This window comes from Suncus etruscus, chromosome 19 (assembly GCF_024139225.1).
Source record: "Suncus etruscus isolate mSunEtr1 chromosome 19, mSunEtr1.pri.cur, whole genome shotgun sequence".
Lineage (NCBI taxonomy): Eukaryota > Metazoa > Chordata > Mammalia > Eulipotyphla > Soricidae > Suncus > Suncus etruscus.
Window position 1 is genome coordinate 25,778,760 of NC_064866.1, and position 568,625 is coordinate 26,347,384.

Consider the following 568,625-nt stretch of genomic DNA (forward strand, 5'->3'; position numbering starts at 1 on the left):
GCTGAAATGGTTTACTTTCCCTCATTTGCTTGGTTAAATGTTAATTAAGTACAATTTTCCTTATTTCTTGGTTTCTGCCAAATCACAACAGCCAATAGAACAATAAAGCAATGCATATTTTCCACTTAATTCTTTTGGAGAGGGGTTGGCCCATACCTAGGAATTACCAGGGATTACTCCTGACTCTGCTCAGGGATTACACCTGGCGGGCTCAGGGGACCAGATGGGATGCCCAGGGTCAAACCTGGGTTGGCCATGTGCAAGGCAAATGCCTTACCCATTGTACTATCCCTTTGGCACTCCACCTAATTTTTATGATATCTCTGAATCAAAATAAATATAACTTTCCACTTGAGTGAAGTAGGGTATGACTCAGAAGATAAGAAAAGGGGCCGGCGGCGTGGCGCTGAGGTAAGGTGTCTGCCTTGCAAGCGCTAGCCAAGGAAAGATCGCGACAGGGGTTCGATCCCCCGGCATCCCATATGGTCCCCCCAAGCCAGGGGCAATTTCTGAGCGCTTAGCCAGAAGTAACCCCTGAGCATCAAATGGGTGTGGCCTGAAAAACAAAAAAATCAAAAAAACAAAAATAAAAGATAAGAAAAACTTTAATATTGCTTGTTGGCTATTCACTGCTATGAAATTCATTCTAGATTTTGAAGAAGATACAATTAATCTATGCATATAGATTATGAAATGACCTCTTCCTTTCATTGAACATAGACATCATATGCAATCTCACAAAAATTCTTAGGTTTTTTGAAATGTGTTATTTTTCAGATTGCTTTGTTATTACTTGGTTATGCTTTTGTTTATCGTATGCTATTTGTCTTTAGATAAGTATATCTGCTATCACCATTGTTGCTTAAAATATTTTAGACAAGTGGTGTTGAGAAAATTGGTCAATATCCTACAGAAAACTGAACTCAGATCTCTTTTAACACTATACAAATCAAATCATTGAAAGACCTTAATGTCAGAACTGAAACCATAAGATACAGAGAGGAAAATGTAGGCAGCATACTCCATGACATTGAAGCTACAGGCATCTTCACGAGTGAAACACCACTGGCAAAGCAAGTGGAAACAAAGATAAACAAAAGGGGCAGGGCGGTGGCGCTAGAAGTAAAGTGCCTGCTTTGCCTGTGTTAGCCTTGGACTGACCATGGTTCGATCCCCCAGTGTCCCATATGGTCCCCCAAGCCAGGAGCAACTTCTGAGCGCATAGCCAGGAGTAACCTGGCGTTACCGGGTGTGGCCCAAAAAACAAACAAAAAACAAAAAACAAAAACAAAAACAAAAACCAACAAACAAAAGGGAGTACATTAAACTCAGAAGCTTCTGCAGTTCAATGAAAATGGTGAGTAGGATACAAAGGCTATCCATAGAATGGGAGAAACTATTTACCCAATCCCATCCTATAAAGGGTTTCATTCAAGATATACAAGGCACTGTTAGAGTTTAGTAAGCAAAATATATCTACCCCCATCCAAAAAATGGGAACAAGAAATGAATAGACATTTCATGAAATATTGAAGTGCAGGTCATGAATGACACTGCTCTACCTACTCCCAGCCCTCAAGAAACCCAGAACATAGTGGGCAAATTGACCCACAAATAATTATAATAAAATATGACAAAATATTATTATATAGCCTGTAGAAGATGGCAGAATAATTTGAAAAAAAGAGATTTCAATTTTCTTTTAGTGGGAAAGAAATCAGGAGAAAAAAGTTTTGAAGAGGACATAAAATTTGATCACCTAAAAATCGAACAGTTGAAAAGCATTGGTTTTCCCTTTCATTTCTTTTGCATCTTTTTCTCCTCGCCCTCCACTTCCTCCTTTCCCTTCTGCACTTTTTTTTTTGGGGGGGGTTACACCCGGCAGCGCTCAGGGGTTACTCCTGGCTTTACACTCAGAAGTCGCTCAGGCTTGGGGGACCATATGGGATGCCGGGATTTGAACCACTAACCTCTGCATGCAAGGCAAATGCCTTACCTTCATGCTGTCTCACTGGCCCCCCTCCTGCACTTCTTAATCTTTCTTTGTATACTACTCTCCTAGAAATAAGACTGAAGCAAGAAGGAATAACAGAATAAAACAAACATATGAAGGAGCAAGTCAAGAAAAGTTTGCACGAACCATTTCATTCTGTAATACAACTTTTCCAATTTTTTTTTTCTACAGCAATAAGAAATCATTCGAGAAATTTCTGATCAGGGTAGTGGCAAAGAAAGGTTGCTTTTACATTGTAATTCTGGTTTGCAGTGTGGAAGATGAAGTGGGTTGAATTTAGAAATAGGTTCTCCAATACATATTTTATATGAAAGAATAAATAGATTAATTTAAATTGTAATTTCATTTCTTTCCCCTTTTCTACTGCCTTAAGCAGTTTGCCTTATCATTCACAGCAGAAATAATATTGAATATATAAGACAATATGGAAAATTAGAAATAATGGTAAATAACATTTATTGAAGACTTATGTGTATTGTGATTTAATCCTGACAGCAAACTACAATGTAATAATTATTATGATCCATTTTATAGAGAAATAAAATAAGACAGAATTCAAAAAATAAAATTTTTCATTCAATCATTCATTTATTCTCTCATTAAATAGTCTTGAATGCCAACAGTGCCTAGAATGCTGCATGGAGAATAATAGAATTATAGTTTTTGCCTACTGAAAATGCAGATTTTATCATGTAGAGTTAATGAATAAATAATTGCGAGTTTAAAACTTTCTTAAGAAGTGAGAACAATGAAGTTCAATAGAGCCCTCTGAGATAGGAATCCCCATCTAATCTGGGAAGGTAAAATTTAAACCTAATGCTAAAGAGTAAGTAAATTATTCAAGAGAAGTGAAAAAAATATGATGGAAGAATTTCAGGCATGTGGATATGATAGCACCAGCGAAGTGGATGAAAGACAATGACCCAAAAGAGCTGAGTCTGATAAAAATGAAAGACAATGTGATGAATTCTAAAAGTGGTAGTTGGGGCCTGATCCATGAACCATTTAGTGATATAGTATTGCATAGATTAGATATTATCACTGAAAGGTTTCATGTGTGATTAAATGTCAAGATTGAAAATGGAAATGGCAGTTTAAAGGACTGACCATCCAGATTGTGTATGGCTGAGAATATGTTGTGCCAATGAGCATTCTAGAAACTTGCAAAGAAATTTGAGAAGAGGAATTAGGGTGAGGAGGATGTGAGATGAGGAGTGTATTTTGGAGAACATTAGTTTGAGGTACTTGTGAGTTATCCAAGGAGAATTGGTTACTGTATAGTTGTATATGTTGAAAGCTATTAGTGATGTCTGTATTTGAGATATAGCTTTGAAAATCTTTGACAATAACATATGGCAAATGAAAGTCTGAAGTTGATTTACTAGGAGGGTCATGTGACCCCAAAGATGCACCTTGGATTGCACAGAAAGCTGCATTATATTTCAGAGTTGTCTGTGTTACAACAAAAAATGTCCTAAAGAGTCATAATTTATTAACAGATCATGATAATGTACTATATTATATAGTATTTCACTATACATAGAACTTATATATCGTACCTGATAGTACTAAGGAGAGAATTTTGAAGTGAAAGAAGTGAATTAAGTTTTAATTTTGCTAACACTAGGAAAAATAAAACAAAGAACACAAAGGGTCAGAGTTAGCCTTGAAGTGACATGAATTTCAGTGAAATATTAAGGGCAGGTATAAGTTGGAAAGATAACTGAAGAAATCTGACCCAGAAGAATATAAGCCAATAATCAGTGTGAGACATGGGCTCAAGAAAGGTATTTTATTGTTTATAGTTTGTTTTTATTTTATTTTTGTTTTCCTGTGAAAGATTTTTAGATAATATTTGAGTGTTCACAAGGCAGAAAAATGTTCTGTACTTGAATGTCGGGTGTGCTCCATCCAACCAAGAAAAAGGGACTGTTTCAAGGTATGTTATCAAAGACATAAAAGAGATCACACAGATCAAAATTTGCTTAGATGGTGTGAACATGTCTGGAAAGTGTATTACTATAATAATTTTGAGAATTCTTTGCAGAGTAATTTTTTTCTTATTATTCAAACAAATCTGCGGTATAGCCATTAATTCTTCCCTGTGAGATTTGTGGTTCTTCTTGTGGTTAATAGATCTAATGTTTATTTAGAGTGGATGTAGTTCAACACTGCACATGCTAAATGTATCCAATGAAGGTACATTTTCAAGTTTGTATCTCCCAAATATGTAACTTATCTCCAAAATATAACAAATTTGTCTTTAAAAATTACACTCACATACAACTCACATATAACATAGGCTTCTATATATTTACATATATACATATATATTCATATATAACGTAATATAACTCACATATAACATAGGCTTTTAGCTTCTTTTAATGGAATTCAATACTTAATATGCTATAGAAATGAAATATAATTTATCATTAAAGAATTAGCAACATCAAAAATGGAATTCCTAAGTTGGACATCATTTGTCTCTTCCTCACTGTGATTCCAGGAAAAGCATCTTTGGCAGAACCAACAATAACAAATGCAAAGCAGAACATTCAAAGCCTTTTGTGGTATAGAAGATGACAACAGTGCAAGCAAATATTTTAGCTCTGTGAATTTCTTCCCCCACAATTATTTCCTACTTCCACCCTTTAACTCCCAAGAGATTATGATGGGAATATTACAAATACAATTCAATTTGATGGTCAATTGCATGGATAGAGCAATACCATATGGAACAACTTGAAGCAATAAATGAGATATGCCTTCCTAAATAAGGATGAACATTAATATATACCTGACTATTTTAAATGTAAGAAAGAATAAAGGGACTATAATCAATAGTATAATATTATTTATATATTTTAAAATATCTAAAACAATATTCAACATAGTTAAAATATACAATTGGGCATTCTGAAACACGATAGTTTGTTTTTATTGAGAACTGAGGGAAAGAATAGGAATGGCAACTGTTGGAAAAGTGGTGATTCGTTGGAGCAAAATGAGGACTGATAAAGAGAATTTTCCATGGATCCCAAATCAGAAACAAAACAAGTTTCTTATTGCAGTTTAATAAACAAGATATACTTTACAATTAAAACCAAATGTTGCATTTGGAAAATAAGATGCAAATAAGTTTATTATTTGTGTAATTTGCAAAAGGCTGAAAACAGTTCAAATAAAAATTCAGAAGGTGGTAGGATTTCTCCTACAGAACCGTTGCAGATGAAGAAAAAACTTTCAGCAGTTTCAGCAGCCATTCCTTCAGGCTACTATTGATTCATCAAACTCTCCCTTCTAGTTCCAAAAAGGCTCCGACTGAAAAAGGGTCAGAAAGGGTAAAAAATAAGATTTGAATGAAGTGACCCTTTGGTGAAAGAACTAAAATGGGGGGAAAGAGTTAAAAAGAAAAAACCTCAGTAGATTTGTAAAACCCTCAAGAGCTAAATTAATTTTGTCAAGTCATTTTGGGGATTACTTTCACATATCATAAAATATTTTTGAGAGACTAAGACCTAGTGCCATTGGCAATTACTAAATACAAAAAATCTATATACTGACAATTTTTATTAAATTAATATTTTGTACTTGTATTGAATGTCAGTTTTGACCCAAATGATGCCATGACTTTGAGTAGAAAAAGAAAGGTTAAAAATGCCCTTCACAGGAAAGTTTTATATTCTGACAGCACAAAGGAATGAAATACTTTCTCTTCTGAAATAGCAGTTGTCTGGAAGGTTCTTTTCTTTCATTGGCACACTGTAAATTGAGTCTTTTCAACAGTAATGCAATTGGGGACTTTAAAGATAATTAAAAAACATAAAATATGTCAGTCTTCTCAAACAGAGTTGGAATATGAGTTTTAATCTCTCTCCTTCAAATGCATTAGTATGTGTCTATGCACTCATAATTTAAAATATATACATTGTTTAAAATATATCAAAAAAGTCTAATAACTGTATACAGAAAAATGCTTGCATTTTATAAATATTTAATAATGGCTATAACTGAAATATGTTACTAATTGTGAGAAAAATATTTCTTTAATTTGTTGATGTAATGTAAGAAAGAAGAGAAAGGCAATTCTCTAATAAAAGAAAGGATTGATGTCTGACTCTGGTATAAATGTAAGGATTTTTTTTTTCATTTGTTCAGAATTTTCCTGGATGTCTTGGTGGTCACAAGTAACATAGGAAAAATGTTTCTATTTCTTACTGTATAGCAGCTAAATTTATTGCAGTAGGTATGGTGGGTTCCACAGACTATTCAGACATCATGTAGCAACATTGGTCTACATGAGGTTTTTCAAGAATCTTAAGAGAATTTCTTGGAGAATTTAAGAACCTTATGGGTCACACCAGAAGGAAGCATCAAAGTAGATATGTTTCAATTCCATTTAAAGAGCAAATTTTCATGCAACTTCATATAAGTACTCTATTATTAAAATACCATTTAAAATTCACTCTAATATTAGCCTTTTCTCAATCCTCAGGTGATCTGCACTTAGACCCTATAGTACTTAGTTTGTTATCTAGAAAAAGTTATTCCCAGTGTAGGTGTGTTGGTCTTCAGATTTATTTAGTTCCTTTAAAAAATTCTTGAAACCTAAAAATGACGATTAATATTTTACTATAACAAACTGGACTAAGACACTACTTTTATTTGAGTTTATTTTTTATTAAAACACCATGGTTACAAGGTTGTTCATACTACTTTCTTTCCCATATAATATTATTAATAATTGAGTTACAGTCATACAATGTACAACAACCTTCCAAGATACTATCAACTACTTAAAATCTAAGTTCTTATTCAGATACAATATTATCCACTATATTATTACAAAATTTGAAGAGCAAGATTACCTAGTTTCTTTATAGTACTTATAGAAATAAATCAAGTTCTAACTAGTCTGGTTATAACTATGTCTTAATCATAGAACATTTATGCATAATTTATTTATTATTTATTTATTTTGTTTTTTAGGGTCACACTCGGCAGCGCTCAGGGGTTACTCCTGGTTCAGAAATCGCTCCTGGCAGGCTCAGGGGACCATATGGGATTCTGGGATTGAACCACCATCCTTCTGCATGCAAGCAAATGCCTTACCTACATGCTATCTCTCCGTCTCCCCCTTTTTAATTTTTTTGTTTTTGTTTTTGTTTTTGTCTTATGCATAATTTTAAAAGTAAAGAAAATCCAGAATCTCACCAAGAAAAGCGTAAGGTAATCAATCCTATACAGTAGATTTAATACATTTGAGACCCATTTACAGCAATTGGTTTAATACATTTGAGGCAGCAATCTTTTAAGTTTCTCATTTTTAATATTTTAAGTAAATTTTGCTGAATAAAATAAGTCATAGGGAAAGAAATAGACACAAAATAGTTTCACACATCTATGGGTTTTAAGAAAAAATAAAAGACATTATTAAAACAATACATAGAAACAATAGAGATGAGGGCTGGGAGGTCCAACCCATTAGTATGAAGCTTACCACAAAGAGTGGTGAGTGCAGTTAGAGAAATAACTACACTGACGAATACCATGACAATGGCAGTGAGTGAGAGAAATATTATGTCTGTCTTGGATACAGGCAAAGGGTGGGGGAGGAGGGAGATGGAGGGCATTGGTGTTGTAAATGTTGCACTGGTAAAGGGGGGGATGTTATTTTTTATATATATAAGTAAAACCCAACTACAAACATGCTTGTAATCATGATGCTTAAATATATTAAAAAAATAAAACTTACAGTAAAATAGAATGTTTACATGAATAAAAATATTTCAATCACAGCTGTCTAGAACACTCTTGGCCCCAGAGTATAGCAAAGAAATTATGCAAAGGAGGAGAAAAACAAATATGAAATGAGGGGGACAGGTGCCAAGAGATCTTAGGTGCAATAATGGTATTAAGAAAGGAAAGAACTAAATATCCAAGCCAGAGTCTAACAATAATGAAATCATGAGACCCAAACTGTAAGAATCAGAAAACAAAATGAGCCTGTTAGGCTGTTAGGCTGGGGGCAAGTGTGGTGGTATGGAATGCACTCTGGAAACATTGTAGTGAAAGATCGACATTGGGAGTGGAATTGGCCCTGAAACATATGTCTAAAACTCAACAGGAAAAACCTTGTAAAGCACAATGGTTTCAATAAAAAATTAAAAAATATATTTGTCACAAAATAGACACATGAACAGGAGTTCCAATTTTTCAGGCCTGCAGAGCAAAGCCAGTTTCACCAAATGAGACATCAGAAGAGAGAATAATACTCTATTCTGTACAACTCCAGGGAAAACATAGTTACTTTTTCTCCGGCACATCTCTTTTCTCAAAGCAGCCTACATGAGTTCCAATTTGAAAGAATAGAACCTCTTAAATACAGGCCAGATTTCTGAATGAGGAGTTGCACTTTAATTCTTATTCTGTTAATAATTGTGTGAGAAATGTCAATTCTGAAAGCCTCAGTTTGCAAATATGTAAACAAGGAAGTTTATATTTAATTATTTCTAAAGGACTTTTTATTTAATTTCCCGATCTTAACTTAATCTTTCTTTCATTTATGTTAAAATGACTTGCAAATATCTGTTTACATTTGAAGTTGATTATGGCTTTGGTGGCAAAGGACAGAACCCTATTTGAAATATATTGTGCAATAATAGAATACTGTTAGATTTCAGGGGTTCAGGACTAGAATAGACTCCTCCGCTTCCAACATATTCTATTCTGTTAACAATGGATGCATTTTCTTAGTCTAGCTTCTTTCTTTTGGTGAATAACATGACTGCCAAGAGCACATAAAATTCTCACTTTACAACTTCTTCTCTTCCTACCTCTATTGTTACTGTTGCTGTTACTACTACTACGACTACGACTACGACTACTACTACTACTATGCCACTTCTACTACTACTTTGAAATTCGCATTCTGAAAAGCATTATTGACTTTTGTCACCTGCTTTCTCAAACAGCAGTGAGTAAAGTTGAGGGGAATGTAATATTATTGAGTCTGAAAGGTTCCAATATCACAACTGAATAAATATTGTCACCAGGGAGAGAAGGTTGCATCATAATAAGTTGGATAATAATAAATATGGGTCTTGCCACTTACTGAGCATATTTGGTGTTAAAAAACTCCTCAACCTCTCTGTCTCCATGTTCTCATTTGTAGATACTAGTTTTCAAAAGAAAAAGTTCTTATGAATATTAAAATGATAATGTGCATATCAATTAACACAATATTCAAATGTCTATTCAGTAAAATGGTAAAAGATGCATTTCATTTATCATCATTGTCATGGAAAAACCTGTTAGAATCAAATCACTGAAAAAAATTGGTGATGGGACTGTTGTACTGGTGAAAGGAAGTGTTCTTTCTTTACATTACTGAAACCCAACTACAATCATATTTGTAATCAAGGTGTTTAAATAAAGATATTAATAAAAAATTATTCATTCCCCAAAAGAAAGAATGAAAGTGTCAAAAAATCCAATAATTGTTGTTTATAAATCTTAATGTTTTTTCTTTTTGGTTTTTGGGTCACACCCAGTGGCATTCAGAAATTGCTACTGGCAGGCACGGGGACTATATTGGATGCTGGGTACCGAACCTGGGTCCATCCTGGGTTGGCTATGTGCAAGGCAAATGCCCTACCAATGTGCTATATCTCCCCACCCCTTCCTTTAAAATTTTATTTTGTAGAAATATTAGGGGAAAAGACATTAGTTGAACAAACTAAATTGAGAGGTAAAAACACTGAGAAGAAAGTTAATGATAATTCAAAAGAAAATACCTGACTATTTTTTTTATATTGTCAGCTGAAGAAATGTTTATTCTTTGTGTTTTTTCCTTTTATAATTTCAATCCTTTAGAGTTTCACATTTCCTCACCATACAATTATATATATATATATTTTTTTTGGGGGGGGAACTCCCAATGCTGGGGGGGGATAAGGAAGAGGTGAAAGAAATCAAATCTAAAGTTCAACTTCACTATATTGTTTAATTATAGGATTCATCTATAATTTATGTGTTAGAAATCGCATAATTTAGTCTATTATAACTTTTAAGAAGGGTCCAGATTCTCTTATATACAATATTCAGTGATGCTGACTCTCTTCTTGTCTTTCTTCCTTCTGAGCTAGCTGAGTGTGTGGATAGAATTGGAAAAAGAGAAAGTGTCTGACTGTACTTTCCATGTTTTGGTTTCTTGCATGGCCATAGTCTCATGATTTTGTTTTACTTTCTCAGTCTTAGTGTTGTCTCTACCTTCTGAAGATACTATGATGTCCACCTGGCCCTTCATCCAGCCTGACCTGGTGGTTCTTTTTTAACCTCTGCTTCTATTTGATGTTTCTCAACTTCTTAACCCCAGACCTTAGAGTCAGATTTCAGGGCAAACCAATTAACTCTCAGATTAGCATTCACATCATCCCAGAAGGCATCTTTTCAAACATTCCGTGATATGCTCCCTCATCTCCTTGAGGTTTTTACCCAAATATTTCTTTTTGTGAAGAACAAATATTTCCATTCTCTGTTCAGCTTCTTGCTCATTACCATCTTATATGTACTTTCAACTGTGTGTATTTCTTTAGTTTCGATGAGAGAATATATAATAAATGTATATTACAATATATTAATATACATAACATGGTTACATAGTGTTCATATATATGACTTTGATGTGCAAAATACCTATGTGCCCCAGGGCTCCTGATCCTCTGTCACTGTCATCATGTTATTCTAGTTTGTTTCATCAAGTACTTCTCCTTTTGTCTCCCAACTGATTTATAATCAATTTTTTAATACAAAAGTCATATTTATCATTGTTTAATCTTGTTAATTCCCTTCTTTTGTTTGAGTGAGATCATCTGTGATGGTAGGGAATTTTTTATAATAATTTTTATTTTGATCAAAGTGGATTACAAATCTTTCGCAGTAAAATTTTAGGTACATAGTGACATTGAATCAGGGGCATTACCACCACCAATGTTGCTTCCTTCCACCCTCGTTCCCAGCATGCATCCTATATCCCCCTTTTTTATCCCCTGGGCTGCTAGTATAAGTGATCCTCTCTGTGTCTAGCTTGTTGTAGATTGGGCATTGATTCTGTTGTCATTAGCTTTGGGTTTGGTTTTTAAGTCTGATCATTTTTTTATTTCTACTTAATGTTCATACGACTGTTTGGTCTTGGTATCCTTCCTTAATTCTCCCTTCAATTTGTGAGGTGTAACAAGATGGTTCAAGTTATGTGGGTCTGTTTGAAGGAAAGAAAAATAAAATGAGGCAAAACTTGTGTATTTGTAATTCTGTACAAGCAATCAATAGCCAGGACAAAAAGTAAATGATCTAATAATATTTGTGAAATAAATTAACAAATGGACACTGAGAAATGTTCCAGATCCCACTCCACTCAATGTAAACATGCTATTTTGTTCTCCTAATTTGGCTCCTCATACATAGTAGTGATACTAAAGGGAAGTAACCCTTAGAAGTTGATCATTTTCCTGAGCATCAACAGTAGGCAATAGAGGAAAGGAAGTTTAGGGCAGCAAAAACCCAAGAATGGAAAGAGTGAGCCAATACTCATAAAGTAGCTCATTTCTTAAACTAATTTTAAGGAGTCTGTGCTATAGTATTTCTCATTAACATCTTAAGCCATAGGATAGAGACCTTAATATTGAAATCAGGTCAATAGTTCTAATTCTTTTGCTTGTCAACATCAACCTACTGAGTCTAATATTTCTCTGGAAACCTCTCTTTAGGAAATGATTGCTGCCAAAACACCTTGGACTCTTTACACATTTGATTTTAAATTAATTTGTATTGTTGCACATTCAAATATATTTTACTGGTGCTAATATTTTTTCTGGTTCCCACAATCCCACTCGACTTTATGTGGGCTTTCCACACATATTTAAAATCTTAGAATCTGGATGGCAAAAGAAACGAAGGAATAAAACCAGTTTACCAGTCATCTTGACTCTAACTTATTTATTTATTTATTTATTTAGGGGTGTCACACGGGATGATCAGGGGTTACTCCTGGCTATGTGCTCAGAAATCACTCCTGGCAGGCTCAGGGTACCATCTGGGATGCTGGGATTCAAACCACCGTCCTTCTGCATGCAAGGCAAATGCCCTATCTCCATGTTATATCTCCGACCCCCTCATTTATTTATTTTGGTTTGGGAGCCATACCCAGCTGTGCTCAAGGATATCCCTGGTGGTGCTGGGGGAACTGTGATGCCAAAGATCAAAACTGGACCAGGATAACTGCAAGTCAAGTGCCCTACCCACAAGCTGTAGCCACCCTAGTGAGTAGTCAAGTAAAGTGCCCTACCACCTACAAGCTCTCAGCCCCAGAGCTTAACTTTTTTAAAATTATTTATTTAAAGAAAATGTATTACATTGTTGACATAACTGATCATAATACATTTGTTCCAGGATGACAGAAAGCAAAGTTATTAAGAAATAGTATGAAAACAGAATTAAAAAAAATGGAAGAAGGGGAGAGAATTCATTAGCAGTTATATTTGTGAAACTTCTTGTATCTGTTATAAAGTCATTAATGCAATAGCTGAAGATTTAGTATGTTCCCATTTTTTTCTCCAGAGATGGGAAATACATTTAAAAAAGTGTGTGTGTGTGTGTGTGTGTGTGTGTGTGTGTGTGTGTGTGTGTGTGCAATTGTCGTTTGCATAGGCACAGCAAAATATGGAAGAAATTGAAAATAAACACTTTTGGCCTAAAAAGCAAGGAGATCTTAACCCCGAAACACCTTGGTATAACTTAACTAACTAACTCAAGGCCCAGGCATACTTGGTTGTCCAACGCCCTAATTGGAACTTAACTTCTTTTTTTTTTTTTTAATTTTTTTTCTCTTTATTTGGATATCTTGATTACATAAATGATTGTGATAAGGTTTCAGTCCTATAAAGATCACCCCTCTTCACCAGTGCAACATTCCCGCCACCAAAGTCCCAAATCTCCCTCCATCCCACCCCACCCCCACCTGTACTCCAGACAGGCTTTCCAGTTCCCTCATTCATTCACTTGATTATGGTAGTTCTCAGTGTAGTTATTTCTATAACTGTGCTCACCACTCTTGTGGTGAGCTTCATGGAGTGAGCTGGTGTTCCAGCTCTCCTCTAATTGTCTCTGAGGATTGTTACAAAAATGACTTTTATTTTTCTTAAGACCCATAGATGAGTGAGACTATTCTGCGTCTCTCTCTCTCCCTCTGACTTATTTCACTGAGCATGATAGATTCCATGTACATCCATGTATAGGAAAATTTCATGACTTCATCTCTCCTGACGGCTGCATAATATTCCATTGTGTATATGTACCACAATTTCTTTAGCCATTCGTCTGTTGAAGGGCATCTTGGTTGTTTCCAGAGCCTGGCTATTGTGAATAGTGCTGCAATAAATATAGGTGTGAGGAAGGGGTTTTTGTATTGTATTCTTGTGCTCCTAGGGTATATCCCTAGGAGTGGAATAGCTGGGTCGAATGGGAGCTCAATTTCCAGTTTTTGAAGAAACCTCCATATCGCTTTCCATAGAGGCTGTACTAGACGGCATTCCCACCAGCAGTGGATAAGAGTTCCTTTCTCTCCACATCCCCGCCAGCACTGATTGTTCTCATTCTTTGTGATGTGCGCCAATCTCTGTGGTGTGAGGTGGTATCTCATCGTTGTTTTGATTTGCATTTCTCTGATGATTAGTGACGAGGAGCATTTTTTCATGTGTCTTTTGGCCATTTGTATTTCTTTTTTATCAAAGTGTCTGTTCATTTCTTCTCCCCATTTTTTGATGGGATTAGATGTTTTTTTTTTTGTAAAGTTCTGTCAGTGCCCTGTATATTTTGGATATTAGCCCCTTATCTGAAGGATGTTGGGTGAATAGTTTCTCCCACTCAGTGGGTGACTCTTGTATCCTGGGCACTATTTCTTTTGAGGTGCAGAAGCTTTTCAGTTTAATGTATTCCCATCTGTTAATCTCTGCTTCCACTTGTTTGGAAAGTGCAGTTTCCTCCTTGAAGATACCTTTAGTCTCAATGTCATGGAGTGTTTTACTGACATGTTGTTCTATATACCTTATGGTATCTGGTCTGATATCAAGGTCTTTAATCCATTTGGATTTTACCTTCGTACATGACGTTAACTGGGGGTCTATGTTCGCTTTTTTGCAAGTCGCTAACCAGTTCTGCCAGCACCACTTGTTGAAGAGATTTTCTCTGCTCCACTTAGGATTTCTTGCTCCTTTGTCAAAAATTAGGTAATTGTATGCCTGGGGGATGTTCTCTGAGAACTCAAGCCTATTCCACTGATCTGAGGGTCTGTCTTTATTCTAATACCATGCTGTTTTAATAACTATTGCTTTGTAGTACAGTTTAAAGTTGGGGAAAGTAATGCCTCCCATTTTCCTTTTCCCTAGGAGTGCTTTAGCTATTCGAGGATGTTTATTGTTCCAGATGAACTTCATAAGTGTTTGATCCACTTCTTTGAAGAATGTCATGGGTATTTTTAAGGGGATCGCATTAAATCTGTATAATGCTTTGGGGAGTATTGCCATTTTAATGATGTTAATCCTGCCAAGCCATGAGCAGGGTAAGTGTTTCCATTTCCGTGTGTCCTCTCTTATTTCTTGGAGCAGGGCTTTATAGTTTTCTTTGTATAGGTCCTTCACGTCTTTGGTCAAGTTGACTCCAAGATATTTGAGTTTGTGTGGCACTATTGTGAATGGGATTGCTTTCCTGACTTCCATCTCCTCCCTATTATTATTGGTGTATAAAAAGGCCATTGATTTCTGTAGGTTGATTTTGTAGCCTGCCACCTTGCTATATGAATCTATTATTTCTAGAAGCTTTTTGGTAGAGTCTTTAGGGTTTTCTAAGTAGAGTATCATATCATCTGCAAACAATGAGAGTTTGACTTCTTCCTTTCCTATCTGAATTCCCTTGATATCTTTTTCTTGCCTGATCGCTATAGCAAGAACTTCCAGTACTATATTGAAGAGGAGTGGTGAGAGAGGACAGCCTTGTCTTGTACCCGAATTTAGAGGAAAGGCTTTTAGTTTTTCTCCATTGAGGATAATATTTGCCATTGGCTTGTGGTAGATGGCTTCAACTAGATTGAGAAAGGTTCCTTCCATTCCCATCTTGCTGAGAGTTTTGATCAAGAATGGGTGTTGGACCTTATCAAATGCTTTCTCTGCATCTATTGATATGATCATGTGATTTTTATTTTTCTTGTTGTTGATGTTGTGTATGATGTTAATAGATTTACGGATGTTAAACCATCCTTGCATTCCTGGGATGAAGCCTACTTGGTCGTAGTGTATGATCTTCTTGATGATGCATTGGATCCTATTTGCCAGGATTTTGTTGAAGATCTTTGCATCAGCATTCATCAGGGATATTGGTCTGTAATTTTCTTTTTTGGCAGCATCTCTGTCTGGTTTTGGTATCAAGGTAATGTTGGCTTCATAAAAGCTGTTTGGGAGAGTTCCCTTTTTTTCAATTTCATGGAAGAGTCTGGCTAGGATTGGTAGTAGCTCCTCTTGAAAGATTTGAAAAAATTCATTAGGAAAACCATCTGGGCCTGGGCTTTTCTTTTTTGGTAGATGTTTGATTACAGTTTCAATTTCCTCAGTAGTGATGGGGGTGTTTAGATATGCTACATCCTCCTTACTTAAATGTGGAAGGTTATAAGTGTTCAAGAATTTTTCCATTTCTTCTAGGTTCTCATGTTTTGTAGCATAAAGTTTCTCAAAGTAGCCTCTGATTATCCTTTGGATCTCTGCAATTTCTGTTGTGATCTCCCCCTTTTCATTTCTAATACGGGTTATCAGATTTCTCTCTCTCTCTTTCTTTGTGAGTTTTGCCAATGGTCTATCAATCTTGTTTATTTTTTTAAAGAACCAGCTTCTGCTTTCGTTGATCTTTCGGATTGCTTTTTGGTTTTCCACTTCATTGAGTTCCGCTTTCAGCTTTATTATTTCCTTCTGTCTCCCTATTTTTGGTTCATTCTGTTGGTCATTTTCTAATTGTTTAAGTTGCGCCATTAAGTTATTCAGGTATGCTCCTTCTTCCTTCCTGATGTGTGCTTGTAGAGCTATAAATTTTCCTCTCAGGACTGCTTTTGCTGTGTCCCATAGATTCTGGCAGTTTGTGTCTTCATTATCATTTGTTTCCAGGAAAGTTTTGATTTCCTTTTTGATTTCATCTCGGACCCACTGGTTGTTCAGTAGCAGGGTGTTTAATTTCCAATTGTTAAAGTTTTTCTTCTGTGTGGCTTTGTAGTTCACATCTAATTTCAGAGCCTTGTGGTCAGCAAAGGTAGCCTGCAAGATTTCTATCCTCTTGATTTTATGGAGGTATGTTTTATGTGTCAGCATGTAGTCTATTCTGGAGAATGACCCATGTACATTGGAAAAGAATGTGTATCCAGGTTTTTTGGGATGGAGTGTCCTGTATATATCTACTAGTCCTCTTTCTTCCATAACACTTTTCAGGGCTAGTATGTTTTTGTTGGGTTTCAGTCTGGTTGACCTATCAAGTGTTGATAGGGCTGTGTTGAAGTCTCCCACAATGATTGTGTTATTATTGATTTCTTCTTTCAGATTTGTCAGTAATTGTATTAGATAATTTGCTGGTCTCTCATTGGGTGCATATATGTTTAATAGTCTGATTTCTTCCTGTTGCACATATCCCTTGATTAGTACATAGTGTCCATCTTTGTCCCTTACCACTTTTCTGAGTATAAAGTTGGTGTCATCTGATATTAATATGGCCACCCCAGCTTTTTTCAGGGTGTTGTTTGCTTGGATAATTTTCTTCCAACCTTTGATTTTGAGTCTATGTTTGTTCTGACTATTCAGATGTGTTTCTTGTAGGCAGCAGAAGGTTGGATTCATCTTTTTGACCCATTTTGCCACTCTGTGTCTTTTAATTGGTGAATTTAGTCCATTGACATTGAGGGAGATGATTGTCATAGGATTTAATGTCATCTTTGTAGATAAGTTTGCTGTGTTTGTTGGTCTCTCTTGTCTTAGAGTAGACCTGTCAGTTTTTCCTTTAAGGCTGGTTTATCTTCTGTGAAGTTTCTGAGCTGTTGTTTATCCGTGAAGCTGTGTATTCTTCCTCCAAACCTGAATGTGAGTCGGGCTGGGTGCAGTATTCTTGGGGAGGCATTCATTTCATTTAATCTTGTCACAATATCCAACCACTGTCTTCTGGCCTTGAGAGTTTCTTGTGACATGTCTGCTGTAAGTCTTAGGGATGCTCCTTTGAATGTAATTTCCCTTTTTGATCTTGCTGCTTTCAGTATTCTATCCCTATCTATGGGATTTGTCATTGTAACGAGGATGTGTCTTGGGGTGTTTTTCTTTGGGTCTCTTTTAGCTGGTATTCTTCGGGCATGCAGTATTTGATTGCATGTAGGCTTTAACTCTGGGAGTATCTCTTTGATGATGTCTTTGACAGTTGATTCTTCTTGGAGATCTCCTTCCTGGGTTTCTGGGACTCCAATGATTCTTATGTTGTTTCTGTTGAGTTTATCAAAGACTTCTATTTTCATCTCTTCGCATGCCTTGAGTACATTTTCCATTGCCTGTTCGTTTGTCTTAATGTTCTTTTCCAATTTCTTCTGTTGTGTTGAGCTTTTCTGCATCTCATCTTCCAGTACTCCGATTCTCTCCTCAGCTGCTGATACCCTGTTGGCGAGGCTATCCATTGTGGTTTTCAGTTGAGCAACCGTATTTTTCAGATCTGTTATTTCAGTTTGGAGTTTTCTGATTTCTGTTTTTGTGTTCTCTTCAGATCGATCTATGCTCTTTTTGAGGTCTACAAACATATTCCATATTTCTACTCTAAACTCCTTATCTGAAAGGTTAATCAGGTGGTTGTAATTTATTAGATCAACCGAGCTTTCGTCTTCATTCTCTATGGATGGTGTTTGCCTGCGAGTTTTCCCCATTGTCACGCTTGTAGTGTGGTTTTTCCTGCGTGTTGTGGTGGGGTTCATTGATTAGGAAGAGTTCGCGGCTGCAAAGGGAAGCGAAGCGGCTGAGCGCTTCTGTTGCCTCTAGTTGCAAGTCCTCAGAGTGAACAAAGGCAGGGCAAGGTAGAGCGATCCCGCAGCCCCAGAATGCAGCTGCTCACCAGCTTCAAAATGCAGTTTTTTAGGGGTGCACTCCCTAGGCCCCTGAGGAAACCTTCGGAAGTTCAGAAGCACAGTTTCAGGCAGACAGAGATAGGAGTTTTCCCCGAAGTCCTCAGAGTAAACAAAGGCAGGGCAGGGCAAAGCGATTCCGCGGCCCCACAATGCAGGCACTCACCAGCTTCAGAATGCAGTGTTTTTGGGGGTGCGCTCCCTAGGCCCCTGAGGAAACCTTCGGAAGTTCAGAAGCACAGTTTCAGGCAGACAGAGATAGGAGTTTTCCCCGAAGTCCTCAGAGTGAACAAAGGCAGGGCAGGGCAAAGCGATTCCGCGGCCCCACAATGCAGGCACTCACCAGCTTCAAAATGCAGTGTTTTTGGGGGTGCGCTCCCTAGGCCCCTGAGGAAACCTTCGGAAGTTCAGAAGCACAGTTTCAGGCAGACAGAGATAGGAGTTTTCCCCGAAGTCCTCAGAGTAAACAAAGGCAGGGCAGGGCAAAGCGATTCCACGGCCCCACAATGCAGGCACTCACCAGCTTCAAAATGCAGTGTTTTTGGGGGTGCGCTCCCTAGGCCCCTGAGGAAACCTTCGGAAGTTCAGAAGCACAGTTTCAGGCAGACAGAGATAGGAGTTTTCCCCGAAGTCCTCAGAGTAAACAAAGGCAGGGCAGGGCAAAGAGATTCCGCGGCCCCACAATGCAGGCACTCACCAGCTTCAGAATGCAGTGTTTTTGGGGGTGCGCTCCCTAGGCCCCTCGGAACTTAACTTCTTAAACTGTAAGTCAGAACCCCATTTGAGCCATTTAAATTTTTCTTTATTTTTTATTATCATTAAATGCTTGTTATTTTAGATGTTTTATCAGTAAGCCTATTTTAGATATACTGTACCATGTAAAATTTGCTCAGTCAATAGATGGAAAATGTTTAAGAAGCCTGATCACTAGCATCCTAGAAAGGCATGGCTTGTGGCAACGTAGTAAAATTCTATAAAAATTTAAACACATAGAACAAACTGTTCTTTAGGCAGTGATAGTGGGTGAAAGAAAAAGGGGTGTGCCATCAATTTAGTCCTTAGTTCTTTGTATAGCTGTGGCCATCTGCAGTTCTGTTGTCCATGTCTAGTGTTTACATTCTTCAACTGTTACATTCTTCACCTTGGTGATCATTCTTTGAGGATATTGAACCCTGCTAAGCAATTGAACGTTTAAAGTAGTATCCTTCTTTCTAATGTGTCCTTGAAGGGACTGCATCTATTCAAGCTATTTATGCCCATTCCAAATTCTCTCACTCCTTCCCAACTCAATATAAGTGATTCCTTCCTAAATGAGTCCTCCCTTTTCCTACTCAGTTTTAGGATGTTGAATTATTAGCAGCTTATTTTTTGCTTCATTTTTTGGTGGTGCTGTTCTTTTTGTTTGAACTTCAGGGAAAAAATGAATTTATCCAGCTCAGTCGAAAATTAAAGAATCATACTTAAACTAAAATTGTGGATTCTTGTTCCATGTAAAGACAAAATACTTATGAATCTAAAGTATATATGCATACTATGAATATGGAAACGTTATTTAAATTTGCAGCTTTAAAAATAGCAAACATTTATTGAACTTTATTTATTATGTGGCAGTTTCTATATGTTGCATCATCAGACTTTCATGTAACTTGTGAATTAATAGATGAATGTTTTAGATTAATGTATTAGACCAGATTTTGTAGTTAGAAAACTAAGATTGAGAGAGAATAAGTAATAAATTTACTATCACTCATTTAAAAAGTAGTGAGGTCTTTAGTCAACTGTTAGTAATAAAACTTTTGTTTTAAAGTGTTATGATAAGAACTGTATTTTGGGGGGCCTGGGAGGGCTTTCCTCCCTTCCTGGGGCAGGATTTTCAGCCAGCACGGGCTGGCTCCTGGCAGACCTCCGTATGTGCCAGGGGCCACTTGGCCCGGCCTCGGGTAGGGGGGCCCGGACCTGGGTCACCCGACCCCCCTCTCCCCCTTTTCTCCGGATCTCCAGGTGGGTTTCTGGGAGGACGTGATGGGGCACCCTGGGTTTTCCCCACTCCCAGGCCAGCTGCGGAGATTGGCCTAGGGTGGGTCTTGAGCTCTGGTCCTTGGGGCCTGGGAGGGCTTTCCTCCCTTCCTGGGGCAGGATTTTCAGCCGGCACGGGCTGGCTCCTGGCAGACCTCCGTATGTGCCAGGGGCCACTTGGCCCGGCCTAGGGTAGGGGGGCCCGGACCTGGGTCACCCGACCCCCCTCTCCCCCTTTCCTCCGGATCTCCAGGTGGGTTTCTGGGAGGACCTGATGGGGCACCCTGGGTTTTCCCCACTCCCAGGCCAGGTGCAGAGATTGGCCTAGGGTGGGTCTTGAGCTCTGGTCCTTGGGGCCTGGGAGGGCTTTCCTCCCTTCCTGGGGCAGGATTTTCAGCCGGCACGGGCTGGCTCCTGGAAGACCTCCGTATGTGCCAGGGGCCACTTGGCCCGGCCTAGGGTAGGGGGGCCCAGACCTGGGTCACCCGACCCCCCTCTCCCCCGGATCTCCAGGTGGGTTTCTGGGAGGACCTGATGGGGCACCCTGGGTTTTCCCCACTCCCAGGCCAGCTGCGGAGATTGGCCTAGGGTGGGGCTTGAGCTCCTGAGATTGGCTTGGGGGGTGGTGTTTGATCTGTGGGGTGGCAGATAGTTGGTCAGTTATACTCAGGCTGTCACTGGCAATTTCATACTAGTCTACATGATGCAAACCGCGCAGGGGCTAGCGCCCGTATTCTCCTCCCAACCATCAGTACCCCCGATTTACCCTTCTTAACTTCAATAATACACAGTTCTAATCTCAGACCAAAGACATACAGTGGATCTAACAATCCCAGAACTATTTAGAAGGACATAAATTGCACACATATATCTTTTGAATATTTTATGTATGTTTTCTTTAACGGCTGTAACTCTTTCTATATTCTTCTACCATGATGTTTCTATCCACTTTTCATCTTGTCTTTTCTTTGTAAGCTGTTCAATAAGGATTGTTGGTGGAACTGTCCCTCAGTTTAATGTCTATGATTGAACTATGTCATGGAAATTGCTGGTCTTGTTCCTATTGCCTCCAGATGCACCAATAACGCTTCATGGCATTGACCCTTCTTTGCATAGACACATTAAAATAGGAAAACACTATACCTACAGATAAGTTCTTATCTAATAAATCTCAGTACAATGTACCTTACACCCTGAACATTGAAATAATGCCCTGGCACAGGCCTCAGAAGAATGGGAATCCTCCATTCACGCTGGAACCAGGCAAGTTTTCTACGAAACATCCAAGGTCTTTTATAGCAACAGCTGGAAGCAGTCCTCTACCAGGAAAGACACTACCAAGGGTCTGACATCGACCTCCTAAAAAGAGACTTCCGTTTACACTGAGAAGAAGAGGAAGCAGTCCTCTACCAGGAAAGACACTACCAAGGGTCTGACATCGACCTCCTAAAAAGAGACTTCCGTTTACACTGAGAAGACTTGACAACAACAATGACCTGCTCTACAGGACATGATTCTCTCTAGTGCCCCTTAAGTGTGAGGTGAAAGGAGAGGATGCTCTGCACCATCCTGACTGCAATATGGGATATGCAGACTCCAGGACCTTTAATACAGAAACATGATACCAACAACAGAGACTATGTGAGGAATGAAGGTGTATTGCCACTACAGACGATGACTTGAATTGGACAAACTAGTTTGCCTGGAGCCTAGAGTCAGTCCTGTGCCGGGAAACTTCAGGGGTAGGGTCTCCTTTTATTTAGACCATAATTTTTCTTTCCATGTCCCTTATATTTTGGTGGGCCTATGCAAACAAATGCCACTCTAACACCATTTTTTACTATTTTCCCTTGACTCCAATCCTTAAGAAAAACAACCCACTAAAACTTTTGAGGTTAACTTAAACTAGTAAGCATGTGCATGGAACTAGATAAATGTACTTTACCCTCAATGTTTAAGGAGTTACATAAGTCTAATCTCTTTGGATTATATTGTGTGCTACTAAGAAATAGTATGTAATACAACTGGGAATTTGAGGGACAAATTAATTGTTTTGTACATGGGTTCAGTTTTGTTTTTCTTAATTTTCTTTGGTTGAAAGATCAAGGCTGGGATATCATCGTTGGGACTACCGAGAATTCTGCTTATGGGTGATTGGGCTTCCACTGTAACTTTACCATGTCCTCTTTCTTTGCATCTTTGTTGTCATAATTAAAATTAAAAAAAAAATTAAAAAAAATAAAAAATAAAAAAATAAAAAAAATAAAAAAAAGAACTGTATTTTTGTGACTACTACAGAAGAATATTATGATATTCTCTATCAAATAAGTAAACTGAAATTCAAGCATCTTTTAATTTACCAAATGGAAAATTTAAAAGAGCATTTTTGCCATTCATAAATATCTTCTTCTGTTTTGGTACATATTACCAGAATATAACTGAGAAACAAATGAATTTCAATGTCTAAGACATATTTTTCACTTTTATAACAATAGCATCTTTTATTAACTCATATTTCATTGTAGATTGCATTCACATTCCACTAATTAGAAAATACAACAAAAATTATCTCTTGAACATTCCCTTCTATTGCCCTTTAGATATTGACTTTGTCTATTAAGCTACAGGGCTCTATACATTTTATATGACAGTGGTTACAATTCCAATTAGCAGTATAAATAAATGCAGTTGAAGCTGACTGGATAGAATGTATTAAAACACATTAAGATTTACAACGCACTCATTATTTGCTAGTTTTGTAATATTATACGTGCTGGGATACAGCTCAGTGGTAGAGTGTGGTAGAGTGTGTTAGCATGTGTGAGGCCCCGAGTTTGATTCCCAGAATCTCTCCTCCCTGCAGACCAAATTCTAACTTCAATATAGTCAGACATAAAATGCCTATTTTGTTTCATTTTCTCTCCTTCTTAATATGGCTCAGCATGAATAAGCTGTGCAATGTAATAGAAAACAATGTTTCTAATGATTTTATTTCAAAATGTGTTTTGAGTTTTTCATGCTGAGAAGTTACCCTTTGGATTTCTAAAGTGCTGAGATGAACTGAATGCTTAGAATTCTCTTGTGTTCATTTCTGAAATTTCTAACATGAAAAAAAAAATCTCCAAGACAGGAATATTGCTTTATGACCCATGTCCTTCCCACACACTGTGTTTAAATGTGGTTTAATCTCTGTAGTCTCTTTAAGTGTCTTATCCTAAAATAGAAATCGTAAGAGAATATGATAAGTAAAAGACACACACACATACACAAAAAGGAATAGATTGTGGCAGCTTCAGGAACCACAAACACTACAGTTTACAGCTAAATTTTCTCCATGTCAAATCACTCAAGCATTGTGACTAAGACTATATACACACTGTTGCTTTCTTTTCAGCAAATCTAGTCTTTCATGCCTCTTTTAGAGCCTTGACTACTTCTGTGAACAACCAAAGCAACTCACTGCTGTGAAAATAACTTCTAGTAAAAACCAACCAACCAAATAAAAAGGCACATATATTTATCCCTTACAATTGAAGTGGAAAGAAAAATACCTGGGGATATATAGATATTATATTCAAAGAAATGTGGTAAGAAGACTTTGAAAATAATGTGGTAAACCATGTAGGAAATGTGTCTCTAGAATTTGAAAGCCCTTCAGGATGGAAGCATTTCTGGCATTCCCAGATGAATAAATACTTGACTGGATCTTTAAGATTCTATTATGCTTTAACAATTTGGTTAATTCAAGAAAAGGGTGAGGGGAAGGAAGTTGAGCATTTTATTTTGTGAACCTAAGTGTGAATGTTTCTGAAACAATTTGCTTCCTGAAGTCCCATATATAGTTGGCAATTCATTACATCATTTTAATCATACTTAGATCATTATTGGTTGAAATGATTAAAAGACATTTATTAAAATGAAAGCCTACATATTTAATACATTTTCTCCTGGTTTAAAGCCCTAGAAACCCAGAAGATAAGGCATCTAAATTTTAAACAGGAAAGTGTTAAATAACAAAAATAAATTGTTTTCATGAATTCTGAGATAAAATTAGGATATTTGTGAAGTGACTGTGAATCTGACGTAACGTTAGCTGGCCTCATTTATGCACCATGATCACAAATAAAATTCTGAAATAAGGCCCATAGGACATTTTAACAGTTTTTTCACCTTCTGGCCATGGTGCTATCACATGATTGGCATAACTTATATTTTGCTTGTGGTTTTTAATGGAATCATGTGAATTGCAAAGTAAAAAAAATATTAACGATTAAGTTTCAGTTGTACAATGTTTCAACAGCAGTATGTTGAACACCACTGTTACACCAATGTCCTCAGTTTCTCTTTTGCCTAGAGCTTGCCTCTGAAACAGACACTTTCCCCTCCATCTTTGCCCTAGTGTTCCCTTCCCTAATTTATCTCTTCCTATACTCCAAAGTCAGTAGCAAACTTCCTAATGCAGAGCAGAAACAAAGAGCAGGAGAACTGCTTTAATAGGAACTTTAATAGGAAGTTAGCTTAATTCTTTACACTAAAAGTAATTTTAGAGGAATATTTATTATATTAGTGATAATTTGATGGAGCGCTTTCTACCGCATGCAGTCATGTTTTTATTGTTTCCAGATAGTATAAAAACTGATGTTAAACGGAACTTTAAAATACTGCCATCAAAAAAAAAATACTGCCATTAACTTTCTCAAGGTTGATGAATTAAAAACAAAAAAAGGGGCTGGAGACATAGCATGGAGGTAGGGCATTTGCCTTGCATGCAGAAGGACAATTGTTCAAATATTAGATCCCATATGGTCCCCCGAGCCTGACAGGAGTAACCTCTGAGAGCTGCTGGGTGTGACACAAAAACAAACAAAAATAAAAAACAGAAAGATATTTATAGTATAGTTCTTGACACATGCTCTATAAAAATTAAATTTTGACTTTTACCTTCTAGGGAACAATCCTTTCTATAATCACCTTTTCTGCTTTTTTAATTTTGTTTTTCTATTTCACAAATTGCCTCACTCAAGAAATCCCAAATATAAAATAAATTGTTCTGGGGGTACTATTTTAACCATTTGTTTGAGATACAGAAACATTTTTCCTAAGATTTGGTAGTTTTAATATAATTAGATCCATGCAAGCTATATAGCATATTTAGCAAATAAAGTAGCATGAGATATATTGTTTTATTAAAAATAAATAAATAAAAAACTTAATCTAACAAGAAAATATCTTTTGTGACCTTAGTGAAACTTGACTTCAATGGAAATTAGTTCAAAGCATTTCTTGACTTCTCCAGTGACTCAAGAATTTGAAACTTATTAGAAAGTAGCCTTTAATTTCTTTGCCACTATTTACATTTATATTTTGTGTTTGTCAGGTCCAATAAAACAAAAAATAGAACCTCCAGAAAATTATAGATATATCTAATTGGGTAAATATATTTACAATTTTGTTATAACTAAATACATACATTGAACTTACATAACCAAAAAGCTCTAACTTAAGAAGTCTATAAAGCTATTCTCTTAATATCTGATGATAGTGTATTCTCTGGTAACTGTGTACTTCTTCTAATAGTAAATATCAAATATACTAGACAATAGAAAAACTCCTTTCTATTCTTGATTTAATGACAAAGGAAAACCAAAGTGTCTAGGCTAAAGGCAACAGTTTTAAAGACCAGTTAAGTAGAATAATTTTTTCTCTTCTTTTATTTAAACACCAAGGTTACAAAATTATTCATGACTGGGTTTCAGTCTTACAATATACACTACCCTTTACCTATGAACATTTCCCACCAACAATGTCCCTGGCTTTCCCTGCTCTCTTGCCCACGGCTGGATCAGGCATTTTAGTCCTGTTTCTGTCTCTCTGTCTCTGTCTCTGTCTCTGTCTCTCTCTCTCTCTGTCTCTCTATCTCTCTGTCTCTCTCTCTGTCTCTCTCTCTGTCTATGTGTCTCTTTCCATGTTTCTCTCTCTATCTCTTCCTTTTAGACACCGTGTTAGCATATTTTTAATGAAGGGATACCATGCCTATTACTTTATCTCTGTTCAGCACCCAATTCTAGTCCAGAATGATCAGTTCCCATTATCATTGTTTTAGTGATCCTTTCTCTACCCTAGCTGCACTGCTCCACTACTTGTGGCTAGCTTCTTACCATGGACTGAACCACCTGGGCTCCAACTCTATTGTCTTTGAATATTATTACCATACTGTCTTTTATTCTTATATACCACAAATGAGTGAGATTATTCTGACTCATTCACTAAGAGTATTATACTCTCCATATCCATCTATATATGAGAAAATTTCATGACTTCAGTTTTTCCCTAACAGATGTGTAATATTCCATTGTGTTTATGTACCTCTGTTTCTTTATCCACTCATCTATTCTCTTGCACTTGTGTTGTTTCCAGATTGTGGCTATTGTAAATAGTGCTGCAATGAACACAGGGATGCAGAGAGCTTTTCTGCATTGTGTTTGTGTAGTCTGTTTTGTGTACTCCTATGGTACATCCCTAGGAGTGGTATTGCTGGATCATATAGAAGCTCAATTTCTAGTTTTGTGAGGAATAGCTACATTGTTTTCCAAAAAGGCTGAACCAGTTAGCATTAACCAACAGCAATAAATAGGAGTTCCTTTGTCCCCATATTCGTGGCAGTAATAGAGTAATAGTTAGTTATTCTTGTTCTTTGTGATGGTATCTCAATGTTGTTTTGATTTGCATCTCCCTCAAGATTAATGACGGGAAGCATTTTTTATGTAAATTTTGGTCATCTAAATTTTTTTTTTGAGGAAATTTTTGTTCATCCTTCTCTCCATTTTTAAGATGGAGGTAGCTTTTTTTTTTTTTTTGCTTAGTTCTTTCAGTGCCTGTGTATCTTAGATATTAACCTCTTATCAGAAAGTTATTGGGTGAATAGTTTCTACCATTTTGTTGGTAGTCTGTGTCTTAGTCAGCATTTTTTTAAGAAGCAGAAAATGTTCAGTTTAATGTAGTCCCATCTGCTTATCTTTTCTTCCATTTGCTTGGTCAGTGGCATTTCATCCTTCAATATGATTTTAGCTTCAGTATTATGGAGTCTTCTGCTTACATTTTTTATATATATAATTTATTGTTTTAGCTCTGATAGTAAGGTTTGATCTCTATGCAAGGCATTAAATAGAGGTATGTGTTCACTTTTTTTGCACATACTAGATCAATTTTCCCAACACCACTTGGTTAAGAGACTTTCCTTGCTCACTTTGTATTTCTTATCCCTTTATCAAAGATTAATTGATTGTGTAGGTGCAAGTCCATCTCAAGTCTGAAATCTAGTTTATTCCACTGATCTAAGGGTCTGCTTTTATTCCAGTACCATGCTTTTTTAAAGATTACTGTCTTAGAGTCATGTTAAAAGTTGAAGAAAGTGATGCCTTCCATTTTCTTTTTTCCAAGGATTGCATTAGCAATCTCTGGACTTTATTGTTTATTGTTTCATATGAATTTCAGAAGTCATTTGATCCACTTCTTTGAATAATGGGTATTCTTGTAGAAATTACATTAAATCTGTACATCTCTGTTTTGAAAAGTATTGCCATTTTAATTATGTAAAATCCTCCTACTATACATGGAATAATTTTTGAAATTGGGGCAGAGCCTAAAGTTATTGATACTATAAATAAAGTTTCTGTTTAGGATGACAGTAAGAAGAATCCCCCCATTCTTGCCTTCTAGTATAGTGGAGCCTCATCTTCTTTGAAAAAATAAGAAACAAGTTCAAATCCATGGATTCCCTGAGCAAAAACCCATGAAATATTTTATTCACTGTCAAATGAATTCCTTTGACAGAAGCAATGTTATTTGGAATATAATTAAGATGGACTAGGTATTATGAAAAACACAGCTGATGAATTTGGCAGAACTTTTAAGGAAAGAAAATCTATATCCAGAGTAAATCCATATCCAGAATAGTGAGAAATTTATGCTACTTTTTACATAGTGGAAAGGTACAATAGAAATAACCTGAAAAATAAAAAGGTGAATGTAAATAGCATGTAGTCAATGTCCCAGGGGGAATGGTTGGACTCATGTTGCACTTGAGCAGTACACCCAAGTACTTGATAGAAGATATCTGTCTTACTTGCAGAGCTTTCTCTTGTTTACTCAAAAATATGAGAATTTCACAGATAACACAATCAAACAGCTCAAGTAGCATTTCCAAAAGAAGCATATGTGGGACTAAGTGATTGTCCACCATTTTCCTCAAATACTTTCTACCACGGATAAATTCCTGGTACCCATATAAGCCCCTGAGCTCTCCAGAAGTGATCCCTGATTGCAGAACCAGGAGTAAGTCTTGGATAACCCTGGGTATGGGACCCCCCCACCAAGAAACAAAATAAGATCAAACAAAACCCCAATTGAAGCATATGTTTTTGTAAAATTGAATGACTTTTTAAGTGACAAATTTACTTTCTTGTAGACCAGATTATAGCAACCTTTCACAGGAGAACTTTTTACGCCTAAAGATATTAAGGCTTGGGGCTGGAGATATAGCATGGAGGTAAGGCGTCTGCCTTTCATGCAGAAGGTCATTGGTTCGAATTCCGGCATCCCATATGGTCCCCCGAGCCTGCCAAGAGCGATTTCTGAGAGTGGAGCCAGGAGTAAACCCTGAGCACTGCCAGGTGTGACCCCAAAACAAAACAAAATAAAGATATTAAGGCTTCATGTACTTATTTTTATGTTTCAAGATTTTTTTTGATCCACACCTGGAAGCACTTTGTGGCATCTCCCAGCTCTTTACTTGGAAACCACTGTGAGTCATCAGACATTGAACGCAGATTTGTGGCACAGAGCCCTCTAGCCAAAAGTCTCAAATATATGTAGACATTTTAAAAAGATACAAAAAATCTAAATTTGTGTTGATTTTAGTCCAGCCTATCTAAATAGTAACTGTCTTCAATTTACTAATCCAGCAAATATAATATTATCAGTATATGGACCAAGCTCATATTTTAGAGAAGTAAAGAATGATTTTGACTCTAAACAAAATTGTGACAGAAGAATTGTATGCCAGTGATAGAGCAATAAAGGTATAGCTTTGAACGTTTGAGTTGTAAGAAAACTATTTTCTGCTAGTCTTTGCTGCTAAGAATATAGAAAAAGGAATATTCACTAGCTCAAAAGTTACATGCTAGATACCTACAGTTGTGTTGATTTACTTCAGAAAATTGAAAAAAATAGATATATTGGATTCGACATTGGATCAAGTTAGTTTGCAATAATCTACTTTCATTCTCCTGAAGCTATCTTTCATTCAGCCAAATAGGCAAATTGAGTAAGTGTTGCCATCCTTGAGTTGTTTAAGTCTCTAATTATGGTATTTCTCTCTATGGTGCCCCAAATACAGTGAAATATTTTACTATTTTCCTATATACAGTTAGTTGCAATGCTTCAGTTTGGCTTTTGATATGCTATTAGTTTTATCTCTTTGGGTTGTGGAAATAATACAATTATGCATCCATATGTTATGTATTTGTATTCCAAGTATGCATTCTAGAATAAGAAAAAAATCAAAGAACTAGTTTTGGATTCACAAAGCCCATTGTGAGAAAGACCTAAAGCACTATCCACTGATTAAATGATTTTTTCTTTTTTGTATTTGATTTTTGGGTCACACCTGGCAGCACTCAGGGTCTACTCCTGGCTCTATTCTCAGAAATTGCTCCTGGCAGGCTCAGAGGACCATATGGAATGCCCGGAGTTGAACCACCATCCTTCTGCATGCAAGGCAGATGTCTTACCTCCATGCTATCTCTCCAGCCCCATGATTACCTGATCTTTATAAAATTCTGAGCTAAGAGGCCACTGTGATGCTCTATGTCAACAGGAATTCATACTAGTTTGGAATCAGTTCATATTAATATCCATAATTTAATTATTTTTCCTTCAAAATTTATGCTCACATTAAAATGACCATAGATACATGTGGTAGTATTCTGAAAAATAATGTTTTTGGTAATGTAGCTGGTCTTTTTTCAAGGGGATTTATCCTTACCTTTTTTAAAATGACCTCTATTGTATAAGAGATCATTTACTTAAGTCCGAAAAAATGACAAGATAACTAAGTTATATTTTGATGAGTAAAGTCATATTTCTATTCACTAGACCTAAAACTTTTTCTACATATGATTAAGTAAGTTGTATATATTTTTAGTTCTTAAAATTAGAGGAAGCTCTTTAATCTCTTTAACTTCATTCTGATAACTAAATAGGTTCCAATAATTATAACAATAATCATGCCACCATTTTGTTTTGAAGTTTAGGTGTTTTAGTGATCTCCTGTAAAACTATCATTACCACTACATTTTAGGATTCAATATTTATGGTAATAGTCCAAATATAATTCCCGAAGAAGAGCTGCTACAAAGTTCTGGAAAAATGCTGGGGTCTAGCGACAAAGAGCTTGTATATAGGTTAAGGCATTTGCCTTGCATGTGTCTGGGGTCACAAAAATGGTTGAAATTCTGTACCTCTGAGTCCCCACCCAAGCATAGAGCCACATGTGTACCTTAGTGCTTCTAAATATTCCCCCACCCACCTCCAAATAATGTTTGGGATCCCCTCAAAACATTTGTTTCCTGATAGCAATGAAAAATGAAATATTCTGAACCATTCTGAGGTGAGGATATATTCTGAACCCTTCTATAGGTCCTAGAGGAGACAGCTTTTAGAGCTCTGATCTCTGTAGATCTCAACAGCATTTCAAGAGAGTAATGACATTTTAGCTTATTTTTTAGAGTTATTTTAGAGCTATTCCTAGCTTTTCAGTTTTAAGCACTAATTCTAAGATCTCTCATCAATTAACTGATAGCATTATTTTAGGCCCTATATTATTTAAACTGTGTGTGTGTGTGTGTGTGTGTGTGTGTGTGTGTGTGTGTGTGTGTGTGCCAGAGTTCAATCCCAGGGTCTCATAAATGCATGGCGAGAGCCATACTGCTGAGCTATATTTCTTTTCCTCCTTTCACTTTGATACTATGCTAGAAGATTTTATCCTATCTTTACCCTCCAGATTTCTGTGGAGACACATGAATAAATACTACAATTCCTTCTAAGGCTATTACAGTCACAGGTACAAACCTTAGCTCTTGGGGTCTAATGACACTTAGACTTGAAAAAAATTTATGTCTTGCAAGTCCAGATAATCAGTGGTATGTTCGGGGAGGGAGGCACACCACAATGTGCTCAGCGTTTACTCCTGGACTGTGCTCAAGGATCAGTCTTGTAAGACACAGAAGACCATATGTGTTACCCAAGGTCAAGCCCTGGTCAGTCTATTTAAGGCAAGCACTTACCCACTTTACTATCTCTCCAGCCCAGCAGAGTTTCTTAAGGGGAAAAGACAGGGGAATTAAATCATCGAGGTTCTTCATAAAAAGAAAGAGGTGAGCCACCCAGGCATGAGTGGAGGAGCTGATTCCACTGACAAAAAGGTTTGATAGATTTTAGATTTGAGCAGCAGATTCTGGCTAGACTTCTCTATATTGAAAGTTTAGTCACCTATGAGATTAGAATAGGCTTTTCTTTCAGAAATCTTGGTCCTTTTGATACGTAATAGAATTTGTTTCAGAATAGAAACAGAAAGTTTCAGACCCTTTATGGAAACTCTCATAGGGAATTGAAAACGAATTCATTACATCTGACCTCTAGTTACTCAGCAAAGGTAGAAGCAACTAATCCACCCAAGAATGCTTGGTCACTCAATCTTGTCTTCTATTCTATTATAGAATAGCATTTTATAGTTTAAAAAGAATAGCATTTTATATAAAAAGCACTATTATAGACATCTACAGGCCATAAATTGAGTCAATTTTTTGCTGCCTCTATTGTATATGCCTGCTATGGATTACCTTCCACCATTCCTTACCCTCACCCATCTTTGCCATGATTTATAGGATAATGTTTGTCTTTAAATGTGGTAACATAAATATTTCCCAAAATTCAAAATCAATATAAATTGATATATAATATAATAATTAGATCAATATAATTCATAAAAATTTTTCCTAATTTTTTATTTCTGGGTCACCATAGCACTTTCAGTTAGACTATCATAAGAAAAATAAAATCTCCAGTCCTCTGTGCTATCTCTCCAGCCTCCATTTTTAATGTTTGATGATGGAACCTTATGTTCACAGGTTATATAGAGTTGGTAAGGAGAGATTATTGATGATAAAATAGAGATAGAATATAAACTAATTCTAGGGACTGGAGTGGTGGCACAGTGGTAGGGCATTCACCTTGCACTTGGCTGACCTAGGACGGACAGCAGTTCAATTCCCTTGGCTTCCCTCAAGCCAGGAGAGATTTCTGAGCACATAACCCCTGAGCATCACTGGGTGTGGCCAAAAACATGAATTAATAAAAATAAATTTTATTAATAATAGCTCATTTGAGAATATGCTAGAACATATTCATGATCCAAGTTTATGAGATTAAATTCTGTCTTTGGATTTGTTGCTCTTCTAAGGTAGTGTAAGTGTCTTAATGAAGCTTGAACCCTTATTACAAAGCTACACACACACACACACACACACACACACACACAGGTTTGCTCCAGGAGTCAGAGAAGCAGATGGAAGAGCTGGGAAGAGTGGGAGCAGTTGCAAGTCCAGCTGTTTCCTCATACCCACATGGTATATCAACAGATCAGTGATGCAGCTGAATGGGAAAATGACTGTCATTTTATTTCTGCACTCCAAATTTCACAAAGAAATTTCTTTTGACTCACTGTAACTGGGAACAGAGGAATTCTGGGAAATGTATTTATGCTAACAAGCCTGACACATTATGAAGCTCTCATAAACCCTGGGGAGAAGTATCCATCAGGAACTTTCTGTATTGAATCTTTCCAGTTGATTGGAAGTAAAATATACAGAACAGATCTGAGTGATGAAGTGCATGCGATGCTAAGGAACACATACCTACAGAAGGGGAAGTAAACTGCACAATGTCTCCTTCGTACCAAAATGTAAATTGACTTGTCTTATAATACTGTATCTGTATTTTTATTTCTTTTACAAACATGTCACCCAAAATGATGTCCTTTATTTAATTCCCATGAATTTCAGTAAATATATCATTTTCCCCTGCAAAGTAGGTATAGGCTGTTATTTCTGTAGTTAAAATTTCTGTTTTTCGTCTTCATCTACTTTTAGCACTTTACTTTTGTTGCTTTGGTTTTTGTTTTGTTTTGTTTTGTTTGTTTTGTTTTAGTGAGGCCAAACCCGGTGGCGCTCAGGGGTTACTCCTGGCTCTGCTCTGCTCTCAGGAATCATTTCTTGCAGGCTCAGAGGACCATATGCGATGCCGAGGATCGAACCCAGGTCTGCCGGGATTCGGACCATCTTCCTTCTGCATGCAAGGCAAACGCTCTACCTCCATGCTATCTCTCTGGCCTCCAACCTGGTTTTTTTTTTATTATTTTGATTTGGTTTTGGGCAGAGAGGTTGGGTCACACTCAGCAGTGCTCAAAGTTTATTCCTGTCTCTGTGCTCAGAAATTGCCTTTGGCAGGCTTAGGGGACCATATGGGATCCCAGGGATCAAACTCAGCTTCATCTCAGGTCAGCTGCATGCAAGGAAAATGCCCTACTGTTATGCTATGGTCCCCTATAACTACTTTTATACAACTTTTTTTCAGTAAACATATAATAGTAACTATCAGAGAGAAGTAAATCAGAACAACAATGAGATATCATCTCACACCACAGTGACTGGCACACATGAGAAAACACAGCTCGTGCTGATGTGAATGAAGGGAGAAAGGGACTCTCATTCACTGCTGGTGGGAATGATTACTTTTGTCAAGAACTGAATGTTGAATGGAGTTAAAGTGATCTGCATGGTGCCCTTTCTTTAATAATAGTGCAAACCACAGTGTCTTAAAGAAAAGAGAGAAAGAGAGAAAAAAAAAGAGAGAGAGGTGAGGGTGGGAGAAAAATTTAGGCTATTTGTGGTGGGGAAATGTGTATGTCTGAAGGATGGTATATATTGTAAGACAAACTCAATCATAAACAACTATTTTGTAATGACTGTGTTTAAATAAAAGAATAATATTGCAAATAAAACCTATTGCTGCTTATTGGTGCATGTAAAAAAAAGAAACAAAGGAAAACACAACTGCATTTTTGTTTTTGTTTGTTTGTTTGTTCTTTTCTGTTTTGAGTTCACACCCAATGACATTCAAAGGTTACTCCTGGCTATGAGCTTAGAAATTAATCTGGGCTTGGGGGACCATATGGGAAACCGGGTATTGAAACCAGGTCCTTCCTGGGTCAGCCACATGCAAGGCAAATGCCCTACTGCTGTGCTATTGTTCCAGCCCCAACAGTATTTTTATAATTTATTTAAACACCTTGATTACATACATGATTGTGTTTGGGTTTCAGTCATGTAAAGAACACCACCCATTACCAGAGCAATGTTCCCATCACCAATGTCCAAATATCCCTCATCCCCACCCGACCCCCGCCTGTACTCTAGACAGGCTTTCCATTTCCCTCATACATTCTCATTATTAGGACAGTTCAAAATGTAGTTATTTCTCTAACTAAACTCATCACTCTTTGTGGTGAGCTTCCCGAGGTGAGCTGTAACTTCCAGCTCTTTTCTCTTTTGTGTCTGAAAAATTATTGCAAGAATGTCTTTCATTTTTCTTAAAACCCATAGATGAGTGAGACCATTCTGCGTTTTTTTTCTCTCTCTCTCTGACTTATTTCACTCAGCATAATAGATTCCATGTGCATCCATGTATAGGAAAATTTCATGACTTCACCTCTCCTGACAGCTGCATAATATTCCATTGTGTATATGTACCATAGTTTCTTTAGCCATTCATCTGTTGAAGGGCATCTTGGTTGTTTCCAGAGTCTTGCTATGGTAAATAGTGTTGCAATGAATATAGGTGTAAGGAAGGGGTTTTTGTATTGTATTTTTGTGTTCCTGGGGTATATTCCTAGGAGTGGGATAGCTGGATTGTATGGGAGCTCAATTTTCAGTTTTTGGAGGAATCTCCATATCACTTTCCATAAAGGTTGAACTAGAAGGCATTCCCACCAGCAGTGGGTAAGAGTTCCTTTCTCTCCACATCCCTGCCAACACTGTTTATTCCCATTCTTTGTGATGTGTGACAATCTCTGGGGTGTGAGGTGTTACCTCATAGTTGTTTTGATTTGTATCTCCCTGATGATTAGTGATGTGGAGCATTTTCTCATGTGTCTTTTGGCATTTGTATTTCTTCTTTGTCAAAGTGTTTGTCCATTTCTTCTCCCCATTTTTTGATGGGATTAGATTTTTTTTTCTTGTAAAGTTCTGTCAGTGCCTTGTATATTTTTGGAGACTAGCCCCTTATCTGATGGGTATTGGGTGAATAGTTTCTCCCACTCAGTGGGTGGCTCTTGTATCCTAGTTGCTATTACCTTTGAGGTGCATAAACTTCTCAGCTTAATATATTTCCATCTGTTAATCTCTGCTTTCACTTGCTTGGAGAGTGCAGTTTCCTCCTTGAATATGCCTGTAGTCTCAATGTCCTGGAGTGTTTTGCCTATGTGTTGTTCTATATATCTTATGGTTTAGGGTCTGATATTGAGGTCTTTAATCCATTTGGATTTTACCTTCATACATGAAGATTTAGAATTTTTTGATCCTTTATCAAAAATTAGGTGATTGTATGTCTGGGGAACACTTTCTGAGTATTCAAGCCTATTCCACTGATCTGAGGGCCTGTCCTTATTCCAATACCATGCTGTTTTGATAACTATTGCTTTGTAGTACAGTTTAAAGTTGGAGAAAGTAATTCCTCCCATATTCTTTTTCCAATGATTGCTTTAGCTATTTTAGGGTGTTTATTGTTCCAAATGAATTTCAAAAGTGCCTGATCCATTTCTTTGAAGAATGTCATGGGTATCTTTAGAGAGATTGCATTAAATCTGTATAATGCCTTGGGGAGTATTGCCATTTTGATGATGATAATCCTGCCAATCCATGAGCAGGGTATGCATTTCCATTTCCCTGTGTCCTCTCTTATCTCTTGGAGCAGAGTTTTATAGTTTTCTTTGTATAGGTCCTTCACATTTTTAGTCAAGTTGATTCCAAGATATTTGAGTTTGTGTGGCACTATTGTGAATGGGGTTGTTTTCTAATGGCCATTTCTTCCTTATTATTATTGGTGTATAGAAAGGCCATTGATTTTTGTGTGTGAATTTTCTTCAACTCCAATTAAAAGAATACTTAACATTTATTAACTAAATTTTGCATGGAAAATTTACTCATTTGTTGATTTTATCCATCAAATTTTAAAAGTGAAGTGTTTTACCAGGACCCAAAGCATGTTTTTCCGGGTCTCAAAGTACCTAGATCTCCATAGCCGTGACTGAAATGATTGCCACCCAACTCCATCCCCCTGAAAAGAAAAGTGAAAAGTTCTATTATGTATCTATTGCTCTAGTATAATAGTGTTTACAAATAGAAACTCCACGTGGTAGAAGGTAGAAAACAAGAAAATAATTTAATAATAAATAAATAAACACTTTAACTGTTAGCACAGTTTTAAAAAAGAATTTGTATTGTTTCGGTCTGACTGGGAATTGCTTAGTGTTTTGATGTTTTGAAGGATTTATTCTATCAAGCCCAGGAAGATCTGAAGATGATAATATATGATTTATGTTTTTAAAATTTATAATAGTTAAACATCAGAACCTCAGTTCAAACCTCAGTTCAAACCCTGACACCACTTGGCCTCACCAATATATTCCTTGAAGTTCCAGAGCTCTTGCTAGATGGCCCTGGTGGTCCCTGGCAAATCTGGGCACCAAAATCTCCCCAAAAGCTACCCTTAGTCTCTAGCCTGATATCACCCAGTCTGGTTGACTAAAAATTAGAGTTAGTGGCCTCCATGTCCTCTGGTCACTTATCTAAGAGGCTCCTAAATCCCATAATGAGTTTTATCATGATGTATTTAAAATATTTATTTAAAATAATAAACACAAGGATGATATGGAGGCTTTGATATTATAGAAAAAGTGATATAGAGGATAAAATTTAAAAATATGATACATTGTCATTTTATGACCAAGATTAAAATATAAAATTTATAAACTTTAATTATCCACTTACTTTAATTCACAAATGTGAAAGGCTTCTGTTTTGATAAAAGTTTAGTTTTATACTAGAACATCCTTTTGTATCAAAAATATTTTTAAGTTTTCAATAAAACATATAGTTAAATCCCTCCTCTTCCTGACCTATTATTGAAAATCATCATAGGCAATAAAAACAGATTTTTAATATTTCTCCCAAATTAAGCACACCCCAGCCAAATATACCCCAAAGTGTGAAACAACAAAGGCAGTAAATGAAAATAAATCAGTGATGCTGCCTGGAATTTTAGCTTAATTTTTTACAGTTGCTCAAATATTAATAACTTGAGATCTGATCTTTTTAAACATGCAGAATTGACTTTAGCCTTTAAAAAATAGCAAGCTAAACAGAGATTTAGAACCACACTATAGGAAGCAATCCCAATTTGGTAGAAGAGGGACCTAGATATTTGCATGGCATTTTAAATTACTTCTGTGTATTTCTTGAGACTATGTCCTAAGTGGAGTTACTTTAAGGAAATACGCTGTCTACGATGGAAGCTGACCTGTGTTAGTGTGGTTGGATACTAAGACATGAATAGAAATTGTTGGCTAAGTAGATTAAAATAGAAGATCTCTTTGTTTTGCTTTGTTTCGGTTTGTTCTGTTTGGGGGCCACACCTGTTGACACTCAGGGGCTACTCCTGGTTTTGCACTCGGAATCTCTCCTGGCAGGCTTGGGGACCATATGGGATGCCAGGAATTGAACCTGGGTTGGTCATGTGCAAGCAAACACCTTACTTGCTGTTGTTATCACTCCAGTTCAATGATAGCAGATTTCTTATAAAAGGCATATATAGAAAAGGCAGGAGCAGTGGTGCAAAGCGGTAGGGCATTTTCTTTGCATGCGTTAATCTAGGATGAACCAGGGTTCAATCCCCTAGCATCCCATATGGTCTCCCAAGCCAGGAGCGATTTCTGAGTGCATAGCCAGGAGTAAGCCCGGAGCATCACCGGGAGTGCCCCCCCCCAAAAAAAAAAAAGAAACATACATAGAGAGAAACCAACATAAATCAACTAAATTCAGGCTTTATTTTGTAGTCATACTTATGGGAGAATTTAATAAACAGTTATTGAATTCTTAATCAGGCTACAATTATATGAAATTCTTTTTACAAAACAAGTGCACAAGAAGTGTGCAAAAAGAGTTGATTATGTCCAATATCATGTCTGAAGGTTTTACCCTAGAAAGCAGGTCAAATGGCAAAATGCTAATGTACAGTCTCTTTCTGAATTTACTAAGAACAAGAGAAAAAAGTAGTGATATAAATATGGCTTAGTGAGAAGGAACTAGACCTTTATATATGTATATATAAATAATTTTTATAAATAATATATAAAATATATATTTACTCATGTATTTATATAATTTATATATTTATACATTTATATAATTTTTAAAATATATAAAACTGTTCATATATATCAGGGGTGGTGAACAAGTTCGACACAAAGAGCCAAAATTTTAAACTGTAAGAGTCAGAGAGCCACACTACGCAGTGACCTGCCAAAACAGACAAACACTCACACAAAAGATCTAATTTTAACAATAATCTATTAAACACATATTGCATTTTGCCACTTTGAGTGAGGGTCAAAATCCTGCAGTGATGTTGAGGGTGTGCTGAGTCCTCCACACTAAGAACTAACGGCCAGATGTGACCCAACCTGTGACACACGGGTCCCCCCAGCTCGCTGGCCCATGCAGTTGTTTCTGAGGGATGGAAGACGGGACTCCATGCTCAGAGATCTCTCCTCAGAGGTCCCTCCTCAGAAGCAGCAGAACAAAATCCAAACTTGGCGAAGAGCTACAGTATACAAAATAACGATAAGAGGCAAAGAGCCGCATTCATTTTGGCTGGGAGCCGCATGTGGTTCCCCTCCCTGATATATATAGTTTTTGGACCATATCTGGTGGCTCAGTGCATAATCTGGGCTCTGTGCTAGAGATCATTAAAGGTGTATTAAAGGAACTAGAAGCAGTTCTGGGCTAGAGCTTTAAACCCTGTGGCATCTTTCCAGCACCCCTAGACCTTATCTTAACTTAATGTCATGTTAGAAATTTTATTTCTCAACCCAATGCAATGTAAATCCAAAAAATTAGTACATTATTACCTATTTTATCTATATAGGATTAGATCTTTATGAAATATTAATTATACATATCAAGAACAAGTTATATATATTCATAATATTAAAAACAAGTTCTATATTCATAAATCTATGAGCAGACATGTTTCTAATGGCCTGGCTGACATCTAGAAAATTAATAACTAGTAGGTTAGGAGTTTGGACAAATGTGAGACCTCTAAGAAGTCATCACAGTGGATTGGTAAAAATTGTATTTGAACCAATTTTATTTATAGGAGAAATGGAGAGCAAATAAAAATGTGTTAAATAATATTTCTCAGAATGGAATTCAAACCCAGGTTAATGGACTGACAACACCTTTGACTTTTTGCATATTTTTAACATAGATAAATTGCATTTACTACCTAGCCAAGGCTAAAGAATTAAAGGAAACAGTAACATGGGTAGAAACAAGACTACTAAACACTGAAGATTCTAACATTGAAATTCAGGATGCCTGATCCTATACATTCTTCCTGTAGTGGCTGCTATTAGAATTAAATGCGAAGATTCTTATAAAATGCTTAAAACTAAAATTGAACCCATGATTTATAAACTTTATAAAATTTAACCCATTACTATAGTTTCTTTATAAAAAAAATTCCTTATTAAATTTAAAGCACTGTTACTATTTTGATCCACCAAATGAGTGATGATATTCCTGGTTGTCAGTCATGCAAGTATAGTTTGCAATTTTTGACCATGGTTTTAAAGAGAATGTGCATAGAGGCAGCAGTCTCTGTGGAGGGATTTTCTTCTGCAGTTTATTTCATAAGATCCCCTTGCTAGTTGCTGGAAGTGTCAGAAAAGGTGAAATTGGGTCTCTGCCTTAATCTAAGTAAATGAAATGTGGAAAGCAGCTGTGCCCTTCCTGATGAGGACCCATCTTTTCAGGATCTACATCTTTACTCATTCCCTGAGAAGAAAGTAGAATCCCCTTGCAGAGTTTTTAATTAATTGTTTAGCTTAAATAGAACATCTCTGACAGAACTAAGGACTGGGCCCTAATCAAGATTGGGATTTGAATAAAATGCCTTTATGGGTTTCAGGCCATATTTTTGAGACTCAAATAGACATCTTTTGACTTTACCATAAAAAAAAGGAATTTGGAATCCCATTATCTATCTATCATCTATCTATCTATCTATCTATCTATCTATCTATCTATCTATCTATCTATCTATCTATCTATATTCGATTCTAGAAAGATCACATATGTTGCTTTCCATAGCCTTTCTGAAACTTCAGGTACCTAGGCCTGGACAGGCCTTCCATACTCGGAACAGAAATGACAGATATGGAAGAGAACCAAGAGTTAGTGTCTTTTCTATCTTTTGCTTTTTTTCACACACTTTAAATGAGCCTGGCTTTTTTAAGCACAAGGTGTTAAAGAGTTTTTAATTAGGTCAAAACTTGGGGCAGGCAGGATAGGGAAAATTGAAAAAGTCTGCCTGTAATTCAAGTTACCCCCAGAAGCCTTTCTGCAGTATTTATGCAGAAATGCGCACAGAGTACACATTTAAAACATATGTGTGTTCTGATTAATTGCAACATTTGTAAGATGTGTAAGGGGCACTGCAGCTCCATTTCCAGGGGAGAGTGGAGTCAGTTGTCCTTGTCGGAAGTTCCCAATGCATATGATACCATCGCTAGCTTCTTGTGCATAAAAACTGTGCGTTGTGCCATGGATGTTTAAGTGGCAATAAAACCTGGATTGCAGGATCAAAACGGTAAATTTTATATCTGCCAAAAAATGGTCCGTAAAGTGAGGCAAGCTAGAGTATATCATAAATAGTCCTGTTAAAGAAATTGCAGTGAAATGGGCCAGGCTACATTTCCAGAGCATCTACCTCCAAAGCTGTTTCCCCTGCACCTCTGTCACTTTACTTTAATATCTATTCCACCAAGTATTTGCCTCTGGAGCTAACTGAAGCATTGAAAAAAAAATGCTCTTTGTCTTTCTCTTAAATGCCTTTAATTCCCAACAGCTTGAAAGAGTACCATCTTATGAATTAAGGCAAAATGCAAATTCTCAATGTGTTTCCCATAAGCACCGACTTGATGATAATAAGATGAAAGGGAAAAGTAGTTTTTTTCTATTGTTCAAAGAGTCATCAAAAAGCAAGGAATGAAAATATTAAATCCCAACCAAAGGCAACATTTCTTGGTGACCCAGAAGGAGGCTTACTGATTATGACTAAGGCAGATATAACCATTAAATATAAAGCTGAATGTGACACTGGAAGGATATTACAGTTGAATGTCAGCCTAGCCCTGTACAATCTCCCTGGAACTGGCATTGCTATTGAAGAGAAAAGAAATAAAGCATTATGATACCAAGGAAGGCAAGGAAATCTTTTCCTTTCTTCTTCTTTTTCATTAGTCTGAGACTCAAATCTTCCCACTTAAAGACTTCTGTGACCAATGTTGACTATCTAGCCAACTCAGGAAGATTAAAATAGAGTTAAGCTAATAATGGGGGGGGGCTTTTCTTCAGCACATTCTTTTATACTCCACACTCCTTCAGCTGTAGCATGTCAATAGCTATGTCTCCTGTTGGGCTCAATTGTATTGTTGAATCTCTTTCTTCTTTCAACACAGCATGGCACCTGGATTGTTTGATTTGTGTTCTGTTGTAAAATTGGAATTTAAAAATAAAATGATAAGAGTATTTAGATTTTTAAATCACAGGTCACTGAAAAATGATGCCGACAAGAAGTGACAAATAGCTCGTGCTTTACTACTTAACCCCAATTATATGCATTTACTAAGTCCTCCCTGTGTAAAAGTGCCCACTGCGCTGAGTCAGATATATTGTGAACAATTAGTGGGGAAGGACATTCGTTATTCAAAAGCTTAGTAAGGTTTATATTCCTACCGTTAGAGTAAAGAAGATAAATTATAAGATTCAAGATCATAAAGGATTTTAGAGAGCATTCATCCCACCATTTTGCAGAGCGAAGAAAGGCAAATTTATTCCAAATGGCAACATTCTATAGCAAAAGAAGGAAGGGTTTGAAGCTATTTAGTACTGGATTCTATTTGTGATTCTAATTTTCAAAACTAAGATGGAGAAGACTTGGTTTTACCCCTGGAAAGGGATAGAGAATGTTTCTTTCGCTTTTGTAAGAACGAAGTTAAATAATGGCATCATGTATCTAGCATCGTGTATCTCAAACAGATACCATATGGTCCTCCCCATGGAACCATGGGGTATTTCAAGGAACCCAGAGGAAAAAAAATAGCATAAATAGAGGCCATGCCATGAGACTAGGGCCATGAGGGGGGGGGGCATAGGAAGGAAGCATGATTAGAAGGGAGATAACATCCACAAAAAACATTTTGAGAAACACTGGTTTAGCACATAAAAATATATACTCAAGACAAGTTCTTGACTCTCTTCTCTTGCCTGGGATCACACTGTGATTCAGGAACTAAACATAAATGATAGCATAGGTTTTGGATTTCAATTGACACAATCTCCCCCATTAGCCAGCTTGAGCTGTGATCCATACAAAGACATTTTGGTCAAAGCACCTCAAGTGAAATTTGTCTTAAATATACCAAGAGATTACAAAGAAAAGTGGGGTCAGGGGGAAAGAGAGGAGCACATTTGTAGCACAGTTGACAATGCAATTTTTATTTCATTCCTGGTGGAGATTTAATTCTAATTCTTCCCCCAACGTTTTTCCAAAAGAAGAAAGTATTTTCCCACTAAAGAGACTGCTATTCAAGGCCAGTAATGTCCCTTAGCACAATAGTAGATAAATACATTGAACACATCCTAAGAAATAGAGGGCAGCCTGAGTGATAGCACAGTGGGTAGTGCTTGCCTTGCAAGTGATCTAAACTGGCTTGATTCCCAGCATCCCATTTGACCCCCAACCCATTTCAGCCTGATTTCTGAGCCCAGAACCAGGAGCAGCCCTTGGGCACAGCTGGATGTGGTTCCTCCTCCGCACAAAAAGGAAAAGAAGCAGAAGTCAAAACTTGTGGCACTTGTGGTTATTATCTCAGAAAAGCCTAATAATACAGAGGGCAAACAGATCTTGAGCACCAATCAGGAAAGCAGCAGTATTTTCAATCAGACTGTAAAATAGCTGTTATTCCTATTTACAGATATGGTCTCAGAAAAGTCAAGAAATAAGCCAGAGAAAATAGGTAGTAAGTGTTAATGCTAGGATTTACAGCTAGGTTAGATCTGACTTCTAAGCTCAAGCTAGTTTCATTCTAATTATAGTGACACAGAATTGCTCACTTTATCACACATTGACTAAGCCTACTAGTTCAGATTATAATATACTTGTCAGAGAATCTAGAATATGGGTCCAGAGAAATAGCACAGCAGTAGGGCATTTGCCTTGTGCACAGCCTACCCAGGACGGCCAGTGGTTCGAATCCCAGAATCCTATATGTTTCCCATGCCTTCCTGGAGCAATTTCTGAGCACAGAGCCAGGAGTAACCCCTGAACACAGCTGCCTCCAGGGGTGGTCCAAAACAAACAAACAAACAAAAAAGAAAAGAAAAGGAGAGAAACTAGAATATGCTCATAATGAAAAACTAAAATGCTTTGTATCCCATAAGGATACTGTTAAAACTGTTAAAAGTAACTTTTAGAAAAGTTAGGTAGAAAAATAATCTTTAAAACTTTAAAATTTGCTAATAATTATAAAAAGCATTTATCTATAGAATCACTGGAATATTATTTGGTGTCATGGTGGTTAGTGATGAGTAGTCTGTGAATTATTCAGGGTCTTAGTTAATATAAAATGATTACCCTGAAATATACAAGAAAAAGACCCCCAAATAATTTTATGTAACATATAAACATGTTAATAAATAATTAGGAAGGACATGTAAGGTGGTTTATTGTATTAGGCAGTCAAGTGCCATTTTTATCTTGTTCTGCTACTCAAAACACCCACCTTCCAAATATTGGTTCAAAATTATTCCAGCACCAAACTTCACACCAACATTTCTAAAGGGAGAAAATAGTAAAGTATGATATTTAAGGATATTTCCTAAAAATCTAACATGCCATTTAATAAAGGTTTAATAATGGTCTCCTCTGAAATTTAATTTGCTAGGAAAGAAAGGATGCTCAGGTAATGGGACAACTACTATATAGGCTCAATCGATTGGTCTTGGTGTAGCCCATAATAGGCCAATTTTAAAATTACTCTGTCAGAAACTACTTCAAAAGGTAAGGATTTTTACAAATTTTATAGGACATACTCATTTGCTACAGAGCAAGACTTGTTCCAGATGTAAGACACTACAAAAGAAACGTGACATAGAGTAAGCAAATGGTCAAAGAGCCTTGGCATCAGCCTACTGAGTCCTTTCTCTGGAACATGATATAATCAACAAGTTGTTAAACTCAATATTAAGTTTCTAATAAATAAGGCTACATTTTTTCAAAAATTCTCTGTCTCTTTCTGTCTCTCTCTGTCTATGTCTCTGTCTCTCTGTCTCTCTCACTCTCTCTTTCCCAGTGCCAGAGTTTAAACTCAGGGTCTCATGCCTATAAAGCATATGATGTTTTGCTGAACCGTAGTTTTATTTTAAAAAGTATTATGTAATTAAAACCATACAAACATGGTTTTCTACAGCAGTGCATGGGAGTATCTGATAGTTCAGTTCGCAGTTAGCAGTTGGGTGTGTCAGTATTGGGGGTCCATGCTTGGAATCAAACTTTGGATCTGGAACATGCAAGAAATGTACCCCACTACTCTGAACTAATTACCTGGGTCTCACATAATTATTTTTGAAGAGGAAAAGGAATAAATTTAAGTTCCTATACCAAATGTTTTATATGATAAGTTATAAGTACAATAATTATTTTTGCATTAAATTAAGATTTATATAGCATGTTACATTCTATAAAATTTTCTGTAACCTTTATTGAATTAAACTTACTTTAAAAATGTGTCAGAGAGGGGCCGGTGAGGTGGCGCTATAGGTAAGGTGTCTGCCTTGCAAGCGCTAGACAAGGAAGGACCGCGGTTCGATCCCCCGGCATCCCATATGGTCCCCCCAAACCAGAGGCAATTTCTGATCGCTTACCCAGGAGTAACCCCTGAGCATCAAACGGGTGTGGCTCAAAAAATGTGTCAGAGAGTGAGGGATATAGAAAGTCTGTCTCAGATATTGGCAGGGGTTGGGAGGGAAGAGATGGGGGCACTGATGATAGGAAGGTTGCATGGTGAAGGGAGGTGTTCTTGTTATGACTGAAACCCAACTACAATTAAGTATGTAATCATGGTCTTTAAATAAAGAAATTATTTAAAAAAATAAAAAAATGTGCCAGAGGAGAGAAAGAGAGGAAATTTGTTTGAGAGAATACCAGCTATTCCAGAGTGGAAATAAGCAAGCAAAGAAATATAAGACATGAAAGAGATATCTGTTTAAAGGTAAACATGGTCTTGAAGAGCAAAACAAAATGTTTTATTTTATAAGTGTAAATTACACTTATCACAAATATGAATTTGAACACTCCAAAATAGACAACGTGATCTATTCTGTTAGTCACCTCAGACACTGATGTTTAAATAGCATTGTTAAATGCAACAAAGGTCAGTTAGCTTACACCTATTAGTAACAGTGTGAATCGTGTTTTGTTCCTATTTTATCCCTATAAATCAGCCCTTTGAATAGCATACAGTAACTTGTCAAGATCACAAAAAAACCTTAAGTAGAAGGATTTGAGAGAACATCAATATACTCTACTCTAAAGACTATTATGTTCCTGTGTAGAGAGATTGTAGGGTTATGCCCCATCCTGGTTATTATATGGATCTTATAATGAGCCCTTGAGCTCTAGCAGAAGTGATCCCAGAGCAAAGAGCCAAGAGTAAGCTATAAACATAACTGGGTGTGCCACAACATCCCTCCAAAAGACTATTCTATAACCCCCCCAAAAACTCCAAAACTAAACATAGTCACTATTGGTTTTTCAGGAGTAGTTTAAGGTCATAAAATCCTTCATCTCTTGGGAAAAAATAAGAATGAGATGTGACATTTGTGACTGTTACCTTTTCCTCCTTCCTTCTCCTGATTCATTTTAATCACTTAGAATAAATACTTTCCTACCGCTACCTTTTTGAATATTGTGGTGACAAATTAATTTAATGAGAAAGCTTTGGCAAAGTGTGAAATTTGTTGCAAGGATTTTTACCACTTTTTCATACACATTATTAATTCATATCCTCTCACCAGAATGTGAGCTCAAAATCATGAGTTAAAATAATAACTGAAAAAATAATTTATTGAATTTAGAACTGTATTGATTAATGTCCCATTGAATGTGATTTCTTTTATTTTTAATTTTAGATCAGTAAATTCCTCAGGTACTTAGGCTGTTCAATCCATATTTTTGAATAACAGAGACTGAGAGGTTTTCATTTATTCAGTTCCCAGAACAGTAGGGTAAATCTTTAATTTCTACTTCATTTTCCAAATTCTAGGAGGACCACACTAGTTTTAAATTGATAAATGGTCAAAGAAATAATTGCGTGTTGATCATATTGTTTAAAGCCAGCCTATGAGGACATTCAGCATAATTATAATAAAGCCCATTGTTTTTATTTCCATCTTAAAATTACAGGATTTACTGTTCATTATCACAAAACTATTGACTATGATTGCACGTTTCTGCAATGCAACCACAGATCACAATTTATGGTTAATTGTTGAAATATGGAAAAATATCCATATGCTATATATTATTTGAAATTGGATCTGTGAGAATAAGACAAGGAGCTATATAAAATAATTATCCTCTATGCCATGATTCACAGAAGTTCTACACTGTTTAATATATGGTGCTGTTTCCCCACTTGAAATCTTGCTCACCAGAATTCTTGATTTCTCCTTTAATATCGCCTTACATACTCAATGTTCATCTGTGCCCTTATGGAAAACTAATCTCATTATAGTTGAGTGTGTCGAGAATTTTGCTGATTGTCACATAAATCTACACATAAAATATAACTAGAAAATGAGAATGAGATAAGTATAAATTATGGTAAATATGTAATGGGAACTACATCAAACCCATTCTAAATTATCACTGAAGAATTTTCTACTACTCCTGTACCAGTAGGTAAGGGGACTTAAATTGTGGTCTTTATTATAATACTGCCTTGCAGCAGCTTGTAACTTCTGATTATTCTAAATTGTTAGGTCCTGAAGTATTCACTCCTGAAAACATATTAAAATAATATGTAGCATTTTATGAGTTCATAGTTAACAAGTTTGGTAACACTAAACTATGGATCAATTATGCCTTCTAATATGACCTTGGATATAATACAGTGACTTCTACACTGAGGTATTCAAACACAGCAGATGTTAAAACAGACAAAATATTCCACTGTCTTTTTCTTTAGAATTCTTATAAATATATGAAACAAAACAGAATAGCATCAACTATTCCCTGGTTTGATTCAGTTTCTTTATATGGAAGCAGCAAAGAGATTCAATTTATAGTTTGTAAACATGTAGTTATGTAACATCCTAATATGGAAAATGATAGGTTTTACTAAAATAAATATTCTTTTTATGTGAATTGCATGCCTTTTCCAAGGTGCTTGAGACAATCAAGTGAAGTCTTAATTTAAACCACACTTTTTAATGAAATATCATTTCTTCTCTACACATTTCTTTGGAAACAAACATTACAATTTGGAAATCCGTGGGGGGAAATGCATATTTAGTCTTATTACAAAATAAAGTTATAATTTTTCTATATACTTAATATTTTTAAAGATATTGCTAATTTATAAGGTTGTTGCATTTTTATTGTTCACTAGAAAACTGTGTTATATGAACACTGATGTATATTTTAAACTTTCTAATTATACATCATTTTAATTTATTTTGAAAACAATATTATAGGTATTTTATGTATTCTTGTAAATGACTTGAAATCTTTTATAAAATATGTGGTAGCACAGATCAAAAAGTGGACAAAGAACTTTAAACAAAACTTCCCAGATGATTGAAATAAAATTTTCATATTAAAAAAATCAGTGATATTACTAAAAGACAATAATGCTAACTATAATCAAAAATGAAAAGACCTATTCTCCATGCTTTATATATAAACATTTATTTATATGTATTTATATATACACTTCTAAATACATATATATTTCCCCAGAGATTTGAATTGCTTTATAAATGTCTGTGTGACACATAAAACAATATAAATATGATAAGTTAACTCTCAGAATTGTATAAACAGGGATTAATGTGATTTTCTAGAAGTTTTTGTTAGACTATAAGATAAAATTCTAAATTCCTAGCCATACCAACTTCTTCTAACATAGCAGATAAGCTAAGAACCTTTGTATCAATTGTTTCCTCTGCCTGAAATATTTTTCTGTGACATATCTGTGGGAATATCTTGTTTCATAAGTCTATTTAAATGTCAATGAAGACTCGACTGACCATTGTATTTTTTTTTTTCGTTTTGGGGTCACACCAGCAGTGCTCATGGGTTACTCCTGGCTCTACACTTAGAAATCACTCCTGGGAGGCTCGGGGGACCACATATATGGGATGCTGGGATTTGACCCACAATCCTTCAGTATTCAAAACAAATGCCCTACCTCAATGCTATCTCTTTGACTCTGACCATTCTATTTTATGTGACAATTTAAACTCAATATGTCACTCTTTGGTCATATACTATTCTACACTTTTGCTTCCTTATTTTTTCTATCAAACAGATAATTTACTTGTTAATCATGTTTAATTTAATCACTTATTAATTTACTTATTAATCATGTTTATATCTTTTTGTTGCTTCTATCCTTTGCTACAGACTACAGTATGAGGGACATGAGTACAATCTCATGTTTTGTTATTGTTTTTAACCATACCCAGTAATGCTCAGAGCTTCTTACTCCTGGTTTGGATTTTTGTGCTCTGGGATCACTTCTGGATGTGCTGAAGGGACCATAAATGGTGTTGGGGAATTGAACTCAGGTCAGCCACAGGTAAAGCAAGCACCTTCACTACTGTACTATCTTTCTGAACCCAATCTGTGTATTTTGTTTACCACTTAATTCCAAGCTCCTGGAGCTAAACTCATATTTAATAATATGTGATGGAATCAAAGAAAGATATGTGCACTTCAATTATTGGAAGAAAAACAAAAATTCAAAAATTTCATTGAACTGTTTTCATTCTCATCTAATTTAGAAACATTGTCTAGATTAAAATTACTTTATAGTGTTTATATTTTAACAAAAATCACTGTCTGGTTTCATAAGTTGATTCCACTAATTGTCTTTACTTTTACAATATTGTGCTTATTTTCATTATAAATATCATTTTCACAAGAATGTATGAGTCTCCCTTGCCTCGACCTTTAATTGCAAAATATTATTTAAATCAGATACATTTCAATTACTTCACTGGAGAATTCAATGAGCATTGATCTTTTAGACCCATCTAATTTTCCAAATGTGTAGCCACAATTTCCTCCCATAATGTCTCAATTTCAGTGACTCAGCTTCTCCATCAACTCCTGAAAAATGGCTTGAATTTACTATCTCAGTTACCTTTGCCCTAGCCAAGTCTCCTACTAAAAATTCCTTTTTATGTATCTATTAAAAGCCTAAATTATCTTTCTTCTTCCTTTTCCTTTAATTCTCCTTGAGTTTTGAAGACCAATTATATTCATTTTAAATAAGTTATTATATCTGTGGCTTATGTAACTTTAATCAGTTTATTGGGGGGGTTTCACACACTCTATTGTTCAGGGTTTCCTCCTGGCTCTGTGCTTTGGGATCATTCCTGGTGTTATTCAAGGGATCCAGAGCATCATGGAGTACTAAGGATTGAACTCAAGTTGACTTCTTGAAGACAAATGTTCTACCCACTCTACTATTTCTCTGGCTCTGTATTTTGCTTTTCACCCTTACACTGTGATATTATTATAAAATCTCAGCAAAAACAAATTCCATTAAACAGAAACTATGCTTCCTCTATATTTCTTTTCCAGAATTTGTGGCATGGTGTTAGAAATAAAAATAGGTAACCAAAACCCAAAATGCTTGCTTTAGAAAGAGAATTCAGTAAATTGGAGTGCAATGTTACATATGCAGGAGATGTGAATTTGGTCCCTGCCACTGCATTATTCCCCAGTCCTTCCTAGAGTGAACTCTAAGCAAGAGATACTTGAAGAGGTACCAAGCATGTCTGATAAAAAATGTTTATTAAGTCAATGATAAATTTAAGAATAATGATAAAGTGTTAGTAGTAAAAGGTTTGTTTTATATCAAATAAATCATTGTACATAATTTAAAACCATTTTAATTGATTAAGTACTACAACTACTCTTTATAGCAATCCTTTAAGATAGCATTATTTCCATTATTGTTGATTTAAAATGTAGGAAGAACAGCTCAGAAGGATTAGGCCAGTTCTCAAAGGCCATGTAATTGATAAGGCATGTATTAATGAAAGAAACTCTGGTCTGAATATTTGCCAATATATTTCAATACATATCTTAATTACTTGAACTTGAATATACAGAAAATGTGTGCATTTATAAGATAACATAAACTTATAGCTATCTTAGCTCACCTTTTTCATCTAAAATGTGTTGGAAGTTCTGATTTTTATGAAAATAAGGTATTAATAACTCACAGTGACATTTTGTGCATATATATACACATATATACATGAGTGTAAGTTATGAAAGCCCAATAATCACAGTCTAATGTCCAAGAAACTTAACAAAAAGTGTTGAAAAGTATTTCACACTACATTGTTATATACTTATAGTAAGTTTCAGAGACCTGTTGTTTACAAGTTGAATAGACTCCTAGGAGAGATTTATGAAAGCTTGGCCTCAGAAAACATAGTTACAAATTAACTATATCTTGTGACAAGTCTTTAATTTATTTCTTTCTTTAAAATATGATTTCTATGTCCATGACCTTCATTCTATCTAATCTTTCAGGGAATCAAACGTATTTCCTATCTAATTCTGATGTAGAGAAATTTATATGTATATATAAATTTTGTAGATCAAAGATCCTGTTCTACAACCTAAATAAAATAAAATAAAATATTTATTGTAGGAGGATATTTATTGTAGAGAGATAACACAGTGGGTAGAGTGTCTTGCATGTGCCTACCTGGGTTTGATTCAGGCAACCAATATGGTCCCTGGAGACTGCAAGGAATAATTTCTGAGCACCGAGTCAGGATTAACCCTTAGGTTACTGCTAGGTGTGTGATCCCCCATAAAAAAGCCATAAAAGTACATTTATTTTTGTCTCAATCTTTAATGAAAAAAATTTTAATTTCAAAGCAAGATACCAACTGAAGAGCCAGATAAAATCTTAGGCTACTGATGCTCAAATTTTAATATGTTTATATAAATTTTACTTATGGGTGGGGTAATTAATGAACTCACTCATCTTTTGAAGTTTAGGCCATATACTTCATCTTCTCAGTTTTTCTAAGTATCCCCAAGGAAACTTTTTCCTTTGGAGTTTACAGACTCCCTATGAGTTTCAATCTCAATACTAAATAATACTAAATTATTAATACAATGTGTATTTACAATTTTGTATACTCTGTGTTTGTAATATGTGGGGGCTGTATACTCCCTAACTTGTCCTAATATTTATAATGTAGTTCTTAGCATAGAGTATGTGTTAAATTAATGTTCCTTTCAAGAAAGGAAGGGAAAGATGAGGAATAAAAACCTTACATGACATGAACATTTTACAAATGTATTATTTTCTGTGAAAGACTTTCAAGTTTGTAGAATGGACAATTGAGCTTTCTTCTGGCTTTTTGAAGTGAGAGAGAATTTGTAATTCCTCTGATTTTAATACTGTTCAAAGATTGAAATACTATTTAAGAGAATTAACCACTTTCTGTGAGATAGGAAAGAAGGCATGCCACACAAAGTAAAGATCATTTAGTGCAAATGCATCCTACTCACTAGAAGCAGACACCAACTTATTCCTTTACTAAATTCAGCAGTCTAAAGAATGAATACCATAAAGTTGATAAAGGTAGTAGTTAAGGTATCATTCCTACTTCTATTATGCCCCTCATCTTGAAAAACCCTCTGATTAAATCAGAAGTAAAAAGTTAAAACAGGCAGAGGAAATAACCAAGTACAGTGTACTTCAAACCACTCACTCTTTATTTTCTCTTTTGCCTCCATTATTTTCTACTCTCCTAATATCTTTAGTCATGAATACTCTCATTGCAATGATTGATTTCCTGAATTTAGCTCTAATACTATTGTATTCAGCCTCACACTTATATGACACAATAAAATATTTCTGCAGAGGCTGATAACCAGTTAGGTTGCAATCTAATGTACTTGGGTCAATGACCCCGCAGAGATCTTTTATTCCTGTACCATTAACAGAGTTGTGTATGTCTTTATCCTGAATTTAGGAGTCTCTAAACTTTATCCTTAAAAATAAGCCCCTTCGATTTTTCTCTAATTCAATATCCAACAAGCATGCTTCGTTTGGTTCAATCTCTTTTCCCAACAAGATTGTCTTCAATACCTAGGCAGTACTTGAGGTGAACACGTGAGGGTGCTGAGTTAGTATCCATGAATATACATTGAATTTGAAAAAAAAAATTAAGATAGAATTGATGGAAATATTTTTTAATTTGGGCAAGTGGTGTAACTGAATCATCTACCATATATTTTCTTTCTCAAATTAAAGAGTACTTAGTTTGATTATGGAGAATAATTGAAAACATGAAAATTACATTTGAGTAAATATACAAAAATACTGATTTTTGAGTCCAAATCATTTTAGTCTACATACAGAATTAATGATGTTAGTTTCTTTTTTCAAGAAATAAGTTAATGATTTTAGAGTAATAAGTTAAACACAGTAAAAATGAAAACAAGTTGAAGTTTATTCAGACCACAACGTTAGCTAAATAACACTATTTTTGGCATGACGTCTCTTTTTTAATCTATAAGGAAGATATACTGTTAAGCAAATATTGATTCTGTGTTCTGAATCTTAGAACAAGCAAATGGTTTTGGAAAAAAAACTCAGGATGTCATGTTTTGACAGATTTATTGGTTGGTCAAAACGATCTTGTGTCATACAGTCTGATTAAGAAGTGATTTCTGTTGACTTTTTATATGTGACAGAAAGTAAACCAGCCTCCAAACTATTCTTCCTTGAATAAGACGAAGGTTTTAAGGCTGGAGAGGGGGAAAAAAAGACAAAATAGTTAACTAAAATAAGTATGTTTATGGTAGTACAATTCACTTACTAAATACTCACATTCATATTTTGATAAAGATTTTAATATTATTTTTGCAAAGAAATTTTTATTATTTCCAAACTATTTTGATAAATGCAATTTAATAGAAAACATATGGGTACTTAAGATCATGTTTCTGTGTCAGTTATAAACTATCAAATATATACTATTATTAGATATAAGTCACAGGTATATTACTAATATGTAAACTGTGGGCATATTCTTAGTTTTATAAGTTCAATAAAGACATGTGTTGAGTGTATGTTTTGTAAACCAGAGGCCAAGTTTCAATCCCTGACAACTCAGATCTCCTGATCACTACAGGAAGCAATCCTCTAGTATTGAGCTAAGGATAACTTCCAATTTCACCAAATGTGAATCCCAAATCAAAACCAACAAAATTCAAAAATACTAAAAATTAAAAACTCGATAAAAATGGAGAATTATACTTCCTTATATTAAAATATTTGTTCTATCAATCCTGAGAAGAACTAAATGAGACCATTGATATACTGAAGTTGTTCCTGCCTTACACTTAGTTTTTTTTTTTTTTTTTTTAATTTAAAGTGTCAAGATATCAGGGTATAATATGCTCACACAGCAGAAAATGCTAATATAAAGTCAAGTGAAAAAGTCCAGACAAGATGCAGAAAACTTGCAAAAGAGGGTTTGAAAATCAACATATTGAAGCATTAAAGAATTCTGTGAGAGACAGAATTTCAAAACCTGCTAAAACTACATTGCTAGTGTTTCTGTAACAAAACAAGTATATTGGGCCAGAGCAATAGCACAGCAGGTAGGGAGCTTGCCTTGCACATGTCAATACAGGTTCAATCCTGCAAACCATATGTATAATCCCTGAGTATTCCAGGAGTGATTCCCTAGGGCAAAGTCAGATGTAACCCCTGAGCACTGCCAGGTGTGGCCTAAAAACCCAAACCAAATCAAACCAAACAACAAACCAACAAACAAGTATATCATGGAGGCAAGAGAGAGCTAAGAGCTTTACAGCTGCTGGGAAGGATCTTCCTATTAGAACACAAACATTAGGAGCCAGAGTGGTGACACAAATAGTATGGCATTTGCCTTGCACGTGGCTGACCTAGGATGGACCGTGGTTGAATCCTTGACATCCCATATGGCCCCCTAAACCAGAAGCGATTTCTGAACGTATAGCCAGAAGTAACCCCTGAGCATTACCGGGTGTGGTCCCAAAACAAAATAAAAAAGAACAGAAACATTAGTTATAAAAGACATCATTGATTCAGTTATTTTGGACATTTTAGTCTCAATTCAATATAGTAGAAGTTAACTCTCACTATCAAAAAGAAAGCTATTGCTGAATCCTTGGAATTCGGAATGGACAAAAATTATCCTTATCATCAATGTACATTTATTTTATACCTAGTCTAAACCAAGTACATTACAGTTTTTATAAGAAGTCATATATATATATTTGGACCAAATTAATTACAAATGTTGCTACTAACTGTTTGACATATTGATATTATATGTATTAAATGGTAAAAATTCTGCCAAAACTCTTTACAGGTTTTTAAATAGCTAACACTCTAGCAAAGAGCATGATAGTTACAGACTCAACAGGATTACAAATAAGAGAAAATGTAAGTTGAAGAAGAATGAGAAATGCATGGAACCAGCCAGAGAGCTATAGTAAGAGAACTGAAAGGTCAAACAGTTTTTCTGAAAGGAAAAATATATAGTTGAAAAGTTAAATAATAGCAGAAAATTAATTATTATAAAAGAAAGTTATATACACACATACTCATAGAGTGGAAGTAAAGAATAGAAAAAGTTAATATGCTTTACACTATTTTCTCTTAATGCGAAGGAGATAAAGTAAGTTTTTAATATTTGAGGTATTTTATGAATGAATGAATGAATGGGCAAAGATTAATTTAGGATCATTGACATAAAAATAGAAATACTACTTCATAGATTCACAATTTGATGGACTATTATCAGACTCATTTAAAACACTTCTTGGAGAAATTATTACTTCCAAATCTTCCAAATGGGGGATTACACAGATTACTATTTCTCTTGGGGTTTAAAGTCATTGTGTTTGGTTGATGATTTCAGAGTCAATGGAAAGATTAGAGCAGATGTTTGAGAGAGAGAGAAAAATCACCTCTGGAAGACTCTTACTTCTAGATTGGGAGTAAGTCTTTAATTCGAAAGAATTAAATTTATCTTTATGATAAATTTGTCTTTCTGATTTACTTGGAACCAAAGTCTACTTTATAGCTTCATACTTCCTACTTCATGAATAATATGGAATGAATAGTATGAAAGAGAGGGAAGGGTTTTTCCTATAAAAGGACAGTTTTCTAACTGGGTAGCCAAAATGACAAATAACATGACATATTCCTCAAAGAAATTACTCATTTTCCTATTTCTCACATTTTACCCCAAATCATATAAAACTAAGAATGGGAACACAGAGAGCTTTTAAAGAATGGAAGATCCTAGTGAGGCTGAGAGCTTGTCTACATTTCATTGGCCAGAGGACAATGAGGAGTGAAAGGACCACTTTGGGTGTAGTTTCTCAGTTTCTTTGGCTCTCCTAAAAGAGTTAAACTCTAAAAATCTGGATTAGATGCTTGGTGATGAGTGGAACCTCCATTTAATCAATATATTGAAGAACCTGGACCAAGAGCCATGGGTGGCCATAAGAAAGCCCTTTAGGAGTTTCACCTCTCTTAAACGACTCCTTTTTGCAATGTCAGTGCATAATTCCCCAGGTAGAGAAGAGGAAGAAAAAAACAGAGCCCTGGTTCCTGGTTACTGTTAAGAGAACAGACCCCATGTCCCAGCTGTCCATTTGATAGTCTTTGCTCTTTTTCTCTTGGTCAAACTCATTTAGACTTCTCTCCTCCCAGACCTTGAAAAGTTATAGCTTGCTCAGATCTTGAAATCTCTCTCTCTCTCTCTCTCTCTCTCTCTCTCTCTCTCTCTCTCTCTCTCTCTCTCTCTCTCTCTCTCTCTCTCTCTCTCACACACACACACACACACACACACACACACTATGCCAGCAGCTATACCTTTGTTTTACTCTATCTCCTCCCATCGAATTCCCTTTTTTCCTTATTTCTTTGACAAAAGCCCTTTTGTCTGGTTTTGAGATGCTTACAGATTTCTGAGATCAGAACGGTGTTTGTTTGGTCTTCAATGAACATCTCTCCCTAAATCAGGATACGTGATGGTGGTCGCCTGGCATTTAGGTGTGCAGCTAAGTGTGATATATCTCAGGTAAGAGTCTGAGTCTCCCACTTGTGGGGGAAAAGAACCTGGAGCTTGGAGCACAGCTTTTTCTTTCTGCAAAGGCCAGGAAGGAAGCTCTGAAATTGAACTTCAACTTTCCCAAGGAGGATGCATTTCTTAATGAAGAGGTTCAAGACTTGGCGCTGGCTGAGCCAAAGAATAGTTAGCTGGACAAAACACAGGATCCACGTACAGAAGAGGGTGTGTGTGTGTGTGTGTGTGTGTGTGTGAGAGAGAGAGAGAGAGAGAGAGAGAGAGAGAGAGAGAGAGAGAGAGAGAGAGTGATAAACTCTGAATGGGGTGGGTGTGTGGTGATGTGGAGGGTACAGTGAGGGAGGAGGGCTGGGACTCAGGCGGCGCCGCAGAAGTGAATAGGAAGGTGAGTAAAGAGTCACTAGCATCCTCGCTTCCTTACTTGCTTGCCTCTAAAAATCAGGACTTGGGCAAAGGGGGTGATTTCAAAGCACCAGCCAGCATCCCGGAGGGAGATCTCCTCTCCTTTCTACCGCAGCCGGACCACCAAGAAGAGCATCTAGAAGCAAGCCAGCAGGATGGAATTAGGACCGCTCGGAGCGCCAGATCTCGAGGTAGTCTAAGGTTTTGCCAACCTTCCACTTGCTAGCAGTTGCAGAAGAGGAGCAGCTTTTAAGTGAAAACGTACGTGCCATCCCATCGGAGGGTTGCTGCGGCTTTTAGGGGGGCTGGAGGCTTTCTCTCCCTCTCGCCTTCTCTCTCCATCAGCCCTCGCAGCGATCGCTCTGATGCTCCCTGGGACGCACCCCTAAGTTTTTGCAGGAGAGCTTGCCCGCCCCGAGCTCGGCATCCCCGGGCAGGGGAGACCTAGGCGGGACCCGCTAGCTCCAGGGCCATGTCAATTTCATCCAGCCCTTGTCAATTAATTTCATCCGGAGCTGTCAGCTGTCAGCGGTGCTGATGACATTTGCGACTTGAGTGGTGGAATGCGGGAAGGAAACCAGAACCAAAGTGGTACCGGTACCGATACCGGCGGATCTTCTTTTTCTTCTTCTTTTTCTTGGCGCCAAGACGAATGGTTGGTCCGGATTTGCAATCCCATCGGACCACGTCTGGCTCCGAAATGCAAATACCCAGAGAGAGCCCTTGTCCAACACCGGTAGGCTAGGATGCCAATCGCCTTCCTTCCTCCGGCTCTGATTTCTCGCAGATCAAGATATCCAAATCGTGCGGCTTGGAGAGCATCAAAATCAAAATAAAACAGAGGAAGAAGAAAAAAAAGAAAGAAAAAAAAAAGAAAAGAAAAAAGAGGGAGAGGAAAAAAAGAAAAAGAAACAGGAGGAGGTGGACCTCAGTCAAGGAAAAGTTTCAGAACCAGAAGTGTCAGCGGCCAATTTGGGGTGTGCAAGACGCAGAGAGGAGCCGCCTGAGAATTCAGAAGAGGCTATTTTATTATTTAATCTCTCTGGATTTTTATTTATTTATTTATTTATTTTGAATAGAGAGGCACCTTTCTTCCCCATCGTCTCCTCTTCTCCGCCCACCCTTTTTCCCTCCTCCTCCTCCACCTCCTCCTCATCTACCTGTCAAAGTCACTGATCTTTCTTTTTGCATTGCCGAGGAGGACGTCAACGGGAAGGAATTCCCCCTGGGCAACGCGCACCGGGCTCCCCAATCTTCTCCGGGACCCGATCGGAGGTAATTAGCCTTGGGGAGTGTCGGGTGGAGTGTCAGGTTGGGTTGGCTGGGGATCGGGGTCCTGAAGGGTCCTTGCTAGCGGTTGGCAAAGAGGCAGGGAGCTCTCTGGACCCCAGGGGGCTGCAGGGGCTGATGCACACCCCCTTGGCCACCCCCACCCCAGACCCTTGCACCCAAGGATTCCTGGTGGGAGCTGCCTCTGGACCTAGCGCGGGTTCCAGGGCTGCTGCCACCGTGCTGGGCCGGGCCACCGCCCCGTGCAGACGGGCCCCGCACAGTTGCGCCCGGCGTAAAGGCAAGGGCACCCCCAGGGCCACCCGGTAAGTGCCACCCTCTCCCCTCCGCCTCCCAGTGGGGTTTGCCTCCTCCCATCCTTCTTCCCTCCGCCCCATCACCCCCCTCCCACCCCAGTGCCAGGAGGGAAAGCTCAGGATGGGCAAGGAACTTTGCAGGAGCGCCCCAGAGGAGGGAGGCAGCGCGCGGAGCCAGATTCGGTGCAGGAGCCAGAGCTGGTGCGCACCCGGGGTGCTTGCTATCTGTCTCCTCCAAGGATGGATAGATGCAATGGATGGATGGAGCCCTGAGAGCTTGCTCGCTCGCTCTTGCACTTGGCCACACACAATGCAACTGGCTAGATGATCTTGTTCTATTTGGAAATGGTCTCAGGAGTTGGGGAGGGGAAACTTGCCCTCTTGCATCTTTGCACACCCCTCTGCAACTGGTAGGCCCCAAGGCATGAGCTTATGAAGTTTCCCCCCCCCCCCCGCATTTAATTCTTTGATGGGTGGGAAATGAAAGAATTAAACTAATCCCGTTGTTGTGCAGCTCGGGAGAGAAGAAAAGATTGGAAGACTTGCTTGGTAGGGAGCCTGTTGGGAATTCTTTTTTTGCAAATCCTTGGCTTAGCATTTCATGCAACTATGCATGGGTAGATAGCTTGATCTAGGGACTAGAATTTCTCTCCTGGATGTATATAGAGATCTCTAGCTATAATATAAATAATATTGAATCTTACTGGGCTCCAAATAACCAATTAAGTGATTCATACATGGAAAAACTTGGATTTTTTTTTTAAATAAAAAGAAACTGCACCCTCTGCTGTACGTTTTGGTAACTACACTGGGGATTTCCCCCACATATACACTCCACCCCATCTCCAGTTACCGCTGAAAATCTATTCAGGAAAATGGCATTTATTGGGCAAAGGAGGAAAAATTTTCTAGCGGGGATTGGAAAGCAACTTTTATTTGGGAAAGTCACAGGTTGCTTTCCAATCTTTTCCTCGAGTAGAGATTTCCACAGAGGAGAGCCTGTTGTTTTCTCACCTCCTACCGCATTCGCTTTCCCCAGCATTTTGGTAAATGGAACCTTTGCTTAAATCTTATGACTGTCAAAGCTTTGGAATGAAAAAAAAAATTCTGAGTGAGATTCAGAATTTCACTAAACATATGGTGTCTCTGACAGCTGATGGATTCTGGAAATAAGACCCGATTTTATGACTTGGAAGCACCAAAACTTTTCTTATCTGAAATAGAATAGGGAAAGTAAGCAGGAATCTCTCCCAACAAAGTGATATATATTTTTTTCAGGTTTATGCTTTATGGTTAAGTTTGCAAAAAAAATTTCTCAGAGAGTCTCTTTGCTTCTAGGTGGGGTAACCAGCACCTTTTAAATTTGTGGAGCCTCAGATCTAAAATGTGTAGAATTATAATAGCGTCTGGTCTCATTAAGTAATTCCAAACTGTGTCCAATTGTCTTAACCTCCTGCTCCTCATCCTCTTTCTCTTTGGAGAAATGGATCTTGGCATGTGGGTCAGCATGCAAGGGGAGAAATGCTTCCAAGTGTTTCACATATAATGTTTTTCTATCTTACATTCACACAATCTATGTATAAATATTTAATATAATTAAAATGATATTTTGTGGATACTAAAAAGGACAACAGTTCACAACTGAAGACAAGCGCATTAATAACCCCTGTATTTGGCTATTAATTTGGTCATGCAAAGATATTGTGATATTTGAAATGGATTGTCTTGAATTTTTTTTTGAAGCAAAACCATTTATTCTATTTTTACCTATTGCTAGGGTTTTTTTTTTTCTTTAAGTTTATTTAGTCAGTTTTCATTGGACCCGTGTATAAAAATGATTCAGATGAACTGTTTTCTGAGAAGGCTAATGTATTTTGCGATTTCTTTTTATGTCTGTGATTAGTGTTTTTATTATAATTCTTTTTTTAAAAAAATCTCAAGCCACGTTAAAAAAATTAAATTCTTATACATTTAAATGAGATGTTTTTCTAAGTGTTTGCTTTTTTTTTAAGATTTGGAGAGAGGGTTGGAGAGTTAACAAAGCACCAAGTTGCCTGGAAAGACATTAAACTTAAATCACTAAAAAATCAGTGATTATCTTATGTGTTTTTGTTAATTATATTATAGGTCAGTAAACAAAGTAGCATAAATTAATAATTTGATCTCTACCCATTCATGGAATTCAGAGTTTTGTTTCAAAACTTTAGGTGGGTGTAGATTCTCTACAGTGTGTGCTGAAAACCTTAAGTCTGAACTTTCTGCAAGCGCGTGAAGATTTGTTGTAATGAAACATGGATTTCTTCTAAGCTTAACTGATTCTGACATAATTTTATATATCATCTCAGCTCCAAATATCTTGTAAAATAGAACTCTAATTCCTCTAATTATTGTTCTGTTGGTGAAAAGAGATCTGTCAGGTCCTGTGTGCAATTTGATTTCTTAAGAATCTCATGATTGGCAGTTATTTATAATACCCAATCAAGTATGAGTAAAATATGCCAATGATGTTGCTGTACAAGTTGAATTACTTATATTTTGAGAGACAGTTAACAAAGGGATTGAAGGAAATGGCTCTCATTAAGTTGACTTGAAAAAGCTTTCTTCCTAACAAATAAATGCATGCAAAGAACATTCAGTCTATGTTAAATATCTCATCTAGTCAATGTTATTATGACAGTGCTGGAAGAAACTAATTTTTATAGATATGAAATTTGTACATATCTATACTTTTCACTTGATGGGTGGAATATGATTATAGTGAGTGTTCTTTTTGTTTCTTCCCATTCAGAAACATGCATATTTATAGAATTATTAATGCTTATGAGCAATGAGTCAATAGCTGCCTATTTCAAGTGCCTCCAGAGAATTGAGTATTTATGGACTAAATAGCTTGCCATACATAACCCCCCCAATGAGATTATCTGATAAAAATAAATACCAAAGCGAACAGAAGTTACTGGATTTGCTGTCAATATTTTCTTCTTAAACTGATGCAACATGTGATTGATTTTAGATTATCATTGTCTGTAATAATTGTCATTACTTTCATGTAATATTTTGGGATAAAAGTCCTCTGGAATTGTTTGTGCAAGATAAATGCGGGTATACGGGTTTCGAACTCTATGGACTCTGGGACAAAGACATAATCCACGTATACAAAGCTACTGTATAGCCCATTCTAGTTTAGATCAATGACTCCTATCAGTTGGAAGCATGACATAATTTTATACATTTATGTTGGCTCCACAATTTCATATACCAATTAAAAATCTATGACGTACTGAGGTTAATATGAATGTACAAGCATGCATATTTAATCAATAGAATTTTCCAGTATTTTAGAACACAGGTAGGGCTGATAGAATTATTTAATTGTAATGAGTTTCAGGGTTCAAAAAGTGATCTTGGGCAGCCTGGAGCCTTTCTGAAGAGGCTTATGTTAGGTGAAAACGAATACTTGAGTCTTAAGTTCACATTACATGACAATTCGTTTGGTTATGGGCCAGAAGGGATTGGTTTAGTACATTAAATCCCTGAGTATGTCACTGCCTGGTCCTCCTGTAATCAGGTTGTCTAGCTATTTGCTGGCATGACCTAGCTTTTAAGAAGCTATCAATGATTTTAACCTGATTGAAAGCATAGCCAGATGGGAACCGGTGCTTTTAGGTAATAGAGGTTAAGGGGTATATAATATTAAATTTTTATATAATTTTTTTTTCTTGGAAAATGTCGTGAGTTACAAATAGAAAAATTAATGATTTTGACAGAGGCTTTCTTGAGGCCCTTGTCTGTAATAGAAGTTTCTAGATTTAATTTCCTTAGTGATTTTAAATTAAGAGGGTTTTCTTTATAGCATGTGTGGCACTTAAAGTCAGGGAGCTCTGTATGGAAAACACATACCAGGTGACACTATACAAATCTAAAAATTAGACTGCATCAAATATTCATATTAAAGACCAGTATTGTGAACCCCCCCCAGCTTCTGATCTGTAATAAGCCGTGGTCAATACCTTTTCTCTGTGTCAATGGGAGCTCATTAAATGTAAATTCTGCAGACTAAGTGAGCCATGCCATATTAGTGCTTGCCAAAGCTTGACATTTTTAATACATTAATAATATGTCTGTAATGTAATGGAAAACTATTAATCACAACTGGTTATGTGCCAGAAATTTAAGCTATAATTGGCTGCTTCTTGTCAAGAATGTCTGTCGCACAGTCATGCCACTGCCTAATATTCAAATATCTTGCACTCCTCTGCATTTTTCCTTGTCAGTTCTTTAAATTCGATCAATGGTGCAATCCACAACTCTGTGTAATGACTATCATTATAATTCTGGTATTCTTTAATGAGAATTTGCAAGATTGAATTTCAGAAAATAGTAACAGGTTTGTGTATATAAATATATATTTATATGCCTATAAATAGTGGGTCTATAATTTTAAGCATATATCTATACATATACTCAACCATGTACCTTGTGATTTTAGTAAGAAGACTTTGGCTAAACATCAAATTTTACTAGGAATAAATAGATGATGGGTAGACCATTTTCTGACTAAATGTGTAAAGATTAATCTTAGGAACCATTAAAATATATATGTAGGATGACATTTTATAGATGACGTAAAATGAACTCTCAATGCTCACTCAGTTCAAACTCAGTGCAGTGTACACATGTCTTCCAGGGTATCTTCTTGATAAAGAAGTTACTATATTTGAAGTTAAGAATTAAAAAGAAAGAATAGTGTTTTCGATGCTAGTATATATTATATGGCTTCCGTTTTATTGCCCAACTCTTTGCAATTCTTATTAATGTGTTCTTGTAGTAATAAGGTAGTAAACAGTTGAAAAATACACCCACTTGTATAATTTTAACACTTTTTAGATGAAATTGTCAAATTGTTGGATGTGGCTGAAAGTATCAATTTAAGGTTTCTAATGAATTTGACAAAAAAAAAAAACACAGAATACTGTTATTACCCAAAAGATATGCATCTCTTTAACTTTTTTCTTTTTAGTTTTAGGATTTCCAAATGTGCTAAACACAGTATAGTCTTTATATTACAAAGAAGACACAGATTCAAATCTGTAATTTATACATATTTAGACAAACTGCTAATTATTGCTTCATAGGACCTCAAATATTCAACACTTTTCCTGATAGAAAATATCACAGATTGCAGCTGTATGATAACATTTTATGAATTGAATATAATGAAAATTGTACTTGCATCCATAAAGCAATTATTATAAATTACTTTGCTATGGAAACACAATTCAACCATCTGTTGGCATTTCATAGTCTCTGTAGCTTAGTTCATTTTAAGATGGTGCATTATTTAAATATAGTGGATTCCTTTTATGAGTTTAAGATAGTGAACTTCCATATTTAATCCCTTTATGTGAATTGATGGTTCAAAAGGAATTTTTAAAAACTGTTGGTTCTTTTATATAGTTTTCAGTTGTTTAAAAGGTAGTTAATTATTGGGACAATGACAATATCTAATCAATGAATTGAGGAAATGCTCAATTTAAAAACCTGGATATCAAGTATTGTTTGTTTGGATTTGAAAAGTGATTTCTAAGTAGAAAAGTTACCAGTAAAAACTCATCAATGGCTGTATCCATAGCCATGTAGGGCTACATTATCAGTTAACAAAAAATACTTTTAAAAAGTAATTTTTATTTTCTCTTAGAATTAGTGCCATATTATTCTGCTTCATGGCCTGTTAACTCGCCCTCAGCTATTTTTATATGTGCATTTTAAATTGTGCGTTTTACTACAGAGCTTTTAGTTTTAAAGCAGCATATAATATTTGCCTCTGGGACAAAGTCTTTTCTTCTGTTACAGAAAGTAACTGCAAATGCAGATGTAATGGCTATAAAAAGATATAAGAAAATAGAAAATTCTTTAGAGAGGAAAATTTGCCCCTTTGGTTCTGCTTTTGAAAAATTTTTTTCAGAGAGCCTACTTATCTTTATTACTAATTGCAACTAAACAAAAGATGCAAAATTCTCCCACTAAAATAAGCAAACCCAAAGGGATAGATAGACTTGTGCCAACAATGCTGGTTATTCTCTCCAACTGATAAAAGCTAAGAATTATACAAGGAATTTAGAGATTTTGGGGGTCTCTTTGCCAAAATACAAAAGGAATTCAAGTAGTTGTCACTTCTTTCTTAGGCATTTTTATAAAAGCACTCATTTCCCTATTGTTCTTCTGGAAGATTTTTTAGCATTGCCATGTCTGAGAAATGTTGAAATCTGACTGCCTGCTCTCAGTTTTGTCAAGAAGAAAATCTAATTTTTGATTCAAAATCTTGTAACTCACCTAGAATACACACATCTGTCTTTGATAGGGAAGAGTTAAACCTTTCACAAAGAAATTCTCCCCAATGTGAATGATTTCTGTGGGTTGCTCATTCTAGCAAAGCAGCTGAGTAAAGGTTATTCATATTACACCAATTTGCTTTATATTACATCAAACCTCCCAAATGTCAACATATCATACATTCTGAAATGCATTGATTCTGGGACAATAACTCTTATTCTTATTTTTTTTCCTAAAAGGGTGTTGGTGCCAGAAGCAAAAGAATGATTCTTGGGAAAGGGATACCAAGCTGTAGACATTCATCCTTTTGCTTCAAAGACTGATACTTCAATGCTTCTAGTCATCCCTTGTGAGCTGTGAAAGTCAAGGATCACCGTGGGTTATCCGATCTACAACAGGAGAGCATCATTTTGCAAAGTCATTACCTACTACTGGACACCTTTTACAAAAGCTTACAAGACTCAAGCCTAATAGATCTGTTCTAGGACAGCAACAGAGCTTCAAGTTGTTAATGTAAAATACAAAAGAATGCTAGGCTTCCACCAAAGTCCTCACTATACCTGAATGCACACAGACTTGGAACCCTTCATTTACAATTTTTGGAATCTTTTCAGAGGTCTTGTACACTTTAAAAATATATAGACAGATCTATCTACATAGAGATATATATGTGTATATAAAACAGATATAGACGTCAATAAGCAAATCCTGCTTTAATTACTACAAGGACTGCCAAGAATTTAGAGATGTATTTGTCAAGATTTCTGTCAATCCATGCCCTTTGGGTTACAGTGTCCTCGGTGATGCAGCCCTATCTTCTGGTGTCAGGACATTATGACTTGTGTAAGACTCTAATTTACACAGAAGAAGGGAAAGTTTGGGATTACATGGCCTGCCAGCCGGAATCCACAGACATGACAAAATACTTGAAAGTGAAACTGGATCCTCCAGATATTACCTGTGGAGACCCTCCTGAGACATTCTGCGCAATGGTGAGACAATTCTTTTAAATAAGCTAAGTGTTTAAAATGGAGTAATTATGACTTATGCACACATATTTTAGTAGATGCCCCAGCTCTTGGTGCTATCTCCAGGGAGAAGTGTCAAACTCGGCTCAGACAATGAGCTGAATCTGCAGGTGGAGCTTCATGCTAACAGGTTAGCTTCTTTTTCAGTGGCGTCTCACATGACCTGGACTCACAATTTCCACAGTATGATTGATGCGCTGGACTTGACCTACTTTCCTGAAAGCCAAAGGTTTTTCTGAGACAGGTGCATTGTATATAAATTACAAAACAACAAATCCAACTGAAGATTACATTTCCAATTGGAGACTGGGACTATGATGATTAGTAATGCTCTATGTCCTAGGGTAGAGATACAATCTGGTGTAAACTATTAAAATACAAAGATTTTTGCACATATGTTTTCTCTGTGTAAACACAAAAATATAGTTTCAAGGCCTATAATTCAGAGTTCGATGGTTAGGTTAGATTTAATGATCCTCATTTTGATTTGGAGATTTTGGGTTAGGGTATTTCTAATGAGAAAAAAAAGGAGAATTTGAATTAAGCTTCATGGAAAGGTTTTCCCAGAGAACTCTTATTAATGTGGAGGGTGGAGGTACTGAAGGGCTCTCAGGGGCCAACCTGTGATCTTTAATCAACCTGTGATCTTTATGCATGTCTGAATGGCTGAATGCTGTGCTGTGCTGAATAGCCAGTAGACCTGGAGGCCATCAGTGCCATATCTGGTAGTGCTTGGGAGCCTGCAGGGCTAAACCTCGAAATTCAAAAATTTGGGGGCTTGGAAAGAAGGGCTAGAAATGCAGGGTTGAGGAGGAAACTTGTTCATGTCAGGCTTGTGCCCAGCCCTTTGAGGTGTCTCTAGATCCCAGAGGACTCTATTTGTTGCTGCAGACAACTCCTTGTTTTTAAGGGTTACTTTTTTCTACTATTGGTATTTTATTTTATTTTAGGGGGAGGTTGGGTCATACATGTAGGTGCTCAGGGGTTACTCCTGACTCTGCACACAGAAATTGCTCCTGGCAGGCTCAGGGGACCATATGGGATGCTGAGAATCAAATCAGGATCCATCCGAGGTTGGGCATGTACAAGACAGAAGCCCTACTGTTGTGCTATTACTTCAGCCCTACTACTGGTATTTAAGAGGCAAATGTTAGAATGGTGAAATTATGGTTTCTGTAATATAGCCATAAATAATATAATGCTACAAAGATGGCACACAAAGTCAAAAATATACCTTTTGATAAGCAAAGTCAGTTATTATAAATATATATATATATATAATATAAATATAAAGGTTTATATTGTCTGGGTGGAAAATTTAATATATAGGTAAAAATAACATTGGAGTGATAGTTTGGATTTTCACTGAGGTCACTGCTGAAACTACACCACTAAAATATAGATAAAAGAATTTTCTAGTTAAAATGTTATGGGTCAACATTTTGAAAAATTCAGACATCATATTCATAGGGTGTGCTAAAGTTTAGGTGGTCTATAGTTGACACAGACACTGTGAACTCATTTCTTTCTCCCTCTTCCCATGGCAGACATAATCGTATGGCAGATTTTAATGGTATTCTTGCCTAACTTTATTATCTTGAACCTGGCCTGGCATTTTCATGATAGTGAAACTATTAATCAAAGGAACATCTGCTCCTAGTCCCCAGAGAGTTAAATTAGCATAGGATCCTCTTAGACCTAGCACTATAGAAAAGGTTTTGTAACAGGAAACAATTTTGAGCAATAAAGAGTGTTTTCACCTAAAAGCTAAGGGCTTGCCATTTTTCAGAAGTGCCTTTGGGGACTGGTTTGAATTATAGTCTAAACCTGATTTTGTAGAGACTGAGAAAAAGAGCTTGGCTATTAGGTGTCACTATGACTAAAGTGCCCTGAAAGACTAAATATTTCAAAGAAAAGACCATCTCCCTGGGAAATAGGTATGTAATTTGCAAAGGAGGTGCATTTTGGAAATCACAGACTTCTAGAAGAAGAGCTTATTCAAACATATCGGTGAGACTGGAGTAACTCTAAAAGAGAAAAGGCATTTGTTCGTTTTTTAGAAGGTCTTCAATAATCTCTTTTTGAGAAAATCAAGCTTAAGATCTCATTGCATATCTGAGGTGAAAGTGCTTCCAGTTGACAGGCTGGGTGTTAACTTCTACTTCTTTTGCATGGGGGTGAGTTGTGGACCAACTCTTCATTTTTATCATCATGATTAGCATTATTATTACTTTCTGTTATTATTTTAGAGGCCACACTATCTATGTAGTAAGTACACAGGGGCCGAAAGAGGGTCAGTGTTCAAACCCAGGATCTTGTGCATGTCCTGGCCACCAACTCTTTATATAATTAATAACACTCTAGCAATGTATACTGGATGAATGTTTGTGGCTGTATATCTCTTCTGGAATTAAGAAAAAATGGAGTTAAAGTAAAATAGCAAACACTCTGTTTTCAGAGACTCATTTCCAGTTGGCTAGGTCTAGTGAGATGTGCAGTGTGTGAGGGAAGGGAAAGTGTCTCTGATCTTGGTTAATGCTTGCTCAGTACCATCCTGTCCATCATGATGGAGGATTGTCTTAGTATCTTCAGGATGCTTTTCTTTCATTATGAGTGGGGAGGAAAAAAAGTCACATTATAGAACTTTTCATGCCTGCCTTCCACAGAGAATAAGGTCTAAGGTCCTGAAACAAGCAATTCCAACCAGACCACTGAGTAAGTGAGGTGAAGGCTACAAAGGAAAAGAAAGGTAATTAAAGTGATGCTCTCCAGCTCTCTCATGTAAAATGCCATGTATACATTATAAGTGTACAAGGAACTCCAGAGGAGTCTTTTTAAAAGCTGCATCTGGGTAGGATGCACACAGTTAGAAACTTCGGTGGATTTAAGCTTGTCATTGAGTAGAATTGTTTTTCAAGGACTTGTGGAAGCCATGAGAGCTACTACCTGACATTGCTTAATTTGGACTACTTTATATAAATATGATTGGCATCACAGAATTAATAATCTCTCCTCTAACTGCATACACACTGGAGCCCATTTTGTATGCATGACACATACCAAGTAAATCATAGTGGCTAACTAATATAGTAACACTTCCTCTTTACACTTTTGGGTTTTCCATAAAACTCCTTAATGTAAGGGTTCCTGACACTTGGCTGTAAAGCTCTCTCAAGTGGCTGTCATATCAGACCTGTTTAGATACTCTATAGCCCAAGGTCTAATGGGAATCCATAAAGTCATTTATATTATGACTTTTACATTCTCCCCTCCTTGACACACGCATCCAACCTGCTTCCTTGGTGTCATTATGGCCTATTACATCAGGGTAGCTGCCACATAAGCACAATCGCTACTTAGCCCTTATATGTAAATGTTTGCTGCAAAATGCTTTCAGTAATCACCGGCTCAGCTAGTGACACCCTTATTAGCTGTGACTGTAGCAATTCTGAGCACCGAGGGGACATTTGGCCAGAGAAATACTCTGTAATTCTCAGAGCCAATTTATTTTGTATAAAGTTGAAGTTCTAGTACAATTGAGCCTATGGAACTGCTCAGTGCATTCACTCTATTATTTGCCAATGACATCATGGAGTGCTGGATTTACTCTAGACTGAAACTTGGGTGGTAAAAAAGGTTGCATAATTTTATTTAACAATCTATCTCATTCTCTTCAGCTAAATAACCTACTTAATAACTAAGAATTCTATATTGCTGTATATAATAATACCAGCATTTATATACTTTAACAGAATTCTGTTACTTCTATTTATTCTAGTGAAATAAATGCACATTCAAACCATGAATTATCTTTAAATTTTAAGTTGTTGGAGAATAAAACACTATGTTGTATTTGTTGTTGTTGTTGTTATTGTTAAAGGGGAAGAATTGGGAGTACAGATGAGGATTGACCACAATTTTTAGGCTGGGATGACATGTTATATATATATATATATATATATATATATATATATATATATATATATATATATATATATATATATATATATATATATATATATATATATATATTCCTCTTTCAGCTACATAAAAGTAGCAGATAATACACTTTTGTCAGAATTTGTTTTAATTTGCATCTAGACCAAATAGGATGATCTGAAATCCATGTGTAAATCTGACATGACAAAGCAAAGCTATGACTTGTTCTTTGTGTTTAGACAAACTTAGCTGTCATATTTCCATAAAACACTCTGGTGACTTAAAAATGGCAAAATTATCTGCAATTATCTCTCCAGTCTGCAACCAATTTCCTGGATAACTTAAACACAAGCTTTGAAAAGCAAACTACAGACATGAGAAGTTGTGTGCGTTTGTACAATTTATGGTACAGAAGTGCTGATGACTGTAGAAATGCGAGCCCTTGAGTGCTGCTATGGATTTCAGAGCCAACCAAAACTAAATTAGGAAACAAAGATTATTAAAAAGTCTTCTGTGCATGTAATTCTGGCATAATAATGTGAAGTGGACATTAGATGTTTTCCTTAGAGGCTTTCGGCATCATTAATGCAGCATGCCTTTAATTACAAGTAGATGCATATTACTAAAAAAAATGGAGAAAGCAATATACTATGAGGTGTAGTTAGCAGTCCCCTCATTACACTTGGTAAAATAATTAAAAGAATGGGTATAATTTTTCAAAATAAAATGTCAAAAAATGATATGTAAATGGTTTTATTTTTTTTTTTTTTTCAGAAACATGCTAATATGCCTACCCTCTTGATAGGCATTTATTCAAGTACCAATACAGGTTTACCCAGGATCATTCCATGTTATTCTATTTCTAGATAGACTCCTATTAAAGAAAAAAGCCTTTGATGTTTGTGATAATATATGAATAAAACATAGTTTGTTATATTAAAATGGGTTTCATTGAATTAGTAGAAAACCTTCAAGTTTGATGTTTTTCAAGGAACCTATAGTATAAAGTAAGTAGTGTTTCATAGTCTCAAGGCTATCAACTTTACAGATTACCATCTGGCAGCTATCAGGTAGCTTTTGAAAAATTAATTTGATAAGCTCAGTTGCATTTTCAATAAGGTATTAATAGCAATTTTCCTAAAACTAGAAATGACATTGACTTACATTATAATTGACTAATTTTAAAATATACTATTCACGTGAAACCTAATTCACTAAATGAAGTTTTAATCACAGTGACATCTTTCATTTGAACTGATTTATCTCTTATTTATGCCTGGCTTGAAAAGTTTAGAACATATAATTCCTTCATTATTAGCACTTTATTGTTGTTACTTCATTATTTAGACTCTTAGAAAAAACATAATTTCTGCTTGCAATCAATTAAGTTTCATGAAGATCAATCTTTCTGATATATCACTCTCTCATTTGTTTCCTTTTGAGGGCCCTACAATAGCTCCTTATTTTGTATTGCATCAAGGCATAGTGTGCAACATTTTTTTAAAATCTGGGTTTATAAGCATTATTTTCCATCAAAATATCATGGCATCTCCTGGGGGTTTAGGACTAGCAATCGGACTGAAAGGGAAATATAAGAATTGGGCTGATACACTAGAGGCATATCTTATATGCTTGATGGGGGAGGCTTAGGGTGGAACTAAAAAACATTATGGCAGTACAAGCAAAATCTAAAGCCATCTTCTACTGTGCATTCCTCCCTTCCCCAGATGGTGTTCTGTGTGACCTTGTTAATGCTTAACCAATATTTCTTCAGACTATTTAATTAATTAATTAATTAATTAATTATTGGTTTAGGAGCCACACCTGGTGATGCTCAAGGGTTACTCTTGTCTATGTGCTCAGAAATCGCTCCTGGCTTGGGGGACCATATGGGAAGCCGGGAGATTGAACCACAGTGGGTCCTAGGCTAGCTCGAGCAAGGCAGATGTCTTACTGCTTATGTCACCACTCTGGCTCCTTCTCCAGACTATTTTATATAGAGCAAATAAAGTAGGATGCACCTGCAAAACCTAGTGGTGGTGGTGAGAATCGAAGGCAAATTACATATGGTCCCAGCTTTCAAAGAAAGTAAGACATCCTAAGCAAAATTAATATAAAATTGTATTTATCCAGAGGGCACGGGGAAGCAAAGAAGTAAGGTAGCGTTCACAGTTCGAACATGAAGTATTGTTATGTTAAATCTTATTTATCCACTTGGAAGTACTACCAGGTAGTCAAAGGCATAAAGTTAAACAGTGTTGAAAAGGACAGGAAAAAAATAAAGCAACCTGGAGCAGAAGGAGTCACAGCATATAAATGACAACCTGGTTCATAGTTCATGGTAGAGTGACTTCTGATATTGGAATACACTGAGGAACAGAAGCATGGCTCATTTACCTGGAACTCCAGTTTTATTTGATTAGAGAAAACATTTAACTGAATACACAAATGCACACTTTCGAAAGTGAAACTTCTATCTCATAGAGAACTCCTTTGAATTACCTCCTTCATTCTTCCTAGAGGTAGCTTTATCTGCTTTCACTCTAGAGCAATATCACTTGCAATGTGTGAGAAATATTCTGGAAATTACATAGTTCTTCCATATTGTTTTGGAGTCCTGAAGGAAAAGTATAAGACTTTTTTTTTTTTTGATGGAGGCCTTCCCATGCTTGATTTCAAAACTATTTATAGGTGTTTGGCATTTTGGTCCTTTCACTTTGAGAACTAGCATTATCATATAAAAAAATACTTTATTTTGTATTTTTCTACCAAGCACAAGTTTTTTCCTTGCTTTATCTTTTCTCATGTTTTCCAGCCATCCTTTAAGATTTAACCCAATTTGGTTTGTCTAGTTACTCCCTACATATTTCAGCCTAAATCATTCTCTTTGTATATATATATGTATATACTCTTGTAATTAAGGTATGTAGAATTTCAGCTGATTTTAAAATCTGAAAACATATGTATATGCATATGGACATATAATATAATGTAATACAATATCTCTAAAAGAATTCTACTGCGTTTACTACTAAACTCTCACAGCATTTTTATGTCTTATTTCTTTTGTGTGTTTACTGTATTCTAACTATAACTGTATTACTGCTCTTTAAATGAGATATGTGAGGGCCGGAGAGATAGCATGGAGATGGGGCATTTGCTTTGCATGCAAAAGAACAGTGGTTCAAATCCCGGCATCCCATATGGTCCCCTGAGCCTGCCAGATGAGATTTCTGAGCATAGAGCCAGGAGAAACCCCTGAGCGCTGCCGGGTGAGACCCCCTCAAAAATGAAATAGATGAGTATTCACCGTATTCTCTGTTGCAGACTACTCACTGTCTTTTAAATTGATTTTTCTGTTTTTTTAGATTTTTACTTTAAGTTAACATGATTTACTATTTTACTATTTTACGTGATTTACTATGATTTACTAATTTTTCTGTGTTATTATATTTGTCATAGACTTAGAAATAAATAATAATTTTAGTTGACCATTTGGTTGATATAGCATTTGAATTTCCAGGATGTTTTGTGTTTTTTGAGAACTTTTATCATAACTCTAGCTGCATAAACTCCTTAGAGCTTTAAATTAAAGCATGTATGAAGGTTATTTTCTATGGCCAATTAAAAATATTCCTTTAAATAGAAAATTTATAAAACATGGAACTCTAACAAAAGAATGAAGTCATTTTGCTATAACTCTTATATATCTCATATCTAGTTTTACAAAATTGGATTTATATAATATAAAGTTTTTAACTTTTTAGTAATATGATACTGTTCTTAAAATTTTCTCATTATATACTAACTTATGTTATATTGAGAGCTATACATGGTTAGTTATATGGGAATAATATATTTTAATTATGTTCTCATCTTGATTAGATATTTTTTCAACTTTTTCAATATTTGGTTAGAACACTGAGTTGAGTATAGCACATAAAGCACATCCTTTTAATTTTCAGTCATCACATTTTGTTTAGAATAATCTTGTTTGTAAATGTGATGTTTTCATAAATTCTTATATGTAAACAATCTATGTTCTTATATGTAAACAATCTATGTTCTTATATGTAAACAATCTTAGATATTCTCTTCTTGGGGGGGCATATCCAGCAGAAGTGCATCCTTCTTACTTCATGTACCAACACTGCAGAATTTGGGGAATGTTGAACTCACTTTTGAGGCTAAAAAGTAGGACTATAAGGGCCGGGCGGTGGCGCTAAAGGTAAGGTGCCTGCCTTGCCTGTGCTAGCCTTGGACGGACCGCAGTTCGATCCCCCGGTGTCCCATATGGTCCCCCAAGCCAGGAGCAACTCCTGAGCGCATAGCCAGGAGTAACCCCTGAGCGTTACTGGGTGTGGCCCAAAAACCAAAAAAAAAAAAAAAAAAAGTAGGACTATAAGTACTCATGAATGGAGTGGGTGCTATCTTTATCAGGCAGGGAGAAAGAGACATTGGTTGAAATTAGGGTGTGAGACATCTAATTAGAGTGTGAAATGAGACAAGAAATTAGGGTGTGAGCTCTTATCTCGGCCCTGTTCTCTTTGCTTTGATCCAAGCACTACTGGAAGTAAAGGAAATAATTCCTTCCACACTCTTTGTAGAATATACAGGAGACCTGAGAGCTACAAACTGAAGATGAGCAAATTACCCTTTTTAAACTATCTACAGGACTTCCAGTCTGTTGTAAAGTGATCCTCTGTGAGAGATACACTTTATATAAGAGCCCAGTAACCAGTTGTTCACATCTACTACTGAAATAAAAACTTCACAAAATTACTTTTATCCTTCCTATGAGCTGTGCTTGACCTCTATTATTATATTACTATACTTTATACTACTATATATTATTATACTTTAAATTTATTTCCTTATTTTGAAAATTAATAGTGAAAAATATCTGGTTGTGATCCATAACATTTAAGTATCATATGTTTTCCATTGTGGGAAACATGCACAAATGGAAATGTATTATGCACATCACATTGCTTAACTTCCTTTAAAAATATAATGCATTTTGAGATATATTATATTGTATTTAACATAGGAATATGTCTTTAATCAATCTTCTATTTATAGACATTTAGAATGTTTGGCTTTTACACTTGGAGATTCTTAAAAGGTGCATATTGTCTTCTAGAAAGATAGTTATATCATAATATAATATACTACACTTGCTAGTTTTTCACAATATGCTATTTTTAGATCATAACTATTACTATATATTATAACACTAAAAGATATTCTAATATAGGATGTTATCAGTTAGATAAGTGCAGTTTAACAAAAAGCAGAACATGGGGCCAGAGAGATAGCATGGAGGCATTTGCCTTGCATGCAAAAGGACAGTAGTTCGATTCCTGGCATTCCATATGAGCCTGAGCTCCTGAGCCTGCCAGGAGCAATTTCTGAGCGTAGAGCCAGAGTGCTGCCGGATGTGACCCAAAAACCAAAAGCAAAACAAAACAAAAGCAGAACAATAAAATAGTTCATATTCTGACTAACTTTCTGCCAAGGTAAAATAATTAATTAGTATTAATATACAAGATATATTTGAATATAAAAATATTTCATTTTAAAAATCATATTTTCTTGCTTAATGAAAAGAGTTTTTAATGTATTTTGGCTACTTGATTTTTCTTATTCATAATTGCATATTTTCAACTTTTTGCACTTTTTATTCCTTTATAACTTTTTATTAAAATCAATAATTATATCCACATATTTTGATGAATTATATTTTTTGGTCTTTAAAATAGATCCATTTTTATTAGTTGATAAAATAAAATTATGAAAGTCCTTTATTCCAGAAGAACATCATATTTCAGAGGCTTTTCCATAACTTTCATTAGACAGAAATTTATATATTCTTGTTTTGCATTTGTTGGCAGGCAAACCATCCTATGAGACTAGGAAAAACTCATTTGACTTCTTCCCATATTTCTTTTCTTTATGAAAACTTTTTTTATTTTGTGGGGGGACATACCCAGTGGCGCTCAGGGGTTACTCCTGGCCATGAAGCTCAGAAACCGCTCCTGGCTTGAGGACCATATGGGACATGAGGGGATTGAACCACAGTCTGTCCTAGCATGTGCAAGGTAGACACCCTACCACTTGCACCTCTTTACGTAAACTTTTATAAGAAGGCCTGTACCCTAAGTAAAGTGTTCCATTTCATTTGAATTAGTCATTTGGAAGCAATTACATATTGAAACATATTCCTTGTATAAAGTGGTTAGTGTGAAATCTGCTTTGATTTTAACTTCACCAGAACGAGGAACAGACTAAGTTTTCATGTGCCTTTTTTAAATTTCAGACTCTCTTTTCTTAGAAAAGAGGAACATGATGAAAGTTGTTTCACACCCATAATGTTGGAAAGAACTTACTGAGATTGGCAGGTTATAAGTTTCTTCTGGTCTTGCTGGGAATAGATTCACATACTATTGGTTTCATGAAAATTAAAGAAAGATGCGAACTTAGAAAAAAATCCAGAATTGGTTTTCACTCTCTGACCTACTTTGAAGCAGGCTCCTAAAATATTAAATGAAGCACTGAACTGGATATTGCTTCAGTAAAATGAAATAGCCCTTTGGTTCCAGAGGTTTGATATTCATTGAGATATCTAACAGTGATATTCTCACTGGGTCATGTGTGCACTGTGACTTTTCACTATCACATGTGACTTTTTGCTTTTTCTCGTTTCCTTTTTTCTTGGCAATGTTTCATATAAAGAGTAAAATAGTCTGAATCGATTCACTGTCTTGAGAAAGAAAAATACGTGTAAGGGCAACACATTTTGCACAAGAGGATGTGCACGTGGCAGAATGAATTGGTAGACATATGATAGTGCATCGTGGGTTGGTTTGGATGCCTGGACCACTCTATGTTATATATATGGTACTATCAGGTTATTTTATATTTGCAATACTGTTCTACCATGTCCAGCACCAGAGTTCCATGATCCATCCACCATTCATTATTTTACACAGGTTTTGATATCAAGGCTTAGAAAGACAAATCTTGTATGTGGTGTTAGGGAGTAGTTTTATCCATGTGGCAGTTGTCTTAACTCAGAATAGTGCTAATAAGCTATTTCTGGGGCCTGGAGAGATAGCACAGCGGTGTTTGCCTTGCAAGCGGCTGATCCAGGACCAAAGGTGGTTGGTTCAAATCCCGGTGTCCCATATGGTCCCCCGTGCCTGCCAGGAGCTATTTCTGAGCAGACAGCCAGGAGTAACCCCTGAGCAACGTCGGGTGTGGCCCAAAAAAACAAAAAAAAAACAACAAAAAAAATAAGCTATTTCTGCAGTCAGTGCCTTAATAATTCTGAGTATATTTTGAAGCACATAGCAGTATAGTTGTCCCTCTTAGCCACAGTTGACTTTGTACAGTTTCAGCTACCTGTCTAAATTTTTCTATGCAGCCTAAAGATTTTATATAATGTTATTTTGAGAGAGAAAGGAGATGAAGGAGAGTCCATGTTCACATACATATTTAAAATGTGTTGCTATAGTTATTTGTATTAACTACTACTATTATTTTCTTATCAATTTATAAATCAACTTAGGCTTTATCATTGGTGTATATATTGTGTTTAGGATTCTTTACTGTCTGGTTTTGGACATCCACTAGGTCCCTGAGATCTTATTCCTCATAGGAAGATACAGAGGAAGTTATACTTGATTTGTGTTTGTCAAAATGAGCTTGTATTATGTTTTTGCAAACAATATTTGTAGCTGTTATTTAACAAGAACTTACCTGGTGCCAAACATTGTAGTAAATGTTTGGATTGTGTGTGTGTGTGTGTGTGTGTGTGTGTGTGTGTGTAATTCTCATTTCTATACTTACACTTATTTAAATAGTGAGGTAATTAGGACATGAGGCTAAGTAGTATCCTAAAAATTGTGGGAACATGATAAAAATTTAAGCATTCTGACTTGGATGCCCCACTCAAATCAAAGTGTGCATTCTCCGCTTATATTCTTTGCAATATGTATACTACAACAATTGTAAAAAATCCACTTAAAATTATATTTATTAGTTGGGTGGTGCACTGTAATGTTGTGATTTCATTATTTAAAAATCATTTTATCTTAACTAACCTCAGAAAACTGCAATCTGTAAACAGTGTACAGAAATACACATATTGTGATGAGTAGAGTCTTCATTCAGACCTAAGAGAAACAATTCACACTTTTTGTTTCCATCCCTGCTTTCTTTTCCATGAAAAACATTGTATAAATGGAAATACGCTGCTAAAGATCATAGAGAGTGGAGTATATATTATATTTATCAACTAAAACTTGAATAATGACAGCAACTGTTGGCTAACTGACAAATTCATATACTTGTGGGTGAGATGTTGAGAAAAGTAGTGTGATGTTTCTGATTTTTTTTGTTGTTACAATATCCATAATTGTTATATAGTTAGCTGCCTCCTACCTGTCTCCACTTGGATGTCTAAAAGGCAGTGAAAATGACATTATTATAGAATTTTTAATTTTTTCTCCCCAAATCATTTGTTTATTATCTTCTCCCATTTGTAAACAGAAGCTTATATTAATGCACTTGCTCAAGACAAGTAAATTCCCTTTAACTCCTTTATATCTCTCATAACATCCATCAGCAAATTTTGTTAGATATGCCTTCAAAATGCCTCCCAAATTTGACTACTTTTTCATTGTCTCTATAACTTATGACTAGAATATTGTATTATTTATTTATGTCTCACTGCTTCCCACTCTTGCCTTATTTGAAATCTATTTTTCCAATACTATAGTATGTAATATGTATATATGTATATATTACAGTATATATACAGTATATATAATGCAGTATATAGTATGCCATATTGTAAATCTATATATGCATAATACTATAACAGGTTACATAAGCAGTATGCTATATAATTAGATCATATGTATGCATACACTCTTAAGAATCCTAGTATAAGGGGCCAGGCGGTGGCGCTGGAGGTAAGGTGCCTGCCTTGCCTGCGCTAGCCTAGGACGGACCGCGGTTCAATCCCCCGGCGTCCCATATGGTCCCCCAAGCCAGGAGCGACTTCTGAGTGCATAGCCAGGAGTAACCCCTGAGCGTCAAATGGGTGTGGCCCAAAAACCAAAAAAAAAAAAAAAAAAAAAAAAGAATCCTAGTATAACAAGTTCTTGTTTGATTCAGTATCTTCCCATTATTTCTGTTCTATTTGTTAAGGTCCAGAGTTGAGAATTACACAATTGTAGTAAAGCTAAACAAAGTTTTATTACATAAGCCATAAGCCCTGTACAGACCAGACTGGTCAGGACTGTCTCCCCAGAGGAGACAACCATGCCAAAGGTCACAAGTCATATTATATATGGAGGGATTATAGAAAGATTCTAGCTTATGATGATCTTTAAAAATAATTAATTCTTGTCTAGGGTACCTTCTTCCTGCTCTCTTGTGTCATTTTTAGATAGGTTACCTGGTATGACCAGGTAGCTTGGGGTCTATATTAATGGAAACAGGCTTATGGTTTACATATAGTTTACAACATGTGGTCCTTACAAAATGGCATCCCTTCTTTATCAGAACACAGAGACCCACACTATTGAGAAATAAATCCACTACAGATAGATTCAGAATTAAATCTGCTGTAGAAAATACCCTATACTGAACTATTGGACTACATCCCATCATCCCATTTTATCCAGAACAAAGACTTTCCCCAGATTCCTCTTTCCTTTCAACCCATCCCTTTTGACATGTAAAATGCCTACCTCTACTTGATAAACTTGAGATAAGACACTTTTGTTCATCACTGGACCCTCCTCCTCCTGATTGTGGATTGAGTTGGTCATAAAGATTGTGGAAGGTCAGTTTGGTGGGCCCTCAAGGCTGGAAGACCTCCATATTCATGCTTTTCTCCCATATGAGTGTCGAGGTTTATTAATTCTTCCAGCTACCCTTCTCAGACCCATTCTCCAGGGGATGGAGAATAGTGAGTGGAGCCTTATATGCATGCATGTAAAAGACAATGCATGTCTCTTTAATAGACACTTTGATCATACTTTTGCTTAGTTTTCTCTACTTGCAACTATATTTTTCAGATCTGCTATATGTGATATTGAAAAAATGTCTTATCTTAAATGTTTTTGTTAAGACATCATGATTTAAATTATTTAATGATAGAGTTTCAGGCATATCATGTTTCAATATCACCACATCATTCCCAACACTAATATCAACCTCCCTCCACATGTGTCCTCAGGTTCCATACAACCTCCAAGCTAGGCCATTTAACATGCACTTTAAGTTGGTTGCTGTAGTTTGAATACTATGTTTCTATAGGTTGTCTCTGTGGCTTAAATATATACCACACCTCTATAGCACTGATGTACAAGGGGTCCCAGAACCTTGCCCTTCTAACCTCCCTGCTTGCAAATTTTTCATATATCTCTTACAACCGGCTTTACTTTTTACTCCTTCAGTTTGAGGTTCTTTGCTTGTTTCTATATTTTATTCATGTCTTTATTAAAGCATTCTTCTCAAAAGACCCTAAATGATAGCCTTTTCTAAAGTTATACCTCTTCTACATCCCTTAACCATCCATCCTCTTAAACCTGCTTCACTTTTCTTTATTCAAGTTATTAATAGAAATCAAAATGTTTAACATCCAAGATAGGACTGATATAGATACATCAGAGAGAACACCTATTATTTTACCTACTGGATACCTTCTGTATCAATTAGTTATAAATGTCTGCTATTGGTGATTTTAAATATTGCTCACTTGTTTATGTCCCTTTTTTCTTCCACAATACAAGCTACAACGCATATAATTTTTATTTTGTGTCTGCCCATACTAAGTCTCGGTATGTTTATATTCATCATAACATTTCTTTATCTAATTCATGCATGATCTTTGGATGGAAAAGCTCATAGGAGGTCATTAAAATTGAAGATATTATAAAGTAATTTAAATTTTTCAGCACCTTAAACATACAATACAATGTAACAAATGCAATTTTTTTTTTTTTTTGGTTTTTGGGTTACACCCGGCGGTGCTCAGGGGTTACTCCTGGCTGTCTGCTCAGAAATAGCTCCTGGCAGGCATGGGGGACCATATGGGACACCGGGATTCGAACCAACCACCTTTGGTCCTGGATCAGCTGCTTGCAAGGCAAACACCGCTGTGCTATCTCTCCGGGCCCAACAAATGCAATTTTAACTTACCTTAGAATGAATTATTTTTTCTTAGGATTTTTAATTAATAAATATTATTGAGTGAATAGAAATAGTCTTTGTCTCCATCTAGTAATTCATTTCTTGAATCTACAATGGTACCAGTGTTGTCAATCTAGTCTGTATTTTTATATCAGTTACACCAATTTTATTTTTTTCCATTTCTTTTTTAAATTAATATCTTTACTTAAACACCTTGATTACAAACATGATTGTGGTTAGGTTTCAGTCATGTAAAGAACATCCCCCTTCAACAGTACAACATTCCCATTTCCAATGTTCCAAATCTCCCTCATCCCCACCCCAGCCTCGCCTGTACTCGAGACAGGCTTTCTACTTTCCTCATTCATTCACATTTTATGATAGTTCTCAATGTAGTTATTTTTCTAGTTGCACTCATCACTCTTTGTGGTGAGCTTCACGTAGTGAGCTGTAACTTTCAGCCCTCCTCTCTTTTGTTTCTGAAAATTATTGCAAGAATGTCTTTCATCTTTTTTAGGACCCATAGATGACTGAAACTATTCTGTGCCTCTCTCCCTCTGACTTATTTCACTCAGCATAATAGATTCCATGTACATCCATACATAGGAAAATTTCATGGTTTCATGTCTCCTGATGGCTGCATAATATTCCATTGTATATATGTACCACAGTTTCTTTAACTATTCATCTGTTGAAGAGCATCTTAGTTGTTTCCAGACTCTGGCTATTGTAAATAGTGCTGCAATGAATATAGGTGTAAGGAAGTCAGTTACACCAATTTTAATGCTCATAAAATTATATTGTTTTGATTTGGGGATTTTAATATTACTTCCTAGAATAACTTGTTTTTTATTCAACATTTTTGGTAAATTGTACATTTGATCTGCCTGTCCTGCTTCAAGCATATTATATGTTATATAGTTGCTGTATATTTCATTTGTAAATACATCTTTTGCTTGTAGATGTTTGGGAATGTAGTTTTGTTTTATTTTAGTTTGTTGCTATTGCAAATCAATCTACAGATGCATAAGTGTACTTATTTCTTATTGCATATGAGAAAGAGTTTTGTTTCATTGTTTCTTTTTCCCCAAAATGGTCATCCAGAAGCCAATCTGCTGGGTTGCAGTATTATGGACATATTCATCAAAACTGGGCATATTGCTTTTCATTAGTATTAGCAAATTATAATAATTCTCATTTTTTGCTTTTGATAGGCTTTTTCTTTTTGCATAGTGATCTATGGTTTGTTTTATCTTGTTTATCTATATGCTTTTTCTCATTATGTGATGATAAAATATTTTAATAATTGTGTTTCTTTCATAGCCTTGGCTGTTCAGGCTCTCCTAGTTAAATTTTATCTTCTCTCGTTGCATCCATAATTAACGCAAGGTCTTTGCTAAAACTCCATTAACCATGGTTCTTAATTTCTCATTTATTTTAATTAGTAAATCACTGGGTAGTTGTATGAACATTACTAAAAGTACTCATAAAACTTCAAGAGGAAGAATCATGAGATTGGAAAAATAAATATTAAACTCAAATAAAAATCCTTTATACAAATAGATTTTGAGAGGGACATGTATCAGAATAAATAGGTATATTCTACTCGTGCAGCTGATCCAAAAATCACAGTATAAAGTTATTTAAAATATTTAACTCTATACATTCTACCCCTCTAAATATTACTAGACTCTACCGATAGCATTATATTGCTTTTAAACTGGAAGTCTCTTTGCTTACTTTGCAAGATGATATATAAATATTGCCTCATCCATCACCTAAATGACTTGTCTCCTAGATGAAAACCCGAGTGTGATGTGGAAGTGTAATAAATTTGGACAGCAAAGGAAGGGTTCCATTTCCAATTAAAACCACAGCCAGGAAGTTTCTATTTAGACTGACAGTCTAGGTAGATCAGTACACATGTTGTACTTCTGCTTGGTTGTTTGTAGTAAATTGGCAGTTGTTTTCCCATAGGAATCACAACAGTAAGGTTTTACTTCCTTCAGAGCCCTCCAAAAAGGGGGTTACTGTGTTTTATAGATAGGCAAATGTGGGATCACCGAGGCTTGGGCACTTGCAATTGACTTTTTGGAATTGGTCCTGTCTAACTTAAAAAAAAATGAATGTCTTCAGTATTTTTTAATATTTGCTCTCAGGCAGGTTTTAACATTTAATTCCAATTCAATTCATTTATTTAATTTTGTCCTGAGTAACAGAAGAGAGTAATGTATTTCTCACAGTGCCTGAGCCTTATAGAAGGACTTAATAAATGTTCATTTTCATGATAAAAACTTAAGTCATTTATTTCTCATTTTCTGCTTTATGGGGATTTCTTAGATTTCGGTGATTTCAAAGGTATTCCCTGCTTCCTGTCTCTGTGCTCAGGGATCACTTGTGGTAGTACTGTGGAACCATATGTGGTGTCAGGGATTGAACCTGGGTCAGCACCACATTGACAAAGGTGCAGTTTGTTGTACTGTCTCTCTGGCCCTAAAAAGATCTTAAGGTTTTCTCTTAGGTTCCCCTTTCTGTGCATTTTTTGGTCTTCTTCCTTCCTTCCTTCCTTCCTTCCTTCCTTCCTTCCTTCCTTCCTTCCTTCCTTCCTTCCTTCCTTCCTTCCTTCCTTCCTTCCTTCCTTCCTTCCTTCCTTCCTTCCTTCCTTCCTCCTTCCTTCCTTCTTTCTTTCCTTCCTTCCTTTCTTTCTTTGCTTCTTTCTCTTTTAAATATTCTTTTATTTTATTTCCACATACTCTGTTTTTTCATGTTTGAAAAACCATGATTAGGATTAGGGTTATGGTTTATGCATTAGGATTAGGCTTAGGTTTAGATTTAGGTTTAGAGTTAGGGATAGATTAGGGTTAGTGTAATGTTATTGTTAGGTTTAAGGTTAGAGTATGCTAAGGTATAAGTTTAAAGTTAGGGTTAGGTTTATGTAAAGTTTAGGGGTAGGGATAGTTTTAGGATATGCTTTTTTAAATCACCATGTTTACAAAATTTTCATGCCAGGATTTTAGTCATAAAAAGTACACTATCCTTCCCCAGTATAATCTCTCATAAATGTCCCCTATTTGCCTCCCCATCCTAATTCCTTGCCTGTCTCTCAGACATACATTCTTCCTCTCTCCCCCACTATCATACTCATGGTTAGTGCTCTCTCTATCTGCACTCACTGCTCTTAGTTGCAAGCTTTATGTTATGAGCTGGTGCTCCTGGTGTTCAGCTCTATTGTCTCTAAATATTATTGCCATACAGTCTTTTTTTATTATATTCCAAGAAGAGTGACACTAGTCTATGTCTATCCTCTCCGTGTGACTCATTTTGTTCAACAGAATAGTCTGCTTATCCATCTATGTATAAGCAAATTTCATAACTTCATTTTTCCTATTATCTGCATAGTATTCCATTGTGTAAATGTATCACAATCTCTTTAGCCACTCATCTATTGTGGAACTTGGGTTTTGCCAGATTCTGGTTATTCTAAACAGTGCTACTATAAACATAAGAGTACAGAGGGCATTTTCTATTATGTTTTTGTGTTTGTAGGGTATATCCCTAGAAATGCTATTGCTGAATCATATGAGTTCAATTTGCAGCTCTTTAAGGATTATCTATATTGTTTTCCAGAAATATTGGGGTAGATAACATTCCAACCAGCAGTAAATGAGGTTTCCTTTCTTCCCACATTCCTGCCAGCATGGGTTGTACTTGTTCTTTGTGATGTGTTCCAGTCTCTGTGGCATGAGATGATTCCTCATTGTTGATTTGATGTGCATATCCCTGATTATTAGTGATGTGGAGTAATTTTTCATGTGTCTTTTGTCCATCTGCATTTCTTTTTAAGAAAATGTCTGTTCATTTCTTCTCTCCATTTTTGATCATGTTAGATATATTTTTCTTGTTAAGTTCTGTTAGTGCCTTGTCTATCTTCAATACTAGTCCCTTATAAGATGGGTCTTGGGTCAATAGTTTCACCCATTTCTTGGCTGGCCTTTGTAAACTAGTCACTATTTCCTCTGAGGTTTAGAAGCTTCTTAATTTAATATAACCCCATTTGTTTATCTCTGTTTTCATTTGTGTGGACAGTACTATTTTATCCTCAAAGATGCCTTTAGTCATAATCTCATAATGTGTTGTGCCTACATTTTCTTTTATATACCTTCTAATTTCAGGTATGATATCAAAGTCTTTAATTCATTTTTAGTAATAATTTATTTAAGCACCATGTTCACACATACGTTTATAATTGTTTCTTTGCCATAAAATGCACATCCCCCCTTCAGCTTTGCAACTTTCCTGTCACCAATGTCCCCCATTTCCCTCCGCTCAAAGCTTTGTTATTTACTTCTGTGCCTGTTTTTGATTCATTTTCTTGTTCTTTTTCCAAAATTTTAAGCTGTCATATTAACTTATTTCTGTAGGTTTCTTCCTTCTTGGTGAATCTTGTAAAGCTATATTTTTTCTCTTAATTCCACTTTTGCCATGTCCCACAAATTCTGATAATTTGTGTCTCATTCTTGTTTGTTTCAAGAAATCTGCTGTTTTTCTCTTTGATTTCATCTCTGACCTAGTCATTGTTCAGTAGTAAGTTATTTAATTTACAATTATTAAAGCTTTTTCTCTGTGTTTGTGATTCACCTCTATTTTCAGTGCATGATGATATGAGAAGGTACTTTTTTTTTTTTTTTTTTTTTTTTTGGTTTTTGGGTCACACCCGGCAGTGCTCAGGGGTTACTCCTGGCTGTCTGCTCAGAAATAGCTCCTGGCAGGCACGGGGACCATATGGGACACCGGGATTCGAACCAACCACCTTTTGGTCCTGGATCGGCTGCTTGCAAGGCAAACGCCGCTGTGCTATCTCTCCGGGCCAAGAAGGTAGTTCTTACAATTTCTATCCTCTTGGTTTTATGGAGGTATGTTTCACGGCCCAGCATGTGGTCTATATTGGAGAATGATCCATGTTCATTGGAGAAGAATGTGTATCCAGTTCTCTGGGAGTGGAAAGCTTTACATATATTAACTAAACCATTTTCTTCCATTTCTGCCTTCAAAGCTAGTATATTCTTGTAGGGCATTAGCCTGACTGGCCTGTAAATATGTGACAGGGCACTGTTGAAATATCCTTCTATTATTATATTGCTGTTGATGTCTTTCTTCAGATCTGTCAGCAATTATTTTAAGTATTTAGTGCATTGACATTGAGAAAGATGATTGTCATGGAGTTTAACGTCAACTTTTTGTAAGATGTTGTGTTTGTTGTGTCTACCTTGCCTTAAAGTAAACCCTTCAGATATTCTTTTCAGGTTGGTTTTGAGTCTGTAAAGTTCCTCAACTTACAGTTGTTTCTCTGTGAAGCTGTGTATATCTACTTCAACTCTGAAAATAAGTCTGGCTAGGTGAAGTTTTCTTGGCAAAACATTCATTTTTTTGACTTTTGTCTCTATATCCCACCACTGCCTTCTGACCGTGAGGATTGCTTTTGACAAATCTGCTATAAACCTTAAGTTTTGCTCCTTTTTACATAATTTCTTTTTTTTTTTTTATCTTGTTGCCTTCGGTATTCCATCCCTATTTGTTGGATTAATTTTATGACTAGGATATATGCTTTGGACAGTTTTTCTTTGGATCTCTTTTAGCCACCACTCTTTGGGCATGTAGTATTTGGTTGCATGCACTCTTTAACTCTTGGAGTTTTTCTGCAAAGATATCCTTGATTGTTGATTTTTCTTGAGTTTTCCTTGCTGGGCCTCTGGGACTCCAATGATTCTTGAGTTGTTTCTATTAAGTTTATCACAGACCTGTATTTTTAATCTGTTCACATTCTTTAAAGATTTTTTCCAACATCTGATTCTTTGTTTTAAGGCTCTTTTCCAGACTCTTCTGTTGTAGAGAGTTGTTATATAGATCATCTTCCAGCTCACTGATTCTATCCTCAGTAGGTTTTACTATGTTGGTGAGGCCTTCCAGTGAGACTTTTATTTTGGCTCCAAGTTTTGTAGTTTTGGTTTGGAGTTTTCTTATTTCTACTTTCATGTTTCTCATTTCTACTTTCCTGTTCTCTTGATTCTTACTTGTGGTTCATTCGGTTTGTTCCATAAATTCTTTGAGTTCTTTGAACATCCTCCAAATTTTCTCTCTAAAGTATTTTTTAGAGAGGCTATATAGATGGCTGGTACTTTTTGGGTCTTCAGATCCATCATCTTCATTCTCTAAGCATGGTGATATTCTGCGATGCTTTCCCATAGTGTCTTTTGCAGTGTGGCATTTTTTTCTACTTGTTGTGCTGGTGTATATTGAATAGAGGATAAGCACAACAATGCTCCTCTGCTTTTGTGTTTCTGGGCAGGAGAAGACTGTGTTCCCTCAGCAGAAAGGAGGGACAACACCTCTTAGTTTTAAATATGTACTTTGGGGGAGGGTGCACTCATCCCTCTATTTCTCAGGGCTTCTGCTAACCTTGGCTAGAGCTGAGCTCCTTGGTGCTGTTGTGTCTTTGGGCAGGAGAAACCTGTTTTCCTTTAGTGGAGGATATGCATGTCCTCTCAGCTTAAATATGTCCTTTGTAGGAAGAGGCACTTACCCCTCTGTTTCTCAGGGATTCTGCCAGCCTTGGCCAAAGCTGGGGCTCCTGCTGCTTTTGTGTCTCTGGGTAGGAGAAGTCTGTGTTCTCTGTTTGGTCTTTTTTGATGTTATATTGACATCTAGAAACTGCTTATGAAGTTCTGATCATAGCCAGATGTTTAAAAATAATTTCCCGCTGCAGTTTTAAAGTAAATAAAATGTTTTTTAAATGACATAGTATTAAAATAATCATTCATGGATGAAATGCCATTTGAACTTACAATGGATCAATTTTTTAAACAACTGCACTTGACATGTCTAACAACATAACTACTTATAAAACAAAAAAGTTTCAATATATGAAATGGAAAATTTGAGCCTTAAGCCAGTTTTTGTTCCTGCCTGCCTCAAGATACACATTACTCCTCCCTACCTCCGAATCATCAGTGGATCTTAGGCATACTCCTGGTTTTTTGAAAAATATTGTTAGATGAATCTTAACATTCATGGCTTGAACTTGTTTCATTGTATCTTTCTGTTCACATGCTATTTGGACATAATCTTTTAGTGAGGACAACCAACACACCCCCAGTAATTAATTAGTTTATAGTCTGGTATACAGTGAAGCCTTAATAAATAAAAGCTGAATGAAAAATCTGACAGGTTGTTTTCTTACAAATCCACCTTCCCTCTTTACTCTTTTTATTATTGTCCCTCAGTAATTCTTTACTTCCACTTTGACTATTCTTCACTTTGTCACTGTCCCTGACCTCAATTAAGACATCAAAATACCCTGCTGCAGTATCTAGCAGAATATTATACATATAGATATTTTTCAGGACTATTTATTTCTTTAAACTAGTTTTTCCTTTAGTTCAGTACTGTGTGTGCATATGGAATTCCTTGCTCTGCAGATCCCTATGCTAGGCATAACAGACACAACAATGACAAGCTGGCCTCAGCCTTCAAGAAGGCTTATAAAGTAAACAAGTAGTTATGAAGAAGAGGGAAATAAATGTTCTGTTATTGCTACATAGAAAGAGCTATGGGAACACAGTGGGATGCAATTCATTGCAAACTCAAAGGGATCAATGATGGCTTCATAAAGAAAATGGCCTTTGAGCTAAGCTTTGAGGGAACAGTAAACTGCTCTGAGATGGAAGAAGAAAGGAAGGACATTCCAGCTTAAGGGAACAAGTGAAGCCTTGTCTGTGCTTCCCTTCTAAAATAATTTCCTTTTGTAGATTATCTCAACAGCAACAATGTAATGACTGTGCCATCCATAAATTAATCTAAATCCTGCTCTCTCAGCTGTTCATATGTTCCCCTATATAATACCATAACATCATTTCTTATACTTGGCATATTCTCCCACTCTCAAATCTGTCAAACATTAAACAATCATGAAGGTGAAATTCTTTTATAAAGGGAAAAGTGCTGTGTATAATAGGTGAGGTGATATACAAAGATAGTATAATTCTTATTACACACATATTTGCAAGCTCAGTGATTGCAAATCATAGGAGCTTAATATTTCTTTGCTTCACTTTATGTTTACTGATGCCCAACCAGTACTTTTGGATAAATTGCCTAGTTAAAATTTATTTTAAGGATTGAAACAATTAACTGTAAGACATCCAATTTGTACAAGAAATTTCACTTACTATACTATGTACTATCCTTTGCCTGTCAACAGTTTTGCTATAGAGTTACTCATGTAATTTAGAATATGGTAATGCATAACAATAGATGAATATATAATTAGTAATACTGATATTAAGTTCTGTGAGTGTAAGTCCTTATTCAAGATGGGATTAGTCAGAAAGATAATGGAGAATTCAGAATTAGTAACTTATCCTGTTCCATTCCATAAATTTTGTTAGATTGAGTCTATGCTAAAATTCTAAACCAAACCTCCCTGTTACTCTTCTTTCCCCAAATACTGAATTAACATTGCATGACATTTCACTGGCACATTGGACAATTGGCTTTGCCATTGTTTTCCAGATAAGAAACGTTTAAAACTGCTTAAATGCCTTCTATTTTATTTGCTCTGCACTCTTCCAGAACAAATCTTCATAACTCAATGAGTCTGCCTACAGCCATCCTTAGGGTGGTGTGAATTTATGCATAGCCATCAAAAAGAACTTTATTCTAAACATATTTGTCTATAAATAGAGTAACATTAGTGTTCCATTTTTCAGTTTATTTGATTATTAAATTATATAATATATTCATTTGGGTGGTTTGGGGACTTATCTGGAAATGCTTAGGGCTTACTCCTAGATCTGTGCTCAGGGATCACTCATAATAGAGTTTGGTGAAACATGCAGTTACAAGGATTGAAATATGAATGGGATTCTAGCAAGGAAACTCTACTTTCCAATATATTATCTCTGACCCCAACATAAATAATTTAAATTTTAAATTTTAAATTTTTTAGTTAACAGTGTCAGATTCCTAAAGTATCAATACCAGATGAATTCCACATGAATGATTAGTATTACTTTTATTTGTACAAAAATAAAGTTGGTTTCATGCATTTTAAGTCATGGCAATTCTATTACATACACAAAAAATCTCAGTCTGACAAATCAGGAGGCTGAATTTAAAAAGATTAAATGTCTTTTCTAAACCAGAATAAATAATATATGATAGATTATGATTTATCATATATTTGTAAAACTATAATAACAAACTCTAATTGACTATACTGTAGTAGGTGCTAAGTGTATAATGCTTTAATTTAGTCTTTAAATAAAAAATTGAATAAATTAAAGAAGATGTAAATTTCTCTTGAGTTTTTTAATTAAACACCTATTTTTCAGGCTCACATTGTGTATGGCATTTTCTTGCACGCAGTTGACCTGGGTTCAATCCCTAGCATTGTATAAGGTTTCCCAAGCCTGCCAGGAATAATTTCTGAGCTCAGAGCCAGGAGTAACTTTTGAGTACTGCCAGGTGTGACTCCAAAACAAAACAAAAACAATACAAAAAGAATTTTTTTCCTTCTTCAATTGCTTTGTTAGTTAAGGACACATCTAAGTAACTAGTCATTCTCGATGGCCTACATCCATTTGTCATAAAAATTATGAAAGGTTTCCAAAGAAATAATTCTAGAATATATTTCTCTGAGCTCCACGAGATCAGGAATATTGAATGATTAACAAATTGATACCAGAAAAAACTTTGAGATTTCTTCTGTAAAAGCAGCTTAGAATATCATAGTATAACTGGTGGAAATTTTACTATGAAGCTAGGAGATTAATCAGGCAGCATAGTCTGAAATGGGCAGGGCTGTTGTTTTTTTATTTGGAAGGGGTATCTTTTGTTCACACCTGGAGGCGCTAAGAATTTACTCCTGGCTCTGCCCTCAGAAATCACTCTTTGCAGTCTGGATGGCCAGAAGCGGCATATGGGATGTCTGGTATCTAACCCAATCAGCTGCATGCAAGGCAAATGCCCTACCTACTGTACTATCACTCCAGCCCAGAGCTGTTCTCTAATGTTGCTTATACTGCTTTTTAATTTTATTTCATGGAAAGCCACAATCATAGAAGGAAATCATTTGTTAAGTTTTCAATATCATTTGGGAGTAATGCCAAGGACTAAACTCAGAAATAAAGTTCATGTCTTGCATGTGTGTGAATCTAGAGATTCAATCTTAGCATTGCAAAAAAAAAAAAAAAAAAGTAAAGAAAATAAAAACAAAGTAACAGGAACTAAATAAAAATTATGGTTAAATCCATCTAGATATAGTCAACATTTTTATATGATTGTATACATTATTTTACACTATATAATATTATATATGCAGTTCGATTTTGAGGTCATATATGACAGTTCTCAGGGTCTATTTATTGGTTCTGCAGGTTTATACTTGATGGTTTTTAGGGAACCCTCTGTGGTGCTGGAGATCAAGCCCAGATTGACTATGTGCATGGAAGATGCCTACTTTCTCTACTATCTTGGGCCCTAACATTGAGAAATATATATATTTAAAGAGAAATTTTGGAACTGGGTTTATGACTCTAAGGGATACTAGAAACATATGAGGACCGGAATTAGAACCCCAACACCAAGTAGCCACTAAATCACTTTTGGGTATGGTACAGCACCACCCAGAAGTGACTCCTATTCAAAAAAAGTGCAATAATTTAAAAGAAAATTAGTCTTTCGTTTTAAATGCCAATATAAATTATTTTGTAAGTTCTAATTTTATATTTATAAGTAGATTATTAATCTTTGAAATAAAATATTCTGTCCAGGAGCAAATTTTCCTGAAATACAATTTTATTCATTTACTCAATTTATTATTTTTTTATTTTTTTTGGTTTTTGGGCCACACCCGGCGGTGCTCAGGGGTTACTCCTGGCTGTCTGCTCAGAAATAGCTCCTGGCAGGCACGGGGGACCATATGGGACACCGGGATTCAAAACAACCACCTTAGGTTCTGGATTGGCTGCTTGCAAGGCAAACACCGCTGTGCTATCTCTCCAGGCTCACTCAATTTATTTTTTACGGTCCCCAAACAATTCTCAGAAGGCCCAGAAACCAGCTGGGTCAGTTTAATGCTCAGGTCTGGTCATGTGATAAAAATTGGGTCAGTATGCAGAAAACCTTTTTATTAAGTCTAGAAAGTCTAAAATCATTTGTTCTCTCAGTCCAAACTCACAATATCTTAAACTTGACAGTTCTCAATATACTGACAGAACTTAAGTTTTCTCTTTACACCTATTTCTCTGCACCCTTGAGGAAAATAGAGTGGAAGTGCTTAGCTATGACACTTAACAAGATAATCACAATAAACCTAGTAGTAAATAGGTTTTAAAATAATCAATTTCTGGCTGGAGTGATAGCACAGTGGGTAGGATTTGCCTTGCACTTGGCTGACCCAGGTTTGATCCTCAGAATTGCATATGGTCCGTCCCCCCGTCCCCCCCCCCCCCGAGCCTGCCAGGAACAATTTTTGAGCACAGAGCCAAATGTAATCCTTGAGTGTCAAAGGGTGTGACCCTACTCCCCCTCCAATAATAGTTTGTTGAATTTAATTCTAGATTAAATTAGCAATTTTTTTGTGGAAATTTTGGGGGTCCTCAAACTTTTTAAACAGGGGGCCAGTTCACTGTCCCTCAGACCATTGGAGGGTCTGACTATAGTAAAAACAAAACTTATGAACGAATTCTTATGCACACTGCATATATCTTATTTTGCAATGAAGAAACAAAACAGATACAAATACAATATGTGGCCCGTGGGCCATAGTTTGAGGACCACTGAATAGTTTTAGTGTCTTCTTCTTGATTCAGTTGCCTATACTCAGGAATGGTTCCATAGTTTTCCTCTTTGCCATGGAGAACTGATTCATAGAAATTTCTCAGCAAATAACATGATAGAAATACCTTGAAGTCACTGTATTTTTGTAAGTTTTTGCCATTCAAAAATTGATCAAATTGACCATTAATTTCAAATTTGCATTATAATTTTAAACACAAAAATCTTCAAGAAAATCTACTAAATATTCAAGTTCTTCTTCCCTATCAAATCTATACTCAAATTTAGTGGTACAGTGAAAAATATAATTATTTTAAGAGGCTGGATATATGATTCAGTGGTACAGCATATGCTTCACTGCTTGAGGCCTGGATTTGATCCCAGCATGCAAACAGCAATAACAAACCAACCATTTCAGTTTAATCTATAGACATTGTTGTGTATATATCATGTGCTATTATTTCACAAAGAATAGCTTAACTTTTTGATAGGACAGTGTGAATTGTCCTTTTGATGAAATCCTGTGGGGAATAAGGTTAGGTCTTTGCTACTTAGAAGCCAATCTCATCTCTTAGCTAAAACTCAAGAAAATATAGATTGAAAAGTACTACTGGTTATTTTGGCTTGCCAATCCTTGGCCAAGTAGTGATATGACAGCTTAACATTTGCTATCTATTCTCTTCCTATTCTCTCGTTTTCGGAGGGTGGGTACACTGGGTGGTCTTCGTGTATTATTTTTGGCTCTGCCCTGGAATCATTTCTAGGACTATATGTAGTATTGGAGATCAACTAGGGTTTTCTGTATTTGAGGCAAGTGCATTAGCAACTAAACTTTATCTCCTAGTTCACTTCTATTTGTTTATAGATTTTTCTTTTATTTTTTGTTTGTTTTTGTTTTGGGGCCACACCCGATGATGCTCAGGGGTTACTCCTGGCTATGCACTCAGAAATTGCTTCTGGCTAGGGGACCATAAGGGAGGCAGGGATCGAACCCAGGTTCCTTTCAGATCAGTAGCATGGAAGGGAAATGCCCTACCCTGTGCTGTGATATTGCTTCAGCCCCATCTTTTTTCTTTTATTCCATTCCTTTCCTTTCCTTTCCTTTCCTTTCCTTTCCTTTCCTTTCCTTTCCTTTCCTTTCCTTTCCTTTCCTTTCCTTTCCTTTCCTTTCCTTTCCTTTCCTTTCCTTTCCTTTCCTTTCCTTTCCTTTCCTTTCCTTTCCTTTCCTTTCCTTTCCTTTCCTTTCCTTTCCTTTCCTTTCCTTTCCTTTCCTTTCCTTTCCTTTCCTTTCCTTTCCTTTCCTTTCCTTTCCTTTCCTTTCCTTTCCTTTCCTTTCCTTTCCTTTCCTTTCCTTTCCTTTCCCTTCCCTTCCCTTCCTTTCCTTTCCCTTCCCTTCCTTTCTTTTTCTTTTTTTTTCGTTTTTCCTTCCTTTTCTTCCTCCCCTTCCCTCCCCTCACCTCCCCCCTCATATCCCTTCTTCCCTTCTCCTCAACCCCCCTCCTATCCCCTCCTCCCCTCCCCTCTTTTTTTCTTTCCTAGTTTAGAGCTTAAGGCTAAGGTGAGAATAGTAATAAATGATGATAGTAAAAGCTTTAATAGAAATAGTTTTTATACTGTTGCCTTTCTGGTAATACATGTATATTTTAAATCAGCTCTTATACACTAATGCGCACTGATGATGCATATCATCAATATGCACTGCCATTCGTCCCAGGTACAGCAATGTGAGTGCATCTATCTGGCTGGGAAGAATCCTAAATAATGGCCAATAAACAGGGTGAGAAGAAGTCTACTCACAATTGTGTGTAGGAGATAGCTATGCTTTTGCAGGACACTTTAGCCTTTAACATTTCATATGTTCACTGTTTTTATTCAGTACCACCCAGCTCTAGTTATTCAACTAGAGTTATTCTAGTGTTATTCAACTCTTGTTTTATTGGATATAGCAGTTAACTGTATAATTATAAGCATGATTGCATGCTCCCAATCTATGTGTTCAAATATATTTATATATGATTCATTCAATCTTTCCTACTAGATTTTTAATTACTTAGATATTTAACTTTTACTGTAAATCCTTTTTAATGTACCATACATTGTAAATATGCAATAAAATATTAAAACTTTTACAAAATAGTATGTTATTGTTATTTAAAAATAGAAATTCAAATGGTAAGATACCTATATTTAAATAAAGGAATGCTTTCTATTTAATTGGCACAGCAGCACCCATGCCTCCCAATGTAGCTTGCTAGATTTCAGTTAGTATCAAGCAGAGAAGCAGAACTAGTAATAGATGTATATTAACTATGTATCATCAGAAATTAGTTTATATAATTATGGAGGCAGATTAGGGAAGTCAAGGTCATTAGGCATGGCATCCAGAAGGGTGGTCTGGAGGGCTCTGCCATAGTCAGATGCTAATGTTCACAGCTAGATTTCTGATTCTTTAGGAAAGCCTTATTCTTTAAAGCTTCTCTGTTGATTGACCTACAATATTTAAGATATTCTTCTTTATTTGGTGTCAGTTGACTATGAACATTAATCAAATCTATAAAAATGTAATTTGGCAATATCTATATTTGATTTTGTCTTTGTATACTTCAGCACCCAGACCCTACACATAGTGTGTATGTATATGGGCATATGGGCATATACATATCTGTATATGTATACAGTTCATATGTGGGTGCCAGGAATCAAATCCCAGGTTCTCAACATGAATGTATGTCCCTGTTATCTTTACAACTGAGGTATGGCCATAATCCTTATATAACCTTATGATCTTTTTTTAATATAATTTTTATTTTGAACATAGTGGCTTACATATTGTTGACAATAATATTTTAGGTACATATTTACATAAAATCAGGGGGATTCCCATCACCGATTTGTCCTCCCTATACCTCCATTTTCGTCCTACCTTCCAAATTCTCCTCCCTCACCCCTGGGGCTGCTAGAAAATGTGGTCCCCTTTGTACCTAGTTTACTACTGAGTAGTCTTGCACCTGTTTGATCTTGGTGCCTCCCTTATTTCCCCCTCTAACTGGGAGGCAGGACTAGATAGTTCAAGTTACGTGGTTTTGTTTGAAGAAGAGAAAAGTAATAAACTGGGGTAAAAATATAATCCGCCAAAAATGGTCGGGATCCTTCTAGAGGCTCTCATCATCGGTTTGAGAGACGAAGGAGAGAAATAAGGTGTAACACCCCAACAGTCTAAAAAGAAGTTTCAAATATCCAGTGAGCACTCCAACAAACACAATGATAAGCACCACAAAAATAGCCATGGTCTTGAGATAAAAAACATAGCAGGGCGTATAAAGAAAGAAAAGTAAAGAAGGAAAAAACATACATGTAAATGGGGACAACAACTTCAATAACCACACCAAAACAAGGAAATCGACAAGAAGTAGATAGGTAAATAAAAATAAAAAAATAATAAAAATGAGTATTTAAAAAATAATATATATAAAAATATAAAAAATGTTTTGTGCTTTTTGCCATTTTTTTCCCTCCTGCAATGGCACAGTAAATATTGGGGTCATTCAAAAAGGAATTCACTTGGCCTAAGAGATATGGGGTTTCTCCACCCTTGGAGTATATTGTCAGGTTCATTTACTCCCCCGGTGGTGCTTTCGTGGTGTTTGGAAGGCTTCTGCTCCTTCCTGGGTGATAAAATCAGACCTCTGTATCTAGAGCTCTCAGTATCTGCACAGGTCCAGGTGTGGGATTTATGATGAAGTCTTTCTTTGTCGTTCTAGAAGTTCTGTTCCCTCAGTGTCATTTTAATCCATCTTCTCTGATTGGTGGTCTTGGTCTTTGCACTGATCCTAGGAGGGAACCTAGGATAGCGTCTTTCATTGTGTTTCCAGAAGCCCCATTCCGTTGCAATTGTCTCAGCCAGACCTTTGAAACGGAATCATGGTTGTTGTGCAGGTCGTAATTCAAACCTTAGACTGGGGCTTTTTTATTGGTCCCAAGATATATACAGTCCAGTCATGGTTCTAGTAGCCAGTCATCTGTAAATCGCGATCTTGGCTTTTGGACCGACCAAAGGGTGACAGGTCTTCTGATTTTGTCTTATCGTTAGCTGGTGAGGTAGGATAACCTGCTCTTAGGTCAAGTTGTTCCCATTTTCCTCGTTGTCAGGATATCATATTAGAGCTGGCACTTGTTGGTGGCCCAGCAGTATTAAGAATGTCCTGGTTGGGATTTGTTTCCCGTAGCTGTTGTGAAGAACTTTGTCGTTTCTATGTCTGGGATCCAGGGTTCAAGGCCGGACGGATGGTGTCTAATCACCTGGGGTCTAAGTTGGGTCCGCATGACATATTTTCAAGGTGGAAGATATCCCTGTACTGTAACCTTATGATCTTTTAGTAAATAATTTCAAAGAATTGTTATGTCTAATAGTTGACATGAAAGTAAGTTAATTTAAATTTTTATTGATAATATAATAAATTGCAATTTTTAATGGTAGATAACATCATTAAGGTTAATAAACATCAAAATAAATATAATTATACTACTAATAAAAACCAGTTGAAAATGAACTAATCGGATGTACATTTGGTATTATTTCTGGTTGTTTTCAAAGTATTTATTGTTGGGGCCGGAGAGATTTTATGAAGACAAAGATGCAAAGAAATTACAAGGTGAATACAGTGGGAAGACAATCATCCATAAACAGAATTCTCAAAAGAAATCCCCTTGCTGACACCTTAATTTTAAATTTTCAGCCAAAAAACATTAAGAAAAATAAAACAAAACACATGCACAATTACTTTGTCCCTCAAGTCCCCAGATTGTAGTACATTAAAACATTTCTTAGCAGTACACAAAGCAATCTAAATACATTTTGTGTATTTCAAATAAATACCATGTTCTATGCCCTTTTAAATATTGAAAAGTATTATAGCTGTTATTGATGTTTACTAATGCTCAGTAAATATTTTTTTTACTTTTTATCATTTTATAAATGTTTAATTATCCACTCTTCACCTAATCTGAGTGCTGGACTTTGATTTCTACTCATCTAATAAACAGCATTTTCTTTTTTGTGGCCTCTAAGAGTTAGGAAGTTTAAGATTTAGGATTAAGGATTTTTCCTTTCTTAGGTTACTTCAGAGACTCAGGATTCCTGTTTTGTTTTGGGTTTGGGGCCACACCCAGCTGAACTCAGGGCTTACTCCTGGCTCTGTGCTCAGAATCATTTTCAGCAGTGCAAAATGTGTAGCAGGATTGTTTAAAATTCCTTAGAATTAACCTCTATTTTCTTCTTCTTCTTCTTCTTCTTCTTCTTCTTCTTCTTCTTCTTCTTCTTCTTCTTCTTCTTCTTCTTCTTCTTCTTCTTCTTCTTCTTCTTCTTCTTCTTCTTCTTCTTCTTCTTCTTCTTCTTCTTCTTCTTCTTCTTCTTCTGCTACTTCTTCCTCCTCCTCCTCTTCTTTCTTCTTCATTTTAATTTTTGGGCCACACCCAGCTACACTCGGGTTACTCCTGGCTCTACTCTCAGAAATTGCTCTTGGCAGGCTCAGGGGACCATATGGAATGCTGGGTCTGTCCTAGATCGGCAGTGTGCAAGGCAAACACCCTACCACTGTGCTATCACTCTACCTCCTAAACTCTATTTCTTACTGTAAAAATCAGCATTATACAAATCCAGGACTTTAAATCATCTTAACTATAATGTCACTGGGAAAGAAAAGTGACACAGTGGTAAAGACCTATTGGAATATTACAACCATTGACTTTATTTTCAAAATATGTCTGGTAACAGAATTTTAACAAAATCAATGTAGCTAAGGGTTTCACCTTAAGTGAAGACATATTTTTATGTTATTTCACTGGGGACTCTCAGAAACTTAAATTCACTAATTTATTATTGGAAAATTATGAGCATTTAAAAAGAAATAGGTTCTTGATAATTATGAAAATAATATCTTTTCTTTCAAATTTGATGTAAAGAATCTAGTAATGTCTTCAATCTGTACACTGTGAATTGCATTCTAGAGAAGTCACCTTATTTAGAAAAGAGCACATTTATTTCCAGATTGTTAGGTGATTGATATAAAGAGCCCTGAAATAAATTAACTATCCACCAGAACATCATAATTTCTCTGTGTAGGAGTTAGAATTACACTTCACTTCCACACTATTAGATGATATTTGTCAAAGAAGCAAGAAGCAGTGCTTCAAACATTCTTTGAGATAGATCCATTCAAGATGCCTTTCCTTTCCCAGTGCACCTTAAAACCTCTTTATATCATGACTGTAGAAATTGTTCTCATTTTTACATTGTTCCTTTTTTCCTTTATGTTTTTTTTTTAATTTATTTCTAGGAGTGGGATAAAGACTTGTCCAGGACAAGTATAGACTCATGATTCTTTTGAAATAAAATTCTGCCTATATTTTTACTCTTTTAGATTTGTATTTCTACTCCTTTAGGAACAAATAAAATAACTTGGTACATTTTTACTTGTGGTGGGCAGAGGAAATAATTGGGTCAAATCTTTGACAAGTAAATATGACCTACGATACTATACTTTGCTTGAAAGGTAAGTGTCATGCTGCGAGTTTTCAATAATGTCCCAGCATAGCCTGTACCTTGGAAGGAAAGATTTAACAAGTTCCTATCTCTTAAGGAAGGTTATATGTATCTGTTGAAAATAGGATGAGATATTTATGAAGCTCTTTTTATGTCACTACAATATATTCAGGAGAAATTGTTCATTATTCTTACCCACATTGTCAGATATATTAGCAAATATTAAACCTGAGAACATTTCCACATGAGTGTTTATTTCATAGTCTTGGTAGACAGTTGAGTTTTAAAATTTTGTTTTACATACAATATAAATAAAATTTTAATTTCTGGTTTTGATTAATTAATCATTATTCTGGTCAGTATTGGAGAAAAACTTGAAGCTTTTTGAGAATCTGTGTGTCATAACAATGACATATATCAACAACATAATAAGTATGTTATGTAGCAGTGTAGTATGTTGGTTATATTTTGTTTATATTTTTATTTTATTTTATTATTTTATTTTATTTTGGTTTTTGGCCACACTCAGTGGCGCTTGGGGTTACTCCTGTTTCTGCACCCAGAAATCACTCCTGGCACACTCTGGAAACCATATGGGATGCTGGGAATTGAACTTGGACTGTCCTGTACCCGGGTTGTCTGCGAGCAAGGCAAATGCCCTATCACTGTGGTATTGCTCAGGCCCAGGCTTTGTTTCTAGTTGATATTATAATAATTTTAATGCAATTACCAAAGCTGAATTAAATTTATCTGGTTTTGAGCTTCTATAAGTAATTAGTGACAACAGTTATTGAGGGTTTTCATCACATTATACCTCTATTTTTCACAATAACTGAGTTTTTATCAATTTTTAAATGGTAATAAGGTCAGAGAAGTTCAGTAATTTGTTCAGGGCCATATTCCTGATGCTTGAGTCTAGTTTCTTTAATTTCCACTATGAATTAAAGATTTATGTGGGACAAATGTCTATTAGTTTATTGTGCAAGAATATGCATAACCTCTTATTTTCTTAGTATTTCTTTTCTCCTTCCTCCATCTTCTTTCTAAAATGTCTTTTGTCATTCTATAGAAGTATTATGTCTAGTTTTATTGATAGGCCCTTGCCTGAATACTCCTCTACACAGAATGAATAATTTTTATGGTTTTCCAAAGGGCTCTCATCATGCCTTTAATAGCATTTATTACTCTGTATTATGATGTCTTGTTGGATTGTGCAACTCAGTTGGTCACAATAATTTCATTCCTTGCTCCACACTAGAACTTTCTGGATATTTTAAGAAATGCTAAATTTAGGGGCCAGCAAGGTGGCGCTAGAGGTAAGGTGTCCGCCTTGCAAGCGCTAGCCAAGGAAGGACCACGGTTCGATCCCCGGCGTCCCATATGGTCCCCCCAAGCCAGGGGCAATTCCTGAGCTCTTAGCCAGGAGTAAACCCTGAGCATCAAATGGGTGTGGCCCGAAAAAACAAACAACAACAAAAAAGAAATGCTAAATTTATCATTTAATTTTGAGAGGAAGCTCATACATTAAAATTCTATCTGTGTATTTTTTTCCTGCCCCCCCTTTTTTCTTTCTTTTTTTTTCATTTTTTTTCCTATCTGTGTATTTTTAATCAAAATTAGCATTGAGAACTACATATTATACTATAAAGTCTTTATAGTCCCATTTCCAAATTTTGTATTTCCAAATTTTGTATTATTTTGTATATAATAACTGTATATTAAATTTTGTATTATCATATTTGGTAAATAATGGTTCGATGGTTGAATGGATGAATACATTTTAAATGCCAATTTAAATTGCTTTTAAAACTATAAACTATATGACTAATGTATGGCTGATTAATGCATGAGTGCTTAAGACTGTAATTAAGTATTTAAAGTTAGGTTATAATGGTTGTGAAACTCAGAAAGTACAAGATGAATTTGAAACTTGTGTTATACTTCTAGGATGCTTTATAAGAAATCAAAGAAAAGCGGTTTATTGGGAGGAATTAACTGTAACAATAGTGCAATCAGAACAAAGTTTCTAATGCAAGTTTTTCTTGGTTTTTGAAGCAGCCCAACCTACTAGTGTGTGCTATCCTGCTCAGATTTTGTGTCAAAAAAGCAAGAGGGATTTTTGAACTCAACAGCTTACAAAGGGCCCTGACACCAGCACACAGCAGGCTATGGCCTTGGGCAACTTAATATGAGAAATTGATTGTTACCCTAGGTAGCCATCAGGATATTACTAGATTTCTTAGAGCCATAAGCACATTAAGTGAAGTTTTGGGGACTGTAATATATCCTTCAGGTCTTGTTTCAGTGGCAATGATTATAGTCTTCCTTTCAAAGCACTGGAATACATGCTGGTATAATTAATCCTTACTAAGGTATTGTTGTTCCCTTTGATTCCAGTTTGTTAATTTTTTCTCTTAAAAGCTAAGCAAATTAGAAGACAGATCTGTCTCCTATGAATAACTATTACATAACTTGAAATAAAAGATATGTCTCTGATAATAGTGGGATGTTGAGGGACAATGAGTAAATTTGCTTGAATGAGATCGATCATAAGAAATTCTCTAGGGCAATGTGTTTCAACTTGGCATACAAATTGAGAACTCATTTGACATATGCATGGTGAGAGCCACAAGTAGTTTTAAGGCCAGCTTTTGTTAAAATTCATAATTTTGTCAGTAATATCTGCGTGGGATCATAAGTAATTTTAGTGTTGACAAGTTCGGAAACTTGCTGGGGGCATTTTGAAATTAAATTCAGCAATTCAGTACAAATCAATAGGTACTTATTGAGGGCCCATTATTTTCATGACTGGGCACTTAGAGAGAAAGAAAATCTAGTAAGACAAGGTTCCTCCCCTTAAGGAACATTCTCTTGTGAGAAAATTGGGTGCTTTTGTTTATAAAATAAAGTTTTGTTGTAAAGAAATTATTGGTATTAATAATAGAGTGGTTACAATGGTGGGGGATTGATATAGGGAAGTTAAGTGGTTGTCCATTCCTTATGAGTAGATATCCTCTTTTCATCTATTTCCTTGATAAGGAGAGTATTGGGGGAAATGTGATATCTATATTATTTCTAAAAGTAAAATAAAAATAACTGCATTTTCATGGATATGTTAATTGTACTTGACTCCAAGCACCTGCATCTGTTATGTTTTGAGAAAGATTTTTAATGAATAAACTCTTACAAATATCTTGGTTGTATTGATGAGGGCACTCAAGGATTGGCTGTGTTGATTTGTTTAATGAAGCACACTTCTTTTTTTTTTTTTTTTTTTTTTTTTTTTGGTTTTTGGGTCACACCCGGCAGTGCTCAGGGGTTATTCCTGGCTCCAGGCTCAGAAATTGCTCCCGGCAGGCACGGGGGACCATATGGGGCGCCGGGATTCGAACCAATGACCTCCTGCATGAAAGGCAAATGCCTGACCTCCATGCTATTTCTCCGGCCCCCGAAGCACACTTCTTAACTTCACCATTAAGTACATTAGCTGACTGAAATGAATTGCTTATACTAGTACAGTAATGCTTTAAGATGCTATGCTGCTTACCTGATTGGAGCATATTGAAAATATTTAGCTTAAATATGATGTTATACTACATTAGGGAATTCACTAATATGGATAAACTGAATTTTCTTTTCTCCAGTAAATATTTGCAAAGGTGTTTAGTTTCTACCCACAGAAAATTGCCAAAAAATACTACCAACTGTTGTTTTTGTTTTTTTTTTTAATTTGCCTTTGCTTTTCATGCCCCGGCTTGGTACCATTTTATCATTCATCTAAACAAATCTCCATGACCTGAAGCAGTTTCCAAAGCTTGGTATTTTTAACTTTTTGTTTGAATCATTCCTGCTTGGAGGTGACTGTTGTGTCTATTTTCACCTGTTAAGCAACTTTCATGGCCTTCATCCACTAAGTACCAGTAGCACCTACTCCCAGTACTAAATAATCTACATAGATTCCTAGAATTTCCCCAGTTGAGAACCATTTTCATCTCTCTTCTAAGAGAAATCAGTTTCATGTTCCAAAATTTCTTGAAGAATGTCACTATTAGGCTCCAAACTTCGTACTCAGGTTTATATTACTTTCACCTTTCTTCCTCCTTTTCTATTCTTAAGTTATTGGGTCACACCTAGTAATGCCTGAATGTTACTTCTGATTCTTCACTCAGGAATCCTGGTGGTGCTTAGGAGACCAGCTGGGATGCTGGAGATTGAATGTGGATGGAATGCATGGAAGGAAAGGGCCTTACCTGCTGTGCTATCTCTCTAACTGCCACCTTTCTTCTTACTTTTTAATTTTATTTTTCAGTAAGTTACCTCATGTACCAGACAACAAGTACTGAAGAACCACAGAAAGTTTCCTCCTTTTCTACTCTCTTTTCTCATACCTAAAAAGTAACTTTAAAAATACTTTCTGGGGGCCCGAGTGGTTGCACTAGAAGTAGGGTGTCTGCCTTGCAATAGCTAGCCTAGATGGACCGCGGTTAGATCCCCTGGTATCCCATATGATCCCCCAAGCCAGGAGCAATTTCTGGGTGCATAACCAGGAGTAACCCCTGAGCGTCACCGGGTGTGGCCCCAAAAAAACAAATAATAATAATAATAATAATAATAATAATAATAATAATAATACTTCTGGATTTTCTTCTCAGACTTTTCTCCATAGCTCTGGATTTAATCACATTTCAGTTGAGTTGCTGTACCAATTGCAGGAGGTATATTATTGTCTCTAGATCTTTAAGGATGAAACTATAGCTTGTACATATAATTTCATCACTTCTTTTCATTTTGAAAAAAAAATCAAGTAGTTGATTACATGGAATCATGTATGCAAACCTTTAAAAGTACTGTATTAGTGACCAATAAACTTTTAAAACTATTATTCCACACCCTGAAAATGGTTGTGTACTGTTGCCCAGGTGACATTGTTCATGCTCAACTTTCTCAGTAAGCCAAGACCATCACTACTTTGCACTCCCCTCTATTTTATGCAAATTTAGTCAGTGCAAAATTATAAAGTTACTCATGTAAGGGTTTCAGGCACACAATGTTTGACTACCAATTCCTTCATCATTGTTCACTTCCCTCCATCAAAACTTCCCACCCACCAGTGTACTTCTTAGAGAGACATTTTTTTTATTCTTTTAGTTTTTGTTGTGTGGTTTACAGTAGTTTTGCTAATATGGTTTTTTACACTTTACCATCTTTAGCATCTCCTTCAACTTCTGGTTGAATTAAATTCTTCTCTGCTCTATAATCATTGTCATCTCTCTGTCCTATCTCCAAGGCCCCTTAAGTGGCATATTTCCTACTGTAACAGTTCTCATGCTCCTTCTTTCCAAAGTCTTTGCCTTTTGTTTCTGAAAGAAACAATAGTATGTTTCTTTATATTCTACATATGAGAAAGATCATTCTGTGTCAGTCTCCGACTTGGTTCACTGGATTATACCATGTAGCAGCACATTGTATAACTTTGTCTTTTCTTATGACTGAGTAATAATCCATGGTGTATTTGTATTAAAGACATCTGCAACCCCATATTCTTTGCAGCACTATCCAAAGTAGTCAAAATCTGAAAACTGCTTTGACCTTTTCTTCCTTTCTTCCACACTGCTTCCTCTGTCAACTTTGCTTTTATTTACATTACCATTTGCAATGTTTACATTTTCAGTCTTTCCTGCAAAGACAGCCATGTGCTTTATTCTTAGGTTGAATCATTAAGATGAAAGCCAATAAACTAAATTTAGATTGTTATGACTATGCAAACATTTTTAGTGCCAGGTCAAGTACAGAGCTATAATTATATTTTCTTCTCTATAGGCTGAATGTCATTGTCCTTGTATAACTTGAAGGAGAATGAAAATTGTCTTCAATTTTCATCAATTGTGAAAAAAACATCATGCCATATTTTACATTAATTCATATCCTGTACCATTCTTGTGAGTTTTCTGTAAGACTAGTTAACATCCATTACCTTTTTTTCTTCTGATGGGAACATTTGAGCTTTATTATTTTTATAGCTTTTGAAAATAGATATATTATCAATTGTAGTAATTTTGAATTTTTAGGGAATATTATTTGTCTATTTTCCTTCATCTTATACTTATCTTCCACCCCCAAACTATGCTTTAATAAATACTCATAATGAATATACTTTTGAAGAGGTATTTCCATGTGAACATTTCTCTCAAGAGGAAAATCAAGGGAGGAGGCAGAACCTAAACTGTTTTACTGTCCCTTTCCATAACCTTTCTATTTGACCTACTCTTCTACCTATGTCTTACTAGTTTAACTGGGTTACTGACAATTACTATGTGGCCTTTGAGCCTATGTGGAATTTTACTCAGTTTGGTTACGTCCCTTCCAGGTGTACAGAATATACAGATCTTTTTATTTTCTGGTCTCAGAAGAACACAGAGGTACAGGATGATTTTGTTTGTGTGGAATCCTATGTTCAATGTTTACATACCCACATGCCCAATCTTCTTCATTGTTTTTCTGGATTTTAACTTCAATTTGGATCCCTAATTAGTTTTTTCTAATCTTTTTTTACTTTGCTAGAATCTAAACTCAGATAACTTACAAATAAGTGTTTGGGAAGATAAACTCTGCATCAATTCTTGTATTGAAAATTTTCTCTAGTTTAGCCTGACTTTGACTGACATGTTGGCATAGGATTCTAAAATAAAAATAATTTTCTTCTAAGTTCTGAAAGTACAGTTGGACCTAGTGCTGCTGGATAGAGATTATTTTTTGTTTCTTGCTGGTTTATTTTTATCCTCTATTTTGTGTCACTGAGATAGTTCATAATAACTTTCCATCCCCAAATTTCAGCACCTTGCAGCACTTGAGTTCACTCTAGTTGGCCCCATGTGTCTTCTAAAAGACAGAGACTAAAAGAATACCAACTATCTGGAAAGACTGACCTTTTCATCAGAGGAAAAATAGATGCTACCAACTGTTGATGGTTAAAGCTCTTGTGTATGGTAGAGCCACTTATATTTTGTGCCATCACATGTCCAATCTGACTTCTAAGAAAAAGGCAGTATCCTTGGAAATTTTGGTTGGTCTCTTCCAATCTATCCCTCTCTCAATGGAACATCAGAGAGGGGTCTGAGCTTAAATCACAATAGAAATATTGAAAAAAAAAGTAACATTATTTTCTAGAAATTCTACCAGGGAGTATATCTAGCACCATATTGGTCTGGGAATTGAACATGGGTTGGCAGCATGCAAATCAAGCTCCTTACCTACTGCACTATCACTCTTGACCTTTTAAAATTTTTTCAGTGATCTGGGGCTATACAGATAGCACAAGAGTAGGGTATTTGCCTTGCACAGGGTGGACCCAGGATGGACCTGGGTTTGATTTCGGCATCCCATATGGTTCCCCCAAGTATACCAGGAGGGATTTCTGAATGCATAGCCAGGAGTAACACTTGAGCAATGCCATGTGTGGCCCAAAAACCAAAATAAGAATTTTTTTCAATAATTTAGTAATTTGTTTTTCTGGCCTCCCAAATGGTGCTGGGGCTACCAAGGATAAAACTACTGTTTCTTGACAGGACATCCATCACCAGAGATTGAAAATGGCACCTTGAACATGTGAAAGTTGCACTCCAGACTTTTGAGTAATTTTCTCTTCTGCCTTTGTAATTCTTTTCCTTCTGTATCTAAGAAAACTTTGCAAATTCTGCCTAATGACATGAGCATGAATCAATATCTATCCCTAGAACAACATAGGCACTGTGTTAAAATGTGTGCTTCTCTTTGAAGAGCCATTATGAAATGAAAAATATATTTACTTTTAAGTAAAGCTGTGCATTTTGCACTCTTGTGCTTTACACTGGTTTCAAAGCTTCAATCAGTTCTTTTCCTTTGTAAGCATGATAATCAAACTGATTTGACTTTCTTGTACTCATTCCCAATGTCAATGTAATTGCCTGATGATATGATGAAGGGCCCTAGAGTAAACAACATTTCAATTTATTTATTTATTTATTTATTTATTTATTTATTTATTTTTAGGTTTTTGGGCCACACCCAGTAACACTCAGGGGTTACTCCTGGCTATGCGCTCAGAAGTCACTCCTGGCTTGGGGGACCATATGGGATGCCGGGGGATTGAACCGCGGTCTGTCCTAGGCTAGCGATGGCAAGGCAGACACCTTACCTCTAGAGCCACCATGCTGGCCCCAATTTTTTAATTTAAATGCAATAGTGATGTGCTTTACAATAAAGCTCAGTAAACATATATAAACATAAATAAGCCTTTAACTAAAGTGAAAATTTCACAAAGCAACATGGTACAAGCAAAGCAATTTTATATTTTAGTTTAAATTTAGAAACTCTTAATCAACTTTCAAAACTTATCATGAATTGATATCGTTTTAGTATATGACAGCATGAATTGAAGTACCAAGAGTGAATAAAAGTATTTTCTAGAGTTTCACATACCTTAGAAACCTATTCTAAAATTATTTTAAAGGTTATTGAAAAGTTCATAGTCTTAGTATGTACATGTAACAATGATTCTTAGAAAATTTTATCTGAAAACATTATTTCATTTAGGTATTTTCTCTCTGAAATTTAAATTTAGAGAAACATCTGACAAAATTAAGTTGCAGAGGTAATTCCATGACTGCCTAGTATAGAAGGGATCTTTTTTTATAATAATAAATGTGTATTACAAAACTTATCTCAGTGTGGTTATTGTCCTATTTAGTGTTTGGTCAGTATTACCCTCTTTTTTGGGGGGGACAACACTTTGCTATCCTCTGGGCTTACTCCTAGCTGTGAGCTTATGGATCATTACTGGCAGGATCAAGGGAATATATATATATATATATATATATATATATATATATATATATATATATATACATACAGGACATTTGCCTTGCCCACAGTTGACACAGCTTCTGTCCCTGGGACAGAAGCTGTGTCAACTGTGGGCAAGGCAAATGTCCTGTTCACTATACTACTTCCATAAGACCCCAGTATTACTTATTTAGTATGCCATGGATTTAAAACATATTTTAAGCAATTTTCATGAAAAGATGTATGCATTGCTGCTTTAATTTGATCCTTTTCTTTCCATTTTAAAAAATAAATGAGAGATAGCATGGAGGTAGGGAGTTTGCCTTGCATGCAGAAGATTATTGGTTCGAATCCAGGCATCCTATATGGTCCCCTGAGCCTGCCAGGAGTGATTTTTGAGCGTAGAGCCATGAGTAATCCCTGAGTGCTGCCTGGTGTGACCTAAACTCTGCACTCAGAAATTGTCCCTAGTAGGCTGGGAGGTCATATAGGATGCCAGAAATTTAACCTGATCCTTCCCAGGTTGGCAGCATGTAAGGCAAACACCCCACCACTGTGCTATCTCTGTGGCCTCAATTTGATCCTTTTCTATACATTTAAGTTCCCTTGAGGCCCACTGGAAAAATATAGCCCAAGGATTCTTGGCAAATTCCTCTCTGGCAGGTGGCTGCTCATGTCTTAAAGCACTAAAGATTTTGGTAGAGAAGCATGGAACATTCTTGTCCCAATTGGTGAAGCATTCTTTTAACAGTGATTAAAATCTAGCACTGGCAGAGAAAGGAATTGAACAATAGCAATAAAGAAACAGGAGGCACATACAGTGATGTTATACAAGGGAAAGAATTCTGTATTCAGAAGTTGGTTCCTTAGCAAACCAGAAACAAAGGCCGTGAATTCTAAGTCAAAAATGCATTTCAGTGAAATAGCCCATGACTGAAAAGTCACAGTGAGTACACCCATGGTTAACATCAATTGATTATGTGTTAAATAAATGAGGGTTTGTTTTCCATTGTTATTTAGGCAATTGAGTACCTTTCAAGCAGTAAGAAAGTTGTCGAAAATGCAGTTTTAAGTGGATTCTGTCACGCTACTGAAAAATAAAATAAAAAACCTTGTGTTGGTTAACTTATATAAAAGAGAAAAGTAAAAACTCCTAGGTAATTTTCACTGGAGGAGAGTGGCTTTTTTTGTTTTTCTAGAACCATTCCAAAAGAGTGTTGTTGAGGACTCCTTTAAGTAATAGTCACACAAATAATCACAGATTACGGTGTCATACAACTCCATTAACTAGGTGAAGGAAAAATAGCAATATTTTCATTTTAATGAGATGTCAGCTCCCTCCCTAGCTGTACCATGCATCTTAATGTCCTTGCTATCTACACTGACTTGGTTCAGGCAATTCCTTTCTCTAATTTCTTGTGACACACCGTGTTTAAATCCACAAAAAATGTGAGGTGAGGCAGAGAGAATTCCTGCAGACTTATTTGCTATATGCAGAACACTCATTTGCATTATTCATTAGATAAGTGCACTGATTTGCATAGCATTCTGGTTGTCTCCTTTAGGTGAAAAAATACTGAAGAACTCTCCACAATCCCCTATTTTTTATATTAATAACAATTATTAGAGGAATTGGGCCTGATTGCTGTCCTAGATTTTGTACCATACCATTTTTAATTTATCTTAAAATAATGAAAAATAAAACACCCTAAATAATCCCTAAGTCCCCAAACTGATTTGCTTTTCCCCCTTTGTGTTAGAATATTTAAGGTTTTAGCATTTGATGGAAGATCTGAATGCTTAAATATATTTTGTTGAAATGCAAGATGAGACATTTATTTATGATCCAAATCTAGCATTTGGAATGGAAAGGAGAGGGGATAGGAAAAGTATCAAGTACAAGTACTGTCCAAGTACAGCATGTAAGTCTCTCATTTTAAAGAAATTTTCTTGCAACATAATTATGCAAAAATTAAAAAATGTGATAGTAGTAAATTCTTTTGTTTTCTTTTTCTTCTTTGGGCTACCCTGGTGGTGCTTAGGAGACCATATACGATGATGGGGGTCAAACCTCAGTCAGCTGCATGTAAGACAGCTTACCCACTGTACTATCTCTCTAGCGTGTAAATGTTTTTCCCTGATTTCCAAATCTAAGTGACAAAATTTTGTTTCACATTTCTTTTCTTTTTGGAAGAAGTAACCAAGTAAGATAACATTTTCCTGCATACTTTAGCTTCATCATTTTTTTTAAAAATCCTTATTTTTTATGTTGAACTATGTATAGTTCTCTATGCTAGGATCTAGGGATTCTATGTTAGGAACAAGAAATTATTAATTAGCCCTTCTTTCCTTGGGCAGTGTTTTCAGTTAGCCATGGTCAAAGTAAACATTAAAGTCCTAAAATTTCTTTAGCACAGGTGCTGTAGAGATTAATTAATGTCCTTTACTTAGATTTGTTGGAGTTTTGAGGTGAGAGTTACACAGGAGACTTATCTGAATGGCATTCCATTGGTGGAAAAGGTATCTGTACTGATAGCGGAGAAGCAGGATACCTATGGACAGCAGCCTGTTGAGACCTGAATTCTGAACAAGGAGGTGCGCCATTTTGTAAAAGCGACATGGCAGGTTTCTTCTTAGGTTCTGAGCATGGAGAGACACCATTTTGTAAAAACCACATGGTGTAAGTCACATGTTAGGGCTTCACAAGCCTATTTCCATAGACTCCGCCCTAAGCTACCTGGCCATCCCAGATAGCCTATCAGGGAAGTACAAGTGAATAGTAGGAAGGCACCCCTAGACAAGAGCCAATCATTTTTAGGATCATCAGAAAACTGGAACCTCCCTATATCTTCCTCATGACCTTGGGCGGGGCTCATCTCCTTTAGGGGATGGACCCTGGCTGGCCAGGTTGGGGATTCTTGTTGGCTGACTGATTAAAGTATTAAACTTTATTCTAGTTGTGTGGTCTTCTTCTACTCTGTCACCCTACACAGCATTCTTTATCTTCACAGGATCAGGGAGTCAGATTTATTCTTCTGCTTGCTGATTTGTGGCTGTGCAGTTGCCTTTTGAATAAATGATGAAATCCTATTGAAGGTTGCTGCACATCTAGTGTCAGGGATCAATCACCCCATGCAGAAATAAAATGGAATTGCGAGGCTATTATGGTGACATGGCAACCAGAAACATGGTGTCTGGCAGGCTGGGATGGTTTGGTTTGTATTGAGGTTTCAAACAAATTGCCAATGTTTTATCAACATAGGTAACAGAAGATTACATTGATTGTTTTGTTCTACTTCTTTTTCATGGTTTCCAAAGCCTTTAATTGACTGGCAGAAGAGGTCATCACAAACATCTATTATCCTTGTTCACAGGGCACCCCCCTCACCCAACTGCTGTTTATTCTTGTCTGTTCCTGTGATTAATGCTGGGATGCAAAACAGCTACTTCTGTTCTTTATGGCTGTGTCTGGCATACTGCAGTGTTTAAGTTATTTGGCATCCACATAAGGAACACCATTTTTGAAATAGCTCTCATTTGCATCAGGCTGAAAGTAGAAACCAGTCCAAGATTTTATTTTTGGCAAGTGACCAGTTAGGTCAACTGCAAATTGTGTCTTTCTTGCAAGAGTGATTGTTTAGAGAGATTTTTCCACTTGGAGCACTCAAACATTTTCAAATAGTACAGTTCCTTTTCTTTTATTTAATTAGGGCCAAATGGTGCCCTTTCAAAATAATGAACATTGATATGAAAAATTGGTGGCAACTTATGCTTGGCTGCTTTAGTTTTGTATGATGATGTTATTTGGAGGACATCAATCTTTTGTTTGTGCTAATGTCATAATGGCTCTGCAAGGCCATGCTTTATAAAATGTCACTAGTGAGCTATTTCTACTGTATATTTCTTAATGTGATTTTTGAATTCTGACTGAGCCAAGGAGAGTACATTTGAATGTCTCATACACCTAGGAGAAATGGCATAGCCAAAGACAACTGTGATTGTCCTCACTCTTTGTATCCTCTTTCCTCACACTTGTTGGTCCCATCAGTAATTTCCTCACTATTTCATTTGTTGAAAAACAAATCCAGCAAGACATCATTGATTCACCCCTCCTTTCTCTGATCCTTTTAAGTTGATTAATGATGTACCATAACAAAACCAGCTCAAAATTCAGTTGTTGATAAAGATCTTGTGAGATGTGAGATATAAATGCAGTCATCTTTGTCCACAACCATTTCCGTTCATCTCACAGTAAAACACACAAAGATGAAATGCCCTCCCTCAAAATTACCGACATGTCTTATTTCAGGTCAGGAATGTGGTCTCTGAGAAAAGGTGCAGACTCTGGATGCAATTCTACTGCATAATTCCTCTTTTCAATGGTCAAATAAATCATCTTGTGTCCTCCTGGCTTATTTAGAGGCTGGAGAAACAATAAAATAATCACAGGGAAGTTTGTATCCTTCTTTTCTTTTTTCGTTTTCTTCTTTCCTTTGTTGTTTCCCTTTTATCCTCCTTTTCTACTCTCTTTCTTGCCTTCTTTTCTTTCCATCCTCCTTCCATCCCTCCTTCCTTCCTTCCTTCCTTCCCTCCTTCCTTCCTTCCTTCCTTCCTTCCTTCCTTCCTTCCTTCTTTCCTTCCTTCCTTCCTTCCTTCCTTCCTTCCTTCCTTCCTTCCTTCCTTCCTTCCTTCCTTCCTTCCTTCCTTCCTTCCTTCCTTCTTTCCTACCTTCCTTCCTCCCTCTCTTCCTTCCTCCCTCTCTTCCTTCTTCCCTCCCTCCCTCCTTCCCTTCCTTCTTTTTGAGGGAGGCCTCTCCTACATATGTACCTCATTCTTTTGAGCCATATTTAGACTAAAATGTGTTGCAGTGGAAGCTCTACTCAGACTCCAGAGCTCCTCCCATCTAATTAGCTTTCCAAAAACCCATTTTGAGATTGCAGTTTCTCGTTCCCCACATTTTCAAACTCTGAAGAAACATGTTACTATCTTAGTTCTAGAAAAGGACAATTTCCTTGTGGACACTCAATAGTCAGAATCTAACAGCAGTTTTGAAATTCTGCTGGGGACATCTTATTGGCCCTTTAATGTGGGTCCAGACCTACTCCCAGCAATTGTTTTTCCAGCTGTTAGATCCACTTTCTCTTGAGTTTAGTTTCACTCTCAGAATGAAAACATGAAAAATGACTACATTTGCTCCTGAGTAATTTCCTCATCCTTCTTCCTTCTTCAAATAGTATGGCTTCAGAGATCTCACCCCATCATTTTGGGGTATCTATTCCCTTCAATCCAAGCTGGTATTGTTCCAATAAAATTTGGGGGCTTCCTGTGGGCCAGTATATACTTTTAATACGTTAGGTAAAAGCCTCCAAATATTCACAATCTATGTCCTTTCCTATACTGAACTTTCTATGAAGCTACTGAGAGACAAATGCCATTGATTCTCTGTCATCAGTTTTTTTATTGCACCATCACTTTGGTTTCTTTCTTCTTTTTCTCATGGCTTTCTTTTGTCTGTGAATATATGTTTGTATCTGTCCTTTATTATTTTGAGGTCACCAGCACATTGAAGTTAGATCTCACGTAATTCTTTATTTCCTCATCTTTTTTTTTTTTTTTTGGATTTTGGACCACAAACAGTGATGCTCAGGGGAATTATTCCTGGCTATATGCTCAGAAATTGCTCCTGACTTGGAGGACCATATTGGACACCAGGGATCCAACTAAGATCTTTCCTAAATCAGCCGCGTGCAAGGTCCTACTTGCTATTGCTCCAGCCCGTACTTCCTCATCTTAACCATTATATCTACAGTGACCCTATTTCTTAATAAGGTCCCAGGCTGGGATTCTAGATAGTGATGAATATTTGTGAGTTACTATTGAATCCAGTACAAGATATTCTTTTGTTCCTGTAACATAGCAGAATTTGCGCTGTGGTTCACAAATGTGGTTCATATGGCTGAAGTAATCATAGTCTCACTCAGATTTAAATGATGCTAAAATCTGTTTCTTAATGAGGGACTTTAAGGATCAGATTTTTATAAAAATATGAAATGGATAGATCTGGAGAGATAGTACTGGGGATGAGTTGTTGTGTATAGATAATCCTGGTTTGATCATCAGTACTGCATATGGCCCCTTAAGTATCACCAGCAGTGAGCACAAAGACCAACGTAAGCCCTGAGCACTACACCAGGTGTTATCATAAAACAGAAACGAAAATAAAAAAGAAAGGAAGAATAAAGGAAAATGTGTAATACAATGTTATTGTGTTTACTGTAAAAGCATGCAAACCATCATTTACCTTATTTAGTTTATGACTACTATTGATTCTGTCTCCTAAATATATCCCAAAGCTTTTCTTTTACATTCTTTGTCACCCATTCATGGGAAGCAATGTAGTTTCTTACTTGCGTTAATTAATTAGACTCATCTTATTTTTCTGGACCTATTTTGCCTTTTCTAAATTCTAAACTTTAAGATCAACATTAAAAATTATAAGATGGGTGGAGCCAGAGCGGTGATGCAGCAGTGGGGCGCTTACCTTGAATGCGGCTGACCTAGGATGGACCTGTTTCGATCCCCGGCATCCTATATGATCTCCCATGCCAGGAGGATTTCTGAGCGCATAGCCAGGAGTAACCCCTCAGCATCACAGGGTGTGGCCCTAAAACAAACAAACAAAAATTATAACTCATGTGTCTCTAAGTTTCTTGGGGCTTTAGTTGTATGTATGTACAATAAAACAGATAACTGCAATTAGAATCAAAGGTCCTGCCTTATCTCTCTTGGGCTTATCTTTTTAAGTATTTCAGTGCAAAGCTGTCCACGACCACTTTAAATTTATTCTAGTCTCCAGCAACCTCAGTCTTCTAACAGTTGCTTTGGGATGGAGGTGATTGCATCTGCATCTCAACGCCTTGTACATGTACTTTCTTCATCTTTGACATCTTTCTTCAGGTCTTTGTTAGGCTTACATTTTGCATACTTTAATTTTTTGTTTGTTTTTGCTTTGGGGGAACCCCACCTGGTAGCACTTAGGAGTTACTCCTGGCTCTGTACTCAGAAATTACTCCTGGCAGGTTTGGAGGACCAAATGGGATGCAGGGATCAAACCATGCAAAGCAAAGACCCTACCTGCTTTGCTATTGTTCGGGCCTGCATACTCTAAACTTTGTATAATATACTACCTCCCTAGATAATAATGTTAAGACAATGTGGCTAAAATTCTCTTAATTTAAAACATTTACAGGACATGATAATACTCATCCAATGAGAGAGAGGTTCTACCATTGTTCTTATTTTATAGATAAGAGGTTTAGAATAGTGTTTCCAAACATGTACCACCATATGCTGTATATCATATACTGCATGCTTTAGAGATTGAAATTCTGTTCAGAACTGTTGGACACCAAAGGCTGCCTCACAAAAAGACTCAGTCCTTCCTTCCATCCTTCCTTCCTTCTTTCCTTCTTTCTACCTTCCTTCCTTCTTTCCTTCCTTCTACCTTCCTTCATTCCCTCCTTCCTTCCTTCATGTGTGTGTTTGTGTGTGTGTTGTGTGTGTGTGAAGATTGTGTTATGTGTGAGGAACATCTATTCAGGTTTACTCTTGGTGCTACCTTCAGAGATCACTCCTGGAGGTGCCTGGGAGACCATATGAGATTCTGTAGATAGAATACAGCTCAGAGGTATGCAAGGCAAGTGCCTTATTCATTTATACTTTCCCTATGGCCCATTCTTATTTTCTCAAACTTAAAAGCTATATTTTTTATTTGCTGATTACATTTCATAATTAAAACACATATATATATATTTTATATGTACTTGCTTATTGTTTCTCTTTTGCACCAACACTGAAGTTTTGGTTGCTCCTCATTGAATCTCAGTTCTTAGCATAGTGCTTGACTTTATAAGCATATCTGAACTCAATCCAATGAGGTCTGAGTAAATGTGGATCCACCAGTGTTGCATGGGAGATGAGAGATAATCTATATTTTATTTATTCCTGCTTCCAATTACAGGATAAGCCTTAAGGTACAGTTTCAGGATCATTTCACATGATTCCTAACCATTAGGCTATAGCATAGCATAGAGAGAATGAATGAATAAATCAGCGATTGAATGGATGTTGCCAAGATTAGAGTATCTCAACCATATGAATTGGTTTACAAAGGAGCAGGCAGTGGTTCTTCTCTCTGTAAATCCTAATGTTTTTTTGTACTAGATGAATTATGAATATTGGTGGAGGTTCAGACTGCTTCTGTTAACAACACTGCAATGGAAAATAAGGAGTTAATGTTGTATCTAAATATCCCTGAAACAATGTCATGAGAAATACTGATACCAGATGCTGTCATTTCTTCATTTGTTTTCACTGCCTCAGGTGGTGCAATGATACATATGATTCGGAAGCAAGGGCAGGGTGACTTTCTTTTATCCTTTATGGGATAGCAGGGCAGAAATTGAAGCAGGGGGGAATAAAAAGGAAAAAAGAAGGAAAATAAAGCCATCAGTCTTTTACACTTTTTGCATGTAAAAATGTTCAGGTACCACAATTTTGACTAAGGAGAGAAATTTCCCTGAGAATATTTATTCTGTTATTATGCTCAGTGATCATACAAGAGAGTGATTTATGATTGGTTTAATTAACTAGCTCTAGGTAACATGGAATGAGGTAAGTATTATATTTTAGATCACTATGCCATATGCATTGTTGACAGTATCTTACTTGATACATCTTAATTTCAAAAATATCAATAAATTTGGGGGAGTTAATTTGTTTGTATGGGGCCATGCTCAGGACTTACTTATAGCTCAGGGATCAGTCCTGCAAGGTCTCAGGGGGCCATATGGTATGCTGGAGCGAAACCAAGTTTCTCTGCATGCAAGGCAAGCACATAACACCTATCAGTTTGATTATTGTGATTAACAGACTCACACTGTTGTTATCTTGTAAACTTTGAATAATATTTGCATTATTTGGTGTAAATATGTAATATTTTGGTGGGATTATATTTCTCACATTGAGTATTAAAGTGATAATATAGCATGCTGATTTTTTACAACACTGCATAGGACAAGGGCTCATACTTCAATCAATAGCTATGACCATTACACCCAGACACAGTACTGAGGTGCGCCTTTTATTTAACATACAAGAACCTATATCCCGGTTTCATAAGCCACAGCTCTTTTATACTCTGTATAAATACTATTTCTTATTATGCAGATTCACTTTGAGATTTTGAATGAATGAATTCTAAGACACTCTCCTTGCTAACTCCAGGGTCCAGAATTTAAGACAGCATGCATAATTAATTTTACTTTAGAATTTTCAGTTAATTTCGAGAGGAATGACTTGCTCTTTATTAATTTCCAGGTGTGATTCTAAGGAAAACAACAACTACTTTTCTTGAAATCACATGAATAATATTGTAGCAAGACTGTCTCAGTTAGAGACAAAAAACATTATATTTGTGTCTCATGGTAATCTATCTGTTGGTTAATGGACCCAGAATCCTCTAGACAGTTCACAAATCCACAGAACAGAGCAGGTTTTTCCATTAGGAATCCTGACTTAGCTGAAAAATGTGAAAATTCAGAGTTCCCCATTGATTACAAATGTGAGGATCAAGAGGAAGTTATTCCATGTAAGGCAGAATTCATTTGAATTTCAAATAGTACTTTCTGGGGTAATCTTATTTTGGTTGGTAGCATATAAATCAATGGAATTTTAAGAGTGTTAATTCCATCTTATTTTAGTACATCCTATCTTATATATGAAAGAGCAGACAGTGATACCCAGTTATATTTGAGAGGTGGAAAAAACTCTTATGAGTGGGCAAATTTAGAAATGCAATTAAACACAAGGACAAAATTGCAAATAACATTTTTTCTAACCAGATAAACAGAGTTCTCTTTAAAGAGAAAAATGCAAGTAAAAATTTCTAGCTCTTAAGATTATGCTTTTATTGTTCAAATATAGTTGACTAATTGTTTTATCTATCTTTGAACATACTGACAGTACACTCGCAATATTTATAGGTTCATAAAATGCTTCAGCATTCCACAGTCTTTAAAAAGTTTTTAGTGGTATATATTTGCCAGTTGTCCAGTATGATATCAATTAATAGAATCCTCTATATCACTCTGGGATGATAAACAGTTCTAGATAGGACACACCTGAAAATGAAAAGTTCTCAATTTCCCAAGACAGTTGCTATAAAAATTCATGATCTCATTGGGTGAGTGTGAGGCCATAGTTAAAAGAAGTAGAAGCTGGAGAGATAGTACAGTGGGTTGAGTGCTTGACTTATATGCAGCTGACCCAGTTTTTTCTTCCAGCACCCATAGGGTCCAGAGAACTGACAGGAGTTATTCCTGAGTGCAGAGTCGAGTAGCCAATGGACATTACTGAGAGTACACCCTACCCCCCAAAATAAGCAAAGTGACTTTCTTGTGTAGGTATTGTACACTGATATTCACAAGAGCCAAAAGGTAGAAACAGCCTTAATGGCCAGAGATAAATGGTTAAACAATTGTGGTATTAGTCAATCTTAGAAGGGGCTAAAATTCTGATACATACTATAATATGGATGAATGAGCCCTTTACATTATGATAATAAAAGAAGCCATCCAAAAAAGGGCAAATGCTGTATGATTCCATTTGTTAAGTATCAAGATGACTTAAATTCATGCGAAGAAAGTAGCAGGATGGCTCACTTCTATTGAAGTGAGAGGGCAGAGAATGGTCAACTCTGTTCTACGGTGTCAAGTTGTTTGAAAGGATGAAAAAGTTTTGAAGTCAGAGGGATAGTATGTACAAAAGTTTAGGCACTTGCCTTGCACGTAGCTGACTAGTTTGATTCTCTACCCTGAACATCACCAGGTATGATCCCTGAGCATTGAGACAGGAGTAAGCACAGCCTGGTGTAGCCCCAATATAAATTAAAAGTGTTGGGGATGGATAGCATTGATAATTACTTAAAAACCTAAATGCATATAATTTCATGAGCTGTATGATTGTGAAGCATTAATTTTTATATTGTGTATACATTCTTATGATTAAAAACAATAAAAATAATAATTTGGGGGGCCATATTCAGCAGCACTCAGAGGTTAATCGTGGCTCTGAACTCAGTAATCATTCCTGGCAGGGTTGTGGGACCATATGGGATGCCGGTTTTCACACTCAGGTCAGCTATGTGCATGACAAGCTCCTTACCTGCTGTGTTACGGCTCCAGCCCTAAAAACAATAATAACTTTATAAAGAAAGAAGTTTGAAGTCTGGAACATCTTTCTGTACTTCTCATTCTTTAGTTGGCTGGTACTCTTTTATGATTGACTCCAACTTTGTGCTCTATTGCAAACATTCTTCCAGGGTGCATGAGTGTACTCAATGTTTTCTAATAGAAAGGCTGATGGACTTTGTGCAAAACCGAAACAAGCTTCAACCAACAAGGTAGTTTACCTGTTCCAGCATGTTCTACCTTCCCTTCCTCCTTTCTCCACACCCAAGTCCTCTTGAGTCTTCTTGGTCTCAGAATCCCAACTGTGAGGATAACTGTCTTGGGATGAGTCTCTCCACTCTTCTTCTCACGTCGCAGGACTGTAGAGACTGAAATTGTGGAATTTCCTTCTCTTTTGCAATATTTGCTTTAAGAAAGGAGGATATACTTTTAAAGTAGTTTTCCCTTTATTTTTAAAATATGTGTATGACGGGGCCGGTGAGGTGGCGCTAGAGGTAAGGTGTCTGCCTTGCAAGCGCTAGCCAAGGAAGGACCGCGGTTCGATCCCCAGAGTCCCATATGGTCCCCCCAAGCCAGGGGCAATTTCTGAGCGCTTAGCCAGGAGTAACCTCTGAGCACCAAACGGGTGTGGCCCGGAAAAAAAAAAACAACAAAAAAAAGAAAATATGGGCCCGGAGAGATAGCACAGCGGTGTTTGCCTTGCAAGCAGCCGATCCAGGACCAAAGGTGGTTGGTTCGAATCCCGGTGTCCCATATGGTCCCCCGTGCCTGCCAGGAGCTATTTCTGAGCAGACAGCCAGGAGTAACCCCTGAGCACTGCCGGGTGTGGCCCAAAAACCAAAAAAAAAAAAAAAAAAAAAGAAAATATGTGTATGCCACTTTTAAAATTTAGAATGAAATTGATATTCCTAGGTGGGAGAAATATAAAGTGGTCTTTTTTCACAATCCATATTCTTAATATGTGAACACTCGACATGCTCAGAAATTCCCAGTGGGACCATAGCATTTTATTTGAACATTCACATTCGTTCAGTCAGCTCTCGTTATACAATATAATCTAATTCTGAATAATGGCAGTCCTGATGCTTTTCTGAAGAATAAGAATGGTTGACTATTTTAAAAAGTAATAGAATTTCGGGGTCGGGGGGATAGCATAGCGATAGGGCATTTGCCTTGCACACAGCTGACCCATGAAGGATGGTGGTTGAATCCTGGCGTACCATATAGTCCCCTGAGCCTACCAGGAGCAATTTATGAGCACAGAGGCAGGAGTAACCCCTGAGCACTGCCAGGTGTGACCCCCACCCAAAAGAAAATAGTAGAATTTCTTTTTTTTAATTTTATATGTTATAAACAAAGTCAGCAGAGACTGGCCAATAAAATGATATAAGACTTTAAAAATTACATAAGACTTATATAAAATTCTATAAGAATTAAGGGGCAGAGCAGTAGTACAGCAGTAGGGCATTTGCCTTGCACATGGCTGATCCAGCATCCAATATGGTCCCCCAAGCCAATCCCTGAGCGTCACCAAGTGTGGCCCAAAAACAAAAATAAAGACATAAAAATTTTACTTAATATATATATTAAGAGAGAGAGAGGGAGAGAGAAAGAGAGAGAGAACGACCTCAACATGTGCTAGTTGTTTAATGATTACATTTCAGGAATTTAAATGTCTTGTGAGGTGTCAAATTGTATTTTCCTTTGGAGAGTAGGATGGTTTTTCTCTTAAATAGTCTGGGGGTTTTCTTTCCTGTGATTTTGTTTACTTCTCTAAAACCCCTTCAAGTATCACTGTTGTTATTTATTCAGTATTATATATATGGTGTGTATATGTAAATATATATTAATCCTATATTATACATTGCTCATTCCTCTTCTCCTTCTGGAAACTTCTCTGGCATGATTTTAAGTTGTAACTAATTGCCACTACTGTTTCTTCAATGCTATCCTTTTTGTTCTCTTTAAGACTAAATTTCCAACTGCCAACTGAAACATTCCTATGTTTTAGAGAAAATGGAAATTCTGGGTACTTTAACTCAGTTTCCTCACTACCTACTTTCCCTGGATTTCTTTTTCTCTAGCCAGAGTCTCTCCTTACTCTTCTATAAAAGCAGGCAGTGATTACTATTATTGAGCATGTACTTTCTATCAGACGTGCTCCTACAAAATACCCTTGGAAACACTTGTATGTAATTATATGTTCAGTTTACAGACAAAGAAACAAGTCTGAGTAAATTGAAGTAACTTAGCTAACAACCTAAGATGAAGACTCTAGCATTCAAACTGCAGGGTGATGTCTTCATACATCCTATAATCTCGTCAAGTCTCTTGGATTTATTTTCTGTTTTTTCCTCTACTACTATCATAGTTCAAGTCATTAGCCTTTTCTCTGGAGTCCTAGAATTCTTAATTAGCAGCTTTTTCAGTTTCTTCTTTTCATTTATATAAGAATGCATCCTTCCTTCCTTCCTTCCTTCCTTCCTTCCTTCCTTCCTTCCTTCCTTCCTTCCTTCCTTCCTTCCTTCCTTCCTTCCTTCTCTTCCTTATCCTAGTTTTGTGAATTATTTCTTCAAAAAACTGAAAATATAAGAAAATTGATTTTGTGTCTCTCCTGCTTAAATTTTTTTTATCTTTTATATTTTATCTGCTTTCCTTGGGCACACCCGAAAGTGTAGCCATATTCTAGCCTCTCTCATCACTTTGTGCTGCTACGTGTAGCCCCACATGCAATACCAGAGGTCAAGCCAGGCTTGGCTACATGCAAGGAAAGCCCTTTAACCCCTGTGCTATCTCTTAACTTATTACAGACTTCACCTTTTCCAACTTTTACTTTACAATCAAATTCAAACTTTCCTTAGTCTTTTATGATCAGGCCCCTGAATTCCTGTCCCAGATTTTGTCTCATAATTTTTTTTTAGACATATTACATCCAGCTATTCTAAGCTGCTTGAGGTTTTAATGGATCATGCATTCTCCAGTTTGTGCCTTTGTGCACATTTCCTCTGCTCTAAGTCTTCTAATTGATTCTTATCAACTTCAGAACTTAGCCTCAATGTCATTTATTGGGGATGGGTTGTTTCTTTATTGGCTCATATACCCCTATGTTCCAGGGTTAGTCTGAATGTCTCCAAGACTGCTTGAGATGATCACCAACTATATTTATGTAGGTACGCCATATGGTTACTATTACAATGGGTCTCTGACTTGAAATCTCTTTCCCCCTCAAGCTTTCATGTATTCGCAGTATTATCCTGACTTTTTTTTTATATTTCCTAACGACATAATATAAGGCGAACACATTAAAGCATACAAATATACATCGTCTCCTCTTCCCAAATTCACTCATTTGATTCCAAGCACCTAATTATTGCCTTCCTTAGGATTGTTTTAAATCTCTTTCCATCTTATTTATCTTTCATTTGTGAGTTGAGATAGCTCCAGTTAGTTTCCATAACTCAAGTCATCATATAACTCAAGAAAAAAAATTAAATTAAAAAAATATTAAAACACCATAAAATACTAAAAAAAAAACTTTGATAGTTGGGTTTTAGTAAAATATATTTTGAAAACCCAAGTGTTCATTTCCAATTACCAATGTCCCCAGTTTCCTTTCTATCCCTCCTTTCTCTATTGTAGACATCTTTCTTCTTTCTCCCTCCTCCTTTTATTTATTTATTTATTTTTTAGGTACTGTTTTTGGCAATACTGTTACTGAAAGAGTATCATGCTTATCATTTTACTTCCTTTCAGAAAATTTAAAATGTTTAAAAATGATAGAACCATACATCAGTAACATTTATCTGTAATGCTTTTCAACATTTTTAGAAGACCTTTTTAAGTCTTCAGAATATTTTTTCATTACCTACTCTGTTCTCTACACAATTTGATTTACATGAGAGTACTATAAAAACACATAGGAATATGTTTTCTATTAATTTTATATTGATACATTATTAATATGAAATAATTGTTTTCTATAATATTTTTTATTAAAAGCTGATTTGGTTGGAACATGGGTTACTTTTATAGGTTGACTTGTTAGAAGATCTGGAAAAAATGTCTCCCAAACTATTAAACAACTGTCTTGCTATTTCACTTTGACATACATAGAGCTTAAAGACTCTGTGGTCCCCCTACATTCAAATTCATTAGGTTTCTCTGTATTCTTAAATTTTAAATTGTTTTCCATGTGTGGTTAAGGAGATAATGAAAGTATTGTGGGAGATGGAAATGCATCTGTTAAGAGTTTGATAGATCTTTAGTAGAAGTCCATAGCTACCATATTTTTCTGTGTTAATGGATTCATTTTTTTTTTTTTTGGTTTTTGGGCCACACCCATTTGACGCTCAGGGGTTACTCCTGGCTATGCGCTCAGAAATCGCCCCTGGCTTGGGGGAACCATATGGGACGCCGGGGGATCGAACCGCGGTCCGTCCTACTCTACACCTTACCTCTAGCGCCACCTTCCCGGCCCCAATGGATTCATTTTTTTAAACATTTTAATTTTTTTATTATAAGAATTTATTCAAGAGAGAAAATTGATTAACATAATGAGGTAAACTAACATAACGTAATATAGTGACATAACATAACATATAATATAATTGATATAATAATAATAATACATGTAAGTCAAAGAAAGTTTCTGATTAAAAACACAATTTTTTTCCATAATGGCTTACATATCTTTCACTGTAGTATTTTAGGTATATATTAACATTGAATCAGGGGAAAACCCATCACCAACTATGTCCTCCCCCATTCCAGTTCCCTTTCTACAACCCATATACCCCACATCACCCCCCGGGCTGCTAGAGTAGATAGACCCCTCTTTGACTGGCTGACCATTAGTGATCACATCTGTTTGGTCCTGGAACCCTCCCTTGTTTCCCCCTCTATTTTAGAGGCAGAGCTAGAAAAATCGAGGTATGTGGTTTTGTTTGAAGGAAAGAAAAGCAATAGATTGGGGTACAAAATAAGAGAAAAAATAAGTCTAAAGTCAAATATGCTGAAAATGGGCAGAGTCCCTCTAAAGGGTTCCAACCTCAGTTTGATAGAAGACTTGAAAAAGGTAATTGAGATACCACAACAATAGAGAAAAAAATATCGAATTAAATAACGGGTGAGCACTACAGCAATAAAGACAGGCACCACACAATAGTGTTAATGAATTCTTTATTCAAGCCTCAGTTTTCTTCTTACAAAATGAAATAAATGAATTTATATGTGGGTGAAGGGATTACATTTGCTTGATAAAATATCTAAATAAATAAATAAAATATCTAGTAAAATTTGGTTTCCATGTCAACAATGGGTATTTTTTGAATGTTAAGTTTTTGCATATGTACTTTTAGTATAAGATTATTCCTTTATCTAAAATATAGATCTTTTTGGTGCTCAGCAGATTATTCTAAGGTCTGCACTCAGAAATCACTCCAGGCAGGCTTGGGGGACCTTAAAGGATGCTAGGGATCGAACCCGAGTCCACTCCGGGTTAACCATGTGCAAGACAAATGCTCTACCACTTTACTATCACTCCAGCCCTGAAATTCAGATTTAATTGAAATTGCTATATATTTACTTGCTAAATCTGGTAAACCTCAAGAACTATTAGTCTACCTCTCTGTTTGATGCCCATACTCTATCATACAAAAAAAATATGATGTAGTTTCTTCTGTATCCCTTAGCCACAGTGGTCAACTATGCTAATCAAAAGATTCTACACACAAATTGCTACTATCAGTGATGCTCTCTACCTTAGGAAATTGTAGTCACCAAGCCTCAACATTGACTAGTCTGATAAAAAAAAATAATAGTAATCTCCTTTGGAATTGTGTTCTAACAGATGAAGTGAGTTTTTAACATTCAATCTACCAAAGGAAGTTCTTTGAATTTCACTTTAATGTGTAAGAATAGGAGAATAATATTTAAAATCTGACTATTTGATCTGGAAAGAATTGTAGTGGGCATCTTGGCTATTCATTTTTAGCAGGTGAAGGAACCATCAGTTCAACAGTTTCATGCACAATCACTTTCAGTTTGAGTCCAGGCTCAAATTCTAGCCCCTGGACAAGGACTCCAGCTGGTTTTCTCCTACAGAATCTCCTTCAGTGGCCCTTTCTAATCCCTGCAATGACTTATTAGAATACACTTGCATGCAGTGACAGGATAGACTCTGTTTCATTTTCTCTGTGTGGCTCCTTGCCCAGGATCATTTAGATATCTGGGCATAATTGATCGTTTGATGCACCATAGCATGTAAACATTGCCAGCAACCTGGCCACTGAATTTTTAATCATGAACTCATCTCTATTAAAATGCACTTCATGCATTAAATTTAGGTACTTAATGTGATTATAGAAAAAAAAGGGATTTATATCTAGACCCCTTTCACAGCACACATTCAGCACAACCATTTTTTAAGGTGCAATGATTGTCTGTTATTGCGAAGGTAGATTCTAGTGTGATTTTTTTTACTGCAGTTTATTTGGTTATTTTGTTTTCAAGACCAAAACAGAAAATTTAAATTATTCTTTATTTAAAATCAGTGCTGAAAATTTAATCTATGAGGCAATGAGAAATTTTAACATTGACTTTAACAGTGATACCAAATAATTACTAATCATTCTTTTATGTATGAAAATGGTATTGGAGTGACATTTAAAGACACACATTGGAAATATGCTCTTGGAATTTCTTCAATATTATATTATGAGAGAAGGAAGAAATGGTATAGAGTAAATAAAAACAGGATTGCATATCATATTATTGTCTGAAGTAGATGTTCTTTCTTTTTTAGAGTATTATTATTTAGATGACATAGATTATAATAAAGTTTATTTATTTATGCCTTTGTCATACAGTTAGTGTATTTCCTTTATCACCAAAGTGCCAGAAATTTCCATCTCTGAATTTAGGTTTTTTCTAGTCAGTCTGCTTTTATATATGCTTGAAATTTATCATAGTGAGATATTGAGACAGACTCTTATCTTGATTTCCCACTTAGATGGCATTGAAATAAAATTATATCATATGGGAATAAAAGATTTTAATGTCTATATGTAGACAAAAATAACATTTGTTTTAAAGTCCAATATGGTTTGCTTTTTTTTCCTCCCTGATCCTTCTGCTCACTTGGGTGAATCAATATATAATAGAAATAATTTAGAACTGAGTTTTAGAAAATTCTAATGCTGCCAGGTCTAAGCTTTTTGTTAGTTATGCGACCTCAAGCAAGATGCTAATCTCTTTGGGCCACAATTTTCTCATTATGTAAAATGAGAACATTGTATTGTAGTCTCCTAGGGCCTTCAGCTCTAAGATTGTTTGACTTGATATTACACACCCCCCTTCCAAATCCACAATGAAGCTGCCTCATGGTATCATAACCGTTATTCTGTCCTTTTAATGTAATAATGAGCTATATTCCGGGAACAACTGATTTTAATTTAGAAGATACCAATTATTGTGTGTGTTGTGGATCTCCTGTATGTGAATTTATATTTGTATGCGCTTCTTAATGTTTTTAATGTTTTTTTCTTGGTATTACTTAATCAAGGAGTTGTAAAAACTGTCTCCTATTTTGAAACATTGAACATTATTCCTGATGTGGCTAAAAATTATACTCTATTCAGAATCAAAATATATACCTCCTTTTTAAGACTCTAAACTTTTTTAAAAAGACAATTGACTTTCTGTGTATAATTTTATGAGTTTTACTATAATCAATTATATGTCCAACTTTTTGTTTGTATGTTTTATGGCCACGCTAGGCTGTGTTCAGGGATTACTCTTAACTTGCATACAGAGATCATTCATGGTGGACTCAGAGGACTATCTGTGGTGCCAGGGATTGAATCTACGTTGTCCAGGTGCAAGACAAGCACTTTACCACTGTATTATCACTCTGACTCCAATATATTTTCATCCATTTGAAGAAATATTTTATTTATCCTCATGCAGTAAGAGTATTGTCTTTGGGAGGGGCATGACAGGCAATATTTACAGTTTATTCCTAGTTCTGCAACTACTTTACTTGCTGTACTATCACTCCAGCTCTGAGTATTGTCCTTCTAACCAATTTTATTGCTTTGCATCATTTATTTTAGTGAGCTAACATTGATTTTCACAATTACTATGTTTTCAAGGTACAGGTGCTTGGGTTTGGAGTTGAAGGACGAGACCACTCAAGTGAAATAAAGTTTAATACTTTAATCCTTCTGTCAAAAAGACCCCACACTGGTCAGCGCAGCTAATTTCTGAAGGAGATGATCCCTGCACAACAAGGTCATGAGGAAGATTATATAGGGAAAGGATATAGGAAGGTTCCAGTTTTCTAATGATCTTTAGAATGATTGGCTACTGTGTAGGAACTCCTTTGCCCTTCCCTGATAGGCTACCAGGTATGGCCAGGTAGCTTGAGTCAGTGTCTATGTAAATAGGCTTGTGAAGACCTGTTGTAGTTTATACCATGTGGTTCTTACAAAATGGCATCTTCCCCTGCTCAGAACCATAGAAGCCTGCCATGTGGCCTTTACAAAATGGCATATCCCTCTTTGTTCAGAACTCAGGTCCCAACACAGGACATATTCATATTCATGCTTTTTTAGAATATGTATTAATAAGCTACAACTACCATCTTACCAAGAGCTCATATCTGCAATTTATTGAACCCCTTTCCTTCATTTCCTCTCCTCTTTCCCACTTTGGCAGTAATTACAGTTTTGTGATCTGAACCTATAGGTTCATTTCATTACATTTTGACTTTCTCCTAATTTTGCTTGTTTATATTTTGCATCTGGATGAGCTCTTGTTGTGTTTGATTTCTCTATTTATGATGTGTTCTGCTTAATTTGACACTTTCTAGTTTCATTGTGGGTAAAAGCAGCATTTCTTTTTCATAATTGAGTAATATTCCATTTGTATACAAACCACATATTCTTTAACTTTTATTAGTCACTCAGTGTTTTATACCAAATGGTAATACGTAGCTTGAGTATTTTAAATCTCCCTCAGTAATATATATGTACACATATCCCTTTTAATTAGTGCTTTGTGTCCATTAGACAGAGACCTAGAAGTGGAATTAGGGGATTATATGAAAGATGATTTTTTTTTAACATTTTGAGAAATTTTTCATCTTTTTATAGGGACACTCTAATGACCAACAAGATTTTCTGAGGATTCCATATCCTCTTCAGCACTTGTTTATGGCAGTTTGGATTTATGCTATTCTCATAAATGCAAGATATTGCCTTATTGTTTTTACTTGCATTTTCCTGCTAAATGATACTGAACATATTTTCCATGTATTTGGAGACCATCTATATGTCTTCTTTAATAAACTCTCTGTTCAGCAATTCTCCTTCACATTTTAATGATCATTTGTTTTCTCCTTGTAGAGTTTCATAAGTTCCTTATTAGTCTTTTGTTAGAAGTATGGTAAGTTAACAGATTTGTTAAGGTCTTTTTAACATAACAATAGTTTTTGTTTTGCAGAATCCTTTTCCTTTGCTGTAATACCATTTATTTTTTTCTTTTACTTCTTTTGCTATTGATTTCAAACTCTTTGACTGCATCCCAGAAGCTATGTCATGGTTGCTTCTGCCTATATTTTCTTTGGTGTATCTTATGAATACTGTTCTGATATCTAACTCTTTAATCTATTTTTAGTTAGTTTTTCCTCATGTTGTGAGACAGTTGTTCAGATTTTTTCTTTTCTGGTTTGTTTTTGGATTATACTTGATGATATTTAAAGCCTGTTTCTGCCTCTGTGCTCATGATTAGTCCCTGAGTAGTCCTTGGGTACCATCTTGGTATCTTGATTCTTTGGGTACCAGGAATTGAGCCACACTTAATCACATTCCTTTATCATATGCTATCTATCTGGCCTACTTTTTTTCTTTTGTATTTGGCTATAATTTTCCCAGCAGCACTTATTAAAGATACTTCATTTTTCAATTACTTTTGGCTCCTGATAAAACTAACTGTCCTTCCTTCCTTCCTTCCTTCCTTCCTTCCTTCCTTCCTTCCTTCCTTCCTTCCTTCCTTCCTTTCTTTCTTTCTTTCTTTCTTTCTTTCTTTCTTTCTTTCTTTCTTTCTTTCTTTCTTTCTTTCTCTTTCTCCCTTTCTTTCTTTCCTTCTTTCTTTCCTTTTTCTTTCTTTTCCTTTCTTTCTTTCACTCTTTCTTTCTCTTTTTCTTTCTTTCTCTTTCTCTTTCTTTCTCTCTTTCCTTTTCTTTCTTTCTTTCTTTCTTTCGTTCTTTCTTTCTTTCTCTCTCTTTCTCTTTCTCTCTCTCTTTCTTTCCTTTTCTCTCTCTTCTTTCTTTCTTTCTTTCTTTCCTTCCTTCCTTCCTTCCTTCCTTCTTTCTTTCTTTCTTTCTTTCTTTCTTTCTTTCTTTCTTGCTTTCTTTCTTGCTTTCTTGCTTCCTTCCTTCCTTCCTTTCTTCTTTCTCTCTTTCTCTTTCTTTCTCTTTCTTTCTTTCTTTCTTTCTTTCTTTCTTTCTTTCTTTCTCTCTCTCCCTTCCTTCCTTTCTTCCTTCCTTCCTTCCTTCCTTCTTCCTTCCTTCCTTCCTTCCTTCCTTCCTTCCTTCCTTCCTTCCTTCCTTCCTTCCTTCCTTCCTTCCTTCCTTCCTTCCTTCCTTCCTTCCTTCCTTCCTTCCTTCCTTCCTTCCTTCCTTCCTTCCTTCCTTCCTTCCTTCCTTCCTTCCTTCCTTCCTTCCTTTCTTTCTTTCGTCACACCCGGTAGCGCTTAGGAGTTTCTCCTGGCTCTACACTCAGATATCTCCCCTGGCAGGCTCGGGAGACCATATGGGATGCTGGGATTCGAACCACTGTCCTTCTGCATGCAAGGCAAACATCCTATCTCCATGCAATCTCTCCCGCCCATAAACTAACTTTTCATGTGTTAATGAATTCTGAGTTTTCAGTTCTACTTATATAAATAGTGTGTAAGTTTTAACTTCATATTTTACTGTTTTAATCATTATAATTTTTAAATATAATTAGAATCAGAACATGATGTTTTTATTTTTCATCTCAGGCTTACCTTATATTGTATCTTTTATGGAACTATCTTTGGTTCTTTGTTATGCATTATGTCTGTTCTGTTTATATCATTTATTTTTCCTCATAAAGGGGGACTTTTGAATATATGAAGCACAACTTTAACTTACTGTAGCTTCTATGTGTAGCTTCTTTATATGTAGCTTCTTTCCAAGAATACTTGTTCATTGCAATTCTTTAATAATTGTAAAATTTTGCTTGTGAAACCATGCATACTCTTTTCTTTTAGTAATACTAAAATATTATCTCAGTGTCACATCAGAATTCATTCATTCAATAAATGTTTAATGAATGTCTTTTAGGTGTGTTAATTTTGAGAAAGAATCTCACAGGAAAGAAGGCTTTTAGAACAAATTACCAGAGGACATAGCTTTCCAATTTTAAACTGATTTATTCATCAGAAAATATTACTAAAAAACACTTACGCATTCATACACATAGTCTTTCTCTTACATAGATACTTCAAAATTACCATAATTAATTCAGAGTCTCAACTCTAGCCTCATAAAGTGAAGTGACAACTTCAGTAGAAGTCGTAATGGAGCATGCATATAAAATCAACTCTCATCATATTCTTAAAATAAATTCTGTCTCCTTATTCAATATATCTGTGATAATCCATTTTATCAATCAATAACCTTCTAGACCAGGATCTGTTCATTAAGTCTCTTGTAAAATGCTGATATTTTTATCCAGAGTCCTTCAGGGTGAGTTTTTGTTTGACTTCTTAGGAATCTCAGGGTCTTCTAATAATCTCTTAGAAATACTTAACATGGGGGCCGGGCGGTGGCGCTCGAGGTAAGGTGCCTGCCTTACCTGCGCTAGCCTAGGAGACGGACCGCGGTTCGATCCCCCGGCGTCCCATATGGTCCCCCAAGCCAGGAGCGACTTCTGAGCGCATAGCCAGGAGTAACCCCTGAGCGTCACCGGGTGTGGCCCAAAAAAAAAAAAAAAAAAGAAATACTTAACATGAAAAATCGCATGATTCAGTTCTTGAGTCAGATATGTATTCCAGTAATCATGTCAAGTTTTTGGACACTTATTTTTGTAACCACTTTTTTATTTTTTGCATTTCTGATTATTTTATTAATAGTTTTTTTTTTTTTTTGGAGGGGAGTTCGGCCACACCCGGTGATGCTCAGGGGTTACTCCTGCCTATGCTTTCAGAAATCACTCCTGGGTTGGGGGAACATGTGGGTCGCCAGGAGGATAGAACCGTGGTCCATCCTAGGCTAGCGTACAAACGGCAGACATCTTGTTACTTGCGCCACGACAATAGGTTCTTTTATTAGCTCCTAATACTCAATAAAACTTTTCTTTTACTCATTTACTCAATAAAATTTACTCAATAAAACTTTTATTTATTTTGGAATCTACTATGTGTATTCTCAATAATTGCAAAAGTGAAAAAGGGCACCATAGATGTGCCTATTTTTCAAAATATCATGTTTTTAAATTATATGGTAGCATATAAGTGAATCTTTGGTTGGGGCCAAAGAGATAGCACAGTAGTAGGGCTTTGGCCTTGCAAGCAGCCAATCTAGGATGGACGGTGTTTGGAGTCCTGACATCCCATAGAGTCCCCTGTGCCTGCCAGGAGTGATTTCTGAGTACGGAGCCAGGAGTAGCCCCTGAACGCTGCCCAGTGTGACCCCCTCCCGGCCAAAAAAGTGAATCATTGGTTCAATCATCTGTGGTTAGCTTTAAAAAGCGTTGCTTTCTTTTATTCATTGTGTCAATGAGGATTTTTTTCCTTTTATTTTTTTCGGGCCACACCCGTTTGATGATCAGGGGTTACTCCTGGCTAAGCACTCAGGAATTGTCCCTGGCTTGGGGGGATCATATGGGACAACGGGGATCGAACCGCAGTCCTTCCTTGGCTAGCGCTTGTAAGGCAGACACCTTTCCTCTAGCGCCACCTCGCTGGCCCCGTCAATGGTCAATGAGGATTTCATGAGAAAGGAAGGAAGGTGTATCCAGGGAAACTTTTGGCTAAAACCTTTGTTTCTTGTCAGCCCACTATTTGAAGATTCCTTTGTTTTAGATTCTATTTTCAATACTGTTTGATGAAGAAAGTTCTCAAGGCTTTTTGAAAGTTAATGAAACTTAAGGCCAATGATTGCCCCTTGTTCAAGTAATGCATTGCTTGATTTTAAAGGAGACTTGATTTCTTATTTCAAAGTTCAGTTGCTTGTCACTATGAATCTTTCCTGTCACCATCTAAAGTGACTTTTTCATTCATTCATTTGATATTTGTTATCAAAAACCCTTGTGTGTAAGAACTGCTTAAATAAAATTTGACAGGGTTTTTCCTAACATTCTAATTCCTTGCTCTGAGATTATATGCTAAAAAAAAAGATTATATGGTACTATATTGCTTATTGTATATTGCACAAATGAATATTGGATCGGACATTTTAAACCAAAATAACTCATTTTTTTCTTAGTGGAAATCTTTCTTGTACATTCTTTATTAGAAGTTGAAGAAAAAATCTAAATATTCATTCTGCTATATTAATATTATCTCAAAATACATATATTAAAATTACCTTTAACATTTTCTCCATTTAGAGCTTTGTCTATTTTCAAATTGCCACAGATGCTAACATTTCAATCTGTAGCAACTGTCACTTTTAGGTATGGAGACTAGAGATCTTTGTTCTTTGAGGTGTGATTCCAAGACTCTGTTAAATTTGTCTCCAGACTATATTCTAGATCAGTAGTTTTTGTTTGTTTGTGTGTTTGTATGGTTGATTGGTTGGTTGATTTGGGGGCTACAATTCTCAATGATCACAATCATTCCTGGGTTTGCCATCAAAATAATGGGCTCTTAGATGGGGTGACGGTGTACAAGGCATATGTTCTACTCAATGTTTTATTGCTCTGGCCTTCAAATCAGTCCTTTGATCTTTGGGACCAGGTCAGTCTACATGTTAAAAAGCATAAATTTTATGCTGTAAATAAAATGTTCCGCTAACTTCAACTTACCTTCAAAATCATTAATTCTACACTTATTCCATCTCAAATCAAGGACCCACCAGATTGCAGTTATAGTAGTCTTTTTGTTTGTTCATTTGGCTTTTGTTCTTTGTTTTCGAACCATACCTGCAGTGCTCAGGTTTACTCCTAGTTTTACACTCAGAATTCATCAGTGGTGGTGCAGGGAAGATCATATTGGGATGCCAGGGATAGAAACCAGGTTGTTCTGTCCCGCAGTTGTAGTATTCATAAATTTAGTTGTAGTTGTATTTCTATTATAGGTTTAGTTATAACTGTAATATTATTATGTTTTCTTCCTGGTATTTGAAAGAGTTCTTCTTTATTTCCCATTTGTCTCAGGATTCCTGTGACAAGCAGACAAGAGACTACTCAGAGCATTTGTTGTTTTTTTTCCTCTTTGCCTTTCTCTACTAATCTTTCCAATTTTTCTGGAATACACAGCAAATGATTAGGTTAAAACAAAGTAGGCTTTGGGGAGAAAGAAAACTGAGACTATAATATAACAACATATCTAGTGTATAAGTACAGAATCTACCTCTTTCCAGTCTTTTGTGTCTGTCTAATGCTGACAGCCTAAAAAATGTGTTAGCATTTGAGCACACATATAGACTTAGTAAAACATCTCTTTAGGCATGGTAGATGCCTGTCTTTTTTATATCCTCAATTCACCCTCCCTATTCATATCCATCTTAATATTCTCTCTATTTTTTAAAGGGTGAGTACACATGTACTTGCTAAATTTCCTTCACATCGATTAGAAAACCAAATATTTCCTTCTTGGTTAAACCTTCAATAGGATTATTAATTAATTATTATTGTTTTATAAGGAATTAATAATTAGTTTACAATTATTTAGAATTTAATAATTCCTCTACCACAATTCCTTAAGTATACTTTTTGTATTTTCATTGTAAGATTTTTCCTTCCTTTATTTTTATTGTATACCTTTCTATGTAATTTTGTTTTAGATCTTTTAAAAAAGTTAATATTTAAAAATTCAATTGAATAGGAGAATTTAACACTTTTTGGTTATAATTCTGAAAAAATCTATTTGTATGCATTTATTTTTAAGGCTCACTTTCCAAATTTACTAACTCTATATACCTTGACCACTATACCTCTATATGTTAGTTTTTCTCATCTGAAAAGTATACAAAATTGGGGCCAGAGAGATACCATGGAGGTAAGGCATTTGCCTTACATGCAGAAGGATGGTAGTTTGAATCCCAGCATCCCATATGGTCCGCTGAGCCTGCCAGGAGCGATTCTAAGCATAGAGCCAGGAGTAACCCCTGAGCACCACTGGGTGTGACCCAAAACCCAAAAATAAATGAATAAATAAATAAATGTGCTTTTTTTTTAAAGAATACAAAATTATTGCACCACATACCCATCAAAATGCCCCAAACTGGAGCCGGAGAGATAGCACAGCGGTAAGCCATTTGCCTTAGACACAGAAGGACAGTGGTTCGAATCCCGGCATCCCATATGGTCTCCCGAGCCTGGCAGGAGCAATTTCTCGAGCATAGAGCCAGGAGTAACCCGTGAGCGCTGCCGGGTGGGACTTCCTCCAAAAGAATGTCCTAAACCATTCACCACTGTTTTTTTTCTAATTAATTTCCCTAATTTCCTTCTCCACTACCATTTTCCATCACTGCATACTGCTCTGTTTTGTAATATCATTTGATACTGCCAATTTTTTATTTCTCTGTATGTGAGAGATGAGTTCATTCATTCATTATTTTTGCGGCCAACTCTGCTGACTTGAGAGCTTTATATTTTATTGCCTTTATTTAACCTCATTTTGTTCCTTATAATATTGTTATTTACATATAATAGAATGTACAATCTTTGTACCTCGCCCTGAATTTTAACATTGGCATATGTTTCTAACTAGCGCCATAATTAGGAATGAGCAATTCTAAGGCTTTAAATAATTTACTCTTCCTGACTTATAATCAAACCCTCTAACCTTTTACGCTGAATAGTCTTTTGTTATAAAAATTTTTCTTTTTAATTTAAGTAGAATTATAGAGTAGTTTCTTAAATTAACTTCTTTTGAGAACTATCTTTATGGTTTTACATATGACATATCTTCATTATAAAATTTGCAATCCAAATTTAAATTAATCAGTGTATTTCTAATATTTCTAATTGATAAGAGTTTCATATGCCACTTCATCTATTTTCATTATTTCTTTTTAAAGTTTATTTAAGTGACCATGAATTGTGATTGGGTTTGAGGAATACATAGTTTCAGTACCAATCCGTTCATCGCTGCTCACTTCCTTCCAATAATGCCTCCTATTTCCCTCCCACCCAGTTGCCTGTATCTCTGAGATCACTTTAAACAGGTTTTTTTACACTATGGTTCACAGTATTGCTGCCAATAAGGTTTTATGCATAATACTTCACTACCTTTCAGCATCCTTTCTTCCTCCTGGTTGAACAGTTCCCTACTCCATTACTGTAGTGTTCCCTTTTCTGTCCACAATGCCCCTCCTTCCATCTCCAGTAGGAAGTGGCAAACTTCCTATCTCTCCGGACCCAAACATATTTATTTGATTATAGTGAATAGTGTTAAGAAAGCTGCTGAGTTAATTTTGGGGTACTATCGCTGACCAGTTTTCCTGTACCATTTGTTGAAGCAGCTTCATATTTATTGCCCCTATATTAAAAAAAAAACTAGATGCTCAGACATCTAAGGATCTTTCTCTAGATTTTAATTTTTTTTTGTTTACCTGAGAGTTTGTGCTTACTCCAGTACTACACTGTTTTAATTACTACAGCTTTTTATTACAGATTAAAGTTGGGGAGAGTGATGCCGCCATTTTTTTCCTCTAGGATTGCTTATCTTATTTAGAATAGTTTGTTATTCCATATTAATTTCTGGAGGATTTGTTCTATCTCTTTAGAAGATATTATGGGTATTTTAATTTCTATGCTACCATTTTCTATAATTTTAATTTCATACTTAAAACAATAATAAGACAGAGGCTCGACTGGGCTCAGAACACTCCGCATGCCAGGATTTCTTGGTGTGTTTGCCTGGTATGTTGGGGGCTCTGGGCAGGACAGCTAGCCATAGGACCCCTGGGCTGACCACTTAGTCCAGGGGAACAAGATTCCCCCCACACCAGGCGGGTCTTCAGGGCCACGCCTGGTTAATCGGGCCCTGGGGGGAGGGGGTGAGAAATTCCTCCCTAGGCATCCAAAAACTACAGAGGCTCGGCTGGGCTCAGAACACTCCACATGCCAGGATTTCGTGGGCCTTTGACTGGTATGATGGGGGCTCTGGGCAGGACAGCTAGCCATAGGACCCCTGGGCTGACCACTTAGTCCAGGCGAGCATGATTCCCCCCACACCAGGCGGGTCTTCAGGGCCACGCCTGGTTAATCGGGCCCTGGGGGGAGGGGGTGAGAAATTCCTCCCTAGGCATCCAAAAACTACAGAGGCTCGGCTGGGCTCAGAACACTCCACATGCCAGGATTTCGTGGGCCTTTGACTGGTATGATGGGGGCTCTGGGCAGGACAGCTAGCCATAGGACCCCTGGGCTGACCACTTAGTCCAGGCGAGCATGATTCCCCCCACACCAGGCGGGTCTTCAGGGCCACGCCTGGTTAATCGGGCCCTGGGGGGAGGGGGTGAGAAATTCCTCCCTAGGCATCCAAAAACTACAGAACCGCGCGGGGGCTCATGCCCCCGCGCGTACTTCATGTACTTCATGTATTCAGAATATTCCTTATTCTTATGTTATGTTTTGCGTATACAGAATGTTCATTTTGTATTCTGCCCTTTCCCACACCCCTACAAAGCTCTTTTTTACTCCTTAACTCTCTAACCCCCTCTCAAACATCACTAACCTACATTACTCTTTTTAACTTCAGTAGTGTACAATCCTAATCACAGTCCAAAGTTGTGCATTGTGTGTGACAACCCCAAACTGTTTCAAGATACATAAAATGGACATGTATTTCTTTAGAATATTATTTTTTTTCTCTGACAGCTATAATTCTTACTAAATGTTGTCTTATACAGTGATGATTCTAACCACTTTTTATCTTCTGTTTTTGAGCTGTTTAACAAGGAATTTTGGTGGAAGAGTCCCCCAGTTTAATGCTTATGATTGAACCATGTCATGGGAATCATTGGGATTGTTCTATGGCCCCCATATGTGCCAATAACACCACGTGGCATTGCTTCTTATTTGCATAGGCACATTAAAATGGGAAAGTACTATACATACAAATAAGATCCTATCTAATAGAGATTGGAACACACAAATCTTGTAGTGCAAAGGGACCTTACACCCTGAACATTGACAGAACGACCTGGCACAGACCTCAGAAGAAAGTACATAATCCATTCTCACCTGAACCAGGGAAGCCATCCACAAAACATCCAGGCTGGTCTATAACATCACCTGGAAGCAATCCTCTACCACGGAAGACCTACACTGCTCAGACTTTGACCTGCTCAAAAGAGACTTCCCTTAACACTGAGAAGACTTAACAACAACAACGACCTGCTTACAGGACAGGGCTCCCTGCGTTGCCCTTTGATTGTAAGGTGAAAGGAGAGGATGCTCCACATCCTGACTTCAATGTAAGATATGCAGACTCCAGGATCTTTAATACAGAAACATGATACCAACAACAAAGACTGTGTGAAAAATAAAAGTGTGTTGGCACTACAGACAATGTATTGGATTGGACTATCTAGCTTGCCTGGAGCCTAGACTTGGTCTTGTGCCAGGAAACTTCAGGGGTCTGGTCTCTTTGTACTTAGGCCAAGGTTATTTCTTTCCATGTCCCTCATATTTTGGTGGGCCTATGCAAACAACAATTGCCACTCTAACACCATTTTTACTGTGCTCCTTTGACTCTAATCCTTAAAAAGAACTCACTTAAAATTTGAGGTTAACTTAAGCTAATATGCATGTATATGGAAATGTAAGAAAATACTATGCCTGTAATGTTTAAGGAGTTACATAAGTTTTATGGCTTTAGATTGCCTTGTGTACTGTTAAGAAATATTATAATGTGTTATAATCTGGGGACTTGAGGGACAAAGTAATTGTACATGGATTCTGTCTTATTTATCTTAATGTTCTTTGGCTGAAATTTCAAAGTTAAGATATCAGCAAGGGGACTTCTGAGAATTATGTTATGGGTGATTGTCCTTCCACTGTAACTTTACCTTGTCCTCTTTCTTTGTACCCTTGTTCTCATAAGAATAAAAATTTAAAAAAATAAAAATAAAAAAAATAAAAAAAAGATTTCACAAATAAAAAAAAGAAAAAAAATAAAACAATAATAAATATATATTTTTGTAGGTATTATATTTAGCAAAACATATTGTTAATTCACTTGATAACTCACATTTTTGCTGTCTTCTGTTCTTCTACTGTTGCTATTTTGTTTCACTGTCATTTTTCATAATAAGATTTTTATTCAGAGTTTGTGAGCACTAATTTCTATTAATCTGTTTCTGAAAAATGTATTTTTACATTTTCTTTGTATTTACTTATCAAGAGTAGTATGCTTAGTGAATAGATTTCCAATTGATAGTTTGTTAATAGCCATTTAAAATTTATTTACTATTGTTGCTACCTGTTGTAGATAATATTTTATTGAAATTTTCCTTATTTGGTTGGTTTTAGGGAAAATCAGTTTTGGTCTCATTTAGATGAAATAAAAGTAGCTTCATTCAACTATTTCAATGATTATATTTTTAAATTTTGTACCTGCCGCTAACCTCGCATAATCTCAGAAGACTTTGTTTAGTTTTGATTATTTTTTCTCATTCTATTTATTTTACTGTTTGGTTTCTTTTTTCAAATAGGTGTAGGAATATCAACTTATCTTTTATGTTCCCTACTAGCTTATTGAATATTTTAAAATATATTTACCTTTGCGCATTGATTTTTTGCGATCTTTCTCAATATAACTTAATTTAGTTCCCTCTTACTGGAATGCTCTCTATAACCAATGTAAAAATTCTAGCTATCTAATTTACTGTGTGGAAGAGCCCTGAGACTGCACTGAAAAAGAGAAAAACCAAGTTGCTTCTTTCTTTTTAGGAGCCATATGTGTCAAGCAGTATCTGTCTCTCTAGGTCACCTTACCCATCCTCTGAAGACCATCAAGTGACCATAATTGTTGCTATATAGAGCAGAAGAATTACTCAGCTAAATCCTTTTCAGGCTCCTGATGAGAAAAGTTATGAAATATAATCTAATTGACTTAAGCCAGAGTGTTAGAATGCTTTGTAATACAGCTATAGATAATGAAAGCATGACCTTTTCTTACTAAGACTTTTTCTGTTTCTTAACCTTTCTAATAGTTTTTATAAACATTTATTCTGGCTGTTGGTTTGGGATTTTTCTATTAATTTTCCTATTAGGGTATTTTCCAGAACTAGGACTTAGGTGATTACCTAAGGAATCTAGGTGACATTGGGAATTAGTAACTAATCTAATGACAATGGGAATACTTCCAATAGTCATGAACTAAAATAAACTTGACCCAGGTCCTGGTTCTCATGCTAGAGTTTTCTCTTGGTTGCAGCTTTATGTAAGTAGCACCTTTTGATCTAGAAGTGAACATTTGTAATTCTTGCTACCGCACAGGAGATGTCTTCACAGTTATATTTGCTCATTTCTAGACATCAAATCTGGGAAACTTTCAGATTCTGTTCTATTGGCTATATTATTACTTTAATTTTGTATCTTTATAGATTTTTATTTTGGATGCTTTACCATTTCTGTTCTTCTCTTGCACTTCTTATATATCACAGTTATATTTATTTTTTATTTTAAAAAGCTAATTTTAGGACAGTTCAGATTTATAACTAATTATTTCTTAGAAAATTTCTCACATATCTATTTTACTTCCACTGTTATTAACATCTTAAATTTAAAAGATGAATCTTTCATAATTAGACAAGTATTATTGATATATAATTATGAAATCAAGTCTGTACACTATTCTGAAATGCTGAATTTTTACCTATGGTCCCATCTATGGTCCACTTATTTCCATGTTACTCTGAGCTCCTCTTGACTTTGAGTAATTTTTCAAGCTTCCTTATTTTTGATGGCTTATTAATAGCTGGAGGAAACTAGTGGGTGGTATTGTAAAAATAACCTTTCTATTGAATGTTTCTTTTTTTATTTTGAAATTGGGGGAAAAACCTCAGAAATAAGTTACCGTCTCTTCATATTATATTATGTTTATTTATAATATGTTGATCAATCTCCATTATCTAAATGAAATATTTGTCCTTTTTCTCTACTAAAAAAATTTTTATTTCATCTTCCATACTATACTTCAGGAAGAAATGATAATGTATAATATACATTTACTAAATGTGAGTCATATATTGTTTGAGGGTGAAGAGTTTGCCTATGTTGTTTCAGATTGGATCATTGGGAACACTGAGATTTTGTTTTACATTTCTTTACTTTCTGCTAATACAAAAGGCTCCCAAGGCTAAACTTGTATGTTTCTTGTCCTAGTCCTAAAAATCAATTATTTCCCCAAGTATCTCAATTTCTTTTGTTGAGGAAGGTGTTAGAAGCCAACATCTGAATTCTCATATGCTTGTGCTACAAAAATTGGGTTCCTTTATTTTCTGCTGGCAGAACAATTACATTTTGTGTACTAATCCATGTGTATCAGACACCTATAAATATTTATATAGTAAATACCATTACTACATATTAAAATATTACTGCATAATGTCACCATTTCTAATCACGTGATTTACTCCAGTCTCCTCTCATTGCTTGTCCTTAACCTCCCATTCCAATATTGAGAAACCTGACTTCACCATCTGCTTTCTTAATTCTGGAATTCTAGCAGACCTGTAAAATGGTTTTAAAGGTTCTGCACTTCTATTGGCTATTTTCCTCATTTCATATATCTCTTTTCATATTATGTGTTTGTATTGGCTTGTCTACTTTTTCTTTTCGAGTCATTAACCTCCTAATTATAGTTATTTTAATTCCTTGTATAATTCCCTGCCATATTTTATCTGATTTTAATGCTTGCTTGCTTTTTATTAGACTGCATTTTTCTCTACCTGTTGGTATGCCTTATTATATATTATCTGCTTAACATCAGATTTGTTGCACCGAGTCATAAGAACCAAAATACATAGTCCTTCAATCTATTTATATTTATTTTATATTTGCTCAATTATTATGTCATGACTGTACTGTGATTTATCCCCTATCCTTCCCCTCTGTCTGATGATGTTGTGATAACTGAGGTTCACATATATGCTTGTCTACAGTGCTAATATATTTTACTGGTGATCACCACTGTTATTAAATTAGTGCCTTGTTAGAGTGATGGTACAATGTCAAGGAATCTCTGTATTCTAGTGGACTAGCCATCTGGGGTCTGTGACCTTCAGAAGCGTTCTTCACATTATATAGCTCTCCCCACCTTTTCTCTGGCTTTATTCCATGGCAACACTGTTCCTCAAAGCCCTCACACCTGTTAGGAAGTTTGTAGGGCTGGAGCAGAAGGAATGCTCTTTCTCCCACTGGGTTAATGTCCCAACAATATTTTCTAGGCTGTAAGTTCTTTAATGGAGAAAAGTTTTGGTCCATTCTGTAAAAATGATTTACCCCTTCATCCTGCATGGATCATCTTTAGGATGGGAACCCTATAATAATTCCTGGAGATAAAGTAATTGAAATGTATAGGTTCCATTAAGATTTAGGTCCCAGAATTGACATATGTTTTACTCATTCAAACTCAGTTTCTTGCAATATATCTAAAATCCATTTATGTATTCCTATCAATATATAGCTTCAAAGATTCCCTGGTATGTTAAACCTAAGCTGCATGATTCTAGAATGTTTCTGCTTCATCAAATTTGGGGCATTGATGGTTTACCATCTCTGATGGATTTAGAAAATGTCATTGGTTTTTAATATATTGAGCTTTTTGTGTTCTAAAGATAATGAAATTCAAGTTTGTATGTCAGAGTTAAAGCTAGTCAGAAGAAGGTTGTGTCTTTTTATTTCAAAGATGTTGTGATACTCTATAATTTTTTACATGCTTTTAACCAGGATGTTGTTTCTCAGAGTATAAAATTATAATACTGCTCTTAACAGAGATTTTGGATTTTTTTTGTACAATTACCTTTGTGTTTATAAAGTAAGATTTTGTTAAGGTCTTTGCCCAGCCAGATGAGCAGTCTTTACAAACTGAAATTAATCTTAAATGTAACACCCGATTGAAGAAATAAAGCATTATGTCCCAATCTCAAAATTTCTTTGATGACTTTTGCTACTGAACCTTCAACTTCACTAGCTGCTCCTGGCCCACATTGTCTTTGTGGTACATAAACTGTGAGCTTCTATTGTCTTTAATATATGACTAGTTTAAGCCTTATGGCTTTTAGATGTTGGTGCATTGTAGTTTTTAGTTGTAGATCATTTTCATTATGCATTGGATAAGTAAATAAAATAGATTTGTGCATTCTACAGTGGATGAAGATTTGGGTAGTTTTCATGACTATTGAAATTTTCGAGTATGTTTTTAAACAAGTCTCTAAAATTCTCTTAGGTTTATACTTAGGAGTCTAATTGATTGATTTAAATTATTTATTGATTTTAATTATTGATATTTTTATTATTCTTATTTCCAGCTTTCCCAGATGCTGACAAGCAATTTTATGAAGGGACTGTGACTATCCCTGTTCCCAATCTAAAAAACACCACCAATAGTGCATGAAAGTTCTGTCTTCTATTTTTGAAATTCTAGAATGGATCATGTTTGCTATTCTGAAACATATGGAGGCATTTCATTGTAATTTTATTTTTTTTCCTTTAGTATATAACAAAGTTGAGCATTTTATGCCTTGTATGAAGTGTCATTTGTAAGGGAAAAATAATCAGGGCCAGAGCAATAGCACAATGGATAGGGCTCTTGCCTTGTATGTAGTCAACCCAGGTTCGATCCACAGCATCCCGTATGGTCCCCCAAGCCTCCCAGGAGTGATACTGAATACAGAGCCGAGAGTAACATGCCTATATGTTTAAATACCTCCATGCTTATATGTTTAAATGTCACATACCCACTTCTTGTCCATCTTGTTGTACCAAAAAGGTGAGGAAATAGAACTAACACCTGAGCATTACCAGGCGTGGCCTAAAAACAAAAATAAATTCTTTTAATCATATTAATTTTCTAAATAAATTGAGAGTTCTTTTATTTATTTTTATATCTTTATTTAAGTACCATGATTACAAACATGTTTGTACTTGGGTTACAGTCATAAAAACAACACCTCCCTTCACCAGTGCAACCTTCCTACCACCAATGCCCCCACACTCCCTACTCCTCCACCTCCTGACTATATTTGAGACAACCATTATATTTCTAAGGGTTCTTTTAAAGGTAAGTCTTATATCCATTATTTCTGTATGTCTCACAGTTTTCTGATATATCTTTCAGATATACATTTATATAAATGCTTGATTAATGGATCTAAGCATGGGATTTCAGCTTTTGCGACTAGGGTTGTATATCTGCTTACCACCTTGAGAAAAATTATTAGAGAATCAAGTGTGTACAGTTTAGGAGCCAGAGTGATAGCACAGCAGGGACATCACAGCAGGGCCTTGCACATTGCCGACCCAGACCCAGGACTAATCTGGGTTCAATCCCTGAGCCTTCCATGAGCAATTTAAACTCAGAGCCAGGGATAATCCCAGGGTGTTGCTGGGTGTGGGACAAAAACCAAAAGGAAAAGTACATCTAGTTTGCATTTCAAACATTTAAAAAAATGATACACATAAGTAAAAATATACAGCATTTATTGGGTAATGCATACGGCTGCATAGGGGAGAGCATATAAGTGAATCAGAGAATTCTTTTACTAAGAAAGATTTTAGATCACATGCTAACCTAGATTAAGGACTGAATTTAGAATAACTTTCCTTTTTTTAATTTTTATTTTGATCATAGTGGTTTACATATCTTTCACATTAGTATTTTAGGTACATATTAACATTGAATCAGGGAAATACCCACCACCAAATTTGTCTTCCCCCTTCCCCATTCCCTTTCTGCAACCTATATCCCCCACCATCACCCCCTGGGATGCTAGAGTAGGTGATCCCCTCTTTGTCTAGCTTACTATTAGTGATCATATATCTGTTTGGTCCTGGTGCCCTCCCTTGTTTCTCCCTCTATTTGAGAGGCTAAGCTAGATAAATCGAGTTATGTGGTTTTGTTTGAGGGAAAGAAAAGCAATAGAATAGGGTAAAGATTAAGCAAATATATATATATATATATATATATATATATATATTAAAATATGCTGAAAATGGGCGGAGTCCTTCTAGTGGCTATCAGCCTCAGTTTGAGAGAGGACTTGAAAAAGGTAATTGAAACACCATAACAATACAAAAATTAAATATCCAGTGTGCCCTACAGCAATAAAGAGAAGCACCACACAATAGTCTTGGTTCTGAATCAAATCATGCTGGAGTGCAAAAAGAAAGAGAAAGATAAGATAAAATAATATAAAATAAAAAAGGAGACATTAACTTCAATATCTACACCAAAATAAGGACGTCAAAAAACAAAATCAATCAATCAATATATATGTGGAAAAATGATTATTTTTGTGCTTTTTTTTTCCTTTTTTTTTCTTTTCCCCCCTGCATAGGCACAGTAACTATTGGGGATATTATAGAGGGAAATTCCTTGGCCTAGGAAATACAGGGTTTCTCCATCCCTGAAGTATACTGTCATGGGATTAGCTATAGACTCCTTGCATGATCATTTACTCTCCCCTCGGTGCTTTTGTGTTGTGTGGAAGACTTCTGTTTCGTCATGGATGGTAAAATCAGTCCTCTGTATCTAGAGATCTTGGTGACTTGTGCAGCTCAAGGAATGGAGCTAATGATGAAGGCTTTCTTTGTGGTTCTAGCAGTTCTGCTTCTTCAGTGTCGTTTTAATTCATCTTCTGTAGTTGGTGTTCTTGGTCATTATGTTGCTCCTAAGATGGAGCCTGGGACACAGTCTTTTGTTATGTTTCTGGAAGACCCGTTCACTTGCGGTTGTCTCAGTCAGACCTCTGGAATTGGAGATCTTGTTTGTTGAACAGATTGTAGACCAAAAGCTAGGTTCGAGCTTTTTGTTGTTGTTGTTGGTAGTGGTGGTGGTGGTCCCGGGATGCGTACTGTCTAGGCCTGGTTGTAACAACCAGTCATCTGTATATAGAATTTTTTTTGCACAGATCAAAGGGTGACATGTCTTCTGATTTTGTCTTATCGTTGGCTGGTGAGGAAGGATAACTTGCTCTTAGATCTAGTTTTCCCATTTCCTCGTTGTCAGGTTATCAATTTAGAACTGGCGTATGTTGGCATCAGAGCAGCATTATGAATGCCCTGGAGGGGACTTGGTTCCTGGAGCTGTTGTGGAGAACTCTGTCATTTCTATGTCTGGGATCCAGGAGTCAAGGCTGGACGGTCGGTGCCTATTTCCCTGGAGTCTAGGTTGGTTCCCCATGACATACATTCAGGGTGGGAGATGTCCCTGTGTTGTAAAAAAGTATAAGTTCTTATCCCTAGTAGATAAGAGCTTGTTTTTACACGTAAAATTTCCCCTATTTTTAATATGCCTTTGCAGGAAGAAGTGGTGCTACATTATATTGCTGGTGGATTTGGGGGTGGAGAGAGAAGAAAACAGATCCATGACAGAAACTAAAAATATATATGCTCAGACATATCTAAAGAAAAAAGAGTTTCCCGGCATCCTACATGGTCCCCCATGCCCACCAGGGGCAACTTCCAAGCAGAGCCAGGAGCACCCTCCGAGCGCCGCCAGCTGTGACCCAAAAGAAGCACAAAACAAATCAAATTAAAAAAAAGTAGAACAAAACAAATAATAAAAAAAATGAACAAGGGGGGAAGAAAAATAAAAAAACAAAGAAAAAGGGAGAAAGTGATACAGGAGATTACAATTGGGGCGAAACAGTATAAGAGGTAGTGTTATATAGGTCTATACTTATGATGATAGTACAGGATTCCCCATTGTCTTTTGAGATTTCCTCGTGAGGTGTGGGCTCCACGCAGGGAGGTCTTGGGTAGAGTTCTTGCAATGGGAGTCCTTTTGGAGCTAATTCGGTATTAAGCAACAGTCCACAATAGGGAGAGTGATTAGGAGGGCCACACTGCATGAGTCAATCAGGGTGTTGGTTGTATTTAGAATAGCTTTTCTTTAATAAAAAGCTTTAATTCTATTCCCCTCCCTTTCTGGTACAACTAGATGGACAGAGTGGATACATGGCATTTAAACATATAGGCATCTTTAAATTTTGGTCTTGAGATATTTTAACCTTGTAATTTCTTTGAAGGGAAAAGATTTTGTACTTACATGTTTTTTTTTTCCAGAAGTCAGATGGAACGTGTTTTGGAGATGAAAATATCCAATTACTTGATTCCTAATTTCTCAGCTATCCTGGCTGGTCACAAGTGTCAGTGTGGATGTTCTGAAAGAAATTTTCTTTCCTGTCTGCCATAGCTTTATTATCCTTTATAATAGCAAAACTGCACCTCCATTGTAAGGAGACACTTTCTCTAGCTGTAACTATGACACCTAGAGATTTCATTTTGCCTCAAATACTTTTCCATTTTCCTCCTTGTCTGTGGAAATTTCTTCCAATATTTTATGCAGTTGACATGCACAGGTTCTTTTTAAATGACTTTTAAAATATGGACAGCCACTTACCAAAGGAAGAATATTATAATCATGGAGGAGATGGCACCCAGCCAGCTTTTTCAAGGACTTAGTGAGAGATTTCACTGTGTACTTCATTTATTTAAAAAAAAAATCCTCATTTTGCTTTTGATCAATTTGGGCTCAAGAAATCAAGGAAGAAAATGAACTCTTCCATGAAGCCGTACATATGTTCAGTATTTCTAGAGTGTGTTTTTTTCTTTTTTAATAATCAAAAGGTACAATGAATTAATTGTCCTATCTCAGGAGTTTCTAGAAACTCAGCTGGTTCCATTGCATCTGGAATGAACAGAATGGTGTAGATGAGGTGCCCCAACTCCTCACATTCTCCTGTGATTGCACAGACCTAAGGCTGAAGTCCACAAGATGCCTAACCGAAGTATTCTCCACAGATCTTAAAGCAGGGCGTCCACAAACTACAGTTTATTCAGCCTACTATTGTCTGTCCTGCTTAGCATAGGCACACATATCCCTTCCTCCTCTCCCTCTTTCTCTTCTTCTCCCTCTCTCTCTCTCTCTCTCTCTCTCTCTTCCCTCTCCTTCTCTTCCCCCCTTCTCTCTCCCTCTCCTACTCCCTCTCCCTCTCTTTTTCTCCCTTCTCTCCCTCTCCTCCCTCTCACTCTCTCTCCCTCTACTTCTCTCTCACTCCCTCTCCCTCTTCTTCTCTCTCCCTCTTCCTCTCTCTTTCTCTGCCCCCCTCTCTCCTCCTCCTCCTCCTCTTCCTCCTCCTCCTCCTCCTCCTCCTGCTCCTCCTCCTTCTTCTCCTCCTTTCAGTCTCCGGAGGGGGGTCCTCAACCTACTGCCCACCAAAAGCAGGCCCATAGTTCCCAATGAAATACTGGTAAATTTGCTGATTTACATTTACTTGTTCTTCATTTTAAATCTTGTATTTGTTCCCATTTTTGTTTTTTACTACAAAATAAGATTTTGAAGCATACATAAGAATTTGTACATAGGTTTTTTTTTTAAAAAGAACTATATCCTACCCCCAATGATCCGAGGAACAGTGAATAGGGTTTGAGACCCCCTCCCTTAAAGCATGAAAGTCACACTGTTAGGTGGAGGTAGGGAGCATGTTCCTTTGCTCTGTTCAGAATTAAACTTTATCAAGAGTGTCCAAAGCAACCCAGCATGGGAATGCTTTATTTTCCATCTTTTGACCCTGTCCCCAAGGAGGTGGTTAAGAAACCTGCAAATGACTGACGGCTTTTATTGTGCCTGGCTTCCAGAGATGAGGGCTGTCTTCCTGCATTAGTCTTTTCTCTCATTCTTCATTCTCTGAAGTGGAGTTTCTTTTGTTGGGGTTTGTCTCCTTTTCTTCTTTTTCTGATGCCTACTCTTAACTTCTTCAGACTCTTTCATGGACTCCAACTCTATGGCTGCCCCTTCTCTTCTTGCTCATAGGCCATAGTATTCATTTGTCAGTAACTACATAAAAAATAAGAGAAAGGGGGAGATAAAAAATAAAAAGAGAGAAAGAGAGATAAAAGATAAAAAAATAATGTTTTTTTTAGTTTGTTTAGGTTAGTTTTTCTGGTTCCACAAATAAAGCTCAAATTTTATATTTTGTATTTGTCAAACTTTTTAACTCACTTTTTTCTTTTTTAAGGCCTTCTGCGTTTCTTTTCTTCCCCTTCTCTGTTCTGCAAAGGAGTCAACCCTATTTGAGATCTGACCTACTGTTCTGTCACATACAGTAATTAACCCATTCACATTTAGGCAAGACCTTTTTTTTTTTACTTTATTTACTTTACTCATTTTTGTCTATGCAATTACATTTTTTCAAGAAACTACTATAATACATTAAGAATCGGAGTCACGGTTGCTATGCCTCTGAGCATAGCCTTGAGGGAGGAAGAAAAAGTAACACATTATGACATAATGATGCCTTAAGATAGCGGCATATAAAAGTGTGAGAGGAACTTCTCAGGCTGGACAGGTTAAAAAAGTCCTTTTGCATTGACACTTGTTTGTCCTCTGCTCAGCATACATTAGTTCATCACCTTCTGGTAACAAATTCTGACATTTGACCTTGGCTGAGCCAATTAATGTGTCCTTTCCTGCTTCCCATGGTAATGGGCCTAGAAATAGACACATGCAGGGCCAACTGCAAATATTTTCTTAGAATTTCCTAAGAATAGTTAGAAGTCTCTTTTTTGGGGACTGGAGCAGTGGCACAAGTGGTAAGGCATTTGCCTTGCACACAGCTAACCTAGGACAGACCACAGTTCAATTCCCCAACATTCCATAGGGTCCCCCAAACCAGGGACAATTTCTGAGCGCATAGCCAGAAGTAACCCCTGAGTATCACTGGGTGTAGCCTTCCCAAAAAAGAAGTCTCTTTTCTGGTCCAGACTCAGTTACTTACAGCCATGCCACCACCATCTTATGAAACCAATCTGAAGAATGAAGAAATGATGTCCTTACCTTGTGATAATGGGCAGGGGAGCAACGTTCTGAAAAACATCTGACAGCTTGGGTCTCTTTAGATCAGAAGCTTGCTTGAACCAATGTCTTCTATTCATGTATCAGTTGTCCTTTTTGATTCTAATTTTAAGTGGGATAGGTCAGGATATTATTTGATTGCAATGAACATAGTTGAGTATTAATTATTTCCTGAAAGAGATGTGGCCAGAATTAAGTATTGAAGGAGGCAAAGAAGAAATTAAAGAAAGGGCAACCCTTTGAACCACGGTAGCAGTGATATAAAGATATGGACAACAAGATTTATATGCTGATGGATGGGGGAGCAGCATTGGGGATTAGATCAAGCAGAAAAGTGGGGACTTTTTTTTTTTTATTCTGGAGCTCGAAGTAATCTAATGGATTTTAGAAAGATGCTTTGATGACTATACCCAATAATTCTGGCACATAGGTGAGGTGGTAATTAGCTTTACTGTAGCTATCAATTCCTACACATCACATTGCAATATTTATGTATAATTTTTATTTAAAAATAAGTAAAGAATGATGACCAAAATTGCCTAATCTTTCATTTGACGTCTTTTGAGATATGGACAGCCTCAAAATGAAGACAAGAAGAAAAGTTAAAAAAATTATTGTGCCACTCTAGTATTATAAGCTGATACCTGAATTTCAAAAGGGAATATTAATTAAAGCACACACAATTAAAAATTAACATAAAATGAAACATAAAAGTTTTAAAAGGCAAGCTAAAGAAAATCCCAGATGGTCTCATTCATATGTGGTACAGGAAGCAACAAAGCATAAGTCTAGATGATCTCATATGAAAATAACCCCTTAAACTCTGACCAAAAAACTGAAGTTACAGGGTGTGGACAATGGAGGAAATGGTCTGAAAGGGCTCTTTCTAAAAGAATAAAAATATATTGTGTTCCTAACATTAATAATTTTGTAAACTTCAATAAAATGTAAGGTATAGAGACTGGAGAGTTAGTACTGGAATGAAGTACACTTGATTTGTACATAGCTAACCCTGTTTATCCCCCCAGTGCTGTATATGATATTCTGAGCACCTCTAAGAGTGATCCCCCAAGTAATGCTGAGCAAACTCACACTCCCCCATAAATTAAAGGTAAATCATAAAACCTACAACAGCAACCAGACTCTGCCATGATTGAGATTACTGAGCAGATAAAAAGTGGGGATGGGCAGTAAAGGAGAGAGAAGTCTAGGACCCTGCTTAAATGAAGAGTCTGGAAGGAGAATACAAGTGGTGTAGGTAATTTGAGGGATGATAGGCATATACCTGGAAACTCGAGCTCTTCTCACGTTGCAGCCAGATGAATCTTAATAAAATACTATTTTCAATATATTTTTCATCAGTGAAAAGGTTATGCAGGAGGAGAGGTTTAGATTGGTTGATCTTTAAGATTTCTTGAAGTGATTTTTTTTTCCTTAAAGAATTGATTTTATGTCACTGCTAAGAAATCTACACAAAAAGTTTAGATTCTAACCTGCTTTCCTGGCTTTTGAACCTTCCATTTTAATTTGCTCTCCCTATGCCTCTCTAATCTTGTTCATTGCTACTTCCCCAATCACTTTCCACCAGGGGAATTCAGTGCCTTTCTTGGTCCTGTAGATGCTGAGTTTGTAACCATTGTTTTTTACTTCTCCATTGGCGTGGATTCCTTTTTCCATACTGTACTGTATACTGGTGTTATTCAATCTTTCTACTTTCTATTGCTATTGAACCACTATCAATCTGCTAACTGGTGTTTGAAGATCACTTCTTTATACTGTGACTCTTATTTGCCTTCTCTGAACATCCACTTGTACTCATCTCCCACTCAAAATATAATCATTTACACACATTCTCTATTATGTATTGTATTGTATTGTTTGTATTTACACACATTCTCTATTATATGTTGACCCTTTTTTGCATGCCTGTGTCTATGTTAATTTGCTTTCCTAAATAGATTTAATATTCTTTCTGTGACTGGTAACTGAAAGTGTATGGTTTTGCTGAAGCATCAATCATATAAACCAGTTATAAGTGGTTTTCACCTGCTGGAAACTTGTTCTATCCTACCTTCTGACAGTCCATCAAAATATCTCTTAAGGATCTGTTCCATTTTCAACTTAACTAAGTCTCAGCTCAGATTAAATCAGTTTCTCTTTATAATGTCACATATTCAAAATATATGTTTTGGCACACTGTGCTTGAATATCTGAACATGCCAATCAGTGTTTCTCAAATGATCTAAACCACCAACTCCAATGATATATATAAGGAATGCAGATTAACTTAATGTCCTTAAGTTAACTTATCCCTTGCAATTACTACTCACCCTTGGAAAGTTTTTATGGACAAAAAATCTCATCATTTTATCCAGGAACTCCTATTAGTACATTGCAGCATGAAGAAATTGTTGAGCTTATTCAGGGAATAAGTCCATCAGCTGACAGAAGGCAGGTGATGGGATCTCTTAGATTAAAAAAGGTAAGGGCAGCAACTCATTAGGAAACACAGAGATGTCTGCTTAATTACTTGAAAAATGTCTAAGCCAGTACATTTTATGACACCTGGAGGGTATAAACATGCCTATAAATTTAATTAATTTTCTTTCTTCTTTCATTGCACCTGTATGGCCTAAAGGAAAAGAAAGTCTAATGAAAGTACAATCAAGCACTTCTGCTGGACTTCCACAATTCATTTGGGCAATATTCAGAAAATGAAATATTAAATTTCTTAGTTTATGGGGCCAAATGTATTTGGGAAAATGCAGTTCAGAAGTGAAATTATTCCCACATCAAATTCTGATCAATGGTTCCCTCAGCTTCATTTTCCAAAAAGAACTTAAATCTCCTTATAGGTATATAAAATATATTTAATATGCACAAAATGTGATGGAAAAAACCAGCATGAGCTGTCATAAAGTTTTCCTGGAGGAAAATGCACTATATAAGAGCATCTCGTTTGAAGAGGTTTGGAGTTGATTAGATCCTTAGACTGAGTTTTCCCATATGATGTTTATTGCAGTAGATAACCCACATATTTTTGTTACAAGTATTTAACATGATATTGCTGATTTAGCAATTACAAATTGATAATAGTGGTATGACTGAATACTCAATGCAGTAACTTACTTACCACATGAATACTCTTTGCCAGAGATTGTATCAACAGTTTACATATCTTATTTCATATTCTCTTAAAACTTAGAAAGAGAAGGTTATCCCTTTCCAAATGATTTTCAGGAAGATTAAGGGATTTACTCACAATCACAGAATTATAAATTATTGAGAGTTGGATTCAAACCTAGGTTCTTCGACTTCAATTTGTGTTCATAAAATATTATATATGAACCTTAACATCTAACAATTTCTCTTTGTTAATTATGGGTCATTAAAAATTTTGAAAAGTCCATAAATGTATCTTGTTCTTTTAAAATTATTTTGATGTCATTAAACTTTGGGCAGTGAATTATTCATTGTAGCTTCTGGACATAGCCTGAACAATCTGCCTTTCCAAGAATTCATAAATGACAATTCTGTTATGTATGATACTTAACTTGAAGTATACTAGTGAGTGTCCAGTTGTTCAAAAGAAAGTAAAAAGGGCTTCCTTGCTTTTGAAGAAAAAAGTAAGAAAGGAAAATTTCATTTTTTTTCCGTAATGAACATCTACTGTGTGCTTATTGTATGCTTAGCAATTTGTACTGCAGTAACTCACCTGAAGCATGTTATATGGGTCCATTCATATTCATATGTGGAGACTATTAGTAGACACTGGGGTCATGATCTCTTGATGGGTTTGATTCTTTTGAAGAATATGGCGAATGCCAAATTTTGTGGCTTGACATATCAAAGTGATATAAAAATTGCTTGCAGTTTAAAATAAGGTGAAATATTCTTATTTTGACTTAAATTCCTTGCTCTATCATGAAATACAATGGTTAGTGCTGTTTCCAGTTTTAGTATCTTGTAAACTCATTGACTGTTATGTTTTGTGGGCTCATAAACTAATTTGAATTGATCTGATTTTGCAAAACCAAGCCCATTACACTTGTTTCAATTTTTTGCATCATAGCTCTAACATCTGGAAGCTATGAAAAGTACAACAGCCTGTCTAAAGAGACTGCCACAAGAAATCATATTACAGGCTCATTATTAAGACTTGGGTAACCCTCAGCTCTCATGTTATATTTATACTTCCTTTTTCCACATCCCAAACAGGAGAACACACTGAGGAATAGAACCTGTTTTCTACAGCTCCACTTTCTAATCTCTCTTGGGGATTGCTTTTCCCCAGATAGATTCTTCCTTAGATACCTACTAATCTCTTCTTGTTCTTTCTCTCCTACTCCTTTCCTGGTTTATCCTCCCAAACCAGTTATTAAGTTGATGATGACTAGTTCCTCAGAGATTCTTCGGATGTAAAATAATGGTTGTATTTAACATGCTTACTCATAATAGTGACCTCAGTGTGATACTATGTCCTTATACTTTTCTATTCATTATTATTTTAAAAAACCAATAAACAAGTAATTTTGCCTTTAAATGTTGAACATTTTAAATATTTATGTGAGCCAGCCTGTGATTTTAATCTGAACCATAGCAAGAAAGGCAAAGATTATATTACTAAATTTTGCATGCATCTTAAATTTTGATTTACATTACCATGTGTATGGCTCATATCCTTTAAAGTATATTATCTAAAAATTGTATTTATTTTTTTTACTTTGAGTTTTTAAGTTGCTAATAATCAAGTTTCAAGGATTTTTTTTTAACTCAAAGCTACTACTAGTGTCGACATTCAACCAACAGTGATTTTTTTATGATACTTAATGTATGATACTGGATTTCTTTCATTTGCATGATATAAAGTTGAAGAAATTGATTTTTTTTTATCAGATTGTAAGCCAAATTCTGGCTCCACCAAGTAGGTGGAGATCTTGGGCAAAATTCTTAACCCAGCTTTTCTCAGTTGTCAGACTATATCAAATTTTATTGTTGTGAGCTACAAATGATTTAAAGGATTTAATATATTAGTGTTTGGCACAAAGTAATTACTTAATACATTTTAATTGCTGTTATAATAATATGATTTTATTATTGTAATAGCCTTTTTATTCACAATCAGGAATTACATTCCTGTTACATAAAAGAGAATAATGTAGAAAATTAGTTAAGCAGCACATATTGTCCTTGATTCTCACTACTAAGAGATAATTTATACTGCCATTTAGATATGTTTAATTTTAATCAGTTTTTGGCTTAATTAAATCTTCTACTTAAAAATGTGACTTTGAGCAAATCACTTAAATTCTATAAACCTTGGTTACCCCTGTCTGTAAGATGGAGATGATTATAGCTCTCATTGTGAAAACTGACTCAGATAATATTTGGATATTTACTAGTTTAGTATTTCCCTTTATTTAAACTGGAACACAAAATTGGCAATAATAACCATTTTGACCTATGAAAAAGCGATTTCATACATATCACTTAATGGGAAAAGCTCAGTATACATTAGCTTTTCTAAATTAAAGCTAGTCAGGACTCTATAATGCAGAGATTATTACTTTAGGAACTCAGCTTACAAAGATGTAATAGCCCCCCAAATCATAGAGCATTCTTTTTAAAAATAATGAAAAAGACTGAGAGATATTACAGAGGTTAAGGCACTTAGCTTTTTGATAGCCAACCCAAGTTCTATCCCCAACACCACAAGTATTCCTTTGAGCAGATCGAGTGATATGTGAGCACAGAGCACCACTATGTGTGGTCTCCAACCCTCCACCACCACCACCAAACCAGCTACTAGAATGCCCAGAATAATATGTAGAGCAAAGTTTGTATAAGGACAGGAGGTACCTGAAAGGTAAATTGTTGTGGAGACTGAACTAAGGACTCAACATAACCTTCAGTGGACACCTGGTATGACCTTGGGCTCATGTATATTTGAACCTGTTTATATTTTTTGTCAGTTTTCTGCTGAGTTAATTCTCCAGTCTCCACTCTGACCATACAGTGCCCTCTTCCTTTGCCACCACTTGCAAATTCTATACTCAAGTTTCACTCTCTAAATTTATTTCAGCTGCTTCAACTTGCTGGTTTATTTTCTTGTCCCCACTTCCAAAATGTTACATAAAGCCTTGAATCTGATCACTTGGTCTACTCTTGCTTATCTTTCATCTCCAGAGTTGAATTACTTCTTGTATGAGGCCTTCTTGTAGAGTGACCTGCCCTGCCACCCACCATTTAACTTGGGAATTTCCAGGAAGTCCCATAGCAGCTTATTCAAACACTTCATTTTTGCTGCTTGGGTCTCTATCATCCTCCAACCACTTCAGAATGAAGTTCTGTTGGCTGCGGAATATATAGTTTATTAATTAAAAGTAGTGATTGAGAAATATGCATTGACCAATTTATAAATTTTGGTTCTTTTGTTGTATATTTAAGTGACATTTTATGATTTACTTGATGCAACATTTTATCTATAGAATGCAAGTATAAATAAAGTCTGATTTCTTTGACTTGTGTGAGATTGTTTTGTTCTTGTATTGGAATCACAACTGGCCATGTACAGGGCTTACTCCTGGCTCTGCACTTTGGAATTATTCCTGGTGTAGTTTGGGAGACCATTTGTGGATGCCATCAATCAAACCCAGGTCAGCTGCATGCAAGGAAGCAGCCTTCCAACTGTATCTTTTAGTCCCAGACTGCTGTTGGAATTGAATGTGACAAAGTATGTAAGGTATTGGTATAAGATTTCGAATGTAGTGAAAGCATAAACCTTCACCAAAACTTGGCTGTTCAAAATCATAATAGTTCTCCTGAAAACATCTCCCACTCCAATGTACACTGCCAGAAACATAGTCCTTTATAATTTGTGAAATTATTAAAACAAGACCTTTGGAATAGAAGATATACAAAAAATTCAGAAAAGAAAGAACCCAAAGAATATTTTATCACTATCAATCAATAGGAAACAGTTACTTACATAATATAGAACATGTGGGAAAGGAAGAGAGATTGAGGCACATCCCATTTAGGGCTTTTGAGTTTGAACAAGAAAGCAGGAATTTTTTTTAAATAGGAACAGAAGTGGGGGTAAGAAGACTAAAATCCAACTACAATCATATTTGTAATCATGGTGTTTAAATAAAGATAATAATTTAAAAAAAGAAAAGTGCATCTATTCATTTAAGGTCATATTGAATTACAGTTTTCAGTTAAAAAAATACCTCAAAATTATGTCCTGAAGCTCATAAAGAAATAAAAAATGTGATATTTGATTGAATTTCATATTAAGAGGATCAATTCATAACCCAGTGTTTTTGTAACTTCTGTGTGTGATTGTTAGAATACCCTGATGGTGTTGGAAAACAGACACACAACAATTTCTGGTCAATAGGTAAATCCACACGGAAGCCAAGGATTATCCAAGTTGAAAAAAAAAGTAGCTTAAATGTTTCCTGACTTTGGGCAAATCATTTATTCTGAGTTGTAGAGTCTGTTATGTGGAATGGAAAAACATATTCACTTTTTATATAAGAGAAAGTAGGAGAAAATGCAAGAAAAGCATTTTGTGACATTGGTGATTTATCTGTGAGTGACTGGTTAGAAATTGTGTGAGTGGTGTGTAACTTTTGAATGTGGAGTAGGTAAACTTAGGAAATATATTTCTGGAAAAAGTTTGGTCATCACGTTATCTTTCTGTTGCTATCACAAGTTTATGTAGAATAAGAAAAAATAGAGGAGCACTTTGAGTTCAATAATTAGAAATCATATGTGACAAAGTTGTTTCTGTGGACAGGACAGTAAGAAATAGAAGTGAAAACTTGTAATTTTTTAAGTAAATACAGCATGAGTCATCATGGCCCTATATATATTTTTGAAATGTTTGTGTTCACATAGGTAAAAGGTAGAAGAATATAGTGTAAAGTAATACTGTGATTGATTTTCAATCTTTTACTTAACTGTATTTGTTGACTTTTTTAATAACCAGCACTTTGGTTTTATAACAAAAATGAAAGAATGAATGTTGTGTCTGAATGATATTAATAGATAAATATTGACATCTTGGAGAGTGATGGCACTCAAAAGGCACTTTATTTTATTGTGGTAATTTTTAATTTTTAAGGAAAAATTGTAGAAAGATCGGGGTAGAGTGAGTTGGAATAAAAACATAGATTTGGACTCAAGAAAGGTATCATCTTGTGAAGTAATTAGTAAGAAAATTGATGAAAATAATGACAGCTTGTGGAATAAAGGTTATTTACATGGCAGTTTTGAAAAGGTTAATTCAGTTAAAGTACTTAATAGGGCACAAAGTTATGGAGCTGATTCTATAATGGATATCATAATGGATCAATAATACCTTCATCCTAATTCCTATAAGCTAAGTGATTTACCCTAACACTGGCCACCATTGTTTTCTTTTAGAAGAAGCACTAGTCTCAAGGGATGCCAAGTAAAAGAGAATGAATGGATCATTGCAAATTACTGCTATCTTAGCATGGAAAAGCTCTTATGTAGTCATTGATAAGAGCTTTAGGCTGACAGCAAATAATTTCATCTGAAGATTTTATGTATCTGGCTCTAAGGTTAAAACCATAGGCTAAAGGCTCATAATTTGTGGTTTCTCTGTCCCTGAAAATGATGGTCATCAAGTACTTTTGCATTTATTCAATATTTTAAAAAAGTATTTATTAAAATAAACGTTTTATATAGACTTCATGTGCCTTGATCACAGCCTTATAAAACAAGTGATATTAGAACCTAATTTCCAGTGTAAGATTCTCAGTTTCCTAAATATTCATACCACCTCAACCTCTCTCTGCCCTTACCCCAGGGAGAAACCACTGGAAGATTCCTGAAGCCTAATACCCTGAGAAGCAACTATTTGGATAGTGCTGCTGGTCTGATTTGTTGATCTCTAAAGATTTTACTAAATGGGATTGATTCTGTTTTCTGCCAGGAATAATGCTGTTTAAGTGTTCCCTACTGGATTACTGTCTGCTTTTCCTTCAAGGTATTGGGTGACATTGAACAGAAACTGTAGAATTGTGGTGTGTTTATTTAATTGTGTAGGAATAACAAGAAATTTAATAGCATGCTAGTTCACATCTTACCCTGAGACAGAATCTATAACACTTAAAAATATGGATGTTTTGTCACGCAGAATGAAGCTTGGCTCTCACCTCTATAAACAATTACCTATACAATTCTAAAGATCAACATTTCATCTGTCTTATAAAAGTTTCTTCTTTTACAAAGTTATAATGTGCCATAATTAAAATAATGTTTATTTCTTAATGAGCCTATTACTTAGCATAGAGGAAAGTTAATCCATGTTAGTATTACTCTTGAGTTATTTGCATAGAAAATTTCTTAACTAATATCTAACATTTTATTTAAACCATATACCCATTGAAATAAGTGAAAAGTATCATTTGGTAAAATACTAGTTTACCATTTAACAAGGACATAGCTTTTAGAAGGAATAGAATTGGATGACAACTTTTCATTTTGGAAACCAGAATCCAAATATTTGAATATATATTTATTTTGGGAACGGAGTTCTTAAAAACAGTTCTGGAATGAATCAATGTGATAGTAAATGATAATTATTTCTATCAGGGCAAAATTAGATGGTAAGCACCTGTTATATAGCCATTAGGGATCAGTAAAGAAAATGGAGAGCAAGTCTTGAAAACATCTTGCCTATATTCAGTGATAGGATCTGTGTGATGGTATGTAAATTGAGTTGCAAACCATTTGGAGGATTATGACACATGACTTTGGAATTAAACATCTGGATTTGAATCCCAGTTCAATCACTTAACTACTTGTGAGCCCCTGAGCAAAATATTTAATCTAGTAAATCATATCTTCCTCATTATATGGGAACTAGTTTAGACACTAAGAACAAATCAACAGAAAATAAGGTGTGAATTTAAGTAATCTATTTATGTTCTTTATAGTTTCCTGGATGTGAAAATATGGCATTGGCTTGTATCCAGGCAGACAAAAATTTTCTCTCCCCAGAAAGTTCTCATGTGTGTTGTGATAAAATTGAGAATGTGTTTTTTAATCCTCTTCTACTACTTCATTGATATTGAAATTTGAATAATCCAGAGATTCTTAAGGCCCTTTCCACTTAATTAACATTCTTATCACTCACATAGCCACCAGAGAACACCATTGACTAAAAAATACACTTATGAGGGCTGTGAAGACCATGCTTCATGGAGCCGTACTTTCTCCTGCCTGTCAAGTAGTTTGATGTAAATCTCTCATTAAGGCTGTGGGAGAGGCACATATCATCAGCATTTTAAAACAAAAAAGGGCAGATTCAAAGAGATTAATTATCTAGTCCAAAGTTAGGACACTTTTGATGGAAAATAGTTCTATTACTCTTAAAGGCAGTTTGTTTAGTCCAGTGTCAAATGTATAATTATGCAAATATAATATAGGTTGACTATATAGAACAATTGTAAAACCTCCATGATGCCCCAGTGAATCGGTAAGCCTTGATTTGACTAAATTGAGCCCAGATGTTGATGTTATATGGGATGAAATGTTTAATTCTCCCTCCGTCCCCTTCAAATAAAATCATTAACAGTCAGGAAGTAAAATATTACATTTGATAAATGCCATGTTCAAGATCCTTTTCACTCTTCTCTCATTGTGTAAGGGAAGAATTTTGTCATTACTGTGACAAAAATTTTATTTCTCAAGAACTAAACGCTGTAGATTCAAATGCCTTTAAGGCAGATCGGAAGCATGACACCCGCCACACACAAGTGGCAGTTTCTCATCTAACTATATTTCTACTAACCTTTCTCTTAGTAGACCCAAAGCCATTTTTCTCCCAATGGCAATAACCAGCACCCAAGAACATTTCTTTGTCTACTACTTGCTCATAATCAGGTGTCTTCCACCCTGCTGGAAAATTCTTCTTGTTATTTTTTTTTCCTAAGGAGATTTGCTCATAATCCTCATGGATAACAGATAGTCTGCTTTTTTCTTCTTTCTATGCTCTAACTTACTGAAGAGATGGCACCAGAGTTCCACAATGGCTCTTCTGAAGCTGCTTCCTTGGTGATCCAAGAACATGAACATATTATACTAAGTGAAATAAGTCAGAGGGAGAGAGATAGACACAGAATAGTCTCACTCATCTATGGGTTTTAAGAAAAATAAAAGACATTTTCGCAATAATTCTCAGAGACAAAAGAGAGGAGGGTTGGAAGGTCTAGCTCAGTACATGAAGCTCACCACAAAAAGTGATGAGTGCAATTAGAGAAATAACTACATTGCGAACTATCCTAACAATGAGGAAAGTAGAAAGCCTGTCTAGAGCACAGGTGGGGATGGGGTGGGGAGGAGGAAGATTTGGGACATTGGTGATGGAAATGTTGCACTGGTGAAGGGAGGTGTTCTTAATATGACTGAAACCCAACTACAATCATGTTTGTAATCAAGGTGTTTAAATAAAAGCATTAATAAAAAACATAAAATAACCCTCAGCTGCTTTGTTCACAGGAGGCAAAAAAAATTAAAAGAACATGTATTAGCATCTTCAAGCTAAATCTTAACCCACCAACTAAAAAATAGCAATGTCTTGCTATCAATGTTCCATGGAATACCTTAAGTCTCTGCCTGGGATTCCTTCGGGTGTTTTGGGTAATAGAGAACACAGTTTTTCATCTGAAAGGGTTATTTGGGGAAGGCACACTCAGTTATACTCAAGGCGTATTCCTGTCTCTGCTCTTAGGGATCACTGCTGTCAGAGTTCAGAGAACTATATGTGGTACTAGGGATTGAATATAGATCTGCTCTGTGCAAGGCAAGCACCTAACCCACTCTACTGTTATCTAGCCCCCTGTCTAGAAAATGACGATTTTGCTTTGTTAATTGTAGAGTATAAGCATAGCAGTTTGGGATCCAAGTTTTGTCATTTGTCAGGTTGCAGTCTGACTCTGGATATTTGCTTTTTGCCTGGGTTTCCTCATCGGTAAAGTGGATTCAACAGTAGCATTCTTTTTCCTCACAGAAGTGCTTTCGTCCAGTGTTAGGGTTCAGTAAAACTTGCCACTGTACTTTTTATAGAATCACTGAACAAAGCTTCCTCTGACTCTCAGATTAGTGTAGAGATTTGAATCTACTTTTTCTATTTGTATGAGTATCCCTTCTCCCCAGAACTCAGCCATGAATGGGAGGAAACTTTGAGTAGTAAGCACTTGGCTTTATTTTAAAAAGGCACACAGCCTTCTAATTGTGTGGCACTAACCTTATATGTGTGTGTCTTTTATTTCTTCCTTAGGTTTCACTCTTTTGTAACTAGCTTCCCAGTCCTTCAAGTAAATGAAACTTGTTGGGACTATTCCAACTGACATTACAAATAGACCAAAATATGTCTGTATTTTTTTTACATTTTTTTTCTTTCTTTCTTTTTTTTTATTTAAACACCTTGATTACATACATGATTGTGTTTGCGTTTCAGTCATAAAAGGAACACCACCCATCACCAGTGCAACATTCCCATCACCCAAGTCCCAAATCACCCTCCTCCCCACCCAACCCCCGCCTGTACCCTAAACAGGCTCTACATTTCCCTCATACATTCTCAATATTAGGACAGTTCAAAATGTAGTTATTTCTCTAACTAAACTCATCACTCTTTGTGGTGAGCTTCCTGAGGTGAGCTGGAACTTCCAGCTCTTTTCTCTTTTGTGTCTGAAAATTATTATTACAAGGGTGTCTTTCTTTTTTCTTAAAACCCATAGATGAGTGAGACCATTCTGCGTTTTTCTCTCTCTCTCTGACTTATTTCACTCAGCATAATAGATTCCATGTACATCCACGTATAGGAAAATTTCATGACTTCATCTCTCCTGACAGCTGCATAATATTCCATTGTGTATATGTACCACAGTTTCTTTAGCCATTCGTCTGTTGAAGGGCATCTTGGTTGTTTCCAGAGTCTTGCTATGGTAAATAGAGCTGCAATGAATATAGGTGTAAGGAAGGGGTTTTTGTATTGTATTTTTGTGTTCCTAGGGTATATTCCTAGGAGTGGTATAGCTGGATCGTATGGGAGCTCGATTTCCAGTTTTTGGAGGAATCTCCATATCGCTTTCCATAAAGGTTGAACTAGACAGCATTCCCACCAGCAGTGGATAAGAGTTCCTTTCTTTCCACATCCCCGCCAACACTGTTGATTCTCATTCTTTGTGATGTGTGCCATTCTCTGTGGTGTGAGGTGGTATCTCATCGTTGTTTTGATTTGCATCTCCCTGATGATTAGATATGTCTGTATTTTTGAATGTGGGCTAAACTTACTTTTGGCTCCAGTTGAAAACCAACCTATCTCTTTCTCCTATCTCTTTTACCTCTTCTCTCTTTCTTTCCCTCCTTCTTGTATATAAATATGGTCATATTTCTCAGCATCATAAATCTTCCATTACAATTTTCTTATAAAGCTGACTTGGGTATACTGAACTTCAATTTATTTCAAAGATCCTTTGACGTTCTGAGGCAATGGTCTCTCTCTCTTTCTCTTTTTCTCTCTGTCTCCCTCTGCCTCTGCCTCTGCCTCTGTCTCTCTCTCTCTCTCTCTCTCTCTCTCTCTCTCTCTCTCTCTCTCTCTCTCTCTCTCTCTTGCCCTCTCTCTTTGGGGCCTAAATTATTCTCCAAGCTTACTCTTAGGTCTGTGCTCAAGGATTAAGCCCTAGAAGAATTCTGGGGACTACCTGGGATACCAGGAATGAAAACTGGTTGGTCATGTAGAAGGTAAACATTCTACCTGCTATGCTATTACTCTGACTCCTAAGGAGATTTATCTCATAATTACTTGTAGCAAAAATCAAGAATAATAAAAATTTCAGTTTTATTAATTTATAATTCCTATCAATTATTTCTATGGCTTTTACATAATTGATTACAAATGTTTTTATTGTATTCAATTAATCTACAATTAAATTATTGTTATGCAACACAAGAATTGAACCTGGATTTTGAGTGAAAGGCATGTCCAATAGGATATTAATTTGGAAACAAATGACTCTTTTCTTTGATTTTTTTGGAGTAGGGTACAAACTCAGAAGTGCTCCTGTTCTGATTCCCAACTCTGTACCTAGTGATCACTTTTTTGGGGGTTTATACCTGATGGCACTCAGGTGTTACTTCTGGCTCTGCACTCAAAAATCGCTCTGGCCAGCTCAGGGGACCATATGGAATGCCGGGAGTCAAATCCGGGTTTGTTCAAGGTTGGCTGTGTACAAGGCAAATGCCCTACCACTGTGCTATCTTTCTGGACCTCTAGAGACCACTATTGATGGTGCTCAAAGCACCATATTTATTGCTGGAAAATTGATCCCACATCATTCACATGAAAGGTGACCAAAGGATGACCAAAGAATGAGCAAAGGATTTTCTCTATGAACTTTATTTAAAAAATAATGACTCATGGGGCTAGTGCTGTGGTACAGGCAGTAGGGCATTTGCCTTGCATACACTGACCTAGGACAGACCTCGGTTCTATCCTGGAGTCCCTATGGTCCCCCAAGCCAGAAGCAATTTCTGAACGCATAGCCAGGAGTAACCCCTGTCACCAGGTGTGGCCCAAACCCTCTCCCCCCAAAAAGATTCTAAAATAAAAGAAGCATTAAATTTTTTACAAATAACTCATGTAAGCACAGAGTTTAGTTTTTGTTTCTTTGGGGGGAGAAACCTAGCAGTGCTCAGAGATCACTCTTACTAGTCTGTGGGGACCATATGTGGTGCTTAGGATTGAACCCTGATCAGCCATGTGCAAGGCAAGTATCATTCCTGCTTTACTATAATTCTGGCCCCAAATACAGATATTAATCTCCTCTCTAGCCTCATTAAAAACTTAAATATTAAAATACCCTATAGTGTTTGCTTTTTGCTGCCAAATATTTTTAATTCTATGAGATTAGACTCTAATATATTTTAATTTATTTTTATTGTGATTTTCAAAGATATTCATAGTTGTGTTTTAGACATACAATGTTACCAGCAGTGTCAACCCCTCCACCCGTGTTCTCAAAATCCATCCAAGGCACCCCAACCCTGCCACACACCTTGCCATTATAATAGGTACCTTTTAAAAATTTTTTATTTAGGCCATTGTTATTTTAAAAAGTATTTATAGTTGGGTTTTAGACATACAATGTTTTAGGACTAATCTCACCACCAGTGTTAACCTCCCTCTACAAATGTTCCCAGAGAGCATTCCATCTCACCAAAATCACCCCAGCCTGCCATCATAACAGGCCCATTTTTAATTTTAGTTATTAAAGCTTGGGTCTTATTATTTTATTATTGCTCACTCTGGCTTGGATATTTAGTTCTGTCCTTTTGATTTGTTTTGAGAATGGGCCACACCTGGCAGCACTCGGGTTATTCCTGGCTATTTTCACTCAGGAATTATACTTGACAGGTTCAGGAGACCATATGGGATTCCAGGGATCAAACCTTGCATGCATGTTGGATGTATGCAAGGCAAACACCCTACCAGCTGTGCTATCACCACCATCGCACACGAGACCTTAGAGTCCCTGTCCTGCCTTTTTTATTTGTATTTGTCATCCTCAATTTAATTTTTTTCTTTTTTACTATACTTTGGGCCCTAGAATGTTCTTGACAACCTCCATTTTAACCATTGCATTTCCTCATGCAGTTATTCTAAATACCACTTAGAATTGATATCATCTTGTATTTATCCTTCTTCTTCTAGATTACTTAATTTAACAAACAATGCATTTCCATTAATGCTACAGTGAATTATTTGATTTAATCATTTCTTAGAGCTATGTAGATGTGGTACATATATTATGAAATACAACTTAGCACTAAGAAATTATTCATTATTATTTTTGTGAGTTTAAAAATCTATTTATATGTTCCCCTTTGATCAGCAAACATCCTATATTGATTGTTCTAAATGCCTTGCATATTAGTAAAGAGCCAGAGACTTGCTCTTGTGAATGCATGCCTGTTATTTCCATGGTAGGTTATCATAATCTCTTGGAAGACAATGTGACACTATTGCTTCAGGTCCTGACCATTATTTTTTAGTTATGATAAATCTGTAAGGCCTGGGTTAACCAAGAATGCTCTTCAACCAATGAGGAGTCTCAGTTGGTTATACCAGTGTATGACTGTATTAAGTGATTGAACGAGGCCCTGGTCTGCCCAGTAGGCCTGAAAGGATTGCTCTTCCTGAAGCATCTCTGTTTTGCTGATCATGGCTCACAATTTTCAAAAAATGTCAATGTTTCATGAGCATGCAATGAAACAGAATCTCACAAAAAGAAAAAAAAGGAATGATTCAAAACAAGCATAGCAATGTACTGGACACATTGGAGGTGGTCATTATTGAACAAAGACTTTGGGCTGATAACCAGGCTAAAGGAAAGAGAGTTAATGTAATAAAAATGAAGATATTTTTAGTTGGTGGCTCCATTTATTGGCTAGATAACAATTCTGTGCATAATTTTTGTGCATGTTCTTGAATTGAGTGTTTGCTTTTTGAGTCATAGCTGTATACACTTGATGTCATTTTCTAATCACATATGACTTGTCCAAAATTAAAAGTCTGCAAGCAATAGAAAAGCTGTAATGAATGAGTCAATTTCTTTGGTGCCCATTCAGATTTTGACCAGTCTACCCAGAGCACCTAATTCATACTCCCAGGATTCATGACGTATTTAGTGCATTTCAAAGGCATTTTTATTTATTTTTAAATAAGCATTTCAGTTTTTTCCTCCCAGTGTTCAAAAAGAAGCTGCTCTGGAAGAAAAAACAATTGTAAAAAAAATGCTTCGAATGGAGACAGTCTACTCTAGGGGAATAGCGAAACTGAACTTGCTGTATTATATCTTCTCTTTCCACTTCTAAAAGTTTACTATGCTGTGACAGGTTATAGAAACTTTTTAGGACTTTTTTTTTACTTAAAAATATTCTTTTTTGAGTCCCAAGTGATTTCTTTGCTTTAGTCATTGTTGAGTATTTCTGCATTTACTGTGAATTCTATTGGAAATGATGATCCTCTGAGAAGAGATTGGGCAGAAAAAAAAAGTGGTAGTTTTTCTCCTAAGAGAAGAAAATATATTTTCCCTCAGAGTTGCTCAACTCTGTAAACCCAAGGGAATATGTTAATGACCCCAAAAAGTGAATTTGTTTCTAAAGAAATACTGTTTTCTGGTCTCTGGGAATTTGATTTATTTGTGAAGGAAAAAATGCACCTCAAATTCTTCACTGAAGCACTATGGAAAACAAAATGTGGAAAGTGAGAATGAAATATAAAATAATGCTCCTAGTAATAATCCTAAAATGTGTAGTTTCTTATGATTATTATTATTTTGCCTGATTATATTACCTGTTTATTGTACCAACTTTATAAGCACTTATAAAATATTTATGAAAACCCATACCTAAGAAATAATGAAATTTTTTCAACAGGACATTTTTACATCTGAATGTCCATCGGCTTCACAATGAGAGAAGATTGCCAGTATTGTGGGAAGAAAATATAACCATGATTCCCTTCCATTCAGACTCTGGTCTGCCTATTGATGAACTGTATTCATAAGACATTCTCCCAGGAAGCCTGTATGTCTTAAAAGATTTGTTCAATATGGAAGGCCAGGGTGGTATCCAGAATAAAAAATGTAGACTGGAGGATGGGTCCAGGGAATTTGGAGATTCGACATTAATGTAGTTTTGGAAGATTGGTAATGAAGTAGAATTCCAATATTTTATCTATGGATGTCTAAAATTCATATTCTATTTTTTGTTTAAAAGTGCAGCTTACAAAGCTATTTTTTGTTGATAGAGACACATAATGTGTGATTTAGACACATAATATTTCAATACCAATCCCACCACCAGTTTTAACTGCCATCACTAATGCTTTCATAGTCTCTCTTCACCCACACTCTCTCTACCTGCCACCTTGATGGGCCCATTACAAAGTTAGGTGGTTGCAGCTTAGATCTCATATTTTCAGTGCTGTTAAGTCTGTGCTGTGGATTTATACCTATAACATTCCCAATTGATGTTTAAAATTATGTTCCTTCACCTTTTATTTCCTTTGAATTTTGAACTTATGTATCTTTAAAATGGAAAACATTATGTATGAATGTAGGGTTTTGTTGTTGTTTTATGTTATATTTTGCTTTGTTTTTGGGGTCACACACAGTGGACCTCAGGGGTTACAACTGGCTCGGCACTCAGAAATTTTTCTATGATTATTATTATTATTGAGCAAAAACTTTTGGCTGATATCCAGGCTAATGGAAAGAGTGTGAATTTCATCAAAAAAGAAGATTTGGGGGGGTGGTGGAGAGATAGCATGGAGGTAGGGTATTTGCCTTGCATGCAGAAGCATGGTTGTTCAAATCCTGGCATTCCATATGGCAGGCTCAGGGGACTCTATGGGATGCTGGGGAATTGAACCTGGCTCAACCACTTGTAAGGTAAATGCCCTACCTGCTGTATTATTATCCAACCCTTGAATGTAGATATTTTTAGTAAAAAACTAAGGCATTTCTAGGTCTGTCAAAGACTTTGAACATATATTAGATTATTTATTACCTCTTATAAATGCCCTGCTTTGGATATTTAACTAACAGCTTGGTGTTAATAGATAACAATATGCCATGTCATGACTACATAGCATTGCCAACAGTTTAGTTTTCCTTTCCTTGTAGTATAGATAGCCGTTCTTTCTAAGATAGATAATTTTTATTTATTATTTATATTTTGTCATCCAAGAGGTGAAAGTGGGATGTTAATATGGCAGAGTGTTGTGTATGTAAATATTTTTGGGGATTATTATGTTACTGACCCTACCCTGATCGGTGATTGTGGCCTACCCTAGGGTGTGATCTGGCATTCTGCCCCCACCCTAGGGTGGTACCTCATTCTGCTTCTACCATTGGGTGGTACCTGATTCTGGGGGATAAAAACAAGGGTCTGTGGAAGGCAAGGGGCTTTTTGCTGGAACTGAGGCTGAGTCTTTGGACTTCAGTCTTGTCCACCGAATAAAGCTAATATTTCCACAAGCCTGACTGTCTGCGAGCTGTTTACCCGCCGTTTCACCTCAGAACCGTCGGCTAGTCAAGGTGGCAGACGCGTACTCCGAGCTGGAAGAGAAAGGCCTCATCCTCCATCCCTAAATCAGTCAACCTCTTCAAGGGCTGACTTGCAACAGCAGAGCACTTGAACTTTGGAATTAGATAATAATGCCAGATTCTGACCATTATTGAATGCACTAAATGTATTAAACAGAAGTCTATTGGAGACTGTTTCCTTCTCTATAAAACAATTTTTTCTAGTATATGCTTAAGAAAAAGAATATATACATAAATTTCATGTAAAATAAAAGAAGATCACAATATCCATGGTGGTCTTGGATAAGGTCTATAAAAGTCCATTCTAAGCCCAAATACTGGGATGAGTAGCCCAAAGTGCTCACTACCATGTACACTTCTTACCTTTGGTTCTAGATATGGTTTATTTTTTAAATTTTTATTGAGACAATTTTGAGTTACAAACTTTTTACAGTTGTTTTCTTTAATAATATCTTTATTTAAACATCATGATTAAAATATGATTGTAGTTGGGCTTCAGTCATAAAAAGAACACACCCCTTCACCAGTGTAGATTTCCCATCACCAATGCCCCAAATTCCTCCCTCCCACACTCCCCCCTCATCTGTATTCAAGACAGGATTTCTACATCCCTCACTCAATGACATTGTTATGATAACTCATATATAACTTAATATAGTTATTTCTCTAGACTGCACTCACCACTTAAAAGAGAAAATTTATTTGGAGCTAAGGAGCTTGAGTATAACTCCTGTCTGTCACTGACTGTTGGCATTTAGCAGTTTTTCTAGTTAAGTGAATTCTGCTGCACATATTTCTGTGTCATTCTAAAAGATTTCACACTTTTTTTCTGGGGCCATTCATTGTACTTAGAGCAAATTCATCTCACAGAGCTAATAATTTTCTCCTTGTAATATTAGTTTCTTAAGCTATAAATTACCAACTTGAGTATGAGTCTGTGAATTTCACCTCTTATTAAATTGTAGCACCTGAGATAGAAGGGCAAAATAATAAACAGATGAACCCTGGTTACTCCTGTTCAGTTCCGGTGAGTGAATTGTGCACATAAATGTGCGCTGGGAGATCAATTCTCAGGTTCTGTTATTTGGTCCTCAGTGGTATCCATACCGTCTTTAACCTTTTGGTTGCTGCTGGGTTAAGGGAGGCATTCTTTTTACCAGAGAGGATAAAATAGAATGAATATAATTTGTCTATAACAGAAGAAGTACATTTAGTCCAAGGATTGACTACTCTTCAAAGCAATCTCAAATGAATTCAGTTTTAAGACTTACCAGGCATCTCCCATACATTTGGCGGCAGTTTCTGCAAGACTTCTTTCTGTAAAGAGAGAAAGAGTAGAAATGTCTCAATTCAGAAATTCTGCGGATATTCTGTGACCATTCAGTAAATCAAATTCTAGGTTGAGTTTCATTTGATCTCTATTGCCATAAGTCAAGACGAATGGAATATATTTGTTCCCTAGCTACTAGAAGATTTCAGAATCATATTTCTAGTATAATAGTTTATTTTTAAGTGAAGAAACTACACACAAAATAAAAAATAACTTAATGCAGAATAGACTGTGGAAAATTTTTAATTAAAATACCCTAAATTTTAAACATAAAAAATAATTTAAAAAATTGTGTGCCTCCTGCTTACAAAGAGATTAAAAATTCTCTTCTTAAGTCATTCTCTTTTGTTTCTTTCCCTGCATATTTTTCACTACTTCTATAGAAACCAGAAAGTCTGGATCTCATGCCTTTCCTGGTCTCTCTCTTTTAATGATTATTCCATTTAGTCCTCTCACCAACTAGTTAGTATCACCCTGTGCCTATAGAGCTAACAGATTAAAGAGAGCAATTCCTTTGAAAATATAATTTCCTTTTAAATATATCATCATTTTCAAGTAGTCTCATAAATTTGTTGCTGAGTTGAGGTCTTAACGGAATACTTATTTCTATTAAATCTGCTTGCTGTTCATTTTTAACATATTCTATTTGTATAGTTAACAGAAGTGATGAGCCAAATTTGATTTGTGTTCTACTCGGAAATGCTTTGGATCTCGTAATCACCATTGATTGCCTACTTAATAGTCAGAATCAATAAAAGTAGTAGATACAAAATTGCCCAATCTCATGTTTTATAATATAATAATCTAGTCAAAATGATGAGTACTAATAACATTCAGCTGTATAGACATTATCTGATAATGACAGTGTGTGTATAGCCCAGACTACAGAGGAGCAAATTAAATTGCAATCTCAAATATTTGATTTACTTTTTTTTTGGCTGAAATAAATAAATAAATTCTGATGTAAACATAATCAGTATATGTATTTTACTATTTTGTGGATATTAGTATAAATTTTGTTAATTTTTTATCACTTCAATTGCTCTTCCTTTCAGAGACCCTATATTTATTTGCATTTGTTTCAAGGTTGTCTTTCATATGACTGATGCATATCTAAAATCCATCAATATGAGATTATGGAAGCGCTAAAGAATATCGACCTGTACCTAGAATAACTGCATTAAATTTCAGATTTATATAAATAGCAAAACCCTCAAGAAAATAGATAAGAAATAGTTGGAAGAAATGTAGTCAAAAACTTAAGTATTCTCTATTTATTATTCTTTACACATTTCAGAAAATAATTTCATTGAACGTAAATATTTCTAAATTGATTGTTGTTTTAATATAAAGTCTGTTAAACTCTGACATCCCAGAGAGGGTAGTTTTTCAATCACGCAATGGTAGTCAACATTAAGCAAGCATCCTTGATTATGGCTTAAAAAATGCAATGTGTACAGTTTTAAAGTCCAACCAAAAAAGGAGAAAAATCAAAGAAAATCAACCTTAACAATTGATAAATTACATCCTTTACTGGAAGAGAAATGTGCTCATGGCATTTTGGAAAACACTCAGCATAACAGTCAAGTTCTTTTGGTGAGCTCTTTGATAATCATGGTTTTCTACAATTTCCTACACCTTGAAGCAAAATCCCCTTCCAGACAGATTTCAAATAAAGTGATTAGGTAGTGTGCATTGGATAGAAACTTCACTTATAGTTTTTGATTGTAGATTAATTGTCTAATTTTCTGGTTTCTGTTCATGATAGCTACTAGAAGCAAGCATTTATGTTCTTTAATTTCCCCCTCCTTGTTTTTGCTATCGTTCTAAATTTTCTACTGGAAAACATATAGTCCTGTTTAATAACAATAGCAAAATGCAAGCTTCCTTTGTTTGAGTTCAAATAACATGATCTAGAAATTCTCATTCAACTTTCATATAAACAGTTTGGAATAGTAATATCTATTTGTACAAGTAAAATAATAATAGTATCAATGCCTTTTTTTGGACCCATTAGAGATGAGGTTATAAGGCAAATTACCAATTTGAAATCTGGAAAGACAGTCTCATGTGGACAGAAAAAGACAAAGATCTGCATTACCAATAAAAGAAGTCAATGGAGCCATTAACTAGCAGGAAAAATTAAATTATAATTTTAATAAATTAGACTAGTATTCATCTGAGAAGTTCTGGGACCTCAAGTTCAGCAGGACCTGAGCTTGAGGACCTCAAATTTGTATAGGTTTTATAAGTTGCTCACACTTTAATAGGTTTTGCCTGTAGAAATTCCACCATCTTTCAAGTCTAAGATTCTAACATAGTTCTGGCAGGGAGTAGTTACTCTGAAATATGTCTAGTATATTCTTTGCTACAAAATGTTAAAGACTATCAATGCTTCCCTTAAGATCTGGGACAGCAAGGGCATTTCTCCTACCTGTACTTTTAAGTTCCATCTAAGATTAAAGGATAGGGTGTACTAGGCCATACAGATCACATATTCAAAGAAATTTGTTAGATACCCTGCCAGTAAGGAAATGAACAAATAACCTATGCCACTAGAGTAGCTCATAGAAGGACTACATAGCCCAAGTAGGAAGCATTCAATAAATTACTGATATATAATTGGAGAATAGGAAAATACATCTTTACCCCATACTTTGCCAGCTCATCAGATAGCATAACTATGTATTTGAGAAACTTCTGCATCTCAAAAGAAATAGGGAGTAGGATACAAAAGCCACCCACAGAATAGGAAAAACTATTCACCCAATACCCATCAGATAAGGAGCTAATATCAAAGATATGCAAGGTCATGACAGAACTTAACAACAAAAAAAAACATCTAGCCACATCAAAAAATGGGGAGAAGAAATGAACAGACACTGATAAAGAAGAAATACAAATGACCAAAAAGCATATGAAAAAAGACTCTATATCACTAATCATCAGGGAGATGCAAATCAAAACAACAATGAGGTAACTGCGGCTGGGAATGCCATCTAGTCCAGTCTTTATTCAAAACAATATGGAGATCCCTCAAAAAACACTGGAAATTGGGCTCCCATATGATCCAGCTATACCAATCCTAGGAACACAAAAACACAATACAAAAATGCCTTCCTTACACATATATTCATTGCAACGCTATTTAGAATAGCCAGAATCTGGAAAGAACCAAGATGCCCTTCAACAGATGAATGCTAAAGAAACTGTGATACATATACACAATGTAATATTATGCAGCCATCAGGAGAGAAGTCATGACATTTTTCTATACATGGATAGACATGGAAACTATTATGTTGAGTGAAAAGTCAAAGGAACAGAGATAAACACAGAATAGTCTCACTCATTTATGGGTTTTAAGAAAAAGAAAAGACATTATGGAAATAATGCCCAGAGACAATAAAGATGAGGACAGGAAGGACCCGATATGAAGCTTACCACAAAGAGTGGTGACTGCAATTAGAGAAATAACTACACTAACAACTATGATGACAATGTTAGTGAGTGAGAGAAGTAGAATGCCTATTTGAATACAGGCAGCGGGTGGGGGAGGATAACTGAGGGGCATTGGTGGTGGGAATGTTGCACTGATGAAGGGAAGGTGTTCTTTTTATGACTGAAACCCAACTACAAACATGTTTGAAATCATGGTTCTTAAATAAAGATATTATTTTTAATAAAAGAAAGCAGAAAGGTATAGACTCAAGTAAATAGAAAGATAAAAATCAACGAATTAAATATTTAGTGTATATTATACATTTTACACATCTATAGGAAACATCAAACACAACCCACCTTCTATCCAGGTTAATATAAATCCTGCCATGTTTTCTAGTACCACATATTGAACTTTCAATCAAAAATTGCAAAGCGGACTGGAGAGATAGCATGGAGGTAGGGTGTTTGCCTTGCATGCAGAAGGACTGTGGTTCTAATCCTGGCATCTCATATGTTCCCCCGAGCCTGATGGAGCGATTTCTGAGCATAGAGCCAGGAGTAACCCCTAAGTGCTGCCAAGTGTGACCCAAAAACAAACGAACAAACAGACAAAAAACAATTACAAAGCTTGGACCTGCGAGATGGCTCAAATTTTTATAAGATACACCTTACATAGCATGGCCCTGAGTTTGTTTCTTTCATAAAGAGTCCATGAGCACCAGCATATGTGGCTTTGGTGACTACCAGCACTGTCTGATCCTAAAAGTGAGCCCTGACTCTGTACCAAACTCCCAGGCCCTTCCCTCTAGTCTGAGTATCTCTGAGAGTGATACCTGAGTCCTTTGGGAACCACTGGAGAAACCCCTATAAAGAAATAGAATGGGTTTGGAGGGCATGCCAAAAAACAATTTTTGTCTACAGTGCCAAAGATATTCATCAGAGCCAGACTAGATGACACAGATATTAAAATTTTCTGATACGGAATCAAAACATAATGATTAACAAGTTAAATACACCAATGGAAAAAGCAGGAAAAATAGAAGGCAAAGGGTTGTCCTATGTAGAGGAATTTGCACAATGTGTCCATTTTCTAATTCTTATAAGCTGTAAGTATGTTATCATAAATAACAAAAGGAATGGGGGGTGGAAATAACAAAAGGAATGAACATTTCATTAGAATAGAAAATTTGAGATTATTAACCCAATTTGGAGTGGTTCCAGTATAATCATATGTGTCCTTAAGAGTGGAAGATGGCAGGGCCAGAGAAGTAGCACATCAATAGAGCATTTGCCTTGCATCCAGTAGACACAGGGCAGACCTGGGTTCAATTCCCAGCATCCCATATGGTTCCCCAATCCTGCCAGAAGCAAGTTCTCAGCACAGAACTAGGAGTAACCCCTGAGAACTGCTGGATGTGACCCAAAAACAAAAACGAGTGGAAGATGTAGGCAAAAGTCAGGGTGATGCAATTAGTATGAGATGCTCTCAGCCACCATTGCTTACTTTAAAATTGAGCAATGAAGATCAGTTTTTAGAAACTGGGAAAGCGCAAGGCAAGAAAATTGCAAGCCTTACTGATTCCTTCAGTGGAAGCTGTGTTGAACAAGTCAGATAATATTACATTTGTGTTGTTTGTAGCCAATGAGTTTGTAATGAAAATATAGCAAAGTAATCCAGATGGATGGGCAGTTTATAAAAAGGATGAAACTCTGAGAAAGAATAAAAGGAAAATCAAAATCAAAACCACTATAATAAAAAAGAAGAATCTTTTGATTATTTCTTTTTGTTGTTGTTGTTTGTTTATTTTGGGTCACACCTGATGATGCTCAGGGGTTACTCCTGGCTATGAACTCAGAAATCGTTCCTGGCTTGGGGGACCATTTGAGATGCCTGAAGATCGGTCCATCCTAGGTCAGTCACATGCACGGCAAATGCCCTACATCTGCGCCACCACTCTAGCCCCTAATTATTTCTTTTGGTTTAAGAAACAATCACTGACTTGAAGATTGGTCTACAGAAATTTCTAAAATTTAAAGTCAAAGAAACAAAGAATGAATGACAAAAATATTTAATAGGTATAAAACATGTATATTTGTAATAGCAGTTGGAAAAGAAAGAGAAAGAGAAGATAAAATAAGTATCTGAGGTATGTGCATATTACAGAAGTAGTTATTTATTAATAATTTATTAATCTGCAAAGACCTAGTAGTTTTAATGCATACATAAACTCATATCCATAGGCATTCATTCATACACAGCTCTTGGATTATAATGATTAAAATACACTACATCAGAAATAGAAAATCTTGAAAGTAGGTGGGTTAGAGGATACTATATCTTTTTCTACAGAAGAAAAATTTAAGAATTAGACTGCTCTTCTGGTTACAAGAAAGAAGACCATGTAGTGAAATATTTAAATTTAAAAATTTCATTAACTGAGGCTGGAGAGATAGCATGGAGGTAAGGCATTTGTCTTTCATGCAGAAGGACGGTGGTTCGAATCCCAGCATTCCATATGGCCCCCTGTGTCTGCCAGGGGCGATTTTTGAGCATAGAGCCAGGAGTAACCCCTGAGCACTGCCCAAAAACCAAAAAAAAAAAAAAATCATTAACTTAGGATTCTTTGTTTATCAAAATTATGCTCCAGAATTAGAGGAAGGATAAATGTTTTTTCACACACTAACTCAGAGAACTCATCATCAACTGATTGACCCTTTAAGTACTATTAAAAATATTTTTTCAGACAAAAGATAATGAGATAGGTCAGGAATTGAAACATGAAGAAACATAAAGAATAGGAAATCATCAGAAAACAAATAATTAAAATATTTTAGTCTTTTTTAAAGTGTTTATTTTATTTTAAATATCTTTATTTAAACACCTTGACATTTTAGTCTTAATCTAAAAGATAGCATTAAAGAAATAATGGTAAATTGTATTTGGATGGTTACATATTCTGTACTATATGAAGCATATAATAAATACAGACAAAAATGTTACAAGGAATGAGGGAGGAATTGGGAAGTCTTCATTAGAAGAAATATGGTACACGTGTTTTATGTAAGGCTAGTTATGTAAAGTGTTATTTAACAATGGCTTTAGATGATTAAAATATCATAAACAAGAGAGCAAATACTGAAAACATTTCAGAATGAAAGTAATTGGTATAATGAAGGAGTGGGAGAAAAAGTACTGTTAATCACATTCATGGTTTGTATCTGTTCTGTCTAGTACTATTCAGGAATAAGTAATTCCAAGCTAAAATTCTGAATGTAATAAAATATAAAATTATTTTTAAAGGACAGGCTAATATCTTTATGTATTTAACCAAGAATTACTAACCCAGTAAAATAAAATACTAACATAGCATCTGGCATGGAGGTTTTTAATAATTTCCTTCATTTTCCCCTGGGTTTTGGGGCTACACCTGGTATTTCTTAGGACTTATTCTTCTATCTGATAATCTGGTCTAAGGACCAGATTAGTGATTGCCAAGGATTGAATTGGAGTCAACATCATGCAAGGCAAGTGTTTTAACCACTGTACTATCTCCCCCTGCGGCTATACATTTCTTTTTTGTTAGTTTTTGATTTTTGCTTTCTTCTTTCTTTCTTTCTTTCTTTCTTTCTTTCTTTCTTTCTTTCTTTCTTTCTTTCTTTCTTTCTTTCTTTCTTCTTTCTTTCTTTCTTCTTTCTTCTTTCTTTCTTTCTCTCTCTCTTCTTTCTCTCTCTCTTCTTTCTTTCTTTCTTTCTTTCTTTCTTTCTTTCTTTCTTTCTTTCTTTCTTTCTTTCTTTCATTCTTTCTTTCTTTCTTTCTTTCTTTCTTTCTTTCTTTCTTTCTTTCTTTCTTTCTTTCTTTCTTTCTTTCTTTCTTTCTTTCTTTCTTTCTTTCTTTCTTTCTTTCTTTCTTTCTTTCTTTCTTTCTTTTTCTTTTCCAGCAATGCTCAGGAGTTATTCCTGGGGGATTTGGGGGACCATAAGGGATAGTAGGGATCAAACCCGGGTCACCCTACTGTTGTACTACTTCAGTCCTTTGGTTCTGATAAACTATTATGGAACAAAATTAAGCAGTGGGTCAATTAAGCAGTGGACGAGACAAAGGCATTCAAATTGATTAAGACTTGGGAAAACCAGAAATGTTAGAAAAATTAGAAAAACAGAAGGACACAGAGGAATACAGAAATACAGAATACAGAAGAAACAGAAAGAAAAACAGAGGAAAGATTAACCTAGACAAGGTTTAAAGAACTAGCCAGGTTTTAATTAGGAAAAAAGCAAATTGCTAAAGTCCTTGCATGTCATTTTGTTTCAAATATGATTTACAAGACTCACTATGTTTCATGCATTTTTTAGTATAAGCAGTAAAGAGATAAGTATATTAGATTCATACATTTAGAAAACTAAAATCAAGCAAAAGAAGATAAATATGTGACTCACATAAGTCATTCATTTGTTCAACACTCATTTGAGCATTTGCTCGATACCAGGCAATGAAATAGCTGCCAGATTGAAGATATGTAGAAATGCTGTGGTTGTAGTGGAGAGAGCAAATATTTATGTGTAGGTTTGTTAGAATTATGCAAGAGTTAGGTTTATGAAGAGTAATTATATATATCAAATAAGAACTAAATTAAGTAGCATGACTGGCAGATATAAAACATTAGCAATTTCTGACTTCTTAACTTTATGAATATTTTTTCTATTTGAAATCAGTCCCAATGTCTGTAGTGTAGGTCTCCTGAGCCAGATGAAACAGTGAGAAATACTCAATTAGAATATAAATGAAAGCGTGAAGCAGGTTCTGGCTTCTCATTTAGAGGTTTTAATTTCCAAGTCAAAAATACTCATGGTATTATTACAAGAAGAAACAGAAGAAGGAGAAGAAAAAAAGACAGAACCTATATCTTGATTGTAGAGGATAACAAAGCCTATTTTCTTTCTTTCTTTCTTTCTTTCTTTCTTTCTTTCTTTCTTTCTTTCTTTCTTTCTTTCTTTCTTTCTTTCTTTCTTTCTTTCTTTCTTTCTTTCTTTCTTTCTTTCTTTCTTTCTTTCTTTCTTTCTTTCTTTCTCTCTCTTTCTTTTTTAATTTAATTTAATTTTATTAATATCTTTATTTAAACACCTTGATTACAATCTAGGTTTCAGTCATGTAAAGAACACCCCCCTTCACCTGTGCAACATTCGCACCGGGAATGTCCGAAATCTCTCTCCTCCTCATCCCACCTCCACCTGTACTCTAGACAGGCTCGCTACTTCCCTCATTCATTCACATTATTATGATAGTTCTCAGTGTAGTTATTTCTCTAACTGCACTCACCATTCTTTGTGGTGAGCAAGAAGCCTATTTTCTAGAGGTACATTAACTCTTGTCCTTAATATGGACTATAGTCTTCTGAAAATCATAGTCATGATCATCAGTCTCCAAGTTCTATAGACCGAAATCCACTTGAAACTGTATCACTTGTTAAGAGTTTCAGAACAGAGACTGAAATAGATGTCTAAACATTGCAGGTATGGTATTCAGTGGAATTAGAGCAAGATTCTATCAGTGACAGATTGGTGAATGAGGTACGATGGCAAATTAGTCTAATACTTCTTTATCAGGAAGATGATTAAAGAAAAAATGTACTTATTTTTTTGGGGGGGCACATTCAGAGATGCTTAGGGGCTACTCCTGGCTGTGTGATTAGGCATCACTTCTGGTGATCTTGAGGGACATTATGGGATGACAGTGATCAAAACCAGGTTGGCCACAGACAAGGAAAGCACTCTATCAGGTCTTTGATAGCTTTGGCCTAGAAGAAAAAAATTGTATCTATTGTGATGGATTTTCAATATAAGCATAATATGAAAGAAAATCAGAGGAAACTAGGGCTAGTTCATATCATATCATATGTGATTCTCAACAGCATATATGGTCAAATATTTTTAAAATTTGAGTTAAAATATAGATGGTCAAATATAGATGGTCAAAAATATAGATGGTCCAATATAGATGGTCAAATATAAATGATCAAAAATATAGATGGTCAAATATTTTTAAATTAAAATCACATGAAACTAAACACTGAGGTCAGCAGTTGTCCAACTTATTCTCATTAGGTTCCTTGTGTTAGTAATCTTAAGGTTGCCATGTTGGATAGCACAAATCGAACATGTCTGTCAACACACAGGAAGGTCTGTGAGTAGGGCGCTCTCAAGTGTGTGAGATGTTTTCATCCCAACTGGGAAACATAGATAATATCTTCCAGAAAAAAATACAAAGCATTAAAAAATTGACAGAAGAATTACAATGCAATAGCTTTATCAAAATATATATAGGGGAAAAATGAAAAGAAATATGTGTTGAGGTTTTTCTCCTCTTTAAGATGAGTAAAACACTCTCCTTTTCTCAGACTAGAAAATGTAAGTCAAATCTCTTTACATGTTCTAAATGACAGAGTTGGGAGTTGAAATTAAGTTGCTTAGCTCCATTTACTGTTTATGTTTGTTTGTATGTCTGTTTATTTGTTTAAGCACAGTGGTTATAACATTGTTCATGATTGAATTACTGTTCTTTTTTAGGGAGGTTTGAAGGGGATCAAACCCAGTGACGCTTAGGGGTTACTCCGGCTAAATGTTCAGAAATCGCTCCTGGCTTGGGGGACCATATGGGACTCCAGGAATCGAACCTGGGTCCGTCCTAGGCTAGCGCCGGCAAGACAGACACCTTAACGCTTCACACCACCGCTCAGGCCCTGAATTGCTTTTCTTTTGACCTTTCTCTAGCAGAACCATGCATGTTACCTACTGAGAAGTTTTCTGCTCACATTAGTGGGAACCTCTGACAGGAGGGAAAGAATACTTGGCCTAGGTGAAAACTAAAATTATATAACAGCATTTTTGTGATTAAAAAATGTATAATTTATGTACTTTTTGATCTTTGCAAAAAGCAGCATGCATCTAATGATTTTCCTTAACAACCAGATATTTTGTTCTTATGAGTGAAATTTGCTTTTTACTCTTGGTAAGAAAATTCTTCTATGTCAATTATATGATGCATTTACTTTAAATAAATTTTTAATGTATAAAAACATAAAAAATAAAGTAAAATAAGATGATTCACAATAAAAAAGAAAATTATTCTACAAATTTTATATACAATATCAATATATTTTCTTTTTATCTTTAATTGAAATACAGTTTATTAAGTGAAAATAAAATAACTTTTAAAATAACTAGCTTATCCTCATAAAATTTATCCTTTCTCAATTACTTAAAAATTATATAAAGTATGATTTCTTCATGCACTTCCATTTTTTGTTTCTTTAGAGAGATGAGATGTTCAAAAATACCCTTTAACTCATTTATTTTTATTGTATTAAAGACTCAATTACATGACATTGTTTTACATGACACATTTTTTCTTAACATGTTCTTAATTTTTTTGCAAGATTTGGGAAATCATTGCAATTTCATCATTAATTCTACCTCCCCTCTACCCCTTTTAAATATCAAATGAAACAACTACTTACTAATTTGTTTAGGAATGGGAAATTGTTAAAGTTTAATAGATTTTAGTCTGAAAAGAACATTTGACTCAAATGCTCAAATATTTTGAAAAGCCTTGGATCATTTGTGATTGACAGTTGAAAGTTGCAGTGATCTGTTGTGTCTAGCCCATGTCATGCTGGAGAATACTAAATCAATAGTAATGCTATCAGAACCAGAAATAAAATGCAAAAGAGTTCCTAGGGCTTCCTGCATAATGACATTTGCTCTTTTGATAAATTACTAATGGGTTCTTGGACATAAGACCTAAAGAGCCAGGCCCGGCTATAAATGGAAAAGGTGAAGCAATGATGAATATTGTGCATGGAAGGAAAAAAAAATCTTGCTTTCAGTCAAAGTTCCACATAAAGAGTATCCATATATAATTGAAACTAACATTGGACAGTATGTCAGTAAAAGGCAAAATAATCATATCAAAGTTACGATTTTGAGTCTTACTAAAAGTTATCTCGAGAGCCCACAATAAACACTGGCCTCTGAACCTCTGCAACTATAGAGACTGAAGAAGCAGGTATTACTTGTTTAGTTCTCCCAGGGCTGCCCAGTGTATTTCCTCAACACAATGGAGTTTTTATTTCCAGGGCATCATTACCATCCAAGTCTTAACAAATCTGATTGATAACTTGGCTCATCTGGAAGCATCATTTGATATTACAAATATATTTTAGAATAAAAATGTTGGAAGCATATATGCAAAGGTAATTACATATGCCTACACTTATACATGTCGAATATGTATGTAGATACCTATGCATATTTGATCGCTAAAGAAAAATACTATGAACAACACCCAAAAGGCAGTGTAAAAGTTGAAGCAATAGGAAAGCTTCCCATCTTACACTTCTGTTGAAGAATCTGATGACAAATGCAGATCTTACGGTGGGCTTTACAAAATGTCAAACAACACCTGGCTAAGATTCATTAAGTAAAAACAAACCAGTCCAAGGATCCTGCATGTGTAATCTAAAATATGAATGTACTTCAAGATTTGAACTCACTCTGATCCTTACCTTGCAACCTGTTTATATCTTACTTGCTACATATTATTGTGTTACACATGAATAAAACTGGGACTTGCTGTAGCAAACAAAAGCCTTTTAACCATGTTATCTACTTACTATTGCAGAGAGATCTCACTGAGTTGCCTAGATGAGAATTTTTGTGATTCAAAATCACCTTTGTTTTGGTGGATTTCAAAATTAAAGGGGAAATATTTTTATGCCCAAGGATTAAATGCAACCAGAGCACAAAATAATGAAAAGCCTCAATTGAGAAGGAATAACACTTGGGAATGAGAGGTTACTTTATGTCAATATGTCATACACAGGGAAAGTGAGCTTTTGATTACTTAGAGGTAAGGTTGACAGAGAATTCTGATTTAAATTTCTAAGGCTTGATCCGAGCATCAAGGGGTTTGCTGAAAATCTTCATAACTTGTGAACTTGACTTTTATTCCTTTGAAAAATTAGACAAAATGTTTTTTGCTCACATTTATATTCTATGTGATATGTTTCTCCTTGTAGCTTGGCAGCTCTTCTAGTGCACGTTTTATACTTGGAACATCAGAGCTGAGTTTGAACATAGCAGTGAAAAGCAGGAAGTTTTGGAAATGGGAAAGTGACCCCCAGAAAGTTGACTCTAAAATGCTTAAGCTTTAAAAATAAAAGAGAGAAATAAAATGATTTAAATGAACACCAAATGGAACTTTTAAAGCAGATTCCTGTGTCTTTACAATGTTGGTCCATATAAGAATTTTAAAAATGAGAACAATGTCTAAGATAAATTCACTAGGAAAAAGTGCCCCCAAGTCCAGCACCTTGACCTTTTTTTGATGTACATAGGTGTAGAATCTATTTGGCAGAAATGATAATAAATCTGTGATTCTGCTTTTGAGTAAAAAAGAGAAAGATAGAACCAAAAACTGAGAATTTTTTCTTATTGTATGCTTTTGTATTTGAATTATTTCAATGTAAGTCTGGATAAGCATAAAGAACCATAGCTTTCTGCATATATAACTATATATATATATATATATATATATATGTGTGTGTGTGTGTGTGTGTGTGTGTATACTTATGCTATAGATTTCACCAAAACTTGTTTAGAGAATTGAACTATTTAGCAATAAAGCTTTAATCTATAGCAGTAGTAAACAGAAGATTTAAAATTTTATTACAATAAATACATTTGAAGGATATACCTTTTATTGCAACTAAGGTGCAGACTAATAACCTCATATATAAGATCATTTGTTATTTTCTTTTTTTTTTTTTTTTTTTTTTGGTTTTTGGGTCACACCCGGCAGTGCTCAGGGGTTATTCCTGGCTCCAGGCTCAGAAATTGCTCCTGGCACGCACGGGGGACTATATGGGACGCCGGGATTCAAACCGATGACCTCCTGCATGAAAGGCAAACACCTTACCTCCATGCTATCTCTCCGGCCCCTATTTTCAAATATGCCTTTACATAGAAAGATAACCCCATATATAAGAGCACTAGTATTATCATTCTTTAGTTTTCCCATTGAAAACAAAAATAAATAAATTGGTTTAAGCTTAAAATTTTAAACTATTTTTTCCTCATGATGCCCATAATTTTGGAAAACCATGATTGTGAAAAATTATAAGTGTTAGCTATTTGGTTTCCTTTCCACAGCCCCATCATTTAAATTTGTTCTGAAATGGGCTCCATGAAGTAGCTTGTATTATTTCCCCACATCTGCTATTCCAAATAAATTAATGCAGGTTTAGAAATAATAGACCCTTTTTTCTTCTATACACCCTGTCGTTCTATGAAATTGTCTTAGAGCTTAAAATTTTCCATTCTAGGGCCCAGAGCGGTGGCACAGCGGTAGGGAAGTTGCCTTGCACTTGGCTGACCTAGGACGGACCATGGATCTATCCCCCTGAGTCCCTTATGGTCTCCCAAGTCAGGAGCGATTTCTGAGCGCATAGCCAGATGTAACCCCTGAGCATCATCGGAGTGTGGCCCAAACACCAAAAAAATTTTTCCCACTCTATGTGTGTTTTTATGCTATCTTATGGAATGAATGACAATTATTGTAATAATTTTTTAAATTGCAATGTTTTTTATGTTTCTTCATTTTTTACTCTCTTCCTCTTTAAGATCTTTCTCCCTTTTTGTTGCTTACCTTTTTTTGTTCATGTGTGTGGCTCTGTGTCTCTCAATGCATTTACAGAGCTTCTGAATAAGGAAAAGGGTGTGGAGGAAGCAACAAGACATTTAGTGTGGCACCTGCCCAGCAGTGCATCTAATGCTGGAGAATACTTGTCACTTTGGAGCCTGCTGGAACTATTGTGTAATTTATATACCCCCAGATTTGAAAGGGAAACTTCATCTGTGTCAGTCTAGTTTACTGATAAGATTTTATCTTTTCTCCTGCTGATACTGATAGAGCCATAGCCAGGTGAGCAGTAAATAAAGAAGATTTATCATGGGCTGGATTCCGTAGCTAACAGTACTTTCTCAGAACTATATCAAAAAAGACCCAGAAGGGTTCATCTTTCACATCCATGGAGTGCTATAATGAATTGTGTGTTGGAGGAGGGGCACGGTGGGAATTGATCTGTCTGATTTGTTTTAGGTTGTGCACAATTTTACACAATCATATTAATCTGAGTCGGTGACAGAACATCTAGGGCTTAATAAATTATCATTGAGCACCTGCATCTCATGCCTCAAGAACCTTGAGCAAACCCAGGACTGTACTTGTGGATTAATTAAGCATGCATCATTTACCACTGCAGTTTACATAAATGTAAGTATTTTTCTCATTCTGGTAAATAGGCATTTCTAGCTTTGGGAGAAAAAACAACAACAGAATATTGCTGCACAAAGAAATTAACCATCAGCTGTTTAAAGAAATAAAAACTCGGTTTTTATCACCGTCTATTAGTTTTTATAAATGAATTAATATTCTAGTTTAATTTGATTTTATATATATGCTTCTCCCATTATGTTGTTTTACCCATACTTATAATTACTATTATTTTCCTGTCCTTGTCCATCCAACTGAGTATGAATGATTTTGAGAGTTTTCAGCTAGAAAAATAATTTTACTACAGCTAAAAGTAGAGGAGATATAGGGTAAGGAGTACATGAGTAAAAAATAATAATCACACTTACATATCAAAGTTTAATAATCTATCACATGGTATCACATGTGCTATTGGATAAATTAGCCATTAACACTAAAATACTATTTTTATCTTGAAAGGATGATCTTTACAGATAATAAAATATAATAATATTTTCCATCTATAAAATAGGAATAAAACTCTTTATCTCATGTCACATTGAGCATAAATAATCCAATTTAGAATTAGACATGTCTTAGGTACTCAACAAATTATATTTTTGGTATAATCTTTCTGAAATGAAATTCTATACTTAATTCAGTATTAAACATAGATTCTGAATTTCAAAATGTGTAGTTTAATAAAATTTTAAAATAGAAAATTATTTAATTATTAATAAGCAGTCTATGTTTAGAAATACTGTTTGTGCAATGTTCAGTTATGTAATTAGGGATTTATGCTAACCTTATACAAGTTCTTATATATTTTTATCATTCTAGAGTCATGTAAGATATATTCAAGTTGCTAATGTCATTCTGTCTATTGTAGAGCTTATTCTTTGTTTTAAGCTAAATCAGGTCTCTTGTCAAATGAAAGCTAAAATACAACTGTTCATAAAAGAATACCTTTACAAATTTATTACTCCCTATGGTACAATAGGGAAACACATTTAGTCTAATCTCAATTCATATAGTAAGTGTAATCTTGAAAGGCTACATTTACTTTTTCTCTCATTTAGCCCTTTTATCATCTACATTCTATGTCTCTGAGTATCATTTTTATGCTAAAATTTTATGCTAAAATTTGTATTGCAATAACTTACAACGCTGAAATTAGACATTTTGCTATCTCAGGACCCCTGTGTAATGAGCTATTTTTAAAAAATCACATTTAATTTTAACAGGGAAACTGGCTACTTTAAGGAGCTCTTCAGTGAATTTTATAAAAATCAAGATCTGTTTTGTAATAGAACTAAATGCATTGATATAGCAACTTGAAATTTTCATAATTTACAACACCTACACAAAAATTGCAAGTTTACTGTACACCTCTTTCCTGATAGCAATGACAGCTATCAGCCAGGCATTCGGTTGTTCCTTGAAAGGCATGTCGTATTTTCTTCCACTTTCCTGTGGCTTTACTGAAGTGTCTGTCACACTGGAAACCCAGGGACTTTGGAAATGAGGCGTCTTTTTGCAGGATATTTTCAGTGAGGTACTTTTCAGGAGACCACTTTGAGATGCTGGTAGAAGAATCAAGCTAAAGGGTAATTCTCCATAAGAATAGCCTTGTACCACTGAGACTTTCTATCTGCACACACCCATCTGGTGGGTAGTTTTCTGAATACTAAGTGGGAATGTCACAGCACTAGTCACACCATAATAACACCCTTAGTTCTACCAGAAACAATCATTACTTAATTAGCTGTTTTTTTTCCCTTTGTCTTTACCTCTTCCTCTTTTCTTAAAATATGAGGTCACATTGCCATGAATGGGAGAGAAACAAACCTAACAGATTATTATGTGTGAGCAAATTTATATAACAAAGCTTTTCTATGCATTATAGTGTTCTGTTATTTGGGCCTAATGACTACAGGTATCTAAAACTCAGTTTCTTCTCCTATAAAATTGGTAAAATAATATCATAATATAATTGTATAATTTTGACGATTAAATGAGGTGATATGCATACTGATTTATAAGTATTGCACTTTTTGTTGTAAGTGTATTAAACAATAATAGTGGAAATATGAACTTCCTCTTTTAATTCTGTATGGTTGTCACAGAATGGTTCCCTAGTGTTATTACTTCATTTGTTAATTTCTCTCAGGATCATACAGTCAGATTTTCTTTCTTGTTTCTTGAAAGTTAAAAGTTGCAATGTCAATCACCTGCCACTTTAAACAAGAGAATTTTAATTGATCCTATTAAATGACCTTCTGCTCTTGAGAAGCCATATTGAGATGATAGTCGGAAATGATCACTGTGGACAAGAAATGGATGATGAAAGGAGATACAAAGATATGCATGATCCCACTTCAGTAACAATGTTGAAATCCACAGCATCTAAAAGTTAAAGAGAAAGTTTGAGAAAGAGACAGAGAGAGAAGAGAGCAGAAAAATGTCTGACACAAAGGCAGGTAGAGGAGTAGAAAGGGAGAGGATGAGAGGGAAACTGGGGACACTGATGGTGGGAAATGTACAATGGTGAAGAGTGTTGTACATTTTATAATTAAACCTATCGAGGTATCTCATGGTGATTCAATTAAATAATTTATTATGTATACAGATAAGCAATTGATATAAATTGAGAGCTTTTCTCTCTCAATGCCTAAGGCAGAGAATGCCCCCCTCCAATGAAAAGAAATGCTTTATTGACTTAGAAGAGCTTGCTCTTCAATGCCCAGTTAACATATTACATTTCTTTCATCCAGCTTTTCAAGCTTTTCAAGCGCAGCCAAAACAAGAAACCACAGCCCATCTCCTTAAAATCCCCCAGGGAAGAAGATTGAGAGTGCTTATAGATGCCCAAGCTTAGTGACCAGACTATCTGATTTTGTATTATTTGTACCAGTTTTTATAAATTTCTACAAACCACAGCATACTCACTCAAAATGGTCCTTGTTCACTGTAGTAGATTTCTGTCATTTTTAAGGTGCCATTATGATAATACTTCTTTTTGCTTAGAGGAAAAAACTTGATATTATTGGAATATGATACCCTTTCTCTGAACACAGAACTAAAAAACTGAAAGAAATAATAAGAAAATAAAAATAAGAAACTTCTGACACTTTTTAATGATGCAATACTAACAATGATGTTATATTAGTTTAAATATAATGTTATGTTAGTATAAAATATAAATAGAATAAAAAGGCAGGAGGGGAGAATAAACCCTCTTTGTATTTGGAGGTGCAGTCATAGAGTTCAGATTGGCCAATCAAATGGTCAACTGTGAGGCTTTGATTCCAGGATAAAAATAATGAGGATTTATTTATGTTTATGTTGTAATGACCAGGATGGCATACTTAATGAAATGGTCAGTATTTTATTATAATCTCCTCTCCAATTGCTGTATGGCAGGGAAAAGTGGCATCTTCAGCTATTACAAATTTGGTGCTCTGACCAACATGGGAGCTAATGAAGAGTTAATTTTACCAAAGAAATAATACTATATTTGCATATTCACTATCCACTTGTCCTCAAGTCTTCTGTGCTTTAAGACATTTTTAAGCATTTTTTATTGCTTGTGGCTATCAAATTGGATTCACTGAATCTATAATGACAATCACAATATAAGTAATTTTACTAACCTGTCAATTATTATTCAACTTTTTATTCTGGTCACATCCCAAGTCCAGGAGGGTGTTATTATTGTAAGTCAGTGCTTTTTCATATCCCAAATGCTGAGTCTCATATTTTTCTTTCATGAAAGACAATGGGGTGGATTGTGCATATATTTGCTTTCCTATGAAACTTTAAGAATTCTCTCAGTTTATTTCATCAGAGTTTTAAATATTATATTGATTCAAATTATAAAGTTAATTTAGGGGAGTGTGTAATTGAACCTTATCTCATAAAGAATTAATGCTTGAATTACTCTGTCAGATAGAAGTTCTCAAAATGTGTTCCTTTGATGATACTACCCTGAAAAAAGTTTTGAGGTCAAATTAATTTGGAGAATACAATACAAAATAGCTCCCTGTTGAAAATTAACTCCGCATATTAGCACATAAAAGGCTTGCATACTACTGAGGAAATGAAATTCTTTGGCAGTGTCTGTCCCAAAGTTTTCCAAATTTGTCTAACTACTTAGACTTTCCAGCAAATAAGCAAAAATAAGAAAATAAGCATCCCCCTAAAATAAGCCATAAGACATATTACGTGAAAATTAATATTTAATGAGATACATTTTTAAGAAATGTGCTCTTAATAGACACTACTATATTGTGCTTCCTTGTATTATTTATTTTCAACAAAAGATGCCTTAATTTGTGAGAAAATTTAATCTGATGGTCCCTGTCCATGGTGATATATCTTGTATGGTTGATAGAAATATATATACTTTGTTATATAGAGCTTCAGAAATTAATTTCCCTTAATTATTATGTGACCTATAATATTCGGTCACATATTCAGTAGTACATATTTATACCTTGAGACCTGGATCCATATGGGTGTTCTTCACAGATATAGTAGCTATCATTTAACAAGGAAGCTTCCATATGGTTCCTCAGATTGCCGGGAGTAATTTCTTTGTGCAGAGCCAGGAGTAATCCCTGAGCACCTGCGGGTGTGGCTTCCAAAAAGGAAGGGAGGAAGGAGGGCAGGGAGGAAAGTAGGAAGAGAAGGAGGGAAGGCAGGAAGGAACTAGAAAATATTTCATCTGTGATGACATTAATTACAGTGTGAGATTAACAAAAATAAAGTTTAAAATGATGGATTATTCTGACAGGGAAAAGGGTACAGAGATCATTACAAGAGCAACACATAGTATGGTAGGTATGTTTGGAGGGAACTGAACCTTGAAATTGTCCTCAGGAAATTATTATAAATTATTCTCATGAAGGAGCTTTGTGAGGGATAATGGAAAGTGATGTTGGAGTGGTAGAGAGTTTGAACCGTAGAAATACTATTTCCACCCAATCATGACCCTTTGCAGAAGTGCAGAATCTAGGTGAGAGAAATCTGCACTAACTGATCATTAGATGTGACCTGTCCCCTGACCCAAATCAAGATCGGTAACAGATGAGGAGGAGACACTTAAACCTAAGCCCCACTGGTTCTAAGCCATGGAGTGGTAAAGGAATTCATTAAAGGTAAGGCTGTTTAGAGCAAGAACAAAACAATTTTATTAAAGAGAAACAATGCACTGTTTCAAGTGGCATAGTGGAGACCTCCAGAGAAAGAATTCTCTCTGGCATGCTTATGGAAATTTTATGGCATATTTTTTGAGATGCTTTAGAGGATTTTGTTTTCTATAGACTAGTTAGACCAGGGGAGAGAGGGAGCAGGAGACCTGTACTCAAGTTAGGGGAGACAGTACATTGTATATGAAATATTCCAAGACATTCAAGTGAAAATGTTAAGATCAACTATTAAATATTCTAAACTCATTATATAAAGATAATAAAACATACATAAAATAATGTAACCCTATGTCAAGAAGGGAACCAATTCTAGATAATTGGGTGGCAAAGTCATAGCACATATATCTTATTGGGCCAAACAAATATGGCAGGGATGGATATTTAGGTCAGTTTGAAGAACTGTGGAGCAGAATGAAGCAATGACAGGCTTCTAGAGCCTTCTAGACACAGATGATTATTTTAGCACAAGGATCTCTCAGCCAGCTAGACCTTTACAAAGGGGGCTTAAGCTAAGCATTTTTTGTTGTTGGAAATAGAAAGGTTTTTTGGAAAGTATAAAGGAAAGGGAAATCCCTAACAGGTTAGGAACTTAGCATAGGACTAAATTCTCTAGACATCTTTTTAGGGGGCTTTTGCAAGATTACTTAATTCCTTGTGCTGAAATCAGAATATCTGTGTGATAGCTACTAGGCTGAACCCAGGGACTTATCTTTATTCTTTTAAAGGTTTAACTCCTTTGACAACTTTTTGTTTCTTGAAAAAAATAGTTGTATTTTAGAAATAATATTTGAAGTTTTAAAGCATGGTATCTTCCTGTTACTCTTTTTTGCTCTTTTCAGATCTTCAATCACGCAAAATAAATTTAAGAAAACAATTTAAGAGAATACAATTATGATGAAGAGATTTCATGCAGAATGCTTTAAATCATCCAGAATCACTGGCTATTTTCTGGATGAATGATTTTTCTAGTTGATAAATTTTCCTAAGTAACAAAAGTTTTCAAATTTAGTTTAATGAAAATCATGCTGAGATACTTTTCATATTTCATATTTAAATGAGAAAAAACCTTAACTTTACATAGAACTTTTCTTTAGTACATAATTATTTGAATTAAATTGTGTCTTCAAATACATTTTTTGAAAATTCATTCTATTTTTCCTATTTCTTTCTTATCCAAACTTTAGCTCTACATTAGAAAGTCAATTTAGCTTTTTAGTTTGTAGACTTTTTATTGAAATAATCATCATCTCACAGCCCTGGACTTACCTCTTTATGAATCAATGTTGACTTCTAGTCCACATTTTACCTAATTTTATTTTACCTAATTTACATCTACTACAAACCAGTTTACAAATTAGTTTAACAAAAGATGGGACTGGAGCGATGACATAGCAGAAGGGCATTTGCCTTGCAAATGCAAGCTGCTGACCTAGGAAGAACCTCGGTTCGATCCCAGTGTCCTATATGGTCCCTCAAGCCAGGAGCAATTTCTGAGCTCAGAACCAGGAGTAACCCCTGAGCATTTCTGGCTGTGGCCCAATATTAAAAAAAAGCTATGAACTCTGCCTTCACTGATTTTGAGACATTCCCTCTCTTTCCATTTATTTCCCTTTTACATTCCCTGGTCATATCCTTAGTTTGTGGATCTGTAAACTCTAACAAGACTAGTATATTAGTAAGTAAGTTAATAACCTTAATTGAATCTTTGTCTAACATATTAACCTACTTTATTTCTACTTAATAATTATTTAATAATTTTAACATACTAATTAATCATTCTTAATAAATTTAATAATTCTTATTATATCCCTCTACTGCTCAGTGTCATAAGAGTCTAGATCTCTTATTCTGTAATTAAGAGCTTTCCTTTTCACTGGTCTTTGCGATTTTTTTCTTTGCTTCTTTGTTCATGAAGATTTCTTTCTGGAATTTTTTTTTTATTTTGTGGTTTTTGGGTCACACCTGGCAGTGTTCAGGGGTTACTCCTAGCTCCATGCTCAGAAATTGCTCCTGGCAGGCACGGGGGACCATATGGGACTCTGGGATACGAACCGATGACTTTCTGCATGAAAAGCAAAAGCCTTACCTCCATACTATCTCTCCGGACCCTCTTTCTTAAAAATTTTTTTTGACCACACACATGCTTTTGCTGTCATCTCTATGCCTATCTGCATCTGGACAGGACAAAGGAAGATGCACACACTGAAATAAGAAGGAACAGTAGAGAAAATAGTGATGGGGAATCAGACTACAGGTAGTTCCTCCTACTACTGAGGGATGATATTTTGACTGTGCTATTTCATTTCTAGACTACAAAAGGAAATAATGACATCAATATCTTGGGATGGTATGAAAATTAAGTAGTTAAGCTTTGCAAATGTTTATAAAAATGCTTGTGATGTAATAAAGTTTTTTAAATTGCCCTTTCTATTGTCATTATTGTTGTTACTATTGGTTTTGTTTTGGGGGCCACACCTGGTGACGCTCAGGGGTTACTCCTGGCTAGGTGCTCAGAAATCACTCCTGGCTTGGGGACCATATGGGAAGCAGGAGATTGAACCACGGACCGTCCTGGGTCAGCCACTTGCAAGGCAAGCACCCTATCACTGCGCCATTACTCTGGCCCCTGAAACTCTGTTTTATATGTAAATTTGTTTTTGCAGGGGATGATATTTGAGCCACTCTTTGCTATGCTCAGGGATCGGACCTTATGGGGTGGCAGGGATCAAATCCATCAACCACATGAAAAGTCTGTTTTACCTGCTATACTATCTATCTGACCCTATATATGGACTCTCTTATTGAGGCTCCATAACGTGCTGTCTTTTTCAACCCAATAACTGATTTGAGTCAGATTAAGTATAAGCTAGGGCAAAATTTTTCTATTTGATGATTCTTTCCTGTTCTAACTCAAAAATATCATATTGAAAGACAATATATTGAAGAATACTTAAATACAGTATTTACTGAACAAACCAATAGACAATAACACCAATATCTAAAAATCAGGAAATGACAGACAAGTAGTCTATAGGAGATTAGACTGAATGGAAAACTATCTAGTTAGGTCAATTCACTATTTTCAGAGCCTTCTGGCATTCTTTATTTGCTTAGTTTTGCTGCTTCTCCATATTTTTCTTGCAAGTGGGTAAATTTGACTTGATAAGGAACTGATTTCTGCCTTGAACATTACTTTGCATCAAAGTTCGCCATCAAACTTTGCATCAAAGTTCGCCAGAATTGTGTGTATGTGTGTGTGTGTGTGTGTGTGTGTGTGTGAGAGAGAGAGAGAGAGAGAGAGAGAGTTACTTAAGTTTGAATTTCAAATTCCAAATTCATTATTACTGACTTAAGCTGGGTGATGATTTGGTTTCTTGGTTTAGTTAGTTGTAGTCAAAGAAGCTTCATCTTGTCCAAATATGAAGCTTCATAAAAGAAAAGAGCTGGAAGTTCCAGCTCACCTCAGGAAGCTCACCACAAAGAGTGATGAGTTTAGTTAGAGAAATAATTACATTTTGAACTGTCCTAATAATGAGAATGTATGAGGGAAATGGAGAGCCTGTCTAGAGTACAGGCGGGGGTCAGGTGGGGAGGAGGGAGATTGGGACATTGGTGATGGGAATGTTGCACTGGCGATGGGTGGTGTTCTTTACATGACTGAAACCCAAACACAATCATGTATGTAATCAAGGTGTTTAAATAAAATATATTTTAAAATAAGAATCCTGTGGAGATGGTGGGTAGAAGTATCAATACTTAGGATGGGAAGAGAGGGTGCTTGATGCACAAAATAGCCATACAAATAGTCACTGCCTTGCAGTAGGTAGATGTATCTCAATTTTCTTCTCAAGTATATTCATTCTCCATTCCGTTTATCACCCCGAATAATAAATAAATAAATAAATAAATAAATAAATAAATAAATAAATAAATAAATAAAGGAATACCAAAACCTGGTTAAATGTTTTATAACTGTCCTCTCGAAACCTTTCAACCTACCTTTGTAATTACATGGATATCTCTCAAAATAAGCCAAAAATATCTGAAAGCAATTAATCTTACATACATTAGAAGCAATACAGAAAAAGCCAGTTAGTTATCAGGGTTTGGTTTAGAGAAAGACTGAATACCTCTCTATGCTATATTCCTAGATTGAATGTTAGTAATGAATAGAATGCAGGGACCCCGTTTACTTTTTGTGTTGGCCATTGTGCAATGAAATTTGGCTTTTATGACACAGTAAAATGTTGTAACAAGAAGACTGTATAACATTTGAATTTAATAAATAATGAATTCAGTGTGTGTGTGTGTGTGTGTGTGTGTGTCTGAAACTGTATTATATTAGCTTCCTTGTACCACATTTTTTCTAGTCTATTACCTTTTGCCAAATATAAATAAACCAACCTGTCTTCCCAATGTGTATGTCATAGATTTCAGGAGAATATGATTAGTGTTTCTCTTGTTTTCACTTTTATTTTCCAGCCTTCGTCCTTTTTGTTCGAGTCTGACATGATGTGTGTTTTTCCTTTCCGCAAACAAAGGAGTACACATCCCACACTGCATAAACATTTGTATCACACTTTCCTCTGGAAATTGGTATTCCTTTAAACTAGTTAACATGTTTGTCCTATCTCTGACACCTTTAAGTATGACAACTACAAAACAAAATAGTGTACATTGAACAAACACATCATTTGATGCCGATTAGATTAATTACTATTCCGGGACAGTGCTTAGATTAATTATTTTGTTTGTGTAGTATGTTCGTTAAGTGGTTGCCTGATTGCTGCTCAGAAGATTGATTACTTGTTACATTTACCTTGTGGTTTCTGTGGGGAAAACATCTTTTAGGATTCATCACTTCTCAAAGCCCAAGGGGTTTGGATGACATGAGTGTGCCCGAGTAAAGCTGTAAAATGGAGAACAGACTGTGGAAAATGTATTCCTTAAATAAACACCTAGAGTGGTGTCTAGAGTAGCCATCAGATCTGTTTAACATCAGGAGAAACAATCGATGATAAAATTGAGTTAATGTGAACTACATGATCTGAAAACCAGACACACCCGTTGTAGTGTAAAATTGAGGGGAATAAGCACTTCCCCGAATTTTCTTGGGATCCAGTAAGCTAAAATAACTACCTAAAACTTTGCTGTCATTTTCTCTTGACTCTCCTACACTTTATTTCCCAATGGCAACCTCTGACAGCAACTGGAGCTGTTGCTTCTGGGTTGGTATATGTTAGCCCTTTCAAAGGGGCCTGAGAGCCCTCTGAACCCCTCCTGAAAATGCCCATATCCTGACTCTGAGTTGCTTGCATGAGGCTAAGTGACGCATAAGAACATGCATTATCTCCTGAGTTCAAGGGTTGACAACCAGCACTAGGAAACGACTTACGATAATAAGATTTTATTGCAACGGGGGAATTATAGCCAAATTAAATCAAAAATTATTTTTGAACAAAACAAATGAGTTAAGGATTAAAAATAAACCAGCATTTTACTAAGTAAAGGGCCAGACTAATCTTTCCATTTGGAAATCAAAAAATGCACTGTTTAAAATTGATTGTATATTACATCTATCAATATGAAATGAATGCTTATATCATATACAGTACTATTAGATAAATAATAATATATTTTATCATATAAAGTATTATTGATATAATTTATTATTGGTTCAAATTACTATATTCTTAAATATTGTAATTTAAAACACTATAATTAATATTTTAGACAAATAATTTTAAGACTCAGAGAAACTTCATGTAACCCTATTAGTGAAACACCTTTTCCAAGAGCAGAAAAACTGATCATTATTTCTATCTTGCTCTTTTCACCACTTAGCTTTTTTAGTCATAGTAACAAGCCACTACAACAATTATACAAAATATTAAGAACTAGGTCACTGAAATGCTTAGGATTTCTAATATTATAGATTATAGCTAAGCAATCATTTTTACTAATATATATCTAGTAGGCCAAGAAAACATTACTCCAAAAGTAAAATAATGAAAACAAATTAAGAAAGGCCTAATATTCTAGTAGTATTAATAGTCTGAGGCTGACCATTTTCAAGCATGAAGTATTTTGGGGTTTTATTTAGCATTTAAAACCAGCTATAATTTAAGATTATCATAACCACATTATTGAGGCAAAGATAATTTTCAGCATACAGATACATTAATTGCTAAGGAAAATATAGCATAGAGTCTATGTATGAGTATATTTATGCAAAGATGGTAAAAGATGAGCAGTTGTATTTGATCTTGGTGGTGTTCTACAGTGGTGCAAAAACTAGAAATAAAAGGAAACGTATTTGCCTGGATGAAAATATGGTTAGAGACTTTTTAATTGAGTTCATTTCATGTGTAATGCTAGACAGAACTTATTTGTTGGCTTTTTGTTTATTTACCCCTTTCCTTTTGGTGTTGCAGTTTAGATAACTAGAGTCTGTACCCTTGGGTGGTGTGGTCAAGCATATATACTTGTGATACTTGCAAATATGCACTTGGGGATTGCATATCTGACTCATTTTTGTTTTGTATACTTATTTGGTTGTAGTATCTGGAGAGTGCCCACAGTTATTAAAGTGCTCAGACTTGACCTATGGGATATACCTGGATCAAACTGTGGCCTCAGATCTGTGGGCCAAGAGCTCTACTCTGTCTCTGAACCCCAGAAATTAATTCTTGAAATACTTTCCTTTGTCATGGAATGTCCTGTTGTTTCTTTTGGGATCCATATCTAAGTTCAAGTTCAGAGGAAAATTTTAGTCATTCTAAATTCTTCAGTCCTGACAAACCACTGTCTTGAGAAGCAAGACTAAGACTTATTATTGCAGTCTAGGAAATAATTTGTAGTCCAGGAAATAATATTGTAGTCTAGGAAATATTGTATTGCCTAGGAAAACAAGTTTTCTATAGCTTGAAAAGTTCAAGCTCAGTGTCTTTAGAAATAGCCTTTAGAAATGGCAAGAAGTTCTCTCTTTTTCACAGCAACTCCAATACCTTCACTATCATTTTTGCAAAATTGTATTAAAATTAGTATCTATTCTTCTAAATCAAGTTACATATACTGTATTATCAAACTCAAACGATAAAGCTAAAAATATGTAATTAGAAACAAAGAATTGCTTGTATCCATTGTCTTAAGTGTAAAAATAGCATATTAATGCATCTGTGAGTTGATGACTATAAATTGATGAAACTGGTATTTGTGTATTGTTTATTAAGCCATTTCCCTGGATTGTAGTCGCCTTCAACTATTTAAAGGTTCTTATTATTATTTGTTGTCTAAATGTGATCATCCTTTTAAAACAAAAAAAATGACATTATTGATCCATTGTTATGTATGACCCACAATTTAGTTTAATTGCCTTTTCCTTTTGTGGGCAATGCTCTTCCACTAGCCTCTCATCAATTTACTTGTGTACTAAAGATATTTCTCAGGCATACTAAGCATGGTTAAGAATACTGAATATATTCTGAAGCTGAGTGCTAGCTGGATTTATTAACTCATTCAGGGAGTAAATATGTTGAATACTTACAAAATTTCATACCCCATGTTTTTATTTTATGTATTAATAGCAGGCATAATCTTGACCATCAAAGAAATCAGATATTTTTTTTGTGAAAGGACCTAAAAAAGAATCAAGGAGAACAGAAGCATGCAACATAGAGAGCATATTAGGGTTCAGATAAAGGGTTATGGTACTTGATGTGGATGTGGCTACCCTGGTTCTCTGACTGGCTCTCCTGTGCAAAGGGCCAGCAATAATTCTGGCCACCACTTTGTAAAACTCAGCCACTCAAGTCCCTCTCACTCCCCACATTCTATCCCTGAAAGGAAAAAAAAAAAAAAAGATTATTTGAAGTGAGTGAAACAGAACACTGAGAGATTACTGGAAAGGTCATAGTAGGTTCCTCAGTAAGGGAAGGTTGAAAGGAGAGAGATGCAGGCAGAAGGGCCTGAACATGGTAAAACACTTAGCAGAGGTTCTGGAAAAATAGTATAGAAGTAAGGCTACTCTTTTGCATGTAGACAATATGGTTTGATCTCTGGCACTGTATCTGTATATAGTCCCCTTTGTGTCACCAAGATACAAAGCCACAAATAGTTCCTGAGCCGAGCCAGTTGTGACTGCTCAGATCCCAATCAAAACATAAAATAAGAGAATGGAAAGATCTTTATAAATTTGTGCACTTGTGCACTATAGAAAATTGAGAGAAAATGAGTATTTAATTAATTTAATTAATATTTAATTAATTCTGCCAATTAATACATAGTTTTATTAAATTAACCAGGCATATTTTATACTTTTTTAACCTGTCAAACCTTTTTTCCTCCATTGTCCAAACTGAGTTAACTTCCATTTCTGACAGATAGATGTCTGAAATACTTTTGCTTACCTGAAAAAGAGGAAATATTTCTTTTGGTCTGAATTTATAACTTATGTCTTCCTCTTTAACTCCCTCTTTAAGGATTCCTCCATGCTAAATTATATAGATATATCTGCATTAAATTATACTCATAAATTTTTTAAATATGGGGGCTGGCGAGGTGGCGCTAGAGGTAAGGTGTCTGCCTTGCAGCGCTAGCCAAGGAAGGACCCTGGTTCAATCCCCTGGCGTCCCATATGGTCCCCTCAAGCCAGGGGCAATTTCTGAGCACTTAGCCAGGAGTAACCCCTGAGCACCAAATGGGTGTGTCCCGAAAAACCAAAATAAATTTTTTAATATGATATGCTACTTATATGATATGATCTTTCTGCCTTTGGAATTATTTTTAAAAAATTAATCAGCTTAGAAGCCAGGTAAGGTCCTGATATTAATTATCTTTATTTACTTGTATTAGTTCTCTGTAAGATTATAGCTGATAACCATTTTTATTTTAAAAAAATATCTTTTCAAGACAAGAAGATATTTTGAAAAGATCTGTTTTGGGATGTGTATCAATCTATAACTACTTTATCATTTAAATTTCAGCAGAAAAAAGCATTGACACTTAAAGACTTCTTTTTCTCAATGCCTTTAGAAATAGAAAACTTATTTGTTTCTGAATTCAATGAAACGATTAAAACTGTCAATATAGTAGTATTGAATATCATAATGAGTACATTGAATTGCTGTGCATTTGGTCATTCAATTTGAACTTGATTATGGATCCACCCCAAAATGTCCATTTAACTCTCCAGCCAGTTTGATCCCTTTGTGGGCCACAGCTGAATTAACTTTTCCATATATTCACATATTTCACCTTAGAGATGCAGAGCTGAGTGGAAAGCACAGGTTTGTGAGAAATGCTCTGTGGAGCAGAGTACAGAATAAAGATGTAGTGGCAGCTAACTGGATTTTCCTCACACTGAAATATAGTTTATTTTTTTCTTGTGACCTCAGCAATGAAAAAGCATGTTACGTTTCCAAATAAATTAATAATCCAGCATTATTTGGATACAGGGTGTAGTGAAATGCATGCTAGACCCTGAATTCCATCATTTGGAACTCAATTTGAACTCAATTCTCTGTAGAATACCCCAGCAGCAGTGCCTGGCATAGTTCTCGAGTGTGTACCCCCATTTATATTCCCAAGCAACACTAAACTAGGGGGTCACGAGGCTGAGCTGAGAGTGGTCCAACACTCATTTGTGAGGAACCTAAAGAGTTTCTCAAAATTTATTAGACTATTATTTAAAACATTGTCAGTGATAAAACCTCCATTCTTATTTTTAATGTTGTGCAAGTGGGATTTAAAAACTATATGAAAGACATTGTCTGACTAATCCCTAACTCTATCATTGCTTTGTCAATTTTGCCCTGGTTAGACAGGATCATCTACGTTTGGGTTTATAGGATGAATTTCATTAAGTTGAATGCTCTTACTGGGATTATTTGCTCTTTTATTTAATGTTTTGCTTAGGGCTACTCTTAATCAGAGTCTTAGTGGCTTTAAGCAGTTTTAGAATGCTGTTATTATTTTTGGTATTTTAATAGCCAAAGGGAGAGAAGAGCTACATGATGTTGCTGGAAAAAATTGTCATTATCTCTACACTAAAATAATGTGCTACAAAATTAAAGCATGTTACTTCTATTCCCTATATGATCACATATACAAAGTTGGAATAAAAATAAGTATTTTTAAAACCCCACAGTAGAATTCTCTGTTTTCTGGATCATGTATATAAAGATATTTTTAAATTACAACTCACACAACAATTTTGGTATGACAAGCAATCTTTCTAATATTTGCTTCTGTATCAAAGCAAAGGTAGAGAGGATGGTGTGTTTGACTTGCATGTGATTGATTGGGATCCCTGAGATCCCATATAGTCACTCCAAGCACTTCCAGTAGTGATTTCTGAACATAAGCCAAGAATAAACCTTGAGGGGCTGGAGAGATAGCACAGCGGTAAGGCTTTTGCCTTGCATGCAGAAGGACGGTGGTTTGAATCCCGGCGTCCCATATGGTCCCCCAAGCCTGCTGGAGTGATTTCTGAGCGTAGAGCCAGGAGTAACCCCTGTGCACTGCTGGGTTTGACCCAAAAACCAAACAATAAAACAAAAAAAGTATAAACCTTGAACATCACAGAGTGTGACCTCAAACAAAATTCTACTTCCTCACAAATTCCTTACTTATTTACTTATTCATTCATTCATTCATTCAGGTTTTTGAGTCACATCCAGTAGTGCTCGGGGCTAACATTTGAATATCCTCTCAGAAATCACTCCGGGCAGGGCATGAGGGATTACATTTGGTTCCAGAGATTGAACCAGAGTCAGTGCATGCAAAGCAACTGCCTTCATTACTGTACTATCTCTCAGCCCTTGCAAACTCCCTAATTAAAATGACGGTTATTATACCCTTAATTTTTAAATGAAAAAATGCAGAGGCACATAATTAAAAAAAAACCTCAATTGAATCCATAAATAATACGGCAGCAAAGTGGTATTGGAATTCAGGTTCCCTGAAGTATCAGCAGTAGGAAAGATTTTAATCTCATAGTCTGACCTTCTTCATACAAGTAGAAAGCATGTACTTTTCTTATTTTTTTTGAAGTTATTTTTTTTATTTTGATCATAGTGTCTTACATATTGTTGACAATAACATTTTAGGTACATATTTACATAAAATCAGGGGGGATTCCCATCACCAAATTGTCCTCCCTACACCTTCGTTTTTGTCCTACCTCCCATTTCCTCTTTCCTCACCCCCAGGGCGGCTAGAATATGTGGTCCCCTCTGTATCCAACCCACTACCTAGTAGTCTTGCACCTGTTTGGTCTTGATGCCTCCTTTATCTCCCCCTCTAACTGTAGGCAGGACTAGCTAGTTCAAGTTGCATGGTTTTGCCGGAAAAAGAGAAGATATATAAACTGGGGTCAGAGTCTAATACTCCAAAAATGGGTGGAATCCTTCTAGAGGCTCTCATCATCGATTTGGGAGATGAAGGAGAAAAAGAAGGTGAAACACTCCACCAGTACCAAAAAAAAAAAAAGTGTCAATTATCCAGTGAGGACTCCAGCTATATCGATAAGCACCACAAAAAATAGATGAAAGGAAAAAAAAAAAAAGAAAGAAACAAAAACAAACAAACCAAAAACACGCCATGATCTTGAAATAAGAAACATGGCATAGCACATAACGAAAAAAGAGAAAAGAAGAGAGAAAAAAAAATAAGTATATTTGGGGACAACGATTTCAATAATCACACCCAAACAGAGAAATCGACCAAAATAGATAGGTAAATAAAAATAATACTAACAATAATAAATGAAGGTAAAATATATATATATAAAATAACCAAGGTTTTGTGCTTTTTGTATTTTTGTTTTTTCCCCTCCTGCCCTGGCACAGTAAATATTGGGGTCATTCAAAAAGGAATTCACTTGGCCTAAGAAATATGGGGTTTCTCCGTCCTTGGAGTATACTGTCATGGGATCAGCCCTAGACTTTGCTCAGGATCATTTATTCTCCCGGTGGTGTTTTTTTTGGTGTGTGGAAGACTACTGCTCTGTCCAGGGTGATCCAATCAGAGCTCTGTGTTTAGAGGTCTCAGTATCTGCACAGATCCTGAGGTGGGACTTATGATGAAGTCAGTCTGTGTGGTTCTAGAGGTTCTGTTACCTCAGTGTCATTTTAATCCATCTTCTGTGGTTGGTGATCTTGATCTTTGCACTGAACCTAAGATGGCACCTAGGATAGCGTCTTTCTTTGTGCTTCCAGAAGCCCCATTCTGTTGCAGTTGTCTCTGTCAGACCTTTGGGACTGGGGATCATGATTATTGTACAAGTCATAGTTCAAACCCTAAACTAGGGCTTTTTTATTGGTCCCAAGATGTATACTGTCTGGTCGTGGTTCTAGTAGCCAGTCATCTGTAAGTCACGATCTTGGCTTTTGGACCTACCAAAGGGTGCCGAGTCTTCTGGTTTTGTCTTGTCGTTAGCTGGTAAGGTATGCTAATCTGCTCTCAGGTCAAGTTGTTCACGTTTTCCTCAATGTCAGGATATCATGTTAGAGCTGCCCTTGTTGTTGACCCCGCAGTATTAAGGCTGTCCCAGATGGAGTTTGTTTCCTGCAGCTGATGTGAAGAGCTGTGCCAATTCTATGTCTGGGATCCAGGGTTCAAGGCTGGATGAATGGTATCTAATCACCTGAGGTCTAAGTTGATTCCACATGACATACTTTCAAGGTAGGAGATATCCCTGTATTGTATACAACTATGAGTTCCCATCTCTAGTAGATAAGAGCTCTTTTTTTTTTATATGTAAGATTTCCCCTTTATTTAGTGTGTCTTTGCAGGGGGAAGTGGTGCCACATTATATTGTAGGTGTAGTTGGGGCTGGACAAAGGGGATAACAGACACAGGTCACATACCCAAAAATGATAAAAAAAAAAGAAATAAATAAAAATGTATGTGCTCGCAAATGTATATGTAGGACCAACATTTAAAAATAAATAAATAAATTTAAGAAAAGAAAAAAAAAAGAAGTAAAATGAGTTAGCGAAGTTTTTAAAGGACCAAAGTGGTGCAAAAGACTACCTTACATTTGGGGGAGAGCAGGTAACGAGGTGGTGTATTACAGGTCCTATGCCTATGTTGGAAGTACAGTTTTTCCCATTGTCTTTTGGGTTTTTCTTGTGATGTATGGGTTCCCAGGCATCTTCTTATCACACCCCCTGACCTTCTTCAGGTTGGTAAAAGTTTGCGGCAAGGAGGTCTTGAAATAGTTCTTGCATTGGGGATACTTTTGGACCTAGGTCCAGTTTCAAGAAACAGTCCACGTTAGGGGGAGTTGGTAGGGAGGGCCTCACAGCATGAGTCCGCAGGGGAGTTGGCTGTCATTTCTTGCCCGGGACGAGGTGTGGGTTTGACTGGGTGTCCCTTCTCTTGGGTGCTGGGTACTGGTTCGTTGGGGTAGGAGGTCGATCTTGTTGCCTAATAGATTAAGGACTGAGGGTGAAGTGTTTTAATAGAGAGGGAGGTCTGGATGGGATTGAGGGGTGGAGGAATAGTTGGATTTCCAGAGGGGGGAAAGGGTAAGGTGTATGGAAGGGGTAGGGAGGGAGAAAAGAGAAAAATACATTAGAAAGAAAGGGAGAAGAGAAAGGATAGAAAGTAAAGAAAAGAATATAAAAGAAAAAAAAGTAAAAAAGAAAGTGGTGAAAAGAGAGGAGAGAATAGCAAGGGAATGCTAGTTTGCTTGAATGTGTTCAGTGAATAGAGCATGTAGTTTGAGTCTGTAAGTCGCTGTTACTGCTTCAGTGGTCTGACTGGTCCCGTGCTTGAAACCCTAAAAGAAGGTAAACCTAGAGATAAAGTGTATGTTAAAGAGTTTTCTCGGGGTCATCTCGTAGTGCAAACTAGGTATGGTATCTCGTGTGATATCCCGAGCTGCTATCTTAGCTTGTCCGCCCTTTGTATCCAAGAACGCCTGTGGACAGAAAAGCTGAGAGGTTATTTTAAATATAGTAAGATAGAGGCATTAATGCATAGTGATATAGGATGTTTCCATTGGTTCAGTGGTTTGCCGTGGTATTCTTTACCTGTGTTCCTGTATACGATCTCTACAGGATTATTATGGGCCATTATTGTAGAAGGTTGATTACGTACCTGTTCTCTCTATGCTGCTGTTCTGGTGTTGCTGTTTACTTTTTGGTATAATGTGTTGTCGAGAGTTTGTGTTGTTCCTTTTTCATGTGTTTTGGGTACTGTTCCCAGGTATATGATGACTATTACAGTGTTTGGAGTTTCTACCCTGTTAGATCCTGTTATTTGATTGTTAAGTATTAGTTGTGATTGAGATGTATGTTCTATGTGCTTCAGAATAGTGCTACCATTCTGTGTTTATCTTTTGTCTTCTGACTTACTTCGTTTAACATAATATGACTTTTCTTATTTTAATGTTGCGATGTTTTTAGAATGTTTGAAGAAATAAGAATTGGGATTGTAGAGAGATTCAGTGAAGACTCCAGAAACTCTTACAAATTAATAAATTCTATATTAGGAATGATCAAGTTTTATTGGTGCCGGAAACATAAAACTCATTTAGGAATTTTTTTAATTGTAGTGTAAGTATATTGTTTTTTAAAAAAAAACAGAAATTCATTAAAATTGTAAGCCTATTTTCTTAAAAATATCATCAATTTATATATTAATCTCATCCTAATCTTCCTTCTTCCTTTTTTCTTATATTCCTCACTTTTAATCCTCCATTTGGGTCTTTGAATAGATTAGTATTAGGAATACTTATATATATATACTTATAAGGAATACTTATATATATTTATAAGGAATACTTATATATAGCATGAGAATACAAAATATTAGATTTGATTTACTTGTTCATATCATTATCACTGTTAGACATGGCATTGGACTTTATGTCTGGCATGTCATTATTGGTCTAATATTACATAATGAACATATAGGAATTAAGTTACTCTCTAGATGCCAAAAATATGTAAATAATACATCTAGGATTTATGGGAAAATGAATAGTGAAATAACCACAAATTTAAAAATGCAAGAAAAAATTTATGGGAATTTGTGTAATAAGTGCTATTTATATATAATGATGAAAATAAAACTACAGTACATGGACTCAAAGAGGTTTTCTTCTGTTTATACACTTGCATTAAAAGTTTTTTTTCCTTTTTTTCTCTTTATTTGAATATCTTGATTACATAAATGATTGTGATTAGGTTTCAGTCATGTAAAGAACACCCCTTCACCAGTGCAACATTCCCACCACCAATGTCCCAAATCTCCCTCCATCCCACCCCTCCCCCACCTGTACTCCAGACAGGCTTTCCAGTTCCCTCATTCATTCACTTGATTATGGTAGTTCTCTGTGTAGTTATTTCTATAGCTGTACTCACCACTCTTTGTGGTGAGCTTCATGGAATGAGCTGGTGTTCCAGCCCTCCTCTCATTGTCTCTGAGGATTGTTACAAAAATGACTTTTATTTTTCTTAAAACCCATAGATGAGTGAGACTATTCTGCATCTCTCTCTCTCCTTCTGACTTATTTCAGTCAGCATGATAGATTAAGATATTTCTATAAAATATCTTCACATGTACTAAGACTTTAGGTACAAATGAAATAAAATATTAATAACTAAGAAAAAAGGAAATATATGGAGGAGAAATGGAAGAAATTTTGCCATAAAAATTTAAGATAGGCATGTCAACAAACAATAGAGTAATTGGCTACAACATAGATTTATTTACTCTTAAAGAAGTGAATAAAGGTAGATTGGTATCTAACCATGGATTTTGAATACTCAGTTGAGTTTTTAAAAAATATGATGATGATGATGGTATTATTGATTAACATTCTGTGGTTTAGAGTACTAATACTTATAGTTTTTCTCTTGCACAAAATTTCAACACCACACCCATCACTGAAGTGCATGCCTTCCTCTTCCAAGAACCTCAATGCTTTTCTTTCTCAACTATCCTCAATTACATTTTGTGTATCAGTTCTCCTATTGTATTGCCTTTGGACCTTTGTGACTACTTGGTGTGTATTTTTTAAATATAATTTTTATTTTGATCATAGTGGCTTACATATTGTTGACAATTATATTTTAGGTACATATTAACATAATAGCAGGGAGATTCCCATCACCGAATTATCCTCCCTACACCTCCATTCCCATCCTACCTCCCATATTCTCCTCCCTCACCCCGGAGCTGCTAGAATACGTGGTCCCCTCTAAGCCTAGCTTACTACGTAGTGGTCCTACACCTGTTTGGTCTTGGTACCTCCCTTGTTTCCTCCTCTAATTGGGAGGCGGGACTAGATAGTACAAGTTATGTGGTTTTGTTTGAAGAAGAGAAAAGTGATAAACTGGGGTAAAAATCAAGTACGCCAAAAGTGGGCGGAGTCCTTCTAGAGGCTCTCATCATCAGTTTGAGAGACGAAGGGGAAAAAGAAGGTGAAACACCCCAACAGTACAAAAAGAAGTGTCAAATAAAATATCCAGTGAGCACTCCAACAATAAAGATAAGCACCGCATAAAAGTCATGGTTTTGAGATAAAAAAAAAAAAACATGGCGGAGCACCTAAAGAAAGAAAAGAAGAAAATAAATAAATACATATAAATGGAGACAACAACTTCAATAACCATACCAAAATGAAGAAATCGACAAAACCTAGATAGATAAAAAAAAAATTGTTTTTTGCTTTTTTTTTCCCCTCCTACACAGGCACAGTAAATATTGGGGTCATTCGAAAAGGAGTTCTCTTGGCCTAAGAGATACAGGGTTTCTCCACCCTTGAAGTATATTGTCATGGGATTAACTATAGACTCCGTTCAGGTTCATTTACTCTCCCCTCGGTGCTTTCCTGGTGTTTGGAAGACTTCTGTTCCGTTCTGGGTGATAAAATCAGATCTCTGTATCTAGAGATCTTGGTATCTCACAGGTCAAGGGGTGAAACTTATGCTGATGCCTTTCTTGTGGTTCTAGAAGTTCTGTTCCCTCGGTGTCATTTTAATCTGTCTTCTGTGGTTGGTAATCTTGGTCTTTGCTGCTGATCCTAGGATGGAGCCTAGGATAGCGTCTTTCATTATGTTTCCAGAAGATCCAATCTGTTGCAATTGTCTCAGACAGACCTTTGGAACTGAAGATCATGGTTGTTGTGCAGGTCGTAGCTCAAACCCTAAACTAGGGCTTTTTTTTTTTTAAATATAATTTTTATTTTAATTATAGTGCTTACATATCGTTCACAGTAATATTCCAGGTACATATTTACATTGAATCAGGGGAATTCCCACCACCGAATTGTCCTCCCACAACCGCTCCCATCCTGCCTCCCATATCCTCCACTCTCCCCACCAGGGGCTGCTAGAATGCGTGGTCCCTTCTGTGTCTAGTTTATTACTTAGTGGTCTTATAACTGTTTGGTCTTGGTGCCTCCATTACTGCCCCCTCCAATTGGGAGGCGGGACTAGAAAGTTCAAGTTATGTGGTTTTGTTTGAGGAAGAGAAAAGTAATATAATAGGGTAAAAATCGACTACGCCGACTATGAGGAGAGTCATTCTAGAGGCTCTCATCCTTGGTTTGAGGGACGAAGGGGAAAAGAAGAAGGTGAAACACCACAACAGTTCAAAAAGAGGAATCAAATAAGATATCCAGTTAGCACTGCAGCAATAGAAATATGCACCACATAGTTGCCATGGTCTTGAGATAGGAAATATGACAAGGCGCAAAGAGGAAGAAGAGAAAAGAAGAAAGAAAAAGTAAATATATAAGTAAAAAAAATGGACAACTACTTCAATATCTATCCCAAAACAAAGAAACCGACAAAAACTAGATAAAAAATAATAAAATAATAAAATAAAAATAAAAAAAGGATTATTTAGTGTTTTTTGTTTCTTCCCCCCTTCACCCGCATAGGCACAGTAAATATTGGGGTCATCCGAAACGGGAATCCCCTTGGCCTGAGAGATACAGGGTTTCTCTACCCTTGGAATATATTGTCATGGGATTATCTATAGACTCCTTTCACGTTCATTTATTCTCCCCTTGGTGTTTTTGTGCCATATGGAAGACTTCTGCTCCAATCTGGATGACTAGGGCTTTTTTATTGGTCACAGGATACATACAGTCTGGTCATGGTTCTATCAGCCAGCCATGGCTGATATCAGCCAGTCTTGGCTTTTGGGCAGATCAAAGGGTGACAAGTCTTCTGATTTTGTCTTAACGTCAGCTGGAGGGGTAGGGTAACCTGCTCTTAGGTCAAGTTGTTCCCATTTTCCTCATTGTCAGGATATCATATTAGAGCTAGCACTTGTTGGTGTCTGAGCAGTAATAAGGATGTCCAGGATGGGATTTGTTTCCTGTAGCTGTCATGAAGAACTGTGTCGTTTCTATGTCTGGGATCCAGGGTTCAAGGTTGGACGGATGGTGTCTAATCTTGGTGTGTATTTTTAAGTCCCATATATGAGAGAGATCATTCTGTATCTGTCACTTTCCTTCTCTCTAACTTCTCTCAGCCTAATATTCTTTAAATTCAACCATTTTGCTGCAAATTGTATGACTTTGGCTTGTTTGTTTGTTTGTTTAACTAAGGAGTTTAGAGTTTATCATATTGTCTAATATATACAGTCTAATAAGTCATTGGAGCAAAGAAGGCATTAACATTGAGACAGCTCTGAATTCAAAGTCAGAAAGATATTTAATGGGTTAAAGTGCTTGCCAGTTTTGAACTCCAGCATCCTATGAAGTCTCTGAGCCCACCAGGAGTGATTAAGGAATTAAGCCTTTAGGACTGCAGGAAAGTAGAAAATAATCATACCACAGATGCACACTGAGAAGAAAAACACACAATATTTCAGTTACTTAAGGTAGTAGCTGGGAGTTGAGAAATAAATACATGAATTATATGATCTTAAAATCATTTATGTTGACATGAGCATATGGTATACACATTTCCAAGAGCATATTTGGCTTCAGTGAAATACAAAAACTAATAATAGTTTAAAAATATATATTCCCCCTACCCTAAAAATCTATGAGGAAACAAAAGGCAAAATAAAGTTTCGGTGTAAGTTCATCTAATGATATTAGATTTGTTGAAACTCTTGCTGTGGTGCACAATCTTATTCATATATATAATTCATACATATAATTTGTAATTAGGACCACTATAGTCATTCAATTGAGAATCAAGTCATTAAAGAATCTGTTGACAATAAAATGAAAATTGTTCTCTAGCATACGTAATGAAAAGTGGATCATTTACTCACATATGAATCATTGTTACAAACAATCTGAGCAAAGAGGAGAAGCGAGCATGGAACCAACATTGATTTTATTACAGTGGGAGGTTAAGAATATTCATCACCTGAAAAAGAAATTTCAGTGTGACTTTATCCTCTGTCTAGAACAATGACTTGACCAGTCTTGAGAATAAGTGGGAATGTGAAGAAACCTAATAATATATTCAGATAAATTTCTTTAAAACTTTTTTTTCACTAACCTTTCAGATAGACAGCTTTACACCTTTGAGACATGTACTAATTTTTGAGGCATATTTTATTCTCTTTCCATTTAGGCTTAAGCTGGTCTTTTGCAAGTGCAAATCATGATAGTGAAAATGAACCGTTTTAAGAATGTAGCAGAAAGGTATTAGCAATTTGGGGATGACTGCTTAGTGGAGTGAGAGAGCTAATGAATACTCTTAAGTTATCTAACTCTTTTCATCTGTGGTAATTAGCCTTAACAAGACAACTTAAAAAAATTCTTTCTAAGCTTGTACAGTCTAACTTCCCACTTAGCATTTCTTGTCTTCTTACAAGCCTTATAACCGGAGGCAATCCCAGATATTCCCTGTGGGAAGAATTTATTTGAGAGTTATGCTTAAGGCACTTGCCTTTATGATTTTTCTGGGGAGGAAAATCTATTTTAACAATCATCTCAATGTTTGAGTCTCCAAGAGTTTCACAATTGTATTTAAATATTGTTTGGTTTAGCAGAAAGAAACAAATTATCTAGAGCAATAAATCATAAGCTAAAAGATATCTTAATTAACTATTACAGAGTTCTCTATTAAATTTTTCTGTTTTATGACTCACACCTGGTGGTGCTCAGTGTTCATTTCTATCTCTCGGCTCAGAGATTATTCCTGGCAATAATCAGGCAATAATATGTAGTGCCAATGCCAAAAATCAAGTAAGAATAGCCACATGCAGAAAAGTGCTTTAACTACTGTGCATCATCTCTTTTAAAAAATTTTTATTGTACTATTTATCTTAGACAAACTTCTTTTTTTTTCTTTTCTTTTTCTTACCTTCAAACATAACCACATAGCTTGAACCATCTTGTTCTGCCTCACAAATTGAGGAGGAAATAATGGAGGGCTCCAACATTGAGTAGAAATAAAAAAATGATCAGACTTAAACACCAAATCCAAAGACAACTACAACAGAATTGATACCCAATATAAAACAAGCTAGACACAGAGGGGACCACTTATACTAGCAGCCTGGAGGGCAAATGAGGGGAGATTTGGGAGGCATGCTGGGAACAGGGGTGGAGGAAAGACAACATTGGTGGTGGAAATGGCCCTGATTCAATGTCACTATGTACCTAAAATACTATACTGTGAATGATTTGTAAACCACTTTGGTCAAACAAAAATTATTAATAAAAAAAAGAAGTTTGTTTTAGGGCTGGACTGGTAGCATAATGGTAAGGTGTTTTCCTTGCATGTGGTTGACCCTGGACAGATGCAGGCTCGATTCCTGGCATCCCCTATGGTTCCCCAGCCTGCCAGGAGCAATTTCTGAGCACAGAGCCAGAAATAACCCTCCTGAGCACTTCCAGGTGTGCCCCCTACACACACACACACACACACACACACACACACGAAAAAAAGTTTGTTTTACATCATAATTTGTTGAAAGATTCCAAGAAATTGTACATACTCAGCTCTCTTGTATTTGATAGATGGTAATAAATCAACCTAGAATCTCACTTTCTTTCTTTCTATGCCACCTCCACAAACACAACCATAACCTCACTCACTTTTATTTTTGAGAATTATTAGCCTCACCCATTATAACCACCGGTTTGCCATTCCAGTTTTTTAATGTGACAGTACTAGAAACTTACTGATCATCTTCTCTTCCACACATTGATTGGAAGTTGACAAGTTGACACAACTTGTCGTTTTTCCCCTGTGAATGTTGAAGAAGCCGTCCCTTGTGGAGGTGGCCTTTTTAGAAAAAGCACCTATCAAGTGCTAGTTAATTAAGCTATTGAGCCACCAAGCAAAATCCTGTGTAATGTTATAACAAGTGCTGCTCACTATTCTTTCCTTATGAAGTTAAGATTGGGCTATTTTTGAATTGCTTCCTTTTAGTTGTCTTCTATTTGTTTCCTATCGTTAGCTCCATTTGTGACAGTGAGGGTTGAGGAGGCAGTGGATTTCAGACTTGACCCCTTGTGAATATTTGATAATGACTGCTTGTTGCATGATTTTTCTCCACTGAACTTTTTGGTGCAGTGAAAATTTTATTTTCCTATCTCCCAAGTTGATGATTTACTTGACTATCTTTACTCAGCTTCCCCCTCCCCTAAATTTGAGTTTGTTAAATCACCATGATTTATACTATTCATAGTTGAATTTTAGACGTACAGAGTTGCTGCATTCATCTCAACACTGGTGTCAACTTTATTCCACCAGTGTTCCCAGATTCCTCCCGGAATTCCAGCTTCCACTCCCAGCCTGACATCTTGACAGACACTTTTTAAAGTTAGGTTGTTAAAATTTGTGTCTCATGATTTCACAGTAGTTGATGCTGCATATTTAACTCTATCAATTTGTAATGCGACTGATGTACCTGAATCCCTTTGGTTCCTAACCCACCTTGGTTCTCATTTGTCTCTTCTCCTCTTCCCCTGTACTCTATTTCCTTTTCTACTCTATAATCTAAGGCCAACATTGATGTAGGTATCCCCCTTTAAACCCCTGCACTTGTTCATCCAGTGATTTTTTTTGTTTTGTTTTGTTTTGTTTTTGAGCCACACCTGGAGTTGCTCAGGAGTTACTCCTGGCTGTCTGCTCAGAAATAGCTTCTGGCAGGCACGGGGGACCATATGGGACACCGGGATTTGAACCAACCACTTTTGGTCCTGGATCGGCTGCTTGCAAGGCAAACGCCGCTGTGCTATCTCTCCGGGGCCCTTATCCAGTGATTTTTAAATACCACGTATAGGTGATTTCCTGTACTTACCCTTATGCTGGATTACATCATTTTATGTATCTTCTAGTTCTTCCCATATTGCAGCAAACTGTATAATTTCATCACCCCGTGAAACTGTGTAGAATTTCATTGTGTGTGTGTGTGTGTGTGTGTGTGTGTGTGTGTGTGTGTGTGTGTGTGTATATATATACATATATATATATATATATATATATATATATCACATCTTCACGGTTCATTCCCCCCCGCATTGGACTCTTACATTGGTTCTAAATCTTAGCTCTTGTATTGAATACTGACATTTATTTATAAAAGGCATGCATAAATCCTTTGATTTATTTTTGTTTGATTGATTTTTGTTTGGGGAACCACACCCATAGATGCTATGGGGTTTCTTCTGGCTCTACACTCAGAAATCACTCCTATTAGGCTCAGAGGACCAGATGGGATGCCAGGGATTGAACCCTGGTTGGCCGAATGCAAGGCAAACGCCCTACTGCTGTAATATTGCTCTGGCCCCAAAGTCCTTTTATTTATTTATTTATTTATTTATTTATTTATTTATTTATTTATTTATTTATTTATTTATTTTTCTTATGTATTTGCAGGAGGCTGTATACAAATACTGAGAGATAGAGAAAGGGAGAGAGAGTGAGAGAGAGAGAGAGAGAGAGAGAGAGAGAGAGAGAGAGAGAGAGAGAGAGAGAGAGAGAGAGAGAGGCACAAGAGCACCCGGAAAAGCAGCTGAACTCCTCCCCCCGAAGTATTTTAAAAGAATATTTTTCTGGCATGGGGATAGTAACCCCAAAGTGGAATTGATAGGTCATATATCCTTACTCATCTTTCTATTCTCCAAAGTTCTGTAGAACAGGAATCAGCAAATGTTTGTAGTATGAATGGACTTACTAAAATGAACGAATGTTGTATGAGGGACTAATGTTTTGTGGTGATGAGATTTTGTTTATTCATTGTTTCAATATTTATTTTCACAACCCTCCCTCAGGAGACTGCTTCTTTTAGGTCTCTGAAGAATTACAGCAGAATCAGAGCTGACAAAAATTTGTAACAAATCTGTGGTAGGGTAAGAAATGAATATGGAAGTCTTCAGACTTTGCACACTGAAACAAATTCACCTTCCATTCCAGGTTCTAGAAATTATAAACTGAAGTTTTTATTATTGAAAGTTCAAAAAACAGCAACACTTTCTTGATTTTATTAATTTGGCAGTAAATAGGAATAATGAGAGACTGGAAGTGGAAGGACTTCCTGAAGGGGAGTTAACTAATAATCAATTATGATTAACACAGACTCTATTATCATATTACTATCAACAAATAATTTTAGACATTGAAAATACTTCATTATAAAAAGTAATGAAAAAGAAAAGAAAATACTTCATTATGAGTTGCAAGCCTAACAGGTATATAAATATCACATAGAGTTTTCTGGAAATGCAGTAAGCTTTTGCTGTTGTTGTTAGGTGATTTGGTTATATTGACCCTTAGTTATTTTGAAATCCTTGTTTAAAACTCATTCTAAGCCAGATAGCAAACTGCTAAATTTTTAGGAAAAATATGAGCCCAAAATGTACTTTAAGACTTTCATTCACATTTATCATTTATTAAAAGTATAAAAAATTATTTATTTATATATATATAATTTTTATCTTTGTACACCAAATGTATAAACATTATTGCTATTGTAACCATGCTAGATAACATACATTAAATTATAAGACTAATAGTCATATGAAGTATATAATAGAATACAATACCGTAATATTAAATATTATATTCCTTATAATAAATAAACCAGAGGCTGAAGTGGTGGTGTAAGTGGTAAGGTATCCTGCCTTGCTTGCGCTAGCTTAGGAGGAACCTAGGTTCCAACCCCTGGCATCCTATATGGTCCCCCAAGCCAGGAGCAATTTCTTAGCACATAGCCAAGAGTAAACCCTGAGTATCACCGGGTATGGCCCAGAAACAACCACAACAACAAAATAATAATAATAATAAATAAGTAGGTACTATGAAAATGTAGAAAAAATAGAAGTACTGTATTGCCTGGCATTCTCGGTGGTACAATATTATTGGATGTTTCCATTTAAAATCATTGTCCAATAATGTTTAATATATTTTAGAATACATGTTGAAATTAATGGATAAAAATAAAACTTCCTATTCTTGTCCCTTGCCCCTCCCAGGCAAGTTTTCTAATTTTTTTTATATCTGTGCTTCCTTATTATTTGGTACAAATTTTTAATTTTCTAATTTATAAATGTATATTTGAAATTACTTTTACTTGTTTCTGGTCCACACAAAGTTGTGCTTAACTCTGATTCTACTCAGGACCATTTAAGTTTTTGCTCAGAGGACTGGCTGTATGTGTTGCTAAAGATCAAACTGGGATAAGCTTTATTGAAGAAAAGTGCCTTATTTTTAAAGTCTCTCTCCATATTCTAAAATGGTTTTTTATTGCTTTCATTTTTTTTCCTTTGCTACAATGTTAAAGTATGCATTTCATGTTTTTTTCTTGTGAATATCCAATAGATGTTAGATGAAATGAGGGATCATTCATATTAAGTTTATAGCACTTATTTTTCCATATAAAATGCAATAGCAAAAAGTATGTTATATGAACAATTTTTTAAGATTTAGACTTGTTTCTCACATTTTTTTTGTCATTTAACACCCTAGTCTCCATTTTTCTTATTCATAATATAAGAAGAATAGTTCAAGCAAGAAATAGAAAGTTGGTGTATGGTCTGCTTTCAAATTTTATTTATTTATATTTACTTCTTTATTTAGCCACTGTGAATTACAAAGTGATTTATGTTTTGGTTTCAAATATACGCTGTTTTAATGTCAGTTTCTTTACAAGTGTTCACTTCCTTTCAACAATGCTCCTCTCCCTGTTTTCCTCCCACCATGTTAGTGTTTCACTTCAATTCGTGGGAGTGGTGTTTAGATCGCCCTACCCTCCCTGATTCTATATTTGAGTAAAGGCTATTGATATACCTTGTCTTCAAGTTTAGGGTCTCATCCATGGATTTCCTTAACTTGAGAGCATATATGAAATTCCATGCATATACAACATCCTATGATGAATCAAGCACAGTGTTGAGACAATGGTAAAGAAATAGGGTATGTGGTAGAGTAGCAGGGTATCTATCTTACATGAATAAAGCTCTGCATTCTAGCCTTGGACACTTGACCACAAAATACAAGCAGAATGTGACCTCAACAGTAATAGCACCTGCATTGTTGCTTCTATTTTGCCAATACATCCTGTATATGCGGTGCTACACTGTTCATGTTAACATATCTGCACTGAATCTGTATTTTTTTTCATTTTTAAAAAAGGAATAATAAACCTACATTCACAGAGCTATAAGAGATTAATGAAATAATTTATATTAAATATCAGATGCAGTGCCTGACATACAGGTGTAACATAATTTTACAGTAGTATGGCATTATATTATTATTGTCAATCCTTTGGTTCTCTATATAGTTTTTTATTATTTATTAAGGTATCATATTACTTTCATGTTATTAAAATTATCAATTGCAAAACTACTCTCCCAGCCCCTACACCAGTATTTCAAGATCCCTCCACCATTATCTCATGGTTCCTTCCCTGTTCTTTTGATTCCTTGATTATTTTACAGAAAACATAATATGAATTGGAAAAAATAAAAGAGGATTTCATAACAGCAATGAGACTTTTATCAGACATGGAAGTAAAAGTCAAATTTACATACTATTAAAGAAATAATAAAGGCTCTGAGGTGACTGACTTAATCCAACATAATCTGGGCTTCACTAAAAGCCTGCTCTTCAAGGGCCGGAATGATGGTGTGGAGCCTGCCTTGCTGGCGCTATCCTAGGATGAATCGCGGTTCAATCCCCCGCGTCCCATATGGTTCCCCCAAGCCAGGAGCGATTTCTGAGCGCATAGCCAAGAGTAACCCTTGAGCGTCACCAGGTGTGGCCAAAAAACAAAAAACAAACAAAAAACAACAAAAACAAAAAACAAATCTACTCTTCATATTATCTCTCATATTCACTCTATTCACTACCAAGTTTTATGAATTTTGAGTTCCAAATATTTCTCTAATCTACCTACACTTCTCCATTCTCAACGTTTCATCTGCATCTATGATCTTTCCAGTCATTTCTGCATGTCCTCCATGTTCTTGCCTAACGGATCTTTACTGTGAGGTTGTTTACTCGAGAAGACTTTCAGGCAACTTTCCTTCTCCACATTGCGTTCACAATATGTGCATATGTACATATATCAATTCCTCTAGTAAGCCCTTTTCTTAACATTGGTTGCCTGCTTAATGTTCTCTGTCTTTGACTACTCTCATGTGAGTATGAAGAACACATGATCATAAATACAAACCAGCACTGTGTCTATTAATATTTGTGAATGTTTGTGTCTTTCCCCAACTTTACACTCTCTTTTCACTTGTTCACCCAAGTGAAATAGTATCAGCATGCTACTTTTAATCTATCTAAATAAGATTGTCCTGAATTTTCCCAAGCACTTATTAATCACCATGTAATAATATATTTTTATTTGTTTGAGGCTACACCTGGCAGTGTTCAGATTTTATTCCTGAGTATGTACTCAAGGATCACTCGAGATAGGATTTGGGGACCATATAAGGTGCCTGACATAGAACCCAGGTTGGATGCATTCAAGGCTAGCTAGTGCTCTTCGTATCACATTCTCTCTCTAGCCTCCCTGCTATATTTGTTTGCTGTTGGCTGACTTTGTACACATAAAGGCAACTCAGTGATAACAGGGCCTCTACTGCCTTCTTTCCTCTTGCTTCCTTTATCTCTAATAACTAGGAACCTATCTTATACAAAATTAGTTGAATGAAATTTCTTTTGATCAAAGGCATGAACTTGACTAGGAAATTGAAATGTGATTTACTCTTCCTAGATCTCTGCAGCACAAATATAGAAGCATGTAGATGACATGTGAGTGTTATAGTCGTTCATGTCATTACAATATTTAGCAGTGTCCTTGAATGGTATCTTTATAGAGATTTAAAAAAATCAACTCTGCCTTAAAATATTATATATCTAATTAAGCATGGAGGCACCAGCAGCTTTACCATTTTGTATTCATGTTTTTAAAATGGCAACTTAAGCTATTTGTTTCCTTTAAGATAGTTGGCTCTGTAATTTCAAAATCTATTCCAAATGACTTTGAAAAAAATTCAAGTATTACACTAAGTATGCCAACATGAAAAAATAGCATCAACTGCCATTTTATGCTTAAACTGGGCTTTTGCAAAGAATATATACAAATTTGAATACAACGAAATCTTAATTATCTTAGCAGAAAAGCAAAAATTAAAAATACTAAATTACTTTTTAAAACGGGAAGCAAACTGTTCGCCAAACTAGACCCCAAAATACTGTATTATTTGCTTAACATTTTGATATCTGACTTATATTGTTTATGTTTTAATTTAAATCATTTTGTCATTTCTGCAAGGTTTTATAAGATACAAACATCTACTAAGTTGTGGTGGCAGACTTCCTTATTTGCTTTTTTGATTTTGAACTTCAGAATTTGTAATCAAATAGGTCACAATTTGAAACTTAGCTCCTTTTTGTTTGTTTTGTTTCATTTTATTTTTGCTTTTGTTTGGTCTTGGGACACACCCAACAGCATTCAGGGGTTACTCCTGGCTCCGCACTAAGAAGTTACTCCTGGCAGGCTCTGGGGGCCATATGGGATTCTCGGATAGAACCAGGGTTGGCTGCTTCAAGGCAAATGCCCTATTCATGTGCTATCGCTCTGGCCCTAAAACTAAGCTCTTTAAATTCTTAGCGAATTTATGGATTTTCTTAACCTCACTCATACAATAGAACTAATAAGTTTGGTAGTATGATTGGAATAAATTAATATGAGTTTATAATTTGCCCTAACTCACAAAGCTACACTCTTCTCTTAGGATTTAGACATCCTAAAGTCTGATTTCAAGTTCTTATTTTAAATTCTTACTCTGAGTTCTTTAAAATTTGTCAGCTGGTCTCTCCTTTCATTTCTTATATGTTTTGTTATCTTTATCAGGACTTTATTGATATCTGTTAATTTCTGGGTCATTAATAAATTAGCAGGACTGGTATTCAAAAAGAGATGAAACCACTACATTTTATAGAAGAAAAACAAATAGATTCATTCATTTATAAAGAAATGGGAAATTATTGACCTTACCCTCACATTGCCATGCAAAAAGCAAACTTTTGAAAAACAATGAAGGTAAAGAATATGCTAAGTAATCTTTAAATATTTATGCTGCTTTAGATTTGTTGTGTACTGTAGAAAATTTTACAGAGCTTTTAAGTACTTCTGACTTTATTGCTTTAAACTGCTTAAGCATTTATTCTTAATGGTTTTACAAGGATAATGCATATTCTCTTAATAGGACGGTACTGAAAATCAAATTAATACATTACATATCCCTTTTAAAGACTGATTTTTCAAGTAACTCAGTGAGTACTATTAAGCCTCAGCACTGCCCCTTGACAACTTTTCCTTAAATACAGATTAAGTTTCGCTTGCTCAACTAAGTATGTTCGGGGTAAATGGTTTCTCCTAAAGATTATGGCTGCCACTGAAGGATTTTAGGTATTCCAAAGAGTCAGTCACAAGCACAGAAATAACCTTTCCAAGGGTGAACTTCTTCATTTTATTGCTCCAAGTACCTATGGGAATTCAATAGGAAGAAAATGCCCTGGAGGACTAATTTGAATACTATTTTCCCAATAGAATTCCTAGTGAAATGGTAATTTATTAGCTAGCCAAGGATGCTGATGCTTAGATCAGCTCAGAAAAGTGCTAAATGCTATAGAGCTAAATCAGAGAATCATTAGTTTATAAAGTAATTTCCTCAGGGGGGTAAAAATAGTGCCTGTGTTTCTGTGTTCTGGAATAAACTTACGAAAGAAACTTTAATAAAGGAAATCATTGACTACAATAAAATAAATTAATAGTCAATTATTTTAGACATTTAAATAATATATCTTGTATTATTAATATATTAAAAACTAAATAATGCTATAACTTATGGCAATAAATTACTGGCTTATTTGTAATGGCAATATTTTGGCATGATGAGGTATTCAATAAGTATTTTCTGGAGAATCTCAAAAGACCAAATATATTTTATTGAAACTTATTTTCATTTGACTTTTAAAAGTTCCCTGGGTAGCTATTTGGTCAGGAGATTTTAACTAGATGAGATGGTTTTAGTTTAAAATTAGGAATTATTGTTTATAGAACAGGGACTAAACTTGACAGAACAAGGTCTTACTTCCTCAAAATTCTCTTTCATTAATGTCATTTTTTTCAATGTATTTAAAAAAAACAGTGCATGCCCCAGATTCTGAAGTCACTAATATATATTCATGAGTAAGGTAGTTATGATCAGAGTGTTATTCTGCACAACTATATACTTTACCACAGTCATATCTCAAAATAGTGGGACTCTTGGGCCAATGAAGTGTTAAGGTCTTTTTATTCACGTTCAAGAGAGTGGGCAACTGTTTTATATATCACATCCTTATATGTGGTAACATTTTATTGTCTACCTTTTAATTATTCAGATAAAATAATTAACACACTGAGGAAGACAGACTAGTAGTTAGGTTGGTCCTCTTTGTGATTCAGAAGAACCATTTTCACCCAGGAAAAATAGCCACACATTTTTTTCTAATCAACGAACCATATGGCAACCCATAAATATGTACCACTCTGTAAAAATTACAAAGGAAAAGCAGTGCAGAACCTCATTACACTTCATGAATGAAGATGGCTGTTCTTAAGTCCAAACTAATACAATCACGTTTGTAACTGCTCTGTTACGAACTTTAGAGAGAAAATGTTGAGGATATTCAAGGAGCTCAAAGAAACAATGGAAATGGACAGCCAATAAGACTCAAGAGGATATGAGAATAGAAATGCTAAAACTTCAACAAGAGATGACAGAAATGAAAAACTTGGTCGGCAAAATGAAAAACTCACTAGAAGACCTCACCAGCAGAGTAAACAGCTGCTGACAGAACTAGTAAGCTCTAAGATGAGTTTCATAACTCCTCCAGACAATAGCAGAAGATGGAACACATTCTTAAATGACCAGAAGATGGAAAAGATGCTAAAAATAAATGAACAAATGACAATAGAATTTAGGGGTAAATTCAACTGAAACAACATAAGAACCATTGGGATACCCAAGAACCAAGAGAAAAAAAATGAAAAAACTGCCATGAATAAGAAACAGTCACATACATCATTGCTAAAATGTTCCAGTTCTGAAGAGTGCATATATTCACATCCTGAAGAGTACCAGTTAAAAGAGAGCTAAGAAACACTCCCCAAAGCACATCCTAGTTTAGTGATTAAAAAAAAAAAAAGGACAACGTTAGTGGTGGGAATTCCCCTAGTCCATTGTCAATATGTACCTAAAATACTACTGTGAAAGATGTGTAATCCACTGTGGTCAAAATAAAAATTATTATAAAAAATGGATAGAAATAGAATACTGAATGATGCAAGATCAAAAAAGAAAATTACACACAAAGGAGCATCCTTAAGGTTAAGAGCAGGTTTACTGCAAGCAATGCTTCAGGTTCACCACAATTGTGGGATATAGTGAGAAACTCAATAAAATGCCTCCTCAAAAATAATTCACCCAACTAGACTTATTTCACATTTAAAGGAACAATACACAGCTTCACAGATAAACAATAGCTCAAGAACTCTACAGACTCAAACCCAACTTAAAAAGGAGAACTGTGGGGCCGATGCGATAGCATAGCAGTAGGGCATTTGCCTTGCACACGGCTGATCCAGGACAGTCCTGGGTTCACTCTGCGGAGTTTCATATGGTCTCCCAAGTCAGGAGCGATTTCTGAGTGCAGAGCCAGGAGTAACCCCTGAACATCACTGGGTATTTGCTTTGCACACGGCTGACCCAATTTTAATTCCTGGCAACCCATACGGTCCCTCAAGACTGCCAGGAGTGATTTCTGAGCACAGAGCCAAGAGTAACCCCTGAATGTCACTGAGTGTGGCCTCCCAAAAAATCTCACTCATGCCAATGAACTAAATGCAGCAATTAGGAGACTAATATCAGACAACAGAGACTTCAGGCTTTAAAAAGTTAAAGGAGACAGAGCAGGTCATTTCTTAATAATCAATGGATATGTACATCAGAAAGTATCATACTTCTAAATGAAGTTGGGGCCTTCTTCATGAATTTCACATCTTTTAGATATTTATTTCACTCCTGTGTTTTTTGTTTTTGTTTGTTTTTGTTTTTGGGGTCACACCCGGCAATGCTCAGGGGTTACTCCTGGCTCTACACTCAGAAATCACTCCTGGCAAACTCAGGGGTACCATATGGGATGCAGGGATTCAAACCACCTTCGTTCTGTATGCAAGGCAAACTCCCCATGCTATCTCTCTGCCCGTATTTGTTGTTTTTGTTTCAACCTTAGGGTTAGTTACTGCCTAAGAGTTACTGTTAGTTTGACTTCCATGTATGAGGCCCAGCATGGTAAAAAAAATATAGTATTATGTATGTTTTTAATAGGCCACTATACATGTACTCTGAGCAGCAAATGTCACTATTAAGCTTTTTACCAAAACTACTTTATATAGACTATATTTATTTATATATTTATGTATTATTTATATATTTATATATTAATTTTTATATATTATAATATATATTAATATATATTTATCTATTTATTATTATTCCTGATTTATTCTATCACATATATAGATGTCACAATAGGTTAATACTATTTTAGGCTTACTGCATGCAATGGTAAAATTTAGTGGGATTGTGTATAATTTTTAAGCATAGGAATGCTTAAACATATTTTGTCCATGTAAATAAAAGAAAGTGCATTATGACATTTCAGACTATAAAAGATTTCATAGGAAGGCCAGAGTGATAGCACAGTGGGTAGTGTTTGCCTGGCACAAAGCCAACTTGGGTTCAATTGTTGGCATCCTATATGATCCACTGTGCAAAATAAAAATATCCATGAATTGTGAGACTGCCAAAGACACTGTGTTTCTAGCCCCTTCGGCAGACAAGTCTGATGAAGCAGGACAGTAGCAGAGAAATAATATCAAGTGAGTAAAAAGATTAAAAGGAGACAGCCTACTTTTTACATCATGGCCGCTCTGTGCCATGTTCTTTCTCTGTGCCCCAAGCCAGAACTCTCTTTTTTTATTCAAGTCAATTTCCAAAACCAGGATAGGGAAAGTCTAGTAATCCAGGTGGGATTTTACATATCAAATGAAGAAGTTACTTGGGAAGAGGAAGTCGGAGGAAACTTTTGTTTATCTAGGTTTTATCTAGATTCACCTTAAATTTCTACCTTTTCTGTTTTAAACAAAACAAAAAAATATGAGAAAAGTTACAAAAGTTTTGTTTGACTTTTCTCTGCTGGAGGCTGGAACTTCAGATCAGTATTTAAAGCATCAAAGTTTAAATTGTATGCATCAATTCTCAAAACAATCAGCCTTTTTCAAATCTTACACATATCACAATTTTTTTATAGATATTTCTAAACATAAACATTAGAACCTCTGCAGATACACAAAATTTGAAAAATTTTTGATCTTTCTATACCAAGCACTATGAGTCTAGAACATTCAAGTTTCTTTTTATAAAATTTTCTAAAGAAAATCACAAGAACATTTCTGCATATATATACAGTTATACAGTTTGAAAATAAGTTTTCTAAAACATTCTTATAATACACAATAAAACATTAGTGATTGGGAAACATTTATTAGGATAGGTGAGAACTTTTTTAAACCTCTAACAGCATTATGCATTTTCCCAGAATTGTGCAGACTAATATTAAGCCACAAAATTTTCTTTTTGCAGTGGGGCTTAGAACATAACAAAAAGATCCATACAGATAAAACACAATGTAATCATCAATATACTGACTGATCAAATAGGGCCAAGAGATTAACCTGAAACAAAGTTAATATTTTTGAAGATAATTCAAGTGCAGGAGGTTCTAAAAAGCAGCTTCTCCTCAAGTGAGCTTTGACTGGGTTCTCATCTCAACTTTCTTATCCTTCTGCATTAAGTTGCTGAGTTAGTCTGGGATGGAAAGTCCTTCAGTCCTGAACTGGAATCTGGGTTAAAGGGACCCACACAGCTACCTGCTGACAATTCCCCTACAATGGAGCTTTCTTTTTGGCTTCTACCCCATCATAAACTGCTTCAGGTTGGGGGAACCAAGGTCCTCGCACAAAGCACCTTTGGTACAAGAAAGGCTGTGGGCCTTGGTCTCTGAGGCTGCTTAGAGTCTTCAGCTCTCTCCCATTCACTGCCTGCTTTTGTCCTGCTGAAGGGGTGTGTGTGCCCCCCAATGAAATAGATTTCATACGGATGATTTAATTGGGAAGTATCACAGAAACCTGCATATTGTAGTAATTATTCTGAATCTTGGAAATAAAAATGAATAAATAAAACTTGAAATGTTTTTAATATACTAATAAGTGCCCAAGGAGGTACTTTTGTACAAACAAAAAATGCTTTTAGAATGTGTATGCATTCTAAAGCCACACCTTATTTGCCATAATAATTTTTCATTACTTGATATAAACTCATTTGTATGCAATCAACTTTGTCACTATTAAAATTATTCTTTTAAATTGTATGTTGTTACAGATAAAGAAAATCTAGTTATATTAGGACATTCTCTTAAAATAAACCATATGTCATGGAAATAAAACAACACTAAATGACCCTCCCTTGTTATTTTAGGACAGACACTGTCACTGAAAAACTTAAAACTTAGACCATAGGAAAATGTCAGGTCTTAGAGGAGATAAGAAGAATGAGTTCTGCACTGTCCAATCCATTCATTCAGATTAGTGTTTCTTTTAGGAAGTGAGCAGAAGAACTGATATTTGGGACATGAATGTAGGTTCATATTATGCAGTTTAGTAAAAAGCTTTTTGGCAGCGTTGTTCATTAACAACTGCAAGAATACTACTAAGCATATATTGAATGCTATTTGTCCATGGTTTCCACGCTGGGAGACAGCAAAGGCCTGCAGGCCCGAGGTTGAGAACAAACTTGGTAAGTGGTGTAGGTCTAGGATCCCCTGGAAATAAATTGCCACTAATCCTTGGGCCTACGACTAAAAAATGCTGCTCAAATTTAAAAGTTAAAAAGTTAAAAGATCTCACTTGTGGGGCCGGGGTGATAGCACAATGATAGGGCATTTGCCTTGCATGCAACCAATGTAGGACAATCCTGGGCTTGATCCCTGGTTTCCCATATGGTCCCTCCAGCCAGGAGTGATTTCTGAGCACAGAGCCAGGAGTAACCCCTGAATGTACACGGGTGTGCACCCCCAAAAGAAAACAAAAGCTCTCACTTGTCTCCAAGAGTTCTTGTTAAAGTATATGTCATTGAAAATAAACAAAATAAAACAACATAATTAATTTTGATTTTGTTCATTTGTTTTGATGGGATAGAGTGTGAATTGGTTGCAGAAAAGATTGACTTGCTTTATTTTGTTCTGTTTTGTTTATATGCCAGAGAGCAAATCTAAGGATTAATAGAAGGGAAAGATGAGCTCTCTATGTTACATCACTGTCCTAATTTTTTGTTTGTTTGTTTTAATACAAAAATCAGAGAATTGGAACAGCAGCTATTTCCTTTCTCTTTCTTTTGCTTCTCATAAAGTACAATACACCATGACTTATGGCTAATATGTGCTGACTGAATATTTGAGAAATTCTGTTACTTTTCTCACATTCTGAATTTGTTTTCAATTTGGAATATGAATTACTAATATTTTAAAAGAATTACTTATTTGTCTTTATGCATGCCATTTCATTTACTGTTCACCCACCCTGATAAAGTAATTTAACATTTTGTACATTACTTTATACAGAAACAATTGAGATAGATTTTTTTTTTAATTTTTGGGCCATGCCTAGTGACGTTCAGAGATTACTCCTGGCTATGCACTCAGAAATCACTCCTGGATTGGGGGACCATATGGGACACCAGGGGATTGAACCACGGTCCATCCTAGGTTAGCATGCAGAAGGCAAAAGACCTACTGCTTGCGTCGCTGCTCCAGCCCCTGAAATATAGGTATTTTTATCTTCATCACTTACCCATGAAGAGACTGATGTTTGAGGAGGTGGTGTTGAGATTTTAGCTCAAGCAGCCTGTCATTAGGACTGTTTCTAAGAATCTGACAAGTGACATTGTAAAACATTAGAGCCAGTGTCCACGGAATTTTTAAAGTCTATCATATTTCAAGAACATAAAAGGTCCCTGTGAATATGCTATTTGCATAAGCTTGGCAGAAGAGGCAGAATGTCAAAGTTGTGTGTGAACCTTACAAGCAATAATAATGCATCAAAATCCTTGTACAGCATTTCCTGTGAGCCACAGAATACAGTGTACTCATTTCTACTTTAACGGAGCACCATATAACTTATCCAATTTACAGATGAAGAAATTGAAGCACACGCAGTTAAGTGACTTTCCCCAGCACTTAAAACTAGAGAAGTATTTAGAAAAGCAACAGAATGTGGGCAGATTCTCCAGATGAAACCCATACCTAGATGTTTAGAAACAGCCAATAAAATGTCATATCAGGGTTTTCTCTGAGTAGGGCACTTGGGACAAGTTTTCTTCCATTACTGACAAATATAGAAGGCATTTTTGAGAACTAAGAAACAAAATTCACACTTGATTCTCTTCAAGAATTGTAACACCATCAAAATAGTTTGGGGGGAATTTATTCATTGTAACTTGATTATATATAAAGTAGTTGACCAAGTCTTTCCTCTGTGAAGCTTCCAGGGCAGCCTCATTACTTTAACCTTCTAGAATAGATGTTCTTGGTGTCCTCTGAAGACCAGCAGGTCCACTTTACATCTTTTTTGTATCTATGTAATTATTTTTATTCTTCGGCCCACTTAGGATGAGCTGAATGACAGAGCAGGATCTCTCTCCTTACCATGAATCCCATAGCAAATACAGAATTTGAAATATAGAATATGCTAATAAAATTATGATAGTATAAGAAGTACTTTATTGACAATGTCAAGACAAATATCAACTAAGTTTGTTTCACTTTCTAGTTACCTCAAATGTCTACATTTTATTATTTCCCTATTGTGTCTCTGTATACATCAACATGCCAAGATAGGGAGCAAAACTATCTTTTGTGTCCCTTGCAACTTCTGATTATTTATTTATTTATTTATTTGTTTGTTTGTTTATTTATTTATTTTGGTTTTGGGGCCACACCCGTTCAGGGGTTACTCCTGATTCTGCACTCAGAAATCGCTCCTGACTCGGGGAACCACATGGAACACTGGGGAAGCAAACCAAAGTTCGTCCTGGGTCAGCTATTTGCAAGGCAAGCGGCCTACTACTGCACTACCTCTCTGACCCCTTCTGATCCCTTATTAAGGAGACTTTGTAAGCTCTTACTGGATACATCCTTCTTGTGTGACCAATAGAAAAGGATACTCAGATATTTGTTTACTAACTTGTTCCCTGAATTGTTTATTAAATTTACTAAATTGCTACTAAATTCTACATAGGAGCCAGTCATTGTCTTATCAAGCCAAGTTTCTCCTCAGTTCAGTAACCACAAGGACTCACCAAAATTCTCTTCACACCCATTATTTTCAGATTTCCAAAACTTTCTTGCCTTCCTTCTTGCTTTTGCTTAAGCTGTGCCCTATGACTGGAATAGTTTTTCTTTCCTTCTCTACATGGTGAATGCTCACTCAAATTAGTTCAGGTCACTGAACCTAAATTCTCTCTTTCCTTTGTATAAGAATCACTTTTATCTGGGAAAATGTCCCCTAAAATTAGATACATTCATGGAGTCTCTTGTTAGAAAGTAAAATTGTATGGGGAAAGGACTAGGTTATATTCATCTCTGCATCCAAAATGCCTATTATACCTAATATCTACAAACTAGTCAATCACTGTTGAATCATGCCCTTTCCAAGACCTTTTAATTTTCCTTCTCTCTCTTGTGGAAGAAGGAGAAAATCAGAATTTCATTCATGCATGAGTAATCACTAATAGTAGTATGCTCAGACCATCCAAGAAGCAGATAAGATCACAAGGTTAGATACACAGGAGATATGCATGCATGAACTTGCTTGAATTGACAAGGGGGAGGTAAGTGGGGAGAGCGTCAGACAATCACACAGGTCCCCTATGGAAGAGAGAAGGAATAAAGGTATTACTCTGGAAAATTTTTATTGTGTTTCAGTTATAACTTTTCAACAAAACAAGTGGAGAATCTTCAAGCCAGTAGTCATGGATTAGAATTTTAGCATCTGGGCCAGAGAGATAGCATGGATGGCAGGCATTTGCCTTACATGCAGAAGGAGAGTGGTTCAAATCCCAGCATCCCATATGGTCACCCGAGCCTGCCAGGAGTGATTTCTGAGCGTAGAGCCAGGAGTAACCCCTGAGTGCTGCTGGGTATAACTCCACACCACCACCAACAAAAAAAAAGAATTTCTGCATCTACCAGGAATTGGTTGCCTTTTTTTCTCTGAGGTTCTGATTGACTTACTGAAAACAGTTCTTGGCAAGTTGAGACTTCCTTGTCATACAAACAGTTAGATATCAGATCTAATAACAGGAACCTTTGGTCAACTTCACTTCCTAAATTAGATATATGAAGAGTCAGATTTCATGGTAAATACCAGGGCTGGAAACCCATAAAGCAACAGGAATAATTTCTATATCATGTCCGTAATGCTACTCCTAAATAAAATTTAAATACAGGAAACATGCTTAAATAAAAGACAACTAGAAAATGAACTAAGAATATTAAATCCATTTTTAATTACTTCAATCTTATGTAAGTTTAAGTTGTTAGTTATTTTTCTGACATTTTAGAGGGAAATAAAATACTTAGCTAAATAAACTTGAAATAGTACAGGGAATTTTTGAACACAATTATATTTTAGAGAAAAATTCAAAAGGTGTTATGGTATTTTTTGCATGTAGTTTCTTCTAATGAGTAAATGTTTGACTAAGGTCACAGATTTCTGGATCTTAGAGGTTAAATTCAAAAGGGACCCTCAAAAACAAACACATTTAACAAATTGTTAATATCACATATCTTGAGAAAGAACAAGCAAACATGCTGTATGGAACAAATCATATCTAATTTATAGAGATTTTAAAAGACAAATCTTTTCTAAATTCGAGAAGGCTTTTAAAATTTGCATTCTTATAAATAAAGCAGTCTTCATAGAAGCAAACCTATGTGTAATAAATAAATAAAACCCAACCATTATTTCATATAACATTTTCATGCCAGAAAAGTGAGGAAAGGTAGTATATATGACTTATTATAACTATATGATATGTCTTCTCCATTCAATATCCCATTCTATGCATATTACCCTGCACTGTATAAAAGTTCACTACTCTTACTACTACAAGGTGTAGTAAGAAATACATTTTCATCTTGCTGAAAATGCTTTTTATCCTCCATTTTTTGAAGGTATCTTGAACTAGGAAAGACTACCATATGCCAGGAAGTCTTTTTGTGGCTGTTTGTTTTTGTGCCTCCTCTAGTGACTATGCTTAGGACTTACTACTGACCCTGTGCTCCGAGGACCATAAATCTACATAGGGATAGAACTCTGGTCAGTTATATATAAGCAAGTGCTCTACATGCTATACTATCACTTTAGTCCCAATATGTCTTCTCTAAATTACTATTTTACCTTTTTTTTTTTAAAAAAAAAAAAAACTATCCACACACACACCCTAAAAGGTAAAATACAGACTCGGAGATTTTTCACTTCCTAATTCCATACAAATAAATTTTACTTTGTAAGGCTTTGGCCTAAGTAATTGCTTTTCCTTCAAACTTTTTTTTATCATATCAAATTTGTCTCAAATCTTAAATGAAAAAGTCTTAAAGAAAATGAGCTATTCTTTTGTACCTTTCATACTTCTATTATACCAACCTTTAATAAATGTATTTATGTTGTTTTCCATTTTATACATTGGTATAAAATGTATCTCATAAGAAAATCAAATATGACCTATTTAAATTCAATCTCAATGCCCAGAGAATACCTTGTTTGTTTATTTGTTTATTTTTGAGTTGGTTGGTTTGTTGATTCCTTGGTTGGTTCTGGGGTCACACCTGGCAGTGTAGTGGACTGTGCTTGTTTCTGACTTTGCTTGACATGCATCATGCCTGACATGATCTTGGAGGTCCATATGGAGTGCCAGGGATCAAAACCTAGTTGGCTACATAAAAGCCCAATAATATGCCTCCTCTACTCCACTATGAAAAGCCCTTTTAATCACTGTTTTTTTATTTTTATGGTAAGCATGCTTCTAAAATTAATATACTATTTTATTTTCTTTTACTAGAAATTCTAGATATCTTCTTACTCCCAATTATAAAATATAAATATCTAATAATAATATAAGACTATCCTCACTAATTTCCCTTTTTTCCATTATATAATGGTTATTTTAGTAACTTGTCTTTTATCATTTTTGTAACTTAAATAAGTTTTTGATTTCTCATTTAATTAACTTTAGTAAGTTAATTTATTTTTGGTAATATTTTGTGATTGTGGAATTTTATTATCCTTAACATTTTTCTAAGATACTTTTTCTGTTTTTGTTCCATTTTTATTCAAATTAATATTACATTTATGTCCTGAAGGTTCTCAAGGTTTATATTTTGTACTGCATGTAACTAAAATTTCATGCTTGATTCTTAAAATAATTGTAAAATTAAAGATTTTTCCTTTAATACATTTTTATAGTTGATCACTAGGGAGAGACACAGTTAAAAAGATATTCATGATTGAGTTTCAGTCATACTCCAGGGGTCCTCAAACTTTTTAAACAGGGTGCCAGTTCACTGTCCCTCAGACCATTGGAGAGTCTGACTATAGTAAAAAAAAAAACTTATGAACGAATTCTTATGCACACTGCATATATCTTACTTTGCAATGAAGAAACAAAACAAATACAAATACAGTATGTGGCCCACGGGCCATAGTTTGAGGACCATATACCAATATACCATATACCAATATACCATATATAACATATATGTATACCATATGTACATATATATAACATATATACCAATATACCATATACCAATATACATCTCTTCACCAGTGCATGTGTCCTTCCAACAATGTCCCATTCTTTGTCTCCCCCACTCATCCTGCCTCTATGGCATTTAAAAAGTTAAAGTTTGATTAAACAAGTTGAAGATGAGGGTTACTATAATTATGTTGACATTGGACATAGATTATCAAAATTACATTTTTCCTCTTCCAGCTGCACACAGAGATGGATATTTCTAACCCAAATTTAAGTATATTTTTTATAATTTACATTCAGTTGGGGCCAGAGAGATAGTGCTGCAGGTAGGGAGTTTGCTTTGCATGATGCTCATATGGGTTAGGTCTCTAGCATCCCATATGGTTGCCTGAGTCTTCCAAGAGTAATATCTGAGCACAGAGCATGGAGTATCCTACTGAGCACTGCCAGGTGTGACCCAAAACCAAAACCAAACAAAAAAAATTTCAGGTGCTTAAAATGGTGCCACATTATTTTATTCTTGCTGTTTTTATATTCTACACATCATATCTTCATGTCAAATTTTACAGTTTTTTTTCTTTGATCTTGAACTGAAATGGAATGTATGGTTATCATACTCTGAGATTTTTCATCTTCTCAATGATGAGATCTATTGCATTGTAATAACCTTTATGTTCTTGAAGTTGGAGTCAAATTAGTATTAATATAATATCATCAGAGAAATATACCATATATAACATATAACATATAAGTATAGCAAGTAGGTGGATTGTCTTGCATGCAGCCAATCCATATACAATTACTGGAAATACATAGATTCTCATGACCCCAGCAATCATGAACCCTGAGCACAGAACTAGGAGTAAGTTCTAAGTATAGTCAAGTGTGACATAAAACTAAATATAACATAATCATTGACCAGTCATTGAAGACATCATCTATAATTCATCAACTTGAGTATTATTCCTCTGTATATAGGCCATCAATCTGCTTACCAAATTTATTTAGAATGCTGGATCTTTGAAGCAGCACCAAAAAGAATTTTTTCATTTTGTTTTCCTGGATTGTTGATGTGTTGTTTGTTTGTTTGTTTGTTTGTTTTCTTGATCCTTCTGATATTTCTAATTTTATTTCATTTTTATAGATTGTCATCTTCCTTAGGAAAATATTTAGACAATTTGCATGAATGAAATATTCATTCTGAACTGATAATTTGGCAAGCAGTAGAATTCTGTTTGAAAATAACATTTCCTTCAATATTTTTTAAAGGATCACTTTAAAATCTAACTCTGTGATTAAATGATTGTGGCATCTGTGGATGTCACTATATAGTCTTTTGATATCTGCAGTTGGCTGATGAAACAGGTTTTGTGCTCATAAATCCATAACCCTTGGGTTTTGTGTGTGTTTCTTTTTAAATCAGGAATCTTTAGGGGGGTCATCTCCATGTCTTTTTCTTTTTGTTTTTATGCCACACCTGGCAGTTCTCAAATCTTATTTCACCAAGATAAGAGCTTATGAATCACTCCTGGTGATGCTCATGGGGACCTGAGCTAACAGTTGGAGTCCTGGGGACAAGCTACATACAAGGCAAGTAATTTACCAATTTTACAATCAACTCTATCCTATCCTTTTTATTTTTTTGTAGATTTCCTAAAGATACCCAGATAACTCAAAATGCAATACATCTATTTTCATTGTCTTATATATTCCAGGAATTAGCTCCATCTGAAAGTAAATTTGATTTTTCTGTTGTTGTGGATACATTTTTGTGTTATTTATGTTTTAATTTCTATGTGTTTTTTATTTTTCTTGAATTGGGGTACTTTGGATTACCTTATTTTTGTGTGTATAATTTCTCTTACATTTGTCTGAGTGCCTATGTATGTATATGGTTTTCCTTTCTCAATTATCTGAGCATTTCCTCAGCAATTGCATCTTCTATTGTTGTGTTGATTTATTACAAACAAAAAAAATTTTGCTACTTATTTATTTATTTATATTGGTGGGGATAGGCCACACTCAATGACACTCAGAGAATACCCCTGGCTATACCTGGCTTGGAGGACTAGATGGGACTCTGCGTATTGAATCCAGGTCTGTCCTGGGTCAGCCTCATGCAAGATAAACACCCTACCCACTGTACTATCTCTCTCAACCTTTATTGCTACCTTTAAAAAAACAAAAACAAAAACAAAAAACAACAACAATTTGTTCGTGGGACCAGAAGGATAGAACAATGGGTAGAAGCATTTACCTTGCAGACAGCTGACCTGAGTTGGATCCTTCACTTCCTAGCTTCCTATATGGTTCCTCCGAAACCTCCAAGAGTGATTTCTGAGTGCAAAGCCAGGAGTATAACCTAAGCACTTCCAGGTATGGTGCCCCCCCACCAAAACAAGAAAAAGAAAAAGAAAATTATAGGATGTAGACTCATCTTTTTTTAAACTTAAAGAAAATTCATCACATAGTTAAATATAATATATTTATTTCCAGAGATGTAAGAGCAAAATCATTTAAAAAGGAATAGAAACTATTCACCCAATACCCATCAGATAAGGGGCTAATCTCCAAAATATACAAGGCACTGACAGAACTTTACAAGAAAAAAACATCTAATCCCATCAAAAAATGGGGAGAAGAAATGAACAGACACTTTGACAAAGAAGAAATACAAATGGCCAAAAGACACATGAAAAAATGCTCCACATCACTAATCATCAGGGAGATGCAAATCAAAACAACGATGAGATACCACCTCACACCACAGAGAATGGCACACATCACAAAGAATGAGAACAAACAGTGTTGGCGGGGATGTGGAGAGAAAGGAACTCTTATCCACTGCTGGTGGGAATGCCGTCTAGTTCAACCTTTATGGAAAGCGATATGGAGATTCCTTCAAAAACTGGAAATCGAGCTCCCATATGATCCAGCTATACCACTCCTAGGAATATACCCTAGGAACACAAAAATACAGTACAAAAACCCCTTCCTTACACCTATATTCATTGCAGCACTATTTACCATAGCAAGACTCTGGAAACAACCAAGATGCCCTTCAACAGATGAATGGCTAAAGAAACTGTGGTACATATACACAATGGAATATTATGCAGCTGTCAGGAGAGATGAAGTCATGAAATTTTCCTATACATGGATGTATACGGAATCTATTATGCTGAGTGAAATAAGTCAGAGAGAGAGAGAAAAACGCAGAATGGTCTCACTCATCTATGGGTTTTAAGAGAAATGAAAGACATTCTTGCAATAATAATTTCCAGACACAAAAGTGAAAAGAGCTGGATGTTCCAGCTCACCATAGGAAGCTCACCACAAAGAGTGATGAGTTTAGTTAGAGAAATAACTACATTTTGAATTTTCCTTATAATGAGAATGTATGAGGGAAATGGAGAGCCTGTTTAGAGTACAGGCGGGGGTTGGGTGGGTAGGAGGGAGACTTGGACATTGGTGATGGGAATGTTGCACTGGTGATGGGTGGTGTTCTTAACATGACTGAAACCCAAAAACAATCATGTATGTAATCAAGGTGTTTAAATAAAAAAATAAAAATTAAAAAAAAAAGGAATAGAAAGAAAAAATAGAAAGGAAGAGAAGACAAAAATTAAAAACTAGAAGTACAGTAACAAGCAAATTTGTGAAAATTATTTTATCTCCACAGTGACAAAGCAAATTTGTGAAAATTATTTTATCTCCTGTGATATCATTAGAAAATACATTTATTTCCATATAACTGAGAAATAAAGTTATTTTTAAAATAGCAGAAATAAAAATTAAAAAGGAAGAAAACTTTTTTGGACCACACCCAGTGATGCTCAGAGGTTACTCCTGGCTCTATGATCAGAAATCATCCTGGCTTGGGGGACCATTTGGGACTCCAGGAATCTAACCGAGGTCTATTCTAGGTTAGTGCATGTAAGGCCAATGTCCTATTGCCTCTGCCACCACTCCAGCCCAAGAAGAAAACTTTAAAAAAGAAAAAAGAAAAAAATAGATTGGCAAGCAAATTTGTGAAAATTATTGTATCTTGAATAAAGTCATTAAGACCATAGCAGAAATAAGCTCTTGATGTTAGCTGTCAATTCTATTATTTCATTTGTTTCTGAATAATAAGGGATCTCAGTTACACATTGGCATCTAAATTAGCATGATTCAATAGGGATGACAGCATCAAACAAATGAAGTTGTCCAGAAATTGAGAGCATTATTACTGATACTGAGGCTTTTGTGGGGTATATTCAGTTGACAGGGCTCTTAGAAGATGAATGCAGGGGGAGGGTCCCCAGGCACTCACTCCAAAAATGTCTGTGATATCAGCCCTAACACCAGCATACCTGAAGTTTGATCAGATTGGTGTTTCCAAAGAGAATCATAAAGGCCTGAATATAGATTCTTCTTAACTCTACACGTAATAATTATCAGTTTTGTATTCTTTTTTTATGAATTGGTTCTTTCCCTAGAGGTCAGTTTTATTTTTGTCTTAGCCTTTCCTCTCTAATGTTTGGTGGTTTTTTGGTTATCTACAATTGTATAAGGAGCAAGGATGAGGAAGTTGGCCTGACTTTGCTTGGCCACAGTATTAATATATCATCCTGTTACACTCAACCATAAATAAGAAATATCATTTGGAGCTCTGTTACTGAGCATGAATTTTCAACTGGCAGACTTCCCTGTAGATTAAGTTAATGATGAGCCAAAGATCATACTGTGGCTTCCAGCCACAAGATCACAATGCCAAAATCTGAAAAGGTTGATTGCTCAGTGCTAACACACAAAGTAAAAAATGAAGAAACTTCTATATAATTTGTTTATTTCAAAAATAATTCTAATATTTAGTTAATGTTTGTTTTCCTTTACTTGTGATAAATATGAGATTGCTAATCACCAAGTAATAGTAGGGAGAAGGACACATTTTTTAAAATATGTTTTTTAATTTATTGATTGATTGATTTTACTTGAGAAGAACATACCAACTTGTGTCCAAGAGGCCACGAGTGGCGCTAGACTCTAATATAGGTCATCCATGGGCATTTCAAGTATGTTGCTCACTGTACTTTCTCTCTGCTACATATATGTTTCACAAGGTGTAGTCCATTTCACATCCTCAGTCTTATCTAACCCTCAAGACCTGACCCTTAAACCTTTCTGGCTTTGAACAATTCTACATAAGTTCTCGTATAGTACATTCTACATGTTGGTATGTTTGTGTTTTACTTTTCAACATTCCTGTTTTTTTCTCTTATAATGTGTTAAAAATATTATAACTTTTCTTTGTCATGAATTTATTTCTCTTTGCACTTCTACAGAATTGAAAGGCATTATTGCTTCAGTCTCCAACAAAATTCAGATAATTAGTATCTGGTCTTCTTATTCTGTGATCTTGTCCCATAAATTTGGTGGGAATTTATATTTAATAGAGAAATATTTATGTAAAAAGAATGATTAGTTTTTAAAGGTAGGTGGAAGAATGCCTTTTTTTCAATCTTTTGTGCACTCAATGGTTATGTTCAAATTTTTCATAATACTTGAGAATTTTTAACCATTCTCAAAACTGCAAACACTTTAGTGTTGGGACCTTCATGTTAATAAGACATGATTGAAGACATCCACCAATTCTTAATTATCTGATTTATCTTAAATTTCTTCAATTTAGTTCATCTGTTAGGTTAAATCAGACATATTATTTGTAAAGTAAATCCAACTAAAATGAGGTTTGTGAATTATTCTACTGCTTCTCCATAAATTATTTTTGAAAGATAATCTACTTCCCCAAATATAAATCAGTGACAGTACTAGACACATAGATAACTGGAATTTTTTTTAGTAAGTAAGAGTAATACATCAGTTACTTTGGACAAAAGCTACTTATGTCATGTGCAGCTAGCATAAGATCAGCATCAGTCTTTGAACCAGGCTTTGCAAAGACTGGTTGGAATTGCTTAGTAATCCTGGCGGGGAATGTGTTGAATAAATGTGTGTTGAGCCTGCTAAATGTTTTCCTTGGAATGAAATTTGAAAACTGTTGTGATCATCCACAGATATTATTATTATTTGTTTATCTCTTAATAAAACAATAAATGGAGCATTTCTGAGTTCTTCCAGTGTAAGTTTTGTTATTTTTCGGTTTGGCAAAGTCCCTGTGATTTATTTAATAGAAAACAATCATTTAGGTTGCCAATGAGACAATAGCCAAAACTGCTGTAGACCTAGCTTTGCTGCCAACCTTGTTTGTCTGTTCTCTCTTCCTGAGATCTCCCATATTGAGACTTCATGCCAGCTGATTTAATTAACAGCATGCAATCTAAAAACTATTGTGTGTATTTTGCTAGTGAGATGGGTAATAAATTAATAAAAATCTGTCTTCCGGTGAGTTTGGGATGGATTTCTCTATATCTAACTTCTGATGAAAGACGAGACATTTCTCCCCTTATTAAAGAGCCTTGTATGTGCACTATAGCATAATTGGGCAGGCAATGTTTAACTTATCCTTCTATAGGCCATTAGTGTCCCTTGGTTCTTTGAACAAAATAGAACAGATAACTTCTTTGAGTAAAAAGTATTTCCCTGACTCATCCCGTTTAGTTTATGTGACTAGATAGACTGTACTCTACACCAGTTTGCTTCAGTCTCTTCTCGCTTCCTCATGTACCACGGCCATTTCTCATCTTGGAATCTACCTGCTCTTCTTTCCTAGGTTGTCAGGTTCATTCAGGATACAATTTGGGCCAGTTCTTCACAGAATTTTCTCCAGCTCTGCCTATAATTTCAACCTTCAGGCTCCACTTTGCTCAGTCCCTGAGATGAGCTATGTCAAGTACAAACAGTTGTATGACTTCACAAATATCTTTTGATTTACCACTTACCCACTTGGAATTTTACAAATACATATGGTACACATTCATTTATATTTCCTTATTACTTTAGAATAAGTGAGTCAGACCAATTGATGTTTTGTCATTTCCCTTGAAGTAGCATTGCTATACTTGGACTACGTCAATAGCTCTGGCTTAAATATCTTGTTACTATGCTCAATTCAATTTGCAGTTTTGCCATCTTAGCTTTTGAATTTTTGTATCAGGGAAGAACCTAAATTGAATCCCTATGGCACTGAAGCTGGAGGCCAAGCACCTTTGCCTGATTATTAAGTTATATTATTAACTTGGCAGCAGACTGCCATAACCCAGTTATTTAGCCACTTGTCCTTTGCTGTGACCATCATATTATTTTAAGCCTTTCATTTTCTTCTGATAGAATCTATTCTTCCTCTAAAACTTGGTTCAAATATTATCTTATTAGGACTATAGCATTGATTATTAGACAAAGTTTATGCTTCCTTCTTTTAAGCTATTTAATTTACTCCTATTTACTTTTACTTAGTAGCTTTTCTGACTGTTTTAGATAGTAGCTGTTGAAGGTGCACAAGTCACCCATACATACCAATATTCACTCATAGTGACTAATAGTGGGTATCATATAAGCAGCATTCAATAAGTATATTATTAATTTTGTCTACTAAATAAGAGGTAATAATATAAATATGATAATCACAACAGATTAGACTTGTAAGAGTTGAGGAGAACCTAGGAAAGGAGGAAAGGCACTTTTGATAAATAGAATTAATATTTTATACTTTGGAGCAACATTCTAGAATATCCTTCTAAATAATTTATAATAAAATACTATTTCACAGATAACTTTCAGAATTCTTTGTTATATGTATGTAAATAATGCTATTTGTATTGACACAGGATAGCACATTTTTATGTGTGAAATAGGCACAATGATTTACTTTATAAATACTTTCAAAATCATTGTAAAGTATACTTAGTTTCTAAGAACATGGAAAACTTTTTTTACTTCAAGTAGACAAAATAGAATAAGAGCTTGTATATATTTTTCTGACTTGTATGCACCTACATATGTTTGGTAAACCACACAAGAAAAAAATGAGGAAAAGAGGAAAAACTACAAATATTTCCAAAATATGAATGACTTTGTGTGGTGGCATAATTTGGGGTATTTTGTTTCCCTGTTGTAATATTTTACCCTTGATCATACTAACCTGTGTTATATTGAAGAGAAAGATTTACTATATGAAATTGTGTTTTGTTAAGAAGTAATAAAATTAAAAAAGTAAAATTATCTATTAGAATGAAGTCCATCTAACTCATTCAGAGGTGTTTTTAGGTTGATTGGTAATGCTGTCTTGGAGTGGAAAATAGGAAATGCTGAACCTCAGAAGATGTGCTTTATTCTGTTTAAAATCCAGTTTTTATTAGGTTTGTTATAGATACACCTCAATGAGCAATTTGTTTCTTGCTGATTGCTATTCACATAAATTAAAATATTTTAACATATTCAAAAATGTAGATCATCCCAAAATATAGTTTTATAATCTCCAGAATGATCTAAAGTTGAGTGCACAGTAATTTCATTTCAATCTAGAGAATTATGTTCTATAGTTTGAGACTATGAGGGAAAAAAATCACCTATACTAAGGAGATCTCCTTCACTCCATTATTATTCAGTCAGCTTTTACACATGCTCTATCATACGTTTTAAATACTACATCTGCTGATGTTTCATCATAGAAAGGCAAACATATAGAGTCCATATAAGGTTTTAGAAATAGGAAATCAATTTTTATTTACAACTGTCCTTTTTGCTTATGTTAACTATATTTCCTTTACTGAGGTCAGTAACCACAGGGTTATTGGGAGCCTAAAAATGTAAGACTGAAGGGCCGAAGAGATAGCATGAAGGTAGGGTGTTTGCCTTGCATGCAAAAGGATGAGGGTTCGAATTGTGGCATCCCATATGGTCTCGAGCTTGCCAGGAGTGGTTTCTGAGCATAGAGCCAGGAGTAACCCCTGAGCGCTGCCGGGTGTGACCCAAAAAATAATATATATATTTAATATATATATATATATATATATTTAAGACTGATTAAAGACAACAAAAGTTTAGTGCTGAATTTTATAGTAAACAAAATAGGGTTTGGTTGTGGTTTTTTTTTTTTTAATTTGTTAAAGTAGTGTTTCTGCATTCAATCATCAATTCTAGATGTGGTGCTTGACATTCAGTGTTAATCCGCCAGCTCTAAAGTTTATTAAAAATGGCAGTAGTCACAAGGATAGAACAGAATTTATTGCAAATAATGAGAATTTTGTGATTTGCCATGAAGTTGTGATAATTTTAGAAATGTGACATTTTATTGAATCCACAAGTTTGGGATCAATATCCCACAAATAATGTTTTCAATGGCATTATATATATATATATTTCAAAGTATTATTTTAAAGATCTAAAGCATGTGTATGTGGTGAAACTTCATTTGTTGACTTGACTTTGTTCTCTTTTCCATCTGCATGCATGGAGTTTCTCATCTCGATTCAAAGGAATTAGCAATAGATATAACAATAAATAATAAATATCAGCTCTTTCTCTGAAACAAGGAAACACATCAAGGAGACTCTGAAGTTAAGAAACTAAAGTCACTTTTTTATTTGTGAAGGTGTTTTTTTTTTTTTTTTCATATTCCCCAAAGCAGGAGTGTAAGGGCCCTGGGACATCTTTATGATTTAACTTCTATATCTAGATTCATATAGAAGTCTCTCATAAGTTCTTGTTCTTTAATTATCCAGGGACTCCAGGGAAATGAAGAATACAGAATGTTGTAAAATGGCTGAAGGTACAAAGGCCGTATCTAATTTGGTGTGGTGATTTGTAAAAACCTAAGAATCTCATTTGTGTTAGTCATAAACCTGTGTTTTGTAGCAAGTCTGAAAAGAAAGTCATTTTACCTCTCCCACCAATGATGGTAAAGTATCTTAATGTATATTTCTACTAAGGAAGTAGTCATCTGATATCAAAAATCTAAACTAAAGCTGACAGTATCATGTCACTAACACCAATAATGAAAGCAGGAAATGATTGCATTTCCCCATTAATTTTTCCTTTTAATTTATATATCTAATTTTCTTCAGATTATGCAGAAAATATATGAATATTTGTTGTAGCTACACATTTTTTAAGAAAGAAGGGTTTTATAATGAATGGATTCGAGTGAGAAATGAATTATAAAATAACTTTCATAAGATGAATGTTTCAAATAAGTACCTTTGTAAATATGCTATATTTTGTGTATTAGTAATAGGTTTCTTTGCAAGGAAGACTTGCGAATAAATATTAATGCCTGGTTATCAATGTGACTCAAGTGGTACTCTTAATCTCTTTTAATCCAATTCCAAAGATTTTGCCAAGAGAAGTATAAATCTTATCATCCAAATTTATGCAAAATATTAATATACTTTACAAGTCAACAATGACAGTCAAATGTCACCAAATACCATAATCTTCACATATATTTATATGTTGTTCAATAATGTTTATACATTCATAAAGAGCTAAAAACTCTGCAAAAACAACTACTTGTAATTGTACTCATCTTTCAGAAGATTTTTCAAGATTTCTTCCACTTGCTTTTATGGAATTATGAAACAAAGGATATTGTTGCACTCATTTATATAATGAGTAAGTCCTACTTACTATAAAGAGTCAGAGTTCTAATAAAAAGTGCATAGTGAGTGTTTGGCTTTTTATGTAATTATTATCTTTAAGGCTTAATAATTTGGTAATATTTTCTGTTCCACATTAAAGGTTAGCGAAGTTTTTAAGAAAAATTTAGCCTAGGGCCTGGAGAGATAACATGGAGGTAGCACATTTGCCTTGCATGCAGAAGGACAGTGGTTCAAATTCTGACATCCCACAGGGCTCCCTGAGCCTGCCAGGAGCGATTTCTGAGCATAGAGCCAGGAGTAAACCCTGAGTGCTGCCAGGTGTGAACGAAAAAAAAAATTTAGCCTAGGGCTGGAGCAATAGCACAGAGAATAAAATGTTTGCCTTGCACGCTACCGAGCCAAGAAGAACCCAGATTCCAACCCTGGCATCCCATATGGTCACCGAGCCTGCCAGGAGTGATTTCGGAGTGCAGAGACAGGGAGTAACCCCTGAGAGCCACTGGGTGTGGCCCAAAACCCTAAAATAAAATAAACATACATATGAACTTTGCCTAAAATATAACCATTTCTTCATGGTTTAATTATGTACAGCATGGAATTACTGTAACTATAAATATACCTGTGGCTATACTCGTGCCTATAGCTATAGTCTATTTTTTGGAGTATTAGTACCTCAAATATTTTCCTCTATTTAGCATCTCTGCATAAATGTAGCTCACCTTATTTAAATCAGGAAGGATGATTATAGAACAAAAGGTTGAAGATACATTATGAGACTGCATAAAAATTATGATGCCAGGGAATTTGACCTTTCTTTCATTTTGTAAGGTAGAAGAAAATAGCTAGAAGCAGAGATTTAGAGTTCACCAGATGCTTTGTTTGAAATCTGTCTTTGCCATTCATTAAAGTCTATAAATCTTATAAAGTCTATAAGTTCTCATAGCTATAAAAATGGGGCAATATTCTTCCATTATGGAATAATGAAGAGTATAAAAAGTTAATATGAGAGGGGCCAGAGCAGTGGCGCAAGCAGTAAGGCATCTGCCTTGTGCGTGCTAACCTAAGATGGACAGCGGTTAAATCCCCTGGCATCCCATATGATCTCCCAAACCAGGAGCGATTTCTAAGTGCATAACCAGGGGTAACTCCTGAGTGTCACCGGGTGTAGTCCAAAAACCAAAAAAATAATAAATAAATAAATAAATAAATAAAAGTTAAAATGCGATAAGCTTTACAAATTACCTGAAACTTATGAAGAGCATCATAAATGGAAGCTATCACTAGGAGAAGTAATGGGGGGAGTCTATGCATGTAATAACATGATTATACCTGTAATTTATTAAGACCATTATGACAATAATTTAAAGTAGAAGGCTGAAAAACATAAAATTTAAATATTGTTATCAGTATTTAAAGGGGTACCATTGTTAACCTAAACTATGGTACAAAAAAATAAACAAATGATATTCCAAAAGTAGGATTCATGGAGTAGCATAATATAACGAGTATGAGAGAAAGGAGAGAGAATAGGTGATTTCAAAGGTTTGAAACTACATGATTCTGAAATAGATGAAGATACTAATCCAAGTAATGAAAAGAAGCAGAGTAAAATGATAAGGTAGACAATGCACTTTAAAGTTTCCATGGGACATTCAGACTACTATGCTAGCCAAAAAGATGGGAAATGATTCTGTACTATAATGTTATAATTGAAATATTAATTTAGGATATGCACACATTTGAGGAAAGTCTGTTGAATTACAAGTTGAAGTAGAAAATATAGCTAAAATTCAAAGAGTGGAATTATAGAAGAAAAAAGAAAAATGCGGTACTAAGAAATATCATGTATAATAGAAGAGGAATAAAGTAGATGATGTAATCTTAAAAGTCAGCAAAATTCAATAAACTGTAGTACATGCAGACAAAGAAATGTTGTCTAACTCTAAAAGGAAATAAACAGTAAGCTGTGAAAACACACAGAGAATATTCAAATACAGATTACTAAATTAAGTAAACCAATTTGGTTTGTGATTATAAATGTTTAATATTTTGGAAAATACAGAACTATGAAGATAATAAAAAGTCTAATGATTACGGAATGAATGATGATGAATAGGCAGAACACAGCATATTTAGGCCTTGAAAAATTCTTTATGATATTATATTAATAACAAAAATTTCCAACACCACGTGTGAACTAAAAGTAAATTACACACACAAACACACACACACACACACACACACACAAACCACCACCATTCTAGTAAGTGAGATGACAATCAAAGAGGCCATATATGTAAGGTGAAGAGGGATAGGGAAAATTGTTCCTCCATCTCATTTTTCTTGTAAACTAAGGCTGGTCCAAAGAATTAAAGTCTTACTTCAAAAAGTATTAATGTATTTATTTTAATGTAGTGTGAGAGTGAAAGAGATTAAAATTCTTAGAAAAGGATAAAATTAAAGAAGTTGAAACAAACTTCTCTGTATTCCTGAAAATGTCAATTGACATTGCAGGAGACTGATGAATAAATAGGAGTTTGTATAGAAAGGGAAAAGTATAAAAAATTATTCTATAATTTTTAGTCAGTAAAATCAGAAAATATGCATATTCTGAGAATCATGTTTGTTTATTCTTAACGTTGAGTTTTGTGTTTAAAAAAACCATGGAAGTAGGACATTTGCCTTGCATGCAGAAGAACAGTGGTTCGAATCCCAGCATCCCATATGGTTTCCTGAGCCTGTCAGGAGCCATTTCTGAGCATAGAGCCAGGAGTAACTCCTGAGCACTGCCGGGTATGACCCCCAAAAAAGCAAACAAAAAATAAAACCCTTATCAGATTACAGTTTCAATTTTTTAATGATTTTAAATGGTTATTTTAGCGTCCTCTCTTCTTTATTTTCTCAGGTAACTTCATAAACAAAGATTGAGGAAATTAGTATAATACAAGTTTAGATATAAGCAACCTCAGTTCAATGAAATATTGTTATCAGTGACCCTGATGATTACTTGACAATCTTTATATTTGTCAAGCTTTTTTCCCCATCTCTTCCTTTCCATAGGACAATCTTCTTAAGTGAGAAAACACAGTCATTAGAGATGGTGATTTATTTCAATTTTCATAGTCTTCATTTTCATCAGATGAAAGAAAATCTTTGTGTCTGTATCTCTACTATTTGTTTCTCCTTTTATATTAAAGGGAGTTACCTCTCATTTGCCTGTGCTAGATTTTCTATATTCCTTCTCAAAAACCTATTCTCACTTCATATCTATGTAACTTTGCATTAACTTCATTGCAGCTTCCAGTAATTGAATGTGGTTCTTATAAAGTTGATATTAATTTCATAGCTTCTTTCTGGGTGCTGTGGGTTTTTTATGATGTGTAGGCCACACTATAGCTTCCTGAAGTTATTGTATTTAATATATAATACCTCTCCTCTTCTAATTTTGCAAGTTTCTTCATTCAGAATGTTTTATCCTGCCCTCCAACTCTCTCTCCCCTTCCAAATTTCACCTTCTCAACTTAAAATATCATTTGTTTAACATAATCTTTTTATAATCTTCGAATAGGATTTCATCCTAGAATAGCTTTTCTTTATTTCCCTACTCCATTAGTTCACTTTGTTAAGAGACTAAATTTCACACAGGAAAAATAATGTATCTTGTTCAATCCTATATAATGAATATTGCATCACATCTGTCCTAAACATTCAGGAAGTGCTTTGTTGAATATTCATTGTAGATTCACATTAATTGAAATATTTCCTAGCACATTTATCTTTTATAAGTTTTTGGTGGTTAAGGACTCCCAAACAGCATTCCAGAGGCCTGGGATATTAGGCCACTCCCAATGTACTGTAACTACAGACATTGTTCAAAGGTCTACAGTGTTAAACCCTACAATGCTTGATGTTGAGGAAGAATGTGGTGAGGGGGATTGAACAAGGGTACAGTGCATGTATGGGTCCCTGATTTCTGTGCTATCTGGCTAGCTAAAATCAATCTGCATATACTTTAGTGTAATTTTAATTGAGTTTTATATTAATTGAATTTTGTACAATAATTTTAAGAGTAAAGCAAGTAATATTTCATACACAATTAAATTTTGCACTCAACACAATTATATTTTCAAATATGTTTTCACCGAAAAAGTGTTGACCTCAACATATGATAGAACCATCCTTAACAGTTCTATATTTATTATTATAAACATTATCACTTGGCCATATGTATTGAATTTTCAGCTTATGTATTTAATTTTTCTAAACACCCATAGTGTATCAACCAGATACATAATGCTTGTGTATACATACTGAGATTCAAATCATTTCCCAATACAAAAAAATTCTTCATGACTTGATAATACTTACAGCTTGAGTGTCTAGATTCAAGACTTTTAGCATTCCAGCTCAGCTTAACGAGCCAAATGGAATGTTGCCAAGAATATGATGCAAAGGTGCCAGAAATGACTGAAGTACTGATCCTAATAAATATGGATACAATTAGCTGTATGATCTTAGATAAGTCATTTGATCTCCTTCAGTATATTTATTTTGCAAAATCATCATAAATTATTTAAAGTAAATGCATTATGAGAGGGTAAATTATCTCAATAATATTTTGTGATATAAACATCATTTTCTAAATATTTGAGGGGTTCTTAAGATGATAAACATTTTTATCCATGAGTGGCACATCTCCTTCACACCAAAAGAATCTCAAATCAAATATAAATGCATTGTGTTTGAGATGATTATGTACCTAACTAACAGAAAAGACCAACTATGATAAAGAATTTAGAGAAAAGAGCATCTTATTAGATGTCATAAATTCTTCCTTGTTAATATAATGAAAATAAATAGAAAGCATTTAATGTGTTTTCATGTAGAGCCTACTCATGAATATTCATTGAATAGGTGAATGAAAAGCTAACTTGATAAAGTAACAAATTTTAATATTTAAAACATTGACATTCCACAGAAATACATAATTGTATTTATTCTGTGTATTTGTGTGTATTTATGTAGTAAACATATGCACATATATTCAGTAGATTTGAATTTTTCTATGTGTATGTTTAGATCTTATGTTATAAAGAGGTTAAGGTGGCTTTTCACATATCAGTCAATAAGTTTAGCAATTACTTATTAACTGCATGAACTAAAGTAGAATTTTAATTTTATGCTCTTTGTATCATGTGTTTCAAATGAATTGATAAAATTGATGTCAGTTATAGAATAAAATTGTATGTGAATATATTTAATTCTACTTAAAATCAATCATAGAAGCCACGTTGATTGGCATTGTTTTATTAAAATTTAAATTCCACTACATCAAAACAGTCATCTAAGAAATATATAAATGAGAAACAGGGTGTTTTGCAATGGATTTGACAGAGATAACAGTTTCAATAGGAATAAATCTTCAAAATAATATGAAAGATGCTTGCAATCTAAAGAATTTTTAAAAGGCAAAGGACATAAAAATGATTTCCTGTTCTTTATTAAATCTTAAAAATTCGGGGCCGGAGAGATAGCACAGCAGTAAGGAATTTGCCTTGCCTGCAGAAGGATGATGGTTCAAATCTCCGCATCCCATATGGTCCCCCGAGCCTGCCAGGAGTGATTTCTGAGCATAGAGCAGGGAGTAACTCCTGAGCACTGCTGGTGTGACCCAAGAACAAACAAACAAAACCTTAAAAATTCAAAATAAGAAAAAATATTTTGTGTTGACAAAGATATAAAGAAACAGTCATTCACGCTCTCTTGGTGGAAGTATAATTGTGATATTTTTGGCAGACAGAAAATATCAGTGTTAATAGTTATTAAGATGTGTGTAATATTGATCCAGCAATTTTACCCTTTATAAATTTGAAGTAAGTAACCAAAATTATAGGCAAAAATAAATGATGTTGTCTTAAATAAAGAAAAACAAAACATGGTTTTATAACTATTTTGGCAATGAATTAAGTGTAAAGAAATTTTTGTAAAGTTTTTTTTCTAAAGAGTAAATTTTTCTTGCACTCTTTTCTTTTTGTTTTAGAAATAGCTGGAAGATAATAGTGGATAAGGTTCTGACCTTCCATATGGTTGATCTAGTTCAATCCCTGGCTCCATATGTGTTCCCCAAATCAGGAGTGATCTCTGAGTGCAGAATAAAGAGTAAGTCCTGAGCACAACCAGGCATGACCCCAAAATAAAACAAACAAAGCAGACAAGGGTCATCAAAAGTTACATAGTATAAATCTTTATACTCTGTGGCATACTTAATTATAAGAATTTCTCCCTGGAAAATAATTAGAAACATACAAAAAAGCGAAGTCATGAAGATATGTAATACAATAATATAGCCACTTTGGGGAGCTGTGGGGATCACACCTGGCAACTCTCAGGGCTTACTCCTGGCTCTGCACTCAGAAATTGCCCCAGCAGGCTCTGGGGAATCACATGAGTTGCCAAAATAGAATGGAGGTCCATCGGGATTGGCCGCATGCAAGGCAAATGCCCCACCGCTGTGCTAACGCTCAGGCCCTCCAGTGGTCCTCAAACTATGGCCCGCGGGCCACATATTGTATTTGTATCTGTTTTGTTTCTTCATTGCAAAATAAGATATATGCAGTGTGCATAAGAATTTGTTCATAAGTTTTGTTTTTACTATAGTCAGACCCTCCAGTGGTCTGAGGGACAGTGAGCTGGCCCCCTGTTTAACAAGTTTGAGGACCCCTGCTACTTCTAATCCATTACTAGATTATGAGCATCTGCCAATAAAAAGCAAAGAATTTTAAGATAGAAGAATATGTGGCTATGTAGGAATAGGAGTTATCAATAATATTTTATAAACTAAAATATATCAAATATGAAGTAAGAAAATAGGCAGTTCTTTGTTTAAATTAAGACACCATATTGTATGACTTATTGTAATATTTTTAAACTGTTTTTCAATTTTTTAAATGGGGAGATGCTTATTCATTTTGAACAGTAATGTTGAGGATTAAATACCTCAGGAATATAAAATAGAATAAGAGCACTTCATTTAAACTATTACCATCATTTTTCTTTTATTTTTCTTCTTTTGTTTGGGGGTCCTACCTCTCAAGTGTTTGAGGCTTCATTTCACTTCACTCCTTGAGGACTCAGGGGACCATATAAAATATTGAGGGTCAAACCTGGATTGGTGGTATGTAATGCAAACACCCTACCTGCTGTACCTGCTTTAGCCCCTAAACTACAAATTTTGAAGGGGCATAATATTCCATAAAAGGTTGTTTCCAAATCTTTAAAATCTAAGTGAAATTAATTTACTAAAACATTAACAGCAGATATCTAGGCATGATGCAAGTATGTGATACTTTTTTATTTATTACCATGGGTCTTTCTAAATGTATTATTTAAAAAGTACGTTGGTTTTGTTTCATCTCTAAAGGTGAAGAACAAATCAAGTATACTGAAAAGGTAAAGTGAAAAAGACAGTCTGTGCCAACAGCCAGGACATGAGCCATCAGGGCAGAGCCACCATTAGCTACCACCATCTGCCACACAGTGAGTTGCCAGGGTCCTGACTGATGAAATAAAGCCCAGTAGCCAGAGTAGTGTTTTCTGCAGTTGTGGTGTGTATCTGAATTGTACTATGGAAGCCTAAAGACAGCCATGATGCCAGAACTCCACCTCCACAGTTTTTAATTTCGTGGGACTGTGTTGGGATCCAAATGCTTGATTTTTTAATAACTTTTCCACCTGTGATTCTAATTCAAACCAAAATTTGAGAACCCTTGGGCTAGAGCATAGTATTAATAAAGCCAAAGTCCCAGACTGACTCCTCAAGGAAATTCCCAATGCTGGTTTATGTCCTTCCAGGCTACATGCCCCTTCATTTCCATATGTCTAACCAGGATTGGATTTAGAGCATGGATGGAAAGGTATCAATAATTTTCTCCTCTATTCCCAATTTACTTTCCTAGGCACTGTTAAACAAGTAATATAAAACATATGTCTCATTTTCAGTGACTTAGCACCTTAGCTTGACAATACATACAATTGGGAACTTGAGTGCTAAATATCCAAAGTTGATGAATATCAAGCAAAGCACTTGATGTGAAAAATTTATGAATTTAATGAAATTCATTTTTTTGCAATTATCTTTATTTAAACACCGTGATTACAAATATGATTATAGTTGTATGATTACAGTCATGTAAAGAACACCCCACTTCACCAGTGCAACATTCCCACCACCAACATCCCAGATCTCCCTCCTATGAAATTCATTTTTAAGAGTGCTGGGTGGTTTTATTTCTGTGCAGTTAAAAAGAATGGAGTTCACAATTGTTTGATGTTCATTGGACTCTTTCAGTATTTCTTTCCTTGTACTTTTGCTGAAATTATTTAGTTTTCCACTTATTTTATAACAGTACTTTAAAACATGGTGTATAATTTATTTGCATTCACCTAAAGTTCAGGGTGTTACTATGTGTAAAATGACCTAACCTGGTGGGCGTAATTTTTCCATTAAAAATGTTATCTTCCTAGAGACACCCATGAAATAAAGACTGTGTGCCACTTACACATCTGATTCTCCTTTGCCCTTTTGTAAAATTCGTGCATGTTTAATTTGATAATATTTTCTAATTAAAATCATCCCATCCAAAGCAATAGTTATCAAAACAGCATGGTATTGGAATAAAGACAGACCCTCTGATCAGTGGAATATGCTTGAGTTCTCAGACAATGTTCCCCAGACATACAATCACCTAATTTTTGATAAAGGAGCAAGAAATCCTAAGTGGAGCAGGGAAAACCTCTTCAACAAGTGGTGCTGGCAGAACTGGTTAGCCATTGCAAAAAAGCAAACATAGACCCCCAGTTAACATCATTTACAAAGGTAAAATCCAAATGGATTAAAAAACTTGATATCAGACCTGATACCATAAGGTATATAGAACAACACGTTGGTAAAACACTGCATGACATTGAGACTAAAGGCATCTTCAAGGAGAAAACTGCACTTTCCAAACAAGTGGAAGCAGAGATCAACAGATGGGAATACATTAAGCTGAGAAGCTTCTGCACCTCAAAAGAAATAGTGCCCAGGATAGAAGAGCCACCCACCGAGTGAGAGACACTATTCACCCAACACCCATCAGATAAGGGGCTAATATCCAAAATATACAGGGCACTGACAGAACTTTACAAGAGAAAAAAATATCTAATCCCATCAAAAAATGGGGAGAAGAAATGAACAGACACTTTGATAAAAAAAGAAATACAAATGGCCAAAAGGCACATAAAAAAATGCTCCTCATCATTGATCATCAGGGAGATGCAAATCAAAACAACTATGAGAAACCACCTCACACCAAAGAGATTGGCATACATCACAAAGAATAAGAACAATCAGTGCTGGCAGGATTGTGGAGAGAAAGGAACTCTTATCCACTGCTGGTGGGAATGCTGTCTAGTCCAACCTCTATGGAAACCGATATAGAGATTCCTCCAAAATCTGGAAATTGAGCTCCCATGTGACCCAGCTATTCCACTCCTAGGGATATACCCCAGGAACACAAGAATACAATACAAAAACCCCTTCCTCACACCTATATTTATTGCAACACTATTCACAATAGCCAGGCTCTGGAAACAACCAAGATGCCCTTCCACAGATGAATGTCTAAAGAAACAATGGTACATATACACAATGGAATATTATGCAGCCGTCAGGAGAGATGAAGTCATGAAATTTTCCTATACATGGATATACATGGAATCTATCATGCTGAGTGAAATAAGTCAGAGGGAGAGAGAGTGATGCAGAATAGTCTCACTCTTCTATGGGTTTTAAGAAAAATAAAAGTCATCTTTGCAACAATCCTCAGAGACAATGAGAGGAGGGCTGGAACTTCCAGCTCACTTCATGAAGCTCACCACAAAGAGTGGTGAGTGCAATTATAGAAATAACTACTCAGAGAACAACCATAATCATGTGAATGAATGAGGGAACTGGAAAACCTGTCTGGAGTACAGGTGGGGGTGGGGTGGGATGGAGAAAAATTTGGGACATTGGTGGTAGGAATGTTGCACTGGTGAAAGGGGGTGATCTTTACATGACTGAAACCTAATCACAATCATATTTGTAATCAAGATGTTTAAATAAAGAAAAAACAAGAAAAAACAAGAATTCAATATGAAAAAAATAAATAAATAAAGGTACGCTGTAGATCAAAAAAAAAAAAATTATCCCATGGGGCTAAAGAGATAGCATGGAGGTAAGGCATTTGCCTTTCATGCAGGAGGACGGTGGTTCATATCCCAGCATCCCATACGCTCTCCTGTGCCTGCCAGGGGCAATTTCTGAGCATAGAGCCAGGAGTAACCCCTGAGCACTGCCGGGTGTGACCATAAATAAATAAATAAATAAATAAATAAATAAATAAATAAATAAATAAATAAATAAATAAATAAAAATAAAATCATCCCATGTACCCTGTTTTGTTCTGTTTTCAATGTCAGAGAGTTATATAATTACAGTAGGGCTGGCTGGTTAGAATAGGAAAGAAGAATTATTTAAGTCTTTCAAAATTGGAGCCCATTGGAGTGAGTTAAGTCACTTTAATTTTCCTCTAGGTCTTATCCAACCCTGTTTATTTTCCAAGGATTCCCTTAAGAGGTGATAGTTTTAAGTTCCATTACCTATACTTTTCATCTCTTCTTTTTTTTCGTTCATTCTCGACATATCCATCTCACTTTACTTCATAGGAAGTAGTTTCCTTTAATGGATTAAATAGTTTAACTTTTGCCATAGATTGAAACTATCAAATAACCTTGCTGATATCATTTGTGTTCCTATGCCAAAGTGAAGATGTGTGTTGCATAAATTGGTTAATGCAGTTTAAATGTGAGGGCACAAATGAGTTTGTGGTAGAATAAAAGAGAGTGAGTACACTTTGATATCTGCCTTGTTTCACTTGCATTCAATTTTCTTTGATTTTCTGGTTTGGAATTATAACTTTTTTTTTAATCTTTAAAAGAAAGATGACAGAAAGTATTTTATAGGCTTATGTCAATTTAAAATAATGTTTATAATGAATGCTATTTATGGAAATAGGTATTTGGTATATCATATTTCTTATTAATGCCTATGAATTATGTCAAAATAAATATGTAAATATTTGGCATAGAACAGAACATGGTAATCAATGTGAGATGACAAAAATCATCACATTAAGTATTATTTCACAAGCATAAAATTACACTTTGTAGGCTTCTGAAGTAGTTGACTAATCAGTGTCTAAAGTAGAGATGGTCTAACATCTTTGTTTTAACATACTTTACTGAATATTTATTCTTGTATCATTTCTTTGTTCTTTAATTTTACTAAAAATTTTTAATCTTTTAAAATAAATTGGGGGTGTGTGGACCACACCTGGTGGCACTCTAGCATTTCTTCAGGCTTTGTGCTTAGAAAATGCTCCTGGGATCAAAACAGGGTCAACCACATGCAATGCAAACAACCTAACCACTCCTACCCACTGTGCTATGTTCTGGCCCTTAACCTTTATTTTGGTATTTGGGTCAACCCAGGAATGCTAGGGATAGGTAGGGACACCATAAGAGAGTGTCTTCCTAGTCTGTGCTTTGTCCTTCTGGTCCTGCTTTAGGCCAACTTCCCTCTTTCCATTCAATCTTCTGTTTTTGCATTTACTCTTCGTTCCTTGTTATTAAGCTCTGCATTAAATTATACGCACACCTTTAAAAATATATATAAATGTGAATTTATTATTTCTTTTGCCTCTGGTCATTGATCAGACTTACAAACCATTCTTTTCCCCCCTACTGAGTAGTTATTATATGCTAGACCACTTGGATGCATGCCATGTACTATATTATTTAATTGTTGGGGGGTCAGTATTCTCTGTGTTTCACACCTACTCTAAGTCTAATATTCCTTCTCCAGCTAGAATTTCTTAAAATTTTTCTTGACAAATTTTTGTTCTTGTTTTGGTTTGGTTTGGTTTTTGGGTCATACCTGGCAACGCTCAGGGGTTACTCCTGGCTCTACGCTCAGAAACCCCTCCTGGCAGGCTCGAAGGACCATATGTGATGCCGGGATTCGAACTACTGTCCTTCAGCGTCTACGGCAAACGCCCTACTGCTTCACTATCTCTCCGGCTCCTTGACAAATCTTTAACTGATGTGTGTCAATATAGAAATCATACTTCTGGTCTTATGTTGTAAACAAAACAACTCACTTCTAGAAAGGATCCTATTTCAACATCTTGTGCAGTTTTAGACAACAAATTTTTAATAATAGCTGCTGCAACGTAAGGGGCATGCATAATAATCAAATTCAATCTGTGGACATTATTTGGAACCTTATGTTTGGAACCTATAAAAGGCATTTTATATCACAAGGGCAGACTTCAATGTCATCATGTAAGTAGAATATCAAGGAATCATTGCTTACTTTGATAGGTTGAACTGTCATGTTCATCCAAAATTGTTCTGAAAATTTACAACCCATGACACAGATTGCTTTCAATTGAAAATCAATAATCTTTTATCTGGTTATCTTGTACAAATTTTTGTTGGGTTGAGAATGTTACTAATGTTTTACATTAAAAAAATAAATGGCTCCAAATAAAAGGTACAGGAGAGATAGATATTTGCCTTGCACAGAGCTTTTTGGTTCAATCTCCATAAGCCCATTTGGTCCTCCAACTCCCACCAGGAGTAATCGCTGCACACATAGCCATGAGTAAGTCCTGAACTAAGCTGGATATGACCCCATCTCCCTTCATTTCCCAAATAAATAAATCTCCTCAGTTTGTGATGCATTCTATACTTAGGAGTAAATGAACTGGTGTATGTGATAAGCTGATAGTCTAGCAAACATATTTAAGTTAAGCAAAAATAAAATGGTGTACTGGTGACAGAAGAAATAAAATAAAAAAATATTGACAATTGTTGATGGGCTGTAATGAATACAGAGTGGTTTCACCATACTATTCTTTGACATCAGTGTATGTTTGAAAATCTCATTTTAACCATTTAACAAATGGCAGGGACCCCACACCAATTATACTGAAGCAAATCCCTAGGAATAAAGTCCTAGAATCTAGAATCTTTAAAATCTCTCAGTGATTATACATGTTCTTACATTGGATGAACAATTGTTAAGACTTTAAATGATCATTTCTGTAATATATACCTACCTCACAATTAGCAAATGGTGCTGTTAAGATATTCATGCAAAACCTTAAGTTCAAGGGTGAAAATATCTACACATCAATCTCAAAAATGAAACAATAATAATAATTCTCAACATAGAGAGAGCATAGTATAGGATTTAGAACTAAATCTGATCTTTTTCATGAAATAGAAGATATGAGTTTAGAAATTACCTGATTTTTATTCCTAATGAAATAAAAGAGGACATTATGTCTATTGAGCAAAAACAGTCCTGGGTAAGAAGTGCATGCTACATAATGAAAATGACAATAACTTAAATAAAAATCTTATTTGAAAATAGGAAAAAGCAGACCTGACATTGTAGATAATTATATCAACCATAACCAGAATACTGAGAAAATGAAATCATGGCTTTAAAAAATGAAACAGACTATAATGGGCATTGAACTCAGTTATAAAGATAAAACCTATAGACTCAACAAATAGGTAAAATTAATCATGAGAGATAAAATGTTTTGGAATTCAAAACATGTCTGGCATAAAAAAATATCTGAAAATAGAAATTATAAAACTTTATCACCACACAGGTAACTTATAGTCCAAGACATTTTATAAATCAGAATACATCACAGCCTATTTCTTGTTATAATCTTTAAATTGTAAATGATGGTCATGATGAATTCCTAAGTTTCAGAGCAAAATCCCTTTTTTATTGTTTTTATTTGCATTTTACTGGCCTGAAAACAATGAAGCAATTCTCTTATATAGTTAGGAACTTAGCCAGAAGGGGACAGAAAGTCATAAAGTCTTCACCTATGAAAACTTCATCAGATATGTTACAGATTACAGAGCATATCACCCAAAAACTCAATTTACCAAAGTTGTTAAAATAAATAGGTAGATATCTTAAAATATAAAAAATATATTGTAGTAATATTTCATGCTTATTAGGTTGCATCAATCCTAAATATCTAACCCATTCGTTACAATATTGTTGTCATTATGTCATATTTTAGTGCAACGGGAGGAGTATTATGAGTTTTTTCTTGCCTGAATACATATACTGACATCTTCTAATATGACAGGAAACTATAAACATACTAACTTGCAAAATGCACAATAGCAACTTGGGGGGAAAAAGACATAGTAAAATATATTAATACCATTGTCTTCGGTTATAGTTATGTGGGAAAACATTTGTCATGCTTTCTATTTAATATGTATCTTGGAAGATAAATTGTACTAAAAATCTAAACATAAGAGGAAGAAAAAAATCAGGATGAAAAAAAAAACAGATAACAAAGTTCTAATTCTTTTGATTGCCCAGAAAATAGATTTGAGAAAAAAATCACTGATATTGGTAACTCAGAATTTTAAAGTAAATCTATAAAGTCAATCTTCAATCTGACCAATTACATTCAGATCTTTATTTTAAATATTTACACAGAAGTGATATGATGCGATTTATATTTATGTCTAGATACCTTTAATAATTATAGGTAATATTTAATAAAGCTCTCATAGGGAAACAATAGGAAAACTTTAAATTTGAAGTAATTTTTTTATCCTCAGTGAAATACATGTCATTTCTATAAACAATATTGTATTGTTCTATGAACCTCACACTTAGCTATTGTTTATTGAACACATGCTGGGCACTGCTTTAAAGACATCCCATATCTTAATCATTCCTGAAAAGAAAGGATTTTCTAAGATAGATACGTGTTACTCCCACTTTACAGATTAGGGAAACAAGGAGATATTAAGTTACGTGCTTACTCTCTCACCACTAACAGCAAATAGCAAAGGTAAGATTCAAATCCAAGCACTCTGATACTAGTGTCCAAATCTATTACTACCATGCCTCTGCCTGTGACTGCCTTTGAGATGAAAAGTGTCCTACTGTTCACTTTATATTTGTGCATATAATAAGAAATTTAGGCTAAAAGGGTGGATAGAAATTGATGAAAATTGATGGAAAATTGGTGGTGGGAATGTTGCACTGGTGATGGGGGCGTGTTCTGTTTATAATTTAAACTCAACTACAAACATGCTTGTAATCATGGTGCTTAAATAAAGATTTATATTTAAAAAATTAAAAGAGTGGATGGAGATTAGAAGCTTGCAATACACTAGCAATAGAATATTGCCTCATCATCCTCTGTGTTCTTTCTGCCTTAGATGAAATCTCGGAATATACAAACCCTACAATCACACACAAATACACATACATTCCAATGATTCCTAAAGGAGAATAATACATTGTTTTGTTTTAGGCCATAGCAGAGCATAGGACTTACTCCCTGCTCTGTATTTAGGGCCCACACCTTGCAGTGCTCAGGGGACCATTTTCAGTGATGGGCATCAAACCTAGGTCAGCAGTATACATAGCAAATGCCACGTTACTATCTGTCTGACCACAAGAGCATTACATTTTAAAGAGGAAGTAAAAATATTTTATTTTATGTAATCACCACAAAACTGTGCTTCAAGACTGTTACCATTTTTTCTCTATGCATCAGTAGAATAAATCAATTACTAGAGAAAAAGGTTACTTGCAGCAAAACAAGATATATCTGACTCGCAAGCTCAAATAGTCTTTTTCAAAAATTTTTAAATGCAGTTACTGATCACCACTAATTGTGGTGTTCATACTTTCTTTTCCAATAGTAGAGGTATACTAGGTATAGTGAAATGGAAAGCAGAATTATCCAGTACCAATAAAAGAGCTTCTAGTATCCTGCTTGACAAGTTGGCAGTAAGTACTAGGAATCAAACTCCCAGCCTCATGCTTACAAAGCAGCTCTAAAAGCTTGCATTAGTCAGTAAATCATCTCCTAACCCTATGTTTTCATTTATATCTATAATTAACTCAGAGAAGGCAAGAATAATTCTTATTAATACAATTCAAGTAACATTTAAGATGATATTGACACTTGGCACCATTTCCAGTGACTCAAATTAATATTATGGGAGGTCAGAAACTATCCTGAATACACATTAAAAATGAAGAATAAAAAAATCCAACTTTTTATCTCATACCTCAGAATGATTCAATTAAAAATAACTTTCAGGGTCATATGTATTAGGGTTGTAATAGGAAACATTTCCATCTTTGTCACATTCTTCTATTTGTCTTTAAAATTAGTTGATATATATTGCATGAGCCAAAAGTAATGAAATATTTTCTGTGATAAATTAATTTTATTAGAATAAAAAAGCAATGTATGCTCTACTGCACTATTACATTGTTTGAATGGGAGTTGGAAAAAACTAGCAGTTCTCAAAGGCTTTATTTGGCTGAAAGGAGTAATGTGAGGTCACCTACTGTGGTGTTCAAGGGTTGAATTGGGGTCAATCATAAGCAAGGCAAATAATAACTTACCCTGTACTATCTCTCTAGCCTAAAAAATATTATGAAAGATGAAATAGCAGAAGTAGAAATAGATGTCCCTAGTGTTTTCTTCATCCCTCTGTTAAGTCTTTACACTGTGTTCTTAATTGTATCCCAGTTTTTTCTAAAGTCTTATCTATGTAATATCAACTAACTCAATGTCATTTGAATACATATGAAAATTATTTAATAGTCAAGAAATAATGGGTATTGTTAGATTGGTAGGTTAAAATTAGATGCAAATTCTTGCCATCTGACTTTAGCATAGAAATATCTTTAATACTAATCTTTAGTACAAAATTCAATCATGACACTTTATAAGGACAACAAAAGATCAAATAGTTTTTCAAGAGCCCTTTGAAAAACCATGTCCTTGTTGGGTTCCCTAAAAATAATCTTCTTTTGCTGTTTGTCACTTTCCATATGGTTTCCAAATAACCCCATAAAAATTCAAAACACCAATTCTAAGCTTTGTCTTACAACCATTTATTATAATGATCTGTCTTCTTTCCTAAAAACACTCCTGTTCCAATGCACATAGAACTAAATAGGACTCAATTTCCAGTTTTTTGAGGAATCTTCATATTGTTTTTCATAAAGGCTAAACAGCATTCCCATTAACAGGAAATGAGAGTTCCTTTCTCCCTACATCCCTGCCAACATCGATTGTTATTGTTGTTCTTTTTAACAATATTTTTGGGGGTGGGGGTCACACCCGGTAGCACTCAGGGGCTATTCCTGACTCTATGCTCAGAAATCACTCCCTGCACAGGGGACCATATGGGATGCCGGGACTCTAACCACCATCCTTCTGCTTGCAAGGCAAACACATTACCTCCATGCTATCTCTCCGGCCCGGCCCTGATTGCTGTTATTTTTGAAGTGTGCCAGTTTCTGTGGCATGAGATGGTACCTCATTGTTGTTTTGATATGCATCTCCCTCATGAATGGTGATGTGGAGCATTTTTTCATGTGCTTATTGACCATTTGTGTTTCTTCTTTGAGAAGATGGTTGTTCCTTTCTTCTCCCCATTTTTGATGAGCTAGATGTTTTTATCTTGTTATGTTCTATCTGTACCTTGTATATATTAGATATTAGCCCCTTATCTAATATATATTGGGTGAATATTTTCTCTCATTTTGATGGCCTTTTGTATCATAATCACTATTTCCTTTGAAGTGCAGAAGCTTCTCCATTTAATAGAGTCCCATTTGTTTATCTCTGGTTCCACTTGTTTGGACAATGGTGTTTCCTCCTTGAAGATGTCTTTAGTTGCAATGTCATGGAGTGAAATATACCATAGGAACATAAAAATGCACTACAAAAATGTCCTCTTCATGCCTATGTTCATTGCAGAACTATTTGTGTAGCCAGAATCTGGAAACATCCCAGATGCTCAAAAGCAGATGAGTGGCTAAAGAAACTGTGGTACATAAATACAGTGGAATACTATGCAGCTGTCAAGAAAATGAAATCATGACATTTTCCTAGACATAGATAGACATGGAAACTATTATGCTGAGTGAAATAAGTCAGAGGGAGAGTGATAGACATAGAATAATCTCACTCATCTGTGGGATTTAAGAAATAAAAAAAAATATTGTAATAATATTCAATGATAATAGAGATAGGGCTGGAAGGACCAGCTCAAGATATGAAGCTTACCACAATGAGTGGTGAGTTCAGTTAGAGAAATAACTACAACTATCATGACAACAGTAGTGAGTGAAGAAATAGAATGCCTGTCTAGAATACAGACAGGGCATTGGGGAGGAAGGAGATGGGGGACATTGGTGATAGGAAGATTGCACTAATGAAAGGGTGTATTCTTTTTATGACTGAAACCCAACTACAAACATGTTTGTAATCACGGTGCTTAAATAAATATATTATTTTAAAAAATGAATAAGACTAGTTTGGTCACAGCATGTGCTTGCCATTTATCCACACAGCCAGTGTAACTGGCTTTAGACAAATTCTCTACTTGTAAGATGATTATTAATCAAACTAAAATGATATTTATGTGATTTCAAAATTTCTTTTCCTTTTGGTTTTGGGGCCACACCCAGTAATTCTCAGGGCTCTGTACTCAATGACCAATACTTCGATACTGAGGATTGAACTGAGGACTGCCATGTGTAAGATAATTTCCCTACACATACTATCTCTCTAGCCTTGGAAAAATGGATTTAAATGGCCTGCTCCATAATTTAAGTCCACACTGATATTTATTATGAGGAGAAACACCTTATTCCTATATCTAATCCTGGCTTTTTACTTATTCAGCATAACCAGGTGGTTTGCTAACTAGCCTGGCACCTGTTCAAGAAAACAATTTTGTAGAATCTAGCTATACAGAGAATATTGCCATTAGGGGTTCAAACAAATAAACTATTATGTGTGGGTCAAAAATAACTGCCATATACCATTATTTAGGTTATTAATAAAAGCCACTTAGATTGCTTTCTTTCTCTTAACCATCTGGATCTGGCAATTTATTTAAATCCTGTTTTCCTCATCTGAAAAATTGGTCAAATAGCTTTTACATTCTTCAGACAGGTTTTGAGAATTAACATGTTTGCATACCAAACACTTAACATAGAAAATTTAAAATATCCTGCCTTGTATAACTTGACAATAAATATTTATTTTATTATTATAGTTATTACTTGAAGCAAATACATTATTTTTAAGAATCTTTGTTTTACTTTGCATTTTAATAAAAAATAAAATATTAATGCTTTATATAATGGTTATAATTAGCCTTTTATTTTATTTTATTTTATTTTAGTATTGCTTCCTATGTTTTACTCTTGTTTTGGTTTGCAGCCACATCCGATTGTTCTAGTACTTACACCTTTCTTTGTGCTCAAGGATTACTCTTGGCAGGCCGAGAAACTATAAGAGGTGCCATAAACTGAACCCAGGAAGCCCATGTGAAAAGAAGCATCCAACCCACTGTATTATCTCTCCAACCCACCAATACGTTATTGTTAATAATAAAATGATCACAAAAATGTAGTTAGCAAACTATCAGAGTTATAAAGTCCTGTTAACAGGGCCAGAATATTAGCACAGTGGTAGGGCATTTGCCTTACACACAGCTGACCCAGGGATAAACATGGGTACTAACCCTGGCATCCCATATGCCCCCCCCCTCAAGACAGGTGCGATTTCTGACCGCACAACAGAGCCTGGAGTAATTGCTGAGCGCTGCTGGATGTGCCCCCCCCCCCCAAAAAAAAGAAAACTAAAACAAACTACTTTATCTTATAAGTCAGCATTCTTGTAACTTTCACCTCCACTATTTTTGTTTATTGCCTATTTTTATGCTGTTAACATATCAGGCAGTCAGGGAGCATTCTCCTTGCTTATGTTTTCTTTTGAAGGCAAAACCACACAAAAAACAGTCATCACTTCTTTAGTTCAATTTGGTATTTCTTACATTTTTATACTTCTTTTGCTACCAGAGAAAAATATTAGTTTGCCATTAGGTGTTAGTTAATTACAACACAACATTTAGTAATATTTGTTTTAATATTTAGTTTTTTCATCATTCAATAAATAGAGTGTATATTGTTCCTCCCCCTTTAGGCTTCTGAGCCATCAAATACAGTACTAAAACAATCCTTATCCTGCAGCAAGATAAAGAGAAAACTAGCAATAAGGACAATGTGATTTTACACTTTAATATCTAATATTAGATCCAAACTCCAATATAAAATAATCTAATATTTAAAATTTAATATCTTTTGGCTTCCCCATTCTGAATTCACTTGAGTAGACCACTGCAATCCATTCAGGACAAGCAGATTTTCTGCTGATATGGTCTTGAACTAATACTGAGAAAGACTGGAAATTGCCTAAAATCAATCCTTATATTGGTTCCTGTTAGAAGAAGTTAACCACAGAAGATTAACAAAATTAGAAGGTGAGAAATAAAGGAGACAGTTATCCAATAATCTTACTCATACAGCATTCAGGCTACTAACTAAAAAGAGTTAGGCAACAAATAAGAGGATTTTTTGCATTAGGAATGTATCTCACGATTCCAAAATTGCAATGCAGTTACTCAAGACCATGCAATGCTTAAGCTTCCTGTCATGAATGTGTTTATATTTTTACTACTACCTTTCCTCTCATTCAGTCATCAATGATCAGTCTTAAAAATGCTTTCTTTAATTCTCTTCTCTATTTAAACTACCTCCTAATTTTTACTGTTTTCTTTTTCACACTTTTCCAATTAGCGTCTTAATTATTGAGTCTTTATTTAGTAAAATAACTGCTTCATCAGCTCTCAGTTATAACCAGCATTTTCAATATCATTGACAATCACTTTCAAGACAAATGAAAAGATTTTTCTTACATCTTATCTTCTACCAGGTGTCTGGTCCTATTGATCAGACACTTTTTTCTTTCTGGTATTTTAAAATGATTTAAATCATTTTTTGTAGAAAATACACTTCCTTTTTATTTTATTTTCTTGGCAGTAAGATTAACTTTTATGGTGCCGGAGAGATAGCATGGAGGTTAGGCATTTGTCTTGTATGCAGAAGGAAGGTAGTTCGAATCCCGGCATCTCATATGATCCCCCGAGCCTGCCAGGAGCAATGTCTGAGCATAGAGACAGGAGTAACCCCTGAGCAGTGCTGGGTGTGTCCCAAAAACCAAAATAAATAAATAAATAAATAAATAAAAAATAAAAAATACTAACTTTTATTCCATTACCTGTACGAACATATACAGTATCTTATATTATTTATTAGCTTAAATATGGATTGTAAGCTACCAGTAAAACTAGTTCTAACAAAAGATTCACAATCATAATTTTAACCAAAGATAAGAGCTCTTTCCTCTTTAGGGGCAATTGATATATTCTCTAAATATACCTCATCTATTTAGCAATATACTAGATCCAATAAATAAAAAGCTTGTAATATTACAAGTTGGACATTTGAAAGACAAAAGTAGCAATGATGGGGCAAGAAGTGATAGTTCTCAGGACTGAGCATTGTCTTGCATGTGAAAGCTCTGAGCTCTAACCCCTGAATTCCAGAAATATAACACTAATGAACCCTAGGAATTGCAGGCCCTGAGTAACATTTCATCAGCATCACACACTTAATATCAACCCTAGACTCATGGGCTAAGTAGAGCCAAGAGTGAAGTCCCAGGCTCCCTGAGAGCTACTTAGGAGACAACTTTCACTTCCCAAATAATACTAAGATGATGATGATAATTGTAGTTGCAGGTATTTTTGAAGTTTAATTATGTCTAAAGCACCTTGCTTGTCACTTCTAACTGTGCCTCATATAGTCAGCAGAAAACACAATCAAAATGTCCCTTTATTATCCATCCTATTATTATACAGACTTAAAAAAATAACTAATGAAGAATTGGAGTCAGGAATCATATCCTAAAGGAGAAGCTGATACTCCTAAGGTAATAATTTTTTTCTAGTTTTTCAGGCTTGAGAGTAATGATTCCATCTTTGTCCAATAGCACACCTCTGGTCTATAACTAACAAGGGATTCTTTTTACAATTTTCCCAATGCTTCTGATATTGTTGCTATTTTCTTTCTACCTTCTGACCCTTAGTTCCACTCACATCCACTCAAGTTCTTTCTATATGAATATCTATGAGGCCTCTTATTCTCTGTGATGATCTGGGGAGTACAATTTATCTTGTTTGTTCCTTGGGTTGCAATTTCCAACTGTAGCCTCTTGTTGAAAAGTGCTGGGAACCACTTAGCTCCTAAAAATATACACAGCTTCTTGCACTGACTCCACAGGATTGTTTTGCCCTCTGAATCCTTATGTTATAAACTAGAATAGTATCTCAGGGGGATATTTGAAGAATCATCCTAAGAGACTAGCTGGACTGATAATAAAGTTATCAGATAATGACTACAGGAAGATAAAGAGGGAGGGGTGAAAACCAAGGGAAACAAACAGATATGTGCAGGCTAAGTTGCAGCCCTTTGGTATTTAGGTAATGGAGGCTGAATGAAGTAAGAAAGATGTAGAAATTAGTAAGTGAGTACATGGAATATGTAGAGTCTAATGAAGATTATAATTTTAAAATGTCTTATAGTACATTATAAATCTAATCTCTGTGGCAGTTTTTTATTTTTTTGTACACAAAAGCAGTCAAGCTAATGTTTTATAGATGGTTCTGTTGAGTAGGTAATTAAAGAGTCCTTCACTTAGCTCAAAGGACTAGAGGTCATGTCTTGAATTGAGTCCGATCCCACAGTACCTCATGACCTTCAAAGCATCCACTGCTATAGCACTACTGGGCTCCAACATCACCACATCACTAGGCCTGAGTACTATCCACCCCTCTGGGTAGATTTGCCAAGAGAGAACTGCCGAATTGCCAACGAGCCCTGCTTGGAATTGACACACAAGTGAAACATTGAAAGAATTCCTATCACATTTTACTAAATCCAATAGTTCTTTCTATCACCACCTTTCTCTCTTTTTCAAGCATAAATCTAGTGTTACCATCAATTCTTTCTTTTTGTTTGTCAATGTTTTGTGGTTAGAAGGGAGTGTAAATTTAGTATTAACTGCTGTTGTTTTGCTTCTTAACCATGCTTAACTTTATACATAAGGCCTGCCAGGACAGATTTGGCCTGACAAAAGTGGGACTTGACCAAGACAACCAGTTCCAGGAACTTCAAGGGCACTACCAGGACAGTTAGATAAACTAGCAACACCTGAAAGCCTTGCTGATGCCAAATCTTATTTAACTGCCCACCAAGGCCATGGGTGCCCAGTTGGCACTGAAGCCCCTGTACTACTTCAGCCAACCAATTTAAACCTGGCTGATGCAACATGTACTAAGAACCTATAGTGTTTTCCCTAGCCTGAAGTCTGAGCTGCAAACCTGCTTAGTCATCACCACTTGCAAGAGATGCAGCCCCAGCATGCTGGTAATAAATTCAACAGCTTTTGCATTATTCCTAGTGGTCTTTGTAGGTTGGATCTCAAGTCCAGAGTTAACACTGTCAAGTTCTTCTTGAATCTTCTACTACCTCTCTATTCACTTTAGTTTAGATCTTGCATAGCTTTATTCCTTCCCTCCCTCAACTCTATTCCTCTCTTTTATTCGACCATGCACTGTTAATCTAGTGATAGTTTACTTTTGCTGTCACAGTCCCTTCCTAGACTTTGGTAGAAGTAGAATTACTAAGCTTTAGACCAGTTCTGGACTCATATGGACCATTTCAGGACAAACAATAAGATCGGACAATCTATAAGTGAATTATAAGTCAGTTTTTATATATTTTAGCAGTATATCTATAAATAAAAAAAAAAGGAGAAATTTTAAGATTGATTTTTTTTTTTTTTTTTTTTACATTTTGGGCCATACCCTTACTACTCAATACCTATACTTAGCTTTGTGCTAGGGTATCACTTTTGACCTCCTGTAATGCTCAGGGAACTAATATAGTGAGTGCTAAGTGATTGGCACAAGGTAACCACATGCAAGACAGGCACTTTCTTTCCTTTACTGTCTCTCAAGCCCTAAATATAGATCATGGTATTTTCTTTGTCTGATGTTAAGGAGCTGATCATGCAGAGTTGAGTTTGATGATGTATAATTTCATGACCAACTTTGGGGGAAATTTTATATTTTGTTAGATAGAACAACTAAGTACTGAAAGCTTGTTACATGTTAAATTATTTGACCATCATTTAGTCTTTATCTACTCTATCCTAGACATTGCACTGGATGCAAAGATGACAAAGATATATCTAGTTTGTGTACTACTAGAATGTCGACCAAATTTTGATTATAATCTATTCTTTATTTGATTGAGGTCACTAGGCTGAACTTGAACTTTTTTCTTCTAGAAAGAAAAGGACAAAAGGGGCTGGAGCAATGACGCAGGCAGTAGGGTGTTTGCCTTGCATGTGCTAACCTGGGATGGACTGTGGTTTGATCCCCTAGCATCCCATATATGGTTACCAGGTGTAACCTTTGATTATCAACAGATGTGACCCAAAAACCAAAAAAATAAATAAATAAAAGGAAAGAAAACAAGGAATTCTGAAGCTATAGATAAAAGTCAACTATTTATAAGATATAAACACCTAAAATCTTTCTATTCTCCCAATAATCTAATCAAGAGCTTCTAATTTTTTTTGTTCCTCCAAAATCAAGTTTATGTTGTATATTTAAATTTTTCTACATCTACAGTATGGTCTTACAAGTAAATGAAAATTATTTTTAATTACAGGTACTCCACCAAGAGAATTTTGTTAGTTTATAGAAATAAAATGCATATTTTCACTTAAATAAAATATTATGTTATAGATTGATAGCATTATAATATATATAATTTACATATTGCTATATAAGTATGTAATAGATATATGAATATTTCAGATATGAATTTGGACATGAAAATATAATTTAGAATATTGACATCAAAGGTGAAAATACTACCCTGAGTGCTAGCAGAGTGGTAAATCATTTGCCTTGCATGCAGACAACACCAAACCCAGTTTGATTCCCACCATTCCAGATGGTCCCCGCGAGATGAGCCTGCCAGGAGAGATTTCTGAGTACAGAGCCATGAGTAACCCTTGAGCACTGCTGGGTGTGCCCAATTCCCTCCCGAAAAAAAAACCCCACAAAGATGAAACTACAGAGACTAGAACATCTTAGAGAAAAAAAATGGAGTGAAATAAATTGAAAAGTAAGTGGAAGGAGTTTTGTTTAATTAAGTCTGCTTGAAGATCTATTGAACTTTATCTTAGACCCTGGTAAGATGAGTTTTTATGAGCCTAGAGAATATACAGAGCCCTGGCTCCTTTTTGAAAAGAGAAATGCAAAACTACAAATGCAAAACTAAGCACACTGCCTGAGAAGCTGCTTGTGTAATTGGGTGGCTTTGAGGTATACGCTTCATTAGCTTCATGGATCCAGGTGGAATTTTTAAGGCGTCTCTAATTAGGAGAAGCATTTAAACTGTAGCACAATAAACAAAGACGATTTTCATCCTTTCCAGCAGAATCTGCTTGCTTTTTGTCCTTATCTACTTTTTTCACTTGGCCATACAGTCCATTTTTCAAGGATTTGTATCACTCAGACACTTCTTCGCATGCATATTGTAAAATTGCAACTATCTTATTCACAGTTCTTTGTTCAATTTTATTTCATTCACCATAATTTTCCAATAGCAAATCAAACTTTCGGTAGCTTCTGCTCCAGTAAACTATAGATGGACGCTGTGGATTGATCAAATAGGTAAGAAGGGCAGAGGAAGAAGCTCTTAAACTCTCAAGTCATCTGAAGAAATACTGCTGTGATTGAGGAAGTGAAAAATGAACATATAGGAGATACCAGGAAATGACTAGGACATAATCACAGCTCATGCTATTCGTCTTTGCTTTCCAATTTCACCAAAATTCCCAGTAACTATGTCAATCATCCACAAGCAATCTGTATTTGGAGTTGGGCCTTGAGGGTACATTTTATCTATATTTTTTGTTTTATGCAGTAATTTATATCACTCAAATAAGTTCCAGGAACCACTTAGGAAACGAAATAGTTATTTCACTTATTTATTTGATTTCCAATCAACAACCAGTGAACATATCCCTTCAGTTTTATACTCTACTTTCAAATCTATCCAATTTATCCAGTACCCCACTCCTTGCCTGTATTTCCTTTCTTGAGATTCATAAATTTTTGTTGCATACATAGATGTGAGTTCTCATAAAATTCTACTGGGGGATGCATACAAATAAGCAATTGAAATTGAGTAATGCATTGCATGATACTTATGGCCCTCAATATGGTGTGTGTGTATATATATATATACACACATATATATATTTCTGGGTTAGTATGGCCGACTCCTGAGCTATGAACTTGAGTGAATAAAAAGTAAAAGACCATCGATAGCCTCGAAATCTTGAGAGCCTTACAACTGTACTAGTAAACGAGAATCACACTCTTGACGGTATTGGAAAATTCATTAATGGTACATGGTACCATTGAATTTGGATTTTAGAAAGATAACTTTAGCAGATATAAAGAGAATAGAGTGTAAGAGAACAATGCTATGTGAAGGGAGATCTTTTAAAAACTTATTGCACTAATTAAAATAAATTATTTTTATATTAAATATATCAATAGCTAAAGAAATCGGTATCAGTGTAAATAAAGCTGATAAGAAGGAATCCAAAGAACATCACAGATTCCTTGCTTTGGAAATGGAAAATTTTGTTGCCAGTTTAAAGTCAAGGAATAAAAGCAAAAAAGCATGAATAATGCTTACTATTAATTATTGAGCACTTATTACATGTCATGAAGTTATGAAGCCTTTAACACGCATTAATAATGCTATATTTAATTAACATTGTGAGGCACATGTATTATATTTAATTTGAAGAAATAAAAATTAAGACTCAAAAAGGCAAGTGAATTGTCTATAATTGCACAATACCTAAATAGTTGAACCAGAATTCAAACCTTGGACGATCTGACACTTGGATTTTAATAATGTATCAGGTACATCAGAATGTGTTAGACGGGTTCCCTGCAATAAGAATGGAAGATACATGTTAAATTATGTTTCTAGGTCCAGACCCTATCTATTGAACTAAAATTTCTGGTGAGTGACTTTGGATTTTTGCCAGATGATTTTTGTGCTTTTTCTTTTCTTTTTCTTCTTCTTTCTTTCTTTGCTGCTTTCTTTTCTTCCTTCCTTCCATCCTTCCTTCCATCCTTTCTTCCTTTCTTTTCTTTCTTTCATTCTTTCCTTCCTTCCTTCCTTCTTTCCTTCCTTCCTTTTTGTTTTTCTTTCTTCTTTCTTTCTTTCTCTTTCTTTCTTTCTCTTTCTTTCTTTTTCTTTCTTTCTTTTTTCTTTCTTTCTTTTTCTTTCTTTTTCTTTTTTCTTTCTTTCTCTTTCTTTTTCTTTTTCTTTCTTTCTTCTTTCTTTTTTCTTTCTTTCTTTCTTTCTTTCTTTCTTTCTTTCTTTCTTTCTTTCTTTTCTTTCTTTCTTTCTTTCATTTTTATTTGAGACCATTTTGAATTACAAGTTCTTCATAGTTGAATTTCAAGCATAGTAACAGTGAATTAGGGCCATTCCCACCACCAGTGTTGACCTTCCTCCTCCAAAGTTCTAAACATGCATTCATACCTCCACCTTTAGCCCCCTTGCCTGTGAGTGTAACATGTCCATTTTAAATTTAGATTGTTATTGTTTGGGTATCTTTATTTTATTATCATTGACTACGGCTTGGGTATTTAGTTCTGAGCTTTATTTTTCCCCTCAACCAATGCACCTGAACACTTTCTATGCCACTGTAACACACAGTTCATATACAGCTTAATTAATAGTGAAAATAAGTTATATTTTTCTTAGTATGTGGATAATTTAAGTTATAGATAATATCATACAGGTTGTCATGGGGGTGGAGTGAAGCAAACACATTCAGTCCAGAATGTGATGCTTGGATGGTTTAAAGCTCTATTTTCAGTCTTGGTGAGACTAGTCTTGCTGCAGTCATTCCAAGTGGCTTTGATGAAGAATCTTATGCTATCAGTGTCTTTGAATGCAATAAAATATTGCTATACTAAGGATTACCAACCCTCAAATCCTTTGATACTCATGTTGAGTGAATTTTGTCAAATACCACCAATTCTTCCTATGCATAAAATTGCAATTTCCCTTTTTTTACTTTCTTTTTTATTGTTTATAATAATAATTTTTATTTTGACCAAAGTGGATTACATATCTTTCAGAGTAATATTTTAGTTACATATTATCATTGAATCAGGGAAATTCCCACCACCAAAGCTGTCCTCCCTCCACCCTCTTTCCCAGCATGCATCCCAGATCCCCCTCCATTACACTTACATTTTTTTGCATTTTACTCCATAAATTAAGTACATTTGTTTTTAATATATAGTTAGGATGAAAAATGGTATGGCTGGTAATAGTACAGCTTGTATTCAGCTGACCTGAGTTTGATCCCTTACATTCCATATGGTTCCCCAAGCCCTACAGGAATAATTCCTGAAAAAAAACAGGTGTGCCCCCCAAAAAAATATGTATGGTTAGTTAAGTGCTCAGGAGTTACATGAGCCCTTTAGGATTTTCCCCCAGAGTGTTGCTGACTCAATTTACCCTCAAATTAACCAATTTATTTTTTTCTCTAGCCTGAGTAGTCAGTTCAAAAAAGGGGTTTTTACTTGTATGGCTCTAAATCTGCTAAGTTGCAAGCATCTTTTTTGTAATATTTCAGTGTTCCCCAAAATATTTTAAACATAGGAGTGCATCATATTCAGCTAAGGAATTTGATTTAAAAAAAGGAGATTAAGAAATAATAATAAGGCACACCAGTAATCTGTCACCATTGAAAATGACCTATTGAGAAGTCATCACTTCTTCATTAAGTAGTGACTTAGCAGTAGTTTGGTCTCACCATATTTTAAGCTGATGTATTTCAGACAATGGACATTAGGCAGACTTATATTTGCATCTCAGGTAAGAGATATAAGGAATCATTATAAGATAACCAGGTCAAAATTTCCTGTATTCAAAAAACTCAAATTACTCAGAACATTCTTACTTTCAATATATATTCTTTTTATTTATTTCTTTCCAGTTGCTTTAACATAAAGTACTAAAAATTCAGGTCAGCATTGTGTTATTAAGTGTTTGTGTTCTGGTCTGTTTTTGATACTATTTAACAGTCAAATACTGTATTAAAGTATTTTGGTGCATATATTGTCGCCTGAGCATATATGTTGCTGGCATGTATGTGTGCATGGCACCCCATCTCCCTGGGTACCTTCAGAATTTAACACTACTGTGTATACTGGGATTCTTTTTGCACTTTGGAGAAGCCCACACTCTCTGTGAAGCATTTATTCTCTCTCTTTCTCTCTTTGTCTCTCTCTTTCTCTCTCTCTCTCTCTTCTAATTTCCAGAAAGATTTGTTTTTCCTTCAAATTTTTAAGTTTTTAAAAGGCAAATTATCTACCAATTATAATCAACTCCACTTTCTTTAGTGTTTCTCTCTACATATTAACTCTCCAGCCTCCAGCCACTTATTTCCATCCATACTTCTCCCTTCTCCTGTAATGCAGAGTAATGATTTAGATAACAGTGTAGGAATCTGTTTTTGTGGCCTGGCTGTCTTTAGTTCCTTCTTAGAATCTTGATTCTGACCTCTGCAGCCTTCACCATTTTGAAAATCTGAACCATAATCCTCTGTGGGGATTTACACAGATGTCTATGATGGCCTGTAATCTGTGCTGTGATTCCTGTATTCGCATTGTAGAAAGGTTAAGCCTCTCGTCTTTATTCTTGAGTATAGAAGTTCACAGGGTGTTAGTATTGCCAGAGAGCAGAGTGAAACAAGCAATGGCTTCAATCAGGTCTTAAGCCTATGTCTCTGCCACAAGGAATTCCTGTGATAAGCAAGAGGTTCCATTAGAAAACAGAACATCAGTTTGTAACTCTAGGATAACAAAAACAAGTCTCTTTTATCTTTGGAGTGAGCATGATTCCAAATTAAATTGTTGGGCTTACGTTCTGACAAATATCTTGATACTTTTTGCTAGCAGGATATCTAAAGTTGAATAATTCCATCATACTCGGACCATCTGGTTCCATGTGTATACAGTACATAGGTATGGTAATTGAAGCACAAATTACAAAATGAGACTGTAATGCCATTTGTAGAGATGCTCTCTTTTATACAAAAGAAATTTGTGAACAACTGAAATTTGTGGACTTTTCTTTTGAGGACTAATAATGGCTTATCTCCATATCTGTCAGCCTGTCAGTATGGGTGTTTCTAAATACTTAATCTTAATGCTTGATATTTAAGCTTTGTAGAAATGATTCTTTGTTCTTGGGTTATGTTGACCAAGAAATTTTAAGTGGGAGGTGGGATATCTCTCTCACCAAAAATATATCTGTGATAAAAGGAGCTAATCACCAACATATGTACAATTTCTTCAATCCATTTAAGCTTTACAATAACAAAATCAAAGTGATATCTATGTCAAAGGCACACTGAGAAAGTTCAGGTGTTCCTTTCCAGAATGCTCTTTCTGCTCCCTTGCACCTCTTTTTCGGAAGTCACCACATACAACAAGCAAAGACAGGCCTGATATAAATGGGTGTGAAGCAATGCTACCTGCTTTTCATCCTCAGTGTGAGGGTAAACCCAAAAGCTTCTCATAACTATGTGTAAATAACAAGACCACTGCACATGGCTCACAGTTCAGTAGTAAATCTTCCATGATAATTTTCTATATTTCCAAATGCCATTTCCAACAATCTGCCAATAGATAAAATTTGGGAGGCTAGGGTTTTAAAAGGTAGAAATGGCAGTATTACATTGATATATTTTATAGAGAAATTTTTTGAACTGTCTTTCAGATCATAGGTGAAAAATGTGTTCTTTTCCAACTGTCACATACCAAAAGGAAGGCACAGTCATCAATAGAAAAACAATCAGTATGTTGCAAATTTTATTTACACCCCCCCCCACGTTCTGAAAGTAAATTAAGAGAGAATAACATTTCCATTTTGACTGTAAAGTGCTAATTAATTACTAACTTCATTTCTCCCAGAGGCAAAATATTATCATTATTTTAATGAAATTAAATTTCACAATCTTCTAATTGTTATAAAAATATTTAGCAGCAATATCTGTTTAATTATTTAGACATCTCTTAATGGTGTAAATATTATCTGTGCATTCATAAATATTTTTCTGCTTTGTCCGCAGACACTCAGTTAGGGAGCTGCTGCTTCTAGGGCTTAAATTAAGATCTATTTAAGGTTGCCTGCTGGCCACAGCATAATTACTTACACTTGCTAAAGCCTGAATTTGTTAGATTTAGCAGCAAGGAGTATTCTTTGCTTTCACAAATAAATTTTATTGTTGATGGTATTAGAGAGCATTAGGGTGGAGCTGAAGTAGTTGAAAATTTAATTATTATGATCCCTTTAACAGCAATTGTTTCCAAATTCATAATTCTCTGTAATCACAGGATTATGAATCACACCCTTGTGAAATATTTACACTAAATATTTTAGCATATAATCCCTTTTCTAACTCTTTCCAGTGGCAAGATTTTTAGCTTCCGCTTCTTCCTTTTTGCTTTCTTGTTCACCTGAAAGCAGTGTTTCTTCCTAAGAATATCAGAATCATATTTTTTCCTCCCAATTTTTTTTATGTTATAGTGTCTAAGTAAGTTATGGTAATGGTCATCAAAACATTAATTTTTCAAAAGAGCCTAAGTTTTCCTTTAGGATAAAAATAAGAAAGAATGATTGGTTTTGGTTTTGATTTTGGTTCCTGTAGATAATTGGTAAGAAAAAATTTTCACCTGGAATCACTTGTTATTATAATAATTTATAATAACAAAGTATACTAATAAATTTACAATAAAATTTTAGTATAATAAATTGTTGTGCTATTATATTATTACTAATTGTAGAGTGAATGAGGGATAAACTGTCTTTCTGGTCAACCTCTCAATATCTCCAGTATAAATTAGGAATAATTTTAAATGCACTCAAATGTCACATGACCCAAGAAAAATACAATCAGTATCTTTCTTTAAACTGCATTGTCCTCTTTAGTTGGTTTGAATTTTGCTCTTTAGCCATTGCTATGATGATGTTTTTAAACATTTATATTTGTTTATTGTAGTACCCCTCCCATACGATGGATGGAAGAAGTTTTGCTGAGAGCCAGGACTATTGTTTACCGCTGTGTTCCCAGTCAACACAAGTGCCTTAAATATAGTAATATAGTAGACAATCAATAAATCATTATGGGATGCATGAAGTTTTCCTCTCATTTATCAGCTGTCTAAAGTACCAGATCAGAGCAAAGTAATGAAATTTTCTTCTTGTCCTGGCATGCATTTTGATGGCTGACAATTTGATGTAAATGTAAGCATTTATCCTGAGCTGCCTGTCCTGCTGAGCCCCACTAGAAGGGTGTCCTTGCAGAACAAAAGCAGAGATTGAGTGTGTTATGTAGTTGCATCTTCAAAAAAAAATAAACTAAATCCTGGAACATTTTGTTTTTAACAAAAGGGCCCCATGAACAAATAAACTGCTAAAACTAGATATTACATGAAACTAGCAAATTTTTTCTAAGTATCTCAGATGTGTGATAAAGCATGTTTGTGCTCTTCAAAACAAGATTTTTTTTTCACTTGTCCCATTGAGAAGATGGAATGGAAAGTATTATTCAACACTCTGTGCAAAGTATCTGAAATATAAATGCTGAAAAAGTGGGGATTATGGTCAATACTTTCATTAAATATAGGCAAGAATGAATGATTTTTAGATGGAGATCTCCAAGCATATTTTCTAAAATAGGTTTGCTAGTATTGACCCATATCCAGAATCAACCTCCCATGTCTCCTACTTTTTTTCTGACATGTTGTTCCTATCTGAAAACCTCTCTACCCTTCTGCTGAAGCTGAAGAAATGCTACCTCTCGATGCATCTTCCTACTAATGTTTGATAGTTTAGTTTGATCTGTCCTACAGAGTAGAATTCCTATGCTTAGAAACTCAGAAGATGCTTTTGTCAAGACGAAGGTGATATCATCCAGGTTAATGTTTGTGCAAATAGGTGATGAAGTGACATCATTTTTTTCAGTCAAGTTCAAATGTTGGTGTGAATTGTGTATTATGACCCTTTTCAGCAAAATAGGCATTTACAGATATTTAGAATTTATAAATTCTGACAGACTCACAATATTTATAACCCTCCATTTTTTAAAGCCTTTGCCAATTTGCAGAGCTTAACATTTGGCGCACTGGTATGCTTAAGATTTTAAATAATAATAGATTTGTTTATTTATTCCACCTGGAACAGAAACTGACTCCCCTCCCTTTGGCTCCTTTGGAAGAAAAGACTATAAATAGTGTCACCGACTCTGGGATCAGGAATAGGGAATTGAAATTCGAGAGAGGTACAGAAACATTTCCATTATCACTGATGCCTTAAGTGTATTTTTAAAACAGTTCTGTTTCTGTAATCATGCCCCTTCTCTCCTTTGCTTCTCCCATTTCAGTTATATTTGAGTCCCCCAAACCTGTTGCCAGCTTTAGGATTTAGTTTCATTAATGGGGGACAAACAGTGAAAGAACTAGCTGACTAGGTAGGAGAAACTTTCCTCTAGGGAAGCCACGACAATTCTCCAGTGTTCCTCTTACATTACACAAGAGTCAGCTGATACTGAGATTCAATGTCTGAAATGTAAATTCATTATGCAGCCAGCAAATATTCGGATGAGCTCTCAACTCATGATAAAGAAGAGGAAAACTAATTGTAATTACAACAATAAGCCTAAATATAATTCCAGGTAGTCTGTTCTCTCATGCATTCATGCTTATATATGCTTAGTACAGGATCAGAAAGAAGTTGGGTTTTTTTGTTTCATTTTGGTTTTGGGCCACACCGGCAGCTCTTAGAGATTACTCCTGGCTCTGCACTCAGAAATCGCTGCTGGCAGGGTCGGGGACCATATGGGATGCAGGGATAGAACCTGGTTCCATCCCAGGCCATCCACATGTAAAGCAAATGCCATACCACTTTGCTATTGCTCGGCCACAGAAAGAAGTATTTTAACTACTTACTCCAAATAATACCATTTGTTTTTCTTTACCAGTTTATTTTTTATTTTTTAAATATATGGATACTTTAAAATGTCAGCTATTGCATAGTTCATCATAATATATTTGTTTCCAGATAAGTAGGGGCAGAATTATTTTTAAAAAAGAAGAAGGGGCTGGAGAGATAGTATGGAGGTAAAGCATTTGCCTTGCATGCAGAAGGTTGGTGATTCGAACCCCGGCATCCCTGCCAGGCACAATTTCTGAGCATAGATCCAGGAGTAACCCCTGAGTGCTGCCGGGTGTGACCCAAAAACAAAAACAAAAAAAAAAAAGAAAAGAAGAAGAAGAAGAAGAAGAAGAAGAAGAAGAAGAAGAAGAAGAAGAAGAAGAAGAAGAAGAAGAAGAAGAAAAGAACAGCAAGCAGAAAATTTGTGAAAATTATTACATCTTGCAGTGAGGTTGTCATTATAAGGAAGTTTACTGAGTTCTTGTTTTTGATTGATTTTTGTTGCTTCTTTTGTTTTTGAACATAAGTGACTTCAAATACAAGTTGGCATCTAAATTAGTGTGTTCCTATAGGGTGACAATATTAAAAGATTTGGAATTGTACAGCCACATATGCAGCTGTGTCACTCAAGACTCCCAAGCACTGTGGCTGATACTATGACTTTCGTAGGGTGTTCTTTTGGGCCTTCAGGATGTAGAAAAAGGCAGGGGGAGGGTGCCCACACTCACTCCAAAAAGTTCCGGCGATGTCAGCCCAATTACCAGCATATCTAAAGTTTGGTCAGATTGGTATCAGCAGAGAGCTATAGTTGAGTGGTAAATCTGGGCCATTGATGAAACAGTGTATGTGGTGAGTGTAGCTCACCATCATTTGTTTTCTTAAAAAATATGGAAATCGGGGCCGGCGAGGTGGCGCTAGAGGTAAGGTGTCTGCCTTGCAAGCGCTAGACAAGGAAGGACCACGGTTCGATCCCCTGGCGTCCCATATGGTCCCCCCAAGCCAGGGGCAATTTCTGAGCACTTAGCCAGGAGTAACCCCTGACCATCAAACGGGTGTGGCCCAGAAAACCAAAAAAGAAAAAAAAAAAGGAAATCAGTGGTTTTACTTAAGCTAAATGATTACAGCTAAGGGCATGTAAGATGTCATAAGGCACAAAAGCTTATTTTCAACTAGTATGAAAAGACTAGGCAGAAAGTAACCTTTGTAAAAATGGAGAATAGCAATGGCTAACATTTGTGAAGAGCTGATTATCGGCTGGTACAAAATAACACATGAGAAGTATTGCTTTTTGCAATACTCTTCTAATTAAGTACTTGTTTTCCTGTGCCAGGTAATGTGGAACATACCCCTGCCCCAAGACTTTCCTGAGGTATTCCTTTTCTGTTAGAGTTAACTGATGACAGATGTTTGGACCATGCCCCAGAGTCTGTAGTGTACCACATTTTAATGATTTGTGGTGAACAAAGTAAATGCTTCAAAAGCAGACTTTATAAAAAGGGGACCCAGTTAAGTATGATCGATTTGAGGCAGAGCAAAAAGAAGGCGAACATGATATGAGGCTATTGTTTCCTAAACTAATTGTTTCCTAAATGAAACTGTAATTATTTATTAATTCTAAACTTGAAAAATGACTTTTTGGAAAAACTATACTCTTGATAAAAGTTCTTAAAGCATGGAGGAATTTTTCTTGTCTTTCTGCAATAGCCTCTTTCTAAGAGAATGAGAGTTATTGAGCTGTTTGTCAATGGCCCTATGTCTTTGTGCTTCTGGTACAAACACAATGTGGTTCTTATACATAAGGGAAAACTAAACTGTTTTAAGAAAGCCTATGTAAGACAAGAAGATTATCATATTGCTTTTTATAAAGCTATTAAGAAGGAAAATCCATTTATAAAGAGTAAAAATTATTACTCCAAACCATTTTGCTTTTTGTTGTTATTGTTTTTTAATTATTTATGTTTTTTCCATTATCTCCTAGGCTCTTATTGAGCAATAGCAGTATGGCAAGACTTGTGTCAAACTTACGTTTTGATGCATATTCTTTTGTTCTTCTTTCATAGGGCAATCCCTACATGTGCAATAATGAGTGTGATGCAAGTACCCCTGAGTTGGCACACCCCCCTGAACTGATGTTTGATTTTGAAGGAAGACATCCCTCCACATTTTGGCAGTCTGCTACTTGGAAGGAGTATCCCAAGCCTCTCCAGGTTAACATCACGCTATCTTGGAGCAAAACCATTGAGCTCACAGACAACATAGTCATTACCTTTGAATCAGGGCGGCCAGACCAAATGATCCTGGAGAAATCTCTGGATTACGGACGAACATGGCAGCCCTATCAATATTATGCCACCGATTGCTTAGATGCTTTTCACATGGATCCCAAATCTGTGAAGGATTTATCACAGCACACGGTTTTAGAAATCATTTGCACCGAAGAGTACTCCACTGGGTACATGACCAATAGCAAAATTATTCACTTTGAAATCAAAGATAGGTTTGCATTTTTTGCCGGACCTTGGCTACGCAATATGGCTTCCCTCTACGGACAGTTGGATACAACCAAGAAACTCAGAGATTTCTTTACAGTCACAGATCTGAGGATAAGGCTTTTGAGACCAGCCGTTGGGGAAATATTTGTAGATGAGCTACACTTGGCACGCTACTTTTATGCAATCTCAGACATAAAGGTGCATGGAAGGTAAGAGGACATCTTTCTGACTTAAATGAGAAGGGGTGTATTTAAAGAAAAGACATGTGTGTTGTTCCTGCCATGATAAAAGTGACATTTGTCCCCCAAAGAGCCATCTAAAAGCAAAAACAGTTTATAAAAGTCAAATGGTGTCTTTGAGTCAGTAAATCTTTTTTATTCCTTAAGACAGTGAAGCCAGTGGCTCTATAAAAGAAAGGGAAGGACCAGCAATATAAATCAGTGATCAGGGGTCCATGCTTCACATGAGCCAGGTTTGAATTTGAACTTCAATACCAAATGTGCTTGCATCTGAACACCACTGATGTGGATCAAGTGATGCCCTAAAATGTCACAGTAGTTATGGTGATCTTTGACACCATAGAGGCAGAGCTTTGAACCAAGACTGGTTGGCCAACTATTTCCAAAAGTGGCCACAGGGCTCATAATTGGAACTTTTTGGGTACCCTCAAAAATAAAGCCCCAGGAAGACAAAGATAAACTGAAGAACAATAAATCTATATTCATCCCATGTTCTATTGCAGGTGATAGTTTTAACGCTGCTCATGAACTCATTGTTAATATTTTTCATATTGCATAAAATAACTCCAGGAATACTTGCTTCTTAAAATTTACTAATTCCTAGTTTAGTAATCGTATTTAGGAAGCACAAAGTATTTTGTAAAGATACAGGTTCTAATTTTCAGATGTTTAAAAAGATGTACTACCTTTTAGTTGGGTTCACCTTCAATATGTAGATCATCATCTATTGAGGGACAAAAGTTTAAATAATAATGGACATAAGTCAACTTTCATTTTGGTAATATGCCAGACACACCACTGAGAAATTTTCCAAACATTCTGAAGTTTAAATGAAAAATTGAATAATGACAAACTTTCATAGAGTTTTTATTAAATGTGGTATTTCAACGCAATAACCACCTTTGGAAGAAGAAGGAGATAATCAGTTGGGAAAAGTAATGGATTGTATAACTATAGATAAAAAATGGGGAAAAGAGACAACAAAGCAGTATCTATTCTAAAATTTGCCTGCATAGTGCTAACCAAAATGTATGAAGACTCAAGTGAAATGAAAGGGATACATAAATCATGTAGACTGAGTTAAGTAATCATAAAATGTTGACCAATATGTTATGATTCTATAAGTTTACTGGTTTCTAGAATTGCCAGGTTGTCAGAAACTCTAAAAATGTCAAAATTATTTGGGATTTCAAAGAATTGACTCAACTTTATCTTTGAAATAATCATGTTAATTTTTTTTTTTACTAGAAAGAAATCACCACAGTTGAGGGAGGGTCTTAATGAACACATATGATTGAGTGGTGCCCTTGAACTCAGTTTGGTGTTTTGGTGATAAAGGTTGCTAATAATTTTTTAGGAGATGAAAAATGGCTGCTAGTGCTCAAGAACTGTGCTTGTCTCTGTGCTCAAAAGTGACCTCTGCTAATGCTTGTAATGCTTGCAGAACCATATTAGTGCCTGGAATTCAAATCAGGGTCAGCAAGATTAAAAAAGGCACCTTAAACTCACTACAATCTTTCTGGCCCAAAGTTGCTCTTCTTTACTGTGGAACATAGTAGGGATTGGTAAATCTTCACCCCTCTGCTTTATTGTAGCAATATTTTTTCTTATAGAAGAGTCATGAATATTTATTATAAGAAGCATTTAAATGTCTTTTTTTTAAGTGTTGGAGACCAAACTCAGATCTCCATGCAGAGCATTTATCACTGTGCTACTTCCTGCCTCTACTGCCACTTTAAAATCTATTAGCCAAAGTTTTGCTGATGTATGATGAAGATATATTTAAAGCAGAATATTTTTGTGAAAAATAGAAGCTGCTACAATAGTAAGTTTGCCATTTGCAATGTAAGGAAGACAGTCTTGTGTGGGTAGAACACAATTAGATGACAATATGGAGCTAATGCCTTAAAAACCCTTATTGTCATAAATATTTTATCAAAAATGATCAGTTAGTTCCAGTATCTTTCTTGGGGGCATATATAAATGTAATTGATATTGATATTTTTAATAATAACATGCTACAAAAAAAGTAACCAATATTTTCTTTTTCTACCAGAAAACCATGTCAAGACTAATATGGTCAGATATGAATTTGAATCCAAATGTGATTTATATGATTGGGAAAAGTCATCTAGAGAAGAAGTTTCTGATAGTTTGAAAAATCCTTTATCTAAACCAAAAGAATTACAATCCAACTTCCCTAAACCTTCATCTTATGCTTGCAAAGAAGATAATCTTCTGAAACATTATAGGGAAATAACTGTTGTTGAGAATTTTAGCTGTGATTGGAAGTTATTTTCATTTCCTCTATTACTTAAAAGGAAGTATAAAACACACTTTTAATAACACTTTCTAAAGTGGCATGTTAAAAGAAAAAAATGTAAAATTTTCTTTAAATGTAGATTCTACATGTAAAAAAATGTAGAATCCCAGGGCTGGAATGACTTACAGAAGTTAAGGCACTTGCCTCGCACATAACTGGCCCAGGTCTCATCCCTAGCACTGTGTCTAGTTTCCTGAACACAGTAGGACGTGATTCTTGAACATGAAGCCAGAAGTAAGCCCTTAAAATCAAAACATACAGAAATTATAGAATCCAATCAGGTTTGTCCCTTATTCCTTGCTGTGCACTTCAATTGCATTTCACAGATTCAGGTGTCAGAAAGTGTCTGTGTTCCTCTTTTCTTCTTTGGGACTGACCTCCATGATCTTTTAAGATTCAACAGTCAAGTACAGTCTAGTGAAAAGGCATCTAGGCAAGGGGAAAAGATCTGGTAGAAGTGATTCCCCCAATCTCCACCCACTCGCCATTCTTTTCATTCAACACAGTCACTACCAACTCTACCCAGAATCTTCAGGGCAAAAGTGATACTGGGTTGTACTTGGCAGGTTCTGGAAGTTCAGGATATATTTAATCTTAGGGAAGAGACTAAAGATGTAAATTTATAAGGTCTGATGATCCAGGCATATCTCCAGCTTTTAAATTATATAAGGAAGATGGAGCCACCACTGGGAGCTGCCGATGTTTTGGTTGACTCAAGTAGGCTTCAGTGAAGAACGTGATCATTGAGATAGCACAGCGGCTTTTGCCTTGCAAGCAGCCGATCCAGGACCAAAGGTGGTTGGTTCGAATCCCGGTGTCCCATATGGTCCCCCATGCCTGCCAGGAGCTATTTCTGAGCATACAGCCAGGAGTAATCCCTGAGCACCGCCGGGTGTGGCCTAAAACAAAACAAAACAAAACAAAAACAAAAAAAAAAGAAAAAAAGAAAATTTCAAGTCTGTTATATTTTTATTTTTTATTTGCTTGTTTACTTATTTATTTTTGTGTTTTGGTCCATACCTCCAGCGGTGCTCAGGGCTTCCTTTTAGTGGTGCTTGGGGAAACTTATTCAATGGCAGGGATTGAACCAAGCTTAAACTTCATACAAAGTAAACAAATTCTTTACCTGTTGCTTATGCAGAAAATCATAGGTAGGAGGATGATACATCAACTGATGGTCTCTAAGAATCTTTCCGGTTTGTTCTCTTGAGAACTAATTTGGCTATGCTCCCTTGAACACATCTCTCTTTATCTGTACAGTCAAATTTTTCTGTTTCTTTTCCTTCAAAAATAAATAAATAAAATAAACTTACACTGGTTCCTTTTTATGAGTGCCATTTAAAAAATTATGCAGAGTACGATTGTAGATCTTTCTATTCTTCAGTCCTCACTGTCCCATGAAATTATTGCAAAATTTAACTTGCCTGAGTATTTCTGTATCTGATGATTATAATGATAATTTTTCTATGCAATTCCAAATCTATTCCCACTAAAACAGAGGATTGCCCTAAGATGATGTGGGATAAGCAGATAAATATTTATAGATTAGTGAATAAAGATTGCAAAAATTTTATTTTGAAATATTAAGCTATTAAAAAAAGTTGGAGAACATTTGCTTGAAGTGTTTGTGAATTAACCTCCTCCGTATGCATTTACACTGACTAGTAAAACATTGTCACTGAAACATGCAGTTTTGATTGTCCTAATACTAATAAATATAGCATTTATGTTTATTTTGGCATGTTACACATCTGATATTGTATGGTTACAAAATCTATAATTCCATCATAAAAATATTTTCTTCTATTGCTCTATTTCCATTGATTCTATTTATTCCTTCTCATTGAGCACTTAGAAAGAAAATGGAGGGTAAAAAAAAAGAAAGAAAACCTGCTGTTGGCAATCTCAGCAACTCCATAGCACTTACATTGTTCAGTAAACCTAATAATCTCTGTGGACTAATTCTGACTTATGGATGTCCTAATTCAGTAAATCAGGGTGATTTTCTCTAGTGAATAATAGACGAGTACAGTGTGCCAGTACCTTAATTAAAGAGTGGCTCTCTCTGTCTTGATCTTATTTTAATTTACAGGGTAATACTACAATAATATTACTAATGGAAGGGCATCAAGTAGCATTAACAGTATTAAATTATGGTACTTGTGTTAATTAACTGCTGAAGCAAGATGATTCTAAAGGCTAAAAAGGTCTTCTAATGCATAAATAAAATCTATCCAGATGAGGGGCGAGAAGAGAAGTGAAGAGTAGGTGCTTATCTAAATATATTTATATAGAAATAGGGGTTAAATTCAAACTATTAAGTATAATGACCACACTGTTTTTGAGTTTCATAATTTAAAGTTATTATTTGTTAAGTGTTTTGTTTCCTTTTTGTTTTTTTATGATTAAATACATTTGAAAAGGTAAACATTCTGTGTTTCATATATATACATTTTATGGACTATAAAATCAACTTTATTATTTCTTTAAGGTAAGCATTCAAAGAAGTAATATTATTTGTTATATTATTTGACTGAACATTGGCTGCATGCTCATTTACTTGTAAGATGGGATATCTGCAACGTATTTATATATATGGGTTCAAACATAAGATAATGGAAAATTCTTTTTTCGAAGCAAAAATAAAAAAGATTTATAAAAATGTTTTTCAGTGGTCTAGAACAGTACTTCTCAATGAGGCACAATATGGCCCAGTTACTCCAAAGGAACCACAAATAAAAATCATGTAAACAAGGGGGCCAGGGCATAAGACTTAAGAGCTAACTGGTAGGATAGGAAGGAAAGTTGAAAGTATGCTAAAGTTTAGGAAAGAGTTGAGAAAAACTTATCTAGATAATGCCAACCAACATCTCCATTACTTACCCAGTCATACAATCGTTCTAAATACAATTGTTATTATTTTTTCCATGGTGTTTATTTCTTTCTCCTTACTGTGCTATTTAGGTTCCTTAGTGGAGGTTGGGCTATTAGATACCATTTGTAAAATTGAATTCGTTTTTTCTATATTCATCATTTAGCTTCAAGGAGGGCATCAGGAACACTGGTATAGAACTGCCTATCAGCTCATTTTTGGGTTCTTGTTGTTGTTGTTTTTCACACCACACTTGTTCTAATTCTGAACCACGGCCTCCATGTTTAATTTCAGGACCTGGATGAACCTGGGACAGATGAACTCTAACTGGGTATAAGGAGCAAAAAGGCTGACTATTGTCTTTTCCTAGGAAGGCTTCAGATATTTCTGTAAACCATCACTCTTGGAATGTCACTACTTAGTGTTTGTTCTAGTTAGGAAAAAGTTAGGAGAAATTTTAGTTTTATGAAGCAGGAAATTCAAATGGTTCATGCAAAATGTTTGCACAAAAAAAGCACCCAGGAGGAAGTTAAAAATATGAAAGCAGTAGGCCACTCTTCATATTTCCTAAGTAATTTGGAAAAATAACACTGGCATGCTCTTCCAGCTATAATAGTCATGTTTGTTATTCTGCAAGTTCTATGAGTCTTTTTCTTGGCCACAATTAGAATAAAAAATATTTACTCTTCACCTCTCCTGAGAGACATTATACACAGGACACTTTGGAAGTATTGGTCCTGGCATTTGTTCATTTTCCCCAACTAGTCCTAATTTTTGAGGCTATGTTTTGCTACTGCCTTAAACAGATTCCGGGTTGATAACACCTTCTTCTTTCTGTTACCAAAAAAAAAAAAATACCTGTTATCCGTCCTGGCATATATACTGTGTTAGACAATAGACATATGTAGGTGCAGAAGTGAACATCAATACTCCCAAGGAGCCAGTATCCAGAAAAGACACTGACTTGAAAACATAAAAGAATAACTTGTGAATGTGGAAAATGCCCCAGTCACAGAGAAGGGAATACTTATTTAATCAGGGAACACTAGTAAAAGTTTTGATAAAGATGTGACATTTGTATCTTGTGTTAAAATATGTGTTTTAAAATACCAAGCAGCCAGGGAAGAACTGATAATCTCACTGACAAATTATGCTTAAAATCATGCATCTGCCAAGGAATTCTTAAGTAGCTGAGAATTGGCAGAATGGACAAATCCTGTGAGATGCCCCATCTTTTCCCTATGGCTTTAAGCATCTACAAAGAGCATAAAATGATCCCTCTATCTGAGCCTCTAAATACCCCATATCATAGGAAATTCAAAAGTATATGGGATGATATATCAATTTAGTGCTCTTAAAACTGAGAATGTTTCTAACACAGTGTTGTTAGAGGTTATTACTGTTTCACTGAGTTTAACAAATATACAAAGAGACAAGAAGAACTATAAACAATGGTTAATTGTTGGAAAAGGCTACTCAAGTTCTGACACCAAAATGCAAAATTCTAAAAAGCTCTGCATATCCAATAAAAACAAATAAAAACAAAAAGGACTAAAGATTTACATACAAATATGTTAGGATTTGGTGACTGATGAGATTTTAGAAAGGGTAAGAAATAGGGAAATACTTTTTTTAAAAGAAAAATGTTAAGTTATATTAAGGATTTAAAATTTCTGCTCTAAGTATTGTAGAGAGTTTGAATTAGAATTATAGGTATGAAAATCATCTCCAATCGTTTAAGTTTAAAGAATGGGTACAGTTAGTATGATGAGTGCTTTCCCCTTTATAGTTATAAATGACTGTGTTATTTATAAACCATGTACAGAGCTCTATAATTTCTAAGGTAATTTCTGAAGGAAATTGAGAAATTGAATCCAGAAAAGAGGAGAATGAGTTAGGGCAATTTTAATAGTTCCCATTGATGTTTAAATAATAATCTTTTATACTCAGGTAGTACACTGAGTCACAAAGTTCTTATGAGGTAACTTATTTTCACTATCTTCTCAAACTTTTGGTTTAACCTCATTATACAGAGAAAAAAAAACAAGGCCTTGAAGTTCCATTACTTATTTTTAAACATCTCACAGATAGTAAAGTGTGATAATAATATCAGGTTGCTAATTACAGGCATTACACTTTCTCTATCTCATGCTCTCATAGTCACTGAAGCGAGCTTCAGTTCCAAAAAATTAAAAAATTAAAAATACAGGAACAGTCACCATTCAGTATCAACAATGAATCAGTAAGTCTGTAAGGCTCTGTCCAGTTTGGAATGTTCTAGCAGTTGCCTTTCCCTTGGCTTTTCATTCAGTATTATACAATACAAGATTGCAATGCATTTATCTCTGTGTACATAAATATTGTAGCCTCTTTTATCAACATTATAATGACAGGGTTAATTTGTCATGTTTGTTCAATCTAGGAGTTTTGCAGCTAAAATAAAATGATAATGATATTTTCTCATTTTATGAGATGAGGAAAAATGGGTACATAACTGTATTTTTTTCAATCACTATTGTATTTCTCCCATATTTATTCATTAATTTTTAACACTGGCAAGACAATTGCTTTATGATTTTTATCAACCATGAAAACAAGTTAGAAATACTCACGATAAACTTGGAAATTATCACCTACTTTATCTTATTTTAAGAAAGCTTATCCTTTAGTAGGAGATAATTTGTTCTTTCTTTTGAATTCCACATTTTTAGTTCATTTTATGGAACTTAGTAAAAAAAATAAACTGTGCTGATTCTGAAATAAAGTAAAATTGAAACCAATCAATAATCAATGATGCTAGTCCCTAAGCCTTTTTCTTCCCCAAGTCAAATGACTACTTGGTCAATCCACTGTCAAAGTTTTTCATTTAATTTGTTCTCATTTAAGTGAAGAGTAAAGTTAAATAAGCATTTAAATGAAAATAATGATTACTATAATTAAAAAATTAGCACAAAGTGTTTCTTTTAACTCAATATATTCACTAAGAGTAAAGATCTGTGTTGGAAACCCACTTGATATGACTACTAAAAGCCATTCTGATTTGGAGGTGTTTTGTTTTGTTTTTAATCCTTAAAGGTTTCTTGAATTGTAAAGAGAGTCTGTTTATAAGCAAACTGATTTTCCTATGAGGTTTTCACAATTATAAGGAGAGAATGTATCTAATAATTCCTCCAATTAAATTATGAACTTCATTAGTGCAGAAAAACAATCCTAGTTCAAGGCTCATCTCTTTATCCTTAATTCTCCAGGGCTATAGATTTTTTTAAACTAGTGGGTCATTAAAAGAAAAATGTCTCTTTTTAAAGAAATTTAAGGATATTTAGTAAGATAATTAAAAAGAAAAGTAATTATTTTCCCCAGTTAATTAAGCACTTCTATAGGAATCTACATTGCCTTTGCCTTTGTCTTCCCAAATAGTACAAAATAAGAACAAGCTGGATTTTCCATTTAATTTTAACTACTTTTTACAAATTTAATAGCTGAAAACTTTGGAAGGTTTAGCTAGTTTTTACACCCTTGGGGTCAGAAGTAGTTCCATATTATAAAGGGGTCATGGATATTGCTTGATGTATATAATGTTAAGAGATTTTGTGAGCCTCTATAAGTGGTTCCATAAAACCATCCTTTGATTCATTTACCAGACAAAGAATGGAGTTTATAGTACTGTGATTATGAGATAGGCAATTTGAGTTCATTATGATCTATATCTATATTTTCATTCTGTAATATACATTTCTAATTAATGCAAATTGACTGTTGCTGGTACTAACTCATGGATGTCATTTCTACTTCCTTTTTATAGATAGGGGAATGTTCTGATCTTTCTCTTGAAATCATTAAATGAATAAAGTTAGCTCTTCTGTGTGATATTTAAATCCCATAAATTCCATTGCTCCATATAGCATAATCCACTTATAAACTTTGAATGACTACTAAATCAATTTTTTCTTGTATTGTGACTTGTCCTATTGCCAGTTGATAGCGTAGTAGGAAGTACTGACAGTATAGAATATACTATACTTTAGAATATTAGAATCTCAAAACCATTAACTGTTTTATATTATAAAGAAGTGTTGACTGGGAGTCAAAATGATTTCTAGGTATCACTTTGTTAATAACTCTGGACTTTGAGCAAATCTCAACCACTGTATTTTTTTATTTAAGTGTGAGTATATGATAATAGAATTATATCACCCAGCATTGTTCTTCAAATAAAGTCCAACACAGTCAACTATATTTATTCTTTTAGGAGAGCTGTCAATATAATAGCCTACAAAAGTCCCTATCTGATCTACAATAGAAAAAAAAAATGGTGTCATTTGAATGTTCTTCTTGTCTTATCCACCCCCCACCTAAATTAACATCTCAAAGAACTGTCATATAAAATGATGACATTCAGCTCTAGTATTATTAGACTGTTCATATGATAAATGGAAATAAATGAAAACATTTCTTTCTGTGTGGTTATGTGTGTCTGTGTGTTTGAACTATTTGCAGTGCTCAGAACAGATTGATTTTTTTTTTCACAGCATGGTCTAATTTTAACTGTATCATTTTTCCTATATTGTTGCTACATTGGTGAAAAAAAAATTAAACTATTTTAAGGAAAGACTAGCCTGGAAAAAAGAAGTACCTTTTTTTTTAACTGTTGATATTATATTTTTTGATTGCTGGGGAACATTATGTATATTTCTTTAAGAATATAGGAAATTAAGTATGGTATTGGAATAGATGAGATATTTTAATTTTATTTTTAAGCTAGAAAGATTTTGATAGAAGAGTCAGCAAAGATATAAAAAATGAAATGCCAAGTGGTACAATCTGGTACATTTTGGAGATAAATAGATAGGCTATAGAATTTATATTCCCTTCCACTGTAACTCCTTCAACTCTAATTAGAGCATAAGCTATAATAATAAAATTAAAAAATAAGATTAACTAATATTTAATATAGTATTTATATTTAATTTAATTTGAGTGATATTCTTGAAACCAAAGACTGATTTTAGCTATTTGAAGTGCTTCTGATAAACCAATTAAAGTCCAGTAGAACTGAACAGAATTCACAACTAAGGACCATCACCTTATCTACAAATTGTGCAGCTGATTGGCTGCTTTTGTTCATTTGGTCCTACTAGGTATCAGAGAAGCAAAACTATAGTCACATATTGGCAGCATCTGTGAGTAATTTTAGATCTTCTAATGCGATTGGATATATGAAACAGATGGAGGAGGTCAGGCTAAGATATTATGGGAGAAGAGGAGTATAAAAAGTTAGTAGTTTGGCATTTGGGGGAAAAGAGCATCATAAATTACTCTATTTGAATTATATAAGCAGTACAGATGCCAACTAGGCAAGAAGTCATAGCATTGGAGTTAATTTTAGGACTAAAAATATTCATGAAAATAGTTTACCCTAACTCCCCCTCTTCAGATGTGAAATAGAAGGATTATATGAATTAGCCAATTAGCTGCATAATCAGAATTTAAATTCAAACGGAACTTGTGTTTTACTTACTGAGCACATTGTCTAAAATGGAATATGGCACATGGTAGATGTACAATAAATATTTAATTAGAAACGAGCAAATGGCTATTGTGTACAATTTGGAGCATCTTATAAAACAACACTCTACAACATTCTAAGAATCTATATACTAACAAAAAACACTTTATGGACTATCTTTGTATATTCCTTACTACAAAGTTTTGCAAAACAAGAATACCTGGGGTTGGAGTGAAGGCCCAATATTGTTGATAATGCCAACTTATTCAGATAACCAAACTGCAAAACAGTTGCCTTTAATCAAATGTCCATGGCTAAAGAAAAATAAGTGCCTTTACCAAATAACATATTAAAATATTTTCATAACTCAGTCACATGTTTATTCTTTTATTAGTTCTCTTATTAGAAGTTTTAAAAGTAGAAACTGATTCTAATTCCATTTTAATTACAAGATATGAGTCAAAATCATAGTATCACCATATGGCATCTCAAAGTTAACTTCAAGTAGTGTTTGTTTTCTGTATTTAACAATCAAGGAGTTAAACAATATATAAATGCCTTATTATATTTTATAAATAAAATATTTAAATAAAAATGGTCAGACTTAGAGTTGGAGAGTACAAGTTGAGGAGACAAGAGAACAGGTCTTTATTAAAATTATTTCTTTTTCATTTTTTTCTTTGGGGCAGGGGGTGGATGGATTAAGCCATACCCTACTCAAGGCTTTCTCCTGGCTTTTTTCGATTTTAATCCTTGGTGATATTCAAGGGACTATATGTATTGAAATGTTGGAGATTTGAACCAGCTACATACAAGGAAAGTATCATAACCTCTGTATTGTCTATCCATCTTTTATTAAACAATTTAGCAAACAGAATTAAAATATTAATGGTGTAAGATGATAATAAAAGGGAGAGCAAATAAAAAGTATATCAGAAAAGTGTTTGCTTGCATGTGTCTGACCATGTTCAATTCCATGTTCAATTCATGTTCAATTTTTGTTAATTTTGGGGGGCCACACCCATTAGTGCTCAGGAGTTACTCCTGGCTCTGGGCTGAGAAATAGCTCCTGGCAGGCTCAGGGAACCATATGGGATGCTGGGATTAAACCCAGGTCAGCTACATACAAGACAAAAATGCCCTACTTACTGTGCTATTTCTCCAGTCCCCCTTAAAATCTTTAAACAATAAATTTCAAAATATAAAAGAAATAAGGAAATATTTGCAAAAATCATGTATCAGCTAAGGGATAATTATCCAGAATATAAAAAGAGATCTTATAACAAAAATAGTTTAAAATGTTATTTAATTTAAATTGAGGAAGATGAGAAATATGGGAGAATTAATTCTCAGAAAAATGAGAATTGCCCAAAGCTGTATATTTAAAATTGGCAAAGAGTATAATCTGTAAGTGCCAAAATGAGTATTTTGGTATGAGTTATGAGTATTTTTTGAAATTTAAAAAAATGAACACAATTATATAAAAGCATAAATCAATTACATTTTAACATTAAAAAGACAGATAATGCTCTCTGTTCATGTTTAACAGAATTCTTAATTTCTTTACTAAGCCTAGTTTTATGCAGAAAGGTATTGAGCCAGCTTTTGTATTCCTAGCTTCTGAGGGGATGTATGTTACTTTGGGGAAAATAGCATGTTGAGAGTTCATAAGGCAACAGACAATAACTTGTGCAGAGAGAATTAAATAAGCTCATGCACTTGAGCAAAAGAGATTCTCCATGTAGATAAAAGATAAAGAGCATGAAAGGAAGTGAAGTTGGAGAACTGGCAGTGTTAGTAACAGATCAGTTTATATTTAATACCATAAGTAAGAAATGGGAAACCACTGGAAATCTCTGTAAAGGTACTATATTGAGGAAGATGGCAATTGTTTTAAAAAGACTTCAATTATTATGCTACAACCTATATAAAATTATTTGATAGAGGGGCCTTACTGACCATTGCAATAAATGCCACAAATAATGACAGCATTAAATATAAAAATGAAGAAATAAATCAGTAAAATGTAGTTTATAGTATAGATAGTAAATTTTCTTAATTAAACCAGGATTGGGAATAAACTGCCCATATGCCATTTGGGTCATATATTTTTAAATGATCATACAATTATAGATACTTTTTACCAATAAGTAAATGGTAATAATTTTCCAGTCCTAGATATACTTATATGTGGGAGCTTCAGGCCTCACATAGAGATACTTAAAATTTATTCCTGCTTCTGTACTCAGGAATTTCTCCTTGTTGTCCTTCAGTGACCATACGTGTACCAGTCATCTTACTGAGGTTGATCACTTGCTCAAGAAAAGTGGCTTAACATCTATTATATCTCTCTGAAGTCAGTCCTGATATTTTTAAAGGAATTATAATACCTAGAAGTTCTCCCCGCTATTTGTAACCAAGTAATCATTTATACTATTAATAGCTTATTAAAACTTCAGAGAGTTTCAGGTCAGCAATTAAATACACCAGTGATATAAATAAATAGTATGGTATTAATATCCAAAGACAATATAGACAAGGGTTAGTAGGACCAGTCCATGGTAGGAAGCTTGTCAAAATAGTGGATGAGTGTAGCTAGGGAAGAGAAAGAGCCACTTTGATAACGATAGTTTGATAGTTGGAAACAATCACTCTGGACAAGAACTGGGTACTGAAAAGGAGATAAATAATATGCATGGAACCCCTTCAGTAACACTATTGTGAACCATAGTACATGAAAAAATGGAAAAGAGAGAGAGAGAGAAATGTCTGCTACAGGAGCAGGGGGAGCAGAGAGATGGATAGAAGGGATGGATAGAAGACTGGAGAGAAACAGAGGACACTGGTGGCAGGAATTGTGCACTGGTGAAGGATGTCACACATTATATGCCTGAAACTCAATCATGAATAACTTTGTAACTATGCATCTCATAGTGATATAATTAAAATTTATTTATTTATAAAAGTGATGAGACATTAAAATAAATAAAATAGAATATTAAAGAGGTATCTTCAGTCTAACGCTCTCCCAACTGAGCTATTTTGGCCACCCTTAAAAGAGGTATCTTAAAAAAAAAGAAAGAAAACATACCAAGACATTAAACATAAAGGATAGGATCTATGGATGGGGAAATCTATTATAAAGACATCATAAAATATTCTTTCCTTTGGAAACTTTTTAAATTTTTGCATGGACATAGATTTTAATTTATTGGGATATGTATCACTTTATGTGCTTTTTGGAATAAGAAAATATAAGGCCAAAATATTGTTTCTACTGTAATCTTTGACACTCATGTGAAGTCTTTTAAAGCATATTGTAGTTATTTTCTGTACTTCTATGAAACTCTACAGATGAGTTGAAAAATCTCATTCAGGATCACAGCAGAAGCCTTTTTTATTGCCCAAAATCATGAGTACAGATCGTATAATTTAAGGGGCAAATCAGTTCAGAGATATATCATCTTCTGGTTCATAGGCATATCACCAGCTCACTAGAACCACTTAAATCTCTGGTTCTCCTGGCTCTGCCATTTTGAGTTTTGGAAATCAGTAGATCAGACTTTGTAAAACTGACCACCATTGTACTCTAGGATGAACCATTCTGAACGAGAGAACATACTGAAAGTGTGCTGCATTACTAACAAAGGAGAACATTTAATGTCACATGTATGAAGATTCCAATATGTATAATATAAATTTAAGTATGATTGAAAAAGAATAGGAGTCTTCTTAGTTTTTTGCAAAGATCAATGGCCATTTGATTTAAAAAGTTAATGTAAATATTAGAATAATTGATATTTGCAATTAAAAAAAGGGATAACCCAGTTTGTTTAAATAGATATCGTGTTAAAAATAAATAGGTACATAGAAAATATTAAACTTTGTGAGGACATGGCAATGGGTGAGAATACAGAGAAGTAAAACATAAATAAAATGGGTATAAGGTAATGAGGATTGTAATCTCAGAATGGCAAAATAGGGAGGTATTCTGACACCCTTTCAAAATTTTTAAAAATTTCCAGTAAAAATCAGATAAATGCTAAATATAAATATGTTTACAGCTTCCTTTTGTGTTGGCTACTTCCTGTCAGTGTGCAAAATGCAAAGATACAAAGATGAAAAACTACAGTTCCTGAACTTTAGTGGTTACTATCTGAATAGGAAAGTGTATACTTCACGGGAAAAGTTATGAAACAAGGCAATGTATAAAGTGCCAGAGATATGCATAATATTGCTATAGGAACAAATAGGGTGAGAAGAAAAGTGCACAGGATGTGGATAGCTGGCCAGAGACTTCATGACACTCTCAAATTCTATACAGTCATATTTACATGTTAGACTAAACCATATAACATTGTTACTGGTAAAATAAAATAGAAAACAGTTGAATATTATCTAATAGTTAAAAAATCCTTCCTTAAGCATCACTACACACTGAAAAACCATTTTCTTCTTCCTACCCTAATATAGGTCTAGCCAGGAAATATTTACAAAGTAGAGTTGCTTCTAAACACATGTGTAAAATGTGGATTAGCAAAAAAGCATGTTGCTATTCAGACTAATGACAGGTTCAATTTTCAATATAAAGTTAATCCAATCTTCATTAAATATAAATGTTATATATGAAAAATTAGAGTTCTGTAGAAGCAAAAGGCTATCTCTCAGAGTTAGATATCTTACATTTGCTTAATATTGAAGAGTTTAAACTAAGAGATTCCCTTGCAATTTGATTATATGTTCCTTACCTTGATATAGATTATGTTATCATATTTTGCTAATATTAAAATCATATGTGATGATACCATATTATTTTACTACCAAAATAAAAATGCCAATGGTAACTATACACTTAAACTGAGTTTTGACAGAAACTAAAGTAAAATTATTAACTTGTACATAAATTTAGCCAACATTAGTTTACAAAGAGAGACAGCAGAGGAGAGTCTGAAGTAAGAAAGAACTGAGGTCAAAAGTCAACTTCTCCATCTACTACTTGAAGGACGTTGGAGAAATTTCATAACATAAATTTTTCAGTGCCACCCTCTAAAATGGAGTAAATACAGTCTTTATGAAGAATTTAAAGACTATCTGTATATATAAAATTCAAGTGCATGTTAAATAATAATTAGTGCTTACCATACATAGGTTCTAAAATAGTATTTACAATTGAATTCCTGATTGAATGAAATGCTGCTATGCTTTTTGTTTTTATAAGTTTCACACACATGCATTGACCTGTTAGAATTAACCATTAATGTTTTTCTTCTGCTAACTTTCCACTTATCTGTATTGCTGAACTGAGTTTATATTTATACTAATAAATAATTCATTCTTTTGGGAAGATATCCTCATTGTGCACTTATGTTATCTATCTTAATTGTTGCCTTTCCCTTTAAAGACTTCAGTAGGTTATATTTATCATTACTATAATTCTAGAGTTCTTGAATTGTAGATGCCAGTGAAAACTAACTATAGGAATTTCATAAAGAACAGAGCAAGTTCAGGTTTCCAAGCTTGACTTCTTGAGTCCTGGAGAAATGAAGTTAGATTATAACCTGTTTCTTCTGGGTTGCAGACATGAATTTCTCCACCTTGATGATGGGTGGCCTGCTTTGATATTTTGCATGCAAAACTCTTAAGAATGAAAACTATAGTTTTAAAGGTTGATTAGTTCATCCTACAGTCCAAATAGTGTCTAGAAACTGAGAGATAAGATATGTCTCAAGATCATCTAAGACAGAATAAAAGCGGCTTGGGAATACTTTTTCACAGAATGCAATAATGAATGCAATTTTTAGTTCTGTTTTTCCTCTGGCTCCAGTGTATCTGTTTTTAAAAAGCAACAAAACCCCTGTGTGTTAGGGAGGTTTAAAGATCACCTGCTTCAAAATCTCACTCAGTCTAAAGCCAAATCTATGAGTTGTGAGGATATTGGAACAAAAGTTTAGCAGGTGAAGGGGAAAAAATGTGCTTGTTCACTGGAACATACAGTTTAGTGAAGAAGATATGGTACAAAAGGAATGGTATATTAATAAGTGGCATTCTTACCTCAATTAAAATGAATAAGATTATTATGTTAAGATGATCTTTATTAGTAGATTTATTCCATATCTATCATATGTCGAGAAATTCTTTACTTTGAAGACAAAGTAAATTTCTTAAAAATAAGCATTTTGGGAGGTTTGGGAGTAGCAAATACAAGTATTTTAATATTTAAAAATAAAATGTGACTAGCCTATCATTGCCAAGGGAAATTCTGTCATACAGCTAGTGATAGTCTCTTGAATTTAAACAAGTATGAACATAACATTAATAGAACCATAATTACAGCACTGCCATAATTATAAGATGCATGTCAGAGTTCAGATTTAAGTGCTTTGCACAAATAAAACAGTAAACTATAAAAAAATGTAAAGCATGGTTAGAAAAGGGCTTTGTACTTTGAGATATGTGTCTTTACACTCAACTAATTAGTCGCTACTGAATGTTTTTGCTTTGTTCAGCGGCATGTGGTACATAAATCATCGCAATATGTTAAATGCAAATGGTTGTTAATAGAGAAACCATCTGCTCCATGCTGGAGAGTTTGTTCAAAAGTATGTAGCAAACCTACTTCGGAAAAAATGTTGAAAAACTCAAATACCAAATTTCTAAAATGAGCTGCCTCTGTTAACCCCAACATTACTAATACTTGCCTGGCCTTTGGAATGCTGCAAATTCTCCACTAAGCCTCTTGTAATACAGGCTGCTGTTTTAATGCAACCCTGTTGGACACTTTTTAAAGCAGAAAACCCTACAGAGACTTCACACTGCTTGGAAACCTGCAGTGTCCCTAAAGTTGTTCTTCGGGATTCAAAACAACCAATAAATAATCAGAACATCCTCTCCGGAACATGCCTACTAACATGAATAAGATAGACTCTCTGTCTCTGTCCCTCCTGAAAGCCATTCCTTTCCCGTTGTTGTAGATCATTGGCAAGTTACAGGCCTGATGATGAATGACTGTGGGTATCATCACCTCCACCTCCTGTAATCCACAATACTGTATTTCTCCAAAAGATCATCAGTGCAAAAGGGAGCCATGATTTCCCTCGCAACACACTTTATTAGATGCTGTCATGCAGCTTTCTAATAATATCTGCCAGACTCGCCAATGACAGTGTAAAGCATTGGGAAATTAGTAACAGAACAGGAAGCAGAGCCTTCAGGTGCCCAATGTCATGCTTCTCTTTCTGTTTTATCAAAAGAAGGCACCTCCGTCCTCCCCCTTTCTAATCAGTTTCTGGTCAAGGCCAAAGTCTCAGTATTTTTAAGAGCCAGCTGCCTTGGTGATCTATTACATTAATAATTCAGTGGAGGTAAGTTCCAAATAGTGCAATAATCATAATTTTGGCCATGAAGAACCAGTTTAGAAATGAACCGTGTGGTTGACAATCTTCAAGCACAAAACTCTACAGAAGCCAGTCGGGAAGTAGGATTGCTGGCTGACTGCTACTTAGATTTTTTAATCCATCCTACTTGGAATATTTGTCCTTTCTTTCCTCCCACCCTCCTCTCTTTGGGCTTTTACAAGATCTGATTTAAGCTTGTGCTTTTGGGGATTCATTTGTGGGAGAAGAGGCTGCAGGAGAGCTCATTAGCCCAGTTGAGGCTCTATCCCCGGATAAATTATAAAATGAAAAGCTGACTTCTGAGGGCCACCCCAAAAGAGCCAGGGCTTTGTGGAGGTTGGCCACCCTGCCGTGCAATGCAAGCTTTTTATTTGTCAAAAAGGGATTTTGTACTAAAAACATTTCCTTTTGTTTGTTCTTGTGAAAAGAGGAGCCTCCTGAAGGCTGCTTGCATTTGATGACTCCATTTCAAAATGAACCCTTGTCTGTTTCCAAAGGGACAGGGGTGGCTGCTACACTTAAAAGTTAACACAAAACCAATTGGAGATGGAGAGACTGGTACAATAAACAGACAAGCATTACCTTAAAGGCAGAGTGTGCTGGCTGTGAATCTGAGAAGCTTGAATATTGAATTGAATTCTAACAATGATCCTCAGCCCTTTTACAAAGCCCTTGTTTTAAATTGGGAGCCGAGGAAAAAATTCTTGGGTTGTCTAATTACATTACTTTATTGAGCTGTAGTACCACTTGGTTCCCAGAACACCACTTTAATTTAATTTAGATTTTGTTACTTCTTCCTCTCCAAAAGGAAAACTTCACCATAGAGACATATTTATTGTTTTTAATGCTTCTGTTTGGAAACATTCACTAATTCATTTTCCCACTTAATTACAGGAAGCAAGAGGATTGAGTCTTTAAATCTACAGATGATATTTGCCCAAAAAAGTGTATGGAAATGAAAATGAAAAAATTATTTGATTCCAAAGAGAAGTGGAATTTTTTCTGAGTTCTGGAGAATTTAGGCTTTGTCTTTTAGTAGAGGTTAGGATACTTGGGGAAATATGAAGAGCCAACAAAAGCCAGCTGCAGGGTCATGTCATTCATCAACCTTGAATCTTTGTATAAGGAACTGCATTTGGGTCAGTGTTGCTTTCCTTTTTGGAAGGATCCTATGGGACTCCCCAATAAACTCTGCTGATATTCAGTGACACAAACACCCACTGGGAGGACATGCAGACACATTCCATCTGTTGTTCTTTTAATTTTTCTCAAATCCACTTGATGAGGTATTTGTCAACACACTTGTCACTGTAATATTTTTGAGGTTGGAATCTCTTCTTGGGTCCAAAGATATCTTAGAGCAGCAAAGCAAAATTTTCATAATCATAAAACTCTCTTAAATTGTCAGTGTCTTCATATCTTACATATCTTACTGCAAACTCCTCTAGGTCATAAAGTTCACACTGGTTAGTTAGTGGAAGGTCAGAATGTATTTATTCTCATAAAAAGGATGACTCATTTAAAATCATATCTTCTTTCCTAAAATGTGACATTCTGCTTTAAAACAACAAGGTCTGAAGCAATCAGGTAGGTTTAGCTTTATATGCAACCAGCATAGGTTTGATCCTTAGCATCACATATAGTTGCTAGAGTATCATCAGGAAAAAAACAGTATGGACAAAGATATATATATATATATATATATATATATATATATATATGATGGCATTAAAATGTTAATTTATGAATAAAACATTTAGCTTTCTTTATACCAAAACTATACATATATATTTACAGATATATATTGTATATACATACACAAATATTACATTTTATTCAATAAAAACAGTGCCACACCACTTAAATAGTGACAGTCTTCGGGTGGATCCAGACTGTCACTTATAATATTTTTGTTTCTATGAAAGATAAGACTCAGCAATTCCAAGAGAAATTAAATTTCACATTTCTCCAAATGTTTAAGTCATCCCATTTATTTGAGAATTAAGTCTAATGTCAAAAGCTATATGATAAATCCAGGTAATATCAAGTACCTTATCCCTCTACCACTTGATGACAGAATGTTATTAAAATAGAAAGAAAAAAATTTAAAGTAGTTTGTTGGTAGAAAATATTTTTATTACATGATGATCCAAAATAACCAACCCTTGCTGCTCTTTGTATCAACACGAAGAATACAAATAGTTTTTTTCAGTCACATAGGTTATGCTGGAAGGCAACCTTTTTTGAGTCAACACACAGGTGTGAACTGTGATGGCAAAAAGTCACAAACATAACAGCCAGAGAAAATGAATTAATTTTGCCTTAAAATGGCATTTTTTATTGATGAATATGTTAGATGAAATTTTATATTATTCTCGATGACAACCCCTCAATCCAAAACCACTGCTCTTGAAAACTCACCTATAGACTGATAACAGTCTTCATTTTAACTGTCTAAATACTACAGCCATTCTAGAACTTTGTAGAATCTTTTCCCCATAACTAATCTCATACCCACCTGAGATTCTTGCCCTACTCTTTAATTTTCTATTAAGAACTTTATGAACTGAACATCTTTTGTTCCTAGATTATGAATCTCATCAGATGAACTATATCTCTAGACTATAAAAATAAGTGCATAGACTTCTAAAAATTACAAATGTTTAATATTTTCTCTGGCATTGTGTAGCTTCTAATAAGTTTTGTTTTCTTGGATTGTTTTGTTTTGCTTTGCTTTGCTTTGGTTTTGGTATTGGTTTTGGTTTAGTAGCCACTACCTGGTGAAGCTCAGGGCTTTATACCTAGCTCCGTATTCAGAGATCATTTCTGCCAGTGCTCAAGGATTATCTACAATACCCAGGGTTATTTTTTGTTTGTTTGTTTTGTTTTGTTTTTGTTATTTTGGGGCCACACCTGGTGACATTCAGGGGTTACTCCTGGATTTGCACTCAGAAATCGCTCCTGGCTTGGGGGACAATATGGACGCCGGGGATTGAACCTAGATCCTTCCCTGGTCAGCAGTTGCAAACGTCCTACCGCTGTGATATGGTTCTGCCCCTTCCCCCTACCTGATCTTTTTGGCTTTGTTTCTTGAGAAGGGTTTTGGTGTGTTTTAGGCACGCACGCACGCACACACACACACACACAACCACACAACCACACACACGTAAAGACACTTCAGAAAGCTTTAGCTTGGAGCTAAGACTGGAATTCTCTGCCTGTACTTCTAGTATCATGCAGATTGACTCAGCCCTTACAATTTTAGTAGATTCCAAGGAGAATGTGTGAAACTAAGAAACACTACTTGGGGAGAAAATTGCTCCCTAGACAATATAGTTGGCTGACAAGGGGCAAAACAAGGCTTAAAGAAATCATTCTGGTACCTTATGGGGTTGCAGGCTGGATGGAGTAAAGACCACTCATTTGCAGACACCCCAGATGCTGGTGAGCATTTGTCTTGAAATTATGTTCCAGGCAGCAGCTCAAAGACAACCTATGGCCCTTCTTTGCATGACAGCTTGACTACGTGTTCTGGGATTGCTGCTCTGGATCCAGAATGAATTTCTCTCAAGGTGCACTCACAAATCTGTTATATATTTAGATTTTTTTTTTTTTGGCGAGTTTAAAAAGAAATCTTCAGAGATGTCAAAACAAGTGAAAAATTTATACCCAAGATAAAATGCTCAGTGCCTGGTTTCAAAAGAAGCTTTGATCAGGCTTAGAGGATGAGAATAGCATTTGGATGTTATTGCAAGACACTCTTTATTTAACACATGACTTCAAAATTGCTTAAATATGTCTTTAATCTTGTCCCCATGGCAGCCAGTGCTCCCTTATCTTGTGTTTGCACTTGTTAAGAACCTGTGCACAGTAGGAAGTTTTAGAACTGCTGTTAATTCTTAGTCCCCATCATCAGTCTCCATCATCTCTTTCTTACACTGGGAAAAAGTTTTCTTTTTCTTTAAGGGCATAATAGCCCTGGAAATAGTGGTAGCTAAAACACGTACAGCATGTAGTAGGAATAAAAGGAAGAAAGCAAAAAAGAACTAGACAGAGTGATTGGAAGAACAGATCTCCAGTGGTGAGCCCTGAATGGTCACAAACAGGCATCGAATTACTTAGCAAATATTTTTGCAGTCAGACAGTCTGGGTTCAAATCCATCTCTACTTCATTTATTGCCTTTGTAACTTGGCCAAATGCCTTGCTTCTCTAAGTTATGTTTCCCCAGCCAGGAGGATAATTACTGACCTAGTGAGGTTCATAGAAGTAGTCTAACGCACCCATCCTTTTCACTTTTTTAGCATGCTATTTTATTATTTCTTTTATATTTAATTATTATACTTTGAGTCACATGCTTACAAATGCTCATCTCCCTTATCTACCTGTTTCACATCCCCTAAGTAATCCCTTTCCCAGAATAGCATTAAATCTCATTTTTGTAATCCAGGATCAAAGGTTTCATTGTTCAGTACTGTCCCTTCCTTGTTTTGTTTCTCTGTATACTACAGATGCATAAGATAATTCGTTATTTGTCCTTGACCTCTGATATTTCACTTAGCATGATCCACTCAAGTCCCAACCAGAAAATTACCATATAAATGTTCCCTGCAGCACATAGAAGAATGAATAGCCAGAATATGGAAACAATCCAATGTCCAACAATAGATAAAAGAATAAGGAAGAGTGCATTCACTCTCTTTATCTCTCTCTATCTGTCTCTGTCTCTGTCTCTCTCTCCGCCCCCCTCCACACACACATATACACAATGGACAGCTATGTAGCTGTAAGACAAAGGATGGCATGATTTAATATATTTTCAAATATCTTTAATTATGTGAAGTTGTAGTTAGTTTGCTGTTTTCAAATTTACCTTGTATTTTTAATTTCATCTTTATTGCTTACATGATTTTAAATGTGTTTGGTTTTTCTAGTTTATGAAATCTCCGTGGATCTGAATTGATTTTTTGTTTGCTTTGTTCATGTTATTGTTTTTGTATTTTTAGCTTTCCCTACCAACATTGATGTGTTTTTACTTGCTTCCTCTGAGCTTTGTGATTTTTTTTTTTTTTTTTTTTGGTTTTTGGGGCCACACCCGGTGGTGCTCAGGGGTTACTCCTGGCTGTGTGCTCAGAAATAGCTCCTGGCAGGCATGGGGGACCATATGGGACAATGGGATTCGAACCAACCACCTTTGGTCCTGGATCGGCTGCTTGCAAGGCAAACACTGCTGTGCTATCTCTCCAGGCCCATTATTTCTTTTTTAAGTTACTAATTTACAAGTTGATAAAACTCAATCTTTAAATAATTTTTAAATAGATTTTTACAAATAATTTTTTTTTCTCGGCTCCTTAGGGGAAATATAGATCTGAACCTATTCAAAAGTATAATTACAACATGTAGTTTGAAGGAGCATGCAAAAGGGGCACTTTTTGTTTGCTTTGGTTTGGGGCTATACCTGTTAGTGTTCAGGACTTCCTTTTGGCTCTCATTCAGAGATCATATGCATTAGGCTCTGAAAACCATATGTGGTGTTAAGAATTGAACCCTGTTGGCCATATGCAAGGCAAGCTCTTTACTTACAATACTATCATTCCCCTAGAGCAGGGGTCTCAAACTCAATTTACCTGGGGACTGCAGGAGGCAAAGTCGGGGTGAGGCAGGGCCGCATAAGGGATTTCGCTTACTGAATATTCGCAATAAAATATCGCATTAGTAAGAAAAAAAATCGCAAAAAATCGCATTAAACATTTGCATACCCCGAACGGAACTGCTCGGGGTATGCAAATGTTTAATGCGATTTTTTCTTACTAATGCGATTTTTATTGCGATTATTTGCGAATAATCGCGAATACTGCGATATTTGAAGGCCGGCCGCGGGCCACAATATGTTGAACAGAGGGCAGCAAACGGCCCACGGGCCGCGAGTTTGAGATCCCTGCCCTAGATAGAATATATCTAAATCCCTAAGTCTTTAAGATATGGTCAGCAACCACAACCAAAGATGTGTAATGGTCTACTACTTCAACCAAAACAAATAGCTGTCTTTGACAATTGTGTTTAGAACTTGTATATGAAATGTGAATATGTGTAAAACTGTGTAAGTGCATAAGTGTGTGTTCAGAATAACTTATCATTTCCTGTAGAACCCAAAACCTTCTCAGGTTCTACCCTTTATGTGTGTATGTGTGTGTGAGTGGTCTTTAATCCACTGGTTTCACAGTCTTATTCAAATATACCAGTCCGTTGTCATGTCCTCTCTCAAAGATCTAAGCCTAGAAATCCAGTGATCAGTGACTTCAATATTCACTTGGTTTTAAAGTTGTAAAGTTTTACTTCAGTAAATTTTGTAGTCTCCTTTGCAGTCTCAAAAGTGCATATCAAGTATTTTTAGAACCTGGGCTTTCAGAGTTTCTTATACTTACAGATTGCCATTGTAGCGGAAACAATATATTAGACTCTTCTCTTCTTTAATGTAAGTTCCCATGAAGCAGACTTCTTGTCTGTCCTGTTCAGCTTTGTCTCCTCAGAACCTACAAGCACTAGCATGCTTTGTGCATCTGGGTGAACCCTAGGCATAAAATAGACATATTTTTAAAGTTCTATGGTAAATTTAAGTAAGCAGCCATGTTTGACAAAAAATGAACCTAGAGCTTATCTAGTGGAGAATATACAACTACCATTTGCTCAGTAATTTAATGCGCTGTTATGAAACCCCTGAAGTAGAATTGAGGAAGTCTTTTCACTGGAAAACATGGTTGAGTCCTATAATCGGTTAAAATGACCAATCTGAAGAAAGTTTTGCCTATCATCTCCCCATCTCTATTTGAATCTTTTGTTCTGAATGAAGCAATACTTGGTAAGTCCCCATTTATGCTCTGGAAATAAATCATATGCCAGTCTCCACTCAAGTCAGAATTAGACTTACAATTGGGTACATGGATTTCTCTCTGAGGTCATAGAGCAGTGGGCTCTTAGGAGAATTATTTAAAGGATGATGGTCTTTTCTGCTGACCAGATCCAGTAAACAGATTGATCTCACTGAGATATATCAATAAAAAAAAAGTTCTCAACTGCTATTTAAATGGACTAGAGGAAATGAGTACACATCTAGTGAGCATAAGAAAGGAAAAAGGCTTTAAAATTTTTCAAGAAATGGCCGGAGAGATAGCATGGAGGTAAGGCATTTGCCTTGCATGCAGAAGGTCGGTGGTTCGAATCCCGGAATCCCATATGGTCCCTGAGCCTTCCAGGAGTGATTTCTGAGCATAGAGCCAGGAGTAACCCCTGACCCCCCCCCCAAAAAAAAAAGAACTCAAAAATATGTGGTCAATTCTGGGCCTTTATAAGTATGAAAGCTTACTTAAGCTTTAATTTGATTTTTTGTAAATTTTAATTTTAACTATTTTTTTCTTTCATAGACATTTAGTAGCTCCTTAAAGACAAAGTACTTTTGCCCTTTAATTGAATTGGATAGAAATAGTTAACTAGTCTGTATCATAGGGTTAAACTTGAAAGAAAAGGGATGGATTTGTTTTAAAAGATGAAAGTAGAATAACTAAGGGAAAATGTATTTTCATAAACTTGTAAACATGTTTTTTTGCTGATATTTAGCAATTTGGTGGGATTTTTTACATTGATAGCTATGACTTATTTATAATAGGAAATCTAGTCCTTAGCTTTTCAATTATATGTAGTTATAATGGTAATTGATATGAAATGAAGGGAAATATTGATTGGAAACATTTAAAATATAGATGAAGTCATTTAGTTAGATAGAATATTGAAGTTGCTCTTTGTTTCATATATCTAAAGAACATTTAGAAACTAACATTAGAGTTTATAGTAATATCCTACTCAACTATGTAAGTCAAATTACTTCTAACTTTCTGACTACTTTTTAATAATAGATCATCGTGTTAAAATACATGATTTGGATTTTAAAATATATTGAATTTAAAATGGATTATTGTTGTAGACTCCATTGTAAAAATTATAAGAAATATTTACTATTCCTAACAAAGCCTATTTTAGATAAAACAATAAGCAATATCTAAAAATAAATATTAAATTTTATTCTTGCTGGGAAAATGTAATTTATACAAAATATTCCTTTTTATTTCAGAATAAAATTTTTATTAAAAAATAGAAAAGGAATACCACTTCCACCAAAGGAGGAATTTCATATTGTTCTAAGTTCTCTTGACTAGATTTTTAAGTGTGCATTCTTATTTAAATTATTTTTAAAGATGCATTAACTATTTTTGATAAAGATAATATTCTGTAATTATACATTAGAAAGTAGGTGGATGCAACAAGGTATTATCTACCTTGTTTTTTATAAAATCTGTAATTCCCTATTTAAAAAATTTGAATTAACCAATATTAAATAACCAATTTCATATAAATTTGGCCACAGATGTGGTTTTCAATTTTCTTAAGTTCCAGACAAAGTGAGAAAACCTGTTTTGAAAGTAGTGAATTCTCAAAAACACCTTAAAATAAATTATCCCCCTCAAAAATGGCAGAGAATTTAACAATATCTATAAGCTTTTGTTGCTTAAAATCACTTTATTTGAACAAAATCTAAGCATATTAAAACTCTTTAAACATTATAAACTTGCCATTGGATCTCCTGCTTTTGTGGGCAGATTTCATGCCCCAGAAGTCAGAGTTTTGCTATGATTAAAGGATTGAGATCTGAGCCTTGACTTGACAGATGAGTTTTTGTTGGATATTTTCCTGTTAGTTCTAGGCTTGACAGCTCCAGTCTAAATTAATCAAATTGATGGCAAACTCCTACAAGGCTGATCATTGCCTTGCAAAGTATTATAAAGCATTATTGAAAAATAGGAAATATCTATGACAAAGTGTTATTCCACTTTGGTAAGAGCCTGAACAAGGCTATGAAAAACACAAGAAAATATACATCCTTCAATTCTGTTGGAGCTAGAGAGATTTGGACACAGAAACTGAGCTAATGGTCACTGCTATGTGTCTTGGTGTTTGTCTCCTAGTAGCTCATGACAATGTAATTACATCCTGCCTGCCCATTTTTTCCCATAACTGAATTTGATAAATATAAACTGTTATTTATTGTTGTGAATTACAGCCTGAAGCAATATGACAGGGACATTGATTGAAAAAAAATATAAATAGCAGATAATAACTGATTGATTGACACATTCTGAACTCTATCAACAGAGCAGTTAGGACATTAGAGGATCAGAGAACTGCCTCTGATCTAATCTGGAAGAAATACTGAGTACAGAATGGACAGATCCAGTGATCCAGAAAAGACTGTGCAACCCTTTTAAATTTACTCATACTTATAAAATGATCATTCCCCTGGGAATTATCCCTCCCACATAGTTTAGAATGGATATCAGAAGTGGGAGTAACAGTTACTAGTTTCTGATTGTCCTTGGCAAGCTTCCACCCTCCTTTTCATAACTGACTCTATGTTCCTGAGTTTGGAATCCTGCTAGTGTGATTAGGAAATCTAGAGATGTTTTTCTTTTGTAGTAACTGCTCAGATCATTAAGTTGCTGAACTGCAAAGTACTGAATGCATGTAGTAAGCTCACTCACTCTCAGTTCTGAAGGGAAGAGCTTAAGAAAGAGATGACAAAAGAGTAGAAGAGAAGTGGAACAAAATAATTATTGGAAATAATATTCTCCTCCCAAACCATCATTAGGTGATAATTTTCTCTTCATGCATAATTTTTGTACACTTGAAAATATTAGGCCTTGTATGGTTCTTGTTGTATTTTACTTGGTCAATACAGTGTTTAGTGATTTAGATGTGAATGCCTTCCTGAATGTCCATTGCTGAAGGACATTCAAGGTTAGTAGATAGTTACTACTTCTACATCATGTTGTCTTTTTTTAGGGTCAGCTTGCCTGCCTAAGCTCTCTTTAATTTTTTATTTTTGATCTCCGGGTATGCACAAGCCAACAAACTGATTTGAAAATGCTGACTCCTTTGGAAAAAACTATATAGAGTGCCTATTATATTCTAGGTACTTAACTTTACATAAGTCAAAATAAATTTTATGGCTGAAGGCAGTGACATATGCCATGAGAAAAACTAGGGTAAGAGAATCAGAATAAGATGTTCATCTTAGAATTTTTCTGGGGAAAGTATACATGAGAACACAAGTTAAGGTTCATGAAAAAGTGCACCTTTTATAAAATCTTGGGGAAGAATCCAAAAGGTTTTCTAGCAAGTGTAAAGTCACTCCTTCTTCCCCTCAAACACAGACACACACACACACACACACACACACACACACACTATGAAATGCACAAAGTGATAAAAATTGAGATAGAGGATTTGACTTAGTTCCAAATTCTTTAGGTATTAAGACTAATAGGGTTTTGACTAAAGAAATTAAATAATTTAACATAGGTTATAATAGATAAATAATTTCTAATTTTTAGTATTTTTATTTATTTAAACATATTGATTACAAATATGATTGTAATTACATTTCAGTCATGTAAAGAACACCCCCCTTCACCAGTGCAACATTCCCACCACCAATGTCCCAAATCTCCCTCCATCCCACCCCACCCCCACCTTTACTCTAGACAGGCTTTCCAGTCCCCTTATTCATTCACATGATTATGGTAGTTCTCAGTGTAGTTATTTCTATAACTGCACTCGCCACTCTTTGTGGTGAGCTTCATGAAGTGAACTGGAAGTTCCAGCCCTCCTCTCATCGTCTCTGAGGATTGTTGCAAAGATGACTTTTATTTTTCTTAAAACCCATAGATGAAGGAGACTATTTTGCATCTCTCTCTCCCTCTGACTTATTTCACTCAGCATAATAGACTCCATGTACATCCATATATAGGAAAATTTTATGACTTCATCTCTCATGACGGCTGCATAATATTCCATTGCATATATGTACCACAGTTTCTTTAGCCATTTGTCTGGCTATGGTGAATAGTGCTGCAATAAACATAGGTGTGAGAAAGGGGTTTTTGTATTGTATTCTTGTGTTCCTAGGGTATATTCATAGGAGTGATATAGCTGGATTGTATGGGAGCTCAATTTCTAGTTTTTGGAGGAATCTCCATATCGCTTTCTTTAGAGGTCAGACTAGACAGCATTCCCACCAGCAGTGGATAAGAGTTCCTTTCTCTCCACATCCCCGCCAGCACTGATGAGGAGCATTTCTTCATGTGCCTTTTGGCCATTTGTATTTCTATTTTATCAAAGTCTCTGTTCATTTCTTCTCCCCATTTTTTGATGGAATTAGATGTTTGTTTTTTTTTTTTTGTCATGTAAAGTTCTGTCAGTGCCCTGTATATTTTGGATATTAGCCCTTTACCTGATGGGTATTGAGTGAACAGTTTCTCCCACACAGTGGGTGGCTCTTGTATCCTGGGCACTATTTCTTTTGAGGTGCAGAAGCTTCTCAGCTTAATGTACTTCCATCTGTTGATCTCTGCTTCCACTTGTTTGGAAAGTGCAGTTTCCTCCTTGAAGATGCCTTTAGTCTCAATGTCATGGAGTCTTTTACCTATGTGCTGTTCTATATACCTTATGGTATCAGGTCTGATATCAAGGTCTTTAATCCATTTGGATTTTACCTTCGTACATGATGTTAACTGGGGGTCTATGTTCGCTTTTTTTTGCGAGTGACTAACCAGTTCTGCCAGCACCCCTTGTTGAAGAGGTTTTCCCTGCTCCACTTGGGATTTCATACTCCTTTGTCAAAAATTAGATGACTGTATGTCTGGGGAACATTGTTTGAGAACTCAAGCCTATTCCACTGATCAGAGGGTCTGTCTTTATTCCAATACCATGTGTTTTGATAACTATTGCTTTGTAGTACAGTTTAAAGTTGGAGAAAGTAATGCCTCCCATACTCCTTTTCCCTAGGAGTGTGTTAGCTATTTGAGGGTGTTTATTGTTCCAGATGAACTTCATAAATGTTTGATCCACTTCTTTGAAAATGTCATGGGTATCTTTAGAGGGATTGCATTAAATCTGTATAATGCTTTGGGGAGTATTGCCATTTTAGAGATGTAAATCCTGCCAATCCATGAGCACGGTATGTGTTTCCATTTCTGCGTGTCCTCTCTTATTTCTTGGAGCAGGGCTTTATAGTTTTCTTTGTATAGGTCTTTCACATCTTTGGTCAAGTTGACTCCAAGATATTTGAGTTTGTGTGGCACTAATGTGAATGGGATTGCCTTCTTGACGTCCATCTCTTCCCTATTATTATTGGTGTATAAAAAGGCCATTGATTTTTGTGTGTTAATTTTGTAGCCTGCCACTTTGCTATATGAGTCTATTGTTCCTAGAAGCTTTTTGGTAGAGTCTTTAGGGTTTTCTAAGTAGAGTATCATGTCATCTGCAAACAATGAGAGCTTGACTTCTTCCTTTCCTATCTGGATTCCCTTGATTTCTTTTTCTTGCCTGATCACTATAGCAAGCACTTCCAGTACTATGTTGAAGAGGAGTGGTGAGAGCAGACAGCCTTGTCTTGTACCAGAATTTAGAGGAAAAGCTTTTAGTTTTTCTCCATTGAGGATAATATTTGCCATTTGCTTGTGGTAGATGGCTTCAACTAGATTGAGAAAAGTTCCTCCATTCCCATCTTTCTGCGAGTTTTGATCAAGAGTGGGTGCTGGACCTTATCAAATGCTTTCTCTGCATCTATTGATATGATCATGTGATTTTTATTTTTCCTGTTATTGATGTTGTGTATGATATAGATAGATTTTCAGATGTTAAACCATACTTGCATTCCTGGGATGAAACCTACTTGGTCATAGTGTATGATCTTCTTGATGATGCATTGGATACTATTTGCCATGATTTTGTTGAAGATCTTTGCATCTGCATTTATCAGGGATATTGGTCTGTAATTTTCTTTTTTGGCAGCATCTCTGTCTGGTTTTGGTATCAAGGGAATGTTGGCTTCATAGAAGCTGTTTGGAAGTGTTCCCGTTTGTTCAATTTCTTGGAAGAGCCTGGCTAGGATTGGTAGTAGCACCTCTTGAAAGGTTTGAAAGAATTCATTAGTAAATCCATCATTGCCTGGGCTTTTCTTTTTAGGCAGATGTTTGATTACAGTTTCAATTTCCTCAGTGGTGATGGGAGTGTTTAGATATGCTATAACTTCCTTACTTAATTGTGGAAGGTTATAAGTGTCCAAGAATTTATCCATTTCTTTTAGGTTCTCATGTTTAGTAGCATAAAGTTTCTCAAAGTAATCTCTGATTACCCTTTGGATCTCTGCAGTATCTGTTGTGATTTCCCCCTTCTTATTTCTAATATGGGTTATTTCTCTTTCTTTGTGAGTTTTTCCAATGGTCTTTCAATCTTGTTTATTTTTTCAAAGAACCAACTTCTGCTTTCGTTGATCTTTTGGATTGTTTTTTGGTTTTCCACTTCATTGAGTTCTGCTTTCTGCTTTGTTATTTCCTTCTGTCTCCCTATTTTTGGTTCCTTTTGTTGGTCATTTTCTAATTTTATGAACTGCGTCATTAAATTATTCAGGTATGCCCCTTCTTCCTTCCTGATGTGTGCTTGCAAAGCTATACATTTTCCTATCAGGACCGCTTTTGCTGTGTCCCATAGATTCTGGCAGTTTTTGTCTTCGTTATCATTTGTTTCCAGGAAAGTTTGGATTTCCTCTTTGATTTCATCTCGGACCCACTGGTTGTTCAGTAGCAGGGTGTGTAATTTCCAATTGTTAAACTTTTTCTTCTGTATGGCTTTGTAGTTCACATATAATTTCAGAGCCTTGTGGTCAGCAAAGGTAGCCTGCAAGATTTCTATCCTCTTGATTTTATGAAGGTATGTTTTATGTGTCAGCATGTAGTCTATTCTGGAGAATGACCCATGTACATTGGAGAAGAATATGTATCCAGGTTTTTTGGTGTGGAGTGTCCTATATATATCTACTAGTCCTCTTTCTTCCTTTTCAGGGTTAGTATTTTTTTGTTGGGTTTCAGTCTGGTTGACCTAACAAGTGTTGACATGGCCGTGTTGAGGTCTCCCACAATTATTATGTTATTACTGATGTCTTCTTTCAGATTTATCAGTAATTGTATTAGATAATTTGCTGGTCTCTCATAGGGTGCATATATGTTTAATAGTTTGATTTCTTCCTGTTGCAGATATCCCTTGATTAGTACATAGTGTACATCTTTGTCCCTTACCACTTTTCTGAGTTGGTGTTATCAGATATTAATATGGCCACCCCAGCTTTTTTAAATGTGTTGTTTGCTTGGATGATTTTCCTCCAGCCTTTGATTTTGAGTCTATGTTTGTTTTGACTATTCAAGTGTGTTTCTTGTAGGCAACAGAAGGTTGGATTCATCTTTTTGCCACTCTGTGTCTTTTAATTGATGAATTTAGTCCATTGACATTGAGGGAGATGATTGTCATAGGATTTAATGTCATATTTTTAGATAAGTTTGCTGTGTTTGTTTGTCTCTCTTGTCTTAAAGTAGACCTTTCAGTTTTTCCTTTAAGGCTGATTTTTCATCTGTGAAGTTTCTGAGCTGTTGTTTATCCATGAAGTTATGTATCCTTCCTTCAAACCTGAATATGAGTCGGGCAGGGTGCAGTATTCTTGATGAGGCATCCATTTCATTCAGTCCTGTAACAATATCCCACCACTGTATTCTGGCTTGAGAGTTTCTTGTGACATGTCTGCTGTAAGTCTTAGGGATGCTCCTTTGAATGTAATTTCCCTTTTTGATCTTGCTGCTTTCATTATTCTATCTCTATCTGTGGGATTTGTCATTGTAACAAGGATGTGTCTTGGGGTGTTTTTCTTTGGGTCTTTTTTAGCTGGTACTCTTTGGGCATGCAGGATTTGATTGCATGTAGTCTTTAACTCTGGGAGTATCTCTTTGAAAATGTCTTTGACAGTTGATTCTTCCTGGAGATCTCCTACCTGGGTCTCTGGGACTCTAATGATTCTTATGTTGTTTCTGTTGAGTTTATCAAAGCTTCTATTTTTATCTGTTCACATTCCTTGAATACTTTTTCTATTGTCTGATCGTTTGTCTTAAGGTTCTTTTCCAATTTCTTCTGCTGTGCTGAGTTTTTTTGCATCTCATCTTCTAGCACACCAATTCTGTCCTCAGCTGCTTTTACCCTGCTGGTGAGGCCATCTACTGAGTTTTTCAGTTCAGCTACCGTGTTTTTCAGATCTGTTATTTCAGTTTGGAGTTTTCTGATTTCTGTCTTTGTGTTTTGTTCAGATCGATCTATGCTTTCTTTGAGTTCTACAAACATCTTTCATATTGCTATTCTAAACTCCTTGTCAGAGAGGTTAATTAGATGGTCGAAGTTTTATAGGTCATCCAAGCTATCGTCTTCATTCTCTGTGCATGTTGATTGCCTGCGAGTTTTCCCCATTTTCGCATGTGTAGTGTGATTTTTTTCTGCGTGTTGTGGTGGGGTTCATTGGGTAAAAAGAGTGCGTCTTCTGGAGCCTCTGGGAGTGCTATTTTTCTGGTCCCTTTTCGGCCCACTCCCAAGAAGTTTTGGAGACAGGACAGTGGAAAAACACACAGGCAACACTCACAGTCAGGAATCACTGGACAGGCATAGATTTTCCGAATAGATTATTTCTAATTCAAAAGCAGTACATGTATATTTTAACTTATTTTGGATTTTTAAAAAATTGTAAAAATTACATAATGCTCTTCAAATTTATGTGTATTCTTAATATAGTTAGTTAATCATTGTTAGAAAACAAATACTGATCACCTACTATGTGGGAAGCTCTATGCTAAACTTTATTGGGGCAAGGATACATGTTTCTGATTTAAAAATATTTGATACTTGATGCTTATAAGCATTTAGTCCAGTCACTGATTATTTTCTGTATGTCTTCAATATAAATTAGTTACATTTTTGACCTCTAAGTCTGCTTTGAAAGGACTTTTATTTCACTCCTTTATTCTCTAACTTACTACCTTACTTGCCATATGGAAATTCATACGTTGATAAAAGGCAAAAGATCTTTGAAATGAGTTTGAGAAAACTACTTTTTTTCATCACTGCCAGCAACTTCTCTTCCTGCTGAAAAGCTGATGTCATTTTTGACACCTAGGAAATGCTTTCTGTCTGGGAAAAAAATAATAAGACAGTTTGTCTTCTGCTGTAATAGCCCAATGAAAGGCAATTGCTTGCTATTTCAATTCTGAGGATCACTTCCTAATTGTTGATTTGTATCAAATTAGCTTCTTGACTTCTCTAGCCCTATTTTGTGAAATCCTAGAGTATGACTGACAGTCTGTGAAACTCTCAGTAAGAAAAGTCTGGTTAAAATATGATAGAGACAAAAACAGGAACAAGGAGGAAGTTGCACAAAGGGTTATTTCACATGCATCCCATATTTAGCCAGGACCTCATACAACCATGAAAGCAGATTGCCTTCATCACCCTAGAAAGCACAATTGCCTCTATGCACTTTTCATTGAGCCCTCTTTCTCACAAATTTTCTCAAGATGGAGTGCAGTCATATTTCCATCCCAGCAACATAATTGCCGTAAGGAGACAGTTCTAACTTATCCAAAGGAATAATGAATACTGGAAATTCTAAAACCATTAGCAGGCAGTTACTATTTGTAACTCTGGAAGTATACCGTTGAGTGTCTCAGATAAGATCCAAGATATATGTGGCTGTTGGGTGCAGAAAATTGTGCCTGAATATATACTGTTCTACTACATTTATAGATAAAAGACTGAAGGTTTCTTAATAAAACCCTATGTTATCCATCACACTTGTGCAACAAGATCTAAGTAGGAAAATGAATGCATCCTGCATTGTCCCAACACAGAGTGAAGCCCTAGCTGACAGATACATCATGTGTTGTAATGGAGACAATGTTGGTATCTGAAACTCAGGTGTGCATGAGACAAGGTGTGGTATCAGTCAGGCCTCAGCATCTGTGACTAAATCATCTATAAAATCTCACAGTTATTATGAAACTTAAACAAAGAATATATGTTACAAAAATAAACACTTTGTAAACTGTAAAACACAAGGATAATGATGCTACTTTTATTTTAAGCAAAAATAGAGTAAGGGCACATGAAGATTTCTTAACAATCTGTTTTTTGTCAATTACTTGACTTCACATTCAGTAGATCATTTGGAGCAAATGACCGATTTTTATCCTAGTACCTGACCTGCTTCACTTCTGTTTCTTGGGTCCCTCTGAGCTTTCTGATATCATGCAGGAGGTTTCTTTGGATAATCCTGAGCTCTCTGTGTATCTTGTCAGAATAGTTTTCAGGTTTCCATCATTTTAAAGTTTCTTTTAAAGAAACATCTCTCAAGCAAGAACTAGAGCTGTCTTTTTCTTTTTTCTTTAATAAATATTAATGTCTGATCATTTAAAATAGTTATTTGAATAAAAGTTGATGAAAGTAAATAACATTCTCATCTGAAGTCTCTCGAGTACAGTTCTTTGCAAATATCAATACTGTAGAAGATCATTCTAATATATTCCTACCAAGGAGTGTAACATTGTTTTCTTTGTAATAGAAAGCTTCATGAATGGATCAATGGACCTAAGAATCATTCGAAAAAAAGATTTTCCTGTAGTCTAAGTCAATCATCATTCAGAATACACAATAAATATGATTTAATCAGCAGCGAACCTGCCCTCAGCATCATCTGCTCCTAATTGCCTCTTCTTTTCTGTTACCCAATAATCCTTCATATTTGACAGAATTTTTTTCAAATATAGTTCTTATGGGAAAACATGTAGCTTCTATACATCCATTTTGATGAGTATTAAATAGCTTTGGAATAATATTTTTTGAATATATGGAATTAAGTATATTAAACTTCTTTCTCCTGATCTTGATATTTCTTTAAATGTGGCTTTGAATGTGGCTGATTATAAAATTTGAAATCATAAAAATGGCTTCCACCCTGGCTTATATTACATTCCTATTACAAATTGATAACTAAAACGATTCTTAGGCTATATATTTTATGACTATGAAAAGAGTTCTTCTGGAAGATATTTTTCAGTATCGTTAAAGTCAACTCTCGGGTCTTTTCTTCATTTTTACTATAACCACATAACTTCAGTCTGAATAGAAATTCTCCACTTTAAAATTAGTGAGCTCTACCAGTATAAATGATAGCCAAAGGGCCACCAATGCATACATGAAATATTAATAGTTTACATGAGTTCTTCTTGGCATTCTAATGTCTCAGAGAAACAACTAGATTTCATTACTATTTCTGAAAACTTAATAATTAAAGAATTCTCTCACTGGGTTTCAAGCTTCTGCAGGTCAGAAGGCCCCTGTCCCTCCAGCTCAGGGGAGCTAAGTGTGACACCATATAAACCCTCTATACCCCAACCTTGCTAACCATAGTTCAACTGAGGTGGGGTGCAGGGACCCCAAAGGCAGGTTTTAAAGCAGAACTGTGTGTAAACTGGCCCCTCCCCTATTTTCCCCACTGCAACTCAGGCCACTGTAGGCCAGAAAACCATAATCCTCCTTCTCAGGAGAGGTCAGTGAGAACTGCATGTACACAGACTGGTCATAGTTCTGCTGCCCCACAAATCTCGCAGACACTTCAGTTTATACCAGATGATCTGAGGCAGATCGAGCCCAACATTCATTCCCCTAGAAAATATACAACCCCCAAAGCAGAAGAATAACCCAACAAACTAGTTTGCAACATTTCTATCACACTTGGGTTAGCTCACTTACTGAAAATAAATAAACCCTAAAACAAATCTACTTCCAACCACCTCTTACACAATTAAGCAGAATACTTCTTTAGTTTATAATATCAAATCTTTATTTAAGCACCCTGATTACAAGCATGATTGTAGTTGGGTTTCAGTCATAAACAGATCCCTTCTTTAAAACCCCCTGAAACTCCAGCACCTAAACTACTCAATGCTAAGAATTATGGGGAAACTAAGGAAGACACCAACACCTGGGGATATGGAGAGAAACCCTGTCAAACTTCCAAGTTCTCTAAAGCACATTAACCCCACAGATGAGTACCTAAAATCAGTACTTAATGTCTTAGCAATGCAATTCAAGGAATCACTAGCCAAATCTTTTTTAAAAAATCCATAGATGAACAATTCAAGCAATGTTGGTTTAATATAAAATATAAAGTCTAAGGTTCTAGTGTTGGGGTGAGACCTTTCTTAGCACAGTGCCTTTACCCCTTCGACAGCAAGTCTGGAGAAGGATAGCAATGGAAAAATAGTTTCACAGGCACTCAGTTAAAGTTTCATAGGAGACAGCCAGCTTCATTTCAAGGCCCTAACCGCCATGTGCATTTTCTCACATGACTTTTATGCTAAACTTTTCGAGCAGTCTCTCTCTGCTGTTTCTCCTCTGGCTATCTGCTTATTATTCTTTCTGCTGCGCTTAAGCCTAAGCCATGTCTTTCTCTCTCATCTCTTTTTCTCTGGACCTCTCTCTGTCTTCTTTTCTGATGTTCTACATGCTTTCTTGCTGAGTTCCAGCCCCCTGACAGCTCCTTTTTAATAATCTTCAAATATTTCCTGGCTCTCTCTCTTTCTCTCTCAATCCCTCTCTCTCCCCAGGCAGACTCTTCTACCTATCATTCCAGGTACGGGCTGATCTGATCATTCAAGTTGCATATACAAGAAATTTGGGGAGGGGATATGCACATTCTCCACCTTTTCTGTATTAGAAAACAAAACAAAAAAATGAGAAGTTACAAATCTTCGCCTGAGGCAGGAACTCCATATCAGAACTCAAAGTCTCAAAGTTTAAATTGTACACATTTCCTCTTTAAATAATCAACCATTTCCATATCTTTTACAAATCACACTTTTTCTAGATTTCTCTGAGCATAAATATTAGAACTTTTCTATGTATGTACACATACAGTTTAAATTCTTAGTACTATCACACCAAACACTATTAATAATATTAATATTTTCTATGTATGTACACATACAGTTTAAATTCTTAGTACTATCACACCAAACACTATTAATAATATTAATATTTTCTATGTATGTACACATACAGTTTAAATTCTTAGTACTATCACACCAAACACTATTAATAAGTCGAGAACATCCACTTTTTTTTCATAAACTTCTCTAAACAAAATCACAAATTTTTTTTAAAATAGGTATTGCCTCCATGGACTGATACAAGCTTCTAATTTAGGCTTTTTGAAGAGACCCATGACTTTATGAGTTCTGCTTACCAGTGATGATTATGAACCATTTGTTCAAATCCTCAAGACTCCATTGGTGGTTGAAACAGCTTCCTGATTCTTATTTTTTTCCAATTCTTTTCCAATGGACTCAAAGAGAGAAAGCTCCATAGAAAAGGATATGAGAAAGAGAAACATGGCTGAAGAGCAGCAGAAAGAATAACAGGCAGATAGCCAGAGAAGAAGCAACAGAGAGAGACAGCTTGAAAAGTTTGACATAGAAGCCATGTGAGAAAATGCACATGGTGGATAGAATTGTGGAATAAAACTGGCTGAGTACTATAAAACTTAAACTGAAGCTTTCTCCTGCATCTCAGAATTCTCCTGGCCATATAAGAGACCCCTATTGTCCAAAAGCATCCATGGAAGAGGAAGGGTCTGAGAGAGTCTCTCATATCTTTTTAGGCAGTGACAGGGAAAGTCAATAAGCAGTTAGTAGCTGAGAAAACATGTCCTATGCAGAGATATGAAGAGATTCTAGGAGGATATGGAGAATGTTGGGGTGGAGGATGGGGGATGGAGAAGAGGGGCTGGCATCTGCAGACACATGGGTGAGGAGGTGAAGAAGTAAAAGAGAGAGGAAGTCCCTAGGAAGAGTCATTCCCACGAGAGAGAGGGGGGGAAGGGGGAGAGAGAGAGAGAGGGGAGAGAGAGAGAGGGGGGAGAGAGAGAGAGATAGAGAGAGAGAGACAGAGAGAGACAGAGAGAGAGACAGAGAGAGACAGAGAGAGAGAGAGAGAGAGAGAGAGAGAGAGAGAGAGAGAGAGAGAGAGAGAGAGAGAGAGAGTTCCTGGTCCTAACTCAGGGCTATAGGACACAAAGAAGCAACAAGGCCAGATTCCAAAAATTTCCTTCCCTTGATTTCTCCACCCAAGCAGACTCCTCCACCTGCCCATTCCAGGTGTGTGCTGTTCTGATCATTCAAGTGGGATAAACAGGAAGTTGGCAGAGGGATATCCACAAACCAACTCAAAAAATAGCACTATCAGAAGATGAGAGAATTCATACAAATGGAACTAAGGGAACTAAAAACATGCTAACAAGCCATAGTAGCAGAATTACACACAGCGAATCACATGAATGAACTTGAAGACAAAATGCAAGCCATCAAAAACAAAGAAGTCAAAAAAGAAATGAGAGACAGAACATTGGAAGAAAATGTAAGGTACTTAATGAACAAAAATAAAAGGAAAGAAAAAGTGCTCGCTTAGGCAGCACATATACTAAAATTGGAACGATACAAAGAAGATTAGCATGGCCCCTGCGCAAGGATGACACGCAAATTCCTGAAATGTTCCATATTTTTGAGTAACCCCTGAGCGTCACCGGGTGTGGCCCCCAAACCAGAAAAAAACTCAAATGAATTTTCTTGAACATTCCTAAAAGCGATGTGACTTGAGAAATCAACCACATGGACATATTCTTTCAGTGCAGGGATTGTTTTGATTTTCTTTCTTCTCTCTGTCTCTCTTTTGCAACAGCCTTGCTCATGTTCCAGGTATAGCTCACAAACCCGTTTTAAGCCGGAAACTTATTTGATTCCATGACAATGTCTCCTGTCTATCCTTTATGACAGGACCTTTTACATGAATGTTTTTTTCTTTTTTTATGTTTACTGTGTTTGTTGTATTAAATAAAGAGGAATGTACATATTAAAAAAAGGGAAGAAAAAGTAATGAAGGAAATATTAGGAAATTTTCCCACTCCTGGAAATAGGCTGTTGTACAATTTCAAGAGGTGAAAAGTACCAAACAAAATAGACCCTAATATATCAACACCAAGACATATAGGAATTCAAATGGCAAAAAAAAAAAAAAATCAGAGAGAGAAGAATTCTTCAAAGAAATAAGGGAGGGAAAAATTCCTCAAGTACAAGATTATGACTATAAGAATCAAAACAGATTTTCCATTTGAAACAATTCAGGCAAGAAGATAGTGGAATGATATATTTAAACTACCAAAAGAAACTGTCAACCTAAAGTTCACTACCCTGAAAACTCTCATTTACATGGGAAAGAGGGTTAAAAACATTTTCAGACAAGAAAGAACTCAATATTTGTGCTAACAAAGCCAACTCTAAATGAACTACTCAGAGATCAGTTACATAAACCAAACACCCAATTGTAACAACAACCCTACACAATATAATAACACAACAACCCTATCAATAATTTCTTTAAATGTCAATGGACTAAATTCTCCCATAAAATGGCACAGAGTAGAGGATATGATCAGGAAACAAATACTGTATATCTGCTGCACCAAGAATCAAACTCCCCCAGGGGGGAGGCCCTAATACTATTCTGGCATCAACGTGCACCAGTGTAGATTCATATAACACACTAATGAGAGGAAATAGCAACAACTTGATCTAAGGGCAGGTTGCCCTATCTCACCAACTAATACTGAGATGAAATCAGAAGACATTCTGTCCTAGGATCTGTGCAAAAACCAAGATCTCTAACTACAGAGGACTCACTACAATTGTTACTGAGCTGAGCATTTCCTGGGACCATAAAAAATTACTTTATCCTAGGCATCATTCTAGAATCTGTGCAAACACCAAGATCTGGTTTTGATCTTTGACAACCATAACCTAGCAGGACTTTTCCTGGGATGATAAAGACTTTGGGGTCTAAATACACAAACCAAAGTTCACAACAATAGAATTACAAGATCCAAACTATAACAAGCTATACACAAAATGGACCTGTTATACTAGTAATCCAAGGGTATGATATGCATGCTGGAAAGTATGTTGAAGGGAGGTCAACATTGTTGGTGGGAATAGCCCTCGTTAACTGTTACTATGTGACTGAAATACAACTGTGAAAGACTTGTAATTCACAGTGGATTCAATGAAAAATTTTACAAAATAAATAAATTCTAAAAAATAATAATTAAAAATGTACCCAGGGATATATTTATTTAATTGCATACAGATACCAATATAATTTTGTACATGCATATTTTACAGTCACTTAACATATGGATGTAATGATGTCTATAAATATAAAAATTCAAATTCAGCCATAATACAGAATAGATAGAACTTTCAATGAAACATAATCATATTTTGCATATTTTTTCAATATACCACTTGGCACAAGATATGATTTGTAATAACTAGTTAACATAATCCCTCAGGATCTCTGAATTCATAAGAATTTAAGATCTGTTTTAAGGTCTAAAAGTATATTAAGTTTGTTTTGCTTGGGGGAGGGCAGATTTTAAGCATATCTCTATTATGCTCAAGCATTATTTTATTTTACATTCTTTTAAAGTTGTATTAAACAGCATGAAATTAACCTTTCTTGTTTCTCCAGCAGCAGTAAATAATTTCCTTCAGTTCATAAATGTACTAGAAACTTAATTTTCCTTTAGTTCATAAAAGTACTTAGATTCCCTACTGTGTCAAAAATGCCTCTCTACTTTGCCTCTCTAGTAAGTTGATGAGAGATAAAGGTTCTGCTATCCATGTCTGTTCCATGTAACAATAGAAGTTAACATAGATAACAGCCCATCTGCATAGTATGTCTAGGGATAAGGAGAGAAAGCAGAGTTAAGTAATATTTTTAATGGTATTATGACCATGTTCATTTAGAAGGTTATTTAATCTCCACAATTTTAAGCCGCCTACACAAAAAATTGTTCCTTTTCAGTGGCACAGTGGGGAGAAAAGAGCAAGAGACCAGCTGGCAGTTGCTGCTATAGACTCTTACTTTCATATATAGATCGGAAGTCGTGGGTCATCACTCATATCCTAGAAGGACATTTTTAGGATGGCTACTGAGCAGATGTAAGGGCATTTTTAATTAAATATAGACCCAAAAATCTGTCTCAAAGTAAATTTTGTTATGACACATTCCCTCAAGAGACCTAGAAATTCATAGCTAAAATTAACTTCTGAACAAAAGGATTCAGAGTCAAGGATAATGTTCCAAAAGACCCAACATGCCAACCAGATAAAGTTATAGATCTTTAGTCCAAAAACTGATTCTATGAATCCATCTCTGGCTCATCTCCTGCTTCTTGGGTGTTTATATGTTTATATTGAAAGGGCTGTAGAATAAAAGGAAAAGGCCAGACTTCAAATTATTGCAGGCTTATAAAATGAGCTATTGGAATAATATATCACTCATATGTTGGAGATTAGTTGAAATGATGTGGACTTATTCACCTATTGGGAATTTTAAATGTTTCTTTTTTTTCTGGGAAATTTAGAGAAAATCTTTTGGAATTCTGAAATCTCTATGTATTTTTTGGAGCCTTGCTCAGGGATTACACCTAGATCTGAACTCAGGATTCACTCCTGGAGGGCTCGGGAACCATATTGGGTACCATAGATTGCATCCAAGTCAGCCACATGCTAAGTAAGCACCCTACCCACTGTACTATTGATCTAGACCTGAAGTCTCTATTTTAAGATAATACATTTTATGCAAAAATGCTGTAGACCTTTAAATTTTTCAATCATTTAGAATCCAATTTTAGTAACACAAAAGCCCAGGTTTCTCTGTCAGCTACTATAACAGCATCTTGATGAAATATTTATATTTTCTAAAATGTATATTGTTTCCTTGAACTATTGAATAAGTACATATTCATTAGTCTTCCTTTACAAAAGGCTGCTAAACAGAACAAAATGTTTTATCTGTTTTCTGTGTGTCTAGCACACTATAGCACTTAATAAATGTTTAATGACATTAAACCATATGATAAATCACTGCTTCTGTACAGATATAATTGGAAAAGGGCCTGCATCCTGAATGGAGGCTTGGCCATTCTAAACATGTGCCTGCCAACAATAAGAAGTGTGACTATTAATAGTGTCCCAAATTCTTTTTTTTGTGAAAAATTCTAAAATATGGAGATAAAAAGTGAAATGTGAAGATATAAGCTCCTTGAAAAAGAATGCTGAATTTTCTATAACTGACACCAGAATGCCTAGACCATATCATATCTAGGTCTTTGTTGATTATCAACTCCACAGCCAAAAGAGCTTTATTTGTAGCTGGAATCGGATATATGCTCAGGAAAATGTTTACCTGATGTTATCTTGATTTCTAAGGTCTCCTATGCAGGCAGATCCCCTTAGCCATGATCAAGTTTTAAATATTCTTGATATTTTTTTATCAAATGACAATTTTGCTTCCTTATAAAACCAGCAAGTTTGTCATGAAATAGAAATCATAGATTGCCACTACACTTCACAACATTTTGAGTTGCCAGATTTTTTTAATTACAAAGTATCTTTATCAATATATTTTCTGATAATATCATTTGTCATATTTTGAAAAAACATTAAGTAAATTTGTCATTGTAAATTGATGTCTTGGGGAGTGTTTTGGGAAAGGGGGCTCACCCTGTGGAGGTAGGATTGGTATTGTAATATTGAATATTTTTTAATTTTTAAATTAATGTAAATTTATTTTTTTAATTTTAATTTTTAATATAATTTTTATTTTGATCATAGTGGCTTACATATTGTTGACAATAATATTTTAGGTACATATTTATATAAAATCAAGGGGATTCCCATCACTGATTTGTCTTCCCTATACCTCCATTCTCCTCCTACTTCCCATATCCTCCTCCTTCACCCCTCGGGCTGCTCTGTACCTATTTTATTTCATTTTAGATTTGGAGTCATAACCAGAAGTGCTCAGGGATCATTTCTGGTGATTATAGGGGACCATATAAGTATCATAAGTTGGCAGTTAGTTCTCATCCTATGTCTTAGGCCCTTTTTAGTCTTACTCATCTTAAACATTTTAATAGATCAGTAATGGTATCTCATTCAATTTCTGTGCCATTTTCCTAATGATTAATGTCATTGTTAAATTTCTTATTTGAAAGTCACATATCTTTTAGTGGAATGTTCATCTTGTTTTTGCTCTGTGTTGTTTTGGGGCCACAGGAACTTATAAAATGCCAGCAATACAACCCGAGTTGGCTTCCTGCAAGGCAATTGCCCTACTCACTTTGCTATTGCTCTGACCTAAAAATTCATCTTTAATTTCTAAATCACACTACTTATTTTCTTATTTGAGTTTGGAGAGGCCTTTATAAAACATATACTTTATATTATTTTACTGAAACCATTTGATTTATAAAGTCCTTTAAAGTTTGGTTTCAGACATACAATGAATCAGAGCCAATCCCACCCCATTGTAGACTTTCCTCCACCATGTTCCCAGAGTGTATCCAACCACCATCCTTTGCCCTCCAGCCTGCCAGCAAAACAGGCCCACTTACAGTTTAGATTGTAAGAGTTTGAGTCTCTTGATTCCATTGTTGTTGACTTTGGCTTGGATATTTAGTATTTTCCTTTTTTATAAAATAGTGAGAATAAAAACTTTTATCTTGTTCTTAAGCTAAAAGGGAAAGCTTTCACTCTTTGACCATTAATTAAATTTTCTTCGATGTTTTTTATCAGTTGTATTATAGAACTATTATAGAATTCCAGAAGTTTTATTATAGCCCTAGTTTGCATAAAGTTGTTAGCAGAGACATTTTCCAAACACTTTTATTCTGCACTAATAATATGATCTTGAAATTTTTAATTTGCAAAGTGGTGATTTACATTAACTTCCGTTAAAGATTTGCAAAATGGTGATTTATGTTAATTGCCTTTAAATATTAATTTTATTTTGTTGTTGTTTTATGGGCCATACCTGGTAGTGCTCGGGGAACCATGTGGAATTGTTGTGGATCAAACCTGGATCAGCCGCTTGCAAGCAATATCCTATCCATTACACTATAGCTTTGGCCCCAATGTTTATATATTCTATGTTTTAGGGTATACCTCACTTGTTATGCTATATTTTTTTTAATTTGAGTTGCTAAGTTCAATATTTTTGCACCTTTGTTCATGGGAGTTAATGTCTTTTTCTTAAGTTTTCATTCTTTGTTTTCATGTGTGTTTGTATTTATCTTTACTTCATTCTTAAATATGTCAGATAATTCACAACTTAATTTCTGGGGCCTAGAATTTCTCTGTCGAAAGATTTCTGATAACCTATTCAGTTTTGTAATGATCTGCTTCTTCTTGAGTAAGCATCAATAATATGCTAAGAATGTGTCTCTTAGTCATCATGTTTATAAATCTAGTCTGTAATTACCTATTAGTTACCTATGGAATCTGAAGGGATGTCATCTTTTGCAGTGTCTTCTATTACCCCAAATCAGTATAACAACAATTATGAATTTAACTGATGTTCAAAATAACAAACTTTGGATTATTGGTTTAGCTGTGTTAGTCTTTTTCTTATTTCATTAAATTATATTTTGATATTAATAAATAATATGTGTACAATGGCTTTAATTTGTTTTTCATTTTATAAATTCTTAATTTTTTTGTTTTCGGGGGTCACACCCGGCAGTGCTCAGGGGTTACTCCTGGCTCTACACTCAGAAATCGTTCCTGGCAGGCTCAGGGGACCATATGGGATGCCAGGATTCAAATTACTGTCCTGCATGCAAGGCAAACTCCCTACTTCCATGCTATCTCTCTGGCCCCAGTTCTTAATTTTGAAGTCAAGATCTCTAATTTGAAAACTTTGCTTTTTTTTTCTAGTAGTTTTAGATTTTTATCTTAAAACATTGTTCCATAAATCTGATTTCTTATATCAGGTCAAAAGTTGTAATTCATTTAGCCTTTTCTTTTCAAATATTTAAAGAAGTATTACTTAACCCATTTTAAATGATGTTTAAAACTATTTTATGTGTCCAAATATGCTCTATCTTGGGGCTAGAGCAGTGAGTGGCACAAGCGGTAAGGAGTCTGCCTTGCCCATGCTAGCCTCTCACGGACCACAGTTCGATCCCCTGGCACCCCATATAGCCCAGGAGCAATTTCTGAATGCATAGCCAGGAATATATATTTTTCTGAGCGCATAGCTCAAGGGACCATCACAGGGTGTGGCACCAAAACAAACAAAAAATGGTCTATCTTGGTGCTGTATACACACTTAAAATTGTTGCTATTTATTTTGTTGTGTGTAGGATGCTAGGGATAGAACCCAGGTCAACATATGCATAGCAAGCATCCTATCTCCTGTACTATCTTTCCAGTCCCCAAAAATGTGTATTTTGATCATTTTTACAAAGTGTTCTAAATATCTATGACCAAGTGGTTGATAGTATTGTTCACATCTATTATAAAATTGCTGAATTTCTCTCTAGTATGTCTATTAATAATTGAGAGGGGAATATTGAAATAGCCACACCTAATTGTGAATTCACTTATTTCTCCAGATAACTTTAACAGATCTGCTTCATATATTATAAAGTGCAATTTCAGGAATATAAATAATTAACATTATAATGTTCCTTTGGTCATTTGAATCCGCTATCACTATTAAATGATACAGATATACCTAGTAATATTCCTTCCTCTGAAATCTATTTGGTCTGCTAATAACATTCTATTCCAGCTTTCAGTATTGATAACTAGCTATTTATTTGTCCTACATTTGTTATAGCAGCATATAATGTGGCATTTTAATCTTTCTTCTAATTGGCTATTTATACTTAGATTAAAAATAATTCTTTATGAGTTTAGTTTTAAGCATAACATCATGCTACAGAATTATCAATGTGTTTGTTTTATTCTGTTTAATTTTATTTCATTTCACAGATCATGGATTTTGTAATTTGATGATTTGTGGCAAGCCCATATCACACAAGCAAGTTGACACTAATTTTCCATCAGCATGTGGTCACTTTGTGTATCTGTGCCACTATTAATTAATGTACATTTTTAACATAGTTCATATACTTAAGGAAATGCCCCCAATTTTTGAGACTCACTTCACTGTGATATTTGTTTTATGATTTAATCTAGAACCTAACCTGCAATATCTTGCTGTGTGTGTAGTTATTATCTATTTATTCATATTTTTTGAGTGTGGATCTCTTTCTCTGCATTTGTTAGGACTGATGGGTTAACAAAGATTTTCTCACCATTCTAACCAATTCCTTGTGAATTAAGAATTTCCTAATTGGGCTAGTAAGTATAAACACTATTGCTAATTCTGTGAGAAAACTAGGTTTCTTCTCCAAAGTGTCTGGGTGTTTTTCTTCCTGATCTGGTATAGCTCCTTCATCCATTTATTTGAATCATTAGTGTTCTGTGTAGCTAAGAATTATGTGTGATTCTCCAATATCAGTACATTTTACTCATCTCCAATACTTCGCCTTGATGTTTGTTAGTTGCCCTAGTCTCTGGAAAACAACAACAACATAGGCTTCATCTCCTCTGATCAGGGACCCATGGGGTTCATCTTGGTTTTTTTGTTTTTTACTATTGCCATGAAACTCTCTCCAATTATTGAGCTGAGGCATATATTGTACACACATAATTTATTTTCTTTATCTTGAAGGTCATTATCTTTCCTTTCTTAATGTATGCTATCTTGAAAACAGATCTTTATGTTAATTATCATTTTGTTTGGTTGTTTCCAGTGGCAGAGTGAGTATAGATGTATGGTCCTCTGTTGTGGATGAGTGTGGAGGTCCTTCTTGAGTCCTTGTTTTGTGTGTGTGTGTGTGTTTGATGTGTTTTTGATATGTTTTGCTTATTGATATGTTCTCCAGTGTTTTCTGACATAATATTGACAAAGCATTCTATAGAGCAGAGTTTGGACTCAAATATTTTTATTTGGTCTGACTTTTTTAACATAATATTTATTTTAATCATAGTGGCTTACAGGTCATTGACGATAATATTTTAGGTACATATTAACATAAAAACAGGGGAGTTCCCATCACTGAATTGTCCTCCCTCCACTTCCACTCCCATATCCTCCTCCCTCACCCCTGGGGCTGCTAGAGTAAGTGGTCCCCTCTGTGCCTAGCTTACTACTTAGAGGTCCTACACCTTTTTGGTTTTGGTACCTCCCTTATTTCTCGCTCTAATTGGGAGGTGGGACTAGATAGCTCAATTTATGTGGTTTTGTTTGAAGAAGAGAAAGGTACTAAACTGGGGGAAAAAATCATATACGCCGAAAATGGGCGGAGTCCTCCTGGAGGCTCTCATCCTAGGTTTGAAAGATAAAGGGGAAAAGGAGGGTGAAACACCACAACAGTACAAAAGGAAGTGTCAAGTAAAATACCCAGTGAGCACTCCAACAATAAAGATAAGCACCACATAAAGACTATGGTCTTGAGATAAAAAACATGGCAGAGCACATAAAGGAAGAAAAGAAAAGAAGAAAAAAAAACAAATATAAATGGAGACAACAACTTCAATAACCACACCAAAACAAAGAAATCGACAAAAACTAGATAAATAACTAAATAAGAAAATTGTTTTGTGCTTTTTTGCCTTTTTTTTTTCTTTTTTCTTCCCTCCTGCACAGGCACAATAAATAATGTGCTCATTTGGCAAGAAATTCCCTAGGCCTAAGAGATACAGGGTCTCTCTGCCCTTGAAGTATATTGTCATGGGATTAACTATAGATTCCTGTCAGGTTCATTTACTCTCCTCTAGGTGCTTTTGTGGTATATGGAAGACTTCTACTCCACCCTGGGTGATAAAATCAGACCTCTGTATCTAGAGATCTCGGTATCTGCACAGGTCAGGGATTGGAACATATGATGTAGTCTTTCTTTGTGGTTCTAGAAGTTCTGTTCCCTCAGTGTCATTTTAACCCTTCTTCTGTGGTTGGTGGTCTTGGTCTTTGCGCTGATCCTAGGGTGGGTCCTGGGATAGAGTCTTTCGTTATGTTTCCAGAAGACCCATTCCGTTGCAAATTGTCTCAGACAGACCTCTGAAACTAGAGGTCATGGTTGTTGTGCAGGTCATATCTCAGTCCCTAGACTAGGCCTTTTTTATTGGTCCCAGGCCAGGATACATACAGTCGGGTCATGGTTCTATCAGCCAGTCATCTGTAAATCGCAATCTTGGCATTTGCACAAACCAAAGGATGATAAGTCTTCTGATTTTGTCTTATCATTAGCTGGTGAGGTAGGATAACATGCTCTTAGGTCAAGTTGTTCCCAGTTTCCTCATTGTCAGGATATCATAATAGAGGTGGCACTTGTTGGTGTCCGAGCAGTATTAAGGATGTCCCGAATGGGATTTGTTTCTTGTGGATGTTGTGAAGAACTGTCATTTCTATGTCTGTGATCCAGAGTTCAAGGCTGGATGGTTGGTGTCTAATCACCTGGGGTCTAAGTTGGGTCCATGTGACATATTTTCAAGGTGGAAGATGCCCCTGTATTGTAAACAAGTATGAGTTCTTATCCCTAGTAGATAAGAGCTTGTTTTTATACTTAAGGATTTCCCCCTTTTTTTTAGTGTGCCTTTGCAGGGAGAAATGGTGCTACATTATATTGCCAATGCACTTGAGGGTAGAAAGAGAAGAAAACAAAAATAGGTCACACACCCAAAAAAGATAAAAATAAAAATAAAAATATATGTGCTCACATATACATATAAAAAGAAAAAAGATTTTTTAAAAAAATGAGGTAAAAAAGTAATTAGAGGACCAAAGTGATGCAAGAGACTACTTTACTTTAGGGGAAAAGCAGGTAAAGAGGTAGTGTAATACAGGTCTTATACTTGTGATGGAAATATAGGTTCCCCCATTGTCTTTTGAGGTTTTCTTGTGGTGTGTGGGTTCCCGGGCGCCTTCTCATCACACAACCTGACCCTCTTGAGAATGGCAAAAGCTTTGCAGCAGGGAGATCTTGGGAGGAGTTCTTGCATTGGGGATACTTTTAGTACTAAATCCGGTTTCAAGTAACAGTCCAAGTTAGGAAGGGCTGGTAAGGAGGACCGTGCAGCATGAGTCAGCAGGGGAGGTCGTTGCCTTTTCTTGCAGGGGACAAGGTGTGGGTTTGACTGGTTGTCCTTTCGCTTGGGTGCTGGGTGTTGGTTCGTTGGGGTAGGAGGTCAGTCTTGATGCCTAATGGATTAAAACTGAGAGTGAAGAGTTTTAATGAGGTGGGAAATCTGGATGGGATTGAGAGGTGAAGAGATAATCAGATTTCCAAAGAGGGGAAAGGAGAAAGTATATGGAAGGGGCAGGAGAGAAGAAAAGAAAAAATTAATTAAAAAGAAAAGGAGAGGGGGGGAAAAAAGGAAGTAGTGAGAATAAGAAACATTTCCCCTCTTGGATCACAAATAGATAACAGATAAGAGAAGGATTTTTAGCTATATTACAAGGAAATAAAATTAAAACTTATTTAAGATATTATAGCAGTTCATAATCAGAGTCTTCTTGGTTCTCATGCTTTTTATATATGAACTGTTGTCCTTTTTCTATAGTTTCCTGACCCAACATTCTTCTTCAGATTTCATTTACCATTAATCATTAGCTCCTTTTAGAAAATAATAATAATTTTGAAAGTAATAATAAGCACTTAGTGAGTGTGCCATGCTAAAAATTTATTCTTCTAGGCTCTGCACTCAGGAATCATTCCTGGAATCGAACCCAGGTCAGTCTTGTGTAAGACTTTACCCAGTGTACTATCTCTCCAGTCCTATGAACAGAACATAATGCCCTGTTATGAAAAATGGTGGCTAAGGAAGGAAGGAATATCTCAATCACCAGGAGTTAGAAACTCCAGCCACCACAAACAAACCTACTCCTGACTCCAGAGAGAGATTTTTTTATTCTTTCCTCCAAAAGTCTTCTCATTTCTTACCTTGAAAAGACTGTGCAGGAACATTTTATTCCTTCATGGGAAAAAGCCCACTCTAGCTAAGAGAATGTGGCTAGACTTTTCTGGCCCATCAGAAAATAATTGCATTATTCAACAGTACATTTCTTCAAGTTTGTTTAATCCTCCATAGCATGATCTCTGAGGCCCAAATCTCAGTGCAGAGTTGTAAATCAAACTCAGTCTGACTCTCTTTTAGCATTTTCTTCAAAAAGAGCAAAAGAGATCAAACTACCACATTCCTCCTTGTGCCATACAATGCCTAATTTTCACTAAGAAAATGCTCCAGCCACAGATGCTCTATTTTCTAGAGGCAAATGATCAATGTGAGCCTGACCGTACTGTGGTTTACCAAGGAATCTCCTCAGAGATCTAAATTTGCAAAGAAGATACCAAATGCCCATCCCTCATCAGAAAGCATGTCAAATTGGATTGATATGGATATCTAATAATCTGAGTTATTTCACATGATCAAGGCTATTTGCATTATCCTGCATCCATAAAAAAAAAATAAATAAAAACAGCCAGGTTTCTTTCTAGAACAAAGGATATTTTCCATACAAATGCTATCTATTGCAGAGATTTTCAACAAAGCCCTATGACAGCCATGCAACTCCAAAATATACAAGGATACATTTTCTAATAACTATGCAGCAGAGTGCAATGCTTGTATTTACAAAAATAAATGAAAAGTGGATCTCCTTCGCATGCTTGTGACTTGAAAATTGAAGTGCAGAGAAAATAAACAGCATTCGTGTGATTGTAACACTTAGTAAGTGGCGACAGATGCTTTCCCAAGTGACATAACACTGGGTCATGGGAAACATGCGTGTCAGCAATGGAAATGCGCCCCCCTCTCAGACTCGTGACTCTTCTGGATGTTTCTGATGAGATGAAAAGCTGAGGGTACAGCTAGGGAAGAAAATGTTATCAGTGCCAAGACAGGTGATTGCCGTGGGAGAAAGAATTCACATGTTAGAAATGATCAGAACGTAAAAGTCAAGGGCTGACAGAATTAAATCATCAAATACAGAAGTCAAGCATTAGACACATAAATTCTGGTACAGAGATAAAAGTAGATATGGAAAGTTTGTGGCACCCAGGCCAGGAGAATAGCTCTGGGAAAGGGGACTCTGGGGGTTAAACTATGCAGGACAGGAAACCAGAGAGCAGAAATTAAGACTGGACTGAGATTAGCACCATGAATTGGATGTTGGAGAAAAACCCAAGTAAGATACACGCAGGTTAACAGATCAGGACAGATGAGAGACAACAAAGCTGGTTTGGTCCAGCTGCGTGCAACAGCCTTAAAGCCCTAGATACCCCTACAGAAGCAACTATGCCTCTGGTTCTGTCTGATGAGTTGTGGGGCGAACCTCCCTGCTTCCCGGCAGGGTCCTGACACCAATCAATGGTGACCGCACATGGTCCCACACGGACACCTCCAACGAACAGAGGGCATTCTGTGGGGCAGACCCACTGTCAGCCTCGTGTCTTACTCTTTGTCATAAAGCTCTTGTGTTTACCAGTGCATTAAATATAACCCTGCAATAGAAAATCCTCGTTTTCATGCTTGAAATATATTATCTAATGGCATATCTATTTGACTTTTTACTACATGCCTTTCATGCCTCTAAGTGAGGTAATTGACCTTTACTTTGCTACCCTATGGATTAAAAGGCTACACCACACTTTGCATTTGATATTTCCAGTCCTGCAGGAGAAGCAATTTCGATTTGCTTTTGCTGTTCAGCGCTGTGTTTCAGGAGGGACCTCAAAATGAAGAGAAACCTTGAGGCCTAAATCTGCATTGTGGTAGTTATTGTGCCTTATCCTGTGGTGTTTATTAAGAAAAAGCACAGGTCTTTTCACTCCTATGAACATCTTCATGAAATTGAAGAGCCATGGACCTATAAGATCTCCAGAACATTCTATATTGAGTTTAGATGATATATCCTCCCTCTCTGCCTTTACTGTTAGGGATTAACAGCAATTTCCATATTTGGTTCAAGTGCCATAAAGTTAAAAATCATGTCTTGACTACACAATTCACACACAAAAAATTAGTGTAAATAGTATTATTGATAAGATCTTAAGCTTTCCAATAGGTATATTCCAAACCTTAATATGATCATTTAGTATCAAAGTTAATAGATACCTCCAAGTCAGAAACTTGAAGCATTGGTTTTTCATGCCCTATATCTTTTCTTCCCACAATCAAAATGGTGATGAGAATGATAAAGTTTATAATGTGTGATGCCAATGACAGCACTTATTTACAAAGCTGGGCATTGATTATAAATGTTTTGATGATACAATTAATTTTTATTTTACAGCCTTATGAATTATATACTATAATTATTCTATTTTACAGATGATGAAACTCAGGAACAGAAAAGTTAAATGATGTCTTAAATGTGGGGGATGAGACTGACAGGTGCATTGGTGGAGAGAAAGTTGCACTGGTGAAAGGGGTTACATTTTTTTAAATATTTTTATTTAAACACCTTGATTACAAATGTGGTTGTAGTTGGGTTTCAGTCATGTAAAGAACACCTCCCTTCACCAGTGCAACATTCCCATCACCAATGTCCCAAATCTCCCTCCTCTTCACCTCACCCTGGCCTGTACTCTAGACAGGCTTCCTACTTCTCTCATTCATTCACATTGTTATGATGGTTCTCAGTGTAGTTATTTCTCTAACTGCACTCACCACTCTTTGTGGTGAGCTTCATGTCATGAGCTGGACCTTCCAGCCCTCCTCTCTTTGTCCATTTTTATGACTGAAACCCAACTACAAACATGTTTGTAATCATGGTGCTTAAGTAAACATATTAATTAAAATAAAAGGTTGAAACGTTTCAAATCTAGGTATTTTTGTTTGTTTGTTTTGGGTGTTTTTGTTTGTTTGTTTGGGGGCCACACCCAATAGCACTCAGGAGTTACTCCTGGCTCTGTGCTCAGAAATTGCTTTTGGCAGGCTTGGGGGACCACATGAAATGCTAGGGATTGAACCTGGGTCCATCTCTAGTAGTCTGATGCAAGGCAAACGCCCTATTGCTGTTCTATTATTTGTATCTAGATCTTTCTAAGTTTGAATAAAATACTATTCACCATAACTTTAAATGTTTATTCATTTTCCCAAAAATATTTTAAGAGAATGTGTATAAATTAAAATGAGATAGACTTTGGAATTATCATTATAATTTAATGCCCCCTGAGTAACAGGAGTATTCTCCATTTTCTACTTGTATTTTCTTGGCAGAAAATTCTGTTTAGCCTAAATAATCTTACCAAGTCAAGTTATAATTTGAGGTTGTTGATCACTTTATGTAATGATGTCTCTAGATTCACTAATCCAGTGTAGCCAAATTAACTTAGTAAAGGATAAATTCATTCTTGGGCTTCTTGTCTACACCTTGGTATTCTTTTGAAATACTTTAGTATTTTATTGAAACCATTGTAATTTATGAAGTTCTTCATAGTTGGGTTTCAGACATAAAATGCATCAAGACCAATCCCACCATCATTGTTAACTCTCTCCACCAAATCTTACATATTTTGTCTAGTCTTTGCCTCCATCATCCACCTCTTAGGGAGCTTTTGTTTTTAAAATTAAGTTACACAGTTTGGGTCATAAGTCAAAGAAAATAAAATGGACTGTTTCATGACTTGAGTTCCTTCTTTCTCTATCTCTTCACTTTCTCCTTTCTCTCTCTCCCCGCTCATCTTAAAAGTCAACTTTTTCAAGATTTGTTAACAAAAGTAGGTCACCAATAACATGTGAGAAAAAAATCTTTTCTAGGTATAATTTTCTCTATTGGATATTATTTTATTTTTCAGAAAAGGGAGAATTAGAAGAAAGCTATTTCCCCCAATTTTCTATACCACCCATGGGAATCTAATTCAATTCCCTCACAAATTTCATACTAAAAGCAAAAGGCTAGAATACTTTTACACAGGTTCTTTTTTATCCCTAACCATAAAGCATTTATTCTGTCTGATTGATTTTGAATGACTTTAATATTACCATTTGAGGAAATAAAACACTTTAAGTGGATAAGTATATATGTATATGTACATATGCCTCAAAAATATCTAAAATCTAATCAGAGAAAAAAATTCTACAGTGTCTGCTTACTCTTATTTTTAGCCCTATCGTCAGAGTCTTCCTGATCTCTGTGGCTTAGCAGAGCATAAGAGAATAGATTTGTTCCTCCCCTGTGCCCCAGATTCTCTTAGAAAAAAAGGAATTATATTTTTGCCTTTTGGGTTATTTTGACTTTTTTGGAGGGCACATCTGATGGTGCTAAGGACTAACTACTGGCTCTGAGTTCGTGATTACTCTTGGTGTTCAGAGGGAGCATATTTGGCTCCAGGATTCAACTCCAGGTCAACACATGCAAGGTAAACTCCCTACCAGCTATGCTGTCACATAATTATATTTTTTAAACCAAGAATTATGTAAGAAACTTTGTGGTATAGTACACATCAAAATGAAGTTTAAAAAATCAGGTAAGAAAAATTCACTTAATATGTTTCTATAAAGAGAAAAAAAATAAAATCTAACATAGTGATGGGTTACAGTAGAGAAGAGTCTGAAAGTAACTTTAATATTTCAAAAATCTTTATCATTAATTTTTAGGTCAGGAAAGTTGACATCCTTTGACAGGAAGGAAGCTGTTCCCTTAACGAGAGCCCATGGGGAGGTCAACATTCTAGAGACTCTTACAGTTGGTGAAGTACCTCATCAAACCTTCAACTTCCCCACCATCTAATAGAGCTTCTACTTTAGTTGTTACAAAGCCTAAAATCCCTCTACCATTTCAGTCTTGACTCCAGGCATGAAAAAAAAAAAGAGAAGAAGCAAAAAAAGTCATATAAATTGTTGTTCTTGGGCTGTCCATTTTAGCACCTTCTTTGACCACTGTACTTGATGACTTTGAGTTTGATGTCGTTGCTCAGAACTGCTGACCTTAGCTAAATCTGGAGGCATAGGAGCACAGGAAAATGAGTGTCTTGATTTTCTCATATATTCTTTTAAAGAAATCAATGATAGTGACATTTAGACAACATCTTCAAAACTTGTCATAGCTGATACCTAATACACAATGTTAGTAATAACTATCATTAAGATTTAATATCTAATGCACATAGGTTATACCTATACTGAATTATAGATAATAATAGTAATCTCACATTATAAATGTGAAAAACATTCAGATGGGAGATGGAGAAAGTTGATGACGTAGGATTTGAACTCATACCCCTGTTTTCCAGAGCCCAAGCTCATAAGATAAGTCCTTTTCTATATGATATAGTTATTTGAATCCTGATCTCTGCTTATCTGTATAAAGAGCTAGAGTATAAAAGGTCAGCATATAAGGGGCCAGAGCAGTGACTCAGGGATAGGGCATTTGCTTTGTATGCAGCAGACCCAGGATGGACTGATGTTTGGATCCCTGGCATCCCATATGATTCCCCCAAGCCAGAAGCTATTTCTGTGGCCCAAAAACCAATATATATATAGGGGGGTGGGGGTGTGTATAGGGGGCTGGAAAGATAGTAGAGAGATAGCACATGGTAAGGTGTTTGCCTTGCATGCAGAAGGATGGTGGTTCGAATCCCCACATCCCATATGATTCCCCCGAGCCTGCCAGAGCAATTTCTGAGCATAGAGCCAGGAGTAGCCCCTGAGCACTGCCAGGTGTAACCCCCCCAAAAAAACCAAATATATATGTATATATATATATTAATCATTTAGCGTCATCATTAAGTGCTAATTGACCTTGGATTCACTTAGTTTTAACTGAAAAATCTTTTTACTTCCCCAACTTTAGACAGATTTTTTTTTTACAGAGAACAGTAGCTTTCCATATTGCAATGATTCTTTTTTTCAGTACCTGTTTATCTAACCAGATTTCTCTTGAGGGTAGCAAGCAGGTCACAAAGCATCATCATTTATCTACTCCAATCTCAGACATTGCAGTAGTTCAAATTTATAAGCTCCTATTTTTATTTTATACCATGATACTCTAGACTCCATTGGCAAGCTTTTGAAATATAAAAGAGCTATTTTAATATTATCTAAAAGAATCAGCAGTTTAGTGAATCATGTAATCTAATACTTCCCTGTGGACAAGTTTAGGGTTTTAAATAAGATTTAGATGGAACTTGTAGAGGAATTTTTATTTCTATTTACATTGACTTGAGAGGGCTGCACATCTTGCTGTTTTTAGGGGATATTTGGCTCTGAATTTCTTTTGGCTGGAAGAAATGTAGTGCTGGGGAATTAACTAAAGTTGTGTTGTAAGTGTCAGCATGATAAGCTTCATCTTTACATGTAGTAAGGATATCTAAGTCACTCCTTAATTGCACAAAGAGCCTTTCTGATCCTGTCACATCAACATTTGGAGCAAACCATTTGTCATCTACTTTAAAAAGACTATAAGGCAACAATATCCATGGAAAACTTATCTGCTTTTATATTTTACTTCCAGAAGAAATTGTGCAGCACTACATTTAAAAACTACAACCAGGTTTAGATAAGAATAATAAAGAATAAGATTCTAAATAAGAATACAGCTAATGGTGTGGTGGCGCAAGTGGTAAGGCGTCTGCCTTGCCCATGCTAGCCTAGAAGGGACAGAGGTTCGATCCCCCAGCGTTCCATATGGTACCCCAGGCTAGGAGCGATTTCTAAGTGCATAGCCAGGAGTAACTCCTGAGTGTCACCGGGTGTGGCCCCAAAACAAGCAAAGCAAAGAATACAGCTATTAGGCGGAAGATATCCATTGTCCAATTTGGTTCTCAACATAGTGTGAAAATATGAGCTCAAAACTCAAAAGTAAAAGTGCATTCTGAATTTGTAGGTTGCTAGAGTGCTACGACCTTTCTTACTTTATACTTCTCTTATAATATAGTATCCAAAACTAAGCTAAGTGTGACTGCTTTCAAAATATTATGTGTGAAGCTTTTAACCTCACGTTGAACTTTGACCACTGCATAGTTTGGCAAAAAAGTCTCTAAAAAGGTTTTTTTTTCTTGCCAGTGATATCCATGTTTATCTTGTCAGTAATTAATGAAATTCAATGATTCTTCAGTTTTATTAGTAAATGAATAAATGATATAATGCCACAAAGATTAAGTGTCCTTTCTTTTTTGATAGCATCAGATCAATCCAAAACCATTTGAAAATCTAGGTTTTTGTTGTAATAGTGCACTTAATTATTTATCTGATGAGAATTACTTATATTTATCAAGTTTATATTGTATGCCAGATGCTATGTTCAGCTATCAGTTTAGGGATTCACAATAGCAGTGCCTCACATATAAACTTTAAATTTTTGTTCAGAGATAGGTTCTCTAAAGATGAAGTAATATTTGGCTCTTGTCCATTTCCACATGACTATGATAGAGGTTGTCTAAGAGCCAAGATTCTCCTCTACTCCATTCTACACCATTTTTAACCAAATTCCATCTGATCAAAGATGAATTCAAAACTTTGTTGATTTCTCCAGAAATAAATCAGAAGTGGAGGAAGAAGTGCAGGCCTCCTATGTAAAAGGGTGTACCACATCACTGTGGTTAATAGAATACTGGTCTTGCCTACCTACAAGAACTATTAGAAAGTGGAGGTTTTGTATAGGTGGCCATGTGATCTGCAAAAAACAAATTGTGTTTTAGTCTCTGTTCACTACACTATAGATTATCCACATCAACACAATGAGTATTTTATAATTCTTTTTTTCATAAGGAATAAAGTGAACTTATGGAAATGTTGCACTGGTGAACGGGAGTGTTCTTTACATGACTGAAACCCAACTACAATCATATTTGTAATCAAGGTGTTTGAATAAAGATATTTTTTTAAAAAATAATATAGACCCCAAAATGATGTAGCTGTGTTTTCAGGTTTATTTAAATTTTTTAAATTATATTTTTTAAAATAAAGTTGTAGCATAATTTTTAGAAACTTGTACTAATAGTGTCATGAAGATACTTACTGGATCACTATACCATGATTGATTTCTTCTGTGTATATATATGTACATATATAAAGATTTATCCATTTATTAAAATAAATATGGTTTAAATTCTAAAAAAAAAGGAACAAGTTGGTGGTTTGTACCAGAATACAGAACTCTAGAGTCCAAATTCTTCTCAGTTGTTTTTTAAAAATCATATCTTTTTATAAAAATGCCACCTTTACCTGCCCTGTTTATGTATAACAGATGCAAATATCTTTAAGTAAAAACATTATATTTTATAACATATTTTGAAAGTATTCAACTACCACTACTATTAATTTTTTTTAAAATCACTTCTAAAGGAGGCCTCTATTAGTTACCCCCCACCACCATTTGCCTCTTTCCTAGAAGTACTCATCTCTTCTGTTTGTATGGATTTGTCTATTCTGTCTATGAAGATGATTTATATGCTGTGGTCTTTTGAGTCTTTCATTGAGCATAATATTTTCAAGGTTGACTCAAGTATGGCATGTATCAATGTTTTACTTTATCCCCCAAAGTTTTACTTTTCTATTGCGATATATTCTGTATTCTGTTTACCCGTTCATCAGTTGATGATTAGTTGGTTGCCTTTTAGGTTTTATAAATAATAGTCCTATAAATATTTATGGGCAAGTTTTTGTGTGAATATTCTTTAATCCTTTGGGATAAATATTTGAAAATGAAATTGTAGATTATTTGGTGATTTTTATGTCTTTTTTTAGAAACTACTATATTTTCTAAAGTGGCTGAACAATTTTATATCTCTTCCCAGCATGTATGAGTCTAGTTTCTCTGTATCATTAACCCATTGATCATTGTCCTTAATTTGGGTTCTGGAGGTGGGAACAACACCCTTCAATGCTCAGGGATCACTCTTGACTCTTCATTTAAAAATTATTTCTGATGGTGCTTGGAAGACCTTGTGAAATACTAGGGACCCAACCCACGTTGGATACATAAAAGACAAGTCTCCTACCTGCTGTACTATCTCTCTAGCCTTCATATTTTTCTTATTACCATATTAATAGATGTAAAATGGTACTTTCTTGTGGTTTTCATCAGCATTTCCTAATAAATGATGGTGTTGAATAGGATTTGTTGTACTTATTGTCCATTTGTGCAACTTATTAGGATTCTTTTAAGAAATATATAATCAGATATTACGACATATATCAATTTAATTGTATGCATTTATTATTTTATACTAAGAGTTATTTACATTTTCTGGCTGTGAAGATCATTTTGACTTTTTAGTATAAACAGCTTTAATGTTGTTAAATTATTTAATTACTACATCAATGTGCTAATCAGTATACTTGATAGTTTTTCAATGAAAATAAAATTCAGATTGCAATATAGATAGTATATTAGTGCTAGTCATGTTTATCTTAAGATTTTACATCAGAATACCAGTAGAAGAGAATTTTTTGCACAGAGATGCCTTTCATAGTGCAAAAACAAAATATTGGATGAGCTCACTCATCTGTGGGATAAAGAGCAAAAGGAAAAGAGAATGGAATAAAATGATAGGTAACCTTTTACCCTGGATTTCAGACTGAATAACAAGAAAGGGGGCGAACAGGATGTAGAAATAATGAGAAGAACTGGAGGTAACATTAAGTTATTGATCAAGCATCTTGTACACACTAATAACTACATTTTTCCAATGAGTATGCTAAGAAGACAGAGTGGAAGGTGGGACAAAACTGTGGAACATATGTGGAGCTATGTATGCTGTTATGGGCAATAAATTTGGAATTGGAGCATTATTTTTTTTATTTTTAATCAATTACTTTATTTAAACACTAAGGCATTGTAAGCCTGAAAATATTATTAACATATTATAAATTTGGTGCATTAATTATTTGTTAAATTATAATTAACCTCATGATTTTAATATTTTTTATTTTATTTATTTTTATTAATAATTTTTATTTTGATCAAAATGGATTACAAATTATTCACAGTAGTATTTTAGGTACATAGTGACATTGAATCAGGGACGTTCCCACCACCAATGTTATCTTCCCTCCACCCCTGTTCCCAGCATGCATCCCATATTGCCCTCCTTTGTCCCCGGCTACTAGTATAAGTGGTCCCTTCTGTGTCTAGCTTGTTGTAGATTGGGTATCGATCCTGATGTAGTTGACTTTGGATTTGGTATTCAAGTCTGATCATTTTTTATTTCTACTCAATGTTCATACGACTATTTAGTCTTGGTGCCCTCCATTATTTCCCCCTCAATAGATGTTTTTTGTTCTTCAAGACTGACATAATAATTCACTTAGCAATGCACCTCTATCCTTCCTATGCATATAAATTATCAGGCATCTGGGCCACAGATACAATAGACACAGATGACTCTGGTCTGATCCCCAGCACTGCATATCATCCCCCAAGCACCTCCAAGGACAATCTCTGAAGCACAGAGCCTGAAGCTAACTTTGAGCACTACTGAGTGTGACCCACTCCCAAATTGTTTTAATATATAGATGTATAAATTAGGGGGAATCTTTTAAAATACCTATTTTTATTCCATAAGTCTGAAAATGGCCTAAGGTTTTAAACAAGTCCTCAAATAATTTTGAGACTGTAATTCCATGGACCACATTTTGAATAGCAAGCATTAAAAACTTAACAGCTGTTTAGAACAGTTTAATTTGTCTATGTGATAAAGCCATGTGCTTTGTTCTTGCTCAAATAGATTCCACCCTGAAAAAGATCATAGCCTTCAGAATCAGCAACCTACTCATCAATTCGTTTCTAGGCTAGTTGTTCTCAGTCACATTTGCCACATCCCTGATGCTTGCACTGTTTCAGAATGAAACAGCATGAGTTGAGTATCTGTAGAAGACCTAGATACACAGTGGGCCTTGGTAAGCGGGACTTTTCTTCTACTTCTCAATGGCAGGGACTATCTTCTTGACTGTTTATTGCACATATATACATATATATACATATATTTCCATCTTTATTGTACAGATAGTTCTGTGCTATTCCCACTGTTTTGTCATGATTATAGGCTTGCCCACTTTATTGTCTGTAAGTAATTTGTGCATATTTCTTACCTCAACAAATAGTATCTCCATAGAGATTAGGACTGCCTTATTTTTGAATCTTAAGGAATTAGTTATCTTAAGAGTAGCTCACAGTGCTATCTATAGAATGTGTTCTCAGTTAAACCTTATGGGATAAATCGTAATTACTTCAGTAGTAACAGTAATAACTATAAAAATAATTGGAACTAACACTCATTAAAACAATTATTAATTAATAATAATCAGATACTATTCAAAGAGTATTTATGGATGATCTTAGTCAACTCTTAGAACCATTCTTCAGAACATGTCTGTACATTGTCCCTGTAGCATGTGAGACCTAAACACACTTAAAAAAGTAATAAGTGCTATAGTAAGAGAAGAATGTTGACTTCTTGCTGCTTGAAGTTGGTTACAGCTTATTCTCATACTATTTGGGAGACTTGGAATATTTAATTTTTATTATTAAAATGTGGCTGGTTACATGATGCCCGAGCACATGTTGCCCTCATTCCCCCCTTAAAATTGTGTGCATTCTTATTTTCATTCTAAGTTGAATACCAAGATTGTCTCCATCTTTGAGAAGCCCATGGTCCTATTAAGCACCTCACACTCTTTCTTATCCTCTTCTTCCTCTTCCTCAGACCTCCAAATCAAATGTTTTTACTTCTCAAAAAAGTGCCATCTTTAATTATAAGTGCAAATTTTATAGAATTGTGGAAGGGTTTATTAAGTTAGTATTTCAGAATATGTGAAATTGCAAAAGGTATGTAACACAAATCCAGGTGCTTGCAAGCATTCAGCAATGTTAGCTCTATTTAAGTCGCTCTTTCACAGCCTCGCAGGAGCAGCAGTCAGGTTTCAAACTCAAACTGTCTGATTCCAGCATCTTAACTTCTCAATTTTAATGTTGCTTTGACTTCATGTAATGTTTGGAGGAAGTGGTGGAAGAAAGGTTAAAGAGTTATCAAGAAAGAAAAAGCGTATTATATAATTGAATCACCTTCTGGAAAAGATTCCCACATAGTTCTGATTGCTAAAAAAATTTCTAAAAATCTTTGTGTATTTTATTTTAGGCAGTACATATTAGCAGAAACTGACCCAGATATTGTATTCCTTGAAACTGACATCTTTTGTAAGATCCTCAAAAAAAAATGGGGGCCAGAATGGTAGCACAGTGGTAGGGTGTTTGCCTTGCCTTGGACGCAGCTGTCCCAGGACAGACATGGGTTTGATCCCCAGCATAGCATATGGCTCCCCATGCCAGGAGTAATTTCTGAGCACAGAGCCAGTAGTAACCCATGAGCACCACTGGTGTGGCCCAAAATACAACAACAACAAAATTGTAAATTTTATTTTTATTTACTTATTTATTTCTTTTGATTTTGGGACTACACCTAGCAGCAACTCAGGGGTTACTCCTGGCTCTGTGTCAGAAATCACTCCTGACAGACTCAGAGGACCATATGGGATGCCAGGTATTGAACCCGGGTAAAACCCAGTTTGGCCACATGCAAGGCAAATGCCCTAACACTGTGTTAACGCTCAATAAATTTGATTTGTGTAAGCTATATGAAAGAAAATGACCAGTTAAAAGTATTGCTAGCATCCTCCTCAAGGTCTTGGAAGTATCCAGATTTTTAAACCTAATTCACTTATAATGAAGCCCCCTTTAGCACAAAAATAATCCAGATCCTACCTGGCCAGGCAATAAGTCTGGCTTCTTTTCTTGTTTCAGCCTGTATCTTTTTCCTGTTTTTCTGCGGAAAGAGCCAGTTTCAAACTTCTTTGTCTGGGTATCTCTATTTGAAACTAGTAACAGACACTATATTCAGACCTCACAGGAAATTCTGCTAGATAATATGCTTCCCAGAATAAATATATTAAATTATATATATAAAAAAAGCACAGGCAGACAGTATAGGTTTTTCATACCTACTGACAGGTGGCATAGATCTAAATGCTGGAGCCTTTTATAAGCAAGATTAAATTGACTCATGACAGCTGGTCACCAAAATACAGGAAATGCAGACCTGGTTGAAAGTAAGAACACTGTCGTTTCATTAAGTTTCTATCACTAAATAGAACTCACTTTTTTAAAAAAAAAATAAAGTGTATTAGCAATATTCTTTTATGATAGATGCAATTTGTTGCTTACACAAGTGTATCTTGGTAGAAGCATGCCAGATTGTGCTATTTTATTTTTTAATTTTTTGCAGTTTGGAGGCCACAGCTGTCTGTGTTCAGGGCTCACTCTAGCTCTAAACACAAGAGTGACTCCACACCATACGGAGTACCTGGGATCAGCAAGTCAATTATTTCTAGCTGTAGTGTCTTAATGTAAATTCTGCATGTCTAATCAGTTGGTGAATAGGTTCAACTCTCCATCACATCAGAGATTTGACTGCTAGTGAATGCTTTTTTTGGGCTTCACTGGTATGTTTCCTCCTCCATCTAATGTGATGCTAGATAGTGAGAATGTATGACCATGGCAATGGATAATAAATCTGACAGAGACAAGTGGATGGCACAGAAATCTGCCCTCCACCCATCACAGGGCCAGAGGTCATCACAGTGAGAATTGAGAGCAATCTCCCTGCATTGTGCAATCCATTTTTATCCATCAGAGGAAAAGTCACTCTGGCAAGGACTCTAAATAAAGGATTTTAGCATCAGATGGGAATGGGGGTGGTGAGAATAAACCAAGCTATAGAAAATGAAAAAGAGCCATTTTCAAAAACAGACCAGTATTGAATGGCTTTGGTATATACTTTCACATGCTTAGCATTCGCACAGCAAGTGTTAGTGGCTAAAGAGGCAACCCAGAAGCAGAACTTGGTACATAGATTACTGTTGGAGCATTTATATATGACCATTGTTCAAGCAACTTTCTAATAAAACTCAGGTATATATCCTTGTATCATACATTAAAACAAAATTGTTCATTTGTAAATGAATTTTCCTCTAAGATCATAGGGGCATTTTTTTTATTTTTTTTATTTTTTTTTGGTTTTTGGGCCACACCCGGTGATGCTCAGGGGTTACTCCTGGCTATGCGCTCAGAAGTCGCTCCTGGCTTGAGGGACCATATGGGACACCGGGGGATCGAACCGCGGTCCATCCAAGGCTAGCGCAGGCAAGGCAGGCACCTTACCTCTAGCACCACCGCCCGGCCCAATAGGGGCATTTTTTAAGGATAATTCTTGTGTTAAGTTTTAGGCATTCAGAAAAAATCCTCTGGAAGATTAAATTTAATTAGATTGACAAGATATCATCAGGTTTTTCGTTTGGGTTTTGCCTTTGTTTTGTTTTGGGGTCAAACCTTGCAATGTTCAAGGGTTACTCCTAGCTCTTCTCTCAGGAATTACTGTTGGCAGTGTTTTGGGGACCTCACGAGATGATTAGGAACAAAGCCAGGTCAGATGTGAGTAAGGCAAAAGCCCTATTCATCATATTATCTCTCCAGCCCCAGTATCACCAGTTTTATTAAATTCCCTTTTCCCAGTGTAAGGTTAGTTTTGAAAATGATCCAATGGAATATGGTTTTAAAGATATAGCATGAAGGGCTTATTTAATATAGTGTAATTACTTTTTTGTTTTTAATCCCATGACATACTAGACAAAGAAAATAGAACAAAATCAGGAAGTTACTACTTTTAGTAAGTTTACTTGCATATCAATCCTTTATTTAATTATCAATTATTTGTTGGATCCTTATTTGCGGTAGGCATTGGTAAGTTTGAGGATGTTCCAATAAACAAAGAAGTGACTGTTGTTTCTAGGATTTTTCCCTTCAGTGGACATCATAGATAATAAGTGGACACAACACTGCCTATATCTATAGCAAAGAGCAAACTTTGTCATGTAATAATTTTGCCTTGTATGAAAGGCTCACCTAAGATAGACATCCTATAGATCAGAGAAGCACTGTTATCAGCAAAAGCCTTCTGAACTAGACTACATTTTTTACTCCTTTTTCAGTCTTTCCTTCCTTCCATTTTCTGTTCCTTTCTTCTGTCCTTCCTTTCTTACTCCCTTCCTTCCTTCCTTCCTTCCTTTCTTCTTTCTTTCTTTCTTTCTTTCTTTCTTTCTTTTTCTTTCTTTCTTTCTTTCCTTCCTTCCTTCTTTCTTTCTTTCTTTCTTTCTTTTTTCTTTCTTTCTTTCTTTCTTTCTTTCTTTCTTTCTTTCTTTCTTTCTTTCTTTCTTTCTTTCTTTCTTTCTTTCTTTCTTTCTTTCTTTCTTTCTTTCTTTCTTTCTTTCTTTCTTTCTTTCTTTCTTTCTTTCTTTCTTTCTTTCTTTCTTTCTTTCTCTTTCTTTCCTTCTCTCACCTTTGTAGTTAAGTTGACTCCAAGGTATTTAAGTTTCATGGCACTATTTTAAATGGGACTGTTTTTAAAGTCTATTTCTTCTCTATCATTATTTATGAAGGCCATTGATTTTTATATATTAATTTTGTATCCTGCCAATTTGCTATATGAATCTATTGTTTCTAGAAGATTTTGATAGAGTCTTAGGGTTTTCTAAATATGGTATCTAAAAAATAATCTAACCCCATTAAGAAATGGGAAGAAGAAATAAACAAGCACTCCCTTAAAAAAGAAATATAGATGGCCAAAAGGTACATGAAAAGATGCTCCACACCACTAATTATCAAGGAAATGCAAATTAAAACAACAATGAGGTACCATCTCATACCACAGAAACTGGTACACATCACAAAGAACAAGAACAATTTATGCTGGAAATAATGTGGGGACAAAAGAACTCTCATTCCCTCCTGGTGGAAATGCTCTCTAGTCCAGCCTTTATAGAAAACTCTATGAAGATTCCTCAAAAAACTGGAAATTGAGCTCTCATATGATCCAGCCATACCACTCCTAGGAAACACTAGAAACACAAAAACAATACAAAAATATACAATAGCCAAAATCTGGAAACAACCCAGATGTTCAACAACAAATGAGTGGTTAAAGAATCTATGGTACATATACACAAGGGAATACTATGCAGCTGTCAGGAAAAATGAAGTCATGAAATGTTCCTATACATGTATGGACCTGGAAACTATTATGCTGAGTGAAATGAGTCAGAGGGAGACAGATGACAGACACAGAATAGTCTCACTCATCTGTGGAATTTAAGAAAAATAAAAGATAGAATAGTAATAATACCCAGAAACAATAGAGAGAAGGTTTGAAAGGACCAGCCCATGATATAAAGCTTACCTCAAAGATTGGAGAGCACAGTTAGAGATATAACTACAGCAACAGTCTATCATGGTAATGGTAATGAGTGAGAGAATGGTAGTGAGTGAGAAAAATAGAATGCCTGTCTCAAATATAGGGAGGAGGTGGGGAGAAGAAAAATGGGGGGCATTTGGTGGTCAGGAGGTTGCAATGGTGATGGGAAAGTGTACTTTTTATGTCTGAAACCCAACTACAAACATATTTGTAATCATGGTGCTTAAATAAATATATTAATCAAAAATTAATAAAAATGAATAATGACCCTTAAATTTTTTTAAAAAAAGGGAAAAATTCGGGCCCGGAGAGATAGCACAGCGGCGTTTGCCTTGCAAGCAGCCGATCCAGGACCAAAGGTGGTTGGTTTGAGTCCTGGTGTCCCATATGGTCCCCCATGCCTGCCAGGAGCTATTTCTGAGCAGACAGCCAGGAGTAACCCTGAGCAACGCTGGCCCAAAAACCAAAAAAAAAAAAAAAAAAGGGAAAAATTCTTTTTGATAAACTGCCTGAAAGGTGATGCCTTTTTTTGGGGGGTGGGGTACACCATTTGTTGCTCAGGGGTTACTCCTGGCTAAGCGCTCAGAAATTGCCCCTGACTTGGGGACACTGTGGGATCGAACCACGGTCCTTCCTTGGCTAGCGCTTGCAAGGCAGACACCTTACCTCTAGGGTCACCTCGCCGGCCCAAGGTGATGTCTTTTATTGAAACAGACAAACTCAGAAGGAAGTTTAGGTGAGAAAAAGTGAAAGAAATAGTTTTTATATCTTGAATTAAATATGTCTGGGAGTTTTTTGATGAGTAAATCAGAAGCCTAGGAGTGTGATATATGGATCTAGGACTTTAGAGCAGTTTGATATGATCTTTACCTAATCAAATTGGAGAGAGAGAGTTCTAGAGATCCCTGTGCATTATATACTCTCTGATTTCTTAAAATGCTTTTGAATGTTTGAACTTTATGTCATTGAATGTTTTTTCCCCTGTGGGAACTAAGATCATATAATTTTACTTTACAAGACCTAGAAAGCAAAGGCAGTTAAGAAAATTTAAAGCATGACCTAGATAAAAGTTCCCAAGAGTCACTTAGGCTGACTCTGCTAGGCCAGAAATCCAAAAGCATCACTTCAACACATGAATAGGATTCTGAAAGTTAGTTTGAGAACCTAACTGGGAGTGACTTTCTGAGGGAACCTGAATATGCTACAACAAATACTTCTGAGAGATGGGTTAAACAAAGCAACAAAAAGTTTCTGCTGGGTTTTTTACCAACAGGCTTAAAAAGCTTAAAAAGCTGAAGCCAGTTGGAAAAATTGAAAAATGAGGGAAATGGAGAAGGTCTTGTAGAAAACTACAAAAGAAATTACTATACTTTTTATTATTACTATTATTATTATTATTATCGCTGTTTTATTTAAGCACTTTGGTTTGCAGAATTGTTCATAGTTAGGTTTCAGTCATAGCATATACACCACTCTTCACCAGTGCACCTCTTCAGCTACCAATGTTCCCCATTTCCCTCACACCCACCCACCCCACCCCTGCCTGTCTCTAGGGCAGGTATTTTGCTAGAAATTAAAATACTTTTAAAGTAGCTGAAAAGATGACCAGATTATTAAGTACCTTCTTACCACCTTCTATCCCCCATATATACATTGTGATAGGATAGATTTACATCTTCAGTAAAGTCTTCTTTTCTGAGGTTTTGAGAGTTTAGAGTTTGACTCCAGCCTCTGCCCTCAGAGACCATTAGTAATTAAACCCTGTTAACCAGTTGCAAGGTAAATGCCATATCTGCTGTGCTGTACCTTCACCCCATATAGAAAAGACAGTTTAGAGCACAAAGAGGTTTAACAAAATAAATAAAACACAGAGAAACAGTTAAGAATTGTAGTCAGGGCCCGGAGAGATAGCACAGCGGTGTTTGCCTTGCAAGCGGCCGATCCAGGACCAAAGGTGGTTGGTTCGAATCCCGGTGTCCCATATGGTCCCCTGTGCCTGCCAGGAGCTATTTCTGAGCAGACAGCCAGGAGTAACCCCTGAGCAATGCCGGGTGTGACCCAAAAACCAAAAAAAAAAGAATTGTAGTCAGAGTGTCTACAACACTCAGGAAGACTTGGGAATTTTGTTGATTCTTAAATGAATAATAACTTTTGGATTGGTGAGGCTGAATTCTTGGGAGTGGGGTACACTCCCAATAGTCAGGGACTATTCATGGATAAATGCTTTAGATTCATTTCAGGCAGTGCTCAAGGAACCCTTCTGAGACAGGGATTGAATCCAGGCTTCTGAAATGTGCTCCATCCCTTTGAACCATCTCTCTTGCTTAAAAAATGAGTCATTACAACAGAATCAATACCCAATCTACCCAAGCTGTACAAGGGGGTGACAGTTGCAATAGCATTACAGGGGATAAAGGAGGGAGAAGTGGGATGCATACTGGGAACAGGGGTGGAAGAAGGACAACAATGGTGGTGGAAATGTCCCTCATTCATTGTTTTTTTGTTTATTTTATTTATTTATTTATTTTTGTGGTTTTTGGGTCACACTCGGCAGTGCTCAGGGGTTACTCCTGGCTCCATGCTCAGAAATAGCTCCTGGCAGGCACAGGGGGACCATATGGGATGCCGGGATTCAAACTGATGATCTTCTGCATGAAAGGCAAACGCCTTACCTCCATGCTATCTCTCCGGCCCCTCCTCATTCATTGTGACTACGTGCCTCAAATATTACTGTGAAAAAAACTGTCATTTACTTCGAGCACAATAAAAATTTTAAAAAATGTCGTTAATTGAAGGAAAATTGTGGAAAATAAAATAAATATTTACTTGTTCTTTCCTCTCCTTTTACTATTATAGAAAACATGTTCTCAATATAAAAATTACTATGTACCTTGGTGAGTGACTACAAATATGAAAGTATTATCAGTTACAAGATATATCACCTAATTTACAATTGCTGCTTGAAGTCTTAATCTTCACACATGAAACCAGCATATTCTTTGAGGTCACATTGCTCATTTCCTCATTTGGAATTTTTAACACTAGATAGGGTGCTAAATCAGTATAAGCTGGCACTTCTATCACTTTGGTTTCAAACATCTTTCAAATATATAAAGATACCCATAAATAAAGGTGCTAATGTTGGGAGGGAAAAAATCATTTAATAATAAAAACACAAGTAACTATGTTTATAGAAAATGGTTTTAACCTCATTTATAATTAAACTTTATACATTTAAATGAGTTTTTCCTCTTATAACTTCAAAAGATCATACACATGTTAATTTTAAAGTTTGTGTGTTTAATAAGTATTGTTTAAATAATAGCCTTTCACTTCATTGTACTATATTCATTGTACAAATCTATACAGAAGGCAGAGTTTCGCTATGGAAAATTGTAAATTAAAGTTGATTTCTATCAATTCTGCTATTTAATTCTGATATATATAATTCTGAAATAGTAGCTATGACTTTTGAGGATTCTAACTTATAGTTAGAAGAGAGCTTAGGAACTCTTCTTGATAGTTTTTTATTTTTCTTTCCTTCCTCATCATTAGTATGAATTAATGTTTCCAACATACTCTGGAAAGAAACTTAGATATTGCTACAGAAATGTTACACAGATGCACATCATTTCTAAGTGAATTTGTTTTATGTTTCCCAATCTAAGTATTTGTATGCCTAAATGTAAACAAATGTAAAAACACTATATTATTTCTTTCTTTATAATATCTTTATTTAAGTACCATGATTACAAATATGTTGTGGTTGGGTTTCAGTTATAAAAAAGAACACCTCCCATCACCAGTGCAACCTTCCCAACACCAATGCCCCCCATTTTCCTCCTTCCACACCCCTGCCTGTATTCAAGTAATGCATTCTATTTCTCTCACTCACTACCATTGTCATGATAGTTGTTAGTGTAGTTATTTCTCTAACTGCACTCAACACTCTTTGAGGTAAACTTCATATTGTGGCCGGTCCTTCCAACTCTAATGTCTCTGGGTATTATTACAATAATGTCTTTTATTTTTCTTAAATCCCACAGATGAGTGAGACTAATCTGTGTCTATCTCTCTCCCTCTAACTCATTTCACTCATTATAAGAGTTTGTATGTTCATCCAGGTATAGGAAAATTTTATGACTTCATTTTCCTGACGGCTGCATAGTATTCCATTATGTACATGTACCACAGATTCTTTAGCCACTCACCTGTTGTTGGTCATCTGGGTTGTTTCCAGATTTTTGCTATTATATTTTTTGTATTGTGTTTTGTGTTATAGTGTATATCCCTAGGAGTAGTAAGGCTGGATCATATGGGAGCTCAATTTTCATTTTTTTGAGGAATCATCATAGAGTTTTCTATGAAGGCTGGACTAGATGGCATTCCCACCAGCAGTGAATGAGAGTTCCTTTCTCCCCACATTACCTCCAGCACTGATTGTTCTTGTTTTTTTTTAATATATACAAGTCTGTGTGGCATGAGATGGTACCTCATTGTTTTGATTTGCATTTACTGATGATTGAAGATGTGGAGCGTTTTCTATGTGCCTTTTGACATTTGTATCTTTTTCCTAAGTGTTCCTTTAGCTATTCGTGGGTTTTGTTTTTTGTTTTTTTGTTTTTGTTTTTGTTTTTTTTTGCTCCAAATGAATTTCATGAGTTTCTGATCCACTGCTTTGAACAATGTCATGGGTATACTTAAAAGAATTGCATTAAATCTGTACAATTTTGGGGGGAGTATTGCCATTTTAATGATATCAATCCTCCCAATCCATGAACAGTGTATGTGTCTCCTGTCTTATTTCTTTATCTTTATAAAAGTTTATCTGTTTCTGTCTCTATTCTCAGAAAAGGCTCAATTTGTTTAAAAATACACAGACACATGACATTTTGGGCTTCCAACTTTGACTATTCTGGTACTTCATCACCTGCCTGGATTCTGAGTTCTCACCTTTGCATAGACACAATTTGTTCTGATCTCTGGTCATAGTCACTCTGTCAGCCTTGCTTTAATTTCTCCAAAGTATACAGCATGTGCTCGCTGTGTTACAATTTATAACCTATGGCCTCAACAAATATCAAGTTGGTCTTTGCAATTTTAAAGAGGCTTTGATTATAAGGATTGGCATTTTTGTGTGTGTGGAAATTTTATTTTCTGTTGTTGCCTCTCATATATCACAACTCTTCACAGGTACTGAAACCAAAGCCTTTACTAATTAACTCAAGGCCCTACCACAAATATCAGAGTCATTTAGCCAATGAATCTTTTTTATTGTTTTATTAAAGCACTGTAATTTAAAAAATTCTGCATTGTTGGGGCCGAAGCGATGGTGCAAGTGGTAGAGCGTTTGCTTTGCAAGCGCTAACCTAGGCTGGACCATGGTTAGATCCACCTTAGTTCCATGTGGTCCCCCAAGTCAGGTGCGATTTCTGAGTGCATAGCCAAGAGTGACCCCTGAGCATCAATGGGTGTGGCCCAAAGAGCCAAAAAAATTTAAAATCTGCATTGTTTAGGTTTAGCCATGCAATGTTCCAGCGCTGATCCCAACACTGGTGTCTATGCCCCTCCACCAATATTCCCAGGTTCTGTCGTTTAGGGCCCACCTTTCACCTGTACTCCACCCTGCAATCTTAACAGGCACCTCTTTAAGTTTGATTGTTAAATTTGAACCTCGTGATTTTAGTGTTGTTGGCTCTCTGGTTTGTATATTTAGCTCTGTTATTCATTAACACCGCCATTTCCTCTAATCCCTTTGACTCCTGCTTCCAGTTACTTTTCAATTTTGAGCAGCGTATTTCTCTTCCTTCTTATTTATTTATTTGGCCACACCTGAAAGTGTGTGCTTGAGATCTAGGTCTGTGCTTGAGGATAACTCCTGTCCCAATTAGGTACTTGGAGGACTATACAGTGCCAGATATCGACTATCATCCTCCTGTATGTAAGGCATTAGCATATCTCTCTAGTTTTTATAAGCCATTTTTTAGAGATGATTTTAATCTGTGTTAGTTAGTCTGAAGAACTTAGTATTCTTGATTAGCTAAGAATTATGTAGGAAAGTTCTTCTGGTCTGAGGAAATGTTTGAAAACCTTTATGTGGACACTGATTTTAATATAATTTTATTTTATTTTTATATAATTTTTATTTTAATCATAGTGGCTTACATATCTTTCACAGTAATATTTTAGGTACATATTAACATTGAATCAGGGGAATTTCCATCACTGAATTGTCCTCCCTCCATCCCCATTCTCATCCTGTCTCCCATATCCCCCACTCTCACCCCCCAGGCTGCTAGAATGAGTGGTTCCCTCTGTGTCTAGCTTACTACTTAGTAATCATACAACTATTTGGCCATGGTACCCTCCATTATTTCCCCCTCTATTTGGGAGGCTGGACACTGATTTTTAAACATAAGGAACAAATATAATGAATTTCTTTCTTAAATAGAACTATTCCAAATGAGTGGATAAACTATGCTACATCTATACAATGAAGTGCTATGCAGCTTCTAGGAAAAATGAAGTCATGAAATTTGTTTCTACATTGATGAAAATGGAGAGTATTAAACCGAGTGAAATGAGTCAGAAGGAAAAGAATAGACATAGAATGACTGCACTAATTTGTAGGATATTAAATGGAATTGTTTCCAGTTTAAAGACAAATAGAAGATAGCATTATTCTTCAAACCCAGAGGAAATTTGTGTAAATTAAATAGTATCAGAGAAAATTCAGTGTTTTGTAGACCTGTTGAAAATCTTGATTTCAGGGCATAATTTTCTTAAGGGAACTTGAAGCCCCCCTGTAAATTATTAACTTGTATTCTCAAATACTTTGAAGAATTGTGAAATTCTTTCCCTAATATGTGTCATCTTAGAAATTGTTACTTCAATAAAATCTTTTTTAAAAAAATTCTTCAGTGTGTAGGGAAAAAATCATGCATCATAACCACTTCCTGTCCCCCCAAATGCACAAATTGAAAAGATACTGAGAGCATTGCCTGCAAATCAAAATGTCATCATGAGCTTACATGGAGCTCCCAAGCAGTGCATATGGGAGAACCACAATCATAGAAGACAAATAAGTAGAAACCAACTTGACTTACAATGAATTATTGTCTCTCCCTCTGCCTAGGTGCAAGTGTAATCTCCATGCCACTTCATGTGTGTATGACAACAGCAAATTGACTTGTGAATGTGAACACAATACTACAGGTCCAGACTGTGGGAGATGCAAGAAGAATTATCAGGGCCGACCTTGGAGTCCAGGCTCATATCTCCCCATCCCCAAAGGCACTGCAAATACCTGTGAGTAACTTTTCTTGGTGACACAATACTTTTCTTGGTGACAGAATATCAGGATAATCTGATAGTTTCTCTTCATTTTCACTTGCAATCTTGCTTTACCCCTGTTACCATTCATCTTATAAATGTACCTTATGCTTTTTTCCCCTGATTTACCACTTGTAAGCATATTTTAGCACTTGGATCATCTGATAACTGGAGTCTTACAACACTCGAATTAAATGTGTTGGGAAATGATAGAAATCACATATGATTTTTTAAATGGATAAAAATGGGGGGGTTGCTTTCTATTTACCCCAAATTAATTTCCTATCAAAATAATGAATTCCTGCTAAAAATGACACCTCAAAAATCCTAACTCTAACTTAATTTTAATAATGTCTATAAATAATCTTAATGTTTACAATGCCTTTTCCCCATCAGATTGGCTTTTTCCAGAAGATTGTCCCTTTTCCAATTTTAGCTAAAGCTCCAATTTTAGCTAAACATTTACAACTGAAAATAACAACTGAAATAATTTTTTTTAAATTTCAGCAGTTGAGAGCAACCTGACATGGTCTGATAAATAGAAGCCTCCTTTACCTAGGTAAAATCATAATTGTACACTTGCTGGTACATTAAGAAAAGGGGATAACCCAACTATGTTCACATGTATGCCCCACTAAGATTCCTGAAATAAGAAAGCACTGATATTCTGTGGAATCAAGTGATTACTTGCAGAAATCAATCGCTAAATTTTATGGATACACTGATTAGTCACTTGCAAAAGTCCAATGCTCTCATTGAAAAGTAGAGAAAGGCTGAGGTTGAAAATATGCTCATCTGAGTGAGAAGTAGCAGAAGCAGCACGATAGTGAGCTGCAGTGGATGAAAACCTGAAAAGTCACTGACTCCTTGCAAGGCTAAGAATGTTATCAGAAACTTCAAAGTGGCAGCTGTGTGAAATCAAAACCTAAAAAATTAATATCACAGGAACCAAGGCCTTATCAAGTTAAATGTAAGTGTAATGGACCAACTAACATGCCATGAAGTATAGGGGCATGAAATTATAATAAAATTTCTATGGAGCAGAAAAATAAATCTTTCAAAAGGTTTAAAAAAATCCTCTTTGTAAAAGAATTTTGTTTCTGTGGTAAAGAAAAAAAAAACCTGACAGACTAGCTTCTAAAATTAATATGTTAGAGCTCTGTTGAGCAAAAAAAAATTTTCAAGGTGATTTTATTAACAAAGACTGGATTTCTTCTATTGCTGGGGTCATAAAATTCTGAAGTTTTGTTTATTTATTTGTTTGGGGGCCATGCCTAGTATCACTCAAAGGTTTCTCAGGCTCTGCACTCAGAAACCACTCCTGGCAGGTTCAGGAGACCATGTGGGATGCCAGATATTGAACACAGGTTGACCGCATGCAAGGCAAACATCCTACCCACTGTCCTTACATTCTGGCTCCCCAGGATTGAGTATTTTTGATTGAAGGCATTGACTTCTGTTCTAACATGATCCTGTTCAGCTACTTAGCGAAATGCTTCAAAATAAGTTATTTCAAGATCATTACACAGTGAGGAACCCTTATAACAGTCTCTTTGTTAAGTGGATTTTTGTTATATTCTTCACTACCTCCAACCTTATTTATCTTACAATCAGTAGAACATTGTTTGGTCAAACGAATATGATCTCTTTCAAACTTCCTTGTAGAGCAGGGGTCTTCAAACTTTTTAAAGTGGGGGCCGGATTATGGTCCCTTAAAGAGCTGGAGGGCCGGACTATATGAGCTACTAATTCCTACTCACACTGCACATATCTTATATAAATAAAATGAAAACCATTTATAAATAAACAGATCACGCACCAGTATTTCAATGGGAACTGTGGACCTGCTTTTGGCTAATGAGATGGTCAATGTCCGGTTCCATATTTGTCACTGCCAGCCGTAACAAGTGATGCAAGTGGGCATCAGTTAATCTTGATCTGGTTGGAGATTTCAGATGTTTCATTCTTGAAAAAGTCTGTTCACAGGCATAAGTGCTACCAAAGATGGTTACCTTTTTGAGTGCATGGTTCCTGATATTTGGATATACACTGAGTGTATATGCTGGCAGGTATCTAGACAACCAAAACAGCGCTCACTGCTGGCAGGCCGGATCAGACTCCTCTGCGGGCCGCATGTGGCCCGCTGGTCATAGTTTGAAGACCCCTTTTGTAGAGTATATTGCCCTTCAAACTGTTGGTATTTACTGACCTTCTCCAGATTCCTGACTTTTCTACACCTTTATTAAAATAGCCCTGTATGGGTCAGAAAGATTTTAAAGGTGTCTACAAAGGTTCAGTTTTGCAATGGAAATCAGCCCTTAAAATAAATCACTCGCACATCACACAGTGCTTTAAATGACTAAGGATGAAATTAAGCAATCTAGTAGTTTATTTTGTACAGAGGTTACTGGACCAATTATTTATCTTTTCACAAGCTATGTGAAAACCTATGCCCTTGAAAAAAGTAAATAAGCATCTCCAACACTCATTTTTCTATCTCTGATGTGAAGATATCATCAATTGTGACCTCAGAATTTTGAGATAATTGAATATAAACTATTTTATGTAAACTATTTGTTTACATAACAATACAGAACCCCTGCCACAGATTAAGTGCTCAAAATGAATTAATTTTTAAAATATTTCACAAGATAAACCTCTCCATTAGTGAATTATTTAAATTTTCATGAGGCAATATATTTTTAAATTATTTTTATTAATACACTGCATTTTACAAAGTTGTTCATACTAGAGTTTCACACATGCAATGTTCCAAAACCAATCTTACCACCAGTCTCATTTTCCATCTATAAAAGTTCCTAGATTTCTTTCCACCTCCTAATCTTCGTCCTGAGCAGGCAAATTTTTAAGTATATTATTGTAATTTGGTCTTTTTTTTTTTCTTTTTTCTTTTTCTTTTTTTTTTTTTTTTTTTTTTTTTTTTTTAGGGGAGGGGAGATCACACCCTGTGATACTCAGGAATTACTCCTGGCTCTGAGCTCAGGCTTAGGGTATCATATAGGATGCCAGGAATCGAACAACTGTTTCTGGGTCAGCTGAGTGCAAGGCAAACACATTACTGCTGTGCTATCTCTCTGCCCCCCTGATCTTCGTTCTTACAGTGTTATTAGTGTTTTGTATAGCTATATGCATATATTTCTCTTTTTTATTAATTTTTTTATTTTTAGTTATGAGAAAAAAGATGCAAAGAAAGAGGACAAGGTAAAGTTACAGTGGAAGGACAATCACCCATAACATAATTCTCAGAAGAAGTCCCCTTGCTGATATCTTAACTTTGAACTTTCAGCCAAAGAACATTAAGATAAATAAAACAGAACTATGCATATATTTCTATACTACCAATGTGCCTAAGGTCCCTAGCTCTTTTATTATCTTCCTTTTGCCTCTTTCTTCCTACCTCAATTCATTCTTTCTTGGCTGTTCTAAAATCCAAAATCTAGGATCCAGAATAATTTAGGTACCCTTCTTAGATACCTTGCATCCCCTTGTCCTATTATTCTATATACCACACATAAGAATTTTATCCAATATTTGTCCTTCTTCTTGGCTTACTCCACTGTACATAATATCCTCCAGTTCTATCCAGGTCACAGCAAATTGCATACTTTCATCATTCCCTGTAGGTTAATAGTATCCCATTGTGTATATAAATACAACACCTTAATTATCTATTCATCTGAAAATATTATTGTTTCTGGTTCTATATTTCACACCTTACACAAAAGTAAATAAATATCGAAGACCTTGATACCAGACCATTAGCAATCACTGAAGATAATATACACAAAGCACTTCAAAAATTGGATCTCAGTGTTGTCTTTAGTGATATTATTACACCAGCAATAAAAATAAAAATAAATACATCAGGTAAAATTTTTCTGCATGGCAAAAAAAAAGCTCAGGGTAAAATTAAAAGACACAGATTGAATGGGAGAAAATAATTTCATTTAAATCAGATAAAGACTTTAATGTCCAAAATATATAAAGTACTCACAAAAATAAACAGCAAAAAATTTTAAATAATCTGATAAATAGTAGAAAGATTAAATTACCAGAAACTTCTCTAAAGAAGACAAATGGATGTTCAGTAGGCATAAGAAAAAGTTTCCAGCACTCAGCTTTCCAGGACAGTTCTTGGTTTAATTCTTTGCATCCCATATGGTCCCCCAAAGCCAGGAGTGATTTCTGAGTGCATAGTCAGGAGTAACCCCTACGCGACACCAAGTGTGGTCCAAAAACCAAAAAAAAAAAAAAAAAGAAAAGAAAAAAAGTGTCCATCCTCACCTATTATCAATGAAATCAAAATCAGGACAACAATGAGATATTAGCTTACACTACTGAAGATCACAAATATCAAACAAATTTAAAACAGATCTGGAGCTTGCCTTGCATACAGCAAACCTTGGATTCATCTAGCATCCCATTTGGTCCTTTGTTCCCACTGATGACCCCTGTGCACAGAGCCAGGTGTATGTCTTCAGCACCACAAAATGTAGCCAAAAAGCAAAAAGAAAAAAATGCAAACAATATATATTGGAGAGTGTGTGATAAAAAAATAATAGTGAATCATTGCTTTTGGCATTGATTTCTGGTACAACTCCTGTGGATAAGAGTGTGGATATTTCTTATAAAAGTAAGATCTTTCATACAACTCAACCATTTTACTTCTTGGTATCTACATTTAAGACAAAAAACATTCATTCAGAAGGACATATGCATATCATTATTCATTGCACACAGTACAATAGATAAGATACAAAATAAAAGTAATTTGTTTGGTCTTTGGAAAGCACATCCTGATGCTCAGGGGTTCCTCCTGGCTCTGAACTCAAAAATTATTCCTGGTATTTCTCAGGACACCATTTGGAATACCAGGGGTTGAATGCAGATTTGCCACATACAAGGCAGATATCCTATTCACTGGGATATTGCTTCAGCCCCTAAAAGTAATTTCTTGACATCAATACTGAGACTTTGCAAAGTCCAACCATTTTTGATTTATATGTTATGTAGAACTATATTGACTTATCTTTTCTTCTCCAGATTCATTATGAACTCCATTTTTCTTAATAAAATTATTATGCTTTAAAATTCATACAACATAAAAATTCCTTGCTTTGCATATAGACTAAAGTCAAAAGTTGGAAGACAATATTTCAAGCAAACAATTCTCTTAAGAGGCTGGGGTGGCCCGGACTAATATCAGATATCATAGACTTCAGGCTTAAAAAAGGTTATAAGAGACATAGAGGGCCATTTTTAATAATTAAAGAATATGTACATCAGCCAGTAGTAGTTGGAGAGTTCAACACTGTTATGTCACCTCTTGTAGATACTCAACAAGATACTCAATATATATACTATATATATATATACTATATATATATATAGAGAGAGAGAGAAAGAGAGTGAGATTTTAATTTCTAAACATCCAAATACTTATTATTCTCCAATGCACATAGGGTATAGTTCAAGATAGGTAGCATGCCGAGCCACAAAGCATACCACCATAAGTCAAGAGGATAGAAATTGAACAACAATCTTCTTAGACCATGACATACTAAAAATAGAAGAGAATTTTAAACAGAAAGGTAAAAATAACTTTAACGCCTGGAAATTAAAGAGCTCACTACTGTAAAACCAATGGGTCAGAGAAGAAATCAAAGAGTATCAAAACAAATGAGAATAAAGACATTAATTATCAGAAGTTGTGGATACAACAAATGTTTCATTAAGAGGAAAATGTATAGCTTTTGCAAGCATTCATCAGGAAGGAAGGACCTACATAAATAACTTAATGGCACAGTTTAGGAAATTGGAAAGTGACCCAAAAAATGAGCCAGAATCAAGAAGGCAGAAGAAAAAGATAAAACTTAGACCAGAAATTAATTAAGTGGGAACCCCCTCAAAAGAAAAAAAAGCCAAAGACATTGAAAAAAAAAAAAGCAAGAGTTAATTCTTTGAACAAATAAACAAGATAGATAAAACGTTAGCAAAATTCACAAGAAATAGAGACATTTCCCTAATAAACTGAACTAGAAGTGAAAGGGAGCATGTCACAACAAATATTACAGAAATTCAAAGGGTAATCAGAGATTGAAAATTTTCATTCCACAACATAAGAAAACCTAGAAAAAATTAATAAATTCTTGGAATCCTATCCCTCTGAACTAATATGATGTGAATAGTCTGAATAGACCTATTATTATTAAAGCAATTAAAATGGTCATCAAAAGGTTTCCCAAAAACAAAAACATAGGTCCAGATGGATTCACTAGTGAATTCTGTTAAGCCTTTAAAGAGAACTACTACCAATTCTTTTCATGCTCTTCTAGGAAATTGAAGAAGCAGAACCATTCCCAGTCAATTTCTATGAAGCTCATTTAATTCTGATATAAAAGGCAGAGAAAAACATCAGAAAAACCTAAGAGAATTACAGGCTGATATCCTGGATACTACAGATGCAAAGATGCTTAACAAAGTACTTGCAAATAGATTCCAACAATTCATAAGAAAGGGCATACAACTCAACAAAAGAGAATTCATTGCAGAGATATAAGGACAGTTTAACAAGCACAAGTCTATAAATCTAATAAAACATATTTACAAAAGAAAAATTAAAAATCATATGGCCATAGCAACAGATGCAGGGAAAAATTTGAAAATATCCAGATCTTATTCATGATAAAAAACTGGCAGCAAATGAATACTGAGGGAACTGTCCTCAATAAAATCAAAGACATCTATCGCAAGACCACAACAAATTATGCTCAATGGCAAAAAACTAAAACCCTTTCCTATTAGATCTGACACAAGACTAGGAGACCCACTCTCACCACTTCCATTCAGTGACTTACTAGACATACTTTCCATAGCAATTAGGCAGTAAAAGTAGTTCTGAAAGGAGATAAGCTGATATCATGATACCCCTTCAATAACATTGCAAATATCAGAGGCTAAAAGGGAATAAAACTAAACAAAAAAGAGAAGAAAAATGTCTGTCACAGAGGCAGTCAGGGAGAGGGAAGGAAATGTGGAAGGAAAACTGGGGACATTTGTGGTAAGAACAGTGCATTGGTGAATGGTTTTGTACACTATAGGACTGAAACCCAATCATGAACAACTTTTTAACTCTAAAAAAATCTGTATTGTGAACAACCTTATAAATCATGGTTTCAAAATAATTTATAAAAATAAAAATATGTTACTTACTTTCTTTGAAAGTCCTTTTTATTTTCAAATATGGCATTTTAAGCAAAATTCTATATGCACTTTTATAATGTGAACTTCACACTGGCTTTTATCTACATATGGTACTATGTAAATACACAGGTGTACAGATGAGTCTAGTTGGTGAAGAATGTCAGTTTAAGTCAGTTATTTAAAAGCAATATAATTAAGACTCTCAATATCCTAGTAAGGTTCATACAAAACTTCAAAAGTAAAAATCAGTGGTCCTTAAAATAAATTTTAATAACTAAAAAAAAGCATTCCACTGGATAACTTTTAGATGTAGCATAATCTCAAGAAAGCTGGATATATTTTGATAATATCTTTATTTAAATACAATGATTAAAAAAATGTTTGTAGTTGGGTTTTAGTTATAAAAAAAATTGAACACCCCCCCCCTTCACCAGTGCAACCTTCCCAACACCAGTACCCTCAACTCCCTCCTCCCCCACCCCCTGCCTATATTTGAGACAGGCATACTACTTCTCTCAATAACTACCATAATCATGATAGTTGTGAGTGTAGTTCTTTCTCTAACTGCACTTAACACTCTTTGTGGTAAGCTTCATATCATGGCAGGTCTTTCCAGCATTCATCTCTATTGTCTCTGGGTATTATTACAATAATGTCTTTTATTTTCCTTAAATCTCTGAGAACTGTGAGACTATTCTTGTCTATCTTTCTCTCACTCTGACTTATTTCACTCAGCATAATAGTTTCCATGTTGATCCATGTATAGGAAAATTTTATAATTTTATATTTCCTGACAGCTGCATAGTATTCCATTGTATATATGTACCAGTTTCTTTAGCCACTCACCTGTTGTTGTGCTTCCAGGTTGTTTCAGATTCTGGTTATTGTAAATAGTGCTTCAATGAAAATAGGCACGCAGTGGACATTTTTGTATCATATAAAAGTCCAATTTTCAATTTTTTAGGAATCTCCATATTGTCCTCCAGAAAAGATGGACTAGACAGCATTCCCACCAGCAGTGAATGAGAGGTCGTTTCTCCCCACATCCCCACCAGCGCTGATTGTTCTTGTTCTTTTAATGTGTGCCAATCTCTGTGGTGTGAGATGGTATCTCATTTTTGTTTTGATTTGCATCTTCCTGATGATTAGTGATGTGGAGCATTATTTCATGTGCCTCTTGACTATTTGTATTTCTTCTTTGATGAAGTATCTGTTCATTCTTCTCCCCATTTTTGATGTGGTTTGATGTTTTTTCTTATTAAGTTCCGTTAGTAACTTGTATATCTTAGATATTAGACACTTATTTGATGGGTATTGGGTGAATTGTTTCTCCCATCCTGTGAATGGCCTTTGTATCCTAGTCATGTTTCCTTTGAGATGAAAAAGCTTCTCAGTTTTCTGTAGTCCCATTTGTTTATTTATATCTGCTTACAATTGTTTGAACAGTGGTGTTTCCTCCTTGAAGATGTCTTTAGTCGCAATGTCATGAAGTGTTTGACTTACATGTTATTCTATATACTTTATGCTTTCTGAGTGATATCAAGGTCTTTAATCCATTTGGATTTGACCTTTGTGCATGGTATTAGAAGGAATGTCTGAGTTTGCTTTTTTGCATGTAGCTGACCAATTTTTCCAACACCACTTGTTGAAGAGGCTTTCCTTGCTCTATTTGCATTTCTTGCCCTTTTATCAAAGATTAATTGATTGTATGTCTGGGGAACATTCAGATGAATACTCATGTCATTTTATTGTTCTGAGGGTCTGTCTTTATTCCAATACCATGCTGTTTTAATGACTATTGCTTTGTAATACAATTTAAAGTTGTGAAAGGTTATGCCTCTTCTTCCTAAATGTTGCTATAAATATTCACGAGTGTTTATTGTTCCAAATTAATTTCAGGAGTGTTTGATCCACTTCTTTGAAGAATGTCATGGGTATCCTTAGAGAAATTTCGTTAAATCTGTACAGTGCTTTAAAGTGTATTGCTATTTTAATAATTGAAAGGAGTTTCCATTTCATTAAGTTCTCTTTTATTACTTGAAGCAGTGCTTTATAGTTTTCTTTGTATAATTCCTTCAACTCTTTGCTTAAGTTGACTCCAAAATATTGACTTTGTGTGACACTAATGTGAATGGGATTGTTTTAATTTATATTTATTCTCAATCATTATTTGTGCATAAGAAGGCTATTGAATTTTGTAGCCTGCCACTTTGCCATATGTATCTATAGTTTCTAGAAACGTTTTGGTAGAATAATTAGGGTTTTTTAAATATCATAGCATGTCATCTGCAAACAGTGAGAACTTGACTTCTCCCATTCATAGCTGGATGCCCTTGATATCCTTTTCTTGCATAATTGCTATGGCAAGTACTTCCAGTACTATGTTGAATAGGAGTGGTAAGAGAAACCAGCCTTGTCTTGTACCAGATTTTAGAGGAAAGACTTTTAGTTTATCTCCATTGAGAATATTTTTTATTGGCTTGTGGTATATGGCCTTGACTATATTAAGAAATATTTCTTCTATTCCCGTCTTGTTGAGAGCTTTTATCATAAATGTGTGTTGGACCTTGTCAAATGCTTTCTCTGCATCTATTGACATGGTTATGTGGGTTTTTTTTTCTTTTGTTGATACAGTGTATTATGTTGATTGGTTTTACATATTGGTCTAACCATGTCCTGGTATTAAACCTACTTGGTCATAATGTATGATATTCTTGATGAGGCATTGGATTCCATTTGCTAGGATTTTGTTGAGAATCTTTGCAATCCGTGTTAATCAGGGATATTAATATGTAGGTTTTCGTTTTCTGTGTGTGTGTGTGTGTGTGTTTTCAGCATCTCTGTCTGGTTTTGGTATCAGTGTGATGATGGCTTCATAAACACTATTTGGAAGTGTTTCTGCTTCTTCTATCTCTTGAAAGATTCTAAAAAGTATTGGTGGTAGTTCCTTTTGAAATGTTTGAAAGAATTCATTAGTGAATTCATCTGGGCCTGGGCTTTTGTTTTGGGCAAGACTTCGTTTTATAATACATTCAACTTCATTTTGAGACTTTTCAAATAACTTGGAAGCAATCAAATGTATACTACACACTTAAAATCATAAGTCAATGTAAATATTTTAGGAAAATAAAAGATGGAGTTGATGTCAATTTACAAACGTTTTATTACATATATTATTAAAATTATATTCCTGTTACATTTAGATTTGGTTGGAAATCACACTTTTTTATTAATATCTTTATTTAAACACCTTGATTACAAATGATTGTACGATTGTACTCAAGACAGGCTTTCTACATCTTTTATTCATTCACATTGTTATGATAGCTGTTAGTGTAGTTATTTCTCTAACTGCACTCACCACTCTTTGTGGTGAGTTTTATGTCATAAGCTGGAAATTCAAGCCCTCATCTCTTTTGTCTCTGAGAATTATTCCAAGAATGTATTTTTTTTCTTAAAACTCATAGATGAGGGAGACTATTCTGTGTTTATCACTCTCCCTCTGACTTATTTCAATCAGCATAATAAATTCCTTGTACATCCATGTATAGAAAAATTTTATGTCGTGAGCTGGACATTCTAGCCCTCCTCTTGTCTCTGAGAATAATTGCAAAAATGTCTTTTATTTTTCTTAAAACCCATAGATGAGTGAGACTATTCTGTGTCTATCTCTCTTCCTCTGGCATATTTTACTCAGCATAATAGATTCCATGTACATCCATGTATAGGAAAATATCATAACTTCATCTCTCCTGACAGCTGCATAATATTCCATTGTGTATATGTACCACAGTTTTCTTTAGTCATTCATCTGTTGAAGGGCATGTTGGTTGTTTCCAGATTTCAGAGTCTGGCTATTGTAAATAGCACTGCAATGAATATAGGTGTGAGAAAGGCATTTTTGTAATATATTTTTGTGTTCCTAGGGTATTCCTAGAAGTGGTATAGCTGGATCATATGGGAGCTCAATTTCCAGTTTTGGGAGGAATCTTCATATTGCTTTTCATAATGGTTGGACTAGACTGCATTCCCACTAGCAGTTAATAAGAGTTCCTTTAAGTGATGGATCTGATTAGATATCCTAGATTATCCTGATTCAACCATAGAAGATTATAAGAGTCCAAGAATTTATTAATTTCTTCCAGGTTCTCATGTTTTGTGGTATAGAGTTTCTCAAAGTAATCTCTGATACCCTGTAACTATCTGTAGTATCTGTAGTATTTCCCCTTTTTCATTTCTAATACAGTTTCTTAAAAATTTTTCTCTCCCTTTATTTGTGAGTTTTGCTAGTGGTTTATCAATCTTGTTTATTTTTTTCAAAGAACCAATTTTCACTTTCATTGATCATTCGGATTGTTTTTTTAGATTTCCATTTCATTGATTTCTGCTCTAAGCTTTGTTATTTCCTTCTGCCTACCTATTTTGGTTCCTTTTGTTGATCATGTTCTAATTTAATAAGCTGTGCCCTTCTTTCTTTCTGATGTATGCTTGCAAAGCTATAAATTTCTTCTTAGTACCACTTTTTCTGTGATTGACAACTTCTGAAAATTTGTGTCTTCATTTGCATTTGTTCCCAGGAATCTTTTGATTTCTTCTCTCTCTGTGTATATATATATATATAAATATATATATATATAAAAATATGTATGTGTGTGTCTGTTGGAAGAAAAATGGAAGAAAGTAGACTTATATATATGTCTATATATTAAGTATATATGTCTACTTTCTTCTATTTTTTCTTTTTGAGCTATTTATATCTATATTATATTTATAATATATATTATTTATTTATTATATTATAAATAACATATACATTTATATACTATTACTTATTATAATTTATTATATAATATATATTGTATCATAATATATATTATATCAAGGGTGACAGGATTGTGTTGAGGTCTCCCACTATTATTGTGTTGCTATTGATGTCTTCTTTCAGATTTTTAAGAATTGTATTAAATACTTCACTGGTCTCTCATTGGATGCATATTTGTTTAGGAGTGATATTTATTCCTGTTATATATATATATATATATATATATATCCCTCAGTTATTAAAAACTATTCATCTTTGTCCCTTATAGCTTTTCTCAGTCTAAACTGTGTGTAATATGATATTAATATGGCCATCCCAGCTTTTTTGTGGGGCAGGCATCACATTCTACAGCGCTCAGGGGTTACTCACAGCTCTGCACTAAGAAATCACTCCTGGCAGGCTCAGAGGACCATATGGGATGCCGGGACTTGAACTACCATCTGTCCTGCCTATTTGCAAACAAACACCCTACCACTGTGCTATCTTTCCAGTACCCACTCCAGCTTTTTTTAAGGAGTTGTTTGCTTGGATGTTTGTCCTCAAGCCTTTGATTTTGAGTCTATGTTTGTTATGACTATTCAGATGTGTTTCTTGTAGGCAGCAGAATGTTGAATTCACCTTTTTCTTCCATTTTGCCACTCTGTATCTCTTAACTGGTTTAGTACATTGAAGTTGAGAGTGATAATTTTCATGGGATTTAGTGTCATCTTTATGTAGGATTTTGGTTTGTCTCTTACTCTGTCTTATCTTTTTTTTTGTTTTTGTTTTTGGGTCACACACAGCTCAGGGTTTACTCCTGGCTGTTTGCTCAGAAATAGCTCCTGGCAGGCACGGGGGAACATATGGGACACTGGGATTTGAACCAACCACCTTAGATCCTGAATCAGCTGCTTGCAAGGCAAATGCCACTGTGCTATCTCTCCGGGCCCTCTGTCTTATCTTAAAGTATATCTTTCAGTTTATCTTTTAAGGCTGGTTTTGAGTCTGTAAAGTTTCAGAGCTGTTGTTTATCTGTGAAGCTATGCATACTTCTATCAAACCTAAACTTGAGTCTGGCTGGGCACAGTATTCTAGGTGAAGCATTCATTTCATTGAGTTTTGTCACTATATCCCACCACTGTCTTTTGACCTTGAGGGTTTCTTGTGACAAGTATGCTATAATTTTTCATGATGCTCCTCTGTACATAATTTTCCTTTATTTTTTCTTGCTGCTTTTAGTATTCTATCCCAATCTGTAGGATTTATCATTGTGATTAGGGTGTGTCTTGGGTGCTTTTTTGGGGGTTCTCTTTTAGCTGGTACTCTTGGATCATATGGGATATGGCTGCTTGAAGTATTTAGCTCTGTAAGTTTCTCTGCAATAATGTCCTTGACTGTTAATTATTCCTGATAATTTTTTTTTCTGGGTCTGTGGGACTCCTGTGATTCTTATGTTGTTTTTGTTGAGTTTATCAACAGTTCTATTTTCATTTGTTTCCATTCTTTAAGAAATGTTTCTGTTGTCTGATTACTTGCTTTAAGGCTCTTTCCAATCTCTTCTATTGTATAGAATTGCTATGCATCTTATCTTCTAGCTCACTAATTTTTCCTCAGTTGCTGTTACTCTGTTGGAGAGGCTTTCCAGTGAGGTTTTCACATCACCCACCAAGTTTTTTTCAGTCCCATTATTTCAATATGGATTTTTCTCATTTCTATTTTCATATCCTCTTGGTTTTCATTTGTGGTTCATTCAGTTCAATCTATGCTTTCTTTGAGTTCTATGAACATTATCCATATTCTCTAAAACCTTTTTTTTCTGAGAGGCTAAATAAGTGGTTGGCATATTTTGGATCACCAGAGCTACCATCTTTATTCTTTATGTATGGTGTTGGCCTGTATTTTTTTCTCATTGTCAGGTTTGTTGTGTGGTGTTTCTGACATATCATACTGGTTTCCATTGGTTAGAATATGTGTGTGGCCATGAAGCCAAGTGACTGCCAAGTGGCCACGCTCCTCTGGCTCAGCCATTCTTGGATCAAGACAGCGTACCTCTGATGACCTGCCCTCATGGGTTGTTTTCTGATATGGTGCCCTCTCTCACTGTACTGGGCGGGATGCTTCACTACAACTTCACAAAGTAGAGCAGAGGCAAAAGTTGAAAGTGTCTCTTGTGTGCCAAAGCACATGTCAGGAATCAGTCCTGGATAAATTTTGAATAAGACAGTCAGTTCTTGCCTGCTTTTAGAATGGGAGCAAAAAGACTTTCATTAAACAGGATATTTTAAGATACCCCATTTAAGATACTCAGCCCATCAGTCAGAGATGCCCTCAATTCAAACTTTGCTAGAAGCTATATGGCTTTGAAGCACTGAATTTTGTGGCAACTCCAAGGCCACTTGTGTAATGGACCATGTAAAACTCGAAAAGAGGAGTGCAAAATCTCGACACTAAAATATAGCCCTGTTTATTGAACACATCACTTTTCACTGTGGCTTTAACTACAACAAACATGGAAGTGGCAACATTTTTATTCTTTGTGCTTTTACTCATGACTGAGGCTGTTTTCTTGGTCTTTTAAAACTTCTTATGTATATCATCAAATATATTCTTTAGTTTTAAACAAAGCCATTTCTTTATCTTAGGACATGTATTTTCTCCCTATTTAACTTCATTCCACATTTTTATAAAATTCTATTCAAGTATCCTTTGAATTGCACTTCTGTCTTTCAAGTATAAAAGTACATATTATTCTAGACATATATGCCAAACTTAACATTGAAAGCTATAGGAACTCTAACTTCATTATACAATGGTACAATATCTGCTAACTTCTGCTTCACAAACTATAAGTTCTGCTACTTTAAAATAACTTCATTGACAAATAAGTTCATAAAATGAGTGTACTAAACTGATTCTCAGATTCTCATGTCTTATTTAAATATTTAAGAAACCCTTAATTAACTTATCATAACCAGTTTCCAAAAATTAATTGCTCATGGAATAAAGTGACTTTAATAAAATACTTTTAGGGATGTAGTGATTGATATATCATGGAGAATAAACCCAGCCAATTCAACTGTATCCACCCCTGCACTTTCCTACACAGACTAATATTCTTCAAAGAAAGACAATTAAATTGGTCCAACATTGACATTATTTGTTTGTTCAGAAATCCAACTTGAGTTGTTACACAATATCTAGGACTTCTATGAGTGATAGAAAGTAATTTGATGACTGTCCTATTATTTTCTCTGGTATTAAATTTACATTGACCAATTTATATTTCCCCAGGTAGATGTAGGTGTGTGTGTGTGACAGAGACTAGCAATTTCCTAAATGTATTATATGTATTAGTTTGCCCAGAACTCAAAACAATTCTATAAGTTGTTACTCCTATTTTCATTTTACAGATGTGGAATCTGATCTGTACTGAGGCATAAGGTTTATGTAGCTAGTATATGTAGTTGATGTAGTTTGTAGCTAGTTATATGGCTGCGTTTTATGGTTTATGTAGCTAGTAAGGGTGATGGCTTGAAGCTCCATGTTCCTTGACTCCAGTGACTACACATAATACTAAAGTGTTTTCAATTTAATGTCCATTTCCTTTGCTCTCACTGGGATTTTGCATCCATTTTGACACCTGGCTAAATAATTTGGTTTTCTTTAAACTAGCTCTTTCCAACTTTTTCTGAGTCTCTGCTTAATGTTTTTTTTTGCTTTCAAAGACACCCTTCAACACTTGCTTTAAATTGCTGTTCCTACTTATGATTATTTCCAGCTACTGGTTATTTATTCAATGCATTCCAATAGATATCTTTAGTTCTTAGCATTCTAATCCATGTGGTTTTAATCCTAATATTATTGGCCTCATAGTTATTAATCAACTCTACCCTGAATCTTTATAGTAAATCAGAACAATATTCCATTCTGTGTGTAAAGATCTCAATGTTAAGATTTTTACTATCTAGTAAGAGACTAAATTCCTTCCAAAAATCATCCAAAAGTTTTCTTAACTTCACTTTTCAATGTTTTTCAATGTTCTTTTATGCTTATAGCAACCTCTCTAGACTCTACCATGCAAAATCAATCATTCTTCTCTTTAAATTTTTGATTGTGTATGTAGACCTAAATGTTCTATCTATAACCAAAATTATAGTAATAGTGGTAGTAATAATAGTTTCTCTTTATTCTGCTTACTTTTTATTATTATTAACTTTTTTAGTATGTCAATCTATTACTTGTTCCATTGCATTAAATTCTCATAACATACCTATGAATTATATACTGTTTTAATCCCATTTTACATAGAGATACAAAGGCATGTAAAATTTAATAAAGCTATACAAATGTCCTATAGAATGCCTATCAAATCACTATTGAAGTCAACATGGCAAAATAATTCAAAATAACATTGCACCACTCAATTCAATATTTTAATATTTCTTCATCAAATCTATGATGATTTTCACCAAATGCAATAAAAAATACCTTTTGACCCATTCAGTTGGGGTCTACCATCAAACTATTTCAAATTACATCAGATTATGTTGCAGGTAGATTTTGACAAATGCTTTCAATTTTCAGAGACTAGTTCTATTTTAAGTTTCTGTTTTTTACTAGAGAATTAGAGATTACAGAGTCAGAGTTCACAATAAATTGAGAAATGGTGTATAGTGGTTCTTTTAGGTCTAAGTTCTGGAAACTACCACTCAGATTAAATATAAATTTGCCTCCTAATTTACTGAAATGACTTCAGAGAGATGCTTTGTTTGAGTTCCCAACCTCTGTAAAATAAACTGAAGTAATGAACTTGACATTACATGGCATTCTAATACAAATTAAATTAACTGATATACATAGACATTTAGAATTGTGACCATCATGAAGTAAATACATAATAAAGTTAGATTCTGTTGTTTTTATAATTTAGTGAAATTATCTAATTCATGGACCTACCCCAGCTTGACCAGAAAATTTTCCCTTTGGGGACAGCAACAATATGAGAAAATAAATGTTAGCTTATTCACAGATAGTATGAAATAACTTCTGGTGTCAAGAATATTCAGGTTCTTATGACCAGTGTATTCTCTGTATTGTAATTAAGTTTCCTTGCAGAGCTAGATAATAATGAGAAGGTTGCTTGTTGAGCATGAGAACAGGAAATTTAAATGACTCCAATGTTAATAACTTCAGGCTGAAATATCCTGACACACTGTCTTACCACAGAACCTTGCCAGCCCCCAAAGATCTAATAGTTTATAGGTAACTGCTCCCTGCTCATGAGACAATGCAAGGCCAATACTGCTACCATCTACTTCAAGCATGTGCCTTCCTAGACCTTCACCTTCCCATTCTTCAGATTTCTTAATATGGTAAGTCAAGTTGCTGTTGAGACTGTTAGGTACATTCAGGTCCCTGAGTTCATCTGGTGCGATGAGATGACTTGTGCTATCACTGCTTGGATCATTTATATGATAATTTACCAGCATAATAGTCTGAAGGCCGGGATGTGAGCCACCGTCCTTCTGCAGGAAGGACAGACGCCTTGCCTCCATGCTATCCCTCCCGGCCCCACTTTATTCCTTTAATTATGTCCTTTATTTAATCCTTTTGTTTTCTTTTTTAAAAACTCTTTTTTCTTTAGATATGTATGAGCATATATATTTTTAGTTTCTGACATGGGTCTGTTTTCTTCTCTCTCCATCCCCAAATCCACCAGCAATATAATGTAGCACCACTTCTTCCTGCAAAGGCATATTAAAAATAGGGGAAATTTTACGTGTAAAATTTCTTATCTACTAGGGATAAGAACATATACTTTTTTATCTACTAGGGATAAGAACATATACTTTTTTACAACACAGGGTCATCTCCCACCCTGAATGTATGTCATGGGGAACCAACCTAGACTCCAGGGAAATAGGCATCGACCGTCCAGCCTTGACTCCTGGATCCCAGACATAGAAATGACAGAGTTCTCCACAACAGCTCCAGGAACCAAGTACCCTCCAGGGCATTCATAATGCTGCTCTGACGCCAACATACGCCAGTTCTAAATTGATAACCTAACAATGAGGAAATGGGAACAACTAGATCTAAGAGCAAGTTATCCTTCCTCACCAGCCAACGATAAGACAAAATCAGAAGTCATGTCATCCTTTTTATCTGTGCAAAAACCAAGATTGCTATATACAGATGACTGGTTGTTACAACCAGGCCTAGACAGTACGCATCCCGGGACCACCACCACCACCAACAACAACAACAACAACAACAACAACAAAAAGCTCTAACCTAGCTTTTGGTCTACAAACTGTTCAACAAACAAGATCTCCAATCCCAGAGGTCTGACTGAGACAACCTCAAGTGAACGGGTCTTCCAGAAACATAACAAAAGACTCTGTCCCAGGCTCCATCCTAGGAGCAACATAATGACAAGAACACCAACTACAGAAGATGAATTAAAACGACACTGAAGAAGCAGAACTGCTAGAACCACAAAGAAAGCTTTCATCATTAGCTCCATTCCTTGAGCTGCACAGTCACCAAGATCTCTAGATACAGAGGACTGATTTTACCATCCATGACAAAGCAGAAGTCTTCCATACATCACAAAAGCACCGAGGGGAGAGTAAATGATCATGCAAAGAGTCTATAGTTAATACCAGGACAGTATATTTCAGGATGGAGAAACCCTGTATCTCCTAGGCCAAGGGAATTCCCTCTATAATATCCCTAATAGTTACTGTGCCTATGCAGGGGGAAAAAGGAAAAAAAGGAAAAAAAAAGCACAAAATAATCATTTTTCCACATATGTATTTATTTATTGATTGTTTTTTTTGACGTCCTTATTTTGGTGTAGATATTGAAGTTGATGTCTCCTTTTTTATTTTATATTATTTTATCTTATCTTTCTCTTTCTTTTTGCACTCCAGCATGATTTGAATTCAGAACCGAGACTATTGTGTGGTGCTTCTCTTTATTGCTGTAGGGCTCACTGGATATTTAACTTGACATTTATTTTTGTATTGTTATGGTGTTTTAATTACCTTTTTCAAGTCCTCTCTCAAACTGAGGCTGATGGCCACTAGAAGCACTCCGCCCATTTTCAGCATATTTTTATTTATTTTATTTTTTTTTGCTTAATCTTTACCCCATTCTATTGCTTTTCTTTCCCTCAAACAAAACCACATAACTCGATTTATCTAGCTTAGCCTCTCAAATAGAAGAAGAAACAGGGAGGGCACCAGGACCAAACAGATGTATGATCACTGATAGTAAGCTAGACAAAGAGGGGACCACTTACTCTAGCAGCCCGGGGGGTGATTGTGGGGGATATGGGTTGCAGAAAGGGAATGGGGAAGGGGGGAGGACAAATTTGGTGGTGGGTATTCCCCTGATTCAATGTTAATATGTACCTAAAATACTAATGTGAAAGATATGTAAGCCACTATGATCAAAATAAAAATTAAAAAAAATAGTCTGAAGGCAATCTTACTTCCTTCACTTTCAATTACCTGAAAGGCATGTCACTACACCTCTCACCAATGGCAATTTGGTTGAGGAACTACGACTAGAAGCACATTGAAATTCTTCAGAATACAAATAAGGCTATAGTCTGTTCCTATACATTGCGTATCTCTTCTTCATCTGACCTTTTAGGAATTCAGGAGCATAAGGACTGTGGATCTGACTATAAAAGGATTCTGTCACCTACATAATGGATTTTTCAAATTGTCTATCCCAATAGTGGTAATACTCCACTCTATTTGAAACATACTGAATCCTTTCCTTCCTGCCTTTCTCTTGATGCAAGACCACCAAAATTTCCATTGATTTTTCAAAGGAGGTTGGCTGTTATGCATTAATCTGCTTCAGGCTGTCGGCGTATTTATTGTTTGAAATTTACATCATGTTGACTTTTCTAACTATTTTTAGTTTAACCATTTATTTGATGGGGGGGGTTAATAATAGGATAAAAAAGGAAAAAAGGTAACACAAACACACAAAACACTCATGATGTAACTTCATTGCTTTCTCCTCTTATTTTCTTTTTTTTATTTATTTTTTTATTTAACCAACTTTATTACATACATGATTGTGTTTGGGTTTCAGTCATGTAAAGAACACCGCCCATCACCAGTGCAACATTCCCATCACCAGTGTCCCAAATCTAACCTCCTTCCCACCCAACCCCCACCTGTACTCTAGACAGGCTTTCTATTTTCTCCTCTTATTTTCAGCAGAATTCCCTTTAAATAACCTTTAGAATAAATATGAAAGAAGGAAAGGCTAATTGAGAAGGGAAGATTCACAAATGCCCACAAGCTGAGAATTTTTTAATACTTAATCAACATTGTGTGTCTCTTATTGAAGTATATTTCTATTCTAGAAGAAACAAAACACTTAAAATTTGATTTTAAGTGAAATGTCTGCCCAGAGGCAGGCTGGGATGGGGATAAAAGGGAAATGGGGAACAAAATTGGGAAATATGCACTAGTGAAAGGAGGTATACATTGTTTGACTGATGCTCAATCATGAACTATTTTGTAACCACAGTGCTTAAATAAAATAATTATAAATAAATAACTAGATAAATTAATAAATTAATAAAATCTGATTTTGTGGATTGCACAACCTTTCCTTATAGTTTAAGGTTATGTGTGTTTAGAAGCCTAAGGGGGGAAAAAGATTATGTGTGTTTCATTTTCTCAGTGCAAGTCTAACAGTGTCACCACAGTAAGGAATTAAGAGTTACATGCCCCAATGTTAATTATAAATTGACATGGTACATCTTTTTCCTTGTCCCCTCTCTTTTGTCTTCTGTATAATAAAAGAGTTGGATATGACTCTCTGATTCCTTTAGTTCTCCATTTTTTAAATACATTTTCTAAATTAGTCTATCTAGTTTCTTCATTTCTGTTTACCTTTGTGATTTTTTGAAATTGTTTCAGAGGTAACAAATTAATGATGCTTAAATTTTAGAATGCCTGAATTTTTTTGCCTGGAAGTCATAAACCACAATGTCTTAATAAAAACAAAAAAAAATTTAAAGTAAATGTATTTATTTTTTAATTTTCAGAATGCCTTCATTAAACTCCTTCAAATTAAATTTTCAATTTTATAGCTATTTTTATATTTGAATGTGAATTTTATTTTTCTTAACAAGAACTCACAGAATTCTATATGCTTCGAACTCCTCAAAATTTTCTTTTGTTCTTGCATTATTTATGGAAGAAAATAAATCTCTAAGTATGTTCTATTTTTAAAAGTGTGAGAAAAATACAAATAAGTTTAACATTTAATATAATTCCCCTGTTGATCTTCACTTTGAATTCTCTGAGCTTTCCCTTTCCTGGAAAGGGAAGCTATAAAGAGCCTCCAAATATTGCATAATTCTTAATATCAGAAAATGGGGAATTTTTCAAAAGAACAAAGACATTCATTAATTCTGAACTCTAAGAATTATATTATGGATTTATTTGTTTTATATCACATAAGATTATACTATGACTAAAGTGCAGTAGGGATATTTTTTCTCAGTACAGTAGATACTAAAAAGAAACAATATGAGTTTGCTCAACTGTACATAGGACAATTATTCTATATCAGGCATTGTTCTGGGAAGATGTCTGAGATACAGAAAGCAATGAGACTGTTGAACATAGAGGCCTTTAGAAAGCTGTGTATGTGGGGCCGGTGAGGTGGCGCTAGAGGTAAGGTGTCTGTCTGACTTGCAAGCCCTAGCCAAGGAAGGACCGCGGTTCGATCCCCCGGCATCCCATATGGTCCCCGCAAGCCAGGGTCATTTTCTGAGTGCTTAGCCAGGAGTAACCCATGAGCATCAAATGGGTGTGGCCCGAAAAACCAAAAGAAAAAAATAAGAAAGTTGTGTATGAAAACAAAAATAGAGTGGCTAATTCATATCCTGGATATGAACAAAGAAAGAAAGAAGTATTTTCTCCTTTTGGCTGTTTAGTTTTTGCTTCTTTGGGGGACACATGTGACTGTGTCCAGAAATTAGTCTTTTGCTTTTTGTTTGTTTGGGTTTTTTGGTTTGTTTTTTGGGTCATACCCAGCAGCGCTCAGGGGTTAATCCTGGCACTGCACTCAGAAATTACCCCCCAACAGTCTCGGGGGACCATATGGGATGCCGGGGTTCGAACCACCATCCATCTGCGTGCAAGGCAAATGCCCTACTTTGTGCTATTTCTCTGACCCCAGAAATTAGTCTTGGCTCAGTGCTCAGAGATCAGTTCTGGCAGTGCTCAGGATGGGGTGCCAGAGATCAAATCCAGGTTGACAAAATGCAAGTGGTCTACCTGCTATACTATTTCTTCTGCACACAGAATTTTTGGGGGGGGACCACACCTAGTTGTTCTCAGGAGTTACTCCTGGCTCTGCACTGAGAAATCATTTTATTCCTGGCAGGGTTAGGGGACCATATGGGATGCCCAGAATTAAACCAGTGTCAGCTGCATGCAAGGTAAACACCATAATTACTTTACTATTGTTCTACCCTCTCGGAAATATTTTCTGAGTTGAATTTTTGTAAGTAAAAATATTCTTCACATAAGAGATGCCATAATATGTGACTAGAAATTCTTGAGTATAATCTAACTTTCATTCCTCTAACCTTATGAACTCTGCCCGTACTGTGCAAACCACTAATATCCATTAATTTATTCCTTACAGACCCCATGGAAACCCATATTTCATGAAATGAATTGTAGCCTTGCAATCTTAGTTCTTAAAAATTTTGGAATATTTTTCACGATTTACTTGTAATCTTTTATGAATGCAACAGTTATAGTAAGAGCATCGGTGTTTATTGATAAACACAATAAGAGAAACATTGAAAATGGGCTTTATATAATTAATTTATTTAAGCACCATGGTTACAAAATTGTTCATAATTGAGTTTAAGTCATATAATGTATATGACCCTTTATCAATGCACCTCTCCTGTTGCCAATTTCACCAGTTTCCCTCCCACTCACCTCCACCTGCCTCTAGACAAAGCATTTTACTTCTCTTTCTCTCTGTTTCTCTGTCTCTATGTCTCTGTCTCTCTGTCTCTGTGTCTCTGTCTCTCTCCTTTTGACACTGTGGTTTGCACTATTGTTAATGAAGAAATACCACTTACATCAGCACCCAGTTGTAACAGAATGATCAATTTCAATTATCATTGTCAGAGTGGTCCCTTTTCTAATAAACCTCCTTTGATCCACTCTTTGTGGCAAGCTTTCTACTGTGAACTGGTCCTCCTGGTCCTCATCTCTATTGTCTCTGGGTATAATACCATACTATTTTTTATTTGAAAAGTAGTTTTTGAAAATATACATTTGAGCATCACTTGCTGTTCAGACCTTTTCAGCTTCAACATACATTATTCCAAGGAGCAGTTTTAAATCTTTTCTAAGCAACTCCCATTTTACAGCAGTGTATTAGAAAATAATTCACCTGGCAACAACTCAAAAATTGTAAACCACTAAATGAAGGAAAAACCTGCATTTTTAGCATCCCAATGTTCAGTAATAGAAAATATCTTTGGGAGGAAAATAGGATTTCATAATGGCCTCACTTGGCAAGGTTTGTATAGATGGAATGAACATTTCTGCCCTGCACCGGTATTCCCAAAGGATTGGAAACGTTTCTGTATCTTTCAAAGTGTTCAGCTGCAAGTACTGCATCAAACTTTCTTCTGGTCTTGCTCTTTGTTGTGTCTGGCCAAATACCCTGAGAACTTTGCCTTGCATTATGCATGGCCTCTAACTCCATGTAAGTTTGAAAACACATGAAAAGTCTCTCCGCCATTCTAACTTCCACTGCCTTTGATGGATTATGAAAAGCAAGCAGTCCCCTGCAATGGAGCAGGATTTTTCAATCATAGAGAAATTTGAAGCTTCTGCAATTGATACTAAAATTATGATGCTGCCATCGTACCTCACCCAACAGGGGATTTGTAGAGGGGGAAATAAAGAAAAGATTCAGTACCAAGACACAGTCATGCTGTGGCAAAGATAGTCTATTGAAGTCTAGGGTCAGGAAAAATTGAGCAGTCTTTTGCAGAAATCACTTCAGCTTGAAATTCTCTCCACGGGACAGAGTTAAAACACAGAAATGGATATTTAGGTTTCCAGTTTGGGTTGATTCATGATCAATAATTAAATTGAAGCACTGTGAACTCTGTTCATATGAAGTTAAGAAACAGATTTTTTAATGGACCTAAAAGAACTTTTGAATGTAGGTAATAATAAAAATAAGATTTCATTCCTTCTAAAATTGAAAAATACAGTAATCTTAACTTTTCCCTTCTCTCCTATATACTAATAAAGAGAAAAATAGTTTTGGGGTTTAATGACTGCAAAGCTAGAAATCTCATCGTAAGATACAATCATGTTAAAATAACCAGAGATATGGCTGTTGTTCAAAGAAAAATACAAAAATAGGTTTTTAATGACTCCTACATTTACCACCTGTTTATAAATTTCAGGGATGTTGGGGCCAATTTGAACAGGTCATTAATAGTTATCAATTATTGACTGTATACCATGTAGCAGATACCTTTATAGATTATTGAATTCAGATATCTCTCTGCAGTATATATTATTAATTCATTTCAGAGAAAGAAGCAGATGGAGAGTGGCTAGAAAACCTGCTTGAAATCATCCAGCCATAGTAGCAAAGCTGGATTCTCGCTCTCACCCATGGCCCCTTCTCAGTCTCACACCTCCCATATTTAATAGAGACAGTAGAAGTCTCTGGCTTCCAATCAACAGTGTTATTTGGTATTTGTTTACTTGATGAATAAACTAGAACCTCAATAGTAATCATTATAAATAGGGAAACAGGACCTCTAACTTGCTAAACAGTGTTTTGAGTGATTTGTATAAATCAGTCTATTTAATCCACATAGAAATTATGAGAATTATGAAATTCAGCCTCTCGTGAGATCAACAACAGAGACTGTGAAAGATATAACTGTATGGGCACTGCAGACAATGACCGGAATTGGACAAACTAGTTTGCCTGGAGTCTAGAAATGGTCTTCTGTCAGGAAACTTCAGGGGTAGGATCTCCTTGTACTTAGGCCAAAGTTTTTCCCTTCCATGACCCCCATACTTTGGTGGGCCCATGCAAACGATAATTGCCACACTAACATTATTTTTACAGTGCTCCTTTGACTCTAAATCTTAAAAAAAAGTTGATGGTCATTATCACTAACAGGTATAAATAAAACAAACCTGAGAACAACAATCCATGTTAATTTATAAGAATTGTGTCCTTGTGGTGTCTTATAAATAATGTACTGTATGCAGTACTGAATAGTTGCATCATGCTGATATATTTAATTTTGTGTGTTTGTTATAACGTTTTCAGAGAACTTATTGTAAAGAACAAGATATACCTTTGATGTACTATACTAAGCATTTAATGTGTTTGAGTTTAGAATGGTAATACTTCCTTCTTAAAAATAAAAAATAAAAAAAATTCAACCTCTATATGCCCCAAGATCACTCAGTAAGTGTAAAAACCAACCTTCAAACCTGGGTAGCCTAGCTTCCATGCTCTTTGACTAGAAGTTTTCTTCTGGATACAAAATACATTCATGCCCCTATTTATTCCAAATATAGTTCCACTATGAAATGGTTCCACCACCTCATATCACTTGTAAATTAAATCTGAAAAATCAATGAAGTCTATGATCAATATGAACAACCTAATGTATTCTTGAATAATTTTGCTCAATTATGTCCTTATTACAGAGTTTAATCCACACAGCTGACAAGTAGAAGAATGAAAACGATGGCTATGTGAAATTAATCAGTGTCAAATGACTTTCAGCATATAGTACATGCATATCACAACAGATTTAAAAGATCTATTGCATAGATGGTTATAGTTTTACAGGGTCCACATGGTACATGTTTGGTCTAGTCTGTGCCTGGAAAACATAATTCTAACTCCGTATCTCTTTTGAACCACACACAAATGCTCGTTAACCTCATAAAATTTTAGTATCATGAAGCTGTCTTGGAGCATTAATTTCACAATCTGATAAGCTCGGGAGTTCTAGAATGAAAGTAAATTGGTTTCAATAGATAAATATATTTTTCTGTGTTGATGTACCGCATTTGTAATATGTTAAAGATGTTATATATTAATGAATTTCTAACAGACTTTTTATTGTTTTCTTTCTTTTCAGGTATTCCCAGTATTTCCAGTATTGGTAGTAAGTAAAAAATATAAACAAAGTCTAGGCTAGCTTTGCTTTTGCTAAGCTCCTCAGATCTATTTTCCCAGTGTCCATTTCTGATGTAAGAGAGTATTTTCTTTCTTAATGGATTTTTTAGTATATGTTTTCTACAGTAAGATGGTGACAACAGAAATAGAATAGATATCTCTATTTACCCCTTCTGTGGAAATGGAGGTGCCACCGATTTCCTGACGACTTTTGATCCTTGAAAGCCACCTCTCCAGGCAGTAATTATTACTTCCATAACTCCAGTTCCTTAGCAAAACTATAAAAAATACATCTGATTTACCTAATTCAGTAAAAACAAAGTAAACATTTTGAACTTTCTACCTAAGATTATGGAATTCTACCAGAGCTTAGAAGAATAGAGAATATGTTCAAGTAATGAGAGAGGCATATTAAGTACAAGATAAATGCCTTGAAAGTGAGTAGGGGAGGGGAGGAAATTTTATTAAACCATCAAGCTCTATTCCCTCTGAAGGCCTGAAAGTTGCAGACATATAATCATTAGTCTCTTAGGAGAAACAAAGTTTTAAGCGAGTGTGCTTATTTTTATCTAAAAATACAATGAACTACATTGACATAAGTACTTATGCTTAACTTTAGTAAAAATAGGTTTGAAGATATATGTATAAGTTAAAAGCAAGAAGAGCTGGAATTTCCCTCTTCATGTAACTAGAGAACACTTCCCATGTTTTCAGCTGTCTTGAAAGCGGCAAGTCAAACGTCCTTCCTCACATGTAAAATAAAGACACCCCAATACCAAAGCAGTATTGCTCAGGAAGGAAATACCCCCATAATTTTACAGAGAAGACTGCTGAATATTTTTTATATTGCACACCTTTTTAGTGGTTAAAATATTTGAACAACTGCTAAGCAAGGGATTATAAGTAAAGTCAACCAGATTTTTCAGTTATATGGAGAATTCTTTTGACTGTGGTCTCACCCTTCACAGTCTCTGTCCTATGTGCTGTGGCATAGCAGTATAAATAGCAGCAGTTGAAACAGTGTGATGCCAACATCTATCTAAAAAAGGCAATACTCCGATCATTTGAATAAAACAACTTTCCCCTTCTTATAAATGCACAGTCATGCTTTCGAATTTATAAATCAACTCTGTCTACTTAAGCTTGTGAATAAACCCAAACATGAATTTGCTAAGCACTAGAAATGTGAAATGTCATGAAAATCAGCTTCTTTGTAAATAGAAGCAGCGTTCACCTCCATTGAAATCCCAGCCTAATGCTATAGCGTCCTTTTTGTGATTTGTTGAAACAGCATCCGTGCTCCAAACTTGCGAATAAAAATCTGCAGCTATAATAAACTAATTTTTATGCTTCAGTATCTTCCTGGGCATTTTCCTAACTACATATATCCCACCATGTGCTCCTTTCAGGCCTTGGCAATCACATTTGCACATGTATTTGGGGGCAAAAGGGAAGCAAATGGCAGCAGCTTGAGACAGACCATTGCTGCTTTGGTAATCTAGCCTGTCAAACGTTTCAGAAATGGATGGATGGAAAGTAGTTCTTTGGCGTTGGTGTGTGTTATTTGTTGGAGTGTCAGTTGTGTGTTGCATGGACTCTCTGTACTGCTCAGTCAACATCTCATTCGGCCGCATTCACCACATTCCCCCATCTCTGAGCATCAGCAGATGTTGACCTTTTACACAACAAATCGGGAAGTTCCAGTTTTGTTTCACTCTGTTTAATTTCGAAATCAGTGGTGATCTGAAAGGATGCTTTGTTGTGCCTTTGGAAAGTCTATTCAACATTAGTAAGAATCTAGAAAATTTTAATTCTATATTGCCTAACCCAAACCCTCTAAAAACGAAGTGATCCTTTGTATCCTGACTTCATTACACCTCTGGCTGTTCTGGAGCTCAGTGGGTAGCTCATCTTCTCCGGCAAACAGGTTGTGGGAGCTTCCAGGGGTCACCGCACTTCACACATAATTAGCTTTTCAGATAACTGACTGTATGATCAAGAGATACTTTAATTTAAAAAAATCATCACACAGATTCTGTCTTCTAAGCTACTTTAATGGCATTCATTCATTCATTCCCTCTCTTGTGGCCTGAAAAAAGTGGTTTTTTAGCACACTGCTGGATTCCTTTCCTTTCCACAGGGCAAGAGCTCATGTACAGACGATTCACTGTCTGCTTTAGAGGGTTCAGCAATGGTCTTTCCAAGGTACTTGCCAGAAAAGAGTTTCTGGAATATTTTTTATTGCTTGGAAATGTTCCAGGGCATTTACCCCTTTATCCAAGGATGAAATCAAATAGCATAATTCTACCAAGTTTATAAAAATAATGTCAGTTAAACAGATGTAGCACTATGAGATTCATGATTCATTAAGGCATTTCTCAAGAAAAAAATGAATGATGTATGCTATCTATGTAATTTATTTATATATGTGACCATAAGCTCACATATATGTTATGTATACAATGACCTAAGGCCTTGGATCCCTAGTAGATTGTAGTATATTTGTCCAACTGCCAAACCCTAAATAAAGTTCAAATGCATGGGCAGAACAGTCACCCTTCCTGATTATCTGCTAAAATTATTTCGGAAACAAATTTCCCCGCTATGGTCTTTTCTCCACACTGTGTTTATCTGAGAGAATTAGGTTTCCCAATATCCCAAAGATTTAAACTTTGTCATTTTTGACTTGCTTGGGACTTGGGCTAAAATAAATTCTAGTGATTTTGTCAGCAATTAGGGAATTTTAAAATAGAACTGCAGAAATTTGATAGCTAAGATAGATCTCTGGTTTTACTTTACCTGAAATGTTAGAAATTCACTCCGATTTCATTATTTGAAGTAAGATGCATCATACACTAATAAATATTCAAAATTTTGTCCAAGAAGACATTTGTTGATGCTATGATCCAACTTAATAGTTGGTTTGGCTCTAGTGTTTTCTTAAATTGATAAACCAATGACATAAATTGTGTAATACATTGTCTGTTAAAGCAAGGGATTTCACTAATTATGTTAAATATTATTTTATAAAGAACATAATTAGAATAAAAATCTATCTAGCATGTAAATAGTTTTGCAAAGGATTACTAATCAACGAAAGCAGATAATATGAATCAGAGGTTAAAGGCAGAACACTCACTGATTTGAAAGGCTATTCCAAAAATGAAAAAAAACATTTAATATTTTTAAAAAAGTAAATAAAGAAATATACTACTTAGAGAAGAAACAAAATAAAAGAGATGACAACCTTTGTGAAACTAACTTAGCATCATTTTAAGAAATACTTTCAAAAGCCGGGCATGATGTATTTAAAGCATAGAATATCGATGAAGGTATTGTGCCCTCTTATCACTTGAAATCATAGTTCACCTATGGGAAATATCCCATTTTTTGTTCTCTCTCATAATAAGCATGATCTTCATCACAGAGTTAAAAATTCATCTCTAATTTTATTTAATTGGCAGGATTATTAAACAAGGAAATGCTGTCTGCAGGGATCCATTAGCCTGTTGAGAAAAAGCAGAAATGTTTTCATACTTGAAAATATTTGATACCAGTTGGAGGCCTTATAAAACTTGTTTTCTGTATAGCACTCAAATATTTTTCTTCAGTACCAATGTATTGTACAAACCTGGATCATGAGGAAAATAAGGTTAATCATTTTCCTACCCAAGGGTTATTAGTAATCGTGTTCTTGCTATCTAGAGAGCTGCACTGTTTGTTTGTTTTTTTCCCTTTGCTTTAATACTTTTAAATCCCCCAAATAAAAGTCTGATTTGAATTGCCCTTTAACTAATTAGATTTTATATAATGAGGTGGGTATGATCAGGCTAGTGTAGCTATATGGCAATTGCATGGTGTACTACATTAATTTTGAATTGTTTGCTGATGTTCTAGAAGGAAAGCTAAGGTCCCAGGTGAAATACCTTGGGGACTTCGTTATATCATGTACCCAGTACCCTCATCACAGATTCATTTCATATCCGTGTAACTAACATTTCACATTCATAAAACCTTTGTGGTTATCCTGAAATTGAATGAACATTAGGATATAGATACTTTTATCATTTGGAAGAATATGTCAAATATTCTAGTACAAGTTGGAGCAATATCCCCTAACTTAAAAAAATCCAATAAAGTTATTAATCTTTATTAACAATTGCCCAACTTAATCAAATTTGCTATATTTTTACATGTAACATTTCTCCAAGTAAAATTCTCAATTCTTATGTGACAAGCCACTTTTTAAGTGTGAGCTAATCTCTATACATTTGTTAGTGATCTCTTCATGAAGGCATCAGAAAATTCCCCACTCTTAATGATTTGTCCAAAAGTCTGAAAGATCTGATAAATCTTCAAATGTATATATACCTAAACTTACTCTGAGTTAATTTCAATTGAAGTCTTGGAGCATGTTTAAAGAACAAGCTAACTAGCTGATGCACTTGCTGGGAAAATAAGTTGAGTTGAGTTTATATTAGAATTGTGAGTCAATGTTCACACATATCTACAGAAGTACTTTTTACAAATGGTTAATATAAAGCTCAGAATAGCTGACTAACTTTCCTAATGTAATACTGCAAGGAAACCTTAACTAAAGACTACACATACACTTAGTAAAAAAAAAAAACTAATTATTTCTTGACTTCTACATCAGTCAGTCTCTGTCCAGTCCACTGTTTGGTTCAGTGGACCTGCTTATTTCTGAATTTCTATGTCCTAAAAGGGGGTAAAATTCTCATTTTCTGATGCCTTCCTATGTTGCCAACAACCTCCACATATGGGTCTGAGGAGAGGGGAAAGAGAACTGTGAGCTTTCCCCACAACTTATATGCCCTTCTGCCACACTACCTGTCCCTGATATGCCAAGGAAAGGGGAAATGTATAGATGTCAGATACATGAAAGAATATGGGACAGTTTGTAAAATTGGTAACATATGCTTATGCATATTCCATGATTGTAAAAATCCAATTAATACAAAATAAGACAGCCTGCTACAGCAAAATAAAATACTGTGTGCCATCTCAAGGACAGACCAACCACTTTCACATCATTAAGCTATATCTTCCCCACCAGTTTAATGATGCTGTATTTCCAAGAGTCAACAACTCACTGTGAAGATGGTAAGATTACCTCCAAGGCCCTAGGGATTTTCTTTTGGAGAGCTTTAGAATTTTCTATAGATTTCTTTCTAGGCATCAATAATGTTACCAGATTCCCTGAGGAAGAACAACAGTAACTATATCAACCCGAAGGGACCTTGTGACATTGACTCCACTTTCTCCTCACACAATTTTAGGAGGATATGAACAATTGCTAACATTCTCTTCATAGTGACTTCCATATACATGGCGTATCCTGTTTCCTATTTATTTTAATTCAGAAAATTAGAGTTTTGGGGACTGCAAAGAGAGTACAGGAGTTAAGGTGTTTGCCAAACTTGGTTTGAATTCCTGGAATCAAATGATTCCCTCAGCACTGCCAGGAGTGATCCCTGAACAAAATCCAGAAATAAGCCAAGAGCCTAACTCAGATGTGGTCCAAGATCTGTGCAAATATGGTGTCTGTAAGCATCAAGAACACCTCTCCAACTTCATTTCACAGATATAAAACTATCTATAAATGAGTCATCAAAGTCATTTAAGTTACTTAATCTAAGATTTAAGTGTTCTATGTAAATCAATAGATAATGACCAGAGCAGGATTCCCACTTAATGACCAGTTTCCAACTAGGACCCCTTTTCTATTCTGCCAGGATATTAGAACTCTCTTCATTTACTTAAATTATTAAAGTATGAAACATTTGAAATAATGGATGGTAGGCTTTTCAGGAATAATGAGAAATTATGGTCACAATTGACTAGATGTAAATTATAAACTATTTCTACAGAATTAGTTTGAAGTTTCTTCTGCTTAATGTTTGCTAGATACTGTGTATGACAGTAGACAACTTAACCCTACCCCACAGTTTTCTTGATATATATGAAATGTTTTCAGCTTTCCACTTCAAGCTTGCTTTTCAGCTTGATTCACTGTAGCATCAGCAATAGTCCATCAAGCTTGGCAATTCTAACATAGTTCTTGACAACTTAAAGTGTAGCATTTTCCTTGAGGCAGAGAGGAGAAATTCCTTCAGAGCCTTCTTTTTATAACTAGAATTTCAGTTTGTCTGATTCATGAAAATGATTGTTGAATGCTGTACTAAATTGCCACAGAACAGTTTACTGAGTTCTGAGTTCTTCCCTTTAAAGAAGTATTTGTCACGTAATATACGGTCCAAAAGGGACTTCACAATTAGCTATTTTTTAAATGTTAAAAATTAGCTGTATGGGGTCAGAGAGACAGCATGGAGGTAGGTTGTTTGCCTTGCATGCAGAAGGACGGTGGTTCAAATCCTGGCATCCCATATAATCCCTGAGCCTGCCAGGAGTGATTTCTGAGCGTAGAGCCAGGAGTAACCCCTGAGTGATGCCAGTGTGACCCAAAAACCAAAAAATAAAAATTTTGCTTTATTCCCAGAGTATTTCAAAATTTCTGTTGCCTTCTGAATAATCATATTAATTGACACAATCTGTAGAACTGATTTAGTTCTAAAGTAAGCTGTCTTAAGTGAGGTTCTTTTACAGAATCTCTTGCTTAGGGATCAGTTAAAATTACAAAAAAAAAATAGGAAATGTATTATTTTCTCAACTTCAACAGAATTTTATACTAATTTGTTTTTATTATAACATGCAACCATAACTGAATAAAAAGAATAATGGTTTGCTGAGCACTGTTCATAATGATAATCAAATGTTAATTTATTGAGCCTTGGCCATAACTAACAGGTCTAGTCATAATTTCCATTTTGCATATGAAGAAGCTTAGATACAGTGACTTTAAAGAAGTTTCCAAATGATAGGATTAGGATTCAAATCTATTTACATGCACTATGTATTAAATGAATTTCCCTAAATTGATATTTTTAGACTTCCTGTAAGTATAATTTAAATATTTAATGATGATAATAAAGTATACTTTAGATATTGTGTGGAATTTTTTTCCCAAAGGAGGCAATTTTAGAAATGTTACAAATGTTAGAAATGTTACAAAATGTTAGAAATGTTCCCAGAACCCCAGAGCAAAGTCTTTGAGTCAGTTATGGAAATCAAAATTAATTCACTCTATTTTTCCAATTATATGGAAAAATGATATTTAAACAAAGATTTCCATGAAACACCACTGCTGAATTCACATTGGAAGTCTATGGCAATCCCTCCTATCACTTTGATAACTTATCAACTCTAGCTTGTGTTATTAACTATAACAATCTAGGTATCCAAAATCAAAGTGTACAGCAACAATTTTCACATAAACTCTGAGTCCTCTGGGTTTTTCAAAGAGCATGTACTTCTCTCTAACTAGCTTTATCCTTCCAAGAATTTTTGGTGGCCCTACTGAGCCAAGAGACAAATAAAACACTGAAGTGATGCAACTTAAAACCTGAAAGAAACTTTAGAGTTCATCATTTTTATCTTACAGGTAAGGAAACTGGGCCCAGAAAAAGTACCATAATGCATATCCTCAATAGAAGAACTATTTAACAAAAAAAATATTATACAAATATTTTGATATATTATAATTTTCTATTCATGATTTCTATTTCTAATAAATGACCAATAGGCTTAAAAATTCCCAACATATTCTTATGTAAAAGGTTTCACTGGTATTGAATAACATAAAAATTGTGTCAATTATACAACTGACTCTACAATGATGTGACCCAAATAAGCTCAATACTTCTAGAAATTAAATATTTTGTTTTTGTTTAGGGACCATACCCAGATATATTCTGGGCTTACTTTTAGCTTAGCTGTCAAAGTACATTCTTAGGGGCTCAAGAGACCAGACATGGTCTCAAGAATCAAACCTGGTTGGTCTTAAGCAAGCCCAACACTTTACCCACAATACTCTCTCTAAAACCCATGGAAATTATATATTTCAAATTATATTTAAAGAATATGCAGTGTAAGTAACAGAGCAGCCAGAGCATATATGATTAGTTAATTTTGAATGGTTTTCTTGCTTGAACTTATTTTTTAATTTAAAAGTTTACTAAAACAAAACTGTAATATGTGTAAGAAAGTTGAATAATATATAATTACTATTTGGAGAGAGAGGAGGATACAATTTACAATATACATTTTTATTCAGGACACTATTTCCCCACACATAAATAAAACATATCAAATTTTGTTTCCCAGAAGGTAAATTAGAATTATGTAATAAATGTTCATGGCTCTAAATTTTAATTGCTCAGCAAGTTTAAGTATTTCATATATAAAAATATTTGGGGAAAATGACAAATGGTTTGGCATACCTCCAGGCATTCGAAGGCTACCATTCTTATCCAAAAAAAAAAAATATCTTTGATACATAAAACAGAAGAAAGTTACATCCTAAGTAGAGATCAAATTTTAACTAAGATATCAGAATTGAGAATTATATATGACCAAATAGTTATCGATTTAAGCATAGAATAATATGCATTAAATTGTATGCATATTGTGAGATTTTAAAATAAAATCTTTGCATCCTGGAAAAATAAGAGAAGAGCTATATAAAATATAAACACAAACAAGTATTTACTATATTGCTATATTTATTAATTTATGAAATGAGTTTAAAAGCTCACTTATAAAAGAATCTAATATAGATTTGTGTCTTAAATTTCTTAGAAAAAGTTTATTAATATAATAAATCTTGATATTTTTATGTCATCGAAATAACTTATTATGTACTTAATATATAATAAACGTACAAATATCACCTATACTTCTGATCTGCATTTGCCTCCACTGCAGGAGGGGATAAAGAGAAGCATTTTAATAATGAATTTTTTGAACTTTCTTCAAAAACCATCCAGATAGTTTATGTTTTTAAATGAATTAATTATATAAACCATATCCATTCTCTCACAATATAAACTTACAGTTTTTAAAAGCAGGTCATCAGAGTTCATTTATTTGTTTTTTCTTAGTATGTACCAATGACAAAATGCTTAAGTGAAAAGCAACATTCAAAAAATAACCTGCACATTTTGTTTTGTTTGGGGGCCACACCTGACCATGCTCAGGGATTACTCCTACCTCTGAGCTCAGAAATCACTCCAACAGGCTTAGGGGACCATATGGGATGCCTGGAATTGAACCTAGGTCAATCCTTGGGTTGGCTGAGTGCAAGACAAATGCCCTACTCACTGTGTTATCACTCCGATCCCTAACTTGAATATTTTGCTACATAGTTACCAAATATGTATTTTAATAATAATAAAATAGGTATTTTACTTAAACATTTTGACAAATGAATCAATACTGAGATTTTATTTTCTTTTGTGAATGTATATATGTGTGTGATATGTATATATACATATATATATATATATATATATACAGAGAGAGAGAGAGAGAGAGCAAAAGCAATCAATTAACCAGATTTTCTTTTCTTTTTTTCTTTATTTTGGGATTGGGGAGACACACCCAGTTGCATTCAGGTCTTACTCTTGGCTCTGTGCTCAAGGATCACTCCTGGCAGGCATTGGTGGACCATCTAAGGTCAATCCCATGTTGACTGTATGCAAGGCAAGCATCCTATCTGCTGTACTATAATGGACTATTGCTCTTGTCCCTTTATCATCTTTGCTAATAACTAATGTTACAGTGAAAGTTTCATGTCTAACAAGAATGTTATTTTCTGTCATCTAATTGCAGAAATGATCTGATAATACTTATTTGATATCAATTATCCAATATTTACTAAGGCCTTCTGCAAGACTTTACCATTCCTCAAAGTTGTTTAATCTAATTAGTAAGAGTAGAAATGGACCTTGACATTTAACTATCAGATTAAAAGTCATGCCTATCCATATGTCAGTGAGAAATCAGGGACACAGACAGTAACATATTATAAGAATTTAGAGGCAAAAACTCTTTCGGTGGACTGGGATAGTCAAAGTGGACCACAGAAAAGATAGAATTTTGAAATAATCTCCATAGTGAGACTTGGTATTAGTAATGCTGTTCAATCAATATACATTATCAAAAAGAAGTTGGAAATGCAATTCCAAAACCTAACTGTTCTGCTTTTCAATGTAGAGTCTAAGGAAAGAGGTACATAATGTTTTAAGTTTAAAATGCTTAAAACTATTTCTGGCCTTGGACCAATATCATTAGAAACATTGTGAAGTTAAAACATCATGAAAACACATTTAAACTTTATCCCTAACTGGAAGCACCTTGAACCGTCCTCATTAAACTAGAACTACCAGTCATCCTTCTCTTTCTTCCTCTGAGAAATTGTATGAATTAAAATAGGAAATAAATCTACTTCTTTGCAGAGATAATGGCTCACACTTAAAACAGACCCCAAAAAGAATCTCTCACAAAAGACTAATGTAACCAGTTCATATCTGTAAATATAAATCGTGGAGACTGGAATCCTTAACTGAGAAATTATTTCATTCATGTTATCTTCTAGTTTCAGGCGCCAGCTTTATATAATCATTGGAATTGCTGAAGTCTCCATTTGGTTATTTGCAAAAAAACAAACGGTTGCAAAAGTAGATATAGATGACTATTGGGAAGGAGCCATGTATTTAATGTCCATTCAATGTTTTGGGACTCATCATTGCTTGCTCTTGTTTGGAATGGGAATCATGTTTGTTTAGTGCATCACAGACAAGTTAAAGAGTAGTTTTGTGGTTTGTGTTTTTGTCCATAACATTTTCTGTTTAGATTAAATGACACTATAGCTGAAAATAACATACCCTGATTTTTCCTGATGCATGTAGATCCTCCAAAGTTTAATAGGATATTGCCGAATATTTCTTCCCTTGAGGTTCCTAACCCAAAACAAGGTAGGAGCATGTAAAATCCCTATTGATATAAAACTCCACATGTTTAGAGGGGGAAAATCCCAAATATTTCTTTTAACAGTAAGGAATTAGCATGGATTTAAATTCTAATATTTCTCCTACTATAAAATCTGTCCCAGAAATATTATAGTGAAAGGTATAGGAAAGAGAGAGATGTTATAGAAGTTATTAGTACTTTATTTAATTTGCACTGAATTTAAGTCAAATCCAAAAGAAAGAGTCCTGTTTCCATTAAAATGCACAGTATGAAATTTACTTCTTTTCACTATTTCCTTTCCTCCTAACCCTCAATTATTTATTGAGGCACCACAACTTACAATATTGTTGATGATAGAATTTTATGCATACAGTGTTCTCTATCTACATCTCTCAAGTAAACTGGTACATCAGCTTTATTGAAAGTTGAAGAAAATGCTGTATAGCAGCAACTAACCCTTAGTTTTCTTTCATTGTTTATCCATACACTTAGAGAAATTTCTCTCTTTCCACCACCCTTCTTTCTACCTCTTTTCTGTCTCCCGTATCCCAAACTCTCTCCTTTTCTCTTTCCCTCCACTCTCCCTTTTCTCCTCTTCTAGACCCTCTCTCCTACCTTTCTTTCCACTTTCCCTTCCATTTCTCATATCTCTCTCTTTCCCATCCCTGTATATTTTCTGTAGTGAGAATTTCTCCTTTTTCACCCTTTGAACATATTTATTTCTAGCAGCACTAGGAACTACCTGTTTTCTCTGTCCTTAAAGCAATAATTATTTTTATCTCTAATGTCACAAATAAAAAGAGAGAGCAGTGCGATCACACAGGAAGAACTGAAACTTTTTTTTAAAAAATTGGGCAGTAAAATTCATGATGCAGTGTAATGTTCAATTCATATTAACAGTTAGCCTATAGATATAGTTAGATGTGTAAAATAAAATTTATTTTATTGTAAAATTGTATTCTTTTATTTTCTTCCTTCTTCAAAAAAAGGCACAACATTGGCTTTCACCTTCTTTGGTTATATACAGGATGTTCCTTTTAAACTCTAATGAGTACAGATGGAGAAGGAAATGAGCAAAAGAAGGAACTAGGAAATAGCTACTAAGCAAAACAAAATATATTAACAATTTGTTGAGAAGTCAAATTGGAAGGGCTGCATTTTCAGTCCTTGATCAGAGTGATGAAATTGAGAATGTCCTAGATACATATATTACAAGCAAATAGAATTATCTTAATCATTTGCTCCAAATGATTTTTTCAAGTTTCTGCATACATATGTGGAAGGAGAAAGGCAGATCAAGCTCACCCTATTAGTATAATGCTAGGCGGATTCTGAGAAGGTTTAGTGACTTTATTCCTTGGCAAATTCAATGAGAACATCTTTAGTAAAAATGTTATTCAATATTTCCCAATGAATTTCATAGCTCAACAAATTATACAAGATAGGATCTAAGACTTAAAACTCCTCCACAGTTGAGCTGAACAAGATTATGCATTGTTCAAAACCTGAAACACTCATTTAATTATTTTTCTGTTTTCTGTGAATGTGAAAGGACTAAGAGTTTTTTAGAAATATCTTTAGTGAATGTCAGTTACACTTTTAAGAAGAGATAATGAGCTCAGAAGAATTTATTTGAGTAATAAATATAGTTGAATAAAGTGATTGCACTCGAAATTTTAAATAAGGGTACATGTTCATGCTGAGACCACTGATAGGCAACCATAATTTACCTTGCCAACATCTGCAAAGAACATCAGGCTTTATCCTGTTTATAAACAACTCTTTATAAATAATCAGAAAAGAAATGCCAACTAAATTTAGAAATTTCTGCCATCAACAAATATCACAAAGCTAATAAATTCTGAGATTACATTTTTTAAAAAGTGTATAGCTACATGGTAACTCTGAGACAGGGGTCTATATGTTGCTGAATGGATGACCATAGGTGTTTTGTTATAGTGTCTAATAAATTCAGTAAAAATAATCTAACTGGTTTATAAGAAGTCGTATTGTTACACAGAATGCTGTGAATTGATGCAATGGTATTGCCAACTAACCCAACAATATGACTCCTCTTTTAAGTCAGGACAATAGGGTTTCCTAAAGTCTGTGTTATTGCTAAAAATAATCATTTCATTACTGGAGTCTTAATTTAAATGGTCAGGAGAAATTTTTTGCCTCTGAAAATAAAGCTTCTCAACTTTATTAGAGAGAATGTTAAATGATTTTCTGTCAAATACAAAGATTTCCTTTGTAATTGAAACAAGCTCTGAGGAACAACAGACACAAATATTCTCTTTTAGGGCTACTTTTCAAGTGGGTTGATAATAAGTTATTACAGTTTGAACGTTTCACTATTGTTTCTAATGTGCTGTTCATTCTTTTAAACCTATCCAGTTGCTCCCAAATTAGCTTTGTCAACAGTTTCTTCTGTTCAAGTTGCAAACCACAAGAGAGGTAGGAATTCTTGGATTCATACAGTGATTTCATGGTGTTATGTGTTGTGAAACATTGCACTGTATGAATCTGGAATATCTGTGAAGTGTACCCATCAGCTTCTTGGTGAGGCATGTTGACTGATACAAATCAATGCATTAAATAATACTGAGAATGTCATTGTAAGAAAATATATGCTTCCCTCAGAAATCTGACTGCTACAAAATTGAAAGTGTTTCTACATTTGTTTTCTGTAAGATGAATGTGTGACTAAGATTTATAACAGTTTAGATTCCTGCTTAGAACATGAATGTTAGTGTATCACATTGAAACTCGTTTACATTGGGAAAAAACAGGGAACCAATTTACAGTGAGTTTCAAGGGTTCTTCTCATGACATCATAAAGTCAATATTTCATGATGTTGTCCATGTATATGATTCTTGCATATGAAACATTTGGAATTTGTACTTCCAAACATGGTTTGGATAACATTTTTCAATTGCAAATGAAACTCTGCATTGGGATAAGAATTGATTTTGGCCTCTAAATACCAGTTATACTAACATTCTCTAAATTAAAGGGTGCAGTACCTCATTTGTGACTCATAAATGGCCAATTACAACTGGCATCTGTCATTCACAGAATGAAGTTTTTCAGGAAAAGTAAAGACAACATAAAGACTGTTTATTTCACTGTTTGTCTTTAAATTGTCCTATGTGACAGATGTTTCTTATTACCCACTTTTAAGTATTAGGTATATGTCCTGTTTCTGTTTCTGGTGTTCCCCGCCCCCAATATTACTTGGCTTATAAATAAATAGATGCAGTGACAAAATCTGGATTCTAACCAGTTAATACTAGCCCTAAGTTGTGCCCCTCTTCCTTACTGAATTTTGTCGCATCATTTTTTTAGAATTTAATTAATGTTAAATTGATCTTTCTGATTAGAAAATTGGATATGCCTTGAAGTTTCCTCATAATGAGATTTTACATATGGAACACTGAAGGTGTCTTTTTGACAGGAATACAAATGGCTTTGTAAGTTGGGTAACTGAGTAGGAGCAGAAAAGTCCAAGGAAATAACAGAGAACAAAATATAAATTATTTTCCTGATCTATGATATATGCAAGTCTACACACAGAGAAAAAAATGAAGGTGAAAGGAAATTATTTTGATTTTCACAAAACCATCCATTATATCAAGTACACTGGATTTATAGTGGGCCACTACACCTAGGTTTTAATACTGGTTGTTCAATTCTGTTGAGGTCATAGTATTAAAAGTGTAAATATATTTCTAGAAGCAGAAAATACCAATTCACCAAGAATCAAGTAAAATCCACATTGTCATCAAATAATGTGTATGAAAGATCCTCCAAACTACATAAGGTTTACAGTGGGTTTGAAAACAGGATAAATAAGGACTGTGAAAATGTTCTAGTCTCTTCATTCCCCTGGATGAGGTCCCTCAGGAGTATGTGACTGTTAAAGTAGTGAAGGGAAAATAACTGTTAGCATTCTAATTTCTTCACCTCTGCATAAAGTCTTTTCTTTTCCAAATCCTTTCGTTTAGAGTGACTGAAATGAATTTTTTACCAGCTGTGACTTATTCAAACAATAAGTTTTCCTCCTCTGGAAATAAACAGAAACAAAAGCAACAAGAACTGCCTGCCACCTTCTGAGGGCTTTTTATAATCTCATATTTTCCTAGTTTGAGATAATCATATAATTAGAGATAACGGGGAAGATTCAGAAAGTAGATAACAAAGGGAAATTAAACTCTTTTTCTCTTCCTGACATTGTTTTTCTTCCATTCTCCATTTCTCCAAACTTTGCTTTTGCTGTAATTTCTACCTGCTGAGGTTTGCCCAGTCAGACCTACTCAAACAGAGTTTATAATACTTAGTAAAGCTTTGTTTCTTATCTGGTCAGAAAACCCACTTTGAACTTTTCTTTGAAAACAACCATTTTTGTTCCAGTTCTTACCTAACCAATTAGTAAGTCCCATTTCACCATAGCTGTTTTATATCATGCAATAATATGCCACATGGAGGAAATATACATATTTAGGAGATTTGTGATTACCATAACTTGGAAATTGCAACTGCATCTAATGAGTAGAGAGATGAGGGAGGTAAGAAATAGTCCTGAATATTCCACAATTTGCAGAAGACAATCATTTGGTCCAAAATGTTAATAATGTCAAAGTGAGATACTTGCACAGGACACCACTGGGCTTTGTTCAAGATTATACCTGCCATTTGCCATAAATATATGTTTCCAGAGTTAACTTTACTACACATAAAAATGTGTTTTAGTGAGCTCTATTAACTTTATCTATCCCAAAGTAATAATTTAAATCTCACTGGGGAAACAAAACATGTATAGAGAGATAATATGGTCTACAATGAGACTTGAGATTGAATATATAGAACAGTAGCATATTTTTCAAAATATGTTTTCTCTGCATTCTCAATTAAAATAATCACTCACTGATTTATGTCTTCTTGTAAGAATCATTTTTCTAAGCTGTTTCATAGAATTTGAAAGGCGGGTGAATAAATTAAAACATAACTTTTAGGTGGCTTATTCGATATCCCAAAGGATGGTTCTTCAGGTTTATTATGGGTTTATTGATTCATTCATTCATTTTTGAGTGCGTAGTATATATCAGATGATGTTTTAACTTCTATGATTCCCTATATAAATAGCCAGACACAGCTTTTATTCATGTGTTATTACAGTAACATTGGAGTAAAATGATTTTTATTTTTTTATTTTTCCTGTCTGAAATGATTTAAATGTACTTTCCAGATATTATAAATCCTATTAAAATTTAAATAGAACTAGAAAATTTCTGACTATTATTATTTCTGATAGTCACAGAATTCTCTTTGGGACAAATACTATAAAGAAATGACAAAAGCAGTCCATTTGGATACCCATAAAAATAACAGCAAGTGCAAAGGCCCAGAAAAAGTGCTGGCATGTTTTTTAGTAACTTGCTTTATATAGAAAATAAGAAAAGAATGGTAGCACTGAGAACCCAGGGAAGCTAGGGATTAGATCCATCTAAAAATGAATTTATTTAAACTCTTTTTATTTTAAAGAGAATTACATCAATTCACACATGCAGTGGCATGTCATGACTCAATTTAAGTTTTGGAAAAGTCACTCTAATTGAGAAGACTATCACAAGGCTTTTAAAGCCAAGAGCAATAATCGAGTTAAGGAATGGCAGTGCCATTATCTGAGGATGTGAGTCTGAATGATAGTCTTGAGGTTTGGAATGTATTTGAATGCATATTGAAGATCTGCTAATGTGTTGGTGTGGGGGATAAAGAACTCCAAGAATTCAGAGTTGAGCAGTTTGAGGGATGCAGTTATCATTAACTAAGTAAGATAGGGTCACCTGGGTCAGAAGCAGATTTGGGAAGGTAATCAAAGAGTTGTTTTGAAAGCGTTGGGGTTGAGCTCCCTATTAAATGGAAAAGATATCATGAAATAATTGTGTATATGGTCTGGGCAAAACACACTCTACCTAACAGGAGGGATTAATTCTCAATGGATAAGAGGTTTTTTTGTTTGTTTGTTTGTTTGTTTTTTTGTTTGTTTTTTTTTTTTTGGTTTTTGGGCCACACCCGGCAGTGCTCAGGGGTTACTCCTGGCTGTCTGCTCAGAAATAGCTCCTGGCAGGCACAGGGGACCATATGGGACACCGGGACTCGAACCAACCACCTTTGGTCCTGGATCGGCTGCTTGCAAGGCAAACGCCGCTGTGCTATCTCTCCGGGCCCCGGATAAGAGTTTTTGGAAAGCTTAATATAGAGATGATTTATAAAATCATGAGACTGTAAAACATTCTGCCTTTGGAGTAAGCCTAAAGAGCAAAGAGGTACAAGGATTAAGCTCTAAGCAAAAGAGAGGGGCAGGAAAAGCAATGGTGGGTGGGAAAAGAAGAGGACCAAGAGATTTGGCCTAGAAGACCCCTCTTCATAAAGGATCAACAGATAGTCCCAGAGATCCCATTGCAGAGAATAGTCACAAAGATACAGTAGGCACCAGGGTGTCAGCATAGCAAAGTGGAGAGAGTTTAGTAGGTAAAAAAAAGTTTAGGGAACTGTGATTGAGGAATGAGGGTATATGAACAAAAGAGATGAAAAGTGTCCTCTGGCAAACAACAGATTTTGGAAGAAGGGAAAGGAGAATATGGTAGATCAGTGAATTTGAAAGTCAACAATACTTGAATTGTCAATATCACTCCTTTAGTGTCTATATAACACAACTTAAACAACACTAATGATGGATTCTGTGTCTATTTGGAAAGATTAGATACTAAAGAGTCACAAGTTAATGGGATATTGAAAAAATAATATAGTAACATAATAATCATATTTGAAATGCTTTATATAGAGAGCCCGCATCCTTTTAAATTACTTTCAAATATTGTCTTCTCATTTTATTTTAATTCATCACAGAAGAGAAGTTTATTAAAGTCTCAGGAATCTTAGAAACTTAAGTATCAAGTTACTATTAGCTGCTTTCTAGAGGCTAATATAATACTTTGCAAATTTTACTATCTTCTTCTGAAATAAATTTGTGGTACAATGGGTTCTATTAAGTATGATTTCCTATTTAATTCTATAATTACTTATATATTCATGTATTTGGGGGGACATGGTGTTTTTTGGGGGGCTACATCTGGTGCCGCTTAGGGGTTAGTCCTGGCTATGTGCTCAGAAATAGCTCCTGGCTTGGGGACCATATGGGAATGTGGGGGAAGGAACTCAGGTTTGTTTTTGCAAGGCAAATGCCCTTCTACTGCGCTATCGCTCCGGCCCCTATATTTATGTATTTATATAATTAAATTATTTCAATATCCAACAAAATTAGTAGAGTGATTTTGATCGAGTTAGCAATAAAAATGGCATAATAGTCATTAGGTTGAGAGAGTAAGTTACAGTATCACATTTGTCATATCAGTATAGAAATTGTTGAACTTCATTATTTGCATATATGTATGTATATGTATGTGTTTTATTCTTGTATAAAACTTCGTTGGATGGAATTCAACTTATCATTCTGACTTTTGGAAAGATTTTATGGAGTCCTTCATAACAAACATTATTAGATTTACCAAGCCTTTCAGTGCTTTTCCAACTTGATAACTTTACATATTCTATTTAACCCAAAATGCTCTTTTCTAATTTAAAAGTAAATCAAACCCTACCTACCCTCACAGAAGTGCTTCAGTGTTTAGAATTGCAATCATTTAGATTTATTTTTCTTTGGTAATATGAATGACTTCTTAAATTGCCTTGCAATAATTTACTGCTTTAAATTTTTGTTTCTTTGTTTTGTTTTCGGAAGGTCAAACCCTGCAGCACTCAGGGGTTACTCCTAGCTCTTCGCTCAGAAATCGCTCCTGGCATGCTTTGGGGACCATATGGGATGCAGGGATTCGAACTACCGTCCTTCTGCATGAAAGGCAAATGCCCTACCTCCATGCATCTCTTCAGCCCCTAATTTACTGCTTTGTTTAACTGGCACATACTATTTCGTTTTCTAGTTATCTGAATATATTCGTCAAGCCTCTTAACAAAAATATTTGGTGGGAGTAGACCTGTTATTGTTCAGGGATTACTCTTGGCTTTTTTGTTTAGGGATCAGCACTCTTTGTGGCGTCAGGGGGAACAATATGGGGTGCCAGAAATTGAATAGGGATTGATTGTATGCAAGGCAAGCTTCTGCTTTTATACTAACTCCAGGCTCAACCCAACACAAAAGACTTTTATAAAATTAAAAAAAATTAGGATGACTCTAAAAATTGCTTTTATAGAACACTCTGGATTAATCAAATTAGATATACTGAGAACTAACTAGACTGGATATAAAATATGATCATCATTAAGGGGTCTCTTATAGAGGAGGGAAAGTTTAATAGCAGGCTGTTAGTGCTCATTGTTCCTGAATTCCAGTGCTGGTATGAAGTTTTTGGAAAATAATTTAGTTTGAAAACTTGGATTTTTTTTTTTTGCCTTTTTTCTTTCTTACTTTTGAATTATACCTGGTGATGCTCAGGGGTTACTCCTGGCTCTGCACTTAGAAATGGCTCCTGGCAGACCAGGAGACCATATAGAATGCCAGGGATCGATCCTGGGTAGTCCTGATTGCCTGCATGCAAGGGAAATACCCTACCAGCTGTATTATCGCTCCAACCTCTGGAAACTTGAATTTCTTTCTTGCAACTACTACTCTGGAATTTCTTGAGAGCAGACAGATTCGCCTAGTTTTAAGCTCTCAATCAAGGAATGTCCTAGAAGACTTTTAGGCTTCTTAGGGAATCAGAAATACAGAAGGTAAATTTTGGGTAGATGTATTATATTAGAGCGTTCCATTTTATTTTCTAAAAATATTTAGTCATGTGATTTTTAATTCTATTATTGTTCTTGTTATTCATTAGATATGCCTTAAATATTCACGCTATGCAGGTATTTTCTTTTTGGTTATTTTGTCTGGGTGTCACACTGGGCAGTGCTCAGGGCTTACACCTGGTTCTGTGTACTGTTAGCTACGGGGATCATATGAGATGCCATACATTGAACATGGGTCAACCTCTTGCAAAGAAAATTCCCCACTCATAGTACTATCATTCTGGCCCCACTGAAACTTTTTTCTTACTCCATTTTCCACATTGGAGTTTTGAAACTTTCTTTTCACAGAGTTCTCTCTTTCTCCCCTGTTTCGTCTACATGAAAACTTTATCCCACACTGCCAGGTTTCATATAATGTAGCTAGCCACTCATAGAAGATGTGATTCACCTTTAGGAAACTCTTCTCTCTCTTTTAAGCATTTTTCCTCAACCTCTACTGTGATTTCTACTCTGCTTCTGTCTAGAAGTACAATGATCTTTGCCTTCTACTTTAGTAACTGGGTCTCTACTAAAAAAAAAAAAAAAAAAAAAAAACCTATCTAGCAAGTAGTAGGTAAGTAGAAGCATATAATAAAGCAAAGAAATAGCTAGTCATCCTCATTCTTTCTTACTAATTTTGATAATGTTTATTCACTTTCACTATGATTGTGCTCTACCTCTAATATTTTATTGTCAGCCAGGAAAGAAACCTGGCATTTCACATAGTAAGTGACACATAGGCAATCATCTCATAAAATATTGAATAGATAAGTGCATGAAGAAACTCACAATGTGACTGTTGGACTTACTAGTAGGATAATAAAAGGAAGATGTTATTAAAGGAATATTTTGAGCAGACAAGATGTATGCTATCATAGTTGAGCTTTTTTTTTATTATAAATGTCAAACTCATACTTATATTTGATAAAAATAAAATAGGTTCCCCATTTAGTTATATCACACTTGTCTTTTCTATCTGATTTGCTCATCACTGCTACTAAGAGAGGTTTGTACTCAACATTATTTAAATGAATAAACTTGCACTTCTTTCTTTGGTCACAATGAAATAGGAACAATAGCTGGTCACCCATCACCTCTCTCCATCTGTTCAGCCTTCTTTGCTCAATTTCCTTGTCTAGTTTTTATCATCATCATCCTTAAATATAAGAGCTACTTCCAATATTTGGAATAGATTAAAGTAAATAAATATGAGCACACGGAAAACTACCTAACCCTTTCTGTGTAGTATACATAGCTTGAAATATCAAAAAGAAGACCATTTTAAGAACTATTTTTAATCTAAACATTTTTCTTACAAATAAAAATGTAAATTTTATAAAAGGATTATAAAAGTCACTTTCTTATTTGGGGGAAATAAAGTCAATGTTTCTATTAAAATTGAAATTTTGTGACCCCTTAACTGATTTATCTTGAAATAAACGACAAAGGAGTCATAAGTGATGGCAGAGATAGGTCCTAGATAATAACATATTTTAGTCTCTCTTTTTATGATTACAAATATGAAGAGAAATGGGAGAAGTGATGCCAGGACAGTCAAATTCTCAGAGTGCAAAAATTAGACTTTTGCATCAATAGAAATTGAGCCTTCCCAAATCTTAAAAGGCGTACACCTGCGAATGCTTCCTTCTGTTCATCTTGGCTGTCAAGAAATAATATTCAGTCATGTTCTGAATGCCCAACCTTTCTCTCCTGCTTGAAACAAATGCTACTTCCATGCCAATCACAACCATCTGTTATTGCCATTTGTCATGTCGAATCACATATATGTCTTGCCATTCTTCCATCTCTTCCCCATTTGTCATTTCGCTCAAGCATGTAGTATGCTATTATTCAGCTACTGTATACACTTGGTATACATTTCTGTTCTTCCTTGCAAGATTGTGAATGCTTCGGCCACTCCAATCGATGCAGTTATATCGATCTGCTCAATACAGTCATTTGCGTGAGCTGTAAACACAACACTAGAGGGCAGCACTGTGAGTTATGCAGGCTGGGCTACTTCAGAAATGCTTCTGCACAGCTGGACGATGAGAATGTATGCATAGGTCAGTTATTTATCATTTCAGCTATTATTATGTGCCTTTTGAGCTATGGGTAGCTACTCAGGGTGGAGAGGCTGGTAATTTTGCACGACTGCTGAGCCATATGGAACCTTTGCAATGGAGAAAACATCCTTGGGGTAAACTTAAAAAATTGATTGTTGATGGTTGAAATCATAGTTGGGGGAATATTTTTTAAATCCTTTTGTTATTATTGATTTCAAAATGATTACCTGAAAAATCATGTTTAGGAAATGGAGAATTTTTATTCTCTCTTTCATCGCCTTTGTTTATGTTTGGGTTTTGTTGGGTGATTTTTTTTTTTTTGGTTTATTTTTGCATGAAGTCTTAAAATCTGGTCATTTAAAGCCTTAAATTGTACATTAGCTTTCAAATGGAAACCGAGATTGAATTATATTTGTGAAAGTACAACACAAATGATGGTATAAATTGGTGTTCTGCAAATATTGATTTATATATTGCAATCTGGACTTGAAGGCCACTAGCAACTTATACTGTGGGACTTTGGCTGTTTTTCCATGTAATAGTAATGAAATTCCATTTGTCAAATTTTATTTTGTAACCCCATAGAGGAAAATTATCTTATCAAAGCTGTTCTAGAAAATTAATTCTACCCTCTTCCAAGGTACTTGAGCCCTGAAAAATGAATTATTTAAGGTCTCTTGGAACCCTGCCCCCATTCTCTATAACCATTGTTCATTCCAACTAGAGAGAATCAAACGGCTTCCCCAACTTATATTCTCTTGCATATTGAATAGTAAAACTCACATTTAATAAATAACTTTATGCTTTAATAAAAAACAATAAATGGAATTTCTATCATTCATTTTTGAGAAATTAATTTACCCCAAATGGTGAAGTATACATACATATACATATATATTACTCAAGTATAAACTCTATAAGAAATGTATTTTTAAGTAACCAAATTTTAAAGTAGACCATTTTACAGAGACTAAATAAAATGAGTGATTAAAAAATGACAGGCAATTTTTTCATCCCAATATATTAAATTCCAATCAGTTCTATGATCGATGTTATAATTGGATTATAAAGATTCTTTTGAGTTGACAAATGCCATGTAAAGTAGCTGTGCAATTTGGTTTAAATTCATTTGGGCCAAGTATGCATAGTCTATTGTTTATATATAGTATGTTCTATTTTTCAAAGTGCTTGCTTATTTATTTGTAAATTATTAGAAAAATTTCTGGACTTAAAGCCTGAAGAGCTGGATTCACGTTTCAGTTTACTTACTAATAGCTGTGTGTTTAGGTAAGTCTTTGAGCCTCCAAGTCAAAACAGGATCATGCGGGATGCACAGAAAACATATGATTTATTCTGAAATAACTTGAAAATCTTTTTTTAAAACTTAATTTTTATTAACGAAAGTATTGGGTAAGTATTCCACTGATAGTTTTCCTTGTTTTTTTTTTTGTTGAGAAAAAATGAGACAAATAATCTAAATTTGATATTTTTAGCAAAGATTTTGCTGATTTCAAATATTGAACACACTCAATAAACAAAGTTAAACATGCTTTGCTATTAGTTATCACATACTGAACATTCATATATAGTATACATAAAATATGAAAGACATCAACAATTCTACTATGAGCTAATGAAGAACAGTACAATCACCTTCATAGTATCTTAGCACATTTGGTTGCAATGGTTTAAAGGATATTAACAATTCTAAAAGACCTGTAATTTCATTTTTTGGTCTGGATTTTGAATGACAGTAGGTCTCATTTGTAAATATATATAAATATCATATAATAAATATGGGAATGGTGGAAAAGATAAAATAAATAATAGCACCAGAATAACACCTTGTATTGTACATGGTACATATATGTTTTATCAATATTAGCATTATTTTTAATATAATTTAAACATCTTAAGATATTTTACTCAATTTTGTGAGTAATTTCATATCCTAATTTCTTTTACTAAGGGTAAAAGTGACTAAGGGAGTGTATTCTAGTCTTATAAAATTTCACCTTTTTTTTAGTCCTAAAGCTATAAATTGTATTCTTCAGGGCCAGAGCAATAGTTTTGGGCTGATGGCACCTGCTTTGCAAGTGACTGACTGAGCTCAATTCCTGGAACTGCCCAGGAGTAAATCCTAAGCACAATCTAGGAAGAGTTCCTGATCACCTCTGGGTCTGACTCAACCCCAACCCCAACCCTACAACAACAGAACAAAAAAAATAATAATAATAAAAATAATCTTTAAATGTCTAAAATCAATTTTGTATTCTTTCTTCAATTTCTATTTATGTCGTAACATCACGTTTAATTATCCACAGAGAAGTAAGCTATCATTTTCAGCTTTTGACTTTAAAATTACTTAAACTCCTGATGAAATAGGGAAAACTCAGCATTTTTTTTTAATTTCAACTTAAAATATATTAAGTTGTTTCTAAAGCAGCAAACTTTATTTTAAAATGACAAATGTAAGGGTATTTCTTTAAACAAACCTATTTCTACTTAGGGTTTTATATAACTCTGACCAAATAAATAGTAATACAAAAGTGCATCTTTTTTACTCATTAAAATTAGCTAGACTAGGGGCCGGAGCAATAGCGCAGAGGTGGGATGTTTGCCTACACTGCTAACCCAGGATGGACCTTGGTTTGATCCCTGGTGTCCCATATGGTTCTCCAAGCCAGGAGCGATTTCTGAGTCCATAGCCAGGTGTAACCCCTGAGTGTCACAGGGTGTAGCCCAAAAAACAAACAAAAAAAAAAAAATTACTTAGGCTAAAGCCCTCTACCTTTGTCCTTTTACTATGGGTAAATTTGCTTTAAAGTATGAACTAAAGACTTGTACATTACTCAGAAGACTGGAAATATTGCTTTGCCTGCAAGAAGACAGGTTCAAATCCTAACATGGTGTGATTCCAAACATTGCCATGTCCAAAAAAAATTTAAAAGCAAAAATTTAAACAAATTAAAAAATAAATAAAAATTTTGAAAATAAATGAAAAATCTGGCTAACTAGTTTATGGTATGGTGTTTTTTGATCCTTGGTCTCTGTACGTACACTTGAAGCAACAATTTCCTACCAGTACCTTGCTTTCCACTTTCCCACTTGAATGACCTAGGATAGAGACACCAAGGTCACACACAGCTACACTTTGGTCTGAGGATCAGTGGAACTCTGTGATTCTATTACAGAGAGTTTTGTTTGGTTTTGTTTCCTAAGGGGCAGCTTAAACCTATTCACTGTTTTCCACAATTCAGGTCTTAGAAGGGTTTGAAGCATGACTGAGAATTACATTTTAAGCAGATACATGATAAGTAAATGAGGGTAAATTTTAAAACCACTTTGTATACACAAGCAATAATGAAAATGAATGGATATTTCTCCAAGTCACTTTCACAGAATTAGGCACTAATTTCAGAAAAATACTGAATTTCATCTAAGTTGTCTCTAAATTAAAAAAAAGAGAAGTACCTTTTTTTTTTCAATGTCTGGCCATCAAGACCATCATCCTGAATCTGGGTGTTATTTATATCATTGCTCATATCTACAGCATATGGTTTTAACAAGATATAAATTCTGTGTTGAAACAGAGATCTTGGACTGCTTGCATCATTTTATATTATGGAAAATATAAAATGCAGGCTGTTTCATATCGCCAATGGATTGCTGCTTTGTGATTACCAGTGAATTTACCCATTTCCACATAATTTCCTAACATAACCATGTCTCCAAAGATGCATGTAATCACCCTGTATGCTGTAGCAATTACATGAAAATGACATCCTTGCATGCTTCTGTTTCATGTAAACTCAAGCATTAAGCAGGAAGCTAGAGCATACATGGTTCATGACCTTCAGTAATCACTGCTAATAATCCCTGATAACTAGTTTGACATCGACATGAAACAGGGCTCACAGTCGCTACATAAGTGTATCTCAAATTAAGAATTTTTGTTTCCCTGGAATCCAGAGATCAGAATAATCAAAGGTTTCTTCTATAGAGCAAAATAAGCACAGTCATTCCTAATACCTCTAAATCAATTGTAAAATAGTTTTTAAACAGATGCAATGTAAAATTAAAAATAAGAACAGAATAACAATTTGTCTCAGCAATAAAGTACTTGCCTTCAATGAGTGAGGATCTATACCGAGTTCCTGATACTCCACCCAAAAATTAATAATAAGGTTCTTAAACTATGTTTCTTTATATAACAACTCTGCTTCTATTTTCTGTTTTGTGTAATAGAACAAAATTCTCTGAGGATATCATTAATAACACACATCTCCTCTTGACAAAAGTTCCATAATCTTTTTTATTTTCAACCTAAATAATTTGCACATAAGTTTATACAGAATACATTCTGGTTGCTTGTTTTCATGTTGCTGGACTAACAATACACAGACAGCTTCATACTAATTTACTTTCAAGGCCTACTTGACTAAAGTAGAATGTGAATTCATTTAGGTCAGATCTAATTTTACTTTCTGGCTTATAAAATATTGGTAACTCATTGCTGGCTTATAGTTTTAGCAGTAAGAAAGGTATTATAGTATTTATATAGGTATATACATGCATGTGTTTATAAATAGTTGTAAAACCACAGCAATTTTTATTTAAATGTTAAACATTCCACATACATATTAAAATGTAAAATACAAATTATAAATAAACTCTAGGCATTGGGTGCAGACCAATTCAGATACTAGAATATTTTAGCGTTGGCTTATTTTTATCTTTATCTATATATGCCACTGTTAGTGTTAGTCATAAAAAGGCTGAACTCAAACATTGACTTAACAGAAATAAATAATACTGCTAAGACAATCATATTCTTTGAAGAAATTATTTTCTGAAGGCATTAAAACCAAATCTATGTCCCCCTAGAACTATTTGTCCTGATATTAAATTTTAAATTTGTTATTAAACTAAAGGTCCTTTTGGTTAGTTAATTGGTTGAGATAATGTATTCTTTAACAAGAAAATATCTATTTATTGGTTTTTAACAAGAAAATATCTATTAGAACCATTTTCTAAAAAAGAAAAAAAGAAGAGGCACAAAGTCATTATCCAAAATATTTTATAGGCGTAATAAGGAAAAAAATGTTGACCTACATATTTCAATAGCTAAAAGGCTACTGTATTTTATCACATGATTAACATGGCTTGATGAATATTTTTTCTTTCTGCACAAGGCGGTATGTCACCATTATGTTAAGCTGTTTTTCAAAAGGTTATAAACCAATTTTTGTATGGATGAAAACAGGATAGAACCATTATGCCATGAATTATTATTTCCCTTCAAAATAATGGAAACTTACACCATTCAATTTGTGGCTCAACCTTTAAACAAAATAAACCTTATGAAGTAAAATATTCTATACCAGAATGTATTAAAAAAGGATTGAGAAAATACCTGCTTACTTTTTATTTCACAAAATTGCATTGTCTTGTTAGCAGTGAAAAACATTTGTCTCAAATTATGCTTTTGTTGAATTTGAGATTTCAAAATTTATTGTTCTTCCAAGATTGCTAATATAATTTGTATAAAGTCTAATATAGATAACAGATATAATATCTAAAATTTTATCAACAAACTATGTATATATTTGTGTTGTCCTAAATTTTAAAGGAGTCTTTGAATGAACAGTGTATTCATATTACATTTTTAAATGTTCAGCAGTTTTCAAATATTGAATGTAACAGATAAGCCCATTTGAATAATTTAAAACATATTTTACACTGATGGCATATTGATTTATTCTTGATATACAAACTTCTCATGGCATTCATTAAACCATTCTGAAAATGCCCTAACAAATGGAATCTTCATTACAATCTGTTAGCAGTAAAGAGCATGATGCTATTATATCCTTGGAAGTTTTCTGTTGATTACCTTTCATATCATAAAATGATATTATAGAAGATTGAGCAAATAAATGAATGAAACTACACTTGCCATTTGCCAAAGTATTTTATTAGTAAACATTTTTCTTTAAGTAAGTGATGCATTTAAGTAAATTGACGCTCCTGTGTTGATAACCTTTCAAAGCTATGCGGATTTGTCTCCAGCCTATGTATTGTCTTGTTTCTACAGAGTGTTATTGTAACCCTTTGGGTTCAGTCCATGATCGTTGTAATGGCTCAGGATTTTGTGAGTGTAAGACTGGAACAACAGGGCCTAAGTGTGATGAGTGTCTGCCGGGAAATTCCTGGCACGACGGCTGTCAACGTAAGTAACTCTGGGAGCTGCCCTCTGCCTGCTGCCGCATGGCTAATTCTGCTTGTGTAGGCTGGTGTGTGCAGCTTCTCAGAGCAGAAAAAAAGCCCCCAAACAGCTGACAAGCTTTAAAAAACTACTTAATACCCTAGCCTGTGTATAGGAGCGGGAACCATCCATCAGCTCTCCAACTGGCTTCTTTGAAGCCCATCTCCATCCCACCGGATGGAGGGAACAACTTAAATTGAAATATTGTAAGCAGATCCGTGTACCTGGCCAAACCATAAATTAAGCAGCACAATAGGGACATCATATGGAAATCCTCCCTGCAAAATTCAGGGTGATCGGTATGTGGTTCATATATTTCTTGAACTGAAAACTACCCTAGAGCTCCAGAGTTCATAAATTAAATGATATCTACATAACTTATTACCATCCTTGCCATCATATTTATTCCTGAATGTTAACAAAAAAAAAAAAAACCAAAGATAATAAATCTAAGGGATATTTAAATGCCAGGGTAAAGTAAATGACAAAAATCAATATTGATTTTAAGCCTCTGAGGTTAGGCACCATGCAGTGAGCTCTAGATAGGTGCCATTTGGTTCAGCCTCATTTCTCTGAGGGTTATCAGACCTTTTTAAAAGCTTGTCAGGGCAGAAGGATGTCAGTGTATTCAGGGAACAAAAATTTAAAAATCTAAGCAGAGGTTTTTCTCTTGTCGTTCATAACCTTTTCTGTTTTTTAATTCTGTGCTAATTTTCCATTCTGTCTATACACAGTCAACTTACTAATATTGAGACACAATGCAAATCCTTTGGAGCTGTGTGATTCAGTAAGAATTCATGCAAAGCACATTTGGAATTTTAAACCTTTTGTTATCCACCTTTAGAAAGAAAGAATTGATCTTTACTTAAAATATCTAGACTAGTATCCTTTGAAGGTATAGGATAAAATCAAACAATGTATCTTACATTTATTCATAATGTTTCTGAAATCAGTCATGCTCTATACTTAGAATATCTCAGCATCAGCCTCATTACAAAATTTTATAGCCATGTGTGTTGACCATGGTGGGAAGATCAGACATAGAGGGGTTTTATTTGTTTATTTTTCTTACGTCTCCTTTGAATAACAAATTGTCAGCAATCTGAGATGGTCTAATGTCAGTTTCTACCAGAGGTATATAGAATACTTTACCTGCAATTTGTAGAATATAGACATATAGAAGCTGTACTTGCATATAACTTCAAGGCAACATTTACTGCCATACTCAGGAACTATGGTGTCAGATTGATATTTGGCTTTGAGTTAGAGTGGGACCTCAGAGCTGAAGATTAGTATATCCAGTCATAGAGAAAAGGATGCCAAACATAAGTCTACCACTTTTTGTTCTACCACTTTTCAGAAAAGAAAAAAAATTCAATCATTAGCACCTTGAGGATCTACCAAGTTTAAATGAATAAACAAAAAGTGTCCCTAATTGCACCTGGGACTATAACCAACCCCTGAATAGCAATACACCACCAAGGGATGGCAGCACACATTTGGGCAAACAGTTTTATAGGGCAGGCTTTCTTTAACAATTATATTCACTGCCCGCCCCCTTTCACCTGAAAAAATTTTAAATATGATTTTTATTATAAATTTTTATTTAAGCACTATAATTACAAGTATGTTTGTAGTTGGGTTTCAGTTATAAACAGAACACCCCCATCACCAGTGCAACATTCCCTTCACCAATGCTCCCTTCCTCCCCCACCCCTACCTGTATTTTTGTTATTTTCGCCTGAAAATTTTTATGTCATCTTAGATATATAAGGATATAAAATAGGGATACACATCAGCATTTGGTAATCTTTTATAAAGTTACTTATTTTAGAATAGTTTTAATGTACATAACCTATATATATTCAAGAAGCTGAAGTATTATTAAAAGAGGAGCCCAAAAAAGACAGTCAAGGAGCCGAAAAGATAGAAAATAGTGTAAGGGTAAAATAAAGCACAGCTTTTCCATGTGGGTGACCCCAATTCAATATCCAGCACTATATGGTTCCCCAAGAATGCTCAGTAGATCTATAGAGTACTCCAAGCGCTGCCTAGGTGGTCTGAGTAATTCTTGGCATCACAAGATTTCTGCATCCTTGGGTCCTTACAATGAACCATGAGCCTGGTTGGGTGAGGATCACTGGGAGGGTCTTAGGCCTTCTAAGCACTGTTTGGGAGATCCCCAATCCCCAAAAGAGAGTGAAATGTCAAATCAGATAACATACCTGCACTTAAGCTCTGAAAAAGGCTGCATACCATAGGTTTTCAAAAAGTACCTAAGGCATCCGTGTTAGTTTTTGTTTCCCATAACCATAAGAGGAGCCAGATTTTAGAGAATGCTAATCAAACTGAAAATCAAGGCTTAGAGAATGTCAGTAGCTAGCAAAGGAGAAGGGACAGAGAAAGAAGACTCAAACTAGCCTTCAATAGTCAAGGTATAGGGTCAAATGGATTTCTATAAATTAGAATTAACATTCAAAAGTCGAGTCTTATAAAATTATCAGTATAGCATAGAATAATAAATTTATTTCTGTAATTAAGAAAAGACAGTGGGGAGAAAAATAAATTAAACTTATTTTAGACAAATGTATGTCCCCAAAAAAGGTTTAATTCTATTTTCTGTATGTATTGGAGTAATATTTTAAAAGATGCTATTTTACTATATATTTACTTGGTGGAAACATGCTCAGATAAATCCTTCATGACTCAACTTTAGCACCTTACATAACTTACATGTGTGGATCTGTGAGATTATAGGTGCAAATGCTTTATTGTCAAGTATGTCTTGAATACCATTATAAATTAACCATTATGCTACAGAAAGGGTAATAAGTTAAAGAAATAGTTACTATAAATGTGGCACTGAGTTTATAATCTGGTAAACAATCAAGCAATCATGATAAAAGGTAATTAGAACTAAGAAACTGCTCACAGCAGCATGTTTTTCAGGAAAGAATGAAAAGGATTCCTAGGGAGATAATGCTTGGTTGACTTCTGAAAGACTAGTAGTAGATTTTTCTGGAAGGAAATTCTTAGACAGAGGTGCATGCATTGTATTGGAGATATATAGAATAACTTATTGGATATATCTTGTTGACTATGATTGTGTGTATACATATTTGTTGGGAAGAAATAAAAGAGCTTAAAAAGCAAAGACTGTGGTATTATGGAATAGAAAACCACACAATTTTACATAGGGGAGTGAAAAGAATCGATAATATTTTAGAAAAATTATTTTGGCTGTTCTCTTAAGAGAAATGGTGAAGAGAATAAGACTGAACTTTCTCTATAAATTCAATACATTTCAAATACCCCCATGAGTAGGCAATAGTTTTAGCTCACTCTGAAATATCCTTTCCTCTTCTAATATCACCCTCACAGGGCTGGAATTCTGTGTTCAAATATAGAAATTCTTATATCAGGTAGTAACTAGCTGCTGCAAGAGATTCTATATACTTTCCCCTGAGCTCTTTCAAATGGCCCCAAAGATTCAGCAAGTAAGTGATCAATATTTTATCGTAGTCTGTCTCCATTTCCTGTTCTAGTAGATGGTGCTTGCTTGTTGATAAATGCTTTTATATCATTCCCATGTCTGCACACACACACACACACACACACACACACACACATACCAAAAAAAATGCCCCTCATGTCAATATCTTTCTTTCCTCCACATCACACACACACACACACACACACACACACACACACACACACTTTCCCTAAGTTAAACAAAAGTAGAAGCCACTTTCCTTACTTTAAGCCTATTTTTTGGTTGACCACATTTTTCCATAAGAATTAAAAATCAATGCCAAGTACAAACATAGTTGTAGAACAAGAGAAATGGCAACTTGGGCAATAATGAGTTGAAAGAAGTGGTAGACACTTCAGAGGGAGGTTTATTGTGATGTGGGAATTCCCAGGTTCCTGGGAATAGGGATAGTGCTAATGCCCCCCACCCCCACCCAAAGAACTGGTCAGAAGGTTTTGTGGAACTGCAGTTCAAAAGAACATGGACTTGGGAACAGGATAAAGGAAGGTTCAGTTATTGACACCCTCACATACCTTCTATAAGTATAAAAAATATTATTAGTATTATACACTGAAATAAGATAGATTTAGATTTAAATCTCAGATTCACATTTTACTATCTGCAAGAATGAGAGAAAATTGCTTGAATAGCTTAGTTTTTCCATCTAAAAATGGGGTAGATCTAGATTCGAATGGATCTGATAATTGTGAAGATTCATGGAGAATACTGAATGTGGACTTCATGTGATATATCCTCAGCACTCAATTATTATCTCTTCCAAACATTTATTGATGTCTTAAAGATCTACAAAATGACTGCACTCAAAATTTATTGGAAAGTGCAAGTACAGAATAAACAACACTCTCCACTATTAAATATAAAACTGTTGACTGAGGCTTTTTAAAAAGTCCTTGATCGGAGACAGGGCATCCAAGAGATTGAAGCAAAGTTGACCCCAAAAAGCAATTGTGTCCCTTCAACTGAGGATGTGAAGAGCTCTAGGTTCAACGGGTGATCTTTCTGCCTGAGGGGACCTGTGGATTACATGCTCCATAAATACCGGCCTCTCTGACATAAAAGGTGAAACATTTGAAAACCATCAGAATAGATGGTCTTTAGATAGAATGGTATATACAATCCAGAAAAGAAAGAAAAAAGAAAAATCGTTTGAGAAGGCCAAACAGAATGAGAAATAACATTGAAGCCATCCAAGGAAGAATGAGAGATAAAGGAGAAAAGGTTTATGGAGGATGTGGAGAAAGGCTGGGCTATACCCAGCTGTACTCAGGGTGAACTGTTTGCTCTGTGCTCCTAGTTGGGCATATGAGGTGCCAACGATCAAACCAAAATTCACCACCTTAACCACTATACTATCTCTCCAGATTGAAAAATATTTTCAATATATTTTAATGTGCCAGCAATGAAATCCCAAGAAAAGGCATGATTCACATCCCAGAGAATATAGCTGAATCCCCTGAAGAAGATATTCCATGTATGCTTCTTGAGGCTACAGAAAAAATAGTACAAAGTTAAGGTTCTTGCTTTGGAAATAACTGACAACACTTGATACTTCTAGACCCCAAGTATTGCTGGTAGAGCCTTGGAGTCACTGTGTGCCACCAAGGTCACTTGGGTTATCAGTGTATTCCAGAAAGCAAGCAATGAGCAGTATCTTCAGGTCCTCTTCTTGAGCCATGGACCTCAATAGTCAAGATTTTCTAGGACATTGCTCCAAAGCCTTCTTAGCATCACTTTGTCACACACACACACACACACACACACACACACACACACACACACACACACACACACACACACACACAGTCTGGGGAAACTAATGAAACCCATTACCATACCTCAAAGTTAGAGATTAGGGGAAGTTTATTTTTTTTTCTTTCTTCAAAAACTAGATGAGAAATAGCCACAGTCAAAACCAGTAAGCTAATGAGTAGGGTTTTTCTCCTTAAAAGTGACATAAGATACACTAAATGACATGTTTTTTAAAAACCCCAATTTTCTACCCATTTACCTAATTTATTTATGAATACTAATGGTAATTTTATGATAATGCATAGTCTGAATGTTTGAATTTGAGTCAAAAGATTTCATGACATTTAAATGATTTTCTTCTGGAATATAAGTGAGCATGCAGAAAATCAAGCACTAGGCACATATAGAGAAGACAGATTCAGTAGACGAACCCAAGACTTAAAATATTGAATATTGCTTTTGAAAAAGATTATTTGGAGTATTGGCAAGAATGGAAAAAATGCATCTATTAGAAGGGTAGTAACTTAATTGACGAATTTTTTATTAAAATTGAGTGGAATATAGCAAACAGACATTATTAAGAATTAAAACCATATGCGTAGCAAATTACATACTTAACAAAAGATAAATAAACAGTGTAGCACAATCCTTCATGGTTTAGATGCAACTTCCCAGAGAATATTCACTAACTTTATTTGTTTTCTATTGCACTGTAGAATTTATTACAAAGTGGGTGGCGAAAAAACACACAAACTTAATGGCTTACAGTTCTATGGTTACAACAAATTCTTACTGGGTTAAAACTGAGTTTTTGGCAAGCATTGCCATCTGGAGGATCTAGGGAAGAATCTATTTCCTTCCCCTTTCTAGTTTCTGCAAACGACCAACATTCCATTGCTCACTGCTGTCTTTTCACCTTCAAAGCTAGGAACTTTCCATCTCTCTCTGCCTTTGTTCCTTTTTTCTCTCACCCTCACCAGAAAAGGAGGAGCTCTTTACTTGTAAGGACCTGTGCACAGATTGACTTATTGATTCAGGAAGACTGGAGAAATATTGAGAGTTAGGTTTCAATTTAGCATTTTGTTTTGTGTTGGGCCATACCCAGCTGTTCAGAGAATCTCCTAGTTCTGCGCTCAGGGATCATTTCTTGGCAGTATGTGGAGGACCACATGGGGTACTGATGCTCAAATTCAGGTCACTTTCATGCAAGGCAATCACACTACTTTCTATAATATATTATTTCTATACTATACTATACTATACTGTACTGTACTGTACTATACTATTCTATACTATACTATACTATACTATACTATACTATACTATACTATACTATACTATACTATACTATACTATACTATATTATACTATTTCTTGGGCCAAAGGTTAGCATTTTTTTTAACAATTCTCTCCTGCTGACTGAATGTAATAGGAACTGTGGATTAAAACACAGTTAAAAACAGAAAGCTAAAGATTAAAACAGAAGCTAAAGGTATTTTGTTTATTTGTTTGTTTGCTTGTTTTTTGAGTATGTTCTCAAGTATAAAGTCAAGTGGGAAAAAATATCAATTCAGGGTTTTCTCAAAATTCCCAGAAATGACTTTCAGACCAACTCCATAGGGCAAAGCACTCAGCTCAATTTCTGTTAAGAACCACTTTGGCCACTCAGCTGTCCTCTGAACTCTAATCTCTCTTTATAAACAGATTTTCCTCCCTCTCACTAGCCCAGCTCTCGATCCTCACTCTGGTTTCTAAGGATAAGACACAAATAAATCCTCTTCCCCCACGTTACAGGCGACTAATTGGTTTCTCTCATACCTTTTCTGCACTCTCGTTTCTCTGCTTGCCCTCTTTTTTTTTTATTCAGTATAATATTAACTTCCACAGGGCTGACAACTTGTGATCATTAAGATGATGCTTTCAATTGCTTCTCTGAGATGAAGATTATACCTCACTGGTCAAATACCTTGAGCCTAACTTGTAATTTTTCAATTGCTCTTGGTTGCAGTCTCCTGCTATTTGCTGTATTACATTAAAACATCCATTTCACATTTCACCAGTTGACCTCACATTTTAAAGCCATTTACAGGCACAATGTCACTTAAAGAAGGGTATTGTTATTGCTTTAGAGTATCTGTAGCTTGAGACATGTGATTTCTCTCATTTGGCTTTTATATTTCCATCCACTAGAAATGAATGGCATCACTGAATCCAGGTTTTTAATTTCCTTGCTAGCAAATTTAACATGAGCTTCATTTCCCTTGCTGCACTCCACATACATAACGTCAATGAAAACTAAATTCTTAGAAGGGCACTTGATGTTAACTGTTGTTCAACTCCTAAGGGTGGGAAGGTTTAATGCTCTTTAAACAGAAACAGTAGGAGCTTCCCAGAGGTGATTTTAAAAGGAAAATATTAGGAAGACAGAAGATAGAAAGTGGCAATTTGTAGGCATTACAAATATGCTAGGTAGTCCTCCTGGGGGGGGGGGGGAAATACTCATTTTGTCAGCCAGAAGAGTGAACCTAGGTTGCTCTCACTTGTGAAATCTCTCCTGATTCAGCAAACTATGCCACACTTCTTAGTCTTACTAAGAAGCCATTGCTTTGCAGACTCAGACCCTAGTTTTCCTCCTTTCTCAACACAACTAATTGATTCTCAACAAAATGGAAAAAATACACCAGCCTCTAATAATATATTAGAGACATGAAGCCATATGGGAGTAGGGGTTCTGGACTTACACTTATGTATGGAAAGAGCTTTAACTCTTCGCAGCACTAATGGTTCCAAATGGGGCAACAGCAAGAAAGGCAGAGGCTGATGCTAAAAATATGTGAGTTTGTTAGGATGCACTTCACAGTGCATACCCTAAATATATACCCTAAATATATCATACCCTAAATATGTTTAAAAAACTAACCAGGACCTATGAATTACCTAAGCCATAGTAACAATCATGTTAGTGAACACACTAACAAACATGTAAGTCTACCTCCATACATTTTGAGGTCAGTTACTACTTAACTGTCATTTATTCTCAGGTCAGAAGGAGGGCTCAACTCTGACATAGATGGGCATTTTTCCATAAGTAATTGTCAATTCATGCTAATTCCCTTTTTAATTGAAAAGCATATTGAGCATGGCAGATCTGCCCAAATTCAACCATTTTGCAACATGGAGTCACCTCACAGCTTAATATAAAATGTTGAACCTATTGGAAAAATATAAGCACCATTTTTATCTATCTATATCTCAGAAGCAGAACAGTAGCTGGGCACCATTTTGATATTAAAATGATGTAGAGGCCACATCAGAATATAGTACATAACGTTCTTTCCTCGTTTTATACAGTACAGAAGTGAGGTTTCACTTTGAATTGTTCTTTAAATACATGTGTGAAAGAAAGAAAGAAAGAAAGAAAGAAAGAAAGAAAGAAAGAAAGAAAGAAAGAAAGAAAGAAAGAAAGAAAGAAAGAAAGAAAGAAAGAAAGAAAGAAAGAAAGAAAGAAAGAAAGAAAGAAAGAAAGAAAGAAAGAGAGAGAGAGAGAGAAGAAAGAAAGAGAAAGAAAGAAAGAAAGAAAGAAAGAAAGAAAGAAAGAAAGAAAGAAAGAAAGAAAAGAAAGAAAGAAAGAAAGAAAGAAAGAAAGAAAGAAAGAAAGAAAGAAAGAAAGAAAGAAAGGAAAGAAAGAAAGAAAGAAAGAAGAGAGAGAAGAAAGAGAAGAAAGAAAGAAAAGAAAGAAAGAAAGAAAGAAAGAAAGAAAGAAAGAAGAGAAGAAAGAAAGAGAGAAAGAGAGAGAAGAAAGAAAGAGAAAGAAAGAAAGAAAGAATAAAGAAAGAAAGAAAGAAAAGGAAAGAAAGAAAGAAAGAAAGAAAGAAAGAAAGAAAGAAAGAAAGAAAGAAAGAAAGAAAGAAAGAAAGAAAGAAAGAAAGAAAGAAAGAAAGAAGAAAGAAAGAAAGAAAGAAAGGAAGAAAGAAAGAAAGAAAGGAGGAAAGGAAGGAAGGAAGGAAAGGGAAGGAAGGAAGGGAAGGAAGGAAAGGAAAGGAAAGGAAGGAAAGGAGGAAGGAAGGAAGGAAGAATGAAGGAAGGAAGGAAGGAAGAGGAAGGAAGGAAGGAAGGAAAGGAAGAAGGAAGGAAGGAAGGAAGGAAAGAAAGAAAGAAATAAAGAAAGAAAGAAAGAAAGAAAGAAAGAAAGAAAGAAAGAAAGAAAGAAAGAAAGAAAGAAAGAAAGAAAGAAAGAAAGAAAGAAAGAAAGAAAGAAAGAAAGAAAGAAAGAAAGAAAGAAAGAGAGAGAGAGAGAGAAAAAGGGAAGGAAGGAAGGAAGGAAGGAAGGAAGGAAGGAAGGAAGGAAGGAAGGAAGGAAGGAAGGAAGGAAGGAAGGAAGGAAGGAAAGAAGGAAGGAAGGAAGGAAGGAAGGAAGGAAGGAAGGAAGGAAGGAAGGAAGGAAGGAAGGAAGGAAGGAAGACTAAAGAGATATACTAAAACTACACATTTAATATCTATGTATGCAAGCCAACCCAGTTGAAACAGGACTACCCTGCTATAACTTGTAGGAGAAAATATTTCACTAAAGATCCAGTCTTAGGGCTGGAGCAGTAGTGCAACTTGTTGAATGCTTGCTTTGCAAACAGCTGACCTAGTTTTAATCCCTAGCACCCCATATGGTCCCCAAGCACCTACAGGAATGATACCCTCAGCACAGAGCAAGTAGTAAGTTCTAAACACAGCTTAATGTGCAAACTCCCCACTGTCAAAAAAAAAAAAATTAGAGAAAGAGGAGCAAGTCTTAATCCACCATCATAGCAGAATTCTAGACTAGAAGATATTTGTGATAACCAATATTTCAGGGTCAAACCTGTAAAGTCAGGGGTCTTTATTCTGAGTGAATAATGCTTTTGCTCTGCCAACTACACCTCATCTGTTCATTTCCTCTGATATCCTAAAAAGGGCTTGGATGCCAAATTCTGTAATGCTGAAGTCTCACAAATTGTCTGATCAGTTTGCATATTTCTAAGGACAAATTAATTCTAAATACATAAAAAAATTACTATTTAGGGGCCAGAAAGATAGCACAGCTGTAGGATGTTTGCTTTGCATGCAGTCAATTCAGGATTGACAATGGTTTAAATCCCTATATCCTATATGGTTTCCTGTGCCTGCCAAAAGCGATTTCTGAGCACAGAGCCAGGAGTAACCCTGTGCACTGCTGGGTGTGACCTCCCCCCAAAAAAATACTATTTAAAATGTTTTTGAAGGGGGCACACCCAGCCGTTCTCAGGACTTTCTCCCAGCTCTGAGCTCAGCAATGACTCCTGGTAGAGCTCAGGTGCCTATATGGGGTGCTAAGTATTGAACCCAGGTCAGCTAAATGCAAGGCAAGCATCCAACCTGTTTCACTATATCTATAGCTATAAGTCTGGCTAGGGATCAAACCAGAGTTGGCCACATGTAAGCAAGTGCCCTATTGACTATACTATATCTCCTGACCAATATGCATTTCTATATGGTGTTTTTCATAGATTATTTTATTCTATAAGAGGTAGAATTATATTTCTCTACTTAACAGGTAGCAAAGCTAAAGTCACATTAGTAGACAGATCCACCAAATCATAAAATACCTGTTAAAACTGCAATAGCAATAGTAGTAAATATTTATTATTAATGACTTTGATATGACATTTTACAGAATTTTTATTTGTACCCTTTTTGTAAATTTCTTTATTTAAATACCATGCTTTACCAAGCTGCTCATAATACAGATATTTCTGGCATTTAATTTAACTCCAACATCAATCTCACCACCAGGGTAACATTCCCTTTCGATATTGTCTCAAGTTTTCCACCCTCCCCCAAGATTGCTCCATGACGAATCTGAGGAAATACTTAATATTGCTTGCTACAACTAAATTATAATGGATTATAAAAATCTTCATTAAAATAAAATTTGTGAAAATTTTATATCTCCAAGAACTGGATGAGGAAAGGGGATAAAGTGACATGCATGACAACCTTTCATTAACTGTAGTGAAAAACACAGTGTCAATAAGAAGAGAGAGGAAAAAAGTGAAGTAAAATGCCATTCCTAGAAGCAAGTGGGACGGAAGAGGGTATCAGGGAGGGTGAAAGTGAAACTGGGAATATTAGTGGAGGGAACTGTGCTCTGGCGAAGTTTGTACATTGTATGACTGTAACTCAAAAATAGTAACACAACTTCATCTGTGGGAAAAAAAGCTGTATTATGAATAACCTTGTAACACCAATGTTTAAATAAAAAACTTAAAGAGGTAACATTCTACAAAAAAAAATTGTCATATCTCACAATCATGTCAAGTCATTGAAGATTTACTCAACTGTTTATCACTAGTTGAGTACTCTGTTACTGGTTTTGTTTGTTGAGCTTAGGTGGCTTCTAGGATAATTTCACTTCTATTTAATGCATTCTACTTAAAAATGTCAGTATTGAAAAGTATGGAAGTGTCATGTATGCAACCAGGTGCTCCAGAATTTCAAAGATCTATAGAACTGGACTGATGAGCTGATATGGCAGTAGCTGTGGGTCATTGAGTGTGGCTGCCAGGACTTCTGGAAATATAGAAGCAAGGGGAGACTACCCATGCTGACTCCAAAAGACCCCATATTTCTCAGTCCCCAAACCAGTATACCTGGCGTCTTTGACAAGTAGCTTTCTCAGTAGAGTCAGTCAAAAAGCTGAAAAGTTGAGTTATTAGCATAGAGTGTATTTGCAGCTGTCAAAGGTTCAGAGGGGCAGAAATTTGCCCTGCCTCCCTTCTGAGTCACTTCAGACCTATCAGCTTTGAAACCCATGTCTCCCTAAATTTTATAAGCTTATCTTGCCTCTCTTTTGAGAGTTAAATAAATATATGGTGCTGACTGATAGGCAGACATAATGGCAGTCGTGGTTGAGGCTCTTCATTTGTAAACTTGGGGAACAGTGAATGTTTTCTGTAATGGTCAGATTTTCTTAGGTCTTCATCTCTATCAACAACCACTGGATCTGTTGTAGCCCAAAACCAGCTATAAGCTTACCTAAGTAAATGAATATCTATGCTTCAATAAAATATTATTTGGGGGTTATAAAATTTGAATTTTATTAAATTTTCACCTCAATAAAAGAGACAAAATCCTATTCTTATTTTGATTTTTGTCTCAGCGGAAAAATGTGTAAGTCATTTATTTATTTTTTTATTGTAAGAATTTACTCAAGAGACAAAATTGATTAACATAATGAGGTAAACTAACATAACATAATATAGTGACATAACATAACATATAATATAATTGATATAGTAATAATACTTGTAAGTCAATGAAAGTTTCTGGTTAAAAACACATTATTTTCCATAATGACTTACATATCTTTCACAGTAGTATTTTAGGTATTTAATTCACAGATTCCAATACACAAAAAGTAAGCTACAAAATTTACTTCAAACTCATAGAGCATCTAAAAAGGAAAATACTGAACCTAAGTAAATAAATGTGGAACTATGAGGCAGGTGATAGCCAAAAGGGCAAGAGTGCATGCTTTACATATAGAAGTCATGGTTAGTCTCCAGTGCCACACGTTCCTAAAGACCCCACTGGCCTTATCCCCAAATACTACTAGTGTGATCCCAAATGAAATAAACAATAAAATGGAATGAATATGAAGTAAGGTTAGAAAAGAATTTATTTTTAAACAAACAAATTTTGTTTGTGTGTTTTCTCTTTTAATAAAGGAGTTGACCTGTTTTCAAGTCCAAATGCATAGAGAAAACTTAGATTTCCAGAAGACTCACAAGTGTTCAAAGATTTATAACCAGCATGATGAACCTAGCATCAACTGAGTAAGATCATTTTCTAATAAAATACCACAAGTGGTGGAAAACAAATAATTTTTTAAACAATTAGTGAGGTAGTTCTGAATAAACTGTGTGTCAGTAATATGAATCTTGCCTTTTCTTAACTGATTTTTTAAAATATGGTTCAATCTATTGAGTCCAAGACATTCAATACAGTATAACTCTACCTACAAGAACAAAATTATGTCATGACCCTTCTATATTGAAATGCAATATATTGTTTTGGACCCATCTCTGTCAAATCAACTCTAAGTTAGCCATAGCATCAAAGTGGAGAGAGGAGACTTGAGATATATAAAGCAATGGATTATATTGCTGTAAATTCCAAGAAGGCTGGAATCATTTAAAAACAAATAGACACATACAAAAATCCAGACTCTGCCCCATACAAATCATCTGCCTTACATTTAACTCAATCCCTGATTCATCCTCGAAGTTAGCAGTTAAGATCATTTGGCCTTCAGTAGCTATTTTAAATACTTAAACAACTACTAAAATTATATTCTGCAAATTCTACAGGATTAGTATTATGTATTGCAACCATCGCTTGCATGCTACAACTCTTTTAGAGACATAAGCATATGTCTCCTAAGCAAAACACTGGAAAAATAATGAAATATTGATGTAATTATTTTTAAGAATTACATTAGGCCTCTTTTTAATTAGTATTATTGACCTTATAGGCTTAGTCCTATATTAATCTGTATTCTTTAGCTTTTAAATCAATAGTATGGACAACTGCATAGTTAACCATGGATTTTAAATGCAAAAAGACAAAGTTTGGGGATGTACAGGAGGTTTTGTTACCAGAATATTTTGGCATTTACTAGTAATGTAATGTCAGAGACAGTGCATTTTAATTAATTTGCTGACCCAGCCTTTTCTATTTCCAGCTTTGGCTAGTATTTATTTTGATGCATTTTAAGATATTTTCTGAAACATCGCACCATTTTTCTGTCATATTAGAATAAAGATTAAGTTGCTGATTTTGCACCAAGGCTGCTAAATTGCATGTAGATAAGACAGAACAAAATGAATTTTGATAATTTTATTAATCAAAGACCTTTCAATTTTTGAAATAACAGATTTACTAATGTTTGCAAACCCATTCATTAAGTGTTATTAAGTCTATTATGTCCAATATGTTCCTTTATGCACAATAATTGAAATCAAGTATATCCATGTCTGTGAGGAGAAAACTGTGCCTTTCATTTTATCTTTACTAAATTCAGCTTACCCAAAATGCTAGAAGAACTTCCTGACAGTCTTGCTAAATCTTTATTTTCTCTCTTGCGAAGTGGCCTAATTTATTTAGTTTTTCCTGCAGTCATTTATTTATGCAATTACTCATTTATTTGTGCATCATTCATTAAGTAATATTAAAGTCCAATTATGCATCAAGAATTGTGCTAGAGTTTGGTGCTAAAAATTAGAGTAATAATAGTAACAATGATGATGATGTGATCCCCATGAGGGCTTTAAAGGTCTAAAGTTGAATTCAAGAGGGAACTCAAATCTGTGAGTGCTTCCTTCTTAGAAAATAAGAATTAAAACTATTTTTGTACTAGAATTTGTGTGAATTACAATATCTGCTCTGATTAAATTTACAATGTTAAAGTTCATATCTGAGATTAAATATGAATTTTGCGTTAGATTACTACTTATTCAAAGTCTTGGATTGTAGAATAAAAATATAAAATATAAAGTCCATGTGTTGGGTGAGGCTGCCCAGGAAGCAGGGTAGTGGTGAAGAAATAATAAATACACAGTAGTCAGAAAAAAATTCACTGGAGTCACCTCGCTTTATTTCTTGTCTTTTCTCTGCCATGTGCCATATTTTTGCCAAGCTCTCCCAGTGCTGTGTATCTCAAGTCTCCTTCTCCCTCCATGAATTCTGTCTCTAGCCTCCAGATAGACTCCTTCCTTTATTATCCAGAACTCCACCCATTAGGGTGGGGAAGTTCATCCTAATCCAGATGGATGTTTACATACTAAAAGAAGTGCTTAGGGAAAAAAAGAAATTAGGGGAAAGTGTTCATTTTACATTGGATTAAATTAAATTTCTTAAATGTATTTGCTAATTCTTTCAATTATTTAGAAATGATGGTGATGTGCACCATTTATGAAGTGTTCTGTATGTGCCAGGAGTTTTGCCAAACCTTGCTTGATTTTTGTGAAACCTATTAGTTATTTTCCTGTTTAAAGAAATGTGGACTGAGACATCTGGATCCTAACAACTGTAATGTGAACCAGTGGTATCAATGTTATTTGGAAATTGCTAGAAATGCAGGCTCGCTCTTGTATCTTACCTAAGACTTCCTGATCTGCACTTTATTAAGATTTCCAGATAAACCATATGCATGTTAAAGTTTGGAGATCCGAGTGAGTTGTGAGTGGATTTTTAACTGTTGATAGGCTGGTCCAAAGACTAAGTTCTTTGATGGGATTTGGTTGGGGATTTTTGTTGTTTTGTCTTGTTTTCCATTTCTGGTGTTTTTAATTTAGGGGTCATCCCTGGCAGCACTCAGGTATTATACTGGATTTTATTACCAGGGATCACTTCTGGTTAACCACTATACAATATCCCTGCTCCACTCAGCTTTTTTGTTTTTATCACTTAGTATTTATGTATAATGATAACTGGTAAGTCAAGAACAAAACATCTGTTTGGAAATATTTTATATAAGAAATAGGAACTCATACAGTATATCTTATCATCAGTTTTTATGAGCATGTGTTCTACAAATCCAAATCATATTAAAATAAGGAGAATCATGAAAACTTAAATAAGTCGACTATTTGTTTTTGTTCATCCCTATAATTTAAAAGTGATTAATATTTAATAGGTTAATAATAAATATTTTAATCTAGTATATTGCACTTTGTTAGGAATATATCAAAAGGAAGTACAAAGTGAGTTCCAGAAGATAAACTTTTATTAGGCACATGAAATAGAACATAAAATTTGATGGCAATTACCATTTAATCTATTCATGTTTGGAAGCCTATTGAAAGAGAAACTCATAACTCTGTTAATTGTTATGAATTATTAATTGCTCATTTGAAAAGCGATGAGCCAAACTGCACTTGTTGAAAAACTTTCTTCCTCCATCGCTTTAACCTTTGTGTCATTGGTTTTATGAGAACAAAAGGGAAAAAATGACAGCAAGATTCCAATCGTCCAAAACTAGAAAGTGACAAGACTGTGAACATCTCAGTGACTATATAAAGGTTAATAGAGATTGAAATGAAATAGCTATCACAGGTCCCAATCCATCATGCATAAGTGGGACTCTTGCGGGGGAATGGGTACAAGCACATCTGTCTTTTACAAAATTTTCTAGGCAATCCCAGGGTACAGTTAGGACTGAGGGACAGACCAGCAGTAATTATATGTTATCAGTGAGATTTAATCTAGACCAGCTATGACTTGAACTCAAGAGACTCTGAACCTCTAGTGAGACCCAAGTGGAACGAACTCCTTTGTGCTGCTCCTGCTAGCATTGATCCTGAAAATCACATAACTACTGGTGAGCCTACAGTAAGCTGTGACATCTTTATAAAGATGGATTCCCTTGATTGTGAGTGATTTCTGATCCAAACAGGCTAAGATCATGAATATGTCTGAATTTAAAGACCCCTGGTGTAAATATCCTCTTCTTTCTCAAAAAATCAATGTTATGAGTTTCTTTTGTTGAGCAAAAAAATAATTTAAAGTGGAAGTTTCTTTTATTAACTAAATCCAGGGATTTATTGTTTAGAGTTGGAGGCATAACGGCTTTATAATTGATTTTTCTGAAGAGAACTGAAAACTTAAGCCACCTTAATTTCCTTTATCTTGACACACATGATTAGCACTACTCTGAAATATATTTGAACAGGTTCCCAATTACCATTCTTTAAAATCAACTTTCTCCTTGTGGACTCCTTGATAAAAATATTTCTAAAACACAGAAAGCAAGTGATTACAATTTTTTTTAATATCTGCTTTATTCCTGCTGATAGGTTTTTTCTCTTCAAAATTTTTATTTAGTTTTATATAAATATATTTTAATAAATGGATTGATAAGTAATAAATTATCAAATAAATGTATAAGGTGTTAATAAATGAACACATTTAATAAAATGCAGTGGCATCCATAAAAATGTTTTAAATATTGGGGTGAAGTAAGAATATAATGAACAATGATAGAAATTTAAAGAAAATTAAGCTAAAAGCTACATTTGCAGCCTAGGCTAATGTGCCTAAATCCTTGTATACAATCAAATATTGAGTGTGTAACAGTGCAGGGATAATTACTTACCTTTATTTATCCTCAATTTGTTCATGGAAAATAAAAATGAGAATTGGACCCACCTCACTAACTGCCTCTGAGAAATAATATAAATGATGATTACCCTAGTTTCTGTCAAAGAGCAAGTAGTGAGATAATAAAACTACAAATGATTGTACCTGCCTCCGAATTTCATTGAAGAATGGAAATTCCATCAACAAATTTAAGAAAGCAATCAAGTTCCAAACAAATAGCATAATAAAATTAAAACCATAATCATGCTCGTAGTTCCTTGCTGGAAAAAAATAACACAAAATAAAACAGGAATAGGATTTATTTTACTCTGTGGCTTTGTGACTCTTTCAAGCCTTTGTGGCTTACTTTTGCCATCTGTGAAAGTGAAACTTTAGTTAAGACTTTGTAAAAAAAAAAAAAAAAATCAGGTCATTTTTATTTTGCAGCTTCCAAGCAGGAAAATAAAACCCTTTCAATCAACTTTGATCCTTTAAATTTATCCTGATCTTAGCAGCACTTATTCAATTTTAGAATCATCCTAAATCCTGGAAATTACTCTGTTGTGCTAAAATGTCTGCCTGCTGGAAGTATGGTGACCCCTAAATAAAACAAAAGCTAGATTGGGTTCTTCAGTTGGACACATACCTATTTCTCAGAAATGACAATTAGAAAGTTACAATCTATTGCATCACTACTAGATCTAATACACATATAAATATTTTTGTTTGTTGCTAATTAATACCGTTTGTGATTTGCTTATTAGAAATGTATTCAGCTCCCTTTTTATTTTTATTATTATCAATTTTGTCTTTTTTAATAGAATTCCTCAAGAAACTTCCCAACAGTTATTTGTCAGCGATAGCAAGTGAAATAGTTATCAGCCAAATTTTTTCAGAAAAAATAATATTTCTCTTCTTTTTAAAAAAATTTTATTTAGTCACTATGAAATTACAAAGTTATTCATGACAGAGTTTTGAGCAAACATTATTTTAACACCTTTCCCTTCACCAGTGTCCATTTCCAGATTTTTCTCCTTATACTTGAAAAGATATTCACATTGAGACTTTGGCTTTAAAAGGAATAAGATTGTTTATTACTACAGAGAAGCAAAATAATGATGATGATGATGATGATAATGATAATAATAATAATGATAATAATAATAATATAAGCAACAGTTTAGTACATGTCACAGTACCATGCAGAAATGAGTCTGACTTCTGTGTCCTAGACACTAAAGAGCAAATAATATGTATTGACTTCTACCACCCTTACACAGTAACTGTGAATGTTCTGCATATGGCAGAAGATAGCTCAAAGGATACATTGAATGCACACGTTTCCAAGTTTGACCCAGAGTAGTGGCTAACTCAGCCCTTCCCCACTAGGACTACCAGAACTCAGAAACTGGGCAAAATCACATCAAAGGGTTTGAGAACTAAAATAGCAGGCTCATTTAGTAGGGCTTATCATCACCATAAAAAAAATCAGGGGCCCAATGAATAGCACAACAGGTAAGGCATTTACCTTGTATGCAGCTGACCTGGGTTCAATTCTCAGCATCCCGTATGGTCCCCTGAGCCTGCCAGGAACAATTTCTGAGCACAGAATTAGAAGTAACCCTGAGCACCACTGGGTGTGGCCCCAAAAATAAATAAATAAATAAATAAATAAATAAATAAATAAATAAATAAATAAATAAATAAATAAGGATCTTCAAATGTAGCTATGAGGAGGAAATACAATCTTTAGACTACAGAGAATTGGAAGGGTATGGCTGTCCCTAACAGCAGGCTTACACAATACACCATGTCAGAGTCAACCAATCATGATTTTTGTCTGAGAAACTGTAATGTACTGTCCCTCTATCAATCATTCTAGCCTATTGTTGTATCTTTTTAAATGAATGTAGTAGTCATAAAAAATACATACCAAGTGAGAAGTCACCAGGGAAAGAAAAAAATGACCAAAAGTACCACCTTGAAAGAATACAGCAGGAGAAAAAATACTGAATTTAGGAATTAATTAATAATCCAACATTTTTCAGGTACTTGATATGAACCCCTAGATCATGTTTATAGAAAATAACACTCTTGTCTTCAAAGAATTTACTTATCTTCATGAGATGGGAATGTAACATATAAAATCTTATAAAAGGATTAAATCAAATTTGTGTTTGTTCTGCCTCCCACCCCAGTAGTACTCAGGACTTACTCCTGGCTCTGTGCTCAAGGTTCATTCTCCGTGGTCTCAGAAAAAACTGTGGGGTGCTGAGGATTGAACACCAGTGAGCCTTGTGCAAGGAAAGTGTCTTATCTGCTGTACTGACAATTTATCTTTGTTTTAATAATTTTTATTGTGACCAAAGTGAATTACAAATCTTTCACCGTAATATTTAAAGTGCATAGTGACAATGAATCAAGGGCATTCCCACCACCAGTATTGTCCTCCCTCAACCCCTGTTCCCAGCATGCATTTTCCTCCTTTGCTCCCCAGAATGCTAGTGTGACTGTAGAGCTTGTTGTAGATTGGGTTTCGATTCTGTTGTCATTGCCATTGGGTTTGGTGTTTAAGTCTGGTCATCCTTTATTTCCACTTAAAGTTCATATGACAGTTTGGTCCTGGAACCATTAAAATTTTTAAGAGTTTCCTATCTAGAATGCTTAGGGCCCTCCTAATGTTTACTTAGAAGAGGAAAAACTATTCTAGATTTACTCTTTAATAGCATGCTTGAGACTCTGGCTCTTTGATCACAGTTAAAATTTAATAACCTGACTGACCTAAAATTTTTCTCTTCTTAAAAAGAGATTATTTTTGAAGAATACATAATTTTCATTTGCATTTTCATATGCATTTTCAAACTTGAAATATAGTTTGAGTAGTGTGTGTCAGTTTAAAGCTTTCCCTTCATTTGTGTTTTTAATAAAGAATTTAGATGTTGTCCCAATTAAAAACCGGTTTTAAAAATTGAAATAAACTTATAAAAAATTTTTCAAAGAATAAAGAGACTATTTTACTTCATCAGTATTTATGGGTTAAATGAAACACATTATAGTAGTTCCTGGGGCAGAGTAAACTATTCAAGCAGTGATACCGATATTGCACTACTGTAAGCCAACAGAGAACCCAGATTAAGAGCAGGGAAAGATTTACAAATGTCATTGAGCTATGAAATCTATAGATAAAAAGGCCAATTATAAATGTTAGATAAAAAAAAAGTCCATTTCTAGAAGTCATCCAGGGAAGGTGTCAACTCTAACAGCAGAGATGCCAGTGTCCTGCAATTCAGCCATGAGGACAGTGAGAAAGATAACGAAAGACTTATTCTCTGCTCAAAGGTATTTGGCATGGTAGTCAGGTCTGCTTCCCTAGAAAGGTGATTGACCTACACAGTGCCTAAGTCCCCCAGTTTTGCTCTAATTTCTTGAATCCTTGTCCAGTCTTCTGAGAGAGAAAATTGAGTTTCCGTTCACTGTGATAATTTTCTTCACAAGAGATTATGTTTCCCAACAGAGGACAGTATTAGCCATTTGTAGAGTGGAAGAGAGACCTCTCCAACATCAAATTTCAAATCAACCAGAATGATTCAGTCTATAGGATCTACTTGTTATTTTAATTGTTATATTTTTTTTGTTTTGAATTGTTAGTTTTTGGGTCAATTTGGTGATGCTCGATGCTTACTCCTGGCGCTGTGCTTATGGAACAATTCTTGCATGGTTCAGGATTCAAACCTTAGTCAACTATCTGCCAGCTAAGCACCCTACCCTCTGTATAGCCATTCTGACCCCAAATCTTTATTTCCTTTTAGTAAAGAAAGCCAGACACTACCTGTTCCTATCTGCAACTATAACATTATAATAGAGAATAATGTTCCTTCAGAGCACAAAATTCTATCTAAAACTTAATTCAGAAACTGGCCTTCAAAAAGTACACTGCAAACATATTTTTCCAAAAAAGAAGACAGAAATTCACGGAGATCCTTTCTTTCTCTCAGCAAGTACATCTTTTCCAGCTACAAAAGTATGCATTACTCACTGGAAAATGTGTTTGAAAACACAACTAGAGATCATGATTTAAAGCCATAGGTGTCTCTTCAGTCCAGTATAACTTCAATTCTTTTCTTCAATGTACTTAAGCTTTTCCTGCTGACTCGGTATTTCTTGTCAAGCTGTTACAACTTAAAAAAAAAAAAAGACCAAAAAGGAAAGATGTATACCATTTAGAGAATATACAAGAGACTTCCAAATAGGTACATCCATGTTATAATCACTCTTTATATTAAATGACATTCAAATATGATCCCATAGTCAGGTTTGAACATTTCAGACATATTTCATTGTTTCTTGACACTAACCTTCTTAGGATGCCCATTTATTCATAGCTACCCTCTTTATGTTGAGGAAACTAAGAGTCAAAGAGTTTCATTTGTTGGAAGTGTAAAACTTGCTAGGTAATTAAACTGTGAATCAGATTATTTTCCCAACAGGTCACATCAACTTACTATAACTGGATTCAAAATATAGCCATAAATGTAAAAGGAGCTTTCAGTGCTTTAGCAAGCTTGGATCACAGCCCAGATATAGGATCAGTTTACTTACAGAAGGACAGAAACAAATCTCAGTACTCAATAATAGGAGTGTTCATGAATAAAAACACCACTTCACAACAGAGAAAAACTTATAGATATCTATTGATAAAAATTATGCTCTCTCTTCAATCTCTCACTCCCTCTCTGTCTCTCTTATCTGCTACAACAGTAAATGTTTATTCACTGTTCTTCATATTTCTTAGACTCAATAACTAACTCATCTCTCTAAACTTAAGTTCAGCAAGTAATATACTCAGCTTCCCAGCTCCTAAGGTCAATGCTTGAGAAGAGGGGGCTCAGGGATACTCCACTTTAACATGGCAGCACCATTAAGACATAGAATTTCTTAAAGACTTTAGATGTCCACAGAAAAAAATGGGCTTTTGTTTCATGTTTCAAATCATACTTTAGGCCTTGCCACAGGACTCAGAGTAACTCAAAAAACATAGAAATATGTTTTCTGACCAATTCATCAAATCTGTCAAAAATCCTAATAAATATGCATCATTAGCAGACCCTATCTCACTTCACAAGTCCATCCCCCCAAAAAACGTTAATGGAATACATCTATAGAGTTATAATATATTTAATTCTTATATCATCGATAACAAAAATTACCATCGAACACAATCATTATCAGCATCACATTGCCTGAATCTTTACTTACTGAATCTTCACATCCTCCATTTAATAAAATGATCCCTCTAGGCATTTTACAAATGAGAAAGCTATAATTTAGTGGTGTAAAATAAATTGTCTACAGTCAAAAAATAAAGTAAAAAAATAATAAGGTTCTTCCTGCTTCGATTTCTTGGTCTCCAACTCACAGCTCAGATATTCACTGTTCAAGTTCTGTGAGAAAAGCTCTATGACAGAAACTTCTGGTGTGTCTGGTAGTGCGTCTTGTAGGAAGACTAAGGCAAGAATGAGGGGTGATGATGAAGATGGGCAATCATCAGATACTTGAGTGATGATTTGAAAAGCAATAAAAAGTCATTGTCTACAAAGCAACAGGCTTATTCTTCACTAGTTCTGTTAGTACTAGTGAAAAAATAATAAGCGTTTGGCTCACTGAAGGCCCCAAATCCTCAGACAGGTAGGCCAACTACAGAGTTGCTTTGCTCTGAAGTTCTGTCATGAAATGGAAAGTAACAGCAGCTGTGGGGCAGCCATTCTTGTGAAGTGAGGTGACAGCACTGAATAGCTAAACCCGAATTAGACATGTTCATGTCTTTATGGTGGTTGCAACCATAAAGATGTCAGACTTTCTGACATCTCAGGCTATTCCGTTGCCCTGGATACAAGCAGGGTAAAAATTTTCTTCATCAAAAGAAAAAAAAAATAATTCTCTTTATCATCAAATAACTACTGCTTATGGCAAATATACTGCCTCAGTTCTTCTGTTCAGTTCTCATCTCTTTGAAAGGGTGTATGGAAAAATAGAGATGGCTCTAACACTGGCTACAAATATAAAGGGGTATTGAATACATGAATAGTTATCATAGACTAATTCTCAATGATGTTTGTATAGATGCAGCTATTTCTAAAACAGATAAGAGTACTCCCCACCCCATAATACATCAATCTCTACCAATTGGAAAAAAAATGAAAAGCAAGAGTCACCTCATGAAAGGAAGATGAACAATTAATGGAAAAGGAGCATAAATGGGACAATTGAAAGCATTCTCAAATCTTTTGCTACTAATAAGAGAAAACGGATTTGTTACCATTATGTAGTAAGACAGTGGTCTGACTGATAGGTGCTTTGATGCCTTCTGGTCTTTTAAGCAGTAGATTCACTTGATTGAAAGCTATTGAGTTCTTTTTTTTTATTAAAATATCTTAGATGTATTTATATATTGCTGCTAACAAACTTTAGAAAAGAGTAGATTTGCACACCAGGGGCAAAGACGAGTTCTCTCTCCTAGAGTGGACTTACAGGTCCATTTTTCATTCAAGAGACCCCATTAGAGCTTCACTCTCTGTCCAGTTATTTAGCTAAGCCTCTCTGAGAGTTTTCACAATAAGCAAGTGAACACAGCAAGTTACATTATAGGTTTGATAATACCCTTTAATTTAGTATATTGCTCTTCAACCAGTGCTTAACTCCGAGATTAAGATACCAACCAGAGAACCCTACAATCATTTAATGGCTCAATTTAGCTTCAGAATGGTTTGCAAGTCCTTGCCTAGATATACATTGCAATACTGTTGCTTATATTCATAAAGTAAGACTTTTATTTCTCAGTTGGATGGCTTTTGTGCTTCATTATGTCATTTAGCTACCAAAAACTCCATCAAGGAGCTAAAACTAAACTAGAATGTTCTAGTTAGGCTCATAGGATTACACATTTAGAATCTATGTTACTTTATTTCAAAAGTTAATATTTGCTCTGCAGAAATTCCGTGTGCATTGTTATCTGTACATTCTAATTCGACTAATGATGAAACACAAAATACTTTGTTCATGTTACATCATGATTTTATTACTGGTTTTACTGTATAAAGAAAAATAAATTTCAAGTCTCAACTTCGTTTTTTATTTTATTGAGATCATTGTGAATTACAAGTCTTTCATAGTTGTATTTTAGGCATATAGTAACAGTGAATTCGAGCCATTCCCACCACCAGTGTTGACCTCCTTCCACCATAGTTCCTAGCATGTATCCCATACCTCCACCCTTAGTCTTCTGGACTACTAGTGTAACTTGTACATTTTGTGCTTATCTTGCTATAGTTTTGGTCTCTTGATTATATTGTCACTGATTTTGGCTTAGGTATTTAGATCTGACACTTTTTTTTAACTCAATGCTCCTGAGACCACTTGACCCCTGGGTCCCATGTCTTTTTTTCCCTCTTCTCATTTATGGAAATATAAAGAAATATGAAGCAGAACAAAATGATTCAAGTTTTAAGGTTCTATGAAAAAGCTGGGCACCTCTATCTAGAAGATATAATAGATTAAAAGAAAGAAACAAATGGGGGGGTAAATGTGGCATTTTGGGATGTTGTTTGTTTTGGGTTTTTTGTTTTTGTTTTGTTTTGTATTGCATAGGCACACTAAACATTGGGGGAGATTAAAAGGAAATTTTCTTGGCCTAAGAGATACAGGGTATAAGACTGACTACAGGCTCTGGGTATGTTGGTTGTCCAACTCCAAGGTCTTTCTTTATGGTCCCAGAAGAAGTTCTGTCCAGTCATAATTGTCAAAGTTAGTTTTCTGTAGTTAGAGAGCTTGGCTTTTGCACAGATCCTAGGATGGAGCATCTTCTGATTTCATCTCAGTAGGTGGTGAGGTAGGGCAGCCTGCCCTTATATCAAGATGCTGTTGTTTTCTCATCATCAGGGTGTCATATGAACTTACCCTGGAGCAAGTTGGTGCCAGAGCAGTATTCGGGCTTCCCCTGGGGGAAATTTGATTACTGGTACTGGTGCAGAAAACTGTGCCAGTTCTCAGGGTACTATCCAGGGTTTGGGGTAGACAGTCAATGTCTAATTGATTGAGGCTTAAATCAAGTTCTCATAACCAATGTTCAAGGTAACTCTCAAATTTGTATGGCTTGCCACAATCCTGTTTGACAGGCCTTAGATGTATCCACATTGAATTGTTCCACTAGTAAATTATTGTTCCACTAGTAATTATTCTTAGAAATAAGATCAATATACAACACCATGTCTGAAAATAAGTATTGTGCAACTTTAGACCATTTTCTTTTTGTTTGTTTGTTTGTTTTTTGAGTCACATCTGGCAGCCACACATCCTGGCAGGCTTGGGGGACCATATGGGATGCCAGGATTAGAACCAATGACCTTCTGCGTAAAAGGCAAACAACCTACCTCCATGCTATCTCTCTGGCCCCTTTAGACCATTTTCTAATATGAGTAATAGAATAATTAGAGTAATGAGTAATAATATGAGTAATATGAGTTTATTTTGGTACCAATTCATCAACAAATATTTCTAAAATTTTAAATACTACAGTTGAATCTTATTTGCACCTTTTACATGTATTTAAGTACAGGAAACTACATTGAAGGTATAATCAGCACATATATCTACAGGAGTTTAAGAACAATGCAACCAAATTTCACTGAGATATCATACCCAACTAACAGATGATTTGGGAAGTGTTTCACATTATATTCAGTTATACCATGCATGTGTCTATCAGATATTCATGTTGTATTCTTTGAAGCAGTAGATATTTTATCAAATATTTTATTTTTATTAGCTTTGTAACAAGAATATTACAACATTTTATAGAAATTACTATCTCAATAATACATAAGCTTTCAGAATAAATTATCTATATTGGAGATAGACTTATGAATTTAGAGTCTGAAATGTGTTTGCCTTCTAAAGGATACGGAAATTGTGAATCTAAAAATTTGTCATAATATCTAAGAAGTAGATTCTTCATTTCTTGGCTTTCTTAGTTTTGTATTAGGAGTAGTACAAGAAACTCTTTCTGGAGACTTACTTTTTCTTACTTTTTTGTATGGCCTCAGACTTGATAGAAATACCAGAAAGAGAGCTCACCTTCAGGATGATCATTTTTATCCAAATATGAGAAAGCTTCAATTTCCTATTGAGAGTTTGGTATAATTTGTTCTAGTAGCTGAACTGCAAATATTCAAATACTACTTACTCTCATCTGAAATTTTTGAAGTGCTATTCACCACATGTCTAATGTCAAAAAAAAAAACCCCACACTGTCCAATAAAAAGCTAGTTCAAAATTCCCTTACTTTCTATTAGTCAGATTAGTGGGGATGATACATTAGTTCCACTGATATACCTCCAGTGGCAATCTTCTAAAATTAGGAATTGCCAATCTCTAGGAAAGCAAAAGAGCTCTCTATCATTTTTAATTTAACTTCAGCTACTCTGAAATCATTAAAGACTATTAAAGAAGATCTCAAGTGATTATATTCAGCCCAGTAGTCTTAAAGTTCAAAAGGTAAAAAAGCACATTTCACTATAAATAAACTGAGAGACAAAATTATTTTCAATGAAGGTTCAATTTCGGTGAAAATAAAGTATGTAATTACATTGGGCATTATTGAGGTCACCGCCTTCATTGGCCATCTGACTTAAAACTAAAAAATGAGTATTATTTGCAACATAGACAGAAATGAGCAAAGTGTCTACCATTTCCTTTCAAAAGACCTGCAAATTCAGTTAATTCACATATTAACAGTCCTCATGAAACAATTTCTGAAAAAAATAGACTGCTGGTCCTTTTGAAGCTGAATAACTCTGGGGGAAAAAAAGAAAAGAAACTTAATTTCTTGCCATTATCTAAATTCTGTTTCCGTTTTTTCATATGATGGGTTTTTTCAAAATACTTTTGCATGCCCAAAACTGGTAGGACAGATCTATCATTCTCATTTTGATACTTTCTATATATATGGAATTCTATTTGCAGATGCAAACTTTATTTTCACATTAAAAATGTTATTCTCTAGTCAGGAATATAATTTACTTTTTGCCTAATTTTACTCTACTTCCTACAAAACCCAAGGGCATTGAATGACTTTAAGAGTTTGGATAAATAAAAAAGCGACTTTAGGGCCAGAGTGATGACGCAAGTTGTAGGGCATTTGCCTCCCACACACTAACCTAGAATGGACCAACGTTCGATCCCTGGCATCCCATGTGGTCTTCGAAGCCAGGGGTGATTTCTGAGCTCATAGCCAGGATTAACTCCTGATTGTCACTGGTTGTGGCCCAAATAAACAAACAAAAAAAGCAATTTTAAAATAATTAATATATTTTTCAATTATATTTATTTTTATTAATATCCTTTATATAAAAAATAACATTAGCTGTGTACATAACACTGGTTCAATATTGTTACCTGGGTGTGTCAAAGAGAAAAAAAGTACAACTTTGCAAAACTTTTAACCATATTTTCCAAGGGGAGAGAAAAGATTACATTAATTTGGTTTAAGTTTGAAACCTAAGTTAGCTCCGTTCCTGTGTCCTTTGTAAAATTTAGGTTTTGTAGTTTTTTGTTTTGCTTTGTTTTGTTTTGTTTTGTTTTGTTTTCCTAACACAAAGGCAACTAGCTTTGGTGATGCTATTCATTCAACCTCTAAATAGAATACATGCTTTCCAAAGATCCCCTTCTCTGCAGTCATTGCTGTTAAGGAGTTCCCTCGTCAGTATACATCCATGTAAATCTAAAAGAAGAGAAAAGATGGGGGGGTAGGAGCAGGACAGGAATAGAAAATAAAAAATTGCCAGGAGGGAAAAAATTACACAACTATTTTCAAATGAGGTTATTTCTATAGAGCCAAGTCTTTCAAAATTATTCAGAGTAAAGATATGATTTCTTACATGCATCCCCATTAGTTTCTCTTGACAAAATCCATTATGCAGTGATGCTAGCAGGAAGCCAATAGGGGAAGAATTTGTCAAAACACCTCTAGAATAGAGGACCTTAACCTAGAACATGGTGCAAAGAACTTGTTCCAGTACACAACATTGGAAGTATTAATACTCACAGGGAAGTATTAACAACAGTGTTTTCAGTGAGCACCAACCCAATACTCTGAACAGAACAATTAAGTGCTGGTGGATTTAACTATGGGACATCTTAAATCTCCTTTTCCTCCCCACTAGCCATATTTGCAAATGACAGTGTACAAGCATGAATATGAGTGGTATTATTTGACACTTCTTTTTGTACTAGTGGAGTGTTTCACCTTCTTTTTCTCCTTCGTCTCTCAAACCGATGATGAGAGCCTCTGGAAGAATTTTGTTTATTTTTGGTGTATTAAACTTTTACCCCAGTTTGTTACTTTTCTCTTCAAACAAAACCACGTAACTTGAACTAGCTAGTCCTGCCTCCCAGTTAGAGAGGGAAATAAGGGAGGCACCAAGACCAAACAGGTGCAAGACTACTAAGTAGTAGGCAAGGTACAGAGGGGACCACATATTCTAGCAGCCCTGGGGGTGAGGGAAGAGGATATGGGAGGTAGGACAAAAATGTAGGTGTAAGGAGGACAAATTGGTGATGAGAATCCCCCCTGATTTTATGTAAATATGTACCTAAAATATTATTGTCAACAATATGTAAGCCACTATGATCAAAATAAAAATTATATTAAAAAAAAGAGTGGTATCAACTGCTCTTTTCTCATTTTTGTTTTTTCTTCTTTTTTTTTTTTTGCATGTCTTTAGGACATTGATAGGAGAAAATAATTTGCTCTGCCAGAGAGAAAAAAAAAATCTTCAAATCCCAGTTCTCAACATGATGAGTGTAAGCTGAGGCCCATGTCAGAGGCACAGACGGCCAGTCCTGATTCACTCTGACACTTCTTTCCTGTCCCAGCACCACACAACTCAGCAATGCCCTGAACAGTGGCCTGCTGGCTGTTCGTTGTGAGCATTCTCTTGGGTCATTAGTATGACAATGCTATGTGCTCAGAAAGAAGTGAGCTGATAATATTTTATCAGGCAAGACATATCTTACGGTTTGGAATAACTTTGGCAATTAAATCTCACAAAGAAATGCAATAGCTCCTATTTGGGATAGTAAATTTTTTCCTCTATGGCCTATGATTTAATATTGACTTCTTACGAATATTTATATCGCTAGTTTCTAAGCTGCACAGCTGGGGGGGAAGGAGTTCTGTTGAAATAATAGCTATAATTATTTCATAGGTCTTTTTCCTTTTTTTCTTGGACAGCCATACATCCTTCAACTTTCCCATTTACACCAAAAAAGAAATTAAGTGATAGCTTCACTGTGGCAACCAATATTGGAAGCAGTTCATCCATCATGAGGAGTGGTCCTTTCTCTGAGGGGGACTTTCTGCTAGGTTGCCAAGTGTGCAATATGCTCCCAGGTACAGTTGCATGGAAGATCAGGGCAATGATACATGTCTGTGATATTTAGTTCTGGAGGGTCTGGAGTGCTTATTGTTGTTCTGTAGTTATCATCAAGTCTTAAAGCCCAGGCAACAGAAGTTTATCCAATCCTGGGACAGAAGCGCAATTAAAATCTATTTAGCTAGGAAACCTTCCACAAAAGCCATTATCTCTGCCCTATTTTTAGGTGCTTAAAGGAAGGGGAGTAGAAAAAATATGTGCCAGAGAAGACTTCCATTTACTTAGTGAATGTATTGAGCAAGAGATCTGTGCCAGGAGCTGTTCTGGGTACTGAAACTATGATGGTGAGAAGTCAAAGCTAGATACTACTCTCAAAAGCTTACGTATGGGCGGGTAGCAGAGGGAAAAACAGGAGCCATGGGAGAACCATGGGATTTGGCCAGTCATCAGCAAAGATCTTTCTGAGACCATTTTGGCTGTCTTAGCTATAAAGTAGCCTCCACTTGTATAGGAAGAGTAACCTCAAGATTGGTGAACCTCCTGACATAGTCAGAAGGCTAGAAGAGCATGTCCATTTCTATAAAGAGAAAGGATTCAATGTGACTGGAGCCCTGGGGACCTTGGACCCAGGGACTAAAAGACAAAAATAGAGGACCTCCTGGAAACTCTAGCCTATCCTAAAGGTCAAAACAAGAGATGTAGTTGTGCAACATTCCCATCACCAATGTCCCGAATCTCCCCCTTCCCACCCCACCCCTGCCTGTACTCTAGACAGGCTTTCTACTTCCCTCATTCATTCACTTTGTTATGATAGTTCTCAATGGGTTGCACTGGTGAAGGAGGGTGTTCTTTTCATGACTGAAACCCAAGTACAATCATATTTGCACACAAGGTGTTTAAATAAAGATATTAATAAAAGAAGAGATGTGGTTGTGGTTCTAAGTAGCAGCAATGTTAAGCAGGTAGTGGCATGATACAGATTTTCTAATAAAACAATGGAAATTTTGGCTGTTGTGTGGACCATAAAGAGGTAAAAAAAAGGGGGGGGAACAAGACTGGAATTAACTAGACTACAGTTTTATCCAGACAAGATAAAGATGTTAATAGCTAGAGGTGGGCTGAGAGTAGCACTGCTAATGAAAATGAATGGATTCAACACGTGTTATAGACTTTGCCTGCCCTTTGCTGAGAAACTCAGCATTAGGCCAATATTTTGAGGCAGTCTGCAACAGAGATGTAGTTTTTCCCGTTTTCTACTTCTCTTGCAGCCTGCATATCTAAGCATTGGTTGGTAGTTGTCTTTGTATGGAAAAGGAGTCAACCAAGGGGGGAATTCTCACAGGTTCTCAGCATGTAAATGTGGAACTTAGCAACTAATTACATGAAAGTGATTAAGTTCACAGATTTAGATGAGATGCCAGGCTCTGCCACCCACTTCCTGGTGACCTCTAAGGTTTATTTACATTCCCCAGCCTTTGGTTTTTAATCTATAGCTGCTAGAATGAGAGAACTCTCCTTACAATACTATTAAGAGGATTAAATCAACTGATAATGTGAAAAGCCCTAGAATAATGCCCTCCTCTGATTAAATGCTTAATAAATAAATGTTAGCTGTCATTACTATTCTGGCTTCACTTTATCCCTTTTCCTCTAAAACTGGAACTTGAATGATAGGCATATCTTTTCTTCCTTATCAAACAGAAATGGGAAGAATTACCTTTTACTTATGAGATTACTCCTAAGGCAAGAGGAACTAACATTTCAGAATCTCTCTTGCTTGTCAAATGTTTCAGAGACCTCTGCAGCCTCTCTATATTGAGAACAGTTATTGTTGATTGGTGAGATTTTTTAATTGCTATTTTGTACCTTCTATTTTCATCTTCAGCAATACCCTACTAAGAAAACATTAATCTATTTTATAAATGTGGAAAGTTGGCAACATAGCTTGCCCTGTGAAGGTTTATGGCCAATGAGCCAATGAGCCAAGATTTGACCCAGATAAGAGTGGGTAAGCAAAGAATAATGCCAGTTTTTTTGTAAAAATAATTGCAGTTTTCTCTTAACTTCACCAGCAAACAAAGTTAACTGTCTCCCTTCCCTTTCTCCAGGCCAACTCAGATTTTCACTTGTGCTTTGACTATTTTCCAATGAAGAATGCTCTGAACTCGATTCCTAGTCTAGTTAGCTAGCATGTATTGATTGTGCATTTTCATGTCATTAGGCTAGTACTTCTCATTAACATGAATTCATTATGTGCTTCTGAGAAAATAAACTAGAGAAAGCTGGAAATCACTGAAAATCCTTTACTTTATCATGTGGTCATTCAATCTTGTTCCATTCTCACATTATCGCTCTTGGCTATATAGTTAAAGATCTATTGATATTAACATTGTGAAATAAATCTATATAATGTAGTATATAGCTCCTTCATTCAAAATCATTTATCTTGAAATTTGGCGTGCTCTTTACTAAGTGCATTTTGATCATAAACTTTTATTTTGTTAGTTTGTATACTGCTAGAAAAATAATATTCAATTTCAATTTATATTAACTTATATTTTGCCTTTTATACTTGTTCCCAGTTTTCAAAGAAATAAACGTAATGAATTTAAATTAGCAAATGAATACTCTGTAAAACTAAAAATTTAGCCCTTTAAGCATTAGATCAAAAGAAAGACTGAGAAGTCTCGTTAGAATACTGTCATATTACCAAAAATGCTTTGTCCCAACATATTACCTTTGTGACTCTTTTCTTCTTTTGCAATCTGTGTATCCTGCTTTCCCTGGTTAAAGTCAGGCTAGCCTTTAGGCTAGACCATTTAAACATTGCAGATAGATTTGACAAGCATAAAGATTTATAACCAGTAACATCATTAACACAAAAGAATTGCTCAATTTAATAGGTCAGAGGCATGCCTGAAACAAATCCTAATATACTGGGGTGATATTCAAATGGTTTGACTGTACAAAAAAAGCTGGTATAAAAAAATAACTGCATTAAAGTGAATCACACGGGCATATATGAAAGAACTATTGTAGCATGTGATAGGTAGACTGAACCCAGAAAAAGTGAAGCATATAGTAATCAAACAGCTTAGCTTACCCAAATAAAGGTCTTTGTGAAAAATGGGTACAAAAATTATAACCCTGAAAACTCAATCCAGGTAAAAATCTTGTAACTTCAAACAGAATACCAAGAAACATTTCTAGTGGCAGAGTAATGTATCTGTTCTAGTTGAGTATATCTTTGCTTTGGCCTGAGGAAAAGTCAGAATAAAAATTTGTAGGGCAAACATTCCCGTTCTGTGGATATTTTGAAAAATCTAGACTATAAATATGACCCAAATCCCCCCCCCACACACACACACACAAGAACAGGACATTTTTTTTCAGAATCTGGATAGGTTTAATTAAATAATCTTTCTCATTATCAATCCAATTTTATTTTTTTCTCTATCTCCAACTTCCTGAATCCCTCTCTTTTTTTGCTTCTTCCCTCCCCACAAGTTGAAATAAAGAAATAAACAGTATTAAAAATGACTAAGTTGTGGTGCTTTTCTGAAACTACTTGGAGTCAATAGTAAAATTCAGATTAATTTTTATTATATTCTCAGGAATGATGGAATTCTTTTTTAATGTTTCATTTATTGAGGTACTTTTATTTATAATGGTATCAATGATGTTTTCTCATGCATACAGTTTGCAACACCGTATCCACCAACACTTTGCAGAATTATTTCATGACTTGGGAATGCAGAAAGGAGTGGCATGGGGAAAACATTAGAGAGGTTCTCTTGTTATGTTCCAGTTAGAGGATTGGATATTTAGGATGCAAAGATCAGAGAGATAGATGCCTGAAGCCATCAAGAACAAAATGCACACAACCCTTTCTAGTATGTTGATGACTTCACACGATATTCAAAGCCCCACATTATTAAACATGGACAAAAAATGTCCAGGATAAATGCTCTACCTCCAAATTATTCATGTTTTGGTTGAAGAGACAAGAAGTGCTCATGAAAAGTGAAAATTATATTTTAAGAAGTCAAATAAAACTTAACATTTAAAACTGAAGAAATAGTGCAAGAATACAAAACCCTTGCTTTGCACACAATTGACTCTGGCTCAATCCCTAGTACTGCATATGATTCCATGAACAAGGCATGGAATAACCCCTGACTGCAGAGCCAGGAGTAATCACTGAGCACCATTGGATGTGGCTTAAAAAAACAACAAGAAACCCATATAACTTAAAGAATATCTTGCATATGATGCAATGCTGTAATTGTTTTTTGGGGGGTTTTTTGGTTTTTTTGTTTTGTTTTGTTTTTTGGGCCACACCCATTTGACGCTCAGGGGTTACTCCTGGCTATGTGCTCAGAAATCGCTCCTGGCTTGGGGAGACCATATGGGATGCCGGGGGATCGAACCGCGGTCCATCCTATGCTAGTGCTTGCAAGGCAGACACCTTACCTCTAGCGCCACCTTCCTGGCCCCTATGCTGTAATTGTTTTATATAAATTTTAATCAAGATAGTAATGCTAGTAGATAGATACCACGTATTAATTTATCTCTATCATATGGTTGGAGCAATAATATAGCAGGTAGGTCATTTGTCTTATACTCTTGATCCAGTTCTATATATGGCATCCCATACGGTCCCAGAGCCTACCAAGAATGATCTATATGCACAGAGTCAGGAGTAAGCTCTGAGCACTGCTGGGTGTGGCCCAAAAGCCAAAATAATTATATCCATTTTATGAAGAAAAAATGAAGTAATGATCTGGGTGAAATCACGTAACTGGTATTAAGTGGAGCTAAGATTTAAATTCAGGCTGTTTGAATTTATATTTATGTTTACACTTGTATTCATATAATTGGCTAGGGAGGTTTGAGTCTAAAACAATCACATAAAATTCATGGTAGACATTATCAATTATCTAAATATTCAAGGGTGGGTGGAGAATTTAAGGAAGAACATAGCAGGAACAGTAACTCTGAGACATTTTGTGGCAGCTCAGGATTAAGAGGTTTTTACAGACTCTGGGATCAGAGAATTCCTGCTCAGGAATTGTATGGACTTGGAAAAGAGGCACAGACCTCCTATAAAATGAAAAATACAACAAAACTGACAACAGTGATGTAAGTTGATTTCCCATTCTGGTAAAGAAAATAATAAAATGATGTTTGTAAAAATGCCTAACCTATTCATTATAATGTGTGTATGTGTCTACATTTAGGACAATTTATAGTTAGCATCTCCCCCTCCAAAAGAAATCGAAGGAATTTTTGTTGAAGACTAAAAGTGGATAACCAGAAGATTCTAATCATATTGTAGACAATTTTGACTACAGAATAATTCAACTGGCAGCAGTAGCCGTTAAATTTTCTGAATGATAATAAGTAAAATGTATTAGTGGAAGAGAGTTAAGAAATTCAATCCTGCTATATAGCATTTTGTGCTGATAGATATAGGGAAGAGTGAATAGCAATAGTTGAGGGAAATATTTTAGAAATAGAGGGGCCAGAGTGGTGGAGCAGGGCATAAGGCACTCGCCTTTCGAACACTAGCCTAGGACCTATCATGGTTCGATCCCTGGGCATCCCTTATGGTCCCCCAAGTCAGGGGTGATTTCTGAGTGCATAGCCAGGAGTAAACTATGAGTATCACTGGGTATGGCCCAAAAAACAAAAACAAAAAAAAGAAAGAAAGAAGAAAGAAAGAAAGAAAGAAAGAAAGAAAGAAAGAAAGAAAGAAAGAAAGAAAGAAAGAAAGAAAGAAAGAAAGAAAGAAAGAAAGAAAGAAAAGAGAAAGAAAGAGAAAGAAAGAAAGAAAAGAAGAAAGAAAGAAAGAAAGAAAGAAAGAAGAAAGAAAGAAAGAAAGAAAGAAGAAAGAAAGAAAAGAAAGAAAGAAAGAAGAAAGAAAGAAAGAAAGAAAGAAAGAAAGAAAGAAAGAAAGAAAGAAAGAAAGAAAGAAAGAAAGAAAGAAAGAGAAAGAAAGAAAGAAAGAAAGAAAGAAAGAAAGAAGAAGAAAGAAAGAAAAGAAAGAAAGAAAGAAGGAAGAAAGAAAGAAGAAGAAGAAAGAAGAAGAAAGAAAAGAAAGAAAGAAAGAAAGAAAGAAAGAAAGAAAGAAAGAAAAGAAGAAAGAAAGAAAGAAAGAAAGAAAAGAAAGAAAGAGAAAGAAAGAAAGAAAGAAGAAAGAAAGAAAGAAAGAAAGAAAGAAAAGAAAGAAAGAAAGAAAGAAAGAAAGAAAGAAAGAAAAGAAAGAAGAAAGAAAGAAGAAAGAAAGAAAGAAAGAAAGAAAGAAAGAAAGAAAGAAAGAAAGAAGAGAAGAAAGAAGAAAGAAAGAAAGAAAGAAAGAAAGAAAGAAAGAAAGAAAGAAAGAAAGAAGAAGAAGAAAGAGAAAGAAAGAAGAAAGAAAGAAAGAAAGAAAGAAAGAAAGAAAGAAAGAAGAAAGAAAGAAGAAAGAAAGAAAGAAAGAAAGAAAGAAAGAAAGAAAGAAAGAAAGAAAGAAAGAAAGAAAGAAAGAAAGAAAGAAAGAAAGAAAGAAAGAAAGAAAGAAAGAAAGAAAAGAAAAGAAAAGAAAAGATGCAATAGGGCTGGAGAGATAATATAGCTTTAGGGAATTTACCTTGCATGCAGCTGACCTGGAATGGACCCAGGTTCTATTCCCAGCATCTCATGTGGTCCCCAAGCCTGCCAGGAGTGATTTCTGAGTGCATAGCCAGGAGTAACCCCTGAATACCGCCACTTGTGACCAGAACAACAACAACAACAACAACACCAAGAGAAAGAAACAATAGATAATGGAATATGTGGTTTTTTAAAATAGATTTGCTCAATTCAAAATATACATATTTATTTGAGACTAATTTGTTTCCAGGCATTGTTTTAGAGAATGTACATACTGCAGAAATCAAAATAGATGAAAGCCTTATCTTCACAGAACTTTTATTTTTAGTAACGCCTTACTTATAGTACATATGTCCAAAAATAAGAATAACTAATATTGAAAAAAAGGTGAGATGAAGACAATGTTCTCTTTCTCCCTTTTCTCTTAGGAGAAATCTTAAAAAACCATTTCTATACCTGCAGTAGATCTATTTCCCTTTTCCTATTTACTTAGTATATGAACTTGTTCTTATTCTTAAATCTTATAAATTTAAGAATTAAGAAAGAGACTCCTTTGGATATTAAAAAAAAGACTTTAAAAAATGTTTTTCTTTTACATTTTATTAGAATTTTAGATGAAGTAAATGTTATATTATTCAGAAATACGTAATTCTACACATGAGCCAGACTAGCATTTCTTGCTTTACTTAAACTTTTTTCAGAGAGTTTGACTGTATTTCTCTTCTTGAAAGAAAAAATGAACAAATAGATCTTCTCAACAGGTAAGCAGTTCTTTTACTCTTATAAAGAATCTTAGAAGTTAGTAACAAGTACCTATCAAACACCAAAGATGCCATATTAATGATGAAAGTAACCTAAAGGACACTAAAGCAGTAAGATGTTAACTTACAGTATCTAATGAGACATGAATGCATAATCTACAAAAAATAAGTACAATTTCTATGGCATTTTTATTCTGTCTTTGTATTTCAGAAGTTTGAAAAGTAGCTGCCAATTACAAAGCTCTTTATAATAATCATTGAGTTGAAAGAACTCTCAGGCTTGCAATAACCTTGGCAAATGACCTCAATTGCAGATCAAGTAGTGGTTAAGGGCCAGAAAGATAGCACAGCAGGTAGGGCGTTTGCCTTGCAAACCCAGGTTGATAAGCACCGCCAGAAATGACACTTGAGCTCAGAATCAGGAGTAACCCCTGAGCTCCAGAGGTGTGACCCAAAAACAAAACAAAGAAAGGAAGAAATAGTGGTTGATAGACCCAGGTTGAAATTATGAAGTGGAAATGTCAGTTTCCAAACGTAGAGCATTTGCCTTGCATAGGATGACCCAGGACAGACCTCAGTTTGATCCGCAGCATCCCATATGGTACTCCAAGCCAGGAGCGATTTCTAAGAACATAGCCAGGAGTAACCCCTGAGCCTGACCAGATGTGGCCCCAAAACAAAAACAAACAAAAAGCAAAGTGAGTGGCAATGACTGATCAATATTAACTGAAAATGGAAAGATATTGCTTAAGACTCTGCTACAATTGTTAACTATTATTTTTAAACCTTACTAATGTATTTTAGAATAGTTAAGTCTTTGATCCCTAGTGCACTAGAAAGTACTTTTTTTTAAATTATCAGTCATTTTTACATGGAAACTCCAAGTTCTTAAATGACTCTTATCATCATTTTGTACATTTTCTCGATTCCATAATGTTGTTTCTTTCACCTTGAATGTATTGACACCAATTCATTGTAGCTTGTCATAGGCATTAGGAGGGTAATGGTTTTGTTTCATCCTGACATTATAAAATCACCTCCCAAGACTTGGTTTGACATTGTCAGGAAATGGCTATGGTGACAGCAAGGCCAAAACAGACAAGAGTGAATCACAGTGATTTCCCAGAAAAAAAAATCATTAAGAAAAGTTACTGCTGTGTGATTTCAGTAGCTGTTTTTCATACTTAAATATCCCTGCTGTTTAGAAATCCTAAGAGGGCTTAGCCCATATTTAGAACACTCCTGCCAAATATATATAAGAAAAATTAATTCTCCAAGGAGACATTTGGCCATACCTTAACAAACAGGAAACTCAAATTATATTTTAGCTTTACAGAGTTCTTAAAGGCATAAAAATTCTGTTTAAGAAAAAACTACATATGTGAATTAATGACATAATTATCTTCTCTCAGCTATAGGCACTTGGGTTTCTTAATGCTGCATATCAAAGGTCTATAATATCTCTCTGCCTCCTACTCAGAATATGGTATGTTTAACTTCAACACATAATGGGCCTGTATAGGTTGTATTTTAGAGTCCCCACATAATTTCAAAGAACATAAAATTCTTTTTACTCACAGATTTCTATGTGACTGTGGTTAGTCCACCACCAAACACCCTGCCCTTACCAATAGCACTGCTACATAAAACAATTCCTTCTAGACAGCAATGACAAGATTAGAAAAGCCAAAACACTTTACCAAATAGAAAACAAATGACAAATCTGATCTCTGAACTGATCTCACCTCTCTTCCCTTGCTTCTTCTTCTTCTTCTTTTTTTTTTTTTTGTGTGTGTGTGTGTGTGTGTGTGTGTGTGTGTGTGTGTGTGTGTGTGTGTGTGTGGTTTTTGGGTCACACCCGACAGTGCTCAGGGGTTATTCCTGGCTCCAGGCTCAGAAATTGCTTCTGGCAGGCACGGGGGACCATATGGGGCGCCGGGATTCGAACCGATGACCTCCTGCATGAAAGGCAAACGCCTTACTTCCATGCTATCTCTCCGGCCCCTCTTCCCTTGCTTCTTCTCCCTCCATTTCTTCCTTAGTCATATACTGTAGAAGAAACCTCCATACAAGTGACCTCTCTCCTTTGTGATTTTTTTTCTTTATGAGATCATGAAGCACCCTAACAAATTACTCCATGTAAACTGAGCTGGAATGTTACATTTCTGCTGATATTTTTCTTTGTTAACTTTCTTATCTATTCCCTACCAGATATCTCAGCACTCCTTCAAAAGGATACCTTAATCTGGCTTCACATTTTTAAAATAGTTTTATCTCCTTCCTGGAAAGTAAATGAGGGGTTATAAAGGAAAAGTTACTTTCACTTCCTGCTTTCCAAACTATATGTGTTATATCTAACTCTATCAACATTTACCTACTATAAATAAGTATGCATCTGCCTTACACAAAGAAGCAGTGAACAAAGTATTTATTATTTATTGTTTTTATTTGGAATATATCTATTCAGCAGCAGGAATGGTGTTTAATCTTTAAGTAATAACAGGAACCGCAAGATCACAGATATTTATAGATGTAGCACTGTGAATCTACAAAAAAAAACTCAAGTTGCATGAAATTGATGCTTGTGAAGTTACTGCGACTATGAGCCCTTATACTTGAAGAGTAAGAGGAAATTTTACTATATATAGTCCATCACTGTAGCTTGACCTTTAGATATAAAGGTGTCTACTCATTCTGCATCAGTTCTACACATGATCAGTTCTTCACATGATAGTTCCAGGCTAAAATCCTTTAGAAGAAGCATTGCTATTCCCATCTACACCTAAAACATCTATACATAATCCTTTGGCAAGGTAAGGAATCTCAGGGTTAAGGGCCTGTTATCATTTAGGGATTAAGCAGGAATTCATTTCCTTTGTCCCTCTTGAGAAGTTTTTGTAGATGCATCATTGGTAATATTTAATAAATAAATATATAAATATTGAAATAATGCAAAATTTGATCACATTATTAAGGTTTTTTAGAAATTACTTTATAATCTCAGTCTAAGATATATTAATTTTCTCAAGTGATAATTATTGTTGTTAATCTTCTTAATAATTTCAAATGGCTGTAATTTATTCTAAGCAATTTGAAGACAATGAGGGCTGGAAAGATAGTATAGTGGTTAATGCCTTGCATGTGGCTGAATTCCAGAGTAATTTCCAACACCACATGGTCTCCAAGCACCTCAGAGACTAACTTCTGAGCACAGAGCCAGGAGTTTTCCTGAGTCTAATCAAATATGATCCCAAATCCCTTGCCCCATCTTGAAGACAATAAAAAGTATAAATATTAAAATTACTAAAATCATTTGCACTTCAGTCAACCACAGAGACACAATCATCGTTTTTTGGTACAAATTGTTCAGTATTTTTTCTGGGGCTTATCTAATAGCATTCTGTATTTATACTTGTGGAGATCATACTGGGTCAATATTTGTACTCTGTTTCTTCCTGACATGCTGTTGTGTACTTTGGAACAATAGTTGTTCTTTGTGTGCTACCACTGAGTATAGTTCCTGCCTCTCAATGAATACCATCCCTCACCTTGGGGAAAGGAATAGAGGTTGTATCTTATTATTAAACAAGACAAGTGCATTTTCTGATACCAGATGAAAACCTATGTGACTTCTCAGCATCGCTTTTATGAGTACCTTGCCTGTGTCTGTGTCTGAAGTTGTTGACCTAAATAGGATTTCAATACATCATTAATGGTCCCTTTGGGAAAGATGCCCAGACTTCAGCTTCTGGGATTCTCAGTGAATTAATTTTTTTTCTCAACAACAGGAAAGCCTTATATTTTCAGTTTACAAAAGCAGAGACATTTTTCAGGTATCTTGGAGGTGCCTCTCACTCATGCCTTCAGGTCACCTATTATCTATTTCAGTCTAGTTACATTACTGCAAACTATGGGCATTAGTTGCTTAGAACAAATGTGGCTTTTAAAATGATGTTTAGAGCAGAGTTTCCTTGGGTTGGACAAAGGCACTGTCACTCTCATAGCCAGTGCTTTGATATTAGATAAATAAGAACATAATAGCTCTTCTCTAATGTCAAAAACTGCTGTATTTGATTGCCCAGACATGACCCACCTCCCAACCCCACCCCAGCTGACAACTTCAAAATTGTTCTCTATAGACCCTTTGGCTCTGCTCCTTGGCCTCATGACACTGAAATAAACTAAACTGGATCCATTTACTCAGATATCCTGTCACTATCAGATATCATGTCACTAGCACCACTGTCTAGGATGGATATAGACACAGACAAGAATATACTTAAGAACAGGAAATTAGGGGCCGGAGAGATAGCACAGTGGTAGGGCATTTGCCTTGCACACAGCAGATTCAGGACAGATGGTGGTTCGATCCCAGCATCCTGTATGGAACCCTGTACCTGCCAGAAGTGATTTCTGAGCACAGAACCAGGAGTAGCCACTGAGCACTGCCTGTGGTGTGACCCAAAAGCCAAAACAAACAAACAAATAAGAACAGGAAATCAAGTATGTTTTTTCTTATTTCCCCTCCCAGGTTCAATCTAAAAGTTATTTGCTTCTTTTCCTATCACAAACTTACCAGTGCAGAGGTGGGGCAGCAGATAAGATTGTCCAGTTTAGGCCCTTCCTTGTGGGTATAGCTCAGTGGTAGAGCATTTGACTGCAGTTCAGGCCCTTCCAGCTAAACTGTACACAAATCTAATGTACAGGTTAGTGAAAAAATATGAGCCACTCTCAGGAAAAGGAGCAATAGCAAAACTTGCAGTGCTTTGTAGAAATCTGTAGAAATGCATAATAAATGTATAATAATAAATGCATAATGAATGTAAAACTGCATATTTGACCCCCCCCATACCCTCTCAAGATTCATACCTGCAAAGGACATATAGAAAGGCGGTCTCTGATGGATGACGTATGCCACTCTCTTGTACTTTAAGTACCTTCAGTTGAGTCAGTAGCAAGGAATTCCTTATTATATTGGAGACAAAAACATCTCATTCTTCCTCCCTGGGCTTCAAGCATTGTTGTGTTTTGGAAGGGGAGGTAGAGCTGGAAAAAGTTTGAACAGAGGATCGGGCATTAACAAAGCCTACATAGGTAGTGTTATATTTTTTTAAAGTATCTTCACATATTTCATCTTGAGGCTCCCAACAACTGTGAGGGTGAATAGGACAAGTGTTATTATCCTTGCCTTAAAAGTGAAAAAAGAGAGGCACAAAGAGGTTAAATGATTTCCCCAAGTTCACTCAGGCTATTAACCACAGAGATCAGGCTTGAATCACAAGTTCCTTACCTAATTCTCTTCATGGTTTCTGTACATGTGTGAAAAAAGGGATTCTGTTCTATGAGGCAAAACCTACCAGCATAAATAGCCTTTGAGTCATTGCCAGGAATTATTGTATTGGAAAATTCAATAGTCATCACATATTGGAATAAAAAGCAGTTGGATTGTTGCCTTTCAAAAGGACATTTTCAGACTCTGGAATTTGGCTCAACAAAAATAATCATGCCCCATATATTAGACCCTGGCCTTAATCACCAGCAAAACAAATGTGCACAGACACATGGTCACACACACAAATACACACACCTACACACAGACCTCATGCATCTTTGAAGTTGGAGTGAACTTTTGAGTAGGAGGGATAGTACACAGTTTAAGGTGCTTGCCATTTGCGTGTAGCTATGGTCACACTGTATTTTAAATTCTAGCACTGTAAATATTCCTCCAAAGCACTACTTGTCCTGACCCCTGAGTATTGTCCTGAAGATTACAAAATAAGTAAATCAAGTTGGAGAAAACTTTAAAAAGATCAACTTTATACCCTTTGTCTCACTTTATAGCTGTCACTAGAATGTAAATTTCACAAAAACAACTGCCTTATTGACGTGACATACAACTATGACCCATATAATCCATGATCTAGAATCTAGGCCTGATTAGATTGTGGATAAATAAAAGAATGGTGATATCTAAATGATTCTGTGACATGCCCACAATCATAGAACTCAGGTGTCATAACTCAGTCACTACTTTTCTACAGCACCCTATTACCAAACATGCCCTGACATAAATGAGAATAACTGGAGTTGGTGAGAGTAATGTGGCTAAGTGTTTCTATTCCCCAAAAGGCTTAAACAACAGTCTATAGCTTCTGTATTAGAGGAACTAAACAATAGGGTTAGATTTATGTCTCACCTCTCCTAACTTTGTAAAACAGTTTTCAATTCTGAATAAATGGGTCATAACCACAGTTCTTCGTAGCCCTGCCACAAACTTTTAAATGCCTAAATCAGAACTAAGAGATGCACCTTTGTTATTAGACTATTTGGTGGAGGTTATTCACTTTTTGACGTTTCTTTGAAAAGATGAACAATTTGGATCATCTTTCCCTTCGCAATTCTGGGCTTGTTTCAGGTGGTGAAGGTAGAGGTCACTTTATTAATACAACCATCAAGAAAAGCTGTCATGGTAACACATTGCATCGATTCCTTGAAGTGCAGGAGACAAAGCCAAAAAGAGAAACTTTCAAGTCTATAAATACAGACCCAGTATTGCTCAAGCATAGCAGCTTGCTGACAGGGTGAACTGAAATGTATGGCTTTGAACAAGACACAAACAGAAAAAAGAAAACTTCCTTTGGTGGTGTAATGGATCATCATGACCACAACGGGAATAAGTGACCCTTCAGGTTGCAGAAGAATAGACCAATAGAACAAGTAGTAACACTAAGTTCTGGTGGCCGGGGCCCTATTTGAGTACTGATGATTTCTAGATAGACCTGCTTTTCCATAACTTTCATGAAAAGAGAAAAGAATCAAGGTCTCACATTTTTTATGATATCATTTGAAAAGAGAAAAATATGAGTGATAATCATGAAATCTACCAAGAAAAAATATTAAAGTTTTGAATCATTTTGCTATGACCCTATGATCGTCATATCCAAGCAACAAGAAAAAAAATAAGTCAAAAGGGAGAGAATAAAATGGGTTCACTCCTCTTCATTTACTGTAAAAATTCTGATTGTTTTTATAAATGTTCGGCAATTGTGGGAGATTATTGTGAGCTATGATTGTGGCCTATTTACTGTAACTGATATCAGAGCTATTAAAACACTTTGGAATGTCAGCCACTCCATCAGGATTCTATACTTCTTTCATCTTCGAGCCACATAATTTTTGATCTAATATTAATATGATAGCCTTATCTCTCAAATACCAATGATTTTCTTGATTAACCCATCTTAAAAAATATAGATGGTACAGTGAATATGGTACCTTGCCGCAGCCAAGCAAGTTGGATCCCCAGCACTTCATTTGGTTTCCTGAAATCCACCAAGAGGGAACCCTGAGTTCTGCTGAGTGTGACCGAAATAGTTTTTAATTGAAAATATTTCTAGGGGCCAGAGTGGTGGCACAAGAGATAAGGCCTTGCCCACGCTAGCCTACAAAGGACCATGGTTCGATCCCCCAGCATCTCATATGGTCTTCCAAGCCAGGAGCGATTTCTAAGCTCATAGCCAGGAGTAACCCCTGAGTGTTAGTGGGTGTGACACTCCCCCCCAAAAAAAAAGAAAAGAAGAAAGTATTTTTAATACTGAAGTATTAGAATGTTACAGATTATGTAGTGTGATATTAGACACAGAATACACAGAATGCATAAATTATTTTATCAATGACAAAATGATCCTATCAAATAAATTCAAGTTATTATAAATATTAGATTTTACTGTATCTAACAATCATGTAGTAAAAAAAAAGAGAATTGTTTCTAGTAGATCATTGTTTGCAGCTAATGTTAGTGTTAGATAGTGAGATTAAAAATTAACCTTTCTGGTTTACTTCCCAGTTTACTGAGACAACATGCTCTTATATTGTCAGTAATAAAAAAGAATATGCTGGGCCATGGTTAAGAATACTTTACAAAATAAGGTCAAGTATTCATATAGTGCACCAAATAAAGAGAATGATAAATGTAAGGCATGTATTGGGTAGCAATCTCAAGACTTTATTTTTGGAGTGTTATGTGGTATTTTTATGTGATATTTGTTGTTGTTGTTTGTGTTTTCAAGGTGATATGGGTACTGGAAACCCAATACATGACCTTATACATGGGTACAATACACTCTACCATAAAATTACATCCCCAGCCCAGATATTTTTCATCTGCAACAAGATAGATCATTAGATAGGAATTTATCTCCACATCAGTTCATTTGCTCATGGATTTCTAAAAGTTTGTATTGAGTGGAATTATGAAATTCATGTTAGAAATTATTAATATTAAGCAATTTTCTTTTATGTATAGAGGAAGAAGTGATACTGAAAAAAAACACATTCTCCATTTCCACCCTAGGCCATTAGTGTTACTATATTTTATGTATGAGCTGATTTGTTTTTGAAGCTCTGCCAGAAATGTGCTAAAATTCTGCCCAGTTAGAGTGAGATATGAAGTAGAGCAGCTCACCAACATAATTACTAAAAATCTACTGAGAATCTACCAAAGCATTGTTTTCAGTGTCTTTGTTTTATTTTGGGAACACAAAGGATAGAGCTCAGAGAATACTCCTGGGTTTGTGCTCAGGAATTACACTTGGCAGTTCTTGGAGATGTCAGGAGATGTCTTGATATAGAATCTGCCATGATAAGGTTTTCTATCTTTTTCATCCATCCATTCATCCTTTCATGAAGGGAAGTGCCCTACCCACTGTTCTATCTCTCTATCCCTTCGATGTCTTTTAGGGAGCATGGACAGTCTCATTATCCAATATCATTCCTACTTTTCTCCTGTGAAAATTGGGAGACCTGGATTCTAGTTCTAGTTCTACATTCTACTCTTGATTAAATTGCTCTAAATCTAATATTTTACTCTAAATTGCTCTTGTCTTACTGCTATAGTTTCTACTCAAGTTATAGCAGAGTAAAAAATATTACAGGACAAGGGGGATTTTGGTTTCTGTTATTAAGTTCATGCAGTACTAAAGAGACTATCTTAGATCTCCATCTTCTGTAGTTACTTCTCCAACAAAATTCACTCATATTTAAACCTCAATTACTTAAAATTTCTATGACTCCATGCAAGAAAACTCACCATCTGTCTCTGATCTAGAATTGCCAAGATATCTTCAATCTCCTTTCCCCAATATAACTGCTCACAGTTGTTGACACCGTGGTCCAGATATCAATTTTCTTCCAATATTAATTGAGTGTAAATGTTGTGAGGGACTATCCTCACTCAGACACTGAATAGTATCTCTGGCCTAAAATATCTCCAGATATTATCAGGTGTTCTTAGTATACAAAATCATCAGTTGTTGTGAACCACAAGTTTAGACTGACAACAAAAAAAAATTCCACTAAAAGTAAATTTTCCGGGGCCAGAGGGATAGCACAACATGTAGAACATTTGCCTTGCTTGTGGCTGACCCAGTTCTATTCCCTGCATCCAGTTGGTCCCTTGTGCATGCCGGGAGTGATTTCTGAGAGCAAAGATAGGTGTAATCCCTGAGGGCTGCCTAGTAAGACCCCAAAACAAACAAACAAAAAAAATTAAAAATTAATTCTTTCATTTATCCAGTCCTTTTTCAGATTATTTCAAAATTTCTTATTGGATTCCATTAAGGCCATACAATGCATATTTTGCATATTTTTCTTATTCAATTCAAAATACCCTTCTTAGAACTCTTCTAGACTGTATGTTTGTTCTTAGTCAACTGCTGAAAAACATTTATGATTGACCAAATCCCTCATTTGATCACTGCATTTTTTTTGACTTCTTAACATCCAATTTGGCCCTTTTTCTCATTGTCCTTTCTGCAGTTTTCATTTATGTAAGTGTAAATAAGCACTTGAGATAGAATCTGCCATGATAAGGTCTTCTATTTTTTTCACCAAGCCTTTGTTATAAAGATCATCATCACTCTGCTCCAAATCTATATCGTTAGATCCTGAATCAGTAGCTGGTTTTCCCAATTAATTTACAAGATCTTTTCAGAAGAGTCATTAGAAGTCCTAAAGTTAGTAGTTCTTCAACAAGTTCATTTTCATCTCCAATCAAAATCTTCCTCATAAATATTATTTCTTAATTATTTTTATTTGGGACTAGAGAGATTTTATATAAATGGTTAAAATGGGAACTTGAAAATATCCCTTAATTTGTATCTTCAAATTTGTCCAATCTCAGGACCAGAGTAATATTACAGCAGGTAGGGTATTTGCCTTGCACCTAACCAATCCACGTTCAGTCCCCAGCACTCTATGGTCCCCCAAGTTCTCCATGAGTAAGCCTTGAGTGTAGAGCCCTGAGCGTACCCCAGGTGTGGCCCAAAAACAAGCAAATAAAAATCTGTTCATTCTCTTTGTTCACTATCTAGCCCACTTTCATTCTATTGAATGGGTAAAATATTGAATGGCTTTTTTTGGACTCAGTCCTTGATTCCATTCTGCCCTGTATGTAGTCTAGCCTTATTCTTATAGACCTTTCAAAATGTCACCCTGCTCAGAGGTCTTTGACAGCTTCCCACTCCTTTTTATGTAAACTATTTTATTATGCGGAAATTTTATATCCAGCCTACAAGTCAACGTCTTTTTTTTTTTTTTTTTTGTACTTTGGTATTTGAGTCACACCCTATAATGCTCAGGCATTACTCCTGACTCTGGGCTCAAGGGTCACTCCCAATGTGCTCAGGGGACTATATGGAGAGCAAACCTGGATCTACCATGTGTGAGGCAAGCACCCTACCTGTGGTATTATCACTCCACCCACACAAACCAACTCTCCACTCTGTACTTTCCTTGTATATAAGCACACCAATCTATTCATCATTCACAAGCATCCTATCACATATGTCTCTTAGGATTCATTCAGAAAACTGAAACCACAGTATGATTTCTTTTCCTTTTATATTTTTGGGGAGCACATACCCAGTAGTGTGTGGGAGCTATTTTGAACACAGTGTTTAGGACTGCTCCCAGTGGGGCTCAGAGAAGTACGAGGGTCTCAGGGTCTGAGGTAAATATGGAGTCTTCAGCATGCAAAGTCATACAGTACATATTTCGATATAGACGCATTGGTCGGCTACCTTTTTTTTTTCAACTGAGCCAAATCTCGCCAAAACCACGATTGAAATTTATTTTGAGAGCCACACGGGGCGTGCACTGACAGAGGCAGGGAGAAGATTCCTGACTCCTGGAGTGGCTGCCCGGCACACAGACGAGCCAAATTCAAAGTGGAAAGAGCCACATGTGGCTCTCGAGCCACAGGTTGCCGACCACTGATGTGGAGAATTAATCTAAAGATTAATATAATCTAATTTTATACAATTTAAAAATAAGAAGAGGATCTGAAATAAGCCAGATACAGTCATTTTAAGCAGGAACCAACTATCACTGTTGGACTAATGAATGAATGAAAGGAGAAAAGATGAGGTTATTAGAAATAATGTCTGAAGTTGTATTTCACACACTTGAGACCTGGAACTCTGAGAATAGACAGTGCCTGGGTGCTGTTATCATCTCAGCTGCTGATCTCCTTGGTAAGGATTCAAACCCCAAGGGAATGAATATTGCCATATTGTCAGGTTGGTTCATGAACTAGACAAGAGTCTAATAAAGCTGATTCTTATCAATTTGAGCATGAGAATCAAATACTGCTTTAGGGATGAAGATCCATTAATAGAACAATATTGTTAGGTCATCAAACAGGGAAAAGAAAACAATTTTCCTTCCTCCACTTTTTTGTTCCCTTTAATGCTCCCTGTTGTTAGGAGCATACTGACAAAACTACAGGGTTTCAGCCTCAATATGAGAAGTAAAAAAGGATTTAACATTGAAGGGCAATTTCTTAATTACCAGTACAAGGCACTTTCAGATCTTCTTGTCTTCCTATACAGTTCCCTCTCCATAAGCTTTCTATTGGTATCTGTCTGCTGCACTCCATGGTTCAAATACAACCTTCTTTCTATTATCTTCTCTAATATTCCTCAAAGCAAGTACTTATATTAGTATCTGAGTTATCTTACCAGTTTGCAAATATTTTCTTTACTGTCTTTTAGAAAAAATTGCATCATAGTTATTTTTGGATATGTTGGTTTGTTTTCTGCCAAAATGTGAGCTAATTTAGACAGGAGTGTTAAGACCATAAAAGTTAGCAAGGTTCCTGGCAAACAAGAGGTTTGGTTAAGTTGCATGGAATTGATAAGAGCATTTTAATGGAGAAACTATTACTACATTTCTTATGAGTAAAATCTTCCTAACCATACTTGAACTTAGAGCAGAGATCAGGCTTTTTATTTCTTGTACAACCTTTGCAGTGTTTAGTATAAGATTTCACAGATTAAAGAACTCAATATTTTTTAATCATCTTTCTTTATCCATTGAAAATTGCGATTTTGGTTCCAAATAACCTCTAGGTCTAACATTTTATTTAATATTTTGTTAACTGATTACAAAGCTAAAATGTAGCTTACTGTGAAAAATCAAGGTTATTAGCCATTCAAAATATCATAGAAAATAAGCTTAAATAGTAAGTAATACAGTTAGCATTATAGACATTTCTAGCACATGATTCCTTTTTTTATTAATTAATTAATAATTTTTATTTTGACCAAAGTGGATTATAAATCATTCACAGTAGCATTTTAGGTACATAGTGACATTGAATCAGGGGCATTCCCAACAACCAATGTTGTCCTCCCTCCACCCCTGTTTCCAGCATGCATCCCATATCGCCCCTCCTTTGCCCCCGGACTGCTAAATTCTTAAAGAGACTTATGTTCATGTAGTCTTTGTTCATGTCTTTCTTATGTTCATGTAGTCAAAGCAGTCTTTGTTCAAGAAATGCACAATCAAAAGATAAACAGAGATGTCACTCAGTGGTAAAGCTCTGGCTTTGCGTGTATGAATTTGATCCCTAAAACCACCAAAAATAAAAGAGGCTTTGGGAGTTACTGATTCAAAAAACATAGTTCAAAGGATTGAAGTCTGAATGCTTTGCAGTGAGGAGAAGCCAAGTGTAGTCCCTGACACTATATTCTCTTTCCCACTCTCCTCAGCAATGCCCTTACTGGTCCCTTTCCTAGCATTGCTGAAGAGACCCCATCCAAAAGTAAGATTAAAATATCCCCTTTAACAACTGGGGATGTGGCTCAGTGAAAGATCAAATATAATCTACCTTAGAGTAAAGAATGTGATGTGATGAAATTAAAATGTGGTAAAACATATTACTTCATTTTTCTATTTTTCTTATATTCAAACATATAGGCCCATCCAATTATTAATATTAATTACATCTAATCCTTGTATATGTATTAAATCTCACAATCATCAACACCAGTACTAGATTATTCAAATTTTGCGAAGGTATTGAATTATAACTTAATCACTAGTTTCAGGGGAATGAGAGCAGAAAGACATCTCTGTTCAACAGCTGATTTACATTCAGGTCTGAGAAGATGAAAAATTGCTTTTTTTTGTAAAGGGGAGTGATATTTAATTAACTATTGATTTCTTCTCAATTATTCAAGGCAAGCAATTATCGATATTGATGGAACCGATATTTCCCTACTCCTAGTGCTCAAATAAAAGGAAATATCCCATTCAGCAACCTGCTGCCTAGAACAAGAAATGCTGAGAATCTTTAATTTTAAATGGAAACAGTTATTGGATCTGTTTATTCCATGTTGCCCCAATTAAACAGATATTTCCTTAAATGTAAGCAAAACAAAATCCCGAAAACTTATATAAATGCTTTCCAAATTAACAACAACACCCCGCAAAAAGCAAAAAGGGACTTTTGTCAGTTTTGAATCTAACCACACAGGAAAACTTTGCTTCACATCCACAGATTGCAGTATTTTTTCCTTTGGCTTCTAAAATACTGTTATTGTATATAACAATCATAAATTTGAAGCCACCCAATGAGAGGTTCTTTAAATAATTGTGAGAACACCTAAACACTACATTGTATGTCAATATTTGGGGCCTAGAGGATTTACTAGGCATTAGTAATAATTTTAGATATTTCCTGACAGCAAGCACTAGTACATTTGAAAATTAAAGCAATCAATATATTATGCAACTGTGTAAGAGACCTCCAAAGAATTGTGGAAAGTGGTGAAAAAAGGCGTTGATATAGAACAGTTTTTTTATTTCTTTAATATCTTTATTTAAGCATCTTGATTACAAACATGATTGTAGTTGGGTTTCAGTCATGGAAAGAACACACCCCTTCACCAGTGCGACATTCCCATTTTGAGCATCTACCACCATCTCCTTTTCGGTTCATGTACATATGATACATGTACATGTGCATATTTGTTTGCAAGAAGCTTCTTTTAAACTTATGAACATTTGAACATGACCAAGAACATGATAACCATTTTCCATTGGCTCATTACATGATGGATGGGGCTGTTTGCAGCTGATAGTAATATTGAGTTAAAGGAGTGAGGGATGTATGGGAGTGTTTGTGTGTGTGTGTATGTGTGTGTGTGTGTGTGTGTGTGTTGTGTGTTGTTGTATAATTCCTATAGTCCTACTGAGGACATTTAGAAATCTTACCATGACATTTTTTAGAAATAAAAAAATGTTATGACATGTAAATAAGCCACCTTTTCTGTCCTCAACCTTCTTTTCATTCCAGCATGATTCTGTATATTAAGTGCTTAAGTAGCATATGTTGTTGGGGATTGTTCTTGGCTTTTACTCCTTGTTGCTTTAATTTCCCTGGGTTCTATTTAGCATTCTGCTAAATCAGTGAAAGCCTTGATTTTCTTAAAGATTAGAAGCCATAAACTAATGAGGATAAACAGAATTCTGAAGAAATGAGAAATTATTAGAGATGAAAGTTACATGACAGGAACCACGGATGGATTTGAGTCTCTAGAATTACTTGTCTCAATTTATTAAAGTCGAGAAGACTAATTGATGGACATGGTGAAATTTTGGTAATCAGAATTTGACTACTGCATTATCACTATTCCCAGATATCAAAGTAACCTTGGACTCTACCTCCCATATTTACAAGGCGATAAAAATCCTGATAGGCTGTCAGGGGCAAATGTGACTGCTCTTCTTCACACTCCTTCCATAGAACAGCTGTTTTGTTTATTTTTTTTTTCTTTCCTTTCAACCGGGCTGCTGTCTGCCTAAAGCATGCTGCTTCCTCAAGGTCCCCCAATCTCACCACCCAAGTACTCCCATACCCCCACCCCACCCTCTCCTGGCTTCCCCTTTTGGTCTCTGTCTTCCTGCATGCAATCGCTGGAATCACCTGCTGGGAGAATATCACTGACCATGCTCCCCTTTCCTGCCACTCTGCATCCCAGAGGTTTTGGTTTTTGCAGCAATCCTACTTTGCATTTTAATTATCATTCTCCTGACTTCAAAGCTCTGCATCCTTGTATCAGGCAATTGTACTTCAAAAAAAAAAATCTGGAGGTCAGCACAGGTTCTGTTCAGGTTGAAGAGACTGCCAAAGCGGAGATATTACATCACTGTGTGTATTCTAATAGCCTGAAATGGACAATGTTAATAATATCCAAGGTCGCATGGAAAAAAAAATCCATATGAAAAAGAACTAATATGATCAAAACCAAAAGGCAAGCAAACTCCATTTGCTTGGAAATTGAAGTCACATGCTTAGTTAGTGGAGGGGAGGCAGCGGCACCAAGATCGATAGGGATATAAATATATATATAATATGTTTTAAGCTGAAAACATGATATATCAGATGAACTTCAATTGATTCTGCTTCTCCTCCCTGCGGCCCCCTCCCCTGCCCCTTCCCTCCCTCATCCCCTCCACTATCCCCCTCCACCATCCTCCTCCTGTATTCACTACCCCATCCCCATCCGCTATACCCCTTCCCAATCCATCTCCCCATCCCCATCCCTATCCCCAATTCATCCCCATCCCTATCTATCTCCCCATCCTTCTCCCTTATTCCCCATCCTCTCCCGTCCCCATCCCCATCCTTCATTCCCATCCCCACCCATCTCCCCATCCTTCTCCCCCATTTCGCCTTCCCCTCTCCATCCCTTCCCCATCTCTTCCTCCTCCCCTTCCTCTCCCTGTCCCCTCCCCACTTCTCCTCCCCCTCCCCCACTCCCACCCCATCCCTATCTCCCCATATTTCTTCCCCATTCCCTTCCCAAATCCCTCCCCATCCCCATCCCCATCCCATTCCCATCCATCTCCCCCTCCCCTCCCCATTTCCCTCCTCTCCCTCAATCCCATCACCATTCCCATCCCCCTTCCTCATGCATCTCCCCATCCTCCTCCCCCATTTCCCTCCCTCTCCCCTCCCCTTTGCCCATCCCCATCACTCATTCTCCTCCCCATTTCCACCCCCATTCTCCTCCCCTCCCATTCCCACCCCCCATTCCCCTCCCTCTCTCATCCCCCATCCCCATCCCCATCCCCATCCCCCCCTGCAGCCAATGTCTGCGACAACGAACTGCTGCACTGCCAGAATGGAGGGACATGCCACAACAACGTGCGCTGCCAGTGCCCGGCCGCCTACACGGGCATCCTGTGCGAGAAGCTGCGCTGCGAGGAGGCCGGCAGCTGTGGCTCCAGTTCCAACTCGGCCCCCGGCTCGCCTGCCCCGGGCTCCCAGGCCCTGTTGTTGCTGTTGCTCTTGCTGCTGGGGACTGCCAGGCCCTGGGTCTTCTAGGCCTCTCCAAATCCAGCCACCCACCCACCGGCCCAGATCTCTGCCCTGGGGTTGAACAGACACCACCAAGCACTTGCTTACCAACGTAGGATACACACATATTCAGACATCCCCCCAAAATAATAATAAACCACAGTGTTAAAGCTAAGAAGGCCGAACTGAACTAAGCCATATCTCTCAGCGCAGCCTTGGACTGCACATCTGAGTCAAGACTGTTCCTTGCTGACTCCAGAGGATTGAAATGGGCAGCTGTTTGGTTGTTGGGGTACATGATCACCTCCAAGTCCCATGGCTGGCCAGCTGCAGACTTGATTGCCAATGGGAAAGGCTGTGCTAGCCCCGCCCCGGATACCCCCAAACAGGAAAGGCCAACTAACCTAAAACAAGACAAAAAATGAAATATTATAAATAAAAAAACAAAAAACAAAACATTTGCTACTCTCACATGGTGCAGCCTTGCACCTCTTGCCCTGTGTGTGCACCAACCAAATAGAAACTTTCTGTGCTGGTAGTGCATATGTGGGCCTAAGAGAAAAATCTAAGACAAGCTACCATATTGGTTTGCTTCAGTCCCTGACCCCTTTCCAATCTGTGCTTTAGTGAACGTTGCTCTGTAACCCCTGTTGGCTGAAAGATTTCTTTGTCTGATGTTAGTAATGCACACGTGTAACAGCCCCCCTCCAAAAGCTCACACCAGTCATACCTCCCCCCACCATCTATTTTAGTAGCACTGAATTGTGGCAGTGCAAGCACATTTCCACTGTCCCAGAGTGGCTAGGAAAAAAAAAAAAAAAAAAGAACGTGTATCTATCCTTTTGTATTCAAATGAAGTTATTTTTCTTGAAATACTGTAATATGTAGATTTTTTGTATTCTTGCCAATTTTGTGTTACCAGACAATCTGTTGATGTATCTAATTCGAATCAGCAAAGACTGACATTTTAGTTTGTCCTATTTCGTTCTGTTTTTTTTTCTGTTTCATGGTGCAGAGGTTTCTCTGTAAGGGCAACGAAAAGTGCTGGCATCAAAGAATATCCGTTTACATATATAATAACAAGTGTAATAAGATCCCACCAAAGGACATATTCTAAGTGTTTTCTTGTTGCTTTAACACTGGAAGATTTAAAGAATAAAAATTCCTGCATAAACGATTTCAGGAATTTGTATTGCAATTTCTTAAGATGAAAGGAGCAGCTATCCGTTTCACACTCACTTTACAGATTTCCTTGTGGACTGAATACATTCAGCTGACGAATTTAGTATCCAGAAGATGGATTGATGTACACTAGCTTGGACAACTTCTGCAAAATATGAGACTATTTCCACTTGGGAAAAAATATAACAGCAAAAAAAAAAATCTAAGTGATTGCCGAGATTATGCCAAAGCCTGTTGGCAGAGCACTAAGAGACTTTTATTTTTAAGTCATGCTATTTTCACAGATTGATGTGATCATGTGACTCCAGGGATGCTAATATATGTATCTTTCCGAATACAGTGTTTACATGGAATATCAGAAGAGGCAACCTGGGGAACCAGAAAAGGAGCAGGGAAAATTGAATGATTTGCAATTTGACTTTGAATATATTCAAACTAAGTATTTAGAGGAAATATCAAAATATACAGCAGCCAGTAGACATAACTGCTGTTTCTGAGAATAAAGTTTGTTTTAAGTACCGCCCGAGGTGTAATAAATTCTTATTTCTGCCTTTTATTAGGCCAATTACTGTGCCAGACAGCAAAGGGGAGGGGGGTGAGGGAGGGAATAGTTTTAAAAGCAGCTAAAACAGTGTGTGTTCCATTCCCAGCACACTGCTATCTTACAGGTTACAAATGTGTTAGGAGCAGAATCTCCTGGAATCAAAAACAATTATCAGCCCAAGCCAGGACCTTAAGGACAATGAAGTCCTACGTGACTTGGTAGAGAAATCACTTACATTGGTGTCAGGTCAGAAATCTACTTCCAGTCTGAATTCTTCACCCTGTCACCATCCCTTCTTGCTGAAATTGGGGGTAAGGGGAAATAACTTCTGATAAATAACCTGAGTAAAAAGTAGATGAAGGAACAGCCTGTCTTATTGGTTTTGTTCCCAGAAAAGCCAATTCAAAGAAGCAATAAAAGGTAAACAGGTAATGCCTGTGCTGCCTGCCACCCCACGTCTAAGTCGATTGAATGTTTGTTATTCAAACCAACAGTCTCTTTTGATGTAAGAAATAAGAAATGATGGAAATAAATTAGAGCTCTGGCTTAACACCAGAGTGGCCAACTAGAAATGGAAGATATTAGAAGCATAAACAGTGAATTATGGCTCAGGATCACCAAAGAATATACATGAGAATGCCAAGAGCATGCAGAGTTTGAGATTATTTATAATGAGATGGATTTCTAATATTAAAATTGGAATTTAAGTTGTCTTATAGTTTATTAGCCCAAACCAAAGGCAGACTGTGTTATTTGTAGAAGCAGTGCACTTTATCGTTTTATTTTTATCCTTTCATAGCTTTGTCCCGGTACTAAGAAATCAGATCTTCACATTTCAATACATGGGATACCAAAAGCTTAATTCTCAAATTTAATGAGACCTGATCTAAATCAACTCATCTGCATTTTATCGTTTATGAGGCTGCGGGAATCTAAATTGATGAGGAATCGTGTACGTAGATAAAGTTTCTGAATTTCCTAAAGTGATGTGATCGCTTTTAATAAAAATTCAATGTAAGGTATATAACAAATGGAAATGAAATGTTCTTTTGAATATGGATTCTCAAGTTCTTTTAAAGAGTCTATTCCTTTGAAGAAAGCTCGGCTCAGTGGATTTTCTTCATCTGCTGCTTTCCATCATTCTTACAAAGTTAGCTATAACTACTATAATATGTTCTAGGAACAGAAATGGAGTGAAAAAGAATGGGGTTCTTAGTTGTTCAGACTTTTATATACTAATTATTAGTCTCAAGTAGTTTTTATGGTAGGTTTATATAGTCTCACAGAGGAAATTCTATCAACCTTACCTCTGAGTAAACATGATTACTTTCATCATAAATTTGAGTCTTTGTTCAAAGATTCTGTCACGTTAAAAAAGTGTTGATATTTATTAGAAAGAAATTAAGATCATTCTGTTACTATATGAAAATTAATTTATTTCTAACCCTGAATATAAATGACAAAAAACTTAGTGCCATAAAAATGGCCTTATGGTCTCATTCTGAAGTCCTCTTGCTTTGCCTCAGTAACCTAGATTCTAAATTACCTCATCCAGGAGTACTCTAACCACTGGTAGAATGTGTGAATGTGTCTATTCTGTGGGGGACCAAACTCCTAAAGGTGAACAACATCATGAGTGTGCATCTCTCTGAATGCAGGGGGTGGCAAATGGTGAATAGGTGTGGGTAGATAGTGCCTGGAGGTTGCAGTTGGATGCTGAAAAATGACTTCAAGCAAGAAGAACTCACTTGCAGTGAAAAATATTGTTAAGGGGCTGGAGAGGTAAGGTGTCTACTTTGCAAGCGCTAGCCAAGGAAGAACCGCAGTTCGATTCCCCCAGCGTCCCATATGGTCCCCCCAAGCCAGGGGCGATTTCTGAGCACTTAGCCAAAAGTAACCTCTGAGCATCAAATGGGTGTGGCCCAAAAAAACAAAAATAAAAAATATAGTTAAGAAATTAGAAATAAAAGTGGTTGGATAGAGTGAATATCCAGTGCAGGTCTTAGAACATTATAGATTCCAAAGCTATAGAGTTTCCACTTATGAAAGCATTGTGTCAAAGTCACAGGATGAGGTATATTTATTTATCACTGTTAGTTTAATATGTAACATTTATATATTTAAACATTTGGCCTATAACATTCATTGGAACATTTTTCCTGGACTTTGAAAGGAGAGGAACACTGTATGAAGTCCCCTTAAATCAAATATTTAAACTCACAAAAATCACTCACCAAAGTAGTAGTAAGATTGGGAGAAGGCCTCAGGTAAATGGTCCGTTGGTTCCTATAGGTAACTTAAGCTCTTCTATTCTCTGATTTGGGGACTTATTAGAATCTAAGGAGTTTAGGATGGACTAGTGGTAACTGTAGAAAAGCCCTAAGATCACATCTTTTGTTTGTTTGTTTGTTTTGTTTTTGTGTCACACCCGGCAGTGCTCAGGGGCTACTCCTGGCTCTACGCTCAGAAATCGCCCCCAGCAGGCTTGGGGGACCATATGGGATGCCAGGATTTGAACCACTATCCTTCTGCATGCAAGGCAAATGCTTTACCGCTGTGCTATCTCTTTGGCCTCCAATATCGCATCTTTCATCTCATTTTCTTTCACTTACTTTTAACATTAATCTAGTACTAATAGGATGCTAAGATACTGTGTTCTGAAAGGCAATATTCTGCACTATTTAAGAGCAATGTGATTACTCTGATTCCCCTGTTATTGAAGACTAAAATAACTGCTTGACAAAATATCTACTCATAGAATTTTGTACAGAATACATGGAAACTTTTAAGTACATGTTCTTTATATTTGTTACATGTTAGACTATGTATGTATGATATAATGTAATTTAAAGCTTCAGTTTCAAGAATCATAGTTAGAAATCCTTACCAAATACTTTTATTTTTAAGCATTTTCCATACAGGGAAGAGTGTTAGTAGCATCAAAGAACAATGTGAATAACCAGGTAAAATTAGAATTTTTTATTCCCTTTCAGAAAATCTAAACAGACAACCCTAATGAGACATAGGAGTGAAAAAATATAGATAAGAAATATACCCTCAGAATTTTGATCCAAATGTTTGATTGTGAACATTCTGGCTTTGTTTCAGAAAAACAGGACGAAATTCTAATTAAGAGGAGATTCTTTTTAAGAAATAGAAAATATTCATCTGGCACAATTATTCAACATTCTGGCCATTTTAATGTAGAAAATTTTAAATATCAGTAGAAATTTTAGATTATCACATAGAAAATTTTTTATTTCGATCTATTTTTTACATTAAACGTAGATTTTCCCCCTTTTACTTACCTACAATTGATGTCAACAAATTTTGTTTGCATTGCACACAAACATACTATGGCACCAGGATAATTAAGATGCCAACATTTTAGGACCCGGAGAGATAGCACAACGGAGTTTGCCTTGCAAGCAGCCAATCCAGGACCAAAGGTGGTTGGTTCGAATCCCGGTGTCCCATATGGTCCCCCGTGCCTGCCAGGAGCTATTTCTGAGCAGACAGCCAGGAGTAACCCCTGAGCACTGCCGGGTGTGGCCCAAAAACCAAAAAAAGAAGAAAAAAAAAGATGCAACATTTTAAATTTTTACCAAAAATATTCAAAACAGAAAGAATTTTTCATCTTTATGACACCTGGTAAGGTGCTATTTGCATCTTTGTTTTGTGTTAGAAGAATCAAGTAGTTAAGCAACAGATACTTTTCTTAAAGAAAGAAAGAAAGAAAGAAAGAAAGAAAGAAAGAAAGAAAGAAAGAAAGAAAGAAAGAAAGAAAGAAAGAAAGAAAGAAAGAAAGAAAGAAAGAAAGAAAGAAAGAAAGAAAGAAAGAAAGAAAGAAAGAAAGAAAGAAAGAAAGAAAGAGAAGAAAGAAAGAAAGAAAGAAAGAAAGAAAGAAAGAAAGAAAGAAAGAAAGAAAGAAAGAAAGAAAAAGAAAGAAAGAAAGAAAGAAAGAAAGAAAGAAAGAAAGAAAGAAAGAAAGAAAGAAAGAAAGAAAGAAAGAAAAATCTATGGACTAGTACAGGGTTTAAGTCACTCACCTTACATGCAGACAACCCAGGTTCAATCCCTCCATACACTGCATAGGATCCTCCAACAACAGCAGGAGTAATCCCTGATCACAAAGCCAAGAGCAAGCCCTGAGCACCACCAGGTATGGCCCAACTCCCTGTGGCACTATCAACCACCAAAGTAGAAAGAGAAAAGAAAACTATCTGCCCCTAATGTATTTTAGGAACTTCCTAAAACAAAGCCTACCAAGAAGTTTTGACTGATTTTAGGGAGTGCTGTGTAGATTTAAATAGTTAAGCATTTAATGAATGCTAGAATTCCCCTCTCTGTCTTTTCCCATTGCCCAAGAGCTCTCTTTAATTGATGGATGAATTAAAATGGAATAGTAACATTTAAAATTATGTGATGTTTTTATTAACCTGAAATGATAGCTGGTAAAATGGGCCATTATTCTGTGAGACCTAATTATGTTAACACTAAAGATGTAGCAAGGCAGGCTGAAGCAAACTGCTGAGAATTGGATGTAAAAATAATACCCATTTTCTTAACCTAGTCCCCCCACCCCCCTTTTTTTTTCAGAGGCGTCACTTTTAACTGTTATTTAATTAGTGAAGTAAGACTATGGGGAAAGAAACCTGACTTGAAAAAAAAAAGATAAAATAATTACTACCCTCCTAAATCTGTCTGAATAGAGTCTGAATTCCTGCCTGCCACTAAATGTCAGGTTATGTTATAGACATTCTGTTCCACTGTGCACATCCTCCTACCATCCTACCCCAATGGTTCCACATTACAGTTTTGCTGGTACAAGGGGGCAGTCATTCGAATCTAATAAAAGAAGGGAAAGGCAGAAAAATCATAACACCTGCAGTCCTGTTAAGAATAGGTGATTCTTTTTGCCCCAGGCAGACTAGAACATAATGTCATTTTTGTTCATTTGTATTGGTTCTCTAAAGGAGGGCTATGTCTATGAGGTAATTTTTTCCCCCTCTGCCAGTGTGAGGACTCAATAAGAACACATTCTCCAAGGAAATAGCATTTTTCTGCTGACCAGTCATGCCCACACCATGAGCCCTAAGTAGTTGTTTTGGTTTTCATGGTGTGGCAAACACCTAAGGCAAAGAGATTAGTATCATCATTTTTAGTCTCTTTAGATCTCTCCCTTTGAGGGGAAAAATTGTGTGTGTGTGTGTGTGTGTGTGTGTGTGTGTGTGTGTGTGTGTATGTTCCAAATAGAAGATGGGTACATTGGTGTCTAATTGAGAAGACCCCAGGTAAAGATTATGTTTATTAAATTAATAGTGTGACAAATGTTGGAGCCGTTTACAACCACCAGCTCATGTTTACATTCTATGTAATTACAATTCATAATTGGGAAGGCAGTCAAATCTGAATGCATACTGATCAATGGCTCTCCTGTTGTCAGGAAGACCCAGCCTGATATAGCATAATGAATGACTTAAACATTAGACTTCAGGCAGAGCTGGAGAGATGTTATAGTGGGTAGAGCGTTTGCTTTGCATGTCACCGACCCAGGTTAGAATCCTGTTTTCCCATATCCTACCAGGAGTAAACTCTGAACACAGAGCCAGGAATGAGTCCTGAAGAACAGCCAGATGTGGTCTAAAAACAGACAAAACTCCATCCGATTTTATTTCCAGTTCAGACCATATCCAAGGGTGATATAGGAGGTTGTGATGTTGAAGGGCTTTAAATTATGTATAATTGTTTGTATATATTAATTGTGTTGGAGAAACCATTATCTGGTCTTTGGTTGATTTTTTAAAAGTGTAATTGTGATGGGTCTCTAATTTAAAATTAAAATTTATCCAAAGTGAAAGTTCTCTTTAAATAACACCTCACTGCCATAAGCAATAACCATAAGAGGGAGTTGATAACACATGTTTTTGGTAATCAGCTTGTTTTTATTTCACACAAACCTTATCTCTCCTGGGCAACTAAAGGTTTCTATATACCCTCTCACAAATATATGCTTTAATATGTTGCTCTGGAAGCCAAACATAAAGTAATATTAACAACGACCAGATCAGAGTTTTAGTTCAAATGCCAATGATAAAACATCTTGACAACGTGTGTATTTCCGATGGCAGCAAATATGACAGACATTTGCTGTGTCCTCTGGGTCCCTGAATCAACCTTTCATTTGAGGTTTGAAGAATAAAGTTCTTGGGAGAATTTTTTTTTTTAAATTTTAAATATTTGCCTACATATTTTGATAATAAAAACCGTGTGCATCATATTTGGTTGCAAATCAGTGGTAACTGCATTCCAGCAATTGAAGACATATCATAGTTCATTTGTAATGAGGATACACATATTTCCATATAAATTTCCACCTTAATGCATGTAACATGTTTGCAACCAAACACTTGTATTACTGACCATGAGCAAAGGCTACATTTAATTCAAAACAGACATTTGGTTGATTTTAAGACTTCTCTATTAGAAAATTATCTCTCCTGAGACTGCATAATACTATGCAGATGTCAGGAGAGATGAAGTCATGAAATTTTCCTATACGTGGATGTACATGGAATCTATTATGCTGAGTAAAATAAGTCAGAGAGAGAGAGAAAGACGCAGAATAGTTTCCCTCATCTATGGGTTTTAAGAAAAATGAAAGAAATTTTTACAATAATTTTCAGAAACAAAAGAGAGGAGGGCTGGAAGGTCCAGCTCACAACACGAAGCTCACCAAAAAGAGTGATGAGTACAGTTAGAGAAATAACTACAATGAGAACTATCATAACAATGTGAATGAGGAAAGTAGAAAGCCTGTCTCAAGTGCAGGTGGGGTTGGGGTGGGGAGAAGGGAGATTTGAATGATGGGAATGTTGCACTGGTGATGGCGGGTGTTCTTTACATGACTGAAACCCAACTACAATCGTATTTGTAATCAAGGTGTTTAAATAAAGATATTAATTTAAAAAAAAGAAAATTATCACATACATTTAAATCCTTCCCATTCATCAATCTTTCATTTGAAATATGTTACCACTCTGAAAAGTATGTCTGAAATAAATCTGAAGTAATTTGGCTTCTGATTCTGTTCTTAGGGCTGTGAGGAGCACAACCTACTCTAAATTTCTTTTTTGTATTCATTTTTCTAGAAAGGGCTCAGACTTTCTGTTGCTCAGACCTGTCATAAATATTTTTCAAATAAAATGTGAAATCCTAGAACACACTGGGATGGAATGACCCCAAGTCATTTTTTATTTTACTGGTTTGTTTCATTGTTATTCTAGGCTACAAGCATGATCAGAAGCAAATGTCTTTCTAATTGTCTTGATTGGTTCCTTGAGTCGTGGGTATGCTTCAGTCTATTGTGGACACTTATTTGCATTTGAAATCCTTCTCTGGACCTACACTATAAAATTGGTAGCCACTAGGTACCTGAGACTATTGAGCACTTGAGTACTCACTGGATTGAGTCAGTACAAAAAAAAAAAAAAAAAAAAGAAAAAGAAAAAAGAGGAGAAATGTGAAATATTCCTTTAATAATTTTCATATTGATTACATGCTGGAATGACAATATTTTAAATATACTGGGTTAAATAAAATATATTATAAGAATTGATTTTATATGCCTGCTTTTCCTTTTCTAATTTAAATACTAAAAATTATTTTTCATTAAAGATAATTGCTTACATTCTATTTCTCATTGGGCAGCATGTCTTTTCAGCACCTCATTTCCCACCTATAAAATGGGACAAGTGATATAAATCAGAAGTAGGTACTAACCATGATATTATTTTGTAAATTTTAAAGTAAAGGAACAAGTAGTTTTGACAATCAATGGTGATTATAATCATTATAACATTTTCAAATTGTACTTTACATTTTCTGATTCTTCTGGAAAAGTTTAGCCAGAACTCTTGCCATAACTTCCTTTACAAGTGCTCTTAGGTAATGAATACAGAGATTTTTAAATGTTGAATGTAATGCATGATCTGTGTACAGAGCTAACATTAGCAATGATGCCAACACGGAGAACACGATCAATGATAAAAATATGGGCCAGAGCGATGGCACAGCGGTAGGGCATTTGCCTTGCACGGAGCTGACCCAGGAGGGACCTTGGTTCAATCTCCCAGCATCCAATATGGTCCCCAGAGCCAGGAACAATTTCTGAGCCTAGAACCAGAAATAATAAATATACACCCCTGAGTGTCACCAGGTGTGGCCCCAAAATAAAAAAAAATGTTAACAAGAGCTAAGCAAAAATAAAATAAAAAGTCTTTGAACCAGGTACTATGGTAATTCTTTTTAGCATTTTTTATTCTAAATAATGCACTGTACTATTAATGCAGCTATTTTTAACACATTGTTAACTCATTTTTCTTTCTATAAGAATTGTTTTGATATATAGAATGCATGTGTACAATGAATAGAAGAGAGCAAAATGTGGCTTACCTACCATCACTCAATGAACAGAGGTAAAATATGAGTGAACAAATATGTGGATATGATTACACAATAGAATTATGGCTTTAAGAATGAAAAATGTGGGGGCCGGCAAGGTGGCGCTAGAGGTAAGGTGTCTGCCTTGCAAGCGCTAGCCAAGGAAGGACCGCGGTTCGATCCCCCTGTGTCCCATATGGTCCCCAGAAGCCAGGGGCAATTTCTGAGGGCTTAGCCAGGAGTAACCCCTGAGCATCAAATGGGTGTGGCCCAAAAAAACAAAAATAAATAAATAAAATAAAAAGAATAAAAAATGTGTTAGTATTTCTAAAGCTAGTTTGCAGTATTGGAGTTCTTATTAATTTAAATTTTATCTGCTTAAAGGATGATTTGTCATGAGATAGCATTCTGTTAAACTCATCTTTCCATTCAATAGTCTTTGAAGGTAAACTGTATGGACTCAGTCCCCATTTTCTTCAAGTGCTCAGTACACCTCTCCACCCCAGGACCTGAAAATTTTTTATACATTATCATTTTCCTGACTTTCACACTGTCTCTTAACACACTGGGAAGGCTTCCACTGATCTCTAGCCTTAGAAAATCCTCACCAACTTAGTACTACTTTTCCGAGAAGTCTTTCTAAATCATTCTACTCTACTCAGGCTTACTGGTTTAATTTTTTCACTTCTTTTTTGTTATGTGGTTTATTCTATAATTTGCTGATTCTCTTCTACTGGCTTTATAGTGCCAATACCAACAGTAGACATGCAGACTCAGAAACATAATCACAACATGTACACTTGCATAGACATACACACACAAAGATCTGCATGCACTAACACTCCTCATGCATGCCTAAATACTTACAATATTTATTAGGCACATATTAAGTGCTGGGGGAAATTCTTAATTAACTTAGGTAACAGTCTAATCTAAATCTGTGAATGTTTCATGTTATATCTAAATGATAATTTAAATAAATTACTATATCAAGTAATATAAATAAAAACTAAAATAAGCTGGATTTCTGGAGAAGAGAAAAGAAAATTAAAGATCTGCAAATTGAAATTCATCTTTAGTACATTAAGAGTGTATTCTTAATTAGAACTTCTACTGTAAGCATCTCAGAAAGCAAATAGGTCTTTATTATGTCATCAGTGTATTTCAATTGACTTTACATAATTTTATATTTTGATATATTTCTGTTTGTCTTAAAATAAAAACATCTGGAGTACAGAGCAAAAGTACAGTGGCCAAACTGGATGATTCCTAGCACCATATATTGACCCCCCCCCCAGCCTAGACCAGAATGATGGAGGGGAGGAAAAAACTCTAAACACAGCTAGGTATGGACCCTAACAAACAAGAAAAGAAGGGAGGGACAGAGGGAGGGAAGGAGAAAGGAAGGGAGAGAGGGAGTAAGAACAAAAGGAAGGGAAGGAGGGAGAAAGGAAAGGAGGGAGTAAGAAAGGGAGGGAGAGAGGAAAGAAGGAAGGAAGGGAGGGAGTAAGAAAGGGAGGGAGAGGAAGGAAGGAAGGAAGGAAGGAAGGAAGGAAGGAAGGAAGGAAGGAAGGAAGGAAGGAAGGAAGGAAGGAAGGAAGAGAGGGAGGGAGAGAGGAAGGAAAGAAGGGAGGGAAGAAGGGAGGGAGGGAAACGGAATGGGAGGGAGGATGGGAGGGAGAGAGGAAGCGAGGGAGAGAGAGGAAGGAGGAGGGAAGAAGAAAGGGAGGGAGGAAGGGAGAGAGGAAGGGAGGAAGGGAGAGAGGAAGGAAGGAAGGAAGGAAGGAAGGAAGGAAGGAAGGAAGGAAGGGAGGGAGGGAGGGAGGGAGGGAGGGAGGGAGGGAGGGAGGGAGGGAGGGAGGGAGGGAGGGAGGGAGGGAGGGAGGGAAAAAAAGATCTGAATTTCTCAGTCTTTGTCATGGTTAGCTCTTAAACACTTCAGTCTCAGACTTGAGCAAGTAACAAATCACCTGGAGGGCCTTAGTCAAACAATTGAAGTCTTGCTGCAGGGACTCTGTATGTTTGGAATGGAGTCCAAAGGTTCTATTTGTAGCTCACTCTTTAATACTCAGATGAGAATGATGCTGCGTGGGGACATCACATTTGTGAACCACTGAATTCTCCTTTGTTGAGAAGCCCCTCCCTGGAGGCCAGTATCTCTCATTAAATGGAGTGCCATGGGACAGGAAGATGACTCAAGCACATGGCTGAAGCACAGTCTTGGTATATGAAGTTCCCACCTTTAATCCTTATCAATGGAAACTTTCTCTTGCTCCCCAGGTAAGGTCTAGTGCCTGAGCCCCATTGGATGAAGCACCATAAAACAAGCTCTGAGAGTTGATCAACTACCTCAGACCTGCACAATAGACTGAATTATTTCTGGTGCTAATGTTTGAAGTCAAAGGACAAGACCACACAATTGGAGTAAAGCTGAATAAAACTTTAATCCATCTACCAACAGCTCCAAACTGACTAGTCAGGGTTGTTTCTTGCAAGAGATGAACCCTGCTCAAGGTCATGATTCAGATTGTATAGGGAAGGAATATAGAGTGGATCTATATTTTTAATAATCTTTAAAATGATTGGCTATCGTACCTTCCTAACCTTGTGTCCTTTCCTGATAGGCTATTTGGTATGGTCAGGTAGCTTGGGGCAATGTTAACGGAAATAAGTTTGAGAAAGCACGTGGTCCTTACAAAATGGCGACTCTTCTTGTTCAGAATCCAGAACCCTACCCTGAGAAGGGCCCTAAATTCCCAGAGCACTAGTGAAGAGAATAATAATCCTACTCTCCAGGCTGTGATGAGAATTAAATGAGAAAAAACTCCTGTGACTGCATCATTTTAGGTTTAGATCTGGATTTATAAATTGAAGACACATATTGAATCTAGCCATAAAATAAGGTAAATAAATAAAATACCTTTTCTTTGTCTAGCTTCTCCTACTCCAGCTATTCCAGATATTCATTAAAAGTCTTGGTCTATAAATTCAAATCATTTTACTGACAAAATGATCAAATAATAGTATTCAACACTTGACAGAGACCACCGAGATTTCTAGAATAAGCAGTTAAACATTTTGGACCAGGTAAATTGTCAACCTTTTTTTTCTGTTTACTTTCTTGATTCAATAAGGCAATCAAAACAATTGAACTGGTTGCATGCATCATTCCTCAACTTGAATATCAAGTTTTTTTCTAAATTGAATTATTCGACCAAAACAAGCTACAGCCAGACTGAAAGAAAAATAGAAGTGAGATTCTCGTTTTTCTTGTCAGTTCATGGTCGCAGCTTCCACAGGAACGCTCAGAGGTCCTCTGAGAGCCCACTTAATTAAAACCCAGTTTCTTCTGACTCCAGCTTGCCCACTGCCTCACTCTGAGGCCTCTCTCTGTGATGTTTCTCTACCCACTTGAAGGGCTCAGGGGGCTGTTAATGCAAGGAATCAATGATCAAAAATTAATTTTAAAGCCTGGGGTAAGAACACATTAACATGAACAGTGCAGCTTGCCTAGCAGAGGGAGTTTGAGTGGCACAGCTGAGATCTTCCAAAGGAGTCGAGAACAAAATTCTGCAGATAGGATGTGTCTTGAGAATAATGATGCATGTCACTAATAACCTAGTGCTGAGTTATAAGCTTAAATTGGAGACTTTGCAGAGGAATACACAGCCTCTGTAATTTTCAGTTTGGTGTAATAATATGGAAATGGCTTTTGGTGCAGGGGATTGGATCGGCCTAAATGAGCTGGAATTGATAGCTGCCTGTAATACTAGGGGCAGGCGAGAGTGATCACGTCTCTGTCCTTGCTGACTTATCTAGGGCTCTCCAGACGTGACAATTTTAAGGAGCGAGCCTTTAAATGTGTTACAGAAATGCACTATAATATCCTGCAGCACCGAGAGAGGTACTTCTAAAACTGCCTCAACAAGAATACTGAATAGGGTGCCTCCTTTACAGAGATGGAAAGGACTTGGGGTCCCCTAAAATATAAAAGGAGATGATAAGTTCAGGGGAAAAAATTGTAATGAGGGTGGGTTTCCAAGAGCACAGAGAAATAGCATTCCCTTTAGCAGACTTCCCACCCTGGTCAATTCTGTTCTCTGGAAGTGATATTATGGAAAGCCTGTACTGTTTCTTTTGTGAACAACATAATAGCCATGAGGATAGGGTAGTTACAGTAAAGCCAGTTACTAGTTAGCACAGTAAAATTCAAATCCTAAGAAGGTCTGTGACATAGAAAATACAGTCCTTGGTTTCCATAATATAAATATACAAATTAATTTTATTTCTTAGTCATCAAAATGAGTAAATCGCCAAGAATACACGCCAAGAATACTCAATGTGCTTTTGTATTTGCTGATATTTCAGCCAGAAATGTGATTAATTTGTACCTCTCTCAAGACCCTTCTAAAGTTCTCCTTTTTTTCAATTTTTTTATTTTTGGACCACACCCAGTGATGCTCAGGGGTTACTCCTGGGTATGAGTTCAGAAATCGCTCCTGACTTGGGGGACCATATCAGACGCCAGTGATCAAGCCAAGGTCCATCCTGGGTCAGTCGCATGCAAGGCAAATGCCCTACCACTGCACAATCACTCTGGTGCCTAAAGTTTTCCTTTTGATGCCCCCTCCTAGTTACTAAGACTGCACAAAATGTATTTCATACATTGAAATAAGCAATGATAGATATCTCAACCTCAGTTCGGAATCACTCAGATAATGGAGAACTGGAATTGGGACTGATAGATTCACTTCCAAGGTAGCATCTTCACTCAAATGTTGGCATATTGCTGCAAGGCGGTTCAAGGTTAAGTTCAGCTGGGAGAGTCAGAATGTGGACATGTCTCGTGGGTACAACAGTCATCAGAGCATCAGACATTACCTTTAGTATCCCATTTGTGATTTTATTCAGGTTTGATTTTAACAAATGTGGCAGGGAGAGAGCACACTGACAGGAAGTGGTGAAGACCATTGGGGCAGGGTACTTCCAGATGCCTGAGGATGAGTAGGGCACCTTCCCACACATCCCCTTCCCTTCACATTTAAAGGGATTTGCTGGAGACATAGGCAGGGGAGGAGGGCTGGGGCAAAGGTCTATGGGCAAAAGGGCCCAGTATAGGGACAAAAGGGGAAAAGTTATAAGGACCATTTATAGAATCTACAACTTTCAGATTTCATAATGATTTTTTAAAAGGAAAACAAAAACCAAAGTACTAAAGCACAAATAGCACCCTGGCCTCACACTCACCTAGCTGTAGTTCAAGGAAGAATTGGGCACCTTCACAAGCCCATGGTTCATTCACTCCTAGCCAAGGGAGCAAGGTGAAGGGCCAGGGCTCCCCAGTAGTTTTTGAGGTGAAAGAAATTAAAAAAAAAAGTCAAATAAATTATGTAGGAACTGAGCCAAGATTTGGCCCAGACTGAATGAGAGGCCTCTGCCAGCTCAAGGGTGCTACCACCATCACTCCCCTGAAAACCAATTATTTTGGCATATCATTGTTGAAAACAGCTGCCTCCTCTGTCATGGCAGACAGCACTGTGATCAAGATCTCCACTCCTAGGGCTTGAGCAGTGGTGCAAGTGGTAGGGCATTTGCCTTGCATATGCTAACCTAGGATGGTCCCCCAGCATCCCATATGATCCCCCAAGTCAGGTGCGAATTCTGAGCTCATAGCCAGGAGTAACCCCTGAGCGTCAGGGTGTGGCCCCAAAACAAAACAAAACAAAACAAAAGATCTCTACTCCACAGTGTGGAACTTCTGCTCAATTTTTTTGCCTCAGTATTTGAGAGAACAAGCCACTTTCTATTTCTGGCCAAGCACCCAACAGTAAGTGGCATTGTATTCCAAGCCAACCCCAGAGCTTTGGGGAAAGGACTGGAAATCTGAGACCTGATCACCCTCTGATCTCTCTCAGATGGGTGGCACTTTCCCCTTGTCCACCCCTGAGCCTTGAATCTCTATCAATGCCTGCTTCTGACCTATGCATTGTGACTATTTAAACCACTGGTTATTCTTACTAGGACTCCTAGTTCCAGGCAAATGTCACATGATATTTGAGATGAGAAGTGCTTCATTAAAATCACTTTGAGCATTTTTTCAAATGCAAGATTCATTTTAAGTTTGAATTTTGTTTTAGTCAGGAAGATTGGGGGGATAGCACCCTAATAATGTGTGTTTTGGGAAAAACTTAAACCTAAAGTCTGAAACCTAAACCAGCCTGAAGGCATTGGAGGTCTTTGACACTTAGGAATCCTCTGGAGCTATTGAAATGCAAAATTTCAGACCAGATACTGGAGACTTCTTAAGAAGATAGTAGACTATCCTTATAGGAGGAGAGAATATTCTAGCACTGCAGCAAAGGCCAGATGAAGAATAACAAAAAAAAAAAAAAAAAAAAAAGTCCATCAACTCCCTTGACAACATCCTAGCAACAGACAGGAAAAGGGGAAGACAGTTTGGGAGAAGCTTTCTTGGAAAATAAAAAATCTATGTTGAACAAAGAAAATATGCTCATGTACAGACTGATAGAAGGGAATATTAGAATAAGTTTATAATGAACTTCTGTTTCACTTCTGTAACCTTGCTTTGCTTTAACATGGGACATAAAGGGTACATTCTGAGAAATACTTCAATGGCCAAAAACTAAGGAATGTGGACTATAAAAGGTGCTTTCTGAGAAATACCAGGATGGTCAGATAGTTTAAGTAAGCCAGCAGTAAACTAAGGAATCTAATTGCACCTGGGGACTAATTATATTTAGGGACCTGAGAACACCCAAATAGAATTCAGGACATCTGCAGGCACCCAAATGAAATGTGGGCCTTAAATTTATCTAGCCAATAAAATCTATCTAGCTGGCACCTGAGTTCTTCCTTCACTAACCAGTTTACCCCTAAGCAATGGTGTAATGTGCAGCCGATCCATTCTAAAATTGTATAAAAGCAAGAATGTAAGATGGGCTAGGGTCACACCTGTGAGAGGCCCCAGCATGATAGTATTTTAAAATAAATTCCTTTATCCTTCTGCATATTGGTTCATCTTCTCCCAGTCTTCGTGGGACTATCTTGAGTCTGAGCAAGAAGGACTTCAAACATGTGCTGTCATCTTATGAACCTAGTGCCTCACACACACATATGTGTTGCTCTCTTCTCTCCTCTTAAGATCTGTACTTTTCTACTTCCCTTCTTTAATGCTGCAATGTGTACTGGCCCCCTCAATTCTGGAGAAGACCATATTTTCTCTTAAACATATATCTTACCATACCCCGACAAACTTGTCATACTTCTCTGTTTATCTCCTAAAATTATTTTCAGAGAGAAAGGAAACAGACCTGAAAGGCCTGAGTGCAGTTTAGGATTGAACTTCCTTTCCTGCAACAAGCAATTCTTCACATCAGCCTGTGTTCATGTTTCTCTGAGAGATAGGATGGTAGAAAGCAATTCCCACACAGCACAAAACAGGTGGACAGCAGAAACAACTGACATTAAATGTGGGATGGACTTTGCTAAAGGCTAAGAAAAGAACATGATAGGTGGAGGGAACATCAAAGGCAATTATCATAGGTAGAACCACAAAAATAGGGAAGAATGGTTATACAAAAAGCAGAGTGGGGAGACCTATATGAGTTGAAAACAACATGGATGTTCCTCAAAATGCTAGAAATTGAGCTACCATATGATCCAGCAAAACCACTTCTAGGTATATACCCCAGTAACACAAAATACATACAAACAGGCCCTCTGCATTCCTGTGTTCATTGCAACACTATTTGCAATAGCCAGAATCTGGAAACAATCCAGGTGCCCAAAAACAGATGACTGGCTAAAGAAACTGTGGTATATATTGAGGCCAGAGCAGTGACGCTAGAGGTAAGGCATCTGCCTTGCAAGCTCTAGCCTAGGACAAATTGTGGTTCAATCCCCAGCATCTCATATGGTTCCCCCAAGCCGGGAGTGATTTCTGAGTGCATAGCCAGGAAAAACCCTTGAGTGTCAAGCAGGAGTGCCCCCCCCCCAAAAAAAAACAGAAAAAAAAAGAAACTGTGGTCTATCTACACAAAGCAATACTATGAAGCTATTAGGAAAAAATAACTCATAAAATTTGCCTATACATAGATGGACATGGAGACTATTATGCTAAGTGAAATGAGCTAGAGGGAAAGGAACATACATAGAATAATCTCACTCATTTGTGGGATATAACAAAAACAAGAAATAGTATGATATTAATACCCAGAGACAATAGAGACAAAGGTTAGGATGCCCAGCCCATGGTAGAAAGTTCACCACAAAGAGTGATGAGTGTAAGCTAGCATAAAGAAGGGTCTACAAGGACAATGATTGATGGAACTGACCGCTCTGGACAAGAACTCAGCCAGTGAGAAACTAACTGGCAAGGCAGCTCTCCATTAGAGATAGTGAAAACCACAGTGTCAAAAAGGAGAGAAGGGGGCAATTTGCCTGCCCCACAGCAAAACAGGTGGGAGGGAAATGAGAGACATAGGTGAAGATGACTGGGAGAGTGCACTGGTAAAAGATGGTGTACATTGCATGGCTGAAATCCAAAAATGAACAATTTTGTAACTATGATGCTTAAATAAAAAATTTAAAAATAAATAAAATCCATGATAAAAAAAGGAAAGTGAAAGAAAGGGAGTTAGATAAATAGAAACTTTTAAACAAATCCATAAATTTTAGTGCAGATATTTGAGGGAGGATTTCTGGTGTTCAGAGAAAGTAAAAAGGAGTGCAGAAGTTTCTATGTTGCAAATTTCACTAAAATTAACAAGTTATATAGTGGTATTTACTCGTGTTTGTAGCATGAAGAGGAACTGAATTAAGCAACTCAATCATAGAGTTGGGAACTGGGTTCTGAAAAAGGACGCCATTATGTAAAGGCCATATGGTATATTCCACATGCTAAGTCTTTGCAAGCCTATATCCATTAACAACATCCCAAGCTACCAGGCAATACCAGGTAGCTTATCAGAGTAGGACAAGGGAGTAGTAGGAAGGTACCCCTAGATAATAGCCAATTTTAAAGATCATCAGAAAGCTGAAGCCTCCCTATATCTCTTCCCTATATAATCTTCCTCATGACCTTGAGCAAGGTTCATTTCCTTCTGGAAATGACCCTGGTTAGCCACTTTGGGGTCATTTTGGCAGATGGATTAAAGTATTAAACTTTATTTCAATTGTATGGTCTTGTCCTTTGAGTCTGGACTCTGGCACATACTGTATTCAAATGTTTTTGAAAATCTCAATCATAACATAATAATACTTATTAGATTAGCTATGTCAGCTGTGGGGTCCTAGATTCTGAACATTTTGTAGAGGCCACATATTGTAAGGTACATGTTAGGTTTCCTCAAGCCTATTTCCATTAACTCTGCCCCAAGCTAATGGCCATAACAGGTAGCCAATTGGGAAAGGACACAAGGGAGCAGTAGGATGGTACCCTAGACAACAGTCAATAATTTCAAAGATCATCACAAAACTAGAACCTCCCTATATCCCTTCCATAAATGCTTTTATGACTTTGGGCAGGACACGTTTCCTGCAAGAGACAACCCTAATGATCAGTGTGGAGCTGTTGGAAACAGATTAAAGTTTTGTTCAGCTTTGTTCCAATTGTGTGATCTCATCCTTGGACTCCAGACCCTAACACAGGTTCTGCTCAGAAAAAAATCTCATTACTTTACAGAATTATGTAGGATTTTTATTTTTTTTCACAAAGAAGAAACTTTGCTAGTGTTAGACATTTTATCCAGATCCAATCATAATTCTAATGTTCATAAAAGACAACTAAAGGCATTCACCAGAGTTGTCAGAAAAAAATTTTGCCAACACTTTCATCTATCCTCACCATTGTGACCTTCCCCAGAATCCTGCCTCTAAAGGTTGATGGTCAGTAGAACCACAATCTGGGTGTTCAACCATTAAATCTAAAATAGCAAATGCATATCTACCTCTTCCTTCAATGCCCACCTGCTCATCCTCAGCCACCGCTTCTCAGTCTTGGCACCCAATTTAACCTAATTTCCTTAAGTGCCAAAACCTTAAATCTCTAGCTATAAGACCTGTCTTCAAGTCACATCCCAAACAGAGCATCATTCCTTTTAGACAATGGTGTCTGCCTTTACTGGTTTCCTTTCTTCCAGATTTATTGCTCTTTCACATCTCTTTTTGGAGAGTCCAGCAGCTCAATTCTGTAAGAACACATACCTCTTCTTCAAACTCACCAATAGGTTTAAACGTAGATTAAAGTCTAAGGGAAGCACAGAGCTCAGTAGGCCCTCCATGAAAAACCCTCAGCAGTGTCTCTGACCTCATTTTCTACCACGCAGTTTCTCATTGACTCCACTTCACACATTCTTTACCTCTCCCAGAAGCATCCTCTTCCTTAAGCCTTTCTCCTTTCTTCTCCCACTGCCTAAAAGACTCTTCTGCATAAACATTCTCCAAAACTCATTCAGAATTTGGCCCAAATATCACCTTCTCAGAGAAGTTCCTCTTCACAATAATCCCTGTCCTATTTTTCTGAGTGATCTTTCTTCCCACCACTTATCAGTACCATTACAGTATTTACTGTCTAGTTCCATTTACTAGAATGCTGTGTTTACATTCCACATGTGTAAGTGAGTAGCTTTCTGGAAGGCATAACAAAAATTCTGGCTTGTAATGATAGTGCAATATGTAGGCACTAACCTTGCATACAATCAACCTGGCATTCAGTTCCCAGTTCTCTGTAAGGTCTGTGTCCTCCTCACATGTCTTGTCAGGAATGATCCTGAGCACAAAGCCAGAAATAAGTCCTGAGCACAGCCAGGGATGACTCAAAAACAAAAATCGACCAAATAAGCCAACAAATAACCCTGTGATGAATGGACAAATGAGTCTGAGGACTACATTGATCAAAGGGTTCTTGCTGCAGAGAACTGGTAAGGTCTAAGTAGCCCTAAGACCCTTAATTAAGGTTCCAAGTGGTTGATAATGATCTTTTTTTTTTAGTTGGCTTATTTGTTTTGGGGGGCACACCTAACAGTGCTCAGGGGTTACTCCTGGCTCTGTGCTCAGAAATTGCTCTTGGTAGGCTCAGGGACCATATGGGAGCCAGGAATCAAACCATTAGCGGTCCTGGGTCAGCCGCATGCAAGACAAATGTACTACCTCTACTATCTCTCCAGCCCCAGTTAATAATAATCTTAAAGGGTTTTAGTTTAAGAATAAAAATGATATGCCCAACCTGCACTAACCCAGGTTTGTTTCTTTACTATAATTTTCTTTCTATTTTTTTTAATAAGATCTGCTTTTTTGTTATTATTTTTTCATTTTCAGGACTCATCTGGGAGGAATACTTGGGAAGTATTTACTGATCATAACTGATATGTATAAATTGGGAGGGGTGTTGGGCCACACCCGGTGATACCCAGGGGTTACTTCTGGCTATGTGCTCAGAAATCGCTCTTGGCTTGGGGGATCATATGAAACACGGGGGGATCAAACTGTGCTCTGTCCTAGGTCAGTGCGTGCAAGGCAAACGCCCTATCGCTTGCACCACCGCTCCAGCCCCATCTATTTTTATGGTCAAGTGAAAGTTCAGAAAATGACTTTGTGATTCTATATGCAAAATTTAACTGATGCTAAATTGTTAACTAGAGTTAACAATTTAACTCTTCATCTGCTTTATTAGCACTCAGTCAGTTTCTAGCACTGTACCCAATCACATTTATTCCCCCCTCTCCTATGTTTTTTTAGAGGTTGGAAAGAGAAAGAAGATGTACCGCAGCACCAATAACTTGGCTCTATCGAAAGGTCCTTCTGTGTTCCTTTACCATGTTCAGCATGGCTTCCTCTCCTGATACCAATCAAAAGGATTTTATAGGTCTTTAGATACTGTCTTTTCCTGGAGGGCAAAAAGGTTAGATATAGTGCTAAAGATTCCTGTATTCATGTGTAGCTTTTTAGAAAATTGTTATCTAAATTTGTGATAAGAGTCCTTAATTTACTTGTGACATTTCTTGTTATGTAATATGAAATCCCAGGTATCCTGGTGGCACGAACATCTGACAGGCCTAAGACACTGTTCTTTCTGCATTCCTTTGTGCCATACTGGCATTCTTAATATAGGCGCTAAATAAGGACAATGTGAGACAGTAAATGCTGCATTGTGTTTGCAAAATTTCTTCCTGCCTAGGTTCTCCAAGCATGGTACATACAAACATTAAGAGAAATTATTGCCCCCACTTTACATAAAGAGGAGGAACATTTGATTTCTTTAGTAATAGCCTCTTACAGCAGTTTCCAAATGTAATTACATTGGTTGGAAATGCCAACTTGTGCAATGAAATTATCAGCACATTACACAAGACATATAAAAAGAAGCAATACTTCATAGACCGTATCAAGTACATGGGGAGGTTTTGTCTAGATCTTGACTCCACTCTGATGGGGATAAAACAAGAGAATAGCCATTAAGAGGAACTTTGACAGGCTTTTAACATTTACCATTTGAACACACTTGAGATAGGAGTTTGCTGGAGTAAGAAGCAGGCTACCCTCCTCCCCTCAGGCATTTATTCTGAGTCTCACAGGATCCACACTCCCTGTGGTAGCAGCAGCCTTCAGTTTTCCCTTTCTTGGATCAGTGCCCTATTGATGCTATTGCCACCAAGTCTTTTTCTTTTATTTTTTTAACAAATATTTTATTTCTATTGTGATTGAAGAAGCATGGCTACAATAATTGTAGCACTTATGTTTTCACCATGCACATTAAGGCACCATCAATCATCACCAAACACCAAAGACCTCCCACCAAAATGCGATATTTTTTACTGAAATATTATTTAATTCATATATTAAAAAAACACTGAGTTAGGCAAGATTTTAAAAGGGTTATATGAACTTTATGTACCTTTTACAGTAAAATGGCAATTAAAATATTTTCATCTCACACCACAGAGACTGGTACACATCGGAAAAAAGAAAGAAAAAGAATAACCAACCAATGCTGGTATGGATGTGTTAGAAAGGGACTTTTATTCATGCTAGTGAGAATGCTGACTGATCCAGCCTTTGTGGGGAAAAAATAGATATTCCTCAAAAACCTAGAAATTGAACTTCCATATGATTCAGTAATAACACTTCATGAATATAACCCAGGAACCTAAAAGGACATTGTAGAAAAGTCCTCTGCTCTCCTTCATTGCAGTACCATTCAAATTAGCCAAAATATAGTGCCTGAGAATAGATGAATGGATAAAGAAACTGTGGCATAACTTCATAATTGATTACTATGCAACTGTTAAGAAAAATAAAAGCATGCAATATGCTTATACATGGCTGGATATGGAGAGTATTCTACTGAGTTAAATGAGTCATAGAGAAAGAATGGGCATAAAATGAATATACTCAGCTGTGGGATATTAGCAATAGAACATATGGTATTGATATTCAGGGACAATAGAGATGAGGGGCAGGAGGGGAGTTCATAGTAGGAAGTTTTGCACAAATAGTGGGCAACTGCAGTTAGGGCAGAGAAGGAACCCCTAAGACAATGGTAGTTAGAAATAACTATGAAGAACAAAAACTGGACACTGAAAGGAGATAAAATAATATGTTTGATGTTTGATTCCTTTTTGGTAACAATATAGCAAGCCAAAGTATCTAAAAGGAAAAAAAAAGGAAGAGAGAGAGAATGTTTGCCACAGAGGCAGGCAGGGTTGAGGGGAAGGGAGAGGGAAACTTGGGACATTGGTGGTGGGAAATGTGAACTGGTAAAAGGAAGGGAAGGGTGTTGAACATTCTATGACTGAAATACAATAATGAACAATGTTTAACTGTGTATCTCACAGTGGTTTAATCAAATAATTTATTTATTAAAAAGAAGGAAAAACTGTATTATCTAATCAAGCATGCATATTTCTTAGTCTTCATTATTTAAAAAAGTAGATTATAAATTAAAATATATAATATTTCTGTAGGTACAAGCTGATATAATCTAAAAGAATGTAGCAATAAAAATGTCTTTTCAACAGATATAAGACCTATTTCAGTGATTAAACACACAATGTTAAAGTTCTTAGAGAATTTTGTCAATGACTATAACCAATTAATTTTTCTCCCCTATAACCAATTGCTTTTTAAAGTTATTAAGAAAATATTTTAATTGCCAGCAGTTGTTTTGTATTGATATTTTCTCTTCCATACTAATTCCTCAATTCATTTCAGAGCTTTTCTTACTTCCACTCAAGACTATTGAAGTTCAAATTTTCCTCATCCTGTGACCAACTTTCTGCTGTTGGAACTGGAGGCCTGTAAAATACACTCTGAGAATTCTAATTCTGCATTAAAACAAATCCTTCCATATGCTTGTTATTATTTGATAAAATTATATTCCTTGCCTTTTCCTTCTTCCCATTAGTAAAATTGGTTTACTTTTCTCCAAACACCTATCACCATGTTTTCATAAAGCAAAGAATAAAGATCTTTTGTGTCTGCACCATTGCAGGTACTAAGAAAGCAAAGGTGAATATTTGTCCTTGAACACTGAAAGGCCACAGAATTGCACAGGGATAGGCATGGGGGAGATAGGCAAGAACCAACAGAAAAAGATATTGGGGATAGACAGACAGGATCCCTGTGTCTGATCAGCAGGGCTTTCTTAGTGCAGTCATGTCTTAAAATCATGTCAGTGGTGGGGCCAGAGTGATAGTGCAGCGGTAGGGCATTTGCCTTGCACATGGTTGACCCAGGTTCGATCCTCTGTGCCCCATATGGTCCCCCAAGCCAGGAGCGATTTCTGAGCCGCATAGCCAGAAGTAACCACTGACTGTTACCGGATGTTACCAACAACAACAACAACAAATCATGCCAGTGTTGAATTTTTAATTTGTTGTTGAATCCCTTTTATGAAATTAACTGATCTAAAAGAAAATAAGAAGCTACAGAGTTAGGTGTAAAAAAAAAACACAAAGAAGGATGTTATAGAAGAATAAATAACTTCAGTATATCAGGCAGTGGTGGCAGGCATTACCCATGCTAAGTGGATTCTCATTCAGTTTCTTTAAAAATTTTGAGACAAACTAGCTACCTGAGTATCTTATAATCAGCCCAGGGAAAAACCCTTAACCCAAAGGGGAAAAAGAAAAAGCTAAGGATCCAAGTCTTGGCATCCAGAAGGAGATTTCACTATCTCTAAACATTTTACATTCCTAAAGAATTGTGTCTTTGGGCAAATGAAAAAAATATTTTAACTTTGGTCTTCTGCTACAAAACTTGAGATAGCAATCCCTGTCCCTTGAAGCACTGTGATTTAAAGATTCAGACTTGACTTTTTATAGTGCTGATACTATTAAATCAGGAGAATAGATGCAAAGAAAACAATCAGAGAAGGTATTCAACACCAAATTAACCTCCCAATTACAGGTAGAATTTACCATTCCAAATAAAAGAAAACATGATTAACAGTGCTTGGGTTTCTGTGTTTTCAAAGTCCTCTCATCTTCTTTCTTCTCCAGATCTCTTTGCCTTTGGTATAATTGCATACAAATAATGCTGATTTCTGGAAAATTCTATCCCTAACCCACTCCTGCCTCTGGAAAAAAAATTGCAACTGTAAGACAGAAATGTGCTTATGTAGGTGCATATGCTCATTCTAATCCTCCTTTGCAATAAAGGCTTAAAAGTGGGGGGAAATGCATTTTCCACTTGTGGCCAAAGACAATTTGGTTGGACCTCATAATCTCAAGGCCAACAGAAAATAAAAAATAGCACAAAAGGCAAATCCCAACATATGTTATAGAACCACAGCAGAAAAGAAGATTTTTCTGAAACAACATGATTACACTGTCATGTGACCCTTGCTGCCATGTGAAGAGCGAGAAATTCTCTAAATTAAATCAGTCAGAATGAAGAACCCTAGAGGATCCTACTGACTGAGACCTCCAGAAGTAGCAGGGCAGAGGGCCAGGATGGGAAATCAAGCAGAACTGAAGTTCCTTTAGATAGCAGGTAAGAACAAATGGATTGGTGCTTCTAAGTTTTCCCAACTCTTCTCTTTGTGACAGAATGGCTTTTTAATCGACCATCCTTCTGTTTTGTTTCTGCTCCTATATGTTTCCTTGCATGCGCCATAATGTGATTACAGCATGCTTCTGTTCTCAGAACCTATGTCCAAAATATAAGCAACTCTCAGCTCTACATGCATTTTAGAAGTCAACAGGGTCATAGTCTCATAATGCATTTTCCTTGAAATAAAACACTTAAGCTAAGCAGACCTGGCAGAGAAAAGTAGAAAGCCATCTCTGGCCTCGTTTGCATCTAGATAAGCTGGAGTCTAGGTACTACTCACACTGTTGAAACACCTTCACTGAACCAGGTCGCTCAAATATTACCAAGGAGCAGAGTAAGAGATATCCTCTCATCCTTCTTACTTCAATGTAAAAATAGATTTACACAGGGCCAGAGCGATAGCACAGTGGTAGGGCATTTGCCTCGCATGAAGCCAATCCAGGACAGATAGTGGTAAGAATCCGGCGTCCCATATGGTCCCCCAAACCAGAAGCAATTTCTGAGTGCACAACCAGGAGTAAACCCTGATCTTCACCGGGTGTAGCCCAAAAACCAAAAATAAAAAATAGATTTACACATCAAACATTCAATAGTGAATTATAAAGAAATTTATTTTAGAATGACTTCCATATTCAGATACATAGCCCAATACGAAATAGTGACTCCACAGTTTCAGAAGCTACACTATAGCAGAAACAGTCTCTGCCAACGAATCTTGTAGAAAGGGAGTCTTCTCCTCCTTTGTGTTTTCTGTGAGTCTTCCCATTTGCCCAATCCCAAAGGAATCAATTGGGGTAAGAGGCTGAACTCAACCAAATGAAGGACCATAAAGTCTCACCACCATCCTCAATACTCCAATCTCACCTCAACCCCTGTCCCTCGGTCACAGAGCAGGAGGGCAATTGTGGAGGGAAAGTCTCCTGGGATAATTGAAAAATAGGCAACATTCATCAACATTCATCAACATTCATCTTGTCCCCAAGATCTGGGTCAACCTGGGAAACCAGAAAGTTCTCTGGGGCCAAATAAAGTGGCTTTTTTTGGCTTGTCTCATAGAGGTTAGTAGTGTCTGTTCTGTCTTAGTTGGAAAATTTTCCCTACCTCCCCTTTTCAAACAAATTGAAAATTTTTTTGGATCTGCCACAGAAATCAAAACATTTTACAGTACAGAAAAGTGAGTTAAAGTTATGACACAGAGGGTCCCTGGTATGACAGAAATGAGCAATCCTAGCATAATGACAATTCTTACAGAAGTGTGGCACTAGTATTTCTAAGCCTCCCCTTTTACCCCAGAATGGGACATAAAAACTCCCAGTTCCCTAACAAGGAAATCCTCTGAACAGTGAACAAGATTAAAGTTGAAGTATCTTGAAGGAACTTTGAACATTGTAGATGATGATCAGCAAACTTTCTGTAAAGTGTCAGATAGCAAACATTATAGGCTTCCTAAATTATATGGTCTTGGAAGTATAGTACCAAATGGGCACACGCAAATAAATGCTTGAGTCCATGTTACAATAGCACTGTACCAAAACAGACCTTTCTCTGCTTTAGAGCATTGATTCTTCCCCCATCTTCTGGTCTTTAACAAGGTGGTATGGTGGGATATATATCTGTTTTATGAAATGACCTTATTGGTTTCTACTAGACTGTGAGTCACATGAAATTAGGAGCCACATCTTATTATCCTGGGCATCCTTACTACTAATAATTTCATGGATGAATGCATATATGAATATCTACAGAATAATGCTGTAATTTACAGGTTTGTTTGCAGTTCTTTTATATTAAACTGCATGCATTGTTCATATATCTAATATATTGAATGGTTAGGAAGTAAGATAGAGAAATAGAAACTCCAAGTTCTAAATTTATTATGAAACAAATGCATTTTCATGCTCTGCTAATGCTGCTTTACTTTAATAAAAGTAGAACAGGTTAGCTCAACTGTTGACAGTAGAAAAGTAAACAAGATTCTAATTAATATCTTTGCTAATGAGATTCCCTGGATGAGTGTTTAACCATAACACATGAATTAGGTGTTTATTCTGACATATGCTCAACTTAGGGCGTTGTGTATTTGTTTTTTGTATTTCGTTTCTTTTATCATATGTGGCCTTGAGAAATTTCAAGAAAAACATGTTTCTGTTTTTGTAGTCTTGCAGAAGTTTGCTTTCTGATTTCAAACCCTCCAACATCAGAGGTATTTGTGGTGTGTCTGCTAGCATTCACATTCTCAAATTCACCTCAAACTGCCAGGGAACACTAGTCTTTGTTCTCCAACTCCTAATACAGACCTGAGGAGTTTAAGGACTACACACTCCCATCTTTAGTGAAGCAGAGAGCTGGAGAAGAGAAAGGAGTTTGACTACCACCTCCATCTCCTGTGAAAATTGAGTGCAAGAAGAAAAAGTAATTCTGTCTTCCATGAAGTCTGATTTTTGTTTTTGCTGAATGCAATGCAGCCAGGAAAGAACTAGAACAGTGCTTCTGGTTTTTTGTCCTTAAATAAAGTGTTAGTTTGAATAATTTGATCATAAAACTTGATAAAAGGAAGTTAGCAGTTTTACTACAGCAGAAACAAACTTTTGGTTATGGTGCAAGTTAGACTTGGGGTACATAGACTAGGTAAAGCTTAGACTAGGGGTGCAATGAATCTAGTAAATGTTTTCAGCCTGAGTGACTGGGAATATCTATGACCAAAAATCAAGTAAGAGATATGACCTTCATTTTTAGGTGGTTAAATTAATACAAATAAATTTTTATTGAGCATTCACCAAGGACTTATCAGAGAAAAATACAAATCTTGAAGCTGCTAGCTTGTTCAGTTCTTTGTGGAGACATCATACAATTTCACAAGTTTTTTAAATGGTACATATTTTATATTTGTATTATAGCCATCCCAGAAACAAAATCTATGTATAAACAAATTAATTATCTTTTCTTTTTGTATCTTCATTTGCCATATCTCACCTTGGCATAGACAGTCAATAAAAGAGGAAAAGAAATCTTTCCTTATATCTAAATACATGTAAATTTTGTTCTTTTATTAAATGCAGTATTTGATTCTTTACAAAACCTTGTTCCAAGTATTTCTGTTTTTGATAAATTAAAAAACAACTTTCTCTCCCCCTGACTTTACCTGCTGAGATCCACATCTTGCCTTCTGTCCCTTTAACCTCTGGCATATGTCTCTTTCTCAGAGTACCAAACAGAGGCCAACAAGACACAGAGAATGACCAGATAAAGGAGAGAAAATCTTTGTTTTTCAGTGTATATTGTTCTCAAAATACAGTGACTTATTTTATTTAAGGAGGTAAGTTCTTGCATGTGAATCTATGTAGGGTTAATACCTCCAATAAAAAAAGTTTAATAGAAACCTTAAATTGCTTAAGAATGAGTACATTTAAAATTCTGTAAAATAATCCTGAGCTGGAGAGATAGTAAAGGGGTTAAGAAATATGTCTGGCTGGTCCCCTGAGCATCTCTGGTATACCTGTGGAGGTCCCCAAGCAGTGAACACGTTTGAACTTGGAGGTTCTCTAGCACTTCTGGTGGCCAGGAAGTCACCCTCACCATGCAGCTAGAGCAACATCGCATCCTAAGGCTCTTGTAATGAGTCATGAATGTGTCCCCTGTGTCCTCTAAGTACTGCTTAGGAAGCCCAAATTCAATGCTCATTATTTTTCCCCAAAACAGTTGGCTAAAACTTAATTCTGTTAAATAGTACTACTTAAACACACACCATGAAATTTTAAATCATTGATGTTCAGAAGCTGGATAGATAGCAAGAAGGTAGGGTGTTTGCCTTGCATGCAGAAAGACATTGGTTTGAATCCCAGCATCCCATATGGTCCCCCAAGCCTGCCAGGAGTGATTTCTGAGCGTAGAACCAGGAGTCACCCCTGAGCGCTGCCGGGTGTGACCCAAAAACAAAAACAAACAAAAAAAACCACTGATGTTCAGACTGTTTCTGAATTTGATTTTATAAATTTATTTTTTAAATGCTATGATTTACAAAGCTGTTATAAACAATTTCAAGTATTCAGTGTTGCAACTCTAAATCCACAGCCAGTGTTAGCATCCCTCTACCAATGAATGACTCAAGGTTTCCTCTCTCTCCCTCTCTATCCACTCCCTTAGTAAATTATTACTTTTTAAAATTTAACTATTTAATTAGGCAACCTGCTTACACTGATGATAACTCTTACAGTTTTGAAGTATTTGGTTATCTCACCTTTGTATCACTAAAGTGCACAACTACCGTGCCTTCTGTTTACTATTTACTATTTACTACAGCATCTCCAGACTAACTTCCCACACTTCCCATACAAACACCATCCTTCTTCCTTGACATTTTCATTCCTCTAGCCTATGAACAAGAGTTTGCCATCATACGATACCTTTTATTTTTTTTTCTAAATTTTCTTATTTACTCTGAAAAATAATGGTTCAATGTTAAAGGATTTGAAACAAGTGGGAATCTAGTCAGGAAGTAGCTTATTAAACATCAATGGAAGACATTTTAGACATCATTAGCCAATGAATTAAAAGCTCTATTAGTCAGAGTTGGGGAAATAGCTCAAAGGGTTGAAGCATGTGTTTGGCAAGGGGGAAGTGTAGGTGCGTGCCTGATCCTACATGATTTCCAGAACACTGCCAAGCAATAAACTGGGACTAGCCTCTGAGCACTGATGGGAGTAATCCAAAAATTAAAACCCAAAAAGAAAAATCCTGTTAGTCTGAAACCTGGCAGGGTTTCAATTCAGACTGACACCATTTAAGATACAGGCATAACTGACATCTCTTCAGTAATGCTGTACTAAGATATATCACAGGATCTGAGAATGTGTCTGATACTTAGTGTAAGCATAAAGTCAAACACTGAGAGAAAAAAAGAAACATTCCAGATTGTAGCAGATGTTCTCAGCAAAAGTGTGTAGGATGTTCAGCGGATGAAAAATTCAACATGAGTTAAATCATATCCTTAAAAAAATTTTTAAACAGGTTTCTGTGAGGTATAATCCTCTGTTTTGAATGTGTTAGTAGAAAATAACATACCAATCAGTCTTCATCCTCTATTATATTCCTGTAGGTCATCTTTTAAAGAATCAGATGATATTGGGTATGATGACATCCAAAAAATAAACAGCTTTTGCTAGAGAATTGATAGCTTGAGGAAAGGGGCAGAAAAAGGTGATAATGGCTCTTAATCTCTAAATTATCTGAATGCAGGCACCCTCCAGGTTCACTCTTTTATCTGCCATCTTCCCTTGGGAGGAAGACAAACTTCAGAGATTCTAGCTTAGTTTTCCTTACACAATTCTTTTTCAAATGTAACATATACCCTTCCCCTTTGGCTTTGTTAGCATTAAAAGGAATTTGCCTGCTATCTGCCTTTCTACCCATGTTGATTATTCCTGATCAATAAGTGTCCTATGTGGAGGACACTCAGGGCTCTCAGTACACCAGGCTGTGAGTTCCCTAACCCCATGCTTTTCTCTATTATGTTTGTTTTGTTTTTTTAATCCTCATGGAAAACTCTTGCTTCAGGTCCATTTACCCAGGATTGGTTTCCATTACGACGAGGAGATTTCTGATACTATTTTAAAATATTCTGGTAATATTCCCACCACTGAGGAGATTTCTGATACTATTTTAAAATATTCTGGTAATATTCCCACCACCATTGCACTGGTGAAAAGGGGGTGTTCGTTTATATACCTAAAACCCAACTACAAACATGTTTGTAATCATGGTGCTTAAATAAAGATATTTAAAAAAAAATACTCTGGTAAATGAGGCAATGGAATAAAGACATGCCTCTAACCAAAGAGGTTGAGAGTAGGATAGTTCAACACCTGATGCAGTGATCGCAGGAGTGCACTTCAGTATTGATTGTGTTGTGGTAATAAAAATATGGCATAATATACTCACAGAACAAACAAATTATTTAATTTGGACAACAGCTTAGAACATAAGTGAGACCAGCACCCAAGCGATTAGTCAAGCACATAAATGTGACTCCTACTTCCTAAAGAATAAGAACAGTAGTCTGAAATCACCAGCATTAATCAGTTCTAATATCTACCCTTCTTATCCTAATTGTATTACCTTATAGATAAAGAGACCCATGTTGGAAAAGCAATATGGCTTAAGAGAATCTTAGCCCTAGACCTCATGTTTCCTTTCTTCAGTATTGCCATGATCACATTAAAAATAATAATACCATTAATAATTACATTAAATAACATTAAAAATGAATAATAACATTAAAATGTTAAATTAAGCAATTACATTTTCAATTAATTAAAAATTAAAAAGAAAAAATATTTTCTAATCATATGTAGTTAATTCATTCTAATAAGTATTTAATTACCATATGTAAGCAGGCAGGACTGGATTAAAATTTGTGGAATCAAAGAGTATATTATTTTTAAAAAATAATATAGATTTTATGTACACATATAAAAATGTATGAATAAAATTACTTAAAGCCAAAAATAACAAAATCTATCATAATAATATCTTAAAGATCAAATATATTAAACAGTAAATACATTTTTATGAACAAAATGCATTCCACACCTCTTTTACACCTTTTCTGATCATGTTGTGGTACCAGGAACATGTCAAACATGTCATTCTATCATTAAATCACATCCCCAGTCTATTATTTTCAAAATTTTGTCTGTTTATTCTTCAATTAACTTTTTTTTGGGGGGCCACACCCGGTGGTTCTCAGGGGTTACTCCTGGCTATCTGCTCAGAAATAACTCCTGGCAGGCAAGGGGGACCATATGGGACATCGGGATTCGAACCAACCACCTTAGTTCTTGGATCTACTGCTTGCAAGACAAACGCTGCTGTGCTATCTCTCCGGGCCTCAATTAACTTTTCAATAGCAATGGTTTTTTTATTTTTGTTTTTGGGCCACACCTGGTGACTCTTAGGGCTCACTCCTGGCTATGCACTCAGAATTTGCTCCTGGCTTAGGGGTCCATTTGGGACACCGGGGAGGTGGGGGGAGGGACCAAACTGTGGTCAGTCCTAGGTCAGCTGTGTGCAAGGCAAATGCCCTACTGCTGTGTCGCACTCTGGTCCCAGCAATGATTTTGATATAAGATTATCGACAGAGAGTATAGTCTCTTCTTCAGCAACATTAACCAAAACTTATTTCTATTGATAACTAGCAATTTGAAATTTTTCTTTTCAAAGTCTCAAGTCTTTATTGGTAATACATATGATTTCAGAATTGTCATCAAATTGGAGAAAACATTGACCAAATAGAGAGCCCTTTTTTGATTTTGTTCCATCAAAACCTCTATGACATTATACAATTGACAATTGTGGTGCTTTCGGGATTTTTTGTTTGATTTTTCTTTTTGTATTGTTGTTGTGTTTCTCTTACTTTTTCCCTTTCTTCTCTCAAATTAATATTTATAGCCTCTAGAAGGACTCTGTCCAGTTTTTTGCTTGTTTGATTTTTTACTCCATTTTATTTTTTTCTTTTCTTTTCTTCAAACTTGAATCATCTTGTTTTGCCTCTCAAATTGAGGGGGAAACAATGGAGGGTACCAAGACCAAACAGTAGTAATAAAATTGATCGGGTTTACACACCAAACCCAAAGCCAACGACAGCAGAATCGATACTCAATCTACAACAAGCTAGACACAGAGGGGACCACTGAGGGGTAAGGAAGGTGGTGGATATGGGATGCAAGCTGGAAATGGGGGCCGGTAGGAGGACAACTATGGTGGTGGGAATTCCATGATTCAATGTTAATATGTACCTAAAGTATTACTGTGAAATATATGTAATCCACTTTGGTCAAAATAAAAGTTATTATTATTTAAAAAAACATAAATTTTAATAGTTACCTCTGGCAGCATAGAATTCAAACCTTACTTCTTTTCTTCTATATCTATACCTTCTCGTCTTTAAGTTATAAGCACACTCTCTTCTAAAAGTGAAACCTCTGTCCTTCATCTTTATATTCCCAATAGCAGCTAACCTGGCGAAGAAGATAGTTGAATAATATTTGAAAGTTGTTCTTAGACAAAGTCAGGAAGCAGTCATGAAGGTATATATTTAATAATAAATATGAGTATAACAACTATATATCAACAATATATATTAAACTAAAAGTAAATATATATCCAATTTTTCCTAAGAGTCTGAGAGACATTTTGGTCACCAAAACAATGCTGAATATGAAGGGTATGAGAGAGGAAACATCAGAATGAATTATAGGTCAGAGTAGGGACCACTATGACAATAGTAGTTGATAATTATCACTTCGGATAAGAACTGGGTGTTGAAAGGAGATAAAGTGTGCATCTTGGATAACAGAGAGAAGAAAAATGTTTGCCACAGAAACAGGTAGTGGAGAGGGCAGGAATCAAACTAGTGACATTGGTGGTAGGAAATATGCATTGTAAAGGGATGGATGTTGGATATAAGATAACTGAAACTTATGAACACCTTTGTAATGGTAAAATAATAAAAAGCAAAAATTAAAAACTAAGAGCTGGAAACTGGAGCAATAGTACTTGGGTAGAGCACTTGCCTCGCTCTTGATCAACAAAGGTTCACACCCCAGAACTACATATGGTCCCTGAGCCCCACCAGGAGTGATCTCTGTGCACCTGAGAACAGAGCTAGGAGTAAGCTCTGAGCTCCTCCACATATGGGGAGAAAAAGTCATCCGAGAGCCAATTTCTGGCTTGCCCACATGGTTCCAGCAGCATAACAAAAATGTGAAATCTCCAGCAAGCCCCAGAACCTAGTATGTGTGATTTATTCTCCCAGTCATCCCAATAATAACAACAACAAAGGGGGAAGAGGAGAGACAATTAACAATTGGGCAAACAGACATTGTTTATAAAGTGGAAAAAGTAGTTTTTGGAAATGATAAACCAGAAAGAACATTCAAATATATTTATTTACCAAGCAAATTTTAAGTATTTTGAATTAGAGAAATGCAATCTTTTCTCTTACACAACATACATACTCATTGGCATACTGATATCTGCCTAAAACCTGCCTATCACCACTATTTATTGAGTGCAGAACATGAATAGAATGTAATGCTTTTAAACGATTTGCTAGCCCTCATGTTTAGGTTCTTAGCACTGTCCCAAATGTCATAGTGGATGCTAAAGAAGTTTCTGTGATTTCCCTAGGACACACAGGTACTTAGTAACAAAGTGGGATTTGAACAGAATTTCTGGATGTAAGGCTTGTTTTCAACTTATTGTGTACCTGGTTACCTCTGCAGGATATCCAGAGATAAAGTCACAAAATCCATGGCCTTGGGAGGAAATGGTGCTGAAGAAGAATATCAAATTTTATGAATACAGAGCTCCTCGGTGGTACTGTGAGTATATGCAGAATAAGAGATCAGAAGCAACACCAGTTGCTTCTCTCTATACTCTCATTCTATCATCACGATCCCCTAATGGTTTTATTAAATACAAAACATACATTTCAGAACAACTGTAGTGTATGTTTTCTTTGCCTGAGAACACTCCCCCTCCTCTAGTTTCCATGCAGTATCCCTCATTGCACTAAAGTTTTTGTTTAAATATTTTGAGATCCTTGTGTAACCTCAGACCTTTCTATATCTTTTCCTTCATGTCTCTTAGTACTACCTGTATGTCTGAATGTTTATATACCTGTTATTATTTGCCTGTAATTGACTTCTCTATGAAAATTTAAGCTTCATGCTATCCAGAACTTTGCTGCATTGTCTATTCATCTTCCAGTGTTTAGGACAATGTTCAGTGTTTTGCAGGTGAACATTAACAATTTGAGTGAAGAAATGTGCTTCTTATGTTGGCTTGATATTATCATAAGCAATCCCTGAAAGGCAGATTCAAAACACCTAAACAAAAAAGAAGTCCCTAGAGACCTGCTTTTAAAATCTGTATCTCAGGAGCCGGAGCAATAATACAGCAGTAGGGCATTTGCCTTGTACTCGGTCAACCCCAGACAGACCCTTGTTCGATTCCCAGCATTCCATATGGTCCCCTAAGCCTGCCAGGAGTGATTTCTGAATGCAGAGGCAGGAATAAGCCCTGAGTACCACCAGGTGTGACCCAAAAACAAAACAAAACAAAAAATCTAGAACTCAAATCTAGGTTCCCAGAGAAGATTCACTTAAAAGTTTAGGATCTCAAGAAGCCCCCTGCTTCTATGCAATAACATTCCTTTTATTTGTGTATGTTTGTGTGGAGAGAGTCACACCTAGAAGTACTCAGGGCTTATTCCTGGCTCTGATCTCAGAAATTACTTCTGTCAGTGCTCAAGCAGCCTTTGGGATCCTGGGGATCAAAACTGGGCAGTGCAAAGACAGGTATCTTAACCACTGTGCTCTCTCTCCCCAGCCCAAGATTCCTTTTTTCTTTTTTGCTCAGGTCAATATTCTCCCTGTCAAAGTAAGGCTGAACGTCTGAAAACTGCCTTTTAGTTCATTTTCATGTGTGATATGTACTCTCCTTGTCAGCAAGTCTAACTCTTAAGATATGCCTAGAACAATGTTTAAATATTGAGGTTATAGATTTTCCTAGCCTGCCATAAGGTAAGCTAAGATTTTATAGCAGAAGCAAGAACTAAAACGTACTTGGCTATAAAGGTAGCACTGAAACAACTACTTTTTAGATCCTATAATCATTTCTTACTAGAAATACCTCTTTTAAAGAAAAGAATGTATTCCAATCAAACACTTGCAGCAATTTATCAGAGGAGTAATGACCTAGAAAGTTCCTGGATGTGCTTCAGCATTGACAACTGATGAGTTGCTTCCAGTTTTCCAATTGTTTTAGAACAGACTAGGTTCAGAGAGGAGCCAGTGTGTACAGACGCATCATTGTAGCCTTATAATCTCTTCCCTAAAGTTAGGATGACATTTTCTTACCTTATTAAAAATTCCTTTACATTTGTGAGTCAGAAGCAACAATACTGTGGTAGGACACTTTCCAGTAGTAAACCCTGAGCACCATTGAATGTGGCTTCCACACCAACTAAACATATTCTGGATACTCTTGAAATATTTATTGTCAAAATCTCAGTTCTTGCAATTTGGCTAACTTTTAACATGTAGTTATGTTGGGAAAATGCATTCCCAGAGACTGGCAAAGATATTGGTTTAGATACTCATTTCAAACAACTATTGAGATCATTAAGTGTTGCTATTCAGTATCATACTGCTGTATGGATATATATGATATATATGCTATATATCATATGCTATATATTGCTATACAGTATGCAATATAGGAACCAATGCACTGAAGGAATTAATCACTCAGTACAATGGAATCAATGTATGGGTCATATGTGCTCATCCTTTCATTTAGCCAGACCAGGCCCTAAACCTGTTCTTGAAATAAATATCCTACTTCATTAGATGCTTCATCTCTCTTCTATTCACTTCCATAATTTTAATTTTATTCTTTCATTTTCTTCACCTGATTACTGATCATATAGTTTGTGTTTTCCTATAAAAATGAGGTCTTTCAAAAATATTACCTCTGACTGGTTCCAGAACCCTGAACAACCAACAGAGCTTACACGGGAGACAGGTGGGTAAATGGGCCAGGAATCCCCTCCCCTGCACTCCATCCTCAAACCCTAGTTCAGAGGGAGTAGGTTGCAGGGACTCCCAGGGAACCTTTAAAAGTCATAGCAAGTGCAAACCTGGCCTCCTTCCCCCTAAAAATAAAAAAACTACATGACCATATCAATTGATGCAAAGAGGGCATTTGATAAAATCCAATACTCATTCATGATGAAAACACTCAGCAAAATAGGGGTGGCAGGACCTTGCTCAAGATAGATACAGCTATCTCTAAGAAGCCCACAGACAACATTATCCTTAACGGTGAAAAACTGAAAGCATTTCACTAAGGTCAGGCACTAGGCAAGACTGTCCACTGTCTCCACCCTTATTAAACATAGTATTTGAAGTCCTAGTAATAGCAATCAGACAAGAGAAGGGAATCAAAAGATTTCAATTAGGGAAAGAGAAAGTCAAACTGTGTCTATTTGAAAATGATATGATGGTATACAGCAAAAATTCTAAAGAGTCCACAGAAAAACTCCTAGAAACAATAAACCAATACAGCAAATTGGCCTGCTACAAAGTCAATAAACAAAAGACAGTTGCATTCCTTTATACAAATGATGAACCAGAGGAGAAAGAGATCAAAGTGTCCATCCCATTTATAATGGTATCTAAAACTATGAAGTACTTAAGAAGCAACCTAACAAGAGAGGTGACTTATATCAAGAAAATTTCAAAATACTTCAGAAAGAAATGGAAGGGGACCTAAAGAATTGGAGGAACATCGCATGCTCATGGATTAGAAAAATCAATAACATCAAAATGGCCATCTTACCTAAACTACTATAAGGATTCAATGCAATTCCTATTATAATTCAGACATCATTCTTTATAGACTTAGAACAATAAATTATTAAGTTCCTGTGAAAGTACAAAAGACCTAGGTTAACCAAATTCATAATAAAACCAAAAAATTAGATGGCGTCTCTTTACCTAACTTGAAACTTTACTACAATTCCATAGTGATCATAACATCATGGTACTAGAATAAAGATAAAGTCTCAGACCAATGTGTCAGAACAAAATATCCAGTGACATACCCTCAAATAGTTAGTCAACTTATATTTGACAAAGGAGCCAAGAATTTGAAATAAAACAAAGACATTCTCTTCAACAAGTGGTGTTGGAACAACTGGATAATCATTATAAGAAATTAAAGATTGATACACACATCACACCTTACACAAAATCAACTCAAAAATGAATCAAAGACCTCAAAATCAGACCCAAATCCATAAGTTCATTGATAGTTTATTCATAGGCAGAATACACCAAGACTTACACCTCAAAAATATATTTGATGATCGGATGCCAATGGCAAGAGCTAGATAATCAAACTTAAAAAAATGAAACTACATCGAACTAAAAAGTTTCTGTATGACAAAGGAAACATGGGATAAAACTACAAAACACATAGTGAAATGGAAAAATATTTTTACCCTCAACACATCAAATAAAGGTTTGATATCTAGAATATACAAAATACTTACTCACAAAGGTTAGTTCCACAAAAACTAAAAACAATTTTAAAAACTGGGGAAAAGAAATGAACAGACACTTCTCTGAGGAAGACCAACAGATAGCCAACACATTAAAAAAAGTTCATCATCACTTAACATTAGGGAAAGCCAAATCAGGCAACCATGAGGTACCATCTTACACCAGTGAAGATAGCACATATAAAAATAATGGGATCAATTTTTGTTGGCAGAGATGTGGGAAGAAAGGAATTCTCATCCACTGCTAGTGGGAATACTGTCTAGTCCAAACCCTAGGGAAAACAGTATAAAGCGTCTTCAGCACTCTCAAAATTGATCTACCATATATCCCAAAAATCCCTCTCTTGGGTATCTATCCATAAAATAGAAGAACACTCATCCAAAAATATGTATGCACAACACTATTCATTGTAGCACTCAGTACAATAGCTAAGACTTGGAATCAACCTAGATGTCCAACAACAGATGAGTGGATCATGAAGATGTGGTACATATACACAATGAAATACTAAATAGCAGTAAGAAATGGTACAGTCATGCAATTTATAACAACAAGAATGGGACTATAGGGCTGGAGAGATAGCATGGAGGTAAAGGCATTTGCCTTTCATGCAGAAGGTCATCGGTTCGAATCCCAGCGTCCCATATGGTCCCCCGTACCTGCCAGGAGCAATTTCTGAGCATGGAGCCAGGAGTAACCCCTGAGCACTGCCGGGTGTGACCCAAAAACCACACACACACACACAAAAAGAATGGGACTAGAATATATAATTTTAAATGAAGTGAGATAAAATTGTATGTGGTATTTAGAATAATATTTAGAATAATTCCACAAAGAAACACATTGGGCTAAATGGTAAATATTCCCAGCACCATAGATGTCAAGGTATAGCAACAAGAAGGAAGCAAATCAAGTGGAAAAAGAGAATCACAAAGCCTTTACTCTCTTTCACACTGCAAAGAAACCTGCAACAACAGAAACAGCTGGTTAGGCTGAACAGGTGTTCAATCAATTTCTCACTACAGAGGTCTATAATAATGTTCTAAAGTTTTTATCCACAGAAACAGGTACAGAAAGTGATTGGAAGCCAGAGACTACCATTGAAGTGCTCATTATCAGTATATTTTAGTGCCTTAGTTTTATTATGTATAAAATAACTCAAACTTCTTTATCCACAGAGATTTTTGGAGATATAGGTTGGTCACCCTAATTTTTGCATTTCAGTGCTTTATCATATTAGACTCCAAATACAGTGCTCATTATGACAATGTTTTGACAAAATACTCCAATATCTCTTTCCTTCTGATTATATCTTCTACTATGATCTAATGCTTATGTACATAAACCATTAGAATAGTCAACTGTAAACCATAGACTTTTGTTACAGGTCTCAATCACTGAGTACATTTTTGCAAAATATTATTTTTCTCCTTTTTTCTGATTCAACCATGTTACTATTATTTCATAATTCCTACACTGGCAGTTTTCTTAAAGGTAAGAAACCTGGATGCACAAGGCAAGTAGACGATACTACATGGGATAGACTCCTCTTATAGCGCTCACTACTTAATATTAATGCTTAATACTCTGGATATAAAAATTATGTTTATCCTAAAATGCTCCATGCATAATCTAACCCAGAAAGCTCTATTTAACAAAGTTAACCCCCACCATTAATGAAGTTCCTAGAAATTGGAAAACCTTTTCCCTCCAATGTGCTTACCTCACTTGTTAAAGCACTTTGACCCTTCCCACAAGGGTAAATCCTTCAACTACAACTTACAAATAGATCTCCAATGTCTGTCCACAAGTGGGTGTGAGCGTATATGTGATGGACTCCTCTATGTTTGTCTAATCTGTATTATACATAATCTCTCCCTATACTATGCATAGTCCCTGTTCTATATGATCCCTCCTTCACCCCCCTGTTCACCACCTTACAAAAACCCTTCTATCCTCTAACACCCTGAACCCTGATCCATTATCTCTCCCTACTTAACCCTCTTTACCTCAGTTCTTAACTCAGGAATCGGGACATTTCCCCCAGCCCTAGTAAACTGCCATCTAGCTTTCATCTCTCATTATGGCAAGAGGCTGCAGATACAATTCCTGCTGACACATTCTATGCCGCCCCTTTTCTCCCACCTACCTTCACTATAGATTGTGACTTGCTACCAAATTTGGCTCCCAAGAAACCCCCAACTCGAGGACACTTCCTGATTCCTGACTGCTACAAACCATTTTTCAATCTCCACAAGACCACTGTGTGGGATTAAAATGTCTCCTGGTTTTTATCTCCCCTCAGACTATTTCAAAATACTTAAAGGGAATATCTATATTTTCTTTGTATATTTCCTTAATAGTTATAACTCTTAGTGTTCTGCTCGCTTCGGCAGCACATATACTAAAATTGGAACAATACAGAGAAGATTAGCATGGCCCCTGCGCAAGGATAACACGCTAATTTGTGAAGCGTTCCATATTTAAAAAAAAAAAAAACTCTTAGTGTTTATCTCCATATGTAGAGGTAGCCTCCCCCATTCATTTTTTATTTAATTTATTATTATTATTATTATTATTATTATTATTACCTTTTGACTGATTAGTTGATTAGTAGAAAATTCTAGTAGAAAAAGGTTGCGGGAGATACAAGCTCAGGTCAAAACAATAGCATAGAGACTGTATAGCTTGTTACTTTTAAGCTCAAATACACCAGTAATATAATATGGCATATTTTCCTTTTGCATAGGCACACTAAAATGGATAAATTTTAGGTATAGAAAGAAGTTCTTACCTAATAGCGACAAGAACCTACAAATTTCATAGTGCAGGTGTGCCTTTCACCTGAACATTAGTCATAGGAACTTGATTTAGGCCTCAATTGATCAGATGTCAACTGTCCACTCCAAATGCCATATCCCAAAATTAGAACTGACAGTTTCCTGCACCAGCACCAGGAATCAGATGCCCCGAGAGGGAAACCCTAATACTGGTCTGGCACCAACTTGCTCCAGGGTAGGTTCATATGACATCTTGGGAATGAGGAAGCAACAGCTCCCTACCTCGCCACCTAACAGTGAGATGAAATCAGAAGACACTCTGTCCTAAAATCTGTGCAAAAACCATGATCTTTAATTACAGAAGGATTACTATGAGAACTGCTACTGAGCCGAACTTTTTCTGGGACCATAAAGAAAAATTTTAGTCTAGGCTTTGTCTTAGGATCTGTGCAAAAACCAAGATCTCTAATTATAGAATAATGACGATGATAACCACAACTGAACAGAACTTCTCCTGGGATCATAAAAAGAGACCTTGAGGTAGAAAAACCAACATGCCTAGAGGCTCTAGTCGGTCTTATGACAGTATGCTTCATGGGTGGAATCTCTTAGGCCAATGTTTACTGTGCCTATGCAAAAAAAGAAAAATCTTGCCACCTTTTCTCCCCACATTTTTTTTTCGGTTTTTGGTTTACACCCAGCAGCCTTCAACGGTTACTCCTGGCTCTGCACTCAGAAATTGCTCCTGGCAGGCACAGAGGACCATATAGGATGCCAGGATTTAAACCACTGTCAATCCTGAATCAGCTATGTGCATGGCAAAAGCTTTACTGCTATGCTATCTCTCTGTCCCCAGCTCCCTCCTCAATTTTTTTTATTTATATCTTCTAGATAGGGGCTTTCACCTATTACATAGAACCTTAGAACTTGAATCATTTTACTCTGCCTCATATCTCTCTATCTTTCTACAAATAGAAAAAAGAAAGAAAAAAGTGGATGAGACCCAGGGGCCAAGTGGTTTCAGGAGCACTGGGTAAAAATAAAAAGTCAGATCTAAATACCCAAGCCATAGTCAATGACAATAGAATCAAGAGACTCACACTATAACAAGCTAAATACAAATGGACCTGGTTAAAGTAGTAGTTTTGGAGGCTAATGAGGGAGGTACAGGATGCATGCTGGGAACTATGGTGAAAGGAGGTCAACACTAGTGGTGGGAATGGCCCTAATTCACTCTCACTATATGCCTGAAATACAACTGTGAAAGAATTGTAATTCACAATAATCTCAATAAAATTAAAAAAAAAGTAACCTCTGAGCACATATACTAATGCCCTACTACTAGAAAAACGAAAACAAACTAACACCAACTAGTCCCCATAAAAATTTATGGTGATTAGTTATGACTCACATATCAGTCAAGAGAGACTAAGATTTGCTTCAGGACCTTAAAATCATATTTATTCACTTATAGCAAGTTGATAATGCTGTTCTATTATAGAACCTTTATTTAAGCACCATAATTTTTTTACGGAATCTACCCTCCATATAACTCACAGTGTTATACTTGTCCACCAACTAGTTATAGAATTGTGCACAAGTGTATGTTTCCCACTTCCACGTACTTTGTAAACCAGTAGAAACGCAAGGTCATGTCTAAATTTGAAAAAGAGCAGAAATAGTTATAGAATTGGGCATGAGTAAATGTTTCTCACTACCACATACTTCATAAGCCAATAGAAACCCAAGGTCATGTCTAAATTTGGAAAATGTCAAAGTTCAATTCTCCTCTATGCCTAGTAAGAGGTTAATTTTGCACATGTTTATGTGGTATGTTTCTTGATTATTTTGCTGAGTTCATCTTTATCTACTGTCATCTTTTCATAGTCTAAATTCTAGACTTAAACTTAACAAATGTCCTACTTTTCCTAAACAGCATCGTATGACTTTCTTCCAGATTTTATTTAAGTTATCAGGCCTTATAGTTAAGGCCACTTATTAAAAAACCCTTTCTTGATCTCTCAAAACTTATCAGATGCCATGGTGATATATCTGCAGAGTTTAACATCACCATGCATTCCCATACAAAAAAAATTTTTTAATTTAATGTGAAACTGCTTTTTTGCTTTGTGAATTAGCTCCAGATAACTACAATATATTTTAGAATAGGTAGCATATTTTAGAATAGGTAGCATATATTATTTAAAAGACAATTTTTTCTAATGAATGCTCAAGAAAAATGGATGGTTCTGTAACTAAAATATTAATCACATAAAGCCCAAATTATCCATCTTTATCATAATCTGGCCTTTCCATAATATTCCCCAAAAGTGTCTTTTGCTTCCTCTTCTATGTACCCACATTTTCCTAATTTCATGCCTTTCTTACCTTGGAAACTTTTCTAACCACCTTTTGTATATTTAAGTCCTATAAATATTTTTAAAAGTCAGTCCTAATGGCAGTTTCTCCCAGCCTGAAATAATGTCTTTCTCCTATGAATGCTGATTAAGCTTGCTTCATGACCCATAACACTACTTTATCATATAAAAAGTTCAGTTAAAGTTTGTGGGACAAATCTTGGGTGTTTTGCATAGTCTAAAATCATTGCCATTCCCTCCTTACCTTAGAAACAAGAAATGGACATCTAAAATCTATAAAATATTGAGCACCCCATTCAGTTCCTATTAACAAGTTGTAAGAGCAATGACCCCAGAATGTCGAAATATCTCAAATGATTTATCAATAGTCATCATTTTGCCAAGGAAGACTAATAAGCATGTTTTGGTTTTTGTTTTCATTTATTCTTCATTTCTGTTGTATTTATTAATGCCCATATCATCAGAGCTATAATAAGCCTTAAAATTAATGTCTAATGTCTTTTATAGCTTAGGACTTAATTTATTCCCTAAGTCTGAGACTCTGGCACAATTAGGTTTTGATACATGGACATTTCTGCTTACTCGGGACTTAGTAGGAAAGGACTTCACATTTTGAATGGCCTCATAAATATATATTGAATTTAATTTTCTAACATGCAAAACCCATTTTCCTGTTGTTTGGAGGTTTTTTTCAGGCTGAGGGTAGAGTGAGTTTCTATAAGAATTTTGTTGTGTGCCATTAATTAGTTCATAAATCAACATGTCTTCGAATTGCACAGATTACCCTAAAGCCAATACACTTAGCATGAGAACATACAACTGCATTCTTCAATCTCACCTGGGTCTTGCAAATGTTTTGATCTAAGCAATTAAGATTTCCGGGGCTATTTTTATGTTATTAAGAAGCTTGTGATACTTCAATAGTTTTCATTATATTCCTTTGTAAAGAGTTATTCATTTAAGTCACGAGAATACATGGGTTTAAAAATTATCAGGGAAAATACTGATAAACTACAATTAATATATGTATTTAAATTTTTTTATCTCACTTTGTTCCTCAAGTCCTTTGTTCTTCAAGTCCTTGTTCTCCCTTGAATACCTGTCTTGATTGCTTGCCTTTGTGTTTCTTTACTTGCGTATTTCCACCTCTTTGCTGTTTTTTTGAACACACACTTTACATTTTCTTTCTTCTCACATCTTTCTAAATAAGTTTCAAATATTTTTGCTTCACTAAAAAATAATAAACTAAAATGTTATCTCTTAGGTCTTTATTTGTCTGTGCATGTATATATATATATATATATATATATTTGTGTGTGGATATATATGTATATATATATGTTAGTTTCCTTTCTAATTTCTGGTCAAAATATTTTGTATGTTAGGCCCATATACCCATATATGTTAGTTTCCTTTCTAATTCCTGGTCAAAATATTTTGTATGTTAGGCCCAAGAGGTAGTACAGGGTTTAAGTACCTTAACTTTTTTAAATTATTTTTAATTTTTGGGCCACACCAGGTGACGTTCAGAGGTTACTCCTGGTTATGCACTCAGAAATCACTCATGGCTTGGGGGACCATGTGGGAAGCAGGGGATCAAACCGTGGTTCTTCCTAGGTCAGTCCAGTGCAAGGCAAACTCCCTACAGCTGCGCCACTGCTCTAACTCCTCCCTTTCATTTTTTTTTTTTTTTGGTTTTTGGGCCACACCCAGCGATGCTCAGGGGTTACTCCTGGCTGTCTGCTCAGAAATAGCTCCTGGCAGGCATGGGGGACCATATGGGACACAGGGATCCGAACCAACCACCTTTGGTCCTGGATCGGCTGCTTGCAAGGCAAATGCTGCTGTGCTATGTCTCAAGGAACCCTTTCATATTTTTGCTATGATTTTGAAACATGAGTTTTACTCAGCAAGAAGAGTGGCAGTCGTGAATTCAGTTCAAACTGAATTCCAGTTTTCAGGTATCTTTCTTTTGTCTTCCTTCAAATATGTAGCATCAAATATTTTTAACTTTCATTCTTTATGTAACAATAACATTTCCTGTGCCAGTGACAAAATCAAGGAAAAAACCCGAGACCCACAGAAAATTATAAACATCCATTCATATATTCAGATATACCTTGCTGATTATCTGCTCGTTATATATTTGTCAATTGTCATTTACTCATTCATTCTTTAGTCTATAAAGTAATGAGACAGGACTGATATGTCCTGTTTTGAAGCAGGACTAGATCAATAAAGTGGAGACCTCATATGCAACGAGTTTATCATTCTAGAGAAACATGCAAGTTCTCATGTTTATATTTTAATCCTGAGTTCCTTTTACCCAGGATTAGATCCCAGTCTTCAAGTAACACCAAAGTAACACTTCAGAGTGAAAGCTTAAATTTTGTAAACTTGAAAGAAAAAAGCATACTTGATTTATATATTATATATTATACTATTCTATGTTTTATTTTTTAGAAGAGATAATCCATTTCAGTTAACCTGCTGCCTGAAACAAGTGAGTAGCAGACATGTTAGTTCCCATTTTCTTCCCTCTTTAAAATCTTTACACCCACCCACCCTGTGAGGCAATCTGGGTAAATTCGATTGCTCTGATTAACACTGGAAGAAAGCAACTCTAAGACTAATCAAGGTGACAGCGTTGACAATTCCATGACCTTTGATTCCTAATCTAGTATCTTTTTACACGTGACATGCTACCTCTAATTGCTAAGATAAAGCTTGGGGAAAGATGGAAATGCAAAGAAGATCCCACTTGTAGTTGAACAGCTATAAATTGTTGCGGCACATCTTTCGTGAAGTTTCAAGTTACATTCTCATCTAAGCTTTCAGCTGCCATATGCTTCTATTACTACATTCATACTATGTTCTCTAGGGCAGTAGCAACAAGAACTTTGGTTTGCTGACAGGTTGGAATCCTATGGATTTATATTCTTCTCGGATGCCATTTCTTCAATAGGCTAGTAGGATAAATACTAAACATTAGATATGGGACTTATCAATGGAAAATCATTAAGCTGTCTGCCTATTATTTTTCAATACCATCTGTCTCCGTTTGCCTCACTACCAGCCTCCCTCACATCTCCTCATGATAAACTGGCCTTCTTCTACTGTAGGCCTTTGTTCTGCATCTTATTTTTTTGGGGGGGGGGTTCCGCACCAGAAGGAGCTCAGGGGTTACTCCTGGCTCTGTGCTCAGAAATTACTCCTGGCAGGCTCGGGGACCATATGAGATGCTGGGATTCGAACCATGGTCCCTTCTGGATTGGCTGAATGCAAGGCAAACGTCCTACTGCTGTGCTATCTCTCTGGCCTCTGCTCTGCATCTTTTCTGTGAGAACACTCTTTCCCTCCTGCCTTTCACTATTTGCTTAAACATTGTTTTGATAAGGCTCACCTTCTCTACTGTTTTAATTTAAAATTAATTTATATTTCAGGCAGCCCAAGCTAAGCATTGAAGAAGTATGCGTTGAAGGCATGAATGAATAAGGGAATGAAATACTTCTTTTAGAGTTTAGGAATTGATAATGATGGTTGCATGGTAAATATTTTTATTTCTATGTAGAGCCTTATGGAGGGGTCTTAGGTCTTTCAAACTGTTGCTTTGTTTTTTGTAATGTTTGAGCCAAACTCAGCGATGCTCAAAGGTAACTTCTAGCTCTGTACTCAGGAACTACTCCTGATAATACTAAGAAAAACATATGGGGCACTAGAGATTGAACTGGGGTAAACAGTATACAAGATATCTATATGATATCTGCTGTATGATATCTCCAGTTTCCACACTTTCTAACTATTAGAGTTACTTAAATATATTTCATTGTGTATTTTGTCTCATGAAAATAATTCCCCAAGGAAATTCAAGGTTCCTTTCATCCTCCGCTGCCCCCACTGCAGTAACACATTCCCCCAGAGCTGCTTGCAATGTCAACCTAGCAAGGACATTGTTATACTAATTGGAGCTTGTTTACACCCTATCTGAAATCTTCCATCTGTAGGCAGTCTCCCTGGAAGATGCCACTTGCATACCCAGTCAGAGTTAGTTACTACTGAGTTTGCCTGCAGCATATTTTCCTGTTTCATCCATATTAACACTCCAGTTCTGGTTCTTCTACCAGGCAAGAATTCTGTCTGATAAGATTTGACCTCCCCCTTTCATTTTGTCTTCTTTGCTTTCATAGAAACAGTAGGTGCTTATAACTTATTGTAACAGACAACTACACTGCCAAAAGGAAATGTTCTTAATAATATCCTCATAATAAAGGTAAAGTTTCAACTTGTAAGATATAGTCTAGAAAAATAGTGTGATAGATAAGGACCAGAGCAGAAAAGAGTAGAGATGGAAGCTCTGGAGTCTGCTTAGCTATCTCCTCATGGATCCTATCAACATGCTTCAGCTTCTACAAGCATTCACTGAGCTTTCTCCTTAATGTGTCTCTGATATTTACTTGGAAGTGGAAAATCTTGACCTCTCTGATCTGTTTGACTGGGCCATACACTATAGAATGTATCTTGCAAGGGAATGGACCAAGGAGAGCCTTTAATTTTCTTTCATTTGTCATGGTTTTCAATTCCATTTGAATGGTGTGTGTCAAAAGACCTCTGTGTGGCGAAATGTCTTACCCTTGTCATCATTTCCTCTCCACAGTTGGCGTCATGCTGGTGAACTACAAGGCGGAGTCATTTCTGGCAGGAACCCATCTCTTCTTGAACTGCCTGGGAGATAAATTCCTAGCCCACCTTTGTTAGCATTACAAAAGAGCTGACTTGCAAACTTTGTAAGAGATGAGAAAGTTACCTTAAAGGGGGTGCTTTTCTAGGTACAAAATTAATAATTATCAATCATCTGCTTACTCACTTAAGTAAGGCATTTATGATTAAAGTTGCACAACATTTGGAAGACTAAGGGATTCATTATCAGAAAAAACATCAGTCTTATCTAAAATAATCACAAATACTCTTGGGGACATGAGAATATGCTCTTCCTGGGTTCAGAGCAATAATTTCTCCCGCCATTACCCTACCTTCCCCTTTATAATCTAGGTCTTGGATCCATCTAGTTATGATTATTATAGTACAAACATATCCATACATCTCTATCTCTATTTTCAGAAGTGGGCTTAGGTAGATAATTCCATAAGAACTCCGATTTTCATAAAATATCTGTGAGATAATAGACTTTCATTGCTAATATCTTCAATACTTCTAGCATAACATTAAGAATTAAAACTCTATGGAACTTTGATTTGACCATCAGACACTGTGTTAATTTTCTTACATCTATTATCACATTTAAAATGTACAAAATCAGGGCCAGAGCAGTGGCGCAGGACGTAAGGTGTTTGTCTTGCACTCACTAGCCTAGGATGGACTGCGGTTCGATCCCTCCACATTGCATATGGTCCCCCAAGCCAGGAGCAATTTCTGAGTGCAGAGCCAGGAGTAATCCCTGAGTGTCATTGGGTGTGGCCAAAAAAAACCCAAAACAAAGCAAAACAAAAAAAGTACAAAGTCTATAAGTTGAAAATTATCATTAAATAGACTAGGCACTGGGGAACCATGAGCTAAATAGGTAACTAGTAACAACAAGAATCCAGACCCAAAGTGTCTAATGAAAGAGCTGACAGGTAATTGGCATGTTGAATGGTGTTAAGATTAAAGGTGCTGGGGGCTGGCGAGATAGCATGGAGGTAGTGCATTCGCCTTGCATGCAGAAGGACGGTGGTTCAAATCCCGGCATCTAATATGGTCCCCTGAGCCTGCCAGGAGCAATTTCTGAGCGTAGAGCCTGGAGTAACCCCTGAGCGCTACCTGGTGTGACCCCCCCAAAATTAATTAATTAATTAATTAAAAAATATAAAGGTTAAAGGTGCTGAGTTATATAATGTACTTAAAATGCAGTTCCCTTCAGTGGAACTCGGTATAAAGTCATGATTGCCACCAGAACAAACATGAAATGGAACCCAATGGGAGAATAGAAGGAAGAGCTGAATCTTGACATAGCCTTATTATTTAGATCATGCATATATAAAGCATGAAGGTGAGGGAGAATAGTTATATTATGAAGTTATTTTTACCTTATTTATAGAGTAGATTATTAATGGCCAAAGAGTCAACCTAACAATCATCTCTAAAGAAACAGATAAAGTGACTTATAAATAATTGGATAAGCCCATACAATATAAAAGGCTCCATTAGAGAACAATTCATTAAGAGGAAATACCTGGAGAGATAGCATGGAGGTAAGGCATTTGCCTTTCATGCAGAAGGACAGTTGTTCAAATCCCAGCATCCCATATGGTCCCCTGTGCTTGCCAGGGGCAATTTCTGAGCATAGAGCCAGGAGTAACCCCTGAGCGCTGCTGGGTGTGACCCCAAAACAAAAAAAAACAACAAAAAAAGAAGAGGAAATAGATGATTCCTACTGATGTGGGGTTCAAGATTAGGAAGACTATTATCCAACTGTCTCTGATATTAACATCATTTTAATGATGTTACAGTCTCCAAGGTATAACATCACTGAAGTAACAATGAGTGGCACCAGAGTCAACATTTTTTCCAAATTCTGTCTGCTATGTCTGGCAGCACTCAGAGGCCACTCAGATGGATGGATATTTATGGTTACATTCGTGCTCATTGGTACAGTGGGAAACAAAATTATTCAGAACATGTATTAATGAAGTATAGAAATTAATCCAAACACACAGCTCATAAACTAGCCCCAGCTTTAATAAAGTCACTTCTTTCCTTTGTGCCAGAAAGGTTATGTTTTCTGTAGATATAGAAGGTGTTATTCAGTGAATTTGGGTTTACTTTTTAGTTTGGTTTGGTTTTTATAGCCTCTAATTATAATAATGTACTGCTCTATAAGTATTACCACATTTCTCCATTGTCTAATCTAAATTGATTTGCTTCCCTTTCTGGATTTTATTCTTATATAAACCAAATAAAATTATGAGAAATTGGAAGATATGACAGACTGCTGTTATTGGAGTTTGATTATTTACATATGGTTTTTTTCCCTTCATTAGCATCATTTTAACTTGTATTGATCATCAGTAAAATGGCTATCATGCTAGATTAAAAGGGTGTCGAATAGAAATCAGACTGACTTCTAAAATTGCTTAACTAGTAGAATTTCACACAATGGCTGCAATAAGCATCTTTGGTAGTAGACTTACAGCTTTAATTTTAAAAGATACCAAATTCTATTCAGAGTGGTCAAAGTGCAAGTGCAGAGAAGATAAACTCCAATACAACTATGAATTAACTGGCAGGCTATGGCTCAGTGATTGAATGTCTCTTTTGCTGTCTAGAGACCATGCATGTGATTCCCAGTACAGCTCCACATATCAAGTGCAATACTGGCAGCCATGCAGCCTATGGATGACACATCGAAGTTGAGTGTGCGCAAGCACCACAATTCCAGTGCATGGGCCCTGAGTAGCAGCACAGCTGTATGAAAACCTCATCATAACAACAAGCAAGGAAAGAGAAAAGAAATAAAAAATATTTAGTTCGTAGAAAAGAAATCAATAGTATTGAATTCTCTTTGGAAAAGGTCTTAAGAAGAAAGAGACTGTTTGGAACAGACAGGGAGATTGCCAAACATAGACTAAGGTCCTTGACTTGTTACATATCTTGGTAGGGGTGTGTGTGTGTGTGTGTGTGTGTGTGTGTGTGTGTGTGTGTATGTGTGTGTGTGTCTTCTATCAAGAGTTTCCCTGGTGTGTTATTTTTTGGAGGGTGTCATTCCTAGCAATATTTAACATGTATGTATAAGCTGGAGAATTTAGTGCTTTTACCTGGAAATATGGTGTTCGGGATGCCCAGTGGAACCACAACCACACCTAACTGAGCTGGTGGGGCTTGAGGGGAATTCCAATCATATGGGGCCAGTTATGAAATTCTAGAACTAAGCCAAATATGCCATTAAAATAAACACTGTGGTATTAGAGTGACATTGCAGCAGGTTGAGCACTTGCCTTGCACAGCAATGATGCATATTTGATTCTCAGTACCTGTATGTTCTTCTGAGTCTTGAGAAGTAATCTCTGAGCACAGAACCAGAAGTAAGCCCTCAGCACAAACAGGTGTACTTCAATCAGGTGTACTTTCTTTCAAATAAAATGTTAAAATGTTTATTATAGAAGTAGGGGGAAATTTTTATTATCCACAAACCCATTTGCTACTCCCTATATGTAATTTCAATCATTTTTTCCTCTTTTTAATTATCTTTATTTAAACACCATGATTACAAATAATTCAGGGGTCCTCAAACTTTTTAAACAGGGGGCTAGTTCACTGTCCTTCAGACTGTTGGAGGGCCAGATTATAGTAAAAACAAAAATTATGAACAAATTTCTATGCACACTGCATATATCTTATTTAGAAGTGAAGAAACAAAATGGGAATAAATACAATACGTGGCCCGCGGGCCGTAGTTTGAGGACCATTGACAAATATGAATGTAGTTGTATGATTTCAGTCATGTAAGGAGCGCCCCCCTTCACCAGTGCCACATTCCCACCACCAATGTCCCAAATCTCCCTCCTCCCCACCCCACCCACACCTGTCCTCGAGACAGGCTTTCTACTTTCCTCATTCAGTCACATTGTTAGGATAGTTCTCAATGTAGTTATTTTTCTAACTGCACTCATCACTCTTTGTGGTGAGCTTCATGTCATAAGCTGCACCTTCCAGCCCTCATCTCTTTTGTCTCTGAGAATTATTGTAAAAATGTCTTGCATTTTGCCACATAACCATTAGACTAAAGTACACTACCATTAGTCCCCAAATTTGTCATGGGCGCACAGGGAGATTTTCTGGTTCTTATCAGAATCTCCATATCTTTGTGTGTTGTAACTACAAATGTGGATACAAGGAGAGACTCCTGCAGTATCAAATCTAGAAATGTTTGAGATGAGATATCTGATAAATCTAACACAAACGTAAACGGACTCTCATCTTGGAGAAGAATGCATTATGCTCTCTAAGCTGACCATTAAGTAGTATTAAAAGATATAATCTTTACTTTCAGCGAGATAGTATAGGGGTTAGATGTGTTACATAGCCCTAAAGCAATCATGTAATCAGTTTTATTTCCCCAGTAGAGTTCTCCCCTATGCCACTCATAACAACTGTCATCATCCCTACTCTGACAGCCAAGCTGTCTGCTGACCAGTTATATTTCTCAGAACTCAACAGATTGGAGTGTTATTCCAGGAGTTAAGGATGTACTAATCGTGAATGACACAGTTTCAATCCCTTATACCACACATATGGTTTCCTCCGCCCACAACGAATGACCCATGATCACAGGCAAAAAAACATGGCCAAAGAAAAAAACACAGCCAATAACTGAATTGGTATTCTTTTGTTTGTTTTATTTTGTTTGTTTATTTTGGCTCACACCCAGCATCACTCAAGGATTACTCCTGACTCTGTGCTCAGAAATCGCCCCTAGCAGGCTTGGGAAACCATATAGGATGCTGAGATTCGAACTATTGTCTGTCCTGGATTGGCCATGTGCAAGACAAATGCCCTACCGCTGTGCTGTCTCTCCAGCCCTGACTTTGTATTCTTATTTATCTGTGCCACTATATTTGAACTTGCTTTCTGTCTCAGCATCTAAATAGCAGATACACATCCAATGTGCAATGTAACACCTTTAGGTTTAAAATCTCTAAGGTTGTCATGAGAATTACATGAATAATGAACATGATCTTAACTCAGTAAAACATAAAGAATCTCCTTGCTATTTTGATTTCCAAAGTGTTTATATTTAATCAAAGTGGAAAAAGCAAGCTAGACCTATTTTCCTGTGGAAAAAAAGTATTTCAAATAGTGACAATATATTCAATAGGATTTAGAGGAGCAGAATGCAACTTCTGGCTCACTTTGCTAGAACAAAAAGGACCGTCTTTCTCACATTTATTATTGAAGCTTGCCTTTAGAAACAAGCCAATTGATACTGGCACAATTCTAGGTGACTGTGGAAGGGCATGGTAAAAAAAAAAAAGTCCTGGGACCTATAATGCTTACCTGATTGCTTGACGTCCTGACTTTATTTGTGAGACATATAATTTCCACAAAGATAGATACACCTCCTCCGAAATATGGTTCCCCCCTGAGAAACATGAGCTCAGAACAAGAAGCTATGAACATAGCTAGATTAAAAAAATAAGTAAGTAAGCTTATACATACAGAAGAAAGCCAGTGTATTTGCAAAGATAAATGAATAAAGACCTATTCTGTCATCTTTCAGAATGGTCCTATGAAATTTTTCAAAACTTAAGAAGCAGAAGATAGGGACTTTAGATATAGTACAGAGGGCAGGTACTTATGGGACTGACAGGGCTCAATTCCCAGTGCCGCGTATGATCTCCCACCAATAAACCCCAAGGAATGAAGAGTCAACAGTAAATCCTGAGCACATGTTGGGTGTGCCCCAATCCCCAAAAAGCAGAAGACAAAAGATTAGAAAAAATGGGGTCAATGGGAAAGAAAAAAAAAGAGACCTAGACTATCCACTCAAAGTCTCCCACCTCCACTGGTTATTGCCTCTATAGAAACTTAATATCCACTTGTTGATTGCATCCAACCCTTTTTTGTTACTAATACTTTTTTCATTCTGATCCCAAGGAATCTGTAAAGTCATTTAGGACATTAAAGGAATACTGAGGTTGAGGTGTCAGAGGAGCTGAAAATTAACACTCATCATTTAAATCATTGATTTTAAAAAAAATCCACATTAGATGTATTCATGTGTTCAGGCATATACCTTTATTTAATTTGATGTATTTTGGTTTATATACTTTTTCACAATTATATGAAAGTTGTTACTTGTTTCAACTTTTTTTTTGGGGGGGGGGCACACCCAGCAGTGCTCAGGATCTGGGCTCAGAAAACACTCCTGGCAGGCTTGGGGTAACCATGTAGGATGCTGGGAATTGAATCTAGGTCCATTCTGGGTTGGTTGTATGTAATGCAAAAGCCCTACAGCTGTGCTATCACTTTGGTCCCATCTCATATTTTTCCAACAGAAAGTTTACGGCAATTACATGTAAAACTCATGCCATTTCTTTTATGTCTACCCATGGTACTCTGTATAGTCTGGGTTGCATATGATAACACACATAGGGAAATTCAATGATTTTTAATTACTCAGGATGTGATCATGCAAGCATATACATTCAATATTTGTTCATCTTAATCCAATTACTGGTGTTTGGTATCTTCATCGACAAGAAAGCAATATAACACATTTCATAGACCTATCCTGAACTTTTCCAACAATCTTATTGGTAGGATTTTTTTCAAATTTTTATTTTGATCTTAGTGGCTTACATATCTTTCACATTAGTATTTTAGGTACATATTAACATTGAGTCAGGGGAATATCCACCACCAAATTTGACCTCCCCACTTCCCTGTTCCCTTTCTGCAACCCATATCCCCCACCATCACCCCCAGGCTGCTAGATTAGGTGGTTGCCTCTTGGTCTAGCTTACTATCAGTGATCTTACATCTGTTTGGTCCTGGTGCCCTCTCTTGTTTCTCCCTCTATTTGAGAGGCTAAGCTAGATAAATTGAGTTATGTGGTTTTGTTTGAGGGAAAGAAAAGCAATAGAATGGGGTAAATAATAAGAAAAAAAATTTTAAAAATTAAAAACATGCTGAAAATGGACAGAGTCCTTCTAGTGGCTATCAACATCAGTTTGAGAGAGGACATGAAGAAGGTAATTGAAACACCATAACAATACAAAAATAAATGTCAAGTTAAATATTCAGTGAGCCCTACAGCAATAAAGAGAAGCACCACACAGTAGTCTCGGTTCTGAATTCAAATCATGCCAGAGTGAAAAAAGAAAAAAAGATAAGATAAAATAATATAAAATAAGAAAGAAGACATCAACTTCAATATCTATACCAAAATAAAGTCGTCAAAAAAACAATCAATCAATAAATATATATGTGGAAAAATGATTATTTTGTGTTTTTTTTTTTGTTTGTTTTTTCTTTACCCCCCTGAATAGGCACAGTAATTATTGGAGATATTATAGAAGGATTTCCTTTGGCCTAGGAGATACAGGGTTTCTCCATCCCTGAAGTATATTGTCATGGGATTAACTATAGACTCCTTGCATGATCATTTACTCTCCCCTCGGTGCTTTTGTGGTGTATGGAAGACTTCTGCTTCGTCATGGATGGTAAAATCAGACCTCTGTATCTAGAGATCTTGGTGACTGTGCAGCTCAAGGAATGCAGCTTATGATGAAGGCTTTCTTTGTGGTTCTAGCAGTTCTGCTTCTTCAGTGTCGTTTTAATTCACCTTCTGTAGTTGGTGTTCTTGGTCATTATGTTGCTCCTAGGATGGAGCCTGGGACAGTCTTTTGTTATGTTTCTGGAAGACCCGTTCATTTGCAGTTGTCTCAGTCAGACCTCTGGAATTGGAGATCTTGTTTGTTGAACAGATTGTAGACCAAAAGGTAAGTTAGAGCTTTTTGTTGTTGTTGTTGGTACCCAGATGCATACCGTCTAGTCCTGGTTGTAACAACCAGTCATTTGTATATAGCAATCTTGATTTTTGCACAGATCAAAGGGTGACATTTCTTCTGATTTTGTCTTATCGTTGGCTGGTGAGGAAGGTTAACTTGCTCTTAGATCTAGTTGTTCCCATTTCCTCGTTGTTGGGTTATCAATTTAGAACTGGCGTATGTTGGCGTCAGAACAGCATTATGAATGCCCTGGAGGGTACTTGGCTCCTGGAGCTGTTGTGGAGAACTCTGTCGTTTCTATGTCTGGGATCCAGGAGTCAAGACTAGACGGCCCGTGCCTATTTCCCTGGAGTATAGGTTGGTTCCACATGACATACATTCAGGGTGGGAGATGTCCCTGTGTTGTAAAAAAGTATAAGTTCTTATCCCTAGCAAATAAGAACTTGTTTTTACACGTAAAATTTCCCCTATTTTTAATATTTTTAACAGGAAGAAGTGGTGCTACATTATATTGTTGGTGCATTTGGGGGTGGAGAAAGAAGAAAACAGACCCATGACAAAAACTAAAAATATATATGCTCAGACATATCTAAAGAAAAAAGAGTTTCTTAAAAGAAAAAAAAGATTAAATAAAAGACATAATTAAAGGAATAAAGTGGGGCCGGGAGGGATAGAATGGAGGCAAGGCGTCTGTCCTTCCTGCAGAAGGACGGTGGCTCACATCCCAGCATCCCAAGCTGTCCCCCATGCCTACCAGGGGCAACCTCCGAGCACAGAGCCAGGAGCACCCTCCGAGTGCCACCAGCTATGACCCAAAAGAAGCAAAACGCAAATCAAATCAAAAAACAAAAACTGGAACAAAACAAATTAAAAAAAAAAAAAAAAAAAAAAGAGGGCCCGGAGAGATAGCACAGCGGTGTTTGCCTTGCAAGCAGCCAATCCAGGACCTAAGGTGGTTGGTTCAAATTCCGGTGTCCCGTATGGTCCCCGTGCCTGCCAGGAGCTATTTCTGAGCAGACAGCCAGGAGTAACCCCTGAGCACTGCCGGGTGTGGCCCAAAAACCAAAAACAAAAAAAAAAAAAAAAAAAAAAAAAACCAAGGGGGTAAAAAAATTAAAAAATAGGGAGAAAGTGATACAGGAGATTACTTTGCATTTGGGGAGAAACAATATAAGAAGTAGTATTATATAGGTCTATACTTATGATGATAGTATAGGCTTCCCCATTGTCTTTTGAGATTTCCTCGTGAGGTGTGGGCTCCAGGCAGGGAGATCTTGGGTAGAGTTCTTGCAATGAGAGTCCTTTTGGAGCTAATCCGGTATTGAGCCACAGTCCACAATAGGGAGAGGTGATTAGGAGGGCCACACTACATGTGTTGTCGGGGTGTTGGTTGTATTTTCTTGCCGGGAACGAGGTGTGAGTTTGAGTGCATGTCTCTTCACTTGGGTACTGGGTACTGGTTCGTTGGTGTAGGAGGTTGGTCTTGATGCCTAATGGGTTAAGGACTGAGATTGGTAGGATTTTAACCAGCTAATGAACTTATCAATGGTACCGTCTTTGCCTACATTGCCTACCTTTCTTTGCCAACATCCCTTGACCATATTTGCCTGACATCTTGTGGCCAAAAGGAGCATGACAGTCTATAGACAGAGGTGTCAGCTGCATCTCCGAATGCTAATATCAGCATTACAGTTACAGCAAATAAAACTGCTTAGAAAATTGTGTGACATGTAATTATTTTATATAATTAAAATGGAAACTAGACTTTTCTTTTTATATTTATGAGACAAGTTGAAACATGTGGTTCAATTTTTCTCAGGATAAGAAAGGGGACCTGGATCCAGATGGAATAGTTTTTGGCTTGATGTCAACTTTCTTGGTCATGGAGCACTTCCTGTGAGAGAGTCACTGGAATAAAACATGGCTCATTGGGCTGATAAAAAGAAAGGGGAGCTACAGGCAGCTCCTCGGAGAAATAGGATTTGTGAGCTGAAATCACTGGAGCAAAGAACAAAAATCTACTGGGTACTCAATGTGAGCAAAGGTTTAATTTTTAATACTAACAATACAGTGTTATAGCTCACAAATATGCTTGTTTACCTTTTAGAACTAGACATTTTTGTTTTTGTTTGTTTGATTTTTGTTTTGTGCTCAGGGTTACTCTAGGCTCTGTGCTCAGAAATAACTCCTGGCAGGCTCAGGGGACCATATGAGATGCTGGGGCATAAACATGGGTCGACCACATGTAAGGCAAGTACCCTATCTGTTGTGCTATCCCTCTGGCCCCATAAGCTAGACATATTTTAGATTTTAGTCAAGACAAACTTGGTGTGAAATCTTGTATATATTAAACAAAAGAAAATTAAGAAGTCTGATTGAATTAGGAAGTCTCTAAGTTCCATTAGCTTAGATCTTCTTGCTCCCAGCCACCAACTATTCTCTCTAAATGCAAAACTTTTAGATTTTTTCTTTTGGTGTCACAGCAAGCAGTACTCAGGACTTACTTCTACTCTATTCTTAAGTATCACATCTGTCAGGACTTTCAGGACCATATGTGATCTCAGGGATAGAAATTCAGTTGGCTGAGTGCAAGGCAAGAAAGTATCCTACTTTCTGTACTATCTCTCAGCTCTTCCCTTCCAGTATAGATCTTTAAGAAAACATCTTAAACACCACCCATTGGAAACAGTTTTAGACTTGAAATCTAAAACCCTAGTTTTGTATTCCAACTCCACAACTTGGTAACTTATGACCACTGGAAGAGACAGTTGGAGAGAGTTGGTTGGCAGTTGGAAGAAATATGGCAGTTGGGCCTGGACATGTTCCTTGGATAAGCCCCCTTGTCGTGTGGATATAAAAGAAAAAATTTGGGCTGAAATTTAAAATTTTAAAATTTCGATGTTTTTCAAAATATTCAAAAATTCAAATTTGAAAATTTGAAAGGGGGTTAGAACAGTGACCAGAGCAGTGCCTGCTGGCTCACAGGAGGCCAAAGATAAAGCATTAAAGAAATGCTGCCTGCTTTGCAACTATTCGCTTTTATATCTTCTTTTAACCTAGGCTTCCCACAGCCACCTCTGGCTGGTGAATTTCCATCTAACTCTTCATAGATAGATAGGTAGGTAGGAAGATAGATAGATAGATAGATAGATAGATAGATAGATAGATAGATAGATAGATAGATAGATAGATAGATAGATAGACAGACAGACAGACAGACAGACAGACAGACAGACAGACAGACAGACAGATATCTTTCTCTGAAATCCCTGGGCAAAAGGCAGGCCTCTGTCCCAGGTGGGCAGTCGCTACATGTTGGTGTCACTGGGTAGAACTGAAGCATCACCTTGCAGCTGGGCCACATAGGCCCCTGTGAGCCTTGCAGAACCAGGCCCTGGAAACCTTGGGGATCTGCAGCCTGCAGAGCCTGAAGCCTCTTGGGTTTCTGCAGCAACTGAACATTATTTAATAAATCATTTAACCTTTTTGATCTCAGGTTCTTTATCTACAAAACAGAGGAAATAGCATATATTCCAGAGAACTATTAGGAACATCAAAAGGGTCAGTGATATCAAAGTGCTTTGTAATTACTAGACAAATGGTGTTGTCTCCAACATTAGACTTCTTATGGGTAGTCTGGAAAGCAAAAGAAAAGACATCAGATTATGCACAGCATTGTCTTCTTGCCAATTTTCAAGGAAATTGTTGGTGCTTTTGATTATCAAATACATCTTTGGATGTCTTAGAATAGTTATGAAGTGGAATATCCTAAACTCTGGCATGTAGGGTCTCTAAACAGATCCTAGTTACCATTACTTTGCTTAGGCAGGGTAGCTTTTCCTAAATCTATGTATTATCCACACTCATTTTATATCATCAGCAAAGCAGAAGGCTTATATATGTCTTTTAAATAAAAAGTTTAATATGCATGCTTTGCATGTGTCAGGACCCAAGAATGAAACCCAGCATTACATGACCCCATGCCACTCCATGATCTATATACCTGGAAGCCACAACTGCCAGGTTTGGCCTAGAAGTCTCTGGGAAAATGCAGGGTGACCCTGGTAGTCCCCAGTTCCACAGGTTCCCTGAAACTTTTTCTCAGGCCCTCACCTTGAATAGCAGACTCAATTGGTCAAGCAAAACTGGGAGCAGTCTCTGGACCCCTGAGCACAATCTCCTCAAAAGTAAACATAGTTATTGAGATAAAGAGATATTGTCGCTTAGTTACCTTAAAGCACCTAATGCATTCACCTGTATGGAAAGTGCATTAACCCCTGTAGGAGAGAGAAATAGCCTTACAGATCAGGGGCAGGCTGGGCTCTCTTGGAGCTTAGGATTTGAGCCATAGTTCCCTAAGTGTATAATACCCTATAAGGAGACAAAGGCAGCAGCAGCATTTCTACCATGCCAGCCAGCTGGATGTCTCTCAATCAGCAGAGCCAGAATGCAAATGAGCAAAGACACAAACCCTGGAACACCCCACAGCACACTATGAACATATTAGAACAAATTTTCTGGGAAAGATAGAGTGTCTCCAGGGGAGATTTTTTTTTTTTTTACCAATAAACTGTCTGAGGTGACCCCCACCCAATCCACAAAAAATAAAGAGGATATATGTAGAATAAGATATCCTACCAAGCCCTTGTTTTTGATAGAAAATTATATGGTTATATTTTATCATTACAGATAATTTTAGAGAAAATAGACGTTTAATTTAAAGATCATTTCTAGCAAGACTAAGCCCTATCTTCTTCTGCATCTGAAGCTATTATATAAACCACCAAAATCAGAACCATGGGCAATTTTATCTATTAGTGGTGCAGACATTTGTGCCTTTTCTCTGATATTCTTTAATATTTGCTATTACTTTTATTTGAACCAAAAGGAGAAAAGGCTGATCGCAGAAAGAATATGATGCCTCTGAATTCTGTGTGTGTGTGTCTGTCTCTCTTTGTCTCTCTCTCTCTCTCTCTGTCTCTGTCTGTCTGTCTGTCTGTCTCTCTTCAAGAGAGAGCCTTTGAAGACAAGATGATAAATAGCTTACAAGAAACTGATGCCTAGAGGCTGGTGAGGTGGGACTAACCAGGCAATGGAGATTTCAGGAGTTAGTGATAGGTAGCTGGTCTTTTTACCCTCAGAGACGAATTTATTTGTAAGAAATACAAAATGGATCTTGGGAACTGATGTAGGAGGGACAGTCTCTAAGCGAGCCACACTGGGTGACCTTTGCATGGGGCCATAGAAAAGCAGTGGAAAGGCAACATATTGCCCAATTAGTCACAGGGATTGTCCAGCTTGTTGCTGAGCCAGATGTTCTTGCATGGATGCCTGCTTGGCCAATATGTCCCCCATGAACAAGAGAGCAGGTGGCTACAGCAACGACTTCAGAAACAGGCTTCCAAGTTGGACTAAAGGAGTCCTTGGTAGGAAATGGCTGCCTGATTGGTCCTTCTCTATTCCTTTTGGAGATCAAAGGCATAATGCACCCCGCACACCTGCCCACTCTCCAGGCGAGGCTCAGGGTAGCCTTGATCCCCTCTGGGCTTTTTTGGAGCATCACAGAGCCCCCTCAGCTGTAGCCCTGGCCCTCTCTCTGCTTTCATCCCCTTCACAAGTAGCCTCTATGGAATTTAGTAAACAGACATTTCCATATTCAAAGTGGGAATGAATTTGGCCAGCTGGGTCTCTTTCCCCACCAGCATTGACCAACTGCTGTGCTTGGAACTGAGGGCTTCTGGCAGGGGCAGACTAAAGGATTGAGGGGAACTCTGTTAGGGGGACATAAAAGAAATTGGTCTGCTCCTTTGGGAAACTTACTTTGTTCCTTTTGTTCCCAAAACTGTGTTATGGAGGGAAACAGCTAGGGCAGTTTTCCCAACTTCTGGGAGCACAGTAGGGGAGCCTTCTCTATGTACAATATGCCCCCTTTCCTAAAATCCCTCACCCTATGTTTTAGGGCCCCTTGCTGAAGTTGCCTATCAAGCATATTTCTCAGCAATACTCAAAGAAAATTTGAGCAGAGAATCTGTTCATTGCCAGGGGTGGGAGTTTTGATGTGACCAGGTCTTATCAGTGACCTCATGGTAGTAGAAACCATATGTCCCAGTTCATCCCCTTAGCTGATTCTAAGGGCCTTTTGTTCTTACTGGTAAGCTGTCTGAGCTTTCATTCAATTATTCAGAACACTCCACTATTCTTCTCACAAATAGCTATTTTTGACAAAGCCACTTTGCCTTTCTGTCCTTGCACCTAAAAGGGTCCTGTCAGATAAATGAATCAGATCAAACAGAAACAGGGCTAGTGCTCTGAATCACCAAGTTTGGAAAGCTCCCTGTGATGAACCAATTTTCTAAATACTCATTTTGTATATAATTTATTTGCTAAGAGACTCGTCCCAGAATGGAGTGGTGGTGATTCCTTCATGTTTTGTTTTTATTCATTCATAGCTCCTCTGAGGTTTTTATTTTAAGACATTTATTTGAGGTCAGTCAGAATCTTCTAAGACAAATGATGACAACCTGTGGCTTTCACATCTTTGATACTAGGGTATTTGGGGAGGGTGCACACATTATATGCATGTAGATGTTTCCTCACATTGCTTTCTCCTTTCTAAGTCACAACCCTATGCTCCAGTTTCTACATTCTCAAACATCCTACAGCTCCTTGCCCTCTGCCCCATCTTCACCTGTGCTCCTGAGAGGCCTTCTCTAGATCTAATTCTGGTGAGTTTTATTAACATGGTCATTCAGCAAGTTTGTCTTCAGGTGAATGGTGAATAATTTGCTCTCAATTACTTACCATGTTCCATTCAACCAATATGAATGGGTTGGGAATAAAGAACTTGTGAGAACCAAAGCCCCCTGGGACTAGGACCAAGGTGGTCCCAAGCCCCCAGGAAAGCCATTGTAAAGTATTTTTCCACTCTACAACTTCCCCCTAAGCAGAGGGTGTTAGCCCAAATATAAATTTACCCTCTAAAAGGCAAGATACCTTCTGTTCTTCTGAAGTAGAGGAATTAGGCGGGTCTGAATGTTTCACAAGATAAAGACCCCTTGACACAAAGTTGAGTCAGCAATGAGTTGGAATATCAATCCTAAAACAGGATGTAATTTGTGGGCAAATGGAAGTGGGCCAGTCATGTAAGTGGTGAAGGATGAACTGCTTTTATTAACCAAGGAAATGCTTGAGTTGTAGAAGCTTATAAAGCCCTATGTATAATGCTTGAAGATTTGACTTCTTTGAGTCCTTGTCAAGACTCCCCTGATTGGATGAGACTTGTATCTCAGCTAGTAGAATAAACTCCCATTTGCATCTTGCATTATCAGAGGTGGTCTTGATTCTCAGCACCAACTTAGGCATCAACTTGACTCTTAAAACCTCAAAAGAAACTCACAAAATATAGATGTTTTCATTTATTTAGAGGATTTACCTGATAGAGCTCAGGAATTACTTCTGGTTCTGTGCTCAGGAATCACTCCTGGTAATTTTCAGGGGACATTATGTAGTGCCAGGATACACCATGTGAAAGCAAAGCAAGCATCCTTCTTTAATGTACTCATTCTTCATCCCAAAATGTAAGATTCCCTCCCATACTGCTTCCTTCTATCTTAGGTAGTAAAAAAATTCACCTGATGTACTAATGACTCTCCCCAATGCCTAAGACTAATTCTGAACCCCAAACTGAAGCATTTGTACTACAGTTTATGGAAGACTGTAGCTCTCTTGGGTAAACTTGCTGAGTTCTCAGTGATTACATTATTCCTGCCCTCATTACAGCACTTATCCTTCACAGCCCACCAATCACCTACACTAATTACTCTGTTGTTACAGTTGTTCATTGACTATGTTCTTCCATATTGATTTGTAAAGTCTTGAGTGCAGGAAGCATTTCAGCTTGGTATCCATCACTCTAACCAGGTACATGGGAACTCTCTTATCTTTGGGCATGATACTGACCCATTTCCTCATCACTGTCTCATTCAATCATTCTGAGTCTTCTACTATCTCTGGCTCTTCCGATGTATCATAGAGCTTGTAGGGTGCCTAAATTTACCCTCTGTACACGGCCATCCTAAGCTTCTGCTTTCAGTTATTTATTTCCTCCACCTCCTAGCTTTCTGCATTTTTTTTTGGCCTCTTGGGTAAGGAATATTAAACACTAGACACCACCATCTGTCAAGACAGCAGAAGGAAACTCAAATGGTGTCTGGGAAGAGAAGAATGTTCCAACCAGAAGAAGCAAGGATTGTTGAAGCTGGATGTATTAGGTTTAATTTTAAGATCTACCATTTCTTTTTCCATATGATATATTTCAAAGGAGAATTGTAACTAAAGTCTCATTAATAATTAATGATTTACTAACGAGTAGTGAAATCATCCCCAATTTTTTATGAGTAAGATGAGTTATGAAGGAGTGCTTTTTCCAAATCAGTTGTACGAACAAACCTGAGGGGCAGGGGCAATAGCACAGTGGTAGGGCATTTGCTTTGCATGAGGCCAACACAGGACAGACCCCAGTTCGACATACCATATGATCCCCGAAACCTGCCAGGAGCGATTTTTGAGCACAGAGCCAAGAGTAACCCCTGAGTGCCACCCACCAGTGTGACCCAAAAACAAACAAACAAACAAACAAAAAGAACAAACTTGAGAATATTTTCTCTGCCTCTCTGTCTCTCCATCTCTTTTCTTGTTTTCCTCTCCCACATGTTCCAGGTACTTCTGTTCTCTGGCCTTCTCTGTACTGTTACATTTTTCTTTGGCTGTACAGACTAGTTTTCATAATCCAAATACCCTTGAATTTTTCTTCCTACAAATAGGAGCTCAGTTTCTTTATCCCATTTCAGGTCTCTAGAGTTTCTTCTTGACTTTGCTTAAAGAATAATATTGACCTGGGAAGTGGAACTGCTCAATTCAGCATAATATATCTACATGGACACAAGGGGGAAGTGAGACAGACCCCATAAAGACTAAAAAATGCTCGATGACTCTCCTTTGCACCATAGGGGTTGTTCTGAAAATAAAGAAGGAAATACAAAGTGTCTGACAGGGTATGCTCATTTGTTTCTTCTTTGGGCCCTCTAGTAGGTCATAGGAACCTCAGAAAATTCACAGTTGCTGATTTAGTCACACCCTTGACCTTTGAGAATCCCTATCCTTTTCTTAATTTCAAAAATCACTGATATTGAATGAATTAATGAGTAAATAAAAAAATTACCCTAGGGAAACATGGAGAACACATGTGAAGGCTATTTTCACTCCTTTCCACTTTTCTTTTTTCAGGCCAATTTTTGACTAGACACCTGATCTAAGTAAGCAGATCTAGTCTCCTGCTACTTACACTCCAGTATAGCTTCCACTCCTGAGAAGGAAAATCTGTAAGTGTTTTATTTGACTATGGCTTCCTGAATTCATAGCTGCCCAATTTATCAACTAAAAATGATCTCTCCTCTACTTGAAATTCTTAAGTTGGAGAGTGATGAAGGTTTTGCAGAATAATTGCTGAAAAAAATATTAAAATGGTTAGTACATTTGGTTCTCAATAAGTTTCCAGATAACTCTGACAAAATGGAGAACAATTAATGAAAACTAAGTTTATTCACTTAAATCTTATTATTTAAAAAAAGAAACTTCGGGGCCGGGCGGTGGCGCTAGAGGTAAGGTGCTTGCCTTGCCTGCGCTAAGCCTTGGATGGACCAACGGTTCGATCCCCCGGTTTCCCACATGGTCCCCCAAGTCAGGAGCGACTTCTGAGTGGCATAGCCAGGAGTAACCCCTGAGCGTCACCGGGTGAGCCCAAAAACCAAAAAAAAAAAAAGAAACTTCATTGACTGAGGTTCTATGATTTATAACACTGCTATTAATGGTTTCCCAAGCAGAAAATTATAAACACTACACCTCTTAACCAGTGCATTACCTACCTCTCTTCCCCCTAAGGACCACAATTTCAGTCCCTTTCAAACCTCCCCATTCTCCAACTACCCACCACCAACTGAGTTCTGTGGGATTAGGTTTTCCCCTTGTGTTGCCTTTGGCTCTTCGTTGCTATCTTGATGTGTATTTTTTAGTTCCAAATATGAGAAAGATCACTCTATCTCTTTTCTTAATGCCATAGGTTTGCTATTACTATATTAATGAAAAATAAAAGATCTACCAGTTAACAATGAAGGAGGCAATGTTTTATTTGAGGATCTGCTGTATCTCCAAAAAGTTTGTTACTCCCAGATGTCAAAGATTTTCATTAGAGACTAAAACAACTGTGGTGTAAATTGTCAGCGAGTCATGAAGCATAAGGTGAGCCCAGAGTCCATAATCTCATGGGTTCTAAAGGGGTAAAGGTGTGAGAAACGGATCAGAACATTCTGAGTTAGCAAGGCAGCCTGCCAGAATGTCAGAGAGAGAGAAGCAACTGTTTCAAACCACTATTGGAAGACAAAACATCTCTCAAATTAGAGAAAGAAGAAGCATCCTTTTGTCATTAGAAATGACATGTGACTATTGAATCGTCTTCCGCATCAAGTTCTGTTGGATGGTGGGTACAAATACAAATCTCAAAAAAATATTTTTCAGATAGCCCAAGAGAGAGCAGATGTTAATTAGAATGAAACAGTAGCAAGGTAGACTGAATTTTATTTTGTCCCGGTGTTGCATTATTAGTTGATCACATTTCCTTAGTCAGCACTGCAACCTGTGCAGAAAACAATCTACACAAATAATTTGGCTTCTAGTAGTTTTTTAAAAATTATATTCAAAGTAAGTTTCTGGGCAGATGTGCATCAGCTTAATTTTTTTAATTTTTTATTTAAACAACTTTATTACATACATGATTGTGTTTGGGTTTCAGTCATGTAAAGAACACCACCCTTCACCAGTGCAACATCCCATCACCATGTCCCTAATCTCTCCTCCTCCACACCCGACCCCCACCTGTACTCTAGACAGGCTTTCTATTTCCCTCATACATTCTCATTATTAGGATAGTTCAAAAACATAGTTATTTCTCTAAATAAACTCCTCCCTGTTTGTGGTGAGCTTCATGAGGTGAGCTGTAACTTCCAGCTTTTTTCTCTTTTGTGGCCTCAAAGTTATTATTGCAAGAATGTCATCAGCTTCATTTAAGGAACATGCTGAAACTTCTTAGGGTCCGAGCCTCGGTCTACTATGTTTAAGACACTGGGAGACAAAGGCCGGCAATCTTTGGGTTACCATCCCTTCCTCTAGGTGTTGGTGGCTGTCTATACTGCAGGCAATTCCTCGGATGTCTCTATATTACTGTGATTTACCCAGAGGTCATCTATTCTATCATTTAGTCAAAAAAAATGTTTTAATCTTATAGGAGTGTAGTACATCCATTTGCCTTGTGCAATGTTAACATCAAATTCTCTTGTCCCAGAGAATTAATTACAAACCTTTTCAACCACAAAGATATTATTTCGTTTCATTTAAATTTTTCTTTTTTTGAATTTAAAACCTTTTTTATCTTTTGTAATTGCTTTATTCAAGCATCTGTGGTTACAAAATTATTCATTGTTGGGTTTAAGTCATACAACATTCACCATCCTTCAACAGTGCTCCCCCTCCTGTCACCGATGTCCTTTGTTTCCCTTTCATTCCCCTCCTTCCCATCTCTAGAGCAGGCAATGCTCTTCTCTCTCCCGCCACTTCCTTTTTGACACTTTTGGTCTGCACTATTTTCAATAGAGGGGTGTTACTTTTCTCCCCTTTCGAGCACCGAGTTTCTTGATCAAAGAGCAATTAGTTATAGCTATCATTGTCTAGTAGACCCTTTTCTACTCTGCACTCAAGAGTTCTTTGTGGCGAGCTTCCTACACTGGACTGGAGCTCCTGATCCTTAATTCTATAAAGACAATATTTTCTAATTCTTTATTCTTGTCTGAGGGAGAAGAAAGAAGGGGGGCACTCCATGGCTCTAATTTAATGTGAAACAACAGCGAAAGAAAATAGATCTTGTGATAATCGTAACACAGCCTTTTAATCATTTTCTCCAATACACAATGACAACTGATGTGCCAATTTACTTTTAAAAAAAATTAAAAGAAAGAACAGAGCTGTAAAAGTAATACAACATAGAGGGCACTTGTCTTTTATGTGGCTGACCAGAGTTTTTCCCTGACATCCCATATGGTCCTCCAGCACCACCAGGAGTAATTTCTGAGTGCAGAGCCAGGAGGTAAAAACCTGAGCATTGGTGGGTAGAGGGTGCAACAAAATTCAGTTAAGGACAATGAAAAAGACCCCAAACCCCTTATTTTCAACGGTTTCTTTGGGATTAACATTCCATGTACATTTGATAAAGAGTTTGTAACTTCTACCCCCACCATTTTCCATACATATTTTATTTTTTTCATATTAGAAAAAAATTCAATGAGTATTCTTTTAAAAACATATCTTTGTGGGCCAGAGCAGTGGTGCAACTGGTAGGGTGTCTGCCTTGTGCACACTAAACCTACGTTGCATCGCAGTTTGATCCACGGTGGTCCCATTTGGGTTCCCCAAGCCAGGAGCGATTTCTGAACGCATAACCAGGAGTAACACCTGAGCGTCATCAGGTGTGGGCCAAAACCAAAAATGCCAAATAAAAAAAACATCCCCCCCCAAAAAAAAACACATACCCTTGTATCAACAGATACAAAGTTGGGTCACTCCCCCGAAACTCCCATATATAAATATATAAAGCCCTCAAGTGAAAGCTTCTAAAAAAAATTAAGGAACGCCACATAAAAACTGTTTTCAGTTTGTAAAATATCAAAATTGCTAAGTAAAATTGAAGCAGCCATCTAGAATGTCTAAATATCTCAGTTTTTCTGTAAAACTGTGGCTTTGTGTTGGGTTACTGATCCTAACCCTAATCAATAATTGTACCCCCACCCTAGGGTGAAAGTATGATTGAATTATTCCTTACTTGTATTCTGCTCCCATCCTAGGGTGGGTACATGATTCTTGTCTATAAAAAGCAAGGGTCTGAGGAATGCAGGGGGATTTTCTCAACCTTACTCCACTGAATAAAGCTCATATCTCCTGAAGTCCTGACTGCCTGTGAGTTTTCTACCCCACCTCTATCCTGTGACCCTCAGACCTGTCCGGCTGAACAGGGGTGGCAGACGAGTAGTCCGAGCTGGAGGAATAAAGACGTCATCCTCCATCTCATCATCTTCCAGCCCCATCCAGGGCTGACTTAAAACAGCTTTGATCTGGGCATGGCAGAATCAAGAGATGACAATGAGGATCTCATGCTTGGGATCTAAGACTATCATTACGTCCTACTTACACTTGATCTTTATACATCCAAACTCAGTCTCAATGATATTTGCCCTGTTGTAGGTCCCTGAATCAGAAGCCCTATATTTTTTAAGCCTGGTAATAATTTTACTTTTAACTACCTATTATTTGATAAGTATTATAAGACATTGATTTCTAAGCTTTTTTCCAGCAATGATGAGTCATATCATGGTTTATGGTTTTTCCCAATATAACTTTGCATTAGGATATGCTTACAGGTGTCTAGGTTAAGAAACTGGTTATAGGGGTCAGAGAGATAGCACTGCAGTAGAGCGGTTTTGCCTTGCACATGGGCTCGACCCAGGACAGACCCTGGATTTGATTCCTGGTATCCCATATGGTCCCACAGGGCCAGGAGCGATTTCTGAGTGCAGAGCCTGGAGTAACCCCTGAGCAAGGTCAGTGTGGCCCAAAAACAAACAAAGAAATTAGTTAGCAAATAGTAAATATATTGCAATAGTGAATATAATACTTATAATATTTACAAAATAGTAAATTACAGTTCATATTGCATGTACATACAACAGAGTAAGTGGTAGGATTTTGAGTTTCTGTCTATGAAATTGGTCTATTCAGAAAAAATTAATTTAAAATAATAAAACTACTATTAGGGTTCAAAGTAAATCTCTTCAAATATTTCATTTTGTAGAGAGTTATAAAGATATCCACAAATTCTTTTTTCTCGTTTTATGTATTTTGGAAATATTTTGGTATTTATTTTATTCTCTTTTCTGTATAATTTTAAGTATATAAAGGTTTATTTTCACAGATATCATTAAATGGGTAGAGGTTCTTTGAAATTTTATAAATAAATGCCTTAATTTGAATATAAAATAATTAAAATGCTTTAATTGAGATATAATTACAACATTGTTCATGATTGAATTTCAGTCATACAATGTACAACACCCTTCACCCAGTGCACATTTCCTGCACCAAAGTCCCCAGTTTCCCTCCCTGCCTTCCCTCTGCTCTCTTTCCTGCTTGCTTCTGTGGAAGATCCTCTCTCTCTCTTTCTCTCTCTGTCTCTTTCTCTTTCTCTCTCTGTCTCTCTCTCTCTTTCTCTCTCTGTGTCTCTTTCTCTTTCTCTCTCTGTCCTCTCTCTCCCTCTCTCTCTCCCTCTCTCTTTCTCTCTTTCTTTTATATACACACTTTTTCCTCTCTTTTATTTCCTTTTTAGACACTATGGTTTTCAATATTATTACTGAAGGGATATCATGCCTATCACAAGTTCTTGTTCAAAAGTGATATTTCCAACTATTATTGTCATAGTGGTCCCTTCTCTGCCCTAACTACACTCCCTGGCTATTTGGTATCCACAAATTCTTGATCAGATCTCCTTCTAGAAAGTGGAACTTAATTTTTATTTCCTGATTGTGGAGTTTCCTTCAGAAACTAGAGAAGAGAAAAGCAGAAACTTTATAATGCTCTGAGTTGAAAGGTGCCACCTTTGTAAAATCAAGTGTCACATTTTCGATTCTAAGTACTGAGAAGGTACTTCAAGTCTGTGGCCTTCTTCACCCAACCCATACCCCTATATTATAAAAGCGAAAAACACTAGATAAAAAATAAGATTTCACTAATTACTCAACTCATATTTTTTCAAGAGTATCAATGTCATAAAAATTAAGGAGAGATATCACATATTGGATTCATGGGATGCATTTTAATGACACTGTGAACTGAATATTGAACCAGACAAAGCAAATTAGTAAAATAAGTTGAATGTTGAAATAGATGAAGAAAATTAGTGAAAATGTGATAAAAATCTGAATAAAGCTTTGTACCAATGTTAATTTTCTATTTTTTAAAGTACCAGATTAAATGGATCATTTTATGGTGAAGAATGGAAATTAGGCACCTATATGGTTCCCAGAGCCCACCAGGAGTGAGCTGGGTGTACACTGCTGGGTGACCCACCCCAAACACAAAAAAAAGGAATTGGGCTTTCATAGTGGGAACAATATTATAGCATACAGAGATGCCAATTATATTGATGTATATCTGAAACACATTCAATGTCCCAAACCAATGTCCTTTTACTTTAAATGAAAATTAGACCGTTGTCTCTATCCCAATACTAAGGTTAGAGAGAAAGGATTTTGTGGAAATTCTGCATACTATCTTTAATAATCTTCTGTGATTTCAAGTGATTCAAAAATAAAAAGTTAAAAATATAACAAGGTAATTAAGATGCATGGTAGCACAAAATGAAACCTTTGTCAACTATAAAACATATCCCAGGCTGCTATTATATAAAATCATTGCAGTCAACCTGAAACAGACATAAGAGCTCTCCAAACTTCAAAATATTATATTGAATATTTCCCCAGGAGAGCCCTGAGCCTAGAAATACCTATAAACTCCCCCTTGTGGGGAAGAAAGAGTTTGGAACAGGGTATTGGACTTGCAGATATGCCCTGCCTGGCTCCATTGTTGAGTTTCCTCTCACCTGACCATCCCACTGTGGCATTCATCATTTCTCTCTTGTGGGCTTTCCCTGGAGAAGAAAGAGAGTGTCTAAATATTCAGTCATTTTTCTCTCTTTCCAAGAGAACTCATCCAGCCCAATCAGCTAAATTCTTCATTTGTCATAAACATCCGACAAGGAAATTTAAAATCCATTTTGCTTGGTTTTGTTTTTTTCCTCCCGGAATGAAAAGAGCCTCTTTTTACCATCTGAGGGTTTATGATCCATTATTTCATTGCATTGATTTCTTTGCCATATAGCCCAGCTTCTGTTAAAAGCATGAAATCTGTCCTCACTATGTATTGCCATTGGAGCTCATTTTCCTATACTAGTTCCGAGGCATAGCTTCTCTTATTTGAAAGACAAAGATCTTGCCAGTACAGACAATCTTGCTCACAACCTTTCAGGATAACAACTGACCCAGGAGCTCTTGCATCCGACCTCAGTAGTTGCTGAAACTGTCATCACACAGGATTCTCTGTGAGTAAGACCCTGCGTATCCCCTGTGGGTTGCCAAGAGCAAAGTTAAATAGAAAAGAATGATAGTCATGAGTATCTTGAGTCCACTTTTGAAATGAGTCATAGGTCCAGCTGTACAATTATTTGTAAATATGCTGATGAAACTCTTGGGTTAGAGACCACTTGGATCAGGGAGATGATAGAAAAGAAAAAAAAAGAGGCAATCAGATAAGAGAATAGAATAAATCCAATAATTTTATCCCAATTTCATGTATTCCAATCTTATTTCACTGTATTTAAGACACTAGAAAGTTAGTGGAAGTTCTGAATATAGAGGGTTTTTCTTTCTTTTTTTTCTTCTTTTTTCTTTCTTTCTTTCTTTCTTTCTTTTCTTTTCCTTTTCTTTCTTTTTTCTTTCTTTTGTTCATTCATTCTTTTTCCTTCCTTCCACCCTCCGTTCCTTCCTCCCTCCCCTCCCCTTCCCTTTCTCCCTCCATTCCTTCCTCCATACCTCACCTTCCTACCCTCTTTTCCTTTCTCTCACACTCCCCTCCCTCTCTTTCTCCCTCACTCCCTTTCTTTATTCCTCCCTCTCTCCCTCCCTCCTTCTTCCCTCCCTTCTTTCCTTACCTCCCTCCTTCGTTCCCCCCCCCCTCCTTAACTCCATCTTTCCTTTCCTCCTTCCCTCCCTCCCTTCCCTCCTTTCCTCCCTTCTTCCTTCTCTACTTCCCTCCCTCCTTCCCACCCCTTTTTTTTTCCTTCCTCCATCCCTCCTATCCTCCTTCCTCCCTTCCTCCTCCCTCTTTCCCACCTTCATCCCCTCCCTCCTTCCTTCCCCTCCTTCCTTCCTCACTTTCTTCCTCCCTCCCTCCCTTCATCCCTTCACTTTTTCTTCGCTTCCCCCTTCCCTCCCTCCTTCTTCCCCTCCCTCTTTCCCTCCCTCCTTCCTTCCCTTCTTCCTTCCCTCCCTCCTTCCTTCCCTCCCTCCTTCCCCTCCCTCCTTTTTTTCTCCTTTTCCTCCCTCCTTCCCTTCTTCTTTCCCTCCCTCTTTCCTTCCCTCTTTTCATCCTTCTTCTCCCTCCTTTCTCCCTTCCTCATTTTTCTCTCCTTCCCTCCTCTTCCTCCCTCCTTCCCTTCCTTCCTTCCTTCCTTCCTTCCTTCCTTCCTTCCTTCCTTCCCTCCCTTCCTTTCCTTCCTTCCTCTTCCAAAAAACTAGGACATGCTAAAAATGAGACACCTAGGTAATTAGGGCTGACTTGGGAGATAAGATCCTTGTTGACAAAATCCATTGAACCATGCACAAATACTGAATTCCCTGTCTCCCACTTAGCATAACAGTGCAAGGTCTATGATTACCTAAGAGGAAAGCATATTTGCTTCAAAGACAAAAGCAAAACATTTTTAACTACTTAACATGTTTACTTTACAAGCAACATTTTAGAAAATAAAAAGTTGCCATAATTTTATAATTTAGCACTATAGGTCAACTTTTGTCCAGTTTTAGAAGAAAAATAAAAGCACTCAATTTTTGTCAATTCAAGTATCCTAGTTGCCTGTCCATGTATGACTAATTTTTACACCTGAATATTAATAGCACATATAAATTTGGGGAGGCCACACCCAGTGATGCTTAGATATTACTCCTGACTATTCACTCAGAAATTGCTCCTGGCTTTGGGGACCATATGGGGTGCCAGGGGATTGAACCACAGTCCATTTTAGGTCAGCTGCATACAAGGCAAATGCCCTATCACTGCACCATCGCTCCAGCCCCATAATAGCATAAATAAATTTAAAATTTATTGTTGCTTAGCTTAAAAAGCAGTTCTCTAAATCTCTACAGAAAATCCTTAATTAGTTTTCGTTAGTAATTCTATAATGTTCTATTTGTCAGTATCCTGTAATTTATTTAACTGTGTGGTTATAACTAAACAGGATTTCTGACTTTTTTGTTTTTTTTATAAGCCATATTCATGTACATATTATTCCTCTCTCTCTACCTCTCTTCTTCTCTCTCTTCCAGGATGACTTATTTTCAGATAATTTCCAGGAGATTGAATTTGGTGGTTAATTTGACCTCATTTTGCAATTCGTAAGTAATTTTCCAGAGTCATCATCTCTAATATGTTTCTTTGCTTATAAAAGTCAAGAAAACATGGTAAAAATGCAACAGATATGCAGCCTTACTTCTGATGAGCACCAGAACAGTATATCAAACAGCCAACTAGAATCTCAATTTACCCGTCCCATATTGTTTTAAATCCAATACACCTGCACCTAAAGTTGTTGCATTCTCCCCACTTCCCCAATCCTGCTCCCCATCCAGTGAACTCTGGTCTTGAAAGAGCAGCCATCATTTTAGAACCATCATTTTATCCTTAATTTTTTCTTCAATATATGTATGTGTAAATGTCCTGACAGCTCTCTTCCAGGAATCTTATGAACCTGACTATTTTATTATATATTCACAACTCCTATTTTAATCCTACCCCTTCAACATCCATAGTTATTCACTGAGACTATTACCTAGCCATGCCATTCCTTGTCTATCCTTCTAATCATCTTTTGGCTATACATAGATTTTTCTTCTCATTTTTTTAATAGGTCACATCTGGTGGCACTCAGGGTCACTTAGCTCTACATTCAGGAATCGCTCCCAGTAGGTACGGGGGACCATATAGGATGACGGGATTCGACCCACCATCCTGCATGCAAGGCAAATGCCCTACTGCTGTGCTATCTCTCCAGTCCCTACATAGATTTTTCTAAAGCACTGCATTTGTATTTATTAAAGTTCTTATCTCCTTTAATAGTTTTGCAAATTATAAATGCTCATCATATTTTATAGGGTTCTTTAGGAATTAACCTTTTCCAATCTCCCTGCTCTATTATCTGTCACTCCTGGGTCATCAGCTATTCTTACCTCATTTCAGTACCTGAAACGCCCCCTGATTTTTCTTGCCCTGAAGCTTATACATTAACCTTTCTTTCCTTGTAGGCATCTTAAATGCCTTTTTGGAAAGGTCCCTGCATCATTCTCACCACCATGGAATGATTGTTCTGTGTTTCTCCTCATCACTTTTCTCTCACTGGTTTACTTCTTCAATGACTTTCATTGTCACTAGGCTTTGAGCACTGTATTTTCTTTTTGGCTACCACTAGGTTCTCAATGTCCAGTGTGCACTTGGGAAAACAAGAAATTTCACTGTTTATGTGATCAATGAATGAGTATATGAATGGTCCTAGCCATATCCTGACACCCTATTTTAAGATGATTTTCATAACATTAAATGGTGTATTAACTTCCAAACATTTTATGCCAAACATTTACTAACTAGGAGACAGAACATTTTAATAATTGATTTTCATTTCCCCAAGTATTTAGATTAGTAGTAGAACAACACACCAGTAACCAAAGGTTTAACTAATTCTACATATTTCTCTCTTCCTCCTCTCAGTCTTGTCCTTTTGGAGAGCAGTGATAAAGAAGATGGATTTAGTTTTTATGTCAGTCATCATCAGCCGAGTGAAGGTTTTGCTGTGAAAGAAAAGACTAGCATTAAGTTGATTGATGGTTCATTTTTCCTATTTGATCCTCGGTCATTGGAGTGACACCAAGAGGATAGTATAGTTAGAGGTAGAGTTAGAGACAGTAGCTATGACAAAGGCCCTTACAGACACAGAACTCATTGCTTGCAATTGATCCTGGGAATTGAGCATATTTACACACAGTCACCATTATGTTTTTGGATTTAACTGCTTGGGAAAATGTATTCTGAATTCACTTCAGGCTAGGTAAAATTCATATTACATATAATCTCATGAGGCATATCTGTATTTTGTATTTATCAAAATTGTTACAAATAGACGACACATATTTGATCTGTACATTAATAATTGCACTTTGGCATGTTCTTCCTTTCAGGTTGTAAATTAGATCCTGGTAGAGTTTCCACACACCACCATGGTTAGATGTGACTTAAGCAATGTATCTTACCAGATCTCAGATGTAGACGCCATTGCTGCTAATCACTTCTTTTATTAAAACATCCAAGAGATTCGTGCCCTAGAAGATGATGAGGCTTCAAGCAAGAAGAAATAGTTCTGTACAGGAATCCAAAATTGTTGCAAGAGTTTTTTGCTTTGTCCCTGGGACTTGTTCACAGAAAATTCCTCTTCACAGGCTGCCCCCAGAAATAACTTCATCCCCTTGAATTCTCTGGCACAAGTGGCAAAAAAGTCTTCTGTCTCCAGCTATCCTTAGCACATATAAGCCAGGTTGGGCCTGTCGGAAAAAAAGTAAAGTGCAAAAAGAGCACAAAAAAAGGGATAAACACGGAGAAAGTGAGACTCATAAAGTAACTCCTTACAAAGTGGAGATTTCAGAATCTGCCCATACCAACTTGATCTGGGCTCAAGAGCCCTTCTTGCTACAATTTTCTCCAGATGATTTTTATACTTTTATCTGAAAAGGGGTCAGTGTGCTTCATTTTTGTCTTTCTCCACCATGCTATTCTAAATTACAGGCAGGCTTCCATCAAACAGAAGTTCCCTGATTGTTTCTTCAGCCGTAGACAATGACAAAACACGGCATCTTTCTTGTTTCAGTAGAACTGTATCTATGTAGTATGACTAAAGCAATTGTTTGTTGGATTCTGTTTCAGGGTTCAGCCTGATAAAAGAAGATTTTTAGAGTTGGAGACAGGGATAGCAGTAGTAGGGATTTATTTGTGACTCAGAATTCAAAGGAAATTTTCATGGGGTCTCTAGCAAATGGGTCTGTTCTCTCTAATTGTCTCTCACTCTTCCTCTCCCTTATTCTTACTCTCTCGTTTACACTCTATATTTTATTAACAATGAATATTGATGTTAAATACAGCAGCTAGTGCATACCATACCTACTTATCTGCTGGCTGAATACATAATCCAATGAGTTTATCCATAATAATGGGAAAAACTTTTCTAAAAGCACTACCTGCTAGCAGCTTGCAGCTACCAATGTTTTAAATATGGTTAAGATAGGGGCAGGAGAGATTGCACAGCAGTAGGGCATTTACCTTGCATGTGGCCGACCTAGGAGGAACCCAGTTTGATTCCCAGCATCCCATATGGTCCCCCAGCCTGCTAGGGATGATCTCTGAGTTCAGAACCAAGAGTGACCCCTGAGCACCACTGGGTGTGACCCCCAAAGCCTATTAATCAATAAAATAAATAAAGTTTTAAAAATATGGTTAATATGAGCAAGAACAATAGTATAGTAGATAAGGCACTTGCTTTGTATGCAGCTGATGGGGTTCTATGCCCAACATCCCATATGGTCCTCCAAGCCCTCCAGAAATAATCTCTGAGCAGAGCCAGGAGTGTGACTGCTGAATGTGACATACAAAAAAAAAAAATACAGAGAAAAGAAATATGGTTAATTTGCACTGGAACTATGCAGCAAAGCAATTTTAATTAACTTTTTACCTAGTTAAAGTTAAAGGTATATATGGCTAGTGTCTAACTTACTGGCTACAACCATTCAAGTATTGTAAAGTGGCAGAATATAACAAAAAGTAAGCCCATAATTTCTGTAACAGAAACCCTATCCCACAACTACCAACCAACCTGTTGGCCAAGCCAGCAACTAAAAAGACCCTCCAGAACTCCCATTTAATAGATGTAAAATCCTCCCATACCTGATGGCTGTGTACTCTTCTAGAACTCTATTTTGACTAACTTTTTATATATACAGTTAGAATTTGTGTATTTTATTCATTAACCACTTGTTTACAAAATTGTTTAACATCTACATTACGTGTCTCAGGCAACTCCTTGGATGTTGGTATTGGTTTACAACTTGGTTTTACCCCAAAAATGATTCTCCCTGGCTTCTTTGTATTTACTGGTTTTCAAAATTTTCACCCAAAACAGAGATGTTTTTTCCCACTTATCTTCTTTTTCTGCATGTCAAAAATCTACATGGGCAGGAATGACTCACGATATGCCTTTTGTCCCTGCTCTGCTTCCCCTCGCTCCATGAGGCCGAAAGTTCCCCAACCATTTCACATGTTTCACACTATTAAATTTGACCTGGTTTATCTCCTGTAGCAATCTTTGCTCCATACTTGCTTTCCTATAGTGGGATTATGACATGTGGAGTCCAACATGCTGGGAATGCTATGAACAAAGGAGGCAAATTCCTTACTCTCTCCTCTCAGTACCTCACATGCAGTTGGCAGAGCTGAACAACGAACAAGTAATAAAAATAATTATACATTTGACCTTAAATAATGAAGGCATGGCATGGTTTAGGATTAGGAGTACCAATCCCCTTCCTCTACCACCACCCATGCCTGTAGTTGAAATTTTGAATATATTATTTTTGACTTACCACAAACATACCAACAGCCTGCTGTGTATTATAAGCTTTATTGCTAACATACTCAAATATATATAATTTGTTACGATTATAACATACTATATCTCACTATAAAATAAACTAGAAAAAAAGTCAAGGTTTAATAACATTTTTTATTTATTTATAACCCCAGTGATGTTCAGAGTTACTCCTGGCTCTTCACTCAGGAAGTACTCTTGGCATGTTCAGGGCGTCATTTTGGGATGCCAGTGCTCGAACCCAGATTGAATGCATGCAAGGGCAAGTGCCCTACCCACTTTACTATCACTCCAGCCCAATAATATTTTCTTATAGAAAATTGTCAGATGCTTTCAGAACTACATTTTTATAGTGATTGGAAAGAAAACTCTATATCTACTTGGACCCCATGTTGTTTCATGGGTCAATCTTGCGCTATAACGAAGGAAACCATAAACCTGAATAGAAAAAAAAAATAAGAAAGCAATGTGAGGACACACAGCTTAACTGCTTCAAATGGGCAAGTCAGAGAAGGTATTTCTAAGAAGCTGTTGCCGAAGTAGAGTACCTGAATAAAAGGAAGATGGCAAAAGGAGATCTGTCCGATTTTCTACATTAAGGTCTCAAGTGCAGAGCATGCCTTGCATTTGTAAACAACCGAGTGAGGCCAGAAACATTTAAACAGGTGAAATAAGGGAATCTCAGACAAGATCTGAGAGCTGTTATTTGCTTGTGTCTGACTCTTTTAACTTACATCATAAGGTCTATGAGGACAAGGACCCCACGCCTACCTATTCACTTCTTATAGGGGCTATTTTCTGTTATCAAACACTTTTCAAACCAAATGTGTAGATTTTTCCACATCAAGCAATTCTACAGGCCTCTTTGGGCACCCAATTGAAAGGCAAGTAGTTGATGGCAGGTGACAAAAGGCCTTCTCATAGTCCAAAGATAGGCTCTTGGTCTTCTTAGAAGAGATTTCTTTTATCTAATAAACAGACACATGCACTGACAAGGCCAGAGACCTTTATTGAAAAAGTTGTGCAAGGGGAGGGAAGAAACCATTCTACCTCATGACTTAGAGAATACTGTTTTTATTTTATTTTTATTTTTTTCTTATTGTCCTATTTAAGAAAATTAATATAGTCATCTTTGTTTTAGAAAACTATTAATGTAGGCCCGGAGAGATAGCACAGCGGCGTTTGCCTTGCAAGCAGCCATTCCAGGACCACAGGTGGATGGTTCGAATCCGGTGTCCCATATGGTCCCCCCTGCCTGCCAGGAGCTATTTCTGAGCAGACAGCCAGGGAGTATCCCCTGAGCACCACGGGGTGTGGCCTAAAAACAAAAAAAAAAAAAAAAGAAATGAAAACTATTAATGTAGCATTTCATGCATGACATATTTTTCTACAGGGCTAACCCTTCCACCAAAGGTATTTTCTTCCTCCATCGCTACCCTAGTATCTTTTCCCAATCTTCCTCCCTCACTACCCTAAAATTTCCACTGAAGACTAGTTCTTAGTTTTCTTTAGCCTAATAGGTATTGGTTACTCCCTACTATGTTTCTTTATATCTTGCTTTCAGGAGATATCATTCTGTATCTGTCCCCTTTACTCAATACAATATTTTCTAGTATTCATCATGTTGCAGCAAATTGCATGATATCATCTGTTCTTGAAGCCAAGCAATATTTCAGTGTGTATGTATACTACTATACTATTGTTGCTTTATCTGGCATCTGTTTCTTAAACATTGGGTTGTTTTTAGGTTTGGCTATAATGAATAGTGCTATAAATGAACATAAAAGCTTTGAGGCCTTTATGCAGTGTTTTGTGGGCCCCATAAATCATATTTCCAGAAGTGACTCACACCAACAGTGAATAACTTGTCTCTTTTCCCCTCACATACATGCCAGAAACAGTTATTTCTGCTTTTCTGTTATTTTTATGTGTGTGAATTGTGTTGTTTTGACTTGTGTGAGATGACAATATTTTGTTTGATTTTTTGTTTTGTTTTGGGGGCCACACCCAATGACAATAACTCCTATCTTTATGCCCCAGAATTACTCCTGGCAGGTTCAGGAAACCATATGGACATACCAGATATCAAAAACCCAGGTTAGCCACACTCAAGACAAATTCTCTACCTGCTATGCTATCACTCCAGTTCTTCATTGTTTTGATTTTATCTCCATGATGTGAAGCAAAGTATTTTTCATATAGTTTTTGACCATCTGTGTATGTTCTTTGAAGAAGTTTATATTCACCTTTTTCCCCACATCTTTCCCCCCACATCTTTTGATGGAGTTATTACTTTCTTCTTGTAAAGTACTAACCAGTGCTTTATGTATATGAGGTATTACTGTTTTCTCATATGCGTGTTAAGAAAATATTCTTTCCCAGTCCATGGAGATGACATTCTATTCTGAGTTTAAGGGAGGAAATAAGTCTTACAGGTTAGTATAGGTCAAATTGTTTTTCTATTTTTTTTGGGGGGGGTTTCTCATCTCATCTTTCATCAATATGGGAGTTCTGCACTGAAATTTTTAGGATTTTCTATGACAAGTCATACTAAAAAATTTTAATGGGCAATTCTGACTATCCTTGCTAGAGATCATTTCTGACATCTCCCTGAACGTTTCTGCTCATTGTCTGCATTCCATATATCTGCCCATTATCTCAGTTTGGATATAGTAAATCCATATATGGTCCATGACTCTCTGAACCTTTGGAAAATGAGGTAGGAACTGGAAAGGAAAAGAGGACTGCTCAGCAAGATGTAGTAAGAAAAAGGTTTCTTTGGCTTTGAAGTCCCTAGAAATTAAATTATAACATTAACTATCTGGAATTAGTGCAGGCCAGGAACTCAATATCACTTTGCCTCTATCTTGACTCCAGACACTGATAGCAAATTTAGAGTTTACAGACTACTCACCTTTCTATCAGACTTAGGGACTATTCTCAGAAGGAAGATTACTCACCTTCTGTCACAAACTCTGCCTTATATTTGATCGTATAGTTTAAAAACTCTGTAACCCATGAAAACATTTTACTTACCCTTACCTATATGTTTAAATGAAGGTTTGGAGAGGGCCCACTGTTCCTGAGGTGTTTGGATCTAGAGGATATAGGAGGATAGTTTATATGGGAGTGAAGCCTATACAGTCTTTAGTTTAGGAGAATGGAAAGGCACCTTTTTTTTTTTTTCAAAGAGTTACAGGACAAGAACTAGTAATTTTCCTCCTTTCTCTAGTCCACCCTTAGATAGACACAAGTGACCACTGGTGAATAGCAACATCACATGCTCACAGCTACTCAGTGACTTGACTAAGTGCCTTCCTACCCTTCCTACCCTAGCATAATTGTATCTCACAACCATCAACCATCTGCTTCCCTGATGGTACACCTTGACGATGAATTCAAGGCATGAGTTTGCCTTTCAATTACTGCTAGCAGAAGTATAAATGTATCTTATAAAATCTTCTAGTAGGACAATTTAATGTGTGTTTTCAGACAAATGTAAACAAGTGCACAATTATACAATTTGGACAATAAATTGTATTAAATTGTAATAAATAAATTTAGAGAGGGGGGCTACTCTGTCATAGCTAGAGAAGGCCGTCACATTAAGAATGGTTGGGCAAGATTTCCACAGTGCACAGGGTGGAAATTGGCAAAGAGAGAAAGGTGAAAAAGAGATAAAACAAGAGACCAGGCTGGAAAGGATGATAGGGATTTTTGGATGAATTGGGTCAAAAGTATCACCCTGTCCTGGAACAAGGGAAAAGGCTGTTTTTAGGACTTTCTTATAAAAAGAAAGGCAGAAGTAACTTCAAACTTTCCCTTTTCTTAGCGTTCCACTTCCATACTGTTTTTTTAGTCTTCCTTGTGCTTTGTCCCTACCATGTTGTTAAGCATCTCTCCAGAGCATCAGCAGTACCAGTCTTGATATGAAAATATGAAGCTACTTTCTGGAAAAAATACAAGTCCAAGAAAGGCCTGAGAGGAGAGGTAAACTCATCACCCTGGCACGTCAAGGTAAGGGCTTCCTTCACTCCTTCGTAAGTGAAAGAGAATCTATAAACTAAGAAGGGAATATCATGAGTCACCATCAGAACAGAGGCCTTTGCAACAATATCCCTGTGGGGAACTTGACAAAAATAAATAAGAGGAAAGAGGTCATTCTCTGATGGAAGGAAGAATTTTTGAATTCAAAATAAAAATACCTAGGGCCACGGAGAGATAGCACAGTGGCGTTTGCCTTGCAAGCAGCCGATCCAGACCAGAGGTGGTTGGTTTCGAATCCCGGTGTCCCATATGGTCCCCCGTGCCCGCCAGGAGCTATTTCTGAGCAGACAGCCAGGAGTAACCCCTGAGCAATGCTGGGTGTGGCCCAAAAAAAACAAAAAAAAAAAATAAAAATAAAAAAATAAAAAATAAAAATACCTGCCTGATTGTTTTTTCCAGCACTGCTTTGGACAAACAGTTAATGGAACATCTTCCAGGAGCACCAGGATTTATGCAGCAACCTCTTCTGATGGTACACAAAGTTTGGAAAGTCCCTCACCTCCATCCTAACCTGGGCCCAGTACTTATTGGAGTATTGGCAGTACATTGGGATCTGGATCTAGTATACTCCTCAACTAAAGAGATATGTGCATATGTCCTGGATTTATGTAAAGCCAAGACTTGTTGAGATCAAAGTTTCTTAGACTGTTTCTCAGGTTGCTTTAGTGAAACAGCATTAGGGTGGGGCAATTGTTTATCTCATTCTTCTCATTTCCATGGAATCTCTGGGAATTATGAATTTAGAATTTAAAAGAATCCAACATTTTTAAGAATTTTCTAGTTCAAACTTATCTTTGGACTTGTAGAAACTGCAGGAGACAGATTGTGGGAAGGCACCAAAGATCACTTCCTTACTGATCTCACCTAGCTCCAATCTCTGAGGTCACAGCTCAAAGACCTCAAAGGCTGAATATAGCTCAGCAGTAGACAAGCACTGTCCTTCTATATGTGAGACCTTGGATTTGACCCCTGGAAACACACAACATATGCACACACACACACACACACACACACACACAGTTCTAGGTAGGTAGTCCCTCTGTGTTTTGTTATGAGTATGTTCAATGGCTTTCTTCAGTTTATTGTTGTCTTATCTACTGCAGCACTGGTGCTGCTTTCTTTTCAATTTTCTGGGCTGTATATTTACCTATTCCCAATTGCAGAATGCCTTTTCATACCCTTGCACATCTTTCTACTCACTTTACAAATGATTTTTCTTTGTGACAATACACCATTCATATTTGTATGACTTACACACATCTATCTTCAATCCATCCACTTCTCTTAATCCCAGAGAAGTAGGTGGGTTGAAGTTTATTCTCAAGGGTCATAAACCCAACTTTTGACTGATTCTCTATTTCAATGTGTCTTATAGGTATCTTGGTCTAACATATTATAAAGCAGGGGCCAGAATGATAGTACAGTGGTGTAAGATGACACCCACCTATTTACATATCAAAGGGAGATATTTAAATGAAAGAGGAATATGGAAAAATGCCTTTGTTTTAGATTAATAGCTGGGTGTCATCTTATACAGTAGGTAGGATGTTTGCCTTGCACATGACCCACCCAGTTTTGATTCCTTCCATATGATCTCCCATACATTGCCATAAATCATTCCTGAGCACAGAGCAGGGAGTAATCCGTGAGCACCATCAGGTGTGGCCCCAAAACAAAAATAAACAAAATAGATCACAAGCATATTATTAAATACAATTCAGCATGTGGTTGACTCTGGTTCAATCTACTGCACTACCTATGGTCCTCTAAGCACTATCAGAAGAGATCCCTGAGTGCAGAGCCAGAAGTAAGCCATGAGCACCACTGGCCATGGCCCAAAAGCCAAAAACTAAACAAAATAAAACTAAAATAAGCAAGCAAAAAGAAACAATTCATTCTCCACTCCAACATTGTAGGAAAATATTATTATAAGATTCATAATATTCTATGATTCTTGTCATCCTGTCCAAAACTCTCCCATGACTTAATATTCATTTAGTCTCCTAAACTCTTATTTGGTGACTCAAGTAATCCCCCTAAACACAAAAACTAAATTTATTTACCTAGTTGTTTTTTTCCCTCTTTTTATACCCAGGTCTTCCTTTCACAGCTTTATTTCTTAAAGAGCATTACTCTCTGATTCCATTTTCTACATTTCCCTTCCACTCTCATATGTACCCATCTGTCTTCTATACCTCCCCTATAGAGTGCAAATAATTTTCTCACCAGTGACCTCCATGTTGCGATCACAGTATTTCATTTTAGTTCCTACCTTCCTTAATCTCATATTTAGCACAAATAGCTCTAGCCTTCTATGGGAAATTCTTTTTTCCTTAACTTTCTTGATATTATATTTCTTCCTAGTTTCTCCTAATACTTGTATGTGTGACCTGACCTTGAGATCAGGACATCTGCCCCAGATCTTACCAATCCTGAATCCTCTACAATCAACCCCTATGACTTGCTCACCATCTGTCCCTGAATGACTCACTCTGTCTTTGCTGCACAAAATTGTTCCTAAGCAAGTGTGTCACTGAGGGGATAGTACCAATGAATATGTCACACTTGTCATTTGACCTTCAAGTCATCCCCACTCTATCCACTCAACCAAGTCTCATTTACTTCTCAGAAAATAAACCCAATAATCTTTTCAGAAATGGATACCTGATGTTTAAGGCAGAGCCTGGGCTTCATATTTGACCCCTAAACTTTTAAAACACTTAGATTCTATTCAGATAGGCTCTAGGTCAATTACTCTTTTATTTAGGTTTTTTTTGGGGGGATGGGGGGTTGGGAGGGGCACACCCTGTGACACTCAGGGGCTACTCCTGGCTATGAGCTTAGAAATCGCTCCTGACTTGGGGGACCATATGGGATGCCAGGGAAATTGAACTGTGGTCAGTCCTAGACTAGCACGCACAAGGCAGACACCTTATGGCTTGTGCCACTACTCCAGCCCTTAGGTCATGTACTTCTTTTTTTATTGCAGACTGCCTCAGTATTTGATCTTCATTTCTTAACTGCAATACAGCAATCACCTTTTTAAAAACTTGATTATGACTGTGACCAATTCTCTCTGTGTTTCTCAAGTAACACAAAGCCACACAAGGAGTGCTAAAAGAACCACATAGTTCCAGGGCCTCAAACATGCTGCATTGAACCACTTCCTTGCTCTCTATGACTTATCTGCTCTTGATCTCTTTGATTCCAGCCACAATAAAGCCAGAGAGGGCTTACAATATGCATATGGAGCTATTTGCTTTAAACACTTTGATGTTATTCCATTGTTAAGATTAAAGCATATTAAATAATAAGATAACAAAAATTTTTTATCAAGTTAATATTGGAATTCTAATTTATTATTAAATAAATCTAAATAATTCACACATTGAACAGCATTCTATTTAGTAAAAAGAAATGTATTTTAAAAATAACTGCAATATTGGGCCCAGAGAGATAGCACAGGGGAGTGTTTACTTGAATGCGATTTTTGTTGGTTCAATCCTGAACATTGCATATGGTCACCAAGCCCTGCCAAAATGATCCTTAAGAAAAGCCAAAAGTAAGCCCTTATTACTGCCAGGTGTAGTTCCTCTCCAAGACAATTTAACAAAACTATGTGGAATTAAGGTTTTTTAAAATTTTATTTTATTAATTCACCATGATTTACATAGTCATTCATCATCAAGAGCATAGAATGTTTCAGCACTGATCCTGCTACTGATCCTATTACTCTCCACCAATGTTCCAAGTTTCTCTTTTCTATTGTCCCAACCCATCCTACCATCTTGACAGGCAAATTTTTGTTTAGTTATTAGTGTTTGTGTCTATGCTTTTGGTGTTGTTAACTCTATGGTTTGTATATTTAACTTCATTATTCCTTAACACAACCAATATACTTGAATCCCCTAGATTCTTCTCATCTATCTCTTCTCTACCCCAACTTCCAGCTACCTACCATTCAATTCCTTTTCTTCTTCTCCCTATTATCTGGGGCCAAGGATGATGTAGGCATACCCGATTTAAACCACTGCATTTCCTCATCCAGCTATTCTAAATACCACATATAAGTGATATCATCCTGGATTTAACCTTCTTTTGTATTACTTACTTTACTCACTTACTTAATAATTTAAAGTTTCGTTCATGTTGCATAAATTGCATATTTTATTATTAATTATAGCTGAATAGTATTCTATGTGTATTTATACCACATTTTCATGATATGTTTATCTGTTGTTGAACATCTAGATTAAATACAACTCTTAGGTATTGTGCTGGAAATGAATAAGTGTGTGGATACATCCTTTTGAATGAATATTTTTATGTCCTGGGAATAGATGCCCCAAAGTAGAATTTCTGGGTCATATGGCTGCTCAATTTTAAGTTTATTAAACCCTCCATATTGTTTGAGTATGTATTAACTAAGCTAAAATTATGAATAATGCTGATATAAATGTATACTTATAGGTTTTTGAAAAAACATACTTATCATTTTCTCAGACATATATGAGTGAAATTTCTGACTCATGCTGTAACTCTAGGTTTATACACTTGAGAAATAATTGCTAAAAGACCATATTCCTTGATAACTAGATTTTAATATACACTAGGTCATGAATTTTTATCTATTTTGTTCACCACAGCAGTCCAGTAATTAGCATAGTGCTTGTCTTAAATTTGGAGGAATATGTGATTCATTTATTCAAAATATTTTAGCACCTAATCTCTGTCACATTCAATTATTTTCTCCATAATTTTACCAAAATATAATTATTATACAGCACTAGAAGAAATACAGCATAATAAGTTGATTTCTATATATAGTATTAAATGATTGGTTAACATTCATCAACTTTATATATTTTTTTTATTTTAGACACTGTGATTTACAATACTATTAATGATAGGGTTTTATCCAGACTTGTTCCAACATCACACACTCCACTAACTGTCACCCCTGAACCCATATCCAAATACTAACCTGACATAATGGAGCATTCATAACTATATACCGATATCAATTTTTTTCTTGTGTGATAAGAACTTTAAGACTTATTTTCTTAACAATTTTTAAATATATCATGTCCTTAGTATTTTTATATATTGGAAGTTTATAACTTTTGACATCTTCAGGCAATCCCCCCATCCTTCATCTTTCTGATCACCTCTAAATCTGATCTCATATAGAAATTTAATTAAAGTAATATAATTATGTTATTTGTCTTTATTCACTTATTTCACTTAGCAAATGCCTTCAAGGTTCATTCATGTTGTTGCAAAGAACAGGATTTTTTAAAATTAATATCTTGATTTAAACACCTTGATTACAAATATGATTGTAGTTGGATTTCAGTCATGTAAAGAACAGCCCCTCCCCCCCGTTGACCAGTGCAACATTCCCATCCTCAATTTCCAAATCTCCCTCCTCCCCAGCCCACTCCCACCTGTACTCTAGACAGGCTTTCTACTTCCCTGATTCATTCACATTGAAAGAACAGGATTTTACTCTTTTTTTGAGACTGCATAATTTCACATATATGCTGGAACTCTGTTTATTTCTCTACCTAATGGAAATGTGATGTGAGGACAAAGATTTCAGCAGCCTCAGTAAGAAAGTTATGTTTGGAATAGATTGCATAGAATAAAGGTATAAGAGCAATAGTGCAGGTAGGATATTATGTGTGTGTGTGTGTTCCACAACTGGCAGTGCTCAGGGTTTACTACTGGCTCTGCACTCAGGAGTCATTCCTGGTGGTGTCTGGGGACCATATGGGACTCCAGAGATAAAAAAAAAAAAATAGTTGATTGTGTGCAAGACAAACACCCTACTTGTATGCTATCACTCTGGCCCCCCAATATATAGGAGATTTTTTTTGCAAGATTCTTGTTGATAGATAATGGCAGCTCCAAACAGGATGGTAGAAGATAGACTAAATATAATGGCTGTTATGTAGAATGACCTCAACAGATTTACTAATTAATTAATGTTGAATATGAGAGTAAGAGGAGTTGAGAATAATTCTACTGGTTTGGCGACAGGGAAAATGAAAAGATGGAATTTCCATCCAGTCTCTGCAACATAGAAGAAATAAAATTGAAGATATTAAATTTAAGTAGCTTATTAGACCTTAATTCTCTTTCACAATGATCAACGTTTCATTTTTTAAATTAAAATTTATCTTGTCAAAATGCCAGATTTCTTAAAGGATTGACTTCACTCCTTTCAGATCCAAAGTTCTGGCTCTATCTTTTAGAGGAATTATAAAACTGGTCTCAGGGGAATACATTGATTTCTTAAGTCTGTAACACCCAATCTCTAGAACTGGTGCTGTCTATATATTTACACAGAGCATCATCTTAAAACCTAATAAGCAAAATATTCCTGATTGTGCAGAAGACTTAGAGTTTGGAGCTGCTCTTCACTCTAATGCCTTCCAAACTCAGAGTTTTAGATGAGATTTTTCTTGGCCAAACCCTGTGCCAGGTCCTCTGATAAACCATCTGCTAGGAATCTGTCCTTCTATAGCACAGAGCCAAGTGCTCCAGATGGGGCTGTGAAAGGACTCCAATCTGGTAAAAGAAGGCAAAGGAATAACCATGGGCATGTATTCAAATCTTTGCACTCAGGGCCATCAAGGACATCATGAGATAATGGCCTTTCATGGTGTCTTAAAGTAGTAAAATTATCACTGACCCGAGGACAAGATAACCCAAGTCCCTAAGAGAACTTCTGAGTTTGTGTTTAAATGAGGGAAGACATTGTCTCACAAGTAAGGTGGAAAACATTCTCAAACCCTAGAGTGCTAAAATAGGTAAGTTTTACCCTAAATCTACAATACTAAATGAGTGAGTGCATTTTCTTTTCTTAAAATAACTTGCTTGCTAAGGGAAAATATGTGCAAATTTATCAAACTCAAAAGTGCATCCAGGGAAAATAGCCAAGTTCTACAGACAGTCCATCATCTACCTGTAGGTTCTTGTGACAGACAAAGGGATGATTAAAATTTTAGTGTCTCCATTTGGAGTGGATGGATCCCTATTGAAGGATTCCAAGAGAAAGAGCTGCAGTTAAATAATGGAGGCAGTCCTGGGATGGTTCTTCATTTACTGTTCTCACACTTGAGTAGAGAAATGACATTTCCCATACTCAGACAAGGTGTATCCATAAAATAATCAGTGTATTCTCTGTGAATCCGACTACCAACTACAGCACCAACTACCAGCAAGACTTCTAATTTCTTTCAAAAAGAGAACCCTCAATGAAATGGCAATATTATTCTTTAAATTATGACTTTGATGTCAATAACATACATTTGTTGGGGCCGGAGCGATATTACAGTGATATCACTTTCTTTGCACTCAACTGATATAAGTTTGATCCTCAGCACCCCAAATAATCTCCTGAGTACTGCCAGGAGTGATCCCTTAGTGCACTGCTAGGAGTAAGTCCTAAGCAACATTGAGTGTGGCCTCCAAAGATACATGTGTGTGTATGCATGTGTGTATGTATATATATGTATGTATATATATAGAGTCTATATATATAGAGACTATATATATATATATATAGAGAGAGAGAGAGAGAGAGAGAGACTCTATATACTATAGAGAGAGACAGAGAGAGACAAAGCCCCAGACTCCAAAACAAGGATCTGGTGAGATGGGTCCAGAAGCAAAAGTTGATCCAGGAAATAATCCACACAGTGAAAAAGTACAAGAATGGCTTGGGAAATCCAGCACTCAAGACTGGAATTCTACCACACAAACCATGCAAGTGTTGGGTAAATATAAAGTAAAACTTTTGTCCTAAATTCAGTATCTCTACCCATAATAGGGATAATCTACCTGCCTTAAGATAATCTACAGAATCCAGGCACATTAATTTGTCTAAGTCCCAGAAAAGGTTCTTCTCAAATACAGTTTTCACTGCCAGGTTAGCATGTTAGCCCATCCTGGGGCAAGTAAGTGCCATGAGTAGTTCCATTCATTTCTAGACGATATACAATTTTCCTAGACCAACCTGCCTTGATGTAACATCAGGGTTACCTAGGCTTGGTCAATGTAAAGATGCGAAAATCAAATCAAAATGATGATCCAGAAGGTGGTTGGGCCTCTCATCTTCTGTAGGAGGGACCTGGTAGAAGGATGTTTGTCCCTTCCCTCTCCAGAACTTTTCTAGAATAATGAGAAGATACCAGTCTGTGATACCAAACCCTGCATATCCAGGGTCTGCACTAGGAAATGATTGATTCCTGGTAAAGGTGCATAGAACCATGCTAGACTCAAGGTTTTCATAGCTAATGATAATAACTCCTCTTAGTTTCTAATATTTCTGATTTTTAATGTGCCTTTGCAAAAATTAATGATGCCATAGGATATTATTGGGGTGAAGAGGAAAATAATAAACCAAACAATCCCTATCCTGGTTCTATCAAAAGCACAAAGACTTCAAGGGTACTTTTATACTATCGTTCAAGAATTTCTACTAGCAAATCTAGAGAGAAGGGGGACATCTGTAACTACATGATGAAATACACAATAGAGGATATACACTTTTTGAGATAATCTGAGGAGAAGAAAAATTATGGATCACAACTTCATTCTACAACACCGTCTTTTGGAGTGTGAAGAAACAGCTCACAGACTTCACAGATCAGGAAATGTCCTAGAGCCGAGAATCTCTCAAAAATTGAGGTCAGTTGTAAGCAACACTCTCTGAAGAACTGAAGTGGTAGAAATCGATCATCTAGAACACATAAGCAATAGCAGTTTGCCTATCTTCTTCATTGAGGATGACTCGTAGTTCAGACTCGAGTGACTCCAGCAGCAGCAGTCAGAGCAATGTCATAGAGCAGGAGACCTTCACGCAGGATGAGCCACTGAAGAGTACCATGATTAGTTCACACGCCAATGTTTCCGCCTGAGCCCCAGTCTCTATGCAGTGGGCTATCTGCAGCAAGTCCAGCTGGGCTATTTATATTTATATTAAACTGCTTGTGGATCTACCAAGTTTGTTTTACAGCTTTTGAGTCAACAATATGATATGTATTTTAATCTGTATGTCTGTTCTGCATATCAACTTTGTTCAAGTCCTGATGAAGACCCTCCATCAAGAATACAAGTAGTTCATGTGGATCCTGTTACCTGTCTCTTGCAAACAGATTATTTTTCTTTCTAATAATCATCAAAGTCTTTTGGGTTGATATATCTGTGCTGTGATTCCCATAAGGCTTTCTGTTTTGTTTTGTTTTTTGAGCCACACCTGGTGACGCTCAAGGGTTACTCCTGGCTCAGAAATCACTCCTGGCTTGGAGACCATATGGTATGCCAAGGGATTGCACCACTGTCTGTTCTAGGTCAGCCATGTGCAAGGAAAACATCCTACCGCTATGTCACCACTCCAGCCACACTCCCACAAGGCTTTTATAATCTTACCAAACTCTTCTGCAAACTTGCCTTTATGTCCCAATAGATTTGACCTGTTAATTTCCTTATAATGATTCTGGTAAAAGTAATCAAACTGGAAATATTATACAAGCATTGTAGCACTGAGTTTCTCTAATAAGTATTACCTAACTTATGAAGTCCAGTGAAAGTAGGGCAAGTTCCCTCATTTATAGCATTGAGATTCTGTAACTGGCCATTTCCACTCCATATAGTCTCTGCCTCATAGTGTGGTGTTAGCTTATTAAACCGTTACTTGTTGAGGTCACAGTTTCTTTTCTGCTCACATATTTTTTAATAATCTGTGTTGCTTCTGAGGGAAGGTTTACATTCTAATGCATTTGTTTCTACATTTTTTCATTTGTGAGAATCCTGCTCTGACAAGGCATAGTAGGACCCAAATTTTCTTGGCAGGGTTGCCATTTGTAGAAACATAAGCATGAGGAGATTGCCAGCAATACATTCATTATCCATTTTTACCAAAATAGGTGAATTAATTTTGTTTGGTACCTGAACATCATTAAAGTACTTTTCTGCAGTAGTATAGGACTCTACTTAGGGGTACATTTAAGAAGTTTAATGAAAACAATGTTAAGGATAAAATGCTCATGGGTTTCATGCCTCTTTTTCTATAATTTAATGTTGATTTTGAGAGTTCTGTGAGCTCTTTCAACTATGGCTTGTCCTTGAGGATTATAGGTGATGCTACTGATACGTTTGATTTTACCATTCCTTACAAAAATGATTGAAAAGGTTTACTGTTCTAGGATGAACCATTGTCTGTCTTTTTTTTTTAATTTTTTTATTTAACCAACGTTATTACATACATGATTGTGTTTGGGTTTTAGTCATGTAAAGAACACCACCCATCACCAGTGCAACATTCCCATCACCAATGTCCCAAATCTCCTTCCTCCCCACCCAATCCCCTCCTGTACTCTAGACAGGCTTTCTATTTCCCTCGTACATTCTCATTATTAGGATAGTTCAAAACGTAGTTATTTCTCTAACTAAACTCATCCCTGTTTGCAGTGAGCTTCACGAGGTAAGCTGTAACTTCCAGCTCTTTTCTCTTTTGTTTCTGAAAGTTATTATTGCAAGAATGTCTTTCATTTTTCTTAAAACCCATAGATGAATAAGACCATTCTGCATCTTTCTCTCTCTTTCTCTTTGACTTACTTCCCTCAGCATAATAGATTCCATGTACATCCATGTATAGAAAAATTTCATGACTTCATCTCTCCTAACAGCTACATAATATTCCACTGTGTATATGTATCACTGTTTCTATAGCCATTCATCTGTTGAAGGGTATCTTGGCTGTTTCCAGAGTATTGATATGGTAAATAGTGCTGCAATGAATATAGGTGTAAGGAAGGGATTTTTGTATTGTATTTTTGTGTTCCTAGGGTATAGTCCTAGGAGTGGTATAGCTGGGTCATATGGGAGCTCGATTTCCAGTTTTTGGAAGAATCTCCATATTGCTTTCCATAAAGGTTGAACTAGATGGCATTCCCACCAGCAGTGGATAAGAGTTCCTTTCTCTCCACATCCCTGCCAACACTGCTTGTTCTCATTCTTTGTGATGTGTGCCAATCTCTGGAGTGTGAGGTGGTACCTCATAGTTGTTTTGATTTTCATTTCCCTGATGATTAATGATGTGGAGCATTTTTTATGTGTCTTTTGGCAATTCCTCTAAATTCTGGCACAAGACAAGGCTGTCCTCTCTCACCACTCCTATTCAACATAGCACTGGAAGTACTTTCTATAGTGATTAGGCAAGAAAAAGATATCAAGGGAATCCAGATAGGAAAGGAAGAAGTCAAGCTCTCGCTGTTTGCAGATGACATGATACTCTACCTAGAAAACCCTAAAGTCTCTACAAAAAAGCTTATAGAAATAATAGACTCAAATAGCAAGGTAGCAGGCTACAAAATTAACACACAAAAATCAATGGCCTTTCTATACACCAATGGTAATAAGGAAGAAATGGACATTAAGAAAACAACCCCATTCACAATAGTGCCACACAAACTCAAATATCTTGGAATCAACTTGACTAAAAGTGTGAAGGACCTATACAAAGAAAAATATAAAACTCTGCTCCAAGAAATAAGAGAGGACACGCAGAAATGGAAGCACATACCCTGCTCATGGATTGGCAGGATTAACATCATTAAAATGGCAATACTCCCCAAAGCATTGTACAGATTTAATGCAATCCCTCGAAAGATACCCATGACATTCTTCAAAGAAGTGGATCAGGCACTTTTGAAATTCATTTGGAACAATAAACACCCTAGAATAGCTAAAGCAATCATTGAGAAAAAGAATATGGAAGGAATTACTTTCCCCAACTTTAAACTTTACTACAAAGCAATAGTTATCGAAACAGCATGGTATTGGAATAAAGATAGGCCCTCAGAGAATGTTCCCCAATCACCTAATTTTTGATAAAGGAGCAGGCAATTCTAAATGGAGCAAAGAAAGCCTCTTCAACAAGTGGTGTTGGCACAACTGAATAGCCACTTGCAAAAAATTGAACTTAGACCCCCAGCTAACATCATGTACGAAGGTTAAATCCAAGTGGATGAAATACCTCGATATCAGAGCTGAAACCATAAGATATATAGAACAACACGTAGGTAAGACACTCCAGGACATTGAGACTACAGGCATCTTCAAGGAGGAAACTGTACTCTCCAAGCAAGTGAAAGCAGAGATTAACAGATGGGAATATATTAAGCTGAGAAGCTTCTGCACCTCAAAGGAAATAGCGGCCAGGATAGAAGAGCCCCCCACTGAGTGGGAGAAACTATTCACCCAATACCCATCAAACAAAGGGCTAATCTCCAAAATTTACAAAGCACTGACTGAAATTTACAAGAAAAAAAAACATCTAATCCCATCAAAAAATGGGGAGAAGAAATGGACAGACACTTTGACAAAGAAGAAATACATATGGCCAGAAGACACATTGTCTGTCTTTATGGATTGGGGGATACCTATAACAGAAAAGCACTGAATCATGAAGGTCTAAGCTGCTTTAGCTCAGTCTGAAATCATTGATACTCCCTATATAAAATGGGTATATGTATATGTATTCTCATTTTATGTGTGTAAGTACATATATATACACACATATATCTACCACCACATGAAGATATGATTTCTTTGTAAAAAAAATCAACATGTGTAATATCCATTTGCCACAATTCATTGATCTGTAGCCCTCTGGGGTTGGACCCAACTATATGTGCTTAATTATTCAAGGGAGCACAAATGTTACATATGTCAACTTTTTATCTGGCTTGCTTCTATGTACTATGATAGTTGACTGAAAATAATGGACATTTCTATGAAGCGCCACATGCTCTTCTGCAGGTGACTTAATTATTGGCATTGCCAGACTATCAGCAGTTTCATTCCCTAAAGCCATCGACCCATGGAGGCTAGAGTGGCTTCTTATATCAGTGATAAATATTGGCTCAGAACGTTTATGAAGAAGGACTTGTAATTGCTACAGCAAATCTTGAACAACCTAGTTATGAACATTTAAAGTGGTGGTTATGCCTTGGAACAACCTACTATAGTGGTATAATGTAGTAAGCTGAATCACTACCTATATTGCATAGCACTGTATCATGTGATAATAAGCAATTTAAACTATCAAATTCTGCTTGTTGAGTAGACATGTAATTAGTATGCACTGTTGTAGTCAGAGAAGGGCCAGTAATACTGCCTTTACCTGATGACAACCTGTCAATATAAAACACGAGGTGTCAGATATAGGGGAGGAGCAGATAATAAATGAGATCACAAAATGTGTCTTCTTAAAGAAGTCTCAGGCCTTTACAGCAAGATAATGGGAGAAAAATTCTTCTGAAAAAATCAGATAGTGCTCATTGAAGGGGATCATTGAGAGGTAATATACATTCCATTTCCTTTTTTTTTTTTAATTGGCAGCACTATTATTTCAGGATCAAAACCTAACAAGGAAATTGTTCTGAGCTTTGTGCTGATGATAAGACTAGAGATCAATTCCAAATAGGGCACAAATAAGTCAAGTGGCTTGTTGTGTAAGTAAATCTATTCTAGATGCCCAGACAGCTGAGAAATAGCACCTATAGAGAATGAGGGGTTGTAAAAATAAAAATTTATACTTTCTCTCCAGGTACAAACCTGGAAAGATAGATCTTTTGGAGCTGATCCATGAAAAAAGCTAATTCTAGTTGGGCCTTTTGTGCTAAACACCTGGGGATATTTAAATCCAAATTTTCTTCTAAAGTACTAAATAACTTGCTGATTTCTGACTTTGGAATCCAAAGGGAGGGATTGATCCAACTTATGTCACCTAAGAGTTTTGAAAATCATTAAGAGCCCTTAGATTTTTTGGATAAATAGAAATCTTTTGGGGACACACTAGAGTATGCTTCAATACAAAGCCCAAGTATTGAAATGCAGGTAAAGTCTGGACTTTTTTCCTGTGGCTATTGTTAAACCAGCACCTTGCAAGCATGACAAATTCATAAAACTATTGATGGCAGTAAGTACGATGATAGTAAGATGTCATCAATGTAATGCACCAAATATATACATGGAAACTTTTCATGAGCTGGACATAATATTGCATTAACAAAATATTGACACATGGTGGGTAAAATCGCCATGCTCTGAGGCAAATGTTTCCATTAAAATTGCTGCACTTGATATTAAGAAAAGGAATGAAAAAAGCAAATAAGTTTCTGTCTTTTGGATATATAAAGTATTATAAAAACAGTCCTTTAAGTCAATTACTATCAATGGCCAATCACTTGAAATAGCTACTGGTGAAGGTAAACCATTCTGCATCTTGCCCATTCTGCATCTTGCCACAACTCACTGACAGAACTTTACAAGAAAAAAAAACTAATCCCATCAAAAAATGGGGAGAAGAAATGGACAGACACTTTGACAAAGAAGAAATACAAATGGCCAAAAGGCACATGAAAAATGCCCCACATCATTAATCATGAGGGAGATGCAAATCAAAACAACTATGAGATACCACCTCACACCACAGAGATTGGCACACATCACAAAGAATGAGAACAAACAGTGCTGGCAGGGATGTGGAGACAAAGGAACTCTTATCCACTGCTGGTGAGAATGTCGTCCAGTCCAACCTTTATGGAAAGTGATATGGAGATTCCTCCAAAAACTGGAAATTGAGCTCCCATTTGATTCAGCTATACTACTCCTAGGAATATACCATAGGAACACAAAAATACAATACAAAAATACCTTCCTTACACCTATATTTATTCCAGCACTTTTTACCATAGCAAGACTCTGGAAACAACCAAGATGCCCTTCAACAGATGAATGGCTAATGAAACTGTGGTGCATATACACAATGGAATATTATGTAGCTGTCAGAACAGATGAAGTCATGAATTTTTCCTATACATGGATGTACATGGAATCTATTGTGCTGAGTGAAATAAGTCAAAGAGAGAGAGAGAAAGATGCAGAATGGTCTCACTCATCTATAGGTTTAAGAAAAATGAAAGACATTCTTGCAATAATAATTTTCAGAGACAAAAGAGAGGGGGGATGGAAGTTACAGCTCTCCTCATGAAGCTCACCACAAAGAGTGATGAGTGTAGTTAGAGAAATAACTACATTGTGAACAATCCTAACAATGAGTATGTATGGGGGAAATAGAAAGCCTGTCTAGTGTACAGGCAGGGGTGGGGTGGGGAGGAGGGAGATTCGGGACACTGGTGTTGGGAATGTTGCACTGGTGATGGGGGGTATTCTTTACATGACTGAAACCCAACCACATTCATGTTTGTAATCAATGTGTTTTAATAAAATACAAAAAAATTGAAAGTAAAAAAACCATCTGAGAGTTTACAGATCTTAAATCAGTTAAAAGTTTCCAGCTACCTTATAGTTTCTTAGTAATAAATACTTGATAATCCAATTAGAAAAATGGGTTTTAATGTGTTCCAGTCTCAACAATTCATCGACTAAGTTTCTAAGCATCTCTAATTTTGTGCTGAAGAATTCAGATTGAAACATTTTATTCACATTGAACGATAATGGCTTTTGTGTGTTTTAACTGAGTGGCTTTAATTTAAAAGACAAAACCTCTGAATTATTATACTCGAAGTGTTTTGGCAAGGGATGTGGTATTCTGCTCCCATTGCTTATACAAATCATGTCCCCAAAGTTTCAAAGAATAAGGCATGAATACCACCTGTTTATTTTCCAGTCCCATGCACTTCAAATATTCAGTGCTCTGGGGAACAGAATTTGGATGCAAGACCCCTTCTATCCTTCCAAAGTGTTTTGAATTTCTGTAGGGCCTAATTTCGGGGTCAAGTTCTTAAATAAATTACAGAAACTTCTGCCTTGAATGAAACATACATTCAAATGTTCTGCCCTGAATTTCAAGAGTTAATATTGTATTATCCTCTTTAAGCTTAGCAGTAAAAGCTATAAATCTATTAACAGACGCCTCAGGGTTAGTACTTCCAAAGTTGTCTTCCCTGATACATTCTGATTTTTTTCAGGCATAACAAAAGGAAGTAATAAAGTTTGAGCTATATATTCACCTTTCTTAAAGGTCTAGACTGTGTATACTGAAGCAAGAACTATTATTTCCCATAAGTGGTCAGAATCTATAATACCCAGGTGAATTACTATTCCTTTGAGCATTAAACTGCTTCTTCCTAAAATCATCCCCACAGTCCATTGAGGGAGTGGCCCTGTTGTGCTAGGCCTAATCTTATAAGGGCATTAATCTGGAACAATGGTCCTCAAACTACGGCCCGCGGACCACATATTGTATTTATTCCCATTTTGTTTCTTCTCTTCTAAATAAGATATATGCAGTGTGCATAGAAATTTGTTCATAATTTTTGTTTTTCCTATATTCTGGCCCTCCATCAGTCTGAAGGACAGTGAACTGGCCCCCTGTTTAAAAAGTTTGAGGACCCCTGAAATGGTCAATCCAGGGATTATCTACATTGCAGCTTCCTGAAGTGACATGCTTTAAAGATCTTAAACTGTGGAGTTCTCTTGGTCTGGGGTGAGAAGCTGAACTATTGATGAAAAGGTTCCCATATTTTGAGGGGCCAGAGACTAGACCTTGACCCAGTTTCCCCAGACAGGTTGATTAAATCTTGGTCTCGAGGGAGCATGTCCTTGAGTGGGTACAAAACAAAGTGTGGCCTGCATTTTTTTAGATAAATGCCTCATACTGCCACACTTAAAATATTGACCTGACCTCAGATTATAGGCTTTGGACCCCATCCCCAGTTGCTGGGGAGATGGTAAGATACTGAACAATAGTCATGTTCCTAATGAAATCCTTCCCCACACCTCAGTTAAGGACCAGGTAGTTTCCCTGGGTGAAATCCATTAATCTGATTTCCTGGAGTTCGCCTCTGAGTAGCATATATTATTAGAAGTGCAGCAGTGTGCGGCTAAGTGGGATAACTGTATATCCCAGCATTCCTATAAGCAAGTAGAAATCTCATAATATCTTCTTTCTCCTTAATTGGGCATAAGATAGCCTTATAATATTTATTGGCACTGTCAAAGGCTAAGGTTTTTGCCAAGAGATTTTGAATTTCTGTATTTCTAACCTGCCTTTTAATTGCCTCTGTGAATTTCTCCACAAATTCTGCATATGGCTCTGTAGCTCCCTGAGTAATCTTTGTATAGCTATCCTTGAACTCAGTATCTGAGTCATTTTTTTCCCACGCCTTCAATGCAAGTTCCCTGATGAGTTTTAAAATAATATGAGGTAGTCTTGCATACCTTTATACTTTTGTGTACTGTCCTTTCCCTATCAGCATTTCATAAGATAATGTGACTGAATAATTTTCTGTAAACCACATTTCCCATTGTAAATATTGAGAAATGCTCAAACAGGTTTTTGCTACAATGTGAAAGTCCTGTTGGGTTCAACACCCACCATCACTTCAGGTACCACACATATTCAACACAAAATGGAAAAAGAGGACCACAGTCTGAGCATGCTTTCTTAAATTTACTGAAGTAATCCATATTAAAACCCTTATAGTTTGAAATTTGATTATTTTCCTGATGGGGAGAATTTTATTCTGATACTGTGTTATTAACTAATTTTCCTTAGAACTATCCCTTGTGGGGGAGGTGAGTTCATTCCACACTCTCTAAAATGCTGAGTTGGAAGGTGGGTGAGTGAGAATTCTACATTTTAGCCTTCTGGTTGGGACATTTCAATATCATTTTATTTGATTTGTGTGCCAATCTCCTCAAAAGAAATTGCTAGATGCTCTGTTGGCCTAGCACCAGTAGGGGCGGCAGAACACCAACCTCAGGGCCTTGTGCTTGACTACATGTAATCACCAAAAATGCCTTTCTAATATATGGCTTTAAATGCCTTTCAGAACTATTAGAAAGCACTTCAAAAACTCTTAAAGCAAGGTTTGAATAATGGCCCATGCCTCAGCAAATTTTAATGCAGTTAGAGAATTCAGCCCAAATCTTTTGATTCTCACAATACATACAAAATGAAAAAAAAAAAAAAAAAAACAAGGAAAACCACCAATAATCAAATTTGCATGAGGAGAAGCCAGTGTTCTTCAACCAAAACCCAAGCAAATTACATCATATTAAGCCAAAGAGTCGTAAGCTTAAAAACCCAGAATGGTAAAATCCACCTGAGAAGCAGCAAAATTAACATCTTACCAGTTGGCAGCAGAGTCCCTGTTTGATTCCCTGTTACAATTTCAGATCTGATTTCACTTGACATCTAGAACAAGAGCCCCAGGCTTTAAAACAAATATCTGGTGAGATGAAGTCTGAAAGCAAACATTGATCCAGGTAATAATCCACATAGTAGAAAGATACAAGAACGGGTTCAAGGAAACCCAGCACTCAAGATAGGAATGTCACCACACAAGCCTTCTGATCCTAAGAAGTAAAGCAGATTAGTGGAGGAAGACAGAAGAATGAGTGCCTGCCTTCCTCAGACCCCTGCTTTTATTTACAATAACAAGGCCACACTCTAGGGTGGGAGAGGAATACCAAGTAGAAATAATTTGATAATCCCATCTCCAGATCACATCCTAGGGTGGAACATGAATATTGATTAGGGTGGGGCCAGTAATCCCATCGATAGATAGATGATAGATAGATAGATAGATAGATAGATAGATAGATAGATAGATAGATAGATAGATAGATAGATAGATAGATAGATAGATAGATAGCATATATATGCATTTGTGTGAAAAAATTCAGTAAGTTTACTGTTTAAGATTCTTTCAAGAGGAGCCAGAGAGAAACTATGTAAGGCATTTGACTTGCCTGTGATTGACCCAGGTTCAATTCCTGGCATCCTATATGGTACTCTGAGCAGCACCAGAAATGGTTCCTGAGTCAGATATAATCCCTGAGGATTATTGAGTGTGGCCCAGAAAACCAAAAAAAATTTTTAAAGAGTAATACATAAATAATTGATTAATTTATTAATAATTACTAAAATAATTTTGTTAATAAAACCACTAAATAACAAGGTAATATTTTCCATGTAAACATTAAAAAACAATAAAAATAGGTTAGGGCTGGAAAGATACAGTACAAAGATATGCAGTCAACCCCAGTTCAATTTCTAGCACCACATATGGTCCCATGAACACAGTCAGGAGTGATCCTTGAGCACAGAGCTAGACAGTAAGCTCTGACCAATTCTGGATATAAACCAGAAATAACAATAACAAGTTAGAAATATGTTAGACTTTGTTCCTCATCATTCTATAGGGTAGCCATTTGTGTCTACCCTGTATAATGATAGCGAAACCCATTGAGAGAATTGTACTTTGCTGCCAGGACAAGGGCCTAAAACTCTATTCCCAAATAGCATCACTGCAGAGCTGGGGTGCTCCAGCCTACTGGGATGACTAAATGCTGGAATGAAACAATGATTATCTGTCATGAGGTGCATTGGTGACTGCTCTATAATTTCTTGTCCTGAGAATTTCTCTGGCCTATGCCATGGATCTCATGGGTTGAGGCTAAAGGGTATTTTTAAGAGAGAGAGAGAGAGAGAGAGAGAGAGAGAGAGAGAGAGAGAGAGAGAGAGAGAGAGATCTGGAATAAGTAAGGGAAACTTTATGTACCTTATTAGCTTTTTCATTTGTAAATTGGGAATTAATAGTGAAGCTATTAAAAAATAGCAAAAGAGTCAATACATTAAAAATATCTCATATGGAGCCTGGCATATAGGTACTATGTAGGGTTAGCAGTTTTGGTATTTTCAATATTGTTGACATAGCATAAATTCTATGCTTACTCTGCCTAAGGATTGAAATTAAATAATGCAAGCAAATCCATTGTATTGAAGTGAATTCTCCAGTAACACCCCTTTGAGGATGTCTCCCACACCCAGGCTGCCATCAAGCAACTACTTTGACACTCTGATGTGCTAGAGAGAAGCTTGGAGGACTTCCTGTCTCCAGGATAAAATGAGCTCCAGTACAATTTTATTTAAAACACACCAATTTCTGTTCCATCATCCCCCAGCAAAACAGATAATGACTGATGTGTGACATCAGTATAAAGTAAAAGGAAAGAGCATAAAATTCACTGTTTTTTGTTGATCAAACCCAAGATATTTATACTTTTTTTGTTTGTTTTTTGGGGCCACACCCAGTGATGCTCAGGAGTTACTCCTGGCTATGCACTCAGAAATTGCTCCTGGCTTGGGGGACCATATGAGACGCTGGGGGATAGAACGGCGGTCCGTCTTAGGCTAGAGCCTCAAGGAAGATGCCTTACCACTCACTCCATGCCATCACTCTGGCCCCATACTTACACATTTTGCTTTTTAACGATTTGAGTGGATGACTCATATAAAATGCCTAATTTGTGGATCAAATAAGTTAAAACATCAGCAATTAGGTAGCAATTTAAAATATACCTTAAACATTGCAATCCAATGAAATATACTTTGTTATTTTTAAATGCTTTAACCCTAACAGAAAAATTAAAGATGAACTTTCTTTCTTTCTTTTTCTTTCTTTCTTTCTCTTTCTTTCTTTCTTTCTTTCTTTCTTTCTTTCTTTCTTTCTTTCTTTCTTTCTTTCTTTCTTTCTTTCTTTCTTTTTCTTTCTTTCTTTCTTTCTTTCTTTCTTTCTTCTTTCTTTCTCTCTTGCTTTCTTTCTTGCTTTCTTTCTTCTTTCTTTTTCTTTTCTTCCTTTCTTCTTTATTTCTCTTTCTTCTTTCCTTTTTTTCTTTCTTTCTTTTCTTCTTTCTTTCTTCTTTCTTTCTTTCTCTCTTTCTTGCTTTCTTGCTTGCTTTATTTCCTTTCTTTGTATCTTTCTTTGTATCTTTCTTTTTCTTTCTTTCTTTCTTTCTTTCTTTCTTTCTTTCTTTCTTTCTTTCTCTCTTTCTTGCTTTCTTGCTTGCTTTATTTCCTTTCTTGCTTGCTTTATTTCCTTTCTTTGTATCTTTCTTTTTCTTTCTTTCTTTCTTTCTTTCTTTCTTTCTTTCTTTCTTTCTTTCTTTCTTTCTTTCTTTCTTTCTTTCTTTCTTTCTCTCTCTTCCTTCCTTCCTTCCTTCCTTCGTTCCTTCCTTCTTTCCTTTCTTCCTTCTTCCTTCCTTTCTTCCTTCCTTCCTTCTGACTTATTTATCTATTTTTAAATTGCTTTATAGAGTTAAACAGTTTCACAGTCACAAATATCTCTCAGGTCTGAGTCCCTATTTAGTTTCTTTTGTGGGAAAATCAAATCTCTGTTGTTTGTACATTTTTCACACAGAAGCCAGCTGTGCTCATAAAACTGGATTCATGGTGTGGCTAAGGTGGTTAGAGATGAACATATCTGCCCTGACCTGAATACCAAGGCCCACTTTCTCAAATCCTTGACCAGGTTCCTCTGTTGAAGCACTGAAAGTCTTGTGGGGGAGGGCAGGACTGGAGAGATAGCACAACAAGAGGGGACTTGTCTTCTATGCTGTCCCCACAGATTAAATCCCTGGCATTCCATATGGTCCCCTGACCACCACCAGGAATAATTCCTGATTGCAGAGACAGGAGTAAATACTGAGCATAATCAGGTGTGTTCCAAAAAGAGAAAATTCAGAAGATACTGGAATTCTCAGACCAGTCTGATTGCCACTGCAATGTCCAGAAAAGAAGGACTGAACAAACGGGCATATGTACATCTACCATATTTCTGAGTAAGGTATCCAATACTGAACACTTTTTTTAAGATCAGAAACCAAGTTGGCAACTGACAGCACTCACATCTATCTCCCTTATCAGAAAAATCTGGGGCCATCTTCTGGAGCTGCCTGATCCCACACATATTCAGTTGGGAGAACATCACGAGAAATACCTGGTTATTGGAAGGTTGAATATGAAGTGGTAAGCCTTCTAGATTTCTCTACACAAAATAAATAAAGAAAACAAACAAAAAAACAAACAATGAAATAGGAATAAAGTCAATCACAGAAGGAAGTGATTTAATGCATCACCAAAGCTGAAATGCATAGACCAGTTATTGAGGAGGGTGGGAATCAGGATGGGAAGAATAACCTAACAATAGCTGTATATTTTTGAGGTCTTGGAAGGAGGAAATGGGTGCTGAGTAATCATACAGAAAATATCTGGCACAGAAACCTACATAGGAATATGCCAGAATTTACTCAACAGATTTATTACTGTTGAATATTAATGACCTTTGTGATTTTTGTACTCTTATAAATTGTTTCTTTGAAAATCACTTTTGTATTGTTTTCTGATTGTTTACCTGGATAAATTTTAAGTCTAGAAAGTCTGTTTCCCAGGAATCAATACCCTCATAACCCAGGAAGGATGTTGGTTGGGCGTATCTGTCTGTGTGTCTTTGCTAATTTGATAGCTAACAGTCCACTGGGGTATATAGGTCACAGAAAATGTTACATCTTTATGAAAGAATTGTTTATTTAGATTTACAAAAACTTTTTTTGGCCACACCCAGTGATGCTCTGTGTTACTCCTGGCTATGTGTTCAGAAATCGCTCCTGGCTTAGGGGACTATATGGGATGCCAAGGATTGAACCACAGTCTGTCTTAGGTTAGCGCATGCAAGGCAAACACACTACCGCTTACACCACAACTCCAGCCCCAGATTTACAAAAACTTTTGCCTTTTACAACATAATGACATGAAATAAAAAAGCTACACAAAGTTTTTGTTTTAAAAAAACTTGTATGAATCTCTAAAAGAAATTTCTCTTGGGGGGGGGAGTGGAGCTGGACTACACCCAGTGATGCTCCTGGCTATGCGTTCAAAAATCTCTCCTGGTTTAGGGGACTAAATGGGGTGCCAGGGATTGAACCCAGATCCATCCTGGGTCAGCCTTGGGCAAGACAAATGCCCCTGCGCTGTGCTATTGCTCAGACCCGAAATTTTGTTTTGTTTTGTTTGTGGCCACACCTGGTGACGCTTAGGGGTTACTCCTGGCTTTGCGCTCAGAAATCACTCCTGGCTTTGGGGACCATATGGGACACCTGGGATCGAACCCAGATCAAACCCAGATTTATTGTGTTCAATAAAATGCATCTGTTTACTGCCCCAATCTCTAAAATACAAATTCATTTTCCTGTACATTTACATGACAGTGCAGAAATTTGCAAGAGAATTGCTCTTTCCTAGAAATCTTCCATTATGTTCATCAAATAAAACAGAGTAGATACTCAAAGATAAGGATCACCCGGATGTAGATTCTAATTCAGAGACGTGAAGATCAACTGGACAGGAAATGCTAGAAACCTGGAACTGGAAGACAGCTCCCAAGTCATTTCAGCAAAGACAAAAAATTACTCTAGAGATTTCATAAAGCAACAGCGGTCTCACAGTTCTAGTGACAGAATGCAGGGCTCTTGCTTTCTGCTTCAGGAAATCCCAGCCTGTGATCACTGGCAGATGATCAGAGAGAGAAGGTCTGGCTGCTGCGGGTCCTGCTG

General features: G+C 35.9%; 1 protein-coding gene and 2 non-coding genes across 7 annotated transcripts; all 3 read left to right on the forward strand.

Annotated features, from left to right (window-relative positions):
• Positions 1-65,655: 65,655 nt before the first annotated feature.
• Positions 65,656-461,861, forward strand: NTNG1 (netrin G1). Of its 5 annotated transcripts, none has more exons than XM_049765717.1 (7): positions 65,656-66,404; positions 277,956-278,596; positions 353,047-353,219; positions 379,478-379,504; positions 390,345-390,410; positions 392,803-392,862; positions 461,292-461,861. In XM_049765717.1, exons 1-7 carry the CDS (start codon positions 66,159-66,161, stop codon positions 461,528-461,530), a joined length of 1,452 nt encoding a protein of 483 aa, XP_049621674.1. In that variant the 5' UTR covers positions 65,656-66,158; the 3' UTR covers positions 461,531-461,861. The 5 variants fall into 5 exon arrangements, with proteins under 5 accessions (XP_049621674.1, XP_049621677.1, XP_049621673.1 ...); XM_049765720.1 differs by lacking the exon at positions 392,803-392,862 and adding an exon at positions 407,417-407,551; XM_049765716.1 differs by lacking the exons at positions 390,345-390,410; positions 392,803-392,862 and adding exons at positions 401,152-401,319; positions 407,417-407,551.
• LOC125997648 (U6 spliceosomal RNA) lies at positions 318,149-318,255 on the forward strand. The gene has a single exon (XR_007491688.1). It is a non-coding gene; the product is annotated as a U6 spliceosomal RNA (small nuclear RNA).
• A 41,388-nt stretch (positions 461,862-503,249) lies between the features above and the next one.
• Positions 503,250-503,356, forward strand: LOC125997678 (U6 spliceosomal RNA). Its single transcript, XR_007491716.1, has one exon. It is a non-coding gene; the product is annotated as a U6 spliceosomal RNA (small nuclear RNA).
• Positions 503,357-568,625: the final 65,269 nt, after the last annotated feature.

Excerpts from the sequence above, each read along its gene's own strand:
- NTNG1 (XM_049765716.1), top strand. The coding sequence starts at position 66,159 with ATGTATTTGTCAAGATTTCTGTCAATCCATGCCCTTTGGGTTACAGTG. Across the intron at positions 66,405-277,955 it reads CTGAGACATTCTGCGCAATG|GGCAATCCCTACATGTGCAA; the intron begins GTGAGACAATTC and ends CTTCTTTCATAG. Across the intron at positions 353,220-379,477 it reads CAAAGGCACTGCAAATACCT|GTATTCCCAGTATTTCCAGT; the intron begins GTGAGTAACTTT and ends CTTTCTTTTCAG.